Raw genomic sequence first — 494,228 nt, forward strand, 5'->3', positions numbered from 1 at the left:
CTCTCCCGTGGCTCACTCGGGGCTAGGGCAGAGAGACAAACAAGGCTGGCCCGCGTCTGGGCGGGGCTGCCTGGGTTGAAGGAGGCTCCTGTACCCCGGGGCTCTTTGTTCCTGTAGAAGGCCCTTGCCCCACTGCTCCAGCCACAAAACCTGTTCGCAGAGTATCATCGATACGTCCTCTTGGAGATGTCCAGTCTTGGAGCGGGGGCGTTAATAGAAGCAACGAGGGGACTCCTAAATTTAGATAGGGGGGAAATGGAAGGGAATGCGTCGGACCCGCCTCCTTTTCTGAAGCCGGCTGCTGCCTCCCGCGCTGGCCGCTCGCGCGGGCTCCGTTGGGCCTGCTGGCGGCGGCGGGGCGGGGCGGGCTGGTCCCCTGGGCCTGCACGTGGTGGGGCCGTTCTTTCCGCCAGGCCCCGCACCGGGAGAGGCACCGCACTCGTGGGGAACGTAGAACGCCATCCCTGGCCCCGCTCCAGAGGGATGTTCTATCCTTGGGGGCCCGGGAATTAGAGGTTGGGAGAAGAAGGGAGGGCGTGGGATAGCGCGAGCGTTTCCTGTACAGACTGGGAAGCCTCCCGGCAGGGGCAGGGAGGCGAGGTGCGGAGTGGCCCACCCACGGGGAGGGTGAGCTGAGAGCGGGAAAATAGGGTTGATCCGTACCTCGGTCAGCAGTCTGGAACAAAATGCAACATAGGCATCCCTGAGCATGGCAGCTCTGGGATAGGGGACAGAGCCGGCCTTCGGGGCCCCAGGAGCCCAATGGGGGACGCGCGGGGACACACGTGACTCGCAGCGCTCCTGGCTATGTTTACATTCTACTGCCTCTCCACGTTGTGCTGCCGTCCTCGCCTCCCATTGGCCAGCTCGCCAGCCGGCGCTGCGCTCCTCCCGCAGGGGCGAGGCCGCCTGGTCCCCGCGCGGGTAAGGAAAGAACCAAGTTCCTTGAGGCCTTGGCGGGACAGCCAGGGTGCGCCACAGGATGGCCACTTTCTAGCTACTCTATGCTTGCCCAAGCCACCTCCACTTGGCCATACGCCGGGGCTGAGCCACGGCCTGATATCCTCGGGATCCAGGAGTTCAGGGCGGGAGGGGATACGAACATATTGGCGGGAGGTGCGGAAGCCGAGCGACGGGGAGCCGCACCACAGGGGAGGAGCTTCTGAGAGACTCCCTCCCGCGGGTGGGCTTCGCAGACAGGGAAGTGCAGGGCAGGTAGCAGCGGAGCAATGGCCTGGGAGAGCGCGTCCTACGGCCCCTAGGGGTGGGCTGGTGCGGACACAGGCAGGGCGGGTACACCGGCCGGCGGGGTGAGCGCGCGGGCGCGCTGGGGAGGGGAGTGCGCTGGCCTGAGGTGTCAGTCTGAAGCGCATGCGCGCGGGGCGGGCCTGGCCCGGCCTATATATTGGATTGGCGCCGGCGCCAGCTGAGTGCGAGCGGTAGCGGGTCTGGCGCTGAGGACACTGTACGTAGGGCGGGATGCGGGAGGAAAGAAAGCCCTCACGCCGGGCTGATCCATCCCGCGGGCGGGAGCCTGAGGGAGGAAAAGTGGGAAGGCTGTGAACTAGGTGGCTGGGGGAGTTGGGGTGACTGGGTCCCCGGCGTTCGGTCCCTGTCAGGACCCTCGGCAGGGGGCCGGGGAATCAGCGAAGGATAGAGGCTACCCCTAAGTGGGAGGCCACGGAAATGTCCCTCATCCTAAGGGTTTCTCCTTTCCACCCTATTTGAGGTATCCCGCGGGAGAGAGGATAGATGTCTGGGTCCCCTACACAGGGAGAAAAGTTTCCCAACCAGCACAGTTTCCCTCTGTCATTAACTCCCTTTCTTTCACTGCCACCCCCTATCTGGAGCATGGGTCCCCTTCCAAGAAACGGGCAGGGCCCGGTGGGGCTGGGAAGGAGGGAAAGGAGACTGAAGGACGTGACACAAGTCTCAGTTCCCTCCGCCCCCTGCTTCCCCGCCACCGCGGCTCTCCAAATTGGCGCGGAACCGGCTTCTCCACAGCGTTCGCCTCTCTCCGCGGCTGATCCAGGATGGGAGAGGGGAACTGGGGGCGCTACCCAAGCCCACTCAGGGTAGGGTGGAGGATGCAAAGAAGACCCATTTGGGGGAGATCTGCCTCCCTGCGCGTTCAGGGTGCTGTGTTGTGCTTTGTAAATATTTGAAGACACTGGCGTCCCGGTTGTACAATAAGTTGAGGAAATGCAAGCATGTGTCCAAAATTAATACCATGAACTAATACAATGTCGAAGACAGCTTGGTAGAATGGCTCAGGCCATCTCCTGAGGGGTTTAGTTGTAACCTCTGAATCGCGTCTAATTTTGGCATTTGGAGAATATGGATTACAAAGTATTTGACCCCAGGTTTCCTCTTTCCTTTGCAGAGGTTTCATACACCTGAAAGAAGAGAATGTCAAGACGCAGGTAACATTATTTGGTTTGGAGATGTTTCGTAGTTAGCTGCTGCCTTTGAGACGCATGACTTACTAATTAAACTTGCTTTTAAAAAATTAATCATAGTAGCCGTTTACAAGCTAAGCAGCACCCCCAGCCCAACCTGACGGAGTCCACCCAGGAAGCCCAGATAATTCAGACTAAGAAGAGCAAAACAACCCAGGTGAGTTAAGGGGAGAGAGGGAAAAGAGGAAATTCCTTACTGGGTCCTTAGTATAACCAATAGTCTTTTCTATTTTCCAGGATGTAAAAAAAAGAAAAGAAGAGAATGTCGCCAAGAAACATCAGTATGAGATTAGGGTAATGCAGAACTGTGCTGGGTGGATTTAGGGAAAACGCAGAACGAATAAGAATAAATTTGTTATTGCTTTGCAGTAGACAGATTCCTCTGACACTTTTACTTTTGATGCCCCTAGAGGTCAGCAGGAAGGCGCTTAACTTTGGGTGGTTTGTATGGGCCTGAATCCTACTACATACAGCTGCAGAGTGAGTTTGCCTTGAAGCAGCTGGTTCCTCTTTGTAAATTCCCTCCCTCTTGGAGCTGCCCACTGCACCAGGGCCCGTTTAATCTGTCCAATGGCCTGCTCTTTGTTCCCTCTCTGACTATAGTGGAGGGTTCTAATAGCTGCTCTTTGGAGCATAAATAGGATGTGAAGTCACTGAAAGACCGGCACCCAGCCTTTTGCTACCGATTTTTCCTATGTGTTGTACAGAAAACACTTTAGTTTCAGTGGTTCTCTTTGAAACCAGCACTGATTGGGGAAAGGGTCCTTTAATCATATTTAAGTAATTGATTCCACGTGCTTCCATCTTTAAGGGATTGCCTGCAAGTAATCTAAGTATGGGAGCAGGCTTAAGGCGGTGGTTGGCGGGGAGGAGATCATCTTATAAAACCAGGTGCTCTTACCACTTGCTAAATACAGAGAGAATTTCAATTTTATAATTTTGAAAGTGATTAGTATCTGACTGCAGATGCGTTTTGTTATTCCTCCCCTCCCCCAATACCTAATGTCTTGTAGTTCCAGAATTATATTTTATTGTCTAAAAGATCCTATTACTTTTTATGAAGATTGATATGAGCTATATGGCTTATTTATAAAATATAAATGTCAACTTAAACTAGATTGTCAGCAATGTTAGCTAACGATGGTGTTTGGGAAAAATTATAGACTGTTTAGAAATATTAACTTCCATTTATGAAAGATCCAAGACAAAAGCTAGTTGTCTATTGCACAAATATATGCTCTTTTTATTTTTTAAATGACAGAATTGTTGGCCACCTGTATTATCTGGGGGCATCAGTCCTTGCATTATCATTGAAACACCCCACAAAGAAATAGGAACAAGTGACTTCTCCAGATTTACAAATTACAGATTTAAAAATCTTTTTATTAATCCTTCACCTTTGCCTGATTTAAGGTAAGAAAAATTTCAGTAATTTAATGTCAAAGATTAAAATTGTACTGATTTCATATGTGACACTACTTGGAGTTATTTTTTTGCCTTCCTTGTAAGATAGAAAAACTTATAAAAAATTGCTTTCTTTACTAATATTTAAGCATATATTATCTGAGTAGTGCTATTTACAAATGATATGGAAATTTAAAACATTGTTTCTATAAAGTTATTTTCATTTGCTTGCTATAGGCCTTATCTGAAGATGGAAGATTTTAACACGTTCAAACAGCATTTTCATTTGCTTAGTAAGGTTTATACCTCTTATTTCTAGTTAATGAATATGACTAAGAGATGCAGCTTATATAAAACGTCCAGTGTAGTAATTTATATTTGGCTTTAACAAGCAAATTAATGGTCATTTAAACTCACCAATCTTCCCCTTCCCTGCACTCTCCCACCTTACACCCACTGTAGGTGACTCTTCTATTAATGACCGACCTATTTGGAGATGATTGAGACTTGTCTCGACTGGGGTCATATGTTTTAAATACCATTTTTTAGTATTACTCTTGAGAAAACATGGTTACTTAAACAGGAACTTTTGTTAAATTATAAATAAATGGGGACTAGAAAACACTCTTGAAATTTCAATTTAGATTATCATAGTCCAAGTATAAATTTCAGGCTTCTACTTTTTCATGCTAAAGAAATGGTTTCTCAAAGTTAAGATAGCAATTTTTTTCCTAATTTAGTTTAAGAGCTTCTCCTTCCAAGTTCTAATTGAAAGTTGGATTTCAAAGTCTTAAAGTTGAGTTGTTTTCTATGTAAAACAGATAACTTGTGTATTGTGTAGATCACACAAATTATTTCTTTTTACCCCCTTTCCATAGCTGGGGATGTTCAAAGGATGTTTGGCTAAACATGTTAAAGAAAGAGACCCGATATATTCATGACAAACATTTTGAAGTTTTGCATTCTGACTTGGAACCACAGATGAGGTCAATACTTCTAGACTGGCTTTTAGAGGTATGTTGCAGCAATGCAAATTTCCTGTCTCTGTATAATGGAAAATATTTAGACATAAATGTGTTTTCAGTGTCCCCTTCTGGTATACTATCCATTGCCAGAAGCCATCTTTTTGGAAGTATTTTGGTTGATGGTACCAAAATGGAAAATAACTGTCTATAAGAGTAAAATCAGGACACAGCCATTACGTCCCATAAAACCCAAACTCAATTCAGAATTCTTGGTATTTGGGTATTGCTGTGTACCAGGCACCATTCTAGGTGCTGAGAATAGTCAAGATGAACAGAATATATAATTCACAAGAGTTTGAATTTGTGCTATGCAAAGTACAGAACCAGGACTGTGCTTCATGGCCTTCAGAAGTCCTTTTCTGCATCACCAAAATCAAATTATAATGTGAAATCCTGACTTCTATGTCCAAAACAATAAGGAGGATTTGAATATTCAGAAGCCCTAAGCCCTCTAGGCTCCATGTGGCTTCCCTTTATTATATACCCCTATTCCTTTCAGAAATACACTGTATCATTAATCTAAGGGAATAATAGCGACCCTGAAGTCCCTAAAGATGTGTGCCAGAACTTTCTCTTTTGTTTAGGCCCATTCCCTTTCTCTAGATTTTAATTCTAAAAGTCTCTAGAATTATTGAGGAAATGATTACTTCTGTTGATGACAAACTGATTTCTCTAACCCTTGAATATTTGCTTTGTAGTTTCCCTATCTCTAAGATAGATAGAGATGATGTATTCTAAAGGAGAAAGACTAGACTTTTTGGTGGAGTAACACATGGCAGAGTAGATTTCAGAAACTATTCAGAAAAGTTTTTAAGACTACAAAATGTCCTTTTGAGTTCGGTCATCTTAATTTCTTATTCTGATTAGAAAGGAAGATTATATTTCAATCATGTGGGTATAAGAAGGTAGTTGGGTTTTGACCTAAGTGTCTAGTGATCTGGGAAGCAACTTAAGCACAATTATGTTGATTTTATTTTTCTGTTTATGTTAGATTGATTTTTACCCAGTGGTTGTCTGTCAAATTTATTCCTATTTTCCCTTAAATGTATGATTATATATGCAAAACCTTATAGAATATAATAAATCCAACAGTGTTAAACTCTACTTTGTCTTAGTATATTCTTTCAGTCTAGGAATGCAAAAACGGTTCAACATTTGAAAATCTATTACCGTCATAGTTTAAAGGATAAAAATCATGAGTTCTCAATAGTGTGAAAGATATTTTTTGAAATTCAATATCTATTCATGATTTTAAAGTATCTAATAAACTAGGAGTAGGAAATTTCCTTAACAAATTATTAGAAACTCATGTATCTCTATCTGTTTTCTTATCTTCAAAATGGAGATAATGGCCCTACACTTCATGGAGTTACTTTGGGAATTAAAAACTTTCCCTATAATCAGTGTGGAAATGACAGATACTATTTATTATTGATAATAACAATAGTGAAACATTAGGGGAATTCCCATTACAGTCAGAAACAAGAGATGTGATATTTTGTCTATCACCAGCATTATTCAATTTTCTTCTATAATCTTAGCCAATGCAGTAAAACATGAAAAATAAATAAGGTAAAAACATTGAAAGGAACACCATTGTCATTTTTTTAGTTAAATGTCTACTGAAAATGATGAAGAGAATCAACTGATATTATTCAAATTAGTAAGAATATAAACTCGCATGAAAATGTACCCATTTATCAGCAATATACAATTAGGAAATTAGTAGAAGTTATCATTTATAGTAAAAGTATGAATGTATATGGGAATAAATACATTAAGTCCATGTGGAAAAAAGCTATAAAATAAGACTTAAGTGAGGATAACAATAGATTTGTTTATCCTGTATTTGTGTATGTTATTCCCCACATCCTAATCTTAGTTTTGGTATCCTAGAAAGCAAAGTTGGGCTTATAAAAGTATTCTAACGTCTAGTATGCTAACACATAACTTTCTAATTTGGAAATATTCATGGAATAATATTTAAATCTTTGGATTCTTCTCTAGGTATGTGAAGTATACACACTTCATAGGGAAACATTTTATCTTGCCCAAGACTTTTTTGATAGATTTATGTTGACACAAAAGGACATAAATAAAAATATGCTTCAACTCATTGGAATTACCTCATTATTCATTGCTTCTAAACTTGAGGTAAGTTCTGAGTTTATCCAGAGACATATTTACCCCAAACATTTTTTAAATCAACACATTAATTCCAGAAAATACTACTACTTTAACTCCTTAGGAAAGATGAGTGGTTTTTTTCAGTACATTTTCTGAACATTATGATTTGGATACAAGGGTAAATATCATAGTTCCCTTTTAGTATCTAAGCCTATTATAAGTCTCAGGTTTACATTCTGGAATTTGTATCTAGGTGAAATGTTCCATTTCTCATTTGGCTCATTCTGCCAAACAAATTATCCCATTGCTGTCCCTATACACATACTTATGGCACCTGGATTCAATAGAATGGTCTTTGAAAACTAATCAACCAAATTAAATAAATGCTTTACTGGGTTAGAATAATGGTCTATATCCAGCCTAATACAGGTAACTGCCGTATACCACGGCACTTCTATAACACGGTTTCACTCTAACACAGTTCGAAAATTGGGGAAAACCCTCATACAATATGGCATCCTAGAACACAGTTTCACTTTAATATGGTTTGAGAATTAGAGAAATCCCCGAACAACATGGAACATAAGAACTTTTAAGAGCAAAAGATATCTCATTTGTAATTTTTCATTCGAGCGTGGCTGTCGTATCAGATTTGACTGCAGAATTTTAATTTATTAGAATTTTAAATCCATTTTGTTTGTGGAGTATTAGGTTCAGAGGATGAAGATATCTTGTCAAAAAGAAAACGCCCTCGGATAATGGTGCTTAGTGATGACGAAGAAAACATTATTTAATACATATTAATGTTATACTTTTGGTGAAAATTGCTTTAATAAAGATATTTCTCTTAATTACAAAAATGTTTTTTTAATTCTTGCAACCTAACCCCCTTTTTCGTACTAGTTCTTTGTTTCGTATAACACGGATTCGCCTAACGGCATTTTTTAGGAACCGAACAACTGTGTTATATGGGGATTACCTGTTTCTGAATCTGATGGTGGTGCCAGGATAAAAGGCAACTCCTTTCCTGCCTATTTTCCTTCACATAGTCTCAATCTACTTAAACAATGCATTATATCATTAGAAACTTCATCTGAAATTTTTGAAGTCTGTATTGTTTTGAGTGTAGGAGAGGGACTGTGAACCATGCATTAATTTCCTTAAGTGTAGTTTTCTTCCAAATTTCTTTTCAGCTTTAAGGGCTATCCCCAAATTCTGCCAAATTTGGTGAATACATTGGTAGTCAGTCTATCCTTACCTGAAATCATACTGTTTCAGATCTTTCTAGACTGAAATCTTGATCTTTAGCCTGTTCCCATCTGTGGCAGGCGTCTCTTCCCCTTTGATCATTATTGTTGTTCTTCTTAAGGCAGACCTTTCATCAGTCAAACTGCACAAAGTATTTTGTGATTAACCATACTTTTGTGTTAGGGTAAAGGAAATGTTTTCAGTTTCTAGAATTTATTTGTTGAGTGTCGTTCTGGTCTGACCAATATACTAGGTAATCTTAAAACAAGTTTGACTTTTTGTGTTTTAACTGAAACGACTAGTTAAAATACTCGTTTATTACTAAAATTCAAAATCAATTCTATGAAAATAAGTCTCGACCTAGTTGACTAATTTCGACCTAGGTACGAAAAATATCTTTAAATGTAATGTTTTTCTTTGGCTACTGTGGAATTATTTTACTAAGATTTATAATCACTTTGTTAAGCTGTCCTTAAAAATGCAGCATGTGTGTGGTTTGTATATAATTCTTTGTTTTAATCTCAATTTCAACTGTGCTTAACATTAATTTTAAAAATCCATTTTAAAGGAAATCTATGCTCCTAAGCTCCAAGAGTTTGCTTATGTCACTGATGGTGCTTGCAGTGAAGAGGACATCTTAAGGATGGAACTCATTATATTAAAGGTAATAATAATATCTTTATTATTTCTAGTTACAATTTAATGACTTAGTAATTATTACTGTAGTCTCAGACTACAATTAAGTAAAACTGAGGTTTTAGTATTAGAATCCAGGCTAAGAGGCTAATGCAAAATATTGCCATGGTATGGATGAGAGAATTTACTTAACATGTAAACTCGATTTTTCTGTATCTTTCAAGTTTCCTATATTGAGAATATACCACTTTATTAATTTAAAAGTGATTGAGGACAACACTTTCAAAACATATAGATAGTAGTTAGCATTGCATGTTTATATAAATTAATTCCAACAATGATTCTCAAATCTTATTTTCCCCTTCTTCCAGCAGATAATGAGAATTATTTCACTGCTTTTTAAATTTTTTCTATATGCAGAGAACGAGCTATGAATAGAAAGGTGGAGAAGAATAAAGGTGTTTAATAAGGCCTTCAGTTAAAGAGTGAATGTAAGCTACTAGAAAGTATGTTATTAAATTTGGATATCATAGGTTTATAAATAGGGCATACAAGAAAACCCAATCAGTATGACTTTCATTTACAAATTGATATACATCATAAATTTATAATTTATATGTTATATTTACAAACTGTAACATTCACGTAACTCTTACAATGGGATCTTGTTGGCATGTTGATATTGTTCTATTAAAATTATCCAGATTCAGACTTCTATGTAAAGGGAAGATTGAATTCTCTGGGCAGTTCTACAGGCATTAAGACTCTCTCTTCTTTCCTAATTATTTTATACATCTTATAAATGGTAGTCTCAGGGCTTCATGGAGGGAAAGATATAAATTAGGATTTGTTTTTTGTTTTTTTAACTTTTACATTTTTGACTAGAAGTCATTGGAGATCACAGAAAAAAGCTTAAGATTTGGAAGACCAGGGGCTGCAAGAAATGTAAAAAGTAGGAATGAATAGGCTCAATGAACTTTGTAAATAAAGACAATTAGAGAATAAAGGAGTCTTTATCAATAATGGACTGTAAAACACAAGCAGCTTTAGATTGTGATGTATCTAAAAATATCTTTAATAAAAATAAGGTCAGAATAATAAAACACCTAAGAAAAAAGCCTAAAAGCAGAAAATGTTTCTTAAATGACTAGTTTAAAATGTAGCTATATAACGTGGTATGTATATACCTACATTTATTAACAGGCATTTTAATTTCATTAACAGGCTTTAAAATGGGAACTTTGTCCTGTAACAATCATCTCCTGGCTAAATCTCTTCCTCCAAGTTGATGCTCTTAAAGATGCTCCTAAAGTTCTTCTACCTCAGTATTCTCAGGAAAAGTTCATTCAGATAGCTCAGGTATTGACATTATTATTGAATATATGCTAATGTTATTGTTAGTTACAGGTTTTGTTGAGTGTATTTATAGTCTTAAATAGGGTATACAACAAAACTAAAGCATATTTAATTAAATTCACTCTTTGAGTAGAACAAAATTTCTGGTGCATAAAATTCTGTCCCAAATATTTATGTTGCTTAATAGTTCTAGAAAACAGGTTTTTAAACTATGAATTTAAATAAATTATGAGTACTTTTCATTCTTCAGGAGTCCAAAATAATTAAATACTTCTTTTTCATATAAAATGGGGGAAAGTATAAGCCAATTATCTCCAAGCTTTATAAAGATAAGATTATTCTGCATGATTATCTTGTTAATACTAATATTCTTAATATTTGAATACACAAGGTACCTATTTTATATATTAGAATTAAAACCACATCAGTTACATTTTTTAAAAAATTTAAGTTCAAACCAAGTTTAGGAAAACCAGCATCTAACAGATATTCTAACAAAGTAATTAAAGAAAGAGGGTACCACTCATGCCTGTCTACTTCTCATAGTATCTTAAGGCTGCTGTTAACTGCCATATATTGAGTGAAGAAAATCTACATTGTTATTCTGTGTAGGGTGTTAAAATCTTACTACGGAATTGAAGGAATTATGGTAGGAATTGAAGGATGAGTTTTCAGTAACCTAGGTTGAAATTTAACTTGTGTTTTAAATGTAGTAAACACATTATGAACACTAAAACTGGATAACCAGTAAATACATTGGCATTGTTTCATTCTGCAAAACTTTTTAATGCTTATTAATATTTTTTGTCAGAATTCCCAGCATCCCAGGTTGTCATAAGCAGCTATCTCATATACCCTTTTGACAGAGGGCAAGTCTTTGATAAGTTGATAAACCATGTAGGCAGTTTCTAGAGGTGTAATAATTCATTTTCAACCCTTCTACTCATTTTTCTACCTTTGGGACCAACGGGGGTAAACATAATTTAAATTTTATTCCACTAGACAGATATCCGCTGAGGCCTTTGAAGTCTAGCCCTTTTACCGTGTTTCCCCGAAAATAAGACCTATGTAGCAAAAATTAATATAAGACCCGGTTTTATTTTACTATAATTTAAGACCGGGTCTTATAGTAAAATAAGACCAGGTCTTGTATCTTTGCTCCAAAAGATGCATTATAGCTGATGTCCGTCCGGCTAGGTCCTATTTTCGGGGAAACATAGTACACCATTCCACTGCGCCTTGTTCAGCTCTCTCATTGCCTAGATTATACTGCCTCTTAACTAACCTCATTGTTTAGAAACATGTCCCCTTTTTGTGTATCTGCTTCACCATAGTCTAACGGATGGTTCTTATAATGTAACTTTCCTGATTTAAAATCTTCCAGTAATTTCAATAATCAGTCAGAACTCTAAACTTCTTAAAGACCCTTTATGATCCAATCTAGGCTGTGCCTCTCCAGCTACCCTTTTTTTAAAATAAGGAATGAAGGTACTCCTTGCTTCACATCTTTTTTACTATAGGTGTTCTGAACTACTTGAGTTCTAAGGTAAAGTAATACTTTCTCATTTACTTTTGCGAATGTTATTTTCTATACCTGGCACATTCTGTACCTCCCAATCTTCCTGGCTACCTTGTCTTTAAGATTCATTTAAGCAGCAGCATTCTTCCATTTTCCCCACTTTGGATTAGTGCCCTTCCTACTCATACGTTACACTGCATTTAACAATCCTGTCTATTCACTTTTGACCTATAATCCTAAGACTCCACTTCCTTCAGGGTGGTGGCTTATTTATCTTTGAATCCCTTTAGTTTTTAGCAATTCTTGGTATCTGGTCCATATGTATCAAGAACACCATAAAATGTTAGTTGACTGATATTTAGTAGCAACATGTAGTAGTTACCCTTCTCCTAAATACTTGTACTTTTGCTTTCTCCTTTATTAGCTTTTAGATCTGTGTATTCTAGCCATTGATTCATTAGAGTTCCAGTACAGAATACTGGCTGCTGCTGCCTTGTGCCATTTTACCTCTATTCAAGTTGTTAAGAAAGCTTCAGGTAAGACATTCTTTCAACTTCTTACCTGCTCACAACTTTTAAAGAGACTATTAAATTTATGAACTTTTGCATCCTGCTAAACAGGAATTTAAAATTTTAATGGAAAAAAATTTAGCAGTTTAGTGATTACCTTCCTTTCTGTTAGAAGTACTTTCTAATCCTCAGTGTATATCCACAAACAAAAAGTGAGGTCAAATGGAATTTAAATCCACACCAAGTTAAGTCAAAAAAAGCAGATTATAGCTCTGCTTTCAGTTCTTTGGGTTTCGACAATTTTAATTTCGTATGTAGAAGGTACTGGTTAAGAAACTGTTTTTCTCCCTCAAAATAGCCACATTATAAATACAGTTTGAGAGTGATGATCTATTTTGACTTGCTAAACTTGATTTTTTTCTTTTTATAAATGAGTTTTAAAATAACCTTAAATTTGGAAGCAGGAACAAATACATTAGGCATGTGTTAGACAGCTTCTGATGTAACCTTCACATTTGCTAACTTTTCTGTCTAGGTTTGGAATGGGAGAACATTTCTGAATGTGTAGACTGGATGGTGCCTTTTGTCAGTGTAGTAAAAAGTACTACTCCAGTGAAGTTGAAGATTTTTAAGAAAATTTCTATGGAGGACAGACACAATATCCAGACACATACAAATTATCTGGCTATGCTGGTATGTTTCTTGAGTTTTGGGTCTTACTATGTAGTAAGTAACTAAAACTGACAAAATGATGCTATAGAATACTACTTCAGGCAGTTATATAAAACGCTAAGACAGGGGTGTCCAAATTGCGGCCCGCGGGCCAACTGCGGTCCGCAATCCATTGTTAATTGGCCCGCAGCAAATTCCAAAAATATATTTAGACAAACCAGGTGAGGCAATATGTACTTCACCTCGAGTGAGTGGCCTGGCTGTTTGTGTATTTTACCGCATATGGCCCTTGGTAACAAACGTTGAAAAAGTTTAGACACCCCTGCTCTAAGGGGACAGAAACTTTCTAATGGACACAATGATTTCAGAATGCAAAAAAGTTAATAACTTTGAAGTCAAAGCAAGATTTGTGAAATTTCTCAAGTTGTCCAAGTAAGTTTTAAATCTAGTTACAGCAGTTCCAATTGCTGAACCTCTTGAATATGATTGGTCAGTTACAATGACACAGGAGACTTATATTAGGCCTAAGTAGCCTTGAATTAGTACCCAAGTCTGTTTTGACTTTATTTTACTATACCAATGCTTTATATTTAGCAGTTAATCGCTGCATTATTTCTTCCTATGTACAGGATGAAGTCAATTATGTGAACACTTTCAGGAAGGGGGAACAGTTGTCACCAGTATGCAATGGAGGCATTATGACACCACCGAAGAGCACTGAAAAACCACCAGGAAAACACTAACGTTAACTTGGCAAACAAGTTGCAATTGACCAAGTATTAGGTAGAATTTCATAGAACTGAACTATTACAAGTTTTACAGGAAAATAGTGCTGTGACTGTCGTAACCAATTCAGAAATTTCACTGCCATTCTTTGACTTAAAAAACCACTTAAAATTGGCACTAAGGAAGAAATTAATTTCATTCCAGTTAGCTATTTAAAGAAAAAGCAGGATTTGTTAACAAAGATGCATTCCCCAGGTGACTGGATAGAAGCCAGCCATGATTTACGCCATAAAAATTTTTGGACCTAGTGTTACTATGTTTATCTTGATAAACCAGGAATTTTATCATTGACGTTTTGGACTAGATAAGTGCTACTTTAAAGGGTACATTATCAGAGTGCTTTGAATCTAGTTTTTAGATTCTCAAAATTCATATACTCTTGACTAGTGCAATTTGGTTTTTGAACATAAAATTTAAACTTGTTTACAAAGATTTAGTTTTGTAATAAGGTGACTAATTTATCAACAGCTGCTGTAAAAAGCTATTATAAAACTTGAATTTTTACAAATGGTGAACTTTAATCTGTTTTTTAAATTAGTTTATTTGCCTTACCATAACATTTTTAATCAGTAAGGCTTAGATGAACATGGTGTTAAACTATGCTCTAAACAGTGGGAATACCAAAGAAATTATAAACCAGATAAATGCTGTGGCTCCTACTTGGGGCTTTGACATACAGGTTGCTTTACAGTAACTTTTTTGTACATCACAATTTGGGTGCAAAACTTAAGTACTCTTTCAAACTATATGAAAAAGTCACTTTAAGGCATCCCTAAGATTTTTTTTTTTTTAATCTAGTGTTAAGTAGGGCTTTATTTATGTTTGCAAAATTGTTAAGGTCCTTTTTCAATTCCTACATGAGTTAAGGATAGTGTCAAAGCTTAACACTTGACCTAAACTATTTTCTTAAGGCAGAAAAGTATTAAATGTATACTGACTCCCAGAACTCTATTTATTAAAAAAACAAAATAAACTTGACATAAGAATACAGACTAATTTCTACATAAGTATTTGTTTTTAAATAATGAAATTTCAGCCTCACAGTGGATTTAATTAGAAAACAAATTATACTAGAGTGCCAGTTTATTGTTACTGGACATGTGAATCTCTTCTTCCTTTGAATAAATTATAAATTTAAGCTATTGTAATGGTATGAAGTCTTCTGTGTAGTTTTTGTTTTTAAACTGTTTCAGTATTTTGTCTGCAAAGAAAACACCACTAAATGTGCATATATGTATTATATAAACTTAATCTTTTAATACTGCTTATTTTTAGCCCATTGTTTAAAAAATAAAAGGTAAAAAATTTTAACTGCTTAAAAATAAAGTTTTGCCATTGCTTGGAGAAACTTTTTTTTCCTTCTCTGCGCTGCTAGCTGTAACACTTCTTCTGGGTTGCTTGTGTTCAATTCTGTCTGGCCGATGGCTTTGATCTTCCAAAATAAAAGATGTTATTAGTGGTCTGGTCAAAAATAAAGTCTTGCTAGTATACATGATACAAAACTACCTACATGGTAACAATGATGAAGTTAGTTTAATGATTAACTGAAACTAATTGCATATGCTAAGAGGTATGGAAGAAATTAACTTAAGACTGACTAGAACCACTCTCAAAGATCAATTGCTGAACTACAGCTGACATATTTACCATCAGTATCACTGAGGACCTTCATGTAAGTTTATTTCACTAAAATATCAGTAAATAAAATACATGTAATTTGACACGATGTTTTTATAGTTAAGGCTTCTATAAAATTAGTTTGAAAAAAATCTGAATTCATGTTTCAGGGCTTCACTATTTAATATGCAAAAACAGCTAGTTGCCCAGTACTTTATCATTTAGTGACTCATTTCTTTCATGATTGCAAAGAAGTATCTCAGCCTACTAAAAATCCATAGTATTCTTCCATGGAGTGTTTCGTGACAGCATATTTTAGGACCTTAGAATTACCTTTAGATTAAAAGGTAATCTACCTCTAGGTGATTTTTTTTTTTTTTTTTTTTTTTAGAAAAAGAGAACTTTAACACTATTCTGGTGTGTAGCTTGAAGAGAGAAGATTATCCAGAAACGATCATCACTTAGGGAGCAGGAAGAATGGCTAAATGATGCTATTTCAGTATGAAGGAAAACGTGGGAAAACCTGGTAGTGGGGTATAACTAAGTTACTCCAAGCAAAATATCCTGAAGATGACTAGCTATAAAAGTCCTAAGTATACAACAGAAGTTGGAATAGAAGCTAGATATTTGAGAGAAATGATACATCCTACACAGGTAGTAGTCAAAACCACGAGTCAATGAGGAAAGGGTAAGGCAATCAAAAATAACCCAAGGACTTGGGAAAACCAAGTAAAGGGTACACAGGGACATACCCGCAAAGAAGAAAGGCAGAACAGCCATGAAAAGGATAAAAATGATGTTGGGGAAGAGAAAGGAATAAAAAATTTCAAGAAGGAGATGTAAACAATAGAAGGATTAAAAAGTATCCAATGGCTTTGGCATTTGGTGACCCGGGAGAAAAGTTAAGAGTGGTGATGGCAGAAGTCAAATTGCACTTGGTTAAAGAGCTTCAACACACTAAGCAGAGTAAGGGATGAAGGAGGAGGAGGCACAGTCAAAAGTTTTTATTTAGGATGAAAAAGTTAATACGGTATGGGAGAGGCTGACAATATAGGAGATGAGGTAACTAATTAAAAGGTTACTAAAGGAACAATCAAAAGTAAGAACCTGCCTTCATCAAGGAGCACCATGACCTTTTACTGACTAAAAGAATGAGCTTAATGATGAGTAAAATTGAGGGTTATTTTAAAGGCAGAAAGCAGGACTTGAAACAGGAATTTGAAGCCGGCACTGACAGGGCCACAATTCCCAAGACTGTAACTTCCATTAGGATAAGAGCTGGTCAGTCTTTTCTGATCTATTCCAAACACAGGCAAGGAAGTTACTGAAAATGGAAATGGGTGAGAGGATGGGCTTAACAAGAGGAAAGTCTAAAAATAGCCCCTGAAAAGAATGTTTTAACTACTGGTAGGTGAAACAAAAGATGACGGGTCAGCTACAGTTGGGAATCATGGTTTGGTGATAGTACCAGTTTATATAGTTGTAGGCCTTTTCCCAACAGGACTAACTGCCTCAGAACAAAAAAGATTTTTGAACTCATTCACAGTTAGGACTTTTCTAGGTGAAGTGAAGGACAAAAACGCGCAAAGATAACTGAAAATATTGATCAAACAATAGTTCTGACAATCATAAATAGCTGGGATTCCCAAATCTGGTTTGTTAACAGACCTACCTAAGAAATTAAAAATTAGATTCTAGGGCCTCATCTCAGACCGACTGAATCAGATTTCTGAGGTTCACAGAGTGGTATTTGATGTACTCTTGGTGAGTAGGGAAGGAAGGGAAGCTGGGAAGGGCTGAGAGTCTAGGGAAAAATAGGCCATGAACTTGAACATCACACTGATCACAAGGAACATGAAAGCCAAGAAGAGACAGATTCTTAGAACAATTGTGACTGACAGTAGCACATGGCTGTGATACTGGGTGGCTGATGCAGGGTAAGGATGACATTGAACTTGTAAAACTAGGGGTGCTGGATACATGGATCACAGATCTTTTGATGCATGTAGAGGAATAACCAGGAGGTTGCTTAAGTAAGGGAGTAAGGAGGTAGGTAAAAGCTTCATAGGAGAAAGGGCTTAAAAAATGATACGAGGAGTGATGGTTTGGAAATAGCATCAGGGAACTGGGAAAGCTTCACTATTGCCTTTCAGCCTTGGATAAATTGGAAATAAGGGAGAATGAGTAGCCTCAAATCATGTGGATCTAGCTTCATGTTCTTATTCCTATTGTTTTTTTTTGAAGATGCTACTATCCTCTAACTGATGGCTATACAATTTGGTCCAGTACAAAGCTTTAAAAGACACTTAATATAACAGCATATACCTTTATAAACATGAGTGAAGAGAAAGTATCTATGGTGATACTGATGCAGCAAATGTTAGGCAAGTAAAAATGGCCATAAAATCTGTAATGTTTTGGCTTATAAGTCAAATTTCAATAAACAATTCATCTATTCTGTAACTATCGAGCATCTATTATATGCTAAGCACCATGTGCTAAGCATATCAGCTATGACAAAACCAAGTTGCTACCCTCATGGGGAAATAGCTAATAATAAGTAAATATGTAGTATGTCAGATGTAGGTATGGAGAAAAAATTTTATAAGGAAATGAGAATAAGAGTGAATAAGAGGGAAAAGGGGGAAAGACATTGCAATTTCGTAATATGGTCAGAAAAGGATGATTACTAAGAAGGTAATATTTGAGGAAAGACCTGAGAGAAGTTAAAGAATGTTCCTGGAAAAGAAAATTTCAAAAGTCCTTCAAGGTGATGAATGTTCTTGGCGTATTCGAGGAAGAGTAGGAGTACTAGTGTAGCAGAAGTTAGGAAGGGGGAGTCAGATAGACAGCTAGAAGTCAGGTCATATGTGGTCTTACAGGCACTGTATGGACTTCGGCGTTGTGTGAGGTGGGAAACCATTTAAACGTCTGGAGCAGAGAGACGACACGATCTAACATTTCAATATGGAATAAACTAGATGACTAGATGCAAAAGCTGTATGATCAAAATAGGATCTTTTAAAAAGAAAACACTAATAGCCAAATTTTGGCAGTAATTAGGCACACAAAATCTTTTTGATTGGTCCAAATCTTAACAATGGTTCAATATTAGGGAAATTAAGTACATCATTGAAGAAAAGCATAAAGTAACTTACCGCAATTTGTCTTTTATCTGTTTCTCCTCTTTTATGATGAAGATCTAAATAAATCAGTTAAGAATAATAAATCTGATACTATTAGATACCGTAATAGAATCTCAACTCAAACCTGTTGAACAGAATCTCAAACCTGTTTCTCAGGTTTGGTTTAGAAAATACACAATATTAAATACTTCTTTAATTTACAGAAATGAAACTACTCTAATATCACATATGTTGATGAAAGGATACAAGTCAGGTATTCCAAAATGGTAACATCCCATATGTAGTCATAGTAGGAGTCCATAGCATCATGACTGAAAAACAGAATTCAGTTACCTCCTCTTTTTTAAGTAGAAAAATTTCAACTTCATTTTATTTTAAAAATCATTCATACCTGTTTTGTTCCTGCAGTGATTTAAAGGCTGTTTTGTAATCAATTTCTCTGAGGAACTGACATAAAATTGCCACCTACATAAACAAAGATTTGAAAATGATTTCAGGTAACTAGTGTCAACTCTGACTCTGTTTTTTTTTCGGGGGGGGGGTTATTTTTAATGCTTCTTATATCAAGAATATATCATTCAAGAGTCTTTGCAGATCATACTGTGTGAATCAGCTTGTATTGATGGACTCTGTTCAAATTTAATTGCAAAAACCTTTACATAAGTATCTGTCTGCCTTTTCTTCATTGGTGATCTAAATCCTAAATTTTTAGAGCTTTATTTGGCAAAAAGCCAGGTCAGAAAAACTGAAGGGAATGGAAAACTGCCAACCAAGTGTCATGACATTTAAGGACATACAGAACATGTGATTAAACCTTTTACAGCTGGCAAACACAGAGAAGTTCATTTTGGAAAAATTTAGGTAGCCAGTCTACTTAACACAGAAAACAGATCCACTGAGATCAAGTTATGATGCTGATTTCTTTTTTAAATATTTTCAATTTTTAAATATAATTCACATACCATAAAATTCATCCTTTTAGAGTGCAAAATTCAGTGGTTTTCAGTATATTCACCAAGTTGTACAATCATCACTATCAAATTCCAAAATACTTTCATTATTGTTCCCCATGTACTCCCCCACAAAACTGCATACCCGTTGACAGTCACTCTCCTCTCCCAAGTCTCTGGCAACCACTAATCTACATTCTGATTCCACAGATTAGCCTGTGCTGGACATTTCATATGAATGGCAGCATATAATAGCCTCTCGTATCTGGCTTTTTTCACTCAACGTTCTAACACTTGCAAGATTCATCCCTGTCATAGCATGTATTAATACTTCATTGCTTTTGATGGCTGAACAATATTTCATTATATGTATATACCAAATTTTGTTTATCCATTCATCAGCTGATGAACATTTGGGTTGTTTCTACTTTTTGGCTATTATGAATAATGCTGCTGTGAACATTCATGTACAAATTTTTCATGGACATATGTTTTATATCATCTTGGTTAGATAGCTAGGAGAATTGCTGGGTCATATGGTAATTCTATTTTTAACTTTTTGAGGAACTGCCAAACTGTTTTCCAAAATGGTTGCCCCATTTTATACTCCTACCAGCATATGAGGGTTCCAGTTTCTCCACATTTTCACCAACATCTGTTACTGTCTGTCTTTGAATTACAGCCATCCTAATCAGTGTGAAGTGGTATGTATCTCACTGTGGTGTTGATTTTCCCTAATAACTAATGTACATATCTACTCTTATACATAAAAAAACATACCTGAGCATGCTTCTTTTCCATTTGGAAGGTTCAAAGATCAATGTTTTTTAACTCGCACTTTCATATTAGTTAAAATTCTATAAACTACTGAAAAAAACAATATGCTAAATTCTAAATACCATAAACTTAAGCAATTATAAGGAAAATAAAAGGTATTTTCCAGTCCAATGCTTTATGTTTATTATAAACTCTAATACACATGAAAATATACCAACATCATAATATGATAAACTAACCTGTGTGTGGCAATTCAGCAAAGAACAGCACTTTATCATTCTTTTTATTACCTACAAAAATAATTCTACTTTTAAAATGATTATTTAAAAACTATTTAAAAACTAATTTTAAAAACTAATAAAAATTATTTAAAAAAGTAACATCAACTGTCGCAAATGTATATTCTGCTGTGGGATGTCTACAGTGGGGAAGGTTGAGTATGCATATGGATTGTGCATTTTTACAAAACTCCTCCCAACCACAGCAGAATATATATTTGTTTTTTAAATAATAAATACAATTTATTAACTAAAAAAAGTTACTAAAAAATTTAAAATCTTATTTCAAAAGCCATTAGTATAGTATTTAAAAAATGCTACTTCTTTTAAATTATGATACTGGTGGTCTAAACCAGAAGAAAGAGCAATGCATATCGACAGGAATGAACAAAATTCAAGATTTAGGAGGGAGAGTCAATACACCTTGAAGGCTGATTGGAATGTTGATAGGAAGGTCAGTCAAGAAAAGAGGATGGCACTCAGAATTTGGGCTTAGTCAACTCAAATGGTTAAAGAAAGGTGTCTGGTATTGTGATGGGTCTTTTTGCAGGGCGGACAGAAGGTCACCAAAAGGGGAGACTGGTAAGGCAAGGGGCTGAAATAAGTTTTGGACAGGCTGAGTTCCAAGTGTTTTAGAAAATCAAAGCAGCAATGACTGTGGGCATTAGAAATGTGGAGAGCGATCTGGTCTCCAGCTATCAGTTTTGAGAGTTACCATCACAAACGGAAATGAACACACTCACCCAAAAGTGACTCAGTAACAACATTTAAAGGTAGACAAGACAAAAAAAAAAAGCCAACAAAAACTTACTTGGTCTGTGTAAACATCAGGGGGTACACCCTTATTAAAGAAATCAGAACACACAGCTCCAGCCTGGAGGTAGTAGTGAAGAGCTGCCGAATACTGATTTGTTGCTGGAGTAGAAAACAGATAGAGAATTACCTACCACTGGATCTATCGATTAAAAAGAAAAGACAGGGCATCTTTTGTGAAAACTCAGGTATTGGTGAGTTGATAAAAGCAGATTCAAATCACAGACCTAGGGATAACACTTAACCAGGGCAATACTGAAAAAAAAAAGCCTTTATTTTTTCAATCACTTTGAAGAAGCAATATAATAGATTCTTTGCTTTCTAAAACTGATTACACAAAAACTTACCTCAGATTTCTTGACAAATGTATTAGTACAGAATTCAGTATTTGGAGCTATTTATTTCCCAAATGTTCACACAGGAAATGTATCTTAACTTTCTGAGGCAGTTTATAATCAGTAAATCTATTCTAAATATAGATATTAAGATCTTAATAATAAATCCTTTTGGGGGTTGGGGTGAAAATGAGCATTAAAACTGGCAACTATCTGCTTCAAAAATAATCTGAGAGACAGCAGGATTAATGTAGGTGAGGGTACAGATGAAATGAGACTGGCCGTGAATTAATTACTGTTAGAGCTGGGTGGCAAATACAGGTGGGTTCATTATACCATTCTCTCTACTCTTATATTTTGAACTTTCTCTTTTAAAAAATAAACTCCTTAAAAACTGATCATGAAATGATACCGGTCAAAAATTTTATTTGATCTTTATAGTAACAGAAATATTCTAATCAAGTTGGAAAGTATCACAGAAAATAAGGGGGAAAAAAAAAAGAAAATAAGGGGGAAGAGTATCAATGTATTAGCAGGAATGAAAATAATTATCAAGCGTGCTTGGACACATGGGGATGTAATGTACAGCATAGGGAACATAGTAATACTGTGATAGCATAGGATGGTGTCAGATGGTTGCTGGATTTATGGTGACCATTTCTTTGGGCATATAAATGTTGAATAACTATTGTGTATACCTGAAAGTAGTATTATATGTTAGCTACATTTTAATTAAAATTTTTTTTAAAAAAGAGTGCCTAGACAGATTTCAGAATCTTTAAATAGCAATTCTGCGAGCTAACCTTTAACCTCTTCTTAAGAATGTTTTCCCAACTTACTAAATGAACATTCACTATTTAAAAAAAACAAAACAGGATAAAACGGTAGTCAACATAAAATTAAAAGCATCTGAACCAAAGGCTCTACCCAGAAAAATGCATACATATAATTAGTTTTACTCTCTTAATTTTATTTAGGAAGAAGAGTTAGATAATGCCAAAAACAAGACTTAGGTTAATAAAGTACTGTAATAAAATGTGTAATGTATTTCATTTTCCCTTCTAAGAGTGTTACAAAAGCAAAACACAAAGCAACCATACATCTCACTTACCAAAATAAATGTCTGCCTGAATTGTTAACCAGGAATGGTTGTTTGGATTTATGCTGAGGGCATACTGAACTAGCTCTTTTACTGTGATTGCGACAGCTTCAAAGTCAACTGACTGGAGGCTAAAGAAAAGACAATGAAAATTAATCTCCATTTTAAGAGAACTTCAAATTCCATACACATATTTATTAAAAATAAAAAGACACAGCAAAAATTTAGATGACAATAAATATAATGCTATTACTAGGATTAAACATATAAAAATTATCAAAACTACATCTAATAAAGTGTGATAAGCTAACTTTTTACAAGGGGTTGAAAACAACCGGATTTGTTTCCTCTTTTTTTTTTTCCAAAAGGCCAAAAATGTTGACTAGACCGCTCTAAAAAAGTATCTAGATATTTTACAATATAAAATATATAAATTTGGTAGGATAAACCAGTCTCTGCTTTTTATGCACAATTTACAGATAACAAAATTAAAGAGTTAACTCATAAAATTTCCTCAATTAAATTTTACGTTATCTAGAAGAAACCACAAAAAACAAGGGCTCACATTTAATGCAATCCCCATCAAAATCCCAACGGCATTTTTTAAAGAAATAGAACAAAAAATCATCAGATTTGTTTGGAACCACAAAAGACCTCGAATAGCCAAAGCAATCTTAATTGCTTGTTTGAGATGCTGGAGGTATCACAATCCCTGACTTTAGCTTGAACTACAGGGCAACAATAATCAAAACAGCATGGTATTGGCAGAAAAACAGACACATAGACCAGCGAAATAGAACTGAGAACTCAGAAATAGAACCACATAAATACGGACAGATAATTTTTGACAAAGAAGCTAAAAACATACAATGGAGGAAAGACAGCCTCTTCAATAAATGGTGCTGGCAGAATTGGAAAGCCACATGCAAAAGAATGAAACTGGACTGCTATCTGTCACCATGTACCAAAATTAATTCAAAATGGATCAAAGACTTAAGCATAAGACCTGACACAATAAACTGCATTGAAGAAAACATAGGTACTAAACTTATGGACCTTGGGTTCAAAGAGCATTTTATGAATTTGACTCCATACGCAAGGGAAGCAAAAACTAAAATAAATGAATGGGACTATATGAAACTTAAAAGCTTCTGCACAGCAAAAGAAACCATCGACAAAATAAAGAGGCAACCAACTGAATGGGAGAAGATTTTTGCAAACAGTGCCTCTGATAAGGGGCTAATATCCAAAATATACAAGGAACTCATGCAACTCAACAACAAAAAAACAAACAACCCAATTGAAAAATGGGCAGAGGACCTGAAGAGACATTTCTCCAAAGAGGACTTACAAATGGCAAATAGACATATGAAAAAATGCTCAACATCACTAATCATCAGAGAAATGCAAATAAAAACCACAATGAGATATCACCTCACCCCAGTCAGAATGGCTATCATCAACAAGACAAATAGTAACAAGTGTTGGAGAGGCTGTGGAGAAAAGGAACCCTCATACACTGTTGGTGGGAATGCAGACTGGTGCAGCCGCTATGGAAGGCAGTGTGGAGGTTCCTCAAAAAATTACGAATTACCGTATGACCCAGCAATCCCTCTCCTGGGTATCTACCCAAAAAATCTGAAAACATTTATCCCTAAAGATACGAGTACTCCAATGTCCATTGCAGCTTTGTTTACGGTGGCCAAGACATGGAAACAACCAAAATGTCCTTCGATAGATGAATGGATAAAGAAATTGTGGTATATATATATACACAATGGAATACTATTCGGTGGTAAGAAAAGATGAAATAGGACCATTTGTGACAACATGGATGGATCTTGAGATTATAATGCTAAGCAAAGTAAGTCAGACAGAAAAAGCAGAGAACCATATGATTTCATTGATATGTGGTATACAAACCAGAAACAACAAAAGAACAAGAGAAACAAATGAGAAACAAACTCAGACATAGACAATAGTTTAGTGGTTACCAGAAGGTAAGGGGAGGAGGGGTGGTAGATGAGGGTAAAGGGGATCAAATATATGGTGATGGAAGGAGAACTGACTCTGGGTGGTGAACACACAATGGGATTTATAGATGATGTAATACAGAATTGTACACCTGAAATATATGTAACTTTACTAACAACTGTCACCTTAATAAACTTTAATTAAAATAAAGAAAAACAAAAAACAAGGGCTCAAACACTAACAGTACTGCTATGTGGCCTTAAATCCACCCTGTGGCTTCTTTTAAGAGTGACTGGCTCCCCTGAATTCGTTTCACTGGCCATCACAGGATTAGGAGCTGGATGTGGCAAGTGTACGCCTTCGGTGCATCTTCCGTGCATCTGATAGCAGTAAGGGAATCAAAAAAAAGGGTAGGGAAACAGGCCAGCTGCTTTGAGTCTGGTTAAACCTGGAAGTCTTGACATATAGAATTAGAAGATGAAATGGAGGATAAAAGCCAGGCCAGCACCCAAGTTACACAGCTGATGGCTCCCACTCCCTGGAGCAGTAAGGCACAGTGGTAGAGAACACAGGCTCTGGATACAGACACACATGAGGTTCAAGTACTGGCTCTGTCATTTACAAGATGAACTTGAACAAAAGACCTCTGTCCTGAGGGGTAAGACTATACCAAATATCACTGCTCCCAGTATACTGTGTTTCCCCGAAAATAAGACCTAGCCAGACAATCAGCTGTAATGTGTGTTTTGGAGCAAAAATTAATGTAAGACCTGGTCTTATCCCTGGTGTTATAATATATAAGACCGGGTATTGTATTATATATTATACCCAGTATTTTATATTATATTATATTATATTATATTATATTAATTATATTATACTGGGTCTTGCATTAATTTTTGCTCCAAAAGACACATTACAGCTCATCGGCTGGCTAGGTCTTATTTTCGGGGAAGCACGGTATGTGCCAGTCCTTATTCCAAAAATTTAGTTTAGAAAATGTATTAACTTGCAATTCTTCACAATTCCGAAGTAGGTATTATTCACATACCCACTTTACAGATGAGGAAACTGGCACAGAAAGAAACTTACCCAAGCTTATATACCTGATAACTGGAGTAGCTGGGACTCAAACCTTGAGAGTCTGGCTCAGAACCTCTACAGTATACCATTCTTTTTGTTCATTTTAATAAACACACACTGAAAATCAATCATTAGTTTACAGCCTAAAATTAGGCCAAAGTATTAGGTTGGTGTAAAAGTAATTGCTGTTTAAAAGGTTAAAAATAACTGCAAAAACTGCAATTACCTTTGCACCAACCTAATAACACCAAAGAGGTGTTATAACCATCAATTAAAAAGGCAAAATGAGATCTACCTGATTCTTGAACTATCTAATAAACTAATGTTATATAAAAATCTGCAGTCAAAAAGCTGTGAAGTGTGCACATTTGCTTCATGAAGCATGGTGCTCCTTTGGGGAAAAAGCCTCAGTAGGTGGAGGGAAGGGTCACTCACCCATTTTTGACCCTTCAATCCCTATATGAAATCCCCATATGAAATCTCGAAGACTGAGATGGAAGCAAATTACTCTCATTCTATTGCCTGCTCCCCTACCTACTGAAATCTTTTCTTCTTCAAAGATGCCACTAAAAGCAATAAAGGCCTAGGACCTGCCCTTCAGGCACAAACTTAAGATAACTTGGGGGAAGGGAGGGAAGGAAAAGTAACTTCTGGGTCCGGTCCGGTGGCTCAGGTGGTTGGAGTTCCATGCTCCTAATGCTGAAGACTGCTGGTTCGATTCCCACATGGGCCAATGGCCTCTCAACCACAAGGTTGCCGGTTCAACTCCCGCAAGGGATGGTGGGCTGTGTAACTGGCAACTGGACCTGGAGCTGAACTGCACCCACCACAACTAAGATTGAAAGGACAAGAACTGGACCTGGAAAAAGTCCTGGAAGTACACACTGTTCCCCAATAAAGTCCTGTTCCCCTTCCCCAATAAAATCTTTTAAAAAAAAGAAAAGTAACTTCTGTGAGGAAACAAATGGACATGGATTCTCCTAAATGAGAAGTATCAATGCTATGTGTGGGAAGAGGAAAATGTAAAAGGTTTTTTGTTCCAGAAAAAGCACTTTCTTCTTCCCTAAAAAAATTCCCATCATCTTATTGTGAGTCTCAGGTGATAAAAGTAAGGATGAAGATTTCTCCCACCCAAGTACTAACCAGGCCCGACCCTGCTTAGCTTCCAAGATCAGACGAGATCAGGCGCGTTCAGGGTGGTATGGCTGTAGACAGCAGAAGATGTCTTAAACCAATTAAAGAGCTTCTTTCTTAATTAAAGGCAACTAAAAGGGGTTTGGAGTCTCTGATAATCAGTGTTAGAAGAGACCCACAAAGAATTACAAAAAATAATTTTCAAACAGGTATTTGCAAAAGAGATAAGATGCTGGAAACTTGACAGAAAGTCATTCTTTCATTAGTCTTGATTTTTTAATTATACCCTGTGATACATAATCAGGACTAGAGATCTTCTGTTCTACTAAGGCTGGTGAACCTTAGCTCTTAAGAGTTATATAAGCCTTATCCACATTTAGGAAGAGAATTCCACATTTTTAGAAAGAGAATTACTATAATAGAGAAACACAAAGTTAGCTATAAAATTTTAACAGATTGTAGATTTTTAATCAAATTATTCAAGGTTACATCATTCACAGTGGTTCTAAATACATAAATAATTTAATAAAATGTAAGCCAGAATACTTACTTGGGGATGGAGGATGGCCAAATAGAAATGTGTTCAGCTGTAATATCATTCACAATGTCCTCCTTTAAAAAAAACAAAAGTGTGATTTAAAAGAAAATTTCAAAGATTTTTTTTTTTTTAATGAAGTTATGAAATACTGACCCGAACATTGTGAAGTTTCACAAAGAGTGACAAAATAATAGTCAAAACCAATGGCTCCTATAGGAAAGAAAACACAGTATCCTTAAATATTATATGTATATATATATTTTTAAATATTTCTTCCATCAACCTCAGGGATACCAAGTATTTTCTTTCAAAAGAGTCTTACCCTTTTGAAATTTACATCTACTTTAGAGCATACTAAAGATCAACTTTATTTCTAATTTCATGAAAGAAATTACGACATACAACTTACACAAGAATTATCATTCTTAGAGTCTGGTTTATAATGCTCAAATCCTTACATGACTTTTGAAATTGAATAAATAGATCTCTTTCCAACTAGTACTTCCAGCTACGACAAAAATATTGATTTTTTTTATTCCTTAAAATAATAAAGAATGAAATTTGGGTCATGTCCAGTAAATAAACATGACATTAATCCTATCAAACAAAATTAAAGTTAGGCTTCACACATCTAGCCCTATTATGAAGACTTCTTTACAATTTAAAAAATACCTGTTCCATTCAGTAAAACATGGTCAGGATAATGCAAAATAAATTTCTCCATTCAGACTATCCCATCCTCAACACTAAAGCACATTAATACAACACCTAAATAATCATCACTTACGCATTCAATATTTTTTAGTCATATTCTACAAAAACCAGCAACAGCAACTAATTAGATCAACTTTTAATAAAACATACCCGTAATTTTTTGATAAAAGAAAGCAGTTCATTCCTACAAAAAAAAAATTGTATATACATTTAATATCAGAAATTAAAAATAAAACTAAGAATGTAAATTATATGTGAAGGTTTATTCCTAACTCTCAGTTCTGAATGTATGAAAGAGTACAATATTCTACTGTCATGCTAATGTAATAAACATTTTTCCCTATTTTAATCACATGACATCCTCAGTACTATGCAACCATATATATTAATCATATGATTAACAGTCTCGTAACATATAAACAGAAGGTATTTCCAAAGGTGGTTATATCAGACAAGACTATCAGATATCAGCACCAGAGAATTCTTACATTATCCATCTTTATGGTATATAAGAATAATGGCAGAAGTATTTGAAGTAGTACAAATAGTATAAATAACAACAAAAAATAAACTGATCAAAACATACCGATACATTATACCTAATGTAGATTCCCTCTGCTTTATTAAACTAACTCTGCCATCATTTCCTCGTTTGTGTTGACTGGACACACTACAGATCTGAACAACAACTTCCCAAAGGTCTTTAGCACTCCGTCTACTTTCTTTAGGGCCTGGAAGTTCTTTGATTGTAGCTGCCAAAAGCTGTCCAAGCTATAATACGAAAAACAAACAGAAAATACGTAAGAGATAATCTGTAATGTTACACATTAGTTCTTCTATTAACGGCACACTTAAAGAAAGATGGATAATTGCCCAAAATACCAAGCACGATTATTTTATGCTGTGCTTTCTATCCAACAACTGAGGAATTTAGAGCTCATTGTCTACTGACATATTTGAATCTGATCAGGGAAGAAAATTCTTCAGTTTTACCAAATTATAAACCTCATTATGTCTAAACAATTAAAGTCTAATGAGAACAAATTGATAGAACACAAAGAGGTATATAAGTGGAAAAAAATTCACGTTGCCAATTGTACACAGTATGATCCTGCTTTAAAAAAAAAAAAAGTGTCACGAAATGTATATACCACAATGTTAACTGTGGTAAAAGCCCAGAGATGAGAACAACATAGTGCTTAAATGTTATATACACACACACTTTAATCATTTAAAAATTTTTCTTGGCCAGCCCAGTGGCTCAGGCGGTTGAAGCTCCATGCTCCTAATGCCGAAGGCTGCCAGTTCGATTCCCACATGGGCCAGTGGGCTCTCAACCACAAGGTTACCGGTTCGACTCGACTCCCGCAGGGGATGGTGGGCTCTGCCCCCTGCAACAAAGATTGAACACGGCACCTTGAGCTGAGCTGAGCTGCAGCTGAGCTCCCAGATGGCTCAGTTGGTTGGAGCACGTCCTCTCAACCACAAGGTTGCCGGTTCGACTCCTGCAAGGGATGGTGGGCTGCGCCCCCTGCAACTAACAGTGGCAACTGGACCTGGAGCTGAACTGCACCCTCCACAATTATGATTGAAAGGACAAAAACTTGACTTGGAAAAAAAATCCTGGACATATACCCTGTTCCCCAATAAAAGTCCTATTCCCCTTCCCTAAAAAAAATCTTTAAAAAAATTTTTTTCTTAATGAAAAAATATAAATATTAAAGTTGCAGAATAAGAGAACAAAACTTAGAGCAACTTTTCTCTAAGAAAAATGGTAAAAACTGGGGATAGAAGTACTGTTATGTAGAGGACAGATACCTGAAAACCTTTCAGGAGTGATCTGAATTAAAGCAGCCTTAAGGACCAAAGATGTAGAAAGGCCCAAAATGTAGAGAAAAAACTCAGACCTATACCAAATTCAGCATTTCTTTCCCTCTATAATTTCAAAGCAAGAGAGACCCCTCTATCCTTTGTTCTTATTAAATATTATATATCGTTGCTCTTTTAGAGGGTTAGGTGGCAAGGATAATCTCAAGTCCATTAGGAAACCCCAATTTCCTAACTGGACCTAGAAAATGTTAATCATGGGGTCCCACTGCTTAAGGTGGCTTAAGAAAGAGGCAGTATTATAACAAAGATGAAAATTGGTGCTTTTCCCCCCAATTCTTTCATAATAAAAAACTTCAAACACAAAAAAATTAAAAGAATAGTTCAATAAATACCTGTATACTTGACTTATTTTGAATATTCTGCCATATTTGTTTTATATGTATCTATACATACTGTTCATTAAATTAAAGTAAGTTGCAGACACAAGATTTCACTCCTAAACACTTCAATATGTATCTTCTAAGGACAAGGACAGTCTCCTACATAACACAACTCCATGATCATACCTAAGAAACTTTACAAGAATACTGGTGCTTCCTAAACCTAGTGAAAATTATGTAAAAACTCTGGCATGCTTACTGAACACAGTCTCTTCTCTGACAACGAGGATCACTATATATGCAGTTACTTACTGCAGTACAATGCAAGACTATTATAGCCCCTCTCTCAAATTCATTTCTGTCGTCAGAGATCACATGCTTAGTTGAAGGTCACTACATTAAGTAAATTTACTTAATTAAAAATGAGAGTTTTCAGGTCTTAGACCCCAAGTCAACTGAATTTCACATACATTCCTGAGCATCGAGGAAAGCACTGAGAATGCAAAAATTAACTGTTTTCAAGAAGATCACTGATTTAGAGGGCAGACAGACAGGTGACCAAATTATTATACAGTGTAAGCACAACAAAATACGTCCACAGTACAACAGTAGCAGGACCAGTACAAGAGCACAAAGGCAACAAGAGGAGAAAATGATTTATTCGTTGCGGAGAAAAATATATAGAAAAGCTTCCAAGAAACCACACAAACAGGCAGGGCATCCAGCTAAGTCAATAAACAGCATGTGCATGAATGCAGAAACATGAGACAGCATGGTGTGTATAGGGACCTGTGAGTACTCTTGGCAGTGCCAGCACAAAGCTGGCATGACAAGGAGCAGGGAAGAGGAGAGGAAACTGGGGAAGGAGAAGCTCTCACGCTTTAAAATGTTGTACAGGCCATATTAAACACTTGGGTTTTTATCCCCTACTATTACTGCTATTACCACCAGCCCCTTTTCCTCTTCCTAGTCTTTTATAATCCAGGTGCCCATACATCCTGTGTACTTTCCAATGCACTACACTGCTTCCCATCCCAATCCAAAGGGAAGACTGGACAGGTCTGTATTATTTCAAAAGGATATACTTTAGTCACACACTTAACATTTTTTCTTTTCTTTTTTGTGATTATATAATCGATATTCAAATGAAGAAAATAACAGAATGGAAAATAAAATTAAAATCAGCTAATATTCCACTACCCAGAGATAACTGTTAATATCCTAATATCCTTCCAGACTTTCTCCTACACACCAAATTCAAAGTTTATTAATATTAACTACTCCAAATTGTATTATTTCCAAAACACAATCCCTTACTTTAGACTTCTTTCTTTGATTCCTTTTTTCTTGACATTAACAAGGGAGCAATGGGCCACCTAGGAATGGGAACACACAAAACCTTAACCCAGATGAGACAACAAGCTGCCTCAGGGACTCTTCAGTAAGGTCATCACACATCCTTCCTCCTTTCGGGCCGGATCAGAGGGCACTACAGGAAGCAGTGAGATAACCCAGGCCAAGGTTAGGAAACCTACAACACAATATCCTGTGCCTTTCCACATTGTAGGCCTTCAAACATGCACCCATCTCTCCTGGGGCGCAGCTCCACAGAATTCACAGCTAAGGAAAGTGAAGAAAGAAACTGTACTGCCTTAACACTGAGCGACAAGCTACAATTCTAAGTGGAAATTATGGTCTTGGAACAAAATGATTCTCTCATCTGCGCATTTACTAAAGACTAAGAGGACACTGATGGGCATAAACACACAAATACCCTAGATATAGGAACTCATATCACAGAAAGTTCACTAGAAAAACAGGTATCATCCAATGTCTGAAATTCCAAAAAGAAGGATTTAAGTATGATGATAAATGTTTATGAACAATTGTAAAGAAGACAAAAAGAAGGAAAAAACAAAAGAAATCAGTAAGTCTTCAAAGGGTTGAAATGAAATGAGCTCCGTTTTTAAAAGGACATACATGAAATAAAGAGGAAGAAACAAATAACCAAGACAAATGTAAAGTGATACAGTCTTTTAAGAGTTCCCAGATAACCATCCAATTAAGGAACTATATACTAAACATGAGATGAGGGTAGATGCGTAACAAAAGGTGATACAAACAGTAAAAAAGGAATAAGGAAACCTGAAGGAACAAATGTACGCACTAAAATGTACATCACTAAAAGTTTTGTTTTGTTTTAACTACAAGACCAGAAAGGGGAGAAAAGCCCACTACCTATTTAGGGTATACATAATATGAACACATGAAAGATATAATCTTAGGGACAACCTCCAGTCTCTCTTTATTTTTGATGTTTTCTTCACCTGGAAGCATTTTCAGCTGCACAGGAACGATATAATTAAGAAAGCAGATACTATCAATTCACTGAACTTTCACATGGGTATAATTACTAACAACATGTATACTAGTAAGAATCAGGCACATCAAATTCAAAGAAATAAATAGGCTCTAAAGGGTAAGGTGAAGTGCACCCCTGACTGATCCGTCAGTTCACACCAGGTAATGCCTGTGTATTCCAGAGCTTAAAACTAGAGTTTGATTTTGTCATTTACAGCAAGAAAAGCTAACTCATCTCTCACTAGCTTAGGATTATACCAAAATTTTATCTGTTAAGTACATAATTTTTGCTTGCATTCTCATCAACTATAGGGTACTAGAAAAAAATAGGAAGGGCAAACTCAAGTACCTGAATTATCAAAACCTATACTTCTAACTACAAACAAGTATTTGTCTCATCTTACAGTGAATCATAGAAAATGGACAAGTTCAGATTGTAGTATAGATCAAAAAATTGGTACAATTATTTCATTCTAATAATTCTTTTATTTAAACACAAATTACCTTTACATATGGGTTGCTCTGAAGCAGAAATGCAGGAACTTGCAGTGTAAGGTATTCATTTTCCTTCCAGTTTAACATAAAAGCAACACACTCCTCAGCAATAACTTGACGAAGAGGAATATCTAAAAAGCAAAGAAAAAAATAGTTGGAATTACCATCACAACATTAAAATGAGAACAAAGCAAATCTGCTCACATTTCAAACATATTAAAAACAAGTTACAGATGAAAATTAGAAAAATACTGACATTTTATGCTTTTCTCTAGAAAGTTTAAAGTTTCCCAACAATAGACTGCCATGGTCCCTACCATTAATCAACAAAAGTATCCACCTAAGAACATCTTAGATGCCCAACACTCTTACTTGTGGACATTTATAATTCAAATGAGCAGAGAATAAACACACAAATAAAACAAGTACAAAATGGCGTGGTATAAACTTTTAGTACATTTAGAGCACAGAAATAGCTAAAACCATACAATAAAACTACATTCTGAGTTAACGTATCATTTTTAATATTTTTTTCTGACTGAAATGTAACAAATATTAATATGAGACAAGTCATTCACTTTCAAAAAATGTTTACTGTACCAAAAACCACTTTAAATAAAAAATATTAGAATTGTTTTGAACATTATTTCCTTTGAATAAAATTATTAAATATACTTTAATATTAAATATGCTGTGAATTTTTATAGCTCAATGTAATTAGGCTTTAACGTACAGCAGTGAAAAAGAAACCCCAATGAATGCTAAGTAACAATGTTAAGACATAAAATGGGAAGAGCTACTAAACTTAAGTAGCTGTATTTTTCAGTCTTTCTAAAAACACTGTGCTTGTACCTACTTAATTTGTTTATGTCTCACCTTATTAAAAAAAAAAAACCTGGTATGACAAAAAGCAGCCCAAGAACAGATCAAAATAAAATAATACATTAACTGCATCATCTTCTTGAAGAAGGAATGAAGACAGAAGTGAAATTAGTATCCCAAATGCATGCATGTCATTCAGTTCCATACAATTTACCAAAGGAAGGCCACACAGCAACTGGCTCCAAGGTTTCATTTATTTACCAGGCACTACTCATCAGTAATATGGCAATGGCTCTTAAAGATGAATCAGAGCCTAGAGAGTAGAGTACAGATACAGCCTGAGAGGCAGTGTTTTGGAGAGTAAACTTCCCTATAAACACCTGCAATACAATTATTCCTTATCAAAAAGTACAAGTCATAGGCAGTAACAGGCAGCCAAAGTAGGTCTAACATTCTGTTTTGTTCAACTCCAAGGTACATTAACAAGGACATGTGTCTCAACAGACAGCTACCTTTTAAAATAAAGGTATTAAAACTTGGGGGCTCTCTCCCAAAAGACATGGTTTTAGAATAATTAATCTGTAGCTCTTATTTCTATTTTAACTAAAAGGTGGGATCTGTTGTTAGTTAAGATCACTTCTTATTCCTGATAGGAAAGCCAGGTCAACACTGTGTTCCATAGAGGGCATGCATCTAACTCATTCAAACAAAGGTGGCCCATTATCATCAGGGAATAATTTTTTTTCCTTCAAAAAGGAAGGAGAAGGTGGCTGAGACCTTTTTACACTGCTCTCCCAATTCTGACCCATGGAGACACCATCCTACCAACAGCACCTCTCTGTGGTACTGGAGCGCAGAGTTGTAAGAGCATCAGAGCCAGAGGTCTATGCTGAACTCAGGTAAGTTAGTCTGTAATTGAGGCTCGAAGTCAAAGACAAGGAACTGTGCCTGTAGGGAAAACATCATTTCCTTGTTCCTCCTAACAATACATTACACCCTTTCCTTCTCATTTTAAATACCATTTATAGCATAAGCGATGGGTCAAATGGCTGAAAATGTCATAAGCTAGGAATTTAAACAAATTATGGGCAGAGCTATGAAACTTAAACAAAAAAAAGAAAAAGAAAAAAGTGATATGAACTCTAAACTACTGACATGCCAAAAAGGTGGTATAAATAGACTACAATTATTTAGACATTTCCAGCCATTTCAGAGTAAGAGCATAGGCTTAAGTTGGACTCAAATCACAGTTGTTTCTGTTGTCTCTAACTGCATGACTTTGACCAAATTCTTTATCCTTTCTGCACCTCAGTTTCTTGATTTACAAAATGGGGATAATTAAGTAAGTAGCTACTTCACAGAACTGCTGTGAGGACTAAATGAGTTATGCATCTAAAACTCTTAAACATTATCTGACATGTAGTTAGCTTTCAATAAATGTTAGGGTTTTTCAATTATCTTTGCTTTTAATTTTAGAAAAACTATGTATAAAAAAAAACAACCTTCTACCTTTAAAAAGAACACATATACACAGTGGCATGTGTCAATTAATAGTTGGTACCAGCATATTATCAGATCAAGTCTTCTTATGATACTGAAGGGCACTGATGCATTAAAGCTCAAAGATATTCAATCAACAGAGTACTAAGTTGCAACAAACTCATTCAAAAGACCCCAGAGGGCCAGCAGCTATTTTGTTTTGGCACATTAGCACCTTCCTTTACACTTCAATTTTACTCTTTACAACATTAAATGTGTACAGTATGATTTAATTGCCCTAAGTACTTCTATTAAAACATGTGAAATTAAGAAACTACTTTAAGCAAGATTTGTATGTAACATAGATGATAATTTATATAAGCCACTTTTCATAAGATATTTACATTTGAATCGGACAAAGTTCTGTTCCCAAAGTGACCACAAGTGAGTTCCTGACCCAGTGGCAATTATTTTGAGGGCTTTCTATGATGGTAATGGGGAAATAAACCTTCAACCTGTACCTTCAAGAACATTTTGATTCTTTTAGCAGAGTATCTTCAAATTGCAATACAGTTTCTATAGTGTAGTGTCCCCTCAAAACTCATGTTCACCTGAACCTCAAAATGTGACCTGATTTAGAAATAGGATCTTTGCAAATTATTTCGTTAAGATAAGGTCATACTGATTTAGGGCAGACCCTAAATCCAACGACTGGAGCCTTGCAAGAGGAAACACATACGTGCACGCATGCCACATAAAGGAGGAGGCAAAGGCTGGAGTGATGCACCTACAAGTTAAGGAATGCCAAAGATTGCTGGGAGCCACCTGAAGCTAGGAAAAGAACAAGGAAGGATTCTCCCCTAGAACCTCCAGAAGGTGCATGGCTCTGCAGACACTGTGATTTCAGACATCTAGTTTCCAGAAATGTGAGAAAATGAATTTCTCTTGTTTTAAATTGCCTAGTTTGTAGTACTTTATCATAGCAATCTTAGGAAATGAAGTTAACTACATTTTCTCCAATGTTCTCAAGTGAAGCCCACATCTGAATTCTGTTTTAGGAGAGAAATAACTTTTTATAGATGGTAAGAAGTAAATGTTCATTTAGATTTTTCACCACAGTTATATGAGTACTTAATTTCTGAAATGTAGCTTTGTGCAACAGTCTTACCAGGAAGCCTCATTTCCAGATATCCCCGCACCCTACTAATAAGATCAGAAGGAGGTCTCTCTCCTGACTGCCCTGTCCCAGCTTCATGTGTATGAATATCCAAAAGCAGCATCTCATTCAGCATGACCTGACGAAGTTTTGGTGAGAACTCTGTTACCAACTCCAAACAAGCAGCAAATAGCTGTTTAGCATGGATAAAGTCCTATAAAAAGAAATAACAGAATAACCTGGATGACCTTTCTTCTGGAGACAAAAAACATACATAGTTATGAGCACAGGGCAAAGAGGATTATAGGTTAACACTGGTTACCTCGGGGAATAAGATTAAATTACCTTGTTCTTTATTTATCTCTATATTGATTTAGTCCAATAAATACTAATTCTTTTGTAATTTTTAAAAAACAGCCAATAATCAATATAAAATACATGCCATATATAAACAAGTTTTACATAAATTGTAAAATAACAAAAATTAAAGTTTTTACTAAATTACACATATTATATGCATATATTATATATAGGTGTAAAATTCTACAAGTACCCTTCTCCATCAACCTAGATATTCAGAATTAGAGCTTACATCCTTCAACAAGGTTTCACATTCTAAAATCTTTGCACACGTTATTAATCTACATTAATTGGCTAATAAATTAAATCAGCTACAACCCAAGCCCTTTCCTACACATCTAATTTTTCCAAAGAGTAATCTTCGATTATCTCTCTCTCCCCATAGGCTTCCTTCACTCCTACAATCTGGCTTCTATCCCCCATCACGATGAAGAAACACCTCTCACTGAAACAACTATTTTCTAATTATCCAATCTACCGAACACTTTCAGTTACCTTACTGGACTTAAGGGACTGCACCCCAGTGTTATCCACTCCTTTTTTCTTGACATTCTCTATTCCCTTGGCTATTATGACTCCGCGTGGATCTGGTCTTCATATTCATCATACCAGGTTTTCTTGGACTCAACGCTACATCCCCTAAGCTCTGTATATTCTCCCTGATTAATCTCTGATAACTCTCCAATCTGTATCTCCAGCCCAGACGACTCCCCAAGCTTCAGGCTCATGTTTCCAATTGCAGGCCCAAATTAAACACTGTAAAAATGAACTCGTAATCTGCCCATCAAAAATGTTTTTCTCTACACATGCACTTGTTGGCACTCCCATCTGTTCTCCGAACCCAAAGCAGAAACCTGACCATCATCCTCGATTCTTTTCTCCCTCTTGCCTTCCACAGCAAATCAGTTAGCAATCAATTCTCGATTTTACCTCCTAAAGATTTCTCTAATGTGTTCTCTTTTATCATTTCTACCTCTTGTGCCACTTACCTGTATGATCTTAGCCAACTTAATACCTTTGAGTCTTTCATACCTCCATAAAACTGAAATAACACCCTTTCAGTTTTTTTTTTCTTTTTTTTTAAGAAAGACGCACATGAAAATTGCACAATAGTCTCTGAGCCCAATAAATGTTAGTTATTTTAAGACTGGAAGGAGAAAAGTTCCCAATGACGTGACTCTATTATAAACTTTTCAATAACTTAAACAATTGTCTACAGCTTTACTGTGCAATACGGTAGCCACTAGCTACACGTGGCTATTGAGCACATGAATTGAGACCAGTCCAAACTGGGAGGTGCTATAAGTGTTAAAATACTCACTGGATTTTGAGTGAAAACAGCACACACACGTTTTTTTAAAAAAGGAAAATAAGTCCATTTTTAGAGTTTACATGTTTAAAGAATAGTTTAGATATATTGGGTTAAATATATTATTAAAATCTATTTCACTTTTTTTGTACTTCTAAAAATGTGGCTACTAGAAAATTATACATTACACATGTAGTTTGCATGGTATTTCCCTTGGACAGTGTCGGTCTAGAACAGCAGTTCTCAAACGTTAGCATTCATCAGAATTACCTGGAAAACTTATTAAAACAGACTGCTGGGCCCATCCCCAGTTTCTGATTTAGTAGATCTAGGACAAGGTCCAACAGTTTGCATTTCTAATTTAAGTTCCCAAATATCGAGTATCACCAAAGCTGCTGGTGTAATGACCACAGTTTGAGAACCACTGGTTGAGATCAGTCTTCAAAAGTGTCTTTGCTTACTTCCCTCTTAAAACAGTTTTATGTAAAAATTCACTTCTCTATATAAATTTTTAAGCTGAAAAGTGTAATAATTTTTCTTAGCCAAAGTTTAAGGAGACGCTAAAGTGTAGTGTAAGAACTGAGTTTTTGAATAATGAATTATACTTTGTTCCTATTTTAAAACATACATGCACTGAGGGATACATCCAACAAAATGTGCAAGATTTGTGTGCTCAAAGTTATAAAACATTGATGAGAGAAATCAAATACATAAATAGATGAAGAGCTATACTATGTTCATGGATTGAAAGACTCAATATTGTTATCAACTGTCCCAAAATTGATTTGTATATTCATTGCAATCTGAATCAAAATCCTAGCAAGCTTTTTGTTATAGGCATTGAAAAGCTGATTCTAAAATTCACATAAAAAAGCAAAGGACCTAGAATTGCCAAAATGTTTTTGAAGTACCGCTGGACCCTCAATTAATGTCCTTTTGTTATAAAGTTGATGACAAAAAAAAATCGATTCCTGGTCTGGACCACCGTCTGTGTGGAGTTTGTCCATTCTGCTTATGTCTGTCTGTATTTTCTCTGGTACTTGGTTTCCTCCCAGATTCCAAAGACATGCACATGTTGGGTTAATTGACAGGTGTTAATTGTCCCAGTCTGAGTAAGTGTGTGGGTGTGTGTGAGCCCTGTGAAGGAAGGATATCCTGTTCAGGCTTCGTTCCCACCTTATACCTCGAGCTGCCAAGATAGACTCCAGCCACCTGTGACCATGAACTGAAATAAACAGGTTGGAAAATAATTTTAACTTGTTTTTATTAATTTTTCCCAAATGTATATATGGCTCACATTTATTTCAATGTTTAATATTAGAAGTGCTTTGAGACTTTATTTAGAAGTTTGGTGATGTTTTTGTGACCAAAAATATGCCGTAAGAACTTAACTCTCGTGCATATCAATGATCTTATGGTAAAACTGGTTTCGTTACAGGTCCTTGAGCTTTGAGTTGCAATTTCTGACCCTACTAATAACGTTGAATGGGATCTTTCTGTACAATAAAACTGGAGAACTTACAGCAGTTGGTTTTAAAACTTACTACGAAGCTAGAGTATGGCTCCTTCCTGCCTTTTTTTAAAAGTAATCTAAAAAAGGATGATTGTGAAAAGGGAATGAAATGATGATGCGGAAACATGACATGTAAACTGTGAGAGTATTTTCAGGCAGATCAATTTTAGGAAAGAGTACAAAGAGAAACTGAAAAGTTGGGAACTACTTCTCTTAAAACTATGACATCCACATCTTGCACTTCTAGTTAGAAGATTGCTGGTCTAGAAAAACCAGCCACCTTAACAAAGCTTACAAGGGTCTCTGAAGACTGGGTCTTACCTCCCATCTAGCCTCATATCCTGCCTCACCTCACATAACAAGTAACATTAGCATATTGCTAATATTATTAGCATATTGGTTCCAGTCTACTCATGTACCATCCTATATCTTACCTTTGAGCTTTTCTCATGGTACCATCCTTCTTACCTAGGTAACTTATTTAAGCCTCAGGTTTAGCTTAGGATCTTCACCTTCCAAATGTTATCTTCAACCTTCCTATAGAATTTACTGTACTATTAGTTATGCAATTATACTATCTTATATCATTTAATATATCCCTTTGTCTCAACTTCCCAAATAGACTGCAAACTCCTTATGTAAAATAAACTACAAAATTTCAAGGGATTTTATTTCGTTTTTATAGCTTGGAACACAACCTTTACTAAATGAATCCTAAAAAAATACAAATAATGACTTTTCATGTTATCTAGATATTTAAAAAGGAACAGAGCAGTATCCATATGTCCAATACCAGTCTGGTGTAGATATGAGAGTAAGTAAAAAGAACAAAATACTTTTTCAAATATTGGTACAGGCCTATGACTATAATTTTAAGATCAGGAAAATATAACAGATTCTGATTCCTGGCTTTCATGCTAAAATTAGTAAAGCATATTCTTAACCAGTAGTTGACGTACACTTTTACTCACCTTAACAGTACTGCAGTGTAAACCTTTGGCCATAAGAATGTAAACCAAATCTCTTGTTAAATTGTCTTTAATTCCCAGGATAACACCACTATAGACAGTAGGTACTTCCCACTAGAAGAAATAAAAAAATATAAATAAACACACATAAAGAAAGCCAAATCTAGGTAAGAATGTTTCAATAATCTTCAATCACATTTTAAAAAAATCATTCAAAGGTCATTATTTTAAAGAGAAAAATGACAGCCATAATAAAATGTTAATCAAAATGAACATATTCATTATAATGAGCTAGTACCAAACAATGAAATGGCTTGGTACTTTCTCAAGGATAGTCTATAGAAAAAAAGAACAAAGAAAACAATATTCCTTATATGATGCTCACAGAAGTACTACAAAGTGAGTAGTGTTATCCCCCTTTTACAGATGAGAAAACTGAGGCATGCAGATGTTAAAAAACTTGCCCATGATTATACAGATAGTAAATATGCAACTGGGATTTAAAATGGGACAGTTAGTATCAGAACTCCCTCTCTTAACTATGCTATCCTTCGTCATCTATAAAAGTGAACACTGTGAATACTAATAGAGTTCAACTAAATGTTCAGAGCAACTTTTCATTTCACTGCACTGCATGTTCAAGTCCCATGACACATACATGAATTGCTGACTGCTTTGTACTACACATTATCAGCAGAGGAAGAATATGCAGTTAATTAAAAGGACTGCCATATTACTTTAATTTCTCCGGTATCTGTGGGCTATTTCCCCTGTATTTCCACCTACATTCTAGCTAAAATGGTGTTTTAGAAACTATTTTCATTTGCAATTTCGATGCAGAAAAGCTGTTAAATAGATAAGCTCAGGAACAGGTAAATTCATTAGCTGGTAAATTAGCAGGTAAATGTATCTAAGGCCAAAAATGTCCTATATGAAGAAGTTTTAATGAATTGGTTCCTAGTAGTAGGCTTTAGACCTCAAAAAGTTATTAAAAAACAAAAACTCACAATGTAATATATATATATACACATATATATATATATATATATATATATATATATATATATATATATATACAGATGATGTATTATGGAACTGCACACCTGAAATCTATGTTAACTTTACTAACAATTGTCACCTCAATAAACTTTAATCAAAAAAACCAAAAGTACTCTATAAGCATGTAAAAAGTATTAGCTACACACCGCCTAGGTAATATACCTTATAAACATATTTACAGCTATATTTAAAATATATGAAAGTGCTGTAAATGGAATACTGTATAAACTTATTTTTAGAGATTACTGAATTAGTATCTTTTTTGACATGTTTTATTTCTATGTCAATGAATGTTCAAAGTACAATAATTGTCATGGGAATGTCCTAAAATTGTTGACAAATGAAGAAATAAACAGGGTCTTTATTCTCAAAAAGGTCAGGTAACAACTCTTCTACATCAGAAAACAAGGACAATTTTCCTTTATTCTTTAAGATTTTATTGGGGAAGGGGAACAGGACTTCATTGGGGGACAGTGTGTACTTCCAGGACTTTTCCAAGTCAAGTTGTTGTCCTTTCAATCTTAGTTATGGAGGGTGCCATTCAGCTTCAAGTTGTTGTCCTTTCAGTCTTAGTTGTGGAGGGCACAGCTCAGCTCCAGGTCCAGTTGCCGCTGTTAGTTGCAGGGGGCAGAGCCCACCATCCCTTGCGGGAGTCGAGGAGTGGAACTGGCATCCTTATGATTGAGAGCCCACGCTCCAACCAACTGAGCATCTGGTCACCCAAGAGCTGAGCGGCATCTCATTGACTTCATTCTAGTCGCAGAGGGTGCAGTTCGCTGGCCCATGTGGGAATCGAACAGGCAGCCCTGTTGCCCAGAGCTCACGCTCTAACCATTGAGCCACCTGACCGCCCTTCTTATCTGTTCTTGATAGAGGGTTTCTTACCTTATTAGACACCGTCCAGAATTGGCGCTCTGATGTCATACCATGTAATTCAATTAAAATCTGTCGAATCCTCCAGGGATCCACTGACAATATCAGCTGATGCTCCAACTGGCCAACGTTGACACTTGCTGAAGCTAAGAAAGGAAGAGATTTCTATTTCAGTTATGATTTAATTCAAGGGTATGCATAATCCTATAAGTATGAGAATGATAATATATTGAGAGAAATTATGTGTGTTAAAATAGCCCTCATCTTGAGAACTGATTCATCAACATAGTGTAATTTACATATTAACTTTATCCTCACTGAGAAAAACTAACACAATTTGTACTATGTCTGCATTTAATAAATGCATGTAGTAAAAATGAAAATATAAACAAAGGTAAAAAATCAATAACTGGTTCATGGAAAGAACTATGTGGTATATATGAAAAAATAACGTATGTAGTCAACTTTTGAACATAATGTGTTAAAAAAGCACGTATAAATAAAATGTTAATTTGAGTAACAAATATTAAGAATGTGTGTTTTTTGAAGGAAGAGAAAGAAGAGGCGTTGCCTTCCCAAAGAAGCAAGAAATGATCACTAAAGTCCCTAATTACAACTCAGCTTTCAGCTAGTCTTCAATAATTCATTTCGAGCATTTTATGTGTGTTAATGTTATCCTTTTCCTTCACAACTGGACAGGCAGTTTTATTCTAGTGAGGTTCAAAGCAACTAAAATTTTGCTTTTGTTAAACCAATGGCATTCTCTGTAGCACCTATATTAAGTTTTGAAGCTTTTGTGTTTTTTTAAATAAACAGCACTATATTTTCTACCTATATATTTATAAAAGCAAAAATGGAAGAAAATCATCAAATAAATTAAGGCAAAAATGGCAATATTGCCAAAGCTAAATGTTTAGCCAATAAATAGTATCACAGTGATATACATGAAAATGCATGAAAGCATGTTTTTTTTTCGTGTTTTTTTTTTTTTTGTCTTAGCTCACTGGACCAGTCCCCTCCCTCCTCTTACTGTTACCTCCCACGAACATACTAGCAGTAGAGTCACCTTGGTCTAGGTCCCTAGCTAAAATCTTCTATGTATCTATGCCTAATTCTCTATTAACCATACACTCAGCAGAATCCCAGCACTTTACTTCTTAGACAGAGATATGACTATGGAAGACAAGTAAATTTCTATTAAATACTGACATAAGTATAAATTAAAACTATTAAGAAGGCATCCTCAAATATAGTGAAGGGCAAATATTAATAGAGGGGCAAAATATGCCAACGTTTAGCTAGCAGACTAGAGAGCTAACCTGGGATATCATAAAATGAAGTTAGAGGTTTAATGCACAGATTTATTCTAGGGGATCTCTTCCTCATCTGATCAACAAGTAGCTTTCGTTCTTCATCTTTCAACAATGCAATGAAAAGCTCATGTGAAGAAATCATGAAAACATACTGCAGATCTTCCAACCCCAGACACACATTCCTAGATCAGTAAAAAATATCATAAAACAAAAAAGTATATACTTTAGTTTGGGGAAAACAATATTAACCAATTTTTATTAATAAACCATGTAACAAATCAACCATTTCATAAACTCCATTAACAGTATTCTGAAATAGATTTTAAATTTTTCTTTGGTCCTTATGAAAAACTGATGTGAATGACACAATGTAAGAAAAACAGTAACTGACATAATCATAAATTTGTGAGACTGCACAAATCTCAACCTTAACTGCTGCTCAAATATCAGTTACTGCCTGTTTTTAAGACATGCAGTTCAAACATGAAGAGTAATAAGAGATATATTTTCCTCAAAGGACTAAGTTCAAAGGGGAAAAAGAAAAATAGGCACTTACTTTAGAAAAGCAGCCATTTTTCCTTTCAAAGCATCAGAAGCTTTTTCTAAATTTACTGACCTTGAACATACCTAGAAATATGAATATTTTTATTTGAATATGGGCACCTTAAAAAATGTACGTGGCAGTTTAAAAACTTTAGACTTAACTGAATTTTCCTTTTTCAACCATATATCAATCACAGATTTGATTAAGTAATTTAAAAGATGAGAACAAAAACAAAAATCCATATGGGGAGGAGAGGAATCTGCTCATTTCAATAATTGCAGGTATTTGTATGTAGTAAAGAATAATCTATTTAGCATGGTACAGATTTCTTCCAGAATTTATAAATTATGTTACTAATTATATGCAGATATTAATTCTTAGTTTATCTCTACATATAATTTTTCTTTTATTTTTATGCCTTTTAAGTTTTTAGGAACTGTCATATCCATGGCCATGGAAAGGTTGAGCTAATCTTACTAAGCAGTATAATGATAATAATTACTAATATTTTTTATATTAGTTTCAGGTGTACAAAACAACATAGTGATTAGACATTTACACCCCTCATAAAGTGATAACCCCAGATCCAAGGCTACTAACCGTCTGACATTGTATACAGCTGTTACAATACCACTGACACCAATTTATTTATGAGGCAAGCATGACCTTGATACCAAAATCAAAGGCAGGACAAGAAAGAAAAAAAACAGATGTATCAATCTCACACATGAATGTAAAGTTTTTAAATATTAGTAAACCAAATTCAGCAATATATATTTTAAAAAGACCATGTCATACATACAGAAGGCAAGAAGACATATGAAGAAATGCTCAACCTCACTAACCATCAGAGAAATGCAAATAAAAACCACAATGAGATACCACCTCACTCCAGTCAAAATGGCTATCATCAATAAATCAACAAACAACAAATCCTGGCGTGGATGTGGAGAAAAGGGAACGCTAGTGCACTGTTGGTGGGATTGCAGATTAGTGCAGCCACTATGGAAAACAGTATGGAGGTATCTCAGGAATCTGAAAATAGAACTACCCTATGATCCAGTAATTCCACTCCTAGGCATCTACCCGGAGAAATCCAAAACTCCAATTCAAAAATCAGTATGCACTCCTATGTTTATTGCAGCACTTTACACAACAGCCAAGATATGGAAACAACCGAAATGCCCATCGGTAGATGACTGGATTAAGAAGCTGTGGTACATTTATACAATGGAGTATTACGCAGCCATAAAGAAGAAAGAAATCTTATCATTTGCAACAACATGGATGGGTCTAGAGAACATTATGTTAAGTGAAATAAGTCAGAAAGAGAAAGACAAGTACCATATGATCTCACTTATATGTGGAATTTAAAGAAAAGAATATGTGAATGAACTAATCAGAAACAGTTTTGGGGACACAAAGAAAAAACCGAGAGTTGTTAGATGGGCGGGGGCGGGGGGGGGTGGGGATAAGGGGAAAGGTGAAGGGATTAGGAAGCAGCTGGTAACCACAAGAGGGCCTCAGGGTTTTCTGAAAATTAATTTGGGGAACTTATTCAATAATGTTGTAAAGATTTTGTTGGGTATCCGATGGACATGCGTCCTATTTGGGAGACCACCTCAGGGATACTGTGGATGCCTGATCATGGCATTGTACACCAGAAGCTAAACATTAATGAATGCCAACTATAATTTTATATATATAATGTGATGGCAGGGTGTGAGGTCGGAGGGATAATGGATGGGGGGAGGGGGGTTCACAGTGTGAGGGATATAAATGATGAACGTCTAAGTATTACCTTGTCTTGTACACCTGAAACTAACAAAATAAATAAAAAAAGAAAGACCATGTCATACACCTAAAACCAATACAATATTATGTGTCCATTATATGTCAACTAAGATAAAAAAAGATCATGACCTAGTATTTATTCCAGACAAAGATAGTTTAACACTTAATATACTTCACCACATTACTAAATTAGAAGAGAAAAATTAAATTACAAAATTATAATAGGGAAAGCAGTGAATAAAATCTAAAAATCGTTTGTGATTTAAAAAAAGGAACACTTAGTGAACTAAGGCTAGGTGGAAACTTCCTTAATCAGAAAAGGAGTAGCTATAAGAAAAACATACACACTGTAAATGGTAAAACATTAAGAGGGCGACAGGGTAGGGCGGGGAAAAAAAAGAAAACAGAAGGGGCGTTCAGTAAATGGTACTGGAACAAACTGACAGTCATGTGAGGGAGAAAAATGACATCAGACCTATTTCACATGACATACAAAAATCAATTTAGGTGGATTAAAGACTAAAATGTGAAAGAAAGGCTAAGCTGTAAAGCTTTTAGAAGATAAAATAAGACTATCTTCATGACCACAGGTTAGGAAAAGCTTTCTTAAACAAGGCACAGAAATCATGATTCTTTGCCTTTATGGAAAAGATTAATTTTATTATATTAAAATTAAGAGCTTTTAAAACAATAAAAAGAAAGTTAAAAGAGAAGTCAAACTTGGAGAAGATACCTACAATATATAAAGAACTCCAACCAAAAAAAACTTCCACAAAAAAGCAAACAGACAATCCGATAGAAAAATGAGGCATACCAGTTGGAACAGGTATCTCAAAAGACAAAATCTATATGAGCAAACAAATAAAAACTGCAAATTCCTTATTAATAAGGGAATTGGAAATTGAAAACTCACTGAGCCCATTATACAATTACCTGACGAGTAAATCTGACAATACCAAGTGTTAGTAAGGATGCTGACCAATGAGAATTTTCGTGCATGCAGGTGGCAAAAAAACGTTTGATATTATAAAATAATATTGCAGATATGCTTCCTCTAGGTATATAGACAAACAGTACATGTATGCACCAGGATATACATAGAATTATGATCAAAGGAGCACAACAGCCAGAGTCTATAAACACGACAAACTTCTATCATCTTAAGAATGAATGAATTGTGGCATGGTCATATAATGCTACAATACCTTACAGCAATGAGAAAAATAGAAACCTGTATCTGCATATAACAACTTGAAAAAATATCACAAATACATTTAGTGAAAGAAAATGAAGAATACATTTTGTATGATTTTATTTATATAAAGTTCAAAACAGGCAAATTAAAGAATATTCTTTAAAGGTGCATAAAAAGGTGATACAACTGTAAAGAACAGCAAGGAAATGATTATCACCAAAGGCAGGACAATGGCTTCCTCAAGGGGAGGCAGAGACGGTTTGTTAAAGAGCATAAGAAGGACTTTTAGAGTGTTGGCAATGTTGCATTTTGGAACTAAGTGGTATTATATTTTATGTACTTCTCAATGTCTGTTATATTAAAACTGTTAAAGAAAGAGGTAGAAAGGTCCAGTAGAAACACAGATTCTAGAACTCATATGAGAGGCTAGAGGTATGATTTGAGAGTTTTTAGTAAACAGGTATCTGAACAGGTAACTGACATTTTGGATGAGAATGAAAAAATGGCGTGAGATGAGAGAGCCAAGGACAAAACTTTTATAAGCAACTAAAGGGAGAGCAAAACAGAAGTCAATGAAGAATTAAGAAAAACCTAGTAAAGGAGAACTAGGAAAGAGACAAGGTAGAATGTTGTCTGTCAGTAATACCGTGTTTCCCTGAAAATAAGACCTAACCGGAAAATAAGCCCTAATTTTTCAAAATGACCATCCCCTGAACATAAGCCCTAATGCGTCTTTTTGAGCAAAAATTAATATTTAAGACCCGGTCTTATTTTTGAGGAAACACGGTATCAACTATTTGCCAAAGAGGCAGGTCAGATGAAGACAGCAAAGAGGGCACAGGATTTGGCAACCAAGAGGTCATTTGTAAGCTTAAAGCAAAATTGTAAGTCAAAAGGGAAAAAATGTCTTACCTCAAGAAGAAAGTCTATTTTCTCTTTATTAGGTCTAAGAAATAGCTGGTTAAATTGAACACTAATTGTTTTCTCTTCCAGTATATCACGGACTGTGTTACAGGCACAGACTTTAAAACAGATTTCATCTAGGGCTTCACTTCTGTAGAGTACAAAAGTAGAACCACTAATATTTTTTAAATTCAAAAAAAGCTACATATTAAAAAACTAAATTCACAAGAATGAGCCATTTATTCTTGAGAGGTAAGATTTTAGAATACTCAGGCACACTAGTAAATACCCAAGTCAGGGAGGAAAGCAGAACAGAAAGGTTTTGAATTTATCAAGGGACAATTTAGTTACAGATTAGGTGACAGAATCAAATTCTGCTATACATATTTTCCCCCAAAGCTTTTAAAATACGGGGTGTGATCAAACAATTCAGTGAATGTTTAAATTTAAAAAAAATTATTACAGTAAAAGAGACATTGCTATTAATGCCCCTCAAAATACTCCTTGCTTCTAACACACTTATCCCATCATTCTTGCCACTTTCTGAAAGTTTTAGAAGTCCTCTTCCGTGAGTGTCTTTAGTTGCGCTGTCGTGGCTGCCTCGATATCCTGAATCATTTTGACTTTGGGGAAGAGCCAAAAGTCTCACAGTGCCAGATCCACTGAATAAGGTGGGTAAGTACATACTGTAATGTTTTTATTTGACAGAAACTGCTATATACCAGAAGTGACACGGAGCATTGTCATGATGGATGATTTATGACACACTTTAAAACACATCTTCTCTCAACTGTAGCTCACACCTAACTGACTGCACCAAACAAGTTGAAACTTGTCACACACTGTTACTAACTTTTGATGCGCCGCTTCCCACATTGAAGATCCCTGCTTTTCTGTTGGATGGCACTTGACAGCAGTATTCACCGTATTTTGAGATCATGACCGAAAGGCTCCATGTCCCACATCGCTTCTGGTACGGCAATTTCTGTCAAATAAAAACATTACGGTGTGTCCTCATCCACCTCATTCACTAGATCTGGCACCGTGCAACTTCTGGCTCTTCCCCAAAGTAAAAATGACATGAAAGGTAAACGTTTTGAATCAATTCAGGACATTGAGGCAGCCATGACAGCACAACTAAAGACACTCACGAAAGAGGATTTCCAGAACTGTTTCAGAATGTGGCACGAAGGATGGGATAAGTGTGTTTGAAGCGAAGGGGGGTATTTTGAGGGCGATTAATGGCAATGTGTCTTTTACTGTAATAAATTTTTTTTTAATTTAAACATTTCACCGTAGTTTTTGATCACACCTCATAGATTAGATGAACATTGAAGTGGTCCCTCTATGTCAACTTCCATATACTAACAAAAATGTAAGTGCTGTCAGACTTATTTTTGATAAAGCTGAAATGTACACTTGTTCTTTTATTCAAAAATCAAAAGGTAATTCTTCAATTTACTTAACTTACCTCTGTTGAGCTTTCTGAAAGAGTTGTCTTAGTACTGACTGTCGAAACTGAACAGGTAAACTGAAAGTTAAGTTATCTTCAATGAAAATCTTTATTAACTCCTAGAAAACAGACGTAATATTGGATCAATTTCAAAACTCATGGCAAAGTTCCTTCACTTTAAAAAAGCCCTCCCACCGAAAAAAAGTTGAAATAAATTTAAAAATGAATTTTTAAAAATCTTTCTGTAATAAAAAATACACAATGTAGAAAAATCATGAAAATCTTACTAGGAAAATCTCTAAAATTTTAAAATTAGATTAACAATAAAAAATAGCCCTGTCCCTTTCTTAAATTAAAAATCATGGACCAAAAATCGAGGTAAGAGAAGAAATAAATCAGTAAGAAGCAGTGCAATTATATATAGATGATGTATTACAGAATTGTACACTTGAAACCTATGTAGCTTTACTAACCACTGTCACCCAATAAACTTTAATTTTTTAAAAAAAGAAGCTACGTTATTAGAAGTTTTAAAAATTCTTCCCATTCCCTTCAAACATGGGTTCATACAATAAACTTTTTAAAATACTAAAACAATTTAAAATAATTCAGCTGGAAAAAACATGCTAAAAACTATTCTAATAAATTTAAATGTCCTAATATATTTACTGAATTACAGAAAATATCCACATTATTATATACACACTTTCTCAGCTTTATCAAGCAACAGAAAAGAAGAAGGGGTGACTGTGTGAGGAGATGGGAAAGAAGTTTTTCTGGAAACAGTTAGAGCTAATCAACTGCTACCAAAAAAGTACTGACAAAAGTGGTTTCAAAACTATAGAGCAACCATTGTTTCACCTCAGTAGCCAAACTGAAGCAAGGGAGGACTACACAGGGCAAAACAGCCCTTCCCAAATATGAGAAGATAACATTTGTTATAGCTGTTTAATAACTACTTGATCAGCACAAAACAAAAACTGGGAAGTTCATATAAAGAGAATCCCATTCAAATACTAAAAGGCTAAATATGATTTCTAAGATACTTCTGCATATAAAACTAAAGCGATAAATTTAAGAGTTACAAAATCGCTATTTTCCTCTTCCTAGCTATCCATTACACTAGTTTCTGTTTACATATTTTGGCACTTTACTATACTCATTGTAACATGTGCTTATTTACAAGTAGTATTTTTAAGGTCTTGTTTGCACAAACCACTCCATGCTGCTTCTTAAAGATTCTATGTCTTACCATAGTTGACCCCTATTGCCCATAAGCCTCACTAAGGATGTGCAATAGAAAAATCTCTAGTCTTTAATAAATTCATCTGTATCTGTAATCCATCTTCAAGAAAGTTTAATTTTCTTCCCTAGGGCAAAGCAGAATTTGAAAAAGAGCCGGAGGGAGGGAGAACTACTAGCTCCTCTCTTCTTCTATTTTCTATGAAAAAAAAATTAACTTTAGTTGAGAATAGTGAACTAAAAAGCTGGGCCAAAGCCCATTTGGAAACCTCAAACTAAAGGTATGCTATAGATTTGTCATTTCATGACTCCTATTTTGAGTTCAACTGTTCACTTTCTAGAATCAAGGTTTTCCAACAAAAATTTTTAAAGTACAAATTGTAATTCCCAGTGATTACTACTCTAAATAAGAAGGGGCAATAAAAAAATCTTAACAGACTACTTTTAAGCCCTTTTCATGAGTAAAACTAAAATGAGGATCAGGCTCATTGGCAAAGTAGACTCTAACATACCATCCAAACCTACCGAAATCACTTTGCTCACTTTCTTTGTCAGTCTTAGCATATGCTGTGGGAAACAAGGCTGGGCTACAAGGCTATTCTTTCAAATCAGACATAAAACTTTACACTCCATAAAACTAAAAATTCTCTACCTGTAACTTTACATGTAAAAGTTCTGCTTACAGAGTTTCTTACAAAATTTATTTAAGATGGGTAAACTCTGTACCTTCAAAAAAGGATATCAATAATAAGAAACCAACATCTATACAGTGCTTTGCCTTTGAGTTTATAAGCTATAACTTCTCACTTGATTCTCAATAGAAGCTTATGAATTGAGGTAATTATTACCACTATTTTACAGGCCAATCTGACAACTTGCCCCAAATCAAACAACTGGTAAATGATGGTGCCAGGATTCAAACTCAGTTCTGTCTGGCTTCCAAAATTTTTCAACTACACTACTGCATCCCCCTCATAAGTCTTACCTGATAGTTGCCAGATCTCAAACAAATATGGACTTGACTATATGGAGTCAACTGTTGAGATGTACTATCAGAAGAAGGTACAAGAACATCACACGCTTGACAATAGCCAGCTAACCGCTTCTCATCTATGGTACAATGAAGAGATAATGAACCTATCTGTAAAGTAAAGAGGTATATATCATTATCTATCAATGTAACAGAAACAATAGTCTAGCACGCACTTAGTGCATTTGAACAGTATGAGAAAATGCTAAAAAAAATTCAGGGCTGGAGGAAACACAAAAAATATAAAGGTTAAGGTCCAATCCAGCCTGTGGCCTGTTTTTGTACAGCCCTTGAACTAACGTAAAGGGAAAAACCACAACAACAAATAAGGATATGCCAAAAACTGTGTAAGGTCCACAAAGCCTGAAATATCTACTATCTGGCCCTTTCCAAAAAAGTTTGCTGACTCCCAGTTTAGACTTTTCAGGTCAACATACAAAAGGTAGATATTATTATAACTCTAAGTATTTATGACAATTGAGAGATCGATTAACAAAGAGTGAACACTACTAAAAACAAACTTAAAATATTTAAAAATACATATACCTGGCAGAGATTTATGGGGGGGAGGGGTGTAGAGAGGGGGAGGAAAAAAACAAACTCAATTTTCACTCAATTGGAAAGAATTTTCTGTTCTTCTACCAGAACAGAAAAATTGTTTATGACACATTTTTAAAAAATTAAAGTTTTAAATTACTAGAAATGCCATAAAACTAGAAATCTGATGAGTTACCCAGGCAAAGCAAAATGGAGTTCCCAATGGATTTAAGAGTACATTTAAAGTAAGACTCTAGTGCATTTAATCAATTTCTCTGGTGAGGAAAGGAGAGACTGAAGAGGGAATTTTTCTCGGCACCAGGCATACAAAAATCTAGTTACACACTTTAAATTTCAGTTGTCTGAACCATATAAAGAAAAATGCAAGTGCTAAACACATAAAAAAGTTTACCCTTACTAGGAATTAGAAAATGCAAACTTTTTAAAGATACTATATTTCACACATCAAATTGGCAATTAAAAAAGAGAATCTTACAGAATTGTACACCTGAAATATGTAATTCTACTAACAATTGTCACCCCGATAAACTTTAATTAAAAAGAAATATATCTTACCGTTGATTAGAGTACCCTGAGATAAAGTTACATGGAAAGTAATTTGGTTTTATATATTATACCGTGTTTCCCCAAAAATAAGACCTAGCCGAACAATCAGCTCTAATGTGTCTTTGGAGCAAAAATTACTTATAGTAAAATAAGACCCGGTCTTATATAATATAGGACCGGGTAAGTTTTGCTCCAAAAGACGCATTAGAGCTGATTGTCCGGCTAGGTCTTATTTTCGGGGAAGCAGGGTAGCATTTAAAAAATGAATAACCAGGCGGCCGGTTGGCTCAGTTGGTTAGAGCACAGTGCTCATAGCACCAAGGTCGCTGGATTGATTCCCACATGAGCCAGGGAGCTGAGCCCTCCACAACTAGACTGAAAACAACAACTTGACTTGGAGCTGATGGGTCCTTGAAAAACACACTATTGCCCAATAAAAATTTTAAAAAAAGGAAAAAGAATAACCACTGGACATAGTAACTCTACTTGCAGGAATTTAACTTGAAAGTATCTAAAATCCAAACAAAAATTTATGCTTGGAGATAGTAATATTGCAGGTCTGTAATAAATAAAAACAGTAAACAACCTAAATGCCCAAACATTAGGAAAATGAAGCAAATCACAGAACAGAATACATTTTAAATGTCTATTCAAAGATTTAAGATACAAAATAATATATATAGAATGAGTTTAACTGTATAAAAACATAAAAAGAATAAAAACTGGAAGAAAATAAGCTCTAATGGCAAAGAGAGTTATTTCCAGGCAGCAGTAATACAGATTTTTTAAAAATGTTTTCAGTACTTTCTTGAACTTTGAAAATTTACTACTACAATAAAAACTTATTATTTATCAGAAAAATGAAAGCCAAAAATGTACAGATGTTGTAAAGGTCTGAATATTATATGCCTGTTATGACCGTATTTACCTCTGCAATTAGTTCTTTGGTTCTAAAAAATTTTTCTCTGGCATTTTCATAGACAGCTGAATTTGTAGAGCCTTGCTGGAAGTATGCTGCACCCAAATCATAACACACCTAAAACGGTAATGAACACCAATTTGCTTAGTAATTTTTCACATACTTAAGAGTTGACAAAACCAAAAATTATCTTTATCTCAGAAAAACACAGGTATGTGTATATGTATATATATGTATATATATATATATATATATATATATATATATATATATATATATATATATATGGGGAAAAACACATTTTAATGAGTGGTGAAACAATCAATGACCTTAGTCACAAGCCACAGAAACCAACTATGACTGATACAAGCAGAAAATAGATTTACTAATAAGATTTCAGATGGCCTACAGAATTATTGGTAAGGCCAAAGCATCAGGCTTAGAAAACAAAAAGGGCAAAAGTGGCAAGCAGTCAGGACAAGAGCCACAACTGGTCTAATGAGATACCACTGCAGCTACCACAACATTAGACTTCACAGCTCCTATCACCTACAGCCACCAGCTTTAGACACTGAAAGCAGCAGCTACATACACTCTTACTCGTGCTGCACCTGTAAACTAGATTTTACTGACACTGTTACTGCTACTCACTATCACAATGGAGTCTCTATCATTCCCACTTCACTGACTTACTAGCTCCTGATGCACAGTCTAAATGTATGTGTCTGTCACCTATGTGACAAGCTTGCCCTCAAGCAAGGTAAGGCTAGAGAAAGCAAGTATTTGGAGTTTTCAGTTCTGTTATAGGAAGCAAGTTCTGCCTCCCATCAAGTCTCAGAAGGTACAGAGTTCTACAAACACAGAAGAAGGGAACAGATTCTGGGGACTCTCTCCAAAATCGAGGGAAAAAAAGGGAGCAAATGTCTACTATAACAGGACAGGCCAGAATAAAACATTAAGAAATTTGAATGACTATAAAATAATAGTACATTTCCAGTTATCTTTTTCTAACAGAATCTGTATATTTTTTCTAAGGACTTTCTTAAATTGATGCCTAGATTCACCAAGTGCAGAACTCAAAGACTCAGACTGTTCAATTTGGCTATTTAATGGACAAGGATACTAAGGCGCAGAAAGTGTCATATCTGCTTAAAAGCATATAACCAAGTACTAAGAGAGCCCAGGCTTGAACCCAGATCCCTAGGCTCCTAATATCCAGTCTCAAGTTTATTCTACACATATCTGACAGATCAGTCTTCTTGATCTGACTTTCTTAAAAGTCTTCAAATTATTCCTCCAAGTAAGTGAAAGTTCAAACCCCTTTGCCTGATCATCAAGGATCTCAGAATCTGGACTAATTTCTCTTTTCAAACCTCTCCATTCTCGTCTGCTTCAATCATATCAGTCTCCTCAATTCCCCATTCACATCAGATCCTAAAAATAAACTTCATTCCACATACCTTATTTCCATTTACACCAAACCAAACTTAGCCAACAGATACTTATTTCTCCTCCAAACTCCTAAGCTGTATAGTCTCTGGTACTCATTATGGAGCTACTCTTTACTGATACGCATTATAGGTATTATTCCGTCCTGTTCAACAAATCAGAATTAATGCTTCTCAGCCTCTAGAATACTACTTTGCACTATTTAGTCTGCACTTAATGGCTGATTTTCATTCTAGAAAGCTTCCTCCTATCTAGGGTAAAGGGGAGTGCTAAAAACGTAAGAAAAAAAGTTTATATATCTATATAGATCTATATCTATATCTGTATCTATATATAGAGATTGAGATTGATTTATAGACACACACATATATATGCATACATTATATATAGTTATATATAATTCCCCTTTCCAGGCAAAGACAGAGCTTAAGATTTCAAGAAGACATTTTCAAATATGACTATACTAGCTGACTAGCCACTAAAATGAGTTAAATTCTGCAATTAAGAGGTGATAGGTTAAAATAAAACAAAACACCTAATAATGAAGCTGTCCTCAAGAACAGGTATACTTTTGGTTTTACTGGGGGATAAAAATGTAAAGATTTTTCTTTTGAGTCAGATAAATTTTAGTAATGTAAAGAATGCACTTTAAATATTAACATGCCAGGACATGAGTATTCCTACCAATTTGCCATTCAAAAAAATAGGAATTATGACTCAGCTATGTAATTAAAAGAAAATTTGATAGTTTACTTAGCACACCTAGATGTTTTATAAGAATTTTGTTTTTCAGGTTATATCACTCACTATACTGTGAAAATTGGAAGTGTTACCAGTAACTTTTAAACAGATTCTCAGCAATCATAAGATACTACACTCCCAGAAAACCTCCTATATGCAAGTTTCATTAACAGTTTAAAGAGGTTACCAACTGTCTATGCCTCATTATTCCCACTCCTACTGTAACCTCCATCTCATCAGGTTCTTAAAAAAGTGATTACCTTCAATTCTAGAACAAGCTAACATGAAAAGACACCTCCTAACACTTTGTCATAGCTACTCCTGCCCCTTTCGGGAATGGGAAAGAGTGAAGTAAAGAAGTCATTCTAACTCACAAAGAAAAAAGCGTATAGAAAATAAAAGACACTATCCTAGTGGCCTGCTTTAGGCAATCATCAATTATTTTTAAATTTCTGTTACATTCAAGGTTCTGTGCTAGAAAGTGAGGAAGATACAAAATATACTTTTTTAAAAAGAGAGGGAGACACCTCCAAGTGTCTATAATCCAGCAGGGAAAAAGAAAACATGAATAAACATCTAACAACAAACATCAACTGAAAGCTGTCTAAGAACTAGGGCCCAAGAGTTTCCAAAAGTAGACAACCTTAAGATCCTTGAAACATGAGGTATTTTTTCTAGGAGCCTACATTTTTCAAAGTCTAACACAATTAGTTGTTTGTTTTGTGTGTGGGAGGAGGGGGGTCTGATTAGATTTCTACTAATATAAATGAACTGTAAATCAGTTATGTAGTCACTACATTCTCGGGATTTAAACTCTGTCTCCTAAATAGAACTGGGAAACAGTTTGTCTATTTGTCTATTTCAGAGACAAAAGTTCAAATGAAATTTCCCTTGCATGTCTTTTAGAAAAATTTCAAGTGAAGTCATACAAAATTCACAAATTAAATGCAATGCAAGCAGTTTTAATAGCATCTTAAGTCAAAACCAAAGAGACAAAAGGAGAAATAAATTCTAGTTAAAAATACTAGGATGATCTCATATAAGATTTTCCAAAAATTTGCCATGCGCTGATTAAGTACTGAAATAAATACCTGACACTGCATCTCCTCAGTTTTGATTTTCAATCCAGCAGCAGAATTCTCAGTTTCTCCATTTACCATGCCTGGCTCCATGGCCAATAAATCTAATGTTCTCATTGTGTGGACATAAAGATCCTTGTTTAATTTAAGGGCTGCCTCTAGTACCAAAATAGAATCCGAAGCTTGTTCTTTAAGCTAAAAAATTCAATAAACAAATTATTAAAATACAAAAATGGCAGCAATAGACTATATTAACCAAAATACTATAGTTACAGGATACTTAGTAGCTTAGTGTACTAGACTATTAAAAAAAAATTTTAAAAGAAGTGCAGTTAAATTTGTTGAAATAAAGTTATCTTAAATTTTTAAAAACTACAGTGCGTTCCTATTGTGAAATTAGAAAATACAAATTAAAAAAGATTATCTTTTTTCTACAGAAAAGTTAATACAGAAAAATGCTTTTAAGATTTGCTGTTCCGTTGATTTATGCAAGAAATGTTTGTATGCTTCAATGTACCAGCCATTTAATAGGCACTAGGTAACAAAAATGCAGGTTTTTGCTTCCACATTCAAAATACTACACCACATTTGGTTCATATAGATGAAGACTGTTTCTTATTTTTCCTCTCCTCTCCTCGTCCCTGCATTTCACATGGTATCTCTGGCACATTGTAAATATTAAAGAATTAGAGATCATTTTTAAATTATGGAAACTCTTACGTTTCTATTTTTACATTAACTAGATCAATTAAAAAATAACTGCTGCATTTTTCTGACTACAAAATTATAAAATATGTTTATTTAGAATTTATGGAACATATAAAAGAATATAAAGATACCACTTATAAGAATAAATTCTCATATCTGCTAAAGTGTCATGAAATACTCAACAACAGAATTGGTGGTAAAGCACTCACTCTATTATTAACACTGAAAATCTGTACAATTTAAAATAGTACCAAACTATGTTCTCACAATGAACACTTAAATGTCATTGTATCCACACCTTGCCAACTCTCATACCTAAGGTTAGGAAAAGCGTCTAAAACACAGTGTCCCAGAAATGTTAAAGTATAACTGATGTCGATACTCACCACTTTTAAAATATTTTCTGTTAGCTCTTTCTCCTGTTGCATCTGATTCATACTAAAAAAGAAATAATTGAAGAGTATAAAATGTTACTCAAAAGACTGAAAATTCAAATCTTAAGAGTATCATTCTTGAAAACGAGGTTGAATTTAAATAATGTTTTTAATGCTATTTCTTCTCATGCTGAAAAAAGCAAAAACAATTATAATTATGCTCAATTTATTTACTATTATTTTCTCATTTGCTTTGCATTTAAAAAAAACCCCTCAACTTAAGAATGAAACTTAGATATTATGATGTACAATGTATGTGATGTACTATGTACAATGTCAGAGGGATAGACGTGGGGGGTTTATCACTTTATGAAGGATGTAAATGTTTAATCAGTTTTATACACCTGAAACTAATTTAAAAAAATTTTTTTAAAAAGAATAAAATTTACTGGCAGCAAAAGCTCATTTATGTAAGTTAAAAACGATCTCTCTAGCTCCAAATTTGGGTAAGTTGCTACCTGGAATTTAAGAATTAGGTTTAACACTCAACATATGATCAAAGTTTTATAACTTTTGTACTCTAAAATATTTACATATATCAAAATAATTTTACCACATACAGAACAAATGTTATCTTCAAGTAAATTTAATTAAATGAAAAAAATTTTAACACTTTGAAGGCCAGCTAATTCTTATTAAGATGAAATTCACAATTCACAATTTCTCTTCTTTTTCAGAACTCTCTACTCTAGATATCCAAAGTACTACCTGATTCTCTCACCCTCTAATGCTTCCAAACCCACCTTCCAAAGCAGGCCTTCTGCCTTCTGAATTTCTGCTCTACTCCTCTGTACCAGAGGTTATTAAAAACTTCAAATTTTTTTTTTTATTTTGATGAAAAAAGTGCCAAGTGAGGGTCATATCTGCCAACTTACACACTTAACTGAGGAGGTCCAGGTTTTGCCTGTTTGACAGGAAAACTACTTTGAACAATTGTCCTAATTGCCCTGAAGAAAATACAAGAAAAAGAAAATTTAATACATTATAAATGTCACTTCAGTTATTTTTCAAGTACTCCTTGGAAAATTTGTATTATAAATTACCTGAAATTGTAATTAACATATAATAAAAACTTTCTAAATCATCCACATACTTTTTAATACAATGCTTTTCATCTATGCAATCACAAGTTTTCTCCACCAGACTCACAGTTCCCAAGATCCTGTGAGAGAGCCCCTTAAAAACACACCCCTGAAAGCCAGAGTACAATTAAAAAGAGGCTGTCCAACACATTTTAGGTTTATGAAAAAATTTACCATCTATTGTAGAGAAGTATAGCCATGGCAGTGGTTGGAGGTAAAGTGGCCAGATCCATGTCTACATGCTTTGTCCCAGGAGGAACTTTACTGATGCACAGCAGTTCATTCAGCAGCATATTCAATACTGGAACAGACAAACTTAAAAGAAGAAGCAAAAGGTACATGTCTGCATGTTAGCTGCATAAGAAGCACAAATACACAATTCAGTATCTTCACTGACAATAATTACATTGTTGAAAGACTACATCTACAGGGCCATTTTACTTATCTGTCTCAACTTACATGAAAATAACACATTTTAAAAAATTTTTAAAACTTTTATGAAAACAATTTAGATGTAGACAGATTCAATATAATGAATCCCCATGTGCCCATCATTCAGCTTCAACAATTATCAACTGACAGCCAATCTTACCCTCTTCTTCCTTCCCAAATTACTGTGAAGCAAATTCCAATATTAAATTATTTCTTCCCTAAGTACTTCAGAATAGGTCTCCCAAAAATTGACTCTTACCATAGTCACAGTATTTTCACATCTAAAAATTTTTCAATTGCTTATCATCAAATATCCAATCCATTTTCAATTTTCCAACTCTATCATAAACATACTTTTTTGTACATATTGCTATCTGTTGAGATGCCTCTTAGAGTCTATTAATGGATAGGTTCTCCTTCAGATTAAAGAATAAAAATTTTTTTTAATTGTAATATGTAATGCTGGAGAATGGGTGATGAAAAAGTGTTAACTACTACTAATTAGAGTATAAACTAGTACAATGCTCTTGGAATGCAATCTGGCAATATGCAACATACGCCTTAAAAATGTTTATACCACCCGACCCAGCAATTTAAAAATCTGAACTAAGGATATAACTAAAAATTAATATAAAATGTAAGGACAAAGATATTTAAGGCTGTGTGATTTATAAAAATGAACTAGAAAACAAAATGACTGTCCATGAAGAAACAGTTAATAAATTATCCATACGATAGAATTATCTCCAAAAAATAAAATGGGGAAATGCTCGTGATACTCTATTGGTGGAGGGAAAAAAGAAATCAAAACAGTATATAGAGTGTACTCACAACTTTGTTTAAAAAATAAAGTTAAAGCAACAAAAATTACACAAAATGTTAAAAAGACTTCTCTCCCCTCCTCTATTATTTCCTATTTTCTGAAGTTTTCTACAAGGTATTTCTTCTTAAATTGTGAGGGGACTGAAGATTTAAAAAAATCCTTTCCTAAGCATAGCCTTGAAAGTATTTATTTGTAAACAAATAAGCAGTGATTTCTAATAAGATATTTTATGTAGTTTGGAGACAGTGACTGATTTGTGACCAGTAAAATTAACTGGATTATTCAGTAGCAAATCATTCAAAATATTATGGAACATCCGTCATTAATTCTTATCCATTTAATTCAGATATGTAAAAGTAAACAGAAACTTAAGTGTTTAGGTGTGGATTTTCTCTAGCCACCACATCAAATCATCACCGTCATCAACTGCCTCATTATTGATAACATCAAGTATATACTTTTTTTTCAAATTTATACTTTAAAAGGTGATTTAAATTAATCTAATATTCAAGTACTTTCTTATACCTTTTGAAAAGTATTTGCATATTTTACCAAGAATGCAAAATAATTCTCATTTTAAGAGCTATTATATAAGTATATGTAGAAATAAACCAAAATATCTAAATAGTACTTCAAAATAAATTTAATTTAAATCACGTATACCTTTTTTCTAATATGTCCAAGTCCCACTTCAAATGTGCAGCAACTTTAAGAGCAAGTAGTTTTAAAATACGATTTCTCTTGTTATCAGGTGGAGGCTGAACTTGGTTTTGTTCATTAACTGAAGGTTTGGAAGCTTGTTCCAAAAACTGAACTATAAGTTGAACTGGTGCAGGATCTAGGATTTAAAAGAAAGTAAATTCTCAAATTTAAATTTTAATTATGAAGATGGGAAAGGATTCACTGTATTCGTTTATGGCAACAAAAGGAATCCAAACAGCTGTGTAGTTACCAGTAAGGAACATGATTTGTAAGTGTGCTTGCGAAATAAAGGGGAAGAGCAGGAAGGGTGGTAAGGAGGAAGGGAAAACAGATTCATGCAGAAGAAAGCACTTGACAGGGAAGAACAGAATGGTTACAGATTTCCAGTTCAGCAAATAACCACTGTCGATTAGAGGAAAGAGATGCTGTCATTAGAAATGGTGGGACTTGCATCAACTCACCTCTCTACAGTCAATGTTTCAGTCAATGCACAATAGAGATAATACCACCTACCTCATAGGATTATTGTGAAGACTGAATTAAATGAGATAACAGATGTGAAGCATTAAGCACAGTGTCTGGCAGGCAGAAAGCAATCAACAAACATCTGTCAAAAGCAATGAATTAAAAATATATAATACAGGTGGTAAAACTACCCAAGTACACTAACTTCTTGCACAGGAGTCTCCATCAGTTAAGGCCAGTCTATTAGACCGCACAAGCCACACCTGGATTCAAACTTTATCAGCAAAATCCTATTGAAGGAACTTACCTTTTCATGCCAGTATGTACCTCTTTTCAGAAATGCCTGAAAGCCTCCTTCTCTAATAATTCATTAACTGGGAGATTGTATTAATATAATGATCATCATTATACAATAACCATCTTGCAGTTGCATAACATTTCCTGTTTTCAGAGATTTTCTCATTTTAATTTACTGCCCAACTTGGGAATACATAACTCAGTAAAATCCCCTCGCTGAAGAACAAAGACAGTTAAATAAGAACCCAAGATATAACTAATTAGTGTCAGGATTAGCACCGTAAATTTTCTCCCCATCTCCCTAAATTAATCACAGCCAGTGTTCTGCAACGAGAAGGGTTCGAGCCAGCCTCCCTAACCCAAGCAATGTCACAAGACCCCCTCGCAGGTGCTAAAACCCCAAGAGGATGGAATGGGAAGGGCCTGTTTTGAGCTTTTCTTTGGCCCCCCACGTCGGTGCCCCAGCACTAGGACTCTTAATGCTCTGCGACGGGGCCCGGCCAGAGCTCGGCTCTGGTCCGTGCCTCTCAGGCCGCAGCTTCGTAGCCCAGAAGGCGCGGTCGTGGGAGCCCAGCGGGCAGCGCCGGTGGCCGTGTCCCGCTCTCCTCCGGCTGCATGCGCCACGCTTACCCGGACAGGGCTTGCGCAGATGTTTCTCCAACAGCGACTCCTCCAGCAAGAACTCAAACCAGCAGGTCTGCGGCGGGGTGCAGGGCCGGCTGGAGGTGGCCGCCTCCCGGTCCGCCGCCTCCGCGCTCATCCTGCCCCCGCCGCCGGTACTCCCAGGGACGCTTCCCGGCTCCAACCTGACACTCGGACTCGGGAGCCGGGGCTGTGACCCACCCAACTACTAGGAGCAAGGGTGCACTCGAAACTTCCCAGAAACACAAACAACCCAAAATGGCGGCGAGGCTCCGCTAAGGCCTCTTGGATCCGCCTTCCTGCGCACCGCCGCTCCTCCGGCCAATCGTGATTTGAGTTGGAGATAGAGAGGGCGGGACCGTTCTCACACCACGCCTCCTCCCGGTTACCATAGGAGATGATTGGGGGAATGCTGGGTCCTGGTTGGCTTTCGCTTTCCCCTGAGAGTTTCTCTGTTAGCGAAAGAAACAGCCTCATCTAGGTTTGCAGTGGGTCTCAATGTCTTCGTAGAAGACAATGAACACTACAGGTTGAAACTGTGAGCCAAAGTTTGTCTTCGGTGCTTTCAATTTCCCCGTTTCCAATTCTGATATTTCCTCCTTTCTAATTCTGAAATTTCCTCCCACCTAGGTCCTTTGGGCGGATACTCCCCTTACTGTCTTGGGCACTAGTGTCCCCACCGCCCCTCTCCCTCTCAACAGACAACAAACTACAGTGAGATCCAGGCTTTCTGTTACTTCTCCGGACTAACTCTCAATATTTAGCGCCTAATTAATTTTCCTGATATCCCTGCTAGAGGTATTGTTCACCTCATTTTACATTTAGCTACATTCGGTAATGTTCTTATGTGGGTTTTTTTCTTTTTCTTTTGTTGCAGTTTTCTAGTGTTTTTATTAATTAGTTTCAGGTGTACAAAGCAACATAATAGTTAAACATTTACACCCCTCACAAAGTGATAATCCCCCTCCCCCAAGCTACTATGCCTCTGACATCTTCCGTAACTGTTACAACACCATTGACTTATCTTCCTTATGCTATACTCCACCTCCCGTGACTATATATTTTTTTTCTTGTAGTTGACATACAGTATTATTCTACTTCAGCTTCAGTTGTACAGCACATTGGTCAGGCATCTACACAGTCTATGAAGTGATCCCCTTGATAAGTCCAGTACCCATGTGGCACCTTACATAATCTTGACAACATTGTTGATTATATTCCCCATGTTGTATTTCATATTCCCATGACTATGCTGCATCTACTAATTTGCTCTTTCTAATCCCTTCACTTCCCCCATCCCCTCCCCACTCCTAGCTAGCAACCAACAGTTTTTTTCCTATATCTGAGTCTATTTCTGTTTTGTTTGCTCATTTATTCTGTTCTTTAGATTCCATGTATAAATGAGATCATATGGTGTTTGTCTTTCTCAGTCTGATTTACTTCACTTAGCATAATATTCTCAAGGTCCATCCATGTGGTTGCAATGGTAAGATTTCATTGTTTTTTCTAATCATTAGAGAAATGCAAATAAAAACCACAATGAGATACCACCTCACTTCTGTCGGAATGGCTATCATCAATAAATCAACAAACAACAAGTGCTGGCGAAGATGTGGAGAAAAGGGAACCCTAGTGCACTATTGGTGAGATAGCAGAATGGTGTAGCCACTATGGAGAACAGTATGGAAATACCTCAAAAAATTGAAAATGGAACTACCTTATGATGCAGGAATTACACTCCTGGGTATCTATCCAAAGAAATCCAAAACACTAATTTGAAAAAACATATGCATCCCTGTGTTTATTGCAGCACAATTCACAATAGCCAGGATAGAGAAACAACCAAAATGCCCATGGATAGACAATTGGATAAAGAAACTGTAGTACATTTATGCAATAGAGCATTACTTGGCTATAAAAAAAAGAATGAAATCTTACCATTTGTTCTTGTGTTTTTTAATTAACAAAAGATTAAAATGGAAAAAAATGTATTCATAGATGATTCACAAACTAGTGCAAACTCCAGGTTAAGCAACTTAACCTCTATGAACCTTAGTTTTCACATTTATAAAACAGGAATAATAATGCCTAATCTTAGGATTGATAAGAGAATTAAAGGCAGAGGTTGGAAAATAATACAGGTAGTATTATAACAGGTAAGCTTTTTAAACAGGGCCTGATACCTAGAAGCATCAATACATAGTTAGCTAACATCATATAGCACTTTTCAATTTGCAAATTATTTTCGTATACATGATTCTAATTTTCTCTTATAAACAACCCTATTATACACTTTTTAACCAGTGAATAAACTAAGATTCCAGAGTCATGATTTGCCCAGGGTTTCCCAACAAACAAGGGGCTGAGCTAGCATTTGGTGAACTTTCCACCGTACCCAAGCTGCTTTCAACATTGGATAGAGAGGAGATCTGACATCTATGGTCTTTTTCAGAATGAAGAGGGAAGGCTTTGAAAAGTTGTAGGAAAGATAAATGGGAATAGCTCCTCCATAAATGAAAGTAAATTGAATGCTTCAATAGCAACCATTGCCTTGTTATTCTCTTCCTGCACAATCACTTTTCTGGGCTCTGTGCTGCCTCTCCCCACTTTTTTATTTTGGTGTTCCCTGATGTCCTGTTCTTAATCCTCTTCTCACTGTAAGAACCACCCCTGGTCACTCCTCCCACTCTTGCAATTCTAGTTCTTGTGCACACCTAATGTCCAAACACTCAGTGTCCACTGGACATTTCCATTTTGAACCTCACAGGTGGTACACACTCAATGTTTCCAATGTGAATTTCAAACCTGTCACTTAGCTATGTCCTATCCTAATAGAGGGCAGAGACACAGATCATCCACCCTATCGCTGGAGTCAGAAACAGGGAAACCATCTTTTCTCCCTTCATTTTTTATGCCTAACTGGTGAATAAAACATGCCAAATCTTCCATGAAAATAATCTCCCTATTGGTATTTATTAGTTTAGGCCCTCATGATTTTATTAGTATAATACATAATTTCCAAACTGTGTTCTTTAGAGTCTGAGAGGTTTCTTGGAGCTCCTTTAGAGAAGAAAAAATAGCTCTGTGGTGTGTGTGTGTGTGTGTGTGTGTGTGTGTGTGTGTACAGCATATATAGTCCCTGTCCTCACAGAGTTCACAGTGTAATAGGAAAGCCGGCCATTAAATATAAATCCAAGAGTTGCTAAGTCCTAACAAAGAGGAAGTCTCAAAGTTGCTAAGTCCTAACCAGATATGTTTAGTAAAGAGACAACATAGTTTGTGGAACAAAGGAACATGGAAGTGATGAGTGTGAAAGTCTCAAGCAGAAATCTGTAGTGATTAGAAGTTATGTTAGGTAAGGGGGACAGGAAAAGCTGCTGGGGTCAGTGTTGGGGAAAAGCATACAAAGAATTTATGACATTTGTATAGAGGCCTAAAGGAGGACATGTTAGAGAAATCAAAATAATTCTAATACAACCAGACCGTGGTGAGAAAGGAATAGAATGGTATGGGGAAAGAATGGAGAGGTTGGTAGAGGCTAAATTATCTAAAGCCAAATAGGCCATGTTAAGATTTTGGACTTGATTTTTTTTTTTTATTAAATCCATTATTGCTGCAATATAGAGAGTAGGTTAGAGAAGTGAAAAGGTTTCCACATGTTCCAGAAAGGAGGCCTATACACTGAAGCCAGTGAGTCAGAGAGAGAGAAGACAAGAAGAAGTAGGAGAGGGGTTAATTCTGCAAAGTTTATACATCATGGTGATGATTTGGAAATTTATTCTAAAAGCAATAGGAAGCCATTGGAAAGATTTTAAGAGGGCATGCCATGGTAAGTTTGATCTTTTAAACAGATTACACTGACTCATGTATAAAGAATGGATTGGACTATGTTAAGAGTGCAGGTGGGAAAAAAACAGAAAATAAAATAGCAGAAAAGAAAAAAAAAGACTGGAGATGGGCTTAAGGGGAATTTTTTTTTTCTTTCACATTCTTATTTTTCTTGTTTAGTAAAAAGATCTAAATATGTTTATATATTGATGGTAAAGATGCAGTAAAAAGGGAAAAGTCGAAGACACAGGAATGTAAGGAGATGATTTATGAAGGTAGGATGCCTGAGAAATGCACTGGTGCAGAACTGCTATAGATGAAAGACATGTCTTCCACTGGAATAGGAAGAAAGGAGGCATCTGGACTCAAAAGAGTTTTTAGCTTAGCTGGTGGGTAGTTGAGGTTTACCTTCAGATGGTTTCTATTTCTTCTGAGATAACTACTCTTTCTCTAAGGACCCACAGCCAGGAAGAAAGGGGAGGGGGGAGAAGAAAGGAAGGAAGGAATGTATATAATTGTGAGGGTCTTCCTCCCCAAATCTTTAAATAGAGGTTTAATAACAAAGTGAAAGATAAAGGGGAGTAATCCAAAATGTGCTCAGGTAAACCCCAGTGAGGGGAGCTTCCTTATATTAGTTAAGACGGCTAACAAATAATCATTTTTATTAGCTACTAATGTAATATTATGACAAGGTGGTTCTCAAATATGAGAATTTTTACAACACTGTCCATTGATAACAAGAAGGAAAAATCACAGTCAATTAAAAATATCACAGTACATAAAATTCATATCCATTCACTGTAGTCCATACAGATAAACATGTTCAAAAGACTATAATAATCCTGTATGTCATTAAGGTTTAAGAAATCAGTACACATTAACTTTACATTTTGACATAAATATTTATGTCACATACAAAAAAATAAGTTTTTTTAACACTAAGGAAGATTTGATGATTCCACTACCATCTAACATAATAACATTATACCATTTCAATAGACCCCTAGGTACCTTATTTAGACTCAAAGATGTCCCACCATAAAAATGCTATAGGGCTGAACTCACCTTTTCAGATGGTACTTGAAAGTTCTCAAAGATCTTCAAGTTTACAAGACTTACAGTCCCATTCTTTGAGGTAGTCGGGTAAGTATTCATCAACACTGAATCTAATAAACTCAAGCTTCCAGCCAGGGACCCTTGTTTCTCTGAGCAGCACATGTGGAGGGTGTCTGCCAGGGGACCATACAAATCACCATCTGCTTTGCTCTGAAGCAAGAGACATTTTTTGTGAAGTCTGGAATTTTGTAGCCAAATTAGCTTTCCCAGATTTGGGGTGTTTGTCTCCTGTCAGCAGCACACATTTCTCTCTCAGTGTTCAGCAATCCTGGTGTGAGTGTTCTCAGAAAGGTGCCCCCAGAATGTCCAAAAAACAGAGGCTTCTTTAACTTGTCTGTGTAATAGACTTTCAGCAATAACAAAGGCTGGGGAAATATTTCCATTTTAAATGTAATACACTTATAAAAATTCCATCAGGAAAGTGAAAAGTGAACCCACACACTGAGAGAAAATATTTACAAATCATATATCTGATAAAACAATTAAACACAGAATGTATAAAGAACTCTTATAATAAATGACGTAACAAAAATGAAAATGAAACAAAATGAAAAAAAACAAAATGAAAAAAAACAAAATGAAACAAAAATGAAAAATGGGTAAAGGATAGAATAGACAGTTCTTCAAAGACAATATACAAATGGCCCATACTCATGAAAAGATGTTCAGCATCATTAGTCATTAAAAGAAAGGCAAACAAAAACTGCACGAGATACTGCTTCACATCCACAAAAATGGCTATGATCAAAAAGACAGTAAATGTTGGGAAGGATATGGAGAAATTGGAATCCTTATATACGTAAAATGTAAAATAGTGCACCATTTCCGGTCAAGATGGCAAAGTAGGTAAATGCTGTGCTTACCTTCTCACGACCACACAAAATTACAACTAAACAACAAAATAACCATCATTGAGAATAGCCTAAAATCTTGCTGAATCAAAGCCCTATATCTAATCCACCTCGAGACTAGTGGGAGGGGCAGAGAGGCAGAACAGGCCAGTCCCACACCTGTGTGTGACCATTAAAAATTGGGAGGGATATCTCAGCTGTGGAGGTCCACCCAGAGGAGCAAGGAGTTCAGCTTCTCTCTAGCCCAAAGTTCCAGTGCTGGGAAGAGAAGTCTCCATACTTTCTGGTTGTGAAAACCAGTGGAAGTTGTGACTAAGTGAGACAGAGGGCAACTGAAGTTCCAGGCGCTCCTCTTAAAGAAACCGAGCACAGACTTACTGACTGACAGAATCACTGGCTCTGAGTTCCAGCACTGGGGCAGCAACTGGAGAGGTGGCAGGAACATATGGGGCAGGGGAGTGGGACTGAGTTGTCTGGCTTCAGGATAGGGCCTCGAGGGGCAGCTTTATCTTGGACAGAGGAGCCAGCAGACACCATTATTTCTTTGTTGAGCCCTCCCCTTTCCCTGCATGTAGACACAGGTGCCATTATAGGGGTACCAGAAGGAGAAGAGAGAGAGCATTGAATTAAAAAATGTATTTAAAGAAATAATGACAGAAAACTTCCCCAACCTGGAGAAATAGATATACAAGCCCAAGAAGTGCACAGAGTCCCAAACAAAATTAACCCAAAAGGCCAATACCAAGACACATCATAATTAAAATGCCAAAGTTAAGGACAAAGAGAGAATCTGAAAAGCAGCAAAAGAAAAGCAGTTAGTTACCTACAAGAGAGCTCCCACAAGACTGTCAGCTGATTTCTCAACAGAAACTTTGAAAACCAGAAATGATTGACATAAAATGTTCAACATGATGAAAAGCAAGGATCTACAACCAAGACTACTCTACCCAGGAAGACTAGCATTTAAAGTCAAAGGACAGATAAAGAGCTTCCCAGACAAGAAAAAGCTAAAGGAGTTCATCACCACCAAACCAGTATTACAAGTAATCTTAGAGGGACTTCTTTAAGAGGAAAAACAAATAAAAAATATGAATAATAAAATGGCAATAGCTACATACCTATCAACAATTACTTTCAATGGAAATGGATTAAATGCTCTAATCAAAAGAAGGTGTCTCCCAAAATGATACATCCAAAGGGCAGACTGAGCAGGCACTAGAGCCCTGCTGAGGCAGATCTTGCTCTGTGGATAAGAATGGATAAGAAAACAAGACCTTTACATATGCTGCCTACAAGAGACTCACTTCATATTGAAAGACACACAGACTGAAAGTAAAGGGAGGGAAAAAGATATTTCATGAAAATGGAAATAATCAAACAAACAAAAACTGGGGTAGCAGTACTTATGCCAGACAAAATATACTTTATAACAAGAGACAAAGACCTAGTAATTTCACTTCTGGGTATTTATCCGAACAAACTCAAAATACTTCCAGAGGACGTGCTCATCCATATGTTCATTGCAGCATTATTTACATAAACCAAGATATGAAGGCCACCTGGGTGTCCCTGAATGGATGAATGGATAAAGAGGAGGTGGTACATACATATAATAGGATATTACTCAGTAGTAAAAAAAAATGAAATCTTGTCATCTGTGACAGCATGGATGGACCTAGAGGGTATTGTGCTAAGTGTAGTAAGTCAAACAATGAAAGACAAATGTCATATTATTTAATTTATAAGTGGAATCTAAAGAACAAAATAAACAAACAAACAAAACAGAAAGAAAGTCATAGATACAGAGAACATTTTGAAGGTTGCCAGATTGAGGGGTTGGCGGTTAGGGGTGGGTGAAAAAGGGGAAAAGATTAAGAAGTTCAAATTGGTTGTTACACAGCAGTCATGGGGATATAGGATATAGCATAAGGAATATAGTCAGTAATATTGTATTAACTATGTATTGTATCATATGTGTATTAGATCTATTAGGGTGATAGATGGGAGAGTGTTGGGGGCAGGATATAAAAGGTGAAGGGATTAAGAAATACAAACTGGTAGTTACAAAATAGTCATGGGGATGTAACATAAAGTATAGGGAATACAATCAATAATACGGTAATAACTATGTATAGTGCCAGGTGGGTACTAGTCAGTGGGATCGCTTCCTAAATTGTGTGAATGTCTAACCACTATGCTGTACACCTGAAACTAATATAAAATAATATTTAATGTCAACTCTAATTGAAAAATTAAAAAGGGGGGGAAGATAAAGAAGAAGAAGAAGTTCAAAGTTCCAGATATAAAACAAATAAGTCTTGGGGATGTAATATATAGCATAGAAATATAGTCAATAATATTATGATAATATGGTACAGTGTCAGATGGTTGCTGAACTTATCATGGTAATTACTTGTTTTACATATGGAACATAATCAATAATGTGGTAATAACTCTGTATAATGCCAGATAGATACTGTTGTTGAATAACTATGATGTACACCTTAAACTAATATAATATTATATATTAGCTATATTTTAATAAGAATCTTTTTTTTAAAAAAAAATGGTGCAGCCACTTTGAAAAACAGTTTGGCAGTTTCCCCAAATGTTAAACATAGAATTACCAGATGATTCAGCAATTCCCCTTCTAGGTATCTATCCAGGAGAAATGAAAACACATCCATATGCAAGAATTTGGGCATGAATGTTTATAGCAGCAATATTTGCATAAGATAAAAGTGGAAATAGAAACTAATTTTCAACAAAGGAGTCAAGAATATACAATGAAGAAAGGAAAGTCTCTTCAATAAATGGTGTTGGAAAAACCAGACGGCTACATGCAAAAGAATGAAACTAGACTACTATCTTATACCACACACAAAAATTAACTCAAAATGGATTAAACATTTGAATGTAAGACCTGAAACAATAAAATACATAGAAGAAAACATAGGCAGTAAACTTATGGGCCTTGATCTCAGAGGTGTTTTTGTGAACTGGCCTCAAAGGCAAGAGAAACAAAAGTAAAAATAAATGAATGAGACTACATCAAACTAAAAAGCTTTCGCACTGCAAAAGAAACCATCAACAAAACAAAAAGAAAACTAACTGAATGGAAGAAGCTATATGAAAACAATACTTCCAGTAAGAGGTTAATACCTAAAATATATAAAGAACTCATACAACTCAACAACAAAAAACAAACAATGTAATTAGAAAATGTTCAGAGGATGTGAATAGACATTTTCCCAAGAAAAACATACAGATGATCAACAGACACATAAAAAGATGTTCAACATCACTGGTTACTAATAGAGAAATGCAAATCCAGACCTCAATGAGATATAACTTCACACCTGTTAGAATGTCTATTATAGAAAAGAAAAGAAATGGTAAGTTTTGGAGAGTATGTGGCGAAAAGGGAACCTTCACACACTGTTGGTGGGACTGTAAATTAGTGCAGGCACTATGGAAAACAGTATGGATGTTCCTCAAAAAATTAAGACTAGAACTACCATATAATCCAGCAATACCTCTTCTGGTTATTTACCACCAAAATATAAAAATACTTATCTGTAAAGATATATGTACCTCACCCCGTTCACTGCAATATTATTCCCAATAGTCAAGACATGGAAACAATCTAAGTGTCCATCAACAGGTAATTGGATAAAGATTATATATATATATGTGTGTGTGTGTGTGTGTGTGTGTGTGTATATGTATATATATATATGTATATATGTGTGTGTGTATTGCAATACTACTTAGTCATAAAAGAGATGAAATATTGCCATTTACAACAACATGGATGGATTTTGAGATCATTATGCTAAGTGAAATAAGTCAGATGGAAAAGGATAAAAACCATATGATTTTACTCATATGTGGAATATGAAACAAAAACAACAATAAACTAACAAAACAAACATGAACAAACTCATAGATACAGACAACAGAATGGTGGTGTCAGAGGGAAAGGGGGTTGGGGAAGGGTGAAGTGGTTAAAGGGGGTCAAATATATGATAATGGAAATAAATTAGACTTCAGGTGGTGAGCATGCAATAGAGTACACAGATGTCAAATTATAACCTTATACACCTGAAAATTATATAATGTTATTAACCAATGTAATCCCAATAAATTTAATATTAAAAAAATGGACACTCAAGTGTTTATCACCTGGCAAATAGATAAACAAAATATGGAATATCCATTGTATTAGTTTCATGTGGCTGCTGTAACAAATTACCACAAACTTAGTGGTTTAATGCAATAGAAATTTAACCTCTCAGAAGTCTGAAATCAAGGTTTTAGCAGGGCTGCTGTACTCCCTCCCGAGGTTCTGGTAGAGAATCTTTCCTTATCCCTTACAATTTCTGATGGCTGTGCCATTCCTCTTTGGCTTGTGCCACATTACTCCTAATGTCTACCTGCATCATCACATGGCCCCATGTCTGTCAAATCTCCCCTGTATATCTCTTATAAGACCACTTCTCATTGATTTAGAGCCCTCCTTCCCAAATAAACCATAATGATCTTTTCATGTCAATATCCTTAACTTATTACGTATACAAAGACACTCTTTCAAATAAAGTAACATTCACAGCTTCTAGGGATTAGGATGTGAACATATCTTTTTCAAGTCACAATTCAACCTACTTTATCCATGCAATACTATTTATCAATAAAAATGAATGCTGTACTTGCTCAGTAGGAAAGGAGTATTCCACATCTATATTATGTATGCACATATATAATTAGGGCTCTTAATATATCCCAGAATCATCAACTTTAAAATATCAACTCTTATTTTACTGTGGTGATAAAATACATGTAAAGATGAGGTTGTCTCTACTTTGAGTCCAGTACATTCCCAGATTCCCACTGAAGTTTTGTTTTAAATACATTTTAACTGTCAGCTAAAAAAAAAAGAAAAGAAAAAGGAATGTAGTACTGATCCATGCTACAACAGGGAAAACACATTATATTCAATTTTTTAAAAACCAGAAACAAAGAACACATATTGGTTCTATTTATATGAAATGTCCAGAGAAGTCAAAAAAAAAAAAAAAAGGTAATGGTTGCCAGGGACTGGGGAGAGGTGTGATGGCTAAAGAGTATGAGGTTTCTTTCTGGAGTAATGGAAATTAGAATGTAGTGATAGGTACACAACTCCATAAATATCATTAAATTGTACACTTAAAATAGGTGAATTTTATGCAATGTAAACTATATCTCAATAAACCTGTTTTTAAAAAGTAATGGATTCTATTTGCAAAAACATATGTAACAGACAGATGATTAATGTAGAGAAAAATAATAGCTAATAATACTAGTGAATGCTCATTATGAACTCATTATATGTGGGTACTCATTTTAAGCACTTTTAAGTCTTGGTCAGTTTAGGCTGCTATAACAAAATACCATAGACGGGATGACTTATAAAACAACAGAAATTTATTTCTCACAGTTTTGGAGGCTAAAAGTCCAAGATCAAGGTGTAAGCATAGTTACATTCCAGGGAGAGTCCTCCCAGTTGCAGACTGCCAACTTATCATTGTATATTCACCTGGCCGAGGCAGAAAGGGAGCAAATTCTCTTGTGACTCTTGTAAGGACATCAACCCCATTCATCAGGATTCTACCTTTATGACCTCATCTAATCCTAATTATTTCCCAAAGGCCCCACATACTAATACTACCAAAATGGGTGGCAGAGTTTCAATACATAAATTTGGAAGAGACATGAACATTCAATCTGTAGCATGCTTATTTTCTCATTCAAGCCCTATGAGGTAGGTTTCATTATTAGCTTCATTTTCAGGTGATAAAACAAGCACAGAGATATTTTTAAAACTTTGCCAAAATCACACAGCTATTGAATGCCAGACGCTAAGTATGAAATCTTCCCCCTTCACTACAGTGTTTCCCCAAAAATAAGACCAGGTCTTATATTAATTTTTGCTCCAAAAGATGCACTAGGGCTTATGTTCAGGGGATGACATCCTGAAAAATCATTCTAGGGCTTATTTGCCGGTTAGGTCTCATTTTCAGGGAAACACTGTATGTGCCTTTCTAATAAAAAACAAACAAACAAAACAACCAAATAGAAAACTGGGCTGAGGTCAGGAAAACGCAATCTACAAAAGAAGATATCTGAATCACAGATAAACATTGAAAAAAAATCAAGCTCATCAATGATCAATAAAATGCAAATTAAAATAGCAGAGAACAGCATGTGTCACCCATCAGATTGACTGAAATATCAAGTGTTTCCAAGAATGCAGAGAAATGGGAGATTTCATAAAAACCGGTGGGAGTATAAAATGGAAGAGCTACTTAAGGGAACAGTGTGACAGAATCTAGATAAAACAAAAAAAAAGGTACATACTCCAAAGGCAGTAATTCCACTTCTAGGTTTATACCTAGAGAAACTCTTGCATGTGTATGAGGTGTGATCAGAAAGTACGATGTTAATACAGAATTGTACACCTGAAATCTATGTAACTTTACTAACAATTGTCACCCCAATAAACTTTAATTAAAAAAAAAAAGAAAGAAAGTATGGTGAGTGTCTAAATTTAAAAATTTTTATTATAGTAAAAGCATATTGCCATTAATCCCCCTCAAAGTACTCCCCCACTCTTTGAACACACTTATCCCATCATTCTTGTCACTTTTTGAAGCAGTTCTGGAAGTCCTCTTTCATGAGAGGCTTTAGTTGCACTGCCGTGGCTGCCTTAATGTCCTGAATCATTTTGACTTTGGGGAAGAGCCAGAAGTCTCATGGTGCCAGATTCGGTGAATAAGGTGGATAAGGACATACTGTAATTTGACAGAAACTGCCATATAGCAGAAGTGATGTGTGACACAGAGCATTGTCATGATGGAGGATGATTTATGACACACTTTAAAACACATCTTCTCTCAACTGTAGCTCACACCTGACTGACTACACCAAACAAGTTGAAACTTGTCACACACTGTTACTAAGGTTCCATGTGCTGCTTCCCATAATGAAGATTCCTGACTTTCTGTTGGATGGCACTTGCCAATAGCACTAACCGTACTTTTTGATCACAACAAGAAAGACACTGTTACACATCGCTTTTGGTTTTGCAGTTTCTGTCAAATAAAAACATTATGGGGGCTGGCCCAGTGGCTCAGGCAGTTGGAGCTCCATGCTCCTAACTCCGAAGGCTGCCAGTTCTATTCCCACATCGGCTAATGGGCTGTCAACCAAAAGGTTGCTGGTTCAACTCCTCGAGTCCCGCAAAGGATGGTGGGCTGTGCCCCCAGCAACTAGCAATGGCAACTGGACCTGGAGCTGACCTGCACCCTCCACAACTAAGACTGAAAGGACAACAACTTGACTTGGAAGAAAGTCCTGGAAGTACACACTGTTCCTTCAATAAAGTCCTGTAAAAAAACATTACAGTGTATCCTCATCCAACTTATTCATCGGATCTGGCACCGTGCGACTTCTGGCTCTTCTCCAAAGTCAAAATGATTCAGGACATCGAGGAAGCCACGACAGTGCAACTAAAGACACTCACAAAAGAGGACTTCCAGAATTGCTTCAGAAAATGGCAAAAACAATGGAATAAGTGTGTTCGAAACAAGGAGGAGTATTCTTAGGGGGGTTGATGGCAATGTGTCTTTTACTGTAATAAACATTTAAAAATTTAAACGTTCACTGTATCTTTTGATCAGACCTCATATATAAACAGAGTTTGAGGGGGATTGCAGCATTGTTTGCAATAGCCAAAAATGGAAATCAGCACTATTCAGCAATAAGGGAATGAATAGCTAAATTATGTAATATTGAAACACTTCAAAAGGAATGAACTAGATCTACATGTAGGAAAATAGATATATCTCAATTGTAATCAATTCCAATTCAGCAATCTTTTCCTTTAAGAAATCTTTCCCTAACCAGTTCATAAAGATAGCATTTTATATGCTTTCTTCCAGAAGCTTTATTGTTTTACCTTTCATATTTAGGTCTACAATACATTTTCAATTGCTTTTTGTGTATGAATCAAGATTAATTTTTTTCCATGTCATCATTTTTTGGAAATACTATCTTTTTTTTCCCCCACTGCCTTGCTGTTCTGACTGTCAGGAATCAGATGAATTCACACGTGAAACTGTTTCTAGATTTTCTGTTCTGCTTCTTTTGGTCTATTTATCAATCCCTGAACCAATACCCACTGTCCTTTAATGTAGGTTTCTAGTAAATCTTGATATCTGGGAATACATGTCTTACAATTTTGTTCATCCTCTTTAAGACTGCCTTGGCATTCTAGGTCCTTTATATTTCTATGCAAATTTAAAAATAAGCTTGTCAAAATAATTCTCCTGGGATTTTGATGAAAAATACATCAAATCTATCGAAAAATTTGGGAACAATTCACATCTTACTATTGAGTCTTCCAATCTGTAAGCATGTCATATCTTTCCATTTATTTAAATCTTCTTTAATATCTGTCAGCAATGACATAATTTTTCCAATAGAGATCTTGTCATTTCCTTTAGATTTATTTAAGTTCCTTTTTATTTATTTGTGAGCTGAACTAGAATCTTTCTAATGAAATACCATTTTTACTTGAAAGAACGAGGACAGACCAATTATGGTTATTCACACTTAGATATTTAGCAGACATTGCCTCAAAACTGATCAAAGTAAGCCTGTCACTTCATGGAAAGCAACTGACAGTATTTATAGCCAATGATATCATTTGAGTTTACAAGTGAAAATTAGAATTTTGGAAAACTGTGAACTTGACAGCTTCCCAATGCTTAAAGAGTTTTCTGATGAGATAGGTGGTAATATTTTTAATGTTTTTTGATAATGTATAATAAAATGTGTCAATTTTTGAATGATCATTTTAACTGAGCAAACCAATCAATATCTTCATGATGTATGGGTCCAAGATCCATCAAATTACAAGATAGACCAGTGGATTTTAAGGACAGAATAGGGAGAAGAGGGAGGCGAGAGGATGGAAACGAAGGGAAGGATCACAGGTGATGCAATTATATCTGTAATATTTATATATTTTATATAATATTAATGTATTATTAACATATATAGTTAACATATGACTATTTGTGTATTTATTTATTTAAAGGATTAGCAGTGCATATGACAAACTGTTACTATTTATCAATTCTGAGTGGATAATGAGAACAGGTGTCCAGTATATCATTTTTATGTACTTCTTTAAATGTTTTTAAATTTTCAAAATAAAAAACAATTTAAGCAAAACATAGTCTTAATGTATTAGTACATAGCACAAAAATGTATTAATGTTGGATTCAAGATGGTGGAGTAGAGAAACACTGTACTTGTCTCCTCTCTTGACCACATTAAAATTACAACTAAATTATAGAACAATCAACCTGGTGAACAATCTGAAGTCTAGCTGAACAGACATTTTATAACTAAGGATATAAAGAAGAAGCCACATCGAAACAAGTAAGAGGGGCAGAGATCGGGAACAGACAGAGCCACACCTGTGCGTGGTGGTTGAAAGTAAGGAGGGATATCTCAGCCACAGATGCCCCCCATTCCAGCAAAGCAAGACCAAATTACCCCATTCCAGAGGAGTGAGGGACCCCAGCCCCACACTGGGACACCCAGCCCAGAGCACCAGTGCTGGGAAGAACAACCCTCACAACATCTGGCTCTGAAAATAGTAGGGATTCTAACTGACTGGGTAGGACAGAAGGCTGTGGAAATTGCAGACATCCTCTTACAAAGTCTCTTACAGATTCACTTGCTTGCACACACTCACGTTGGGCTCCAGCAGAGGGACAGAGATTAAGGAGGCATCAGAGACATATAGGGAGAGACTGAGTTGTGTGGCTTTAGAGCGAGGACTGCAGGGACAATCTTCATTTTCACTTTGTAGAATCCTCCCCATTGCAGCAGGCAGGTGGGCTCCATTTTTCCTGTGTTGAGCCCACATGAATCTGCATTCGTCTAATGAACTCAGCTTGCCTCACTCTGATAACTCCCTGGGACCATATCCCACCCAATTCAGGAAATGCAGGAGGCAATTGCTCAGTGAGCAGTCAGAACGGTCCACACTGCACACTTTCTTGGAAAACTCTCAGGAGTCTGCACTGCCAGGTGCAGTGACTCACCTCAGTGTGCTCTGAGAATTTTGCTGAGTAGCTCCAGGCTCAGCACTGGCACCAAACCAGAATCTACATTAACCTGGTGATCACCACTTGTCCCACACTGATGACTCCCTGAGACCCCACCTCACCCAACTAGTGTACCAATGAGACTCTATCAGCAACTGAGGCTTAAGGGACCCAGCAGACTACAGCAGGCAAAATGAGAGAACGAAGAAATAATTTTCAAATGAAACAACAGGAGAAAACAACAGAAAAGAGAAATAAAACAAAAACATGAAATGAAATGGAAGCAAGAAACCTACCAGATAGAGTTCAAAACAATGGTTATGAAGATGACGTCATTACAAACGGTGGCATTAGGTGAGCCTCTTAAAATCTCTCCTGTAATTTACAATAAAGTGAACAACGATAATTCCACAAAGGACTCCCTGCACAGCAGACAGGTAAGACTAAGAGGCACACTACTGAAATCATCTAAAGGCGGGCAACTTGCTCGAGTGAGGGAGGACAGAAGGGACAATGGCAGAGCTGGGGACACATGGAAGCAATACGCAGACCTAGCTTGGTGCTCTGAGCTTGCTGCATTCCAGAACTACTACAGCTGTGGGAGAGGGAAGAACCCGGACTGCTATATCTCTGCTTATGGCCCACAGGGCTGATGGGACAGCATATAACAGGACTGAACCCAATGCTCACAGCAGAGAACTCGGAGCAAAGACTGAGGGAAGAACGTTAAAAACAGTGGTTTAAGCCCTCACTGGTGAGCAGAGAATGGAAGCCTTAGGCACTAAGACTGGCAACCACTTCCCTACCCTTCCAGAGCTCACCCCGCCAACACCTGCCCAGTGCTGAAAGTGGAAGAGCAGCAGCATCATCAAAAGAACAGAATATTGCAGTTCGAAGAACTGTGGTCCACAGACACGGACTTGCAGCCCAACTAGTTCCGGCAAAGGGGAGGGAGCTGTGGAAACAGGACTCCCTGTGGTGGTGATCACCTCCATTGCTCTGGGCCACCTCTCACAACCCACCTGGCCCCTGTCCCCTGTCCCCATCTATATGGGTGGATCCCTGCAAAAGTAAAAAAAGCTGCTGAAACACAGGGCCTCTAAATCTGGTACAGGAAAAGCTTTGGAACTTGAGAAGCTCCTCACATCCACCCATGGAGGCAGCACCCTATGACCCAGCAAACTATTCACAGAGGAGAAGCCCACCTTCTAGGGAATCCCCCATTGTGTAAGAAGCTGAAATACTGCAGAGAAAATATAACATTACAGTGTGAGAGAGAATAAAAGACTGCAGTTGGAGGGAAAATAAAACATTCTAACACCTACTAGAAAACCAAAGAAAGACCTCTTCCTATCAACCTGCTGCAGAACCCACTCCTGTAGATGTCTAGGAAGAGAAATAATAAGTCATTAATTGCCATGAATAACCAAGGTAACAAGAGAGCTCAGAAGGAAAATAAAAAGTCTCCAGAAAATGAACTTAAAGACATGGAAATATGTGACTTAAATGAAAGAGAATTCAAGATTGCAGTTCTTAAAAAACTCAACGAGATGCAAGAAAACACAGAAAGACAGTTTAATGAACTCAGAAAAGGACTCAAAGAAAAAAATGAACATTTCACTAAAGAGATTGAAATTTAAAAAATAACCAAATAGAATTTCTGGAGATAAAAAACACAATAAAAAAAATGAAGAATGAAATAGCCAGTTTAGGTAGTACAGTTGACCAGATGGAGGGAAGAATCAGTGACATCGAAGACAGAAATCTGAAAATGATGCAGATAGAAGAAGAAAGAGACTTGAAATTTAAGCAAAATGAAAGAACTCTACAAGAACTTTCTGACTCCATCAGCAAGAACAATATAAGAATAATGGACATACAAGAAGGAGAAGAAAGACAAAAGGGGAAAGGGGACAGAGAGTATATTCAAACAAATAGTTGATGAGAACTTCGCAAAATTGTGGAAAGAACTGGATCCTCGAATCCAAGAAGCAAATAGAACACCTAATTACCTCAACCCCAAAAGGCCTTCTCCAAGGCACATTGTACTGAAACTGTCAAAAATTAATGAAAACTTCAGAAAGAATCCTCAAGGCAGCCAGGGAAAAGAAGACGGTAACCTACAAAGGAAAGTCCATTATTACATTATCATCAGATTTCTCAGCAGAAACTCTACAAGCCAGGAGGGAGTGGAATCAAATATTCAAACTATTGAAAGAGAGAAATTATAAGGCAAGGATAATATATCCAGCAAAGAGATCCTTTAGATATGAAGGAGAAATAAAGACCTTTCCAGAAATACAGAAGCTGAGGGAATATTTTAACACACAACCTGCACTGCAAGAAATACTAAAGGAGGCTATTCGACCAGCATACAGAGGGATAATTTGTGACAACCAAAAGATAAAAGGGGAGAGAGTGAAGGCTTGAACTGGAACATGGGAATGGAGAAAGTAAGCATGCTGAAGAAAATGGAATATTCTAAATATGAAACTTTCTTTTGCATAAACTTAATGGTAACCACTCAAAACAAACAAACAAACAAACAAAAAACCCAGAACTGAAATATATCATATAATAAATGAAGAGGGAAAAATCATAGAATATCACCACACAGAAATAATAGACAACAACAAAAAGAAACAATGGAGACACAGTCTTACCAGAAAACCAAAGACAGAATGAGAGTAAATCCTCACCTATCAATAATCAACCTAAATGTAAATGGACTGAACTCATCAATAAAATGGCACAGAGTAGCAGATTGGATCAAAACACTAAACCCAACCATATGCTGTCTCCAAGAGACACATCTCAGCTACAAGGACAAACATAGACTCAAAGTGAAAGGGTGGAAATTGACACTCCAAGCAACTGGTTTTCAGAGAAAATCAGGTGTATCCATACTGATATCTGATGAAACAGACTTCAGGATAAAAAACTTAACAAGAGACAAAGATGGACATTTCATAATGGTACAGGGACTATACAACAAGAAGACATAACAGTCATCAATATTTATGCCCCCAATCAGGGAGCACCAAAATATACCAAGCAACTACTGACAGAACAAAAGGGAGAAATTGACCAAAACACAATTCTAATAGGGGACTTAAATACATCATTGTCAGCTATGGATAGATCATCCAAACAGAAAGTAAATAAAGAAATAGCAGCCCTAAATGACACTTTAGATGAAATGACATTTATAGAGCACTTCATCCTAGAATATCAGACTGCACATTTTCTTCTAGTGTACCCGGAACATTCTCAAGGATAGACCATATATTGGGACATAAAACTAGCCTCAGCAAATTTAAGAAGATTGAAATCATACCAAGCATATTCTCTGATCACAAGGCTCTGAAATTGAATATCGACTGCAAAAAAAAAGCAGGAATGGGCTGTCCCAGTGCCTCAGGTGGTTAGAGCTCCATGCTCCTAACTCCGAAGGCTTCCAGTTCGATTCCCACATGGGCCAGTGGGCTCGCAACCATGCCCCCTGCAACTATGATTGAACATGGCACCTTGAGCTGAGCTGCCACTGAGCTCCCGGATGGCTCAGTTGGTTGGAGTGCATCCTCTCAACCACAAGGTTGCCGGTGTGACTCCAGCAAGGGATGGTGGGCTGCACCCCCTAAAACTAGCAACGGCAACTGGACACTGAGCTGAGCCCCCCTACAACTAAGACTGAAAGGACAACAACTTAACTTGGAAAAAAGTTCTGCAAGTACACATTGTTCCCCAATAAAGTCCTGTTCTCCTTCCCCAATAAAATCTTTAAAAAAAAAAAAGAAAGAAAGAAAGAAGGAAAATATGTGGAGATTAAACAACACACTTTTAAAGAACTACCGGGTCCAAGAATAAATAAGAGAGATCAAATGATACATAGAAACAAATGAGAATGAAAATATGTTACCAAAATTTTGGGGATGCAGCGAAAAAAGTTGTAAGAGGGAAATTTATATCATTACAGGCTTATCTCAAGAAACAAGATAAATCCCAGATAAATAACCTCACATTCACCTTAAAGAACTAGAAAAAGAAGAACAAATGAAACCCAAGGTCAGCAGAAGAAAGGAAATAATAAAATCAGAGCAGAACTAAATGAAATAGAGAACAAAAGGACAGTAGAAAAAGATTAATATGACAAAGAGCTGCTTCTTTGAAAAGATTAACAAAATTGACAAACCCTTTCCTAGACTCACTAAGATTAAAAGAAAACAGACATTAATAAACAAAATCAGAAACGAAAGGGGGGAAGTTATCACTGATGCCACAGAAATACAAAGGATCATCCAAGAATACTATGTAAGACTGCATGCCACTAAATTCAATAACCTAGAAGAAATGGACAAGTTCTTAGAAACATGTAGCCTTCCTAGGCTGAATCATGAAGAATTTGAAAATGTAAACAGACCTATCACCAGTAAGGAAATTGAATCAGTCATCCAAAACCTTCCCAAAAGCAAAAGTCCGGGACCAGATGGCTTCACTAGTGAATTCTACCAAACCTTCAAAGAAGATCTAATACCTGTCCTACTCAAACTCTTCCAAAAAGTTGAAGAAGAGACAATACTCCTTAACTCATTTTATGAGGCCAACATTACCCTGATACCAAAACCTGGTAAGGATCACACAAAAAAAGAAAACTACAGACCAATATCTGATGAATACAGATGCAAAAATCCTAAAAAAATTCTAGCAAATCGAATGTAAAAAAGCATTAAAAAGATTGTTCATCACAACCAAGTGGGGTTCATCTCAGAAGCACAAGGATGCTTCAACATATGCAAATCCATCAATGTGATGCATCACATAAACAAAATAAAGGACAAAAATCACATGATTATATCAATAGTTTCATATGATTATGTCAATAGTTTCAGAAAAAGTATTTGACAAGATACAATATCCATTTATAATTCAAACACTTAATAAAATAGGCATAGAAGGAAAATACCTTAACATAATAAAGGCCATGTATGACAAACCCTCACCTAATCTCACAATCAATGGTGAAAAACTGAAGCCCTCTGCTCTACGTTCAGGAACATGACAGGGTTGTCTCCTTTCACCTCTGCTTTTCAACATAGTGTTGGAAGTCCTCGCCAGAGCAATCAGGCAAGAGAAAAAAATAAAAGGCATCCAAATTGGGAATGAAGAAGTTAAATTGTCACTCTTTGCAGATGACATGATGATATATATAGACAACCCTAAAGACTCCACCAAAAAGCTACTAGAAACAATCAACGAATACAGTAAAGTTGCCGGCTACAAAATCAGCATACAAAAGTCCATTGCATTCCTATACTCTAACAATGAAATCTCAGAAAAAGACATTAAAAAAAAAATTCCTTTTGCAATTGCAAAAAAAAATAAAAAAGGATAAAATACCTAAGAATAAACTTAGCCAAGGATGTGAAAGAGCTATATACTGAAAAACATAAGACATTTTCAAAACAAATTGAAGACACAAAGAAATGGAAAGACATTTTGTGCTCATGGATTGGAAGAATCAATGTAGTTAAAATGGCTATATTACCCAAAGCAATAGACAGATTTAATGCAATCCCCATCAAAATCCCAATGGCATTTTTAAAAGAAATAGAACAAAAAAATCATCAGATTTGTATGGAACTGCAAAAGAACCTGAATAGCCAAAGCAATCTTAAGAAAAAAGAACAATGCTGGAGGAATCACACTCCCTGACTTTATCTTGTACTACAGGGTAACAATAATAAAAACAGCATGATAGACCAAAACAGACACGTAGACCAATGGAATAGAATTGAGAACCCAGAAAAAAAAACACATAAATATGGACAGATAATCTTTGACAAAGAAGCTAAAAACATACAATGGAGAAAAGACAGCCTCTTTAATAAATGGTGCTGGGAGAACTGGAAAGCTACGTGCAAAAGAATGAAACTGGACTGCTATCTGTCACCATGTACCAAAGTTAATTCAAAATGGATCAAAGACCTAAGCATAAGACCTGAAACAATAAACTGCATAGAAGAAAACATAGGTACTAAACTTATGGACTTTGCTTCAAAGAGCATTTTATGAATTTGGCTTCAAAGGCAAGGGAAGTAAAGGCTAAAATAAATGAATGGGACTATATCAAACTTAAAAGCTACTGTACAACAACAAAAAAATCAACAAAATAAAGAGGCAACCAACTGAATGGGAGAAGATTTTTGCAAACAGCACCTTCGATAAGGGGCTAATATCCAAAATATACAAGGAACCCATACAACTCAACAACAAAACAACAAACAGCCCAATTGAAAAACGGGCAGAGACGTTTCTCCAAAGAGGACATACAAATGGCAAATAAACATATGAAAAAATGCTCAACTTCACTAATCATCAGAGAAATGCAAATAAAAACCACAATGAGATATCACCTCACCCCAGTCAGAATAGCTATCATCAACAAGACAAATAGTAACAAGTGTTGGAGAGGCTGTGGAGAAAAGGGAACTCTCATACACTGTTGGTGGGAATGCAGATTGGTGCAGCTGCTATGGAAGGCAATGTGGAGGTTCTTCAAAAAATTAAGAATAGAATTACTATATGACTCAGCAATCCCTTTCCTGGGTATCTACCCCAAAAATCTGAAAACATTTATCCATAAAGACATGTGTGCTCCAATATTCATTGCAGCTTTATTTAGGGCAGCCAAGACATGGAATCAACCAAAATGTCCTTCGATAGATAAATGGATAAAGAAGTTGTGGTATATATACACAATGGAATACTGTTCAGCGGTAAGAAAAGATGAAATAGGACCATTTGTGACAACATGGATGGATCTTGAGATTATAATGCTAAGCAAAATAAATTAGACAGAAAAGTAGAGAACCATATGATTTCACTGATATGTGGTATATAAAACTGAAAACAACAAAAGAACAAGACAAACAAATGAAGGAACAAAAACTCATAGACATAGACCATAGTGTAGGGGTTACCAGAGGGTAAGGGGAAAGGGGGACTCTAGAAGAGGGTAAACTGAGTCTAATATATGGTGATGGAAAGAGAATTGACACTGGGTGGAGAACACACAATGTGAGATATACAGAATGTATTGTAGAATTGTATACCTGAAATCTATGTAACTTTACTAATAATTGTTACCCCGATAAACTTTAATTTGAAAGAAAACAAAACAATGGTTATAAGAGTGCTCAAGGAATTTAGTGACAATTTCAATAAAGAGATGGCAAGCAAACAAAAAGACATACAAACCATAAAAAAGAACCACTCAGAAATGAAGAATACAACAACTAACTGAAGAATGTACTAGAAGGAACCACCAGCAGACTAGATGAAACAGAGGATGGAATCAGCAATTTGGAAGACAAGTTAGTATAAAACACCCAATTGGAACAGCAAAAAGAAAAAATAATTTTTTTTAAAAAATGAGGATAGTTTAAGAGACCTCTGGGAAAACATCAAGTATAACAATATTCACATCATAGGGATACCAGAAGAAGAAGAGAGAAAGCAAGGGATTGAGAACCTATTTAAAGAAATAAGGACTGAAAACTTTGCTAACCTGGTGAAAGAAGTAAACACACAAGCCCAGGAAGTACAGAGTCCCAAACAAGATGAACCCAACAGGCCCACATCAAGATACATTATAATTAAAATGAAAAAGGTTAAAAACAAAAAGAGAATCCTAAAAGCAGCAAGAGAGAGGCAACTAGTAACATACAAGGGAACTCCCATAAGATTGTCGGGTGATTTCTAAACAGAAGCTTTGTAGGCCAGAAGGGATTGGCGCAAAATATTTAAAGTGATGAACAGCAAGAACTTGTAACCAAGACTATTCTACATGGTAGGGCTATCATTTAAAATTGAAGGACAAATAAAGAGCTTCCCAGAGAAGAAACAGCTAAAGGAATTCATAACCACCAAACCGATATTACAAGAAATGTTAAAGGGACTTCTTTAAGAAGAAAAAGGGGTGGGGGGAGAGAACATAAAGATGAATAATAAAATGGCAATAACTAGATACCTATCAATAATCACTTTAAATGTAAATTGATTAAATGCTCCAATCAAAAGACCTAGAGTAGGTGAATGGGTAAGAAAACAAGACCCAAACATATGCTGTCTATAAGAGACCCACTTGAAAGACACACAAGACTGAAAGTAAAGATGTGGAAAAAGATATTGCACGCAAATGGAAACAAAATAAAAGCTGGGGTATATCATATGAAACAGACTTTAAAACAAAGGCTATAATAAGAGACAAAGAGGGATATTACATAGTGATAAAGGAATAAATTCAACAAGAGAATATAACCCTTGCAAACATTTATGCAGTCAACATAAAAGCACCTAAATATGTAAGGTGAATATTGACCAATATGAAGGGAAAGATCGACAGTAACACAATCATAGTAAGGGACTTTAACACTCCATTGACAACAATGAACAGATCTTCCAGACAGGAAATCAACAAGGAAACAGTGGCCTTAAATGACACACCAGACCAGGTGGATTTAATTGATATTTTTAGAACATTTCACCCTAAAGCAGCGGAATATACATTCTTTTCAAGTGCACATGGAACATTTTCCAAGACACACCACTTAAACCATAAAATAAATCTCAATAAATTTAAAAAGATTGAAATTATACCATGCATCTTTGCTGACCATAATGGTATGAAATTAGAAATCAATTAGAATTGTAAACTGAAAGATACACAAACATATCTAAATAACGAGGCTAAATAACTTGCTACTACATAATGAGTCAATAATGAGATGAAAGAAGAAAGCAAAAGATACCTTGAGACAAATAAAAATTTAAACACAATGACTCAAAATCTATGGCACACAGTGAAAGCAGTCCTAAGAGGGAAATAATTCATAGCAATACAGACCTACCTCAAGAAACAAGAAGAATCTCAAATAAATAATCTAACCTTACACCTAAAAGAAATAGAAAAAGAACAGCAAACAAAGCCCAAAGTGAGTAGAAGAAAGGAAATAATGATCAGAGCAGAAATAAATGAAATACAGTCTAAAAAAAGCAATACAGAAGATCAATGAAACCAAGAGCTGGTTCTTTAAAAAGATTAATAAAATTGATAAACTTTTTTTTTAATTGGGGAAGGGGTACAGGACTTTATTGGGGAACAGCGTGTACTTCCAGGACTTTTTTCCAAGTCAAATTGTTGTCCTTTCAATTTTAGTTGTGGAGGGTGCCATTCAGCTTCAAGTTGTTGTCCTTTCAGTCTTAGTTGTGGAGGGTGCAGCTCAGCTCCAGGTCTAATTGCCATTGTTAGTTGCAAAGGGTGCAGCCCACCATCCCTAGCGGGAGTCAAACCGGCAACCTTGTGGTTGAGAGGACGCGCTCCAACCAACTGAGCCATCTGGGAGCTCAGCGGCAGCTCAGCTCAAGGTGCCGTGTTCAATCTTAGTTGCAGGGGGCAGAGCCCACCATCCCTTGCAGGACTCAAGGAATCGAACTGGCAACCTTGTGGTTGAGACCCCACTGGCCCATGTGGGAATGGAACTGTCAGCCTTCGGAGTTAGGAGCATGGAGCTGCAACCAATATAGGCTGATATCCCTGAGCCACCGGGCCGGCCCCCAAAATTGATAAACTTTTAACCAGACTCATCAAGAAATAAAGTGAGAGGACCCAGATAAATAAAATCAGAAATGAAATAGAACAAGTGACAACTGACACCACAGAAATACAAAGAATTTTGAGAAAATATTACAAATAATTATATGTCAACAAATTGGACACTCTGGAAGAAATCAATAAATTCCTAGAAACATACAATGCTCCAAGACTGAATCAAGAAGAAACAGAAAATCTGAACCAGATACCTACTAATGAAAGTGAATCAGTAATTACACACACACACACACACACACACACACACACACACACACACACCCCTCCCAGATGTCTGCAGGGGTGAAATTTACCAAACATTTATAGAAGAATTAACACCAATCCTTCTTAAACTATTTCAAAAAATTCAAGAGGAGGGAAAGCTCCCAAGCTCATTTTACAAGGCCACTATTACCCTGATTCAAAAACCACACAAAAACATTACAAAAAAAGAAAATTATAGGCCGATATCCCTGATGAACAAAGATGCAAAAATCCTCAACAAAATATTAGCAAACCAAATTCAGCAATATATTAAAAAGATCACGCACCAGGATCAAGTGGGATTTATTCCTGGGATGCAAAGTTAGTTCAATATATGCAAATCAATTAATGTGATGCACCACATAAACAAAATGAAACATAAAAATCATATGATCATATCAATAGATGCAGAAAAAGCATTTGACAAAATCCAGCATCCATTTATGATAAAATCTCTGGGCAAAGTGGGAATAGCAGGAACATGCCTCAACATAATTAATGATATATATGACAAACCCACAACTAACATTATACTCAATGGGGAAAATCTAAAAGCATTCTCTTTAAGATTGGCAACAGGACAAGCAGGCCCACTCTCATGACTTTTATTCAATGTTGTATTGGAAATCCTAGCCACAGCCATCAGACAAGAAAAAAATAAAAGGCATCCAAATCAGAAAGGAAGAAGTAAAACTATCATTATTTGCACATGACATATACTATATACAGAGAACCTAAAATAGTCCACAAAAAAATTAGAACTGATAAATGAATTCAGTAAAGTAGCAGGATACAAAATTAATATTCAGGGCGTGGCCAGATTGCTCAGTTGGTTAGAGTGTGAGCTCTCAACAACAAGGTTGCCGGTTAAATTCCCACATGGGATGATAGGCTGTGCCCCCTGCAACTAAAGATTGAAAATGGCAACTGAACTTGGAGCTAAGCTGCACCCTCCACAACTAGAATGAAGGACAACTACTTGGAGCTCATGGGCCTTGGAGAAACACACTGTCCCCCAATATTCCCCAATAAAATTTATTTTAAAAAATTAATGTTCAGAAGTCAGTTGCATTTTTACACACCAGTAATGAACTGTCAAAAAGAGAAATTAAGAAAACAATCCCATTTACAATTGCATCAAAAACAAAACAAAACCTAGGAATAAATTTAACCAAGGTGGTAAAAGCCTGTACTTGGAAAACAATAAGACACTGAAGAAGGTGTAAATAAATGGAAGCATATATCATGTTCACGGATAGAAAGAATTAACATTATTAAAATGTCCATACTACCCAAAGCCATATATTTCAATTCAATCCCTATCAAAATACCATGGCATTTTTCACAGGACTAGAACAAATAATCTTAAAATTTACATGGAACCACAAAAGACCCCTAATAACCACATCAACACTGAGAAAGAAGAACAAAATTGGAGGTGCCATACTATCTGATATCAAACTATACTACAAGGCTATAGTAATCAGAACAGCATGGTACTGGCATAAAAACAGACACATAGATCAATGGAACAGCATAGAGAACCCAGAAATAAACCCACACTTATGTGGTCATTTAATCTATGCAAAGGAGGTAAGAATATACAATCAAAAAATGACAGTCTATTTTAATAAGTGGTGTTGGAAAAACTGAACAGATACATGCAAAAAAAATGAAAATGAAACTTACACCATATATAAGAATAAACTCAAAATAGATTAAAGACATAAATGTAAGACCTGAAACCATAAAACTCCTAAAAGAAAATTTAGGCAGTAAACTCTCTGACATTGCCCTTGGAAATATTTTTTTCTGATATGTGCCTCGGACAAGGAAAACAAGAAATAAACAAATGGGACTACTACAAAAAAGTTTTTGCACAGCAAAGGAAAACATAAACGAAATGAAAGGACATCCTACTGAGTGGGAGAAGATCTTTGCTAATGATATATCTGATAAGGGGTTAACATCTAAAATTTGAACTCATATAACTCAACACCAAAAAACCAACAATCCAATTTAAAAACGGGCAGAGGACTTGAATAGACATTTCTCCAAAAAGGACATATACATGGCCAACAGACATCTGAACAGATGCTCAACATCACTAATCATCAGAAAAATGCAGATTAAAATCACAAGACATCACTTCCCACCCGTTAGAATAGCTATCATCAATAAATCAACAAACAAGTGTTGGTAAGGATGTGGAAAAAGGGGAACCCTTGTGCACTGTTGGTGGAACTGCAAAGTGGTGCAGCCACTGTGGAAAACGGCTTGGAGGTTCCTCAAAAAATTAGATAGAACTGACTTATGACCCAGCAATTCCACTTCTGGGTATTTATCCAAAGAAACCCAAAACACTAATTGGAAAAGATATATGCACCCCTATGTTCATTGCAGCTTATTTACAACAGCCAAGATATGGGAGCAACTCAAGTGCATGTCAATAGACGATTTAGTTTTTGGGGATTTTGTTGGGTGTCCGATGGACATGTGTCCTGTTTGGGAGACCACCTCAGGGATGTTGTGGATGCCTGGTCATGGCATTTTACACCAGAGGCTGGACATTAATGAATGCCAACTGTAATTTTATGTGTATAATGTGATGGCTTAGTGTGAGGTCGGGGTGGTGGTGGATGGGGGGAGGGGGGTTCATGGTGTGAGGGATGTAAAAATAAAATAAAATAAAATAAAACTATAATAAAAAAAGAAAAAAGAAGAAGAAGAGGTACATATGAGGTCGGACAATTAAGTTCACCAAATTTTTGCAATGATGTTGCTAACCTTTTTTGATATCGGAGGGATTATTCATTATGAGTTTGTATCAACTGGACAAACAGTTAACCAAGTTTACCATTTGGAAGTGCTGAAAAGGCTGCGTGAAAAGTTAGACCATCTGAACTTTTCGCCAACAATTCATGGCTCTTGCATAACGACAATGCACCAGCTCACAGGGCACTGTCTGTGAGGGAGTTTTTAGCCAGTAAACAAATAATTGTATTGGAACAGCCTCCCTACTCAACTGATTTGGCCCCTAATGTCTTCTTTCTTTACCCAAAGATAAAGGAAATATTGAAAGGAAGATATTTTGATGGCATCCATGACACCTCTGATGGCCACTCCAGAAAAAGAGTTCCATAATTGCTTTGAAGGGTGGACTAGGCACTCGCAACAGTGGATAGCTTCCCAAGGGGAGAACTTCAAAAGTGACTGTAGTGATATTCAGCAGTGAGGTATATAGCATTTTTTCTAGGATGAATTCACGAACGTAATTGTCAGACTGCATATATACAATGGAATTTTACTCAGCCATAAAAACAAATGAAATCTTACCATGTTGTTTCCCTGAAAATAAGACCTAGCCAGACAATCAGTTTAAATGCATCTTTTGGATAAAAATTAATATAAGACCCGGTATTATATTATGTTATATTATATTATATTATATTAGACTCAGTCTTATAGTAAAATAAGACCGGGTGTTATGTTGTTATGTTATGCTATGCTATGCTATGCTATGCTATGCTATGCTATGCTATGCTATGCTATGTTATGTTATGTTATGTTATGTTATGTTATGTTATGTTATACCCGGTCTTATAGTTAAGTAAGACTAGGTCTTATAGTAAAATAAGGTCTTATATTAATTTTTGCTCCAAAAGACACATTGGAGCTGATTTCTCCTGCGAGGTCTTACTTTCGGGGAAACATGGTACAGTATTTATTTTCAATTTATGTATCAGGCACTATGACAAGTATTTTATACATGTCATTTAAGCCTCAAAACAACGCTATAATAGGTAGATACAATTAACAGTAATATGACCATTTTATAGATGAGGAAAATGAGTCTCAAAGAAGTTAAGGAACATGCCCAGTATCACACACCTACTTAGTGGTAAAATAGGGGTTTGAGTCCCTATTTTATCTGATCCCAAAGCCCAAACTTACTGCTCTACGTCATCAAGAAGATATTTGCTATTGTGTTTTTGTTGGTTTGTTTTTTAAATAATTGTAAACCTACAGAAAAGTTGCAAGAACTCTTACATCCCCTTCACTCAGATGTCTCTGTTGTTAATATTTTACCATATTTTCTCCATCACCCTCTCTCCAAAACCTCTCACTCCACGACCCTGTTTTCTTGGACACCAATAAGATGACCAACTCATCATGGTTCAGCCTGTGTGACAATCCTCCCTCACTTTGCCCCTGGTTGTCTGGATGCGGGGTGTTGACATTTCTACTTGGAAAAGGAAGATGGGAAGGGAAGCTTGTATTTTTTTATTAATTAATCAAATGGCCTGAAGTATGTCACAGGACCTTAAAGGTACTAGAGCATTTAACTTCAGATCAAGGAAAATTTCACAAATGAGATGGTACCAAGTTAATAACATCCTAAGAATAAGTTGGGGCGGCCATATGGCTCAGTTGGTTAGAGCGCAAGCTTTCAGCAACAAGGTTGCCAGTTCAATTCCCTGCATGGGATGGTGGGCTCTGCCCCCTGCAAGTGAGATTGAAAACAGCGACTGGGGGCCGGCACTGTGGCTCAGGTGGTTGGAGCGCAGTGCTCCTAACGCAGAATTCTTGGGTTAGATTCCCACATGGGCCAGTGAGCTGCGCCCTCTACAGCGAAGATTGTGAACAACAACTCTCCCTGGAGCTCTGGGCTGCGGTGAGCAGCCAGAGGTTGGCGGGAGCTGCCGTGAGCTGCCATGGGCTGCCGTGGGCTGCCGTGGGCTGCTGAGTGCTGCTGCTGGGCCATGGGATGCTGGAGCAGCCGACTGACCATGAAGGACAACAACTTGGAGCTGTTGGGTCCTGGAGAAACACACTGTTCCCTAATATTCCGCCCCCCAAAAAAAGTTAAAAAAAAAGAATAAATGAAATTCTAGCAAACATTTTACAATGATTATATAATTACAGAGCACTTTACAAGGTTCATATGTTCAATTATTCAACACTGTAGGAAACCAGAGTTACAATGAAAAAAAAAATGAATAGATACTACTACTATCATGCACCCTAATGATGAAGATATTATTGTAAAGTCACTCTGAGAATCATATAAATAAAAACAAATTTGAATTAGTCCATTTCCCTATTTTTATAAAAGCAAATGCAATACAATTCAATTATGAACAGATAATTTAAAACTTTGCTAAGTATTTGGGGGGAACTATGCCATCTTGTGGCCTTTTGGGGTAGTGTCCATATCTACCAGACTAGAAGGGATCACCCTTTCTGATACTTCCCAGGATGGAAGAAGGTATAAGACACAAAGCTTGTGATTGGAAGTAATCTATTTCTTTTTTCTTTTTTAATTTATTTATTGGGGTGACAATTGTTAATGAAATTACATAGAAGTAATCTATTTCTTATATAAGCTATCCTGCAACACCTAACCGAATCACACCTTCATAAGAACTTCCAAAAACAGGTCTTTCAAGAGAAATAATAAGTGAATCTTGTAGCTATGAAACATTACTTGCTTACACTTAAAATTAGCTTTCTCTGTGGCCTTCCCTGACTCTTTCATCAGATAGGCACCCTGCTATATGCTGCCATATCACTGTGCATTTCCATCCTGGCATACATCTCACATCCTTGCAGTTACTTACTTAACAGTCTAGACCAGGGGTGTCCAAACTTTTTTCAACATTTTTTACCAAGGGCCATATGCGGTAAAATACACAAACAGCCGGCCCGGTTTATTTAAGTAAACTAAATATATTTTTGGAATTTTCTGAGGGCCAATTAAAAATGGATTGTGGGCTGCAGTTTGGACACCCCTGGTCTAGACTCTAAGCTTTCATGGGGGACAGGGGTAGCAACATAGTAGTTGCATTGTTAACTGGTACCGTCCCTAGTACATAACAGGTACCCAATAATTATTCGCTAACTAAATAAATTGTTTTATTGAACATGTAGCACCTGCATTTCACATGCATTTGCATACTTCCCTGTAAACCAGATCTATAAACGTTTATTAATCTCTCCTTCATCTGACCTACAGCATTACTAAATGGCTCCTTAAAATTCACTCCTCTGTTGTAGGTTTTACAACCAGCAATGAACTTAAAACACTTATAAGTCAGTATCCATGTCACAAACATCTGTCTTTGTATTACCCATAAATAATTCCTAGCTGAATGCATGCCTGAATATAGACCTTAGTTGCCTAAGAAAAGGAACAGGTATGTGGTGATTGCCACAATGGAGCCAGAGCTGAGTCCCTGAGGTCTTTCCACTTTCACCTGGAAAACCTCACACCACTTTCCTTTATAACTCTTTCTACACTGGCAGACAAGTTTGGTCGTGTACTGGTTCTTAACAGGTGCTTCCATTTCTGCATTTTCAGATTTCACAGGGAGAAGGTGCACAACCCTTCTTACTGGCTGGTGGTTTATCACTTCCATTTCCATTCTGTCAGCTGGGCATCTGGAGAACAAGAAATCATGAGAACTGTCATTTTTTTGTTTTGACTTCCAAGTATTATACTTTTACACTAAAGTTTTCAAAGCATAAAAAGCCCTCTATATATAAATAGGACAATTCAAGGTATAACTTTTAGAATTGGACCCCTGAACTTGACTGACATTCTCAGTATCTAGAAAAGTACTGTCAGATTAACATACCAACCATGTCACCATGGGTCATATTCACTCTCTATTTCCTCATGCTGTTGAAGAATTATCAGTGACTAAGGCAGGTACTCAGCTCTTAGCAAGCAGTTTACGCCACTGAATAATATAGCATAAGCTGAGTTTTCAAAGTCTTATCCACACAATCTCAGAATTAGAACAAATGAGAATGTGGTAGCGAATAATGTAATTTCTTTCATAATCTGCTTTCAGACCATATATACACACAAGCAGAGAACAGATATGTAAATTGTGGTCTGCAGACTGGTATCAGGCCACAAAATGGTCTGCATTGAGCTAAGTACTAGAATTGAAAGTACAGTTTGGAAATGTTTACAGCAATTGGTTATTGTCCTGACATCCAAGCGCATGATCAGTGGCCCCATCTAGTTGAGCACATGTAGAAGAATTTGGGTGCTAGGGAACTTGGGTGGTGAATTCAACATGCAGTATGAGATGTGAACTAGTCCTAAACGTAGGACTACATATCATTCTGTGGTGGATTGGAAATTAAAACCCACAAAAAACTTGTTCTTCATCATATGTGTTCAAGAAGCACTGTTCTAGAACTTACATGAAAGGAATTCTCTGCCACATTTAACAAGTTTGAAGTTCACTACACCCAATAAACAATAAAATCCATGAAGGACCTCTATGAAAGAGAAGTAATACAGTTTGTCATTTCAGCAACACCAAAACTGACACAATTCCCTATGTACTTCTTTCGGAGCCACATCACCTCAGTCTGTTGGCAAGATCAGCAGTGAGGAAGGAAAGAAGGATGCTCTGCATACCTGCACTCATGCTTTCTCCACAAGTCCACACAGCAAAAAAGCCTATTACAGGATTTAGTGTGGCAGACTGAGGAGTAGCAACCAAGTATGATGTCCTGTCTGTCCACAGCCATAGCTTCAAATTCTTGCTGTCCAGAGGCAAAGGTCTTCCATTTAGCTGCACACCACACATGCAACCTAAATTGTGAGAGAAAAACACAGTTGAGATGAGGAGCTACCAGACTTTTATGGGCAACTAGAAACCTAGATGCTGGAATGATGCTGACCCAGCCACACTGATTATCACCAAGCGCCACATTCCTTTTGCAAATGTGTAGGGAAGCTAACTCTTGGCATTAACTAGGAACAAAGTAGAGCTCTCCTGGTGATAATAGAAACAGGTCATCTCTGAGACTCCAACCTACTCTCCTCTGACAGTTTGGTAGTGCTGCCTCCCAATTCTCCTAGGAGAGACAGTAACAGTCACCTAACTCAAGGGCTAGTCAGCATGTCACATGCCTTCATCGGATGAACTCCGGGGCCCAGAGACTAATGTTAGCTTGTGGTGGGCCCTCGAACCAGAAAATCCTGAGGATGAGCAGCTGGAAGCAGTCATTTATAAGCAGAGGAAATGGGTCTACAAAGAGAAGAAAATGGAGCAGACATGCAAAAAGAAACAGAGATAAGAAACCAACTTTAGCTTCCATGACAAACAGAGTAGCTTAACTGCCGAAAGAGTTTTTTTTTTTTTTTATTAATTTTATTGGGGTGACAATTGTTAGTAAATTTACATAGATTTCAGGTGTACAATTCTGTATTACATCGTCTATAAATCCCATTGTGTGTTCACCACCCAGAGTCAGTTCTCCTTCCATCACCATATATTTGATCCCCTTTACCCTCATCACCCACCCCCCACCCCCTTACCCTCTGGTAACCACTAAATTATTGTCTGTGTCTATGAGTTTTTGTTTCTCATTTGTTTGTCTTGTTCTTTTTGGTTTATATACCACATATCAGTGAAATCATAGGGTTCTCTGCTTTTTCTGTCTGACTTATTTCACTTAGCACTATTCTCTCGAGATCCATCCATGTTGTCACAAATGCTCCTATATCACCTATCCTTAACGCCGAATAGTATTCCATTGTGTATATGTACCACAACTTCTTTATCCATTCATCTATCGAAGGACATTTTGGTTGTTTCCATGTCTTGGCCACCGTAAACAAAGCTGCAATGGACATTGGAGTACACGTGTCTCTATAGAGAAATGCTTTTATATTTTTGGGGTAGATACCCAGGAGAGCGATTGCTGGGTCATATGGTAATTCTATTCGTAATTTCTTGAGGAACCTCCACACTGCCTTCCATAGCGGCTGCACCAGTCTGCATTCCCACCAACAGTGTATGAGAGTTCCTTTTTCTCCACAGCCTCTCCAACACTTGTTACTATTTGTTTTGTTGATGAAAGCCATTCTGACTGGGGTGAGGTGATATCTCATTGTGGTTTTCATTTGCATTTCTCTGATGATTAGCGATGTTGAGCATTTTTTCATATGTCTATTTGCCATTTGTATATCCTCTTTGGAGAAATGTATCTTCAGGTCCTCTGTCCATTTTTCAATTGGGTTGTTTGTTTTTTGGTTGTTGAGTTTCATGAGTTCCTTGTATATTTTGGATATTAGCCCCTTATCAGAGGCACTGTTTGCGAAAATCTTCTCCCATTCAGTTGGTTGCCTCATTATTTTGTCAATAGTTTCTTTTGCTGTGCAGAAGATTTTCAGTTTCATATAATCCCATTTGTTTATTTTAGTTTTTACTTCCATTGCCTTTGGAGTCAAATTCATAAAATGCTCTTTGAACCCAAGGTCCATAAGTTTAGTACCTATGTTTTCTTCAATGCAGTTGATTGTGTCAGGTCTTATGCTTAAGTCTTTGATCCATTTTGAATTAATTTTGGTACATGGTGACAGATAGCAGTCCAGTTTCATTCTTTTGCACGTAGCTATCCAATTCTGCCAGCACCATTTATTGAAGAGGCTGTCTTTTCTCCATGGTATGTTTTTAGCTTCTTTGTCAAAAATTATCTGTCCATATTTATGTGGTTTTATTTCTGGGTTCTCAATTCTATTCCATTGGTCTATGTGTCTGTTTTTCCGCCAATACCAAGCTGTTTTGATTATTGTAGCCCTGTAGTACAAGGAAAAATCAGGGAGTGTGATACCTCCAGTATTGTTCTTTTTTTTTAATATTGCTTTGGTTATTCGGGGTCTTTTGTGGTTCCAAACAAATCTGATGATTTTTTGTTCTATTTCTTTAAAAAATGCCATTGGGATTTTAATGGGGATTGCATTAAATCTGTATATGGCTTTGGGTAATATGGCCATTTTAACTATGTTGATTCTTCCAATCCATGAGCACGGAATGTCTTTCCATTTCTTTGTGTCTTCTTCAATTTCTTTCAAAAATGTCTTATAGTTTTCAGCATACAAATCCTTCACATCCTTGGTTAAGTTTATTCCTAGGTATTTTATTCTTTTTGCTGCAATTGCAAAAGGAATTGTTTTTTCTATCTCTTTTTCTGAGATTTCATTGTTGGTATATAAGAAAGCAATGGACTTTTGTACGTTGATTTTGTAGCCAGCAACTTTACTGTATTCATTGATTGTTTCTAATAGCTTTTTGGTGGAGTCTTTAGGGTTTTCTATATATAGCATCATGTCATCTGCAAAGAGTGACAATTTAACTTCTTCATTCCCAATTTGGATGCCTTTTATTTCTTTCTCTTGCCTGATAGCTCTGGCGAGGACTTCCAACACTATGTTGAAAAGCAGAGGTGATAGGGGACAACCTTGTCGTGTTCCTGAACGTAGAGCAAAGGGCTTCAGCTTTTCACCATTAATTATGAGATTAGCTGAGGGCTTGTCGTATATGGCCTTTATTATGTTAAGGTATTTTCCTTCTATACCAATTTTACTAAGTGTTTTAATCATAAATGGATGTTGTATCTTATCAAATGCTTTTTCTGCATCAATCGATAGAATCATATGATTTTTGTCCTTTATTTTGTTTATGTGATGTATCACATTGATGGATTTGCGAATGTTGAACCATCCTTGTGCCCTGGGGATGAACCCCACTTGGTCGTGATGAATAATCTTTTTAATGCATTGTTGTATTCGATTTGCTAGAATTTTGTTTAGGATTTTAGCATCTGTATTCATCAGAGATATAGGTCTGTAGTTTTCTTTTTTTGTGTTGTCCTTACCAGGTTTTGGTATCAGGGTAATGTTGGCCTCATAAAATGAGTTAGGGAGTACTGACTCTTCTTCAATTTTTTGGAAGATTTTGAGCAGGATTGGTATTAGATCCTCTTTGAAGGTTTGGTAAAATTCACTGGTGAAGCCATCTGGTCCAGGACTTTTGATTTTGGGAAGGTTTTTGATGACTGATTCAATTTCGTTACTGGTGATCGGCCTGTTAAGATTTTCCAGTTCTTCATGATTCAGCCTTGGAAGACTATATGTTTTTAAGAACTTGTCCATTTCTTCTAAGTTATTAAATTTGGTGGCATATAGTCCTTCATAGTATTCTTGGACAATCCTTTGTATTTCTGTGGTGTCCGTGATAACTTCCCCTTTTTCATTTCTGATTTTGTTAATTAGTGTCTTCTCTCTTTTTATCTTAGTGAGTCTAGCCAAGGGTTTGTCGATTTTGCTAATCTTTTCAAAGAACCAGCTTTTTGTCACATTAATTTTTTCTATTGTCTTTTTGTTCTCTATTTCATTTAGTTCTGCTCTGATTTTTGTTATTTCCTTTCTTCTGCTGACCTTGGGTTTCGCTTGTTCTTCTTTTTCTAGTTTTTTAAGGTGTAACATGAGGTTATTTATTTGGGATTTTTCTTGTTTCTTGAGATAGGCCTGTAATGATATAAATTTCCCTCTTAAAACTGCTTTCGCGGCATCCCAAAAATTTTGGTAGGATGTATTTTCATTGTCATTTGTTTCTATGTATCTTTTGAGCTCTCCTCTAATTTCTTCTTTGACCCAGTCATTCTTTAAAAGTATGTTGTTTAATCTCCAAGTATTTGTGTTTTTTCCTGCTTTCTTTTTGCAGTTGATATCCAATTTCAAAGCTTTGTGATCAGAGAATATGCTTGGTATGATTTCAATCTTCTTAAATTTGCTGAGGCTGATTTTGTGTCCCAATATATGGTCTATCCTTGAGAATGTTCCATGTACACTCGAAAAGAATGTATAGTCTGATGTTTTAGGATGAAGTGCTCTATATATGTCAATGATGTCCATTTCATCTAATGTGTCATTTAGGGCTGCGATTTCATTATTTATCTTCTGTTTGGATGATCTATCCATAGCTGTCAATGATGTATTTAAGTCCCCTAGTATAATTGTGTTTTGGTCAATTTCTCCCTTTAGTTCTGTTAGTAGTTGCTTGGTATATTTCGGTGCTCCCTGATTGGGGGCATAAATATTGATGACTGTTATGTCTTCTTGTTGTATAGTCCCCTTTACCATTATGAAATGTCCATCTTTGTCTCTTGTTATCTTTTTCACCCTGAAGTCTGTTTCATCGGAAATCATTATGGCTACACCTGATTTTCTCTGGGTACCATTTGCTTGGAGTGTCAATTTCCACCCTTTCACTTTGAGCCTATGCTTGTCCTTGTAGCTGAGATGTGTCTCTTGTAGGCAGCATATGGTTGGATTTAGTTTTTTGATCCAATCTGCTACTCTGTGTCTCTTTATTGGTGAGTTCAGTCCATTTACATTTAGGGTGATTATTGATATGTGAGGATTTCCTGTCATTCTGTCTTTACTTTTCTGGTAAGGCTGTGTCTCCATTGTTTCTTTGCCTTTTTGTTGTTGTCTGTTATTTCTGTGTGGTGGTATTCTATGATGTTTCCCTCTGTTTCTTCTTTTATTACAGTATATATTTCAGATTTGGATGTTTTTTGAGTGGTTACCCTTGAGTTTATGTAAAAGAAAGTTTGATATTTAGAGTATTCCAGTTTCTTCAATACGCTTACTTTCTCTGTTCCCATATTCCAGTTCAGGCCGTTACGCTCCCCCTTTTTATGTTTCGGTTGCCACAAGTTGTCCCTGTTCATGGTGGTCTAATAGCCTCCTTTAGTATTTCTTGTAGTGCAGGTTGTGTATTAGAAAATTCCCTCAGCTTCTGTATGTCTGGAAAGGTCTTTATTCCTCCTTCATATCTAAAAGAGATCTTTGCTGGATATATTATTCTTGGCTCGTGATTTCTCTCTTTCAATAGTTTGAATATTTGGTTCCATTCCCTCCTAGCTTGTAGAGTTTCTGCTGAAAAATCTGATGATAATCTAATGGGCTTTTCTTTGTAAGTTACCGTCTTCTTTTCCCTGGCTGCCTTGAGGATTCTTTCTTTGTCATTGATTTTAGACAGCTTCAATACAATGTGCCTTGGTGAAGGCCTGTTGGGATTGAGGTAATTAGGTGTTCTATTTGCTTCTTGGATTCGAGGATCCAGTTCTGTCCACAAGTTTGGGAAGTTCTCATCGACGATTTGTTTGAATATATTCTCTGTTCCCTCCCCTCTTTCTTCTCCTTCTGGTATGCCCATTTTTCTTATATTGCTCTTTCTGATGGAGTCAGATAGTTCTTGTAGAGTTCTTTCATTTCTTTTAAGTGTCAAGTCTCTTTCTTCTTCCCTCTGTGTAAATTCCAGGTTCCTATCTTCGATGTCACTGATTCTTTCCTCCATCTGGTCAACTCTACTACCTAAGCTGGATATTTTATGTTAATTTCTTCTATTGAGTTCTTAATCTCCAGAAATTCTATTTGGTTCTTTTTCAAGATTTCAATCTCTTTTGTAAAATGCTCATGGTGTTCTTTGATTGTGTTTCTGAGTTCATTAAACTGCCTTTTTGTGTTTTCTTGCATCTCGTTCAGTTTTTTCAGAATTGCGATCTTGAATTCTCTGTCATTTAAATCACAAATGTCCATATCTCTAAGTTCCTTTTCTGGAGACTTTGCACTTTCTTTCTGAGCTATCTTGTTGCCTTGGTTATTCATGGCAATCACTGATTTACTATTTCTCTTCCTAGACATCTACAGGAGTGTCTTCTGCAACAGGTTGATAGGTATGCGAAGAGCTTTTGGAGTTCAAAGCTCTTTCTGTACCAGATTCAGAGCCTGTATGTTTCAGCAGTTCTGTTTACTTCTGCAGGGATCCGCCCAGATAGGTGGGGCCAGGGGCGGGGTGAGTTGTGAGAGGTGGCCCAGAGCAATGGCGGCGACCACCACCACAGCCGGTCCTGCTTCCACAGCTCCCTCCCCTTTGCCGGAACTAGTTGTGCTGTGAATCTGTTTCTTCGGTCCACAGTTCTCAGAACAGCAAAAATCCTGTCCTTTTGATCTGACACTGCTATTTTATTGCTTCTAGCATCGGGCAGGTGGGGCTGGGCGAGCTCTGGGAGGGTAGGGAGGGGCAGCTAGTCTCAGTGCTTAAGGCTTTCATTCTCCTCTCGGCAGTGAGGGCTTAAACCACAGTTTTCAGCTTTCTTCCCTCAGTCTTTGCTCCGAGGTCTATGCCGTGAGCGTTGGGTTCAGTCGTGTTATATGCTGCCCCCTCAGCCCTGTGGGCCATAAGTGGAGCCCTGGCAGTCCGAGTCCTTCCCTCTCTCACAGCTGCGGTAGGTAGTTCCGGGATGCAGCGAGCTCGGAGCACTGAGCTAGGTCTGTGTCCCGGGCCCGCGTGGGTCCATCTCCGCACTTCTCCCTTCCCTCCTCCCCCCGCTCGCGCGATTCGCCCACCTGGAGGTGAATTCAGTAGTGGACTTCTTCGTCTTGCCTGTCTGCTGTGCAGGGAGTCCTTTGTGGAGTTATTGTTGTTCGATTAGTTGTAAATTCCAGGGGAGCACTACAGAGGTTCACCTCATGCCGCCGTTTTGATCCGGAAACTGTAATACGTTTTTAAAAATTTAAACATTCACCATATTTCTTAATCACACCTCATATATTCATATATGAGGTGTGACAATTAAGTTCGAGAACTTGCCACTGTGTCCTTACATTGGCAGCACTGTCCCAACAGCTCAGTATAGTTTCACGACCTTGGTATATCAGTGTCTCACAGCTGTGTTCATGTTGCTGTGTGTCAGTGTCTTGCTGAGTGGCATTCATTATTGTTGTTGCCTATTTTTGTGTGCTGTTGGGAGAATGTCTGAGCTTGAATTAGAGCAACAAACAAACATTAAATTTCTTGTTAAACTTGGAATTGGAAGAATTGCAAGAATTGGAAGTGAAATCAGGGACATATTTGTCCAAGTTTATGGGGGTAATGCCATAAAGAAAAATGGCAGTATACAAATGGATTAAATCTTTTTCTGAGGGGAGACAACGTGTCACTGGTGAAGAGAGGTCAGGGGAGCCAGTAACAAGCAGAATTTTTGCAAAAACATTGCAAAAATTCGTCGATTGTGCATCAAAATTGTTGGCTAACTGTGAGAAGCATAGTAGACCAAGTAAACATCGATAGAGAAACAGGTAGAAAAATCTTAACTGAAAATTAATTAAGATTAAATTAATCTTAACTGAAAATTTTGGCATGAAACAGGTGTGTGCAAAAATGATCCCGAAGGAGCTCACTGATGAACAAAAGCAAAGGAGAGTCGAAGTTTGCCAAGACCTTTTGGAGAGGCAAGATGATGTTTTGGGCCATTATCACTAGTGATGAAACATGGGTGTACCAATACGACCCTGAAACAAAGTGTCAAAGTGTACAATGGAAGTCAGCCAACTTCAGAACAACAAAAAGTTCTGTCAGTCCAAACCAAGAATCAAAACAATGTTGCTAAGTTTTATGATATCAGAGGGATTATTCATTATGAATTTGTACCAACTGGACAAACCATTAACCAAGTTTACTATTTGGATGTGCTGAAAAGGCTGTGTGAAAAAGTTAGACGAGGACTGTGAAAAAAATGGCGGCGTGAGGTGAGCCTCTGTAGCGCTCCCCTGGAATTTACAACGAATCGGACAACAATAACTCCACAAAGGACTCCCTGCACAGCAGACAGGCAAGACGAAGAGGCCACTACTGAATTCACCTCCAGGTGGGTGAATCGAGCGAGCAGGGGAGGAGGGAGAGGAGAAGTGCGGAGACGGGAGCCGCGCGGGCGCAGGACAAAGACCTAGCTCAGTGCTCGGAGCCCGCTGCTCCCGGATATTCCGCAGCTGCGGGAGAGGGAAGAACTCGGACTGCTAGGGCTCCGCTTACGGCCCACAGGGCTGAGGGGGCAGCATATAGCACGGCAGAACCCAACGCTCCCGGCAGCAAAGACTGAGGGAAGAGGTCTGAAATCGGTGGTTTAAGCCCTCACTGCCCAGTGGAGAACGGAAGCCTTAGGCACTGAGACTAGCCGCCCCCACCCTACCCTCCCAGAGCTCGCCCTGCCCTCACCTGGCCGGTGCTAGAAGCGATAAAGTAGCAGTGTCAGATCAAAGGACAGAATATTTGCTGCTCTGAGAACTGTGGACCGCAGACACAGATTCGCAGCTCAACTAGTTCCGGCAAGGGGAGGGAGCTGTGGAAGCAGGACTGGCGGTGGTGGTGGTCGCAGCCATTGCTCTGGGCCACCTCTCACAACTCACCCCGCCCCTGGCCTCACCTATCTGGGCGGATCCCTGCAGAAGTAAACAGAACTGCTGAAACAAACGGGCTCTGAATCTGGTGCAGAAAGAGCTTTGGAACTTCAAAAGCTCTTCGCATACCTATCAACCTGTTGCAGAAGACACTCCTGTAGATGTCTAGGAAGAAATAGTAAATCAGTGATTGCCATGAATAACCAAGGCAACAAGATAGCTCAGAAAGAACGTGAAAGTCTCCGGAAAAGGAACTTAGAGATATGGACATTTGTGACTTAAATGACAGAGAATGCAAGATCGCAATTCTGAAAAAACTGAACGAGATGCAAGAAAACACAGAAAGGCAGTTTAATGAACTCAGAAACACAATCAAAGAACACCATGATCATTTTACAAAAGAGATTGAAATTTTGAAAAAGAACCAAATAGAATTTCTGGAGATTAAGAACTCAATAGAAGAAATTAACAATAAAATATCCAGCTTAGGTAGTAGAGTTGACCAGATGGAGGAAAGAATCAGTGACATCGAAGATAGGAACCTGGAATTTACACAGATGGAAGAAGAAAGAGACTTGAGACTTTAATGAAATGAAAGAACTCGACAAGAACTTTCTGACTCCATCAGAAAGAGCAATATAAGAATAATGGGCATACCAGAAGGAGAAGAAAGAGGGGAGGGAACAGAGAATATATTCAAACAAATCGTCGATGAGAACTTCCCAAACTTGTGGACAGAACTGGATCCTCGAATCCAAGAAGCAAATAGAACACCTAATTACCTCAATCCCAACAGGCCTTCACCAAGGCACATTGTATTGAAGCTGTCTAAAATCAATGACAAAGAAAGAATCCTCAAGGCAGCCAGGGAAAAGAAGACGGTAACTTACAAAGGAAAGCTCATTAGATTATCATCAGATTTTTTCAGCAGAAACTCTACAATCTAGGAGGGAATGGAACCAAATATTCAAACTATTGAAAGAGAGAAATTATGAGCCAAGAATAATATATCCAGCAAAGATCTCCTTTAGATATGAAGGAGGAATAAAGACCTTTCCAGACATCCAGAAGCTGAGGAAATTTTCTAATACACAACCTGCACTACAAGAAATACTAAAGGAGGCTATTAGACCACCATCAACAGGGACAACTTGTGGCAACCGAAACATAAAAAGGGGGAGAGTAAAGGCCTGATCTGGAATATGGGAATAGAGAAAGTAAGCGTACTGAAAACTGGAATACTCTATCAAACTTTCTTTTACATAAACTCAAGGGTAACCCCTCAAAAAACATCCAAATCTGAAATATATACTGTAATAAAAGAAGAAACAGAGGGAAACATCATAGAATACCACCACACAGAAATAATAGACAACAACAAAAAGGCAAAGAAACAATGGAGACACAGCCTTACCAGAAAACTAAAGACAGAATGACAGGAAATCCTCACATATCAATAATCTCCCTAAATGTAAATGGACTGAACTCACCAATAAAGAGACACAGAGTAGCAGATTGGATCAAAAAACTAAACCCAACCATATGCTGTCTACAAGAGACACATCTCAGCTACAAGGACAAGCATAGACTCAAAGTGAAAGGGTGGAGATTGACACTCCAAGCAAATGGTACCCAGAGAAAATCAGGTGTAGCCATAATGATTTCCGATGAAGCAGACTTCAGGGTGAAAAAGATAACAAGAGACAAAGATGGACATTTCATAATGGTAAAGGGGACTATACAACAAGAAGACATAACAGTCATCAATATTTATGCCCCCAATCAGGGAGCACCGAAATATACCAAGCAACTACTAACAGAACTAAAGGGAGAAATTGACCAAAACACAATTATACTAGGGGACTTAAATACATCATTGACAGCTATGGAGAGATCAACCAAACAGAAGATAAATAATGAAATCGCAGCCCTAAATGACACATTAGATGAAATGGACATAATTGACATATATAGAGCACTTCATCCTAAAACATCAGACTATACATTCTTTTCGAGTGTACATGGAACATTCTCAAGGATAGACCATATATTGAAACACAAAATCAGCCTCAGCAAATTTAAGAAGATTGAAATCATACCAAGCATCTTCTCTGATCACAGAGCTTTGAAATTGGATATCAACTGCAAAAAGAAAGCAGAAAAAAACACAATTACATGGAGATTAAACAACATACTTTTAAAGAACGACTGGGTCAAAGAACAAACTAGAGGAGAGCTCAAAAGATACATAGAAACAAATGACAATGAAAATACATCCTACCAAAATTTTTGGGATGCCGCGAAAGTAGTTTTAAGAGGGAAATTTATATCATTACAGGCCTATCTCAAGAAACAAGAAAAATCCCAAATAAATAACCTCATGTTAAACCTTAAAAAACTAGAAAAAGAAGAACAAGCGAAACCCAAGGTCAGCAGAAGAAAGGAAATAACAAAAATCAGAGCAGAACTAAATGAAATAGAGAACAAAAAGACAATAGAAAAAATTAATGTGACAAAAAGCTAGTTCTTTGAAAAGATTAACAAAATTGAGAAACCATTGGCTATACTCACTAAGATAAAAAGAGAGAAGACACTAATTCACAAAATCAGAAATGAAAAAGGGGAAGTTATCACGGACACCACAGAAATACAAAGGATTATCCAAGAATACTATGAAAGACTATAGGCCACCAAATTTAATAACTTAGAAGAAATGGACAAGCTCTTAGAAACATATAGCCTTCCAAGGCTGAATCATAAAGAACTGGAAAATCTTAACAGGCCGATCACCAGTAACGAAATTGAATCAGTCATCAAAAACCTTCCCAAAATCAAACGTCCTGGACCAGATGGCTTCACCAGTGAATTCTACCAAACCTTCAAAAAGGATCTAATACCAATCCTGCTCAAAATCTTCCAAAAAATTGAAGAAGAGTCAGTACTCCCTAACTCATTTTATGAGGCCAACATTACCCTGATACCAAAACCTGGTAAGGACAACACAAAAAAAGAAAACTACAGACCTATATCTCTGATGAATACAGATGCTAAAATCCTAAACAAAATTCTAGCAAATCGAATACAACAATGCATTAAAAAGATTATTCATCACGACCAAGTGGGGTTCATCCCCGGGGCACAAGGATGTTTCAACATTCGCAAATCCATCAATGTGATACATCACATAAACAAAATAAAGGACAAAAATCATATGATTCTATCAATTGATGCAGAAAAAGCATTTGATAAGATACAACATCCATTTATGATTAAAACACTTACTAAAATTGGTATAGAAGGAAAATACCTCAACATAATAAAGGCCATATACGACAAGCCCTCAGCTAATCTCATAATTAATGGTGAAAAGCTGAAGCCCTTTGCTCTACGTTCAGGAACACGACAAGGTTGTCCCCTATCACCTCTGCTTTTCAACATAGTGTTGGAAGTCCTCGTCAGAGCTATCAGGCAAGAGAAAGAAATAAAAGGCATCCAAATTGGGAATGAAGAAGTTAAATTGTCACTCTTTGCAGATGACATGATGCTATATATAGAAAACCCTAAAGACTCCACCAAAAAGCTATTAGAAACAATCAATGAATACAGTAAAGTTGCTGGCTACAAAATCAACGTACAAAAGTCCATTGAAATTTAATGAAAAGTCCAATGAAATCTCAGAAAAAGAGATAGAAAAAACAATTCCTTTTGCAAGTGCAGCAAAAAGAATAAAACACCTAGGAATAAACTTAACCAAGGATGTGAAGGATTTGTATGCTGAAAACTATAAGACATTTTTGAAAGAAATTGAAGAAGACACAAAGAAATGGAAAGACATTCCGTGCTCATGGATTGGAAGAATCAACATAGTTAAAATGGCCATATTACCCAAAGCCATATACAGATTTAATGCAATCCCCATTAAAATCCCAATGGCATTTTTTAAAGAAATAGAACAAAAAATCATCAGATTTGTTTGGAACCACAAAAGACCCCGAATAGCCAAAGCAATATTAAAAAAAAAGAACAATACTGGAGGTATCACACTCCCTGATTTTTGCTTGTACTACAGGGCTACAATAATCAAAACAGCTTGGTATTGGCGGAAAAACAGACACATAGACCAATGGAATAGAATTGAGAACCCAGAAATAAAACCACAGAAATATGGACAGATAATTTTTGACAAAGAAGCTAAAAACAAACCATGGAGAAAAGACAGCCTCTTCAATAAATGGTGCTGGCAGAATTGGATAGCTACGTGCAAAAGAATGCAACTGGACTGCTATCTGTCACCATGTACCAAAATTAATTCAAAATGGATCAAAGACTTAAGCATAAGACCTGACACAATAAACTGCATTGAAGAAAACATAGGTACTAAACTTATGAACCTTGGGTTCAAAGAGCATTTTATGAATTTGACCCCAAAGGCAATGGAAGTAAAAACTAAAATAAACGAATGGGATTATATGAAACTGAAAAGCTTCTGCACAGCAAAAGAAACTATTGACAAAATAATGAGGCAACCAACTGAATGGGAGAAGATTTTTGCAAACAGTGCCTCTGATAAGGGGCTAATATCCAAAATATACAAGGAACTCATGAAACTCAACAACAAAGAAACAAACAACCCAATTGAAAAATGGACAGAGGACCTGAAGAGACATTTCTCCAAAGAGGATATACATATTGCAAATAGACATATGAAAAAATGCTCAACATCGCTAATCATCAGAGAAATGCAAATGAAAACCACAATGAGATATCACCTCACCCCAGTCAGAATGGCTTTCATCAACAAAACAAATAGTAACAAGTGTTGGAGAGGCTGTGGAGAAAAAGGAACTCTCATACACTGTTGGTGGGAATGCAGACTGGTGCAGCCGCTATGGAAGGCAGTGTGGAGGTTCCTCAAGAAATTACGAATAGAATTACCATATGACCCAGCAATCGCTCTCCTGGGTATCTACCCAAAAAATCTGAAAGCATTCCTCTATAGAGACACGTGTACTCCAATGTTCATTGCAGCTTTGTTTACGGTGGCCAAGACATGGAAACAACCAAAATGTCCTTCAATAGTTAAATGGATAAAGAAGTTGTGGTATATATACACAATGGAATACTATTCGGCATTAAGGAAAGATGATATAGGAGCATTTGTGACAACATGGATGAATCTTGAGAGTATAATGCTAAGTGAAATAAGTCAGACAGAAAAAGCAGAGAACCCTATGATTTCACTGATATGTGGTATATAAACCAAAAGGAACAAGACAAACAAATGAGAAATTAAAACTCATAGACACAGACAATAATTTAGTGGTTACCAGAGGGTAAGGGGGTGGGGGGTGGGTGATGAGGGTAAAGGGGATCAAATATATGGTGATGGAAGGAAAACTGACTCTGGGTGGTGAACACACAATGGGATTTATAGACGATGTAATACAGAATTGTACACCTGAAATCTATGTAAATTTACTAACAATTGTCACCCCAATTAATTAAAAAAAAAAAAAAAGTTAGACGAAAACGACCTGAACTTTTCGCCAACAATTCATGGCTCTTGCATCATGACAATGCACCAACTCACACGGCACTGTCTGTGAGGGAGTTTTTAGCTAGTAAACAACTAACTGCATTGGAACACCTGCCGTTGGAGGAAAACCCTACTCACCTGACTGGACCCCCAATGACTTCTTTCCTTACCGGAAGATAAAGGAAATATTGAAAGGAAGACATTTTGATAACATTCAGGACATCAAGGGTAATACCATGACAGCTCTGATGGCCATTCCAGAAGAAGAGTTCCAAAATTGCTTTAAAGGGTCAACTAGGTGCTGGCAACAGTGCATAGCTTCCCAAGTGGAGTACTTCAAATAGTGACATTCTGCAATGAGATATGTAGCACTTTTTCTAGGATGAGTTCGTGAACTTAATTGTCAGACCTCATATGTTACTGTTATTACTGAAAATGGGAGTGATGACTAGGGACAGCAATTAGAAACAATCAACATCCAACATTATTTTATTTTCACTATAAGTGCAAGAAAGCCTGCCCATTTCTGCAAATTTTTCAAAGAGCTCTTTCCTGAGATTTTTAAAGGAACACCCTAATACTGACTCCAAAGGCCAGATCAAAGGTCATATAACTTGACTTCCTTCCTTTAACCCATGTCGGCAATCCAAATTATGACCTGAAATTCAGGGACTGACAACACTTGAGGCTGAGTTTCCTAGACTCTGAAACCATTTCTTCTGGCCACAGGTCATGTGAAGAGGTAAGTACGTGCACTCAGATTACCCTTGTAGCTATAAATCTCACACATACTTCATATTTACAACTTACATATCACTCATACTTACATATTTACAACATATTTACAACCAAATCTAAAAAAACAAATGCAATGAAAGTCAAACTAGCAGCCCCCATCGTTAGAAAGAAACACCCTCCACCCCTATCCCGTGCCTTCCCCAAATGGGCAACTGAGAAATTTAGCTTTCTAAAGAACCAAAACTATCAAGAAAGTTACACTTGAAAACTTGTATCTGACTCACTGTGTCACACTATGCCACAACAGCTTTAAAGCACAGTCAAAATGACAGACCTAGGGCTGATTGCTATTTTGTTAAAGTGAGGCAAGTTTAGGATGATTAAAATGATAGTTAAAATAGTCAGCAGGACCTATACAAACAAGGACAACTGCTTCAATTAAGTGTGACTTGCCAATTTCTATGCTTTTTGGTTTACATCAACTGGCAGCTTACTAATTGTGTGCATGGGGTATAAAGGCAACAGTTGTAGGCACTGCTCTCTTCCCACATGGGGACAGGGATACAACACACATTTTGAATAATGATCTAAGGTCCAAACGGCATTAGTCAATGAGCACCAATATTGTGAGTTCCAAAAAGAGTTAATAGAAAATTAGAAGCTGAGGGAACAGAAGTACGTGTGTGGGGGCGGTGATAAGAAGGGTTGTGGGGGTGGTAGGGAAAAGAATTTCAGAGTAAAAAAGGCATCTTTGAAAGGCATATACTATAATTGAACATTGTGTATCATACTTAAGCTAGCAGTACCAACAAGCAGGGCTGTGAGTTAAATTATACCAATTTTTTTTTCAAAGTAAAATATCATATTTATTATAGTACTTATGAATTTTATAACCACTTACCATGTGTAACACTACGTTACCATTTTTATTATCTCTTTTAAAAAAATGTGTCTCTGGTGAAGTTTTTGAGGATTGCTTATTCCATAAGCACTATAGTTTTTAATAATTTTTAATTTTTCAATTACAGTTGACATACAATATTAGTTTCAGTGTACAACATAGTGATTATTTATGACTTACAAAATGATCACCCAATAAATCTAGTACCCATCTGATGCCACACAGTTATTACAATATTATTGACTATATTCCCTATGCTGTACTTTATATCACCATGACTATTTTGTAATTACTCATTTGTACTTCTTCATCCCTTCCCCTTTTTCATCCATCTTCCCAACCCACCTCCCACCTGGCAACCATCAAAATGTTCTTTGTTATCTATGAGTCTGTTTTGTTTTGTTTGTTTGTTTATTTTGTTCTTTAAATTCCACATATAAGTAATATTACATAGCATTTGTCTGTCTCTGACTTATTCCACTCAGCACAATACCCTCTGTTATTGCAGATGGCAAGATTTAACTCTTTTTTATGGCGGAGTAATATTCCCCTGTACCTATGTACCAACTCTTTATTCATTCATCCATTGATAGACACCCAGGTTGCCTTCATATCCTTGCTATTGTAAACAATGCTGCAATGAACCTAGAGATGCAGATGTTCCTTTGAAGTAGTGTTTTGGGATTCTTTGGGTAAATACCCAGAAGTGGGATTACTGGGTCCTTCTTTGTCTCTTGTTATAGCCTTTATTTTGAAGTCTATTTTGTCTGTTATAAGTATTGCTACCCAGATTTTTTTCATTTCCATTTTCATGACATATCTTTTTCCATCCTTTTGCTTTCAGTTTGTGTGTGTCTTTCAATCTGAAGTGAGTCTCTTGTAGGCAGCATATGTAAGGGTCTTGTTTTCTTATCCATTCAGCCACCTTATGTCTTTTTTTTTTTTAACTTCTATTTATTTTAAGTGTGTTTTTCAGGACCCATCAGCTCCAAGTCAAGTAGTTGTTGCAATCTAGTTGTGGAGGGCACAGCTCATAGTGGCCCATGTGGAGATCAAACTGGCAACCTTGTTAAGAGCACCACGCTGTAACCAACTGAGCAAAGTGGCCACCCACACCTTGTCTTTTAATTGGAGCATTTAATCCATTTACATTGAAAGTAATTGTTGATAGATATGTAGTTATTGCTACTTTATTATTCATGTTTTTGTTCTTTTTTTTTGTCTTCTTCTTCTTCTTAAAGAAGTCCCTTTAACATTTCTTGTAATACTGGTTTGGTGATTATGAGCTCCTTTAGTTTTTTCTTGTCTGGGAAGCTCTTTATCTGTCCTTTGATTCTAAACGATAGTTTTGCTGGGTAATCTTGATTGTAGGTCCTTGCTTTTAATCACTTGGAATATTTTGTGCTAATCCCTTCTGAATATTTCCCTATAGCTTTTTTTAATAAAATTTTTTATCTTGAAATAATAGACTCACAGAAAGTTACAAAAATAATACTAAGATTCCCCTGTATTCTTCACCAAGCTTCTCCCAATGTGACATCTCATAGAGCTGTAGTACAATATCAAAACAGGAAACGGACATTATTATAGTACTGTTAACTACAGACCTTCCATTTTCAGCATTTTTAAAAACATGCACTCATTCATGTATCTGTTAAGTGACCCCTTCTCATGTCACACACACGTCTGTCAGGCACCTCTCCTCACTACTCTTCCCTTTTCCATCTATAAGCCAAACCACTTACATAACCTAACTCTTCATACATTCTTCATACATCCTCATTTCCTTATCCTTACCTCCTCCCTCACTTATTTTAAAGTTAAGTTTATCTTGTGTTATTATATTTATGTAAACTATTTTACAACCTTTTGGAATAAAAAGGGGAAATATATATGTTATATACATAATATTCCCTTTATCTGATTTATGCCTCAACATCTCCGCATAACAACCATTCCTTTTTAAAAAGAAAGAGAGAGAGATTAAAAAAACAAAGTATTCTACTTAAAAATCTCTGTCCGGTGGGCTCTCAACCACAAGGTTGCCGGTTCAACTTCTCCACTCCTGCAAGGGATGGTGGGCTGCGCCCCCTGCAACTAATAACTGGTAACTGGAGCTGAGCTGCGCTCTCCACAACTAAGATTGAAAGGACAACAACTTCACTTGGAAAAAGATCTGGAAGTACACACTGTTCCCCAATAAAGTCCTGCTAAAAAATAAAAAATCTCCCTTCAGCCGCGGCAGCCATTGAGGAGCAGCAGCCGTGGCTCTGCGCTACCCCATGGCGGTGGGCCTCAACAAGGGCCACAAGGTGACGAAAAACGTCAGCAAGCCGAGGCACAGCCGCCGCCGCGGGCGCCTCACCAAACACACCAAGTTCGTGAGGGACATGATCCGAGAGGTGTGCGGTTTTGCCCCCTATGAGCGGCGTGCCATGGAGCTGCTCAAGGTCTCTAAGGACAAGCGGGCCCTGAAGTTCATCAAGAAAAGGGTGGGGACACACATCCGAGCCAAGAGGAAGAGAGAGGAGCTGAGCAACGTCCTTGCAGCCATGAGGAAGGCAGCAGCCAAGAAGGACTGAGCCCCATCCCCTGTGTATGTAATAAAACCTTTTCGGTAAAAAAAAAAAAAAAAAAAAAAAAAATCTCTGTCCTTCTCATTAAATTCTTGTTCATCCTGTACTCTGGGTGTCTTCCAAATTTGGCTGAAGGAAGTTTCAGCAAAATTAGGACATCTCTGTTCTTCCAGACAGCACTTATTAGGTTGTATTAATTATTATCTGTTCTTCCAGACAGCACTTATTAGGTTAATGTACTGATAACATGTATTAATGGTTTATTTCCATATTAGTCTTCTTCACCAGACTAGAAGAACAAAGAACATTTTTCTTCCTCACTACTTCCTTCAACAATAACTTCCTGAGACCTACTCTGTGCCAGGTTATACACTGGGAACCAGAAGCCCTGCTATCAGGGAATTTATGTTAGGACATGCTATTCACCTTCGTAGGCTGTGGCATATTACTGGCACTCCATAAACATTTACTGATTGAATGAAATGTCAAGCAACTCCTCACCCCGCCACCCAATGTAAGCCTATGAATATGACATAAAACTCATTGGTACCTCTACACACTGCAGTTCTTACGCGGAGTACCTTGCACACCTTTAAAAATTGTGCAGTTGTTGAGCTGGCAGAGCTACTGTTAGCCTGAATCAGCGGGCAAGGCAGCACTTAGCCTTCTGGTGTCCTGAAAGAAAAGAAAAGCGTTCTGCACTGAAAACTCTCCCAAATCGTGTAACTTCAGGTCTCGAAAACCCTGATTCCGGACCTGGCACCAGGGTGCAAGAAGAGAGCTACGCTGGCACAGCCCCCCGGCCTTTCCGGGACCACACTCCACCGCTACACTTCGCTTTCGGCTGAATCTCGGCCAGGTTTGCCCTTTCCTCCTATCAGGGTGGCTTGAACTCCTCGCTAGGTTGTTCCGAGCTCCGAAGTAGACACAAAACCCTCCACCTCCATGCCCGCACTTAGAAAACTTCAAGAACACAAATTTAATGGAATCAATAACTTGCCTTCTCTGACCACCCCACCCCCAGTCGCCCCTGCAATTTTCAGAGAAGACCAGCTCTCCCAGGAGTGTCCCGGGGAGGGTGGCAATGAATCAGCGCACTCAAGAGCAAGTGTCCCTGACCCCTCGGGTAAAGTCAACGCCGCAGAGTGCTCCGGAGGGGTTGAGACCCGGGAACTTCACTCCATCTGTATTTGCGTCTGTGCCCAAACTCTGACTACTCCCATCCGCCCTCTAAAATCGGAAACAACGGGTGCGAACTAACGTTCCTCTGGGCGAGACCCAAAGCCAGCGAGCATCACCCCCAGGACTCCAGGATATCTCAGGCCGCTGCCCCAGAGGCTCTCGTTTCCGCTTTCTCCTGTGCCCCCACGTCGCAATGCAGCCAGCCACCTCCACTTTCCTGGGCTGCAGCTGTGCTGGCACAGCCTGGGGAATGGCCACAGCACTGGGACCACACACTACCACCCAGTGCCCACTTTGAGAGCAGTCGCCCTGCCCGCCAGGTACTGTGTCTGCGAGGTGGGTGCACCTGAATGCAATAGGGCAGGTAGATACCGTTATAGTAAAGTAAGACCGGGTCTTATATTAATTTTTGCTCCAAATGACGCATTAGAGCTGATGGTCAGCTAGGTCTTATTTTGGGGGAAACACGGTAGAAATAAACAGGAGGAAAAATTTAACCCCAGTTAGAAAGCCCCTTGCTGAACTCCTACTTGGGTCAAGACCCCTTGCAGGATTCCGGGTTTTCACATACCTCAAAAGGATGTGTTTACACATGCCCCTAAATCAAAGAAATGCATTGCTAAATGCTAGAGGACTAGGCGTCTCAGGGAGAGAAAGACAGATCAGAGAAGCGCGACGGGGAGGCAATTCTACCCATAGAATAAAGCCTTCACTCCATGTAAGGCGAGGCTGCTTCCCTCTGTTGGGGGAAGCCCGCTCCACGTCTCGGAGTGTGCTCTCTTTTACTAATAAAGTTCTGCTCTGACATGATGCATAAAATTATGTCACTTGTTTAAAGTCTTTCCTTCAAGACCATCGAGGTTTCAACGTCATCTCCCTGCAGAGACCCGCTTGAGTCTCACCAGGCGCTGCTGGGTCGCCTCGGAGCTGTTGAAACTTGCCGCCGACCCCTGAGAAGCGCGGGTCTTGGGGCACCGGTGAACAGTAGGTCACAAGGCACGAGGTGTGATGCCCTCCCGGGTCTGGCGAAGCTAGCAAGGAGGGGCGGGGGCCACGCAACTTTCCGAGGCCGTGTGGGGTAGAGCGGGTCTCTCTGAAAACCCAGATGGAAAGGAAGGAGCGGGAACATGGGGCACACACAAGCAGAGCAGCCTCAGCGGCGGAAACCTACAGCCCGGAGCTTCCAGGTACTTGGGAATGACTGCGCCACGGATCCTCAGCTGCCAATCCGCTCCCCTCGATTGGCGTCGGCCCCTCCCCCTCTTAATAAGCCTCCTCGGCAGTTACCGAAGGCTCCACTGTAGGCGTTTGCTGGGGGCGGGGCGTGCTTCCCTGCAAGTTGTCAACTTGGTTTCCATTCATTAATGCCAAATAGCATTCCCCTCTAACTACTGGCGGGGGTCAGGATACCTCCCAGCGGGAACCGACTCGGGAAACGGTCTCAGCGCAGTCCACCTACTCGGGCCTCTTCCCAACGTGTGCCCAACCTTGCTGCAGTAGTCTAGATGCTGGTTAGGGGTCCCAGCTCTCAGACCGCGGGCATAGAGGCTGAAGAACTGCCACACTGAGCCCTCATGTCAGCAGCTATCCCGTGATCTCTTGACTTCTGTTTCGTAGGACAAAGCTTGCGCAGCTGAGAATGATCTGGAGCCACTTCTGGCTGAAATTGCTGCTCGGTTCCGCTAAAGAGGTCGCCATCCTTCTAGACCTGCCATTTCCATAAATCCAGGGTAAATGCCAGAAGCCAGCCAAGAGCAAATTCAGCTTTAAATCCCAGTTACAACATTTAGTTGTTGTATAACCATTATCTGTAAAATGGACATGATAATACTAATTACAGTTGTTAAAGGATTAAATGAAAGAATTATGTCAAAACATACAGCATAGTGACTAGCACAATGTAAATGCTCAATAAGTGTTTATTGTTATTAGATATGGCCAACAGCCTAGTCTAAAAATTCAAGCTGGGCCGCATTCTCTCAGAAATTTGAAATAAGTAATAATAGATCAAGGCAATTAATAAAAAGAAGTTGAAGCTGGGTCAGTGCCATGCCCGATTTCAGAATGGACCAGAGCCAAAGTAATAAGAAGGAAATGAGTAGGCAGAGGTAACTAACTGTTAAGAGAACAGAGATGCAATGAGATGCAGAGACCCTTGAGGGACCATGTAGCAAATGAGAGACACTATTATGAAGTTTTGGCTCCTGACACTGTTTCCTACAGTGAAACTCCTCCCTCCCCAACTTTTATTAAGGTAAATTAATTTCTGCTCTTTGCAAATGAAGTACTTGACTAGAGGATTCCACCACAGTTGTGAATGGAACAAATTAACATCACATTTTTGTGCTTTCATCTGGATTAAGTTAGCAACTGTTAAATAGGAGTTTCCAGTTGGTTCTCTGCTCCAGGAAAGCAGGTGATCATTGGAAGAGACCAGACTCTAACTCTGATCACACATACATTTTTCATGTTACTACAGCAGGGTAAATTTCAGGGCTGGTCTTATAAAGTACGACCATGAAAATATTTTGCATTTCATCATTAAGGATGACTGAAAATTCAAATTCAATCATAAGTTAATAAAATGAGTGAGATTTGTTCATAGTAATGTTCACTAAGTAAGGACTTAAGAAAGGATCTCAAAAAATGTTTAAATTATAGGGGCAGCCGGTTGGCTCAGTTGGTTAGAGCCCCAGCTCTCAACAACAGGGTTGCCGGTTCAATTCCCACATGGGATGGTGGGCTGCATCCCCCGCAACTAAAGATTGAAAATGGCGACTGGACTTGGAGTTGAGCTGCGCCCTCCACAACTAGATTGAAGGACAACTTGGAGCTGATGGGCCCTGGAGAAACACACTGTACCCCAATATTCCCAATAAATTTTTTTAAAAATTAAATTATATATATATATATATATATATATATATATATATATATATATAGTCTCACTTTTTAAAAAAACTTTTATTGGAGAATATTGGGGAACAGTGTGTTTCTCCAGGGCCCATCCCCTCCAAGTCGTTGTCCTTCAATCTAGTTGTGGAGGGCGCAGCTCAACTCCAAGTCCAGTCGCCATTTTCAATCTTTAGTTGCAGGGGGTGCAGCCCACCATCCCATGTGGGAATTGAACCGGCAACCCTGTTGTTGAGAGCTGGGGCTCTAACCAACTGAGCTAACTGGTCGCCCCTCTGGAAGCTCAGCAGGAGCTCATTGTTTTCAATCTAGCATCTCACTGGCCCATGTGGGAATCGAACCGGCAACCCTGTTGTTCAGAGCTCGTGCTCTAACCAACTGAGCCATCTGGCCACCGTCTCACTTTTTTGCTTACAAGAATTGTAAGGCTTTAGAATCATGTAAATGTATATTGCAAGTTACTTGGTCCAAAATACTTGTATTTTATTTAATAAACCAATCCTTAGGGTTAATTAACTCTTGCAGGATTAGTTCCTAATGGAATACTTAACATTTAAAAAAAACAATACTGTATAGGAACTGTGCAAATGCTTACATTGCTATCTATGTATTAGGAACTGGGTAAAAACTTGATATTGAGGTAGTAACAGCTGATATTTACAAAACACTTGCTATGTGTCAGGAACTAAAAATGCTTTACTTAAAATTTTATTTCTCATCAATTACTTTATGGGGTAAACATCCTTATTTTGTTGTCCTTTGTCATTGTGATTATGAAGTCCACTAAATAGTATTATAGCTGAATATTTGCAGCAATTACTTGAGCCTATTTTTTATTTCTATATGACATTTAGTTTATCAGTCTGACAAATAGCCATTCCCTCCCTCATTTAATAGTTCTAGTCACAATGTTTCAGGTAAGCAATAACTATTTAATCTATATAAAGCAGTAACTATTATAACCTTACCAATGATACCATCAAGAGAGAAAACTAATTAGTAACTACTGTAAATGATCTGATAAATTTTTTCCCAGTCATTAATAGCCTTAAAGTTCATGTATACAGTTCCACATCTGGAATGGCAGCTTAAGGAGTACCCAGTGAAACAAGTCTGATAACAATTATTTTTACAAAATAGACCATTTAAAAGCTCTGGAAGTTGCCCTAAGGGCATACAGCAAATGAAGAATTAGTTATACAAAAGTATCTGCTAAAACTAGAACAGGCAGAATCTGTAGCAAATGTGGCATTTGAACCACTACCCTCCCTCTCCTAGTTCAGTGTAATGGAAACTCCACTCCCATTGGGTACAACCAAGAATACAGGGTTACCTCTCCCCTTTTAATTCCCAGCCAAGAGCAACAGTATCCAGAATTTCTCATCTCCCCCAGCCATGCTTTAGCCAAGCTAAATTCCAAGCTAGTGAGAACAAGAGGCAAGGGGCTATCTTCTTTCACCCAGCCCCCACTGCTAGGATAGAAGCTCTTCTTCCGACATGACACATTAATGGTGGGCTCCTGATCACCCTCACCTAATTGGTAGGGCAAAGGTTCCAAACCAGGACAGACATGTAAAGAAGACCAGAGAGGCTACCATCCTGACAAAAGCCTGCTCTTAAAGTAGAAGTGTCAGAGTTGCATACCTCTGCCACCACTTCCAGCTCAGAGCTGTGGCTCAGGAATTTTTGCCTAGGGAGAGAATCAGAATGTAAAACAGAGAGCTCCAAAGCTGTTTGCAGAGGAAGTGACTTTATTTGAAAAAGTGTAGGAAGTTAAATCCTAAGGGTACTCAATACAGATTTTACTGGGAAGCAAGCAGAAGCTGGCTTTGAAAGACCTACGACGAAATGAAATGCCACCTAGATACCAGAGAGAACCAGGGAAAGGGAGTTAAGAAGAGCCTTCCTGACATTAGAACAAACTACAAATATTGACCCCCTAAACAATCTGTTCAAAGGACCCAGGATTTAATTGGATCAGGTTGTGGAGTAATTTATACCCCAGTAATTTGTTGAAAACAACAGAGCAATCAGCTGATGACTAGTGGAGCTTAACAGCTGGATAGGATCAAGGAGACAGTAAGGAGCCCTACTAAAACCAGGATGACTGTGTACATGCTAAAGGCAGTGACATCTGAGGATAAACATCAGAGGCTCCACAATGTGGAGGAAATAGACATCACTAAAATAAGTCCAGCCAGACACTAAAGAATTAAACAAGCCAACTATAATAAGCTCCAGGGGACGGGGGGTGTCACGCAGGGGACCTGCTCGCTGCGCCATTTGTGCAGGGTCTCAGCTCCCACTCCCCGCCCAAGAACGCAGGACACGGTAAGGCCAAAAAGGAACACCCATGGAGCCATAAGTAGGGGAGTCAAACCAATATATTCTCGCTGGCGTCTGGGCTGGAGACACAGGAAGCAGGATCTACATAATCTGCCTAATAGCAGTCCGCACTTGCCAGCCACCATCTTCTTGCTAGCCCCCATTCCATTCCTGCTAGCGTAGCCACAGCCGTTATATTGGTGGCCAATGGCCTATGGGTTACAGCTGACGGCCAACTAGCCACAGCTGCTGGCCATCTGATCACAGTTGATGGCCATTTACTACCCGAGCCAGCACCTTTCTATGTGAGGCCGAGAGCCTGGAAACTGTTTTTTGGGGTTTTGTCCCCACACTCCACCCCTACAGGGTCTCGCCTCACAATCTACGCGACAAGCGTCTTCTGCGAGGGGCCCTGTGCAAGGAGCCTGGAGGTGAATGCACTATCCTGAACACAGCCAGGCTCTCTGAGCACAGCCAGGGTTTCTCAGGGCACCACCACAGTACTTCTGGGCACGGCCAGACTTCCTGGGCTTCTTAGGGTACCACCAGTCTCCCTGGGCACAGCCAGGTTTTCTCAGGGCACCACCACAGTACTTCTGGGCACAGCCAGACTTCCTGGGCTTCTTAGGGTACCACCAGTCTCCCCGGGCACAGCCAGGTTTTCTCAGGGCACTGCCACTCTCTCTGGACACAGCCAGACTTCCTGAACACAGCCAGGACCTCTCAGGGCACTGCCACTCTCTCTGGACACAGCCAGACTTCCTGGACACAGCCAGGGCTCACAGGGCACTGCCACTCTCTCTGGGCACAGCCAGACTTCCTGGACTCAGCCAGGGCTCACAGGGCACTGCCACTCTCTGGACACAGCCAGACTTCCTGGACACAGCCAGGGCCTCAGGGCACTGCCACTCTCTCTCTGGGCCTCTCGGGGTGCTGTGCTGGAACAACAGCGGCTCATATCAAGGTGCTTACATATTATCAATGGCGGCCAGTCAAGACACAAAAGCGAACATCTAACCAGTCCCACTACATGGTGGTTATGTTCCCAAACAGTCAAGCGTCCATTAAATCAGGGATGGAAGGCAATTCCCCATAGTCCATAGTCATTCGCCAGGGCTGTCCTGGGGTGAGGGATGACCTTGACCTCACTCTCACCTCCCACGGAGGACTCAGCAAGCGTTTCCTCCTGGGACTAAAAGTCCTGCATCCGGGCTGCCTCAGCAAGCAGTTCCCAGCCCACAGGGCGGCAACAACCTTCGCTTTCTCCGCTTTCTCCGGCCTCTGCTGGTTGGGGAACCATCCACATCTTTCCACTCCTCCACGGGAATCGAGCTCTCCGGCAGCTGCTCCTCCTGGTCTTCCTCAGACTGAGCTTTCATACACACAAACTGCTCCACTGCCCTTCGGAAAGCTTTGGCCAGCACCGTATCCTGCCGACTACGCCATGTGTGGTGCGGGGGACCCTGCTCGCTGCACCATTTGTCGTGCAGGGTCTCAGCTCCCACTCCCCACCCAAGAACGCAGGACACAGTAAGGCCAAAAAGGAACACCCATGGAGCCATAAGTAGGGGAGTCAAACCAATATATTCTCGCTGGCATCTGGGCTGGAGACACAGGAAGCAGGATCTACATAATCTGCCTAATAGCAGTCCGCACTTGCCAGCCACCATCTTCTTGCTAGCCCCCATTCCATTCCTGCTAGCGTAGCCACAGCCGTTATATTGGTGGCCAATGGCCTACGGGTTACAGCTGACGGCCAACTAGCCACAGCTGCTGGCCATCTGATCACAGTTGATGGCCATTTACTACCCGAGCCAGCACCTTTCTATGTGAGGCCGAGAGCCTGGAAACTGTTTTTTGGGGTTTTGTCCCCACAGGGGGGAGGAGGTATCAATATCCAGAGTTGCTGTAAACAGAAGTTACCAATAGATAGACATTATTTTTAAAAAGAGTCAAATGGAAATCCTGAAGGTGAAGAGTGCAATAACTGAAATGAAAAATATGCCAGAGGGGCTCAACAACAGATTTGAACTGACAAAAGAATTACCCAACTTGAAGGTAGCTTAAGAGATTATGTAACCCAAAGAACAAAGAGGAAAAAGATTGAAGAAAATTGAAGAGCCTCAGAGAAACGTGGGTCACCATTAAGCACATCAATGTATGTGTAATGGAAATACAAAAATTCCAGTTTAATCTTTAAGAAATTCTTAATGTATACAACCAAGAAGCTCAACAAACTCCAAGTGGGATACACGGAGAAAAATTTACTTCAAATACATCATAGTAAAAATGCTTTATCAATAACATCAAATGTGAATAACAGTGCAATCAAAATTAAAAGCATCTGTGCTTCAAAGGACACTATCAAGGAAATGAAGCAAACCCACTGAATGGAAGGAAATATTTCCAAATCACATTATCTGGTAAGGGACTTATATGCAGAATATATAGACACTTACAATTCATTAATAAAGACATCCCACTTTAAAAATGGGCAAATATTGCCCATTGCTCCAAAGAACATTGGCTCCAAAGAAGATACAGAAATAGCCATTAAGCACACAAAAAGATGCTCAACATTAGCCATGACGGAAATATGGATTAAAACCACAATGGTATATCACTTCACACCCACTATGATAGCTATAATCAAGAATATTAAGTGTTGGTGAGGATGTGAAGAAATTAGAAACCTCATACCTGTTGTGTCATTGGAATTAACCCCTGGTCATTTGCAAAAGGTGAACAAATTCAGACTCAGCCTGAAATGAGAGCAAGGAAGTAAGTTTATTCAAGAAAGATGCTGGCACAGAAATTGCCAAGGCAGACAACTGCACCTAACTTTAGGTTAGCTTTTTCTTATATAGGAAAATAGGTAAATTTCCTTACAGCAGGAGGTGTGACTATAGACTGAGGTCATTTTATTGACATAGATTGATTACATAACTAATTTCTTTCAGCGCAGGCTCTTACCCAGAATGCATACAAAAAACCCACGGGGGATGGGGGAAAGCCTTAATGTTCATTTTAATTGTATTATAATAAGGTTAGAGTTCATGTAATGGACAGGTTTTAACAGTTTGTGCATGTGTGAAGAACCAATTAATACCAGTTGGGTCTTATGTCCTCTTTTTAGGAGTGTTTGACATTTTATTTCTAGGGGATTAGCCTGGGCGTTTCCTGGGGAAGGGATGCAGGCCTGGGCAGTCCCTCTTCAGGATCACTTTTATTAATCCTTTTCTGCCTCATCAATACCCTGTTGGGATTGTAAAAGGGTACAACCACTTTGAAAACCAGTCTGGCAGTTTCTCAAATAGTTGCCATAATTATCATGACTCAGAAATTCTACTCCCAGACATATACCCAAGAAAAATGAAAGCATGTCCACCCCCAAACTTATACACGAATATTCAGAGCAGAATTTTAGGCACACAATAGCCAAAAAGTGGAAACAACCCAAATATCCATCAGTTGATGGATAGACAAAATGTGGTATATTCATAGAACACAGTATGTGACAATAAAAAAGGATACATGCAACAATATGAATGAACTTTGAACATATTATGCTAAATGAAAGAAGCCAGTCATAAACAACCAAATATTATATATGATTCTATTTATATGAAATGTCTGGAACAGACAAGTGTAGAGACAGAAAGGTCTATCAGTAGGAGTTGCCTGAGTATGGATTGGTTGAGTGACAGCCAAAATGTATGTAGATTCTTTTTGGGGTGATAAAAATGTTCTAAAATTTCTTGTGGTGATAATTATACAACTCTGTGAATATACTAAAAACTGTTGAACTGTATACTTTAAGTGGATGAATTTGTATGTAATTATATCTCAACAAAGATTTAACAAAAAAGGCTCATATATAAATAAAAGACAACTTAAAATTTTCTGAGTTTTATTATGGAAACAAAACAAGGAGTGTAATTAAGCACAAAATAGTTTTATTCTTGATAATAGGTACACATTACAAAATCTGAAGTAAACTAGTTTATACCCCAACTCTTTTAAAGGATTTACATTTATTGAAATTAACTTTTATTCTTTTGCAAATACATAACTTTTTTTTTTTATTATTAGTTTCAGGTGTACAAGACAAGGTAATACTTAGACGTCCACCATCTACATCCCTCACACTGTGAACCCCCTTTCCCCCCCACCCACCATCCCTCCGACCTCACACCCGGCCATCACATCACACACATAAAATTATAGTTGACATTCATTAATGTTTAGCCTCTGGTGCACAACGCCACCATCAGGCATCCACACCATCCCTGAGGTGGTCTCCCAAATAGGACGCATGCCCATCGGATACCCAACAAAACCCCTACAACATTATTGAATAAGTTCCCCAAATTAATTTCCAGAAAACCCTGAGGCCATCTTGCGGCCACCAGCCGCCTCCCAATCCCTTCACCTTTCCCCTTATCCCCACCCCCCCACCCCCGCCCCCGACCATCTAACAACTCTCGGTTTTTTCTTTGTGTCCTCAAAACTGTCTCTGATTAGTTCATTCACCTATTCTTTTCTTTAGATTCCGCATATAAGTGAGATCATATGCTACTTGTCTTTCTCTTTCTGACTTATTTCACTTAACATAATGTTCTCTAGATCCATCCATGTTGTTGCAAATGATAAGATTTCTTTCTTCTTTATGGCTGCTTAATACTCCATTGTGCAAATACATAACTTTAGTTATAGGAAAAACACAATCAAAATATTCACTGTCATGATAAAGATATGATTCACAAGTCAACATACATAAAGCAGTTGTGTTCATCTTTGTTAAAAAGCTATGCAAACTTAAAATATAAAAGGATTTTTCAGGAGATATTTCAAACTATCAGTTTGGAATTCATGTTTCTTTCTGATACTATTATTCCACTGAATACAATGGTTAGATGTTCAGTGTATCTCTTATAGAACTTCACATAGGATTATATATGTCAAGATTAAAATATTGCAAATGATAAGAGACTTAGAAACAGAAATGATTCAAAGATGCCTTTATGCTAAATCCAGCAAATCTTGTTTTAAAATGCACCTTTTCATTATGGAAAACATGTATAATGTTTAGAAACCTTAGTGGATGGAAAATAGTTGAGTCAAATATATTCCTTTGCAATTTTTAAATCTAATTTTATTTAAACTGTTAACTTTACACATTCAAAATTTAATAATGAGCTATTATTTCAATAAGAAATTGTTCAATTTTATTTGCAACTTTTCAGAGCTGTAATTTTAATACATATTGGTATCTAAAACTATTAGCACATAGCAACAGTAGAGACTACATATTTTAAAAAACTGGACAAATGAAGATAATATATTAAGATGTAAATCAGGAAGTAGTTATTTGCTTTGCAAAAGGTTCTTAAACACACAGAATCATTCATAACATATGCCATTTAAATATTTATGCATTTAAAACAAGTTTACCAAAAAAAATTGACTGATAAACAACTTTTAGAAAACCCACCAACTTCATAGAGAGGCACTACTTTTATCCACAAGGCATCAAAATGTTTTAATAGTTCAAAATAGAAAGGACCAAAACACAATTAACTTTTCAAAAACAAAACACTTTAATAAGATGGCTATTCTTGTGTCCTTCAAGAAATTCATAATTTATTTTTAAAAAACAAACATTTTTCAGCCCTAATTTGTAACACACTTTTTGACCTCCATTTCTGCTTTTCCTTGGATCAATCTGGACTGTGTGAAGGAGTGCCACAACACAGGCTTCTTCCTAGTGATTTGGGTTAATATCCTGAAAAAACATGCTGTCTTTATACACAAAAGTAATAAAAAAAAAGAAGTTCTGAAGTACAATGCATACTCTCCAGGTTGTAAAACCTGCAGGCTAACAAAAAGGACCAAGATACAGAAGCCAAAGATAGAAAAAATACAAACCAGCACAGAGTCAATATCATATACCTTATCAGGTAAGTTTTATTTGTTGGATTGCCTGGCACTTGGGAAGCTAAAAAAATGAATTTAGCAGGCTAGGAAATCCCATCGCTACCCTTAACAAAGATTTGCTTATTAATGAATTAAAGTTACTAGTGAAAACAGCATAGTGAGGACTCCACTTAAGGATGAGGGAAAGTTACCAAATTTTTCTTTTGGAAAAGTAAGAAATGAGTAATATTTTTGGAAAAAGTAAGCTTTGAAATAAAGAAGTTAAGGCACTTATTTCACTAGTTTTGCAACAGCAAGAGCTGTTTGGATTTCTTCATGAAATTCCTTCTACACAAAAACCATAAACTTTGCTCTATGTACAGACCTTTATTGTCAAACCTACCAACTGTAAGTTACCCAAACAAAATTACTTGCAGAATTCTTAATCATCTGTTACTCTACAAATAAGAAAATTTATTAAATGCTCTTCATTCAAAATTTTCTAGTACTACTGTTTTAACTACAGTTAAAATAGAAGCAAATAAGCTTATCTCTCATATCCAATATTACTATTTCTATATTAAAGCTCACATTTTCCTTTTCTACTGATCTGAATAAAAAATTCATTATCTAAAAAATCCAATTAAAAGTTTCTCCAAATCTATTTTGTTTAAGAAATAAGTTAACAGAAGCAAAAGCAATGTACTAATATGACAAAAACAGAAGAAGAAAAAAATCGGGATCAAATATATGGTGATGAAAGGAGAACTGACTCTGAGTGGTGAACACACAATGTGATAAATATAGATGATGTATTACAGAATTGTACACTTGAAACCTATGTAACCTTAGTAACTATTGGCACCCCAATAAACTTTAATTAAAAACAAACAAAAAACCCACAACAAGATGATTCAGCATCTTTGATCATAATATAAATCAATAAAAGTTCAATTAAATATTTCATGCTACATAGAAAATAGGTTGTTCTGTTTCCTTGTCAAAATATGTAAGCTGATTTTTAAATTCTAATGTTTTACATACTCTAATCACAAGTATTGCCATGTGACTATCCACTACGTACTTAGATAATTATGGTAATATTTTCATAAGGCTTGAAGCTAAATATTAGTGAGTCACTATTAAGTTGTACAGAGAACCTGAAATATCCTGCCTGCAGCTATCTTGCTATAACTTGTAAAAATTACATAAAAGCATGAAATGAGAACCAATAAAACTAATGCACCAGATACATGACACTGCCATCAAACAATTCGTAAGCTCCAAAAAAGCAAAGCATCCTAGAGCTAGTCTAAGAGTGAATGTGGTTTTGTACTTTTAAAATATATATATATATTAGAAAATAAAGATAATGGAAAGATGCTCCTGTCTAATGTAGTAATTTAGAGTAATGAAATTGCATTTTTTAAAGTACTCTAGAAAGTGCAAATTTTGAAAACCCCTTCACTGAACAGCTGTATAAAGTAAAACAAAACATCCCATCTTATTAAAATGATATATCTATCCTGAATCTCTTTATAAAGCCAACTTAATCATTTAAGAATGATTAAAATATGAAAGCATTTAACTTTAAGGAATAGAGCAGCCTGTAAAACTGTAGTGTGAATTTTTTTATAATTGCCATTTTATTCTTAACGTTGAAGGCTGTATCATTTTCATAAATAACAGCACTTGTGTTTTATAATAAATATATCTGTATGCAGAGGTATGTTTAACAGCATCTGCACATAGCTCCAGAAGTTGTTACTCATTTTATTGTACATATTTTTATTCTGATAGATTTTTTATTTAATACTTTAGTAGGAAATATGTGAATAAATTGTATACCCCATACCCATATTTTTTAAAACCTGAACAATATTCTCATAAATGTCTATTTTAAAAAATAGATAACAAGGATTTGTTTTTGTTTTTTGTTTGTACTTTTATTTATTTAAGTGTGTTTTTCCAAGACCCATCAGCTCCAAGGTAAGTAGTTGTTTCAATCTAGTTGTGGAGGGTGCAGCTCACAGTGGTCCAACTGGATCGAACCAGCAACCTTGTTGTTAAGAGCACTGCGTTCTATCTAACTGACTAAGCTAACCAGCTACCCCAAGAGTTACTGTTTTAACACAATTAAATTGGTACCAAATTTATGGGTATAAAAAAAGCTAACTACTTAATAGTCATAAAATAATAAAATGCAATATCATGCATTGTATATTGCTTAGAAAGTGCTCACCTATATAAGCAGCAGATGATGAGAGTAGTATCATGGATAATTTGGATATATCTTTACATATATCCTTAAAAATCACTTTTTTTATATCCTTTCCATTTTAATTTAAATGCCACATATTTTCAGCTAACATTTAAATTAGTTTTTTATTGTAATATTTCAGTTCTACTATAAACATGAAATACCTTCAGAAATTGCCTTGAGGGTAAGAATAATTATTTCCTTCTATTCCATAATTATGTTACATTAAGTATATATTGAATGTTATGAGAAATATACTCTGACCCTGAACATATTCAAATTCAAGATCAATGTTATGATAGAATGAATATTTATGAGGAAAAATCCAAAATAGTTTAGAAGGTGAACTCTTTAAAGATCATGTAACAAGAATACCTGGCTGGAACATTACAGAGTGGTAAGATTTGACATTTTACCAAAGGACAGTAATGCTTGATCTTTTATTCCCCACAGAATGCTGGATTCAGTTAACAGCAGGAAGGGAAAATCAGCAGCAACATTCCAAATGTCCATAATCTGATCTCCAAAGTGATACCACATAGGTAGAAGAAAATCACATTTTACTTCCGATGGTATAAATCTGAAATGAAGGTTCTGCTATTTTTCAAGACTGAAAGGATATCACAGTGTTGATTTTATACACAAAGTAGGATCTGTTCCAGTATACTCTAGTGAAATAATTCACATATGGAGAATAGTTAATTTTGACCTCATGACAAAATCGCCCATATTTTGAGTAGATTAACTTGTCAACCTCTTCATAATCCACCTATCAAAAGATATAAAACATAATATTAAAAAGCTTATTAAGCTTATAGCAGAAATGCAATCAATGTACAAATGACTATATGAAAAAAAATATGCTAAACATGGACTTTCTCACCTTGTTTAGCAAACACCTCACATTGTTTAAAAAATAGAAGCCTCTTCATAAGAGAGTCACTATGTACACTAAACTTTTAAGCTTCCCATTGAGATTGAAAAATCAGTATAAGGTGTTTCCAGTTTTTAAAAGATTTCACCCTAAAATTTAGAAAGCTATGTCTCAATAGTCCATTATTATTCCTCTGCAGAAGTTTATGATGGAGCCTACCAAGGCTGAGAAATGAACAAATTATATTCTTAATGTACATTCAAACACTTCTCCTGGTGTAGAATTGACTCACAATTATATAATAAGTAAATTTTTGTGACTTATCCGGTGCAAACCTTTACATTCTCACTTTAATGATGTTCAGTAAGATAACTTGGCTAGTTTGAAGGGTTTTCTATGATAAAACACTAAATATTATTCTAATACCTATAAAAAATGTCAGAGAGCTAACTTTAAGAATAAAATGATGTGGTTTTAAGTCCGTGTCTGGCACTATATGAAAGTAAACTGATCTTCAAATGGAGCAAAAAAGTAGAATAAAAAAGGCTCCAGATAGCAGATAGCAATATAGCGGTAATCACTGAATACCTGATGTTTAGTAAAATTCCATTTTGTTGCCAATTAAGCCAAAGATCAGACATCAAGTACCAAGGAACAAAATTCAAAGTACATGCAGCAGAAAAAAGAATAAGTTTATATCAGAAGATTAAGGAATCATGAAGAAAAAGAAAGATGAAAATCATAAAAAACTAATTTCTCACCTCCAAACTGGTCTGGGATGATAAGACAAAGAGCTAATTATTTAGGAAGGGACAGAAAAAATCTTGGCTGCAACCTTAATAGACTATGCACTCCAACCTAGAATGACGATTAAACTTTTCCTAAGGTCCCCCCTCAACTTTCCCAGGAATAAAGACACCTATTCCAGACAACATTAATTACCGTCAGTCTTCTTAGTTGCTAGACATACAGTATATACATTCCAGGCTGAGATGCAAGAAAGCTTGGTAAAATAACTGAAATCAATGCAAAGTTAAGATATAGCTAAGTCCTAACAACTAAAGTGGCTCTGAATACAGTAACTTTTGTGGATAATAGGGATTCAATATAAGAACTGTGATAATTTAGTAATTTTTCTACATATGTATCAAATCACAAGAAATTTCTCAACATAAAAATATAACAATGCAACCAGATGCTCTTTAGATTAAAAATAATCAAATTATGCTATGTTTTATTTACAAATGAACATGTACAAGTACAGGCAATGAATAAGGAATCCAGGTATTGGTAAAATTTTTCTTTTTTTTGCAAAAATGTTCAACTTTTCTTTTGTACATTGAAAAAATACTTCAAACTACTTTTAATAAGCTCCCTCCATTGTTATAAAACTTTAAATTATGTTCTTAGTTAAGTTCCAAAACTAAAGTTTGAAGATTACAAGTTTAAATAAAGTCATTTTTCTCAAAAGATTTAACTTTCAAATGGTTACTTACATGGCCATTTGCAATGTCTAGCAAATCTTTAACCCTACAGCCTCTCATAGTTCCCACCTCATTGCAGATAGCATCCTCTACAATTAGATAATTAGCTTTGTAAGATGTCAGCATTTTATAAATATCCTCAGCAGATCGCTTTGAATAGATTTGATAGATCTGAAACAATATAATCAAAAGTTATTTTAAAAGACATTTAAAACTTCTGTTAATCAAAACTATACACTGAGGGGTGGCCGGTTAGCTCACTTGCTTAGAGCATGGTGCTGGTAGCACCAAGGTTGCTGGTTTGATCCCCGCATGGGCCACTGTGAGCTGTGCCCTCCTTGGGTAAAAAAAAAAAAAATTACATAAATAAATAAATATTTTTAAAGAAAAAAGCAAACAAAATACACTGAGTATCTACTATGTTCTTATTACTGAGTAGTATCTGTGGAAAATAAAGATATTCACTAAGACTTGATTCCTGCCCTCAGGAAGCTTATATTCATATGCTATTAGCCATTTATATCTCCTTTAGAGAAATGTATATCCAAATGCTTTGCAATTTCCCCCCACCTTTATTGAGATATAATTGACATACAACACTGTGAAAGTTTAAAGGGTACAATGTGTTGATTTAATACACTTAGATATAGTAAAATGATTACCACCATAATATTAGCTAACATCTCCATCATGTAACATGATTACCATTTTTTTTGTGTGTGGTGGGAACATTTAAGATCTACGCCCTTAGCAACTGACAAGTATATAATACATCACTAATAACTATAATCACCATGTTGTACATTACAGGCCCAGAACTTATTCATTGCCGAACTAGAAGTTTGTACCCTTTGAATAACATCCCCAATTTCCCCATCCTTCATACCCTGGTAAGCACCAGTCTATTCTATGCTTCTATGAGTTTGGCTTTTTAAAATTCCATATATAAGTGGTATATCATACAGTATTTGTCTTCCTCTATTTGACTTATTTCACTTAACATAATGCCCTCAAGATTCATCCTTGTTGTTGTAAATGGCCTTTGCCCATTTTTAAATTGGTTTGTCTTTTTATTATTGAGTTGTAATGTTTCTTTAATCTTTTTCACTACCATGTATCAGAGTATTTTATACATAAGATAAAGTCAGCAAGGTTAAAAATAATTTAACCACTGTCACAAAGTACTGAATGAGCCAAGGAAGCTTAAAACTCATGTCTGGATTCCATGGCATTTTTCATTACAACTTTGCTGACCTTCTGAGATAATAAGCTCTGGCTATTAATACATAATGAGGTTTTTCAGTTTTTTTGAAATGCTAACACTGGATTAGCTCATTACCCTTCAGAAAATAATAAATCACAAATGTTAGGCCAAAAGCATCACATACTATTTGTCCTGAAAATACTGAGATTTGAAATCTAGATTGCACAAGTTCCCAATCTATTTGCAAAATATTCAGTAGCTGCCTACTACATGTTATGGTTGCTGTCTATCCAGCACCGTTCTGTCCAATGTCCACTGACATGTTAGACATTCACCTGAACATTTTGTGGTACACTGAATGTTAATAAATCAAGAGGAAGTTGCTCACTCACTGCACTTTGCTAATAAGTTTCAGTGGTAATGGTTCTAACCTATCCAGCCTATACATACTTACAGATTTTACATACATTTTAATTTAGTTTTAAGTTTGGGAAAATTGTAACATACTCTTGGGGCATTTAAAAAACACTTCTATTCAATGGCGATTACATTACTGATAGACTAGGGCAGGGTTTCTCAACCTCGGTACTACTGACATTTTAGTCAGATAATTCTTTGTTGGGACAGAAGGAAGGCTGTTCTGTGTGCATTGTTGTATGTTTAGTAGTATTCCTGATCTCTACCTACTAGATGCCTGTAGAACCCCTTCTCCAGTTGTGACCACCAAAAGTGTCTCCAGATGTTGCCAAATGGCCCTTGGGGGCATACTGTCCCAGGTTTGAGAACTACTGGCATAGGAGATCATACAAAAAATCGTCACATGTTATGAATTATTATAGATAGTGTCTAATTCAAATGATATGGTCTCTCATTTATAGAGTTCGGTTTGAATTTTAATTTAAAACCAAATTTATTCAGTACTTGCTATGTACACCAGAGAGAAAGACAAAGGTTTGGGGGTAAAACGTTCCTATTCTCATAGCCAAGTCACATAAAACTTAAAACTCTAAAATGTTTAAATTTAATTAGAACCTAATTAAAACTCTGACCTAATTATAAGAGATTCTGAAATTCTGTATTAGGAAAAATAACAACCAAAAGAAAAAGCCACATCAGAGTTGGTTTTAAATGCACAAAAAATAAAGTCTAGGAATATGCTGTATATATTCTGTGTAAGGAACACTACCTTTTTGAAGTGCAGCAAATATTAATTAGAGGCAGGTGTTGTCTCTCAGGTAAATTACTCTCAGGTAGATCTCTCCGTCTCTAACTTTTCCCCTGCTTTACTCTGTTCTCTCTGCTATGACCATAATAAACTCTCTAATACAGATCTAAGCATTTCATCCCCAGGCTTATTAAAGGCTTTTGATGACTGCCAAATGCCTCAAAATTAAGTCTAAATTCTCCAGCATGACATTCCAGGTCCTTCAGAATATGGCCTCAACTTATTTTCTAGTTTAATGACCATACAAATCTCATAGCTCATGTTACGTTTTCAGACTGGAATCATATGTATTCTTTTTTCAAAAAAGTTTTTACTCATCCTTTGAAGCTCAGATCAAGATAATGTCTTTTATGAAGACTTGGATTTTTGTAGGCAGAATTGATTGCTACTGCTTTTGAACTCCTCTTTATACTCTGTGTGTTTATATGTGTATGTGTGTGTGTGCATACAATTATAATTTAATAATACATAATAATGACAGAATAGCTAACAAATTGTACTATATTTCAGGCATGGTGCATTATTCATTTCATTCTCATAACTAGGAGATGAGAACTATTATTATTTCCAGATTCAAATACTCGCTCAAAATTAAAGAAACTGAAGACACAAATAAATGGAAAGATATGCCATGCTCATGGATTGCAAGAATTAATATTGTTGAAATGTCCACACTACCCAAAGCAATCTACAGATTGAATGCAATCACTATTGAGATTCCAATGGCATTTTCCACCGAACTAGAATAATTCTAAAATTTGTATGGAACCACAAAAGATCCTGAATAGCCAAATCAATTTGTAGAAAGAATAACAAAGCTGGAGAGATCACACTCCCTGATTTCAAAGTATACTACTAAGGTATAGTAATCAAAACAGTATGGCAGTGGCAAAAAAAAAAAAAAAACAGACACACAGATCAATGGAAAAGAAGAGAGAACCTAGTCAAAAATATTGTAACAACTATGTTTAGTGCCAGGTGGGTACTAGACTAATGGGGGGTATCACTTTGTAAATTATATAAATGTCTAACCACTACGCTGTACACTTAAAACTAATATAAAATAATATTGAATGTCAACTGTAACTGGAAAGAAAAAATACTAGAGAGCCCAGAAAAAATCCAAACCTATATGGACAACTAATTTACGATGAAGGAGTCAAGAATATACAATGAGGAAAGGACAGTCTCTTCAACAAATGGTGTTGGGAAAACTGTATAACCACATGCAAAAGAATGAAACCAGACCACTATCTTACACCATACACAAATATTACTCAAAATAGATTAAAGACTTGAATATAACATCTGAAACCATAAAATTCCTGTAAGAAAACACAGGCAGTAAGCTCCTTGGTATCTGTCTTGGCGATGTTTTTTTTGGATTGGACTCTGAAGGCAAGAGAAACAAAAGCAAAAATAAATGGGACTACATCAAACTAAAAAGCTTCTGCAGAGCAAAGGAATACATCAACAAAATAAAAAGGCAAGCTATTGAATAAAAGAAGATATCTGCAAATCATACAACCAATGATGGATTAATATCCAAAACATATAAAGAACTCATATAACTCAACAATATCAACCAAAAACAACTTGATTTAAAAGTGGGGAGAGGATCTGAATAGATGTTTTTCCAAAGAAGACATACAGGTGGCCAACAAGTACATGAAATGATGCTCAACATCATTAATCATCAGGGAAATGCAAATCTAAGCTACAATAAGATATCACCTCATACCTGTTAGAATGGCTATTATCAGAAAGGGAAGAAATAAGTGTTGGTGGAGACGTGGAGAAAAGAGAACCCTCATGACTGTGGTGGGATTGCATATTGGTGCTACTACTATGGAAAACAACATGTAGGTTCCTCGAAAAATTAAAAATAGAACTACCATATGACCCAACAATTCCACTTCTGGGTATGCATTTGAAGAAAATGAAAACACTAATTTTTTTTTTAAACTTTTACTTATTTTAAGTGTGTTTTTCCAGGACCCATCAGCTCCAAGTCAAGTAATTGTCTCAATCCAGTTGTAGAGGGCACAGCTCACAGTGGCCCATGTGGGGATCAAACCGGCAACCTTGTTGTTAAGAACACTGTGCTCTAACCAACTGAACTAACTGGCCGCCCTTTGAAAACACTAATTTCAAACAATATATGCACCCACATGTTCACTGCAGTATTACTTACAATAGCTAAGACATGGAAACAACCTAAATGTCCAGCAATAGATGAACAAAGAAAATGTGGGCATATGTACAATGGAATATTATTCAGCCATAAAAAACGAATGAAATCTTGCAATTTGCAAGAACATAGATGGACCTTGAGGGCATTATGCTATGTGAACTATGTCAGACAGAGAAAGACAAGTGTCATATGATTTCACTTATATGTGAAATCTAACACAAAAAAACAAACAAAAATATATACACATAACCAGGCAACAGATGGTGGTTGGTGGGAAAAGTGAGTAAAGGGAGTCAAAAGGCATAAATTTCCAGTTATAAAATAAATAAGGCCTGAAGATGTAACACACAGCATGGTGATTATAATTAATAATTCTGTATTGCATATTTAAAAGTTGCTAAAAAAAAATGGCGGCGTGAGGTGAGCCTCTGTAACGCTCCCCTGGAATTTACAACGAATCGGACAACAATAACTCCACAAAGGACTCCTTGCACAGCAGACAGGCAAGACGACTAAAGGAGGCTATTAGACCACCATCAACAGGGACAACTTGTGGCAACCGAAACATAAAAAGGGGGAGCGTAAAGGCCTGAACTGGAATATGGGAATAGAGAAAGTAAGCGTACTGAAGAAACTGGAATACTCTAAATATCAAACTTTCTTTTACATAAACTCAAGGGTAACCACTCAAAAAACATCCAAATCTGAAATATATACTGTAATAAAAGAAGAAACAGAGGGAAACATCATAGAATACTACCACACAGAAATAACAGACAACAAAAAGACAAAGAAACAATGGAGACACAGCCTTACCAGAAAACTAAAGACAGAATGACAGGAAATCCTCACATATCAATAATCACCCTAAATGTAAATGGACTGAACTCACCAATAAAGAGACACAGAGTAGCAGATTGGATCAAAAAACTAAACCCAACCATATGCTGCCTACAAGAGACACATCTCAGCTACAAGGACAAGCATAGACTCAAAGTGAAAGGGTGGAAATTGACACTTCAAGCAAATGGTACCCAGAAAAAATCAGGTGTAGCCATAATGATTTCCGATGAAACAGACTTCAGGGTGAAAAAGATAACAAGAGACAAAGATGGACATTTCATAATGGTAAAGGGGAGTATACAACAAGAAGACATAACAGTCATCAATATTTATGCCCCCAATCAGGGAGCACCGAAATATACCAAGCAACTACTAACAGAACTAAAGGGAGAAATTGACCAAAACACAATTATACTAGGGGACTTAAATACATCATTGACAGCTATGGATAGATCATCCAAACAGAAGATAAATAACTAAATCGCAGCCCTAAATGACACATTAGATGAATTGGACATTATTGACATATATAGAGCACTTCATCCTAAAACATCAGACTATACATTCTTTTCGAGTGTACATGGAACATTCTCAAGGATAGACCATATATTGGGACACAAAATCAGCCTCAGCAAATTTAAGAAGATTGAAATCATACCAAGCATATTCTCTGATCACAAAGCTTTGAAATTGGATATCAACTGCAAAAAGAAAGCAGGAAAAAACACAAATACATAGAGATTAAACAACATACTTTTAAAGAACGACTGGGTCAAAGAAGAAATTAGAGGAGAGCTCAAAAGATACATAGAAACAAATGACAATGAAAATACATCCTACCAAAATTTTTGGGATGCCGCGAAAGCAGTTTTAAGAGGGAAATTTATATCATTACAGGCCTATCTCAAGAAACAAGGAAAATCCCAAATAAATAACCTCATGTTACACCTTAAAAAACTAGAAAAAGAAGAACAAGCGAAACCCAAGGTCAGCAGAAGAAAGGAAATAACAAAAATCAGAGCAGAACTAAATGAAATAGAGAACAAAAAGACAATAGAAAAAATTAATGTGACAAAAAGCTGGTTCTTTGAAAAGATTAGCAAAATCGACAAACCCTTGGCTAGACTCACTAAGATAAAAAGAGAGAAGACACTAATTAACAAAATCAGAAATGAAAAAGGGGAAGTTATCACGGACAGCACAGAAATACAAAGGATTATCCAAGAATACTATGAAGGACTATATGCCACCAAATTTAATAACTTAGAAGAAATGGACAAGTTCTTAGAAACATATAGCCTTCCAAGGCTGAATCGTGAAGAACTGGAAAATCTTAACAGGCCGATCACCAGTAACGAAATTGAATCAGTCATCAAAAACCTTCCCAAAATCAAAAGTCCTGGACCAGATGGCTTCACCAGTGAATTCTACCAAACCTTCAAAGAGGATCTAATACCAATCCTGCTCAAACTCTTCCAAAAAATTGAAGAAGAGTCAGTACTCCCTAACTCATTTTATGAGGCCAACATTACCCTGATACCAAAACCTGGTAAGGACAACACAAAAAAAGAACACTACAGACCTATATCTCTGATGAATACAGATGCTAAAATCCTAAACAAAATTCTAGCAAATCGAATACAACAATGCATTAAAAAGATTATTCATCACGACCAAGTGGGGTTCATCCCCGGGGCACAAGGATGGTTCAACATTCGCAAATCCATCAATGTGATACATCACATAAACAAAATAAAGGACAAAAATCATATGATTCTATCAATTGATGCAGAAAAAGCATTTGATAAGATACAACATCCATTTATGATTAAAACACTTACTAAAATTGGTATAGAAGGAAAATACCTCAACATAATAAAGGCCATATACGACAAGCCCTCAGCTAACCTCATAATTAATGGTGAAAAGCTGAAGCCCTTTGCTCTACGTTCAGGAACACGACAAGGTTGTCCCCTATCACCTCTGCTTTTCAACATAGTGTTGGAAGTCCTCGCCAGAGCTATCAGGCAAGAGAAAGAAATAAAAGGCATCCAAATTGGGAATGAAGAAGTTAAATTGTCACTCTTTGCAGATGACATGATGCTATACATAGAAAACCCTAAAGACTCCACCAAAAAGCTATTAGAAACAATCAATGAATATAGTAAAGTTGCTGGCTACAAAATCAACGTACAAAAGTCCATTGCTTTCCTATATACCAACAATGAAATCTCAGAAAAAGAGATAGAAAAAAACAATTCCTTTTGCAATTGCAGCAAAAAGAATAAAATACCTAGGAATAAACTTAACCAAGAATGTGAAGGATTTATATGCTGAAAACTATAAGACATTTCTGAAAGAAATTGAAGAAGACACAAAGAAATGGAAAGACATTCCGTGCTCATGGATTGGAAGAATCAACATAGTTAAAATGGCCATATTACCCAAAGCCATATACAGATTTAATGCAATCCCCATTAAAATCCCAATGGCATTTTTTAAAGAAATAGAACAAAAAATCATCAGATTTGTTTGGAACCACAAAAGACCCCGAATAGCCAAAGCAATATTAAAAAAAAAGAACAATACTGGAGGTATCACACTCCCTGATTTTTCCTTGTACTACAGGGCTACAATAATCAAAACAGCTTGGTATTGGCGGAAAAACAGACACATAGACCAATGGAATAGAATTGAGAACCCAGAAATAAAACCACAGAAATATGGACAGATAATTTTTGACAAAGAAGCTAAAAACATACAATGGACGAAAGACAGCCTCTTCAATAAATGGTGCTGGCAGAATTGGATAGCTACGTGCAAAAGAATGAAACTGGACTGCTATCTGTCACCATGTACCAAAATTAATTCAAAATGGATCAAAGACTTAAGCATAAGACCTGACACAATAAACTGCATTGAAGAAAACATAGGTACTAAACTTATGGACCTTGGGTTCAAAGAGCATTTTATGAATTTGACTCCAAAGGCAATGGAAGTAAAAACTAAAATAAACAAATGGGATTATATGAAACTGAAAAGCTTCTGCACAGCAAAAGAAACTATTGACAAAATAATGAGGCAACCAACTGAATGGGAGAAGATTTTCGCAAACAGTTCCTCTGATAAGGGACTAATATCCAAAATATACAAGGAACTCATGAAACTCAACAACAAAAAAACAAACAACCCAATTGAAAAATGGACAGAGGACCTGAAGAGACATTTCTCCAAAGAGGATATACAAATGGCAAATAGACATATGAAAAAATGCTCAACATCGCTAATCATCAGAGAAATGCAAATGAAAACCACAATGAGATATCACCTCACCCCAGTTAGAATGGCTTTCATCAACAAAACAAATAGTAACAAGTGTTGGAGAGGCTGTGGAGAAAAAGGAACTCTCATACACTGATGGTGGGAATGCAGACTGGTGCAGCCGCTATGGAAGGCAGTGTGGAGGTTCCTCAAGAAATTACGAATAGAATTACCGTATGACCCAGCAATCGCTCTCCTGGGTATCTACCCCAAAAATATAAAAGCATTTCTCTATAGAGACACGTGTACGCCAATGTTCATTGCAGCTTTGTTTACGGTGGCTAAGACATGGAAACAACCAAAATGTCCTTCGATAGATGAATGGATAAAGAAGTTGTGGTACATATACACAATGGAATACTATTCGGCGTTAAGGAAAGATGATATAGGAACATTTGTGACAACATGGATGGATCTCGAGAGAATAATGCTAAGTGAAACAAGTCAGACAGAAAAAGCAGAGAACCCTATGATTTCACTGATATGTGGTATATAAACCAAAAAGAACAAGACAAACAAATGAGAAACAAAAACTCATAGACACAGACAATAATTTAGTGGTTACCAGAGGGTAAGGGGGTGGGGGGTGGGTGATGAGGGTAAAGGGGATCAAATATATGGTGATGGAAGGAGAACTGACTCTGGGTGGTGAACACACAATGGGATTTATAGACGATGTAATACAGAATTGTACACCTGAAATCTATGTAAATTTACTAACAATTGTCACCCCAATAAAATTAATTAAAAAAAAAAAAAAGAAAAAAAAAAAAAAGCATAAAGCTTTGAGCCGTAAAAAAAAAAAAAAAGTTGCTAAGAGAATAGATCTTGTAAGTTCTCATCACAAGAAAATAATTTTTTGTAGATATTTATGGTGGTAGATGTCAACTAGATTTAATGTGATCATTTTATAATATATACAACATCAAATCATTATGTTGTTTACCTGAGACTAATACAATGCTATGTGTCATTATGTCTCACTTTAAAAAGGCATTGTGGAAATCACCTCCTCCCCCAAATGAAATTGCTCAAGGTAACAAGCCAGTATGTGGCAGAGATAGTATGTGGCAGAGATAGATACTGTAATTCTAGAGACTGCCTTCTTAGAGTCTATTCTCCATACTATAGTCTAACTTCTATGCTGCTATATTTTCTTCTTAGCTTAAACTATACTTAAACTATATAAAACTCTCCAATTGAAAAACAGAATATTTGGAACTCAGATTCAGTTGGTCATTGCCTCCAGATGTGAAGTTACCATTTAAACCCATTCAAAATAATATATTCCCTGAACAACAGTAGTTAGATACCATTCTAATGTTATACTAAGTATAACAGCCCATACTGAAAAATAAATCACAGTGATAGAATTTTAGCTTGGAAATACAAAGTGTATCAAGACATTAATTGAGAGCTTTCTTTTAATAATTTCAGAACAGGATTTTCAAAATTATGTTTCTCTTTGTGAAAGATTACACATCAGTTCCTTTGAAACTTTGCAGAAAAACTTGTTTCTTCAAGAAACATTCACAAAACCTTTAGTATTTTAATTTTGGCTCTCCTCTTGGTTAAATGTATTATGCGGCTTCTTAAAAACTAAAGCTAATTAACTCTTCTAAATTAATTGGATTTTCCTAGTTAACCAGGAACATATGCATCATTACAAAACTATACTAAAATAGTGATGTTAAAAAAGATCCAAATGTAGAATCTAAAATATCTTACATTTTCATTTCTCTTGAGAAGATCATCATCATTGTAAAGAGGCAAGCTTGTTACCATCCATCCAGTGCATAATTTAATCACACCCATTAACTGTGGACTCCCTGCAAACACAGCTGCAACTGGAGCTTGCCTTCTGCAAAGAACCATAAAGATTTGTACACTGGAAAGGTAAGTATACTGTTTATTTAGATTACTGATTTATACCAACTCTGAAATATCAGGCAACTTACAATGTACTGTATACTTAAGTTTCAATGTCAGCTTTCATTTAATTTCATTTCTAGATTCATTCAAAAAAAATTGAGCACCTACGATGTACCAGAAATGATTTTAAGTGCTGAAGATACAGAAATTCTTTTGGGAGGGAAGTGGAGACAAGACCCTTGCTTTCAAGAGGGAGCAGAGGGAAGACAATACACATGTAAGTCAGGTGGTAATAATGCTATTAAAAAATAATGCAAGGTAATGGGATAAAGTGCCAGGAATATAACTATTCTATATAGTGTGATCAATTCAACAGTGACACTGTGAATTGTCAAATTCATCTTTTTGCAAATATTAATCAGCACAACCCACCTCTTTCCAGATCCATCTATCCTCCGCTCCTTCCCTATCTTTACCCCGCATCTGTCTCCAGATATCCCATATAGGACTTCTCCACTCTGAGCCATGATCCAAAGTCCCAGATACATGCCACTTGCAAGAATACAAAACTCAGATCCAGGTCCCAAAGGGCTACTCTATTGCTTTCATTTATTTAGAAATAGAGATGGCACACAGCCATTATCCTCGGGGAGCATCCAGTAATGAAGAAACTAACATGAAACAGAATAATTATACCATAGTAACATAAACATCCAGTTGTCTGATGTACAATGTCCTATGTTCAGGGCTCTGCTGTTTTTGAAAATACGTATTATGATAAATCACACATATAGATATAATTCCCTCTTTTATTAATGATCACACAAAGCTATATAGTCAGTTCCACAACAGTAAATACAATTCACAAAAAGTGTTGATGGATAATCTACAGAAAACAATTTTTATATATTCAAGGGGGTGTCATTACAGTATAAGACCTTACAATAAGACCTATTCTTATTTCTATATACCTATTCTATAAACCTAGTACATTTCTAGAAATATTTTTTTGTCTCCCCTCCACCCAGTTTCCTGGCCTCTTCTGATAGTGTTTCATTCCTTTTCATGTTTTAATTTCTCCTTCTATGTCTTCAATAATTTTCAAAGTAGTTATTTCAGTCCCTATCCATGGGACAGACTGAATGCAAAGTGGCTGCAATGATTCTTCTCTGTATAGCTATGCTCTAGGAGGAAACTCTCATCTTGGTTATGTGACTTGCTTTGGCAAACAAACAACAGCAAACATAATGTAAGCAGAGACAAAACATGCTTGACATTGAGACTTGCCCTGTCTTGCTGCTCTTAGCCTGCTCTAGTGGCTGCTCTACAGCCACTACCTTGTAAATGAGCCCAGGCTAATGTGGATGATGAGGGGCATGTGGCCAAGTCAATTCTATCCCTTCAGCTGATACCTACCCAACCCCAGACATGTGACGGCAGCCATGCCAGACTATCCAGTCCCAGCTGAGCTGGCCCAGAGCAGAAAAATCCTTCCCATTGCCTACACTCAGCTGACCCACAAAATGGTACAAAATAACACATCCTTATTGATTGCAAGCCATTAAGTTTTATGGTAGTCTATTATGCAGTAAAACTAACTGATACAAATTTTATTATTAGAAATTGCTAGAACTAGAACTCTAATTTTAGACAGCTGATTTTTGCTATGTTAGGTTGTTTCCTCATGTGTTTTGTAATTTTAGACCTCAGATTCACGAAGCTTTATTTGTGGAATTCCTGTAGCCTGGGTTGGTATGTCAGGCACTCTGCATTACTCTAGAACCAATTTTTTATGCTGATTTCTTGATTTGGGGTTTCCTGGATTAGTCAAGTATAATTTCAAACTACAAACTCATGTAAATTCAGACCCATTGCTTGAAATTCAAAGAGATCTTTTTTTTTTGACCAAGAGCTGAGGCCACAGAAGACATGCTTTCTCATCATCTTTCTCTGCCACTTGATGGGTCTTTTGCTAGTCTATTCTTTTACCCTTTGAGGTCTCTTAGTTATATACGTGTGTGTTGAGAGAGGGAAAAAGGCATCTCAATTACAATTCTCTGCTTTCATAAGTTGAAGGCCACATCTCTTGTCCTATGTGGGCAAAAATTGAAATTAAAAATTGAAATTAAAAATCTTGGTAAACTTCGTTACCAAGACTAGCAATTCACCACTCATCCACCTTCAACCTAAGGCAAAAGAAGCATCCTTTTGACTATCTAAATAAAAGGATATTTGTTCCTTTTTATTCCACATTGCTAGGTGTCAGATGGCGAAGAGTCTCAAATCTCAAACTTATCAATTTTCAAAGAAGTTCAATTAGAAAATTAGAATTATAAGTCCAATAAAAAATTAAATATCCCTAAAAGCACAGTGTAAAATTCCTTAATTTTATGAGAATTTGAAAAAACATTAATTTATTATTTCTCCTGAATCCACTAGATAGTATACAATGATTAATTAATAGTTTAATAGTCTTGGGCAGCAGTTCAATTCTTACTTTATCCAGGTCATAAGTTCCACTGTATCTGGGTCATAGAATTCTTGTAGTTCCGTTAATTCTGTCATTAATCTTGGAAAAAACTAAAAAGCAAAACAAAATCCCCAAAAAGTGTGTGTAAGTATCTAGAAAATTTAAAACTATTCTAGAGTATTTCAAAAGACTAAGAAACTCACTTAAAGCAAACAATATTACAATATTGTTCTTACTGAAAAAATGTCATAACTCTCTTTACTTTCTTTCAGTGACCTGCTCATTCTTCTCAATCCAAATCATCTATTTTATGGGTAATTTAAACTCAGTAAATAATTTTATCATCAGCAAACAATCATCAGTTGTATCTTTTATGTACACACATAACAGGCAAATTAATTAATTTTGAGTTAAATAATTCACATGTTTATTGGCAATTAGTTTCATGTTATAAGCTCAAGAATTTATATTATTTTATAGATATTTAAATTTTGAAGTACCCAAAATACGTTTTAATATTGACTAATTTATTCAGCAATTTCCTTTGCCAATTATAAATTGAATTAATGACAGCATCAGACAACAGGAAATTGCATCAGATGGCATTCTAAAAATGTTTTATCTTTTCTATCACGTTCCTAATGATAAAAAATTAAGCATTACTAAGAGTATCAGACTTTATTTTGTTAGAACACTGTCTCAATATAAGTATCCTACACACACATACACATTTATCACTACTTTGTAAGTAAAGTATATTTTAATATAAAAATTTGATTTTCTTACCTCCTTCCATAAGCTGAGACCTATTATAGTGGGCACAGCCATGCTCAGAATAAAAGCCTAAAATATTAAAGCAAAATGTTATGGATAAATATATTTCAGAATGTACTTTAAAGGACTAAACACTGATTCTATGACCAACCACCTATCAATATAGTTATAAAAATTTCAGTCAGAGAACTTTAAGTCAGCATGAAACCTAGTTCATAGAGTGAGATGGGTGAAGACTAATGATAAGTTTAAGACAACTAAACTGGAGGTAAAGTGAGACATATATTTATTATATAAATTTAAGGCAGAACATAAAAATGATAACACTCATATAATATTTCAAATAGGAAATCAATATTTGACAATTTTCCCAGGAATTTAAGTTGTGAAGAGCATACAAAGGTTACTGAACCTAAAAAGCTAACAATGACAAAAAGATAATGAATTAACAAAAGAAAAATAGCTAATATGTATCAACATACTAGTATGCTAAAATAAGAATGTATAAATTCCTTTGGAAAAAGACTGGCCTAATACAACATGACTATTATTAAAGATAATTATTCACCATCTTCCTTCCAGAAACTTCTTATTGTTCCATGTCCACTGGTGACCCCATGATCTATAGTCTTACAAACCAGAAACCTAGGAAATATCTATGATTTCTCTCTCTTCCTCATTCTCCCATACTTAATCAAGCTTCAAGTTTTATCAATCGTCCAACCATTTTTTTCACTCCAGTATAGCACAGTATTAATTGAATGGGCTTTGCAGTCAGAAAAACCTAGGTATGAATCATGCTTTCCAGATTTACAACCTATGTAATCTCAGGGAAGTTATTTAACCAGTTTAAGCTTTAGTTTCTTCGTCTACAAAAAACAGTTAATGAAACTTAACCAATATGGTGTTTGTAAGGGTTGAATAGCATGTGAAATGCTTTGAACAGTACCTGATACATAGTGAGCATTCAATGAATTGAAGCTTTTATTACTTTCATCCACCAAGGCCTGTACCTGAGTGACAGTGTTCTTCTTGGCTCCAGTCTGTCACATTATGTCTATCTATCACAAAACTGTAAGAGTAAGCTGAGAGAACATGTGAGCCTGACTCTCTCACACCCTTAAACATCTCATTGCCTTCCTACCACCTATAGAATAAGACCAAGGGCCACAAGATGACACTCAAAGGCCTCTATGACTTTAGCCTTTATAACTTCTCTAGTCTCATTTCTTGACCACCCCCATCTCACATTTTGTGTGCCAACAAAATTAAATATATCATATTTTTTCTTTGCCTCAGTTTTCATTCCCTTTGATTACATCAAGTTCTTTGCCAATCTGTGTTTATTACTTCTACCACAATTACCCTTTCTTTCCCCTTCATTTAACTTGTAACTCATTGTCTGTCAAACGTCATACTGGAAAGTCTTTGAATTCCAAAGAAACTAAATTAACTAGCCCTTCTCTATGTTCCAATAGCATCCTGTCAATACTTTCTATTATCTCTTTTTATTACCAGGAGACTATAATCTACTTGATGAAATTAATCAGGTTTTATTTGTCTTTGTATTCCAAGCACATTGCAAATAGCAGGTACATGCACATTGAAAACATACCATAGTTCTAAATCAAACCAACAAAGATATAAAAATTCTTGATAACCTCTCACATTCTTAATTCACTTTTTTTACCTTTTATGTTTTAAGTTGTCTGCATTAAAAAGCATTACTTTTACACTCAGAAATTATAAAAAAATGTTTTTCACAGGATCTCTTTTTCTACCTATAAGTCATAACGTGATTCACTCATGCTATTTCAATGGTATTTAATATGGTTTTCACTTATGCATACATAACTGGAGGAGAAACAAGTACTTAACCGGAAATAACAATGACTTACCAACAATATTGGGTGTACAGTTCGTAATCGAAACCACTTAAAAAGTGTCGTCCAAAGTTCAGGAGAACATACACCAGATGCTGCTAACATGCACACATAAGGAGTCCAGAGGTATTTCAAACTAGAAAAGACAAAAAGAGTCACATATAAGGTATCCAATGAACATCATTATTCTCTGATTTCTCTTTTCTGAGTTCTTTCATATTACCTATGAAAATACCACAATGGAAAGCCGTCATCAAAATGGCGGCATGACTTGAGCCTCTGTAAAGCTCCCATGGAATTTACAAATAACTGAACAACAATAACTCCAAAAAATACTCCCTGCACAGCAGACAGAGAAGACGAAGAGGCCCACTACTAAATTCACCTAAAGGTGGGCGAATTGCGCTAGCAGGGGAGGAGGGAAAATAGAACTGCAGAGACAGAGACGCAGGGCGCAGGATGCAGACCTAGCTCAGTGCTCCGAGCTAGCTGCATCCCGGAACAACCACAGCTGCGGGAGAGGGAAGAACTCGGGTTGCTAGGGCTACATTTATGGACCACAGGGCTGAGGGGGTAGCATATAACAGAGCTGAACACAACGCTCAGGGCAGAGCACTCGTAGAAAAGACTGAGGGAAGAAGGCTGAAAACGGTGGTTGAAGCCCACACTGCTGAACAGAGAACAGAAGCCTTAGGCACGGAGTCTAGCCGCCCCCTCCCTACCCTACAGAGTTCGCCCCGCCCCCAACTGCCCAGTGCTAGAAGCACAACAGTAGCAGTGTTAGATCAAAAGAACAGAATATTCGCTGCTCAGAGAACTGTGGCTGCAAACACACATTCACAGCCCAACTAGTTCCGGAAAACGGAAGAGAGCTGTGGAAGCAGGACCGGTTGTGATGGTGGTCGCCACCATTTCTCTGGGCCACCTCTCACAACTCACCCTGCCTCTGGTCCCAACTATCTGGGTAGATCCCTACAGGAGTAAACAGAACTGCTGAAACATACGGGCTCTGAATCTGGTGCAGGAGAAGCTTTGGAACTTCAAAAGATCTCCGCATACCCACACAGACACTTCACCCTGGGACGCAGGCGAACTATTAACAGAGGAGCAGCCCCTCTCCCACTGAATCCCCCCATTGTGTGAGAAGCTGGAATAGTGCAGAGAAAACATAGCACTACAATGTGAGAGAGAGAAAAAAGGCTGCAGGCGGAGAGAAAATAAAACATTCTACCATCAAGTACTGGAAAACAAAAGAAAAACCTCCTCCTATTAACCTTTAGCAAAAACCACTCCTGTAGATGTCTAGGAGGAGAAATAATGAATCAGTAATTGCCATTAATAAGCAAAGCAACAAGACAGCTCAGAAAGAAAAAGTCTCCAGAAAAGGAACTTAAAGATATGGAAATATGTGACTTAAATGACAGAGATTCAAGATTGCAGTTCTGAAAATACTCAATGAGATGTAAGAAAACAAAGAAAGGCAGTTTAATGAACTTGAAACACAATCAAAGAACAACATGAGCATTTTACAAAAGATATTGAAATTTTAAAAAAGAACCAAATAGAATTTCTGGATATTAAGAACTCAACAGAAGAAATTAAGAATGAAATAACCAGCTTAGGTAGTAGAGCTGACCAGATGGAGGAAAGAATCAGTGACATCGAAGATAGAACCTGGAAATTACACAGATGGAGAAGAAAGAGACTTGAGACTTAAAAGAAATGAAAGAACTCTACAAGAACTTTCTGACTCCATCAGAAAGAGCAATATAAGAATAATGAGCATACCAGAAGAAGAGAGAAGTTGGGGGAACAGAGAATATATTCAACCAAATTGTTGATGAGAACTTTCCAAACTTGTGGATAGAATTGGATCCTCGAATCCAAGAAGCAAATAGAACACCTAATTACCTCAATCCCAACAGGCCATCTCCAAGACACACTGTATTGAAGCTGTCTAAAATCAACAACAAAGAAAGAATCCTCAAGGCAGTCAGGGAAAAGAAGACGGTAACCTACGAAGAAAAGCCCATTAGATTATCATCACATTTTTCAGCAGAAACTCTACAAGCCAGGAGGCAGTGGAACCAAATATTCAAACTATTGAAAGAGAGAAATTATGAGCCAAGAATAATATATCCACCAAAGATATCCTTCAGATATGAAGAAGGAATAGACCTTTCCAGACATACAGAAGGTGAGGAAATTTTATAATACGCGACCTGCACTACAAGAAATTTGTAAAGGAGGCTGTTCGACCATCAACCGGGAAAATTTGTGGCAACTGAACCATAAAAAGGGGGAGAGTAAAGGCCTGAACCAGAATACGGGAATGGAGAAAGTAAGCGTGCTGAAGAAAATGAAATAATCTAAATATCAGACTTTCCTTACATAAACTTAAAGGTAACCACTGAAAAAACATCCAGACCTGGGCCGGCCCGGTGGTACAGGCCGTTAGAGCTCCATGCTCCTAACTCCGAAGGCTGCCAGTTCGATTCCCACATGGGCCAGTGGGCTCTCAACAAAAACAAAACAAAACAAAAAAATACCATCCAGACCTGAAATATACACTGTAATAAAAGAAGAAACAGAGGGAAACATCACAGAATAGCATCACACAAAAATAACAGACAACAACAAAAAGGCAAAGGAGACAGAGCCTTAACAGACAACTAAAGATAGAATGACAGGAAATCCTCTCATATCAATAATCACCCTAACTGTAAATGGACTGAACTCACCAATAAAAAGGCACAGAGTAGCAGATTGGATCAAAAAACTACACGCAACCACATGCTGTCTCCAAGAGACACATCTCAGCTACAAGAACAAGCATAAACTCAAAGTGAAAGGGTGGAAATTGACACTCCAAGCAAATGGTACCCAGAGAAAATCAGGTGTAGCCATAATGATATCAGATGAAACAGACTTCAGGGTGAAAAAGATAACAAGAGACAAAGATGGACATTTCATAATGCTAAAGGGGACTATACAACAAGAAGACATAATAGTCATCAATATTTATACCCCCAATCAGGGAGCATCGAAATATACCAAGCAACTACTAACAGAACTAAAGGGAGAAATTGACCAAAACACAATTATACTAGGGGACTTAAATACATCATTGAAAGCTATGGACAGATCATCCAAAGAGAAAATAAATAATGAAATGGCAGCCCTGAATGACACATTAGATAAAATGGACATAATTGACATATATAGAGCACTTCATCCTAAAACATCAGACTATGCATTCTTTTCAAATGTACATGGAACATTCTCAAGGATAGACCATATATTGGTACATAAAATCAGCTTAGCAAATTTAAGGAGATTGAAATCATACCAAGCATATTCTTTGATCATAAGGCTTTGAAATTGGATATCAACTGCAAAAAGAAAGCAGGAAAAAACACAAACACATGGAGATTAAACAACATACTTTTAAAGAACGACTGAGACAAAGAAGAAATTAGAGCAGAGATCAAAAGAACACAGAAAAAAATGACAATGAAAATACATCCTACCAAAATTTTTGGAATGCAGCAAAAGCAGTTTTAAGAGAGAAATTTATGCCATTACAGGCCTATCTCACGAAACAAGAAAAATCCCAAATAAATAACCTCAAGTTACACCAAAGAACTAAAAAAAGAAGAACCAGTGAAACTCAAGATCAGAAGAAGAAAGGAAATAACAAATATCAAAGTAGAACTAAATGAAATAGAGAACAAAAAGACAATAGAAAGAATTAATGTGACAAAAATCTGGTTCTTTGAAAAGATTAACAAAATTGACAAACCCTTGACTAGACTCACTAAGATAAAATGAGAGAAGACACTAACAAAATCAGAAATGAAAAAGGGGAAGTTGTCATGGACACCACAGAAATACAAAGGATCATGCAAGAATACTATGAAGGACTATATGCCACCAAATTCAATAACCTAGAAGAAGTTCTTAGAAACATATAGTTTCCAAGTCTGAACCATGAAGAACTGGAAAATCTAAACAGACCGATCACCAGTAATGAAATTGAATCAGTCATCCAAAACCTTCCCAAAAGCAAAAGTCCGGGACCAGATGACTTCATTGGTGAATTCTACCAAACCTTCAACGAGGATCTAATACCAATACTGCCCAAACTCTTCCAAAAAATTGAAGAAGAGGCAGTACTCCCTAACTCATTTTATGAGGCCAACATTACCCTGATACCAATACCTGGTAAGGACAACACAAGAAAACTACAGAGCAGTATCTCTGATGAATACAGATGCAAAAATCCTAAAAAAAATTCTAGCAAATCAAATACAACAATACATTAAAAGGATTATTCATCACGACCAAGTGGGGTTCATCCCCGGGGCAGAAAGATGGTTCAACATCCGCAAATCCTTCAATGTGATACATCACATAAACAAAATGAAGGACAAAAATCATATTATTATATCAATTGATGCAGAAAAAGCATTTGTCAAGTACAACATCCATTTATGATTAAAACACTTAATAAAATAGATATAGAAGGAAAATACCTTAACATAATAAAGGCCATATATGACAAGCCCTCAGCTAATCCCATAATTAATCGTGAAAAACTGAAGCCCTTCGCTATAGGTTCAGGAACACGACAGGGCTGTCCACTATCACCTCTGCTTTTCAACACAGCGTTGGAAGTCCTTGCCAGAGCCATCAGGCAAGAGAAAGAAATAAAAGGCATCCAAACTGGGAATGAAGAAGTTAAAATATCACTCTTTGCAGATGACATGATGCTATATATAGAAAACCCTAAAGACTCCACCAAAAAGCTGTTAGAAATAATCAACGAAAACAGTAAAGTTGCTGGCTACAAAATCAACGTACAAAAGTCCATTGCATTCTTATATACTAACAATGAAATCTCAGAAAAAGAAATACAAAAAACAGTTCCTTTTGCAATTGCAGCAAAAAGAATAACATACGTAAAAATAAACTTAACCAAGGATGTGAAGGACCTATATGCTGAAAACTACAAGACATTTTTGAAAGAAATTGAAGAAGACACAAAGAAATGGAAAGACATTCCGTGCTCATGGATTGGAAGAATCAACATAGTTAAAATGGCCATATTACCCAAAGCCATATACAGATTTAATGCAATCCCCATCAAAATCCCAATGGCATTTTTTAAAGAAATAGAACAAAAAATCATCAGATTTGTTTGGAACCACCAAAGACCCCAAATATCCGAAGCAATCTTAAGAAAAAAGAACAGTGCTGGAGGTATCACAGTGCCTGACTTTAGCTTGTACTACAGGGCTACAATAATCAAAATAGCATGGTATTGGCAGAAAAACAGACACATAGACCAATGGAATAGAATGGAGAAGCCAGAAATAAAAGCACATAAATATGGACAGATAATTTTTGACAAAGAAGCTAAAAACATACAATGGAGGAAAGACAGACTCTTCAACAAATGGTGCTGGGAGAATTGGATAGCCACGTGCAAAAGAATGAAACTGGACTGTTATCTGTCACCATGTACGAAAGTTAATTCAAAATGGATCAAAGACTTAAGCATAAGACCTGACACAATAAACTGCATAGAAGAAAACATAGGTACTAAACTTATGGACCTTGGGTTCAAAGAGCATTTTATGAATTTGACTCCAAAGGCAATGGAAGTAAAAGCTAAAATAAAAGGGACTATATGAAACTTAAAAGCTCCTGCACAGCAAAAGAAACCATCGACAAAATAAAGAGGAAACCGACTGAATGGGAGAAGGTTTTTGCAAACAGTGCCTCTGATAAGGGGCTAATATCCAAAATATACAAGCAACTCATGAAGGTCAACAACAAAAAAACAAACCACCCAATTGAAAAATGGGCAGAGGACCAGGAGTGACATTTCTCCAAAGAAGACATACAAATGGCAAATAGACATACGAAAAAATGCTCAGCATCACTAATCATCAGAGAAATGCAAATAAAAACCACCATGAGATATCACCTCATCCCAGTCAGAATGGCTATCATCAACAAGACAAATAATAACAAGTGTTGAAGAGGCTCTGGAGAAAAAGAAACCCTCCTACACTGTTGGTGAGAATGCAGACTGGTGCAGACGTTATGGAAGGCAGTGTGGAGTTTCCTCAAAAAAGTATGAATAGAATTACCACATGACCCAGCAATCCCTCTCCTGGGTATCTATCCAAAAAATCTGAAAACATTTATACATAAAGACACGTGTGCTCCAATGTTCATTGCAACTTTATTTACGGTGGCCAAGAGATGGAAACAACCAAAATGTCCTTTGATAGATGATGAATGGATAAAGAAGTTGTGGTATATATACACAATGGAATACTATTCAGCGGTAAGTAAAGATGATATAGGAACATTTGTGACAACATGGATGGATCTTGAGAGTATAATGCTAAGCGAAATAAGTCAGACAGGAAAAGCAGAGAACCATATGATTTCACTGATATGTGGTATATAAACCAAAAACAACAAAAGAACAAGGCAAACAAATGAGAAACAAAAACTCATAGACACAGACAATAGTTTAGTGGTTACCAGAGTGTAAAGTGTGTGGGGGCGGAGATTAGAGTAAGGGGGATCAAATAAATGGTGATGGAAGGAGAACTGACTCTGGGTGGTGAACACACAATGAGATTTATAGATGATGTAATACAGAATTGTACACCTGAAATCTATGTAATTTCACTAACAATTGTCACGCCAATAAATTTTTAAAAAAAGAAAATACTACAATGTTAAGGGAAAATGAAAAAGCTTAGCCTCTAATTTTCAGCAACAGATTGTTATTAATTTCTTAAATAATGAAGAAGACATGGGTTACTGAAATAAGGATGAAACAGCATTAATATAGAAGAGTGTATAGCAAAATTGTACTTTTGGAGAGCACATAAACTTTTGGAGAGCACGTAGTTTTTCAGAAGGCAATTTGGCAGAAACCGTAAAAATTTTAAATACTTCAAGACAATCCCATTTCTAGCAATCCAGTTTACAGATATATTAGCATAAGTGTATAAAGATATACATACAAGGATTTTAAATGCAGCATGCCGTTTTAATAGAAAAAAGTTCGAGACCTAATTATCTTTTAATAGGTATTAAAGAGATGTTTAAATAAAAAACAGAATTTCATGTATACTACTTGCCTAGTTTTTGGTGTTTTTGTTTTGTTTTATTTTAATGTAGATCGTGGTAACCAGGAGTGGGATGGAAGGATTTTCATTTGTTACTTCATATCTTTCTGTGTTACTTGGGTTTGTTATAATCTGTATTATTACTTTTGAGATGAAGTTTTATACAACAAAGATTAAAAAATTGGGGCTCTTAAAGAGATTAAAAATCCAAGTGTGTGGAAAAATGAATTTATGCAAATAAAAGATAGTACACTACTTTATGTTGTAAGTTATAGAGGAAACACAAGGAACCAACCCATCACCCTAGGTAATGGTAAAAGCTGAAGATGGAAGAGTTTAGAAACATTTATAGATGTTAGTGCTTCATACAGATTACCTAGGAAAACATTTCAGAAGATAGCTTTTGTAATTAATACTACGGAGAACAATGAATTCTTCCATGACATACTCCTAGATGTTAAACTCAAAAGATGCTACAAGAATCTGAGACTAGAGTGTAAATATGAACTACCATGGTTTTATAAAACAACAAAGCTATGGAATGGGGAAAATAAAGTAATATTTATTCATTTAATAACATTTATTAATCGTGCAGGATGACCAAAGTACTAGAGAGGAATAAAGGAAAATAAGACATGGCTACAGGCCTCAAGTCTTTATCAAGATGGAAAATAATGGAACACATGGGAAAGAGAAAATAAGTATAAAAGGTTTATATAAAATCTAAGGTTATGTGAAAGCAAAATGACCAATTTGAGAAAAATGTACTTATTGAAGGTTTTAAGAAATGAACACTAAACTTGGGCTTTGAGAGAAGTGATGGATGTATACAGAATACATAATGCTAGGACAGAGGAATTTCTTTAGTTTCCTCTGGTCAACCGTTATCTCCTCTTAACTTCTCCATTTCTGATAATATTAACTTATTCTTCCAGTCAGCAGAGTCAATACTAGTTTAGTTTTAGTTTCAGGGGACACCATTCACATGGAATGATATGCATACAACATCCCCTGGAACACAAACTCCCTGCTCTGGAGATTAGACCATTATGCCAAATCCATTTATTTCTCTGTATCCATCCCTTCCTTACCATTTTATTGCACGACCCTAATTAACATCTCTATCTTTAGACTGTCCTCCAACTCCACCAAATGCCAAATGAATCTTCTTCAAACATAACTACTGTATGACACTTTTGTTTAAAACTCTTTAATGGTTCCCCAGTGCCTACTGAAATAAGTGAAAACTCATCTAAATGGTTTTCAGGGCCCTCTAAAAATATGTCCTTGACTTGTCTTTCCAGTTTTGTTTCCAACTACATCTCCAAATATGATTAATCTTTCAGCAGAGTTTGCAGAACAATCTCAGTGTTCCCATCCCATAATGCACATAAGTTTCTCCATCCTGGTACAACTGCACACCACTCTAGTGGCTGCCTTAGATTCCTTTTTTTTAAAAATTTATTTATTGAGGAGACAATTGTTAGTGAAATTACATAGATTTCAGGTGTACAATGCTGTATTACATCATCTATAAGTCCCATTGTGTGTGCACCACCCAGAATCAGTTCTCCTTCCATTCTGATACCCTTTACAGACAGACTCCTTGAAGCCCACATTCAGTCTTTCCCTCATCTTCTACTCTCTGATCATGTCTTCCTTTAAAACTTCCTCCTTTGGCCTTTCTGCTGGTGGAACGCTGCCAAGTAAGCATCATTAAAGTCTCCCCTCCCATGGTCATCCTAAGTTAGAGTCTTCCAAAGAGCCAGAAGAGCTGTGGAAGTTCTTCGTTGGTTTCAGTTTGAAACAACCTATGAGAGTCTGAAAAGTCATTTTGAGCAATGGGGAATGCTCACAGACTGTGTGGTGATGACAGATCCAAACACCCAGCACTCCAGAGGCTTTGGGTTTGTCATGAGTGCCACCATGGAGGAGGTGGGTGCAGCCATGACGGCAGGGCCACACAAGGAATTGGAGGAGTTGTGGGACCAAAGAGGGATGTCCCAAGAGAAGATTCTCAAAGACCTGGTGCCCATTTAACTGTGAAAAAGATTTTTGTTGGTGGTATTTAAAAAGACACCTAAGAGATTATTTTGAACAGCATGGGAAAATTGAAGTGGCTGAAATCCTGACTGACAGAGGCAATGGCAAGAAGAGAGGCTCAACTTTTATAACCTTTGATGACCATAACTTTGTAGACAAGATTGTCATCCACCATACTATGGATGGCCACAACTGTGAAGTAAGGAAAGTCCTGTCTGAAGCAAGAGATGGCTAATGCTTCATCTAGCCAGAAGTCAAAGTGGTTCTGGGAACTTCAGTAGCGGTCATGGTTTTAGTGGGAATGACGACTTTGGTTATGGAGGAAACTTCGGTGGTTGAGGTGACTTTGGTAGCAGTTGTGATGGTGGAGGATATGTTGGCAGTGGGGAAGGCTATAATGGATTTGGTAATGATGAAAGAAGTAAATGTGGAGGTAGCGAAAGCTATAGTGATTTGGGCAATTACAATGACTAATCTTCAAATTTTGGACCCATGAAAGGAGGAAACTTTCTCCTTTCTCCTTTGGAAGCAGAGGCTCTGGCCCCTCTAGTGGTGGAGGCCAATCCTTTGCCAAACCACGAAACCAAGGTGGCTATGGCGGTTCCAGCAGCAGCAGTAGCCATGGTAGTTTTAATTACTGCCAGGAAACAAAGCTTAGCAGGACAGGAGAGCCAGAGAGAGCCAGAGAAGTGACAGGGAAGCTACAGGTTACAACAGATATGTGAACCCAGCCAAGCACAGTGATGGCAGGGTCTAGCTGCTACAAAGAAGACAAGTTTTAGACAATAGTCGTGTGTATGGGCAAAAAATTCACAGAGCGTTTTTGTAACTAATTGTGTAACACTTTATTTTAGTTTCTGTTCTGTGGAAAGTTATGTAAAGCATTCCAGCTAAGGCTTTTAATATAGATTTTTTTTTTTTTTACATTCATACTGCTGCTGTCCATTGCTAAATCTAACAGTCTGATCATGATGCTGAATAAACGGATCTTTAAAAAAATTCCTCCTTTGGCTCTGAGTTGCAGCTCTTCCTAGGGGTCCCTCCACCATAGTCCCTACTACTACTACTACTATTACTACAACTACTCATGCAGTTTCCAATTCCTAAATATTTTCATTTTGGCCCCTTTACTTCATCTCTATTCATTTCCATTGCTACTCTCAATTTTATTGTGACACCTTCTTAATTGGTTTATTTTACTCTAATCTTGTTTTTCTCAAACCTTTCTCAATCATTGCTGCTAGAGAGATCTTACTTAAAAAACAAATATGATGTCAAATTTCTGTTTAAAACACCTACCTCTGGTCCCTGCTTATTCTTCCAAACTTATCTCTTGCTGCTTCCCTCACGTTTTTTCCCCCCTTCTTCCGCTTCCCGACCCACTCCAGTTCAAGCCATTGTTTCTCAGTCTAGTTGTATACAACACAGCTCCCTGGCCCATGCTCGTAGCTTTGTGCTTCCCCAGTCGGTTGGCTGCTCATAGCAGCTCACCGCAGCTCTCGCCTGCTGCTGGCTGGTAGCCCATGGCAACACACAGTAAACCACGGCAGCTCACACTGGCTGCCAGCCACTCACAGCAGCCCAGCTCCAGGGAGAGCCTTTGTTCACAATCTTAGCTGTAGAGAGCGCAGCTCACTGGCCCATGTGGGAATCAAACCAGGGACCTCCACAGCACGGCTCTCCAACCACCCAAGACACAGGGCCGGCCCACTTCCCTAACATTTATCCCATACTTTTAGTTCCCAGAAAATCCTTCTGCCCTGATTACATACACACAAGACAACTGAGAGTCTGGCCAATCTCTCTCTCTCAATACTGTCACCCCATTTAGGAAACTTTCTTTAAACAGGACTCTCCTACCCAACCTCCACAACTAGGGTAGTATCTGACCAAAGCACCCCATGTATACTATTCCGATAGTACTTGCTTTACTTTACTCTAACTCTTGGTTTATTTACCAAGAATAGGAACTCTCTGAAAAGAAAGACTTGATCTTGTATCTCTCTTATCCCTACTGCCTACCTAGTAGAGTGTTTTGCACTCTGACTTAGACTTGGTGACCATGCATCTTATTTACATAAATAGGTGATCATGTTCTTATAAGCATAGTGAGTAAATTAAAGAACTGGAGATGAGTGATATTAGACATTCACGAAAAGGATCTTGAATTTAAAATGGTAGACCAAACAATGAAGAATGGTGGGAATCACAAAAGGCTCTTTAGCAGAGAGAAATAAAACTGAGAGAGAAAAGAGGAAAAAACGTAAACCATGCCCCAAAATTCTACTATTGCAAGACAATGAGATGAGAATTGAAACATGAATCACTTAAAATATATATGGTTTAATAAATTTCTTCACCTTACTTATTAGGCATGATGGAATGCTAACTATTAGAGAGAATCACTATTATTGCTTCATGTTTTCATAAAGAGATTCCCATTAGTCATGGGTTTGGCAGTCTGATAAAATCTATGGACCCCTTATAAGAAAACATTTCTGAAAAAAACCTTTTGGCAATATTGAGAAGGCAAGGCAGTCTTTGTGACAGGGAGTCCACTGTCTTCTCTTAACACTGGCATCGTGGAATAAAACCTACTTTTCTTTCCACCAAAAAAAAGAAAAAGAAAAAAGAAAACATTCCTAACTGCATAAAATAAAATATATGGGCTTACAAAGGAAACCAATTATACTGAAATACTGATATCAAATAATAATTTGATATTTTGATTATAAATTTATAATAGCAATGTTTGTACTTCTTTAGCAACACATTAAATGCAGGTCTAGTAACGACTTCGAAATAGTAATGTATAAAAACATTTCAAGATACCTATAAAAATTAACATAATGAGAAAATCATCATGTTTTCTGTTGGGAAAAGCACCACAGGTACTGCCAAAGTCACTGTGATTTAGTACCTATATTCATTATTAAAGTAAATTTAACCTAGAAAACGTTATACTGGATCAACATTCTTCAACATTCCCTACCTCCACTGCCACCCCACTACTTTAGAACCTTAATTACTTCTCATAAGAGTGATTTATCTGATTTGTAAGTGTGAGATAAGGACTCGAGCATATCCAGCTTAAACACTTCTCGGCTTCTATATTTTGGATCTTACTTCCACAGGTTGTGTGTGTAAGGTGCAGTAGGCTTACCAAAGTTTTGCTCATTCAAGAGAGAAGGTCTGATGTTTGGAGACTAAACTCCGTTTGAGGTAGAAGATATTAGAAGCCCTTTTGATCACACATGAAGAAGTATTCTCTAATACACCTTTTATCAGAATCAAAATTATTTTTCACCTCCAACTGACTTACTCAGTATTATTTTTCATCTGAATGCAAACTTCAAAGAAAAGAGTATCGTTTATTGAATGCTAACCATAAAAGCTCCAATGTTAACTAATCAAAGCAGATCAAGTTACTTTTAGAAATCCCAGAAGTTAATAACAAGCAGGGTGATAGCATTTATACAAAAAAAGAGAATTTACATTAATGAGATACCAATCTGTGCAGAAACTTTCCTTTCAATATTCTCAGATAATCCTAAATACATTTGATTCATAGGCAGTATTTATTCTGGGGTAATCAATCGGATTGTAAAAATTTGAAAAGTACCTAAAATGTATAGAGGGATAATTTTTTTAAATTACACATAATCTAGTCACTCAAAATAATCACTTTATTTCCTTCTGATGTTCATGTGTGTGTGTGTAATATGTGCACACACACATATATATGCATTTTAGCAAAACTGTGACAATGCTGTAACTTGCCTTTTCATTTACTATTATATTCACATAGTATACTATATTCTTGAATGATTTTAAGAACATAATTTTGAATAGCTGCATATATTCCAGATATGGATATACCAAAACTTAAATGTAATACAATCAACAGAATGAAAAGGCAGCCTACAGAATGGGAGAAGATATTTACAAATCATATATCTCGTAAGGGGGTAATATCCAAAATATATAAATAATTCCTACAACTCAACAACAAAAAATCAAATAACCCAATTAAAAAATGGGCAAAGGGCTTGATAGATATTTCCAAAAGAAGATAGACACCCAACAAGCACAAGAAGAGATGCTCAACATCACTAATCATCAGGGAAATGCAAATCAAAAACACACTAAAATATCACCTCACACTCATTAGCATGGTTACTATCAGAAATATAGAAATGACAAATGTTGGCAAGGATGTGGAGAAATTGAAGTTCTTGTGAACTGCTGATGGGATTGTAAAATGGTGTAACTGCTATGGAAAATAGTACGGAAGTCCCTCAAAAAATTAAAAATAGAACTACTATATGATCCAGCAATCCTAGTTCTGGGTATATACCCAAAAGAACAAAAAGGATCTCAAAAAGATATTTGCACACTTATGTTCATAATAAGAGGTAGAAGCAATGCAAATGTCCATCAGCAGATGGAACGAATAAACAAAATGTGCTATATACATATAATGGAATATTATTCAACCTTAAAAAATGAAATTCTGGGTGCAGCCGGATGGCTCAGTTGGTTAGAGCGTGAGCTCTTAACAACAGGGTTGCTGGTTCGATTGCCACATGGGCCAGTGAGCTGAGCCCTCCACAACTAGATTGAAGACAATGAGCTGCCACTGAGCTGCTGGAGGGGCGGCCGGATGGCTCAGTTGATTAGAACGCGAACTCTTAACAACGTTACCAGTTCAATTTCCACATGGGATGGTGGGTTGCGTCCCCTGCAACTAAAGATTGAAAATGACGACTGGACTTGGAGCTGAGCTGCGCCCTCCACAACTGGACTGAGGGACAAAGACTTCATTGGGAGCTGATGGACCCTGGAAAAACACACTATTCCCCAACATTCCCTAGTAAAAAATTTTTTTTAAAAAGGCAGAAAAAAAATACATACTTTATAAAAAAAAAAAAAAGACATCTTGTCATATGCTACAACATAGATGAACCTTGAAGATATTAGGTAAAGTGAAATAAACCAGCACAAAAAGACACATACTGTATGACTCTACTTATATGAGGTGTCTAAAGTAGTCAAATCATAGAAGGAGAAAGTACAATGGGAGTTACCAGGGGCTGGTGGAAGGGAGAAAGGGGGAGTTGTTGTTTCATGGGTATAGAGTTTCAAATTTACAAGATAAAAATGTTCTGGAGATCCATCTCACAACAATATGAACATAATACTACTGAACTGTATATATACTTAAAAATGTTAAGATGGTAAATTTTATGGGCTTTTTACCACAATAAAAAACAAAACATAACTTAAACATAATGATCTGCATGCTATTAAGCATTCAGTTTGCATACAAGTAATCTGTCTAATAAAGAGATGGTTAAAAAACTACAAACTTCTAAAATGTAACACTTCCATCTAGAAAAGGAATTGCTCTTGTATAAATTACAGTTTAAGGATTAACTTTAATTAACATGCAGAGTCTCACATATTGCTTTTTAGTGTATTTATTTTCATCCATCTTATTTACTATGCAGTAAAGGATTAACCTTGCCCAAAGAGAGATTTGGTCCTTACCCCCAACTCCTGGGAGGTAACTTCCAAGCCCTTGGAAAAGTCCTGTATGAAAAGAGTATCTTTGTTTACCTGGGTTCATGCCTAATAGGTTATGCTAAGAATGTGATTTATTGTGGGGGCCTTCGGCCACATGGTTATCAGTTTGACATCTGGAGCGGCTGGATACTAAGGTCAACCATGCAAGTGGTCATCCACTTATACATACATGACAGAGCTCCAATAAAAACTATGAACACCAAAGCTCAGGTGAGCTTCCTTGGTTGGCAATACTCCATGCATACTGTCACATGTCATTCCTGAGAGAACTAGGTGACTCTACTGGGAGGGAACAACTGGAAGTTCTATGCCTCGTCTCTCCTGGACCCTGTCCAATGAGCCTCTTCCCTCTTCTGATTTTAATCTCTATCCTTTCACTGTAATAAACCATAACTCTGAGTATAACAACTATTCTGATTCTGTGAATTCTAGTGAGTTATTGAACCTAAGGGTGGTTTGGGGAACGCCCAAACTTGCAGTTGGTGTCGGAAGTGAGGGTGTTGGGAACTCCTGAACTTTGCATTTAGCCTCCTAGACTGTGAGTTTCTGAGAAGGGGAATCCTATCTTAAATATTTTTATACCTCCCACCATTGCTAAAATAGTAACATATATGAAAAAACTGAAAACTGCTGCTAAATGAATACATTTTGATAAAGGTGGCATGATTTTGGGTAGAAGCAGGAACAAAAACTTTTGAAAAGTAAAGACTTAATAATGATGTAAAACGTTTCAAGGATTCACACTCCCTAAAAATTGTAACTTATCTGTATATTAATATATGGATACTTATTTTGCTTAACAAATTTAAGAAGGTATATAGAACATTAAAATGATCAAGCAAATGAAATAATCTGGCCTTACTGAACATTAAATGGAGTCCCACATGTACTTTGTATGAGCTGACATGTAATTTAAAGTAATAAAAGAAATGAAGTGAGGAAAAGGATGAAAGAAAAAACAACGACCCCCAAATCCTTATTAATAAGGCTTACAAGATGCTATGTATGCTCTTTGTACTTCAGCCACATTGAGTTTCTTTCAACCACTCACATCAAGTCCCTCCCAAAAATGAGCCATGCTTCTTCCTATCACAAGCCTTTGCATACGCACAGCTTCTACCTGGAATACTCTTCCTTCTATTCACCTAATTCATTGCTACTCTCCCTTCAGGTCTCAAGTACCTTTTCCTTAGTAAGCCTTTCTAAAAGATGTCTTCAAGTCAAATTCCATTTTTTCACTCATCTGTTCTTACAGCACCATTTATCCTTCCTTCACTTACCAGAGTTGCAATTTTATTTTTGTGTGATTAATAGCTGTCACCACCATTAGGCCATAAGTCACACAAGTTTAGAGACTGTATGTCCACCTTGTTCACCACCTTGAGCTGAGTACCTTGAGCACTCAGCACAATGTCTGGCCCTTGGAAGACATTCAATAGTTTTTGAACAAATGAATAAATCTGTAAATGTCAGTTCACCGTACTATAAATACCTTTGTAAACTCCAGTTAGATTAAGAAAGTTTGTAGATTTTGAATTTTTATAAAGTTTTATAAATGTATTCTTGAAAGCTTTCACTTATTACCATTAGAAAGGACAATTATTTGTAAAAACAAATAGATCAAATAAAGTACACTTACCCTTCTATAACCATTGCAAGAGAACCCAATAAAAGAGTGTGAATCACGTGATAAATTATTTCTGGCCTTTCTCCAATTCGTCCATCTTCAAGAGTAACAGTTTTTTTCAGGGACTTATCACTACAGAAAGGAAATGTGTTTTTTACCACTTTAAATATATATATTTGAAAAATCAAAGATCTTAAATTTTTTCATAAAAAGAAATATAGGTGGTTCTTAAAATTGAAAGTATATTTTCCTAGTCAAATACTAACTTTTATATTTCCAAGTCTTTAAAATGGTTTTTAGGACCTGAATGTAACTGACTCAATGACCTGAATGTAACTGACTAAAAATGAAAGCTCAGAAATATAATTTAAAAATTGTTTTAGGATCCTTTCCAAGATCAATTATCACTCAACTAGTGATTGCTAAACCAATAATTACATCATAATTTGAACAACTAAATTCTCAAAATTAAGATGCTACACACATAACCTCCTTTCAAACGTGATAAAAATATTTAAAATACTCAAACTTTATAATTTAAAATCACTTATACTACTAGCTTCATTTAAGTTAAATAGAAAAAATTATTCTTATGTTAAGTAAAAGTCTGAGTAAATTAGTGAATGAGTTTGGGAAAGTTTAACTGGTTATTCCTACATTAAAGCTGGACATTACACATTTAAATATATAAACTTAAATTTAAATTTTATTTGGTGATAAATGATATTTTACATATTGATGAAGAGAATGAATCTCTAAAACAAGTACACAAATATTGGAAGAATACTAAAAACAAGTATTTTACATATTTCCAAAATATATCAGTAATCTGATTATCATAGATACTTACTTAATTCTCCTAAAAATAACTTGCATTATAGAAAGAAAACAAATAATTAACACTAAAATGTAGAAAGGTAATAAAGAAGACTGTGTCAATCGCAAAAAAAAATCTTGAGATGGTGCCTGCAGGGATTTTTGACATAGGAGCCAATTCACTGTAAAATTCCTATAGAAGACAAAAAGCATATTAAAACAAGTGTTTTAAACTTCTGAACATAAAAGTACTGTTTATCTCAATAAAAACTTAGACAAAACAAAATACATATCCTAAATCCATTCACTTATAACAGGCAGATCCTACCCTTTACAAATGAAGATAATAGCATTAGTAACTGTCCTCAACAAACGCTCCAATAAATATAAAATTGTTGCTTTTTGTTAACAAGTAATGCGACCATCTCTAGAGCCCAGTATAGCTCTAAGAGTTTCACTTTCTGTTTTTATCTGGAAGACAACAAAAAATTTAGCTGTCCATCTTCTACATCTGCACTATCCAATATGGTAGCTACTACAGCTACAAATGGCTATTAGCACTTGAAATGTGGCCAGTGCAAATTAAGATACACTTTTAAGTACAAAACACACCCTGGATTTCAAAGATAAAGAAGAATAGAAAAAAAACAAAACAAAGAAATACAAACTATCTCAATAATTTTTATAGTGGTTACACATTAAAATAATATTTTTGATGTATTGGATTAAAATATATTATTAAGATTAAATTCACTTGTTTCTTTTTACTATTTGTAATGTGGCTACCAGAAAATTACATATGTGGCTGACATATGATTATTAGACAGTCCTAATTTATACTGATGAGTGTAACTTTACTGGGACCTATTTTACAAAGAGATATCTAATTATTAAGACAGAAATCCTAATATTTGAAATATAAGGCATTTGAGTTATTAGAATAAGGATAATTGTTTTTTTTTTGTTGTTGTTGTTGTTTTTTTCACTCCAAGCTAAATATGAGCAACAGGACTCCTAGTTATATGTAGTTTTGTCTGCATTCTCACTCCCAATCCATCTCTAACCTCCTTAATCCCTTGCCCTGGGGAAGGAGGTAAGAGATGGAGTGATATTCAGGAGTGTTCACAGAGAGACGGAGAATGTCTGCTTCACAAATCACTGGATTTAGAATAAAAGGTTAAAGTTTCACTATATGTCAAATAGCAATACAGCTTTATCAAAGAGGCTGTCATCAAAATATCTTGTACCTACAACAAACGTACCTCTTTTTTATCTACCTATTAAAGTTATTAATTCTTAAAGGTCCAATTCAAATCCCAATTTAACAAATATTCTTTCCATATCCCCCAGTCTTAATCTTTCCTTCCCCACATTCCCATAGCATTTTACTTATACCTCAATTATAGTGCTTAATGCAATCTACCATGTGTTAGATTGCAGTCATTTTTTGTATTCTCCCAGAGTTTCTGGCTGAGTGTCCTGCACATCCAACAAATATTTATTAAGACTTCTTTAGTGTTTCTTGAAAGTCTGTCTCAACAGAAATGTTTTCTGAAATTCTGGTGAACTTCAAATCCTAATATCCAATTGGCATATTTCAAGATAAGACGTGCTATTTATATCACCCATGTTATTAATTGTACAAAAATTATATGATGAGATGGCAAAAGTACAGGGACCATGTCTTACTGTTAAAAAACCCAGTGCATTACTTTGTGAAACAAATCTAGTACCTGACACTCTAAACAAAGGGGCACTACAAAACATCAACTAAGAAACACTGGACAAAAGCAGCCCTTAGGCCTAGGTTCATTCTAGAGTCTTCCAAGGTTAAAGGGAAAGTTAGTGAAAAGGCCAGTCAATTATGGAGGTTTGCAACCAGTTTTTACTAATTGCCTGCTGTGTCAGGCCTACAGATGTACCTGAAAAGGACATGGTCCCTACCCCTATGGAGCAGCTGGCCTTTTAAAGGATCCTTTTATCTTAGTAGTAAACATCCATATATGACTTATACTTCAGAAGATTTCTCCAGTGTTTAAACAATGTCAAATACTTTGTTAACTGTGATATACCACAACATGAAATTCCATGCACAGTACCTAAAATCCCATGTAATCACAGCAAAGGATAATAAAGTTCTAAGGTATATTATATGAACTAGAGAAATGTGTAGGTAAAAATATATTTTCTGTTATGCAAGTAGCCTCTGTCACTACATAAAATCATGTATTTCATTTAAATTTTAAAAATGCATTTAACAAACAAAAAAAGTGTAACACTATTCTTGAATTTAAAAAGTCAGCTTCTGATCCTATCTACTATTATTACCCCTAAACAAGATTCTTTACTATGAAATAAATATCTTACTGTCCACAGCTTTTTCATGCCTATACCCTTTTTACTGTAAGCATTTTCTGGATGTAATAGTTAAAATTACCTTGGTTTTTATTCATTCTTGATCCTTCATTTATCCTGACATTAGATTACATTATTATTCCTCATGAATGGAGAAAGTAGCCTCAAAATACTGTGATGCTATTAAGGTTTAAGTATATATAATTTATAAAAACTTAAATGAGATTTTTTTCTTTAATGAGAGAAAACAATGTCAGATTTCTTTTAGATATTGTAACAGCGGTATGTAACTAGGTGTATACTTCTTCCTTTGATTATTTTTGTTCTTTATCTTCTAAGTGGTAAAGTTAGGTAAATTTACATAATCTTAAAACTTACTTAGTCATATTTAGTCCAAATTTTACTTCAAGGAATTTCAGCATGTACCCATTTTCTATGTGTGGGACAAATGTCTGGAGGGGAAAAACACTAGTTACAACAAAGAACTATTAGCTATACTTACAGCAATATGAAAGAGAAAACACAGGAAAACTACAAAACCAAAAATAGGAATGAAATAACACATGGTATAACTATGAAGCAAGGGGATTTATCACCATAAGTTAAACACATTACCTTATAATCAAGCATAAAACTATAATGGGGTTGTAAGATTTCAATCTTATCCCACTTGGCGTAAATAACTTACCCACTCTTCCGAACATCTTTGACTCATCTCAATTTGATCCATATGTCACTTAATGTTAATTGGGTAATGATGACATTTTAAATTAAATGAAAAATAAAGTATATGTATTTTTTAAGTACACTGAGAAAAGAATCATAATCCTATTTTCTCACCTAATATGCCAGCATGATCATTGGTCAACTCAAAATTATACTGTACAAACTATATTACCTTGCTATCTCATTACTCTCATTAAACTTTAGTCCACAATATTGCATTATTTAATTTGTTTACTACATGAATCTCAGACAGAATTACTTACCTTCATTATAATATTCAATGTCACTGTCAGAGTACATACCAGGTAAAAATTAATCACTTTCATTATTTTAGCTACAAAAGTTCCTTTCTTCACATTTAGCTGTGGGGGAGGGGAAGCAAATGGACAAAGAAGTAAGGTATAAAAACACTAACAATTTAAAAATTCACCATAAGAATGATAAAAAAGCAATTCTAATTACCTGAAGGCACTTAACAAGCAGTAAGGCTACTACTAAGCTTAATAAAGGAGACACCAAGAAAGCTGAATTCTCAAACTGCAGTAAATATCCCAGAAAGAGAGAAAATATATAGATTTTATAAACTTCATGAACCTGCTGGAGCAAAAATAAAATGAATGAGAATAAAATGAACTTCATTGTACATATTTTCATTAGTTTTGCTTAGAATAGACTTGACTATAATTATAAAGTAAATGGTCTATTATAATTTAGGACAGTATTGTGCAAATGTTCAATCCATATTTTTAATGTTATGATAATGTAATGAATTTATTACTTCCTTCTTAGAAAGAACTCTTGCAAACAAAGCTAAAAGCTTTAAAACCACGGACATCTAAATCAGACTGGTAAAACCTTTAGTGCCAGGCTCTGACTTAATTTCACTTATCCATCTATGGTACACCAAACTGTATAAATTCAAAATAATAATCTTTAGCAGAAGTTCCCCAAATCTACCCAGTGAAAACATACTACCATGAGATGTAGCACTAGAGAAATATTTTTGCATTTGGTCCACTGAACAGTGAACATAAAAATGCTAAATTCAATGTCCTATCAGAAGATCTCCAAGGAAAGTTATATGTCTCAGTAGATTTCTTTTCTAAAATTTAACAGTGTAATAATTTAATCTATCATAAAGTTAATTCCTTTTAGAAAGGGAAAATTAAGACAAAATATAGGCATTAGGTGGAAATAAATCAAAAGGCAGAGTGCTAAAAGTGAATAAAAACACACAAAAAAACCGAAATAAAAATCCCTAAGAGGTGAGAACCATTTAAAAAACAAAACAAAACAAAACAAAACAAAAGATACCTAACTGTTGGGAGGCTGAAGCTATGAGTGGGAGAGGGCACAATGGGATCTTCTGGGTGCTGATAATGTTCTATTTCCTGATTTTGGATGCTGGTTCTATAGTTATTGAGTAACTGTCTCTTAGCTCCAAACTTATCCTTCTATCCCCTGCCTCATAATGCTGGGGATGGGACTCTCTCCAATCTACATTTCTGCTTTTCTGGTTAGCTTCCTATTAATCTTTTCCAACACAAAATGCAAGAGAGATTACAGGTTGGAGGAGAAAGAAGGAGCTTGTTCCTTCCTATTACTTCCTGTCTGCTTGCAGGTCCTGTGAGCATCATCTCAGTGATGCTTCTTCACTCCAAGACAGCAATTCCTTCATGAAGCTGCTGAATGCAGCTGAAGTTTTTCCAACCCTTGAATAGCCAGCTTTAATGCATTCTCTTGCCCCAGAGACCCAAATGGCAGCTGTCTAGAACTTCTTTCTCAGTGGTCTGAGAAACATTTCTCAGAACATTTGAGGCCCCTTTCCAGGGTTCCTCCTCTAAGTTTTAATGATTCTAAATTCTTTGTTCCCTTAGCTCTAGAGGTAGTAGTTGCTTCCTACAGCTGCTAGCTCTATGATACTTTCAGGTTCTTATTACCCTTTCAATCAGCGAGTGAATGACTTTATACTTGGTTAATGATTATATCAAATTCTATTTTAATAACCTAAATGTTGGTATTCACAAGTATTCTAAACCACCTGAGTATATGGGATGAATAAAAGAGAAAAACCAAGAAGATTCCTAAAATCTGGTTTGGACAAGATATTAAATACTCAATAAATGTTTATAAATAAAGATAAGAAATAGCAAATGAAAAAACAGGAGGAACCAAATGTTGATGGGCACCTTTAAAGACCTCTGGCAGGAGTATAAACTGATACAGCCATTCTGGCAAAAGGCTTGGTATCTAGTTAGATTGAATATGCATGTATCATTTGACTGGTAATTCCTTTATCAGGTATAGAAAAATGTGGTACTTATGCCACATGACGTGTATAAAACGCCTATAACAGCACATGAACAATAAATTGGCAAAAACTGAAATGTCCACCAACAATAGAATATATAAATAAATACAAATGAATTCAGGCAAAAGTAAACAATACAGTACATACAACATGTTTTAGGGATACATAGGTAGTAAAAACCATAAAGAAAAAAAGAAAAGAACTAATAAGATTCAGGACAGTTAGCCTCTGTTAGGGAGGGAGCAGGATAACTCTTTTGGGGAAGTTAGAGGGGCTTCTGGGGTATTGAAATGCTCTACTTCTTGGCCCAGGTGGTCAAATACTCAAATTTTACTCTAATACTATCTACACATATATCTAGCATAGATATACTGTTTTGTACATGTTCTATATTTCACCTTTTTTACTTTCTAATGAAACAAAAACAGAAAGAGAAATAGCTAGAAATGGAGAGGAAGCACAGGGTGACTCTGGTTAAGCAGAACAAGTTTAAGGGAATTTTCAAAGTGCTTCTAAAAGGGACAGAGGAGAATGAACTTTGCAATCTTTTGCAAAGTATAAATCAGAGTCTATTAAAACATTTTCAAATAAAGCTTAAAATCGAAATGGTTTGAAGATACAACACTATAAAAACATTTATTTTTCTGGATTTAGAAATTATAATTTCAAAATGCCACAATACCTTGTCACTTTGTTCCAGTGAAAAACTATCTAGTAAGAACAGAGATATTGCTTGAAGAAACAAGAGATAGTGGCTGTACTCCCACATCATCATAAACGTGTAAGTTGAAGCACTCATCAGTAAGTAGCAAAACCTCTAGAGAAAACAAACAAAAAAAAGAAGCTAAATATCAATAGCTTTATTACTGTAAAAAATCACATGATTATTAGTAAATCCTTACATAAACAATTAAGATCAACCACTGGTCCTGCAAAGTTTAACATCACATTGAGAATTTCAGGAAGACAAAGGAAAAAAAAAATACAGTACAATTTTCTTTCATTCCCAAAGAGGTAAAGTAATAAATATAAGAAAATGGTGGCCTTCACTAGACTTGGCTCTGGTGGGCTTTTGTTATTGTGAAAGTAACTCCTTTCACCCTAGAAAATGTTTTCACTTCCATAGTGCTTCATATTTTCCTAAGGGTTTCCATTTAATTAGTCTGTTTATGTCTCAGTCTATTCTACAACCCATGAAAAAAGTCCAATGCTTTTTACATTTCCTCTTATCAAAAGTGTGGCCTTACCTTTTCCCAATGCTTGTACTGTCAACCATATAAAACTCTTAGTTGTTTTCCTCTGGCTAAAGAACTAAACACCTGATTTCACTGCCCTTGCCTAAAATGTCTGGCTGAAATCGATTCTGTCCTTCCAAATGTCATCTCCTAAGTGATCCCTTAGTGAGAAACCAAGTCTGTGAGAAATCTACTGCCCCTCGGCATATTTCTAACAACAGTGTCTACTTCTTCCAAGTATCTGTTTTTTCATTCCCAATTCGTCCATCAGCTATTGTGTCAAATGACTTTGTTCTGATAACAGTGAAGGAAAAGGACAATAAGGGTCAAGTCAAGAAACCGAAGATAAGAATTGTGTTCTCTAAATTATTCAGACTCAGTTGACTATACTCAGTGATAAATTCCAGAGTAATACCTCAGGCCATTAGCAGAATTTTCCAGCATCCTGAAGAAGATTAAGACCAGAGAACAAAATATAATAGAAAATTTCCACCAGTTGGTCAAAGAATACCAACCACAAGGCCCAGAAAGGCTCAGCAGTGTAGAACACATAAATTTTTGTTCCTCAGATTATAATAGCTATAAGATAAAGTGTTCTGGAAATCTTCTAACATGGAACAATAAGAACTGAAATAACCAGGCCTGAAACCACCATCAACAGAGAATCCAGTTACTGAAATTAACAAAGGCTTAGGTCTAGATCTAGCATAACTAACCTACTGGCCATTTGGAGAATACTTTGAGGATGCTGAAGAAAAGCTACAACATAATGAAATAAACTGCTAATTTCAAAGATTTATTCTCAAATTACTTAAGAACATGCAGTGAAAATAAGATAGAAATATACAATGAGAAATATATGTCAAACACAATCTGGACAATTAGCTAAGTTTTTCTTTTCTCTGAACATTTTCAAAATTCTGTGCACTCTTGTTCACCCCTTATCTTGCTCACTTCATTTGAAACTATGCCTTTATTGGGAGACTTTTATATATATATTACTTAAGTGATAGATTAAATGGGTTTCAGTAATCAACCACAGATGTCTCCAGATGGCTCCAGATAACCGCACAAAAGATCTGAACTTAGAAATCCTGATGCAACTGGGACCATGAGATCTAGCTTCAAGAGTGGGAAGTAGAGTACAAAATATGTGATTAGTGCATGCATGTTCCTGGAAAACTACTCAGCCATGGAAAGGAGTAAACTACTGACATGTGCAACAACTTGGATGGCTGTCAAGGGCATTAGGCTGAATGAAAAAAGTATGACATACTATATAATTTCATTTGTATAACCTTTCACAAAATTATAGTTATAGAGAGATCAGTGGTTGCCAGAGGTTAGGATTGGGCAAAAGATGTGACTATTAAGGCAGTTTCTTTGTAGTGATGGAACAGTTATACCTTAATTATGATGATAATTAGTTGAATCTACACGTGATAAAAATTTATACAACTATACATCCTCCTTCCCCCAAAAAGGGAGTATATATTAAAAAGTTAACATAAAAAATACATACATAATTTTTTTTATTACTTTAAGATTCATAAGAATTTGTAAAAATCGTATAGAGAATTCCCTCACTCAGCTTCTCCCAATGACAATGTCTTACATGACCTTAATACATGTCAAAACCAGGAAACTGACATTGGTACAATATTATTAATTCAGGTACAGACTTTAGATTTCACATAATTGAAGAATTGGGCAGTTTTGCTTTTCAAAAAATTGAGCTGTTAAGCTGAAGGGTTAAGAATACACCATGGTTAAATTGCTTTTTCCTGTCATTTAAAAACAATAAAATCCTTAATATTGTTATCCTTTTTAATATTTACATATAGATATTTTGCTCTTGTTGTGTACTCTTAAGTACCAGATTAATGGCTATTATGAATAATCAAACAAGTGATAAATACAACTTTTCCTCTTTATTTTATTATTAACAAAGAAAGAGAGATAGGGAGGGAGGTAAGGAAGGAAAATGTGATGAGTACTATGAAAATAGAAAAAGACCATGTGGTTAAATAAGAAAGGAGAAAGAAAATGTAACTTAAAATGGGAGTATAAGCTATTCTCGGATCCTTCAAAAAGTATAGGGTCCTTGGTAAACAACTGGATGAAAATATCCTTTTCACTGTGTATCTATTTGCACTGACTGAATTTTTTAAACTATATGTGTAGTGTGGATGTGTTACTTTTTAATTTTAAAAATGTTACAATAAAAATATTAGAAAGAATACATACATAACTTGGCAATAGAAAAAAGATATTCAGAAAATATCAAATATGGTATAAAAGGAAAAACTAAGTTTACATATCACACTACCTTTTGCAAAACTTTTAAATTAAAATAAATAATGATTTTATTAAAAAAATATTTAAACTCTTTTGTTGGCAACAAAAGTTTTATTTTAGTTCAAAAAATGGTATATACAAAGAAGCTTCGACAGTTCATTTTGCTATATTAAACTCTTCTTTCAAAAATTGAAGAACTATTCTTCCCTAAGAGAAGGCTGGACAGTCTAACAGGAGAACACTCAATTATAGACTCCCTGATGATTAAAGAAAATATTCTTGCTCAGAAAGCTCTTTATACAAATCCAACAAAATGAAAAATTACAAATATGAAATGTGTCAGATATTTTACATTAAAAAAGGGACACTAGAATTATAAAAAATGAAATAAAGTTTGCTATACTTGGAACATTTGTCATCACTGAAAGGAGAGAAGAGTACATTTCGCAAAGATTTAAAAAAGAAACCATTTAGTGCATCTTATTTCCCAGACAACCGAGTTCCATAAAAGCCTTTCCTTGGTCCTTCTGGCCTTTTTCTAGCCAAGAATTCTTAACGCAAGATATGAAGACTGTCCAAGGATTGCTATGTTTCAGTTAATTTCAATATAATTGGTGCCTTTATAATCACATTTATTTTATTTTATGCATTTAAAATCATTATTCTGAGACAGTCTGTAAACTTCACCTCACTGCCAAATAGGTTTATGGGAACAAAAACAAATGTAAACTACATGGGACTGTCTTCTGAAACTCACTAGCCTACCTATACCACAGCCACAGAAAACAGGGTAAACAGAAAATATGCAGTGCTACCACAGAAGTTAACATTGCAATCATTTGTAGACACTCTATATCTTCATTAATATTTCTTGAACTAGTGATACTTAAAGGCCATCAATGTTCCAGAAGTGATAGAAATGGTAAAACAACAAAGAGACATTAATTTTCAAAATAAGATATTCTTCATATACGTATTTGTCAAGTAACAGCACTGAAACAATAGAACATCTCCTTTCTCCTAAAAATAATTTACTGTCAATCAGACTACAGAATAAGTGTTATTTATAACAAGATTACCCAACTATATCCTTTATTACATAGTAATTAGGCTTCACTGAATTTAACTTAACTCTTAATATGATTAGCTTTAAAATTATGTACATTTATAATACATCAAAATTAACTTTGACAAATAAATTTGTATCTTACCTCTCCATAAGTATTTAAGTTGCTTTTTAAATAGCCTGTAAGTGCAGCAACTTGGCATGCAAAATATGGTAGTGCCCAATTTTCTCTTAAAGGAATGGAGTATTCAATTCTTGTTGTATCTACCCTAAAATAAACCACAGATGAATACCAAATAGCAAGACATTATATTTATGTAACACTACTTTTCAAAGCACTTTCGCACACATATCGTTCTCCATAACAATCCTGTGAGGAAGGCACAGACAGAGCCACTGTTGCCTATCTATCATCTTTGAGCTAATTAACAGTGTCTCTCCCCCACAACACCCACCTCCAGAAGACTTAGCCTTGCTGTGCACTGCTTGATGAATAGATGGGACTCTGAGAATTTTAAACAGTCTGTGAAAGATAAAGCCTCATGCCTACAGCACAAAGCTTGCTCTAGAGTGAGTACACTGGATTTCAGCCCCGCTCCTCCCTTCCATTAACGAGATGGCTCCCCTTCTCTAGAGTACAACGTACACATAGTTAGCAGGTCTGGCAGATCTAAAGTTCTTAATCCCCTTATATATTAAATATGAAGCTTAGAGAGGTGATATGACTGAATCAAGTCATACAGCTAGTAGATGGCCCAAGTAGACTTACAATGCATATCTTCTAATATCTAGTTTAATAATCTTCTCAATCAACAGGTTATCCAAAATTAACATTACAGTACTCCTTTATGTGATATACCTAGAAACCTTTGAAATTTCCCAGAATGACAAATACAGAATGTCTTTGCAAGCCCCTCCTTAGGTTCTCCTCAATTTTCATTGAGAGCCTGTTTTCTCCTCTGCATATCCTCACTACAATGGAACTACCCTTCCAAGAATCATTAAATTTGGATCTTGTACACCCAATCGTTATTTTCCATACAAAAAAACAGAGGCACTGTTGCTTTATAAACTTTATGTAAATTGCTGTATAACTCTCTTAAGTAATGAAGATGGACATGTCACATGAAATTTACTTCAATCAAATTGTGGTACAGCCATACAACAATAAAAAGTAATGAACCATTGATACACCCAACATATATGAATCTCAAAATAATTATGCTGAGGGGGAAAAACAGGAACTCCCCCACCCACCCCCAAAAAGCATATGCTGTATGACTCCACTTACATAAAATTCTAGAAAACACAAGCTATAGTAACAGAAAGCAGATCACTGATTTCCTGGGGACTGTGGGAAAGTAGTAGAGGTAGGATAAGAACAGGGATGTTTACCAAAGGGCACAAGGAAACTTTGAGGGTGATGTTTATTAATATTGATTTTATCTATGATTTCACTAGTGTGGCTAAATGCCTAAACTGATCAAATTGTATTACTTTAAATACTGTGTTTCCCCGAAAATAAGACCTAGCCGGACCAAAAGCTCTAATGAGTCTATTTTTTCCCCTTCTTTTTGTTTTTTATTGGGGAAGGGGAACAGGACTTTATTGGGGAACAGTAAGGAGTTTTTCCAAGTCAAGTTCTTGTCCTTTCAATCTTAATTGTGGAGGGCACAGTGCAGCTCCAGGTCCAGTTGCTGTTGTTAGTTGCAGGGTGTGCAGACCACCATCCCTTGCCGGAGACAAGGAGTAAAAATGGCAACCTTGTGGTTCAGAGCCCACTGATCCATGTCGGAATCAGACCAGCAGCCTTCGGCGTTAGGAGCATGGAGCTCCAACGGCCTGAGCCACTGGGTTGGCCCCCGAACACAACTTTTGGAGCAAAAATTAATATAAGACACGGTATATATACTATACTATAGTATAATATAAAACCGGGTCTTATTTTAATATAAGACCAGGTCATATATAATATAATGTAATATAAACGGGTTTTATATTAATTTTTGCTCCAAAAGACGCATTAGAACTAATGGTCTGGCTAGGTCTTATTTTGGGTGAAACACGGTATGTAGTTTATTCTATGTCAATTACACCTCAATAAAAACATCAAAAAGTATTAGAAGAAAACCTGTCTTCTATAAATGAATATATATGTTAAAGAGATATATATTCAATAACATATATATTCAATAATATACATATCATTTAATATATTATTGAATACATATCATTTCATATATATATTAAACGAATATATACACATGAACATTAAATAAAAAGATGTAAAGAACTTAGCAGTGTCTATAACCTAGTAACAGATCTTAGCTCTTGTATAATTATGTAACGAACTGTTTTATTTAATAATATAAGCATGTTTCCATAACATGTCAACAAATATACTTTAAGAACAAGTAACGAATATGGCAGACCATTGTATAGATCTATCATAATCTGATCAATTCCCTATATTTAAAACCTTCCTTTGTTTCCAATTTTATCTATTAAAAAGTTTTTAAAAACTTGAAATGGAGACGTCATCAAAACGGCGGTGTGAGCCTCTGTAAAGCTCCCTTGGAATTTACAACTAATCGAACAACAATAACTCCACAAAGGACATCACTGCACAGCAGACAGGCAAGACGAAGAGGCCCACTACGGAATTCACCTAAAGGTGGGCGAATCGCGTGGGGGGGGGGGGAGGGAAAATAGATGTGTGGAAACAGGGGCACAGGACGCAGACCTAGCTCAGTGGTCCGAGCTCACTGTACACCGGAACTACCGCAGCTGCAGGAGAGGGAAGAACTCGAACTGCTAGGGCTCCGCTTACGGCCCACAGGGCTGGGCAGCATATAACATGGCTGAACCCAAGGCTCACAGCAGAGACCTCGGAGAAAAGACTCAGGGAAGAAGACTGAAAACAGTGGTTTAAGCCCTCACTGACGAGCAGAGAACAGAAACCTTAGGCACTGAGACTAGCCGCCCCCTCCTTACCCTCTCAGAGTTCGCCCCGCCCCAACCTGCCCAGTGCTACAAGTAGAAGAGTAGCAGTGTCAAATTAAAAGAACAGAATATTCGCAGTTCTGAGAAATGTGGACCGCACACACACATTCACAGCCCACTAGTTCCCGCAAAGGGGAGGGAGCAGTGGAAGCAGGACTGGCTGTGGTGGAGGTCGCCACCATTGCTCTGGGCCACCTCTCACAACTCACCCCGCCTCTGGTTCCACCTATCTGGGCGGATCCCTGCAGGAGTAAACAGAACTGCTGAAACATAACGGGCTCTGAATCTGGTGCAGGAAGAGCTTTGAAACTTCAAAAGCTCTCCGAATACCCACACGGACACTGCGCCTTGTGACCCAGGCGAACTATTAACGGGAGAAGCCTGTCTCCCAGGGAATACCCCATTGTGTGAGAAGCTGGAATAGTGCAGAGAAAACATAGCACTACCATGTGAGAGAGACAAAAAACGATGTAATAAGAGAGAAAATAAAACATTTTACAACAAAGTACTGGAAAATAAAAGAAAAACCTCTTCCTATCAACCTGTTGCAGAAGCCACTCCTGTAGATGTCTAGGAAGAGAAATAATAAATGAATAATTGCCAAGAATAACCAAGACAACAAGACAGCTCAAAAAGAAAGTGAAAAGTGTCCAGAAAAGGAACTTAAAGATAAGGAAATATGTGACTTAAATGACAGAGAATTCAAGATTGCAGTTCTGAAAATACTCAATGAGATGCAAGAAAACACAGAAAGGCAGTTTAATGAACTCAGAAACACAATCAAAGAACAACATGAGCATTTTATGAAAAAGATTGACATTTCAAAAAAGAACCAAAAAAAATTTCTGGTGATTAAGAACTCAATAGAAGAAACTAAAAATGAAATAACCAGCTTAGCTAGTAGAGTTGACCAGATGGAGGAAAGAATCGGTGACATCAAAGATAGAAACCTGGAAATTACACAGATGGAAGAAGAAAGAGACTTGAGACTTAAAAGAAATGAAAGAACTCTACAAGAACTTTCTGACTCCATCAGAAAGAGCAATATGAGAATAACGGGCATACCAGAAGGAGAAGAGAGAGAGAGAGGAAACAGAGAATATATTCAAACAAATTGTTGATAGAACTTGCCAAACTGTGGACAGAATTGTATCCTTAAATCCAAGAAGCAAATAGAACACCTAATTACGTCAATCCCACCTAATTACCTCAATCCCAACAGCCCTTCTCCAAGGCACTGTATTGAAGCTGTCTAAAATCAAAGACAAAGAAAGAATCCTCAAGGCAGTCAGGGAAAAGAAGACAGTAACCTACAAAGGAAAGCCCATTAGATTATCATCATTTTTCAGCAGAAACTCTACAAGCCAGAAGGGAATAGAACCAAATACTCAAACTATTGAAAGAGAGAAATTATGAGCCAAGAATAATATATACAGCAAAGATATCCTTTAGATATGAAGGAGGAATAAAGACCTTTCCAGACATACAGAAGCTGAGGGCATTTTCTAATACACGACATGCACTACAAGAAATACTAAAGGAGGCTGTTCGACCACCATCAACAAAGACAATTTGTGGCAACCGAAACATGAAAAATGGGAGAGTAAAGGCCTGAACCGGAATATGGCAATGGAGAAAGTAAGCGTGGTGAAGAAAACGGAATACTCTAAATATCAAACTTTCTTTTACATAAACTAACTGGTAACCACTCAAAAAAAAAATACAAACCTGAAATATATACTGTAATAACAGAAGAAACATAGGGAAACATCATACAATACCACCACACAAAAATAATAGACAACACCAAAAAGGCAAAGAAACAATGGAGACACAGCCTTACCAGAAAATAAAGACAGAATGACAGGAAATCCTCACATATGAATACTCACCCTAAATGTAAATGGACTGAACTCACCAATAAAAAGGCACAGAGTAGCAGATTGGATCAAAAAACTACACCCAACCACATGCTGTCTCCAAGAGACACATCTCAGCTACAAGGACAAGGATACACTCAAAGTGAAAGGATGGAAATTGACACTCCAAGCAAATGGTACCCAGAGAAAATCAGGTGTAGCCATAACGATACCATATGAAAGACTTCAGGGTTAAAAAGGTAACAAGAGACAAAGATGGACATTTCATAATGGTAAAGGGGACTATACAACAAGAAGACATAACAGTCATCAATATTTATGCCCCCAATCAGGGAGCACCAAAATATACCAAGCAACTACTAACAGAACTAAAGGGAGAAATTGACCAAAACACAATTATACTAGAGGACTTAAATACATCATTGACAGCTATGGATAAACCATCCAAACAGAAAATAAACAACGAAACAGGAGCCCTAAAAGACACATTAGGTGAAATGGACGTAATTGACATATATAGAACACTTCATCCTAAAACATCAGACTATTAATTCTTTTCAAGTGTACATGGAAATTTCTCAAGGACAGATCATATATTAAGACATAAAATCAGCCTCAGCAAATTTAAGAAGATTGAAATCATACCGAGCATATGCTCTGATCAGAAAGCTTTGAAATTGGATATCAACAGCAAAAATAAAGCAGGAAAGAACACAAATACATGGAGATTAAACAACATACTTTTAAAGAACGACTGGGTCAAAGACGAAATTAGAGGAGGGACCAAAAGATACATAGAAACAAATGAAATGAAAATACATCCTACCAAAATTTCTGGAATGCAGCGAAAGCAGTTTTAAGAGGGAAATTTATATCATTACAGGCCTATCTCACGAAACAAGAAAAATCCCAAATAAATAACCTCATGTTACACCTTAACAAACTAGAAAAAGAAGAACAAGTGAAACCCAAGGTCAGCAGAAGAAAGGAAATAACAAAAATCAGAGCAAAACTAAATGAAATAGAGAACAAAAAGACAATAGAAAAAATTAATGTGACAAAGAGCTGGTTCGTTGAAAAGATTAACAATATTGACAAACCCTTGGCTAGACTCACTAAGATAAGAAGAGACAGACACTAATTAACAAAATTAAAAATGAAAACGCAGAAGTTATCACGGGCACCACAGAAATACAAAGGATCATCCAAGAATAGTATGAGGGACTATATGCCACCAAATTCAATTACCTAGAAGAAATGGACAAGTTCTTAGAAACTATAGCCTTCCGAGGCTGAACCATGAAGAACTGGAAAATCTAAACAGACCGATCACCAGTAATGAAATTGAATCAGTCATCCAAAACCTTTCCAAAAGCAAAAGTCCGGGACCAGATGACTTCATTGGTGAATTCTACCAAACCATCAAAGAGGATCTAATACCAATCCTGCTCAAACTCTTCCAAAAAATTGAAGAAGAGTCAGTACTCCCTGACTCATCTTATGAGGCCAACATTACCCTGATACCAAAACCTGGTAAGGACAACACAAAAAAAGAAAACTACAGACCTATATCCCTGATGAATACAGATGCTAAAATCCTAAACAAAATTCTAGCAAATCGAATACAACAATGCATTAAAAAGATTATTCATCACAACAAAGTGGGGTTCATCCCCAGGGCACAAGGATGGTTCAACATCTGCAATTCCTTCAGTGTGATACATCACATAAACAAAATGAAGGACAAAAATCATATGATTCTATCAATTGATGCAGAAAAAGCATTTGACAAGATACAACATCCATGTATGATTAAAACACTTAATAAAATAGGTATAGAAGAAAAATACCTTAACATAATAAAGGCCATCTATGACAAGCCCTCAGCTAATCTCATAATTAATCGTGAAAAACTGAAGCCCTTTGCTCTACGTGCAGACACGACAGGGCTGTCCACTATCACCTCTGGTTTTCAACATAGTGTTGGAAATCCTTGCCAGAGCAATCAGGCAAGAGAAAGAAATAAAAAGCATCCAAATTGGGAATGAAGAAGTTAAATTATCACTCTTTGCAGATGACATGATGCTATATATAGAAAACTCTAAAGACTCCACCAAAAAGCTATTAGAAACAATCAAAGAATGCAGTAAAGTTGCTGGCTACAAAATCAACGTACAAAAGTCCATTGCATTCTTATATACTAACAATGAAATCTCAGAAAAAGAAATACAAAAAACAATTCCTTTTGCAATTACAGCGAAAAGAATAAAATACCTAGGAATAAACTTAACCAAGGATGTGAAACACCTATATGCTGAAAACTATAAGACATTTTTTTAAGCAATTGAAGAAGACACAAAGAAATGGAAAGACATTCCGTACTCATGTATTGGAAGAATCAACATAGTTAAAATGGCCATATTACCCAAAGCAATATACAGATTTAATGCAATCCCCATCAAAATCCCAATGGCATTTTTTAAAGAAATAGAACAAAAAATCATCAGATTTGTTTGGAACCACAAAAGACCCCGAATAGCCATAGTGATCTTACGAAAAAAGAACAATGCTGGAGGTATCCACTGCCTGACTTTATTTTTTTTTTATTTTTTTTATTATTATTATTATTTTTTTATTTTATTTTATTTTATTTTTACATCCCTCACACCGTGAACCCCCCTCCCCCCATCCACCACCACCCCGACCTCACACCGAGCCATCACATTATACACATAAAATTATAGTTGTCCACTGCCTGACTTTACTGACTTGTACTACAGGGCTACAATAATGAAAACAGCATGGTATTGGCAGAAAAACAGACACATAGACCAGTGGAATAGAATTGAGAACTCAGAAATAAAATCACATAAATATGGACAGATAATTTTTGACAAAGAAGCTAAAAACATACAATGGAGGAAAGACAGCCTCTTCAATAAATGTTGCTGGGATAATTGGATACCCACGTGCAAAAGAATGAAACTGGACTGCTATCTGTCTCCATGTACCAAAATTAATTCAAAATGGATCAAAGACTTAAGCATAAGACCTGACACAATAAACTGCATAGAAGAAAACATAGGTACTAAACTTATGGACTTTGGGCTCAAAGAGCATTTTATCAATTTGACTCCAATGGCAATGGAAGTAAAAGCTAAAATAAATGAATGGAACTACATGAAACTTAAAAGCTTCTGCACAGCAAAAGAAACCATCGACAAAATAAAGAGGGAACCAACTGAATGGGAGAAGGTTTTTGCAAACAGTGCCTCCAATAAGGGGCTAGTATCCAAAATATGCAAGGAACTCATGAAACTCAACAACAATAAAACAAAGAATCCAATTGAAAAATGGGCAGAGTACCTGAAGAGACATTCTCCAAAGAGGACATACAAATGGCAAATAGACATATGAAAAAATGCTCAACATCACTAATCATCAGAGAAATGCAAATAAAATCCACAATGAGATATCACCTCACCCAGTCAGAATGGCTATCATCCACAAGAGAAATAGTAACAAGTGTTGGAGAGGCTGTGGAGAAACAGGAACCTTCATACACTGTTGGTGGGAATGCAGACTGGTGCAGCCGTTATGGAAGGCAGTGTGGAGGTTCCTCAAAAAATCATGAATAGAATTACCATATGACCCAGCAATCCCTCTCTTGGGTATCTACCCAAAACATCTGAAAACATTTATACATAAAGACACGTGTGCTCCAATGTTCATTGCATCTTTGTTTACGGTGGCCAAGACATGGAAACAAGCAAAATGTCCTTCGATAGATGAATGGATAAAGAAGTTCTGGTATATATACATAGTGGAAATATTTGGCGGTAAGAAAAAATGATATAGGAACATTTGTGACAACGTGGATGGATCTTGAGAGTATAATGCTAAGCGAAATAAGTCAGACAGAAAAAGCAGAGAACCATATTATTTCACTGATATGTGGTATATAAACCAAAAACAACAAAAGAACAAGATAATCAAATGAGAAACAAAAAACTCATAGACACAGACATTAGTTTAGTGGTTACCAGAGGGTAAGGGGGGTGGGGGATGGGAGATGAGTGTAAGGGGGATCAAATATATGGTGATGGAAGGAGAACTGACTCTGGGGTGGTGAACACACAAGGGGATTTATAGATGATGTAATACAGAATTGTACACCTGAAATCTATGTAATTTTACTAACAATTGTCACCCCAATAAATTTAAAAAAAAACTTGAAATAATGTTTTTGTACAGTAATCATTGGTTTCATAGTTTAGTTTTAATCCTCTAGTTCACTTGGAATTTATTTTAGTTGTTTGCAGTAAGTATTTCTTTTCCAAATTGGTTATTCTACAACCATTTGTTGAACATCGAGTATTCTAAAGGCCACCTATTTTATACAATATTATTTCTGAAACATTGTTGAGAAAGTTAACTTTCTAAAATACAAAAAAGAGGGGGTGGCCAGTTAGCTCAGTTGATTAGAGGTGCTCTTAACAACAAGTTTGCCAGTTTGATCCCCGCACGGGCCACTATGACCTGTGCCTTCCACAACTAGATTGAAAACTACTTAACGTGGAGTTGATGGGTCTTGGAAAAACACACTTTAAAAAATAAAATAAACTAAAAAAGATAAACAAGAGATTCACATGTCACAGTCAGGAAATGGAGAGGAAAGACAGGATGCCTAGTCTCAATTCAGGATTCTGCCAACAAGTTCATCAGCCCAGAATTGGGAAACTTAATCTGGCAATCCCCATTCCAAAAGTTCACGCACTATCCCTACCCAATTCACAGATTAGTGCAGTGACATTTTTAAAACTTTGCACCAGAAACACTGGCATGAAGAGATCCTTCTCTAGTGACCACAACACAAACTGAACTAAATCAGATCTCCACACCTGGACAAGCCTTCTCACTGCTACCTCCCTGAACACCTGGGCTACTCACTCTCTTTTCCTCACCATGCTTGGTGGTATTGAGAACCAGAAGACTAACAGTGGGATGTGACAAAATTAAGACTCATTTTTTCTCCCCAGTGGCAGAGTCTAGCAGATAGCACAAACTAGTAGTTCAAAATAATACTTGTTAGATTAGTTGGGGTTCATAGACCTACAGATATAGTCAGAGATCAGCATGGTGAGTTTATTTTTGTTTTCATTTAAAACACATCATATAGTATACGCATAATTTGAATCACCTGGATGACCACCTTGTAACTCACTACTGCCAAAAGATTTCAGGATTCACTTCCATGTTTGTGTTAACAGTCTAGTTGGCAACACAGTATTACTTCCATTGGCTTGGGCTAATCAGAAAAAAATGAGATGCTCTCAATACTAAAAGAGGTATTGCCAAATTAAAACAAAACAATGTCCTTATCACTATAGTAAAAACAGATTTCATAGTGGCCTAAACAGAGCAACATGAGAATTGAGTAATCTCATGATACCCAGCTGTGTAGGTTCCTCATACTGAAAGAACATGCTGGACTGATATCATATTTACACTAAGAGTTAGAAATTTGGCTTCAACAAAATATAATTTTTCACATCAAATGAATATGTTCAGTTAATATTTTACTGGTTTGTTATTTCACTACTAAATTGGTTTCAACAGTAGTGTTAAGTGTTTTTAAACATAAGGAGCTTTTACCATGTTTTATACTTGAGCAGCATTATAATTCAAATTATTGAAGACAATACATGGAATCCAACAGAATATTTAAATATACAAAACTGAAGTTTGAGAAACTGAGTTAGATTACACGCATAAAACAGTTTGACACGTCAATGAATATATAATGTGTAAGAGTTGAAAAATACCTATACAATATAAGTATAATTTCTAATGGCTGCATGTTTCCTTTGCATTGATGTATTACAATTTGCCTAACCATTCTTTTATATTTAGGTGGTTTTCTAATTTTTCATATTATTACAATATTAATATTACATATTAATACTATAATAAATAAGTTCAAGTAGAGAACTCTTCCCTTCTTTTTTGGAAGACTTCTTTGGAATACAATGGAATTCTCAAAACTTACCACCTAAAATTGAAAAAACTTACACCTTCACAAGCATGCCGAGTATGTTAGCATCATCAGAACAGAACCAGCACCATGTGTTACCATCATTTTCTGTTAACTGTACCTCTGTGACATGTGTATTCATTGCATCTTACTACTTTATCATTACCAGTGTACTTAGTTACCTTTTTTTGGCCAAATATTAAATTTAACATAGACTTTTAATCACATAAATTTTCTTTGCTCTTCAAACACACAAAGATGTTTCCACTGAAAGTGATATCCCGGTATATGTTTGTAGATAAGAAGATCAGTGGGGACCAAGAACAATTTCCATATTGCTTACATGTGAAGCTGGACTCAGGTTAGCCCTCTTTGGTATAAGTCTTTTCAAAGGGAGTCATTTGCTTCTGACTTTTCCCCTGAGTACTGTCTGTACAGTACTATTTCCTGAAATTGCTTTGAATTTTCTAGTATGTCTACATCCTTTAGTCTGAACAAACAGCTATTTTATAATGCTGCTTTCCCCTTGTGGTGTTAAGAAACAAGTAACACTGGACCAGCCTGGTGGCTGAGGTGGTTGGAGTGCAGCACTCCTAACGCCGAGGTCGCCGGTTCGATTCCCACATGGGCTAGTGAGCTGTGCCCTCTACAGCTAAGATTGTGAACAACGGCTCTCCTTGGAGCTAGGCTGCATGAGCAGCCAGAGGTCGGATGTGCTACCAAGAGCGGTCGGTGGCCAGTGTGAATGGCCGGTGGCCAGCGACCGGGGATAGTGCAAGGCTACTAATACCAGCTTGAATGGGGGGAGGCGGAAGAAGAGGAGAAAAAAAAAAAAAAGGAAAGGAAGACATTAAAAAAGAAAAGAAAGAAGCAACTAACACAAAATACCGTTAAGAACACTACCAATGATCATAATATAATGGAATCACTAAAATCTTTTTATACTTTTCTAGGCAATCACATATAAACTCTAAAGCTAATGAATAAAACAGAGAACATATTTCATGGCATTAAAATATAGTTTGTAGTACTGGTGACCCTTGAACAATGCAGGGGTTGGGGCACAGACTGCCCCCACCACAGGTGAAAATCCTCACCTAACTTTTGACCCCCTCAAACTTTTGCCATCCCTCAATATCCACACTAGGGATTGGTTCTAGGATGCCCCCATACCAAAATCCACAGATGCTCAAGTCCCTTATATTAAATGGCATAGAACAGTGCATAATGTCAGCCTTCTACATCCACAGATTCCCAACCGTGGATCAAAAATATACTGTTTTCAATCCAAGGTTGAGTGAATCCACAGATGCAAAACCTGGGATACGCAGGGTTGACTGTATAGTTACTGAAAAAAGTCCACATATAAGCGGACCCACACAGTTCAAACACTTGTTATTCAAGGGTCAACTCTGTAAGATATATACCAATAAAAAACAAAATGCAAAACAAACATTAAAAAGAAACTACTTACTAAGAATGTTTCAATTGCCAAAATACACATTTTAGCAGAATAGATCAGGTTAATTTTTCTACCTAACTTCTGCTCCAAGTAACTAGGATATACTGTGTCATTAAATAAGGCAAATTAATTGTCAGTAAAAAAGGCAATTTCCTTACAATTCTCACTAAGGTCTCTAAAATGTTCTGTGTCAGAGAGTCTTAATTTTTTAATGCTGTCATTTTTACATGAAAAAGTTGCCTGGGCTGCTTCTTCAAATTTCTGATAAGGATAGCTCTAGAGATTAAATGAAATGAGTATTAAAAGTTCATTGCATGTGGTAGCCAGCCGCCAAGATGGTCCACAATGATCCCTGCGTCTTGGTATTAACACCCTGTGTAGTAACTTCCCACATGACACCACAGTTAGTCTGCATGATGAATAGTATACAACAGAGTGATACCATATCATTTCTGAGATTAGGTTATAAAAGATATCTGCCTTCAACTATGGCACACTCACCTCATAATCACTTAGATTATTCACTCTAAAGGAAGCCAGTAGCACACTTGTGAAAAATCCAATGTAGAGACCCAGGTGATGAGAAACTAAGGCCTTATAAGCCAACAGCTAGCAAGAAACTGAATCTTCTTACAAACAGCCACATAAGTGATCTTGGAAGTAAATGGTTCAGGCCAGTAAAACTATCAGATGACTGTAATCCCAATCAACTCTTGACTACAATGTCATTAAGAGGCCCTGAACTAGAATCACCCAGCTATGCTACCCCCACTCCTGATCCTCAGAAATTGTGTGAGATAATGTTTGTTGTTTTAAACTGTTAAGTTTTGGGCTGATTTGTTATACTGCAATAACTACTACATCAGATAAGCAAGAGAGCAATCCTTTTATGAGGTCTATATTTTAAACAATGCTCGTTTTATACTAAATACCATTTCACATTAAAATGCAAGATTTTCTAGACCAAGACTATGAGCACCGAAATAAATTTCTGTGAGTGTACTATTAAATTTCTAACAATAAATTCTAAAAGAATTTTAGAAAAGTACATGGCAACTTAAAATATTCTCTAATAGGCAGTTTCTGACAGCAAGAAATCATCTTGTCCCCCTAGCATCCACAACAGATTCTCTAATATTACTCTATACTAAAAGGAACTAGAGCTCCATAGAGAAATTGTTAACTCCAAATCTTTCACAGAAAAAGAACAAGGTGAGCCTTGTTGAGCCAGAAACAATAAAGTTTTCAAAGATTAAAGAGGATATGTCAAAAGAACCCGGAAGCCAGCCTAAAAGGACTCCTACTGACCAAAGTTGTTAACAAATTTGAGCAACAAAAGAACAATTATGGTAATGGCTTTAGCACCAGAGTCAAGGAAAATCTCTAAGTTGAGAAATACATTAAAAAAGAGACCACCACAGGAGAGTGACGTGATAGGAATGGCGGCAGCGGGGCACACTTTCTGAGTTCTCCTCCGGATCTTATTACAAACGGGACATATAACCCATCAAAGAACTCTTTGCACATTACGCAGAACAGCTAAAAGACTCACGGAAGGATTACTTGAAGGTGCACAAATTGGGAGAGCAGTGGAAGAAGGAAGAGAGTGGTGTGGAAACACGCGGTCCCGCGGTGGAATCGTGGCCGGTGGTGGAGGCGGCGGCGGCAACACACACACAGCTCCAGAGACGAACGGGACCCCAGGGCGGAACAGAGAACCCAAAAGCCAGGAGGTGGGCTCTTTCCCTGCATCCCACAGCTGATCTCTCCCACTGGGGGGGGAAGCTTGGTGGGCCCTAGGGCAGACAAAGAACACAGACTCCATACCTGGGTCCCTCCCACCGCTCTTCCAATCCTACCCCGCCCTTCCAGAGACTTCAACTGGCCCCTGAACTAAGGAGTAGTGTCAGATTACTGAGGGGCCATAGTGCTCAGGCTCTGGGAAGACAGACAGGCAGCTCTGACCGAGGGAAGAGGCTGGAAGAGTGTGATTTTGGCTGGGCTAGGAGAGAAGAGACTCCTCCACCCCCAGCCACCACCTTTTCTGGCCTGAGGGAAGAGTGTGACATGGCTGCAATGGGAGAGAGAAGACCACTCCAACTCCAGCCCCCACCCTTTCAGGCCTGCCTAGGGCGGGACAAGTGCAACTGCGGAGGCACTCCCAGAAATCAGCAGTAAGCAGCAGATGCAGCTCCCGGCTTTCAGAAGCTTAGAAATCTCCTACCGGCTCCCCCCTGCACACTCACACACCAAAGAAGTGCCCTAAGACTCAGGAGTACTGGACACAGGGCTGGTGTTGCTACTCTCAGTGTGCATATGTGCAGGCAAGGGCAGAAACTGCACTGACTTTATAAAAACTATCATCCAGACCCCCTAGCCCCACGCATTTAAATCTACAGTCCCAAAATCACTCTGGGCACCAGGTTCTGCCTGCATAATAGGCAGGGGACTCTTTGGTACAGCAGAGGACAACCTGGGGATTACTTGGTGGGCTTAAGCCAAGACTGGCGCTGCTTTTTGTTTTGTTTTGTTTCGTCTTTACATCTTTGATATCTTGTTGAGTGGGGGTTATCGGGTGTTTTCACATGTGAATGTATTTGATTTTTTTCTTTGTTATTCTTGTTGTTGTTATGCATGGTGATTTGCTTTGTTCTGAAACTGCCCTACCAGGGCCCAGCTTAAGAGGCACAAGATTCAATATATCCAGTGGCAAACTCCAGACCAAACCAGAGTACTACCATGTTTGACCTACAGGTCACACACCCAGAGGGAATTCTCTGCAGGCACAAGAGCCCATAGAGGCCAAACCACATTTAAGTGGTCAATCCTCACGCTGCAGAACAACCTGCGGGTGGGCAGAGCCAAGTCTCACAACTAGTCAGCCTGGGAGTTAACCCCACCTACTCATAAGCAAAAAGCAATTAAAGATCTTCTTTAACAGGGCAATATACACAACACAAGAGTCACCTTTGGAGCACACGCAAGGAGAAGAACAAAGTAGTGCAAGTCAAATATAAAGGACACATACTACATAAGATAACCCAGCAAGAACTAAGAACTCTAGGGGATCTACCTAATACATCAAAGCAAACACAGAGAGTCAGACAGATTGGGGAGACAAAGAAACATGTCCCAAATAAACGAACAGAAGAAACCTCCACAACTGGAACCAAATGAAGCAGAGGTCACCAACCTACCAGAGACAGAGTTCAGAACACTGGTGATAAGAACATTTAAGGAGCTTAGAGATGACATAAAGAAGGATGTAGAAATCATAACGAACAACCAGTTAGAACTAAAGAACACAATTACCGAAATTAAGAACTCACTTGAAGGAATTACCAGCAGGTTAGATGAAGCAGAGATAGAATCAGCGACTTAGAAGACAAGTTAGCAGAGATCACCCAAACAGAACAACAGAAAGAAAAAAGAATAAAAAACAATGAAGATGGTTTAAGAGACCTCTGGGATAACATCAAGCGCAACAACATGCGCATCATAGGAATACCAGAAGGTGAAGAGAAGAAGTAAGGGATTGAGAACATATTTGAAGTAATAATGTCTGAAAACTTCCCTAACTTGATGAAGGAAACCAACATACAAGCCCAGGAAGTGCAGAGAGTTCCAACCAGGATAAATCCAAACAGGTCCATACCAATACACATTATAGTTAAAATGGCAAAGCTCAAAGCCAAACAGAGAATCCTAAAAGCAGCAAGAGAAAGACAGAGGGTTACCTACAAGGGAACTCCCATAAGACAATCAAATAACTTTTCTACAGACACATTGAAAGCCAGGAGGGAGTGGCAGGAGATACTCAAAGTGATAGAAAACAAAGGCCTACAACCTAGATTGCTTTATCCAGCAAGGCTATCATTTAAAGTTGATGGAGAAATAAACAGCTTCCCAGAAAAGAATAAGCTAAAGGAATTTATTACCACCAAGCCAGCATTTGAAGAAATACTAAAAGGACTTCTATAAATAGAAGAAAGATGAAAACAATCTAACTACAAATTTTAAAATGGCAATAACTATGTGCCTATCAATAATCACTTTAAATGTAAACAGATTAAATGCTCCAATCAAGAGACATAGGGTGGCTCAGTGGATAAGAAAGCAAGACCCTTGTATGTGCTGTATACAAGAGACTCATCTCAGATCAAAAGACACACACAGGCTGAAAGTGAAGAGTTGGAGTAAGATATTTCATGCAAATGAAAATGAGAAAAAAACTGGAGTTGCAATACTTATATCTGACAAAACAGACTTTAAAATGGAGAACGTATTAAAAGATAAAGATGGGCATTATATAATAATAAAGGGATCGATCCAACAAGACATAACCCTAGTAAACATCTATGCACCCAACATAGGAGCACCTAAATATATAAAACAGATACTGAGTGACATAAAGACAGAGATCAACAGTAACACTATCATAGTAGGGGACTTCAACACACCTCTGACAACAAGGGACAGGTCCTCCAGACAGAAAATCAATATGGAAACAACAGCCTTAAATGATACTTTGGACCACCATAAAATACCTAGAAGAAAATATAGGAAGAAACTTCACAGACATTATCCGGAGTAGGATTTTTACTGATATATCCCCTCACACGAGGGAAGTAAGAGAAAAAATAAACATGTGGGATTACATCAAACTAAAAAGTTTTTTCACAGCAAAGGAAACCATCAATAAATCAAAAAGGGATCCTACTGAATGGGAAAAGATATTTGCCAATGATATATGTGATAAGGGGTTAATATCACAAACCTATAAAAAAAAAAACTCACTCAATTCAACTCCAAAAAAACAAACAACCCAATTAAAAAATGGGCAGAGGACTTGAAGAGACATTTTTCTAAAAAGGACATACAGATGGCAGACATATGAAGAAATGCTCAACCTCACTAACCATCAGAGAAATGCAAATAAAAACTACAATGAGATAGCACCTCACCCAGTCAAAATGGCTATCATCAATAAATCAACAAACAAAAAGTGCTGGCGCGGACGTGGAGAAAAGGGAACGATTGTGCACTGTTGGTGGGATTACATATTGGTGCAGGCACTATGGAATACAGTATGGAGGTATCTCAGGAATCTGAAAATGGAACTACCCTATGATCCAGTAATTCCACTCCTTGGTATCGATCCAGAGAAACCCAAAACTCCAATTCAAAAATCATTATGCACTCCTACGTTTATTGCAGCACTATACACAATAGCCAAGATATGGAAACAACGAAATGCCCCTCGGTAGATGACTGAATTAAGAAAATGTGGTACATTTATACAATGGAGTATTACGCAGCCATAAAGAAGAAAGAAATCTTACCATTTGCAACAACATGGATGGACCTAGAGAACATTATGTTAAGTGAAGTAAGTCAGACAGAGAAAGACAAGTACCGTATGATCTCACTTATATGTGGAATCTAAAGAAGAGAATAAGTGAATGAACTAATCAGAAACAGTTTTGGAGACAGAGAGGAAAAACTGAGGGTTGTTAGATAAGCAGGGTGTGGAGATAAGGGGGAAGGTGAGGGGATTAGAAAACAGTTGGTAACCACAAGATGGCCACGGGGTTTTGAAAATTAATTTGGGGAACGTAATCAATAATGTTGTAATGATTTTGTAGGGTATCCGATGGACACGTGTCCCATTTGGAAGACCATCTTAGGGAAGATGTAGATGCCTAATCACTGCACTGTACATGTGAAGCTGAACAATAATGAATGCCAACTACAATTTTATACATATATGTATATATATGTATGTCTATACTCACAAGAGGCGGAGTACAGATTGGGAGTGGAGACAGTGGAAATGTGATGGCTCGGTGCGATGTCAGAGAGATAGTGGATGGGGGGCGGGGGGCTCCACAGTGTGAGGGATATAAATGATAAACGTCTAAGTATTACTTTGTCTTGTGCACCCGAAACTAATAAAAAAAAAAAAACTGAAAAAAAAGATTAAAAAAAATAAAAAGAGACCACCGCAAAGTTTTCATCACTATCTGATGGTAATTAAAATTAAATTGGTAATTAAAGTGAAATTAAGCATTTATCTTACTTTCTAATAGCAACTGAATATAAAGATAACCAAAGAACCCTGGTTGTTAATAAAGAAAAATTCTACATTATAATAATAAAGAATGTAGTAAAGATGGCACAGCAGGTAAATGCTGTGCTTATCGTCTCTCACGACCACATCAGAATTTTAACTACACTACAACACGATCATGGAGAATTCCGTGAAATCTTGCTTAACCAAAGCCCCAGAACTAAGAACATAAAGAACCAACCTTGAGACTGGCAGAAGGGGCAAAAACGTGGAACAAGATAGTGTCACAGCTGCGTGTGATCATTAAAAATCAGGAGGGATATCTTGGCTGTGGTGGTTCCTCTTGGAGGAGCGAGGCGTCCCAGCACTGGGTTCCATTGTTGGGGAGAGAAGTTCCCATAATTTCTGGTTGTGAAAACCAGCAGAGATTGTGGCTGAGTGAGATGGAGGGTGGCTAGAATCCCAGGCGCTCTTCTTAAAGGCACTGTACGAGGATAATTCACTGACAGACTTCCTGGCTTTTAGCTCCAGTGCTGGGGCAGCAACTAGAAAGGCAGCAGGAACATATGGTAGAAAATTGAATTGTCTGGCTTCAGGACAGGGCCTGGAGGGGCAGCTTTCTACCTGGATGAAGGAGCTGGTGGAGGCCATAGTTTCTTTGTTGAGCCCTCCCCTTCCCAGTGAACAGATGCAGACAGCCACCTTATCTGAGTCTCCATTAAGCTGGCTAAAGCTGATTGTCGTTCACCACACTCTGGTGATTCTGAGACGCCGCCCTGCCCAACTTTCAGAGATACACAAGCCACTTACAGTGGCTTTTTCGTACAAACCACCTGCCTTGGCTCATGCTACAGACTTTCCTAGAATCTCTGAAAGGTTCGTGGAACTCAGACAAGCAGCATCTCTCTTGAGAGTGCCCCGAATCCTGACACTAGCGGCAGCCTATCTTGGTCTGCGACTTGGCTTCTTGAGGCACTTCTAAGCACAGCATGGGCAGCAGCCATCTGGAGATTGCTTTGTGGCTCCTGAGGGTGGTCCTGGGTGGAACATGGCTAAACTTGACCTGCAACGGGTCCCCTCCCAGGTGGCCCTGGGGTTGGAGCACCCAGTGGTTAGCTTTGAAACAAACTGGTGCATGACCCAGCCACCTCCAAGGACGATGCACCCAAGGGGCAGATTAAGCAGGCACATACTGAGGCGTAATTTCTGGCATACTGAGGCAATGAGCCCAAGGGTCAATCCCTGCCACTGATATGCAAATAGCAAGAAAGGCTCAACTACAAAAGAAGGGCACACACAACCCACATAGGGACACACCTGGAGTGCACGGCTTAGATGACCAGGAAGATTCGCCACTGAGCCCCACAGCACACAGACTACATAGGGCTATTCTACTAAGACCAGTAGACATCAGAGCCCTGCCTAATACAAACACAGGAAGGCAGCCAAAATGGGGAAACAAAGAAGCATGTATCAAATAAAAGAACAGTACAAAGCTCCAAAAAAAGAACTAAACAAAATGGAGACAAGTAACCCACCAGACGCAGAGTTCAAAATACTGGTAATCAGGATGCTCAATGATTTCAGGGAAATTTCAGTAAAGAAATAGAAAATACAAAAACGAAGATAGAAAACATGAAAAAGAACCAGTCAGAAATAAAGAATACAGTAACGGAAATGAAAAATATATTAGAGAATCAACAGATTAGATGAAGTTGAGGATCAAACCAGTGATGTAGAAAATAAGGTAGCAGAAAAAAATCAAACCAGAACAACAAAAAGAGAAAAGAATCCAAAAAACTGAGGAGAGTTTAAGGGGCCTCTGGGACATCAAGCATACCGATATTCACATTATAGGGGTCGCAGAAGAGAGAGAGCAAGGAATTGAAAACTATTTGAAGAAATAATGATGGAAAATTTCCCTAACCTGGCAAAGGAAATAGATATACAAGCCCAGGAAGCATGCAGAGTCCCAAACAAGATGAACCCAAACAGGCCAACACCAAAACCCATCATTATTAAAACACCAAAAGTTAAAGACAAACAGAGAATCTGAAAAGCAGCAAGAGAAAAGCCATTAGCTACCTACAAGAGAGCTCCCATAAGGCTATCATCTGATTTCTCATCAACAGAAACTTTGCAGGCCATAAGGGACTGGCACAAATTAACAAAAGTGATGAAAAGCAAGGACCTACAACTAAGATTACTCTACCCAGCAAAGCTTTCATTTAGAATTGCAAGACAGATAAAGAGCTTCCCAGACAAGAAGAAGCTAAAGGAGTTCATCACTACCAAACTAGTATTACAAGGACCCTTAGAGGAACTTCTTTTAGATAGATAGATAGATAGATAGATAGATAGATAGATAAATAGATAGACAGACAGACAGACAGATAAACAGACTTCCTTAAGATAGATAAAATTAATAATAAAATGATAATAACTACATATTTACCAACAATTACTTTCAATGTAAATGGATTAAATGCTCCAATCAAAAGATGTGGGGGCTGAATGGATAAGAAAACAAGATCTTTACATATGCTGCCTACAAGAGACTCACTTCAAATTCAAAGACACACACAGACTGAAAGTAAAGGGATTGAAAAAGATATTTCATGAAAATGAAAGCAAACAAACATACAAAAGAAAACAAAAAAACTGGAGTAGCAATGTTTATACCAAACAAAATTAACTTTAAAACGAAGAGCATAACAAGAGACAAAGAAGGACCCAGTAATATCACTTCTGGGTATTTATCCAAAGAAACCAAAAATGCTACTTTGAGGGGACATGGTCATCCATATGTTCACTGCAGCATTATTCACAATAGCCAAGATGTGAAGGTAACCTGGGTGTCCCTGAATGGATAAAGAAGAGGTGGTACATGTATACAATAGAATATTATTTGGCCAGAAAAAAAGAATGAAATCTTGCCATCTGCAACAATATGATGGACCTAACGGGTATTAAGCTGAGTGTAGTGAGTCAGACAGCGAAAGACAAATGTCATACAATTTCACTTACAAGTGAAATCTAAAGAACAAAATAAACAAACAAAATAGAAACAAACTCACAGATACAGAAAACATTTTGATGGTTGCCAGATTGGAGGAGGATAGAGGAGGTGGGTGAAAAACGGGAAGGGACTAAGAAGCACAAATTGATTGTTACACAGTAGTCATGGGGATGTACAGTATAGCATAAGGAATATAGTCAATAGTATTTATTAACTATGTATAGTATCAATGGGTACTAGATCTATCCAGGTGGTAGGTGGGAGGGGGCTGGAGGACAGGGTGGAAAAGGTGAAGGGATTAAGAAATACAAATTGATAGTTACAAAACAGTCATAGGGATGTAAAGTATAGAAAATATACTCAACAATATGGTAATAACTATGTATAGTGCCAGGTGGGTACTAGTCAGGGGGATCACGTCATAAATTATATAAATGTCTAATCACTATGCTGTACACCTGAAACTAATATAAAATAATACTGAATGTCAACTGTAATTGAAAAATTTAAAAAGGGGGGAAAAGATAAAGAATAAGAGGTTCAAATTTCCAGGTATGAAACAAATAAGTCTTGGGGATGTAATATACAGCATAGGAAAGAAATATAGTCAATAATATTGTGATAGTGTGGTATGGTGTCAGATGGTTGCTAGAGTTATCATGGTGATCACTTCTTTAGTATAGAGAATATAATCAATAATATGGGAATAGCTATGTATAGTGCAAGGTGGATAGGGTTGAATAACTATGATGTACACCTGAGACTAATATAATATTGCATGTTAGTTGTATTTTAATAAAAATATTTAAAAAGAAAAGAAATACAAACTGGTATTTACAACATAGTCACAGGGATGTAAAGTACAGCATAGAGAATATAGTTGTAATATTGTAACATAATGTTGTAACATTATGTAACATAATGTTGTAACAACTGTGTATAGTGGCAGGGGTGTACTACAACAATTGGGGGGGGATTGCTGCATAAATTATAGAAATGTCTAACTACCATGCTGTACATCTGAAACTAAAATAATACTGAATTTCAACTGTAACTGGTAGAAGTAATTAAAAATAAAATATACACAGCTGAAAAAAATTTTTTTTAATTAAATAAACATACATAGCTAATGAAAATAAAAAAATATAATTTTAAAAACCCTAATGAAATTAGTCATTTCTGCAAAGATTACTAACTGGAGTTAAAACCCTTAGGTAAATTATTAATAGTGGAAAAAAAAACATTTATTTGGTGTCCCAAAACACTACACAGATTATTTTCTAGTCTTATCAAGAAAACACAACTATTCAATGTAGAGATCAGACTGTCATCGTCCAAACCAGCAGTCAATCTCAGCTTCACTCAGGGGAGGCCAACTAAATATCATGTAACTTCTAATGTCATGGAACGTGAAAAAATTATCATCTATGATATATTCTAATTAGAAATGTTTATCTTGGGGGATCAAATATATGGTGATGGAAGGAGAACTGACTCTGGGTGGTGAACACACAATGGGATTTATAGACGATGTAATACAGAATTGTACACCTGAAATCTATGTAAATTTACTAACAATTGTCACCCCAATAAAATTAATTAAAAAAAAAAAAAAAAAAAAAAAAAGAAATGTTTATCTTGAAGCCATCAAGCCTTTAGACATAGCTTTCAGCTTATAGAAACACAAGAAATAAAGAAAAAAACTAGATGAAACCACAAGGAAGAGAAGCAAGAGAATATATAGTCCATATAGTGTGACTATATATGTCCATATAGTGTGACATTCTGTAGCACAACTGACTTAGACCCTTCAACACGCCATTGTCATAAAAAAGGAACTATGTCAGATTTAAAGAGCAGTAAGGAACAGCAGATGCAATGTGTGGTCCTGGATTAAATACTAGTTTGGATAAACCAGCTATGGGATATTTTGGGGCCAGTGGAGGAAACTGTAACATGGATTGGGTATTAAATAAGATAAAAAATTATTAAAATGAAAAGGTAGAGACTACTAAACAAAGAGAGCAGCATATAAAACAGTATGTGCAATATATCTCATTTTGGCAAAAAATACATACGCAAATACCTACATGCATACACCAAGGTATAAAAGATCCTCAGTGATTTCTGGGTAGTGGGAATATGTAGTTATTATTTTAGTTTTGCTGGTTTTAATTTTCTACAACATACATATATTACTTTTGTAATAAGAAATAAGAAAGTTTGGTTTAAAAAAATTATTTATATCAAACTCTTACCAGCATGTGACTCTAAAGATAAACAAAGCACAGTAACAGATACTAGCCCTTATTGCTGAATCTTAGTAACTTGAAAGTACTGTCATATTTTTCATTTGGCAATTACTGAAAGAAATGTTTAACAGAAATGTTTAATTTTTAAAAATTTAATCTTAAGTGTTATTAGGGGGAAAGTATTATGGGGAGGAAGGAGAATGCTATCATTCAAAGAATAAAATTTTGACAATGACCAATGTCAAGGAAATTTTTATAATATGTCTCAAACCAGCCACCCATTCCAAAGAAACCCTAACCTCTATATTCTTTTTACTCATTAAAAAACTGAGGCTGCTTTGTTCACCAAAAGGGATGGGTTTATTAATTCAAAGCACACTGTAAGAGATCAATCTAGAATCGTTATCTGTGGTAGTTAACTTAGTAGTGTTCCTTCTTTTCATGAAGCGTGTCATCAATTTTAAATAAAAGATGAAAGAAGAGGTATATCCACATATGCCAATGTCACTATGTCTGAAAAAAGAGATATAAGGTGGGTATATTATTTTTTAAATTGTTGCATGGCAAACGACCACAAATGTAGTGGCTTAAAACACAGATTTATTAGCTCACAAACCCAGCAGAGTATGGCTGGATTCTCTGCTCAGGGGGTCCTTAAGCTAAAATCAAAGCATTGGCCAGGGCTATAGTTTTCATTAGGGCTTGTAGTCCTTCGACAAGCTCACTGGTTATTGGCAGAAGTCATTTCCTCCTCACTTCAAACAAGCAACAGTGCAGCAAATCCTTTCCATGCTTCAAATATCTCTGATTTCTCCTTCTGCACCCGCTGGAGAAAGCTCTCTACTTTTATTTTTAAGGGCTCATATGATTCAATCAGGCCCACCAGGTAATCTTCCTACCTTTAAGGTCAACTGTGCCATGTGGCATAACATACTCATAGGAATAATATTTCATCACATTCCCCTTTGGGGATTAGGGTTTGGAATATTGCAGGGGGAGGGTTAAAATTTACTACTACAGACACAAAAGATTATAAAACTTAATTAAAAACATCCTTTCTTACCTGTTAATAATGAACCATGCAACAGTAAGCATTCCTGCTAGCCAAGTTCCACTCATAAGCCAACTTGTAACAAATAAAGCAGTAACATATATTCCTTGCAATCCAAACACAATACCAATATAGAAATATACTGGCTCAATAATCTCCTAATTGGGGAAAAGACAGAAAAAAAGAGAGAGGGAGAGAGAGAGAGAGAGAGAGAGAGAGAGAGAGAGAGAGAGAGGAGATAATAGGATGACATTCAACAATTTTGAGAAGTCACAGTATGTGATAAATATTATTATCAAAACAAAAACACATACATTGCTACCAGTTGCTTGATATAAAACGCTGGCAATAAGTTCTGGATATAGAGACATTTGCTGCACTGCATTTATGGTCTTCAGAGATACAGTTTTGTTACTGTGTGTCAGTTCGTAAACACCTAAAGATAGATAAATTTTTCTCTAGATTAATTATTCTGCTTTTTAAACAAGTTTTTCAGAGGTCATTAAATATTTTAAATTATCAAAAAAGATCTCAAAACATAATACTCTGTGCTTCATTTCCCCAATTTTTTTATTATGTACAAGAAATAACAATACCTATATTCTGACACAAATCTCCACATTCAAGAGCTCCCAAATACGTTTTATTTTAGAAAAATACTGTTATTAAATATACAAATGTAGTTTTCATACCTCTTTCAAATGAAGGAGCCTTTAACATATCTTTATAATAAGAGTAATAAATGGCACTGTCACCCTGAAATGTGATTTCCCGTTCGAGCTCCTAAAAGAAAATATATTTAAATATCAGTGTCCTAAATTTGAACGGCTATCTTCCTTCTCTTTCCTCATCTTCTAAATTAATGCTATTTACTTAAGCTTTTATTCAAAGATGTTTGAATTTTCCTTTTATTACTAGTGGCTATATTAATGAGCTTAAACTTTTTAATAATCTGGCAATCATTTTAATAAAACACATAAGGTTTAAAATGAATTGTAACTCATTGGTTATTTACCTGTTATATATAAGGAAAATCTAGAAGGAAAACCAAAAGAAATGCCCCAAGGACACCAAGAATAGTAAGGAGGGTTATAAAAATGCTTGAGGTGTTAGAAGTACATAATGAAAAAGCAAGTTTAAGAAGCAGTGTTTTCTATTGCTATTCCACTTCCCTAAGTATCCAGAACAGCAAGCCATTACTTGGTACTTTTCAAGAGCAGTAGATATTTAAATCAGTGCTTTTCAAATGTACTTCCAGAAATATAAGTAAATCTTAAAATTCTGAAAATTAGGCTATACAGAACCAAGCATACAGGTAGTTAAAAACACTAAGAAACCTGCGCTTTTCCTGCTGAATCAGGTTTTCATAAATGTATAATCTTTTAGAGAGGTCCAAGATGGCAGCTGTGTAGGATGCTGAACTTGCCCCCTCCCATGCACTTTTATAGAGAGCAATTACTCCAAGATAACTGAGAGCTGAATGAACAGCTTTGGAACAAGAGAAAGAGACCGAAAAGAGAAGGCTGGGAAACCATGGGAGCCCTCAGGAGCTGCAGGAATTCTCAGGATTGAAGATACCAGTGAGCTCCATTCTTTCCATTCCCTTCCACCTCCATAGGGTAGGTGGGGGCTCTATCCAGGTGCTCTGGCCTACCAGCAAGATCGCCTGCAACAATTTCCTGGACACACTACCAAGCACTTTTCAGGCCCTGATAAAGGGAGCAAGCAGCATAAACAGGGCATTACTAAATGCACCTGGCTTCCCCACCTGGAGCTGCTCCAGCTCCAAAGGCCAGCACCCCGACATCATAGATGCCACAAGCACAGCTCAGCTCCTACAGGCCTGCCAAAATAACCTGGCACACAGCACACAGAGGCCGCTTCTACATAAGGCCACTTTTTTAAGACTGAGATAGCTATTTTGTGTAATTCATATAAACAAACATAAAAAGTCAAACAAAATGAAAAGACAAAAGAATACCTCTCAAAGGAACAAGGAAAATCTCCAGAAAAAAAGTCCCTAAGGAAATAGAGATAAGTAAATTGCCTGATAAAGTACCCAAAGAAACAGTCATAAAGATGCTCACCAAACTTGAGAGTGGAATAGAGGAACTTAGGGAGAACTTCAACAAAGAGAAAATATAATAAAGTATAATAAACAGCCAAACAGATGACTTGATACTACATATAGAAAACCCTAACTAAAGATTTCACCAAAAACCTATGAGAACTAATAAATAAACTCAGTAGTTACAGAATACAGAATCAATATATAAAAATATGTTGCATCTCTATACACCAATAACGAACGATCAAAAGAAGTTAAGAACACAATCCCATTTACACTTGCATCAAACAGCGTAAAATACCTAGAAATAAATTTAACCAAAGAGGTGAACGACCTGTACTCTGAAAACTATAAGACACGGAAGAAAGAAATTGAAGAAGATACAAATAAATTGAAGTATATAACTTTCTCAAGGATTGGAAGGATTAATATTGTTAAAATGTCCTTACAACCTACCTAATGCAATATTCAAGACAATCCCTGTTAAAATACCAATGACAGACTTCTCTGAATTAGAACACTAACCCTAAAATTTATATGAAACCACAAAAGATAATGAATAGCCAAAGACATTTTGAGAAAGAACTAAGTGGGAAGTATCACACCCCATGATATCAAACTATACTATAAAGATACAATAATCAAAAGATAAAGTACTGGCATAAAAACAGATGTATATGTTAGACAGGACAAGGATCTCAAGGTCTGGGTGGTTCTTACTAATCCTATTTTTGCTAAGTGTTAAAATGTAGCACAGTGTTTTGCAGAAGCAGCTGTCACCTGATGAGCTTGACAGAAACCCAATCAGATAAGCATGGTCAACTGCCAAGAAGAAATCAACATGTAATTAACCAAACAGTGTATATAAGCAATGACTATGCCTTCTTTTGGGGAGACAAAGCTTTGGATGTGAATCCTCTGTCTCCTTTACTTGCTGCAATTAAATAAAACAGCCTAACAACCACATCTCATTCTTCAATAGAATGAAACAAGTGGCGAACCCCTTGAGTTCGGTAACAAACAGGTTAATGGAATAGAATAGAAAGCCCAGAAATAAACCCTCGCTTATATAATCAATCCATGACACAGGAGGCAAGAATAGACAATGGGATAAAGACAGTCTCTTCAATAACTGGTGTTCGGAAAACTAGATAGACGCATACAAAAAAGTGAAATCTTATACCATATAAAAAAATAAACTCAAAATGAATTAAAGAGGGGCTGGCCCGGTGGCTCAGGCTGTTAGAGCTCCTTGCTCCTAACTCTGAAGGCCGCCGGTTCAATTCCCACATGGGCCAGTGGGCTCTCAACCACAAGGTTGCCAGTTCGATTCCTGCAAGGGACGGTGGGCTGTGCCCCCTGCAACTAACAACGGCAACTGGACCTGGAGCTGAGCTGCGCCCTCCACAACTAAGACTGAAAGGACAACAACTTAAAGCTGAACGGTACCCTCCACAACTAAGTTTAAAAGGACAACAACTTGACTTGGAAAAAAGTCCTGGAAGTACACACTGTTCCCCAATAAAGTCCTGTTCCCCATCCCCAATAAAATTTTTAAAAAAATGAATTAAAGACATAAATATAAGGCCTGAAACCATAAAACCCCTTGAAGAAAACATAGGCAGTAAACTCTTTGACATTGTTCTTAGAATATCTTTTCGAATATGTATCCTTGGAAAAGATAAACAGACAAACAAATGAGACTACATCAAACTAAAATTTTTTGTAAAGCAAAGGAAACCAACAACAAAACGACGACAACCAACTGAGAGAAGATATTCACAAATAATACATCTGATAAGGAGTTAACAACCAATATACATAAAGAACTCATACAACTTAACACCAAAAAACCCGAAACAATCTGATTAAAAAATGAGCAGAGGGCTTCCAGTCAAGATGGCGGAGGAGGTAAAGACTGTGCTAGCCGCCTCCCATGATCACATCAAAATTACAACTAAACTATAGAACAATCATCATTGAGAATTGTCTGATTGTGTCTCACTGAACAGAAGTCCTACAACTAAGGACATATGGAAAAATCCATGTTGAGACTAATAGGAGGGGTGAAGATGAGAAATGGGCTGGTCCCACATGCATGTGTAGCAGTTAAAAACTGGAAGGGATATCTCAGCTGCAGCAGTCCCCCTGAAAAGCATGGGGTCACAGCCTCACACCAGGCGCCCCAGCCCGGAATTTCTGTGCCAGGAAAACAAGTCCCCACAATTTCTGGCTGTGAAAACCAGCAGAGACTGTGGCTGAGTGAGATGGAGGGCTACTGTGTCCTAGGCATTCCTATTAAAGGGCCTGCATATAGACTTACTCATTGACGGTCTCACTAGCTCTGAGCTGCAACACTGGGGAAGTAGCTCAAATGGCGCCAGGGACAAATGAGAAATTGAAATGTCTGGTTTCAGGGCTAGGGTTGGAGGGGCAGCTTTCTCCCAGACAGAATTGCTGGCAAAAGCCATTGTTCCTTTGTTGAGCCATCCCCAACCCAGCCTGCACGTGCAGGCATCCACTATATCTGAGTCTCCATCAACCTAGCTAACATTGTAAGCCCCATTCTCGTGATTGCCTGAGATCCCATTCCACCCAAATTGCTGACTCACTCAAACCACTTCCAGTGGCTTTTCCATACAAGCGACATGTCTTGGCTCATGCTGCAGACTTTCCTAAAACCACTTGAAGGCTCACAAAACCCAAACAAACAGCATCTGGCTTTGGCATGCCCCATGTCTTGCTAAGCAGCCAGAAGCCTGGCACTACCAGCAGCCGGCCTCAGTTCACAGCTTAGCCTCTTCCAGCACCTCCAAGCCCAGCACAAGTGGCAACCACCTGCAAATTACTTGGAAGCTCATATCAAGTGGTCCTCGGCAGGGCAAGACAGCGGCTGCCCTTGGCCTGCACCAGAGCCCCTGCCCCCCCAAGAGGCCCTAAAACAAACATACCCAATGGTCTGCTTCAGACAAGACCGAAGCACTATCCAACTACCTCCACAAACAACACACCCAAAGGCTGACGTGGCAGGCACCATAGCCCTGCTAAAGTGAATCCTGCTTCGTAGGGTCAGCCCCTGCATAACAATTCATCCACAGTCCTCACAACCAATCAGCCTGAGGGCCAATCCATCAAATTTACATGCAACAGTAATCAAGATTTAACTACAACAGAAGGGCACACACAACCCACACAAGGATACACCTAGAGCACCCAGCTCAGGTGACCAGGAAAACTGCGCCACTGGGCTCCACAGGACACCTACTACATGAGGTCATTCTAACAAGACCAGGAGATACAGATTTACCTAACACATAGAAATAAACACAGAGAGGCAGCCAAAATGGGGAAACAAAGAAACAGGTCTCAAATAAAAGAACAGAACAAAGCCCCAAAAAAGAACTAAACAAAATGGAGACAAGCAATCTACCAGATGCAGACGTCAAAACACTGGTTATCAGAATGTCAAAGAAAAACGAAACATAAAAATGGAGATAGAAAACACAAAAAAGAACTAGTCAGAAAAGAAGAGCACAATAACTGAAATGAAGAATACATTAGAGGGAATCAAAAGTAGATTAGATAAAGCAGAGGATCCAATCAGCAAGTTGGAAGATAAAGCTGCAGAAAACACCCAATCAGAACAACAAGAAAAAAGAATTCAATAAAATGAGGATAGTTTAAGGGGCCTCTGGGACAACGTCAAGTGTACAAACATTTGCATCTAGGGGTACCAGAAGGAGAAGAGAGAGAGAGAGCAAGGAATTGAAAACCTATTTGAAGAAATAATAATGGAAAACTTCCCTAGCCTGGTAAAGGAAATAGACATACAAGTCCAAGAAGCACAGTCCCAAACAAGGTGAACCCATACAGGCCCATAGTAGGACACATCATAATTAAAATGCCAAACGTGAAGATAAAGAATCTTAAAAGCAAAGAGAAAAGCTGTTAGCTACCTGCAAGGGAGCTCCCATAAGACTGTCAGCTGATTTCTCAACAAAAACTTTGCAGGCCACAAGGGATTGGCAGGAAATATTCAGTGATGAAAAAGCAAGGACCTATTATAACTAAGATTACTCTATTTAGCAAAGCTATCATTTAGAATCGAAAGACAGATAAAGAGCTTCTCAAACAAGAAAAAGCTAAAGGAGCTCATCACCATGAAACCAATATTACAAGAAATGTTAAAGGGACATCTTTAAGAAGAAGAAGGAAAAAAAGAACAAAAACATAAATGAAATACCAAAAACTACAAATCTATCAACAATTACTTTCAATGTAAATGAATTAAATGCTCTAATCAAAAGACACAGGGTGGCTGAATGGATAAGAAAACAAGACCCTTACATATGCTGCCTACAAGATACTCACTTTAGATAAAAAGACACACACAGACTGAAAATAAAGGGAAAAAGATATTTCATGATAATGAAAACAGAAAAAAAAAAAGCTGTGCAAGCAATATTTATACCAGATAAAGTAGACTTTAAAACAAAGGCTGTAACAAGAAACAACGAAGGACCCAGTAATTCCACTTCTGGGTATGTATCCAAAGAAAACAAAAATATTAATTCGAAAAGATATATGCACTCTACTTTCGTTGCATCATTACTAGTAATAGCCAAGATATAGAAGCAGCGTAGATGTCTATCAATAGATTAATGGATAAAGAAGATATGGTATGTACACAATAGATATTATTCAGCAATAAAAAATAATGAAATCATGCCATTTGTGACAACATAGACCTAGAGGATATTATGCTTAGTGAAGTAAGTCAGACAGAGAAAGACAAATATCATATTATTTCACTTATATGTGGAACCTAAAAAAAACCACAAATGAATAAACAAAACAAAACAGAAACAGACAATAGATATAGAGAACTAGCTGATGGTTGCCAAAAGGGAAGAATGGGAAGATGGGAATAAAAATATCTACAATATTTTAAAATCAAACTTGTTTACTTTCATGTATATTTATCAATACGAAAACAGAGCAGTTTCCCCAAAGTTTGATCAAAGAAGATATACTCTTAAAATATAAATAGGTATTACCTAAAAAGAGTTTATAGTTAAATAAGTTGTGTAAAAGGCTGGATTAAAGAAAGTTAAATGGGCTTACTGCAAGACTTTTCCAAGTTTCAGTATACGTTATGCACTGTCAATCTCCAAGAGGATGTCTTTCCTAGATGTATTTGATCAGTGGATCTTTTTTCTCATTTATAGTTTATTAATCTAAATAAATTTCCTTAAAATGATTTTTTATTAATGGAAACATTTGTTTCTTAGATTTCAAAGATGTAAATTTTCAATCAGTGTTTCTCAAATTTAATGTGCGTATGAATCTCCTAGAGATCTTATTAAAATGTAGATTGTGATTACAAGTAAGGCCTAAGAATCTGCAATTCTGAAAGAGCTCCCAGATGATGTCAATACTTCTGGGTCATACACTATGCTTTGGAAAACAAGGTTCTTGATGAAAGCCTTCTAAATTTTCAGTCTTCAGGTTGTTCTCAATTCTGCCTACGTAATGGAGTCACTTAGAAATATTTTCAGCAATACTGCTCCCAGAACTCCTTCCACTCCCACCTATGAATCTGAGGGAAATCATTTTTTTTAAAGCTACCCAGATCATTCTATGATACATCCAATATTGAGAACTACTAATAGTTAATCTGCATAACATTTCTAACTCTTTTGCTGTGACATTCAGATATGTTTTCCTAAGACTTGCACTATCAACAACAAAGATATTTTGTACGCCATATTGAGTAACATTTTGTAGTAATTTTTTGTTATCAATGCCATTAGATTCTAATTTATCTATACTTAAATCTAATTGATGACCCTTAGTATGTTTTGAGTATTTTTGCTAAAAGTCAATATAATGGTAAATTTATTACCATATAACAAAGATTTAAAATAAAAATAATGTCATCTATGTACAAAGCAGCTCAAAATGTTATTAAATGCATAAAATAGTCAAAATATCAACTTTTTATTTTTTGTGGATTTTTGACACATTTAAAAAAAACTTGAAATCAATTAATGTAGTGAAAGAGCTAAGGAGATAAATATATGCTACGATAATAGCTTTTGTCAAACCAATATATTCAGTTAAATGTTTTGGTGATGCTAGATAAATCAATGGCTTAAAAACACTTAAGCCATTGACTATCTGTGTAAAAATAAGAACAATAAAAAAACAGTATGGGTTAAAACAAACAAAAAAAACCCATACAAAACCCTTTAGAGTCAAGTGGTAACACCGTGTATTACAGGTATATCTGATTATGAAGGTAAGTTAAAAATAACTTATCAAAGGCCAAATGAATTATGAATATAATCACAGTGACTAAAAAGTCTGGAATATATATGATTTAAAACCAAGTATTAAACATACTAATATGAGGCAACATCTGAATAAATACTGTTATGCCTGTTATTTTTCAATACCCCCAAAACATTCTAATCATGTAATCTAAACATTAGTATGTTTTGATGCTGAAATTTACAGATTGTTTCTGAAATGTTAACTGCCAAAGCCTTAACTAAAAAGCTGCCAAAGCCTTAACTAAAAAGCTGAAATTTACAGATTGTTTCTGAAATGTTAACTGCCAAAGCCTTAACTAAAAAGCTGATTAAACTTGATACCACTTCACCGTCCTCAAAAGTCCCTGACAAATTAACTGCATGTAGGATGGCACCCTCATAGTTGTTATTTTATGGCCTTGAAATACAGTCTATTCAAATTTTCAAGGTTGATACTGTGACTGTGTTCTCAAAACAACTTCTATACTATTTGTTGCTGTAAATAAGAAAGCACTTGTCATATTTATCACACATCTACTTTGGCTCCCGGGGAAGCACATAAATTAATATTAAATACTAAACAACTTTCACACACTCAAAAGTTTTTCTTCTTACCTGCCTGTTGGAAAACCAGAATTTCCGTTCATGGTATGCTGACAAATAGAGAGCATACATCACACCACTAGTAACTGCTGCAAGACATCCAATGAAAATCTTTGCAAAGCGCTGCAATAATACATCTGAAAAAGCATATTAAAAGTAATCAGATGTAGATGATATTTATATTTATGCACTTCTATCAAAAAAGAAAAAGTAATCAAAAGGTAGTGTAGACCGTTGATATGATGTGATGAAAATGGCATTCTAATGCTGTGGTCTTCCTCTCCAAACTCATAATCCTAGTCTGATCATGAGAAAAACAGTAAATTCCAATAGAAGGGCATCCTATAATATACCTAACCAGTATTGTTCAAAACTGTCAAGGACATCAAAACCAAGAAAGCCTGAGAAACTGTCACAGCCAAGAGAAGCCTAAGGAGACATGACAACTAAATGTAATGTATTTTGCATGAGATCCTGGAACGGGAAAAAGGACATTAGGCAAAAACTAAAGAAATCTGAATAACATATGGACTTTAGTTTAAAATAATATATCAATATTGGTTCATTAATTGTAACGAATGTACCATACTAATATATTAATAATAGGGAAAACTCTGTATGGGGGCAGATGGAAACTCTACTACCTGTTCAATTCTTGTATAAATCAAAAATGTTTTAAAAATTAAAGTCTAGTAATTTTAAAAAGGAATCAGTGGAATGTACTATGAAAATCTAAAGAAAAAAATACAGGTTCATTCAGAATTACTACTTATATTTTTTCTTAAAAGGAATATTTTTCTTTATTAAGGAATAATTTACATACTACTATAAACTACAGCCATTTAAAGTGTACCATTCAATGACTTTTGATGATTATGTACTTAAAACATTATGTACAACTGTTATATAATATGTAAATGCCTCTTGATGAAATAACATAAAAATATTTAGATTTTCTATACACAGGATGATTTAGTCCTGCTATAGCTATAATATTAAGTATAATAATAAGCACAGGCCTAAGGGCCCAAAGCCCAGTGTTCTGGTACTGAATGACTATAAGTTTGTAAAAATCAACTTATTAGTTTAGCTAAATTAAAATTTTAACTATTTTCAAAACATTTCATAAATATTAGTTTGCACAGCATACTAGAAGCATTAGATTAGTTATATATCACTAAATTAATATGAATTATATTCAAAGTGCTTGATAACACTGGCCAATAAATCAAATATTAGTGTAAGTATAATACAACTGTTTTAAACTTACTGTTTCCAATAGCATGTGTAAAGCATTTGGCCTGGCACACAGTAAGAGCTCAGTTAAAAAAAATTTAAAAAAAAGAATACAGAAACTTATCTATGGTGGCAATTTGGCAAAAGTGCTTCAAAGTTTCTAAACGTGGATTTTTTTTCCTGCTTTTTTCTATTAAGCCTTGGACATTGGCAAATTAATCCCAATTATCAGAGGCTGTTACTTTATGACGGTGCCAAAGTGATATACAGTAGAAACCGTACTTCAGATTTTGAATTTTGATCTTTTCCCTGGCTAGCAGTATGTGGTATGAAAATCTTTTGTGATGCTGGGCAGCAGTAGAGACCCACAGTTCCCAGTCAGGCACAAGAGCACAGGGGTAAAGTGATACTCTACAGTGCAGTTTAAATGCATTTTCGACTTACGATATTTTCAACTTACTATGGGTTTATCGGGATGTAACCTCCATGTAAGTTGAAGAGCATCTGTATATAAATAAATGCCTTACCTTAAGACTAAATAATTTGTTTCTGAAAGTTTTTTCTAAAGAGTGAAAATGTAAACAAGCTATCAGTGTTTGACATAAGTGTATATATTTTAGAGAAAATAAAGAGTTCTGGGCTCTGAAAATTGTCTTAAAAATTATCATTTTTTTGAAAAGGATCTGATTTCAGATGATGTTAGCCATAAACCAGCCTAATCAGATAACTTCTGTGTGCTCATCCCTTCATTTGTAAAATGCTGATCATGTACAAAAAAAGAAAAAAAAGAACACTACATAAATGTCAATATCAATAATATAAGGGCATAGTTAAGTAATATTTAAAGCACGAGAGAAAGCTAATGACATGCTAAGAAAAGAAATGTAGAATTCAATTTCACAAAAAGTATTTTAAAGAAAGGTAAGTACATTGAAAAATATATAAGTAATACTTGCCAAAAATTTAACAGTGGTTAAATCTGGAATTATGCATACGTTTTATTTTTATTATATTTTTCTCTCCCACATTTTCTATCCTGAAAATATATTTTTATGAGGTTAAAATACTGTTTCACAGTAGTTATATCTGAATTATTTATCTTTCTTATACTGTATTTTCCTAAATGTTTTAAATGACCACTCTGTTAGTCAGCTTTGCTGTGATAAAAAGGTGACCCCAAACTATCAGTGGCTTATAAAACAAAGGTTGATTTCTCACTCATTTTACTTGTGGGTTTCAGGTCAGCGGTAACCCTCTACTCAATTCCAGATTTCAAATTAGCTGCAGCTCTTCTCCTTGTATCTTCTTCAGAGTTCGAAACTGGGATCAATGCTTACTTGGTACATGTTCTCATGACAAGAAAAAAGAGGAAAACAGGCAGAATCATACAGTGCCTCTTACAGCTTCTGGTCAGCTAGCATACTGTTATTTCCACTCACATTCCATCGATCCAGGCAAGCCACAATAATAAACCTGACAATGGGGTAGAGAAGTATACTCGGCTTCAGCAAGGCACTCCAAATCACACAGCAATGGGAAGGAATGTATAATCAATCCACTTTTAGAGAAGGGAGCAAACATGTGGGAACAATAAAAGGGAGCAAACATGTGGGAACAATAAAAAGGATCTGCCCCATTAATCACAAATACTAACTTCCCTCCCAAAGGCAAAACACTCATTCCTTCTCAAGAAAGACCCTAAGAATAGCTTCCCCAGCTTGCTTCCTGCATGTAGAAAGTTAGGGATTCAAACATCATTTTAAGATCTGAATAACTGTGTCCTTTTTAATCTACGTTCGCAGTTCTTTTGATAGTACATCTCTCTCAAAAGATTAGCTAGCAATTATCCTAGGTATTTACCTACAAGATATAAAAAGAGATGACCACAAAAAGATTTGTACAAGTATGTTCATAGCAGCCTTATTCATAAAAGGTAAATACTGGAAACTACTCAAACGTCCAACAAGAAGGGATAAACAATTACAGCAACACGAATGAGTCTCAAAATCATTATACAGGATAACATACTAAGCAAAAGAATCCAGATACAAAGGCATACATTTTGTATGATTCCATTTATATGAAATTCTAGAAATGCAAAGTTAATCAATATTGAAAAATATCAGAAGAGTGGTTGTCTTGTGGGATAGAGAGAAAATCTACTGAAAAGAGATACAAAGGAACTTTCTGGAATAATGGAAATGTTCTTTATCTTGTTTCAGCTGTATTCAAGTGTCAAAACTCATTTAGCACCTAGATTCTATCATTTTATTGTATGCTAATTATACCTTAATTTTAAAAAATTAAATCACTCATTTTTGCAAAGAAAAGAACAATTTTGTTGGCTTTTTACTTATTTGATTCCAGTCAGCTTCATATCCCAATAACTATACCCACATTTTTTTTCCTACATATGCCTCCCTCAGAGATTTAATTACATGTATTTTGAACTTATCAAGCTTTTGTGGGACCACACTCTTTGATCTTTTTCCCTGAGTGCTTTCTCCAATTAAAAGAACTTACTAGGAACTACCTTAATCTATTTATACACTTTAATGAGTGACAGCCATGCCCTTGATTTGGTCATCTTAATCAACTTTTGTTACTCAAAGTATTTCTCAATTTTATTTTTTTACTGGTTGAAAAAGACAAAGTTCTAACTTCAACACTACACGTCCCAGAAACTTTGCATTCTCTATTTTCCTCTATCATTCCTGCTTGCAAATAGGTCAATTCTGTTCTAAATTCATCTTTTCTATAATTAACTGCAGCTGATAACCAAGGCACTCTAGTATCACTCTGTTTTGCAATCTTGTTACCTAAAATAATAAAAAATTAGTATTAAAATTGCAACTATTCACAAGAAAGTTTTATAAAATGTTTTGTCACTGTATAATATCGATTATTTTCCCAGCTTCCAAAGTTTTCTTGCTGCCAGACCCTGAATTAATCTGTAGATGACCTATTGCCTTTATCTCATTTGAGCAAATATATGTAAAGGAGCCCTCAACTCAGTATGGGCAGGAAGCAATTTGAGAAAGCTGTTCAGCTCCTAAGGATGGCCTATTCTCCAAAGCCATCTTCAGACATAGTTCAGGATAACTGAAAAGGAAGGACCACAGAGAACAATGAACTGGGAAGCTACTCCCAAGGAAAACAATTGGGGCCTGATCAAGAAACATTCCCCACCCCAGGGTAAGGAGACCTCATATTTACCCACTAGGATTTCAGAATTGCTATGGAGAGTGGCTATGTATGTTTCTCACTCTTCCTCTTTCTGAATGAAAGCTTTTGGTTATCCTGTCCCTGTCCAACAATGTATAATGTTAAAAGGGGCATGTGCAGAAAAGAATGAACATAGCAGGCCTGCAACTTTGTTAAGAAATGCCTTGCAAGGTAGGCTAGTGGGTGACATTTGGGACCTTGGATTTCAATAGGATTCCCACCATTTTTTAACTGATAAAAATGGTTTACTTTGGGGCCGGCCCAGTGGCTCAGGTGGTTAGAGCTCCATGCTCCTAACTCTGAAGGCTGCCGGTTCGATTCCCACATGGGCCAGTGGGCTCTCAACCACAAGGTTGTCGGTTCGATTCCTCGACTCCCTCAAAGGATGGTGTGCAGTGTCCCCTGCAACTAAGATTGAACACGGCACCTTGAGCTGAGCTGCCTCCCAGATAGCTCAGTTGGCTGGAATGTGTCCTCTCAACCACAAGGTTGCTGGTTCGACTCCGGCAACAGATGGTGGGCTGTGCCCCCTGCAACTAGAAAATGGCAACTGGACCTGGAGCTGAGCTGCGCCCTCCACAACTAAGATTGAAAGGACAATAAGTTGACTTGGAAAAAAGTCCTGGAAATGCACACTGTTCCCCAATAAAGTCCTGTTCCCCTTCCCCAATAAAATCTTTAAAAAAAAAAATGATTTACTTTGTCTAACTTGTTTGTACAAACAATGTGGTTCATGCTACTGCTTTTCTCCTGGGAGTCTACAATTTTGGTATGTGGTAGGCAGAGGTTATGTGATCAGCTGCCAATAAAAACCCAGAGCAGATGGCTAATGAGCTCCCCTGGTAAACAAAATTACAAACATCACAACTTGATGCTGAAAGAAGCAAGCATGTCGTGTGTGACTCCATTTGGAGAGGAATCCTGGAAGCTTGTGCCTAGTTTCTTGTAGACTTCAGTCCATAAGCCTTTGCTGAATTTGTTTTGTATTGTTCACTGTAATAAATCATAGCTGTGATAATAAATCACAGCTGTGAATACATGACTATATTCTGATACCTGTGAGTCCTCTTAGCTAATTTCAGAACATAGAGGTGGTCTTGGGGACCCGGACACAGAGCAGATAACTTGTCTTTTTACTTTATAGGTCTCTGGATCATGAGTCATAGCTGACCAGATATAGATAATGAGACCTTGGGCTTCAAGACTGATGCCATGACTAGATAAGACCTTCTTCCCTGGTGTAGGGGAGCTAACAAATATATTTTGTCTGTAGGAGAGAAGAAAATATTTATGATAAAAAAAACAGAATAGGGTAGACTGTTACTGTTATTCCCAACTATTTTGTCCTTTCCTATAAAAAGATTATCTATTCCTGACCACTACGTTGTCACTTGCAATGTTTTCCCCATCGTCACCCATCATCAGAATATACTTCTCCATCTCACTGTTTAATTATATGACTTGATTGGGTTAATAGAATATGAGTACAAGTGACAATATACCAGTTCACCAGAAACTTTCAGAGGAACTGCATGACTCTGCCTGCTCTCTTGTTCCTTTCCTGCCACAAGAAAAACATGTCCTAAATAGGGGCTATTCCTTTGTGACACATAAAGCTACATCAGCCAACCTGTGGCCACACATGTAATTTTAATCAGAAATAAATGTTTGTTGTAAATGAGTGAGATTTAGGGGTTGTTCTACAGCAAAACCTAATGAAAGCTGGATGATATCACTGTATCTTAACCACAGAATATGTTTATACATTTAACACATTAATATAAAATAGACTACCTAGCATAACTATTTTTGTAGTAACACAAAAATTCCAAATCTACCTAACTTACGTTTTGGGGCTCTTTCAGGAACTGCAGTGTCATCAATTTTCTTTTCTTTGGCAGATTCTTTATATTCTGAAGACTTTGGCTTTTTTCTTTGGCGCAGTTCTATAGCTGGTCCTTAAAATATTTGAAAAGTTATTGCAACATGTATCAAATTATTCTGTCTATATCCCGAATGATTAACTTTTATTACACTAAGGCAAAAGTCACACAAAGACTATTATTCTCATAATTATTTTAGTATTCCCCACGAAACTGTCTTTCCTATAAACAAAAACACAATATAGGTTCTGCCTCCAACCAGTGCTTGTGCTTTCAGAATCCTATTGATAAACCAACGAGCTCTTCTCCTAAGATGATGCTATTTTCAAAATATCCCAAAATAAACTCTTTTCCAGAATGACTGGGGAACAAAGTGTTATGTGATAAATTAGCTTATTATTTTAGCTACCTGAGAGCATCACATACATAATTTTTGAATCAAAATATAAAATACATTGGTAAAACTACTTCATTTTTTAAACAATCCTTAAAGTTCTACAGAATTTCACAGTACTTTCACTGCAGAATTTCATTATCATTCAACAGTCATAGATTTAGGTATTAGAAAACAGGGTGAACCTATAAATATTTGGGAAGATCTCAGAAATTTCCCAATATCAGACTATCAACTCTTTATATATTCAAGAAAAAAATGTAATGCAGAAAGTACTTTTAAATCAGTAAACCAGTTTCCAAATTAAGCAGGAATTGACTAAATTCAATTTAACTACTTTTCTTCCCTAGAATTAATTGTCTCATGGGGTAGGCTTTGCTGTTGTGTAGGTACAAAGTCCTGTCAAGTTTTTAAGGTGTACAACAATTTATCTCCTCCTCATGGAAGTAGAGGAGTTTTTCTTTTCTCTTAGTGATGATTTCAGGCTATGAAATAAGAGCCTAAAGGGAGGAATCAAAAAAGGAGAAATGAATCAGCTACTGCTGCTGATCAGATGGATTGTTTCCTAACTTTGCTACAAAAAATGAATAAATGTATCTAAAAATAGCTTCAAAGCGAAGACACGTTTGTCAAAATATCTTTAAACACTGGCACAGAGAGAAAAAAATACTGTACATTTAGTGGGTTCAATCTGAAGAGTCTAATTTTTAACCATTCCTATACTATTATTTATTGTGTAGTCATGGTAAGTAGTAAAGCCACTCAATACATTAGAAAATGACATTATCATTATAAAAGTCATACTGTGAATTCTGGATTTTTTTGCATACAAATCTGGGTCAACTAACATTATTATATTCCTTTTTCATGATGCCCTTTTAACTTTCCCCTTCTATGGGTTAAAGCAAAAGTTAGAAGAAGCCAACAAGAATAAAGATTTATGTAAAGCCAAATAAAGTCTTCAGATGAGAGTTATTTTTAATTTTATTAAAAAAGACTACAAGAAGGCTGACCCGGTGGCTCAGGTAGTTAGAGCGCTATGCTCCTAACACCAAGGTTGCCGGTTTGATTCCCATATGGGTCAGTGAGTTTCACCTTCTACAGCTAAGATTGTGAACAATGGCTCTCCCTGGAGCTGGGCTGCCGTGAGCAGCTGGAGGTTGGTGTGAGATCCCCGGGGCTGCTGAGTGCTGCCACAGGCTACTATGTGCCACCATGAGCAGACAGCGGCCAGCGTGAGTAACCGGCAGCCAGCGTGAGTAGCTAGCAGCCAGCGTGAGTTGCTATGGGCTGCCATTAGCTGCTGTAGGCTGAAGTGGGCTGCTGTGTGCTGCCGTGAGAGGCCATGGGCGGTCGGTGGCCAGTGTGAGTGGCCTGCAGCCACCGTGAGTGGCCGGCAGCCATTGTGAGCGGCCAGCAGCCAGCGGGAATGCTATGAGGTGCTGAGCAATGACTGGCGACTGACTGCCTCAGCCGGAGGGAGCGCAAGGCTCATAATACCAGCATGGGCCAGGGAGCTGTGTCCTACACAACTAGACTGAGAAACAACGGCTTGAACCGGATTGGAAGGGTTGGGTGGGAGGTGGAAGAAGGGGGAAAGGAAAAAAAAAAAGAATAACAAGGAAAAAATATAACTATGAGTTTACTTAGTAGTTACACATGCATGTTAAACACATTAATAGTATTGGATTTTTTAAAAAAGAAATTTAATTGGATAATTTCAGAAAGCAAGTTAATAAATACTGGGGATGCCAAAAAATGTATACACATTTTAAGAGATTTTAACACTTTGGTTATCATTGCTCAAGCTGTAAGTGGTTCGCCACAATCACATATGTCTAGACCCTGATGATAACTACTTTGAGCACCTCTTGTAATTGCAGAAGTCAAACATATTCATCTGATGACTTGTATTCATCTTTTGTTATCGGTATATATTAATAGTTTTTTCCTTTCTTAAAATGTGTATACATTTTTTTGGCACCCTCTGAGTATTGAGGTAGTTAACAAATGTATATGACCAATAGGTTAGGTAAGGCTTTTTATTAGACAGAATAAAAGCATACATTTAAGATAAAGATAAATTTGGAAGGGGGCCGGCCGGTGGCTCAGGCGGTTGGAGCTCCCATGCTCCTAACTCTGAAGGCTGCCGGTTTGATTCCCACATGGGCCAGTGTGCTCTCAACCACAAGGTTGCTGGTTTGACTCCTGACTCTCACAAGGGATGGTGGGCGGCGCCCCCAGCAACTAACAACAGCAACTGGACCTGGAGCTGAACTGCACCCTCTACAACTAAGGTTGAAAGGACAACTTGACTTGGAAAAAAATCCTTACTGTTCCCCAATAAAGTCCTGTTCCCCTTTCCCAATAAAACCTTTAAAAATGCAAAAATAAATAAAATAAATAAATTTGGAAGGGGATATTCACATAAAAAGTGTTCTTTGCAAAAAGCTATCATTTTCCTTTTTATAAAAAAATTCTTCAGGGTGGCCAGTTAGCTCAGTTGTTTAGAGCGTGGTGCTCATAACTCCAAGGTTGCCAGTTCGATCCCCTCATGGGCCACTGTGAGCTGTGCCATCCACAACTAGATTGAAACAACTACTTGACTTGGAGATGATGGGTCCTGGAAAACCACACTTAAATAAACAAACAAATAAAATTCTTTATAAAATGATTCATTTTACAGGGACTTAATAAAGTGTTCACTGCGCACATAAATGGATTTTATTTATAAAAGTACAATTTATACAAAAATTTTGCAGTTTCCCAAATAATTTATGAAGCATACAAATCTTAACAGTCATCTCTCAAGAATCTATATTAGCAATGATATAGACCATACAAACAAGTATTCTATAAAGGATCTATAACACTATATTTTCTCAAGTCTAAGATGCCATACATTTAAAAATACTATTTAACAACAGTTTTTCAAGAGGAAAAAATTACCATATTAAATGCATGCACTGATTTCAAGACATGTCAATTTCAGTAGCATTAAAATTGTGGGAGCAAAAAGTACAACATGGAAAATACAGAATTCATTTTAGCCAATTTCTTCAACTTTTCTTCAATAGTCTCTAAAACGGATTTTTTGACTGTCACCAAGTAACAAATCTGATTGGGTGCAAATTTCACCTCATTTCCTTTATATTGATTTTATAACTTCAAAATTGATAAACAAAGCCAAGAATCTCTAGATGGCTAAGTAACAAAGGCCAAAGCAGTGGACAAACTAGATTATTAATTCTGATAGGAAAGCTCGAGGATAGAATTCAAGTTTCCTTTCATTATTTTACATTTTAGCATTGCAAAGAAAAAGTCAATCTAAATGAAAATGATAATATAGCTACAAAAACAACCTGATATTTCTGGTCCAGTGACCTTCTTCATGAGATAGTACGGCTACCAATAGGCTTGCAAATGTACATCCAGGCTATACATAGCAATTTCCAAGTGAAGTGTTATTACTACTTTACTCAAGGTTGTCACTTTGCTCTAACATTTCTTTCAGGAAGCATAAATATAAAAACCCTGATCCTGTATAGCATCAAGAAAGACATTTTTTGGAATGTGAGATTCCTAAAGAGTAGTTACTTACAGAAAAAGTGAGACAATGAAGAGGATCCAGGTGAGCATGAATGATAAGTAAAAAGGGATATAGAAAACATGTGGATACAAGTAAATTAGACTAGTCTAATTTTAATACAGTGAATACAAGATATGTGTTTTGAGAAAAAAGTATCGAGTGCCAAATAAATGTAAAACACTCAGAAAAATGCTTAGCACACAGACTTGCTTGCTATAAGTATCATTACTAGCATTATTATAATAAAAGATAATTTTTTTACTCATTCATTGTTGACTATTATATCCCAGCACCTACCACAGTAGGCATCCAAATAGTTATGGAATTTAAAAACATGTTGAATAAAATTATATTTTAAATAACTGCAATCTATTATTTGTCTTATATAAGATGTACTTAATTACTTTGGAATATCTGTAATTCTACAACCAAAAATCATTTTTCATTTTACATTACATAAGTAAATTTCACAAAATAGTGTGGTCTTTTTAACTGGTTCTACATCGTCTCTATTTAATTAGCTGTAACTATAATCTCCTAAAACAATTTCTCATTTTGGATGATGTATAACATTAAAGACTTTAGTACCACAGTATTAATTTTTTCATGCTTTAACTTAAGCATGAAAATGCTCATGGAAACATACAAACTAGCTTATCAGCCTATCCCCATAGATTTACAATTAGAAAAGGAAAAAACTATCAAAAAATATTTTAAATAATATACTGCAACCAAGATAAAACAAAGGCAATAAATGGAATTACATTCTTCCTTAAAAACTATAGTGACCCAGCAATCCCTCTCCTGGGTATCTACCCCAAAAATTTGAAAACAGTTATACATAAAAACATGTGTGCACCAATGTTCATTGCAGCTTTGTTTACAGTGGCCAAGACACGGAAACAACCAAAATGTCCTTCGATAGATGAATGGATAAAGAAGTTGTGGTACATATACACAATGGAATACTATTAGGTGGTAAGAAAAGATGATATAGGAACATTTGTGACAACATGGTTGGATCTTGAGAGCATAATGCTAAGCGAAATAAGTCAGACAGAAAAAGCAGAGAACCCTATGATTTCACTGATATGTGGTATATAAACCAAAAACAACAAAAGAACAAGACAAACAAATGAGAAACAAAAACTCATAGACACAGACAATAGTTTAGTGGTTACCAGAGGGTTAGGGGGGTGGGGGGAGGGAGATGAGGTTAAGGGGGATCAAATATATGGTGATGGAAGGAGAACTGACTCTGGGTGGTGAACACACAAAGGGATTTATAGATGATGTAATACAGAATTGTACACCTGAAATCTATGTAATTTCACTAACAAATGTCACCGCCATAAATTTAAAAAACCACACTATAGTTTTGTTTTTGAAGCTGTTTTTAGGTTGAATGTCTTAAATTTAATCAGTTTTAACACTTTGAAAACTCAAGGAAGAGAAGACAAATATGAAGCCAGTGAGAATAAGGGCAGGAAAGCAAGTCAGAGAACAGCAAACACTTCTTCAATTAACTTTTAAAAAAATCGCTTTCCACTGAATTCTTGATACGCCATCCTTGCACTCTTGGTTCACTAAGACAAATCTAAACAGATCACATTCACAACCCCCCTCAATAGGGTAAAAAGTCATATTTTCCACCAAAATGAGAACTGCTCAGTCAAGTGACACCATCATATGTATCTGCTCCTGAAATTAGTACAGGTATCATGAAGTTATTATGCCATGAATGTTTCCAGTCGTAGCTGTTACTGGCTAAGTTCCTCCCAACTCCCCATTTTTCTCTCATACCTATCATTTTCTATTACTAAATACTGCTGAATGAAATAATTTTCTTGGCATTGGCCCTGCGGGTGTACGGAAAACTTTCTCCAGCCCATTCACTCTCACCCTCAAAGCACTCCTGGCCTCCTAATTCTCCACAACTACTTACAGTCCTTCGCCCTATCTTCCTCTACCACTTATAAGTGAACTTGACCTTCTCTTCTGCTTGTTCCCTTCCCAAATCACCTTACCACGTTTATCCCAAATCCCTGCCTCTTTTTGTACCCTTGGCATACGGCTCCTCTCAGCTGGTAACTTTGCATTTGTCAGTATCCATGGCCCTCTTAAGAGAGCACTCAACGAAGGTCATCTGGTTAAACAACTATCTCTTTCAAACATGCAATCAGTACCTAAACCTGCATCTTCTAAACCAAGCTTTATCCGTCACCACATGAATTATCTGCTCACAACGCTCCCTCTCAATCACTCCCCCACAATTTTTGCTCTTCCTACCCTATTCCTAACTTTAAGCTCCACCTTTGTTCCCAGTTCTGCCGACAAAACTTCCGGCCATTCACTCGGCTCCTTCTGAATTTCCTCACAAACATCCCCATGCTGGCCAGTTCTTTAACGCCTGCCCGCCCCACACGGCCGCCCGGGTCCAGGCCTCCGGACCCTTCGCGCCACGCCACTCTATCCCGAAACGTCGGGAGACAGCGAGCTGGACCCCGGGTCGTTACCTTCTTCCTCCGCCATCATTTCCGCGAAGGCCGGGAGTCTCCCGCCCTCAGAGCCGCGGAAGCCTTTGACCTCCAAAGGCCCGTTCCTGGTCGCCGCACCCCCACTTCCTGACCCGCCCCCCTCCGGTGTCGCCGCCGACCGCGTCCCCTCAGGCGGCCCCGGAAGCAAAGAGCGGAGAGTGGCGGAAGAATTTGGGTGGTGCTCCTGGGCCTGCGCCCGCAGGAAAGTGACTCGACGCCAGGGCGACGCTCACAGCCAGCGCTCCAGGTCAGGCTCCTCCCGGGAGAAGGAGGCTGCTGGCCCCGTGACACCACCTCCTCTCTCACCGTCCTTACCGAAAGGTGCCGAGCCCGAGCATGTTTTTCCCGCGACTTTTGTGGTTCGATTTATGGAGTTAGAGAATACCATCAGCTATATCTTCCAGATCCAGCCCCATCCCCGTCCTATTTTAGGGAAAGAAAACTGAGGTCCAGCGGGGTGTGAATCATAAATCTGGACAAAGCCAGAACTGAAACCCAGGCCTAGGGTCTCCTGTCAAGGCCTGCATTCTCGGGGATTTCAGAGTTAGGCAGAACACTACGCGCTTGGGTTTAGTAGCCGCTTGACCATTACAAGAAAGAAGCTTATACTTGAAGCTTAGTGTTTTTAACCACCCAAACTGGTTTTATAGATGTAATCAACAAATACATTTGCATTTCATGATTTTATTTTTAAAAACAGTAATACTATGCTCTATGCAGGGGGCAGGATGCATTTAGATATTCCACAGCTGTGGGACATAACTTTTAACTTGGTATACTGTTTCTCTTCACTTTTATTATATCTGACGTTCTCTAACAAATACCAGGAGAACCTAGAAGTAAATTTAGGAACTGACAAAGTGCTCATTTTAAAGCAAGAGAAAAAAGCGTAAGAACTCACCGAAGTCATGGGGTAAGTATGGATGTCCCATTCTTAGCAGACAGCAAGATTCTCCTAATAGCAGCTTTGTCAAGTTAGGATATTTGGGGAGCAGCTATCAGTTTTCAGTACTGTGCTAAACAGTTCCAAGAACTCTTTATGCCTTTAGTTGCCTGTAAATTTGTAATGCTGTCAACACTGGACCAAAAGGTAGAAACGGCAGGTACCAATGGACCAGAAAAGACCTATGTCAAAGTAGAGAGAACAGAATCATGGACCTTGAAAACTGCAAGATGTGGCAGGTTCCATGGACATGGGCAGCAGATACCGGAGTGTCCTGTTTATCAGATAAGCACACTGCAAGGGGTCCACCTCGTGGGAAAACAATACAATGGCCACTGAGGATCACTGTTTTCCAAGTCAAAGGTCTTGAGGTGATGTCCATTGCTCATACTTCCTTCATGATCACCTCAAGGTGACTGATGGACTTACTTGTAAATTTGCCTGCTCTATACAGTAGTGGATAGAAGAAATAGCTTCTTAAAGTGAAATGGAAATATGAAAGAAAACATAATTATTCAGGGGGCTGGCCCCATGGCTCAGGCAGTTGGAGCTCCATGCCCCTAACACCGAAGACTGCCTGTTCGATTCCCACATGGGCCAGTGGGCTCTCAACCACAAGGTTGCCGATTTGACTCCTCGACTCCCACAAGGGATGGTGGGCTCTGTCCCCTGCAACTAAGATTGAACACGGCACCTTGAGCTGAGCTGCCGCTGAGCTCCAGGATGGCTGTTGGTAGGAGCACATCCTCTCAACCAGAAGGTTGCCAGTTCGAGTCCTGCAAGGGATGGTGGGCTGCGCCCCCTGCAATTACGATTGAAAGGGCAGCAACTTGACTTGGAAAAAATCCTGGAAGTACACACTGTTCCCCAATAAAGTCCTGTTAAAAAAAAAAGAATTATTCAATCTTTAGATAGAAATCAGTGGAATCATGATTGTGTTCCCTAGTAGAAACGTTCTTCCCTTAACCCCTAAAAGCTCTACATAAGAATAATGAGACTGGATCAGTCTATCCCCAAACCTCTGTAATTTTGTTATGAGAGAAATAGGCCATTTTTGATTCAAAATATATACTTCATCCAAAAAGACAGAATCTAAACTGCTCAAGATGTTACCATGCAGCAGGCATTATAGCTGACTTTTTAGTAGGTCATTCCATAATCCCATAAGATCAGCTGCTTCCAGATGGTAATGCACAGAGCTAGTGGATACATGGTCCTAAGCTATCTTCCTATGATAACTTGATTATTTTACCACTGCAAGCCATAGCCTTCCAGTTTCCAGTACAAATTTTGAAGGGTCATTTTATTACCCTTTGCCATACCTTCATTAATCCTCAAATGGTATTTTATTTACAATCTACTCTCAGAGAACAATATGTTTCTGCTACTTTGAGGACTCCCATATGCAATTGATATTTTTAGGAAGTCGTGAAATGTTCTTTAAGAAGTTAAGTCTTTAGGAATGTAGATTAGCAGGCCCTTGTGGAAAGCTGGGTAAGAAATAAAGCTTGGAATAAGGCAGTAGGAATAAAAATGTTCAGAGAATGTATTCAAAAGATGCTGGAGGTAAGAATCTACAGGGTCTCATGACAAGTTGGATGTGATAAATGAGTTGATGATTTCCGAGGTTTCTATCTTTTAAACAAAAAAATTATTGGGGGACAATTGTTAGTGAAATTACATAGATTTCAGGTGTACAATTCTGTATTACATCATCTATAAATCCGATTGTGTGTTCACCACCCAGAGTCAGTTCTCCTTCCATCACCATATATTTGATCCCCCTTAACCTCATCTTCCAACCCCCAACCCCCTAACCCTCTGGTAACCACTAAACTGAAGTTTCTATCTTGAAATTAATCATGTGCTTCCTCTGAGCCACAACGCACTGCCAGGATATGAGAATATAAAACAAAAGCCCCTGAGGATTTACCTACTTTAAAGCAAAACAATACAGGCAAAACTGTTTCAAAATCATTTTTTCTGTCACATGCTCTATCTTAACAGTAACAGATTAGTGTAAAATGTTTGTATAGTTCAGCTTTTCTATTAAAGATAAGAAATGTTGTTTCATCTTTATTACGTAAGAATAATCTTAGTTATCCATTGGTGAACAACATCTTTATATTATTTTCAGATATCCTTTGTGAAGTCTGAACCAAATGTGATTTGTCTTTGAAAACATGATGCCATAACCACCATTATATTCTGGCTTGTGTTTTGGGCATGTTTTATCCCATTCTTTCAACTCTTTGAAAACACATTGTAGACAAGTATTTTGAGAACTGACTTAAAAGTTGTTGATAATAGTAAATATTAACTGTGGATGTGACCTAGAGGACCAACATGATAAACTGTATATTTATTTCATGCTATATTTATATTTATTTCACGCTGTATATTTATATCCTTTGATTTGAGGCTGTTTTGTCTCAGTTCGTTCCTATTTCTAATTGTGACTATGGATTAACGTTTTGGGTTTTTTCCCTATACCTTTTCTGTAAAAGGGATAAAGTGTATATTGTCAGTTGCTCCCACAGTTGTTTTCTCAAGTAGGCGTCATTTTGTTCCTCATCGTTTGAAGCTTTGCTTCAGTGCCACCTGAATACATTTGCCCTAGTATCACTCATCAAAAGGGGCTTCCTTTTCATGGAATGAGAGAGCTATAATCATACAAACCAACAGAGTCAAAACGGGACTATATAATCTACTCAGGTGGGATACATTAAACAGTGTGTATTCTATTTAAATGTTTTGGATTGGGCATAATAGACATTATAGGACATTTTCTTAAGAAGTTTTTCTAGAATTAAGATTCCTCTAGGAAAAAATTTTTTACCAAATTGCTTATGTGAAATAATACTCATAAATAGATGAAAGCATTATTTGTACTAAGTGGCCTATTATGAGATTTTCCCAGGCAAAGCTTCTATTTTAGTAGACATAGTTTACTTTGTACCAAGAATCCTTCCTCTTTTCCTTGAATAAAGCCCGCTAAATATTTGTGAAATTCAGTTAAATTGAATTACATTACAGTTGCCAGATAAAACATAAGACATTTTAGTGTAATATGTCCCATGCAATATTTGGGCCATACTTATACTAAAAATTGTTATCTGAAATTGCCATTTAACTGAATATCTTGTTTCAGGTTTGGTTTAGTGTTTCATTTGTTTTTCCTAACTCTATCAACTCTCTTTATGGATTGAGACTGCCCTAGTGGAAGCCACCTAGCACCAATTACTCTCAGGCCTTCTGGGCACATGTAAATAACAGATTGAATTTTTCTTATGACAGGGAAGGCAGTTAGATAGCAAGTGGACTCTGAGTGCCTCAACTGCATTAATTCAGAAAAGAATCTGCCATTCTTAAAGCCCTAACACATAAAATTGCTTATGCTGTTTTCCCACCCTACAAAGGGCTCAGGCTAGACCTGGATGGGCATAATGCAGTCCTGGAGCTGCCACTGAACCCCTCAGTCAGTCAACCAGAGCCAGTGCAGATGGTTTACCAGGCATATCTAGACCTGCTGTGGTGAGAGGACTAATCACACTAACAAAATTATAGGTGTCTCAAAACCAAAAGAGCACAATGATTTGGGGGGAAAATGTTTCCCACCAAAATTGTGCCTTATCATAACAATTTATGTAAAAAAAATGTATTTTTTAAAAATGTAATATAAATTGTTTAAAAAGCAATTTATATGTAAGGGAAATTGCTATGACTTTTTTTCTTTTTAAATACAATAAAAAAATTAAAAAATATTTTAAGTGGTACAAAATAAAAATAATTTTTGCTATTTACCAACATATAAATTTATAAAAATTCTTAAAACTGTACAGAATCACATGAGTTTTCACCTTCAGGAACACATATACTTTTTTCAACAAATATTTATTGCATATATTGCAAGCACTGCGTAGTCACTAAGAAAACAATGGGCAAGAAGATACACACTGCCATGATGGGAGTTACAATATGGGGAGCTGATTACAAGGAGATCTTACTGAGTCTAGTGAGTCAGGAAAGGCCTTCTGAAAAATATTTCTGAGTAGCAGTTAGTGAAGAGAGCAATAACAAAAACAAAATGGTGTTTCACGCAAAAGAAACACAGATTAAAGTACATCACTCCTGCAAAGAACTAGAAAAAGTACAACAAAGTGTAGAGCATGAAGGGAAATGTGCCTTGAAACAAGTTCAAGATGTAGGTAGGTCATAGATTATCATGTAGTCAGACGTGTGTGGATTTTTTCATATACCAAACGGGGACCTTTAATAAAAAGATTTTAAGGAGACAACCAAAATGGTGTAATAGGTAAATGCTGTGCTACAACCACATCAAAATTACAACAAATCTACAAAACAACCATTACTGAGAATCGCCTAAAATCAAGCTAAACTGAAGTCTTTCAACTAAGGACACACAGAAGAAGCCACCTGCAGACTGGTAGGAATGGCAGAGACGTGGAACAGGCTGGTCCCACACCTGTGTGTGACCATTAAATATTGGGAGGGATATTTCGGCTGTCGGGGTCCCCTCCACCTCCAGAGGAGTGAGAGATCCCAGCCGCACCCCAGTCCAGGGTTCCAGTGCCGGAGAGAGAAGCCCCATGATTTCTGGTTGTGAAAACCAGTGGAGATTGTGACTGGGTGAGACTGAGAGTGGCTGCTCTGAAAGGGACCATGTGAGCACTTACCCACCAACGGAATCACTCACTCTGAGCTCCAGTGCTGGGGCACCAGCTGGAAAGATGGCAGGGACATGGGGGGGGGGGAACTGAGTTGTCTGTCTTGGGATGGGGGCTGGAGAAGCAGCATTCTCCTAGACAGGGGAGCTGGTACAGGCCATTGTTTCTTTGCTGAGCCCTCCCCCTTCCCCATGTGAGGATGCAGGCGGCTGCCATATCTGAGTCTCCACCATTCGTTTGCCACACCCTGGCGATTCGAGACCCTGCCCTGCTCAACTTTTGGGCACACCCAGGTCTCTTCCAGTGGCTCTTTTGTGCAGATCACCTGCTTTAGCTCATGCTGCAGACTTTCCTAGGGTCTCTCAAAGGTTCGCGGAACCCATACAAGCAGCACCTGGATTGAGCGTGTCCTGTACGTCTGGCTGAGCAGCCCTAAGCAGGCACGAGCGACAGCCGGCTTTGGTTCATGGCTTGCTTGGTCTCTCAAGGTGCTTCCAAATATAGCACAGGCAGCAGCCATCTGCGGATTTGTTTGTGGTTCCTCCTGGGTGGCCCCAGGTGGGATAAGGGCTGTGGCTGAACTTGACAGTGGATCCCCTCTAAGGTGGTGGGGCTATAGCCACCAGTGGCCAGCTTCAAAATGAGCTGCAGCATTACCCAGCCGCCTCCAAGTACCACACACCCAAGGAGCGGATTGGGCAGGCACCAAAGTACTGCTGAGGCAGATCCTGCTTGGTAGGGTTAGCCCCTGCACAACAACTCTTCCACTGTAGTCAAGGCCAGTCCTCACAACCAGTAAACCCAAAGGTCAGTCCCTCCTATTGATGTGCAATTATCAACCAAGGCTACAAGAGGATGGCACATACAACCCACACAAGGGACACACCTGGAGTGTGTGGCTCTGGCAATCAGAAAAACTGTGCCACTGAACCCCCCACAACATACCTACATAAGGCCACTATACTAACACTGGAAAACATAGCAGTCCCACCTAATACACAGAAACAAACAGAGGGAGGCAGCCAAAATGGGGAGACAAAGAAACATGTCTCAAATAGAAGAATAGAATGAAGCTTCAGAAAAGAACTAAGCAAAATGGAGATAAGCAATCTATCAGATGCAGAGTTCAAAACACTGGTTATAAGAATGTTCACTGGTCTCAGAAAGAACTTCAACAGAGAAATAGGAAGCATAAAAATGGAGATGGAAACCATGAAAAAGAACCAGTCATAAATAAAAGATACAATAACGGAAATGAAGAATATATTACAGGGAATCAACAGTAGATTAGATGAAGCAGACGTTCCAACCAGTGATGTAGAAGATAAGGTAGAAGAAAACACCAAACCAGAACAGGAAAAAAAAAATCCAAAAAATTGAGGAGAATTTAAGGGACCTCTAAGACAATATCAATCGTACCAACATTTGCATTATAGGGGTACCAGAAGGAAAAGAGAGAGAGCAAGGAATTGAAAACCTATTTGAAGAAATAATGACAAAAAACTTCCCTAACCTGGTGAAGGAAATAGATATACAAGCCCAGGTAGCACAGAGAGTCCCAAACAAGATAAATCCAAAGAGGACGACACCAAGACACATCATAATTAAAACACAAAAGGTTAAAGACAAAGAGAATCTTGAAAGCAGCAAGAGAAAAGCAGTTAGTTACTTACAAGGGAACCCCAATAAGATTGTCAGTTAGTTACCTACAAGGGAGCTCCCATTAGACTGGCAGCTGATTTCTCAACAGAAACTTTGCAGGCAAGAAGGGAGTGGCAGGAAATATTCCAAGTGATAAAAAGCAACCACATACAACCAAGATTACCCAGCAAAGCTATCACTTAGAATTGAAGGACAGATAAGGAGCTTCCCAGACAAGAAAAAGCTAAAGGAGTTCATTACCATCAAACAAGCATCACAAGGAATCTTACAGGGATTTCTTTAAGATGACAGGGGTGTTGAGGATGGGTGAAAGGGGGAGGGATTAAGAAATACAAACTGATTCCACTCCTAGGCATCTACCCGGAGAAATCCAAAACTCCAATTCAAAAATCAGTATGCACTCCTATGTTTATTGCAGCATTTTACACAATAGCCAAGATATGGAAACAACCGAAATGCCCATCGGTAGATGACTGGATTCAGAAGCTGTGGTACATTTATACAATGGAGTATTACGCAGCCATAAAGAAGAAAGAAATCTTATCATTTGCAACAACATGGATGGATCTAGAGAACATTATGTTAAGTGAAATAAGTCAGAAAGAGAAAGACAAGTACCATATGATCTCACTTATATGCGGAATCTAAAGAAAAGAATAGGTGAATGAACTAATCAGAGACAGTTTTGAAAACACAAAGAAAAAACCAAGAGTTGTTAGATGGGCGGGGGCGGGAAGGGGTTGGGGATAAGGGGAAAGGTGAAGGGATTGGGAGGCGGCTGGTGGCTGCAAGATGGTCTCAGGGTTTTCTGGAAATTAATCTGGGGAACTTATTCATAATGTTGTAGGGGTTTTGTTGGGTATCCGATGGGCATGCGTCCTATTTGGGAGACCACCTCAGGGATGGTGTGGATGCCTGATCGTGGCGTTGTGCACCAGAGGCTAAACATTAATGAATGCCAACTATAATTTTATGTGTGTGATGTGATGGCTGGGCGTGAGGTCGGAGGGATGGTGGGTGGGGGGAGGGGTTTCACAGTGTGAGGGATGTAGATGGTGGGCGTCTAAGTATTACCTTGTCTTGTACACCTGAAACTAATAAAAAAAAAAAAAAAAGAAATACAAACTGGTTGTTCCACAGTAGTCATGGGGATGTAGGGTATAGCATAAGGAATATAGTCAGTAACACTGTAATAACTAGGTATGGTGCCAGATAGGTACTAGATCTATCAGGGTGATAGATGGGAATGGGGTTGGGGGCAGGGTGAAAAAGGTGAAGGAATTAAGAAATACAAATTGGTAGTTAATACAGTATGGAAGCAGGAGCCACACGATCCGCAACCTGCTGTCCACTTCTCTCTGCAACAACGTTGTCAAGATCATGTAAGGTGCAGATGAGCACTACACTTATCAGGGGAATCAGTTCATATACTGTGTAGATGCCTGACCAATGTGCTATACAACTGAAGCTGAAGTAGAATAATATTGAATGCCAACTATAACTAAATACATAGGCATATATAGTCATAGGATGTGGAGTACATCATAGGGAAGATAGTCAATGGTATTATAATAGCTACATATATGTCAGAAAAGTAGTAGCTTGGGGGGTGGAGTATCATGATACGAGGGGTTTAAATGTCTAGTATGTTGCTGTGTGCACCTGAAACTAATAAAAAATTAAAAAAAAACTTTAAGAACACAAACGCTATGTTATCACACATACAATAATGAGGTCGGGAGGAAATTTTTGCAGGTGATGGATGTTTGTGACATTGTGGTGAGGATTTTACTGGTGTGTACTTATCTCCAAACTTATCAAGTTGTATATACATAAATATAGGAAATTTTCATATCTCAATCATACTTCAATAAAGGAGTTAAAAAGAAAACATGTAAAATGAGGTCTGTGTTTTTAACTTAACTGTTCTTTTAAAATAAGCATTCTAGGAATAGAGGAAAGCAGAATTTGATGCAAGGAGTCCAATATTGAGGCAAAAAACTGATGAGATGCTGGTGACTAGGATGGTGAGTAGAGGAAATTAAGCATGAGTTTCTAATTTTAACACCTGATGGTATATGATTCTGAGGCCAGAGCCTCAGAAAGCAGTTTCCAGGCTCTCGGCCTCACATAGAAAGGTGCTGGCTCAGGTAGTAAATGGCCATCAACTGTGATTGGATGACCATCAGCTGTGACTAGTTGGCCGTCAGCTGTAACCAGTGAGCCATTGGCCACTAATAACTGCCTTGGCTACGCTAGCAGACAATGGGGGCTAGCAAGAAAATGGTGGCTGAGCCTGCAAGTGGTGCAGTGAGGATTGTGAACAGTGTGGCTCTTCTTGTGTCTCCAACCCAGCCACCAGTGAGAATATAGTGATATGACTCCCCTACTTATGGCTCCGTGGGTGTTTCTTTTTGGCCTCACCATATCCTGCGTTCTTATGTGGGGAGCGGGACCAGAGACCCTGCAGAAGACCCTGCATGACAATGATACTGGTTCCTAAAGTAACGAGAATGCAAAGAATAGCAGGGTTTTAGACACAGGAAGGTAAATTCTATTTTAAGTATGTTGACTTTGAAGTGCCTGGGGAGAAGTCCAAATGGAAATATCTGTTACACTGTTGGGTATAAATGTCCATAGCTCTGCAGAGGAGTGTGGAAGTAAATGAATGAGTTTGCCCAGACAAAGAATTGATGGAAAAGGCAGCTGAGGAAGGAACCATGAGAAACACTGTCAGGTATGGAAGGATGAATCACAAAGGAGGCTGAGAATCAAAACACGCTGAGAATTCCACATTTTTAAAAATGTGCTTTTTAGTGTTTAACTCTATCAAATGGGTTTTAATTATAAAACACTGGCTCAAATTTTAGTAACAGCGGCTTTATTACCCACTGTCATGCAGGGTGTCATGTGGGGTCTCAGCTCCCACTCCCCACAGAAGAACGCAGGACATGGTGAGGCCAAAAAGGAACACCCACGGAGCCAGATAGGGGAGTCATATCACTATATTCTTGCTGGCGGCTGAGCTGGAGACACAGGAAGCAGGAGCCATCGGATCCACAACCTGCCGTCTACTTCTCTCTGCAAACCAACCTCACTTGCTAGCTGCAATCTGCTGTGCTAACTGCAATCCGCTCTTACTAGCTCAGCCACCATCTTCTTGCTAGCCCCCATTTGCTGCTAGTGTAGCCACAGCAGTTACATTAGTGCCCAGTGGCTCACTGGTTACAGCTGATGGCCATCCAATCACAGTTGATGGCCATTTACTACCTGAGCCAGCATCTTTCCACTTGAGGCCGAGAGCCTGGAAACTACACTCCTGGCTCTGTCCCCACACCCATTTATCAACATTCACTTTTAGAACAGCAACATATGCAGCTACTAAATAATTCAGCTGCTGAAGTAATGGCATGCTGGCAATAAAGTAAAAAGGCAGACCAAAGGAACACTATGAAGCCCTACTGTGTGACACTATAAACAATTATATTTGGGCAATGCTAGGAAAAGAGGCGGAACAGATAAAGGAGCAACTATGAGACTATTAATCACATTAACCAGTTTTCAAATCTTTATTTTCCAGATCCCTTCATTTACTTTCTATGCAACCGTGAGCAGGTTTTATTAAACTACAGCTCAGTTTCCTAGTCTATAAAATAGTTAGTAGTACCTACTAATTATTTAGTAACCTATAACCTAGTAACAGGTTATAATGAAAATCATTTAACAAAATGCTTATTATTGTTGGGCTTTTATGTTCTCAGTTTTGTTATAGCTTCCCAAGTAATGATTATCAGCTTGGCCCCAAATATCCTTCCATCTTCTACTTTTAGGAATTGCACTAATCTATACTGAAATAAGAACATTTGCCCTTTAATATAGGTCTAAGCAAGGGGGAAGTCATGTAGTTTGCTTCTGAACCTTTCTTCCCTAGTAAGTCCACACCTTGGGAACTGGCCTTCAAGATCTCAACAGAAAGATCTCAACAGAAAGGAGGCAGCAAAAATGTAGAAAAACAATTTTCTCCCTACGGAACTCAGGACTCTTACTCCCCAATTTTATCCTGGTATCCTTGTGGCCCTCAAAGTTTAGATCATCTTCTGTCTGGTCCGTATTTCTTCATATTAGCGCATGGACCAGAGAATGGATTAAAGCAGTTGTATTGATTTAACCTTAAACTGAAGACGTCCATAAGCAATATTCCACCAGTTCAGTCCTATTCTTTTCCTCTTCTCATTAAGAGCATCACCTCCTACAGGGGCTCAATTTTAAACTTGACCCAAAGAACTTGCTTTAAAATAATACAACAGTGGGGAAAAGAGGCACGATTGGCCTGGGATTTGTAACTGTTGAAACTGATAGAGAGTACATGGTATTCATTATTCCATCTACTTTTGTGTATGTTAAAGAAAAATTGTTTTCAGAGCTGGAGAAAGCAACAATAAAAATTGTGTAATCAACTACAATACCTAAGAAATTTATCTTGAAGGTCTTTTATATATTCCAGTCCTCTTTACTCCCATTCTCTTTTCCTTCCCTATCACCCTTACTGCCTAGTTTTCTTTTCTGCCATGAGAAGAGCAGCTACACAAGGTACTTTCAGGGAGCTAAATAGGAAAACCAGTTTAGCCTAGGCAACTTTGTTTTTGGTGAAGGCAGGGAAGAGCCTGGGCAACATTAAATGCCTGCCAGAGACATCAAAGGAAAGAGGAACATGGGTCAGAAGCTCAGCTTGTCTAGAGGTCTCTGCCACCTCCTTGCAGATGATGGCACAGACCCAAAGTTGAAGTACAAATCATTTTTGTAAATGACACAGACAAGGACTGGGACTGAGAAACTTTCCCAGATGAACTGAACTTCATTCAGTGAATGCTTAACATGGTCAAACTGAGTGAACAGAAATATGCTAGATAAACAAGAAATGCAAGTATATACTTCCAGTCTTTGCGGTTATAAAATTTAGAATTGACACACTTGAGCTCTATAACAAGATTATATATGTTAAGTGACAGTGACAATGTATATAGCTCTGAAATGGTAAGTCAGTCAAGACTTAACTGTGGTCCTAATGAATGGGTAGTATTTGGATTAGAGAATATTGGAGAACTGAGCATCAGCAAGGACAGAGTAATTAGGGGGGAAAAAAAGTTTGTGGAATTCAGAAACACTCAAGTTCTAGATCTTAGTTTTATGTGGCTTAAATAGGTTTTCAAATTGTCAAACAGAGCTCCAGTAATATGATGCCAAGACCAAATGTTAACATGTATAACTGCCCATTAAAAATATCAGTTTCACTGATTAATGCTCTAAGGATAACCACATCCTTGTTTGAACTGTATCTGGAATGCGTTTACCATTGATAGCTTTTACAAAATACGTGGGGTAAACTTAGGGAAAAACCTCACCACCTCAGGAAAAGATGACATATCCGTGCTCCTCCACCATTATTACAGCTCTTCTAATAACAAAAAAGAATGCAAACATTGAGATTAAACAGGTGAGTTTTATTATCAAATGTAACAATTCTACAAAAACTCAGTATTGTAAATATTACTGCCTATCTTAAAGTCTTTCAGAGCTTTGGGCAGACAGCATCTTAAGGCATCAAGTATAAAGAACATTTTTCTGATCTTAAGTGCCAGTTATCACCAATTTTCACACAAAATGGTTTTTTTTTTGTTTTTTATGTTTTTCCTACTGCAGTTAAAGGGCCATTGCTGGTCAGCTGAAGAGGGGATGTTCGGTTCTCCAAGGTGTTATTCAAAGTAATGCAAAGTAAATAAAAATAGCAGCCACATAATTCTGCATGGCATTGCATCCAAGCAAAGGACAATATAAGTAACTTAAAGAAACATGCACTGAGTTAATCAAATTCTGTTTTCCTGTTTGGAGTTATGTGAAGCAGCAGTACTTGCTAGCTAGTGTCTAATATTGCACTTTTGTAGCATAAACACAGCTAAACACATAGTGCTAAACACTGACGGCATCAGCACCTGCTCCAACTGCATCCGTGTTTACCTCAGAATAGCATGCTGACTATAATTCTATGCTTTAAAAAGTTTCAATTACTTGACAGTTAAGGCATTAGAGAAAAGGTTTAAGGCTATCTTAATATATACAAGTATTTATTTGTTAGTAGTACACTACTTTCTAGAATACACTGTTCAAATATTCTCATTTTTGTGATATTAAAAATTATGGAATTTCTCTTATTAAAGTCCAAACTGTCATCAATGGGGAAAGTACAATATAAAACAATACATATGAAGCCACAATATTCAGTTACAGATCAAACAAGAATTTACTAACTACACATAGCTGCTTCATTTTTGGTTTTGCATTTTGGCCCCTAGTTCATTTTTATTTACAGCTGGTACCTGCTGAGAAAAAAGATCCAACTTTTAACTATGTATGTATTGCAGTGGGTGTACTATCTCTTGTAATTCATCCCAAAGTGTTTTAAAAATCGTTTTCACTGGATGGCCAAGAGACAGCAAATATTAATTTTATTTCTTATATTTATGATTTAAGCATTCCAAGATCTTTTTCTTGAATTACTTAGTAAGAGGGCATGATTATGCAGAAGGCAGGGAGATGGAGAGAGAAGAGTGGGAACAAGGCAGGGAGATGGAGAGAGAAGAGTGGGAACACACAAAAAATGAAGCTTCCATAACAGAGCTCCATATGGAGATGGTAGACAGAAGTGCAGTATTTTTTTCCCCATGACATAAAAACCTAAGAAACACCTGTGATGCCACGTTGGCTGGAAGTAATGGAGACATCTGATTTCCAATTCACATTTTAAATGCCTGTTTGCAATCAGTAAGTAGCCAGGCATGCTGCTTGCTATAAGAATTTGGCTTCACTGGCTCAAATTTTCCACTCCACCAAAAGATAGGGCACAAGCCCCCGTCCAATCATGTTTGCTGAAAATACTGCAGCCTGAGTATAGACAAACTTTCTCTGAAGTTGCTAGAAGTTGTCTTATGTCTGAAGGTTTCTGGATCACCACACATCTTTCATACACTGAAAAAAATAAATAAAATGAAATATTAGTCTCTAAATTTTTCAATTCTTAGTATCCATAAAAAATAAATTATTTTAAATTCTAAAAGGTCTCAAAAATCCTTAAGGTAGTCGAAGTTTAAATTTTACACATAGTGACATTTACACAGCAAATTTTGGGGGAGAATAGTGTTGGCAAATGAAGATTCTGTGATAATTTGCATTTCCACAATTTTCCACCCTTTGTATTATCATATACAGAATAATATGTATGTTTCCACCTCCCCACCTGATTCAGCTGCTTTGTGGAGAAACTATTTTATTCATTTCTTAGACTGGGTCCCCAAGTTATCATAGCATTCTTCTGATATTAGACATTTAATACTATTAAAATAAAAAACCCATTAAGACAAATTTTAAAATTAAATTCGTGTATAAGAAATTTCAAATAATTTCCAACAAAAATGTCTGAATCAACAAGCACTGAGGCATGACATTGTAGCAAACATGGGCTCCACATGCTAGTAAATAGTTGATTAGCAACGTTCATGTGGATTAATTTATTTCATCCTCACAACTACCCTATTAGGTGATCATGGTTCCCCATTTTATAGATGAGATAACTGAGGCACAGAACTATTAAGCCACTAATTGGCAGATTCAGAACCTGAACGCAGGTTCCTCTATACTACTGCACTTATACACTATACAAAAACTTTAAAATGAAAACACTGCATACTTCCACATGTAAATGAAAACCAATAATAGCTCTTCAGTTCTGTCCTATTCATGTGGCCAGTTTGAAACTGTGGTCAAGATTAGATTTGCTTTAATAGCAGATCTTAAAATTGGTACAGACTTAGAATCAGGTATTTTAAAAATAGTATCTTAAAAACAGTTTATTTGTTAGAATTCATTCTTAAAATGTGGTTTTACAAAGTGACCATAATTTAGCTCTCAGAGTTAAATACTACGTGTTCAAAGCTTCTTCAATACTAAATACAGATAAGAATCTCTACCAATGACCCAACAGATATAGATGTCCATTTTACCTGTCTTTTGGCAATATCACCTGAATTTTCCTTAAATAACTTCCCCCTCATATGATTTCAAGCACTTGAAGTGGTAACTTTACCACTGAGCCCAACAAGTGACCCAAACATAACCAATTAGAGCCCTACAAGTTCCTGGCCATAGAGGTATCAGAGATGTACTTAAGCCAGGCCAGTGAAACTCAATTGCTGGCTTGCTTCTGGACTTGACATGACAATGTGTATGCCAGAAGTGCTAGGGGTACCTCATGGAAAGAATTTGACTGCGAGTGAGCCCTTGGATCCAGCCTCAGTTACCAGAATCAATGAAGATCACCTCCCACATTCCCAGCCCATATTATTATTATTATTCTCGTGGGAAACATCAGCATCGTAGATACTGAAAAGTATACCTTCACGTTCTATGAAAATGTGAAAAAGGCTAGAAAAATTTTAAAAAATTTAACCTGCACAGATTTGCTTTGTAATCCCAGTGGTATATCCAATGTAATTTTTGTGTTTAGCAATGAAACCACAGACTCCTAGCAGCTAGCAAAACTAATAAATAAAAATAATAAAGGAAAATCTCAGATTTTTAAGGAGAAAATAATTCTGATTCTCTTTTAGCTGCAGAAAAGCAAACACTAATATGCAAAGACAATTTTGAAATTACAACTGCAAACATTCATGAATCTCTTTCCTTTTCAGTAAGATGTCTTAAAACATGTTTTATTTTGCACTCAACTGTCATCAAAAGTACTGTGTACAAAGAAGTCTTTTAAGATATCTGGATTTCACCAACTCATGTTATGTCCTTTGGAATAAACATAAATCCCTTCAAAAGCCTGAAATTCTGACTAGTTGTAATATTTTATTTCCTTATAGTAACTTTGACATCTCTTTTCTAAAAAGTGTAAGTCATTTGTGAGAGTTCTTTGGTAGGAAAGAGGAACAAAAGATAAAATCCATTAACTCAGATTCATTCATCAAACAAAGTGTGTTTGATAGCCTTTTCCTTTGTCTCTTAAATCATGAGTCAATATTTATTTAGCTGTTCTTGCCCACTATTATACATACTAGTAGGAAGAGGAAGAGAGAGAAATCTTGTCTAAAATATTCTGGCCAGAAACTAAATATTGTCACTATGTTATCCTCCTCCTACGCCCAAATCAATTATATTACAAAAAACAGCAATCGTTTTCAGTCTACCAAGTACGTAATCCAAACTATATATTTAAGAGGCTAGGTATAAAAAATACTCTCCAAATGAGAGCTACATATTATTTTTTTGCATAAAACTTAGCTGTTGGGACAATACCAGGGTTAGCATATTACATGAGTCTTCAAAAATACCCAGCACAGACAAAAGTTTTCACAAAAGGCAAAGGAAACTATTAACACTTCATTTTAGACTTCCCAGACCCAGAAATGTGAGAAATAAAAGCATTATACCTCAAAATTGTCAAGATCACTAAAAAACATGGAAAGACTGAGAAACTAACACAGACCAGGTAACACTAAGGAGACAGGTTAACTAACTGCAACGTGGAATCCTAGATGGAAAAACTGGTGAAATTTGAGTATCTGGAATGTAGACAATAGTTAAAATCATTGCCCCTATGATTACTGTAATAAGTTATTTGTATTTGTAAAGAACTGAATAGTCTATAAAATTTGTTTACATGCTTTAATCTACCTCATTCTCACCAATAAAAAAAAAAATGAAGTCATACATAGAAGTGAATTTATGCCTGTTTTACTGAGCAGGGAAACGTCACCTCTAAAGAATTGTCATCTCCCTGTGTACATAAAATATACTTATATCCAAGCACTTGTTGACATTTACATTTAGGAGCTGACTCTGCCCCACTGAGAATTTAGGAATATGCCACTTGAAGCTTCCAGTGAGTTTGGGGGTAAGAGGAGAAACACCAATCTGGCCATGTGAAGAGGCAATTTTCTAGCTAGCTATCAAACCTCCTTCCCTGGAGGGCCCCTTGGGTATCTTCACTGGCTTTTCAGATGTCCTTGAGGGTATTTTATAACAAATAAGAGGTATTTATCTACAGTAGTTCTTGGGGGTACTCAACAAATATTGACAGGACAGTGTGACTTCTTTACCAAATCTTACGATGGACTTTAGGCAGCTTTATCTGATCCTATAACCTGCAGTGACATCATTCTGTCAATAAATTTTTAGAACACTGCATTAATTTTCTGTGGCTGCTGTAAAAAATGACTACATTTGGTGGCTTAAAACAACAGAAATTTATTCTCTCACAATTCTGTAGGCCAGAAGTCAGAAATCAACGTGTCAGCCAGGCTACACACTCTCCAGACGCTCTAGGACAGAATCTATTTTTTTGCCTCTTCCAGCTTCTGGTGGTTGTAGGTATTCCTTGGCTTGTGGCCACATCTGCTTCCATGGTCACATTGCCTCCTCTTCCATGTGTCTGTCTGATCTCCCTGTACCTCTCAATTATAATTTCATTTAGGGGCCCCCATCCCTAGATAATCCAGGATAAGCTTCTGCTCTCAAGATTTTAAATTTATATCTTTTGTCATATAAGGTAATAGTCATAGGTTCCAAGAGATTAGGATATAGACATCTCTGGGGCCACCATTCAGCTCACTATAGGCACTTCTTCTGCCATACTTATATTTAGTCTATGGAAAAGCGCATCAAGCCTAAAGCCAGAAGTTCTTTTGGTCAGCTTGGTCATTAGCTGTATGACTCTGTGAAAGGTGTCTAACCTCCTGGGTTTAATTTCCTACTCTGTCAAATGGAGCCATCAGAACCTGCCCTAATACCTCACAGGGGTATGTTGAGACTCAAATGAGACTGTAGATATATCAGCCACTCTATTGGTATAAAAGATGACTTGTGATGATAAATTTAATATTGATATGGACGGAGAATTATGTAAATATATAATCATAATATATGGTTAAAGAGAAAGAACTAAGGTCTAAAATTGCATGCGGGCATCCAAAAAAGAAGCTGAATGAAAATATTCATTGTGGTTATTTCTGGGTGGTGAGATTATTGGTGTTTCTTTGTACCTGTCTGTATGATCCCAGTTCTTTACAATGAGCACATAATACTTTTATGATTCTTACCTCCCAGAGTTGTTGAGATAACTTATACCAAGTATTTCACACAGTACATACTTTGTGTGAATTTTTAAAAATTCTCAGTATAAAGGTAGATTAGTCTGTTAATAGAATAAGAAAATGCAAATATCTGGATTTTAACAAAGCACCCAATTTGTTATTCTACAATACCCCAAATATATAAACATAAGATAGACTTAGAGGTATTGAGTAATGGTTATAGTCAACTTAGGACATTTCTAATACAATATCAAAAGGTTCTATTTCTAGTCATTTTTTTTCTTTCTTTTTTTAGTTTCAGGTACACTCTAGTCCTTTCTTATTCAATATACTCATTTTACAATGGACAGTATGCTTACCAAATTCATAGACAGCATTAAGGGCTTGAATAAAGAATATTTGGAAAGACAAAGTACGGACCAAAAAAAATATCAACAGGCTAAAAGAATGTGTTTTCACCACTGTGAACTAGACTAGAAAATACCCCACTCCCTCTGCAAAGTATCTGGGCATCTCTGGCAGTACCAAGATATCTTGAAATCACTGAAATTGGCAGAGAATCATCACTATCAACCCAGAACTGGAGTTTCTGCAACTTTAGAATAAGAGGATAAGACCCCAATTATGATTTCTCAGGGGCAACATTGTATTGGCAACCCTGTTCCTAAATTAGAATCCATATAGTTGAATCCCACGGGGTCGTCAGCCACAAAAGTGTTGACAAAATTAGAAAATGACATGCCAGCAAACCAATTTCAGCAAACAAGCCATACCAATTCCTGAACATGTACCTACAACTCCATCTCTTGAGGAGCCTCACCCAGAATGCAAGTGTCCTTTAAGAAAGATTATGAATTAATAGAAAGGAAAAAAACAACAACTAATATCAAAGAACCTTTATAAGGGTTCCTTCCCTCTTGATTTTGTTGTAGAAGAGGAAAAAGCTGTGCGACCAAAACCTTGCAATCATTTAAACAGAGCACATTTAAAGTATACCCAGATGAACCTTAAAAACATTAAGTTAAATGAGAAGCCAGTCATGAAAGGACAAAAAATGTGTCATTCCACTTATGAGGTACCTAGAATACTCAAATTCATAGAAAAAGTAAGAAGAATGGTAGTTGCCAGGGACTCAGGGAAGAGGGCAATGGGGACTCATTGTTTAATGTAAACAAAGTCTGAGAAGATGAAAAAGTTCTGAAGCTAGACAGTGGTGACGATTGTGTAACAATGTGAATGTACTTAATGCCACTGAACTGTACACTTAAAAATACATAACTGCTAGTATCAGCACTATTCATAATAGCTAGAAGGTAGAAACAACCCAAATGTCCATCAGTGGATAAATGGATACAAAGTGTTATATCTGTACCGTGCAATATTTTTCAGCCATAAAAAAAAAAGAAGTACTGATACATGCTACAACATGGTGAACCTCTAAAACATGTGAAGTGAAAGAGGCCAGATACCGAAAGGTCATATATTGTATGATTTCAGTTATACGAAATACCCATAATAGGCAAATCCATAGAGACAGATAGGAAGCAGATTATTAGTTGCCAGGGTTTGTAGGGGAGGAAAATAGGGAGCTACTGCTTAATGGGGATGGGGTTTTCTTTTTGGGACATAGAAATATTTTGGAACTACATAGAGATGGTTGGTTGTACAATTTGTGAATGCACAAAATACCACCAAATTGTATACTTTAAAATGATTGATTTTATGCAATGTGATTTTTACCTCAATTAAAAAAAGCATTCCTAACCTGTCGACCATCTGATATACTGCAAATGAATTTCCAAATGGAAGTTTTCCCGAATCCCAAATAACATACAAATATTATCCATAAATATTGCTTAGATACAATCTACTTAGATGAGAACCTTAACTGTAGTCTCCATTCCTTCCAGGATTTGACACTCTTACATCACACTAAAGAAAAGAGGGAACCTCTCACCTGGCTCTTTTTTGAATTTGGCCCTTTATAATTTAACTTTCGTACCACAGAGCCTTACCTGCTTTTCTGAGGATGGTCTAACTGCTGGGGCCCTTAAATACAAACCCATTCTTTGGGTAGAGTCCTGGCCTGGTCATTTGTGTGTACAAATCCATCCTCGGTTGCATACTAAAATGCAAGTTAAAACAAACAGGATCAAAAGACGGACAGACTGACAATATGGATGGTTAGTATTTCAACTGAATAGATCTACCAACAGAATTATAGGACATTTAGACCATAGGAAACAAGTTAACAGTTGTACGAACCACATACACGACTGTTAATCCCAAGTCTTCATTTCTCAACATGCCTGATTACCATAAAAACCCCTTCCAGTAGAGAAGTTAAATACCGTGTTTCCCTGAAAATAAGACCTAATCAGAAAACAAGCCCTAGCATAATTTTTCAGGATGACATCCCCGGAACATAAGCCCTAATGTGTCTTTTGGAGCAAAAATTAATATAAGACCCAGTCTTATTTTCGGAGAGACAGGGTAGAACATCTGGATAAAAAAGGAACACCATATCACAATAAACACCACCAAACACTTCAGATCTTGCTAACAGTACAGTTTCCATGATATCATAGGTATGACTAGATAACAAATATTTTAGCACCAACTATTTGCAAGGTATTATAAAATAAGCCCGATATGTCCAAACAACTCTATGAATTTTATACAGCATTAGATGCATTTACAATATCAATCTAATCTCTCAGTAGGACAGCAAGTAACAATCTTAGCAGTGAAAGGCCAAAAGAGATAATGATTAAAGTTAGTACTTTGAGGAGAAACAAAAACAAGCAGTTACTGAAAATGCAAAGTTGTTGACAGTAAACAGTAATGGAAAGAATGAAAAAGTTAAAGGAATTATATAAGGATTCTTGAGAGTTCATTTCAGAATAACAGGCCCATCAACTAAAACATAGATATAGGTTTATTTTCATTACCAGAATGACATTCTCATTACCAACTATTTTCATAGTAATCTGTCTTCGTAAGTTCTGTCCTCATTCTGTTAACCTAATTTATCAAAATGGGCCTAACCGAGATACTTTAGAAGACAGCAGATTTGCTAGCAGAGCCCATGTCCTGCAATCTGCTTAGGCCAATAGAATTCTTCCCTTTGTGTAAATTCCGCCCTTTTCAGCTTATACCCCGACTCCCATCCCAAATGACACATTTAAAAATAATATGTGTAGATACTGACATATGCCATAATTACATCAAGATATATATCTTTTATTTTAAAGACAGAATCAAAGTCTCAAGAGATTTCATTCACTCAACCAATTATTATGAAGGATTTGCTTAATATGAGTAAATCATGAAATTATGTAAAATGAATCATAAATAACCAGAAATAAAATGAAAACCTCCCATTAAATCAGCAAGAGCAATAAATACACAGTAGGCAAAGAAAAACACAGATTACACTTAAATGAACAGTTTTTTTCCCCCCAAAGTCATCTACTGATTTAGTCTTGTGACAAAGTGATATCTAAAGAATCTGGAATCCCATAGCTAATGGGTATTACTAAAATAATTGAGAAGAGGGAAAAATAAGAAGGCATAGAGACAGGAGAAAATATGAGCTATTTTGAATGCATGCACTGTGACTACCTTAAAGCTCAAATTACTGAGGGAAATAATGGAATATTTTGACATACTGAATTGGATAACTGAGCTTCCTACATGATCCTGATTCATTGATCCAGCTCATAAATTCCAAGCACTTCAGAAATGGAAGGCCAATTCTGCCTTGAGGTAGAATCATTTTGCACAATCCTTGCGCTTCTGATGATACCAGATAACTCTATTCCAACCCTGAATGACTCCCTAGAAGCTACTAGAAGATGATCTGCTGCAGACTAAAGTTATTTTATCTCAGTTTTGAAGCCATAAATCTAGAAATAACTGCTATTACTTGTTTGTGGTAGAATAAACATACACAAAAGCTAGCTGGGGCATTCTTCATAATAAACAACAATTTTGCTTAGTCTCATAACCGACTTATGTGTACGACTGCTTAATTTTATTCAGTGTGAAAGTAAAATTAGACTAGTCAAAAAAAAAAAAAATTAATTCAGCTGACCACTACAACCTGAAACTTTGCTTGTACATTACAGAATTGGAAAACAATGGGGGAAAATACAAAACTCAAATGTTTTCTCCATGAGATTAAGCAACCTTTTCAATAGCCTTCAGTAAAACTGTATTCCTTTCATAATCTAATGAATCAGACACGAAGTTTGGAAAGTAACTTTAAAAAAAAAAAAATCTTTGCAAGGGCTTCCAACAGGAAGCATAACTGTTTAGGGAAGAAACACAGTATCTACTGATCTCTGAAAAAAAGTTCACTTCTGTTAACAATGTGCTAAACCAGGCAGTAACAAAAGGCAACCTTTGTCCACCTTCATTCAGTTTTTCACTATCAGACACAGATTTTCTTCATTTGTCAGAAAATATGTTCTGTATATTAAAAGCCTTTACACCACTATATATGGTAACTTGGTAGGTATGGGGCATCCCCACCAAGGTAATTTTAACTGAGCTTCACAATCCTCCATGATTCAGACACCAAGCTTGTAAACCCATTCTAACAGTGAAGCAGTTTCTGCAGGCACAACCCTTATAATGCTGTACTGTAAATGATCAAAGACTATTATAGGATTTTATAATTATGCCTATAAAGTATTCTTACCTCTAAAGACTCAAACAAAGTTCAGATCCAAAAGGAAAGACAATTTTTGCTATTAGTACAATTAAAAGACTGCATGATACTGATTTTTAGACATTGCAAGAAAGAAGAGTTCGGGTTCTAGGTATTATGTGATTTGAGGAAGGAAAGAAGTCCGCTCAGGTGAGATGACAATGAGATTTTGCTCACTGTTAAAGAGCTCTTTCCAAGAAACATCTCATTCTTTGGATTAAGTCAGAAAACAACTGATGGACACAGGCAGTGGTAGAAGAAAATGGTAAGAGTAAACACTAAGAATTAACAGCAGATAATTACATCTGAACATCCTACAGCTCATCTTAAGGAATTACCATCTAAAGATTCATTGAGTCTCTTTTGTCCACCCCCCCCCCCCCCCCCCCCCGTTTAAGCAGAGAGGTCTCTGACCACTTTTTAAATACTCTTCTTAAACTCCAAGCTTAAGTACTTTTTTTGTTAGTCAAGAATTTGACTTTGAGGGAAAATCTTTAGCCAATCCTATTCTAGATGAAAAGACTCACACTGCTGTGTGCCCTGAAGAGCTTTTCCAAAGCCCATTTTTCAGAAAACGCTCCAAGTTGAAACAATTAAAAATAGCACGGAAAAGCTCTAATCTTGTCAGAGGGATGAATTTTAAGTTAGTACTCACACTAGTCTCCCTGACTTTGACTGGTTCTTTTTGCCTCCATAAGCAATCTAGCAGCACATGAGTTTCAGAGAATCTGCTTCTTTCCTGGCTGCATTCTTTAGGCAAATCAACTCAAGTAATAAGGGCACTGAGTATTTTTCTTCTTTAAGCTACTGACCTGGTAACCTTGGAAGAAGTTAAGAATTTCCTTAACTCCAGTATTGTAGGCCAGGCCCTGCATTCTGACCACCGTGCCAGGCTGTGGAGGGACACCGCTAAGATTAGCAGCTGTAGGGAAGTAGCCAAGACTATTGGGCGAACCTGGGGGACTAAAGGGAGAGAAAGCACAGTGAACCAATAGGAACAGACAATGTCGAATATTTACTCTAAAAACATTAGTTACTTAAAGAAACAGATTATCTTAAGGTGATCTTAGAATTCTCAGTTATCTCTCCCAAGCCAGGTAAGAACACCATAGCATTTCTGTCCCACATTTCCACAAAAGCCAAAAGTTGAAAGGCAGAAGGGTTAATGCAGAGTTAAATGCAGGGCTTCCCCAAAGATCCAGTTCTCTCTGAGATTCTTAAAGGGACAGGAAAGAGAGAATTAAATCTTCATAGTCATTCAACCACAAAGCACCACTTCCAAAGCCCAGCTCATTGATGATTAACTGGCTAGTTATCAGGAATACTAAGGCATGAATACAAAGGACTAATAGGAACCATTACCACAGAAACCAGAAGTCTTCCAAGTGATTTCTTCGAGAAACAGACTGTTCCACCCATAAGCAAACAAACTTACAACACAATAATACAATAAAGTACTATAGCACCTAGGAGTTATTTCTTCCAAACTGACTGAGATTTCGAGGGGGAGGCAGGTAAATTGGAAGGGATGCACAACAAATTAAACCAATCACCATTAACACAAGTGGAAAACTGATGTATGGGTACCTCAAGGTATATCTGTAGCAATTACTTCCAAGGAGGACAAGCCAAGTGAATACCTAATTATTCTTTATGTGGCAACTCAAGTGATTACCATATTATGAAATTCGTTTCACTCTATCCCTAACCCAATCTGTTTTCCACCACAATTAGTGGCCAGAAACTCATAATTGAAAAAACATATTGGGAAAAAATTTAAATAATTAGCTTAAAAAGCAATAAAGAACCACAGTTTTAGATTATTAACCCTTATAAATATTTCTAAGTAGGTAATTATCACATTTCAAAAACAAGTAAACACAAAATGCAAGGGACTAAAAATCTTTGAGATTATCTTTCCCACATAATCCTAACTGATGGGTTAATAGGAATGGTAACAGATGTGCATCTAGTTCCAGATCAATTTTTTTATTAACACAGTAACCTTGAGTAATTCACTTGATTTCTCTAAACTTCAATTACAGCATTTGCTAAATGGGGGTGATAGAACCTCCCAAGTTTCACAGAATTGTTCTTCAGATTCAAGATTTAACATACCAAATTATTCCATAAACCATAAAATTCAATAATTTGTTATTTCACTTTTGCTATTTCCATAACCATCATTCTATTTCATCATTTAAAAAATATGGGAGCCTGAGAATATTATTTGACATCAAGCTGCCCTTAAACTTTTCAACTTCTAAAGCAGTGATCTTCAACTTGTTTGCATATTAGTCACTTGGAGAGACTTTTTATTAGGTTGGTGCAAAAGTAATTGCTGTTTTTGCAATTAGTTTTAACCTTTTAAACCACAATTACTTTTGCACTAACCTTAATACAACTCCCCCTGAGGAGAGCCTGTTTTGAGACTAAATAAAAGTCAACCTATGTGCAACTGTAAAATCAAACAGGGAATGCTGTTCAGACTGAGTAGGACTTTAGCCATTATTCAGCCACACCTCCTCATTTTTACAGAAGTGGAAACTAAAACTCAGAGTTAAATTATTTCCCAAAGGTTCTTGGTGAAATTAGCTCTCCACCAAATCAGAGGACCATCCAGATCTCTCAACTTCTAGTTCAATGCTTTTCCCCCATACAACCATCATTCATTCAAACAACATATTTATTCATGTCAAATGTCTGAGAAATACTAACGCTGATATGCAAAGACCACGAAGACTGTATATTTCATTACGAGTTACTCAGACTTTCTACACTGCATATGAAAGTCAGATCATTTTCATAACATACAACCTACTTACGTGGCTCTGTCCTGGCATATTCTATTCCTTTGGCTAAAGAGCTCCTATAAATTAAATGTAGGTGTCTAGTACCTTCAAACTACAACCAAGAAAAAATAGAAAGATAAAAATTATCCAACTAGAAATTGAACGTCATAAAATGACAATTATGTTCACCATCTATAAGGTACTATAAGCCTAAACACACTACAACTTGGATTCACATTCTTACTTTTTGCGTTAAGATTACCTGCTGTATACAAGGCATCTTAAGGAAAATTAAATAACCTGTGAATCTACGTGATAGGGCATGCAATAAGAATTTTTTATCAACCTAAATTCCAAGTTCTTTCAGATTACCGAAATAATAATCACCAAAAATAAAGTAATATATGGAATAAAAATGACAGAAACGAGACAAGGTAAACTTACTTGTATATGAAGAAAAATGAATTTACTAAAAAACCACTAGAATAAATCAGCTCAGCAAGGTTTAAGATACAAGGTCAATACACAAAATAAATCAATTGGATTTGTATACACCACAACAAAGAATCCAAAAATGAAATTAAGAAAGCAATTCCACTCACAATGAGATAAAAAAGAATACTAAGAAAAACATTTAACAAAGGAAGAGCAAGACACGTACACTGAAAATAACAAGACATTGTTAAAAAATAAAAGATCATTTAAATAAATGGAAAGACAGCCCATGATCATAAACAGGAGACTTAATATTGCTAAAATGGAAATACTGTCTTAAACTAAAGATTCAATGCAATAGCTATCAAAATTCCAACTGGCTTTTTTGCAGAATCAATGAAATTGAACATATAACAGAAATGCAAAGGACAGTCAAACTCTTGAAAAAGAGCAAAGTAGGAGAACTTAACATTGCCTTGAATTCAAAACTTACTACAAAACTATAGTAATCAAAATGGTGTGGTTCTCCCTATTGGTAGGCAATGATCAATGGAGTCCAATTAAAAGGCCAGAAATAAACTCTTACATTTATGATCCATGATTTTTTACAAGCGTTCCAAGATAATTCAATGAGGAAAGAATAGTGTCTTCAATAAATGGTACCGGAACAATGGATTATCCACATACGAAAGGATGAATTTAGACCTCTATCTCACCCTACATAAAAAATTCAAATTAAATAATATTCCTAAATATAAGAGCTAAAACTACAAAACTCTTACAATATATAATATTAAATCTTCATGACCTTGGTTTATTAACAAAAGTATACATGAGAAAAGAATACATTGCACTTGATCAAAATTTAAAACTTCTCTGCTTTAAAGGATACCACCAAGAAAAATGAAGACAACCCACAGACTGTGAGAAAATATGTGTAAATCATATCTTATAAGGCCTCTTATCTAGAGTATATAAAGATATTTTACAAATGAAAAACAGTAAGAAAAATAACCCAACTTTAAAATGTGCAAAGGAATTAAAAAAGATATAAATAAATGGAAACATATACAATGCTCACAGGAAGAATTTATATAGTTAAAATGTCTATACTACTCAAAGCAATATATAGATTCAATGCAATCCCTATCAAAATACTAATGACATTTTTCACAAAACTAGAAAAAATAATCCTAAAGTTTATATGGAACCATAAAATAGCCCTAGTCACAGCAATCCTGAGAAATAAGAACAAGGCGGGAGGTACCATGCTACCTGATATCAAATTATACTACAAGGCGATGGTAATCAAAACAGCATGGTATTGGCATAAAAACAGACACATAAATCAATGGAACAGCCTAGAGAGCCTAGAAATATATCCATGCCTATTTGCTCATTTAATCTAAGACAAAGGAAGCAAGAATTAACATTAGAGTAAAGACAGTCTATTCAATAAATGGTGCTGGGAAAACTGGACAGATACATGCCAAAAAAGAGAAACTGGACCACCTTCTTACACCATATACAAGAATGAACATATACAAAATGGATTAAAGACTTAAATGTAAGATCTGAAACCATAAAATTGCTAGAAGAAAATATAGGAAATAATCTTGCAGACAATACCCACAGTAATATTTTTACTGATATATCCCCTCGGGCAAGGGAAGCAAAAGAAAAAAGTAAACAAATGGGAGTACATCAAACTAAAAAGTTTTCACAGCTAAGGAAACCATCAATAAAACAAAAAGTCATCCTACTGAATGGGAGAAGATATTTGTCAATGATACATCGGATAAGAGGTTAATATCCAAAATTTATAAAAGACTCAACAACAACAAAAAACAAACAACCCAATTAAAAAATGGGCTGAGTACATGAAGAGACATTTCCCTATCTAAGATACAAGATAGATGGCCTTGTATATTGGACAGACGGCCAATAGACATATGAAGGTGCTCAATGTCATTGATCATCACAGAAATGCAAATAAAAGCCTCTATGAAATACCACCCCATTCCTATTAGAATGGCTATCATCAATAAATCAACAATCAAATGTTGGTGAGGATGTGAAGAAAAGGGAACCCTTGTACGCTGTTGGTGGGATTGCAGATTGGTACAGCCACTATGGAAAACAGTATGGAGGTTCCTCAAAAAATTAAATAGAACTACCTTATGACCCAGCAACTCTACTCCTGGATATCTATCCAAAGAAATCCAAAACACCAACTTGAAAAAATATATGCACCCCTATGTTTATTGCAGCGCTATTCACAATAGGCAAGACATGGAAACAACCAAAATGCCCATAAATAGACAACGGAATGAAGAAATTGTGGTACACTTATACAATGGAGTATTACTCTGCCAAAAAAAAAAAAAAAGAAATCTTACCATTTGCAACAAAATGGTTAGACCTAGAGAATATTATGCTAAGTGAAATAAGTCAGACTGCAAAAGATAAATACTCTATGATCTCACTTTATGTAGAATCTAAAGAACAAAATAAACGAGCAAAAAAACCGAACTAGATGTAGAGATACAGAGAAAAATCTGATGGCTGCTAGATGGGAGATGGTTGGTGAATGGGGGAGTAAGTGAAAGGATTAAAAAGTAGAAACTGGTAGACATAAAAATAGTCACAGTTATGTGAAATACAGTGTGGGGAATATAATCAATAATGTAAAGATCATGTAGGGTGCCAGATGGGTACTGGACTCATTGGGGGAATCACTTCATAGATTGTGTAGACCACTGTGGACACCTGAAGCTGATATAGAATATCGAGTATCAACTATAATTAAATATAAATATAAATATAAAAAATATAAATTAAATATAATATAAATTAAATATAAATATAAAATATAATTAAATATAAATATAAACCTGACCACTGTGGACACCTGAAGCTGATGTAGAATATAGAGTATCAACTATAATTAAATATACATTAAAAATAAATATACACATATATGTTCGTGGGATGTAAAGTATAGCATAGGGAACTTAGTCAATAGTATAGTAAGAGCTATGAGGTCTGACAATTAAGTTCATGTATTTGTTGCAACGACGTTGCTAACCTTTCTTTGGTAGCAGAGGGATTTTTCATTATGAATTTGTACCAACTGGACAAACAGTTAACCAAGTTTACTATTTGGAAGTGCTGAAAAGGCTGTGTGAAAAAGTTAGACAAAAATGACCTGAACTTTTCACCAACAATTTATGGCTCTTGCATCACGACAATGCACCAGTTCACACAGCACTGTGAGGGAGTTTTCAGCCAGTAAACAAATAACTGTATTGGAATACCCTCCCTACTCACCTGATATGGCCACCAGTGACTTCTTTCTTTATCCGAAGATAAAGGAAATATTGAAAGGAAGACATTTTGATGACATTCAGGAAGGACATCTGATGGCCATTCCAGAAAAAGAGTTCCAAAACTGCTTTGAAGGGTGGACTAGGTGCTGGCAACAGTACATAGCTTCCCAAGGGGATTACTTCAAAGGTGATCATAGTGATATTCAGCAATGAGGGATGCAGCACTTTTTCTAGGATGAGTTCACGAAGTTAATTGTCTGACCTCGTATATACGATGACAGAAGGGTAGTAGACTGGGAGGGGGGTTATCACTTTGTGAGGGGGTATAAATGTCTAATCATTAAGTTGTTTTATACACCTGAAACTAATAGTGAAAAATAGGTAAAAACATAAAAAGAAAGTACAAGGGTACTTGCCAGGGACTGGGCGGAAGGAGAAATGGGAGTTGTGTTTGGTGGGTATTGTTTTTTAAGATGAAAAGGTTCCAGAGGACTGTTACACAACAATGATAATATAGTTAACACTACTGAACTGTACATTTAAAAATAGTTAAGAGGATAAATGTTATGGTTTTACTACAATTTAAAAAATTGAAAATATACATATACAAACTCATAATAAATATAATGGAAAAAACGTGCAAAGATTTGAACATTTCTCCAAATAAAATATATGAATGGCTAATAAGCACATATAAAAATGCTCAAAATCAACAGTCATTAAGGAAATGCAATTCAAAACCATAATGAGATAGCAAATTGACTCATCAAAATGGTTAAAATAAGAGTTAACAGTTGAAAAGGAATCAGAGAAATTGGAAACTTTGTGCATAGCTGATGGGAATGTTAGAAGAATGAAGACCCTTTGGAAAACATTTGGCTGTTTCTCAAATGTTAAACATGGAATTACCATTGACCCACCAATTCTAGTCCTAGGTACATACCCAAGAAAACTGAAAATCTATTTCCACCCAAAAACTTGAATGCAGATGTATATAGTATCATTACTAATAGCCAAAAACTATTATCTACTCCAAATATCTGATGAATTTATAACCTAAATGTGGTATAACTGTACGATAGAATATTAATTAGCCATAAAAAAGTATGAAGTACTGATTCATGCTACAACATAAACCTCGAAAATATGCTACATAAAAGAAGCCAGTCACTAAACACCACTGGTATGGTATGATTTCATTTATATAAAATATCCAGAACAGGCAAAACCATGGAAATAGAAAATAGACTGGCAGTTGTTTAGGGATGGAGGGAGGAGACAGTATAGGGGGTAGAAGGGAGGTGAATGGGATTTTGTTTTCCTCCAGAGAGGGATTTAATACAGGGAATTGATTACAAAGGTATATAAAAACCAGAACAAAGGGAAGTAAATCATGTTGCCCATCATGTTGCCAACTGTTCTATGGCTGGAGAATTAATACAGGGAAGGTGGTGTTATCAAGAATGCTAGGAGTCTGCATTCCCACTAATACTTTTGCCACACACAGAAAAATAGCTTTCACATTTTTTTCTACCTGTTAATCCCATGTGACTGCCTTCCATCGGCAGAAACTAATACCCAGCTAGCAAGAAACTCTGAAAAAGGTAGTTTTCAGGCTCCCAGCTGTAGTGCTATAGAATATATAAGGACAAGTATGGAGGCTGAGAGTCAAGAGACAACACCTAGGACAGAGTTATTTGATAATGCTTAGAAAGCAATTGTTTAGCAACTGAGCAAACATTTTCACTTCATGCTGTATAGCAAAATAAATTTCAAATGGTATAAAGAGTAAAACATACACTGTACATAATCAAAGACAGAAAAGGAACAATGAAAAACATGAGAAAAAATTCCATTTAAGGATGACAGAACTTTCTAGATATTGAAGCAATGAAGGGAATCACAAAAAAATTTCATATATTGGAATAAAAATAATTTCTAATTGTCAGAGTGATGCTACATAAAGTTAGGAACCAAATAACCTGGAAAGTATATTTAAAACATTAAAATGAACTTAAAACCTAACAGATTACCAAGTAAAGGTGAAGCTGGAAAATACAGGACAGTAATGTTTGAGTTGTCTGGCAACAGAATCTCAGGCAATTAAATTAATATTGGCATAACAAATGGACTCAGCCAGGTTGTCAGATGAAAAGAACCTTGAATTGTAAAACTCATACCTTCAAAGGAAAATACAGTTTGTCTCTACATTGGGTCTCAAAATGATTTTACCTATATAGAGAAGACATGGAGTACTGCAGTGGAGGAAATTGTCAACAACTTTATAATATATACATGTGCTCGTTGAGCAATTTCTTAACGCCATCTCAGTGTGGCTTGCTGAAGCAGGAGAGGCGCTTTTCCAAAGGTTTACATTCAGAACACTGCTGGCACATTGCTGCTATATAGACAGTACTCATGAGGACAGCTGAGGCTCCTTCAGCAAGCCTTTGGTAGGTCTGACCACCTGCTGAATCCATTACTGTTATGCCAATATTAATTTTAATTGCCTGAGATTCTATTGCCAGACGACTCAAACAATGCTTCCTATCTTATTATTTTCCCACTATTATTTTCCCAGTTTATATCACCTAATTTTACAATATTCATTGTATCCTAGTAAGTCATATAAAATTCTTTGTAGATCAGGAAAAGATATATGAAAGTACTGAGTGCCAGGATACCTACTACATAGCACTCATAATACACTCGTGCAAAAACAAGTGTCTTAATATTCTTTCTTTATTTAATATTATAAATTACAAAAATTGGTAACACTCATCAGGTGGCATTCCACAATAAAAGCATTCATAGTTGCCAGTATTCATTATCTGAGGACTTGTCATATTTCCTAGAGAAAAGAGGATCAGAGCATTATCTATTCTGTTAGAGAAATAAAAGATTAGAGAACTAATTCTCCCCTCTGGATGGTCACAACACATTAACATAGGAAACACGAGCCTTTGCATTAAAACCCCTAGTGTTAAAAAGACATTATATATGGAAAATGACTAAAGAAATATATTTCAATATTAACAAGTATAAAGCCTACAGCCAATTTTTATGTAGGAAATTTCCGAACTAACTTTGTATTTTCACCTGAAATCAACCATCTCAACAAGTTGGACTTTTCAGCATTCTTTGTGAGTTTAATACTGTGGCTGTCCATGGACTGATCACTAACTACATCTTGAACCTTGATTTCTGTTAGCTCTTCTGAAAGGTCATATACAGTAATGCATTGACTCAGCTTGACTCTGAGAAGTGAATGGATTCTGTGGTCCTGGGAACATTATATAGTGCACTTATACAAACCTAGAGGGTATAGCCAGCTACACTGCACACCTTGATTATATGGCATAGCTAGCTTACCGCTCCGTAGGGGAGGGAAATTACTCTTTCTTCTACCGTAAGTAACATGTATACCTTCTGTATACATGGGAGAGACTTAGGATAATTGAGTAACCAAAATGGCTGAAGCCACACCTTAATACCACATTCAGCTAAAGACCAAAAAAGATGTTGGGGTTGGGGGAGTCAGTTATGGAAGGTTACTAGGAAAAGTATGGTAAACAGGATGAGGTTGTTATGCAGATTTAAGATTGTTATTTTAGGCCCTAAGACTTTCTAGAGAAAAGATCATTCCCCTTTTCCTGATACAGGGAGGGGGCACATTCTTACAAATGGAGACTTTCCTTAAAAATGTAAATGCTTTTTACAAACGGTGACTTCAACTTGGTTTTAAGAGTTTCTCCCATGTCCACTGTTTCTTTAACCTAACCTGCCTAAAATAATCCTTATACCAAAAGACATATTTTGGTGTGACAAATTCTGTTCCCCTACAGCTCCTAGGCTACCCACCTGTACAGCATGTTACTGTACTGAACACATTGGTAAGTAACTGCATAATGCGTTGCACTGTGAAGTTACGACAGCTATGACCAGGCATTAGGAATTTTTCAGCTCCATTGGGACCACCTTCCTATATGCAGTCCATCAATGACCACTATGAATGAAATGTTATGCGGCACATGATTGCATAAGCTTCTTTATGCATGTTGTAGCTACCTCTCGGAGAAAGGTTAAGTAACCAACAAATGTGAAAACACGTTGGAATGCATAAAGAAATCTTCCAGGAATCTAGTTCACCTACACAGTCAGCAAATATATGTACTGTCAAAAATTGGTAACTAAACCTAAATTTACTCCACAATATGTCAAAGATTACAAAATATAAGCCCCTATTACAGGGGCTTATCATATATTTCAAATACATAGTAAAGTGACACACTGCTTACTCAAAACAATGATAACCCCCACAGAGCCTCACTTTTAATTTGAAAACTAAATCTTATACTAGAAATTATTTTGAAAGTAATCTTATCACTTGATTGAAAGTACAAAATCGTAACACAACTGATCCTCTTACATGTTTAAAATGACATTTTAAAAGTAATATTTTGCAGAAAAATCTAGATGAAAAAGCAAGCAAAACACTGATTATGGACATTTGTGTTTATGCATTTACTAGTTACTTTTAATTGTATTTTGGTCATTTTTTAAAAATGCAGTTTTATCTTTTTGAATAGGAACAGAGTACAACGTTGGAAGGTACAAATATAGAGCAAGTGGTATACTCCATCACACCCTTCCCCACAACAAATCTGAACCACTCTCTAGAAGCAATCCTGTTCCAGCTTCTTGGTTATTATTGGCCATCTTTCCAGAGATAGTGTGTTGACTATTTTGAATTGAAATGGAAAATGTTTGCTAATAAAGCATTTTGCTTTGGGTGAAATTTTTCCTTTTTTTTTTTTTTTTAAAGAAGTATTGGATTGGTGCAAAAGTAACTGCAGTTTAAAAAGTTGAAAAAAATTGTAAAAACCGCAATTACTTTTGCACCTACCTAATAGTTTAAAAGATCACCTAACATACAATAAAGAAAATAAAAATCAATAGTCTGCATCGTTAAACATACTTCATAGACAAACATCAGTTCTTCCCTCGGGCCTGCTTCAGTGTAATTTCACCAAGGAAATGCTTAAAAAGGGTAGCAGATGCAAAATAGGGTTTTGTTTATCAATGTTGGCACATATTATTTTAGTTAAGTTCTCTTTAAAGTCATTAATGCTTTAAGAATAAGGTGCTTGGGGGCTGGCCCGGTGGCTCAGGCGGTTAGAGCTCCATGCTCCTAACTCCTAAGGCTACTGGTTCCATACCCACATGGGCCAGTGGGCTCTCAAACACAAGGTTGCCAGTTCCATTCCTCGACTCCTGCAAGGGATGGTGGGCTCCACACCCTGCAACTAAGATTGAACCCAGCATCTTGAGCTGAGCTGCCTCCCAGATAGCTCAGTTGGTTGGAGGGCGGGCTCTCAACCACAAGGTTGCCGGTTGATTCCTGCAAGGGATGGTGGGCTGTGCCCCCTGCAACTAGCAACGGCAACTGGACCTGGAGCTGAGCTGCGCCCTCCACAACTAAGATTGAAAGGACAACAACTTGACTTGGAAAAAAGTCCTGGAAGTACACAATATTCCCCAATAAAGTCCTGTTCCCCTTCCCCAATAAAATCTTAAAAAAAAAAAAAAAAATAAGGTGCTTAATTTAAGGTATATTTGACACAAACAGTAGCAGGTGAAAGAAATGACCTTTGGGTTTTATGCTTTAAAGTGTTTTGGTAGTAGAGTGTAGCAGGACAAACAATAGAAATAAATGGAACAAAATTGGCAAAATATCAATATTGTTAAAACAGGGTAATATTCCCTCAACTGATGTTTGCAAATTTCTATAGATACAGATTTTTAAACTTATGCTTGAAAATAACTTGTAATACGATCCCAATTTTGTAAGAAAAAATCCTTAGAAAAACAAACCTATAAATTGAAACCAATCTTATTGGGCTTTTTGAGTGGTTGAATTATTTTTCCTTGAGGTTCGCTGTCCTTGATCGTTTTCTGCAGTGCCAAAAAGAATTTTAGGCATATTGAATTTTAATTCCCTGAACTGCTCATTATATGAATAAGGTTTTTAGACTATCAAATGACTATTTCTTCCACAAAACCTAAACTGAATTCTCACTGACTACAGTAGAGAGTGAATTGCCCAAGCAGTTCTTCTTGCTTACATCATTTAGAAATATCATCCAAACTGAAAATCCTGAGAGTTGTAATAATTCCTGGCAACAAAAATTATCTGGTGCCTCTCCATCACCACATTGTTTGATACAGCATTCCAGTGTAATTTCATCGTATGTTAAATTCGAGTTCACATTTGTGGTTCTAAATATTGAAGTCTTAAAAATTACTTTTTAAACCAAAAGTTATCATTTTTCTTGTTCCTATAAGAGAAATTTCAACAAAAAAATTAGTAAGTAAATTGGTTGTCAAATGTTACTACTGGGAGAAACTAGGAAAAGTGTATATCGGATCTCTGTACTATTGGTTACAACTGCATTTTGCAGGATGCCTTGATATTACCAAATATATATTCGTTGCTTAGGTAGAAATAAGCTGCTTTTACAAGAAATGGTTATGCTCTTAGACTTAATAATGAGGGCATTACAAACTTTAAAACTACTAATGGAAAAAAATTACCTATAGGCAGAGGCCCAAAATTACAGGGGTTGTTAAACCATTAATGTCAATTCCTCCTGCTGTTGGGGCTTCAAGTCAAGACTGGAGTTCTCATCTTACTGTGATTGAAAACTATTTCTAAGAGATTCCTTCCTTTAACAGCGCCAAGATAGCAAGTCAATGGTGGAAACATATACTCTGTACATGTAATGTAGGCACCAGAAATTACACCAGGCACCCAGTGGAACAATGCATTCCACTTCTGACATTCTGATGATGTAAGAAAGGTAGACAAAGATCTTTCTTATAATCAGAGCCCACTACCAGGAAGTGATTGTCAGAGTCCAGAGGAGGTGACAATTTGGGATTGGGCTAGGGCCTGACACGGCATTCAACCATAAACAATTATTCATGCTTCTGAGCCTTCATAACCTTCATAAGATAGTCACTTGTCAATTATCATGGCTATCTCCCTATTCTTTTTTCCCAATAGAATAAAAAATATTTCCCATAACATTACTGAATGTTTTAAAAATTCTTAAAAAAATAAATGCAATTAACAGTGGTTACAAGCTTCACTACTACTGGGATTCCAAAGTTCTTGCTCCCTACTAGAAAATTAGAGACAGAGAAGAAAGAAAAATATAATACAACATAGCAACAGTAGTGATCATATAAGTTAGTTCCAGGCCACTTATCAAAAATTCACATATTGGTGGATGTACTCAAAACATTCAGTCTAAATAGTTTGGGAAGAAAAAACAGGACCAGGTATAATTTAAAAAATTTTGAGCAATATTACCTGTGCTAAACTAAATTTAACCAATCCCATCATTTTAAGAACAACAAAGGTTAAGTAACTTTCCCTAGTTAAACGAGATGAGACTAAAACTCAGTTCTCCCAACTTAAAGTCTGACAACTTTCCAATATACTCTTCTGCTTTCCAGAAACTGAGCACAACGAAAAAGAACTTAAGATTAAAAAATGTCAATTCTGAAGGTATCCGAAGACTTCCAAAGAAAATTGCAGAGTACATAGAAACTATGCTCGCTTCCTCCCACGGATACATGAAAATTACAACTAAAGTACAGAAAAACCATTGAGAACCATCTGTAAACTAGCTGAATAGAATTCCTATAACTAAGGATATAAAGAAGAAGGCATGTTGAGACTGGTAAGAGGGAAGGAGATGCAGAGTGGGCTGGTCCCACACACACATGTGGCAGTTAACAATCAGTAGGGATATCTTGGCTGCAGAAGCCCTCCCAGAGGAGCAAAGGGTCCCAGCCCCACACTGGGGTCCCCAGCCTGGGACACCAATAGAGGGAAGAGAGGTCTTTATCATCCTTGTAACATCTGAGTGTGAAAACCAGAGGGGAGGCTGTGTCCCAGAAAGACAATAATAAGTTGGTAGAGAACAAGGCAAGCACTGCAGGTCTTAAATGGCCCACAAAGAGATTCATTGACTGACTGAATGACTCACTCACTCACCCACTATGACCTTCAGCACAGGGGAAACAGCTCCAAAAGCAGGACACAAGGGGAAAATCCAAATTGACTAGCTTCAGGACCAGGGCTAAAGGGGCACGTGTTGGGACAGCTCTCTCAGGACAGAATTTGCTTGAAAGCTCCAATGTTTCTTTGTTGAGGCATCCTCAACTCATTCCTAGCATAGAGGCACAGGTGGCACAAAATCTGAACACTCGATTAACCTAGCTAATATCATTTGCCCTGTCCTGGTGATTCTGAGATCTACCCCTACCCAACTTACATACTCAGTATGAATCTCTTTTGGTGGCTTTTGACTAGCACTGCAGACTTTCCTAGAATCCTTAGGCACTGATACTAGCCGCCCGCTCCCTACCCTATCAGAGATCGCCCCACCCCCAACTACCCGGTGCTAGAAGCAGAACAGTAGCAGTGTCAGATCAAAAGAACAGAATATTTGCTGTTCTGAGAACTATGGACTGCAGACACAGATTCGGAGCTCAACTGGTTCCGGCAAAGGGGACGGAACTGTGGAAGCGGACCGGCTGTGGTGGTGGTCCCGCCATTGCTCTGGGCCACCTCTCACAACACACCCCGCCCCTGGCCCCACCTTACTGAGCGGATCCCTGCAGGAGCAATCAGAACTGCTGAAACATATAGGCTCTGAATCTGGTGCAGAAAAAGCTTTGGAACTTCAAAAGATCTCCGCATACCCACACAGACCTGGCGCCCTATGACCCAGGCGAACTGTTAACAGAGGAGAAGCCCGTTTCACAGGGAATCCCCCCATTGTGTGAGAAGCTGGAATAGTGCACTGAAAACATAACACTACTGTGTGATAGAGGGAAAAAAAGGCTGCAGTCGGAGAGAAAATAAAACATTCTACCAACAAGTATTGGAAAACAAAAGAAAGACCTCTTCCTATCAATCTGTTGCAGAAGCCACTACTGTACATGTCTAGGAAGAGAAATAATAAATCAGTAATTGCCATGAAAAACCAAGACAAGAAGATAGCTCACAAAGAAGTAAAAAGTCTCCAGAAAAGGAACTTAAAGATATGGAAATATGTGACTTAAATGACAGAGATTTCAAGATTGCAGTTCTGAAAAACTCAACGAGATGCGAGAAAACACAGAAAGGCAATTTAATGAACTCAGAAATGCAATCAAAGAACAACATGAGCATTTTACGAAAGAGACTGAATTTTAAAAAAGAACCAAATGGAATTTCTGAGATTAAGAACTCAATAGAAGAAATTAAGAATGAAATAACCAGCTTATGTAGTAGAGTTGACCAGATGGAGGAAAGAATCAGTGACACTGAAGATAGAAACCTGGAAATTACACAGATGGAAGAAGAAAGAGACTTGAGACTTAAAAGGAATGAAAGAACTCTACAAAAACTTTCTGCCTCTATCAGAAAGAGCAATAAAAGAATAATGGGCATACCAGAAGGAGAAGAGAGAAGGGAACAGAGAACATATTCAAAAAAATTGTTGATGAGAACTTCCCAAACTTGTGGACAAAACGGGATCCTAGAATCCAAGAAGCAAATAGAACACCTAATTACCTCAATCCCAACAGGCCTTCTCAAACTCACATTATATTGAAGCTGTCTAAAATCAACAACAAAGAAAGAATCCTCAAGGCAGTCAGAGAAAAGAAGACGGTAACCTACAAAGGAATGCCCATTAGATTATCATCAGGTTTTTCAGGAGAAACTCTACAAGCCAGGAGGGAGTAGAACCAAATATTCAAACTATTGAAAGAGAGAAATTATCAGCCAAGAATAATATATCCAGCAAAAATATCCTTTAGATATGAAGGAGGCTTAAAGACCTTTCCAGACATACAGAAGCTGAAGGAATTTTCTAATACACAACCTGCACTACAAAAATTACTAAAGGACGCTATTTATCAGCATCAACAGGGACAATTTGGGTCAACATAAAAAGGGGGAGAATAAAGTCCTGAACCGGAATATGGGAATGGAGAAAGTAAGCGTGATAAAAAAAATGGAATACTCTAAATATCAAATTTCTTTTACATAAACTTAAGGCTAACCACTCAAAAAAAATCCAGAACTGAAATATATACTGTAATAAAAGAAGAAACAGAGGGAAACATCATAGAATACCACCACACAGAAATAATAGACAACAACATAAAGGCAAAGAAACAATGGAGACACACCCTTACCAGAAAACTAAAGATAGAATGACACGAAAGCCTCACGAATCAATAATCACCCTAAATGTAAATGGATTGAACTCACCAATAAAAAGGCACAGAGTAGCAGACTGGATCAAAAACCTAAACCCAACCATATGCTATCTCCAAGAGACACATCTCAACTCAAGGACAAGCATAGACTCAAAGTGAAAGGGTGGAAATTGACACTCCAAGCAAATGTTACCCAGAGAAAATCAGGTGTAGCCATAAAGATATCAGATGAAACAGACTTCAGGGTGAAAAAGATAACAAGAGACAAAGATGGACATTCCATAAAGGTAAAGGGCACTATACTACAAGAAGACATAACATACATCAATATTTATGCCCCGAATCAGGGAACACCGAAATATACCAAGCAACTACTAACAGAACTAAAGGGAGAAAATGACCAAAACACAATTATATTAGGGGACTTAAATACATCATTGACAGCTATGGATAGATCATCCAAACAGAAGATAAATAACGAAATCGCAGCCCTAAATGACACATTAGATGAAATGGACATAATTGACATATATAGAGCACTTCATCCTAAAACATCAGACTATACATTGTTTTCGAATGTACATGGAACAGTCTCAAGGATAGACCATATTTGGGACATAAAATCAGCCTCAGCAAATTAGAGAAGATTGCAATCATACCAAGTATATTCTCTGATTACAAGCCTTTGAAATAGGATATCAACTGCAAAGAGAAAGCAGGAAAGAACACAAATACATGGAGATTAAACAACATACTTTTAAAGAACGACTGGGTCAAAGAAGAAATTAGAGGAGAGCTCAAAAGATACATAGAAACAAATGACAATGAAAATATGTCCTACCTAAATTTTTGGGATGCAGCGAAAGCAGTTTTAAGAGGGTAATTTATATCATTACAGGGCTATCTCACAAAACAAGAAAAATCCCAAATAAACAACCTCATGTTAAACCTTAAAGAACTAGAAAAAGAAGAACAAGTGAAACCAAAGGTCAGCAGAAGAAAGGAAATAACAAAAATTAGAGCAGAACTAAACGAAATAGAGAAAAAGACAATAGAAAAAATTAATATGACAAAGAGCTGGTTTTTTGAAAAGATTAACAAAATTGATTTTCGCTCGCCTCACTAAGATAAGGAGAGAAGACATTAATTAACAAAATCAGAAATGAAAAAGGGGAAGTTATCATGGATACCACAGAAATACAAAGGATCATCCAAGAATATACTATGAAGGACTATATACCACCAAATTCAATAACCTAGAAGAAATGGACAAGTTCTTAGAAACATACAACTTTACAAGGCTGAACCATGAAGTACTGGAAAATCTAAACGACCTATCACCAGTAACGAAATTGAATCAGTCATCCAAAACCTTCTGAAAAGCAAAAGTCCTGGACCAGATGGCTTCACCAGTGAATTCTACCAAACCTTCAAAAAGGATCTAATACCAATCCTGCTCAAACTCTTCCAAAAAATGAAGAGACAGTACTCCCTAACTCATTTTATGAGGTCAACATTACCCAATAACCAAAACCTGGTAAGGACAACACAAAAAAGAAAACTACAGACCAATATTTCTGATGAATACAGATGCAAAAATCCTAAACAAAATTCTACCAAATCAAATACAACAATGCATTAAAAAGACTATTCACCACGACCAAGTGGGGTTCATCCCTGGAGCACAAAAATGGTTCAACATCCGCAAATCCATCAATGTGATACATCACATAAACAAAATAAAGGACAAAAATCATATGATTCTATCAATTGATGCAGAAAAAGCATTTGACCAGATACAAATCCACTTACGATTAAAACACTTAATGACATAGGTATAAAAGGAAAATACCTTAACATAATAAAGGCCATATATGACAAGCCCTCAGCTAATCTCATAATTAATGGTGAAAAAATGAAGCCCTTCGCTCTACGTTCAGGAACACAACAGGGCTGTCCTCTATCACCTCTGCTTTTCAACACAGTGTTGGAAGTCCTTGCCAGAGCAATCAGGCAAAAGAAAGAAATAAAAGTCATCCAAATTGGGAATGAAGAAGTTAAATTATCACTCTCTGCAGATGACATGATGCTATATATAGAAAACCCTAAAGATTCCACCAAAAAGCTGTTAGAAACAATCAAGGAATACAGTAAAGTTGCTGGTTACAAAATCAACGTACAATAGTCCATTGTATTCCTATATACTAACAATGAAATCTCAGAAAAATAAATACAAAAAACAATTCCCTTTGCAATTGCAGCAAAAACAATAAAATACCTAGGAATGAACTTTATCAAGGATGTGAAGGATTTATATGCTGTAAACTATAAGACATTTTTTTAAGCAATTGAAGAAGACACAAAGAAATGGAGAACATTCCATGCTCATGGATTGGAAGAATCAACATAGTTAAAATGGCCATATTACCCAAAGCAATATACAGATTTAATGCAATCCCCATCAAAAACCCAATGACATTTTTTAAAGAAATAGAACAAAAAATCATCAGATTTATTTGGAACCACAAAAGATCCCGAATAGCCAAAGCAATCTTAAGAATTAAAAGAACAATGCTGGAGGTATCACACTGACTGACTTTAGCTTGTACTACAGGGCTACAATAATCAAGACAGCATGGTATTGGCAGAAAAACAGACACATAGACCAATGGAATAGAATTGAGAACCCAGAAATAAAACCACATAAATATGGACAGATAATTTTTGACAAAGAAGCTAAAAGCATACAATGGAGTAAAGACAGCCTCTTCAATAAAAGGTGCTCGGAGAATTGGATAGTCACGTGCAAAAGAAGGAAACTGGACTGTTATCTGTCACCATGTACGAAAGTTAATTCAAAATGGATCAAAGACTTAAGCATAAGACCTGCCACAATAAACTACATAGAAGAAAACATGGTACTAAACTTATGGACCTTGGGTTCAAAGAGCATTTTATGAATTTGAGTTCAAAGGCAAGAGAAGTAAAAGCTAAAATAAACGAATGGGACTATATGAAACTTAAAAGCTTCTGCACAGCAAAAGAAACCATGGACAAAATAAAGAGGCAACCAACTGAATGGGAGAAGATTTTTGCAAACAGTGCCTGTGATAAGGAGCTAATATCAAAAATATACAAGGAACTCATGCAATGCAACAACAAAAAAACCAACAACCCAATTGAAAAATGGGCAGAGGACCTAAGAGACATTTCTCCAAAGAGGGCATACAAATGGCAAATAGACATATGAAAAAATTTTCAATATCACTAATCATCAGAGAAATGCAAATGAAAACCACAATGAGATATCACCTCACCCCAGTCACAATGGCTATTATCAACAAGACTAATAGTAACAAGTGTTGGAGAGGCTGTGGAGAAAAAGGAACCCTCATACACTGTTGGTGGGAATGCAGACTGGTGCAGCTGTTATGGAAGGCAGTGTGGAGGTTCCTCAAAAAATTACTAATAGAATTACCGTATGACCCAGCAATCCCTCTCCTGGGTATCTACCCAACAAATTTGAAAACATTTATCCATAAAGACACGTGTGCTCCAATGTTCATCGCAGCTTTGTTTACGATGGCCACAATGTTTACGGTGGCCAACTTTTTTAATGGAAATAATCAAAATGTCCTTCGATAGATGAATGGATAAAGAAGTTGTGGTATATAAACAGAATGGAATACTATTCAGCGATAAGAAAATATGATATAGGAACATTTGTGACAACATGGATGGATATTGAGAGTATAATGCTCAGTGACATACGTCAGACAGAAAAAGCAAAGAAGCATATGGTTTCACTGGTATGTGGTATATAAACCAAAAACCACAATAGAAGAAGAGAAACAAATGAGAAACAAAAACTCATAGACACAGACAATAGGTCAGTGATTACCAGAGGTTAAGGGTGAGGTGGGGAGTGGAAGATGAGTGTAAGGGGTATCAAATATATGGTGATGGAAGGAGAACTGATTCTGGGTGGTGAACACACAGTGGGATTTATGGATGATGTGCACCTGAAATGTATGTAATTTTACTAACAAATGTCACCCCATAAATTAAAAAAACCCAAACAAAAAAACAAAAACCAAAAAAGGTTAATATAAATTTTAAAAGGCAAAAGATTAGGAAAAAGATTACCTGATATTAAACTATACTACAAAACTATAGTAATCAAACAGCATGGTATTGGCATAAAAACAGATCCAGATCAACAGAACAGAAAGCCCAGAAAGAAACCCACACATATATGGTAAATTAATATATGACAAAGGAGGCAAGAGTATACTGGGGGTAAAGACAATCTCTTCAATAAATGGTTCTGGGAAAACTGGACAGATATATGCAAAAGAATGAAACTGGATCACTTTCTTATCCCAAATATAAGAAGAAACTCAAAATAGATTAAAGACTTAAATAAACATATAGGCCTACATCAAACTAAAACATTTTTGCACAGCAAAGGAAACCACCAACGAAAGAAGACAATCTACTGAGTGGGAGAAGATATTTGCCACTGATACATCTGAAAAGGGCTTACACCCTAAATTTACAAGGAACTCCTACAACTTCAACACCAAAAAATAAGCAACCCAGTTAACAAATGGGAAGAGGGCCTGAACAGACATTTCTTCAAAGAGGACATATGAAAAGATGCTCAATGACACTAATCATCAGGAAAATGAAAATTGAAACCACAGTGAGCTATCACCTCACCTCCTACCTCTCAGAATGGCTATTATCAATAAATCAAGAAACAACAAGTACTGGCACAGAGGAAAGGGAAGCCTCATGCATAATTCACAGGATTACAAATTGGTGCAGCCACTATGGAAAACAGTATAGAGGTTCCCAAAAAATTAAAACTAGAACCACCTTATGACCCAGCAATCCCAGTTCTGGGTATTTATCTTGAGAAGTGCAAAACACTAATTTGAAAAGATTTGTGCACCCCTATGTTTATTGCAGGATTATTTACTATAGCCAAGATATGGAAGTAACCTAGATGTACATGCACAGACAAATGGATAAAGACTTGGTATATATATATATATATATATACACACACACACACACACACACACACACACACACACACACACGGAATTTAAAAAGATTCCAGCCATTAAAAAAAGAATGAAGTCATACCATTTCTGACAACAAGGATGGACCTAGAGGGTATTAAGCTAAGTGAAATAAGTCAGACAGAGAGAAACAAATACCATATGATTTCGCTTATTTGAGGAACTGTTCCTCATATATGGAATCTTAAACAAAATAAATGGAGAAACAACAAACAAACTCATAGAAACTGAGAATAAATTGATGATTGCTAGGTGATAGGTGAGAGGGGGGTGGGGACCTGGGAGAAAAAAGTGAAGATATTAAGAAGTACAAACTGGCAGTTTTAAAAAATTGTGAAGGGGATGTAAAGTACAGCATAGGGAATATAGTCAATAGTACTATAATAACTATGTATGGTGTCAGGTGGGTACTAGACTTAGCGGAGCGATCACTTTGTAAATATGTTGTATACCTCAAACTAATATACTGTATGTCAACTATAAAAAAATAAAAAATAAAAATTTCCTAGAAAACCAGAAAAAAAAGTTGACTCTAAAAAAGTTCTTAATAATTTCATTCTGAACTTGTTAGTAAAGATTTAGGGGGGAAAGAATACAAGCAGTGCACAATTTAAAACAACAGTTTTTATTTATTCTGGGTTGACATATGAATTCATGCTACTTAAAAATATAACTGTTCTTTTTAATGGATTTTCTTGTTTTATAATTCATTCACTTGATACTGCTACCCTATTGCAATGATTACAGTGCCACTCACTTATGACCATAAGATAGGAGAAGGAAAAAACGTAAACTTGTATACAAAAGTAGCCTAAGAGATCATGCTGTCAATACATGGTTAAAAAATAAACTTAGTCTGATTTGTCTTAAAACAACCTTCTTGGTCAGAGATATGAGCAGAAATTGTTTCCTGCCATGATAACCTTTAATGTGACAGAGAATATTCTTATGTGAACTCAGGCACTAGCTGTCAAAGGAGTCCTTTGTTTCTGTGCCTCATTTCCACGTCCATCAGAGCCTACCTGGGGTAGTATGCTGTATAGTTCATGAAGAGCTGAGTGCCCGCTGGGTAGTATGCTGTGGAGGGCTGCAGTGCTCGTGGATTCAAAAGCACAGAGGGCTGATAAATGGCAGCTTCTGTAGGAATAACTGCTGCAGGAGCTGGAAATGTGTAGGAAGGAGGAGACAGGCCTGAATAAGCAAAGAGAGAGAAACTTTGAGACATTTGTAATTGCTGACACATATGTGTAGCACTAAAGCCAGAAAGTCACTGTTGCCTATATCCATTTTAAAGAAAGACCAGTTTTTCACACCACACCAAGCAACTTCCTTTTGATTGTACATGTTAACACCTAGAAATAATCTCAAATCTCATACTCCCTCAACCTAAACAACCTTCCTTAACCTGAAATTTGGTAAAACCAGTACCAAGTGGACTTTCAAGTCTTCTCAACCATTTCATGACATGTGATATTTTTTTTCCACTAGCAATCGCCAATTACCACAAACTTTGAGGAAAGAAACATAGGATTGACATTTACTATAACTTCAAAGTAAAAGCTGGATTCTTTTTTGAGAACTACACTGCTATTCTACCTTAACTATCCTATAGTACAGCATGAAATGAAAATGGTCATGATGAAACACTCTTCACCAATACCATGTATGACACCAAAGCATAGATTCTGCCAGAGTGAACTGACTTAAAAGGAGATTAACTCTGCATTATTCCTACCTTTATGTACCGTGTTTCCCTAAAAATAAGACAATCAGCTCTGTTGTGTCTTTTGGAGCAAAAATCAATATAAGACCCAGTATTATTATATTATATTATATTATATTATATTATATTATATTATATTATATTATATTATATTATAGCAGGTCTTAATAAGACTGGGTCTTATATTATACCTGGCATTACATTATATTACGTTACATTATATAAGACTCAGTATTCTACTGTATTATATGATATTATTATATTATACCTGGTTATATTATAAACAAGATCAGGTCTTATAATTAATTCTTGCTCCAAAAGATGCATTAGAGCTGATTGTCTGGCTAGGTCTTATTTTCGGGGAAACACGGTACCTAAAGGTTACCCAGAAGGTGGGCTTTAAAGCTAATCTACACTTTTCAAAACTGTTATTTAAAAAAAAAAAAAAAAAAAAAAAACCTGGGAAATAGTCCGGAAGAAATAGATGGTGTCTTCCTGAGAGTCAGCTAATAAAAATGTGGACTCAGATTAAATAGAAAATAGAATGAAACCCCTATCTTCTGATTATCTAATATCTTCCATGCCTCGTAACATTTAGGTAAGACCATTGCTGGTCAATAGCTTTAACACGTGGGATGAACACAACTATGCAGTCCATCTGTATCCAACAGAAAACTGAGAGATTACCTGAATTTGGAGTTCCTATCTTTAATTTTCATACCTAAAACCACCTAAACTATTTTGCAAATAGCTGAGGTCCACAGGATAACTTTTTCACATGAAAATCTCTATTGTCTTCTGCTCTTAAGAATTTCCACATGTCTACGGAGAGGGGTAAGGCAGTTAGCTGAAAATGGGTACACAAGGCAAAGACCCATATATTGATCTCATATTTACCTTTTGTGTACCTCCTTCCTGCTCACCAAAAACTGAGCTACATGTAGATAAATTTTAAAATTATGATCCCTGGCTTTCAAGAGTCCACAAAAAGGCAAATAGGATAAACTGAGGCACCTAGTTTATCTATAAGGCACCTAGAAAACTATAAAGCCTGTGCTCACATCCTGCTTTCAAAACTATCAATTCATTACACGACAGTGCCTCATACCAATAAGAGAGGCATATACAGTAGGTAAGTCTATTCTGCCACAAAACAAAAAGTAGAGATTTTTGATAATTAGATAGAGTAGGCTGCTCAGATTTGGGTATTCCTCAAATGAAAGGCAGCTATTCTCATATTCCTAAAAGAAAATATATGAATGTATATAATCATAGACTAGAAAACTGGAGTTGACCTTAAAATGTTCAACTTTTTGAAAAGTTAAATTTCAAGACAAATAAAGTTAAAAATTTTTCAATAATGAGACTCTATTTTCCCCCCAAATTTAACAAGAAACTCTTTCATGGGTTATAACTAATCACTATTTTAACTGCATTAGTCCTTGAGATTAGATAAAAAAACCCATACAATTTCTGTAAATTTTTAGGTGGTTGTATAAATAGGCAATTGCCTAAAGTGAGTTGGCAGGGGGAAAAAAAGTCTAGTAGAACAGGCATAATATTCGCATGCATAAACTGGAATTTTTTTTTTTAATAGATAAACTCTTCCACTAAAATGGCAATGGCCAAATTTTAGTTAAAATTTTTGGAAAGTATTAAAAGTAAAGATATGGAAATAAATTTTATGTGAAAAAAATACATTAAATTTTTATTTTTATTTTAGGGCTGATGAAGGAAAAAGGGAAGAAATGAAAGTGTTATGAAGAAAGTCTTTAATGACCACCAGGAAGAGAGAAGTAAAAGGATATCATAGCAGAAGAATTTTGGTTACACACAGAAGAGAAATGCCCTCATCTCACAATGGTTGACAGATTATCATCACTAGAGGAAATGTAAAAGTTACTAACATTTATCAGTGGTTTACAGACAGAACACATATGACTAATATTACTTTAATATAACCACTTAAGCCCAAACATAAAGTTTCAAAACTTGATACTCATTAGCAATTAACTCTTAAATATTCACCAACAGCAAGCAGCAGATAAATGGAATATTAGCGTTTAGAAATTCCAAGGGAAAAAAAGGAGTAAGCCCCATCGAATATTCTATGAATAAATATTTTATCAAATAGGCTTATTGGTATAGATCCCTTTTCACTAGAAAGTGATGTCCTAACAATCCCTATTTTATGGGAATCATGCTCATAATCCAGTTTACTGTCTCAGTTATCTTTGGACTGCATTCCAAGCGCTACATTCTTTAAACATATCCAACATGCCTCCTAACAAGGTATGTCTTATTCAAAAGTGAAAACTGTAACAAAAAGATTCAAGTTTTAATATCGTACCCTCCGGTGTTCCTTAGTCACTAACCACACTTGATCTTCAGACTAAAGGGCTTATTCCTCTCAAACAGGATTCCAGATGGCTTGCACCCAGGTGCCAACGAGCAAGAGCACGGCTTGAAATTAAGCACTGATCCTGTGATCCAATGGAAACTTTGGCTAATTTACTTACGCATTTACATTTTTTACTAACTTGCTCATTCCAGATATCCTGAAGAGCTACAAAAATGCTCCCCAGGTTATCCTTTCTAAAAAAATACTTAATGATCCAAAACTTAAAAATGCAAAATGGGCATCAAATCAGCCTTCTAAAAAAAAGCTTAATATGTTACAGGGGAAAAAAAGAAGAAAGAAAACCGATCCAGCCATACTAATTTTACCTTTAAATGCGTATTAAAATATCTACATAGCCAGGTTGCCTCCCAGAGTCAGTGCTTATCTTGAGCACACTAAGCTTCAGAAATCAAGTGCTTATCACTGGAAAAGCAAGAATATAATTTGAAAGGAGGTATTTGTAGTATCTCTAATTATGGATGTCCACAAACCAAGGTCTTAAATGATTATCAGGTACTACTGATTTCAGATGGGAAAGCCTTATGTAACCACATTGCCTGCCTCAGAGAGAACCAGGGACACAGAAAGATATGAAAGCAGCTAAAGCACCTACCAGCATATAGCGTAGAATAGCGCCAAGACCCAAGAAAAACTTACATGGTAACTTACATGGCGGTGGGGATAAGCCATTTCGATTTAAAGTGCCCCCCATTAACACAAAGTTCATTTCCTCAGCTGAACACTGAAAGACTTCAACATATCTGTCCTTCATGGTTTTTTTATGGCACTTCTGTGCAGCCATAAATGCTCTGTCCGCAGACTTCATCTGGATAAAGGCATCTCCTGATGGGCGGCCCTGAGTGTGTGGGGGAAGAATAAAAACAAAAGGAGACTGTCTCCTTCAACATGGAAATGGTTGCTTTCAAAACATACAAAGTGACAATCACCCATAGTACAGACATTTTAGCCACAAAATCTGGGTGACGGTGTAAGCTACTGAAATCTGACTTGAATTTTATCACCTAACCACCAGAATGGCTCACAAAACCTTGAAGAAACAGTCTTGAGAGCTCATAGCTAAAAGTGATCCTTTTTGGTTTCTCTTAATTAATATTAGATTTACGAGGTTTGGAAAGGGTCTCCTTGTGAGTGCAGTTTCAAAGTATAGTATTGTATACTGAGTTTTGACCTTTTGAAAAATCCGATTAAATCTTATTTGATTGAGAAAATCTAGTAAAAGAACCACTATTAGAGCTTTATGAATCCTCCTGTGGGAAACTGAACAAACCAGTGCTCTCTTTTGGCTCTCAGTTCTGTCACTGACCTGCAACATCCCTTTCCCTTCTCCCTTTTCCCTGTAGCCTGGTTGGAATGTGGCTTGGGGACAGGGAAGGTAGATAAGGAATTGGCAGTTGAGAAGTACAGTGACAGTTGGTGAAAGCTGTATCATCAGCCTTGAATGAGAGCTCTTCTCTCATCTTGGCCATTCACCTCCATCTTAAACCTTGGCCAACGAGTTTACAGACATTTCTGCTATTACTAATAACTTCTAAAAATCCCCTATTTAAAACCAAGCTGGTAGATTTCTGTTCCACAAAAAAAGAATGCCTTAGTTTTATTTGGTATGGACATTTTATGGGGCAGAAAAAGACACAACTAGCTTATAAAACTTCTTCCTTATTTACAAATTTCTTTAAAAGTCTCTAAGGGACTATTTAGTGAAAATTATTACCATGCAAGTTACCATAAGAGTTACCATACCATGGAAATTAGGGACACCAGGGAAACCCAGTACAAGATGGAAAAAAACCTAACATCTTTGAGGTAGCTAAGAGCTTATTCATCATCTAAGAAGCATTTCTCCCAAGTGCAATCACAATAGGTCATGTGGGTCAATAACAGGTAAATCTGTCTACTGTTGTTAATTAAAGAACAATAATAACTCCTAGGTTATTAGAAATGGTGACTCAAAGAGAAACCAAACAAATCCCTGGTGATGCTGAATTGTGGGGAATTTTATTCAAAAGGCTCCCACTGGGCGGCTGGATGGCTCAGTTGGTTAGAAAGCGAGCTCTGAACAATAGGGTTACCAGTTCGATTTCCACATGGGCCAGTGAGCTGTGCCCTCCAAAACTAGATTGAAGACAACAAATTGCCACTGAGCTGCTGGTGGGGCAGCCAGATGGCTCAGTTGGTTATTGCGCGAGCTCTTAACAACATCCCATGCGGGTTCAATTCCCTCATGGGGTGGTGAGTTGCGCCTCCTGCAACTAAAGATTGAAAATGGCGATTGGACTTGGAGCTGAGCTTCGCCCTCCACAACTAGGTGGAAGGACAATGACTTGACTTGGAGCTGATGGCTCCTGGAAAAACACACTCCAATAAAAATTTTTTTTAAAAAAAGGACTCCCACCAGTGAGCCATGCTAAAACGGTACCTAGTCAGATCAAAAGTCGCATAGCTTAACATTGAGAGTTAGAATGAGCATGTGCTGGTGTGGAAAACCAAGCAGGGGCTCAGGATGTTTTCTGGTTGCTTATACCCAGTGACATGCACTTTCCAGGGAGATAAGATTATGGTTATGAATGTGACCAAATCTCCACGTGAAAAGAGAAAGAGGAATATGAGCAATTTAGAAAAACATTGGTATTTCCAATACAAAACTATATTCAACCCATGATCTGAAACATCTCATTTTTAAAAATTAATACAACTTTGCTTTTGATTAAAGAGTTCCAAAATTTTAAATAGAACTACTTGGTTTATAGTAGTTTTTAGAATTCTGTCATGCTTAAAATAGCACAAAATGCTGGCAAATTGTGCAGAAACTTATATTAATTTTAATTTAACCAAAAAATCAAGGGACACCCAGCCAAGAACTACTTTTAATACACTTAGGATATATACTTGCATACTGTGAGAATCTGGTTAGATTTTGATAGAGGCTTCTACGAAACAATTAATTAATACACTTGCATGCCTGTTATGATTACATACTGTTCTAGGTGGTACAGATACAAATACTTACTGAGTTTGCACTCTACTAAATGTAATTTGATGTCTAACATATATATAAAATAAGCTGTTTCTAAATAGTCTATGGATACAAAAAGTACTCTTGAACACAGACAAGCTCATTGGTTTATATAGTTTCTAATTGTTCTCACACTACAACAGCAGAATTCAGTAGTTGCAATAGTATAAAGTTATGTTAGATTGATAATGTACTACGATGCTACTAATTTGACGGATACTTATGATGACAGAATCAGAGCCGAATTTGAATTACCATACCAATGATAGCATTCTTTCTCGAGTTCATCTTAAAGACCTCTTGCATTTATAGTTAAATCTTTCCTTCAAGGCTTACTATACAACTGATGAACATTTGTACTTTTTTATTGGAAGAGTCTTTGATAATAAGCAAATTGGTTTTCCAGTAATAATAAGCAAATCGGTTTTTATTGGAAGAGATTTTGATAATAATAAGCAAATCAGTTTTCCAATAATAAGCAAATTTTCTTACCTGGTGATTCAATACCATGTGGACCCCATGAGTTCGAATATCTGTGGAAAACTCCCCCAAAAAGTCTAGGATGTCCTCAATTGTGGCTGCATAGGGAAGACCTCGAAGGCGTATACAATCTCTAACATTTGTAGGGGGCACAAATTGCTGAGGTAGTACTGGAATAATGGGAGGGGTTGGAAGTGGAATAAGAGGGGCTGAGGAGAATCGATTCAGCACCTGTATTCAAAGCAAAACAAGTGATTTAGAGCCTACCTACTCCAATGCTATCTGCAGACAAGCATTGGCATCACTGAGGAGCCTGACAGAAATGCATAGTCTCAGCTGGGTGCCAGACCTAGTAATTATAAATTTACATTTTAACAAGATCCCCAGGTGACTCATAAGCATATTAAAGTTTGAGAAACACTCTGGAAAAAGATTCATGTTTTTCAGCCGGAAAAGCAGGAAACCCACTTTGTCATGGGCATGATGAGGCATATACCACACACAACACAATGCGCTTAGATTAAGGACTTATCTACTAGACAAATGCATCACTATCTGCCTTGGGACAAACATTCTTAAAGTCTGCCACTTTCATAAAAATCTGGAATTGGTAATTGTGAACTACTGTAGCAATCTATTAGGTTTCATTTTACTAAGTACAATGTTCCCCTTAATATTGTCTTCACATTCCATCTCCAAACTCAAGAAATATAAAGAGAATAAATAACCCAGTAATGGAAACACAGGTAAAACAATAACTTTGGGTTATATTAAAATATAATGCCACATTTATAATAATGTATAAAACAAAAGATAGAATGGCTGAAAAATGTAAAAATGAAAAAACTCATTTAGTGACCATAAAAATGATCACTTAGTTTCCATGTGAACTTTAGACACTAGCAAACATAGGATCTTGACTGTATTTTTAAATACTTGGAATTTAACTCTTTTGAGAATGAATGACGGCAAGTACACTATGGAGAAAAAACTGCTTCCAGGTAAAACTCATATTACAAAGTTCTTGCCTACATCTGTTTTAGTTTAGAACAAGCCTACTAGTTGATAATACTAGGAGATCCTTGTGCAAACGCAATGTGGGACATCCCCTAGTTTTCGGAATAATTCACCATTGCAGCCTTTATTGTCCGTCCGATAAACTGAAAATGTAGAACTGATGAACTCCCAAAAATCTACCCTAATTTACCTGTCCAGTTTGCTATCAAAAATCAAAGAATAAATACAGCCAAAGAAATTTTATGAGAGACAGCAAGACTTTTCAAAATTATACAAACAATCCAGACACTGCACAAACATTTAGGGAAGAACACAAATAGAAAATAAATGTGGTTATAGACAAACTCGACAGGAAAGGGTCTAGTACCTACAGGATCTCCCAAACAGGAGGTGAGCAAATAGTTATTGAATGGAATGATTATAAGTAATGAAGACAGTGCAGAACCTATGACCACTTCAATACTTAAACTCATCCACACTCAAAACTACCTTATGGTAGAGTCAGATAGAGGGAGCATACTCTATATCCAAACCAATCAATATAAAAGGTAGCCGAGTCCATTCTAGGCCATGGTTTCCATGAAACTGTTCTTCCAATTTAAAAATCTACAATAAAAAATTGCATTTTTCCTCTCTAGTTTGGGAAGGGTGTATGTAATGTTTGAAGCCTTAAGCATGTTTAGAGATTCAGAACTTATGATATTCATTTTCAACAACTGTTTACAGAATTGTTTAAATTATAAGTTATGTTCACAGTGTAGGGCTTAAGAGCACCAGTACATTAGAATACAGAACTTACAATTTCACATTATTCTAGGTATAAAAATCAATTTGGGGCCGGCCTGGTGGCTCAGGCAGTTAGAGCTCTGTGCTCCTAACTCTAAAGGCTGCTGGTTCGATTCCCACATGGGCCAGTGGGCTCTCAACCACACACAAGGTTGTCAGTTCAATTCCTCGAGTCCCGCAAGGGATGGTGGGCTGCACCCCCTGCAACTAAGATTGAACGTGGCACCTTGAACTGAGCTGCCGCTGAGCTCTTGGATGGCTCAGTTGGTTGGAGTGCGTCCTCTCAATCACAAGGTTGCTGGTTCGACTCCCCCAAGGGATGGTGGGCTGTTCCCCCTGCAACTACCAACGGCAACTGGACCTGGAGCTGAGCTGCGCCCTCCACAACAACTTGATTTGGAAAAAAAAAAGTCCTGGAAGTACACACTGTTCCCCCAATAAAGTCCTGTTCTCCCTCCCCAATAAAATCTTAAAAAAAAAAAAAAATCAATTTGGTTTCCTAGCAGGTGAAAGGTTCTATTTAAAATATTTGGACAATTATTTTAAATCACAATATACAATGGGCTTTGCAGAAGCTACACAAAAATCACAGAAATAATAATACAATCAGTGCCTAAATGCTTGCAAAAAAGCCCAATCATTAAAATGACTATGTTCTACTATAGGGCCCAAGTAGAATAAGTTGAAAGAGTCATGTGAAACAGTCTACATGATCTTAGTTACCAAGGAAATACTAACCCTTGAAGAGAAATGTTCAGGTGGTAAGAAGAAATGCCAAAAGGCTTGAGACCCTACAGGTAGTTTCATGCCTAGATCTTAGAATGTTTTCATGAACTGATTAACCCATTTGTGTCTCAAAAACAACTCAATTCTGAAAGTAGTAAGACAAAAGGGCATTTTACACTGTCACCAGCAGTTTGGAATTACTCAAGCCTATTGGGAAATAAATATGGCAAGGTATTAAAATTAAAAACTTTAAAAGCACACATCCCATATTCAGTTCTAAAGAAATCAATCAGAAGTTGAGAGTGTTATAAGCACATTTATCTAGAAATTAGATAAAAACCACCCCAAATGTACAATAGAATTTCTAAATAAATCATGTTCTTCCATGAGACATAATATTAACTTAAAGATTAAAATTCTGGGGACATGAGTACACTTTCAAGACAGGTAGTTTTGAAAAAATACAAAAGTATGTCTACAGAAGTATTCCAGTTATATGAAAACACAAGGTATTTTTTCTGTGTGTATACAAGATAACAGTGATTATCATTTGCTTATAGAATAATACTTTTTTCATGCACTTACACTTTCTGTAGTTGCCAAATTTTATTTTATCAATAATGTAGGATTGTTTTTAGAAATAAAGAATAGAAATAATGCAAAACCACCAACATGCTCTTAAAAACCTACCTGCTGAACTTCAGCTGCTGTGCTCCTGAAGAGTTCAATGTATCTTTTACCCAACAAATCCTTATGCTTCCTCAATGCATTCTGTGCATACTCCTCACATGCAAAGAGGACAAAAGCATCCCCTGTTGGCCTACCGTCTGGGTAGGTAACAAAGAGGATGCCTTCCTTCCCCCCAGTGATGGGGCAATGCTGTCCAAAGAAGGCCACCACTTCATCAGCTGTGGCTGTGAATGGGAGGCCCCGCATTCGGATAATGACTTGATTTTCCTTGGAGAGAAACTGGGCTACCTCATTGGATGTACCTAGGGAACACAAATACCAAGCACAGGGAGAAATGGTTAAGACATCAACTTTACCAAATTTAAAATGATAATATTTTTGGCAATGCCTTGAATTTGTAATTAAGACCCACACTCCCAAATGAATTCATAACATCCCAGGAATCAGAATTCTCTTCCCATAGATTTGAAAAATTTCCCCTACCATTTTCATAAAACATCTCTTAATTAAGAAGGTAGTCAGATAATTAAATTATAGACCAACCACCATGTTCTTCTATGGAGAGGCAATTAATCATCATGGTGGTTAAGGGTACAGGTCCTATAGCTAGAATGCTTGGGTCCAATCCTGGCTTTACCACTCACTAGGATATGACTTTTGTAAAGTTTAACCTCTGTAACTTAGTTTCCTCATCTGTAAAATAAGGGTAAAATTACCTACCTCATAAATTGAGAATAATTATTATGTATAAAGCACTTTGGTGATTTTCCTGATTATTTCTTATTAAGAAAGAGTCAAACACACTTAAGGAAAGAAAATAGTTATAATGAATATACTTGGCAGCTAGTTTCAACATTTATCAACATTCTGCTTAATGCAAAGCATTTTGTATAGTACTGCCATGTAGCAAATACTCAAATGTACATCGTTCAAGGTCATACACTAATAACATTTTCCGTTAATCATATTGCCCACATACCATGAAATCCCAGGCATTAACTTGAACATTAATTAACTCTGCCATCTGCAATTTACAGTGTTATGGAACCATGGAACCTCAGGACCACAGCAACTTCAAATATACTTTATCCCCAACCAGTATCAAACATTACTTTGGAAACTCTGGAAACACTATTAAACGTGAAGCTCTAAATTTGGAAGCCTTGATTTATCTAAAGAAGTAAGCACCAGAACAGGATTATACCAGCAAATATTAGGTTGGTGCAAAAGTAATCGCGGTTTTTGCAACTATTAACCTTTTAAACCGCGATTACTTTTGCACCAACCTAATAGTATAAACAGGATGCTATAACTGTAAGTTCTGTAAGTTCTACAGATGCAAAGATTTTTACCAGGGCTATATAATTCAGGGATACAAATGTTCTCTGTATTTAAGTCAAAGTCACTTTCGTATATTTTGGCAACAGGTGTCAAAGACTCTTAAAAGGTCCACCCACATTCTTTGATTCAGCTATCCTACTGTGAGAGATTTATCCTAATGGGTGGCACATAGAGACATACAAAAATATCCATCGCAACATGTAGTGAAGAGTTAGAAATAAACTCTAACTGCCCAACAGGGATGTTTAATACAAATTCATTATATATATTACTGCAATTAACATTTAAGAAAATTGACTAAATAGGAAGATATTCATAATGTACTAAAAGGAGAAGTTATAAAGCAACATGAACAAAGCAGTAGAAGTTTACAAAATGGTTATATGTAGAGAAAAGAATGTGTTGGACAAACGATAGTTAACATTTTTTTATGCATGTTATTTTTAAGTTTTAAAGTTATGAATCATTCAAGAATTGTATAAAAACTATCTATCTGTTCCTGCTTCTTTCTGACCATGCGCAGCAGCAAACACTACATATCCTAAAATACTAGAAGCCAGAAAGCTACCATGGCCACCGATGAATTAAGAAGTTTAGAGAAACACTAGAAGCAGATACGCAAAAATTCCAGGTATTCTGGTATAGCTGTTTGAAAGTAGTTTACAGACTGATTTCTTTCAAGAACTATACTTTCCCTTTATACATGACTTTATATGACCCTTTCATCTTATATTGTACTATTTTTTAATGGCTCCTTAACTACAGTTGGTTCAGCCTTAACCAACTGTAGTTAAGCCTTAGGGCAAGTATTATACATTACACTTACTGATACTATTTGGACATTTCTTCCTTCTATTTAAAAAAAAGTCAATTCTTATGTTTCATTGGGAAATAAACAATATTCATGACCTATTTATCTACCCTTGAAATATCAGTAAAGTTTAGATTCTTATTATAGCCACATTTTATAAAAGGTACTCAACTCACCACCAGCAATTTTAAGAAAATCTTCACCTGTTGCTTTGTAAACCTAAGAAAAGAAAGGGAAATTAAATACAGTGTCTCAGTCTTCTAATGTTCATACTCAAGAAGTTAAGGGTCTCAAGGTTATGAGGACATACCTCAATGTACCGGGTCCCCATGTGATGTTTGTGCCTCTGTAGTGCTAGATCTCTGTGCTCCTCACTTACAAACCTAACCAGAGCTTCTCCATTCCTTCGACCTTGTGCATTCAGACAAAGTGCTGCACCTCCCCTTTGAAAGAACAAAACAAATAGTAGTAGGGAAGAAAATATAGCTAGGAAAAAAATTACAGAAAACCCATTACCCCTTTGGGATTCTTAAGTAAAACAGAGTTTATACAAAACCAACTTGGCAATATTGAGTCCTTTGAAGAATCTTGCAATATCTTGATCCGAAGACTGCCATGGTAAACCTCGTGCCCTGACTACCGTGTTGTCATCAATAAGTTCCATCTTGCTGCTGTGGATCAAGCAAAACTTCAGGTTGCATGACTAATGCTAGTGAGTCTGACCTATAAGACAATTTGCCTATTTACACATAAGGTATTATTTATGTGGAGTTCAGACAGACTTTAATATTGCCTGATTTACTTTGCAACCTCAAAAATTATGTAGGCACAGTCGAAAGTTTTCTTTAGGTGGTTCACCGTAGAAAGACAACTGGCTATGCAGATTCAGTACAGCTAGCTCACCCAGCAAACCATCTATCATCTGAGTTGCTGCTTGCTTGCCATAAACTCAGAAGGATCCAGGATCAACTTACAGGAAGCAGACTTTTCCCAATACCCTGATGCCTGTAAATTCCTAGAACCAGGAAGGATAGGTTTAAATTCATTTTCAGAACTGACCAGTACACCAGTGGGCTTTAAACCCAGCTTGACAGCAAAATTTAAGATCTACATAAAGGTGGCAATTAATCCACGTCAGAAATGTGTGCACGCAGTCACCAGTCTGCCATTAAAATATCTCCTCTATCAAACTGGGGAGCCATCAGAGAGTGTTTACAGAAATGCTTCGGAGTACCCACACCTTAATGAGTCATTTGCAAATCACCTATATCTTGACACCTATATCTTTGATGTTCTATTCCTTCCATAGCCACATTTTCAGTACTCCTAGGACATTTTCCTATGAGTCATTTTCTCCACAACTAAACAGGCCTCAAAGTCTTTCTGTGGGCAAAGATGTCAGAAGCTTCTGTTCACATCAGGCACCAGGCAATCAATCTCACGCAATTCACTACAGATTTCAAACTTAAAAAGGTCTACCTGTGATCACAAACAGAGATACCACCATTTCATACTTCTCCTCAGTTATTTCCTTTGCTTTAAAGTAGAAGCTGATAGAGCTGACTCAAAATTATTTCAGTAAATATTTTGTGAACTTTGAAATCCTGTTTTTCCTTTGGAAGTTTTCCAGTGAAAGGATGGATAGCTCAGAGGCTAAAATAAGTATCATAGACCCAAACATATGACTTCCAAAGATAACAGTAACTAAGGATGCAAATATTTCATTAAATGTTAATCCCAACATCCAAGCATACTTTAAGATGCAACCTTCTTTTATAAATGACCTAATATTAAAAAATGGATAGTCAAAAGGTTTAGTAACGTTACTGATACTAACAGGGAAGGGGTTAAACATCACCATATAAAAAAGACAAAAATTAAAGGCTCAAATGGAATAGTACTCAAGTACTTACCAAGTTCCACTTTCAAATTTGTAATTTACTCTCTCTGGATCTGAAAACCTGTGATCTGAAAATGAGATCATACAAGTTATCATTTTAGCTATCAGGGAGACAAAGCTGTGGAAGGAATTCAAAAGTATAGGTGAGGGAAAAAGGGTGATTTCAAATTCTGTGTCTGCATTGTTACAACAGTAATACTTACTATAAGGCTCTGAAATCATTGCTAAAATTATATTCCCCATATCTTCAACTTGAGATGCTCCATACCGGGAGACCGAACTATTCTTCTCAAAATTTAAACCTGGGAGACTAAGTCAAGGAAACATTTTTGGGGAAGTGAAATGCGGTTGCTTCTAACCCTAAATTAAACTCACACAGAGATAAGAAGCCAAGTAAAATGCATCAAGACCAGGGGTGTCCAAACTTTTTTCAACGTTTTTTTACCAAGGGCCACATGCGGTAAAATACACAAACACTCACTCGAGGTGAAGTACGTATTGCCTCACCTGGTCTATTTCAGTAAACTAAATAAATTTTTGGAATTTGCTGCGGGCCAATTAAAAATGGATCATGGGCCGCAGTTTGGACACCCCTGATCTAGACGGACAATTCGTTGAAATTTCAGAATAGCTTCTTCTCATCAATCTGGACTTCACTCACACTTCCTGAAATCTCTAGCTGTTCTTTTGGGTAAAATGACTAAATAAATCCTATCTTAAGGTACTAGCAATAATAAAATTTCTGTTTATTGAATAGTCTCAAATGAATGATTACTGAGACTTTTGTTTAGTTTCAAACTATGAAGTACACAACAAATAGAATCCTTCATACTATGTATCTGAACAGCACACACAAGAAATGACCACACTGACTTAAAAATATAATTAAGTCAGTCAAGACCATAAGGCATTAAATGACTTTTTTAAGTTTAATGTTGGAAAGACAGCTCAGATTACTCATGACACTATTTCTGTGATGCCATTTTTACTCAGAACTTCCCACCTAGGTTTTTAGAGCCCCACAGCATAGCCATCTTTGATGGCAGCGAATGCATATCTTTCGAGAGTAAATTTGTGAGAAAAAGTACTCAGAGCCACCACTAGCCGATGTAGCTCTTGATCTCTTGATTAAGTGAGTATATTGTTTGGGTAAACCAGGAAACATGGCTTTCAAGAAATGCATGGATCAAATTGGGTTTCAGGGTGAAACCCAGAAGAGATTTCTATAAAGCTTTATGAATTTGCAGTCTCTCTAAAATAAGAATGTATCTTTTTCAAAATAATAACCTTAGGAAGCTAATGGTCATCAAAGTGTTTAATTTCTTTATGTTTCAATGCTTGTCACTTTGTATTATACATAAATTTGCATTAATTTTATAATGTAGTATAATGCATATAACAGATAATACTATGGGACTCTATCTTTTCTCCAGTTTAAAAGGAAAACATTGACCAACAGGCACATGAAAAGATGTTCAACGTCACTAATTATCAGGGAAATGAAAATCAAAACCACAATGAAATACTACCTCACACCTGTCAGACTGGCTATTATCAAAAAGACAACAAATTAACAAATGCTGGAGGATATGGAGAAAAGGGAATATAAACTGGTCCAGGGCCGGCCCAGGTGCTCAGGTGGTTAGAGCTCCGTGCTCCTAACGCTGAAGGCTGCCGGTTCAGTTCCCACATGGGCCAGTGTGGGCTCTCAACCACAAGGTTGCTGGTTTGACTCCTGAAAAGGATGGTGGGCTGCGACCCCTGCAACTAACAACGGCAACTGGACCTGGAGCTGAGCTGCACCCTCCACAACTACGATTGAAAGGACAACAACTTGACCTGGAAAAAAAGTACACACTGTTCCCCAATAAAATCCTGTTCACGTTCCCCAATTAAAAAAACAACAACACACACACACACACACAAAAACAAAACTGGTACAGCCACTATGTAAAACAGTATGGAGTTTCCTCAAAAAATTAGGAGTAGAACTCTCATATAACCCTCATATAACCCAGCTATTCCACTTCTGGGTATTTATTCAAAGAATACAAAGACTCTAAATTGAAAAGACACACATGCAACCCTATGTTCACTGCAGCAATACTGGTAATAGCCAAGATATGAAAGCAACCTAGGTGTCCACCAACAGATAAAGATGTGGTACATATATACAATGGAATACTACACAGCCATAACAACGGAAGTCTTGCCATTTGCAACAACATGAAGAGAACTTGAGGATATCATGCTAAGTCAAATAAGTCTGACAAAGACAGATAATTACCATATGATTTCACTCATGTGTGGAATCTAAGGAAAAAAAAGAACAGAAAACAGACTCATTCAGAGAACAGACCAGAAAGGAAGGAGTTGTATAATGATGGATAGTACCTACAGTGTAAACCTACAGTGTAGACACTACACAGTATATACAAATATTGAATTATAATGTTGTAAGCTGAAATATAGGCTTGTATACCAATTTAAAAAAATAAAATGAAGACAGCCAACTGGGTGGTGGTTATTAGAATGTTTGCCTTATTTTATGATTTCCTGACTGGTATGTTATAATGAAGACAAAAAATGGAGACAGATATTAAGAAAAAGTTCATTTTATCTCAAACAAAAAGGAGATACAATGTTAAAACAGTTCAGAGCTCCCACCCACCAAAAATTACAGCCAACCATCTGAAGAGTTAATTCAATGAGTAATAACCTTTTCCATTCTCAATTCAAAATCCCTTTCCATTTCATCCCCTAGCCTCCTCCTTCCTTCCTCCAGTAGAGACCTTGTATCACCTTTCCAAAATGCTAGACAAATTCATTTTTGTGTTGTCCCCCACCAGCTACATTTCTCTGTAGTTAAATATACCACATATAGAAATGCAGACAGGTTTCTTGGCAAACTACTTAACCCCACAAAATTTCAACTTATCTGTAAAGCCTAAACTGTGATCATCTTTACTTCCCTGGATTTTTTGGTAAAGATTATATCAGATAAAACAAGTCCTGGGTACAAAGCAGACATTTAATAAGTGATGTCCTTCCCCTTCTTCCTAGAACCTTCAGGTAACCAAATTTCATAACCTATGATAATCCCACTGTGAGGATTTACATTTATGACTAAAAAAATCTGAATTCACCCGATTTTACCGTTTCCCCCGAAATAAGACCTAGCTGGACCATCAGCTTTAATATGTCTTTTGGAGCAAAAATTCATAAGACTGGGTCTTACATTAATTTTTGCTCCAAAAGACACATTAGAGCTAATGGTCCAGCTAGGTCTTATTTTTGGGGAAACATGGTATATAATGTAGGATAAACATCAGGCAAAAAATGGTAGATAGTTTTTGCATTTTACACACACACACACACACACACACACAATCACACCCTTTCCATCATCTAGTGATGAAATAAATATGCTGCCGACTGAGGGATTTGAAAATCAATCCCTGGAGATATTCAAGCAACAGAGCAATGACCACCTACTGAGGTCATTAAAATGGTCATCTGTGAATGACTGTACTATCAAGTATTTATTAATTCAGTGCCACTTTCAAAGAATATGACAGGACAGAAAATCAGAGCGAAAGGATAAAGATGCTTTGGGGAAACTGCTCTAAAATTTCTGTTGAGAAGCTGGGGGTGGAGGGCTACTTTAAGGATCCTTACAGAACTAAGATTAGCTATGACTAGCCATATTTTATCATGCAAAACCTGACACCAAATAATCATCTGGAATTCTGCAATTCTATGTAGTTAACACTTTCAACCGTGTTAGGAGTAAAGAGAAAAGTATCCAAGAAATGGAAACCAATTCCACTGTATAGGTTTCTCAACCTTGGTAGTATTGATATGTAGGGCAGATAATTCTTTGTTGGGAGGGAGGGTTTCCTGTGTTCTGTTGGAATTTTAGTAGCATGATGGCTTCTAAAGTTATGACAAAAAATGTCTCCAGATATTGCCAAATTTCCCCATGTGCGCAAAAAACATCCTAGGTTGAGAACCACTGGTGTAAGCTAACAGTTCCCAATAGCTCTGTTTTCACTCCTTATCATCTATCGAACTGTCATCTATCGAATGGTGTCTGTATGTTAAGACACCATTACTAGACAGATTTTAAAGAAAGCTGGCCAAAACTCTCTATTTCCATTTTCACGATAGCCCGGCCAATAGTAAAACCAAACAGATGAAGAAATTAGAATTTACAGAAGTGCGGTAACTCACCCAGTCTCCCAGCTGGTAAGTAATGGAGCTGGAATTATAATACAGCTCTGATATGACTATGTGCACATAATTTCCTGCACCAAGAAGCTTTTCCTAGTTTGTTTTAGCAATACTTTGTGAGAAGCTTTCTATACGTGCACGTAAGAGTCAAGTGATAGAGATAGGTCAAAAGTATAATTGTAAAGTATCCTGTCTGTAGACATAGATTTGCAGGGGAAAAATTATTTTGCTGAATTCTACTTTTTAATTAAGATTATATTCTAGATATCTGGCTAACATGGTTCTGCATAACACATCCCAACATGTTTCTTTTCAAGTTATTACACACCAAGAGGATCAGCAGTTCTAAGCTCCTAACAACTTTTATAAGTCACCCAACCTCCTGCATGCCCAAACCACCCCCGTGTGTACACGCACACGCACGCGCGCACACACACACACACACACACACACACACACACACACACTTACATACAAGCAGGCCCTTTTTGGAAGATTTATGCAATTCATAATCCTTACCAGAATTTAATAGAACAAATGAAAGGGAGTGAGAAAAAAATTTTTAGTACCAATTCTTTCCCTTATCAATTTATAATTATATATTGAATTACTTGCTGCACGTCTGATTTTGAGGGAAGAAAAGATGAGTCTGTGCTTCCTGATTTATGGCTCGTCATGCAACTTACTCATCCTGCCCTTAAGGCAGTTACAACAGCACCAACAGGCTTAGCCAGATTTATAAACGAGAAATGCCATGAGGAAATGAGGAAGGGTAAAGCCAAACATGGTGGGAACAAAACTAACATTTTGGGCTACAATTGAGCAAAGTGCTACCTTTATACAGAGTTTTGAGAAGTCCAGAGATTTTGCCTATATTTAAATAAGAGGAGTATTTTCTTTAATGCCACCTTTAGTGAAACAGATTTCAGGAATTAACCTACTTTTATTAGCTGAAGGTAGTAGAATTCAGAGAGAGATTTTACAAAGTTCATTAACATTAGCTATCCACTAAAAAAAATTACCTTTTCCCACTGCCTGAAAATGGACACATTTGGTTTCAGAACATGCAATTTTCACTTGTAAATAATATCTTTAAAAAAAAAGTTTTTAGTTTATATCTAAAAGAATCACATACATAAAATCACAAATACACTGTGGGATGATTATGTTTAAACTATATAATTTAAATAATATGTGACTGCATCTCAATTCAAAATTCTAATTCAAAACCATTTTCCCTGCCATAAACCCATCAAAAGTTTGTTTCTTCTCCTTATACTGTTTACTCTTTTATTTATAGTATAACACAAGTGCCTATATTGCCAGACATATTACAATAAAATATCTATGCTAATGAACAAAGGAATAGCAAACATAAAATATGGCAAGAGAAAAGTTGAATTAGTGCTCCAACTAAGAAATGAATTTCCCACAAATACGTGAAGGAAGGAAGTGACAAATTACACTTAAATGAGTTGCATAATTTAAAAAATAGGTTCTATAAATAATCAGCTATATTTTAAAATGAGCTTTAAGATAAGTAAATCAAGAATGGCTGTGTAGAACATAACTACTAGGAGCCAAAGCAACAATAACGTTTTCATACCAGTAATAAATGCTGGGAAAATAATCTAAAACCATAGTTTTAACACTATTCCTCAGAAGCTTACTTTTTCCAGGGGGAAAAAAATGAGATCCACACTGACAAATATTTCTTTAGGAGGTATTATTGTAACGAAGTACCACATGAAAAACAGTCTAACAAAACTGACAAGTCCATTATACCCTAGAAGAAATAAAATGGAAGTAGGGGCTAATGCAACAAAAAAGATGAAAATTTACTTAGAAAAACACATTTATATGGGACAAATTAGGGAAGGGGAGACTACATGCTAATAAAACAAGTCTTCTAAAGCCTTCTAAAACAAACAAAATTATCCTGGAATTCCCAACAAACATTTTAAAAGTTAATTATTTTATAATAAAATAAACCCCACAAAATTAACATATCTGAGTGCTAGTCAAGAATATTCTACATTTCTAGTCAATTATTACAGACCACAAACCAGAGTATTTGCAGATTTGGCTCACATTATGTTGATGTGCCAAAGATAATTTCTTCCTCTTTGTAGCTATCAAGGTCAATTAGTAACCCAACTTAACTGTACACTTGGTAATATTTAAAATCCCTTTCATACACAGAAAGGCACCAAGGAGGATTCAGTACATCCTTCCACTTTTTAAGCAGGGCAATGAAGTTTTGTTGCCAAAAGTCCAGTTCAATTAATCAGAACAAACAAGTAACATGAACCACACTCATACACACTATTTTACAAAGAGAATTGAAATTATCCTTCAAATTTACTTGTACTAATATGTAGCTGGTGCTTTAAAAGGTCTATATATATCCAGTCTCACACAAAGTTAAAAAAGATTTTAACTGTAAAATAGTTTAAATAAGGTCTTAAATCAGTAAGGAAGTCCTTTTCAAAGTACTTGGCTGCTATTTTTCTTCATCTGAGACACCCAACAACCTAATGAGGTTTGAAGGATCACAGTCAAGTTTGGAGACTGTGCAGCAGGCCAGGCACTAGCTAAGTGGCTACATACACTGTCTCATTAATCCTTATAATTATTATGCCAATTTTAAGATGGGGAAACAGGCTGAGAGGTGCAGTAAATTTGTCTCCAATAGTCTGACTCCGGTGCTCGTGTTGTTAACAATTCTGCTGTGTATGAACATCTTTAATACATGAAAAACAAAACAGAACAGAACAGCCCATTGTCACTTAGAAGCATATGCACACACATACATGCCCTTTACCTCTATCAAGAACTGGTGAAACAAACACAAACACAGACAGACAGACAGACACACACACACGGTGCCAAAAAAACGTACACACATTTTAAGAAAGGAAAAAACTATTAAAATTGTAATACTCAATGTCATGCGGGGTGTCAGACGGGGTCTCTGGTCCCGCTCCCCACATAAGAACACTGGACATGGTGAGGCTAAAAAGGAACACCCACGGAGCCATAGATAGGGGATTCAAACCAATATATTCTTGCTGGCGCTGGTCTGGAGATACAAGAAGCGGGATCTACATAATCTGCAACCCGCCATCCTAACAGCAGTCTGCGCTTGCCAGCTACCATCTTCTTGCTAGCCCCCATTTTTTCTGCTAGCGTAGCCACAGCAGTTATATTAGTGGCCAATGGCTTACGGGTTACAGCTGATGGCCAACTAGCCACAGCTGATGGCCATCTGATCACAGCTGATGGCCATTTACTACCCGAGCCAGCACCTTTCTATGTGAGGCCGAGAGCCTGGAAACTGCTTTTTGGGGCTCTGTCCCCACACTCAATATATACCAATAACAGAAGAAGAATACAAGTCCCATTTGACTTCTGCAATTACAAGAGGTGCTCAAAGTGGTTATCATCAGCATCCAGATGCTTATGATTATGGTGACCTAAGACTTGGGCCATGTTGACCATCTCTTAAAATGTGTATACATTTCTTTTGGCACCCCAGGTATATTATAGAGAAAAAGACACACACACACACCCCTCTGCTAACTCTTGGATGGGCAGGCAATAGTGATTTAGTGCTTTTTGTTTAACCCTGATAATGGAAAGCTGTACTGGGTAAAATGGATGGTATTTGCTAAAAATGTCAAACAGCACATATATATATATATATATATATATATAAAGGAAGGCGCAGCTCACAGTTGCCCATGCGGGGATCGAACCGGCAACCTTGGTGTTATCAACTGAGCTAATCAACCACCCCATCAAATAGTACATACAGGGGGCCGGCCAGGTGGCTCAGGCGGTTGGAACTCTGTGCTCCTAACTTCGAAGGCTACTGGTTCAATTCCCACATGGGCCAGGGGGCTCTCAATCACAAAGTTGCCAGTTCAACTCCTGGACTCCCACAAGGGATGGTGGACTCCGCCCCCGGCAACTAAAATTGAACCTGGCACCTTGAGCTGAACTGCCTCCCAGATGGCTCAGTTGGTTGGAGCACCGGCTCTCAATCACAAGGTTGCCAGTTCGATGCCTCTGAGTCCTGCAAGGGATGGTGGGCAGCGCCCCCTGCAACTAACAACAGCAACTGGACCTGGAGCTGAGCTGCGCCCTCCACAACTAAGACTGAAAGAGCAACTTGAAGCTGAACTGCACCCTCCACAATTAAGATTGAAAGGACAATTTGCCTTGGGGAAAAACAAAATCCTGGAAGTACACACTGTTCCCCAATAAAGTCCTGTTGCCCTTCCCTCCCCCCGCCCTCAAAAAAAAAAGGTACATACAGATGCAATATCCTACAACTGGAAAAAAATTTTATAAAATTAATTTCCTTTTCCAGCTGAGTACTTCATATGTGCTCAGGAAACAGAATATAAATTTATAAGGGAGATAATCTACTGAAATGGCCAACCCCATCCTCAAATGATCTTTATACATTCTAGAATATTGCCCCCTAGTTAAATGAGCTGGAATTTTGCATCAGACTCGGGATCAAATACTGGCGCTTCTAACTAGTGTAAGAGAAAATCTCTAAGTGTCAGTTTCCCCAGCTATAAAAAGCTGAAGATACTGCCTTCACTGGTCTGTTGTGAGGTTATTAATAGAATATGTAATAAGCACTCAATTGATAGTTCTCTTCTTTTACCTGCTCTCTTTACAAGGCCATACTTGATTAAAAATAAGTTCTTAGTAAAGGCTTGGCAGAATGTCGTAAACAAAATAGTAGAGGTGTTGATTAAGGAGAATAAATCAGTTCATAAATAACAAAGCTAATAAAAAATAGTTCAAGAAACCAGGAGGAATACCATGCAACATGAAGGGGGTAAAATAGGGTTGCTCTTAAAAATGGATAACTTATTAATACAAATAGTCCCATAATCAAAATGTCCTTTTGGTAGGAGAGAACTAGTGTTAATTTCCACAAGGGATCTAAAATAATATTTTCCTCAAAACAACAACAAAAATCACAGGAGCTCCAATCTTTATCCTTACACTCTTACCACCACACCTGATTAACAAGCTTACAAAGTGCCTCCACAGTTCACCTGCTAAATGAGATCCTCTCTTCAGCTGGGACTATGCAATTCAAAAAGCAGGTAACAAAACTGCTACTGGAATAACTCTGAGAGGCCCAACACTAACACCAGAAGTGGCTTTAGAACCAACACAAGGAGAAAAGAGGGAAGTAAGTGCTAAAATAAGAACCAGAACTGCATTCAAGAAATTCCTGAAATCCTTTCTTTCATCATAGTGGTCAGTACTTTTTTGTTTACATAGCACCTGATGGTTTACAAAGCTTTCATTTGGGAATACCTGAGATAAAAGTGAGGCTTAGAGAAGGTAAGTGACTTTCCCAGGAAAGCAAAACTGCATATTCTCAATTACCTATTCCTTTCCAAGGGTTGGCAAGAGCCTCTCTCTCCCTCCACTGCTGGTTTACCTGGTGGAACAGGTAATGACTCTCCACCTACTTGGCAAAACCACCAAGGATGTATAATGACCATCTATATGTTTCCAAATTCAGTGCCAATTCCATATTAGAAAGGAAAATGTTCAGTGGTCTGAAGGAACAGGATAACTTTTCAGTTCAGACACTGGAGAAATCCTTTGCACAGATAATGACAAGTTGATAATCAAATTTGGTATATCTGCTTTTGACCTGAGGAATTTGCTTTGGTGGTCTAGTCAGGGAAATAATGATTCCTCTGATTAGGAACCATAAACAATTGATCACAGTAGCAAAGTAAAACAAAAACCACTGCTGGGAAAGCTTAATAACGTTTCTTACCTGCTAAATGGGGAAAAAATGCAGATAAAACAATAATAAAAACATTTAAGATTAAAATCCACTTTTTGATTGGCAAGAAAACTATAAATCTAAGAATTTCAATGTAAACCAAAAGAAACTAGGTTATAATTAAGCTGTTTTTTAAGAAATATAAAATTCCTAGTTTTTCAATCAATGTATTATTTAATGGCCATAAGCCTTCCTAAAATTTCAGGTGTGATGTGCCTGAAATGGAGCCCAACTTAGTTTTATTCACAATTCATCTATGTACTGTAGTCACATATTTCTGATTTTCATCTCCATGGCATTTGAAAAAGAACCACCAATAAATAGTTATAGAACTAGGATTAAAAGGAATGACAGAAAAATTAATTGGCATAGCATCCTACCTAACGGTCAGACAATGGAACTCTTTATTTTAAAAAGTACTATACACTGGTGTGTAGATAATATAGATAGCACAAAATAAAAAGCCCAGGTTACCATATTGAATATCTTTAATAATAACCCCAAATCTTATATGTGTGAAACTCTTCAGAAACCAAGGAAAACAAAAATGCATAAACTTTTAACAAGTTTTCCCTGAACTGTCAACTCATTGAGAAAACCAAACTACCTAAATATAAGAACCTTTTTCTTATAGCTGTGAAAATTTTTACTAGCATCTGACCTATAATCACTAGGGAAAGTTTTTCTTTGCTAAATGAAGAAACTGAAGAGTCAAGGATAAACAATTCTTAATATACTGCCTTTTCTACTCAAATTGTCTTTTTCTAAATTAAGGTAACTTATTAAGAGTTTCCCTCCACTATCTACCGATTTGTTTTAAAATTTTTGGTTCTTTATTTTGTACTAGGGCATCAAAAGGTTTAGCATATGTTATGGACTGAATGAACTGTATCCCTCCCAAAAATTCATATGTTGAAGTTCTATCTCCCATTGTGACTGCATCTGGAGATAGAGTATTTAGGAGGAAGTTAAGGTTAAATGAGGCCCATAAGAAAGGTGCCTTAAGTTAGGCCTGTGGCCTTATAAAGGAAAAGAAAGACATACCTTTACCTCATCCTCCTCCCTCCACCCACCATGTGAAAAAAGGTGAGGAGGTAGCTACTATCTACAAGCTAGGAAGAGCCCTCACCAAAAACCGACCAAGCCAGCATCCTGATCTTGGTGTTTCCAAATTCTAGAACTTTGAGAAAATAAATTTCTGTTGTCATCTAGTTATGGTATTTGGCAGCCAGAGCTAACTTACACAGCATTCAAAAAACAAAACAAAGCGTAACAGAGTAAGAGTTTGTTTCTGTTGTCCCAACCTTCTAATGAAATTCTTACAAGAATTCCCTCAAAATATGCTTATTCCACCCTGGAGCTAAACGGGTAACTAACTAGTAGCTAAACCAACTAAAACAAACTGCTTTCAGTAATGAAGGTAAATAAAATGGGTTTGACCTGCTTACCAATAGTTAGGAAAAATATGCAAACAGCCTTTTTAAATCAAGAAATTTTGAAATAAAACAAAAATCAGGCTTTAGCCCCTGAAAAAAAATGAGGAAGTTTAAGAATAAACATCTATAACCCACAAGTTTCTGAAAGCAACTTGAATCTGACTTTATGACAACTCTCATAGTGGCTTTGGGAGTGTCACCTAACCTTTCTATTACTCCATATTTCACCTGATATGTTAGCACATGACTGCTTATTAATCAGCACTTTAAAGTCTTACTGGATAAATGATGGGTCATTCAAGACTACACGATTTGTGATTATTAAATTTACTTTTAAATAGATAATGCATTAGATATACTACCTTGGTATTGAAAAAAATTGAGGTAAAATACCAACCTCATTTTATTATCTCAAAAGATGGTTTATTATAATCACCACGCTCTTACAGGTATTTGTCAATCCCAGGGAAGGGTAAAAGGAGTTCCAATGGACAGCTGTTTATACAGAGCATATATCCACTTTTAAAAATTCTTATCCATTCAAAAGAAGCCAAAATAAACCCTAAAACGGAGATAATCACGAGCAAGTGACCTTGGAATCAGCATCAAACAAAGTAGTTTTCATATCCTTCAATTCATCAACAACCAAAAAAACCGCAAAGGACTCCCATAATCTGCAACTGAATTCTATTCTAGATGTGTTCAGCTCACCAAAATCCGTCTAACTGAATCACTATTCAAATTTAGCAAATTATAACTACTTTGAATGATGCCCATAATTGTACTATGAGTTCTTTGTAGAACAGCTGACAAATTTTGGACAGGCCAATTGAATCCATACACTGACACAGTTAAAGATGTTTTAATGTTTCTTGAACTGCTGTTTTTTTCTGGAGCTAGCTTTTGAAATGATTCTTGGGTAATCACTTAAAGGATACACTCTGTCATTGCTGCAACATCCAGTTTATCAATATCAGGTGAGCCAGGGCAACACTTCTTGAATTCTTTTCGCAGATCAAAAAAGGAATAGAAGCATTCAGGCAATAATACATTCTGAGGAAGGACAAGGTAGACACTGTTAATTAGATGAATTTAATTCATAATGTTTCCCTAATAATTAGAAACCTAATAATTGAATGTAAGTATATTTTACCACAATTTAAAAAAATGTTTTTAAACAACCGAATGTAAGAGTGAAATTTTATTTTCTGTTAAAATATTACATTGTATATACAAGGCTCATGGGAAAAAATTCATCTTACTTTAAGACAATGGATTACAATGTTTATACGCCATTATGCATTCCATTCAAAACACTTCTGAAACTTTAACACATTTGGGCTATTGCATTTTATATTTTGTTTGATAAAACCACACTCTTTCTAGCCATAATCATTTTAGACCATCTGCATTCCAGGCAAAATTTTAGCCCTGAGTTCTCACATAGATGCATACGTTTACGTATACCTAGACATAGGATTCAGTAGGTTTAAATATTGGGTTCTAATAATGCATACTTTCTGTACTAAATCAGATTAAGATAGTGAATTTCTGATAACCTGAAAAGGATTATTTTTGTGCCAAATTACATTACCACATTAGTTTTCCTGACCATTATTCTAGCTATACTTGAGAAATCAAATTAGACTTAAGAAAAAAAAAAAGATATTACAAATCTCGAAGGCAAAGGAGAAATGGTTACCTGCTGTTCTTAGCTACTAGCACCACTCTTATGGTTATTAAATAAAGCTCAACTATCTTGGCAAATATTACACTATTGTTTCATTTTTCCCCCTAGGGGGAGGACCCTCATTGAATAACTTTCAAATATATTTTTTTAAACTGAATTTTTCTTAAAATTTGAAAATAGTTTATGTTCACTTATTGGGAATTTCTACCCATTTGTACATTAGAAAGTCAAGGAAATAAAGACTTTTTAATGTTTGTAACCTAAAACATTTACGCAATAATGTCTCTATCTAAATTTCCTCTATTGGATTCTGTTAGATGTGACCTGCTCATACTACACTTGAAACAGGTATCACTGCATCATACTCGCAGTTTTCAAAAGTTACCAAAAGAATCATGAATCCTCACAATTACCTACAAAAATGCTCATTTAAAAGCTATTTATAATGACAATAATTTGCATGTTTAACAATAAAAGATTGGTTTAAATAGCTATATCCAATTAAAATACTGAGTATTTTATTTAATGCCTACAAAAGATACTGATGTTATATTAAATTATAAAGTAGGCTAAAAGATTTGTGTAGTGTGAATGCTCCCTGCAAAAATAAGCCTTTTCTACAAAATATGAAAGTATATATCCAACTATGTTCATATTAGAAAAAAACACTTTAATATATTGTTTCCTGAGTACCAAGATTATTTTCTTTTATGTTTTACCATTTTCTCTAGTTTTCCTTAATTAATAGAATGGCTTTCATTATGATACTAAATTAATTGTTTTAGCTTTCTTTATCAAAATCCTAATAGAAGAGACTCAGGAAAACGTCTCAATTTTTCTCTGGATGTTTTGCCATATCCAAAGCATCTCATCTAAAATAGCAAAAACGACTGTTTTCCACAAGCCCAATGGGGAAAGATGAAGTTTTACCCCTTCTCATGAGTCTGAGAGAAAAAAAATCCTCATGTATATCTATTTCGGGATCAAGGGTATATCAATTGGTCCAGCATTTAATTAACAAAAAATACTCCCTCCTTTTAATAAATAATTACTAAGGTTGCTAGAAAGGGAGTGATTTTCTCAACCCTCAAGGATATAGAAACTTGAGTTTGTCCTTCAAACTTTTAAAATTATCATTATACATTTAACTTATTCCCTTTTTCCTACTGGAGTAAAAGGAAAGAGCTGCACTGACTACTTACTTGTGACAACTGTCATTTTAAACCTTTCACTGCAAGATTTGCATCATAGTTTCCCTAAATATATTTTTTTCAAGTTCAGTGCCTGCCTATTACAATAAAAAGTTACAGTTCAAACTAATTAAGTTGATCAGATGAACTATATTAGCAATGATTGGCTACACTGGGTGGGCTGTCTATGCTCTCTATTTTCTCACAGCCCCTCATTCTTTCCACGGAGAGAAATCACATTATATCTCCGTAAGACTCTATTTTTCTCACTCCATACTCTTTTCCAGATCAGAAGATAAGCAAAGATAAAAGATGGGGCGAACCCTATTGTTTTGATATAAGACTCAATCAGTTTTGGACAAAGTGCAATATACTGTAATCAACATTTCAGTAGTTATATGGTTAAGTCTTACCTTGGCAGTACAAAACTCTTAAATAAAATTAGAATTAAAATTGAAAAGATTTCTTTGAACTTCTTTTTCTTTGCTCGTTTCTTTCTTGGATAAAGCATTTTCCACACAGATGGGAATGTTATGGTGTATTAAAATACAGTTCTCTCCTATTACTTGTAGATATTTTAAGTGTGGAAAAGGGAGAATGTCAAGCATTTCAAAAACTTGACATAAAAACTTTCAAGTCACCCAAGGGGACCTATAAAATTACTGCAATCTCAAACATCTCTGTGAAAGTATCATGAATTTTGTATTGTGGTAAAATATACATAACACAATATTTAACATTTTAACAATTTAAGTGCACAGTTCATTCACTTTCTTGTACAAGGATCATCACCATCCCTTCCTGATCTTCTCAAACCGAAATTCTGTACCCATGAAACAATAACTCCCCATATGCATTTATTTAAAATCGAGAAACTTGGAAAAATCATTTTTTTTTTAAAGCCTCCAGTTACCCCAAAGGTCCAATTGCCTTTCGAGAAGTGAGCACTCTTACCTTCTTGGAAGCCTCAGGATGCAGGATTTGCCTGATATGAAGCTGCCCATCAGTACAGAGACAGAAAGAGGTTCCTACCCCAATATTTAGTTCATTGCTCACTGACTGGTTAAACTGAAAAGACACAAGAATGTAATTGATGCAGGATTTACAAACTCTGCAAAGTGGCCCCAGTTGGTGGTGACAATCAGAGAAAAAAAAAGCACTAACTACAGTGAAGAGGGACACCGGCATTGGGGGCAACATTAGAAAAATTTGGTTCCCACAAACTGTCTAGCTTCCTTTAAACAGAGCTTTCCAATCAACCAGCAGTTATGCACAGAATTCAGTAAATGTATTCTTTTTTCCTTCTGTCCATACCCCTTTCTATTTTTTTTGCGAAAAATCCAAGACTTTTAAATCGGAGATTTTGTTTCATCAGCAGATTGCCTTCGGATTACATCATTCCCTGCTGTTACTTTTTTTTATGGTTGAATGTTCTAGGCTTAAAATGCCAGTTGGGCAATGTGGGTAATGGGTATGGAAAGTCTGGTAATACGTTTCCTGAAACACACCTCAGAAATGATCCTTTTCCACTATAATTCGCAACACATATGCTAGGGCAGGTAGGGACCAGGAGGGCGCCGGACACTCACTGGTGCGCAGGTGTTTAGCGCCCCGCCCTAACTCGATCCAGTACCCGTCAGCACCCCGGAGCAGCCAGTTTTTAGGTCACCCGTTTCCACAAATGGATTCCACCACTTTCACGGTGACCCAACAAGCCGCCCTGCATGTCACGGCCTGCAAACCTTCCCCCGCGTTAGAACCAAGGTTACTAAAAAATAATGGAACCGGAACCGAGCATTTGGGAGTTCAGAATCCTGAAACCAAATAGGGGCTGCCTCTAGAACTCCGCGCGAGGCCGGCCGCTCTACACCACAGCGCCTCCTGCCCCAGGGCTGAGCCGCAGACCGAAACCCCCGAAGAGAACAGGCGCGCCTGGCGTCTGGGCCGGTGGATGCGGGCGGTAGGATTCAAACTCCACTCATCAGGCGATTGGTAAAACCCAGTTGATTCTCTGACCCAGGGAATGACTCAAGAAGCAACTAGAAAACTAGCAAATTTTGGCCCAAGACCTTGGGGTTTGAGAGACAAAGAGAAACAACGACCTCCTCCCAAAAGATCCGACCCCGGCCTGCAGGCGGGGTTTCCACCCAACCGGCCTGGCGTCTCGCCACCCAGCACCGGGGACGCGCAAGGACCACCAGCCGAGGGCGTGGGGCCTGTAGGCCTGCGTCCGCTGGCGGGTGTGGGAGTGGGTTCGGAAGTGACGCCTGGGCCGCCCGGCTGGGGGTGGGCGGCGCGGCCCAGGGCTGTCACCTGTCGGAGAGCTTGGTCCAGCTGCGGCGCGGAGGACAGGCTTTCGGTGTTGATCTTAGTTTCTTCTTTACATTCCTCCGTCAGCTCCAGCTGATCCGGTCTAACTAGTACTTCGTGCAACTGTCCCACCTCCGGGGGAAAGAAGCAGGAGTCAGTTTCCCCCTTCCTCAATTTAAGAGCCCTCCCCCCCCCCCACACTCCTTCGCTCCATCGCTGGGGCGGTCCGCGCCTAGGGAGGGGTCTGGACGCAAATTCAAAGCTCACTGGCCGCCAGAGGCTCCGGAAGCCGAAAGGTCGGTGCGGCCCAGCCCCCGACCCCCCCCCCCCCGCCCAGGATCAGGTCGGAAAGGCTCAGGAAGCCGGCACAGGGGGCCCCGGGGATTCCACCCGAGTTCCGCAGAGCGCCCCCGACGGGCTGAGAACCTGACTTGGCTGCGACAGGCCTCTCCACCTGAGCCAGATTTTGGAGGGCTGAAATGGCTCCAAGGCGGAGGGCCAGCAAGTTTGGTTTTACTCTGGATTCTCTAGGCCCCAGGTCCCGCCTCACAAGTGGGAAAACAAGAGCACTTGTTGACTGACCTCCCTCCGCAAATTTCTATACAACAAACTTCTTGCCCCACCCCTATCATTTGGACAGAAACGTGGAGAAATACCTTCTTGTTGGCCAGATCCACGACTTTCCATAACAGCAGGATAAGCTCCTTCTCATCCGAGCCCAGCTTGGCCCCAGTGGCCCCAGCAGTGATTCCAAAAAGCACCACCAAGTAATCCGGAGACGCCGTCATGGTGATGGGTGGGGAGGGGGAAAAAGGGGTTCGGGAGGCGGTGAGGGAGGGTGTAAATGAGAACAAGAAAACCTGTCCTAAAACCTCTCCTAAGAGAAAAAGAAAGAGCGCCCACCCCACCCCTCCTCCTCCACCTCCTCTTCGCCGCCTGTGCAAAAGGCGGTAACCAGCCACCCAAGCCCACACCTGGCCGGTGCTCCACACCCAAGGCAGGAAGAGGGGTAGGAAGGAGGGCGCAGGAGACCTGCCCTTTTTGTATCCAATTGCTAGTGCGTCTATGCAAAAAGCCTGGAGCAGGGCTGCACCCCCGGGAGGCGCGCGCAATGGCTGAAAGCTTTTCTGTTTGGGGCTGTGGCTCTACCTGCCCGCCCCTTCTACCCCTCCCCCACGTGGTGCAGGTAAGAGACACCTGGCGGCGCCGGCCCATTGGCTCCTTCAAACCACTACGTGGCAGCGGTGGAGGAGGAGGCAGCCTAGGGAAACGGGAGGAGGGGGCGGGAGACAATGGCTGGATGAATGGAGAGGGGCGGGCGAGAGGGAGGAGGGGGAGACGCGCAGGCGGTTTCCACCCTGAGGGTAGACGAGGCCAGAAGGGAAAAGGGTGAAGGGTGGAAGGCGCGGGGGAAGGGGAGGAGTCGGGGTCACACCTTTTGGGAGGTATTCGGAGTCACACCTTTTGGGAGGTATTCGAGAGATGTGGGGGCTTGGAGAAATGCCGGCTGTGGGGAACGAATGCGGAGGTTCTAAAGTGACAAGCGAAAAGGCCTGGCGTGGGGAGGCGAAAGGAGACCAGAAGTGAGGTCCGAAGTGCAGAACTGCCCAGGGCGCCGCGCCGGGAGAGGCAAACCGCGGCGGGAGGGACCGCCAACGGCAGCCGGGAGGTGGCAGGGGCAATTGCCAAGCACAGGAAAAGCAGCTCCCGAGCCCAACACACCTGTAAGTGCAAACAGGCCCTGCGGGCTGTTCCCCTCGGGCTGGAGCCCGGGCGCACGCTCCTCCAACCCCAAGGCACTGCCCACCTTCGGGAGTGAAACCCTAGCGCGCGGCAGATCCAGGCTCCCTGGGCTGGACGTTCAGTCATAAGTCACGCTCAAAACACTTGGCTGGCGCAAAGCAGGAGGAGGTACCCTGGGAGGAAATTCAGGTGCTTGGAGCCCTCTCCCTTTTCTCTCAATTACTCCCTTAATTGCTACGTCTTATTTGGTCCTGGCTGCCTGTTCGAGACTGGAATCTCCTCCAGGGCAGGGGCACACTTTTTTTGATTTGCCCTGGGCCCAAAATAAGATTCGGCTACCCGGCGTACCGAAAGTTTTCGTAAATCAGGCCAGAGCCAGCTTTTCCTCAGTTGCCACTGACCCCACACTCTCTACTCATACATTTGCCTCTGTAATTGTGTCGATTTGGCCAATGTTCCGAAGCAGTCTCCCTACTCTAGCTCGGGTTAGGTCTGCCCAGAGGCTATGCAGCCCACCACTACCCCTTAGCCAAGTCGGACGGCCCTGTAGTGAGTCCTGTTGACATTTTAGAGAGCAAAGCGGTAGCGGTGGTTTCCTCGAGTTTTATACTTCAAACTGATCTATCTTGGGAACACAGTTTCGTCTGAAGTATTATTAATTCGGCTCCAGGTGTCCAGCCCTTTATATTCATGATGAGATATCACGCAACCGTACCCCTATCGCTACAGTAACCCACTCTGGGTATAAACGCGAGAACGTTTCAGGACGCATGTAAGGGGAAGCTGGCGATTAAGCTTTCCCGACCGGGAGGAAGCCTGGACGGAGTGGGGAAGGGGCTGAGGCTCTGGGTGGGGGGCAGTGTTTGGGGAGCATGAGGCTCGCGCCGCCGCGTTTCCTGGCTGCTGGGAGTGCGGGCGGCGAAGCTGCCGTCCGCTGCGCAGGTAGCAGCTAGCGTCCCGGGGATGCGGACGGAGGCCGGGCTCTGCCTGGGGCAGGCAGCCCTGCAAGGGCCAGCGAGGGTGTTCAGTACCACCCTCGTTTGCAGTTAGGATTCCAGCGGCGCGTGCTTCTCCCTCCTGGACTGCAGGATGCGGGGTAGAAAAGGGCCCCGCGGTCCACAGCTGGCTCGCAGCAGCGGCCTCGCCCTGCCTTGTCCCGGTATCTCCAAGCCACCCTCCGGGGCCCGCAGGCGTCACGGGGGCAGGGACTGGGCGCCGAGAGAGGCAGGGAGGGACCTGGAAAAACCACCCAGATTGCATTGCAGTGGGAGAGGCCTCCTGGAGGAGCCGGTTTTCCTGAGCCACCTCCCCTCGGGGCTTTCTCGGTGCGCGGTTCCCAGGTGCTCTGCCCAGCCTGGGCTGGAAGGTGCAGGTCCCGGCGCGTGGCGCTGGTGGGGTGCACCCGAACGCAGGCGGCGCCGTCCGGAGGTCCAACACCGGGCAACCACTGTGTCTGAGAAAGTGGTTAGAAAGCTTAGGAAGTCCTGCTCCGCCCATCCTTTCAGGCCTTTGGTGTTCGGATTTATCATTTGTATAGCGCGTTTAGAGAAACTGAGAACATGATTTTCAACGCGCTTGCCAGTGATTCCGCAGCGTTATTCATATTAGAATTGAATCTCAGGGCTGCCCCTTTTCACAGACTTGCCTTCCTGTTTAAGGAAGTCAGATCTTTGGTTTCTGATTGTTTTTCATTTAAATTTTAATTTGCTCAACTTGGTTACAAGGACAAGAATTTTGTTCCTTTCTCGAAGGTATTACCAGGGCTTGGAATAGAGCTTGACATATACTACATACTCAACAAATATTTGTTGAGTGATTATAATGAGTAACACCCACCCATTGTTGCAGCTGTTTGTCTCCTGAGCTAGGGCATAGTTCATCACCTCCAAGGTGAGATTCTGAAAATGGGAGTCTACAGGTAATTTAAGTCTCAAATGTTTAAAAAGAGTAGGTGCTAATTCTTTGACAGACAAACCTACTTTTGTTAAAGAAATTCAACTCTTGTAAAATGCAGGGATGCCAAGAAAAACTATGCGGTACAAGCAGCTTAGTTCTGAATACAAAAATGTTTTATGTCCATCCCATCATCTATAAGTAATTCTAATATAATAAGAATAATCAGTATGAGGTGGGTGTGAGGAATTTTGAAAAGAGAGGCTGATTCTATCCGTGGTCTTTAATGGAGACCATCCTTAAAACTCCCAAAACAAATGAAATCTTTTTTTTTTTTTTAAAGCAACAAAGACCCAAATTGAGGGATAGGCTGCAAAATAAATGGCCTGTATTCTTAAAACCATGAAGGTCATGAAAGACAAAAACTGAAGAACCATTCCAGATTAAAGGAATTTATGAGACATGACAACTACACATGGCGACATGGATCCTGGATCAGAAAAACTTTGTGTGTTTTTTTAAAAGGACATTGGGACAATAGGAAATCATTGCATAAGGTCTGAAGGTCTGTAGATTAAATAATAGTATTGTATCAGTGTTAATTTCCTGATTTTTGTAATATGCCTGTGGTTCAGCAGGAGAATGTCCTTTGTTTTAGGAAGTACCAGTATTTAGGGATAAGGGGAATCATGTGTATAGCACTCAAATGATTCTGACAAAATATACACACATACGTACATACATACATACAAGATAAAGCAAATGTGGTAAAATGTTAATATTGGGGAATCTGAGTAAAGGAATTATTTATATTATTCTTTGCAACTTTTAAAAGTTTTGGAAAAGTATCAGATAACTTTTTGCTGTCACCACCATTCTGTTGTTTAACAAGGCTCTGTCTCATGACTTGTTAATGCTAACCTAATCCTTCATACTGCAGAATGAATCCATTTTCTTTGTCTTTTCCTTAGTGAAAGGAGGAGAAAGAGAAGGTCACCATTTTCTGTATAACAATCCTTTCAGATACTTTAAGGTTATCCTTAAATAACTTTCCTAGACTAAATTACTGCAAACTCTTTAAAACTTTCATCCTTACTTTCCTACTCTTTGTCTTCGTTACTATCCTTGTACCCTTTTTCTCTTATCAGTTTGAGAAAGTAGCTCTTAAAATGGATGGAATTCAAATGCTGTGACCCGACCATTGACACAGTGATAACTATATGTCATGTTTACTACTTTCAGTGCAGTTCCCTTTTTATAACTATGGTAGCAGCACTACAACTTGCTGACTCCGGTTTTGTTTGAGATCTCTGGATCTTTATTGGAATTCTCAATTGCACATACCTCATTGTTCTCTTGTACCTGTAAGAAAAGAGCCTTCAAAAGTGAATAAAAGTATGAAAATATTCTCAAATTAGATAGTGGTGATGGTTGCACAAACATGAAATATTAAAAACCACTGAATTGTACACTTTAAAAGTGTAGAGATTATGGTATGTAAATTATATCTCAGTTCCCCCACCCCCTCTTCTGCCTCTTTCCTCACTCTGGTTCATTGTTTCTCAGTCTGGTGTAGGACACAGCTCCCTGGCCCATGCTGGTACTGTGAGCCTTGCGCTCCAGACCCTGGCTGAGGAAGTCTGTCGCCAGTGGTCTGTCGGCGGCTCACAGCAGTTCACAGCAGCTAGCGGAGCTCCGGCTGCTCACACTTACTGGCCCTTGTGGGAATCAAATAGGCGACTTCAGCTTTAGGAGCACGGCGCTCCAACCACCTGAGCCACAGTGCTGGCCCTGTATCAGTTTTTTAAAAAGCAAATCACAGTAAAAGCCTGTGTTGTGAGGCTACCACAAGCTATTGATATTTCTTCTTTGTATTAGATGCAGTTATAAACGAAAACACATTTTATACTCCCTAGACAAGTCCAATGTCTTTGAAGTGAAGAGATAGGGAGAAATAATGATCAATATAATTAAATACATTATAGTTTTATATGAATTACTCTGAGCATTACATATTTAAACAAATGATTGGTCTGAACCTTTATTACAGAAATTATTATAGATGGTCTGTATGGACAAAGTATGGGTTTATTAATTGGCCCTGCCATTTGTTACCTCACGGCCTTGGATGTGTTCCTTAGCCTCGCAAGGACTCAGTTTCTCACCTGTAAAAATAGGGACAATAATGTACACTTCATAAGTTTTAAAGGGAGAGAAAATGTGTAACGAAGTATCGTCCTTAAGGAAAACAAACCTGAGAACCAAGAAGATTACTACTACTCATGAGGAATCCCCACTTGGGGAGGGGTCTCTCCTTACAACCACCACAAAAGCCCTTAACTCGCTGACTTTAGCTTAGTTAGGCAAAAGACCCCATCAAGGAAGGCAGGCTGAAACATTTAAACAAGACTTTAATTACCATGTGTCATAGAGAAATACATCATGGATCTGGACAGATATGCCTTCTCCTTGGGGACCACAGAACCAATCCATTTAACGGCATCTATGGAAATGATGCCACCCAGGGGAATCCCTCCCTCCTTACTCCTAGCCTCATGCCCTTTGCTCAGGAGTACATCCTTGCCTCTCCCAAAATCCAGTGTGAGAGGGAAGCACAGCAGCAGACCTTATCTTTTAAGTCAAGGTGGTTTGACAGGAGTAGGTATTTAAAGAAAGATTTTAATAAGTTTTGTTTCTCTTATTTCCTAAGTTCCTCTGCTTCCTACTCATCCACCCATTTGGCTGAAAAGGGGCCAATTTTGCTATTCTGGCAAAATGCAACCCAAAGACCAGGAAATGGTTACTCTACTTTGTGTCTGAAGTATTTAAAGTGTTAAGTTGAGATAACATAGTTGGTGGAAACTACCATTTGGAGACAGTGAAGATAATTTTTATGATGGGCCTATATCACTTTCACTTGCATGTCAGTGCATTCTCACCTATAGATTTCTAGGTGACTGTAAATGTCTACACAAAGTGTTAGATCTAAAAGATACATTCAGTCATTTATTTGACAAATACTGGCATCTTGCTATAAACCAGGAAAGAAGAGTATTAGGCACTGGAAACACAATAGTGAATAAACACAAACCTGTCCTTACCCTTATTGAGTGGGGGACACAATCACAAAAAACAAATGTATCACCAAAAATAGTGGTAAATGTTCTAACGGTACACAGCGCTCTGGGATTGCGCTATAAGGGGACATAAAAGCAACCAGGGAGGCAGAGTTCAATAAGCAGCGATATTTGAATTAAAATCATCAACAGTAGAGATGAAATAAAGAGGTAGGAGCAGGTAAGAAGGAAGGAAAGAGCCTCTCTGCAGCAGGCTGTGCACAGGTCTATAGTGGGAGGGCCATGGCAATGGAAATAACAGGAAAGGGCCTGAAGATGAAGGTGTATGAGGAAGAAAAGGTGAGAACCCCGGAATCTCCGTAGACTTCCCTACCTCAGTTGCTCACCTAGTTCCTTGGAGTTTTCCCCAGTGACACCGTGCTTTGATCACTCCCCACCATTCCTCATGTGACCCCTCTGGCCCAGAACTACAGAATCTTGCCAGTGGTTGCAAGTGTCCTCCACTGTATGCACTAACTTTTCCCACGCATCCAAATGATTTCTGGGCATACTGGATTTCATAGATCTTTAAAATTAAACCAAAAAAGGGGGAACAGTGACCACCATAGGAAGGATTTATATTTTTAATTTTGCTAACAAGGATATTTCAAAACAAAACCAATGAACGTTTACTGTCCCTTTCATTTCATAAGAGAAAGGCTATTTTAACACCAAAAAGAAAGATAGACTAATCTCAGAATATAGGACAATTTTTATAATAGTTATATAAATCAGCTTTAGGAAAAATTTGCCACAGTGTTCTTTTTAACTCATCCAGCTTCACATTGGAAAAAATTAATCACATATCACTGTTTTGGAGCTACTATCCTGATCCTTGTCTGAAAATTACCAACAAATTTAATTAAAACTCACTTGTGTTTTTAAAATTAATGTATATTTATTTAAAACAAAGTAATACAAGAATATCATTTTATAAGTCTAATCTACATGGTTTATAATAAAAACTGCAGTCATCTGTCTCTCTTCCCCCTGAATCTGATTCTTGCTTCCCAGAGGCAGCTACTATCCCCTTCTACTTTCAGCTGTCTTTCTATTCTTGTAGTTACCTCATTTGTAAATAACATGTACTTATTAATATTAAAAACCTTCTTGTTTTTAGTCTATAAACCTACTTTAATCTTGTTGCTCCCTTCTCAAATTGAATTTGAGCTATGGAATAAAATATATATTATCTCAAATAATATAGTTGCTTCCCAGATAGTCAATCCCTCAGTGATTACCACCATAGAGTATATACATAAGCTAGTGTCCTACTTCAAGTAGGCAACAACTAAAATTCTAGACTCTTTCAATTAATGGTCACTTTGCTTATGCCTGCTTTCGTTACCATTGTTAAATTCTTCTCTTTATGGGCACTTTAACAACCAGGAGAACTTGCTTATGCTTAGAACTAGGGAAAGAGGTTTGATGAGGGTATTCATAAATTATGTTGGCCTTCGCGGGAAGAATAAACACTTAATGAAACACAGAAACTACTTCCAATAACAGGACATCCCTTTCTTGTCCAAATCTGTATCCTGGCTTTAGCTAATGGAGGAAATATCTGATTTTAATCAGAATCCATTTCTGCAAACAGTATTTTGAATCAGACTCCAAGATAGCACGTGGAAGGCAACACTAAAAACTATTAGCACCTACTCCCTCTGAGAAGTGGGTCCATGGAGTTGATAGGAGAGGGAGGAGAAAGGAGATCTTTCTGTTTACATACATAAATAACAACAATAAAATAGCTTTTATTTATTGAATTGACACTATATACCAACTATCATTTAAAGCCCTCACAAGCATTATCTCATTTAATTCTCGCAACAGCCAAATGACGTAAAAATAGTGTTTTTTTATCCCACCTGCCATGTTACAACCGAGGAAACCAAAGGTAAAGAATAACTTGGTGAAAATGACCTGGGCAGCCTGACAGAGCTGAGATTTAATGCCTAAGGAGCCTGACTGCAGAGATTATGTTTAGCCCTATAGTATACTGAACATGAGCCACATTTATACTTTAGAAATCTTATTAACAAACTGAAATAGGGCAGACTGTCACGAAGTAAAACATCTATCTCCCTCTGAGAGCTTGGCTGCAAAACATACACATGACTAACAAAAAGCTACAAAAGCAAAGCTACAGTAAGCTTATTTAATAGCTTAGTAATATCACACTTTCAATTTTATAAAATAACCTGCCTTTTATACCTCAGCTTGTTTACAAGGTAACCATGAATTATGAAGTATCCTTGAGACCCATCAAAGAAGTAACAGTCTACACTAGTTATAAATAGCATGGTAGTTAACATAAGCATTAAGTATGTCATCAAAGCTTATTATTTTCAAATTTGGAAGAGACTTGTAAATTTTATTCCAATTCCCTCTTTTCACAAGAAACCAAAGAAGTTAAGTGACTTGCCCAACCAAGGGTGACACAACTAATTAGCAGCAGGACTGTACTCAAAGCTCAGGTATCCTGGCTCCCAACCCAATGCTCTTTTCCTGTTGTTTTCATGACATCCTCCCTATGAGAATATTATGGTCTTTCTAGATGGGACTTGGAGATGTCTGTGAATCTGCTTTTGGTTAAAATTACCTTTCTTAAGGATTTGGTAGGAAAAAGACATCTTGGTTGAGAGATCTTCATTACAGCTTAGGGGAAAGAAAGAAGACATGGGTGTCCCCCTCTGATGCTGACACACCGTGCTATCCTGGAGTCTGATTCTGGAGCTACTGCCTGACACATTGAAAATTAGAAGAGATGCGGTGGGAGGGCAGGAGGTGGGGTGAGTGAAATTTGGATGAGCTATTAAAAAAAAATTCTCCAAATAAATTTTAATGGATGAATTCTTTTGATTTTAGAAAATACAGATACATGCAACGTGATCTCTGCTGTTAAGGAGCTTGAAATCCAACAAAAGAGGCAAAGTTCAAAGAGCTTGGCTGACTGATGTGGTGTGGATCCCTTGAGATCCCCAGCCCAGAGCAAGAATAAGAAGGGTGCTGTAGTAGATGGCCTGCACATGACTGCTTTTCTGAACCCCTGAGTCACCAATCTGGCTAACCCATTTTCTATCTTCACTTGGTTACCTCCTCCAACTTGTACCTACTCTATCAGCTTTCCATCTTCCTTATTGGACATTCAGACTTCAACTACCTTCTTCATCCTGAAGTGTTATCTTTACTGTCAGTCAGCTAGCAAAATTCCTCCTGTGGTGTGGTCAGTGGCTCTATTCTTTGGTATAATGCCCTCAACTAATCTCTTTACCTCCCCTCCTCTCAAAACAATGGCAACAGCAACCACATGGGAGGGGTAGCAGAGTATGTCTAGTGAGAGTCTGGATCAGGCATTCAGTGTTCTGCTTTATCTTCAACCTGTCTTTCCAGCCCCAAATTATCAACTATGTAAATGAAACTCACTATTTTATTTTATTTTTTTCCTAGCTTCCTTACTGTTTTAGGCAGAACTGGTCACTTGCTCCTCTAGGCTCCCACAACTGTCTATACTTCCTATCATATAGTATTTAAAGAATCTAAGCCCAGATGGCTGCACTGGTGATTATACCAAATATTTAAAGGAGAATTGACACTAATTCTTCACAAACTCTTCCGAAAAATAGAGGAGGAAGGAACACTTTCCCAACTCATTCTATAAGGCTAGTATTATCCTGATTCCAAAACCATACAAAAACATCACAGATCAACATCCCTTTTGAATACAGAAAAATAAAGCAAACTGAATCTAGCAACATTTTAATGATTACACACTGTGATCAAGTGGAATTTATCCCAGGAATGCAGTTGGCTCAACATGCATAAATCATTGTGATACACCATATTAATAGAATAAAGGACAAGAACCACATGATCATCTCAATGTGGGATGAGCATTTGATACAATCCAACACGCTTTTATGGTAAATCACTCAACAAACTAGGAATAGAAGGGAACTTTCTCAACTTAGTAAAGAGCTAATGAAAAACCCACAGCTAATATATGTAATGGTGAAAGGCTGGATACATTCTCCTTAAGGTTAGGAACAAAACAAGGATGTCTGCTCTTGCCATTTCTATTCAACACTATACTAGAACTTCTAGCCCAAGAAATTAGCTAAGAAAATAAAAGGTATCCAGATAGAAAAGGAAGAAATAAAACTAGTTACAGATGACATGATATTGTATGTAGAAAATCCTAAGGAATCTACTAAAAAAAATAGAACTAAAAAAACTATCAACAAAGTTGCAGAATACATTGTATTTCTATGCACCAGCAATTAACAATCCAAAAATGAAATTAAAAAACAATTCCATTTACAATCACATCACAGAATAAAATAATTACAAATTAATTTGATAAAAGAAGTACAAGATTAGTGCCCTGAAAATGACAAAACTTTGTTGAAAGAAATTAAAGAAGACCTGTATAAATGGTAAGACATCCCATGTTCATGCATTGGAAGACTTAATATTGTTAAGATGGCAATGTTCCTCAAATTGGACTATGTATTCAATCCGTATCAAAATCCCAATGGCGTTTTTTTTTGCAGAAACTGACAAGCTGAGCTTACAATTTATATGGAAGAGCAATAACCCAGAATGGTTCAAACAATCTTGAAAAAGAAGAAAATAGTTTGAGTGCTCTCATATCCTGATTTCAAAACTTACTACGAAGCTATCTTGTACTGGTATATAGATAATCAAGACAATGTTGTACTGGTATATAGATAGACATACTCGTATAGATCAATAGAATTGAGTCAAAAAAGAAATCCTTAAATTTATGGTCAATTGATCTTCTACAAGTGTGTTAAGACCATTCAATAGGGAAAGAACAGTCTTCTCAAAAATAATGCTGGAGCAATGGGATATCCATAAGGAAAAGAATTAAGTTGGACCTCTTCCACACACTATACACAAATATAACTCATAAAGGGATCATGGACCTGAATAAGAAATGTGTTATATCCATACCATGAAATATATTATTCAGCTATTAAAAAGGCATGAAAACTAATATAAAAAAAGTGAAAATTAAAAAAAAAAAAGGAATGAAGTATTGATACAAGGTACAACCTAGGTGAAACTTGAAAACATGCTAAATGAAAAAAGTCAGTCACAAAAGGCCTCACATTGTATGATCCTATTTATATAAAATGTCCTAAACAGGCAAATCCATAGAGATAGGAAGTATTATAGAGTAGTGGTTATCAGGAGCTGGGAGGGAGTGGGGAAGGGGGGAACTTTTGCTAATGAATACAGAGTTTCTTGCGGGGGTGATGAAATGTTCTAAATTTAGATAGTAATGTTGGTTTTGCAAAACCAACATGATCTATGAAAAACCTCCAAACTGTACACTGTAAAATGATGAATTTTATTGTGTGTAAATTATATGTCAATAAAGCTGTTAATATGAAAAAATTCCTATCATACAGCATTAAAATTCTACATCTCTAAATACTGGAGGTGCCAAAAAAATGTATACACATTTTAAGAAATGGTCAACATTGCTCAAGCTGTAGTTCGCCGTATGCAGAAGTGTCTGGACGCTGATGGTAACCACTTTGAGCACTTCTTGTAATTGCAGATTTCATCTTTTGTTATCGGTATATATTTTACAATTTTTTTCATTTCTTAAAATGTGTGTACATTTTTTTGGCCCCCTCTGTGTATTTCTCCTACCAGAATTAGACTATGAACTCCCTTCATCCTTACACATTGTAGGTACTCATATGAATATATACTTGTTGATCCAGTAATTACTGACATATTTGAAAGAAGTTGGAAACAGTTGGAAGAAAACCTTATTAGTGGCTGAGCAGAGGCATGAAGAAGGAAAAGCACCAGGTTTGAACAGTCAGCAGTTCCTGTCTGGCCAGGAAATGTAGGAAAGAAGCAGTCAGATGTGAGTGATAAGAACAATGCTACCTAATCTTTGTTCTATTTTGAATTGTTAAATATTGTTTTTTGTTTGTTTTTGTTTTTTAGATTTTATTGGGGAAGGAGAACAGTGTGTACTTCCAGGACTTTTTCTAAGTCAAGTTGTCCTTTCAATCTTAGTTGTGGAGGGCTCAAATCAGCTGCAGGTCCAGTTGCCATTGTTAGTTGCAGGGGGTGCAGCCCACCATCCCTTGCAGGAGTCGAGGAGTCCCTGACAACCTTGTGGTTGAGAGCCCATTGACCCATTTGGGAATTGAACCGACAACCTTCGGCGTTAGGAGCTCGAAGCTCCAACCGCCTGAGCCACCAGGCCGGCCCCAAATATTGTTAATTGATGTTTTTTTTGCTAACAAAATATTTTCAGATTCAATCTCTCCCCTATGCCTTTTCCTCCCTCCTTAGTTTAGTCAAAAGCTGCAAAGGAGGTTGCTCCAATTGGAGCAAAATAGTTTCATCTTTGGCTACCACAACCAGTCTTCCCATTCTGGAAATCTTGCTTTAAAAGCCTAAGGTGATCATCATGCTTCATTCACACAACTACTCTGCCCTACTTTCACACAGGTCTAAAGCCAGAAACCTATTCACACCTACATACGCAACTTCACTCCTTCCTTCAATTCATTTGACAAATATTTGTCAAGCACTTCCTTTTTGCCAGGTATTGTGCCAGGTACTATATGGCAGTGAATAAGTAAACTGCTCTCTATATATGTTATAGTATCCAACGCTGAGCTAAAGCATTTCTATTGGACTATTAGCAACATTTTAGAAAGAACTTAAAAACCAGGCTCTAGTGAATGTGTGGGAATACTATCTTAGATTTGACTGTAATGGAACTATGCAGTATTAAAGGATTTCATATGCAATATTCCATTTGATACTGAAACCTATTAAAAAGGGTAGGATAAGAGTCGCCGTTATGTCTTATGACGGTGTGACAGAACCGCGGTGACGAGCCCACTCAAGCCCCGTAATCACGAAGATCGTGGGACTATAAGCATTCACACACACACTCACACTCTTTCACACAAAAATGTTAGTAATGTCTCTGTTGATTCCTCTGATTTACCTTGGTTTAATTTCTCTAAGTCCATAAAACCACCTCCTTACCAGGTAGTTGCTGCGCAGCGGATGCTCAGAGACCCTTCAACCATATCTGCAGACCCTACGACTGATAGTCGTTCTTCTCTCCTCAGGCCCCACGTTGGGCGCCAGATGTTTCGTCCTGCACAACACAAGCCGTGGGAAGGCGAGGGAGGGGGCGAGGGTTAAACTATCATAAAGAGACAGAGACTCAAATATAGTTAAATCACAGAGGACCAAGGGACTCACAGCCTCAAGGGACTGGAGCCCCGAATGGGTCACCGTGGGTATTTATTGATTTTTTACAATAGAAATCACATGATTAGGGGCAGGGTCTGCGAAACCCTTACACCATACAATAATCATTCATTCCAAATCCCATAATCATCCCAAAGGAACCCTTGCATACCATCCCCCAAATGACCAAGGTGTGGTGCATACAATCCCTGGGGGAACAAGTCTCACAAGATAAGATTATCCCATGAGCCAAACAGAAGGGGCGAGATGCTATTGTTCTAATGGGTCCATTACACCTGAGGGTAAAGGACAATAGTTGAGGCATGCCTCAGCAGCTTCTCAGAAGAGGAGGGGCACAGCTACCTCCTAACTTTACATTAGCTCATGGGAGTCCTAGGGGGAACCCGCCTGGCTTAGGTTGTTTCTCCCGTGAGAAATCTTACCCTTCTTTGACTGCAGACCCTGCTTACAAGGACCAAACATGGAGACTTAGAGTAGCATAAACTCAACCCCAATGAGGGACGATCCCACAGGGTCACCTTTCCCTAAAGAAAGATTAGAGGGGACAGACTGTTAGGTTGCTGTGTGACTACAGATAAGTATTATCTTCATTTTGCAGATGAAACAAATGAGATTTGGGTAGATTAAATGATTCCTTCAAGTTCACACAGCTAGTAAGCAGCAAAGTTAGCTTGGGAACCTAGCTGTTACTTTTAATTGGTTGTATTTTCCTATTACTCCTTACTGCGAGTGAAAGGTCTGACTTCACAGGGGGCAGCTGCCTCTCTCTGTAAACAATAAGGCACAAAGAATTGTTAGGTTTGCTCTTTTTAAATTTGTAATAAACCACCACTATGCTTATTATCAATTTTATAAACAGGCAGCTGTTAAGCAAAGTAATGAACAGATGGGGACATTGCGAAAATATGTTTCTGTGAGACTTATAAGTGCATAGTTAATGAAAATAGAAATCAAATATTCAGACTGTTTGTCTCTAGCAAAGTGTGCAGTTCCTGACCCAAAGTTCTGTCCTGGAGGAGATCTTTCTCATTTACCTCAGTTGTTGGCCTTTATGGGAATAACTTCCAAATTCAATTCAAATGTTATGGGAGTGACAAAATACCTGGTGCACTGAGCATATAAACAAGAATGCTGTAATAATATGGCAAGTGCTGTAATGATACGGAAATTGTTTTAAGAAACAAACAATTATGTGTAGGAAACAATTAAGAATAATTCTACATTTGAAACCTTTCAGAACCACCAAGTGTTCCAGCTTCCTTAATGAAAAAAAAAAACATTTTTATTAAATACCTACCATATTTCCCCAAAAATAAGACCTAGTGTAGTCCCCAAAAAAGACGCATTAGAGCTGATTGTCCGGCTAGGTCTTATTTTCGGGGAAACACGGTATTATGTGCTGGACATTATGCTAACTGCTATACAGGTAGTATATCTTATTTAATCCTCAAAACAACCTTTTGATTATTTTTCATTTTACAGATGAAAAATCTGAGGCTCAGAGAGGTTGAATGACTTGTCCCGGGTCCCACAGCTCCTAAGTGGACAGAGCCAGTTTGGGCTCCCAAGTGCATCCTCTTAATAAAAAACCCTATAGGGCTTTTTGTTTTTCCTCCAGATGTAACTGTTCTTTCATCTTACTGAGATCTCAAGGACCTTAGCCTCTTTTTCTCTCCTTCTGGCCATTACCTTTCCTTCCATCACTCTCTATCTTCCAGCCATGCCAAACCACTCACAGTTACCCCACTAGTGTGTTGCGTGGCACCTCTTTTCCTTTGTACACATGGTTCCCACTGCCAGGATGAGCCAATTCACAGAGCTACCAAACCCATTTTGAAATCTGGCACAGTGACAGATGAAAAAGAACCATAATAGTAGAGTATATTTGAAAAGTTACTATGTCACTCCCATAATACTGCAAGAATTAAAGAAATTACAGAACTGGAAAACTCATTGTAGATTTTACACATGAAAAGATCTTACTGGTAGAATGTAGGGAACACACTTGTCAAGTGTAGTTTGGGATTTACACAATTTGTTCCTGTATTATAGGACAAAGATATGCATAGTTAATACTTCAAGATATTTCCAAAAATATCATTGTTAGTCAATGACAAAACAAAATTTCAAATATATTTTTAATGAAATGTCTTAAAATATATATATATATACATATATATATATATATATGTATATATATACATATGTATGCGTATGGGTGTATACATACATATATATACATATATATAAAATCTCAAATAAAACCTATGTTTAAAGCAAATTCAGATCACAATATCAATTTTCTAAACAAAAATAAAAATTTAAGACACATCAGATGTTAAGTGAGCATCTAGAGGAAAACCTCTTTGCTCTTAAATGCTTATAGTAGTAAAAAAAATTTTTTAAAGAAAGGATGAATTTAGTTTCTGTCTAAAGACTATACAAAGAAACAAAATTATCTGTTCGGCACAACTCAGTTCTGCCATATCTTAACCTTGTGCTATATTTAAAATTAGGGATGTGGAAAATCAGTTTTGCTATTTTTAAAAGAACTGTATTAGTTTATAAATTCTGTTTTTTGTCTTTATATAATTGATGACAAATCAATACTTTGACTTGGGACACTGTGGAAAACAGTCTGGAGGTTCCTCAAAAAATTATAAAAAGAATTATAATACAATTTCAAAAGAAAAAAGACTGGGAGGATGTATATGAAACTGTTACAGTGTTTGTCTCTAGTGAGTGAGATGCAAAGATTTCCCTTTTACTTAAAATATTTATAATTGTAAAAAAAAATCAGACTAAATGGGCAAAAATCAATGAAGATATTTTTATTTGGGGGAAAATGGTCACTTGACTCAAAAGATTCTTCCCAAACTTTCAAAAACTGTCCAATTCCCATATTACATTATATTAAATAATCCCCATATTACTATACATTGTTGTTTTTAAGGTAGGGACATGGTTTACAATTTTGTTTATTTTATGATTAATGTTTTTTTCCAGCTTTATTGAAGTATGATTGACAAATAAAAATTGTGTATATTTAAGCTGAACAATGTGATGTTTTGATACACACTGTGAAAGAATACTACAATCAAGGTAGTTAGCATATCCATCCCCATACATGGTTACCATTGTGTATGTGTGTGGTGAGAACATTTGAGATCTAGTCTTCTAGCAAATTTCAAGTACATAGTACATTTTTAACTGTAGTCACCATGCTATAAATTAGGTCTCCAGAATTTATTCAATTTATAACTAAAAGTTTGTACTCTTTGATCAATATGATGCTCATTTAGTTTTGATTCTAATAACTTGACAAGAATAACCAGAAAGAACAAATTTTCAGGTTAATCCTGTTTTTGAATGTGGGTGCAGCCAAACTCTACAACACATAGTCAAGTCCTCTCCACCCTATCTACGCAGGCTTGTTCCACAGGCATCATGCAAGGCAGAGGGTCAGTGCACTTAATGATTAAAAATAAATCAGATCATGATCTCAACAGACTCTAGGATGGCAAGAAATAATATTCACCATTTGAAATATGGCAAAACATTGAGATATGACAAAGGTGGGTGGAGGATGCAGTGATGTTCATTCCATAATCACATTTTGGTATGCTTGAAAGGTTTCATAATACAAAAGATTAGATGATTTAAAATTACTTATGTATATACAAAAGTTCACAAACTTATTTGTCTGCCCTGTATACACATACACATTTTTAAAATTGTATTTTCAAACCTTCCTTCTCAATCAGGAAACCTTTTCGTAGACTCTCCTCTTGCTAAAGCCTATGCTCTTTCCAAGTCTCCACCTCAAAAAAATACCATCTTCCAGGCAGCAGAATAGCTCAATTGGGTAGAGAGAAGCACTCTTAATAACAAGGTTGCCACTTCAATCCCTACATGGGCCACTGTGAGCTGTGCTCTCTGCAACTAGATTGAAACAACTACTTGACTTTGGAACTGATGGGTCCTGGAAAAACACACTTAAATAAAAGCTTTGTTTTTTCTTTTTTTAAAAAGAATGTTTTATTTACTGATTGTACTATCTGTTTTGTACTATCTATTGTAAATACCATGTGTTGCCATATATAATGTGCACTTTTTTGCCCAAATTTGTGAGGGAAAAATAAGGATGTGCATTATCCATGGGTGGTACTAATTCCATACCTATGTAAATGTTTTTAGTTCTTTTATTTATGCTTATGAGTTAAAAGTGTAACTCTAGAAATCAATAACGATATCCGTATACAAAATAATACCCTAGAATACAATACTCAGTTTTGTTGAAATTACAACAAACTTGCAGTGTGAAAGAGTTCTTGCCCTTCTATGATGCGTAAATATAGTAAATTTGTTACCAGTACATAAAATTTCTTGTACTTTGTATCTGTTCTTTTGTTTTGCAATTATTTGTTACATAAAATTTCTTGTACCATAATATGTTACAAAATAAATGCTAAAATTCCTTTATAATACAAAAAACAAGTACCTAAATGTAAGCAAATAAAAATTTGAATTAAAAAATTAAAATGAAAGCTTCTCCTGAAAGTTTGGGCTAAAAACGTAAGTGCGCATTATACACAGCAAAATATGGTATATTGGATCTTTGCATGTTAGAATAGATGCATATTAGAATAGATGTTGGATGCACTCTCAATGTCAACTACCAGGTTCTATGCACTTTAACCTCATCTCCCAACAACTCTGAACCAAGTCAACAGGCAGAGAAACCCAGGAACCCTATTCTGCTTTTGAAAGCAAATGATTTGTGAATCAAGACCTAATCATGATTCCTTGGTGTGGGATTTTAAAATAAGTACTCTTTCACCTTTCAATCCTCTTGCCACTTCCTCTAGGCTAATGGTTCTCACAGTGTGATCCCCAGACCCGTCATATCAATGTCCTGTTGGAAACTTGTTAGAAATGCAAATTCTCAGGATACACGCTTTCTTGGCCAGGGATAGAGAGGAAAGGAAGGACAATGGGTGAGAGATTGGGAGGAAAAAAAGGCCAAGGCCTGGAAGTTTCAGTAAGACAGGAAACAGTTGCATTAGAAGGAAAAGAGACCCTATAGGGTCTTGATTAAAAGGAGCCGAAACTGGTTGTGTCTACTTAGCAGCTGTTGAACCTGAAACAAGTCACTTAATCTCTCTCTCACATTTCTCGTCTTTAAAATGAAAAAGTAAACATAGGGTTGTTTTGAGGATTAAATGAGACATACTAACCATATAGCAGTTAGCATAATGTTAAATAATATAATAGGGGTGTCATGCAGGGTGTGGGGACACAGTCCAAGAGAGCAATTTCCAGGCTCTAGGCCTCACGTGGAAAGGTGCTGGCTCGGATAGTAGACGGTCCTCAGCTATGACTAGTTGGCCATCAGCTGTAACCAGTTAGCCATTAGCCACTAATATAATTGCCATGGCTAAGTTGGTTGGTTGGTTAGCAGAGAAGCAGTCGGCATATTGTGGTTCATGCAGCTCCTGCTTCCTGTGTCTCCAACCTAGCAGCCAGCGAGACTACAGTGGTATGAAACCCCTATCCATGGCTCCATGGGTATTCCTTTTTGGCCTCACCATATCCTGTGTTCTTATGTGGGGAGATGTGGGGAGCGGGAGCTGAGACCCTGCGTGACATTCTCCCACCCCTCCTCGGGGTCCAATTCCTGAGAACTGTGGCTTCTGGGTACCACACACAGTGTGAGGGCCACCATTCCTACCTGGCCAGAAACCTGGTCGCAGCACCAGGAATCTGATTGGGTGGTGGCCTTGGTGTAAGATGTCCACAATTCTAGGAGCCATCGGCAGCAGCAGACCACCAAAAGGAAGACAACGCTTGCTTTCGTCAATAGGGCAGCATGCCATCCGGAGGCTTGAGAGTACCACCAATTCACTGAGGGGTCTCATTTCTCCCAAGCAGATTGGGTTTCCTATTCCCAGCACCGCTCCTCACGAGCTTCCTGAGACTGAGTGTTCATATACACAAATTGCTGCACCACCCTTTGGAGAGCTTTGGCCAAAACCATACGCTGCTCGGGAAACTGAGCTTTTATACGTATAAACTGCTCCATTACCCCATTGAAAATTCTGGCTGGCACCATACCCTGCTCGCTGTGCCATGTGTCATGCAGGGTGTCAGCTCCCGCTCCCCACACAAGAACACAGGATATGGTGATGCCAAAAAGGAACACCAACGGAGCCATAAATATGGGAGTCATACCACTATATACTCACTGGAGGCTGGGTTGAAGACACAGGAAGCGGGAGCTGCAATCTGTAGTCTGTTTCTCTGGCAACCAACCAATCCCCCTCCCCCCACCATAGCCACAGCAGTTATATTAGTGGCTAATGGCTAACTAGTCACAGCTGATGGCCATCTACTACCTGAGCCAGCACCTTTCCACGTGAAGTCTAGAGCCTGGAAACTGCTGTCCTGGCTCTGTCCTCACAAGGTATTTAATAAAATGTTACTTTCATTAAGGAAGCTGGAAAGCTGGAAATTGTAAAAGATTTCAGATGTAGAATCTGGGGATGGGGCCTAGAGAACTGTGTTTTAACACGTCCTCTTGGTGATTCTGAACCATATGCTCAAGTCTTGAGAACCACATTAGAATCACCTGGAGAGTTTGTAAAATTGCCATCCCAGACTGCATGCAGACCTATTAAACCAGAATCTATAGGGCAAGAGCCAGTCCAGGCCTCAGTGTTTCAGAGCTTCCCAGGTGATTCCAATGTGCAGCCAAGATAGAGAGCTACTGCTTAGGCTCACACTAACATAATTTAAGGGTTTATTAAGCACTTATGTGCCATGAATTGAGCTTCTGATTTACATTTATATATAATCCTCACAACAACTGTAGAACTTTAGTTTCATCATTCTCACTTTAAAGAAATTAATATTGAAGCTTAAGATGAAATTTTCCATCTTTTCCACAGGCACCAACTTAGCAGCTCCAGGACTCAAATTCAGAATTTTCTGACTTAAAATCAGAACCACAGCTCCCTCCCCACTGCCAGATAGTGCGGCTTTCTTAGAGTTCTCATGAGTGTATGAGCAAGTATAGTCCGTTGAGGGGTGAAACTAAAGACTTCAGAGTAGGTGGTGGTTACACAGCTGCTAGAAAGAACTAACAAAGCTCATGTTTGGAACTCAGACAAACCTAGCTTTAATGCTGGTTCTGCCCATGGTACTACTTTGTAACTTAACCTCCCTAAGCCTCAAATTCCTCAGGTATAAAATTGAGATACTAATATTTTATAGAATTGCTATGAAGATTAAATGAGATGACACCCACGAAAGTGCCTGGCCCATACTAAGAGCACAGTAAATGTTTGTATAGTCTTCCCCAGAGATAAATTCCTCCTATACTTTGACCCTAACCTGTTAGGGCTCAGGGGGAGGAAGTTATTGCCATGGGACTCAGCCTTGGAAAGAGCAATTTCTCTTTCTTCAATGTTTTCCACTGGTTGATTCTATTTACATTTTCTGTTCTTCACTCAGTCCCTAATGAGAGCCAGTTAGTCCTTCTCCCTACCACTGTTTGAATCACCCAACTGTCATGCAGAGACTCTGGTCCCGCTCCCCACACCAGAATGCAGGATATGGTGAGGCCAAAAAGGAACCATAGATAGGGGAGTCATACCACTATATTCTCGCTGGCGAGTGGGTTGGAGACACAGGAAGCAGGAGCCACTTGATCAGCAATCTGCCGTCTGCTTCTCTGCCAACCAACCAACTAACCAGCATAGCCACGGCAGTTATATTAGTGACTTATGGCTAACCAGTAACAGCTGATGGCCAACTAGTTACAGCTGATGGCCATCTACTACCCAAGCCAGCATCTTTTACATGTGAGGCCGAGAGCCTGGAAACTGCTCTCCTGGCTCTGTCCCCACACCCACCCAAATCTTTGCCTACATGCATGAAATGGATCACCTTCCTTTTCTAGTTTGACAGTCATTCTGCACAGGTCAACTCTCTCCTCTTCTGATTAACTGCCCTCTCTCTGGTCCAACACCTACAGTTCTTGCCTGATATTAAAACTTAAATGTAATTTCAGTGTTGGCCAGCATAACCTTGATGGCACATGGTTTGATGATAACTTTGTGGCCCTTTAGAATACCCAGCCTCTGGGAAAGGCTTTCAGTGAAGTAACCTAATTTCTCATTCTCCATTGAGATTTTCTCGTCTTTCCTCAGTATTCCACCACTCCTGGACAGAAAAGGCTTGTTTCTTTAGACTCAGACAAAACTGAAAAGGACTTTAGAGAGGGAATTTTGAGTCCTTTCCTTTTGTTTCATAAGTAAGGAAACAAATTGCTGTAGGTCAAGTGGTGAAGCCCAGACTGTAACTCAGGTTTTTCTAACCCCAACAAAGCACTCCTGCATCAGGAAAATGTTTCATAGTGGAGACTGTTCTGGACTAAAGTGGCAGTCCTGTGATCTTACAGCAACAACCAAACCAGGCTTTAGTGTCTATCTGGCTATTTTTTTGTTAATATTTTAAAATTGTATATTAATTAAAATGTCATAGTAGAACAATGTAACAAAAAGAATAAAAATCAAGAGAAAGACAGAAAAAAAGGTGGGTGGGGATGGAGGAGAGAGAAGCAGCTAAAATTAACTGACAGGAAAAGAGAAGGAAAAGGGCAAATGAAGATTGAAGCATGGAATGGGTGAGCATTCTGCACCAGCCTTGTTGGTCAGAGGCTGATCCTCAGCTTCTGGTTCTGTCACACAAATAATTACTTAGAGAACATCACCATTCCCACAATCAACCTGTGGGGACAGAGTCCCAGAGAGCAGTTTCCAGGCTCTCAGCCTCACGTGGAAGGGTGCTGGCTCGGGTAGTAGATGGCCTTCAGCTGGGGCTTGTTGGCTGTCAGCTATAACCCTTGAGCCGTTGGCCGCTGATATAACTACCGTGGCTGCGCTGGGGAGTGGAGTCGAGGAGAGTCGGTCAGTTGGCAGAAAAGCGGACAGCAGGTCGCATGTCGTGTGAATCCAGCCTCCAGTGAGACTATAGTGGTATGACTCCCCTATCTATGGCTCCGTGGGTGTTCCTTTTTGGCTTCACCATGTCCTGCATTCTTGTGTGGGGAGCGGGACCAGAGACCCCGAAGGCCGCACCGCACAACACAACCCTAATTGCCCCCCCCCACAGATCTAAGGATCTGTTACTATTCCTTCCTTTTTCTACCCATAACACTGCCCCCCATTAGTAGCTGAGCCCCCAAATCAGGGAAAACTCAAGGTATATGTGTTGGAATAGCTGGCTCAGAAAAATAAAAATCCTGCAATGCTCAGTATAAAATCTAGGTTCTCCTGACTCTCAATGCATGAAACACCCTGGAAGTTTAATTATTCTGGAAAACCTATTTTTTGGCCTATTTAATAATACCCTCCAGGGTCAAATTTGGATACACTCCTGTCATGCAGGGTATCACCCGGGGTCTCTGCTACCGCTCCCCACATAAGAACGCAGGACATGGTGAGGCCAAAAATGAACACCCACGGAGCCATATATATAGGCCATATATAGGGGAGTCATACGACTATAGTCTTGCTGGTTGCTGGGTTGGAGACACAGAAAGTAGGAGCCACACGATCTGCAATCTGCCGCCCGCTTCTCTGCCAACCAACCTCACTTGCTAGCTGCAATCCGCCATGCGAACTGCAATCCGCTCTTGCTAGCTCAGCCACCATCTTCTTGCTAGCCCCCATTTTCTGCTAGCATAGCCACGGCAGTTATATTAGTGGCCAATGGCTCACTGGTTACAGCTGACAGACAACTAGCCACAGCTGATGGCCATCCAATTACAGTTAATGGCCATTTACTACCCGAGTGAGCACCTTTCCACGTGAGGCCGAGAGCCTGGAAACTGCACTCCTGGCTCTGTCCCCACAACTCCAATTCTAATTCAAAGGGCATTGAGTCAAACTGGAGATTCCAAGAACAAGTGTCATGCATGCGCGGTCTCTAGTCCTGCTCCCACATAAGAACGCAGGATATGGTGAGGCCAAAAATGAACACCCACAGAGCCATAAATAGGGGAGCCATAGTTAGGGGAGTCATACCATTATAGTTTCGCTGGCAGCTGGGTTGGCGACATAGGAAGCAGAAGCCAGATGATCCGCAACCCTCTGTCCACTTGTCTCTGCCAACCAACCTCACTTGCTAACTGCAATCCGCCTCTGCAATCCGCAATCCACACTCCGCCACTTGCTAGCTTAGCTACAGTTATATTAAAATTTGAAAGTTCTACCTGTTAACCTGTCTTTTTAACCAGGAAAAAAGTATTGATTCTGTTTTGGTGGGAATGTTCCTGTCTAGCTCACTTTCTTCTTGAATCAGCTAAATCAGGATTACTCAAGGAGCTTTTAAAAAATATAGATTCCAGATAGACGTCATCAAAACGGCGGAGTAAGGTGAGCCTCTGTAAAGCTCCCCTGGAATTTACAACTAATCGAACAACAATAACTCCACAAAGGACTCCCTGCACAGCAGACAGGCAAGAGGAAGAGGCCCACTACTGAATTCACCTAAAGGTAGGAGAATCCTGCGAGCGGGGGAGCAGGGAAGGGAGAAGTGCGGAGATGGACCCACGTGGGCCCAAGACACAGACCTAGCTTGGTGCTCTGAGCTCGCTGCATCCTGGAGCTGCCGCGGCTGGAGGGGGGGAGGAACTTGGACTGCTAGGGCTTGTAGCTCATAGGGCTGAGGGGGAAGCATGTGACACGGCTGAGCCCAGCGCTCATGGCAGAGACTTCGGAGAGGAGACTGACGGAGGAGGGCTGAAAGCAGTGGTATGGGCCCTCACTCTTGAGCAGAAAGCAGAGGCCTTGGGCATTGAGGCTGGCCGCCCCCTCCCTGCACTCCCAGAGCTCGCCCCACCCCCGCCTGCCCGGTGCTGGAGGCAGAGCAGTGGCAGTGTCAGATCAAGGGAGTGGAGTGTTTGCTGTTCTGGGAGCTGTGGACTGCAGACACAGATTCACAGCCCAACTAGTTCCGGCAAAGGAGAGGGAGCTGTAGAAGCAGGACTGGCTATGGTGGTGGTCCCCGCCATTGCTCTGGACCACCTCTCACAATTCACCCCTCCCCTGGCCCCACCAATCTGGGTGGATCTGTGCAAGAGTAAACAGAACTGCTGAAACACACGGGCTCTGAATCAGGTGCAGAAAGAACTTGGGAACTTCAAAAGCTCTCTGCATCCCCACAGGGTGTGGCGCCCTGGGACCCAGGTGAACTGTTAACAGAGGAGAAGCCCGTATCCCATGGAATCCTCCCATTGTGTAAGAAGCTGGAATAGTGCACAGAAAACATAGCACTACTGTGTGAGAGGGGAAAAAAAGGCTGCAGTCAGAGAGAAAATAAAACACTCTACCAACAAGTACTGGAAAACAAAGAAAGACCACTTTCTATCAACCTGTTGTAGAAGCCACTCCTGTAGATGTCTAGGAAAAGAAATAATAAATCAGTAATTGCCATGAATACCAACGCAACAAGACAGCTCAGAATGAAAGTGAAAAGTCTCCAGAAAAGGAACTTAAAAATATGGAAATATGTGACTTAAATGACAGAGAATTCAAGATTGCAGTTCTGAAAAAACTCAATGAGATGCAAGAAAACACAGAAAGGCAATTTAATGAACTCAGAAACACAATCAAAGAACAACATTGAGCATTTTACGAAAGAGATTGAAATTTTAAAAAAGAACCAAATGGAATTTCTGGAGATTAAGAACTCAATAGAAGAAACTAAGAATGAAATAACCAGCTTAGCTAGGAGAGTTGACCAGATGGAGGAAAGAATGGGTGACATCGAAGATAGAAACCTAGAAATTACACAGATGGAAGAAGAAAGAGACTTGAGACTTAAAAGAAATGAAAGAACTCTATAAGAACTTTCTGACTCTATCAGAAAGAGCAATAAAAGAATAATGGGCATACCAGAAGGAGAAGAAAGAGAGAAGGGAACAGAGAATTTATTGAAACAAATTGTTGATGAGACTTCCCAAACTTGTGGACAGAACTGGATCCTCGAATCCAAGAAGCAAATAGAACACCTAATTACCTCAATCCCAATAGGCCTTCTCCAAGGCACATTGTATTGAAGCTGTCTAAAATCAATGACAAAGAAAGAATCCTCAAGGCAACCAGTGAAAAGAAGACTGTAACCTCCAATGAAGCCCATTAGATTATCATCAGATTTTTCAGCAGAAACTCTACAAGCCAGGAGGGAGTGGAACCAAGTATTCAAACTATTGAAAGAGAGAAATTATGAGCCAAGAATAATATATCCAGCAAAGATATCCTTTAGATATGAAGGAGGAATAAAGACCTTTCCAGACATACAGAAGCTGAGGGAATTTTCTAATACACGACCTGCACTACAAGAAGTACTAAAGGAGGCTATTCGACCACCATCAACAGGGACAACTTGTGGCAACATAAAAAGGGGGAGAGTAAAGGCCTGAACCGGAATATGGGAGTGGAGAAAGTAAGCATACTGAAGAAAATGGAATACTCTAAATATCACACTTTCTTTTACATAAACTTAAGGGTAACCACCAAAAAGAAATCCAGAACTGAAATAGATACTGTAATAAAAGAAGAAACAGAGAGAAACATCATAGAATACCACCATACAAAAATAACAGACAACAACAAAAAGGCAAAGAAACAATGGAGACACAGGCTTACCAGAAAATTAAAGATGGAATGACAGGAAATCCTCACATATCAATAATCACCCTAAATGTAAATGGACTGAACTCACCAAGAAAAAGGCAGAGTAGCAGATTGAATCAAAAACCTAAACCCAACCATACGCTGTCTCCAAGAGACACATCTCAGCTACAAGGACAAGCATAGACAAAGTGAAAGGGTGGAAATTGACATTCCAAGCAAATGGTACCCAGAGAAAATCAGGTGTAGTCATAATGATATCAGATAAAAAAGACTTCAGGGTGAAAAAGATAACAAGAGAAAAAGATGGACATTTCATAATGGTAAAGGGGACTATGCAACAAGAAGACATAACAGTCATCAATATTTATGCCCCCAATCAGGGAGCACCGAAATATACCAAGCAACTATTAACAGAACTAAAGGGAAAAATTGACCAAAACACAATTATACTAGGGGACTTAAATACATCATTGACAGCTATGGATAGATCATCCAAACAGAAAATAAATAATGAAATAGCAGCCCAAAATGACACATTAGATGAAATGGACATAATTGACATATATAGAGCACTTCATCCTAAAACATCAGACTATACAATCTTTTTGAGTGTCCGTGGAACATTCTCAAGGATAGATCATATATTGGGACATAAAATGAGCCTCAGCAAATTTAAGAAGAATGAAATCATGCCAAGCATATTCTCCGATCAGAAAGCTTTGAAATTGAATATCAACTGCAAAAAGAAACCCGAAAAAAACACAAATACTTGGAGATTAAAGAACATACTTTTAAAAAACGTCTGGGTCAAAGAAGAAATAAGAGGAGAGATCAAAAGATACATAGAAACAAATGACAATGAAAATACATCCTACCAAAATTTTTGGAATGCAGCAAAAACAGTTTTAAGAGGGAAATTTACATCATTACAGGCCTATCTCAAGAAACAAGAAAAATCCCAAATAAATAACCTCATGTTACACCTCAAAGAACTAGAAAAAGAAGAACAAGTGAAACCCAAGGTCAGCAGAAGAAAGGAAATAACAAAAATCAGTGCAGAATTAAATGAAATAGAGAACAAAAAGACAATAGAAAAAATTCATTTGACAAAGAGCTGCTTCTTTGAAAAGATTAACAAAATTGACAAACCCTTGGCTAGACTCACTAAGATAAAAAGAGAGAAGACACTAACAAAATCAGAAATGAAAAAGGGAAAGTTATTACAGATACCACAGAAATACAAAGGATCATGCAAGAATACTATGAAGGACTATATGCCACCAAATTCAATAACCTAGAAGAAATGGAAAAGTTCTTAGAAACATATAGCTTTCCAAGGCTGAACCGTGAACAACTGGAAAATCTAAACATACCGAAAACCAATCACGAAATTGAATCAGTCATCCAACACCTTCCCAAAAGCAAAAGTCCAGGACCAGATGGCTTCACTAGTGAATTCTACCAAACCTTCAAAGAGGATCTAATACCAATCCTGCTCAAACTCTTCCAAAAAATTGAAAAAGAGACAGTAGTGCCTGACTCATTTTATGTGTGCAACATTACCCTGATACCAAAACATGGTAAGGACAACACAGAAAAACAAAACTACAGACCAATATCTCTGATGAATACTTATGCAAAAATCCTAAACAAAATTCTAGCAAATTGAATACAACAATGCATAAAAAGATTATTCATCATGACCAAGTGGGGTTCATTCCCCAGGGCACAAGGATGGTTCAAAATCCCCAAATCCATCAATGTGACACATCACATAAACAAAATAAAGGACAAAAATCATATGATTATATCAATTGATGCAGAAAAAGCATTTGACAAGATACAACATCCATTTATGATTAGAACAGTTAATAAAATAGGTATAGAAGGAAAATATCTTAACATAATAAAGGCCATCTATGACTAGCCCTCAGCTAACCTCATAATTATTGGTGAAAAACTGAAGCCCTTTGCTCTACGTTCAGGAACACGATAGGGGTATCCCCTATCACCTCTGTTTTTCAACATAGTATTGGAAGTCCTTGCCAGAGCAATCAGGCAAGACAAAGAAATAAAAGTCATCACAATTGGGGATGAAAGTTAAATTATCACTCTTTGCAGATGACATGATGCTATATATAGAAAACCCTAAAGACTGCACCAAAAAGCTGTTAGAAACAATCATGAATACAGTAAAGTTGCTGGCTACAAAATCAACGTACAAAAGTCCATTGCATTCCTATATACTAACAATGAAATCTCAGAAAAATAAATACAAAAAACAATTCCCTTTGCAATTGCAGCAAAAAGAATAAAATACCTAGGAATGAACTTTTCCAAGGATATGAAGGATTTATATGCTGAAAACTATAAGACATTTTTGAAAGAAACTGAAGAAGACACAAAGAAATGGAAAACATTCCATGGTCATGGATTGGAAGAATCAACATAGTTAAAATGGCCATATTACCCAAAGCAATATACCGATTTAATGCAATCCCCATCAAAATCCCAATGGCATTTTTTAAAGAAATAGAACAAAAAATCATCAGATTTGTTTGGAACCACAAAAGACCCTGGATAGCCAAAGCAATCTTAAGAAAAAAGAACAGTGCTGGAGGTATCACACTGCCTGACTTTAGCTTGTACTACAGGGCTACGAAAATCAAAACAGCAAGGTATTGGCAGAAAAACAGACACATACACCAATGGAATAGAACTGAGAACCCTGACATAAAACCACATAAATGTGGACAGATAATTTTTGACAAAGATGCTAAAAACGTGCAATGGAGGAAAGACAGCCTCTTCAATAAATGGTGCTAGGAGAATTGGATAGCCACGTGCAAAAGAATGAAACTGTACTGCTATTTGTCACCTTGCACCAAAATTAATTCAAAATGGATCAAAGACTTAAGCATAAGACCTGAAACAATAAACTGCATAGAAGAAAACGTCAGTACTAAACTTATGGACCTTGGGTTCAAAGTGCATTTTATGAGTTTGACTCCAAAGGCAATGGAAGTAAAAGCTAAAATAAATGAATGGGACTATGTGAAACTTAAAAGCTTCTGCACAGCAAAAGAAACTATTGACAAAATAAAGAGGCAACTAACTGAATGGGAGAAGATTTTTGCAAACAGTGCCTCTGATAAGGGGCTAATATCCAAAATATACAAGGAAGTTATGAAACTCAACAACAAAAAAACAAACAACCCAATTGAAAAATGGGTGGATGACCCGAAGAAACATTTCTCCAAAGAGGACATAGAAATGGCAAATAGACATATGAAAAAATGCTGGACATCACTAATCATCAGAGAAATGCAAATAAAAACCACAATGAGATATCACCTCACCCCAGTCAGAATGGCTATCATCAACAAGACAAATAGTAACAAGTGTTGGAGAGGCTGTGGAGAAAAAGGAACCCTCATACACTGTTAGTGGGAATGCAGACTGGTGCAGCCATTTATGGAAGGCAGTGTGGAGATTCCTCAAAAAATTACGAATAGAATTACCATATGACCCAGGAATCCCTCTCCTGTGTATCTACCTCCAAAATTTGAAAACATTTATCCATAAGGACATGTTTGCTCCAATGTTCATTGCAGCTTTGTTTGCGGTGGCCAAGACATGGAAACAACGAAAATGTCCTTCGATAGATGAATGGATAAAGAAGTTGTGGTATATATACACAATGGAATACTATTCGGTGGTAAGAAAAAATGATATAGAAACATTGTGACAACATGGATGGATCTTGAGAGTATAATGCTAAGTGAAATAAGTCAGACAGTAAAAGCAGAGAACCATATGATGTCACTGATATGTGGTATATAAACCAAAAACAACAAAAGAACAAGACAAACAAATGAGAAAGAAAAACTCATAGACAGAGACAGTAGTTTAGTGGTTACCAGAGGGTAAGGGCGGTGGTGGGGAGGGAGGTCAGGGTAAGGGGGATCAAATATATGGTGATGGAAGGAGAACTGACTCTGATTGGTGAACACACAATGCGATTTATAGATGGTGTAATACAGAATTGTGCACCTGAAATCTATGTAATTTCACTAATAATTGTCACCCCAATAAATTGAAAAAATATATATAGATTCCATTAGTGCAATAACATATTTTGAGAGAGAGAGAGACCGCATTCACATAACTTTTATTATGGTATATCATAATTGTTCTATTTCATTTTTAATTGTTAATCTTTTACTGTGCCTAATTTATAAATTAAACTTCATCATAGGTATGTATGTATAGGAAAAAACATTGTATGTGTGTACATATATATATATATATATATATATATATATATATATATATATATATGGTTTGGTACTATCTGGGGTTTCAGTCATCCACCAGGGGTCTTGGAGGGTATCCTCTGCAGATAAGGGGAGAATAGTGTGTGAGTGTGTGTGTGTGCGCGCTCGCGTGCGCCAATTTCCACTCCTACTAATTCAGTAGCTCTGGCAGGGGACCAGGAAACTTATTTTGTTTTTTTGTTTGTTAGTTCCTAGGTGATTCTGAGTTTCATCCTGTTTGGGAACCTCTACTATTTGGGATTTGTCTTCAGTGCCCCCTGGGCATATCTGGGTATGCCTCTCTCCTGGATGATCTGTTCTCACAAAAGTTTTCCTTTTTTTCAAAATCTGGTTTCCATTGGGTTTTCAACCTTCTCACTCCTTGGAACTACCTTTGTCATGGTCATCATCACTTTTTTATTTTGTTCAATAGCTGAGCAGCATTGGACACAGTGGCACACCCACTCGACTTGAAATACTTTCAATTTTTCATTTCCACGATGTTGGACTGTCCTACCTCTGAGATTCATCCTTCTCAGCAACTTTGTTGGCTCTACTCCCCTGCCTCACTCCTCAAGGTCCCATACCTGGAGTTCTGGCTAGGCTCTTTTCTGCCAGGTCTGAACTTTTTTCCTAGGTGATCCCATTTAAGCAGTTGGCTAAATACTATCCATATGCTAATGGCATTTATAGTTCCACCCCTGACCTTCCTGACCTTCCTGAGCTGCCTACTTGACATCTTTATTGAATATCTCACAGGCATCTCAAACTTAACATGTCCAAAATAGGAGGACCCTCTTTTTAAGCAGCTCCCTCCATCATCTTCCACTCCCAAAAGCACCCAAAAGGTGGAGAACTGACTTTCTGTGCAGCATGGTGAAGGCCAAGGTATTTCTGTATTAAAGTCATGCTTTCTATTTCACACCTTCGATGGTATGTTCTCCATTTTTTTTCTTGACACCCCCTCCGTCCCCCCTCTCCCCCCAACATCACCAGCTGGTTCTGTCATCTTTCTCATTTCATTTAAGAGCAACACCATCCCTTGACTACTTTTCTGGTCCATGCCATTGTCTCTCCTGGAAACTACTGTTACTGCCCCCTAATTGGTCTCTCTGCTTCCATTTTCGGGTTCTAAAAGCTGATGATCCACTGAGCACTATTAAAAATATAAATGAAGTCAGACCACTCTCCTGTTTAAAACTCTCTAATGACTTTTCATTGCAAGTAGAAAAAAATCCAACCCCTTATTTTGGATCTTTCAAAACTAAACAGCATAGCCCTAAACACTTGTACTGCTGTTCCCTCTGACTGAAGGTTCTTCCCACAGATCTTTGCATTGCAGACTCCTCAGCTTTTAGGCCTTGACTCAAACATCACCCTTAGAGAAGCTTTTCCTGAGCATGTTATCTGAAGACTTCCAACCTTCCCAGTCTTTCTCTTTCTTGGTATGTGATTCATTTTCATCATTGCCCTTTCACTATCTGACGTTTTTATTTATGAATTTGTTAACTTGTTTATTTTTGGTCCAGCCCCACTAGAATACAAGCTCTAGCTCTACAAAGCAGATGCTCAATTAACATTTATTTAATGGTCACTCATTTGCAACATAGAATAAAATGACTCCAAGTATTGTGTTTTTCTTGGGCATTGTATTTCAACTGGGATCAAAGCTTTAAGATCAGGAAAAAGCAAGCTGTGAAATTTCAATCATCAGTTTACTGACTGAGGAGAATTTCTTCACCATTCCCCTGAAAAAACATACCTCTGTTTTTACAGGCCACCCCACTTTCTGTCTGTACTTGCTTCTGGATCCCCTCCAACTTTCCTGGGATGTTCCCTTGGAAAACTGTTCTTTCCTAGTTGGACCCATTCCCCCACCCTCAATAGATAGATGTTTAAGTGTCCAGGTATACAGATTCTTGTTTGCAGTAGCTACACCTTGGGTACCCTTGTTGGAGGCAATGCCTGCTTCTAGAGGTCCCTTGAGTGCTTCTCACCCTCCATCTCAGCAGTTTTCAGTAGTCCACTGCCACCTGAGAGTTATGCTCCTGATTGTCCACACCCTCATTCCTGCCTACCAGCTCTGCTAAGCCTGTTTCCTGTGCTTTTTCAGGCCTGTACTTTTTCTTGCTTTTTTACTGGCTAAATGCCTAATTCTGCCTCCAGCTTCTCCATTTCTGGAAACATTCTATCATTGCTGCCGCTGTTCTGCCCCCTAGTAGCTAAAACTGATGGGAACCACAGCACTCCCTCTTTCTAAGCAGCTCCCTCCATCATCTTCCACTCCCAAAAGGACCCAAGCCGTGGAGAATGGCTTTCTATGCAGCATGGTAAAGGCCAAGGTATTTCTTTATTAAAGTCATGCTCTCTATCTCACCCCTTGAATGGTATGTTCTCCTTTTTTATCAATGGTATGTTCTCCTTTTTTCCCCCCTCCATGTCCTGTTCATGACAGGGATGGCAGTTATTCCCAGGGCTGGACTGAGAATTTGGTACCCCTTTAAATTAGCAGTATTCTGTAAATGTTTAATATGTATTTAGTGAGGGTGGAGAGAAACTAGTTTTCTATTAGTAAAAATTACTCAAACTAAGGGATTTATAACATGAAATTTCTAAACCTCCTGGGAAAAATAATTTTTTTTGCCCTCCTGAGATAACCACAATTTTGACTTCTGTTACCTCCAGTTAGATTTGCTTACTGTTGAACTTTGTATAAGTGAAATCATACAATATGTACTTTTTTGTTTTTTTGTTTAGCTCTTTCAGTATGTTTTTAGGATTTATCCATATTGTTGCATGTAATCGTTCTTTTTATTGCTGAATAGTATATTATTGTATGGATATACTATAATTTGTTTACCCATTGTCCTTTTGATGGACATTTAGACTATTTCCATATCTTTTCAGGCTATATATAAAGCCACTATGAACATTTGTGTACAACTCTTTTCATGGATGTATGTCTTAATTCTTCTTGTGAAGTTACTTTAAAAGCAGAATTGCTAGATCAGAGGGCATATATTTAAGTTTATTAGAAACTGCCAGTTTTCCAAGGTGGTGGTGTCATTTTACATTTTGGGAGACATACAAAACTGTTTAAAATTTAGATAATAACTCACCCTCTGTGACTAGCTTTACACTATGCTTTATTCAGTCCGAGAATTTCATCAGTTGTGACCACCAGGCTCTAAGGAACTGTCAGCTGGAAGTTCTTGGGGCTGGAAACTTATCTTTCAGTTTTATTTTACAAATTCTCCATTCAGGTCACAAAATTCGTCTTTCAAGATTGGTCAATTCTAGCAAAGCATGCCTTTTTATATCTCTGAAAAATGCTGTGTACTTTTGGTCAGTTCTGTAAGGAGTCAGGTGAAATCCGAAGTTAACTGAAGTTAACTGAAGTTTCAAATTTATTCTAGCGGTGTTTTTAATGCTCCTATAAGAACACTGTGGAAAAGTTAGGGCATGTAGATGTGTTTCTCTTATTGTTCTTTTCATTTTGGAAGATGGGGTTGGAAACACCTTTACTCTGTCATCTAAGACCTAAAATCTTTTTTGGTTGTAACACAAATATTTTAAAAATCATAGAACTAATATATAGCTTCATAAATTTTTATGAGGTAAACACCCTCATAATCACCCTCCATGAAAGGATACAGGAACTTGCCAGTCACTCCAGAAGCCATTCTTGTTCCCATCTCACCACAAAGAAGAGTCGTTCTCCTGACTTTTCCTTTTTACCTTCTTTTACTTGCAATTTTATTATCCAACTATGCATCCCTAAACACTGTACCTTTGTTTATTTATTTATTATCTTTTAAGTCTTCTAAATCTATACGTTTTCCTTTTATCTCTTTTCCCCCCTAGCAATTTATTCATTGAAGATTCTGGATCATTTGTCCTGTTGAGTTTCCCAGAGTCAGGATTTTGTTGACTGCAACCTTATAATGTAGTTTGTTTATCATTATCCTCTGTTCTCTGTATTTCCTGCAAATTGACAGTTGCATCTAGAGGCTTTATCAGATTCAGGTTTGATTTGGGGGAGGAAGACTTCTTTGCAGGTCGTGTTGTCTTCTTCATCAAGAAACACATAATATCCAGGCAGCTCTCTTTTGGTGTTGCTAGGAGCCATTGAGGCTCAATTCATCAGAGATTACAAAATAATGATATTCCAATTCTACCATCCCTTCTTCATGTGTTGTTGAAATGCTTCTACAAAGAGAAATTTCCCGTCATCAGTTATTTGGCTACCCCATGGTGTATTAATGGGCAATGCAAGATATATTCTTGAGTAAACAAATTTTTTATTTACCAGTTTTCAAAACAAAGATTTAGTTCCTAAGCATCCTCGCAGGAGGACCAAATTTTTCTTTAATATCATTATAAAACCTATGAACTTAAACATTTTTATCTTTATTAATACTTAAACTGTCTTTTCTTTGGCCAATGACAACCTCTTCAAAAATGTATCCAAAACCTTTTATGCGATTCCGTCAATTTTTGACAGATTTTTCTCTCTCTCTGGTCTTACATTTTATAGGTTCAGCATACATATGTCCAGCCTTAGTCCTGGATTCAGCTCTCCCCCCCCGCCCAAGAAGCTTTGTTTTTATTAGTGGGAAATCATATTTCAAGACCATGTTTTGGTGTTAGAGTTGATAATTGCTATTGGGTTAATTATTGTTTCCTCTTTCATTCTCTCTTAGCTCTATTTTTCTCCCTCCTTTCCTCCCTCCCTCTTTTCCTTCCTTTCTTCTTTTGATAAAATACTTCCTCAGTCATATTGACACTTTCAATTTCAAATTCAGAACTATGAGATTTTTACATAACCTATATTATACCTTATTTTCTCCTCAGTAAAAATCCTGTTTCTCAAGCACAGTGGAGATAACAGAACTGGAATATCACGTAATTTCTTATTTTCTTTATTCCTTTTGTCATGTAGGGTGTCATGCGGGGTCTCAGCTCCCGCTCCCCACATAAGAACGCAGGACATGGTGAGGCCAAAAAGGAACACTCACGGAGCTATAGAAAGGGGAGTCATACTACTGTAGTCTCGCTGGCAGCTGGGTTGGAGACACAGGAAACAGGAACCACACTATCCGTAACATGCCGTCCACTTCTCTATAACCGACCTCTCCTGCCAACTGCAATCCGCGCTTGCTAGCTCAGCCACCAACTTCTTGTTAGCCCTCATTTACTGCTAGCGTAGCCAGGGCAATTATATTCATGTCCAACGGCTCACTGGTTACAGCTTATGGCCAACTAGCCACAGCTGATGGCCATCCAATCATGGTTGATGGTCATTTGCTACCTGAGCCAGCACCTTTCCACATGAGGCTGAGAGCCTGGTGTGGGGGGAGAGTCCTGGAGAGCAGTTTCCAGGCTCTCGGCCTCACGTGGAAAGGTGTTGACTCGGGTAGTAGATGGCCGTCAGCTGTGGCTAATTGGCCGTCAGCTGTAACCAGTTAGTCAGTTAGCCACTGATATAACTGCCCGGACTGCTCTGGTTGGTCAGTCGAGTCGGTCGGTTGGCAGGCAGAGAAGCAGAGAGCAGGTTGCAGGTTGTGTGACTCCAGCCTCCAGTGAGACTATAGTGCCACCAGTGAGACTATAGTGGTATGACTCCCCTACCTATGGCTCCGTGGGTGTTCCTTTCTGGCCTAGCCATATCCTGCGTTCTTATGTGGGGAGCGGGACTAAAGACCCACAGGCCGCCCCGCACGATAAACGGCGGAGCGAACAGAGTCTCCCTTACGACAAATGGCACAGCGAGTAGGGTATGGTGCTGGCCAGAACTTACCAAAGCATGGTGGAGTAGTTCATGAGTGTAATAGTTCAGCTTCAGGAGGCCCATGAGGAGCGACACCGGGAGCGGGAGGCACAGTCTGCCTGGGAGACTCAAGCCTCCAGATGGCACACCACCCTCTTGGCCATGGAACGCGTTGTCTTCCTTTTGTTGATCTGCTTCTGCTCTGGGCTCTGAGGATTATGGACATTATACACCGAGGCCACCACCCACTCAGACACCAGGCACAGCGAGCAGGATTCCGGCCAGGTAGGAACGGCATCTGACTCTGGGCAGGAGGACATGTGGCCCCCACACAGTGTGTGGTGCCCAGTGGCCACCTGTTCTCAGGAGTTGGACCCCCAAGGAGGTGTGGGAGGACATGGATGTCCCTCCAGCCAGTGTGGAGAGGGCCCTGTAGGCTCTGGTTGAACGGTGGCCGGAAAAGGAGAAGGTGGACTTTCTGAAGGTGCATGCGCTATCAGAGAATACATAATCCATGTTCAGTTCCACCAGCAAGTCAGCATGGCCCTGGCAGGTCAAAAGCTCCCACTGTCGGTGGTTGGGCCTGATAGCCCCATGGCGGGCCGGTTTGACTCATGATTTGCAAGTGATGCCAGGGGTGGTGGCTGAGTGGCCACCGCAAGTGACTGTAGTATACGGAGGTCCCGGTACCGAGATGATTTTGCAGGGAACCTGTGTGCTCTCACTATGGCCTATTATGGGGTCCCCTGTTCTGTTACATGTTGAAACTATGCAAGGGACCCCAAGCACTGCCATAAAGGTCTGGTACCACAAACCAGGAAAGGTGCCAGTGGCAGTGACCTTCCCTTCCCAGGACAAAAAGCTAGCGTGTATCCTCCCAGATGGAAGGGATTTTCCATTGTTGGTTCCTAAGACTACTGTTTCTTTCAGTCCATAGGTGCCTGTAGGCTAATATGACTTAGGGACCCTCGTGGAAGATGCTTGTCATGTAAATTGTGAGGTGAGACTCTGTAGGGGTGGAGTGTGGGGACAGAGTCCCAGAGAGCAGTTCCCAGGCTCTCGGCCTCAAGTGGAAGGGTGCTGGCTCGGGTAGTAGATGGCCGTCAGCTGTGGCTAATTGGCCCTCAGCTGTAACCAGTTAGCCAATTAGCCACTGATATAACTGCTGCAGCTGCGCTGGTTGGTCAGTCGAGTCGGTCAGTTGGCAGGCAGAGAAGCAGAGAGCAGGTTGCAGGTCGTGTGACTCCAGCCTTCAGTGAGACTGTAGTGCTACCAGTAAGGCTATAGTGGTATGACTCCCCTACCTATGGCTCCGTGGGTGTTTCTTTTTGGCCTAGCCATATCCTGCGTTCTTAAGTGGGGAGCTGGACTAGAGTCCTTGCAGGCCGCCCTGCACGACAAATGGTGGAGCGAGCAGGGTCTCCCGCATAACACCTGGAAACTGCTCTCCTGGCTCTGTCCCCACACGCCACCCCTACAGTGTCTCGCCTCATAATCTACTTGACAAGTGTCTTCCGCGAGGGTCCCTGTGCGAGAAGCCTGGGGGTGAATGCAATATCCTGGACACAGCCAGGCTCTCTGGGCACAGCCAGGATTTCTCAGGGCACCCCCAGTCATTCTGGGCACAGCCAGACTTCCTGGACTTCTTAGGGAACCACGAGTCTCCCTGGGCACAGCCAGGGCCTCTCAGGGCACTGCCACTCTCTCTGGGCACAGTCAGACTTCCTGGACTCAGCCAGGGCTCTCAGGGCACTGCCACTCTCTCTGGGGCTCTCAGGGTACCGTTCTGGAACAGCAGCGACCCACAGTCAAGGTGGTTACATACTCTTGATGGCGGCCCGGTCAAGACACAAAAGCAAACATCTGCCAGTTCCACAACATGTTCCCAAGCAAACAGTCAAGCGGTCCATTAAATTAGGGATGGAAGGCAATTCCCCATAGTCGATAGTCATTCACCAGGGCTTTCCTGGGAGTGAGGGACGACCTTGATTTCACCATCATCTCCCAAGGAGGACTCAGCAAGCGTTTCCTCCTGGGACTACAAGTCCTGCATCCAGGCTGCCTCAGCAAGAACTTCCCAACCCACAGGTCCGAAACACCCTTCGCTTGTTCCGGCCTATGCTAGTTGGGGAACCATCCACATCTTCCCACCCCTCCACGAAGGTTCAGCTCTCCGGCAGCTGCTCCTCCTGGTCTTCCTGAGACTGAGTGTTTATATGCACAAACTGCTCCACTGCCCTTCGGAGGGCTTTGGCAGGCACCGTACCTTGCTCACTGTACCATGTGTCATGCAAGGTGTCATGCGGGGTCTCAGCTCCCGCGCCCCACATAAGAACGCAGGACATGGTGAGGCCAAAAAGGAACACCCACCGGAGCCATAGATAAGGGAGTCATACCACTATAATCTTGCTGGCAGCTGGGTTGGAGACACAGGAAGCAGGAGCCACACTATCCACAACCCACCATCCATTTCTCTACCAACCGACCTCTCCTGCCAACTGCAATCCGCGCTTGCTAACTCAGCCATCATCTTCTTGCTAGCCCCTATTTATTGCTAGCGTAACCATGGCAATTATATTATATTCACTGGTTACAGCTGACAGCCAAGTAGCCACAGCTGATGGCCATCCAATCACAGTTGATTGCCATTTACTACCTGAGCCAGCACCTTTCTACGTGAGGCTGATAGCCTGGAAACTGCACTCCTGGCTCTGTCCCTACACCTTTATTTTTAAAACAGATTTATTTAATTATATTTGACATACAGTAAAATGCACCCTTTTTAGGTACACAATTTTGATGAGTTTTGGCAAATGTATATAGCTATTTAGTCATCACCACAATCAAGATATAGAACATTGCCAGCTCAGATTCAGTGTGAGAGGGAATACACAAGGGCATGCGGATAGTGGGAGTCATGGTTCACTGGGGCTATCTTTGGAGACTTGCTACACATCAAGCTTCCATTTGGGGCCCTTTTCTTTCCTTCTCATTCCATATACTCTCCCAAGCAACCCATCTACTTTCATTCCCTTAATACTGACTCATGATGGCTCCCACATCCTTATCTCCTGAGCTCTAGACTGACGTGCAGACATAGTTTCCTGAAGGTGTCACATTATCTTTTCCCAACCTGCTTCTCCCCTGCATACCATACCTTAGTTATTATCAATTACCCTTTGATTTATCCTTCATCTTGGAACATACTGCTTCTCCTTCACCTCTTCCTCAATTCTTACAATCAACAGATTTCAAGTCTGTCAATTACCTTTTGAAATATCTCTGGAATCAGTCCTTCCCACTACAACTTTTTGAGTACGTACCCTTGTCATCTTTCAACTAAATAACCATTTTGTTTCTGTAGCCTCTTCTTCCAGTCTAATACTTCCCTTCTCGCCATCATTCCCTTTCTCCTCACACTTCTTCCTTCCTATCTCTTGTTTTCTTTCAATCTATCCTCAATAGTCTGCAGTTATATTTCTAAATATAAATCAGATCATGTAATTCTGCTGCCTAAAAATCTTGAATGACTTGTCACTGATTATAGGATATAATACAAACAATTGAATCTTATACAAGGTCTTTTTCACATTCTAAAATATACTTGCAGTTCTCTCAAATAAGCCATAATTTTTCCTTTTTTGCATGTTTCTTTCTTGGTATGTCTTTCACACTTTTCTATTCATAAATTTCTCTCTTTCAGGAGCTAAAGCAATAGCTTCCTCTTCTGTAAAGCCTGCCTTGATTTTTCCCAGAGACACTTAGGATCACTCTCCTTATGTTCTCATATCTTTTCATATCAATTCAATCATGTTTGTTTATATAATCTTCACCACCCCACTTCCACCCCATTCTGGAAAATATGCTTCTTTAGAATAAGAACATCGTTTTTAGGTGTATATTCTTGTTGCTAACATGGAGACTGGCTGTATCAGTTAGATTTTTTTGCTATTAACAATAGAAGCCTGGCTATGATTAACATAAACCAAAGGGAATTTATAGGAGGAATATCAACTCATAGAATCAACTGGAAAAATGGAGAACTAGATTTGGAAGTAGGAAGTGTCCAGGGTTATTTTTGAGAGATAGGAAATAGAAGTGGACAGAACAGTCCAGTCTTGTTGCTGGAGCAAACTAGATGAATTTCAGCCATTTTCTTTCTCTTTGGCTAGGAAAAGTTCAAGAAAGGACTATCCCATTATCCTAGCTATGCCCATTCCTGGCCGTGAGACCCAGGTCCCTGATGAAGTCTTATATAATCAGCCAATGGAGATAGGTAATTTCTTTTTTTCTTTCTTTTTTAAGATAGAGAGAATTTTAGTTTACTATGTAATTATAAAGATAACCATTGGAGAAATACAGAGATTATAAAATGTCTGAGTCATAGGAAAAAAAATTCCCAAAACAATGACACTGTCACGTTAATAAATATAAACTCACTTATTTAAAAAAAGAATCCTCAAACTGGAACACAAAACAAAACTCATCTATCTACATGGTACATTTTAAAAACTCATCCACAATAAAGAGACCCAGAAAGGTTGAGCAACTAATGCAATAAAAAAGAACTCACGGCCAAAGAAATTAAGAGCAACTTTAGGTCATATTTAGGGGTAAAAATCCAGTTTAAAAGATAAGAACTATAACCCACAAAGAAAATTTAAGTGTGGTGATACACAAAACGCCAAAATGTATATTAAAAACTACAGATAATACACGGGTAAAGAACCAGAAACAGTGCAGAATTAATTCTCCACTGTCGTCCTGTGGTAGATCACTTTTTTTTAATGGACAAAGATGGAATAATCTGAGCAACAAAGTAAAGTTATATAGAATTATAACCCAAAGTATAAAATAAATATCCACAAGTCCACAATGAATAAATAAATGATTGAATAAGTTTTTTCTTTTTCTCTTCTTCTTAAAGAAGCCCCTTTATCATTTCTTGTAATACTGGTTTAGTGGTGATGAGCTCCTTTAGCTTTTCCTTGTCTGGGAAACTATCTGTTCTTGATTCTAAATGATAGCCTTGCTCGATAGAGTAGTGTTGGTTGTAGGTCCTTGCTTTTCATCACTTTGAATATTTTGTGCCAATCCCTTCTGACCTACAAAGTTTCTGTTGAGAGATGGGCTGACAGAGATGAGGTAATTTCTTGAAAGGAATAAGCTGGTGTTGGGTAGGGAAAATGGATACCTGGTAGTTAAAATGTATACCTGGTAGTTAAAAAGACAACAAACATTCATTATACTAGTACATAGGAAGCACTCAATAAATATTTTAATGTGAATCAATGAATGAACACTTAAAAATTTTTATTTCCTGCTATACTAAACTACAGCCATTCACTGAATGCCTCAAATAAACTCTTCCCCACCTTTGCCTGGGCAGCCCATCCTTTCGCATGGTCCTTTCTCCTCTTTTTTTTTTTTTACCTGGGAATGTGCTTGTCTTCTAAGAGTCATCTTGTGGGGACAGAGCCAGGAGTGCAGTTTCCAGCCTCTCAGCCTTACCTGGAAAGGTGCTGGCTCAGAGTAAATGGCCATCAACTGTGATTGGATGGCCATCAGCTGTGGCTAGTTGGCCGTCAGCTGTAACCGTCAGCTGGCCGTCAGTGAGAAATTGGCCACTAATATAACTGCTGTGGCAACAAAATGGGGGCTAGCAAGAAGATGGTTGCTGTGCTAGCAAGGGCAGATTGCAGTTAGGAAGTGGGAGTTGAGTCGAGTGAAGTCGGTTGGTTGGCAGACAGAAAAGCGGACAGCAGGTCACACGTCGTGCGAGTCTAGCCTCCAGTGAGAATATAGTGGTATGACTCCCCTATGGCTCCGTGGGTGTTCCTTTTTGGCCTCACTATATCCTGCGTTCTTATGTGGGGAGTGGGACTAGAGACCCCGCAGGCCACCCTACATGACAAATGGCGCAGGGAGCAGGGTACAGTGCCGGCCAAAGCTCTCCGAAGTGCGGTGGAGTAATTTGTGCGTCAGTCTCAGAAAGACCAGGAAGAGCAGCTGCTGGAGAGCTGGACCCCCGTGGAGGGGTGGGAAGACATGGATGGTTCTCCAACCAGCATAGGCCAAAGAAAGAGAAGTTCGTTGCAGCCCTAAGCTGGGAAGTTCTTGCTGAGGCAGCCAGATGCAGGACTTGCAGTCCCAGAAGGAAATGCTTGCTGAGTCCTCCGTGGGAGCTGAGGGTGAGGTCAAAGTTGTCTCTCACCCCCAGGAGAGCCCAGGCGAATGACTATGGACTATGGGGAATGCCATCTATCCCTAATTTAATGGATCACTTGACTATTTGCTTGGAAACATACCACCAGATAGTGGAACTGGCGGATGTTTGCTTTTGTGTCTTGACTGGCCGCCATCGAGAATATGTAAGCATCTTGACTGTGAGTCGCTGTTGTTCCAGCACGGTATCCTGAGAGCCCTGGCTATGCCCAGAGAGAGAGTGGCAGTGCTCTGAGAACCCTGGCTGAGCCCAGGAAGTCTGGCTGTGCCCAGAGAGAGTGGCGGTGCACTGAGAGCCCTGGCTGTGTGCAGGAAGTCTGGCTGTGCCCAGAAGGACTGGTGGTGCCCTGAGAAACCCTGGTGGTGCCCAGAGAGCCTGGCTGTGTCCAGGATATTGCATTCACCTCAAGGCTCCTCGCACAGGGCCTCTAGTGGAAGATGTCGCGTAGATTGTGAGGTGAAACCCTATAGGGGTGGAGTGTGGGGATAGAGCCAGGAGTGCAATTTCCAGGCTCTTAGCTTCACCTGGAAAGGTGCTGGCTCAGGTAGTAAATGGCCATCAACTGTGATTGGATGGCCATCAGCTGTGGCTAGTTGGCTGTCAGCTATAACCAGTGATCCATTGGCCACTAATATAACTCCTGTGACTACAAAATGGGGGCTAGCAAGAAGATGGTGGCTGAGCTAGGAAGAGCGGATTGCAGCTAGCAAGTCAGTTGGTTGACAGGCAGAAAAGCGGACAGCAGGTTGCATGTCATGTGAATCCAGCCTCCAGTGAGACTATAGTGGTATGACTCCCTACCTATGGCTCTGTGGGTGTTCCTTTTTGGCCTAGCCACATCCTGCGTTTTTATGTGGGGAGCAGGACTAGAGATTTCGTCTGTCACCCTGCATGACACCGTGTTTTCCTGAAAATAAGACCTAGCAGGACAATCAACTCTAGTGCATCTTTTGGAGCAAAAATTAATATAAGACCTGCTATTATATTATACCCGGTCTTATATTATATAGTAAAATAATAATATTTTACTATAGTATTTAATATTATTTACTATATAATACAATAAAATAAGACTGTTTTACTATTATAGTACAATAAAACCGGGTTTTATATTAAGTTTTACTCCAAAAGACTCATTAGAGTTGATTGTCCGGCTAGGTCTTATTTTCGGGGAAACACGGTATGTCCCTGAGCACACTTTTTTACCTTGAAGTTCTCCAGAGATGTAGTTAGTCATGCCTAGAAATGAAATTAATCTGGGAGAATAACATAATAGATCAGGGTTCCATTTAGAATTTTTCTATTTTTCATTTAGTTTTTTTTCTATAACAAACATTTCAACAATTTGAAATATTTTCAGAAAGAATATTTTTCACTTGTTTTTAATTTTAAGATTTAAAAAACATCTGTTTTCAGACTACCAAGTTCAAGTGTGAAATGGAGGAAATGAGTCATTAGGAATAAGAGTTAATTTTTGCAACAAAAAAATCTTACGCATTCTGAAAAATTTTCCCCCCTTCTTTCCCCTCACCTCCTCTCCCTCCGGTTCAAGGCATGAGCTTTGAGTGCCCCCCCTGGCGGTTGCCAGTCATCTGCTTCCAGGGAACACAGCTGCACTCAGCAGCCCAGCTCCAGAGAGAGCTGTTGTTTACAATCTTAGCTGATAGAGGGCGCAGCTGGCTCATGTGGGAATTGAACTGGACCTTGGTGTGAGGAGCACCGTGCTCCAACTACCTGAGCCGCTGGGTCGGCCCCTTAAGTTTTTTATTTGAGTCTTAGAAGTTAGTTTTTTGCAGTTAAAATAGAAGGCTTCTATTAAAATTGAACAATTCTAGCATAAAATAGAAAATTTTAATCTTTTAAACTGTAAAGTATATTTTGATTCACGTAATGCTTTTGTGGGATAGAATGGCAGATGAGACATACAAGTTTGGTAATTGCACACACCCTGGGCATCTGTTTTCGAAAACTAGTGAAAGGAGTTTCATTGCAGACGCCTGAATAATTTTGTGATTACATAATGCTCAGGTTAGTTTTAGAAATCATTTAAAGCATAGTAACCAAAAAAGATAAAAATGTAAAAGAGTCATGTCCAGATATGTTTCTTAACACTCAGAAGCTGTGACTTTTATTCTTTCCTCTTTCCAAGCTGCCAAACTAGCTTTTCTGGAAGCAGGCTTGATCTGGATGAATGGCAGTGGTAATATTTCTGTTTGGGTAACTCTCCTTTGAATTTTTGGTCTCTTGCTCCCTCCCCTAACTTTTTAATCTTTCTTTTATTTTCTTCTTCTATCTTTTTGTCTTGTCCTTGTGGCTTTCCTTGGTTTCCTCTGGGCTCTGTGATTGCCCACTCCCATATTTCCCTTGGAACTTTTCTGTCTCTCACTTGTCATGCTTTCCCATGGTCGTCTACTTCCATACCAAGTATTTAGGAAGTGTCTGGGAGTGCAAAAGTAAACAGTAAACTTCGGATTTCAACAGCCTTGGGTCAAATGTTAATTAGTGTTGCAAATCTTAACAAACACTTATAATTGGTGATAGTGTACTTGCTAAGGTACAGAACATACAAAATATGGGTGTCTCTCACACCCAGTAGGATGACTATTATAAAAACAAAACAAAAACAAAAATGGAAAATAACAAGTGTTGGCAAGGATGTGGAGAAATTGGAACCTTTGTGCATTGCTGGTGGGAACATAAAATGGTGCTGCTGCTGTGGAACATAGTTTGGCAATTCCTCAAAAAGATAAACATAGAATTACCCTATGCCCCACCAATTCCATTTCTAAATATATACCCAAAAGCATTAAAAGCAGAGACTTGAACACATAGTTGTACGCCATGGTTCATAGTAGCATTATTCACAATACCCAAGAGGTGGAAAAAAACCAAAAACACAGAGGGTGCCAAAAAATGTATACACATTTTTAGTTTTTTTTTTTTTTTTTTTTTTTTGTAATTGCGGTTTTTGCATTTTTTTAACCTTTTAAACAACAGTTACTTTTTTTTTTTTTTTAGATTTTTTATTTGGGGAAGGGGAACAGGACTTTATTGGGGAACAGTATATACTTCCAGGACTTTTTTCCAAGTCAAGTTGTTGTCCTTTCAGTCTTAGTTGTGGAGGGCGCAGCTCAGCTCCAGGTCCAGTTGCCGTTGCTAGTTGCAGGGGGCACAGCCCACCATCCCTTGCGGGAGTCAAATCAGCAACCTTGTGGTTGAGAACCTGTGCTCCAACCAACTGAGCCATCTGGGAGCTCAGCGTCAGCTCAGCTCAAGGTGCCATGTTCAATTTTAGTTGCCCACTATCCCTTGGAGGGATTCGATGAATTGAACTGGCAAACCTTTTGGTTAAGAGCCCACTGGCCCATGTGGGAATCGAACCAGCAGCCTTTGGAGTTAGGGGCATGGAGCTCTAACCCACTGAGCCAACGGGCCGGCCCCTGTATACACATTTTAAGAAAGGAAAAAACTATTAAAATTGTAATACTCAATATATACCAATAACAAAAGATGAATATAAGTCATGTGTATATATTTTTTGGCACACCCGGTATATATACAATGCAATATTATTCAGCCATAAAAAGGAATTAAATTCTGAAACATGCTACAACATGGATAACCTTGAAAACATTATGCTAGATGCAAAAGGACAAATATATAATTCCACTTATATGAGGTACCTGGAGTAGTTAAATTCATGAAGACTAGGTAGAAAAGTGGTTGCATGTGGGGGTAAGGGATATGAGGAGTTGGTGTTTAATGGGTATAAAGTTTCTGTTTGGGATGGTGAAAAAGTTCTGGAACTGGATAGTAGTGATGGTTATACAATATTACTAATGTACTTACTTAAAGCCACTGAATTATATGCTTAAAAATTTACTATTTACAATAGTAAATTTTATGTTCCATTTTTACCACATGCAAAAAAAAAATGTAGGTGGTCTGTGGCTAGCCCAGACTAGGTTCTGCCAAAGTACTTGTACTTCCAGTTTATCTAATGAGAGCCATCTGTAGGCTTTATGAACCAGCTCTGTGTCTGCTCCAACTCTAAGGACCTAGAGGAGATTGAATCTGTCTTCCCTAACCTCTGCCTGGAGTGGGAATTACTGTCATTAAGTGGAGCAGTTTCTAGAAAGTGCTATTTAGTATGAATCAGAACTTTGGGAAAAACCCAGAGCTGTGCATTGTAACTGGGTATAATATGGGACTTCTGTAGAGTTAATACACTGGATAACATTACATTTTAAAAAAATCTTACATTTATTACCAAAATCACACCTATTTATTACAGAAAATTTAGAAAATAAAAGTGCCAGGAAAAAAAAGTCACCTATAATCCCATCATTCAAAGAGAAATAACTAATATTTTGGTGTATATCCTTTCAATTGTTTGTATTTCATCTATATCATATATATATAAGTATGTATAACTTTTATAACCTCACTTTTGAATGTAACAATTTTTTGTAAATATCTTTTTTTTTTTGTAAATATCTTTTGATGGGAAACATGCAGACAAAATGTTTAATGGTTATTTAATTAAATTTGTTCTATTACCTTTTTGGCTTTAAAATAAACTTTTATTTTGGAATAATTTTAAATTTATAAAAACGTTGCAAAGGTAGTAGAGTCCCTGTGTATTTTTTGCCTAGCTTCCCCTAATACTGACATCTTATAACCTTTTCACATTTGTCAGAGATATAAATTTACCTTGGTACATTTCTAAACTGCAGACTTAATTTGAATTTCACTAGTTTTTCAATTAATCTTTTTCTATTCCAGGATCTAATTGGGTACCACACTGCATTTAGAACAAGTATTTTTTGGCTCTTTAGCACATGCAAGATATTGTAGAGGATGCAAAAATAAATAAGTCGCAGGCTTGCCCCCAAAGAGTTCTTTGTCTGATAAGGAGGTAATATGGATATATACAAGGTTTGACAGTTAAGTTTGTGAACTTGTTGCACCAATGTTGCTAACCTTTTTTGATATCAGAGGGATTATTCATTATGAATTTGTACCAACTGGACAAACATAACCAAGTTTACTGTTTAGAAGTGCTGAAAAGTCTGCGTGAAAAAGTTAGATGACCCGAACTTTTCACCAAAAATTCATGGATCTTGCATCACAACAATGTGCCAGTTCATCTGGCACTGTCCGTGAGGGAGTTTTTAGCTAGTAAACAAATAACTGTATTGGAACACCCTCCCTACTCATCTGATCTGGCCCCCAATTACTTCTTTCTTTATCTGAAGGTGAATGAAATATTGAAAGGAGGACATTTTGATGACAGTCAGGACATTGAGTGTAATACAATAGCTCTGATGGCCATTCCAGAAAAAGAGTTCCACAATTGCTTTGAAGGGTGGACTAGGTGCTAGTGTCGGTGCATAGCTTCCCAAAGGGAGGACTTCGAAGGTGACCATAGTGATATTCAGCAGTGAGGTATGTACCACTTTTTCTAGGCTGAGTTTGCAAACTTAATTGTCTGACCTCGTAAGCCCCAGTAGTTCAGGGCAGGTTACAATAACTGTGTAAAAAGAAGAACAAAGGGCTTTGGTGTGTCCATTTGGGAGGTCAGAAATGTTTAGTGAAAGAAGTTGGCTAGGCATGGACAAAGTCATGGATGTGGGAGGTTGAGGTTTTTTCAGAGATTGTAAATAGCAGTTCAGTGTGTCAACTACGCAGGCCACGTCACCCTTTCTCAGGTCTCACCGTGAATCAAACTCCTTTCTACAGCTTTTTAAAAATACGGATGTTTGAGCCCAATTCTCCTATCTATTGCACCTGAATTTGAGAAGGCAGGGCTAAAAAGCTTTTTTGTTTAAGAGTCCATGGGTGAATAGGAGAGAATCCAGAAGATATGGTTAAAATAAAATCAGAGAATCACTAAACTGAATCGACTCTATTAGTGTTTTAATAAATTTGAACATATTCCTTTTAGTAGATTCATCAATAGAAATATGAAATAGAGGCACTGCTCCAAGAAATTGGTTAGGCGCTGATTATAAAATAACCTATCTCACCGGCATCTCTACTTATGCATGCTTGAAAATTCCTGTTGCCTATAAGTAATCAAGTGACTGCCATATTGGCTAGAACTTCTGTACATGACATTATCCTCCTGATTCCTCATCTGTGAAGTGGTGGGTAGTACTCGGAATATGTTGGATTTGTCATTTCATGGTTTAGTGTTGCTTTTAGTATTGCTGAGATACTGTTATCTTTTCAGTATTCAGGATCCCGAAATTCTTTCTTCAGCCACTTTTGAGAATGGTCTATTTGGAAAAAAAGAACACATCTACGTGAAAAGCTGAGCTCCCACTGGTTCTTGTGCTAGTTGATCTACTGGGGCATATTTGCACACAAGTGTGGTTAGAATTTGGATACTCAGGACCTTATTTTTGCTTTGAACATTGTCACACTGGCCCCATAACCACTTTGGTGGAGCAGCAAATAAACAGAAAAGGCTTCCAGGCATTATATGCTATCAGGAAAACGGGCCTGGGCTGCCTTATGCAATCTGTTATCCTGATTTAGATATACTTTTGGGCTGGAGGAAGTCAAAGGCAAAGATTACACCTAAAAAACAAAACTACAGAGATTGGCTCATAAAACACAGCCTCAACAGTTTAGACTTCCCCTGGTGGCCATATGAGTCAGTATGGTAATTTGCAGAGCCACAACTCTGCCTTCCCTCCCTGATCTTCGTTCAAGTTTCCTTAAATAGACGTCCCAACTTAGGAGTTCTTTATACTAGAAAAGAATAGAGCTTCTTCAAAGCTTTTGTTTCTGAGTTCAAGAATTCTGTCCTAAAAGTGGGAATAATGTTAACATCTTAATTTGAAAGCCGAAAGGACAATAATAAAAGACAAATTATAGGTTCCAATGAATAAAATGTACTTAACATTTGGGACATCTAGGAATAATGCCAGTATTAATCAGTAGATACAGATATGTGAGCCAAAACAGAAACAGCAGTTCCGGAATAAAACAAATGCTACTACTGTGATGTTTTCAAATACTCAACAGACAGGTAAAACTGTACTTTTTTATTCAGTTAAAGTATATCTGTTTAAATTTGTATTTATAAGCAATAAGCTCCAAGAGTCCAAGAAAAGTGTTAATGTGTGTAACAGGTTCTTGGGCAGAGTAGCTACTAGTACCACTTTTAAAATAAAAGAAAAACCTAATTGTTTACAATGTTACATCCCTCTAAACTAATAACTCAAGTCAAATTTTTCCTTTCTACATAGAAAAACAGACTGTTGGAAGTCCTGACCAAATTCAAGTGCTGAAGCATAGGAGCCTGGGCAGGTAAAAAATCAGAACAAAGGTATTTTCATAGAAGCTTTCTTTGCTATATGGTGCTAATCAGAGGGTGTGGCTTGAGTTGTGACCAAATTGGGACAGGGGCTGGTCATAGAATACAGTCTCACCATGGTAAGTCTTCTGTGGGGAAATGAGTCAGCTCTCTGTAGAGAGTCTGTACTTCAAGAAAGCAATCTGTGGCTACCATAGCATTCCTTTTCTGATCCAACATTTAGTCCAACCTTACAGCTTTCCCACACGTGGTTCCCTCTCTGATAATATCTTTCCCCACTCTTCACAGCACTGGTTTCCTATCCTTCAAGTCTCAGCTTAAGAGTCACCTTCTTACAGAGGGCTTCCCTGACCGTCATGTCTGTTCTCCATCAGGATGCTGTTGTTTCTTCTTCAACACTCCTTTTACTTTTTAATTGTATTTATTGGTTTGTTTACCTGGTTAGTGTCTCTCTTGCTCCATAGATTGAACTCCGTTAATGCGGGGTCTGTGTCCATTTCCATCAACATTTGTCTGGCACAATATATGGCTCAGTAAAAACTTTACAAATATGTGTTCAACGATTGGATACATTTAGCATTGGCTAAAGACAAGAATATCAGGTTTTTTTGTTTGTTTTAATTAAAGTTTATTGGGGTGACAATTGTTAGTAAAGTTACATAGATTTCGGGTGTACAATTCTGTATTAACATTTTATCTATAAATCCCATTGTGTGTTCACCACCCAGAGTCAGTTCTTTTTCCACCACCATATATTTGATCCCCTTTACCCTTATCTACCACCCCCCTTTCCCCTTACCTTCTGGTAACCACTAAACTATTGCCTGTGTCTATGAGTTTTTGTTTCTCATTTGTTTGTCTTGATCTTTTGTCGTTTTTGCTATATAAACCACATATCAGTGAAATCATATAGTTCTTTGCTTTTTCTGTCTGACTTATTTTGCTTAGCATTATAATCTCAAGATCCATCCATGTTCTTACCACCAAATAGTATTCCATCGTGGATATATACCACAACTTCTTTATCCATTCATCTATCAAAGGACATTTTGATTGTTTCCATGTCTTGGCCACCGTAAACAAAGCTGCAATGAACATTGGAGCACATGTAATTTTTTGAGGAACCTCCACACTGCCTTCCATAGCTGCTACACCAGTCTGCATTCCCACCAACAGTGTATGAGGGTTCCTTTTCTCCACAGCCTCTCCAACACTTGTTACTATTTGTCTTGTTGATGATAGCCATTCTAATTGGGGTTAGGTGATATCTCATTGTGGTTTTTATTTGCATTTCTCTGATGATTAGTGATGTTGAGCATTTTTTCATATTTCCATTTGCCATTTGTATATCCTCTTTGGAGAAATGTTTCTTCAGGCCCTCTGCCCATTTTTCAATTGGGTTGTTTTGTTTTTTTGTTGTTGACTTGTGTGAGTTCCTTGTATATTTTGGATATTAGCCCCTTATCGGAGGCACTATTTGCAAAAATATTTTCCCGTTCAGTTGGTTTCCTCTTTATTTTGTCAATAGTTTCTTTTGCTGTGCAGAAGCTTTTAAGTTTCATATAGTCTCATTCATTTATTTCAGCTTCTACTTCCAGTGCCTTTGGAGTCAAATTCATAAAATGCTCTTTGAACCCAAGGCCCATAAGTTTAGTACCTACGTTTTCTTTTATGCAGTTTATTGTTTCAGGTCTTATACTTAAGTCTTTGATCCATTTTGAATTAATTTTGGTACATGGTGACAGATAGCAGTCCAGTTTCATTTTTTGCATGTGGCTTTCCAATTCTCCCAGCACCATTTATTGAAGAGGCTGTCTTTTCTCCATTGTATGTTTTTTGCTTCTTTGTCAAAAATTATCTCTCCATATATATGTCGTTTTATTTCTGAGTTCTCAGTTCTATTCCATTGGTCTATGTATCTCTTTTTCTGCAAATAACATGCTATTTTTATTATTGTTACCCTGTAGTATAAGCTAAAGTCAGGGAGTGTGATACCTCCAGCATTGTTCTTTTTTCTTAGGGTTGCTTTGGCTATTGGGAATCTTTTGTCATTTCAAACAAATCTGATGATTTTTTGTTCTATTTTTTAAAAAGTGCCATTGGGATTTTGATGGGGATTGCATTAAACATATATACTGCTTTGGGTAATATGGCCATTTTAACTATGTTGATTCTTCCAATCCATGAGCATGGAATATCTTTCTTTGTTTCTTCTTCAATTTCTTTTTAAAATGTCTTGTAGTTTTCAGCATATAGGTCTTTCCCATCCTTGGTTAAGTTTATTCCTAGGTATTTTATTCTTTTTGCTGCAATTGCAAAGGGAATTTTTTTTTTATTTCTTTTTCTGAGATTTCATTGTTAGTATATAGGAATGCAATGGACTTTTGTACGTTGATTTTGTATCTGGCAACTTTACTGTATTTGTTGATTGTTTCTAATAGCTTTTTGGTGGTCTTTAGGGTTTTCTATATATAGCATCATGTCATCTGCAAAGAGTGATATTTTAACTTCTTCATTCCCAATTTGGATGCCTTTTATTTCTTTCTCTTCCCTGATGGCTCTGGCAAGGACTTCCAACACTATGTTGAAAAGCAGAGGTGATGGGGAACAGCCCTGTCGTGTTCCTGAACGTAGAGCCAAGGGCTTCAGTTTTTCACCGTTAATTATGAGATTAGCTGAGGGTTTGTCATATATGACCTTTTTTATGTTAAGATATTTTCCTTCCATACCTATTTTATTAAGTGTTTTATTCATAAATGGATGTTGTATCTTGTCAAATTCTTTTTCTGCATCAATTGATAGAATCATATGATTTTTGTCCTTTATTTTGTTTATGTGATGTATCACATTGATGGATTTGTGTGTGTTGAACCATCCTTTTGCCCCTGGGATGAACCCCACTTGGACATGATGAATAATCTTTTTAATGCTTTGTTGTATTCGATTTGCTAGAATTTTGTTTAGGATTTTTGCATCTGTATTCCTCAGAGGTATTAGTGTGTAGTTCTCTTTTTTTGTGTTGTCCTTACCAGATTTTGGTATCAGGATAATGTTGGCCTCATAAAATGAGTTAGGCACTACTGTCTCTTCTTCAATTTTTTGGAAGAGTTTGAGCAGGATTGGTATTAGATCCTCTTTGAAGGTTTGGTAGAACATTCTCTTTGAAAGTTTGATAGAATTCACTGCTGAAGCCATCTGGTCCCGGACTTTTGCTTTTGGGAAGGTTTTGGATGACTGATTCAATTTCTTTACTGGTGATTGGTTTGTTTCTATTTTCTAGTTCTTCATGGTTCAGCCTAGGAAGGCTGTGTTTCTAAGAACTTTTTCATTTCTTCTAGGTTATTAAATTTGGTTGCATTTAGTCCCTCACAGTATTCTTGGATGATCCTTTGTATTTCTATGGCATCCGTGATAACTTCCGCTTTTTCATTTCTGAATTTGTTTTTTAGTTTCTTCTCTCTTTTTATCTTAGCCAGCCTAGCCAAAGGTTTGTCGATTTTGCTAATCTTTTCAAAGAAGCAGCTCTTTGTCACATGAATTTTTTCTATTTTCTTTTTGTTCTCTATTTCATTTAGTTCTGCTCTGATTTTTATTATTTTCTTTCTTCTGCTGACTTGGGTTTCATTTGTTCTTCTTTTTCTAGTTCTTTAAGGTGTAACGTAAGGTTATTTATTTGGGATTTTTCTTGTTTCTTGAGATAGGCCTGTAATGATATAAATTTCCCTCTTAAAACTGCTTTTGCTGCATTCCAAAAATTTTGGTAAGATGTATTTTCATTTCATTTGTTTCTATGTATCTTTTGATCCCTCCTCTAATTTCGTCTTTGACCCAGTCGTTCTTTAAAAGTATGTTGTTTAATCTCCATGTATTTGTGTTTTTTCCTGCTTTCTTTTTGCAGTTGATATCCAATTTCAAAGCTTTCTGATCAGAGAATATGCTTGGTATGGTTTCAGTCTTGTTAAATTTGCTGAGGCTAGTTTTATGTCCCAATATATGGTCTATCCTTGAGAATGTTCCATGTACACTGGAAAAAAAATGTATAGTCTGATGTTTTAGGATGAAGTGCTCTATAAATGTCAATTATATCCATTTCATTTAATGTGTCATTTATGACTGCTATTTCATTATTTATTTTCTGTTTGGATGATCTATCCATAGCTGTCAATGATGTATTTAGGTCTCTTAGTATAATTGTGTTTTAGTCAATTTCTCCCTTTCGTTCTGTTAGTAGTTGCTTGGTATATTTCAGTGCTCCCTGATTGAGGGCACAAATATTGATGACTGTTATGTTTTCTTGTTATATAGTCCCCTTTACCATTATGAAATTTCCATATTTGTCTCTTGACAAATCTGTTTCATCTGATATCAGTATAACTACACCTGATTTTCTCTGGATACCATTTGCTTGGAGTGTCAATTTCCACCCTTTTACTTTGAGTTTATGCTTGTCCTTGTCGCTAAGAAGCGTCTCTTGGAGACAGCATATTGTTGGGTTTTGTTTTTTAATTTAGTCTGCTACGCTGTGCCTTTTCATTGGTGAGTTCAGTCCATTTACATTTAGGGTGATTATTGACACGTGAGGATTTCCTGTCATTCTATCTTTAGTTTTCTGGTAAGACTGTGTCTCCATTGTTTCTTTGCCTTTTTGTTGTTGTTTATTATTTCTGTGTGGTGGTATTCTATGATGTTTCCCTCTCTTTTTTCTTTTATTACGGTATGTATTTGATGTCTGGATTTTTTTTGAGTGGTTACCCTTAAATTTATGTAAAAGAAATTTGATATTTAGAGTATTCCATTTCTTCAGCATGCCTACTTTCTCCGTTCCCATATTCCGGTTCAGGCCTTTACTCTCCCGTTTTTTATGTTTCGGTTGCCACAAATTGTCACTGTTGATGGTGGTTGAATAGCCTCCTTTAGTATTTCTTGTAGTACAGGTCATGTATTAGAAAATTCCCTCAGCTTCTGTATGTCTGGAACGGTCTTTATTCCTCCTTCATATCTAAAGGATGTCTTTGCTGGGTATTTTATTCTTGGCTCATAATTTCTCTCTTTCAGTAGTTTGAATATTTGGTTCCATTCCCTCCTGGCTTGTAGAGTTTCTGCTGAGAAATCTGTTGATAATCTAATGGGGTTTCCTTTCTATGTTACCATCTTCTTTTTCCTGGCTGCCTTGAGGATTCTTTCCTTTTCGTTAATTTTGACAGCTTCAATACAATGTGCCTTGGAGAAAGCCTGTTGGGTTTGAGGTAATTAGGTGTTCTATTTGCTTCTTGGATTTGAAGATCCAGTTCTTTCCACAAGTTTGGGAATTTCTCATCGACTCTTTGTGTGAATGTACTCATTGTTCCGTTCTCTCTTTCTTCTCCTTCTGGCATGCCCATTATTCTCATATTGCTTTTTCTGATGGAGTCAGAAATTTCTTGTAGAGTTCTTTCATTTCTTTTAAGTCTCAAGTCTCTTTCTTCTTTCATCTGTGTCATTTCCAGGTTTCTATCTTCAGTATCACTGATTCTTTCCTCCATCTGGTCAACTCTACTACCTAAGCTGGCTCTTTCATTCTTAATTTCTTCTATTGAGTTCTTAATCTCCAGAAATTCTATATGGTTCTTTTTTAAAATTTCAATCTCTTTGGTAAAATGTTCACGTTGTTCTTTGATTGTGTTTCTGAGTTCATTAAACTGCCTTTCTGTGTTTTCTTGTATCTTGTTGAGTTTTTTCAGAACTGCAATCTTGAATTCTCTGTCATTTAAGTCACATATTTCCATATCTTTAAGTTCATTTTCTGGAGACTTCACTTTCTTTCTGAGCTGTCTTGTTACCTTGGTTATTCATGGCAATTAATGGTTTATTATTTCTCTTCCTAGACATCTACAGGAGTTGGTACTGCAACAGGTTGTTAGGAAGAGGTCTTTCTTTTGTTTTCCAATATGTGTTTGTAGAATGTTTTATTTTCTCTCTGACTGCAGCCTTTTTTTCTCTCTCACACTGTAGTGGTATGTTTTGTCTGCAATATTCCAGCTTCTCACACGATGGGGTGGATTTCCTGGAATGCGGACTTCTTCTCTATTAACAGTTCTCCTTGGTCATAGGGCACCGCATCCGTGTGGGTATGTGGAGACCTTTTGAAGTTCCAAAGGTCTTCGTGCACCAGATTCAGAGCCCGTGTGTTTCAGCAGTTCTGTTTTCTCCTGCAGGGATCCATTGAGATAGGTGGGGCCAGGGGCGAGGTGAATTGTGATAGGTGGCCCAGATCAATGGCTGCGACCACAACCACAGCCAGTCCTGCTTCCACAGCTCCCTCCCCTTTGCTGGAACTAGTTGGGCTGCGAATCTGTGTCTGCGGACCACAGTTTTCAGAACTGCAGATATTCTGTTCTTTTGATCTGACACTGCTACTATGCTGCTTCTAGCACTGGGCAGGTGGGGGCAGGGTGAACTCTGGGAAGGAGGGAGGGAGGGGTTGGCTAGGCTCAGTGCCTAAGGCTTCTGTTCTCTGCTCGGCAGTGAGGGCTTAAAGGGTTTTCAGCCTTCATCCCTCAGTTTTTGCTTTGAGGTCTCTGCCCTGAACATTGGGTTCAGCTGTGTTATATTCTGTCCCCTCAACCCTGTGGGCCATAAGCGGAGCCCTAGCAGTCCCAGTTCTTCCCTCTCTCGCAGCTGTGGTAGTTCTGGTATGCAGCGCCCACAAAAGCGGCTCTGTCTCTACACTTCTCCCTTTCTTCCTCCCCTGCTCAAGCAATTTGCCCACCTTTAGGTGAATTCAGTAGTGGACCTCTTCGTCTTGCCTGTCTGCTGTGCAGGGAGTCCTTTGTGGAGTTATGGTTGTTTGATTTGTTTTAAATTCCAGGTGAGAGTTCCAGAGGCTCACCTCACACCGCCATTTTGATGACAACTCCAAGAATATAGGTTTTATCTCCTATGCCAACTCAGACCTATTGCTATGGAGTGCTTGTGTTGGGAATGATTCTGAGACCAAGTCTGTACTCAGTAAGAATTGAAAAATGGGTCATTATGGTAGACTGAATAATGGCTCCTCAAAAATGTCCATGGACTAATCCTTGAAACTGTGAATATGAGGTCTGTCAATTAAGTTTGCGAACTCATCCTAGAAAAAGTGCTAGATACCTCGTTGCTGAGTATCACTACAGTCACCTTCGAAGTAACTCCTTGGGAAGCTATGCACCAATACTAGTCCACTCTTTAAAAAAATTTTGGAACTCTTTTTCTGGAATGGCCATCAGAGCTGTCGTTGTGTTACCCTTGATGTCCTGAATGGCATCAAAATGTCTTTCTTTCAATATTTCCTTTGTCTTCAGATAAAGAAAGAAATAATTGGGGCCAGATCAGGTGAGTAGGGAGGGTGTTCCAATACAGTTATTTGTTTACTGGCTACAGACTCCTTCACAAACAGTGCCAGGTAAGCTGGTGCATTGTTGTGATACCAGAGCCATGAATTGTTGGTGAAAAGTTCAGGTCGTTTTCATCTAACTTTTTCACGCAGCGTTTTGAACACTTCCAAATAGTAAACTTGGTTAACTGTTTTTGCAGTTGGTACAAATTCATAATGAATAATCCCTCTGATACCCAAAAAGGTAAGCAACATCGTTTCAATAAGTTCGTGAACTTAATTGTCTGACCTCATATGTTACCTCAAATGGCAAAATGGACTTTGCAGATATAATTAAGGATTTACAGAGGGATAGATTATACAAGATTATGTAGGTGGGCCCAAAATAGTCACAAAAGTCCTTCTAAGAGGAGAAGATGTGATGTTAAAGCAGAGGTCAGAGAGAGAGCGAGTAGAAGATGCTATCGTATGTGGCCGTCTTTGAAGATGGATAAAGGTAATTCATACAGCCAAGGCACGGAAAAAACATTGAAATAGATTTTCCCTTAGAGTCTGCAGGAGGAATTCAACTCTGATGGCTGATTTTATACTTGTTACTTCAAGCTATAAGATAATTGATTTGTGATGTTTTAAAGAAGAATTTGTGGCATCTTGTTATATTTGACATAGGAAATTAATCAGCATTGTCCCAGTATTCTTACAATGTTCCTGAATAATTAACAATAAGCTTTCATGAGCTCATACAAGCTGATTCCTACATACCATTGCAACTATTCTAAGAATGGCTAATAACTTAACTGAGGAGACAGTGCCCTATTTTCATGGTATTTATTTCCTACCTTCTAGCATTCAGGTGTTTTATAAGTAGAATAGTTATAGTTATTACTTCTTGACCTCTAAGATCTGTTAATATAAAATCAGCAATGTCATGAACCAGTGTGACATTTTGTAGAATGATAAGATCATCAAGGTTCCTAAAGGTTAAATTGCCAGAAATGGAGAGTTAATTTAGCCCCAAGTCAAAGGTATAAAGCTGTTACATATTGCTTTCCCCAGTAGGTGAAAACAAATTGTTTCTGATATTTTCTGAATATCTCGATGGTGGAAAACACCATACTCCAGATTAGCAGATGTATACTAGGTGCTGGGAACTGCACTGATTTGCTCCAATAAGTATACCACATCTCAACATCAGCTGCAAGTGGATTCCAACCTGATTGCGTTATGACTAACTACTGTTAGTATCATGTGCCCCTCTTCCCATGGAGTCCATCTCACCAAATCCATAGGCATTTCTAATCTGGGCACTCTAAGTGCTTGCTCTGCTTGCCATAGACGAATAGCCCCCTCGATTAGAGACATCTCTTCTATCAACTCCCAATAGGGGCAAAGGTGGAATTCACTCTAAGGGACAGTGTATTAGTCTGCTTAGGCTGCCATTAAAAATACCATACACTGAATGGCTTAAATAATAGAAATTTATTTCTTATAGTTCTGAAGGCTGGGAAGTCCAAGTTCAAGATGCCTGCCAACTCAGTACTGGTGAGCGCTCTCTTCCTGCCTTGCCACCTTCTTAGTATGTCTTCATATGTCATTTTTTGGTTTGTGCATGGGGAGAGAGACATCTCTTTCGCTTTCTCTTCTTTATAAGGCCACTAATCCTATTATTTTGGACCCCACGCTTATGATGTCATTAAACTTTTATTACGTCCTAAAAACCCTATCTCCAAACACAATTACATTGAGGGTTACAGCTTCAACATAAGAATGTGGGGATGGGGGGCACCATTCAGCTCATAATAGGCAGAGCATGGGCTGGATAGGTGTGTGCTGTGCACTTCAGATATTTTGCAGAACATATTCTCTAGTTGCTCGTACTCTCTACTTTATTTCCCAAATTGTTGCTCTTAAATCTTTGGTAAAGGCTTTGTGAATAGCAAACTTAACTGTATAATAGCGCAAACAAGTTCAAGTGTCATTATTAATATTTCTGTTTCTTTTAAAGGAATGTGTAGTCTGTATTTTTAAAACCAAAAATAAAACTGACACAATTTAATCCCATTTTCATTATTATTATGTGCCAGTAATTCTAAACAGTGTAAGCAATAACCTCTAAAAAATCTTTTGTTGCTCTAGGTTCTAAATACTTGCTGCAATTACTGATGAGAGATTTAATAGCTTCACATTGACACGTTTTTTCTTAATTTTCCTTTAACAAACCTGGTATTCTACATGGAAGTAAATTGGGGAAGCTCCCAGTTAATATTGCTGGATTCTTACACATAGAGTTGCCTATACACATTCAAGAGTAAGTTCATAAGAATTCAGAATGATCTGAGCTCACTTTGGACTCGTTCATTTCTCCAAATCTTGTATTATTACATGTTCTTCTGTTTAAACGGTCGATTTGAAAAAAATTAATGATAGTACTTCATAGATAGTAGTAGTTATATAGACAAAGAAAATTTGAATCACTTTATTTCTGCCATTCTGCATTACCACTTAAAGTTTCTATTTGTGTTTAAAATTTAAAACAGTGAAATAGAGTGTAAACTGCAAGTTGCATATTTTGCTTTGATAAGTGCAAGTTATAGTTCATGCATGAAATATTTTACCAAATTTGAATATATTTACAATTGAAATGCAGTATTCTTATAAAATTGTTAATTGTTTGTTTTAAACCTAGAAAAAGAATCAAGAAAATACAAAGTTACATCAGTTGTACCATTTAGTGGTTCCTAAATTATACCTTTTGCAGGTGGTTTGATTTTATTAAAATTTATTTTTTACTGAAAATTGTTTACACAAAATATTATTGTATTAAGGTATAACCAAGAGATCAAAGTTCAAGTGATAAGTATATATATATATATATATAGGTATATATAAAATCTTTTGAATAAACAGTTGTGCTTTTTCCTTTTTGTTCGGAAATATGTTTTATTATATTTAATTTTTAAAAGTTTAGTACAGGAAAATTTTCATTGTGTCTATTTTCTAGTCATTATTGTCATTCGTTTAATTTCTTGATTACTAAAAATGGTCCATTTGTGGTGTTAAAAATGCTAGGTACATTCCAGCCCAGTCCAACCCTCTCTCGATCTCTCCCACTTCTCCCTGGGTCATTTGACCACAATTCACTAATTCCTGACATTTCTTAAACACTGCAGTTTAGCTCCCTCTGTGAATAAAAGAAAGGCACCTGTAAGTGTTACAAAGAATTAAGAGGAAGGGAATGTGCCTGTGTTGGGATCCGAATTTTCAAGGAGTACACCCAAATGCCAGCACTTGAGATATCCCAGGGGAAAATGACTTGGCATGAATAAGACTTGAGACTATAAGATCCAGCTGTCCCTTTCCTATTGGGAGTCTCCATCCTTTGTCAAACCTAGGCTACGTTATGTCAAGGGAGATAGAAGCTTCCTTATGATCTGTTTACCCAACTGCCCCTGGAAGGCTACAGATGTGCCTTACACTTTCTTGTGTCTTCAGTTCCAAGGCTCCTAGGGCATAGTATTAGGCTGAAACTATAGATTTTTAGGTCAAAAAAATGTCAAACAGCTGCAATTTCATTTGATTCAAGTGTTCCTTGGTGCTGATTATGATGATTATAATGAAGAATTTCTTTCAGTTCTCTAATGTCGAGGTGTTCTTTCACAGGGAGGTCCAGAGGGTTACAGGCCCAGGCCGCAGATTCTAAATGGGCCTCAAGCTAATGGGCCTCAATCTTTGGATATGGGAATGATCTCTACAGAGACACATTGTTATAATGGAAAGAAGAAATTAATCACGTAATTTTAAATTCGGATTTCATTGTCAGACCACACAGCCTATAGAATACTACCTAAATATATCCTCTAATTATTTTGTGATTTATATAATTATTTATGTTACATTCCATGTTTTGTATTTAAAAACATTAACGTTAGATATAAGCATTTAAAAATATTACACAATTCTTATAACTCTGTTTTGACATTTCTTCAGTTTTTAATATATCAGCAGTCTCCCCAAATCCCAGTGACCTAGGTCTCTTGTTACCATTAAGAGGCTCTCTGGTTAATGTTCATTTTCATGTTGCATGCACACACGTGTGTACCCTTGTAGCTCATTGTTCATTTAACAAATGTTAATTAAATACCAACAACTGACCACCTAACTATACTCATTCTAGGAAAGTAATACAAAAAGTTCTCTTAACAAATTCATAGTCTAGTGAAATATAAAGACAAATCTGTAAAATGGCACTCCATAATTCAGGGAAAAATTTATCCTTTCAAGTTTTTGTATACTGGTAAGATAAAAAATTTCAGCTTTAATACCCTGCTCAATGTTCAGATTGTTTGTATAGAGACTCAATAGTCTGTGAACCTTTCTGGCCCAAACAGTTTATTTAGCCTGATGAAGACACAGCCAGATCAGAAAAAAATATAATTAAAAATTTAACTAAAAGGAAATCGTGTTTTGGTTTTACTAGTGATTTAAAAGAAAAAAATAGATCATATCATGCTTAATATATATTTTGTGTATTTTGAAAGATACGTTTCGTGTGTGTGTGTGTGTGTGTGTGTGTATTTCACCCAATTTTGTAATTTGATCAGTCAGTTAAAAAATTCTTTAAAATTTGTAGTTTTAATCTTAATTTTGGATTTTCTGGGGTTATAAAATATTTTAAAAGTTCTGCTTACGTTTATAAAATGTTGCAGAAGGATGTTTACAGTTATAAAGTGTAGAAGATTATTGTGTTTATACTTATAAAATGTTGTAGAATGTTGTTACAATTATAAAGTGTAGAAGGTTGGTTGTGTTTACAGTTATACAATTTTGTTGAAGTTTCCTTTGGTGACTATATCATTACTGAACGTAGTGTAATTTAAATAATACTCTATGTTGTTGTATTAGACAAAACTCTTTTGGTTGTAACTGATGGCAACTCAGTTGGATAACCATTAACCACCTTAGTTGCAGGTGCTCCCAGCTTCTCTGCCTCACAGGAAAGATGCAGTAATCATGGCAAAGGCTCTAGTACTTCCAGTTTGACTTACAAACTCACCTCTGAAGCAGTCACTGTTGCCATGTAGATAGGTATCATTTAGAGAATAACTCAATAATTGCATCACCACCTGGACTTTATGGAGTAGGGAATGGCTGGTTCCCAAAGGAAAGAATATTGGGCAGATAAATTACATTTGTCCACTGAAGTTCTCTTTCAAAATTATTGTCAACTGTGAACAGCCTTGTGGGGGCTAAGTCTAGATTTTCATCATTTGGGAAGGAGGAAAATGACAATACTGCTGGATTAGTCATTATTTCCTAGAAAGAATAAAGCTGTAATTTGCACCATTATGGACATCAGGGTTTGTGCTGAGACTAAAGAGATTTTCTTATAAAATTACATTTATGTTTGGTAGGAAAACTATCTCTGACATTTATTATTTTTTGTAGAAAATAGGATAGCTGGCTTTTTTTTTTAATAGAAGAAAGCCACAGTAAATCCTGTGTAAGTCTCTATTGTTTAAAAATTCTTCTCTAGGGCAGATGACATAATATTGTATATAGAGAACCTGAAGAATCCACCAAAAAACTATTAGAACTGATAAATGAATGCAGTAAAGTATCAGGACACAAAATTAATATTCAGAAATCAGTTTCATTTTTATATATCAATAATTAACTATTAGAAAGAAAAGGTAAGAAAATAATCCCATTTACAATAGCATCAAAAAATGGCTATGAATAAATGTAACCAAGAAAGGAAAACACCTGTACGTAGAAAACTATAAGACATTGAAAAAAGAAATTGAACAAGATACAAATAAATGGAAGGATAACATTGTTAAAACGTTCATACTACCAAAGCAATCTACAGATTCAATGCAACCCCTATCAAAATATTAATGGCATTTTTCACCGAACTAGAACAAATAATCCTAAAATTTATATGGAACCACAAAAGACTTCTAATAGCCAAAAACAATCTTGACAAAGAAGAACAAAGTTGGAGGTGTCACAATAGCTGATATCAAACTATACTACAATGCTATAGTAATCAAAACAGCATGCAACTGGCATAAAAACAGCCACATTGATCAGTGGAACAGTAAACCCACACCTATATGGTCAATAAATCTATGACAAAGGAGACAAGAAACTGCTCTGGGGTAAAGACAGTCTCTTCAATAAATGGTGTTGGGAAAACTGGACATACATGCAAAAGAATGAAACTGGATCACTTTCTTACACCATATAAAGGAATAAACTCAAAATGGATTAAAGACTTAAAATGTAAAACTCCAAACCATAAAACTTCAAGAAGAAAATGTAGGTAGTAAACTCTCTGACATTGCCCTTGGTAATATTTTTTAAAATATGTCTAATTGGGCAAGGGAAACAAAAGTAAAAAATAAATCAATGGGACTAGATGCTGTTGTAGAAATGGTGATGTGAGGTAAGCCTCTTGAAATCTTCCCTAGAATTTACAACAAATTGAACAACTATAATTCTACAAAGGACTACTTGCGTAGCAGACAGGCAAGACTAAGAGATGCACAATTGAAATCATCTAAAGATGGCCAAATGGGTTGGAGGGGGAGGAAGGATGGAGGAAGTGCAGAGATGTGGGCTGCGTGGTGCAGGAAAGATGGAGGAAGTGCAGAGATGTGGGCTGCGTGGTTCAGGAAAGATGGAGGAAGTGCAGAGATGTGGGCTGCTCTGGTCAGAGCTTGGAGCTCCAAGCTCCCCGTATTCTGGAACTACCACAGCCATGGGAGAGGGAAGAATTTGGACTGCAAGGTCCCATCTGAGAGATCAGCATATAACATGACTGAATCCAGCGCTCACAGCAGAGACCTCAGAGTAAAGACTGAGGGAAGAGGGCTGAAAATGGTGGTTTAAGCCCCGAATGCTGGGCAGAAGATGGAAGGCACAGGCAAAGAGCCTGACCGTCCACTCTCTACTCTCCCAGATCTCGCCCCACACTACCAGCCCACTTCTAGAAGCAGAACAGCAGCAGTGTAAGATCAAAAAAACAATATTTGCAGTTCTGAGAACTGCAGCCCATAGCCACGGACTTGCAGCGTAACTAGTTCTGGGGAAGGGGAGAAATCCTTGGGTGCAGGACTGGCTGTGATGGTAGTCAACACCATTGCTCAGAGACACCTCTCACAACCCACCCCGCTGCTGCCCAACCTACCTGTGCAGGTCCCTGCAGGGGTAAACATCTGCTGAAACACGCAAGCCCTGAATCTGGTGCAGGAAGACCTTCAGAACTTCAGAAGCTCTCCACATCCACCAATAGAGGTGGTGCCTAAGACCCAGATGACCTGCTCACAGAGGAGAAGCTCACATTCCAGGGAACCTCCCTCTCCTATTGTGTGAGAAGCCAGAACAGTACAGAGAAAATATAGCACTATAGAGTGAGAGAGAATAAAAGGCTGCAGTCAGAGAGAAAAATACAACATTCTACCAACACCTACTAGAAAGCAAAAGAAAGAACTCTTCCTACCAACCTGTTGCAGAACCCACTCCTGTAGATGCCTAGGAAGAGAAATAATAACTCATTAATTGCCATGAATAACCAAGGTAACAAGGCAGCTCAGAAAGAAAATGAAAAGACTCCAGAAAATGAACTTCAAAACATGAAAATATGTGACTTAAAAGACTGAGAATTCAAGATTGCCGTTCTGGAAAAAACTCAACGAGATGCAAGAGAAAACACAGACAGGCAGTTGAATGAACTCAGAAACACAATCAAAGAACAAAATGAACATTTTACCAAAGAGATTGAAATTTTAAAAACGAGCCAAATAGAATTTCTGGAGATTAAGAACTCAATAAAAGAAATGAAGAATGAAATAGCCAGCTAGGCAATAGAGCTGTCCAGGTGGAGGAAAGAATCAGTGACATTGAAGATAGAAATCTGCAAATGACACAGGTCAAAGAAGAGAGAGACTTAAGAGTTAAAAAAAATGAAAGAGGGGCCAGCCCGGTGGCTCAGGCGGTTAGAGCTTCATGCTCCTAACTCCGAAAGCTGCCAGTTCGATTCCCACATGGGCCAGTGGGCTCTCAACCACAAGGTTGTCAGTTCAATTCCTTGTGTCCCGTAAGGGATGGTGGGTTCCACCCCCTGCAACTAAGATTGAACAAGGCAACTTGAGCTGCGCTGCCTCCCGGATGGCTCAGTTGTTTGGAGCACGTGCTCTCAACCACGAGGTTGCCAGTTCAATTCCTCGACTCCCGCAAGGGATGGTGGGCATCGCCCTCTGTAACTCAGATTGAACACGGCACCTTGAGCTGAGCTGCCACCGATCTCCTGGATGGCTCAGTTGGTTGGAGCACTCCTCTCAACCACAAAGTTGCTGGTTCAACTCCCACAAGGGATAGTGGGATGCGCCGCCTGCAACTAGTAACGGCAACTGGACCTGGAGCTGAGCTGCGCCCTCCACAACTAATACTGAAAGGACAACAACTTGAAGCTGAATGGCACCGTCCACAACTAAGATTGAAAGGACAACAACTTGATTTGGAAAAAAGTCCTGAAAGTACACTCTGTTCCCCAATAAAGTCCTGTTCCCCTTCCCCAATAAAATCTTTTTTTACAAAAAAAAAGAATAAAAGAAATGAAAGAACTCTACAATAACTTTCTGACTCCATCAGAAAAAAGTAATATAAGGATAATGGTCATACCAGAAGGAGACGAAAGGGAGAAGGGAACAGAGAGTTTATTCAAACAAATAGTCGATGAGAACTTCCTAAATTTGTGGAAAGAACTGGATCCTTGAATCCAGGAAGCAAATAGAACACCTAATTACCTCAATCCCAAGAGGACTTCTCCAAGGCACATTGTGTTGAATCTGTCAAAAATTAACGACAAAGAAATAATCCTTAAGGCAGCCAGGGAAAAGAAGACGGTAACCTACAAAGGAAAGGTCATTAGGTTATCATCAGAGTTTTCAGCAGAAACTCTACAAGCCAGGAGGGAATGGAACCAAATATTCAAACTATTGAAATAGAAAAATTATGAGCCAAGAAAATATATCCAGCAAAGATATCCTTTAGATGTGAAGGAGGAATAAAGAAAGTGAGGGAATTTTCTAACACATGACCTGCACAATAAGAAATACTGAAGGAGACTACTCGACCTGAAACAAAAAGGCAAAGAATACGAAACAATGAGTAGTATTATGAACAGACAGACAGAAGCAGAAAATGGTAATCCCCACACCAAATGAGATACTATACATACATAAACATAATATACGTAAAGAAGAAAGAAAACTTAAAAAGAAGGGTGGCTGGATGACTCAGTTGGTTAGAGCATGAGCTCTGAACAACAGGGTTGCCTGTTCGATTCCCACATGGACCAGTGAGCTGCCCCCTCCACAACTAGATTGAAGACACCACAATGAGCTACTGCTGAGCTTCTGGAGGGGTAGTCAGATGGCTCAGTTGTTTAGAGCATGAGCTCTCAACAACAAGGTTGCCAATTCAATTCCCACATGGGATGATGGACTGTGCCCCCTGCAACTAAAGATTGAAAACGGCAACTCGACTTGGAGCTGAGCTGTGCCCTCCACAACCAGATTGAAGGACAAGGACTTGGAGTTGATGGGCCCTGGAGAAACCCACTGTTCCCCAATATTCCCCAATTAAAAAAAAAAGGAAGGAAAAAGACAACTTGCTGCTTCAGCACAGAAATCAACTCAGCATAAACTGGGATAATTTGTGACAACAAAAACATAAAAGGGGAGAGAGTAAAGGTCTGAACTAGTACAAGGGAATGGAGAAAGGAAGCATGCTGAAGAAAGTGGAATACTCTAAATATGAAAATTGCTTTTACATAAACCACTGAAATGGTAACCACTGAAAAAAAACCCTCCAGAACTGAAATATATAAGATAAAAAAGAAGAAATAGAGGGGAAAATCATAGAATAACACCGTACTGAAATAATAGACAGCAACAAAAGGCGTGGATACAATGTAGACACGGCCTACCTGAAAACCAAAGATAAAATGATTGGAAATCCTCATATATCAATAATCATTTTAAATGTAAATGGACTGAACTTACCAATAAAAAGGCACAGAGTAGCAGATTGGACAAAAAACCTAAACCCAACCATATGCTGCCTCCAAGACACACATCTCAGGTACAAGGACAAATACAGACTCTAAGTGAAAGTGTGGAGGAGTGGCCGGATGGCTCAGTTGATTAGAGCGAGAGTTCTCAACAACAAAGTTGCTGGTTCAATTCCTGCACGGGAGAGTAGGCTGCACCCCCTGCCGCTAAAGATTGAAAATGGCGACTGGACTTGGAACTGAGCAGCTCCCTCCACAATGAGAATAAATGACAATGACTTGGAGCTGATAGCCCTGGAGAAATCCAATATTTCCCAATAAAATTAAGAAAACAACAAAAAACAAAACAAAAAAAACCTTAATGGTCCTTTAAAAAAAAAAGTTTGGGAAGGATTGAAATTGACACTTCAAGCAAATGATATTCAGAGAAAAGCAGATGTATACATAGTAATGTCAGATAAAACAGACTTCAGGATTAGAAAGGTAACAAGAGACAAAGATGGACGTTTCATTATGATAAAAGGGACTATAAAAACTAGAACACACAACAGTCATCAATATTTATGCCCCTAATCAGGGAGCACCAAAATATATCAAGCAACTAACAGAACTAAAGGGAGAAATTGACCAAAACACAATTATAGTAGGGGACCTAAATACACCATTGACAGCTATGGATAGATCATCCAAACAAAAAATAAATAAAGAAATAGCAGCCCTATATGATACATTAGATGAAATGGACATAATTGACATTATAGAGCACTTCATCCTAGAACATCAGAGTGTATATTCTTTTCTAGTGTACATGGAACATTCTCTAGGATAGGCCATGTATTGGGACATAAAACTAGCCTTAGCAAATATAAGAAGATTGAAATCATATCAAGTATATTCTCTAATCACAAGGCTTTGAAATTGGATATCAACTGCAAAAAGAAAGCAGGAAAAAACCCAAATACATGGAGATTAAACAACAGTTTTAAAGAACAACTGTGTCAAAGAAGAAATGAGAGGAGAGATCAAAAGATACATAAAAACAAAATTTTGGGGATGCAGCGAAAGCACTTTTAAGAGGCAAGTTTATAACATTACCTATCTCAAGAAACAAGCAAAACCTCAGATAAACAACCTCATGTTACACCCTATAGAACTAGAAAAAGTAGAACAAATTAAACCCAAAGTCAGCAGAAGGAAGGAAATAATATAAATCAGAGCAGAATTAAATGAAATAGAGAACCGAAAGACAATAGAAAAAAATAATGCAACAAAGATGTGGTTCTTTGAAAAGACTAATAAAACTGACAAACCCTTGGCTAGGCTCACTAGATAAAAAGAGAAGAGACACAAATAAACAAAATCATAAATGAAAAAGGGTAAGTTACCAAAGATGCCACAGAAATATGAAGGATTATCCAAGAATACTATGAAGGGCTATATACCACCAAATTCAATAACCTAGAAGAAATGGACATGTTCTTAGAAACACATAGCCTTCCTAGCTGAATCACAAAGAATTGGAAAATCTGATAGACTGATCAACAGTAAGGAAATTGAATCAGTCATCCAAAACCTTACAAAAAGCAAAAGTCCAGGACCAGATGGCTTCACTAGTGAATTCTGCCAAACATTTAAAGAGGATCTAACTGTCTGTGGGGACAGAGCCCCAGAGAGCAGTTTCCAGGGTTTCGGCCTCACATAGAAAGGTGCTGGCTGGGGTAGTAGATGGTTATCAGCTGTGCCTAGTTGGCCATCAACTGTTACCGGTTAGCCATTAGCCACTGATATACCTGCCGCGGCTAAGATAGCAAAGGGTGGTGTAGTGGCACGGTGTGGTGGAGTGTGGATTACTGATTGCAGAGAGGAGGATTGCAGCTAGCAAGTGAGGTTGGTTGGCAGAGACAAGTAGACGCCAGATTGTGGATCGTGTGGCTCCTGCCTCCTGTGTCTCTAACCCAGCCGCCAGTGAGACTATAGTGGTATGACTCCCCTATCTATGGCTCCGTGGGTGTTCCTTTTTGGCCTCACCATGTCCTGCATGCTTATGTGGGGAGTGGTATCAGATAACCCACATGACACCCCGCATGACCCTGTCCTACTCAAACTCTTCCAAAAAATTGAAGAAGAGACAATACTCTCTAACTCATTTTATGAGGCCAACATTACTTTGATTTCAAAACCTGGGAAGTATAACACAGGAAAAGAGAACTACTGACCAATATCTCTGATGAATACAGATGCGAAAATCCTAAACAAAATTCTAGCAAATCGAATACAACGCATTAAAAAGATTATGTATCGTGACCAAGTGGGGTTCATCCCAGGGGCACAAGGATGGTTCAACATATGCAAATCTATCAATGTGATACACCACATAAACAAAATAAAAGATAAATATCATACGATAGTATCAATAGATGCAGGAAAAGTGTTTGACAAGATACAACATCCATTTATGATTAAAACACTGCATAAAATGGGTATAGAAGGAAAATAACTTAATAAACACCATATATTGCACACCCTCCATTCATATAATTAACAGTGAAAAACTGAATCCCTTTTCTCTACATTCAGGAACACGAGAGGGTTCTCCCCTATCACCTCTGTTTTTCAAAATAATATTGGAAGCCCTAGCCAGAGCAGTCAGGTAATTGAAAGGAATAAAAGGCACCCAAATAGGGAATGAAAAAGTTAAATTGTCACTTTTTGCAGGTGACATGATCCTATATATAGAAAATTCTAAAGACTCCACCACAAAGCTATTAGAAACAGCAAACAAATACAGTATAGTTGCTGGCTACGAAACCAACATACAAAAGTCCATTGCATTCCTATATACTATGAATGAAACCTCAGGAAAAGAAAAGAAATTCCTTTTGCAATTGCCAGAAAAAGAATGAAATACCTAGGAATAAACTTAACCAAGTATGTGAAAGACCTATACACTGAAAACTATAAGACATTTTTAAAAGAAATTGAAGAAGACACACAAAAAAATGGAAAGACATTCTATGTTCATGGATTGGAACAATCTGGAGAAAAAGGAACCCTCATACATTGTTAGTGGGAATGCAGATTGGTGCAGCCTCTATCGAAGGCATTGTGAAGGTTCCTCAGAAAATTAAGAATAAAATTATCATTTGACCCATCAATCCCTCTCCTGATTATCTACCCCAAAAATCTGAAAACATTTATCCGTAATGATATATGTGCTCCGATGTTCATTGCAGCTTTATTTACAGTGGCCAAGACATGGAAATAACCAAGGTGGCCTTCGATAAGATGATTGGATAAACATGATGTGGTATATATACACAATGGAATACCATTCTGCCATAAGAAAAGATGAAATAGTGCCATTTGCAAAAACATAGATGGATCTTGAGATAATGCTAAGTGAAATAAGTCAGACAGAAAAAGTTGAGAACCACGTGATTTCACTGATATGTGGTATGTAAAACTGAAAACAACAGAAGAATAATAAAAACAAATGAAGAAGCAAAACTCATAGACACAGACAACAGTTTAGTGGTTACCAAAGTGTAAGGGGGAAAATATATATGGTGGTAGGTGAGGGTAAAGTGTATCAAATATGTGGTGATGGAAAGAAAACTGACTCTGGATGGTGAACACACAATGTGATATATAGATGATGTATCACAGAATTTTACACCTGAAATCTATGTATCTTTGCTGACAATTGTCACCCCAATAAACTGTACTTAAAAGAAAAATCAATGGGACTACATCAAATAAAGAGTTTTAGCACAGCAAAGGAAATCACCAACAAAATGAGAAGTCAATCTACCTAGTGGGGTAGATATTCACCAATGATATATCCGATGAGGGGTCAATATCCAAAATATATCAGGAACTCTGACAACTTAATCCTCCCACCCCCGAAAACAAGCAATCCTATTAAAAAATGGGCAGAGGACGTGAATAGACATTTCTTCATAGATGACATACAGATGGCCAATAGATATGAAAAAATGTTCAACATCACTAATCAGGGAAATACCAATTAAAACCACAATGAGATATCACCTCACACCTGTCAGGAGGGCTAGCATCAATAAATCAACAACCAAGTATCAGCAGGATACGAAGAAAAGGGAACTCTAGTGCACTGTTGGTGGGATAGTAAGTTGGTGCAGCCAGTATGGAAAACAGTGTGGGTGTTCCTTAAAAAAGTAAGAATAGAACTACCATGTGATTAGCAATTCCACTTCTGGGTATTTATGTGAAGAAATCCAAGACACTAAATGAAATAGACATGCATCCCTAAGTTCATTGCAGGATTATTTACTATAGCCAATATATGAAAGCAACCCAAGTGTCCATCAGTAGACGAATGGATAAAGAAAAAGTGGTACATGTATATAATGAGCCATAAAAAAATATGGTATCTTACAATTTGCAACAGCACGGATGGACCTAGAGGGTATTATGCTATGTGAAATAAGTCAGACAGAGAAAGATAAATACCATACAATTTCACTTATATGTGGACTCTAACAAAGTACATGGACAAACAAAACAGAAACTCATAAGAACAGAGAGCATTTTGATGTTTGCCAGATGGTGGGGGGCGGAGGTTGGGTGAGAAAGGCAAGCTTGGCAGAGCCTCAGGCTGTGAGCAAAGGCTAGATATATAAATTAATATGGCACGTGTGCTGAAATCTCAAGGAGTTGGATAGGAGACAAAAGAGGGAGACAGTATCTTGATGGTCTGAGCTCTAGTACTACAGAATCTAGGCTTTCTACAGGATAGATTTAGATTGTTTAGATTGGCCATTGTGCTGCAGTGTGGTGGATGGCTTAAAGAGGATCAAGACTAGAGGGAGGGAGTCAAGTTAAGAGTCTGGTGAGAATGTGATGAAAAGATAAACTAGTTGAGTCCAGGGAATATGTCTTACTGATCTTTGTATCCCCAGTTCCTGCTATAATTTCTAGTACATGTATTGTGTTCAAATAATTACTAATTGAGCTTAGTTTACTTTTCCTTTTCCAAATTCTAATGAAGTCTTTTTGCTTTAGAACCACATTTCTAGCAACTATTATAATATATACCAGAGTTCAAGGCAACAATTCTACAAATACATCAAGCAAAATACTGAAAAACATATATGCTGCTAAATAAAACAAACTGGAAAATCTGCCTAACGATGATCTTAACTCATTCTACAAACATTTATTGATCCTTCCCAGACTTTGCTATGTGTTCCTTGTACTATAAGTATGTGGATAAGATTATAGATTTTTAAAGGATTATTTTAATCACCGTTGCAATAAAAAAAAAAAGAAAACCCTAGAGCTAGATGGTCTATCAACTAAGAAATGCTTAGTGCAGGAAGTAAGGAAACCTGTAGCTGTCATTGCCTGTAAAAGATCAGGCAATGATCTTTTGCTGGGATCATTATGATTGATCTGTTGAGATATATTTTTTTTATTCATCAAAACAAATTTTATTTAATACAACTAAATCCCAAGGCAGTTATTAGTCATCTACTCCAATATTAGCTTTTTCTTTTTTTAAGAATTTCACTATAAACTCCCATGGACATATTTTATTTTTTTAAATTAAATTTATTGGGGTGATATTGTTTAGTAAAATTACATAGGTTTCAATTGTACAGTAGAAGTGTATTGTACAATTAAAACCTATATACATTATTTGTATATTGCATTGTATATTCACCACTCAAAGTCAATTCTCCTTTTATCACCTTATATTTGATTGCCTTTACCCTATTTACCACCCTGAGATATGTTTTTGAAGTCTCTGAAACCAGAGTTTAGTGTGAAATTGGGCATTTTATATGAATATATAAATGAAGAATAAGGTATCACAATGGAGAGAACTAAGCTAGGGAGTGAAGGCAGGAAGAGAATGAAGAACCATATGACGCCTGATAGCAGTTAAATTACTAACCACCACCATGCTGGGAATCTGATACCATTCAACCTCTTCATTGGATATTTACAGGGAATTTCATCTGCACCCACATTTCTTCTGCATTTTGATGGAGAATCAGTTTTCACATTTCTTTTACATTACTCTTGGATTTTTTTCTCCAATGCCCTCTGTATCAGTGAGATATTTTGGGAAGAAGTTTGCAAATGATAATAGCATTATTAAGCATATATTCCCACAAGATTTTTTTTTATAAAGACATACATGAGACCTTTTCATTTTGTGAAATAGGAATGAGGGTGGAGCAAGGACAATTTTTAATAAGGAACTTTCTGGGACTATCAGAAAGTTTGTGTGTCATTCTCCTGTGATTTTAGAGCTCTTGTGATTTTAGCACCTAAAATTTATGCTGTGACAGTGCCCTTAATAGTTTGTCATTCCCAGAAATAACTATTTAATGTTGATTCATTTCTTTCTAACCACAGTATCAAAACAAGGTACAAGAAGAATTGACATGGCAATCTTTGGCAGAAAAGACTTATGAAATTACGAAACAAGAATCTCACATTGCTAAAAAATTGTAAACAGCATTAAATCTTACGGTTGCTAAATCTCTCCTGGCTCTGTGATTGTTGACTTGGCAACTAAGTGGGCAGGGGTTGGGGTAGAACTATTGATCTGGAATTCTTAAAGCTAGAAGTGTTGAAAACTATGGTGGGTCATGAGGTGATATTGTAGTAATATAAATTTCTAGTACTGCATGAAAGGTTTAAAAAATAAATGTTAGAAAAAAGAATTGTTCATTGTAACCCTAGTCCTGCCTGGGGAGTATGGTATACTTGCCAATGGGCAACTGTTTTATTATATTTGTTAAGATGTTTCAAGTACAAATAACAGAAAACCCAGCCCAGAAGGACTTAAGCAAAAATGATAATGTAGTATCTTATATAACAAGAAGTCTGGAAGTATAGTAGTACCTAAGTTCACTAATTCAGGGACTTAACCATATCACCAAGGGCCCAGATTCTTTCCATCTTTTTGTTTTGTTACCCTTACAGTGTTGGGCAGTCCATTCAGAGTTGCAAGATGGCTACTGAAGCTCCAGCAGCTCCAGGCATCACTACATTAACAACTAGAGGTAGAAAAGAAACTATTTCATCTTTGGGTATCTCTCTTTTTTAAAATAATTGTGGTACAATACATATAAAATTTACCATCTTAACTATTTTTAACTGTATAGTTGAGTCAAGTTAAGTACACGTTTTGTGCAACCATTTCTACCATCTATCTATAAGACACTTTTCAAGCTTCTGCACAGCAAAAGAAACTATTGACAAAATAATGAGGCAACCAACTGAATGGGAGAGATTTTTGCAAACAGTGCCCCCGATAAGGGGCTAATATCCAAAATATACAAGGAACTCATGAAACTCAACAACAAAAAAACAAACAACCCAATTGAAAAATGGACAGAGGACCTGAAGAGACATTTCTCCAAAGAGGATATACAAATGGCAAATAGACATATGAAAAAATGCTCAACATCGCTAATCATCAGAGAAATGCAAATGAAAACCATAATGAGATATCACCTCACTCCAGTCAGAATGGCTATCATCAACAAGACAAACAGTAACAAGTGTTGGAGAGGCTATGGAGAAAAAGGAACCCTCATACACTGTTGGTGGGAATGCAGACTGGTGCAGCCGCTATGGAAGGCAGTGTGGAGGTTCCTCAAGAAATTACGAATAGAATTACCATATGACCCAGCAATCGCTCTCCTGGGTATCTACCAAAAAAATCTGAAAACATATACATAAAGACACGTGTACTCCAATGTTCATTGCAGCTTTGTTTACAGTGGCCAAGACATGGAAACAACTAAAATGTCCTTCCATAGATGAATGGATAAAGAAGTTGTGGTATATATACACCATGGAATACTATTCAGCGGTAAGAAAAGATGATATAGGAGCATTTGTGACAACATGGATGGATCTTGAGAGTATAATGCTAAGTGAAATAAGTCAGACAGAAAAAGCAGAGAACCCTATGATTTCACTGATATGTGATATATAAATCAAAAACAACAAAAGAACAAGACAAACAAATGAGAAAGAAAAACTCATAGACACAGACAATAATTTAGTGGTTACCAGGGGGTGGGGGGTGGGTGATGAGGGTAGGGGGAATCAAGTATATGGTGATGGAAGGAGAACTGACTCTGGGTGGTGAACACACAATGGGATTTATAGATGATGTAATACAGAATTGTACACCTGAAATCTATGTAAATTTACTAACAATTGTCACCCCAATAAATTTAATAAAAAAAAAGAAAAAAAAATTCTACTGTATGGATATACCATGTTTTGTTTATTACTCATTTTTTTAAATTAATTAATTAATTTTTAAACTTGCTTTCCTTGGGGGGAGGAGAACAGGACTTTATTGGGGAATAGTGTGTACTTACAGGACTTTTTCCAAGTCAAGTAGTTGTCCTTTCAATCTGAGGGCGCAGCTCAGCTCCTCGTCCAGTTGCCATTGTTGGTTGCAGGGGGCACAGCCCACCATCCCTTGCAGGTATTACTCAATTGTTGATGGACATTTAGGTTGCTTCCACCTTTTGGCTATTGTGAATTATGCTGCTGTGAACATGAGGTACAAATATGAGGTATGATCAAAAACTATGGTTAATGTGTAAATTTTAAAAATATTTATTACAGTAAAAGACACATTGCTATTAATCCCCGTCAAAATGCTCCTCCTTGCTTCAAACACACTTATCCCATCATTCTTGCCACTTTCTGAAGCAGTTCTGGAAATTCTTTTCCATGAGTGTCTTTAGTTGCACTGTCGTGGCTGCCTTGATGTCCTGAATCAATTCAAACATTTACCTTTCATGGTCATTTTGATTTTGAGGAAGAGCCAGAAGTCACACAGTGACAGGTCCAGTGACAAAGGTGGATGAGGACACACTGTAATGTTTTTATTTGACAGAAATTGCCGTATACCAGAAGCGATGTGTGACACAGCATTGTTATGTGGAGGATGAAACCGTTTGCCCATTTCTCAGGCCATTTTCTAGGCACATTGTTTCTTAAACATTCGTAAAGAGAACTTTCAGGACTGCTTCAGAAAGTGGCAAGAACAATGGGATACATGTGTTTGAAGCAAGAGGGAGTATTTTGAGGGGAATTAATAGCAATGTGTCTTAATGTAATAATTTTTTTATTTAAACATTCACCATATTTTTTTTTATCATACCTTGTATATGTTTGAGCCCCTGCTTTCAATTCTTTTGGAAGTGAAATTGCTAGATTGTGTAGTAATTTTATATTTAATGTTTTGAGGCACCACCATACTGTTTTCAATAGTGCCTGCACCTTTTTCGTTCTCACCAACAGTACACAAATTTTCCAGTTCTCCTATATCCTCACCAACATTTCTTTCTTTTTTAACATTAGCCGTCCTAATGGGTGTGAGGTGATATCAAATCTTTGTTTTAATTTGCATTTCTCTAATGATTAGTGATCATCTTTTCATATCCTTACTGGCCATATCTTCTTTGGAGAAATGTCTATTCAAGTCCTTTGCCCATTTTTTAAATTGTGTTTTTTGTTGTCATAGAAGTTTTTTATACATTCTGGATATTAACCATTTAGCAGGTATATTGATGCACAGAGGTTATAAATTTTAATGAAGTCCAATTTATTTTTTATTTTGTTGCCTTTGCTTTGGTGTTCTATCTAAGAAATCATTGCAAAATCCAATACCATGAGGATTCTCTCCTGTTTTTTATTGTTTTATATTTTTTTTATTTAGAGTTTTAAAATTTTAGCTTGAAGAGCTAAGAAATCTTTTCTGGAAGCCTACTCAGCCAATTTCTCCACATGTCTCACTGACCTAAGTTGAATCTTATGCTTCTCCCTGAACCAATCACTGACAAGGAGAATGTAATAGCCATGAAAAGAAATTAGACCAAACAAGACTCACTCCCTCTAATTAAGGCTGAGGACAGCTTTCCTGAAATGCAGGATTTCAGGAAAGAAAATGAGGCATGTTTATCCTAAACAAATCAGGGTTCTCAGCATTGAAGAAGATGCAACTATCTGTTTCTTCTATAGTTATCATCCCCCTTATTAGATATAACCCAATAGAGGATGAGGGCATGCAGAGACTGATTATAAAGACTGGGATTTGGAATTTCCTGAGTCCATTCATCATCCCACATCTCTGATTGTATAGGTCTATAATGATGAGTTAACACATATTCTGGTTTTTCAATGAAAATTAAAACATCAAAATCTATACGTAGTCATTTGTGAGTGTGATTAAAATGACTCTATTCTGATTACTTCTGAGGAAACCAGTTAATCAGAGTTTCTAATTCTGTAAGGTGGAAGCCCAAATCTTAATTCTAGATCTAGTACCTCAGCCATGATCGTGCTAAGACGCTGCACCCTCACGATGAGTCCTTCCTGAAACAGCCAGCCAACCACATCTATTTATTTCCTAATTCTAGATCTAGTACCTCAACCATGATCATGCTAAGACGCTGCACCCTCACCATGAGTCCTTCCTGAAGCAGCCAGCCAACCACATCTGTTTATTTCTCCATGTAGTTATAGCTAATATTCTGACACAGATTCAAAGCACATGATCTCACTTGGGAATATCAAATAGGGAAAAGATAAAAATGTTCCATAAATTAGTAAGAATAAAAATATAAAATAAAATATAATAAAAATATAAAGAATGAAAATATAATCTCTCTACCCCATGGGTGGTTAGGTAAAAAAAAAGGAATAAATACTTCTTGAATATATAATATTTGTTAGGCACCATATGGAATTTTAGTAATTAACTATGGAGAAGGATGGATTAGAATATTAAAAAATAAAATGATATCCATAATCAAACAGTCTGACCCTTGGTATATTTCTTTCTATGCTTTTGACATACATGGAATATTAAATTTTTATTTAGCTTTATATAGTTGCAATCAGTCTGAGTCCTAGTTGTTCCAAGATTTGTGCCTGAAAAGCCACAAGCTCAAAGAACACACCAGGTGGCTGAGTGCATGACATAGGTTTATTTAGACTTAACTGAGTGGGGAGAGTCTCTGGTGGCAGCTGTTGAAAGGGGAGCACTCCCCATGCAGGCAGAGAAGAAGCAAGGTTACATAGGTACAGCAAACAAAGCACATTCTGTGAGAAAAAAAACATTTGGAAGGCTCTGCTGGCCTGCTCTCCTTCCTGTACACAGACCTTGACTGCCTGCTAGCTTATATTACTGTGAGCCAGGTCTCTATAAGCATATATGCATTTTCCAAATAAAATACACATTCTCATGTAATTCTAAGTTATTCATGAATACCATTTTGATGGCTGTAAAATATTGCAGTTTACAATTACTATTTTATTGGACATTATTTCCAATATTTTGTTATTATAAATTATGTGATACATGTCTGTAAATAAAGCTGTTTCACCATTTTGTGATTACTTCCTTAGGATTAATTTCCAAAATGAAAAGTATTGGGTAAAAGGGCATGAACATTTTTTTTGGTTTTGTTTTAGTAGCATAAGACAGGTGCTATCTGTACTTGTTTATTTAAAAAAATGTACATTCTTTGTCCACTTTTTTACTTAATCCTTTCCTTCTTCCCTTTTTCCCTTGTCCTTCCTTCCCCTCTCTTCCCGGCTCTTACCTCCTTTCCACTGTTTTCCTTTCCATCTTCCCTCGATCCCTTGTTTTATTTAGTTTATCATATTCTGTGGAGCTCAAAGTCAACCACCTGGGAGAATATATTGACATTCTACACAGTTGGTAAATCAGTGCCATATAAATTGCTCAATCATTGTCCAAAAACAGCCTTGATCCATAAATATACCTTCCCTTCCTCGTTCTTTTTTTATTATTATTAGTTTCAGGTTCACAAGACAAAATAATACTTAGATATTTATCATTTATATCCCTCACACTGTGGACCCCTCTCCCCCATCCACTATCTCTCAGACATCGCACCGAGTCATCACATTTCCACTCTCTCCACTCCCAATACTGTACTCCGCCTCTTGTAAGTATATACATACATATATAAAATTATAGTTGGCATTCATTATTGTTCAGCTTCAGGTGTACATTGCAGTGGTCAGGCAGGCATGAACATTTTAAGGATGTGCATATAGACCCAGCATTACAAATATTAATATATCAATATTCATTTAAATATAGGATCACTCTACTAGATTTCAAAACGTGTTACCACAACATGACAAAAATAAAAATGTAATGGTATTGAATCAAAATTTTTATAAATTGTAGGTCAGGAGCCAAGATGGCGGCAGTGGTCGGCAGTCTCCTTGCGGTGCTAGTTCCTGGTCACAGAGCTTAGTGGAGCCTGCCTGCCAAGAGGCCCAGACAGCTGCAGCCACAGCCCCCCAAATCAAGAAATTTGCTATCTACCAATGGGGCCCAGACAAGACTGGAGATAAACCTTATACGCAAACTTATAAAATTGATTTTTCAAATGTGGTCCTATCATGTTGGAGACTTTAATTAAGAATGAAATTGATTCTACCTAGACCTTCGGAAGATCATACTGAGAAGTTATCTGTAATTCTTGTGCAATGAGCATCAATGGAGGCAACACTCTAGCTTGCTCCCAAGGGATTGACACCAAACCCAACAAAGTCTCAAAAATCTACACTCTTTTCCACATATATATGTGATAAAGGATCTTGTTCCTGATTTGAACAACTTCTGTGTTCAGTACAAATCCCTTGAGCCTTATTTGAAGAAGGATGAATCCCAGGCAGGCAAACAGCTGTTTCTGCAGTCCATAGAAGGTCAGGAGAAGTTTGATGGGCTCTCTGAGTGCATTCGTTCTCTGTGCCGGCTGCAGTACCAGCTGCCCTAGCTACCGGTGGAATGGAGACAAATATTTAGGACTTCCACTTCTTACGCAGGCCTATTGCTGGATGATCAACTCTGAACGACTTGATGGAGGAACACCTGGCCAACATGCAGGACCCATTTTCTCTGTATTGCTGTCACATTGTCATGAACTGCACTGGGACCTGTCCCTAGGGGTTGAATCCAGGGGAAGCTATTGCTGAAATCAGGAAAATAATGGCAAACTACAAGGAGAAGAAAGCTTCAGCTTCACAGCTAAACATGACTTGTAACCAGGTCAGCTGAACATAATTTATATCTAATTTGCATTCTGTCAATGGTGTTGACTTTCCATGAATACAGCATGTATAATAAAATTTTTAAGAAATAAATGTTATTCCACTTTATTAACACAAAGAATTAATTTGTAGAACAAACCAGATGCCTGGTACAAACAAAAGTATTCTTACTTTTTAACATGTCTTTTTACTCCATTTTTTTTTTTTTTAAATTTTTTTGGGTTTAGGAAACAGGGCTTTATTGGGGAATAGTGTGTACTTCCAGGACTTTTTCCAAGTCAAGGTGTTGTTCTTTTCAGTCTTAGTTGTGGAGGGCGCAGCTCAGCTCCAGGTCCAGTTGCCACTGTTAGTTGCAGGGGGCGCAGCCCACCATCCCTTGTGGGAGTCGAGGAGTCAAACCAGCAACCTTGTGGTTGAGAGCCCGAGCTCCAACCAACTGAGCCATCTGACACTGGTTTATGTGGGAATCGAACCGGCAGCCTTCGGCGTTAGGAGCACGGAGCTCCAAACCGCCTGAGCCACCAGGCTGGCCCCTCCATTCTTTTTTTTTTTACAACATCCTTGTCAAAGCACCTAGCGAAATTTTGCTGTTTTAATCTTAAAAGCACGGAAACTGTTAACCTAAGGAAATTCTAAAATTTCTCACTAATAGTGGAATTAAAATAGGATAAGGTATCAAGTTTAATCAGACAATAGCAAGTCCATAGGGCTCCTTGATCTGGTAGTTATACAGCAATTAGATTACATAATGAATAGAAACACCTATTACCATCCAGATGCTTGACACTTAGATGACTGTATTAACAGTGGTAAATTTGTAGGTTTTGCAGTTAAGAGACTACAGTCATTCTTTCTCTGCCAGCAGGTGGCAGTAGATATTACAATTGGGCCATGGAGTCAAAAATGCAAAACCTTAGAGTTTAATTTTCAATATAGCTTTCTAAATTTAAATAATAACAATAATAAACTTTATAAAGCAGATTAATTTATTATCTCATCTTGTCCCATCTTTATTTCTGTCATTGGTACCAATCAGGATTTTAGAGTATTGAACAATCAGTAAACATTGAGTTATATGCATGTATGGTAATCATTAGAGACCATTATTTTAGCAAATTTTTATACTTTCTTTTTAATGTCTCTTCTCATTCTTTTCCTTTCCCTATCCACTGCCAGCAATCCAAATTCCCTCACATGAATTTTTAAAATAACTTTCTTAATGAGCTCTTTGCTTCTAAGCTCCCTTTATTTCAATTAATTGTAAACACCACAGGAAGAAGTCTTCCTGACACATCTTTTCTATTATTCCATACTCTTTTCAAAAAGGCCAATGCTCCACATCAATTCCTCCATTCACTCTCAGCTTACAAGATAAATTCCAACATGGAACTCAAGACTGTTCTCCATAGAACCTCAGTTGACCCTCCCATCTTATCTTTAGCTTCTACACTCAAATTCATCTACTCACTGATCATACTGATCATTCTGCCTTGGTTCAAATTGATATACCAAGCGGGAACTCTCTCCTCTCTTCTCTAGCCATCTCGTTCTTATCTATCCTTCAGAAACAATTTAATTCAAACCCCTTTTCTGTGAAGCCTCAACCAACCTTCTCAGTCCTCATTTATTCACTCATTCAACAAATGCATAAAGAGAGCATTTATTGTATCTTGGCACTATTAGGCAAGGAGATACAACCATAAAAATGGTATAGTTCCTTCTATCAAGGGTTTTATACTTCCTAAATGGAAGGGTAATTGCAATGTAAGAATAAGTGATGTAATAAAGTACATTCAGTAAGAGCATATAGCAGCCTCTTTCTTGTATTGAGTGTGGTCAGGGAAATGTCCCCAAGTACTGAAAGGTGAATAGAAAGCTAGCTAGCAAAGAGGGGACAAGGGCATTTCAAACAAGAAGAAAAGAGAATGATTAGAAGCATGAAAGCAGAAGAAAGCATTTATAATTTGGGGACCAAAATCAAAACAAACCAAAATACTCAAGGATTCCAAACCCTTAAGTAGATTCTAAATGTTCTCTCTCAAATTCTGAACCTAGGGAAAGAATTGGCCAAATCTGTATTCATCACTCTGGAGGATGGATTTGTGCAGAGCAAGACCAGTCCAGAAGGCTGTTGCAGTACGGTAGACAAATGCTGAGGAACTCAGCTTAGGGAAGGCAGTGGGGATGGACGAGATGGGGCTTCATGTGAATGTCATTATGGAGGTGATATGGTCAGGTCTGACTCGATGGGATGAGAGTGAAGAGAATAAAAAATGACATCTGGCTGTGAAAAACAGTGGGGATCCAGACCATCCAGGTGGGATGGAAGGCTGTGGGGAAACCAAGACATCCTCTTAAAGGGCCCCCACACAGACTCACTTGCTCCCAGGCACTCACCTTGGGCTCCGGCAGGGGGACGGTGACTGAGGGGTCACCAGAGGCATACAGGGAGGCATACAGACTGAGGTGTATGACTGTGAGGCCAGGGCTGGAGTACAGTTGCCAATTTCCTTGTGTGGGATCCTCCTGTGCAGGCTGCATGTAGATGCCATCTTTAATGTGTTGAGCCCTCTCTCTCTGCTTACCACCAAATCTAGCTCTGATTGGTCTGGTGAGCTCCACTGCTCTGCCCTGCTGACTCACTGAGACCCTGCCCCACCCAACTCTGCCACACCAGGGGCACTTTGTCTAGAGCAGCCAGCCCTGCCCAAATTGTACTCTTTATTGGAAAACTACTGGAAAGCCCAGACCCCAGGCAGTTGGCAACTGGCCTGGGTGTGCTGTGAGACTTTTACTGAGTTGCTCCAGGCTCAGTACTGGCACAAACCCAGAGTCTCCGTTAACCTGGTGACCACAACTCTTCCCACTCTATTGACTCCGTAAGACCCTACATCACCCAACTTGCATACCACATGAGACTATCACCAGCTGAACCTTAAGGGAGCTGGCAGGTGACAGTAGGCCTTGAGGTGTTCTGGCTTTCTTCAGAGCTACCCCAGGTGTGGTACTGGTGGCAGCAGTCCTTGGTTCGCAGTGTCGCCTTTCCCAAATGTCTCCAGGTTTAGCACAGGCAGTGAACAACTGCAGATGGCTTTGTAGCTCCTACCAGCTAATCCCTAGTTGGTCACAGGCAGTGGGTGATCTGGGCATACGCCAGAGCCCCTCCTAAGAGGCCCCAAAACCAGCATACTTGGAGGTCATCTTCAGACCACAGCAGAACACTGATCAATTTGCTCCATGAGTGGCACACTAAAAGGGTGGTCTCAACAGGCACCAGAGCCCACTTGGGTGAATCCCACTCAGTGGGGTAAGCCCCCCTGCACATCAGCCCATAAGTTGTGGATGTGGCCAAACCTCACAGCCAATCAGCCTGGGGGTTAATCCCACCCACTATTGCGCCAATAGCAATCAAGGCTCAACTATAACAGGAGAACACACAACCCACACAAGAGACACTTTTGGAGCACCCGGAGCAGGTGACCAGGAAGATAGCACCAGGGCCCCACAGGGCACTTACTACATAAGGCCACCCAGCCAACACTGGGAGACATAGTAGATCTACCTAATACATAGAAACAAACACAGGGAGGCGGCCAAATGAGGAAAAAAAGAAATATGTCTCAAATGAAAGAACAGTAAAAAACTACAGAAAAATAAGTAAACAAATGGAGGCAAGCAATCTACCAGAGACAGTGTTCAAAACAATGGTGTCGTGCGAGGCGACCTGCGGGATCTCTGGTTCCGCTACCCACATAAGAACGCAGGATATGGTGAGGCCAAAAAGGAACACCCAAAGAGCCATTGGTAGGGGAGTCATACCACTATAGTCTCACTGGCGGCTGGGTTGGAGACACAGGAAGTAGGTGCCACAGGATCTGCTACTTTCTGTACGCTTCTCTGCAATCTGCAATCCACACTCTGCCACCATCTTCTTGCTAGGCACCGTTTCCACTATAGTCTCGCTGGCGGCTGCGTTGGAGACACAGGAAGCAGGAGCCACACTATCTGCAACCTGCTGTCCATTTCTCTCTGCCAACGTATCTCACTTGGTAGCTGCAATCCACTGTGCTAACTGCAATCCGCTCTTGCTAGCTCAGCCACCATCTTCTTGCTAGCCCCCACTTTTCTGCTAGCATAGCCACAGCAGTTATATTAGAGGTCAATAGTTGGCCAACTAGCCACAGCTGATGGCCATGCAATCACAGTTGGTGGCCATTTACTACCTGAGCCAGCACCTTTCCATGTGAGGCCGAGAGCCTGGGAACTGCACTCCTTGCTCTGTCCCCACAAATGGTTACAAGGATGCTCAAGGAACTTAGTGAGAATTTCAACAAAGAGATATTAAGCATCAAAAAGGACATAGAAACCATAAAAATGAACCTGTCAGAAGTGAAGACTATAATAATTGAAATGCATAATGCACTAGAAGGAATCACTAGCAGACTAGATGAAGCAGAGAATTGAATCAGTGTTTTAGAAGATAAGGTAGCAGAAAACACCCAATGAGAGCAGCAAAAGGAAGAAAGAATCCAACAAAATGAAGGCAGTTTAAGGGGCATCTGGGACAACATCAAGTGTAACAACATTCGCAATATAGGGATAGCAGAAAGAGAAGAAAGAAAGCACGGGATGGAGAACCTATTTGAAGAAATAATGACTGAAAACTTTCCAACATGGCAAAGGAAATAGACATACAAGCCCAGGAAGTGCAGAGAGTCCCAAACAGAATGAACCCAAATAGGCCGACACCAAGACATATTATAATTAAAATGGAAAAGGTGAAAGACAGAGAGAATCCTAAAAGCAGCAAGAGAAAGGCAACTCGTAACTTATAAGGGAGCTCCCATAAGATTGTCAGCTGATTTCTCAACAGACATTTTGCAGGCCAGGAGGGATTGGCTCGAAATTTCAACATGATGAAAAGCAAGGACCTACAACAAAGATCACTCTACCTAGCAAAGCTTTTAGAATCAAAGGAGAAATAAAGAGCTTTCCAGACAATAACAAGCTAAAGAAGTTCATCACCACCAAATTAATATTACAAGGGGTGTTAGAGGGACTTTTTTAAGATAAAAAAAATAGCAAAATTATGAATAATAAAATGAAAGTAGCTATGTATCTATCAACAATTACTTTCAATATAAATGGATTAAATGCTCCAATCAAAAGACATAGGAGGTCTGAATGGGTAAAAAATAAAACCCTTACATATGCTACTTACAAGAGGCCCAATTCAGATTTAAAGACACACACAGGGATGAAAAAAGTGATGAAAAAATTTTTTTTCATGAAAATGAAAACGAAACAAACAAACACAAAAACAGAAAAAGTTGGGGTAGCAATACTTATACCAGACAAAATATACTTTAAAACAAAAGCTATAATAAGACACAAAGAGGGACTCAATAATTCCACTTCTGCGTATCTATCTGATGAAATCCAAAATGCTACTTTGAGGGGATGTGTGCATCCATATATTCATTGCAACATTATTTACAATAGCCAAGATGTGGAGGCAGCCTGGGTGTCCATCGATGGGTGAATGGATAAAGCGGAGGTGGTACATATATACAATGGAATATTGCTCGGCAGGGAAAGGAATGGGTTGTTGCCATCTGTGATGGCATGGATGGACCTGGAGGGTATTGTGCTGAGTGGAGTGTTAGACAGAGAAAGACAAATGCAATGTGATTTTGCTTATATGTCTAAAGAACAAAACAAATAAAACAGAAACAAACTAATAGATACAGAAAACATTTCGATGGTTGCCACGTGGGAGGGGGGTTGGGAATGGGTGAAAAGAGGTGAAGTACTTAAGAGGTACAAATTGGTTGTTATAAAGTAGTCATGGAAATGCAGGGTATAGCATAAGGAACATAGTCAATAATATTGTAATAACTATTTATGGTGTCAGATGGGTACTAGATTTATTGGGGTAATAGATGGTAGGGGGTTGAGGGACACTGTACAAGAGGTGAAGAGATTAAGAAGTACAAATTACGTCTGAAGTACAAGATTAAGAAGTTACAAAATAGTTATGGGGATACAAAGCACAGGGAATATAGTAAATAATATGGTAACAACTATGTATAGTGCCCGGTGCGTACTAGACTTGTCAGGGGGATCACTTCTTAAATTACGGGATTTGAAAAAAAAGATATGATGAATGTTTAAATTTAAAAAATTTATTACAGTAAAAGATGCATTGCCATTAATCCCCTTCAAAACATTCCTCCTCCCTTAGAACACACTTATCCCATCATTCTCGCCACTTTCTGAAGCAGTTCTGGAAGTCCTCTTTCTTGTTGTGGCTCCTTTGATGTCTTGAATCTATTCCATGTTTACCTTTCATGGACATTTTGACTTTGGGGAAGAGCCAGAAGTCGCACAGTGCCAGATCTTGTGAATAAGGTGGATGAGGACACACTCTCTTTTTATTTGACAGAAATTGACATACAAGAAGCGGTGTGTGATATGGAGTGTTGTCATGATGGAGTCTTTCCATTGTGATCAAGAAATACAGTGAACGCTGCTGCAGAGTGCCATCCAACAGAAAGGCAGGGATCTTCAATGGGAAGTGGTGCGTCAAACCTTAGTAATGGTGTGCGAGAAGTTTGGTGCAGTCAGTCAGATGTGAGCTATGTTTGAGAGAAGGTGTGTTTTAAAATGTTCTGTAAATCATCCGTCATCATGACAATGCTCCATGTCACACATCGCTTCTGGTATACAATAATTTCTGTCAAATAAAAACATTATGGTCTGTCCTCATCCACCTTATTCACCGGATCTGGCATCGTTCGACTTCTGGCTCTTCTCTAAAGTCAAAATGATTCAGGACATCAAGGCAGCCACGACAGCACAACTAAAGACTCTCACGAAAGAGGACTTCCAGAACTGTTTCAGAAAGTGGCAAGCATGATGGAATAAGTGTGTTTGAAGGGAGAAGGAGTATTTTGAGAGGGATTAATGGCAATGTATCTTTTAGTGTAATAATTTTTTAAAATTTAATCATTCACCATATTGTTTGATCACACCTCATATATGTCTAGCCACTATGCTCTATACCTGAAATTAATATAAAGTAGTAATAAAAGAAGAAATGTGTGAATATCAAATCTCCTGAGGGATAGGAGTAGATAATAAGGAGACAGGGAGTATGAATATACCACATTTTGTTTATCCATTTATTTGTCGATGGATATTTGGGTTGTTTTGACCTTTGGGGCATTGTGAGTAGTGCTGTTCTGAACATGTGTGTACAAGCAGTTTAGCACCTGTTTTCAATTCTTTTGGTATATACCTAGCAGTAAAATTGCTGGCCCATATGATAATTCTGTTTAACTTTTTGAGGAACTGCGAAACTGCTTTCCACAGCAGCTGTAACAGCTTACATTCCCACTAGCAATATACAAGGGTTCCAATTTCTCTACATCCTTGCCAACACTTATTTTTTAAAGTAATAGCAATCCTAATGGGTGTGAAGTATTTCATTGTAATTTTGATATACCTTTCCCTAATAACTAAAGATGTTGAGCATCTTTTCATGTGCTTATTGGCCATTTGTACCTCTTCTTTGGAGAAATGTCTACTGAAGTCCTTTTGCCCATTTTTTAACTCGTTGGTTTATCTTTTTGTTGTTGAGTTGTAAGAGTTCTTTATATATTCTGGAGAGTAGACCCTTATCAAATATATAATTGGCAAATATATTCTCCCATTCTATAGATTTTCTTTTTACTTTCTTGATAGTTTAAATTTGATGCACAAAAGTTTTTAATTTTGAGGAAGTCCAATTTATTTTTTCCTTTGTTGCTTGTGTTTTTTGTATCATGTCTATAATTCTATTGCCAATCCCAGGCAGTGAAGATTTACCCGTATGTTGTCTTCTAAGAGTTTCATGATTTTAGCTCTTATGTTTAGGTCCTTCATCCATTTTGAGTTCATTTTTCTTTATGGTATTAGATAAGGGTTCAAATTCATTCTTTTGCATATAGCCAGTTATCCCAGCACCGTTTATTGAAGAGATTATTCTTTTCCTATCAAATAGCCCTGACACCCTTGTTGAAAATCAATTCAGTATATACGAGTATGTTAAGGTTTATTTCTGGACTCTTAATTCTATTCCATTGGGTCTACATGTTTACATTTATGCCATTACTAGTTTTGATTACTGTAGTTTTACAGTAAGTTTTAAAATTAGGAGTGTGTGTCCTCCGAACTTGTTCTTTTTAAAGATTATTTTGACTATTTGGGGCTCCTCTGCAATTCTGTATTAATTTGAGGCTCATATTTTCCATTTCTGAAAAAAAACCTATTAGAATTATGATAGGGATTACATTAAATCTATAGATCACTTTGGGTAACATTGTGATCTTAACAATATTAAGTCTTCTAATCCATAAACATGGATGTCTTTCCATTTATTTTAGTCTTCTTTAATTTTTTTCCAGCAATATTTTGTAGCTTTCAGTGTACAAGCCTTTCACCTTCTTGGTTAGTTATTCCTTAGCTATTTTATTCTTTTGAATTGTATTTTAACTGTGTGTAGATTTTTGAAAGCCGTATTGAGGAGTCATATTCAAAGCAAAGAAAACCATCTCTTATATCTCTTACCTCTGTATTAGGTGAGCTACATCTAGCTAGGAATGGCTGAATCATCAAAGTGGTGTGGTAGGGACAAGGTGAAAGAGTGAGCAAGAAGTGAGTATGATGCCCTACAAACTATGAGAGGTGATAGATAGCCAACCAGGGGATTCGGGGCTCTCCCGGAAGTCTAGTTAATACCTTCTCTCTTCTTTGACCTCTTAGACATCTTTCTGCCCTCTCAATCATAGCTGATGATCTCATTGAGACAACAGAAACCATTAAAAAGGAACTCCTCATCACGCAGAACAGCTAAGAGACTCCTAAGAGACTCGTGGAAGGATTACTTGAAGGTGCGCAAATTGGACGAGCAGGGGAAGAAGGAAGGGAGCGGAGTGGAAACGCGCGGTCTCGTGGTGGAATCAGGCCGGCGGCGGCTGCGGCGGCGGCTGCGGCAGCGGCTGCGGCAGCGGCAGCGCAGTGGCGGTAAACCGCAGCTCTAAAGACACAGGGAAATATAGAACACGCAGAACAGCGGGGAGACTCGTGGAGGAATTACCTGAAGGTGAGCGCGGAGCGAAGTGGAAGCGCGCCCCCCCCACCCCCACCCCCGCGGAGCCGAGGCCAGCGGCAACCGCCGCCGCGGCGCCCAGGACAACGGAGCGCTGACTCGTGGAAGGTTTGCTTTGGAGTGCGCTAGTTAGGCAAGCCGGGGAGGAGAGAGGGGCGCGAAGTGAAAACACTAACCCCCCCATAGCGGAGCCCAGGCCGTACAGTAACCGCTGCGCTGCGCTGCTCCCAGGACTGAGCGGAGACTCGCGGAAGGTTTGCTTTGAGGTGCGCTAGTTGGGCGAGCGGGGGAGGAGCGAAGAGGGCAAGAGGAGCGTGCCCATAGGAGCAGTGGCAGGCAGCACCCGGGGCTCTAGAGTCCCAAGGGAGCCCAGGGTGCAGCAGAGAGCGTAAAGTCCAGGAAGTGGGCTCTTTCCCTGCGTCCCACAGCTGATCGCTCCCGCAGGGGCGGGCAGCTCGTGGGCCCTAGGGCAGACAAAGAACTCAGACGCCACACCTGGGCCCCTCACCGCGCTTGCTTTTCGAATCCTCCCCCCGCCCTTCCAGACTTAAACTGACCCATGAACTGAAGAGTAGTGTCAGATTACAGAGGGGCGTTTGTGCTCAGGCGCTGGGAAGATTGGCAGCCAGCTCTGACCTTCGGAAGAGGCTGGGAGGAGGGGATTTTCACTGGACGAGGAGAGAGGAGACTCCCACACCTCCAGCCACCACCTTTTCAGGCCTGCGGGAGGAGTGTGACGTGGCTGGCCTGGGAGGGAGGAGACCCCTCCATCCCCAGCCCCCACCCTTTCTGGCTGGCCTGGGGCGGGGCAAGGGCAACCGCGGAAGCACTCCCTGAGTTCAGCAGTAAGCGGCAGACGCAGCTCCCGGCTTTCAGCAGTTTAGAGATCTCCCACCCGCCCCCTCCCACACACCCATGGAAGGAGGGCCCTAAGACTCAGGAGTACTGGGCACAGGGCTGGTGGAGCTACTCTCAGCGTGCATTTGTGCAGGAAAGGACAGAAACTGCACGGTCTCTCTGAAAACTGTCATCCAGACCCCTCAGCCCCTCCCATTTAAATCTACACTCCCAAATTCACTCTGGGCACCAGGTGACCAGCGCTGCCTGCGCACTAGGCAGGGAACTCTTTGGCACAGCTGAGGACAACCTGGAGACTACTTGGTGGGCTTAAGCCAAGACTGGTGCTGCTTTCTGTTTTGTTTTGCTTGGTGGTTTTTGTTTTTTTGTTTTGTTTTGTTTTTTTTTCTTTTCTTTTTTTCTCTTTTTTTCTTTTCTTTTCTTTTTCTTTTTTTTCTTAGTTTCTTTTTTTCTTCTTTTTTTCTTTCTGCTTGTTGTGATTTGCTTTGTTCTGTCTTTATTTCTTTGATATCTTTGCCTATGTTGAGTGGGGATTGTCGGTTGTATTTTACATGTGAATGTACTTGATTTGTTTTCCTGGTTGTTGTTGTTGTTGTTGTACTTGGTAACTTGATTTGTGCTGAAACTGCCCTAACAGGGCCCAGCTTAAGAGGCACAAGATTCAACATATCCAGAAGCCAACTCTGGACCAAACCAGAGTACTACCGGGTTTGACCTACAAGTCACACACCCAGAGGGAATTCTCTGAAGGCATAAGAGCCCATAGAGGCCAAACCTCATTTAAGTGGCCAACCCTCACCCAGCAGAACACCCTGCGGTGGGCAGAGCCAAGCTTCACAACTAGACGGCCTAGGAGTTAAACCCACCTACTCACAAGCAAAAAGCAATTAAAGTTCTTCTTGAACAGGACGATATACTAAACACACGAACCACCTGTGGAGCACATGCAGAGAAGAACGAAGTAGTCCAAGTCAAATATAAAGGACACATAATACATAAGATAACCCAGCAAGAACTAAGAGGTCTAGGGGATCTTCCTACTACATCAAAGCAAGCACAGAGAGTCAGTCAGAATGGGGAGACAAAGAAACATGTCCCAAATAAAAGAACAGAAGAAACCTCCACAACTGGAACCAAATGAAGCAAAGGTAACCAACATGTCAGAGACAGAGTTCAGAACACTGGTGATAAGAATGTTTAAGGAGCTTAGAGAAGACATAAAGAAGGATATAGAAATCATAAAGAACAACCAGTTAGAACTAAAAAAGGATGTAGAAATCTTAACGAACAACCAGCTAGAACTAAAGAACACAATTACCGAAATTAAGAACTCACTTGAAGGAATGACCAGCAGGTTAGATGAAGCAGAGGATCGAATAAGCGACTTAGAAGACAAGTTAGCAGAGATCACTCAAACTGAACAACAGAAAGAAAAAAGAATAAAAACCAATGAAGATGGGTTAAGAGACCTCTGGGATAACATCAAGCGCAACAACATGCGCATCATAGGAATACCAGAAGGCGAAGAGAAGAAGCAAGGGATTGAGAACATATTTGAGGTAATAATGTCTGAAAACTTCCCTAACCTGATGAAGGAAACCAACATACAAGCCCAGGAAGTGCAGAGAGTTCCAACCAGGATAAACCCAAACAGGCCCAACCAAGACACATTATAGTTAAAATGGCAAAGCTTAAAGACAAAGAGAGAATCTTGAAAGCAGCAAGAGAAAGGCAGAAGGTGACATACAAGGGAACTCCCATAAGACTATCAAATGACTTTTCTACAGAAACATTGAAGGCCAGGAGGGAGTGGCAGGAGATACTCAAAGTGATGGAACACAAAGGCCTACAACCTAGATTGCTTTATCCAGCAAGGCTATCATTTAAAGTTGATGGAGAGATAAAGAGCTTCCCAGAAAAGAACAAACTGAAAGAATTTATTACAACCAAGCAAGCATTGCAAGAAATACTAAAAGGACTTCTGTAAATAGAAGAAAGATGAAAACAATTTACTACAAATTTAAAAATGGCAATAACTATGTACCTATCAATAATCACTTTAAATGTAAATGGATTAAACGCTCCAATCAAGAGACATAGGGTGGCTGAGTGGATAAGGAAGCAAGACCCTTGTATATGCTGTATACAAGAGACTCATTTCAGATCAAAAGACACACACAGGCTGAAAGTGAAGGGTTGGAGTAACATATTTCATGCAAATGGAAGCAAAAAAAAAGCTGGAGTTGCAATACTTATATCTGACAAAATAGACTTTAAAATGAAGAACATATTAAAAGACAAAGATGGGCACTATATAATAATAAAGGGATCAATCCGACAAGAGGACATAACCCTAGTAAACATCTATGCACCTAACATAGGAGCACCTAAATATATAAAACAGGTACTGATGGACATAAAGACAGAGATCAACAGCAACACTATCATAGTAGGGGACTTCAACACACCTCTGACAACAAGGGACAGGTCCTCCAGACAGAAAATCAATATGGAAACAACAGCCTTAAATGATACTTTGGAGCAGTTGGATTTAATTGATATTTTCAGAGCATTTCACCCCAATGCTGCAGAATACACGTTCTTCTCAAGTGCACATGGAACATTTTCTAAGATAGATCATATGTTAGGACACAAAACAAGCCTTGATAAATTTAAGAAAATTGAAATCATACCAATTGTCTTCTCTGACCACAGTGCTATGAAATTAGAAATGAACTACAGGGGAAAAAAACCAGGAAGATACACCAATTCATGGAGGCTGAATAACATGTTGCTAAATAATGAATGGGTCAAGCAGCAGATCAAAGAAGAAATCAAAAGATATCTTGAGACAAATGAGAATGAGAACACAACAACCCAAAATCTATGGGATGCTGCGAAAGCAGTCCTAAGAGGGAAGTTCATAGCACTGCAGGCCTACCTAAAGAAACAAGAAACATCACTAATTGACAGTTTATCTTCACACTTAAGGGATCTGGAAAAAGAACAGCAAAATAAACCCAAAGGGAGCACAAGGAAGGAGATAATAAGGATCAGAGCAGAAATAAATGAAATAGAAAACAGAAAAACAATACAAAAGATCAATGAATCCAAGAGCTGGTTCTTTGAGAAGATAAACAAAATTGAAAAACCTTTAGCCAGACTCATTAAAAAAAGGAGAGAGAGGACCCAAATTAATAAAATCAGAAATGAAAGAGGAGAAGTGACAACAGACACCACAGAAATACAAAAAGTTTTAAGAAATTACTATGAGCAACTATATGCCAACAAATTTGACAATCTGGAAGAAATGGACAATTTCCTAGAGGCTCACAACCTTCCAAGGCTAACTCAAGAAGAAACAGAAAGCTTGAACAGTCTGATTACCACCAGGGAAATTGAATCAGTAATCAATAATCTCCCAACAAACAAAAGCCCTGGACCAGATGGCTTTACAGGTGAATTTTTCAAAACATTCAAAAAAGAATTATCACCTATTCTCCTCAAGCTCTTCCAAAAAATCCAGAAGGAAGGAAGACTCCCAAACACTTTTTACGAAGCCACTATCACCCTGATCCCAAAAGCAGACAAAGACACCACAAAGAAAGAAAACTACAGGCCGATATCTCTAATGAACATAGATGCAAAAATTCTCAACAAAATATTAGCGAACAGAATTCAGCAATACATCAAAAAGATCATACACCATGATCAAGTGGGATTCATCCCTGGTATGCAGGGGTGGTTCAACATCCGCAAATCAATTAATGTGATACACCACATTAACAAAATGAAAAATAAAAATCACATGATCATATCAATAGATGCAGAAAAAGCATTTGATAAAATACAGCAACCTTTTATGATAAAAACCCTTAAGAAAGTGGGAATAGAGGGATCATATCTTAACATAATAAAGGCCATATATGACAAACCCACAGCTAACATCATACTCAATGGGGAAAAGCTAAAACCATTCCCCCTAAGATCAGGAACAAGACAAGGTTGCCCACTTTCTCCACTTCTCTTCAACATAGTGCTGGAAGTTCTAGCCACAGCAATCAGACAAGAGAAAGAAATAAAAGGCATCCAAATTGGTAAGGAGGAAGTAAAATTATCATTATATGCAGATGATATGATACTATATATAGAGAACCCTAAAGACTCCACCAAGAAACTATTAGAACTGATAGATGAATTCAGTAAAGTAGCAGGATATAAAATTAATATTCGGAAATCAGTTGCATTTGTATATACCAATGATAAAATAGCAGAAGGAGAAATTAAAAAAACAATTCCATTTACAATTGCTCCAAAGACTATAAAATATCTGGGAATAAATCTAACCAAAGATGTAAAAGATCTGTACTCAGAAAATTATACAACACTGAAGAAAGAAATGAAAGAAGACATAAATAGATGGAAACACATTCCATGTTCATGGATAGGAAGAATTATTATAGTTAAAATGTCCATACTGCCTAAGGCAATATACATATTCAACGCAATTCCTATCAAACTACCAACGACGTTTTTCACAGAAATAGAACATATAATCCTAAAATTTATATGGGACCATAAAAGACCCCGGATAGCCTCAGCAATCTTGAAAAATAAGAACAAAGTGGGAGGTATAACGATACCTGATTTCAAATTATACTACAAGGCTACAGTAATCAAAACAGCATGGTACTGGCATAAAAATAGACACATAGATCAATGGAACAGAATAGAGAGTCCAGACGTAAATCCATGCCTATATGCCCATCTAATCGATGACAATGGAAGCAAGAATGTACGATGGGGTAAAGACAGTCTGTTCAATAAGTGGTGTTGGGAAACCTGGACAGACACATGCAAGAAAATGAAGCTGGACCACCTCCTTACACCATATACAAAAACAAATTCAAAATGGCTTAAAGACTTAAATGTAAGATCTGAAACCATAAAATATCTAGAAGAAAATATAGGAAGAAACTTCATGGACATTACCCGGAGTAAGATTTTCACTGACATATCCCCTCGCGCGAGGGAAGTAAGAGAAAAAATAAACATGTGGGATTACATCACACTAAAAAGTTTTTTCACAGCAAAGGAAACCATCAATAAAACAAAAAGGGATCCTACTGTATGGGAAAAGATATTTGCCAATGATATATCTGATAAGGGATTAATATCACAAATCTATAAAAAACTTACTCAACTCAACTCCAAAAAAACAAACAACCCAATTAAAAAATGGGCAGAGGACTTGAGGAGACATTTTTCTAAAAAGGACATACAGAAGGCAAGAAGACATATGAAGAAATGCTCAACCTCACTAACCATCAGAGAAATGCAAATAAAAACCACAATGAGATACCACCTCACTCCAGTCAAAATGGCTATCATCGATAAATCAACAAACAACAAATGCTGGCGTGGATGTGGAGAAAAGGGAACGCTAGTGCACTGTTGGTGGGATTGCAGATTAGTACAGCCACTATGGAAAACAGTATGGAGGTATCTCAGGAATCTGAAAATGGAACTACCCTATGATCCAGTAATTCCACTCCTAGGCATCTACCCGGAGAAATCCAAAACTCCAATTCAAAAATCTGTATGCACTCCTATGTTTATTGCAGCACTTTACACAATAGCCAAGATATGGAAACAACCGAAATGCCCATCGGTAGATGACTGGATTAAGAAGCTGTGGTACATTTATACAATGGAGTATTACGCAGCCATAAAGAAGAAAGAAATCTTATCATTTGCAGCAACATGGATGGATCTAGAGAACATTATGTTAAGTGAAATAAGTCAGAAAGAGAAAGACAAGTACCATATGATCTCACTTATATATGGAATCTAAAGAAAAGACTATGTGAATAAACTAATCAGAAACAGTTTTGGGGACACAAAGGAAAAACCGAGAGTTGTTAGATGGGTGTGGGGGGGGTGGTTGGGGATAAGGGGAAAGGTGAAGGGATTTGGAAGCAGCTGGTAACCACAAGATGGCCTCAGGGTTTTTTTGAAAATTAATTTGGGGAAGGTATTCAATAATGTTGTAAAGATTTTGTTGGGTATCCGATGGACATGCGTCCTATTTGGGAGACCACCTCAGGGATACTGTGGATACCTGATCATGGCATTGTACACCAGAAGCTAAACATTAATGAATGCCAACTATAATTTTATATATATAATGTGATGGTTCAGTGTGAGGTCGGAGGGATAGTGGATGGGGGGAGGGGGGTTCACAGTGTGAGGGATATAAATGATGAACGTCTAAGTATTACCTTGTCTTGTACACCTGAAACTAATAAATAAATAAATAAAAAAAAAAAAAGAAAGGAACTCCCTCATTTCCACATATTAAGTCATTGTTCCTATCTGTATGTGCACCCATGGACTCCTTCTTTCCCCTTGTTACCAGGGAGCAGGTGTTTTTTTCTATCAAAGATCACTTTCTACCTGGGTTCCCTGCCCACACAGTCAATACTTTGCTGCCTCAGATATCCCCTTTCTCTCTTCTTCATCACTGTTTCTCTCTCCATTGCTTCATTCCCATCAGTCTACACACTCTGTATAACATTTATGCCATTTATGCCCCCATCTTAAAAACACTCTCTCGACCCCAGGTTCCCCTCGAACAACCACCTAATTTCTCTGTTCTATGCAACAAATTTCTTGGAAGAGATGTTTATACAAGTTTTTCTCTACTCCTTAATTTTTATTAATCTTTTAAAATTTTACTTAATAGGTAATATATGTACATGGAAGTAGATTCCCTCTATTTCTGTACCTTAGCCATCAAGCTCCCCTCCCAGGAGGCAACAACTATTCTCAGTTTCTTGCATAATTCCTTCAGAGATAGTCTATAAATTCAAATATACATATAGTATATATGAGCAACACAAATAGTGAATCCTAACGTAAGCCATGGACTTTAGTTGATAATAATATGTCAATACTGGTTCAATTATAATAAACGCACCACATCAATACAAGATATTAATAATAGAGGTATCCTTGAACTGGGGAAAAACGGAATATATGGGAGCTCTGAATTATGATCAATTACCCAGAAAACTAAAACTACTCTAAAAAATATTCTATTAGTTAAAAAAATAGCTATTGCACACTACTCTTAGGTCAAAATGAAAATCAAAGCTAAGAAAATCAGACTATGTAAAATATACCAATAATAAAAGCACTGCCAGGTATATTAACAGTTAAAGCAGAGCCTAACTGTTGGTAGACATAAATTACATAAATTACATCCCTATAGACATATTACTATCCCTATAGTAATAAATAAGATATATGAATATAAATAACTTAAGCATCACTGTAGAAGTTAAAGCAGAAGGAATTAGTAAATTCCAAAGCAGAAACTGAAGAATCAGAAAATAGAGAAATGCTGGAAATAATAAATATGAACACAAGAACTGGTTCTTTGAAAAAACTACAATTCTCTCAATAGTAAAAGAGACAAACTATTAACAGAGGAACAGAGGAAACTGGTGGCTGAGGAAGGGTGGATGGGACATTTACTTTAAAAATTAAAAATGAATTCATTATTAAATATTTCAGACATATCAAAAGGCACAGATAATAATGTAAGACACAACTGTGAAACCACCACCAACCTAAAGAACAAAATATTACCAAAGCATTTGAAGTCCCTGTGCACTTCTCAATTACATCTCCCTCCAGTTCACCACTATCTTGAAATTTTAGTGTTTATCATTCCAATGCATTTCTTTATAATTTTAAAACATATGCCCCGAAAACTTTATGTAATTTTGCATATTTTGAACTATATAAAGGTGATTATACAATATTCTTCAACCTGTTTGCTTAACCCTGTTTTTTAGATTATCCATGTTAGTAGATATAGCACTAGTTCACTCCTTCTACCTGCTATATACAACAACCACATTGTATAAATATACCAAGGTTTACTTATTATTCTTGTTAATGACAAGTTTACAGCTTTTTTGCAATATAGTGTTGCCATGTACATCCTTGTATCTGTAGGTATATCTTTCGGCACGAGTGCAAGAATTTTCCTAGAAGTGAGGTAGGCAAGTGTAATTTCAGTAAATAATTCCTAATTTCTCTCCCAAGCACTCGTGTCTATATAGACTACCAAATAGTTCCAGTTGCTGCAATGCTCAACAGGGAGACAGCGCGACTTTTCACACTACATTTTGATGTTGATGGCATTTCACGTTATATAATTTCTTGAATTTTTATTTCATATTATCCTCACGAAAAGCCTGTGGGTTGGGTACTATTATTTACATTTTGAAGATGAAAAAAAAATCTCTTCGTTTTAAGACGTTTCTTTTCTTCTTTTTAAAGAAGTGTCTTACTATTCAACTTAGATAATTGCATTTTGTTCATGCCAGTTTTGGAAAGACTGTCTGCTTGCTGGCGGTTTCACTGGGTATCCAGAGCCGGCAGGCAGCTTTCCTCACCCCTCCGTACTCTGAGGCCATTGTGGCTTTGTAACGCGGGAGAATAATAGAGTTTGGACCACTGGAGTCGCCGTAGTCCTCTCCTTTTCTCCCTCCACCTCTTCAGTGCTTCGAGGGAGCCCTCCGCCGCGCTGGAGTAGGCGGGGTCGGCGACTTCGGGAAATACCGCGCTTCGGGATAGGCCAAGGCTTGAGGCTCTAGCGCTCCGGTCTCCGGAAGTGCTGCTGTCTGTCTCTCTGTCTCTCTCTGTCTCTGCCTCTGTCTCTCTGTCTCTCTGTGTCTCTCTGTCTCTCTGTCTCTCTGTCTCTCTCTCTCTCTCTCTCTCTCTCTCTCTCTCTCTCTCTCTCTCTCTCTCTCTCTCTCTCTCTTCCTATTCTCAGCCGTAGTCGCCGAGGTTGGACGGCTGTCCCGGAAGTCCTCCCCCTTCCCCCTCCCGTGGCAAACATGGCGGTGGACTCAGCGATGGAGCTGTTATTTTTAGATACTTTTAAACACCCGAACGCTGAGGTAAGTCTTAACTACATGATTCTGACCCTGCTTCTCGACTTTGGTACCCTTACAAAAAAATCCTTAGGCGTGCTTCCACTTTTTTTCCTGCCGGTTGCCGCTTTAATTCCTCACATACACCCCCCCCCCCAGCAGGGTGTGGGTACTGCGTCTGAGGCAGGGCAGCGGTGGCCCCCACATTTCTCTGCGTTGTTACCTCAGGCTCCCGCCTCTGTGGTTGAGGTGGCTGCTCTGCTTGTTTTGCTCTCCCCCGCCCCTTTCAGCTTTGGGCCTTGAAATGATCTTGGTTCTCAGGTGTACCTCAGGAGGTGTTTGGGAGGGGTCCTCAGACCGCTCGTATTTGACAGTAGTGCAGGTGACCGATCAGGTCACGTTGGTTTCGTGGTTCCTAACTCCCTTCTACTAGGTCCCTTTCCTAACGGGAGTTTGGTTGCCCAGATGTGGCACTCGTTCGGTGTAGGATTGTGGCGTTCTCCAGTTTGCCCTGAAACTTTAATACTTATCACCTGGAAAGATTTCACTCATTAGGACATGAAATACTTACATGGAACGGCTTTTGCGTGGAGAATACCTGCGAGAAGGGGAAAATTGAGAGAATTGTAGTCAAACTATATAGCACTGTAGTATTGTCGTTTTGAGGGGCGAGGGTGGGGAATTGTGGAGTGAGTAATAGTTCTGTAATAACCTGAGCGGCCCTGAACATATATGACTGGCTCTGCGGTATGTAAATTGAATGTAGTTAAATAACTATGGGTTCTCCAAAGCCAGTCAAAAATGAGAAAGTCCACAGAAAAATTAAAGAAACCTCAGAACCCACATTTTCTTTCAGATTATACTTAATCATTTTAGAGAACTATTCTTTCCTTGGAGATAGTGATAATAGTGGGTAGTGGTTGTATCTTAATGCTTTACTTGATAAAATAAAAAGATGTCAACGTTGGTCTTCTAATTTAATGAGTGGTTTATAGGTGTATAAAAATAAAATGTTTGGAAACTTTAGCATGTCTTACTAACAACGAATTAATTTGTTGTCTCGCATTTCATGTAGGTCAATTAGCTCTTTGTTCAATGACCATACTTTTCTGGCTGTAATTCCACCTAGGCTTTAGAAAACTCACAATGGAGGCAGTCAGTAGTTGGATCAGAACAAACCTTTCATGTGTACAGAAGTAGAGAACAGTTAAAAATGAAAGAAATAAGCATATGATGAATTAGTAGTATTTTAGTTTAGGAAAATTAGCATTCATTCACTTATATATTTAAGAATCTGGTATTTCTTTATTCATTCTTAGACAAACATTGAGGACCATGAGAGGATAGGAACAGTTGTGAATACCTTCTTCTGGCAATGTTTTGGGAAGGCTTAGTAGAGATCACATTTGAACTGAGTCCTGAAGGAGAAGTGGGAATTTATAGGGGGATATGGATTTTTTTTTTTTTTTAAATTCAGTTCTAGATCCTGATTTCCTGGGACCTTTACCTGTAGCTGAAGCCTGTTTTTTAAAATTTATTATTTTATTTTTCAATTACAGTTGGCAATTTATTTTATATTTGTTTTAGGTGTACAGCATAGTGGTTGGACATTTATATAATTTATGATGTGATCCTCCCATTAGTCTAGTATCCACCTGGCACTATACGTAGTTATTACATTACAGTATTATTTATTGACTTGGGAGGGATATGGATTATTGAGATGTTTTGTTTTAAAGGAGTTTATAACTAAGTATTGGAGAGCAGGTCTACAACATTATGATTCAAGTTAGAATGTTATGAATGCATAGAGAGACAGAATGCCCATCACTTTCTGACATACTAGGACCCCAGTTGGTATTTACTTAGCCCCCTTTTGTTGGTACAAATAAAGGTTATGTGATTTCCGAGGAGAGAGCGATCTTTATTTGAGAGCATTAGGAAAGACTTCATCAAGGCAGTTGGCATCTGAACTTGGTCTTTGGTGGAAGAGGATATGTTCCACAGTAGTAGACAGGAAAGGAGGATATTCTCTTGGAATAGTCAGTCTTCTGTAGTGTATGCGAAAGGTGGTTCGAAGCCAGGTCATAGAATTCCTTGAATGGTCAACAAAGGAGTACAGACTTTATTTTGTAGGAAATGGATAGTTTTTGAGCAGAGTTCAGTTTTGGACTTGCTGAGTTTGTAGTGCCAGAGAAACATTTAAATGGAGATATCCAGTTGGCAGTTTGATACAGTGATTTGGGGCTCAGGAGAGAGGTCAGAGGTGGAGATAAGGATTTGAAGTTGACTTCTGCCAGTGGATGAAAATCTTATTTCTTGTAATTTTATTTATTGTGTTTAGCTACTCTGCTCTACTTCTCTCTCCCATTTTGCCCTCTCGACATGGTGAACTGTGCTTACAATTACTTGACCCTTCCAAGTTCTTGTTTGCTTTCTTTTTGTGCATGTTTCTTCCTTTGCCTGGACAGCTCTTCCCTCTCTTTCTCTTCCACTGATTCTTGTTTTCCTTACAGACTTAATTAGCTCAGGTGCTACTTCCCAGACACTCTTTTCCCCCCATAAATATTTTCCCACAATCAGAGTTAAATGTTTCTCTGAATTTTCAGTTTCCTGTGTGAGTCTGTGTTACAGCAATTTATCTATTTGTCTACCCCAATAGATTGTTCCTTGAGACTATGTCTTATCTTTGTATCCATAGGACCTAACATACCTTGGAACATAATATACTTTTAATAAATGTTCAGAAATAATTGTTGAATAAAAGTGGTAGTGCCTAATACAGAAATTCTTCTGCTTACAAGCAGAATATTTTAAAAGGCTGTTTGTAAAAACCTTAAGTTCATTTTTGTAGGTCCACAATGACTATACCCTAATTACTACGAATACCATTAATTAATTAATTAATTTAAGGCGTGGTGGAGGAGGATAGAACTGATCAACTTTTGTTCTAAAGTTCCTTTGTAGATATTAATGAGACTTTATAGCCATGTACCAAGGAGCTTCTATGTATAGTCATGAGCTGCATAACGACATTTCATTCAACAATGAACTGGGTATATGACAGGGTCCCATAGATTATAATGGAGCTGAAAATTTCCTATTGTCTAGTGTCATAACTGTTGTAATGTCCTAGTGCCAACTCATTACTCATGCATTTGTGGTAACACTGACAAACTTTGCTGCCAATCATATGAAAGTTTAAATTAAGTTAAAATTAATTTAAAATTAAGTTAAAATTATGTATAGTATATAATACTTGGTAATAATAAATGACTGTGTTACTGGTTTATGTATTTATGATACTGTACACATTTTAGGAAAGACTAATTTGAACAGTTTTTTGGTCTGTTGATATGCATGATATTCTTCTCAGCTTCAAGAGAGGCTCAAGATTTGGTCTTTCTAGATGCAAATAGCGTGAACCATTCTTCTCATTGTGAACTTTGACCACTAGATAACGATGGCTGGCTGAACTGCCAAGGAAAGCAGTCCAAAAGCAATGTGAAATTTTCTTTTTAAATTATTGATCACAAGAGCTTCATTTGTTTGATTCTGTGTCATATAATACAAAAAATATATACACTAATTGTATGCTATCCATTTCTTTTATTATGATAAACTCTTAGTTTGTGGATTTTTCTTTTTTTAAATTTCAGAGAGGGTTTAGCTCAACTATGCAATACCTAAATTCCTTCCCTTGATCTTTTGATTAGTTGGTATGTTTAGTAGGTTAAGTTAATTTAAGTACAGATCCACAATCCATTATCTGAATTCCATATTTAGAATTCAGGAATTCTGAAATGGCAGAAAAACCTACCTTGAATTCATTTGGCCATGTAATCTGATTTGACCTGACATGATGGTAGTTAATGATCTTTATTTATAGTGGGAATGTTTGTTTATACATGTGACTGCAGAAATACTGTTTTTGTTACAAGATACATGTGACTGCCTCAGAAACCATTGAGTGTGTTAAGTATTATAATACATAGTATTTGTATCATATTACCTTTCTAAAAATCTAAAAAGTCAGGATTCTAAAAGGTATCTGGCTCTAGAGGTTTCTAGTAAAGGATTGTAGGTCTGTATTGGCCTAAGCAGAACATCAGGGAGGTAAATTGAAGAAAATATTATTACACAAATGGAGAGATTTAACTAGGTGTATTTTATCTTCAGCTATTTTAAAAAAGAGCACTTTATACAGCGTTGTAAATAATATAATAGCACTTTTAAAAATACAGAGTTTAAGATTATTTGTGACATTCTGAATGCGACAAATTGAAGATGAGTAAATTTTGAATAGACAAAGGGTTTGCTTACAGTATGTCTCTCTCTCCCCCCTTTTTAAAGCAAAGTTCTCATATAGATGTGGTTCGTTTTCCATGTGTGGTTTATATCAATGAAGTCCGAGTCATACCCCCAGGAGTAAGAGCCCATAGCAGCCTGCCTGACAATAGAGCATATGGGTAAGTCAGCATTCTTTTTAAAAGTATTGTGACTGAAGATTGTCCCAGAAACATATTCTTAAATGAAAAATTTTGAGGTAATATTTTGTAAGTAAAAAAAAGTATTTTATAAGTAAAAATAAAACACCCTAAAACTTTATTCAGTTATGGTTATGTTGCATTATAAATTAACTCTAGGTGTTCTATATAATCCACATATCATTATAAACTTAAAAAGAGTAATTATTTGAGCTGAGTACTAGATTAAAATTTTCTTTTTTTATTCCTTTTTTTATTTAATTAGTGGAACTAGGTTTATATTTGCCAAAATATTCTAGGGTGGCATAATATAGTAGATAAGTATTTTTAACCTTTTTCCTTGAAAATAAATAAGAATGTCTGATGTTACCACATTTTAATTACACTGTTTTATAGTAATAAGTATTAATGACTTATTTATGATCTTTTAAACTGATACATGTGTCTTTTAAAAAACAGTTGCTTCACATTAGCTATTAGTTGTATTTAGCAAGTTGTTATTTGATGCTTTATCTTTCTTAGGCTCTGTGGCAAAATGTAAGACATGGTCACTGACATGGAGTTACTGATAACTATAAAAACTGACATAAAACAGGAATTTGATCTTGGTTGTAACTTGAATAATCATTTTCTTTTGATTTTAATTACATGAATTGAAGATATAAACTAAGATTTGGTTGTGGAAACATGAATATATATGTAATAAATATATCTATGTGAGTTTTTAGCATATAGTCTAGGTTTTAATCTTATGTATCAGTACCACATTTCATTATGTGCATGCTGTGACAGCTCATTTTCTATTACGTGAAAGAGTTAAATCAGCTATTTAGTGTTGAGTGTTGTACAAAGTTAAGCACTCATTTCTTTATAATTGTGAAAAGTAGTTGGTTATTTATAGAATTAGATTAAAAAATCTTCAAATGTTTTTAGGTCATTCAAAAGTAAAACAAAAGCAATAAAAATGTTTAATGTTTATAATGATAAATCATTATGATTGGCTTAATATCTTTTTTCCATGTTTAAGGAAATAAAAACTGACGTTTTCCTGTAATTTCTTCCTACTTTTCCTATAAATGGAGATGTGTATAGAATGGGAAAGATGGAGTAATTTTAGTGTATCCAGCAGTTTTCTCTAATTGTACTGCTTTTGGTCCAGAAAGGTCTATTAGCTATTGCTGCATAACAAAAATACAGCAAATTTCGCAGCCTAAAACAGTAAACATTTATTATCTCACACTGTTTCTGAGGGTCAGGAACCTGGTAGCATCCATGTTGGCTCAAGTTTCCTCATGAGGTTATAGCCAAGATATGGGCCCGGCTGCAGTCTCCGTCTCCAAGCTGCAGATTTGACTGAGGTTGGAGATTTTGCTTAGAATTAGAAGTTCACTCACATGGCTGTTGGCTGGAGACTTCAGTTCCATGTCAGGAGATCTTCTTATATGGATGGAGTGCTCATGTCACAACATGGATTCCTCTAGAGTGAGTGATCCAAGAGAGAGAGACCCTACCCAGAAACGGAAGCCACAGTCAATGTGTTTTATAACTTACTATCATAAGTGACATACTGTTATATTGTTATACTATTTATTATATTATTATACTATTATATATACAATACATATATATTGGTTACATATTCTACTGGTACTGTGTGGGAGGGAACTATATAAGGAGGTGAATATCAGGATCTTTGGGGGCCATTTTGGAGGTCAGCTACCACAGCAGGCCAAATTAATCTACCAATAGCTAGTTGCAATGGGTAAGAGTATTTGTTACATTTTCCCTCTTATCTCTCTCTTTTTTCTTAGCCATTCTTGGGGGTGAATGGCTGTTCGTGTTTTAATAATTCCAAGTATGAAATTGTCAGAAACAACGTTATACACAATATGTTACAAAAAAATAAAGTATTAATTCAGTAACACAGATGTAAGATGTCAGGAAGCCTGACATCTCAAGGTTGAAAATAATGTTAGAGATCAAATGATATTTGTGCAGCATACTTTAAAGTTTTTCTCATTATAAAATTCAGAAATGTAATTAAAGTCTCTTAATCCCTCCATACTGAGCGAATCCTAACATTTGATCCTAACATTTTTAAATATATATTGTGTTTGTGTATTTGTTTAGTTATTTTTTATAACTATTATACCTTATGCGAAGTTAGGTTTGAGTCAACAAGTTTTAAGATGAAAGTCTAGTACAGTCATATTACCATTGATTCTTTAAATTGCCTTTCAGTGACCAGGACCTGAATCTTTGGTACATCAAAAGTAAAGAATTTACATTTCAGCCCTTTTCCTTTTCTTTGAGATATTGGAGGCCAGGGTCTAGTTTGAAGAACAAGGATGGGAGGGAGAGACTAGAGTTGTTGAGCACATAATAGTTGAATTCGGGTAAGGTAAATGTATGGTGCTACTCTGACCCCATTGTATACTGTTCTGTCTGTTCCTTTATTTCATTTAACATTCTGTCAGGAATACTTTCACATCATTCACTTTTATTTGAAAATGTGATTTCCAATGGCTGCATAATATAATGAATGACTTACAAGGTTGGACAATTAAGTTTGCGAACTCATCCTAGAAAAAATGCTGCATACCTCATTGCTGAATATCGCTATGGTCACCTTCAAAATACTCCCGTTGGGAAGCTATGCACTGACACAAGCGTCTAGTCCACCCTTCAAAGCAATTGTGGAACTCTTTTTCTAGAATGGCCATCAGAGCTGTCATCGTATTACCCTTGATGTCCTGAATGTCATTAAAATGTCTTCCTTTGAATATTTCCTTTATCTTCATGTAAAGAAAGAAGTCATTGGGGGCTAGATCAAGTGAGTAGGGAGGGTGTTCCAATACAGTTATTTGTTTACTGGCTAAAAACTCCCTCATAGACAGTGCCGAGTGAGCTGGTGCATTGTCATGATGCAAGAGCCATGAATTGTTGGCAGAAAGTTCATGTCGTCTAACTTTTTCACGCAGCCTTTTCAGCACTTCCAAATAGTAAACTTGGTTAACTGTCCAATTGGTACAAATTCAAAAAGTTAGCAACATCGTTGCAAGAAGTTCGGGAACTTAATTGTCAGACCTTGTATTGTAATTTATTTGGCTAGTTCCTCATGTGGGGACCATTAGATGGTTTTTAGTTTTCAAATTGCAAGTTATAGTATCATGGACATCCTCTCGAAAGAAATCTTGGTTTGCATATCAGTGTTTCCATAGAAACACTTTCTAGAAAAAAGTATTTCGGGATCAAATGGTGTGAACGTTTTCTCAGTCTCCTGAATTTTATTGCCATATTGTCTTTCAGAATGATTATACACCTGTTTGTACGCCTACCAGAAGTGCATGAGGGAACCTCTATGATAGTACTTTGGGCATTACACTTTTTACCATTTGGAGTTTTTATAAATAAACAGCAAAGCATGCAATGTTTAAAATCAAGATTTTAGTTGAGCCTAGGGAATTTCAGCTAAATGTGAAATATATGTCAAGTGTAGCAAGATTTCATTCTAATGCGAATTAAATAGGTTTTAATCTTTATATAAATCTACCAAAAAATGAAAATATTTGTGTAAATTGTGGCTATATAAATTTCAGTTTAGGGTTTAAGTCACAGTTTAGTGCTTTGATGCTAAAATTATTATAGTTTTGTATTAATGTGAAATAAGTGGAAATCAAATTGTAATTGTAATATACAATTTGAAGTTAACTTCTGATTCTTTTTGCTAATGAAAAAAAATGATGTAAAGAATTATAAAATTTGATATCACAGTTAATTAGAATTTACTTTTAAACTACATTAAAATTTTTAAATTTTTAGGTGATTTAGAATGGTCCAAGTAGGAGGCAAATGATACTTGATGATTAAAATTGTTTCAGTGATACTCCAAGTGAATAGTTGAGAATTGGATGTGAATAAAATTACAGGAAATAATTACAATTAACTGTATATTTTTGTTATTTAAATCTTAGGACTATTACATCTTAATTCTAGAATTGATTTTAAATTTATATTTTGTTTTTTTGTTTTAATTTAGGGACTGTTTATTGCAAAGGCTGATGTTTCATCTTTGTTTCATTCACAGGGAGACATCTCCGCACACATTTCAATTAGACTTATTCTTTAACAATGTAAGCAAACCAAGTGCCCCAGTTTTCGATAGGTTGGGAAGGTATGTACCTACTAGGTAATTTCACCAGAAACTCATGAGTTAGTAAGGAAACTTTTTTATTCTTTAGGTGGAAGAAAGGATATATGTGGTGATAGACCCAAGACCTCAGGGTTTAATTTTATCAATTGGCAGTATTAAAGAAATATCAAGCTCCTAAGAAGATGTTGAGTTTATTTACAAAATAGAATTTTAAATGTGTTAAACATTAGCCATTTTTTGTTTGCTTCGTATGTGTGTATGCAATTCTTGTACATATCACATGATTTTGTAATAACCTAATTTGGAAAAGATTGCTTTTTGATTCTTAAAACTATGTAAACACATTGAGAGCTAATGTTTTGTCTGTGTCTTTTATATTATACAACTGCATAATTTAAAATTCCATAGTTACGGTTTGTAAAATGAGAATTTTGTTAATAGATACCTCCGTTTTGGATTGTTTAACACATGCTAGGTATTATTAAAACTAGTTTAGATAGCTACAGAATAATTGACCATTAAGTGGGTTTATGTCAAATTCATTCATAAAATAAAAAATTTAAAAGGCAGCTTAAAAATGGAAAAATTTCTATCCCTATTAGGGATTAAGTTTTTTTAGACATCACTTCTTCTTTCATTGATTCTTCATTCATTTATTATTAAATTATACCGATAATTTAACTCTTTAAAAAATAAAGGGAACCTAGATAATCTGAAGCAGCTAATTTTGAATGTTATAAAATGTTTTTCTTATGCTGTTACATACTTGATAAAAATAGGTATTTTTCTTTAATTTTGGTCCCAGTACAGTATGTTTTTTGAAGACTGTAATAGATGGTTCTCTACTCTGGCTGTGTATTAGTATTACTTGGGGGGATTTTATCAAAATACTGATATCTACACTCACCCCAAATGAATTATATCGGAATCTCTGGGGGGTTTGGTTTTATACTTTTTAAAATAATATGGGGGGGGGCAAATTTAACTCATACTTTGCACTTCATTAAATCAGAAATGAATCTAGAAAGACTTCTTTATGAACTGTCGTGTTCACTGTTTGAGCCTATATATTTATTCCTACTCTTTTGGCAGCCTGGAATATGATGAGAATACTTCCATCATCTTCAGACCCAACTCAAAGGTAATAATATAAATCAGTTTTCAACTTGTTACTACTCTTTATTTTCACCTCCATTCAGAGTTTTTGATCCAAATAAACCAGTGATGCAGAATGTCAGCTTATTTGGTTCTAGTTCTGCAGAATAGCATAATTTTTCTGATTCCTCTCGTATCCAGAAGTGGTTTGTTTATTTATTTTTTTAAATAAATTTTATTGGGGAATATTAGGGAACAGTGTGTGTCTCCAGGGCTCATCAGTTTCAAGTTGCTGTCCTTCAATCTAGTTGTGGAGGGCGCAGCTCAACTTCAAGTGTAGTTGCCGGTTTTAATCTTTAGTTACAGGGGGCACAGCCCACCATCTCATTGAACCAGCGACCTTGTTGAGAGCTCATGCTCTAACCAACTGAGCTATCTGGCCACCCCTCCGGAACCTCAGTGGCAGCTCGTTGTCTTCAGTCCAGTTGTGGAGGGCGCAGCTCACTGGCCCATGTGGGAATCGAACTGGCAACCATGTTCAGAGCTCATGCTTTAACCAGCTGAGCAGTCCACCCGCCCTTTCGGAAGCTCAGCAGCAGCTCGTTGCCTTCAGTCTAGTTGTGGAGGGCACAGCTCACTGGTCCATGTGGGACTCGAACCGGCAACCCTGTTCAGAGCTCATGCTTTAACCAACTGAGCCATCAGGCTGCCCCAATCCAGAAGTGTTTTAAAATGGAGCTAAGACATTGTAATGTCATTCTCTACCTAGAAAGCTCGCTCTTCTCATTTTATCCTTGAGTCAGGAAGAGGTCAGCATCTGTGCTTTCCCTTCATTTCATTTAGGTGGGCAAGTTCAGAAGATGACAGGCAGATAAATTATTAGACACTAGTGTGCCTTAGTAAAGTTTTCTTAAAAAATACTTATTTCATATTTCTACCTTTCATACCAAAAGTGTGCCTTTTTTTCTTGATGTACCAAATTCCATTCTAGAAGCATCTAAAAGATCTGAATCATGGAAGATCTGAAGCCCCAAAATGATTGTGATCTAGTATAGGACTCCTCAGCCTGCTCTTTGTTTTTGGTGGGGTATAAGTATTTAATCCTCACTGTCCTGTTTCAGCTAAAAATTACCTTCCTTCTCCTTATCTTCCTTCCAGTGGGATTTCTATAGCCCAGAGTCTCAATCCCTGGGCGTAGTCTTTGAGCCTTTCTTCTAGTCCCCAGTTTCCATTAACTAGAATTTGGTTGAGTTAGCAAGGAGAATAATTTCTTCCTTATTTTGCCTTTAGAAGGAGTCCTATTACCACTTATTACTTGGTCTTTATCCAACATGATAGATTGGAAAGAGAACTCAGAAGTCAGTGTTTGATTTCTAGTCCAGGTTCTTCTACTGACACTCCAGTTTTCTTATCGATAATATTTATTCTCACTATGTCTCATAGTTATTGTGAAGATAGAGGAATTAATGTAGATAAGTTCTGAAAAAAGTTATATTTATAAGGAAATATTGAGGGTTAATGGCATTGATAAAAATCTTTGATCTTCTTAGGAGAAAGTTTCTTTGCAAAAACAATTTTTTTAATGCTTCTGGTTACCCTTGCTTTTTAATTACAATGTGGGTACATAAGATACACCTGTATGTTGAGTTGGATATGTAAAGAATGTTACACAATTTTTTTGATTTTATAAATCTGAGACTGATGTCTCCATGACCTCTGTACTACTGGGATTTAATTCATTAATTGGTAGTAATTCCCATTTAGTTTCATTCTCATTTCTCTTCTCTTGCTTAAGAATCTGGTTATGCTTTTTGAACAGGGATAAAATAAAGGACTGGGGAGATGTATCCGTGTATCCTTGATGATAGATTTAAGTATGGTGACTCTGGAGAGCCGTATAAAAGCTGTGCCTCTGGCTGAATTTCCACCAATACTGACCTTTGCGTTTTCAGCATACTTTTAAAAATCTTAGTTGAACCACAAAGTAATTTAATATCAGTTTACTTCTGGCATATTAAAATATTAAATTGAAAGATATTTTCCACTCACAAATCAGGTGAATACTGATGGTTTGGTGCTACGAGGCTGGTACAACTGTCTGACACTGGCAATATATGGATCAGTGGACAGAGTGATAAGTCATGACAGAGACTCTCCACCACCACCACCTCCACCTCCACCTCCTCCTCAGCCACAGTCCAGTTTGAAAAGGAATCCAAAACATGGTGAGAATTTTAAATTTGCTTTTGTCAGTGACACATGTTGGTTAGAACAGGAAAAGGTAGCTCAAAGAGCTCTTCTATCTTTTGAACATTGTGTAAGACTTCAAAAGGCATCTGTCAATCTCCTATTCTTTCCTGTAAGAGTTTCTTTTTATGTTGAAGTGGTTACATTTTATTTCTTTTTTCTACTTTCCTAGAATGCTTTTTAAATTGACCTGAGACGTGTCTTTTTTGTTTTTAACTGGGGAATATTGGGGAGCAGTGTGTTATTCCAGCACCCATCAGTCGTTGTCCTTCAATCTAGTTGTGGAGGGTGCAGCTCAGCTCCAAGTCTAGTCGCTGTTTGCAATCTTAGTTGTAGGGGGTGCAGCCCACCCGAGTTGTAGGGGGCACAGCCCACCATCCCATGCGGGAATTGAACAGGCATCCTTGTTTTTAAGAGTTCCCGCACTCTAACCGACTGAGCCATCCTGCCTCCCCTGAGATGTGTTTTTTAAAATTTCAATATGTAAATGATAATGTAATCCAATGGTTATTATTGTTTACTATCAAAGTTGTCTCTAAAATAATTGAAGAATAGGCAGTAAGTTTGGTATTATTATTTTTTGTTTATTTTATTTTTTTATTGTTTTAAAATTAGTTTCAGGTGCACAAAACAATGTAATAGACATTTATCGTTTATATCGCTCACACTGTGTCAACCTCCCTCCCCCATCCACTATCCCTCTAACATGGCACACAGCCATTACATTTCCACCGTTTCTATTCCTAACGCTGTATACCGCTTCTTGTAACTATATACACACACGCATATATACATACATATACATACATACATACGTATGTATGTATGTATGTATAAACTTGTAGTTGATATTCATTATTGTTCAGCTTCAGGTGTACAGTGCAGTGATCAGGCATCTACATCTTCCCTGAGATGATCTCCCTAACAAGACAAGTGTCCATTGGATACCCTACAAAATCTTTACAACATTATTGATTTCATTCCCCAAATTAACTTTCGTAACCCTGTGGCAATCTTGTGGTTACTGACTGTGTTTTCTAGTCCTCCCACCTTCCCTCTGTATCCCCACACCCCCTCCCATCTAGCAACCCTCAGTTTTTCCTCTATGTCTCCGAAACTGTTTGATTAGTTCATTCGTTTATTCTTTTCTTTAGATTCCACATATAAGTGAGATAATATGGTATTTGTCTTTCTCTGTCTGACTTATTTCACTTAACATAATGTTCTCTAGGTCCATCCATATTGTTGCAAATGGTAGGATTTCTTTCTTTATGGCTGCGTAATACTCCATTGTGTAAATGTGCCACAGTTTCTTAATCCAGTCGTCTACCAATGGCCATTTTGGTTGTTTCCATGTCTTGGCTATTGTGTATAGTGCTGCAATAAACATAGGGGTGCATAAATTTTTTTGAATTAGAGTTTTGGATTTTTCTGGATAGATACCTAGGAGTGGAATTGCTGGATCATAAGGTAGTTCCATTTTCAGATTTTTGAGATACCTTCATACTGTTTTCCATAGTGGCTGTACCAATCTGCAATCCCACCAACAGTGCACAAGGGTTCCCTTTTCTCCACATCCTCACCAGCACTCGTTTGCTGATTTATTGATGATAGCCATTTTGACTGGGGTGAGGTGGTATCTCATTGTGGTTTTTATTTGCATTTCTCTAATGAGTAGTGAAGTTGAGCATTTTTTCATATGTCTGCTAGCCATCTGTATGTCCTCTTTAGAAAAATGTCTCTTCATGTCCTCTGCCCATTTTTTTATTGGGTCGTTTGTTTTTTTGGAGTGGATTTGAGTGATTTTATAAATTTTGGATATTAATCCCTTATTTCATATCGTTGGCAAATATCTTCTCCCATTCAGTAGGATCTCCTTTTGTTTTATTGATGGTTTCCTTTGCTGTGAAAAAACTTTTTAGTTTGATGTAATCCCACATGTTTATTTTTTCTCTTACTTCCCTTGCCCGAGGGGATATATCAGTAAAAATCTTTCTCCAGGTAACGTCTGTAAAGTTTCTTCCTATATTTTCTTCTAGGAATTTTATGGTTTCAGATCTTACATTTAAGTCTTTAAGCCATTTTGAATTTATTTTTGTATATGGTATAAGGAGGTGGTCCAGCTTCGTTTTTTTGCATGTGTCTGTCCAGGTTTCCCAGCATTATTTATTGAATAGACTGTCTTTACCCTACCGTAAATTCTTGCTTCCATTGTCGTAGATTAAATGACCATATAGGCATGAATTTATTTCTGGGCTCTCTGTTCTGTTCCATTGATCTGTGTGCCTGTTTTTATGCCAGTGTTTGGTATTATTGTTGGAATACTCATATTAATGGCATTTTTTCAGGAGTACATTTCAAATTTGTTTAGATGTCTAAATCTTTGGTAATGCAGATTTTTCCACTTTTTGAGAACTTTTTGCCTATTAGCTGGAGATAAGAAAAATGAGAACTTTAGTAAATTTCAGTGGCTTTCCTTGTATAAAGCAGACACCTGTACTCCTGTGTCTCAGGGTCTTTGCTCCTTACTCCATTATTATTCACTGTAAGCTGTTGAAATGAGACTCAGGAATACATTTTGGAATTATAATTGAGGTTAGTAAGAAAAAATATTTTATTTTACAATTAGCATTTTATGAGGTCACTAAGAAATAATATTTTGTTTTACAATTAGCATTTTATGAGCACAAATCAAATGACTGTTGTTTCTCAACATAAGTGTGGTGTGAACTCATTTTCTCAGGTGGTGGTCACACACTGTGTTTTAATCTCTTATATCTTACCTGCTAAGCACAGTTCATCTTTCTTTTTTTTTAAAATCTTTTATTCTGCTGCGCTCATTTGTCTTTTTTATCAAACTGTGAGTTCCTTGTGGGCAGAGTGTTTTTGTGTCTCCGCTTTTGTTTTTTTAAATAAAATTTATTTAAACTGAGAAAAATAAAATGGAGTTGACTCATTTCTCCTATCCCTGACCTCCCCACATTTGGCAACCCCCAGTCTGTTTTATTTATGAGCTTTGTTTAAAAAAACTTTTTTTGAAGATTTCCCATGTAAGAGATCATACAGCATTTGGCTCTGACTGATTTCACTTTAGTAAAATTCCCTCATGGTCCTTCCATGTTGTTGCAAATCGCAAGATTTCATCCTTTTTTATGGCTAAATAATATTCCGTTGTGTAGATATACCACAATTTCTTTACTCATCTATCAGTGGACACTTAGGTTTCCATATCTTGGCTGTCGTAGATAATGCTGCAGTGAATAGGGAGGTGCATATATCATTTCAAGTTAGTGTTTTCATTTTCTTTGGATAAATATCCAGAAGAGTAATTGCTGGGTCATGTGGTAGTTCTATTTTTGATTTTTTAGGAACCTTCTTACTGTTTTCTATAGTGGGGCTGTAGCACTTTACATTCCCACAACAGTGCACATCCTTTTCTCCACATCCTTGCCAACACTTATTATTTCTAGTCTTTCTAATAATAGTCATTCTAACAAGTGTGAGGTGGTATCTGATATTGATTTTCATTTGCATTTCCCTGATGAGATTATCTGCCCTTTTTTTTTTTAATGGATTGGTTGTTTATTTGCTGTTGCGTTATATGAGCTCATTATATATTTTGGATTTTTAGCCTTTTATCAGATATATGATTTGTGAATAATTTCTCCCATTCAGTAGGTTGCCTTTTCATGTTGTTGAAGGCTTCCTTTGCTGTACAGAAGCTTTTTAATTTGATATAGTCTCATGTGTTCATTTTTGCTTTTGTTGCCTTTGCTTTAGTGTTAGATTCAAAATACAACCAAGACCTATGTCAAGGAGCTTACCACCATATTTTTTTTTTTTTTAAGAGTTTTATGGTTTCAGGTCTTACTTTCAAGTCTTTAATCCAATTGAGTTAATTTTTGTGTGTGGTGTAAGATAGTAGTACAATTTCATTCTTTTTCATTTGTCTGCCCAATTTTCCCGGCACTTTTTATTTAAAACTCTGTACTTTCCCTTTGTATATTCTTGGCTCCTTTGTCGTAAATTAATTGATCATTTATGTGTAGATTTATTTCTGGGCTCTCTGTTCTATTCCATTGATCTGTGTATCTGTTTTTAGGCCAATATACTCTTTTTAATAACTATAGCTTCGTCATTCAGTTTGAAATCAGGTAGCGTGATACCTCCAGCTTTGTTCTTCTTTCTGAAGATTATTTTGGCTATTCTGGGTGTTTTGTAATTCCATACACATTTTAGGATTGCTTGTTCTATTTCTGTAAAAAAATGCCATTATAATTTTGATAGAGATTTCATTGAATCTGTAGATTGCTTTGGGTGGTATGGACATTTTAACAATGTTATTCCAATCCATGAGCACGGAATATCTTTCCATTTATTTGTGTCCTCAGTTTCATTAATGTCTTGTAGTTTTCAGTATGCATGTCATTTACCTCCTTGGTTAAGTTTATTCCTAGGTATTTTATTTTTGTGTGGAAACCCAATTGATGTTTGCATATTGATTTTTATATCCTCCAACTTGACTGAACTCATTTATTCTAATAGTTTTTTCATGGAATCTTTAGGGTTTTCTATTACAAATAGAAATATATGTCATCTGCAATAGAGTTTTGCTTCTTTCCAATTTGAAGGCCTTTTGTTTCTTTTTCTTGCCCAATTGCTCTGGCTGTGACTTCCAGTACTATGTTGAATAGAAGTGGTGAGAGTGAGCATACTTGTCTTGTTCCTGATCTTAGAGGAAAAGCTTTCAGCTTTTCACTGTTAAGTTGTGGGCTTGTCATATATGGCCTTTATTATGTTGAGGTACGTTCCCTCTGCCTCCATTTTGTTGAGAGTTTTTAGTATAAATGGATGTTGAATTTTGTCAAATATATGTTTTTCTGTATCTATTGAGAGGATTATATGATTTTTATACTTCATTTTGTTAGTGTTGTATTACAAAGACTGATCTGAGGGTGCTGAACCATCCTTTCATCTCTAGAATAAATCCCAGTTGATCATGGTGTATGATCCTTTTAATGCATTGTTAAATTTGTTTTGCTAATACTTTTTTGAAGATTTTTGCACCTATATTCATCAGTGATATTGGCTTGTAATTTTCTTTTCTTCTGGCATACTTGTCTGGTTTTGGTATCAGGGTAATGCTGGCCCCGTAAAATGAGTTTGGAAGGGTTTCCTCTTCTATTTTTTGGAAGAGTTTGAGAAGTGTTGGTATGAATTCTTTGAATATTTGGTAGTGAAGCCATCTGGTCCTTTTGTTTATTGGGAGGTTTTTCATTACTGATTCAATCTCTTACTAGTAATTGGTCTGTTCGGATTTTCTGTTTCATCATATTTCAGTTTTGGTGAGTTGTTGTTAATTGGAATTTATCCCTTCTAGGTTGTTCAGTTTGTTGGCATATAATTATTCATAGTATTCTCTTAGGATCCTTTGTATTTCTGTGGTCAGTTGTAATATTTCCTCCTTTATTTCTGGTTTTATTCATTTGAAATCTCTTTTTTTCTTAATGAGTCTTGGTAAAGGCTTGTTCATTTTGTTTATTTTTTCAAAGAACCAGGTCTTAGTTTCATTGATCTTTTCTACTGTCTATAGTTTTATAATAGCTACTCTAAATTTTGTTAAATTTACTGAGTTGTTTTAAAATTGACATTTAAGCTTATGCATTGTTTATGGATGTATGTTTTTAACTTACATTGATAGAATTACAGCTTTATAAAAGGTTGCAAAGAAATGTACTGGGAAGTTCTCTGTACTCTTCCCTAGCTTCCTCCAGTGTTAACATCTTTTACAACTATAGTACAATATCAAAACAAGAAAATTAGCATTGGTACAATCTGTAGAGCTTGTTCAGATTTCACCAATTATACATGCACTCATCATGTGTTTGTATTTGTGTGTGTGTGTGTGTGTGTTTCTGTATGCAATATTATGTCATGCCTAGCCTTTCATAACTACCATCACTATCAAGATACTTGATTGTACCATCACAAGATTCCCTGAAGTTCATCCGCTTTAATGCATGTATCAATAGTTTGTTCTTTTTTGTTGCTGAATAGTATTACATAGTATGAATGTATCATAATTTAACTGTTTAATCATTGAAGGACATTTAGTTTTCAGTTTTTGACTTGCAAATGAAGCTGTTATGAGCATTTGTGTACATCTTCCTGTAGGAAAATAAGTTCAGTTCTCTGGGATAATGCTCAAGGGGATATACAGTATATTTTGGTAGGTGGGAAGTCAGAAATTCTAACTTTTCCTAATATCAGTAAATTAGCAAAATTTCTCTTAGACATCAGAAGTAAAAGTTAATAAATCCTAAAGATAAAAAACTCAAATGATGAGCAGTATTTTTGTCAGGCGTTCATTTCTCTATACTTTAATAATTTGAAAGTTCTTTTGCTGTCTAATAAAACTCTAGCTGATGGGGAGAAAGAAGATCAGTTTAATGGAAGCCCTCCAAGACCACAGCCACGGGGACCAAGAACTCCACCAGGACCCCCTCCACCTGATGATGATGAAGATGATCCCATGCCTTTGCCAGGTACAAATAAAATCAGTGCTAGTTTTTTAACCCCCTTGATAATGTTAAAAGTGCTTTTTTAAAGAAAGAAAATTAAATGCTGAAAGAAAATTGATGAATGCTCTTCTTCCTCTTTCATCCTGTGCAATATTTCCTTGTTTTCTGTTGGCAGGTGAACTTGTTTAAAAAAAAAAAAAATCAGTTAATTCATTTGAAGCTATATCAACATTGCTTTGAAAATAAAGGCTTAATGTGCTATAGTGGTACATACAGAAGAGAACTAGTAAAAACAAGCAGTATGTATTAGAAGAGATAAAAGTCTGCATAGTTACTTAATAAATAAAAAAAAGGACTAGTTTATGGTGTTAGAAAATAAAATAGTATATTTTGTTAACTTGGACAGTGTAAAGTTGTGCAATATATACTCAATATATTTTAAAGGCAAGCTTTTTTAAAAAAAATTATAAGCTAAATCATTCAAAATGTCACCACCCCGCACCCTCTTACTCTCTCATAACCACTGTTGTCTGTGTCTGTGAGTTTTTGTTTCTTCATTTGTCTGTCTTGTTCCTTTGTTTTCAGTTTTATATACCACATATTAGTGAAATCGCATGGTTCTCGACCTTCTGTCTGACTTATTTTGCTTACCATAATAATCTCATGATTCATCCATGTTGTCGCAAATGGCATTATTTTATGGCAGAACAGTATTCCATTGTGTATATATACCACCTCTTCTTTATCCAGTCTTTATCCAAAGAACACTTTGGTTTCCATGTTTTGTCCACCGCAAATAAAGCTGCAATGAACATAGGAGCACATACATCTTCATGGATAAGTGTTTTCAGATGTTTTGGGTAGATACCCAGGAGAGGGACTGCTGGGTCGTGTGGTAATTCTATTCGTAATTCTTTGAGGAACCTCCACACTGCCTTCCATAAATGGCTGCACCAGTCTACATTCCCACCAACAGTGTAGGAGGGTTCCTTTTTCTCCAGAGCCTCTTCAACACTTGTTATTACTTGTTTTGTTGATGATAGCCGGTCTAACTGGTGTGAGGTGATATCTTATTGTGGTTTTCATTTGCATTTCTCTGATGATTAGTGATGTTGAGCATTTTTTCATATGTCTATTAGCTATTTGTATATCGTCTTTTGGGAAATGTCTATTTAGGTACTCTGCCCGTTTTTAAATTTGATTGTTTGCTTTTGTTGTTGAGTTGTATGAGTTCCTTATGTATTTTGGATATTAGCCCCTTATTGGAGGTGTTGTTTGCAAAAATCTTCCTTTTTGTTGGTTGCCTCTTTATTTTGTCGATGGTTTTTTTTTGTCATGCAGAAGCTTTTTAGTTGGTATTGTCCCTTTCATTTATTTTAGCTTTTGCTTCCCTTTCCTTTGAAGTCAGATTCATACCAAGGTCCATAAGTTTAGTACCTACGTTTTCTTCTATGCAGTTTATTGTTTCAGGTCTTATGTTTAGGTCTTTGATCCATTTTGAGTTAATTTTGGTACACGGTGACAAATAGCAGTCTAGTTTCAAGGAATGAAATGTTAACATTTGTGACAACATGGATGGACCTAGAGGTTGTTGTGCTAAGTGAAATAAATATGACAGAGAAAGACAAATACCATATGACTTTACTTATATGGAATCTAAAAAAAACAAAATAAATGAACAAACAAACAAACTCACAGGTACAGAGAACAAATTGATGGTCAACAGATGGGAGGATGTTGGGGGATGGGTGAAAAAGGTGAAGGGATTACAGTGTACTAATTGCCAGTTATAAAAACAGTCATGTGGATGTTAAGTACAGCATAGGAAATATAGTCAATAGTATTGTAATGACCATGTGTGATGTCAGATGGGTACTGGACATATCAAGGTAACCCCTTTTTAGGTATATAAATGTCTAATCATTGTACACCTGCAACTAATGTAATATTATGTATTAACCGTAATTAAAAAGTAAATTTGAAAAGTAATCTGTGCCTTAAATCTCAATTTTTCAGTGTCTGGTGACAAGGAGGAGGATGCTTCGCACAGAGAAGATTACTTTGAGCCCATTTCTCCTGATCGGAATTCTGTTCCCCAGGAAGGTCAGTATTCTGATGAAGGAGAAGTAGAAGAGGAACAGCAGGAAGAAGGTGATGATGATGAAGATGATGTGGATGGAGAGGACGAAGAGGATGAGGATGATGATGATCGACACACAGTAGATAGTATCCCTGAGGAAGAAGAGGAAGATGAAGAGGAAGAAGGTGAAGAAGATGAAGAAGGTGAAGGTGGGTTCCATTAGCTAGGACTTAGTGGTTTTAAGTTTTAGAAGCTAATTTGATGTAGCTTTGAGCTATGCAAAACAATTTATAATAAAGATAGGCCTTCAAGAAACCTAAGAGGTGGAATGTAATTAGGTCTCAAGACTTGGCTAGAAATGGAATTTCCATGTTTGCTTTATGTTGCTATTTTGTTTTTTGTCAACTAACTTGTTTCTATATTCACCTCACAGCTTTAATCTGTTCCTTTTTACTAGCCAACTGACCTGGCTGTATCTCAGTTCCATTTCCAGTTTCCTGGGAGAGAGATTCTGTTTAGCTTACTGTCGTATCAGCTGCCTCTTGATATCATCAGATTGGCCAGGGAAGCAGGGTCATACAGCAAATAAATGGTGACTAGGATTTGTTGGGCTGTTTTCAGAGTAAGGAGTGGTGTAGTAAACTGGGTAGCATTCCTAAAGATGTCCGCTACCTAGCTATTTTAGCAAAAAGCGACATTATTTTTAGAAATTCAGGGGGGAAAATATCAACACAGGGATATGTGATAGCATGATGCACTCCTTTAATTAGGTTGTGCTTCCTTTGGAAGCAAAAAAAGAGATTTTCAAACTATTTGACTCTTAATTTGTCCAAGAAATGCTATATAATTTTAAAGCATTTAGGCAAAATGATAGATAATCTGCCTTGGTTTTTTCAAAACTAGTGTAGGTGAGGGTCATTCTACCTGAGAGGGAGGGTCATTTCAGTATCCCAGGGACCCTTTTACAAAATATAAATAATTAGGTTGAGTGCTAATTTTTTAGCTTCCTCTTGCCAGATTATCAAACAGTCCTTTTTAGATTCATTATATTTAACTGGCAAGTAGTAGTTAGATGTCTGGAAGGCTCTTTTCTTAATCTGAGAACCTTTTTGTAGAGAAGATGAGAGAATAAGATTAGTTAATTTCTAATCTTATTTCTGTGAGGAAAAGATGCCTATAGCATAGTAAAGTGTAAAGCTGAACAGTTATAATAGAAGACTTTGCTTATGAAGTTTTTCTATAATTATTTTATTAGAAATTATAAGTGTTGGTAATTGTTTTTAAGATGTTGGGGTAGATGTTAATTTTGTTGAGTAAATAATTCTTATTTTTTGCCATACTATTAAATAAACTTTTTAGATTAAACAAATTTTTTTGCATTAAACAACGATTTAATAATTGAATATTATCAAACTAATTTTCAGGGGATGATGGTTATGAACAAATTTCCAGTGATGAAGACGGAATTGCTGACTTGGAACGTGAAACATTTAAGTATCCAAACTTTGATGTTGAATACACTGCTGAAGACTTAGCTTCAGTTCCTCCTATGACATATGATCCATATGACAGAGAGCTTGTACCACTTTTATACTTCAGCTGTCCATACAAGACTACTTTTGAAGTTGAAATCAGTAGAATGAAGGATCAAGGTCCAGATAAAGAAAATTCAGGAGCAATAGAAGCCTCAGTGAAGTTAACTGAACTGTTAGATTTGTATCGGGAAGATAGAGGTGCAAAATGGGTAACAGCTTTAGAAGAAATTCCAAGTTTAATAATAAAAGGATTAAGTTATTTGCAATTGAAAAACACAAAACAAGACTCTCTTGTCCAGTTGGTTGACTGGACCATGCAAGCTTTAAATTTACAAGTAGCCCTTCGTCAACCCATTGCCTTAAATGTCCGACAGCTCAAAGCTGGGACCAAATTAGTGTCCTCACTAGCAGAATGTGGAACTCAAGGAGTCGTGGGACTCCTACAAGCAGGAGTTATCAATGGATTATTTGAACTCCTATTTGCTGATCATGTTTCATCTTCCCTTAAGTTAAATGCTTTTAAAGCTTTGGACAGTGTCATTAGTATAACAGAAGGAATGGAAGATTTTTTAAGAGTTAGGCAGAATGAAAAAAGTGGCTATCAAAAACTTCTGGAGCTCATACTTTTAGATCAGACTGTGAGGGTTGTCACTGCTGGTTCAGCTATCCTTCAGAAGTGCCATTTCTATGAAATTTTGTCAGAGATTAAAAGACTTGGTGACCATTTAGCAGAGAAGACTTCATCTGTTCCTAACCACAGTGAACCTGATCATGACACAGATACTGGACTTGAAAGAACAAACCCAGAATATGAAAATGAGGTAGAGGCTTCAATGGAGATGGATCTTTTGGAATCCTCAAATATAAGTGAAGGGGAAATAGAAAAGCTTATTAACCTCCTAGAAGAAGTTTTCCATTTAATGGAAACTGCACCTCACACAATGATCCAACCTCCTGTTAAGTCTTTCCCAACAATGGCACGTATTACTGGACCTCCAGAGAGGGATGACCCATATCCTGTTCTCTTTAGGTAAGACATTTTTGGTTTTGGGAAATCTGTTTCACAAAATCATTGGAGGTAGTTTTATGTGGTTGATTTTTTTATCAACCACATAAATAGATAATGCGTATCTGTGTAAGGATACTTGATATTTCAAAATAGTTGAGAAACAGAAGTATGTTATTGTGGGTTAGCTATATTTTGTTAGTATTTAAAGTAATAATAGCAACTTAAAGATAGTAATCAATGGTAATGCTTATATAAGCATGTCTGAGCAAGAATAAATGAGAAACTGCTGAGTTGCTTCTAGGAAGGTGGTACAAGAGGATGGCATAGGAAAGAGAAAGCTTTTCTGTATGAACCTCTTTGTACCTTATCCCTGTAATACTCTATAAGTTAAACTTACATTTTATTAAATTAATTTTAACAGTCATGGTTAAGGATATCTTTAAGGTTGAATTAGCACTTATTTCTGCTATCTAACTTTCTAGTTATTTGTTGATACAATTTTGCCATTATTGAAAATCAGCACCCACAGTAGATAATTTTTTTTATTTTGTTTTAATTTTTGAGACTTTACTTGGCATTTTTGCCTGTAAATAATTTTCTGCTAAAACTATGCTAAAAAATGGTTCTTGGATTTGCTAAAAGAGTGCTGTGTGTGGTACTATTAACTAGTCAAATACTGAAATTGATAATTTGAAATTTTTTTTCCTCTGGAGGTACCAATTCAGATATACTAACTGCCTAGGGTAAATCTAAATATGCTGTATATTTTGTATAGTATATGTCCTATATTTTTCCTAGATACACTAATTCATATATCCATGGTTAAGTTAGGAGCATGGTGAAAAAGAAGCATTTGATAAGTAGCCTGGGAAGAATTTAAAGTCAGGGTTGATCCTGGAAAGAGAAAATTTGTCAACAATTAATTATTTATTCAATATCTGTAAAATGCTAGCTAGGAAAAAGCCTCACAGAACTTTCATTTTTGTTTGGTGAAGAGTAGATTTGCTATTTACATTGTTTTTAGTTAAAGCAGTATACTGATCATTAAAATTTTTACCTCTTCTATTTAATGACTATTGAGTAAATAAAGATTTATTTTGTAGACTTAACACATCAATTCATTTTTTTACAGGTATCTTCACAGTCACCACTTCTTGGAGTTGGTTACCTTGCTTTTGTCAATTCCAGTAACAAGTGCCCACCCTGGTGTGCTGCAAGCCACAAAAGATGTCTTAAAGTTTCTTGCACAGTCACAAAAGGGTCTTCTATTTTTTATGTCAGAATATGAAGCAACAAATTTGTTGATCCGAGCTCTGTGTCACCTTTATGATCAAGATGAAGAGGAAGGTCTTCAGTCTGATGGTGTTATTGATGATGCATTTGCCTTGTGGCTACAAGACTCAACTCAGACATTGCAGTGTATTACAGAACTCTTCAGCCATTTTCAGCGTTGTACAGCCAATGAAGAAACTGACCATTCAGATCTCTTGGGAACCCTTCACAATCTTTATTTGATTACTTTTAATCCTGTGGGAAGATCAGCTGTTGGCCATGTTTTCAGTCTTGAGAAAAATCTCCAAAGTCTTATTACTCTAATGGAGTACTATTCCAAAGAAGCCTTAGGGTAATTTTCTACTTCTTAAATTTTCTATTATGTGGGAAAACAACATCAATAATGGGCTAGTTTCTTAAAAAAAAAAGGTGTTGCTATGAAAGTAAAAACTATAATTGTATTTTTGCATAACAGAATTTATTAATTTAAGGATTAGAATAACAGAAATCTGAAATACAAGATGTGGCTGTAAAGCAATGAAGTGGATCTTTTAGCAGTTTCCTCCAGTTTCCCCATGGTGTTGACAAAGATTGCAACTATAGTACTCCTGCTAATTTGTGTGGAGGGGAATCCTAAGGCACAGGATTATATCCCTTAAGAGTGATGAGAACTGTTGCTATCTTTTGCCCTCTAAACTATTCATGGTGCTCTGGTTTCAGAAGTGCTTTGACTGTGGGGAGGATTGAAAATGATAATACTTTTCAAGAGCTTGTCCATTGGGGCAGAAGGTTTTAGCGTATGAGAAGAGAAACATGCTTGCTCTTCCTGGAATGTGTCATACAAATCAGTGGCATCCAGGTAACTGGCCTCACAATGGAGTCTTGATATGACTCCTTGAGTGACGGGTCTTTTAGGGAGCTTACGAAAGGCACACAACAGTGGTTTCTATGTGTTGCTGTATCTTCACAGTTCTTTAGTAGAAGACTGAATAGCGATGGCAGTAGATTGATTCATCACACTTTCCTATTCAAAGTGGACAAACATTTTAAAGGAGAACAATGAAGTATACTTCCTAATCTTTCATTGCTAGCAAAGTATACTTATTAATATTTTATTGTTCTTGTGATCTTATTTCTTAATAGAATTTCACTTTCCATTGTTCTCTTTAAAACCAAGTAGAAAAAAAATGTTTAAAATTGTTCCTGAAAAATTGTTTTTGTACCAAAAACTTTAAAACCTTATTTTGTTTCAGTGATTCCAAGTCTAAGAAGTCAGTAGCTTATAATTATGCATGCATACTTATTTTGGTGGTGGTTCAATCTTCCAGTGATGTCCAAATGCTAGAACAGCATGCACCATCTCTCTTGAAGCTTTGTAAAGCAGATGAAAATAATGCTAAATTGCAAGGTATGGTACTTGAAGTTATTTTAAGTATTTATGATATGTGAAGGAAAAACCCTTCGAATATCTGTAATTAGTACTTTGTTATGTTTTGTTATACCGAGTAATACTCTGTTTTTAACTCCCTGAAAAGTACCTTTTATGTAGGTATTTCATATGGTGTTCTTAAAAAGATTTCTAGGAAATTGTTGAAAGTGTCTTTTTTCTAAAAAGTCATGGAAATTGGTGGTTGGTTGAAATTCCTAATCAAAATGAAAGAAGTAGTTTAAAGATGAACTCTGAAGTTCAGTTTTGTGTATAGTTTGCATGTATGTGTATTTTTTATGTATGTATTTCTAAGTACAACTCAGATATCCTTCGTTTGTGGTTAATTAATGTGCTGTCCTTAAAAGTGAAGAATAATGAATATGAGCATTATATTCTAAAGTATATAAATATGTTGAATGAAGTTTACTGAAAACCTATGTGGGCAGTCTTGAAAAGTTGAAGGTATCTAATTATAATTTTTTATTTTATTTTGGTTCTTGGCTTTCTGACCTTACCAAGTAGCAAATTTGATAACATTGAGTAAATATTACAAATAGCACGTGGCTTCTTTTTAATCCTAAATTTTATATATGATACTACCAGTAAAAGTTGAGTAGTAAATTCAACTTTCATACTGGAAATAGATTTTTTTTTCTGAATTATGCCTTTATAAAAGGAGGGCACACGTATTCTTCAAAAGTATTAATAATACTTTACTATATATTCTGAGCAATGAGCACACTTGTATTTGTTTTATTATTCCTTATATTTTTCATTTGAGCAATATATTCTGTATATGAAAGTGTTAATTTAAAAATACGTAGGAAGAGTACTTATGAGGTGTAATCAAACAATATGGTGAATGTTTAAATTAAAAAAAATTATTACAGTAAAAGACACATTGCCATTAATCTCCCTCAGATACTACCCATCGCCACTTGTCCTATTATTCTTGCCACTTTCTGAAGCAGTTCTGGAAGTCCTCTTCCTTGAGTGTCTTTAGTTGCACTGTCGTGGTTGCCTCATTCTGAATTGATTCCAGACGTTTAACTTCCATGGTCATTTTGACTTTGGGGAAGAACCAGAAGTCGCACAGTGCCAGATCTGGTGACTGAGATAGATGAGGACACACTGTAATGTTGCTGTTTTGTTTTTTTTTAAGATTTTATTGGGGAAGGGGAACAGTGTGTACTTCCAGGACTTTTTTCCAAGTCAAGTTGTCCTTTCAGTCTTAGTTGTGTAGGGCGCAGCTCAGCTCCAGGTCCAGGTGCCGTTGCTAGTTGCAGGGGGCACAGCCCACCAGCCCTTGCAGCAGTCGAACCGTCAACCTTGTGGTTGAGAGGACACACTCCAACCAACTGAGCCATCCAGGAGCTCAGTGGCAGCTCACCTCAAGGTGCCATGTTCAATCTTAGTTGCAGGGAGCGCTGCCCACCATTCCTTATGGGACTTGAGGAATCGAACTGGCAGCCTTGTGGTTGAGAGCCTACTGGCCCATATGAGAATCGAACCGGCAGCCTTCAGAGTTAGTAGCATGGAGCTCTAACCGCCTGAGCCACCGGGCCGGCCCCCTGCAATGTTTTTATTTGACAGAAATTGCCATACCAGAAGCAATGTGTGACATGGAACATTGTCGTGATGGAGAATGATTTACGACACACTTTAAAACACACCTTCTCTCAACCATAGCTCACACCTAACAGACTGAGCTGAACAAGGTGAAACTTGTCACACACTGTTACTAAGGTTGACACACAGCTTCCTGTATTAAAGATCCTGCCTTTCTGTTGGATGACACTCAGCAAGAAATTCACTGTATTTCTTGATCACAACGGAAAGGCTCTGTGTCCCACATTGCTTCTGATATGGCAGTCTCTGTCAAATAAAAACATTACAGTGTGTCCTCACCCACCTTGCTCATCAGATCTGGCACCGTGCAACTTCTGGCTCTTCCCCAAAGTCAAAATGACCATGAAAGGTAAACGTTTCGAGTCAATTTGGGACATCAAGGCAGCCATGACAATGCAACTAAAGACACTTATGGAGGAGGACTTCCAGAACTGCTTCAGAAAGTGGCCATACTGATGGGATAAGTGTGTTCGAAGCAAGGGGTAGTATATTGAGGTACATTAATGGCAATGTGCCTTTTACTGTGCCTTTTATTTAAACATGCACCATTTTTGTTTTGATTACACCTTGTAGGTATACACAGTGCTAATCTTCATGCAGAAGTGTAGAACAAAGAAATGACTACTACTTTAGTTTTCCTATCACGTGTCTGAAACTGGTATATCACTTTTTAATATTAGAATGCTTTTTGATAAAACATACTTGGTCTGATGTGTAAGTGTTGTGCTATAGCCTCTAGAAGAGAATTTTGAGTTCAGTTGTGGTAAATGGTATATTTCATTTGTGTTTGTTTTGTAAACAAAGTTTGCTGTTATTTTGGGGTGATGGTGTACTTTTAATTTTATAAAGGCAAACTAGGAAAATGACAATTTAAAATTCATGCTAAGGCAAAAAGCACTCAGTAAATGTTCCCCCATAGATTTTTGATCCTTTTAGAAATTAATATATTTTGTGTAGTTTTTTTTAGTGTGTGAACGTAATCACAACATTAGGTGAATAAATACTGTGTTATTAGTTTATAGGCAGTCAACTGTCTAAAAAAATTTTTTCATGCTGCAAAAAAATTCAGTTTACTTAAATGGTCCTGTTTAAACATGTAAATATTTCAATTTTCAGAAACCAAATACTAATAGTGGTCACCTTTTATTTCTAAACCAGTATAGTAGGTCCTTTACGTTTCATTTTAAAGCTTGTTTAAAGAATTAGACATAAGTTCATCCCTATGTGAAATTTAGGTTATTTAAATCAATATGGATCTGATAATGTTTTTCTTTGGAAAAAATCACCTTTACTTCCTTTGTTATAAAGGCTTTTATTTTAAAACATGAGTTACTATTTTTGTTTTTAAGAACTTGGCAAGTGGCTTGAACCTCTGAAAAACCTTAGATTTGAAATTAACTGCATCCCAAACCTGATTGAATATGTTAAACAGGTGAGTAGAAGTTAAAAGTGCCTGATTTTATGATGTGTATGGTAGTATATAGTAATATTGAATTAAATCACTTATGTAGATAATGCAGTAATTGTTAGGTGTACTACCTGATTTATTAGATTTTGTGGGTACAGATTGATACATGGAGGTAGATGGGTGTGTGATTGTGTATCTACATGAATATACATGTACACAATCCTGTGTACTGTAAGGCTTTCCGTTACCACATTCCATCCTATTTTTCCTGTCAAATTGGATAATATCATCTAACATTTTGATGACATTTACAAAAGTTAAATACCATGATAATGTAACATGTAATTGTTTTAGTTAAACTTGAGTGAAAAGAATTTCCCTCAGAATTTTTGGGTGAAAATTGATGGAGTCAATTCCAGATAATTGCAGTGGGGGCTAGTTCTATTTTTGTTAATTTGGGATGGTCAAATCTGCAATTGAAGTAATTTATGAAAGTTGAAAATCATAAAATTCATAATATTGCAATTGAAATAATATTACAGTAATTCATAATACATTACAGTAAGTCATAGTGAAAAATTCATTAAAATCATTGTACATTATTAGTTTGGGAAGTTTTAAAATTTTTTATTGCTCCTTAGTTAATACAGTGTGCTAGCATAGGAAGAAGGGCTAAAGGCGCTCATAGATGCATAAAAAGTTTTAAGTTAAGGGCAGAATTGACCTTGAATTGTCTCTTTCATTTAACAGATGAACTATGGGTAGATGAGAGGGGTGCGAGAGTATGTGTAAACCATCTTGGTCTTGGAATTGAAATGTGTGTTATTAAAGTAATGTATGTAGTATATTGTCTAATCTGTTGCTATTCTGACTCAGCAACAAAGTACTGTTTGGGTTTATCTGCTTCAGAGTTATCTTCACTAACTTGTCTGCCCTTCTCTTTTTATTACTCCATCTCTCCTGGGATTACTTTTACCTCCTAGAGTGCCATCATATTCTTCTGTGTTCCTTACACTGTGCCACAGATGACATCTGTAGCTTTTCATTATATTCAATCTTTAATTTAGCACAAATACAGTAATGTCCTTTAAATTTAGATGGTCATGTGTTCAGGATACTTGTGGATGGTCAGGAGAATATATAAGGTGTCCAGTAAATATCAGATGTCTTGGATAAAAGTATTTAACCAATAAGAAATTCAGTTCTAGAAATTCAAATTACATGCTGTCATTAAAAGAGTTTTGATTTTTATGTAAGTTGTTACCCATTAATTGTGGTTATTGTAAGTGACTCATTTCAAGATATACTAACAACAGTTGATCTAAGACTGCAACTACTCTGTGGCTCCCTGCTGCCTTATGTAATTTGTGGAATTATTCAAAGGCAGCAAGAAAGAAATTAGAGGAAAAGATAATCTAAGGTATGAAACTATGGGGGAGAGGAATTATATTTTTAACTTTCTTCTCTGAGATTTAGAAGTTGAAAGAGTAACATTTTAAAATGTTATTTCTTAGAGGGTATTTTAACCATCTATACACTGCTCTGTAGAAACTACAGAAACAAAGCAATTTAAACATAACTGTTGTCTAACCACTGTGCTATACACCTGAAATTAATAAAGTGTAAAAAAAAAAAAGAAAAGAAAATGGTTGAAATGAAAAAAGTAAAAAATAAGTAAACATAACTGTTGCCAGGAAACATAGCATGGGCAGGTGCTAAGGACATAGGCAACTGTATTTCTTTTTCCTCTAACCATGCCCCAACTGGCCATCATAACTAGATTCCTGTGGTATCTTCATTTTCAAAAATCTATGTTGTGTGGTGCTAAAGCATTTCCTGTTGCTTCTTCAGTTTTGAAAGAGGTTTAGCACCTACAGGGCTCTATAAAATCAGTCATTTTGGGGAAAGAGAATGTATATAAAGAGTATACAAAAAAGGAGCTATTTTAAATTCTTAATACAGAGTCTCATTCATTTTTGTATGTTACCTTTGTTTTAGTACTTTTTAATATACTGTACTTTGCAATTATTCATTTTATTTACATAATATCATATATGGTAAAGCATATACCAAAGATCAAATAACCTCTATAAACTTTATAAGCCTATTTGTGTTTTAAATTTACTTAAGAAATTTAAAATGATGTAAGTACTTAACTTGAAACTCATATTTTTAACTAATGCCTTTGGCGTTTTCTCTTGGTCTGATAGATACCAAGAAATTAAACTTTCTGTTCATTTTTATTTTTAAAGAATATCGATAACTTGATGACTCCAGAAGGAGTTGGTCTTACCACTGCCCTTCGTGTTCTCTGTAATGTGGCATGCCCACCACCCCCTGTTGAAGGTAATGTGGCTACTATATTTTTAGAATTACTAGTTTTTTAAGCCTAGTATAAATATTGTTTATTAAATAAAATATTCAAAAGTCTTAACTGATTATTAACATGTAAGTAATTAGTTTTTCTTTTCCTCTTATCCTATATAAAGGTCAACAGAAAGACCTGAAATGGAATCTTGCTGTTATTCAGCTTTTTTCTGCTGAAGGAATGGACACCTTTATTCGGGTTCTGCAAAAATTGAACAGTATTCTGACTCAGCCTTGGAGGCTCCATGTCAACATGGGGACTACCCTTCACAGAGTTACTACTATTTCAATGGCTCGCTGTACACTCACTCTTCTTAAAACTATGCTGACGGAACTCCTGAGAGGTGGATCCTTTGAGTTTAAGGATATGCGTGTTCCTTCAGCACTTGTGACTTTACACATGCTCCTGTGCTCTATCCCCCTCTCAGGTCGTTTGGATAGTGATGAACATAAAATTCAGAATGATATCATAGATATCTTACTGACTTTTACACAAGGAGTTAATGAAAAACTCACAATCTCAGAAGAGACTCTCGCCAATAACACTTGGTCTTTAATGTTAAAAGAAGTTCTTTCTTCAATCTTGAAGGTTCCTGAAGGATTTTTTTCTGGACTCATACTCCTTTCAGAGCTGCTGCCTCTACCATTGCCCATGCAAACAACTCAGGTATCACTTCCATATAACATGCATCTTGTAAATGACTTCAGTAACACTTTTTAAAAAGCCAGTGATTTTGTTAAAAAAACAAACGCAAAAACAACCCCTCATCCTTTTCCCTATAAAAGACATAACTGGGTGAGGGTGAGATAAAACTGAAGCAACTCGGTCATTAAGGAAATATGGGAGTAACATTTTAAATAAATTTTTGTTAATGTGAATTTTATTATGCCGTTATGTATACTTGTACTTTTGTTATTTTTTTAATCATTTTTTCTCCTTTATCATGTGTTAGAATTTGCCACTAACTAGGTTACTTCGCCAATGGACTCTGCTCTACTGACTGCTAACTTGAGAACAATAAGATTTTCAGATGCATTGAATTCTAGCAAATATTTAATTGTATCATAGAAAATTAAATGTTTTAAGCATGCACTAAAGATGTTCTTTTCATAACAGTTCTTCCTGAACAGTTTTTGTGACTATAAATAAATATTAAAAAATCTACGAACACACACATTATACTTTTTTAACAGGTTATTGAGCCACATGATATATCAGTGGCACTCAACACCCGAAAATTGTGGAGCATGCACCTTCATGTTCAAGCAAAGTTGCTCCAAGAAATAGTTCGCTCTTTCTCTGGCACAACCTGCCAGCCCATTCAACATATGTTACGGCGTATTTGTGTTCAATTGTGTGACCTTGCCTCACCAACTGCACTTCTGATTATGAGAACTGTGTTGGATTTGATTGTAGAAGACTTGCAAAGGTATTTTCATTTTGTGTTAAAATTTTTTTTCTTCAAATTAGTCTTGATACGTATATTTTTTTCACTTAGAATGTGGAAATCAGGATTTAGAATGCTCAGATAATATACGTGCATATAAATATACACATATACATCTACACACATAATATGTATATGACTATATAGATTTTTTTACTTAGAAAACTATTTCATTATTTCATGTGCAAAATGCCTTGAAGGTCTTGATTTTGGATGTTTAAAGGTGAATTATAAAGTACTCTGATTTAAGAAAATACATTATTGCAAACCTACATTTATAAAATTTTATAGTAATTGCAAAATTTCAGAGAAGTTGTCATATACAAGAAATGAAGTGTTTTATTCAGGATTGGTATAATTTGATGTGTTTAAAAAATAAATATTAGTTAAATAATGCCTTAACATCAAGAATTTTGTTTACTAAATGTATTGATTTTATTTCAGCACTTCAGAAGATAAAGAAAAGCAGTATAGTAGCCAAACCACCAGGTTGCTTGCTCTTCTTGATGCTCTGGCTTCACATAAAGCTTGTAAATTAGCTATTTTACATCTAATTAATGGAACTGTTAAAGGTGATGAAAAATATGCAGAGATATTCCAGGACCTGATAGCTTTGGTTCGGTCTCCTGGAGACAGTGTTGTTCGCCAACAGTGTGTTGAATATATCACATCCATTTTGCAATCTCTCTGTGATCAGGTATTTATTTATAGTTATTTTATAAAGGTTGTGTGTGTGTGTGTGTGTGTGTGTGTGTGTGTGTGTGTGTGTGTTAAAAGCACTTGATGTACTCTTTACTGTGAACAAGGAAATCTCACTTGTTTTATTTCTCCTGCTATTGTTCAGGGACATAAATTTGACTAGTGAACCAATAATAAAATGGTTTGGTGCTTCATAGCTTCCTTTGAGTTTATACTTCACAGGTTTTTTTATGAAACGCTCTTTCCTTTTCTATAAGATTGCGTCCTTGGATAGTTGCTTTACGTGCCAGTGTATTGTTTGGGCTTGGTTATGTCTAGTATGTTCATTTTCCTTCCAATTATATTATATACTGATTCATTCTTGAATTTTATAGCTTTGTGATTGGTTGAATTAATATGTTTTTCTGTTAGGACAACTTTAGAAGGCATCACAGGCTACTACAGTTTTAGTGTGTTTCAGACTACTGTGTTTACAGATGTTGACTAAAAGTGGTAGTTATTTCTTTCTGCTGTTTATATTATTGACTTCCCGTTTATAGTTCTTTGACTTAATGAGAATTGTTTTTAACTTTGAAAGACTATTGGGATATTTGGAGATTTATATGCCTATTAAAATGCTCCTGCTATCTGATCATCAGATGTGATTTTTTTTCAGGCAGAATATTTTTAGTAGGGTCCCATGTTGGCAAATTATCTTTTTCTTCAGCTGACGAAAATTCAGTTTGGTTACATTTAATACTTAAGTCAAGGAGGAACAGTTTTGGTGTTACTTGTTTTCACAAAAAAGGAACCTGGTCTCAGAAAGGAGCCCTTCCCACAGTTTAGCTTAAAGCTTCCTTTAGGCCAAATTCCTTTCTTTTAAAAAAAACCACAAAGACACACACACACACACACACACACACACAGACAAAAGGAACCTGGTAGAAAATAGTTTTAGAACTGGTAGAAAGGATATTTTGTCTTTATACCTCAAAATGTCTATTTGACTGGTGTTTGTTATATAATCTATGTTAGCTTTTATGACTATGCTGAATAGCATTGCAGCATCCTAGCTGCTTTGATCACATAGACCTCATTCTTAGCCTCACCTTGTTTTGTTTCCCTTCTGGTTCAAGCTTTGTTTTATAGTTTTAACCCAAGTTGAAAAATGGTTTGCAGTATGTTGAAGTTACTAAGGTAATGAGACATACCTAAAAATGTTCCTGTAAAATCCATTTATATAAAAAGAATCATGGGAGTTTTTAGTTATTGTTAAACTTGCTTAGCATTGAAAAACTTGAGTTTTTAAAGTATATAAAAACTGGAGGAATATATTTAGTTCAAAGACTTTGTTTAAATGTGTATTTGCTCTATCCATCCCTTTTTGTGATGTTTTAAATTCAAGTATGGATATATTTATTCAAATTTATTTATCTGAATGGTTTCTTTATAAACTTAAAAATATTCAAATGAAAGAATAATACAATGATTTAAAGTATTTTGATACCAAAAGTACTTCACTTAATCATTTGAGGATACAAACTACACTCAGTGACAATACAGAAGGAAATAATTTTAAAGAGATTTCTTTTAAAGTAAAAATATTGTAAGGTATAATATTTAAGTCTATTTCTTTAAGTATTGATCCTTGTATTAACTTTAGAGGAGGGCAAAATGACGCGTTTGTTCTTAATGTATTTGAATCTATGTTTAGGATGGGACCTTAATAATACTTGGTGAGATAATAATTACTAAGTACATAGTATTAATTGCTGTGTATTTCTGAAATAAAAATGCTAAGTGATAGTGATAATCATTTAAAAAAATTATTTACTTCTTTCTCACAGGACATTGCACTTATTTTGCCAAACTCTTCTGAAGGTTCTATTTCTGAATTGGAGCAGCTCTCCAATTCTCTACCAAACAAAGAATTGATGGCCTCAATCTGTGACTGTCTACTGGCTATGCTAGCTAACTCTGAGAGCAGTTACAACTGCTTACTGACATGTGTCAGAACAATGATGTTTCTTGCAGAGCATGATTATGGATTATTTCATTTAAAAAGGTAATGCTTTATCTAATTCAATATATTCTTTTTTTAAAAAAGTGATATATATATATATGTATATATATATATGTATATATATATATATATATATATATATATATACATATATATATATATATGTATATATATATAATTTTTTTTTATTGGGGAATATTGGGCAACAGTGTATTTTTCCAGGGCCCATCAACTTCAAGTCATTGTGCTTCAATCTAGTCGTGGAGGGCAGTTTAGCTCCAAGTCCAGTTGCTGTTTTCAATCTTTAGTTGAAAGATTAGGGGACCATCTCATGTGGGAATTGAATCAGCAACCTTGTTGAGAGCTCACGCTCTAAGTAAGTAAGCCATCCGGCTGCCCCTCCAGAAGCTCAGGGGCAGCTCGTTGTCTTCAGTCTAGTTGTGGAGGGCGCAGCTCACTGGCCCATGTGGGAATTGAACCAGCAACGCTGTTGTTCAGAGCTCGCGCTCTAACCAACTGAGCCATGCGTCTGCCCCTAATTTAATATATTCTTGAATTTCATTTTTTTCACTCTTGTCACCTCCCCCACCCCCCATATTAATTAATTTGTAGCTATTGTAGAAAGTTGAAGGTGTGGTTTCTTTCATATGGAGAAATTTTGTATTTATGGAAAAATTTCATTAGTGGAATGTGCTAATAATAAAATCTTTAGGATTAAAAACATGAATTGAATATTCAGACAAATTAATGTGGGCATTTTAGAGTATTTAAGGAAATCTTATTGTTCCAAGGATGTTAATTCATGCTTTAAGATACTTCTTTTGTTGATATATTCACCTCTAGTCCTTCAAAAGTGATGATAGTGTGCTATTATGGAGCCTAAAAACTAAAAGTGCTGATTCTATTTTTTTTTGTTTTCTAGAGGAATGACTGAGATGAAATTAATTTAACATGATATAAACATCTTGCTGCTTAGTCTCTCAAATGTAATTTCTGCTCCAGTCTCTTCCTGCTGTCATCTTTTTCTTCATGCTGGCTTTTACATAGGTTTCCTTGGTAATTTGTAGAAGCGTGTAGGATTAGGAGATAGAAAGGAGGAGGAAACATATTTGTACCTCTTACTATTAATTCTTGTAACATTGGTTGAAAACTTATGTTTCAGTTATTGTGTTTGGTGCTGTCTCCTCCTACCTTCTCCACTTCTTTGTCCTGATAAATCTGTCTCCTCTCCTGTATTTTCTCTCAGTTGGTGGCACCTTCTGAACATTCAAGTTTTTCTCCTCCCCTCTCCACTTCCCAGTCTCTCACCAAAGTCTTTAAGTTTTGCTTTTTGAATGTCCTTTTTCCTGTTGCTTGGTTATTTACTGTATATCCTTTAAATCTCACCGTATAATGCATCCACGGAAGAACTGGACATTAAAATATTATAAAATCTTAAAAAATAGACACAGACACACACACACAATACTCATCTTATACACTACATTTCCAAGAAAGCAAAAAAGATTGGGTGGATCACTTCATAAATTATGTAAATGTCTAACCACTATGCTGTCCACCTGAAACTAATATAACATAGTATTGAATGTCAACTATAATTATAAAAAAACCAGCCACAGGGATGTGTAGTGCAACATGGGGACTATAGTCAATAATGTTCTAATAACTATGTACAGTGTCAGGTGGGTAGTAGACTTGTTAGTGTTATCACTTGGTGAGTTATATCTAATCACTGTGTTCTGTACTCCTGAAACAAATGAGTGAATGAATCAATGAACAAACGAATACATTAAATAGGTAAATAAATAAAATCCCTCAGCCCCCACCCCCCCCCAAAAAAAACACCAACTTTCCTTGATCCCTCCATTATTGGCTTGGTTACGTGCTCTCACAAATACCCTTTGCATACCTCTGCCATAGTGTTATTTGTGATGTTTTTGGCTTTGCTAGATTCATGTTTCTGGTTTTTTTTTTAATCTGTAATTTTTTCCTAAGTTCTCTTAACCAATTCCCTTTTCTTCCTTTGGCTCTGATCTTTCAGCTAAGCTCCAAGTAACCCATATATCTATTTGGCATCTCTACTTCATAAATTCATAAATCTCATGGGCATCTTAAACTGGACAGATCTAAGGCAAAGCTCTCAATATTCTTGCTTCAAACATGTTTCTGTCTTGCTCATCTCAGTAAATGTTAGCACGATCCACCCAAGTGTACTACCAAAACCCCAAGGTTCTTGATCATTTTCTTCACTCCTTACATCAAGTCCAATACTAGATTATACCTCTCAAATATATTCTGAATCTGATCATTTTTCTCCACCTTCATAGTTTCATCCTTGTCTACTTCATTATCATTTCTTGCATGACCCATTGGAATAGCCTCCAGTCTGTTCTCCTTGCTTTTACTATTGTGCCCATAAAATCCATTCTCTCAGCACGCAGACTGATCTTTTTAAACTTAAAACAGATACATGTCATTGTTTTGCTTAAATTCTTCTGATGGCTTCCAGTTGCACTGCAAATAAAATCCACTGTCTATAATGATCTTAAAAGTTTTATATGTTCTGGCACTTGGTCATTTCTTTGACATCTCATACCGTAGCTCTTTTATCCTCATTTTTGCTCCCTGTCAAGCTCATTTTTATCTCCACATTTCCCCCCCCCCCAAAAATATATTTTACCTCTGTATCCTTCTAGGACTTGTTTCCTCAGTTTACTCAGGTATCAGTATAAATGTATTTCCTGCCAAAATACCTGTCTAAAATAGCCTGTCTTGTGTGTCCTTGTTTCTTATCCCCCTTTATATTTTTCACTGTATTTATACTGTTTGACATTACATTATATAGATTTATTCCTTATTTGTTTATCTCCCTCACTAGAATATAAGTTACATGAGGACAGGCAACTGTGTCTTCTTGACTTTATTCCTCCCAGCACCTAGAAACCTGGTACATAGTAGGCACTGTGAGGGGAAAAAAATGAATACTAGATCCATTCGGTCCACAAATACTTATTGAACGCATTCACTGGGCCAGATACTGTTCTAGGTGCTGGGATTCAGTTAAAAAAAACACCTGCTTTCTTGGTGCTTTCATTCTATTAGAGGTAGACAGACAACAAACACATAAATAAAATACATAGTACATTACAGAAAAACATAAAGTAGGACAGACAGTGGGATAGTGAGTGCCAGACTGAGGGTAGGAGTCGTCTTTTGAAATAATGGGGTGTGATTATGGAAGTCCTCACTGAGAAGATGACATAAAGGAGGTGAGGAGTAAAATGTCAGTATGCTGGGGGAGAACAAGTACAAGTGGTATGCCTAACATGTCTGAGATAGCTGTGAGGCTATGGTGGCTGCCCTTGGAGTGTGTGATCAAGGAAAAAAATGATAGGGCATAGTGTCAGAGAAATAATGGAGTAAAGAGGGGGACAGATCATCAGGGGCCTTTAGGGGCCATATTATAAGGGCCATTGCAAAGTTTTGAGCCAAAGTATAGCATGATCTAGCTTTTACCTGGCTTTTTAATAAACAGATCACTATATACTTTTACATAAAGTCCTCACAACAACTCTGAGGCATGTTCCACTTAAAAAAAATTTTTTTTTGAGATAATTTTAGCCTTTCAGAAGAATACAGAATGCAGATATACCCTTCATCCAGCTTACCTTTATGTAATGTCTTATATAACCATTGGATGTTTATCATAACTAAGAAGCCAACCTTGGCGTAATACTATTAACTAAAATAAAGATCTTATTTAGATTTTACCAGTTTTTCCATTAATGTTCTTTTTCTGTTCCAGGATCCAAGCTGGGATCCTATGTTGCTTTTAGTTATTATGTACCTTTTGTCTCCTCTATTCTTGTTTTTCATGACCTTGACATTTTTAGAGTACTTGTTATTTTGTAGAATATCCCTCAGTTTAATCTCATCTGATATTTTCTCATCATTAGGTTGAGATTGTGCTTTACTGACAAAGATGCCACAGAGGCAGTGTACCTTTCTCAGTGCATGATATCAGGAAATAAATGATGTATTACTGATATTAACCTTGATTACTTGACTGCAGTCCTGTTGGTCAAGATCCTTTACTGCAAAAATTACTGATTTTCCATTTTTCATTACTAAATATTTTGGAAAATATACTTTGAGGTTATGCAAATATCCTATATATACTTAAAACTTTGTCCACTAATTTTGGTATCCATCAGTGAACCTTGGCCATGTGGCAATTATTCCGTGGTGTTCTAATGGTGATTCTCTATTTTTCTCATTCCTTGTTTATTAATTATCCTTTCATAAGGAAAAATGATCACTTTTCCCTCATTCTTCAGGTATTTATATCAGAATTCATGGACATTAGTTTTTTTCTTGTATAATAATCTAATATTATTTATTTTGCTGCTCAACTTGTGTCACTGATTTTGGTTTCTCTCATTGGGTTGAGCTAGGAAATACATATATGTGTCCTAATTCATGCATGCATATACATCTACATTTATTTTTGTATCTATTTATTTGTATGTATGTAGTTTTTAAAATGAGTCCATTCTGATACTCTGACTCCAATCCAATATCAGAAAGTTGATTCTTTGTAACCCCATTCATGTTTTATGATGTACAGTTCTATGCACATATTAGTAGATTTTGTACATACGTATAGATGTGTAGGCCATGTTATCACTACAGTTCTGTAGTTTCATCACTATGATATTTCAGTGTTCTGCTTTTTTATAGAGAACTTCTCTACAAGTTGAGCAACAAAATGCCAGAATTTGGTATTGCTATATTTTTTTATTTTAGACATTCTAATAGGTGTATAGTAGACCACAGTTTTTTGATAGACTATGGAAGTAAGGCTCATTTGCTTAAGGTTATATGTAAAGGTTAATTGGTATAGTCTAATTTTGAACCCATGCTTTTTCCTTTACATGTATTATCTTTGTATTCAGTCTCATTCCTCTTTGTTGTGCCTTGTCCATTTCATTATTTTATAACATTCTCAAGAGCAGGAATACTATTTTTCTCTCTTGTATTGCTTTACCAAAGTCTTATATGATGAGTTGTCAGAATCGGACCCCATTTTTCAAATACAAACACTGCATATTTACTGTTAATATGCTTATTTTCATTTTGGCTAATTATATTACAACTTAAGGGACATAACTGAATGTTAGAATACTTTGCCCTTGAAATTCTCTTTTGATCAACTAAGAACTGTGTAAATGCATAGCATAATTTTAGCAGGATTATATATATTGTCATGGTTTTAGATATATATTGTCATGATTGTTCTGTTTGACATCTCTCTTGTATCAGGGGTTGGCTAAATGCAGCCTGCCACCAGTTTTTGTAAATAAAGTTTTATTGGAACATAGCCAGCATTTATGTGTTGTCTGTGGCTGCTTTTCCACTATACCAGCAGTTGAGTTGTTGTGGTTGAAACTGTAGAGAGAGAAACAGACTGAGTTGTGTATAGCCTGTAAAGCCTTATATATTTACCATTAGATTAGGCTCTTTACATTAAAAGTTTATTGACTCATGCTGTATACCTTTGATTTTCTTCTGTCAGAAAGATATAGTTATTATATAAGATAGGCTTTTTGTTCAGACTTCTGAGACAGCTATAACTTCCTGTGTTAGAGAAATCATCAAATTATAAAAAAGTGTAAAAATAGGGAACCTGTAAGTTTTTTTTGCTAAGTTTTATACCTTTATTATTTGGGGAAAGCTTTTCTGTAAGCGTAAAGCTTTCCTTTAAAAGGTGTGTCAGCTATGGATAATGCTGTGTTCCATGGTTTGTGTTCCATGGTTTGTGTACACAGGCACACCAAAGGACCTTTATATTTTTAAAATGGTAGAATAACTTTAATTTGGTCTGAACTGAGATAGTTCATTTCTTATACTAGATTTATATGCTCAGATTTTAAGACATTTCCTCTATTTTCTTTATTTATAGTTCTTTAAGGAAAAACAGTAATGCTCTGCATAGTTTACTGAAACGAGTGGTCAGCACCTTTAGTAAGGACACAGGTGAACTTGCATCTTCATTTTTGGAATTTATGAGACAAATTCTTAACTCTGACACAATGGTAAGTGTGTGTGTGTGTATATATATATATACATATATGTATATTATAGGTATGTGGTATTTTTTAAATTTATAAATTTTTGTCATAAAAATCAATTGGGTTCAAAAATATCTTGCAATAATGTTTTTCGGAACTTCGAATAGTGTTGTTTTTCCGTGCCCTCTATTCACTATAAAATCAGGTTTTTGTTTTATTAAAAAAGATACATATTTAAGAGAAGGATTTATTTATTTATTTATTTATTTATTTTTTATTTATTTTTTATTTATTTTTTATTTAAATTTATTGGGGTGACAATTGTTAGTAAATTTACATAGATTTCAGGTGTACAATTCTGTATTACATCGTCTATAAATCCCATTGTATGTTCACCACCCAGAGTCAGTTCTCCTTCCATCACCATATATTTGATCCCCTTTACCCTCATCACCCACCCCCCACCCCTTACCCTCTGGTAACCACTAAATTATTGTCTGTGTCTATGAGTTTTTGTTTCTCATTTGTTTGTCTTGTTCTTTTTGGTTTATATACCACATATCAGTGAAATCATAGCGTTTTCTGCTTTTTCTGTCTGACTTATTTCACTTAGCATTATACTCTCAAGATCCATCCATGTTGTCACAAATGCTCCTATATCATCTTTCCTTAACGCCGAATAGTATTCCATTGTGTATATGTACCACAACTTCTTTATCCATTCATCTATCGAAGGACATTTTTGTTGTTTCCATGTCTTGGCCACCGTAAACAAAGCTGCAATGAACATTGGAGTACACGTGTCTCTATAGAGAAATGCTTTTATATTTTTGGGGTAGATACCCAGGAGAGTGATTGCTGGGTCATATGGTAATTCTATTCGTAATTTCTTGAGGAACCTCCACACTGCCTTCCATAGTGGCTGCACCAGTCTGCATTCCCACCAACAGTGTATGAGAGTAAGAGAAGGATTTATTGAACTCTATTAGACACTTCTAATTTGACTGACTTTGCAACTTAGACAAAATTACTATCTGTCGTGTAATTTTTTTTACACAATTTTTTACATTGAGTTATCTTGGCTAGGGTCATTCAGAAGAGTCAAATTTTATAAGTCTCTTAATGAAATAGTATTTATTTACTGTCGTTTAATTGAGCATTTGCTGATTTTGTTTTGGATACTGTGCTATTGGGGTAAATGTAAAGTTTTATTATACTACACTATTTTGGATGCATCACAGATAAGAATTAAAGATTGTTTCCCCGACTCTAAAATCTTATTGTTAAAATTGAATTAAGAATTTCTCTCCTTAAGTATTTCCAAAATTATAGTATATATTGAGGACTTAATTCTAAAAATCAACAATAGACCTGCCTTTAAAAAGTGTTTGTGGTTGAGTAAGTTTGGAAATGTCTTCCCTGATGGAACTTACCTGCACATTAGTATGTTTCCAGCTCTAAGTCCTGAATGAATAGAAACTTGCTATTGCTGTCCAATCCAGTTTTGTCCAAATGTATTGCTTGCAAAATACATGTGCGCAATACACCCAGTTGTTATCCAGTGGGTTAGTAGTCTGTCAATACTGGTTTAAGAAATTAAACTTATATTTAAGATTTCTATTAGGGAAGAGTTGTAGAGGACGTGTTTCGTACATTGTTACCAAAATAAATATAATATGGGGTGGTTTCATAAGAAATAATTAATTTTACTGTTTTAGTGTGTTTCTCTTGTGCATATCATTTATATTGAGAATATTTACTCCTGTAAGCCCTGCTTGGCTGCCTGTTGTATTTGTAGTTACTGTTGTGCCAATTTTATCAGCAAATTATTGTTTGTTTTATGTCATATATAGTTTATTAAAGTGGTTAAGTTTACCAGATGCTTTGATTTTAGAAGACTGACATATTTAACAGTAGGAGTAGCTACCCTAAAGAGATTTTAGAGGTTTACTTGATGGACGACTACTTATTGGTTTTACCAGATCATAAGTGACATGTTGCTAATAAATCAATATGATAGCTTTCCTTAGCACATATCATCAGTTAAATAGTTCCTAATCAAAAACCACTAACCAGTGTTCATTCATGTTATCCAAGATCTGCTTGGCTCTCAAAGACTACTAATTAATGCTTTTATTCATCCCTCATTCGGTGCATTTCCTTTTCTTAACCTCTTTCATTGAGAAGATCAAGGCCATCCTGTTTAATTTCTAAATTCTTTCACTCTCCCCTAGATTGTTTCCCTGTTCTTTTTAATCTGTTGTTTACTTCCTTATAAAAATGTTCCCCTGCATTCATTTCTATCATGTAGATCTTCTCCCTTCTAATATTCTACCTGATTCCTTTTCTCTCTTCTGTCTTTCCCTCTCCTTTGTCTCCTTGCTCTTAGCTAGTGGATAGAATCTCTGAATATCCAAAATCATGTTCATTATGATTCATGTTTTATGTGCCCTGCTTTTATACCATTGATCTTCCCTGATCTTCAAGATAGAAATCTTGAAGTAGTAGCCAACTTTCCCCCTTCTGTTCATCTTCAGCAGCTGCAGAATTACATTACAGAAATTACACTACAGATAGTGTTTTTCTTTATCAGTTTTCTTCATCAGTTTTATTCACAAAACCTTTCATACTTTAGTGCTTCTTTTCTTTTGTATTTTACCACTATTACCTTAAATTTCTCCTTTTTAAATAACATTTTTATTGAGATATAATCCACATTCCACAAAACTCACCCCTTTAAACTGATAATTCAGTGATTTTTAATATATTCATAGAATTGTGTCTAATTTTAGAATGATTTCATAACCCACTGAAGAAGCTCTGTACCCATTAACAGAAACTCCCCATTCTCCCTTTCCACTAGTTCCTGGCAGCCACTAAAGGGATTGTATTGAATCTGTAGATCAATTTTGGGAGTATTGTTATCCTACTACTGTTGTCTTCATGTCCATGGACATGGGTGGCTTTCATTTATATCTTTAATTTCATCCTATGATATTTTTCAGTTTTCAGTATATGTCGTGTACTTCTTTTAGGTTTATGCCTCTAAATTGGGAATTTGGAAAAAGCTATTATGAATGGAATTGTTTCTTAATTTCTGAATTGTTCTTTGTGTTTAGAAATACGATTGATTTTTGTGTATTGATACTGTATCCTGCAACCTTTCTGAATCTGTTTATTCTAATAGTATTTTTTAAGTTGTTTCCTTAGGATTTTCTATAGACAAGATCATGTTATCTATAAATAGAAATAGTCTAACTTTTTCCTTTCCAATCTGGATATTTTTAATTTCTTTTTCTTGCCTAATTACTCTCATAAGAACCTCCAGTACATGTTGAATAAAAGTGGCAAGAGTTGACATCTTTGTTTTGTTCCTGATCTTAGGAAGAAGGCATTCAGTCTTTGACCATTAAATATAGTGTTAGCTATAGTTATTCCTAGATGTTCTTTATAAGGTTGAAGAAATTCTCTTCCTAGCTTTTTGAGTGTTTTTATCATGAAAAAAGTTGGATTTTGTTAAATGCTTTTTCTCTGTCTATTGAGGTGATCATGTTTTTCTCCATATTCTACTAATTATATAGTGTATTACATCGATTGATTTTCACATGTTGAACTGACCTTGTATTCCTGGGAGAAATTCCACTAGGCTGTGGTGTGTGATCCTTTTTGTATGTTGCTAGACTCAGTTTGCTTTATTTTATTGAGGATTTTGGTCTATATTCATAGGAATATTGGTCTGTAGCTTTCTTAGGACATTTGTCTGGCCGTATACAGCAAGCTGGGAAGTATTCTTTTATTTTTTGGAAGAGTTTATAAAGGATTGTTATTAATTCTTTAAACATTTGGTAGAATTCACCAGTGAAGCCATCTTCGCCTGGGCTTTTCTTTGTGGAAAGTGTTTTTTGTTTTTTCTTTTCTGTATTAATGTGACATTTATTAATGTTGGGTTGAGCACCCAACCTGATTTCTTTTTTTTTTTTAATTTATTTATTGGGGTGACAATTGTTAATGAAATTACATAATTTCAGGTGTACAATTCTGTATTACATCAACTATAAATCCCATTGTGTGTTCACCACCCAGAGTTAGTTCTCCTTCCATCACCATATATTTGATCCCCCTTACCCTCATCTTCCACCCCCCACCCCCCTTACCCTCTGGTAACCACTAAACTATTGTCTGTGTCTATGAGGTTTTGTTTCTCATTTGTTTGTCTTGTTTTTGGTTTATATACCACATATCAGTGAAATCATAAGGTTCTCTGCTTTTTCTGTCTGACTTATTTCGCTTAGCATTATACTCTCAAGATCCATCCATGTTGTCACAAATGTTCCTATATCATTGGAAAGTGTTTTTGATCCTAATTAAATTGCTTCACTTGATATAAATCTATTCAGATTTTCTGTATCTTGAGTCAGTTTTGCTGGTTTCTGTCTTTTTATGAATTTGTTCCTCTTCGTTCAGCTACATTACTAACTTGATGACACACAATTGTTCATAACATTTTCTTTTTTTTTGTTTACTGCTTCAGTCAATAAAAGGGAAACTTTATTGAAGCCTCAGGGCCAAGGGGTTTGGGCAGGAGGCCGTCCTGTGAGCAGAGGAGGTAGTGGAGGGGCCTTATTTGACCTTCGTGGGCATAGGTTGTTGGTGTGGCCACACTTCTTCTTGCGACAGTTGACAGCACAGGGATTCAGGCGAGTGTAACACTTGTGGCAGATCATCTTATCACAGTTGTTCTTCTGGGCGAGCTGGTGGAGGGAAGGCTTGGTGATACCACCCCGCAGACGAAACACCAAGTGCAGAGTGGACTCTTTCTGGATATTATAGTCTGAGAGAGTGCAGCCATAGCTTTGCCTTTTCTAGGATGTTATGTAATTGGAATCATACAGTATCTAGCAGGTCTTCCATATCTCTTCATGGCTTGATAGCTCATTTCTTTTTAGTGCTGAATAATATTTCATTGTCTGGATGTAGTACATTTATTCATTCAGTTGTAGTACATTTATGCCCTACAGAAGGGCATCCTGGTTGCTTTTTTTTTTTTTTTTAATTTATTTGGGGTGACATTTGTTAGTAAAATTACATAGATTTCAGGTGTACAATTCTGTATTACATCATCTATAAATCCGATTGTGTGTTCATCACCCAGAATCAGTTCTCCTTCCATCACCATATATTTGCCTGGTTGCTTTTAAGTTTTGGCAGTTATGAACAAAGCTGCTATAAATATTCATGTTCTGGTTTTTCTGTGGACATAAATTCTCCCCTCTCTTTTTTTTTTAACTGATTATTTTGGTTTGTTTTCTGGGATCTTAAAAATAATAATCATTGTAATACCTTCTGATTCAGCTATACTAAACTTCCCATCTCTCAGTAAAAGTGGTATCAATAACTAAGAATGATGAAAGAAGCCAGATAGATGCCTTGATAATTTGTAATCTGGTTAATATACTTATTTCTATAAAATATATTTAGTCTGTGGTAAGTTTTGTATGAAGTTTATACGTTTTGTCAACATTTATGGGACAGTTCCTTTATAGAGAACTCCTCACAATCTGTTTCTGTCAGTGCACTCTGATTATCTTATTTACCTTAAAATTTTTTTCAATAAATCATGAGCTAGACCATCATCAACCTACCCTTCACACCCACCTTGAAACAGTAAATAAAACCCTTGTAGACATAATGGTTTATTGAGTTTCTCATTAAAACTGTATGCCCTCTTCTTTAACACAACGTAAGTGACTTCCTTGGTCTAATTTTCTGAAAGGAACAGTGTATTTCAGGCACAGTATCAATCTGAGTGGGAATCTATTCAAAGTAATTTCATTGAAATGTGTCCCATTATAGGACAGACGGTAGGCACTTCAAACAAAATTTTAATTGTTAATGCCTCTTTAAAAATACTAAATACTGCATCTGGATTTGTGGGTATAGTTTCCTAAGAAACCATATTCATTTTGAGCCATTTAAAACAGGACTGTGTTCCTCAGATTTGAAACTACTACATGTTCTTTCATATGTGACAATATGGATGAATTTATTGTCATAATCCATCCAAGATTTGTTTTGCTAGATAACTTTTCTATCACTGAATTGTCATTGCAAAATTCATTTTATTATGTGGCATACTTTTAAACGGAAAAAATACTAACTTTTCTATATGACAAAAGACAATCTTAAATATGATAGGTACTATTTCTTTAGTGGTTTGCCTTATCTCCAGAAAGATAAATTCAGATTTCATCAGTTCTTTGTTATAGCAGGCATTGAATTGAGTATCAGTCGGTATGTTATGTGTCCTACATATGCCAGTGTATTTGCCATTAGATATTTTTGTTGAGAAATCTTGGTGTCAGTAAATCGAATGCATGTGTTACCTATTTATTTTGTGAGTCTTACTCAAAGAAAACTTATTTCGGGTTAGAGCTGACTAAATCCTGCTTAAAACAAGCCATTTGTGCTGATATAAAGTCAAAATATTGAGGGGAAGTTTGCAGCAAATGACTTAAATATCTGAATAAGTTTGGAAGCATCTTTGCAAATTTCACTGTTCTCAAATTTAACTTGTGTGTGACATTTACAGGGATGTTGTGGAGATGATAGTGGTCTTGTGGAAGTAGATGGAGCTCATTCATCAAGGACGATGAGTATTAATGCTGCAGAATTAAAACAGCTTCTACAAAGCAAAGAAGAAAGTCCAGAAAATTTGTTCCTTGAACTAGAGAAGCTTGTTTTGGTAAAAAGAAAACTAAAAAAGAAATAAAATAAAATAAAAACAGTGCATTCCCAAGACATATTTACTTCTCCATTTGACTAGTACAAGTTTTTCTAATGACTTTTTAAAACAGTGAACCCTCAGTTGGGTATTTATACAAATTGAAATAATTCTTTGAGTTAATAATTTGGAGTGAAGTCCTCCATACCATTATGAATCTTAAATGAAGGCAGTACTTTTTGAATTGTTGATTGTTTGAATACAGGGTGCCCCCTGCTACCATTCTTTAGAAATAAAATGACAAGTGATTTTGGTATTTGTTTTAGTATGTTTAATGTTAAGTCGATAATTCCCAGATGGTGCTCCAAATTTCTAAGTAATGGAATAATACAACCTTTTCTAATGAAGAGTCAGTAAACTTGGAGCCTAAATGTCCATGTTTTATGTGCAGCTTCTTACTCTGTTTTGTTTGTGTCTAGGAGCATTCAAAAGATGATGACAATCTAGACTCGTTGTTGGACAATGTAGTTGGACTTAAGCAAATGCTGGAGTCATCAGGTGATCCTTTACCTCTTGGTGACCAGGACATAGAACCAGTACTTTCAGCTCCAGAATCTCTCCAGAATCTGTTTAACAATCGGTAAAACAATGTTTTGTGGTTGATGAGTAGATACTATGTATTCAGTGGCTGGGGTCTAAAGAGGGCCAGCAAACTATTTTTCTGTAACGGACCAAGTAGTAAAAATTATAGGCTTTGCAGGCCACATTACGCCTCTGAGCATTCAAAAGATGATGATAATCTGGGCTTGTTGTTGGGCAGTATAGTTGGACTTAGCAAATGCTGGAGTCATCAGGTGATCCTTTACCTCTTGATGAACAGGACATAGAACCAGTACTTTCAGCTCCAGAAGCTCTCCAGAATCTGTTTAACAATGGATAAAACAAGCAATGTTTTGTGGTTAATGAGTAGATACTGTGTATTCAGTGACTGGTGTCTAGAGAGGGCCAGCAGACTATTTTTGTGTAACGAACCAAGTAGTAAAAATTCTAGGCTTTGCACATTAAGCCTCTGTTGCATATTCTTCTGTAACTTTTTGTTCGTTTCTTTAGGTTTTAAAAAAACATTTTAAAAATATACAAACCATTCCTAGGTCCCAGGCTGTATAAAAACAGGCCAGCGAATGGGGACCATAGTTTACTGACCCCTGATATATATGCCTCTTGATCTTTGGAGCGCTGTGCTATTACATCATAATGATTATTCAGTGTAATGGAGTTATTCTCTGAATTTAGAAAAATTAAATATGGGCAGTTTCTGTACACATTGGTACAGCATAATAAACGTGGCTTTTTGGAAATAAAACCAGTGCTCTGTTTTATTGTATTGAAAGGTCACAGTTTGTCACAAGAGGATTACTGTCTAAGTTATTGTTTATTAAGGATACTTTATTCTTAAGTAGCTTTTTGGAGGAGTCTTTTCAAGTGCTAATTTTACTAATACTTTATAGGGTTACATTTTTAATTGTACTTTCCACAGATGTTATCTAGGCGATAAGCTAAAATATTTGGTTTTGGAATTCTGCTTTTTTACCAAATAACTTTTTCTGTTCCAGGACTGCGTATGTACTAGCTGATGTCATGGATGATCAGTTGAAATCTATGTGGTTTACTCCATTTCAGGCTGAAGAGATTGATACAGATCTGGATTTGGTATAATTTAATTTTATTACTAAATATTTAGAAAAAAGTTACTTTTTTTGTTGTTTGTGTATTTTTAGCTCTAAAATAGGTTACATATTATAAGGCTGTTAAAAGTCCATTTGGGGACTAGTACTGCAAATTTTTATGTCAGTCAGACACGGATTCTCAGTTTTTAAGCTATTTGTTTTGCTTCTTTCTGGTTAGTGATCTATACATATGAGAATGAGACATTTTAGGGGAAAATCACATTTTTGCTTAAGTACTCTAAGTACTTTGTTTTGTTATATTTGTAGGGTAGAAAATATTCCGCAAAATTATAATTTATTCTGTATTTGGGTTTAAGGAGAGGAATGGGGTTGTGGTATCTGCTCTTAATTTGGGGAAATGTAAAGAATGTATTTGTTAGAATAATAAAGTACATATGGAAATTGACATTCTTAAACACAAAGACTTAAAATGTAATGTCTGTTTTATGCTTCTCAGAGATGTATTAGGGAGGATGATTTCAGCCACGTTATTGTACCATATGTTTTTGGTTTTTTTTCTTGATTAAAGAAATAAATATATCTGGATGTTTCCTGGTCCAAAAAAAAGTTAGTATTCATCATGTGCAATAAAACTAAGAGAATGATTCACAGTTAAAGTATATTTAGTGTATTGAGGGCTCCTTTTCCTTCTTTAAAAGATCACATACAATTCATTTGAATCTCATTAAAGAATTAGTTTCTTTTTTTAGTGTAAATTGTTCAACTATTCTATAGAACTGTGCTGTCCAATGTAACTTTATGCAGTGACAGAAATGTTCTATAATCTACCCTGTTCGGTACAACAGCCATTAGGCTCATGTGACTGTTGAGCAATGAAATATTGCTACTGTGATTAAGGAACTGAATTTCATTTTGATTTAATTAATTTAAGTTTAAATAGGCACACGTGATTAGTGGCTACCATATTTGGCATCACAGGTCTAAAACATTTGTGCTAACTTTATGTTAAATCACAGCTGTCTTGTGATGATGATTGTGACCTTACATGGCTTAGGGAAATTTTAGGTCTTTTAGGTTTGATAAATTTGAATAAAACCTAAGTAAACATAATTTTCACTTCTCTGAAAGTAAACTTAGGTTGGAACCTCATTAAATGCATAGAACTTTGAGATTTTTGGCACAGAATCCTTTTACAGCAGATATGTTGACTGTACAAGGCTTGCAGAGTATGTTATATTCAGATTCTTTTGGAACAGTTCTGGATATACTACATTAATTTATATAGAGAAATCATGAGTTTCTTGTCAGGCAGCAGAGGTCTCTCTTCAGTTGATAGCATTTCTTTGAGGAAGAATGCCACCACCTCCCCTCCAAAAAAAACACCTGAATTCCTAAGATTTTTTTTTTTAACTACCAATGATGTTGGTTTTTGAAAAGATGGAAAGAGGCAGACCTATAATTTATTTATTATGAGAGTCATATAATTGATAGGAAATAAGAATTTCTGTAATCAGATAGTTATAATTAAGGTTTTTTTTTCATTTTGTTAAATTTTTATGACTGCAGGTAAAAGTCGACTTAATTGAACTCTCTGAAAAATGCTGTAGTGATTTTGACTTGCACTCAGAATTAGAGCGCTCATTTTTGTCAGAACCATCATCTCCAGGGAGAACCAAGACCACTAAAGGATTCAAACTTGGGAAGCACAAGCATGAGACCTTTATTACTTCAAGGTAAAATTTATTCTACTGAAGATTTTGATAGTGGTCATGTAAGCTTATTTATTTTAATGTATTTTAAGATAGACATGACTGCTAAAGGATAAAGGAATTTTACATAATACTTGAATAATGAATGTTTGGAAATTTTTTTAAAGATAATAGTTTGGCCAGGACATACTACTTTATTCTACTTTATGAGTGTTTGGAAGATTTAAACAAGAGTGAACTGGTTATTTTAAATAATTATTAGTCATATCAATAAAATGTGAGTACCATGCATTAGTTGTTTTTGTATTTCCATGGAAAGTACAGGTATACCTTGGAGATAACTGCCCATTCGGTTCCAGACCACTGCAATAAAGTGACTATCGTAATAAAGCGAGTTACATGAAATTTTTGGTTTCCTAGTGCATATAAAAGTTACATTTACACAATACTGTAGTCTACTAAGTGTGCAGTAGTGTTATTTCTAAAAAATAATGTACATACCTTAATTACATACAGAACATTTTATTGCTAAAAAATGCTGTCATCTGAGCCTTCAGTGAGTTGTAATCTTTGCTGGTGTAGGATTTTGCCTTCAATTTGTAAAAAACGCAATCTGTGAAGTTCAGTAAAGTGAAGCAGAGTAAAACAAGATATGCTTGTGGTACAAATATTTGCAAAGTTAACACAGTTGGAATAAAATAATTGAAATGTAGTTTTCAATATTGCAAAGATTGACATTTTTATTGGAAATATGAAAAAGAAAGTTTTCAGTGAATATTTTTGTTTTAATAGTGGAAAATCGGAATACATTGAACCTGCCAAACGAGCTCATGTTGTGCCGCCACCAAGAGGAAGGGGCAGGGGAGGATTTGGACAGGGTATACGACCCCATGATATTTTTCGTCAGAGAAAACAGAACACAAGCAGACCACCGTCTATGCATGTGGATGACTTTGTTGCAGCTGAAAGTAAAGAAGTTGTCCCTCAAGATGGAATACCCCCACCAAAACGGCCACTCAAGGTATCACAGAAGATTTCTTCTCGTGGTGGATTTTCAGGCAATCGAGGAGGACGGGGTGCTTTTCACAGTCAAAATAGATTTTTCACACCACCTGCTTCAAAAGGTAACTACTTATGTGTGCTTCCTAATGGGTTAGAATATTGGAATATTAGAATATTAAATAGAAGTGATTTAGATGGCATTGATTCAGATAAAGTATTTTTCTGTTACTACAATTAAGCTGCCTCTAGACCATTCGTACTGTTTGCAGTGTACTGTAGTGGATAGAAAGAAATCTTTTCCTTTGATTATTTGCATATTCAGTGATGAGTTTAAGTCTTGGCTAATTAGTTTCCTTTTTACATTGAAAATTATGTTTATCCTTTTGAATAATTTTATATATTATTTTCACAATTGTGCTTATCAATTTCCTTGTGATCATTCTATGTAGTTCACCATTGATTTTTCTCTACTTGGCTGCTGATGTTGTATTTAATCTATTTTAAGTTGTTTCAAGATTTTAGAAACAGAGTGAAGAAATTATGCTTCACTAATGATTGATGTCATGTTTTTCTGCTGCTAAGTAAGGGTGAGAATGAAAGAGAAGAGTTTATGTTAATAGCAGACATATAGCTGTGTTAGGAACTTTTATAAGTATTTTACATATAATACTCTCACATCAACAGGTAGGTTCTGAAAATACACCCACTTTACAGAGGAGAAAACTGTCAGCCAGCTGACCAGGACACATAAGTGTAGAGCCAATATTTGAACCCTGCCAGTGTGGCTCCAGAACCTCTGCTCCTACCCATATATAATGCTGCCATTTTATATTCCACTTACAGAATTTCATGGTTTCTTTGACATTACTTTTGAAGATTAAGGAAAACCTGTCAAATCTTCCTTAATCCAATTGAAGTCATGAAAAAGATTTTTATTGTGTTGCCTTTAGGAAACTATAGTCGTCGGGAGGGAACAAGAGGCTCCAGTTGGAGTGCTCAGAATACTCCTCGAGGAACTTACAATGAAAGTCGTGGAGGCCAGAGCAATTTTAATAGGGGCCCTCTTCCACCACTACGACCACTTAGTTCTACAGGTATACTTTTTTTCTACTTGATATTGCTGAGAGTGGAGGCGAATCCTCCTTTTCAAATTGTTGAATGTCATATACTCTGATTCTGGGAGAGAATATTTTAGAATGTAGATGCGTAATTCTAAAGTCAATTTAATTTTATATCTGAATTAGTGCCCAATGTACATTTTTATAAAAATAATGAAAATTTTAGATTCTGAACTATGTGTATAATCTGAGCAGTTTCATAGTGCTCTGTTTTTATATTTCAATAATGAAAGCCAGTCCTTAAGGTACTTTTTGACCAAAGTATTTTAGCAACAGATACCTTCATAGGGTATATTCTGTCTATGTTTATAGTATTGTCTTGTGTACGTTAAGTATACAATCTTTTCTAAAACATTACTATATCAAGTCCAGAATTATTCTGGTCAGAGGTAGCTTTTGGTTTCAAATGCACATTATTTTTTTAAATAATTTGCTTTATTTGAGACGTGATTATCACATATAAGACAATTTACTTATTTAAAGTGGACAATTCACTGGTCTTTAACACATTCACAGAACTTGGCCAGAGATTTTAAAGGAGTACAGAGTAATTCTTGTCTTGGTTTGAGCTCAGTTTTATAGATTAGTATATAATAGGAAAGGAAAGGATGTTGTAACTAAAAATTATATTCTTTCTTTTATAGGCTACCGCCCAAGTCCTCGTGACCGTGCTTCAAGAGGTCGTGGGGGGCTTGGACCTTCCTGGGCAAGTGCAAATAGTGGCAGTGGAGGCTCAAGAGGAAAGTTTGTTAGTGGAGGCAGTGGTAGAGGTCGTCATGTACGATCCTTTACACGATAAAAATTATTTTGGGAACATTATAAGTATATAGGAAGATTTCATGAAAACAATAAAAATAAAATAAGACATTAAAGGACCAGTTTAGAGTTAGCAGTTATCTGGAGATATCTGAGAGAATATTTTTATCTGAAGCAAGCAGATTTTGTTTGATACCTACACAAGATTTCAATAAAAATCCAAACTTTGTATGTATGTTTTTATGTATTTTTTCTCCTTCATATATAAGACTTTAGAAAATTTCTTAGGTAGAAAATGAATGATGAAATGACTTTAGCCCTAGTGTATTTCTTGTGTATACCACAGATGTTCCCAATACTTTCTCAGCTCATGGTGCCCTTTAGTGTTTCAGTAATTTTTTTACAACACACCTAAGACAATAGAAATGCCTAATAATTCCATTTATTAAACATATAGGTCCAAACAACTTAGTAAGAATTTATGTTATAACCACTAGTAACTGTAGACACTGCACAACGTCTCAAACCTTGGAATCAGCCTACATGGATACCACCACTGTCATCTCCTGTTCTATGCTTTTTGCACATTACTTTTATCACAACTGTTAAAAAGTCAGTTTTGCAAAGATACACTGTCAATAGTGCTATCTAATATTGAAAATGTAGACTACCTCAAACTAGTTTGTGTTGTGTCCAACAGATATACTTCCCTTAAAAATTTAAAATATCCTGTGGTAGTCATACTAATTTACTAGGGTATTTAGTGCACAGTTTTGGGAACCTTTTGGCTGTAACAAAAGAAACACAACACTCTTTTTCTGTTCATTAGAAAGAAATACATATGTACTTTGTGCTTCAGCTTTATACCTACTTATTTTATTAAACAGTTATTTAAAGCCCAAATTGAGGTGTATTCTAATACTGATATTTTGGGAATCAGAAATATCTAATAAAATCTGGACTTTATATACAGAGATAAAGTTTATAACTGAGAAGATAGCTGTATTTTCCCCAAGAGATATCTTAACACACTGAGCATATGTAACTGACATAAAATGCAGAGTTCACTTAAACAACGAAGGATTGTATGAATTTCATTCCATTCTTTTATCACTCTGTTTTGCTGAACTATTTGTGAATGAATAGAAAGTTTGTTAGGAAAAAGCCTTGAAGGAAAGCTCAGCTCTAAAGATTCTGATGTTTAAGTGAAAGGTAAAGAAATCTTTTTATAACTAATGGCCTCAAAAACCTAAGATAACGTAAACCCCTTTCAATTGTCAAACCTAATAAGCTCATCTGTAAAGATGCATTTTACATTACATAGAATTTGAAGTTTGTCCCTAATATCTGATGCAAATAAATATAAAAATAATTCTTAAGTAATTAAATTTCTTAAATGGTAAGAACATGGCTATATATAGACACATTTCTTGATTTGTTTTTTAGCTTTAAGTTGAATATAATCTCGAAAACATCAGAGTTGTTTATGCTGTTTGTTAGTTTAATACCCAGTTCAGGCCCGCCAAAGTAATAAATTATTAATGTAAAAGCAAATTAATACCAGGCAAATTAAAAATGAGCCAATTGACTGAGAATCTTAGAAAAATGAGAAGGGAAGGAATTCAACATGTTGACTATCCATTTCATGTACATATCACTCAGTCTTTATAACAGTCCAGCCTGTTTTAAAATTATCCTAATTTTACCGATTGAGAAAACAGAGGAGCTGGACTGAAAAGTGATAGAAACAGGATTTAAAACCAGGGTGGCCAGCTTCCAATTTATATATCCATTTTGGAGAGGTAAGAAGCTACTTGTTAAGTTGCATGGTATTAGAGATCAGAATTAGTTAATCAGACCTAACACTATTTCAGCTATATCAGAAGTGAGCCAGATAGAAACTGGAGGGTGGTTGCTGTCATACATTTAGAACTATATACGTATAACACTATGTACCTTCAAAAATAATTATCAATTGTATGTGTACTTTGGTAGCGTAGGTATATGTGTTATTTGCAAAACTTTTTCATGAGACGTTTCAGGAAAAGTTTTGAGTGATACGGTGTTTGCCCGAAAATAAGACTGGGTCTTAATATTAATTTTTGCTCCAAAAGACGCATTAGAGCTTATGTTCAGGGAATGTCATCCTGAAAAATCATGCTAGGGCTTATTTTCCAGTTAGGTCTTATTTTCGGGGAAACACGGTATTTAGAAATTAATGAAAAATGCAGAATACCCTGGAGAACAAAACTTATTCTAGGAGTTTGATAGAATGATTTATTTATTTCACAAGAATTTTAAAAAATGCTCTGAAATGTTATTCGTCATTTAAAAACAATGTTGCTGGTAGTAATTGGTGTGTGTAAAGCAGTAGCAAGTCCAGTTTTACTGCTTTGTGTAAAAATAATCATAGAAATACCTGCAGATTGAGAATGTGGAAACGAGTGTGTCTCCGAAGTACAGTGTTCCATGTACCCTAATATAGCCTGGGGAATATAAGGATGAATAAGATATATTATCTGCCCTCAAAAATGTTAGCCTAATAGAGGAAACAATTATGTAAGCAAATTTTTTAAAAAGTAAATTACTAAGTGTATGAACAAGGAACAACTTAGAGTTCTTGAATAATCCAACCAGTGTATTTCAAACTGATTTTATTGTGGAGTTTTTAAAGTAACTTTTTATTTTATTTTTTCTCCTCTTTTTAAAAAAAATTTAAAATATTGAGGTAACATTGGTTAACAATATTACCGTTTTTTGCCGTGTATAATGCACACAGTTTTGGCCCAAATTTGTGAGGGAAAAATAAAGATATGCATTATACATGGGTGGTACTAATTCCATATATATATATAAATATTTTTAAGTATTTTATTCATGCTTACGAGTTAAAAGTAACTCTACAAATCAGTACCAATATTCATTTGCAAAATAATACCCTGGAATATAATAATCAGTTTTGTTGAACTTAAACAATGATCTTGCAATGATAATGAGTTCTTGGCCTTCTATGATGCATAAATATTGTAAATTTGTCACAGGCACATAAAATTTCTTGTACCGTAATATGTTAAAAAATAAATGCTAAAATTCCTTTATAATACAAAAAAGTACTTAAATGTAAACAAAAATTTGAATTAAAAAATTAAAATGAAAGATTTTTTTCTCTGAAAGTTTAGGCAGGTAACATGGGTACACATAACGGGAGCACGTTATACATGGCAAAATACGGTGTATAAGTTTCAGGTGTACAACATTACCATTCAATATCTGTATATACTACCAGAAGTCTAGTTATCATTTGTCACCATATATTTTAACCCCTTTACCCATTTTTGCTCTCCCCGCCTTTTCCTCTGGTAGCCACCAGTCTGTTGTTTGTGTCTATGAGTTCTATTTTGTTTGTTGTTTTTTTGTATTTCCACATATGAGTGAAATCATGGTTTTCGTCCTTTCCCATCTGACTTATTTCACTTAGCATAATACCCTCAAGATGCATCCTTGTTACAAATGGTAGTATTTCATCTTATAGCCGAGCAATATTCCATTGTGTTTGTGTGTGTGTGTGTATCCTTTATCCGTTCTCCTGTCGATGGATATCTTGGCTATTGTAAATAATGCTACAGTGAACATAGTACATACATCTTTTCAAATCAGTGTCTAGTTTTACTGATGATTGTGGTTACATGTGCTTTTTTCTGGATACCATTTGCTTTGAGTATCATCCACCCTTTCACTTCAGGCCTGTCTTTGTCTTTGGAGGTGAGATGAGTCACCTGAAAGCAGCCTGTAGTTAGGTCTTGTTTTCTAAATCATCCAACTATTCTGTGTCTTTTGAGTGGGAAGTTCAGCCAATTTACATTTAGGATAATTATTGATTTATGAGAACTTAGCCACTGCCATTTTATCTTTTTTTCTAATTGCTTTGTATCTCCAATGTTTCTTTTCCCTGTGTTTTTGTCTTCTATTTCAGTTTGGTGGTTTTCTGTAACGGTTTTGTTGCCACTTTAATGTTTTGTGTCTCAGCTCTGGATTTTTGGTCTGTAGTTGTCATGAGGTTTGTATAAAATGTCACATAGATAAAATAGCCCTATTTCTTCTGATAGCATTTTAATTTACCTATGCAAGTTATGTCCTTTTTCTCCTCCCTTTTTATGTTTTTGTCAAAAACGATGCCTTTTTTGGTTGTGTTCATTACCAAATTGAAATAGCTATAGTTTTTTGTTTTTTAAAATTTTTATTGGGGAAGGAGAACAGGACTTTATTGGTGAACATTGTGTACTTCCAGGACTTTTTCCAAGTCAAGTTGTCCTTTTCATCTTAGTTGTGGAGGGCTCAGTTCAGCTCCAGGCCCAGTTGCTGTTTTTAGACTCTTTGTGGGAGTCGAATCGGCAACTTTGTGGTTGAGAGGACGTGCTCTAACCAACTGAGCCATTTGGGAGCTCAGTGGCAGCTCAGCTCAAGGTGCCGCGTTCAATTTTAGTTGCAGGGGGCACAGCCCATCACCCCTTGTGGGAGTTGAGGAGTCGAACCGGCAACCTTGTGGTTGAGAGCCCATGATCTCTAACCAACTGAGCCATCTGGCACTGGCCCATGTGGGAATCGAACCAGCAGCCTTCGGCGTTAGGAACACGGAGCTCCAACAGCCTGAGCCACTGGGCCGGCCCTATAGTTATTTCTAATGCTTTTTTTTTCCTCTTTAACATTTGTTATAATTGTTTAACACCTTATTCTAATATAGAATTGCAATTACCAGCTTTTTATTTGTCATCTTACTCAAAGTTTTGTGTACTTATGTCTTTTTTGTTTTAGGTAGATCTCCTTTCAGCATTTTTTTTTTTAAGATTTTATTGGGGAAGGGGAACAGGACTTTATTGGGGAACAGTGTGTACTTCCAGGCCTTCTTTTCAAGTCAAGTTGTTGTCCTTTCAATCTTAGTTGTGGAGGGTGCCTTTAAGCTTCAAGTTGTTGTCCTTTCAGTCTTAGTTGTGGAGGGCGCAGCTCAGCTCCAGGTCCAGTTGCCGTTGCTAGTTGCAGGGGGCACAGCCCACCATCCCTTGCAGGAGTCAAACCAGCAACCTTATGGTTGAGGGGACGCACTCCAACCAACTGAGCCATCCAGGAGCTTAGCCACAGCCCAGTCAAGGTGCCGTGTTCAATTTTAGTTGCAGGGGGCGCTGCCCACCATCCCGCAAGAGACTCAAGGAATTGAACCGGCAACCTTGTGGTTGAGAGCCCACTGGCCCATGTGGGAATCAAACCGGCAGCCTTCGAAGTTAGGAGCATGGAGCTCTAACAGCCTGACCCACCGGGTCGGCCCTCAGCATTTCTTGTAATGCAGGTCTTGTGGTAAATTCCTTCAGCTTTTGTTTATCTGAAAAAAGCTTTATTTTTCCTTATCTAAAGGATAATTTTGCTGGATAGAGTATTTTGGTTGGTGATTTGCACCTCAATATTTTGAATATATCATTCCACTCTCTCCTGGCCAATAAGAGTTTTTGTTGAGAATCACGGTGATAGTCTGATGGGGTTTCCTTTGTAGGTTACTGTCTTTTATTCCCTTGATGCCTTAAGAATTCTTTCCTAATCTTTGACTTTTGGCAGCTTTAATACAACCTTGGAGAGGTCTTTTTGCATTGGGATAATTAAGTGTTCTGTTAGCTTCTTTTACTTGTATGTCCAGTTCCTTCTCCAGGTTTTGGAAGTTCTCATCTATTTCTTTGAATAGACTCTCTGTTCCTTTCTCCTTCTCTCCTGGGATACCTGTTATTCTTATGTTGTCCTTTCTAACGGAGTAAGATAGTTATCATAGAGTTCTTTCACTTAAAAAAGTCTTAAATTCTCTGTCTTCTTAACCCTGAATCATTTCTAGATTTCTGTCTTTGAGCTCACTAATTCTCTTCCATATGGTCTGCTCTTCCAATATTTTCTGATGCATTTTTCATGTCATTTATTGAGATCTTCAGCTCCAGAATTTCTGTTCAGTTCTTTTTTTACAGTTTCAATCTCTTTAGTAAAGTACCCTTTTTAGTTCGTTGATTGATTTCAGAGCTCATTGAACTGCCTTTCTGAGTTTTCTTGTATATTGTTGAGTTGCTTCATGACTGCTATTTGAAATTCTCTGTCATTTAGATCACAGTCTTCTGTGACTGAGTTTGGTTTCTGGAGAAGCGTCATTTTATTTTTGTGATACCATGTTACCTTGATTGTTAATGGTGTGTGATGTGTTGTTCCTCTGCTGGAGAATTTGAAGTAGTGAACACTTTTTATTCAGGTACTGTTTTGGTTTTAACAATTTAGTAGGTTGATAAACAGGTTTGTTTTTCAGTAGATGGTGCTACAGTACAAGTTTTGTTTTTTTTTCTTACCTGTGTGGTACTTGTGCCCCCAAGATGCGGCGGATTATGGGGGAGGTCGGGTTCGTGAGTCTGTTGCAGTGCTACCTAGTTCCCTATGGTCGCTGGTGCTGCTGTGTTGTGGCTGGAGGCTGGAGATGCCTCTCTGCTGTTGCTACCAGGCTCTTGGGTGCCTACTCTACTGCTGCCCACTTACTCTCTATTAGGCCATGGTGTGGGGACCACACCCTGACTCTTCTGCAACCATTGTGTAATCTGGGGCTGCAGGCTTAGCCATGTTGGCTGGGGAACCAGGGCTGTGGACTCTGTCCTGTCCTTCCCCCTGTTCTGCTCCCACTACCTGTGCCCAGTATGCTGAGCAGAGGACACTTTGTTAGGTTATAGATGTCCTACTAGTTGTAGATTGAAGCGGAGATACTTGTACAAAGGTTATCTCACTCCACCATGATGCTGATGGCACTCCAAGTAACTTTTTTAAATAGCTAAAAAAAAAAAAATTGCAATTGTATGTCAGACTATAAATATCATCTTTGGGATTGTTTTTGGATAAGGACTCAAGGTGAAAAGATTTTATATGTGATATTTATTTTTAAATTCATAGATGGGACATAATGAGCGAGATCTTACAAGTTCCCTGTAAATTGGTAAGCTAGAGAAGGGGATGCAAATTCAAGTATTAGTAGTGGCCTGGAAAGTAACAGAAATGAGAGAAGAGGACCAGGTGAGGAATAGACAGTGAAAACAAGAAGAATTGGCAATTGACACTTTGGCCTCAATACCAGGGAGAAAACGGATTGTTGGACCTGGTGGTCTTGGAGAATGGCTGCAAAACTAAAGGAAACTGCTGTTCAGCTTCAGCTGATTGATAACCTTGGAAGACTGAGTCCAATGGTGATATACCTTCTAACTTCTCTAAAAATACTTGTTATAAATTTTACATTAAAATTTAATTTGTGTTTAAAAAAAGCCATAAAATTTACCATCTTAACTGTGTTTTAGTGTAAGTTCAATAGGGTTAAGTATATGCATATTGTTTTACAATTAGTCTCCAGAACTTACAAATCTGAAACTCTATAGCCATTAAACACCTCCCTATTTCCCCCTTCCTTCAGGCCCATGCAACTGCCATTCTACTTTTTGTCCCTGTGAATTACTTAACTCATATAAGTGGCATGTGTCTTTTTGTCACTGGTTATTTCATTTAGCATAGTGTATTCAAGATTCATCCATTTTGTTGCATGTGTCAAAAATTCCTGTCTTATACGGCTGAATAATATTCCATTGTATATATAAACTATTTTGCTTATCTGTTGATGGACATTTGAGTTGCTTTCACTTTCTGGCTATTGTTAATCATGCTGTTGTGAACATGGGTGTACAAATATCTGTCCAAGACTCCATTTTTAATTTTTTGGGATATATACACAGAAGTAGGATTGCTGGATCATATGGTAATTCTCTCTCTTTTTTTTAAGAATACTGTTTTTTAATAATATCGCCATACTGTTTTCCATAGTGCCTGCACCATTTTACATTTCTACCAACAAGGGTTTAATTTCTTCATATCCTCACCTACACTTGTTATTTTCTGTTTGTTTTTTAATAGTACCCATCCTTACAGATGTTTTTCAGACTCTAATTTAAAGAGAAGCCCCAAATTCAGAATTATTAATATATAATCAATTCTCAAATATGGCGATTAATTAAAATAAAAATTTATGAGCCAAACAAAATGTGAGTACAAGGGAAAATGTGGCCATAGGGTTCCAGCCTGAAGAAAACATCTATTTTAAAAATTGCTACTGGCTTATTATAAAAACTTATTTGGGACTGTAAAATTTGTTATAAGACATGATACAGAGAAGTTTTCTGGAGCCAAAAAGCCTGGGTTTGAGAACTAGCTCATCACTTGCTAGCTATGCAACTTTAATCTCTGATCTTCAATCTGTTCTACTTCATTAGGTTTTGGAGATTAAAGTATGTACTTGAACAGTACATACAGTGTGTATTTCCAGGGCTTTTTCCAAGTCAAGTTGTCCTTTCAATCTTAGTTGTGGAGGGCACAGCTCATTACCAGGTCCAGTGGCCATTGTTAGTTGCAGGGGGCACAGCCCACCATCCCATGTGGGAGTTGAACCGGCAACTTTGTGGTTGAGAGGATGTGCTCTAACCAACTGAGCCATCTGGGAGCTCAGTGTCAGCTTAGCTCAAGGTGCCGTGATCAATCTTAGTTGCAGGGGGCGAAGCCCACCATTCCTTGAAGGAGTCGAGGAGTCGAATAGGAGGAGCATTGGAGCTCCAATTGCCTGAGCCACCGAGCTGGCCCCTGTACTTGATTTTTTTAAATTAAATTTATTGGGGTGACAATGGCTAGTAAAATTACATATGTTTCAACAGTACAATTTTTTTATTTAAAGTTTATTAGGGTGACAATTTTTGGTAAAGTTACACAGATTTCCGGTATACGATTCTGTATTACATCATCTATAAATCACATTGTGTGTTCACCACCCAGAGTCACTTCTTCCATCAGCATGTATTTGATCCCCTTTACCCTTATCTACCACCTTTCTCCCTGGTAACTACTAAACTATTGTCTGTGTCTATGAGTTTTTGTTTCAGATTTCTTTGTCTTGTTCTTTTGTTTTCGGTTTACATACCACATATCAGTGAAATCATATGGTTCTCGACTTTTTCTGTCTTATTTCGCTTAGCGTTATAAACTCAAGATCCATCCATGTTGTCACAAATGGTCCTATTTCATCATTTCTTACCACCAAATAGTATTCCATTGTACATATATATATATATATATATATATATATATATATATATATATATATATATATATATATATATACCACAACTTCTTTATCCATTCATCTATCGAAGGACACTTTGGTTGTTTCCATGTTTGGCCACCGTAAATAAAGCTGCAGTGAACATTGGAGCACGCTTGTCTTTATGTATACATATTTTCAGATTTTTGGGGTAGATACCCAAGAGAGGGATTGCTGGGTTTTTCGAATAGAATAGTAATTCTAGTCGTAATTTTTTGAGGAACCTCCACACTGCCTTCCATAGTGACTGCACCAATCTGCATTCCCACCAACAGTGTAGGAGGATTCCTTTTTCTCTACAGCCTCTCCAACACTTGTAACTATTTGTCTTGTTGATGATAGCCATTCTAACTGGAGTGAGGTGATACCTTGTTGTGGTTTTTATTTGCATTTCTCTGAAGAAGAATGATGTTGAGCATTTTTTCATGTCTATTTGCCATTTGTATGTCCTCTTTGGAGAAATGTCTCTTCAGGTCGTCTGCCCATTTTTCAATTGGGTTGTTTGTTTTTTTTGTTGTTGAGTTGTATGAGTTCCTTGTATATTTTGGATATTAGCCCCTTATGGGATGCACTGTACGCGAAAATCTTCCATTCAGTTGGTTGCCTCTTTAGTTTGTTGATGGTTTCTTTTGCTATGCAGAAACTTTTAAGTTAGATATAGTCCCATTCATTTATTTTAGCTTTTACTTCCCTTGCCTTTGGAGTCAAATTAATAAAATACTCTTTACACACAAGGTCCATAAGTTTAGTACCTATGTTTTCTTTTATGGGGTTTATTGTTTCAGGTCTTATGCTTAAGTCTTTGATCCATTTTGAATTAATTTTGGTACATGGTGACAGATAGCAGTCCAGTTTCATTCTTTTCCACGTGGCTATCCAATTCTCCCAGCACCATTTATTGAAGAGGCTTTCTTTTCTCCATTGTATGTTTTTTGCTTCTTTGTCAAACATCATCTGTCCATATTTATGTGGGTTTATTTCTGGGATTTCAATTCTATTCCATTAGTCTATGTGTCTGTTTTTCTGCCAATACCATGCTGTTTTGATTATTGTTGTTTAGCTGTAGTTCAAGCTAAAGTCAGGGAGTGTGATACCTCCAGCATTGTTCTTTTTTCTTAGGATTGCTTTGGCTATTCGGAGTCTTTTGTGGTTCCATACAAATCTGATTATTTTTTGTTCTATTTCTTTAAAAAATGCCATTGGGATTTTGATGGGGATTGCATTAAATCTGTATATTGCTTTGGGTAATATGGCCATTTTAACTATGTTGATTCTTCCGGTCCATGAGCACGGAATGTCTGTCCATTTCTTTGTGTTTTCTTTAATTTCTTTTAAAAATGTGTTATAGTTTTCAGCATATAGGTCTTTCACATCTTTGGTTAAGTTTATTCCTAGGTATTTTATTCTTTTTGTTGCAATTGCAAAAGGAATGTTTAAAAAATTTTTTTCCTGAGTTTTCATTGTTACTATGTAGGAATGCAATGGACTTTTGTACATTGACTTTGTAGCCGGCAACTTTACTGTATTTGTTGATTGTTTCTAACAGCTTTTTGGTGGCGTCTTTAGGGTTTTCTATATAGAGCATCATGGCATCTGCAAAGAGTAACAATTTAACTTCTTCATTCCCTATTTGGATGCCTTTTATTTCTTTCTCTTGTCTGATTGCTCTGGCTAGACTTCCAACACTATGTTGAAAAGCAGACGTGATAGGGCACAGCCCTGTCATGTTCCTGAATGTAGAGCAAAGGTCTTCAGCTTTTCACCATTAATTATGAGATTAGCTGAGGGTTTGTCATATGTGGCCTTTATTGTGTTAAGGTATTTTTCTTCTATACCTATTTTGTTTAGTGTTTTAAACATAAACAGATGTTTTGTCTTGTCAAATTCTTTTTCTGCATCAATTGATATAATCATTTTTGTCTTAATTTTGTTTATGTGATGTATCACATTGATGGATTCGCATATGTTGAACCATCCTTGTGCCCCTGGGATGAACCCCACTTGATTGTGATGAATAATCTTTTTAATGCATTGTTGCATTCGATTTGCTAGTATTTTGTTTAGGATATTTGCCTCGGTATTCATCAGAGATACTGGTCTGTAGTTTTCTTTTTGTGTGTTATCCTTACCAGGTTTTGGTATTAGGGTAATGTTGGCCTCATAAAATGAGTTAGGGAGTATTGTCTCCCTGTATTGAAAGAGTTTGAATAGAACAGGTATTAGATCCTCTTTGAAAGTTTGGTGGAATTCACCATTAAGCCATCTTGGCCCAGACTTGCTTTTGGGAAGGTTTTGGATGACTGATTCAATTTCCTTACTGGTGATGGGTCTATTTAGATTTTCCATTTCTTCATGATTCAGCCTAGGAAGGCTGTTTGTTTCTAAGAACTTGTCCATTTCTTCTAGGTTATTGAATTTGGTGGCATATAGTCCTTCATAGTAAGTATTCTTGTATGATCCCTTGTATTTCTGTGGCATCCCTGATCATTTCCCTGCTTTCATTTTTGATCATGTGTATTAGTGTCTTTTCTCTTTTTATCTTAGTGAATCTAGCCAAGGGTTTGTCAATTGTATTAATCTTTTCAAAGAATCAGCTTCTTGTCACATTAATTTTTTCTATTTTCTTTTTGTTCTCTATTTGATTTAGGTCTGCTCTGATTTTTGTTCTTTCCTTTCATCTGCTGACCTTTTTGTTCTTCTTTTTCTAGTTCTTTTATATGTAACGTGTATTTATTTATTTGGGGTTTTTCTTGTTTTTTGAGATAGGCCTGTCATGATATAAATTTCCCTCTTAAATCTCCTTTCGCTGTATCCCAAAAATTTTGGTAGGATGTATTTTCATTCTCATTTGTTTCTATGTATCTTTTGATCTCTCCTCTTATTTCTTCTTTGACCCGGTCATTCTTTAAAAGTATGTTGTTTAATCTCCATGTATTTGTGATTTTTCCTGTTTTCTTTTTGCAGTTGATATCCAATTTCAAAGCCTTGTGATTAGAGAATATGCTTGGTATGATTTCAGTCTTGTTAAATTTGCTGAGGCTAGTTTTATGTCCCAATATATGGACTATCCTTGCGAATGTCCCATGTATACTAGTAAGAAGTGTGTAGTCTGATGTTTTAGGATGAAGTGCTCAATAAATGTCAATTATGTCCATTTCATCTAATGTGTCATTTATGGCTGCTATTTCGTTATTTTCTGTTTGGATGATTTATCCATAGCTGTCAACGATGTGTTTAGGTCCCCTACTATACTTATGTTTTGGTCAATCTCTCCCTTTACTTCTGTTAGTAGTTGCTTGGTATATTTCGGTGCTCCCTGATTGGAGGCATAAATATTGATGACTGTTATGTCTTCTTGTTGTACGGTCCCTTATTTCATTATGAAATGTCCATCTTTGTTTCTTGTTACTTTTTTTGTCCTGATATCTGTTTCATCTGATATCATTATGGCTACACCTGATGTTCTCTGGATACCATTTGCTTGGAGTGTCAATTTCCACCCTTTCACTTTGAGTCTATTTTTGTCCTCGTAGCTGAGATGTGTCTCTTGGAGTCAGCATATGGTTGGGTTTAGTTTTTTGATCCAATCTGCTACGCTGTGCCTTTTTATTGGTGAGTTCATTCCATTTACATTTAGGGTGATTATTGATATGTGAGAATTTCCTACCATTGTATCTTTAGTTTTCTGGTAAGCCTGTGACTCCATTATTTCTTTGCCTTTTTGTTGTTGTCTGTTGTTTTTGTGTGGTGGTATTCTGTAATTTTCCTATGCCGGAGCCTGCCGGCCAGTCGAGCAGATGACCTGACTGAGGGGGTGAGGATACAGAAAAGAGACAGAAACGAAAGATGGGGTTGGGAGGACTGCTAGTCCCGAAGAACCCAGCAGCCCCGAGTTTATTTGTCTCAGCCAATTTATACAGCACATAAGCAGGAACATTCCCACCGTTATTTACAGAATGTGGTGACTTTTGTGTTTTTTATCTTCCTTGTTTCTTGGCGTTTGGAACATGCTGACATTCACATGTAGCCAACCTCCCTGTTCTTGTAAGCTTCTAGATAAGCAAGTTACTGTGAAACTCAGCCAAATATTTCTAAGACAAACGCCCTAGGGGGGGGGCGCATCAATGGCTCCCCGCATCTCCCCCCTTTTTATTTTATAGAGCTAAGGTGCTTATCCCAAGTGACGCCTGTCTTAAGTTGTCTCACCTTGTATCAAAGGATCTTACTCGTCTTTGGCAATGCACATCCTATTTTATCGGATGCCGCCTGGCTTGAGTTGTCCTGTACCAAGAGAGAGACTTACTCGTCATCGGCAAAATCACTTATTTATGGGGGCACCTCTTTGCTCTCGCGGAGAGTTATAGCATGGTATCAGGGCGTTTTTGTCTTTTGGTATGTAACAGCAACCTATGTAAGGTGACTTTAGTTGCTGAGAGGTCTCGGATAATCAATTGAAGCACACAGGGAAATATCAGTAACCCAAGAAGCACCAAGCCCGCAAGTCCAATGAGGGCTCCTATTCCATGTTGCCAGGCTGTAAGAGATGGGAAGCGGGATTGTATCCCTTCAACCATCTGTTTTGCCATTTCGGCAAGGGAAGTATCCAGCTGAGGTGCTTCTCTTAGGGCTAGAATATCTTGATGTAATTGTATCAAATTTAGAGAGGCATTATCATGATGCCAAATACCTGCAAGATGTTTTTGAACTTTATCCCAACCATAATCAGACTTATTATAAACCTTTCGGGTCACACAAATATGTTTAAAGTTTGCATGGCAGTCCAGATTTATGCGTAGTTTTATACTCTGTACCTCTCTTCCTATGAGAGACATAGTGTCATACAATGCATTTAAGCGTTCTTCTACTTTTTGATCTATAGCTTCTTGGATAGCAAGAGTTTGTGTAACATTAGCAGATAGCTGATTGACATATTGTGCAGTCTGAATAGATTGAGAAAGAGAGACAGCTGCGGTAGTAGCAGCAGCAATCAGAGTAACTAAGGCAGCAATACCTGCTACAAGGAGACCTACAAAGCGTTTTGGGCGTGAAAGCAATTCAGTAACTTGCTTGAATAGCTGAACTCCCTCATCACTATACCAGGGACCCGTAAGGTTTACGGGTACCATTACAAAAGAAGGTTGATGTAGGAGTACAAGTTTGCTAGTGGCAGAGATATTATAAACACAATTAGTAAGGGTACAATTATAACAACTAACATTCCAATGACTTTCGGCAGAAGTTATTGTCACATTTCCAATTAGAAGTACATAGGGTTCTGGCACGCAGGCCTGTACTTTGTAATAGCCAACATTAACCCGTACAACCTGTACATTCCCTCGTGGATCCCCAGTCTCCCCCCCCATAGCGGCCACCAACCGCCACAAATAAGACTGTATGGGGCCGCCGTCCATAGTTAATAGAGTCTCTACCAGATATAATTTTTTTATATTGTCTTTTTCTTGAAGACCCCAATTTACCAAATACCCTGAGTTACTGGTATTATACACCGTACCGTTAGTCCCACGGCACCTAAGCCATACAGGTTGTCCCGTATGGTTGTTGTTGTCGCGTTCACAAACAGGGAAATCAGGTGCTCCCGATGTAATATTTGGCACTCCTGCTCCTGTGAGTTCTGTCATCCAAACTTCCCAATTGGTCAAATTGGTGGTGATTTGTTGGAACTCATTGTCCCCATCCTTGAGGGGACTGTTTATCTGGACCAAGTAGCTCCTTCTGGATAGAGTCAGGTTAACTAGGAGACAGTTGTTCTTGTCCCCGGGGTTTTTTGTGAAGCAAATGGGCCTCCCTGTGGATAGGCCATCAAAACTGAAGTTTTCCGCCTTTGTCGGACGAATGTGGCTGCTGGAAAAACCACCCATACACCAAGTGTTGTTGGTGTAGACAGGAATCTCTGGATGATCCCAGGCAGCCGGTTGGAGCAATGGGGGGTTAGGCACGTATGTCCAATAGTTATTCCCTTGTCCCTGACTCTTCGAGGCTGCGCCTAGCAGGACCAGCACGGTCAGGAACATCTTTTGAGAAGTTACCACTGAGGAGCTGCGCGTCTGTGGAGATTCAACTGGACTCATCATCACTGTCTTCAGGGTCTAGGGGCTGCTGGTCCCTCCACTCCTTAGATTTTTCCGCATGGCGTACCAGTCTTTTCGGGAGCCACCTCGGGGCGTCAGCATCCTGTGGAAAAACACAAACATGCCCTCGACCCCAGATCAATACAGGATCTGGGCCATGCCAGACACCGTCCAGAGGGTCCTTTCATTTCACTAATGCTTTAGTCGGGCCTCTGGGACTCCAAAATCGCTGTGCTGCGGAGTGTCCCTGAGCGTCCAAAATTAAAAAATTCAAAATAAAGAGTGTATGTGTAATATAGTTCTGTGGTGTCAGGGGGTATAACTCCCCCCTTTTTATTTTATTAAGTTGATGTTTAATAGTTTGATGAGCTCTCTCAACTATACCTTGACCTTGTGGATTATAAGGGATACCTGTTTTAAGTGTTATACCAAGTGTGGCACAAAACTGTTGAAACTTTTTTCCGGTGTAGCCTGGGCCATTGTCTGTTTTTATTACTTTAGGTAAGCCAATAATGGAAAAACATCTCAGACAATGTGTAATCACATGAGTTTTAGATTTCCCCGTTAAAGGAGTAGCTATTAAAAATCTAGAGTAAGTGTCAATTGTGACGTGTACAAATTTAAGCTTTCCAAAAGAAGGGATGTGAGTAACATCCATTTGTCATAAATGATTGGGTAATAAACCTCGTGGGTTGACTCCAAAATGTGGGATTGGGAGATTTTTAGGACAAGTTGAACATTGCTTGACAATCTGTCTGGCGGCTTCCCGGGGAATGTTAAATTGGAGTCTTAAAGAGTTTGTATTCTGGTGGTGTAGAGAATGAGAACGTTGAGCCAATTGTTCTTGGGTCAGCCAGACCTGGGTAGCTTGGTCAGCAAGCTGATTACCTTTACTTAAAGGTCCTGGAAGAGGGGTGTGAGCACGGAGATGTCCAAAATAACATTTTTGTTTTTTGTCTCGGAGGCCTTTTTGGATCTCCCGAAAAAGTTGTTGAATAACGGTGTTTACAGTGCCAATGAAAGGGACAGTTTCTATGACTTGAAGACTTTTAACTACATACTGACTGTCTGAAAAAATATTAAGGGGTGAGTCTTGAAATGTTTGTAATACTCGAAGGACAGCCGACAGCTCAACCTCTTGGGCTGACGAATAGGGAGTTAACCAGCGAGTGGCAGTGGAGTTAAGGACAAAAGCAGCCATTCCATTAGAAGATCCATCAGTAAAAACAGTCAGCGCATCCTGAAGTGGGGTCTTTGATACAGTTAAGGGGAAGATCACAGGATGTTGGGTATAAAACTGTAATATTTTGTGTGGGGGGTAGTGATTATCAATTGTGCCAGCAAAACCAGCAAGGGCTATGCCCCAGCTGTTACTGGATTGCCATAGCCAATTTATTTGTTGTTGAGTATATGGGACATAAATCGTGTGTGGCTCTTTTCCAAAGAAGCGGCGAGATTCCTCGCGTGCTTGTTGAATGATGGAGGCTATTAAGTCATAGTAAGGTGTGAGGACCCGGGCCGGAGTGACCGATAGGTGTATCCACCTAAGCACACCATTTTGCCATAAGACTGTAGTAGGGGTGTGATGGGTAGCAAATACATAAGCATCCCAAGGTGAAGTATAATCACAAAAAGTAGCTTGTTGAGCTGTTAAGGCCTCTTCTACCCTTTTTAAGGATTGTCTAGCCTCAGCATTGAGAGTTCTGGGAGAGTTTGGGTGAGCATCTCCTTTGAGGATATCAAATAAAGGTTTGAGATCGCCTGTCGTGAGTTTTAGATAAGGTCGTATCCAATTGATGTCACCAAGGAATTTTTGAAAATCATTTAAAGTAGTAAGCTGATCTAATCTTAATTTAACTTTTTGACAACAGAAATGATCAGGCTGTAAATGGAATCCCAAATAGGCGTACGGGGGAGTACGTTGTACTTTTTTAGGTGCAATCACTAGTCCTTGAGCAGTAAGGTCCTGTTGTATATCCGCATAAGCACGGAGGAGTACTCCTTCCTGTTTATGGGCAATCAGAATGTCATCCATATAATGAATTATATATAGGGATGGATACTCCTTGCGGGTGCGAGAAAGTGCCTGTGCGACAAACTTTTGACACAGAGTTGGACTATTAGCCATGCCTTGCGGTAACACCTTCCATTGATATCTTTTTATCGGCTCTTTAAAATTTACTGAAGGCACACTAAAAGCAAAGCGTGGACAATCATGGGGATCTAAAGGTATAGTATAGAAACAGTCTTTTAGGTCAATGATTATTTTAAAGGTGTCCTGTGGGATGGCAGCAGGAGAAGGAAGCCCAGGTTGTAAGGCTCCCATTAATTCCATAATTTCATTAACTTTTCTTAAATCCTGGAGCAGTCTCCATTTTCCCGATTTTTTTTTGACAACAAAAATAGGAGAGTTCCAGGGGGAGGTAGAGGGTTCTCTGTGGCCACTAGCGAGCTGTTCCTGTAGCAGCGCCTCTGCGGCAGCCACCTTTTCTTCAGTCAGGGGCCATTGATCAACCCATACGGGAGTCTCTGACTTCCAAACTCTTTTTTCTGCATGGGCGACAGGACAATCAAGGGCCCCACCTAAAAATTTCCAAGACCTAGCCTCCCAGGATTTGTTTTTGGGTGAATAGGTTGTGAAATTCCCTGATTTTGACGTCCTAAGCCTTGATTTGGAAGCAATCCCTGATTTAGTAATTGTCGGGTAACCACGGTATTAGAACTATGTAAATAGACTCCCATCTTTTCCATGACATCCCTGCCCCACAGATTTACAGGCAAGTCAGGGAGTACATAAGGTTGAAATTCTCCTGCATGACCCTCGGTATCCTTTCAATGTAGTAATTGTGAACTAATGAGAGGACTTTTGTTCTGGCCTATCCCTTGTAAAGAAGTTACGGCAGGTTGTGTGGGCCAAGCATTAGGCCAGTGTCTCTGAGATATAACAGAGACATCAGCTCCAGTGTCTAAGATGCCTCTAAAAGAATGTCCATTAACCCATAGCACCATTTCGGGACGTTGTTGTTGTATGGGCTGGACCCAATAGGCATCTGAAGAGCCGAATGCCCGTGTACCCCGAGTTTTTGCTGAGCGCTCCTTTCCTGTTTTTACTAAAGGCAACAATAATAATTGAGCTATCCTTTGTCCACTGTCTACTACAACTACATTTTCTGGAGCGTGGGCCATTACTTTTAGTTCTCCTGTATAGTCCTCATCTATTACTCCAGGGCAGACAAGCAACCCCTTCATGGTGGAGCTGCTTCTTCCCAAGACGAGTCCCACCGTCCCTGGAGGGAGAGGGCCGTATACGCCCGTAGGCAAGGCCTGCATTCCCATAGCAGGTGTTAATACTGTGTGGGCGGCGGAACTGAGGTCCAGTCCTGCGCTTCCTGGGGTGGCTCTGAAGAGGTCACAAACGGATTGTTGCTTGACAGTGGGTTTCCCTGAGGGAGCCCCTGAAATGCCCCATATGTTTGAGGGGCCTGAGGCTGGCCCCTTTTCCAGTTTCCCTGCTGCGGCTGATGCTGTGGCTGTAATAAATTTCCTTGTATATCTTGTTTTGATCGGCAATCTTTAGCCCAATGTTTACCTTTTTGACACCGAGGGCATATCCCGGGTGTTGCCCCTACTTTTTCCGTCGCTGGAAAGCCCTGAGCTTTTTGGGGACAGTCTTTAACAAAATGTCCCATCTGACCACAAGAAAAACAGCTCCCCGGGGGACCGGGGGCCCGCCTCCCGCGTCCGCGTCCTCGGGATGGCTGTAAGAATTGTTGCAGGGTTTGACCCCTTAAAGCAGCGGCCAGGGTGACACCAGCCGTATAAGAAGGTCCTATATCTTGACAAATCTTAACATAATCATTTAATGATCCTTTGTGTCTATAAGGTCTCAGGGCGGCTTGACAAGGCCCATTAGCATTTTCAAAAGCAAGTTGTTTTGTAACTAATAAACTTGCATCATTATCACCTAATAATTTTCCGGCAGCATCCAAGAGTCGAGAAACAAAATCTTGATAAAGTTCATCTGGACCCTGACGAATTTTAGTTAAATCTATAGTTATGTTTCGGGATGTGGGGAGCCTTTTCTAAGCTTTTCTAGCTGCCAGAGATATTTGTGCATAAGTCCCCATCCCATATCCAATTTGATTGTGAGTATCAGCATATGCTCCTTCACCTAATAAACCTTCTAAATCCGAAGCTATGCCATTGGCTCGATTGAGCCGATGGGTTTTTTCACACTGTTCTGTAAATTCTGTTTTCCACAACAAATAATCCCCTCCAGACAAACAAGCTCTAGCTAATTGTTTCCAATCATTTGGGCACATGGTGTAGTCATTGTTAAGTGATTCCAGGATTACCTCTGTGTAAGGAGCTGTAGGACCATATTGAGCACAAGCAAGTTTTAATTCTTTTAATTTTTTAAAATCTATAGCTCCATAAACCCTTTGACCTTGTGGTTGTCCCTGTACCGGTATCTCATGTACAGGGAAAGCCATCGGCCCTTCGCTTTCAAACCCATCCATTTTTTCCCCCGCGGCCCTTGCTTCCTGTAAAGCTCTTTGAAAGGATGACAAGACCGGCCCTTTTGGCATATCTTGGAGCTTTCTCCATCCTAGATCATATTTTTGTCCGGGCCCTTGTTGTGCCACAGCCACCATCATACGTTCTTCTTCAGTGAGCGTGTTTGTATTCTGAATAAATCTATCTCTTTTAATGGGATGACGTTTTTCTTTGTCTCTAGGTCTTTTTTTTTCTTCATCGTCAGAACTCTCTTCTGAATTACTAGAGCCTGTCTCACGAGGTGGCTTTTGGTATATACGAGGCCGCTCGTGTTTTTTCTTTTTTTCTTTATGGGAGCAAGACCCCTCTGCCTCACTTAAATCCACTAGGGGAGGCCCTTCCAACCCCGCTCTCTGTGAAGGAGTCGGTGTATAATCCTGAGAGGGGTAACCTGTGGTCTGAGAATTCCTGTGTAGTTGTGTTGACTGTAACTGCGTAACTAACATCTCAACTAATTTTTTTAATGGGTAATTTTTTTGTTCTCTCTCTGTTAAAAGAATTAAATCCTCTCCCTGGTGGTAATGGGCAGCCTCATCCTCCAGCTCTTGAGCCTCAGCAGGATCCAATTCTTTCCCAAAAGCCTCTACCGTAGGAGGGGTAGGGGGAGCACTAGGAACGGCCGATGCTAGAGGACCAGAAGCTGTATCTTTTAGGAGTTCCTTAAATTTAGTCTCTTCATGTCGGGAGTCTAGACAATCACGGATTAGTGTCCACAGGGAAAAAGTCTCCACCGGCACCTTTTGGGGCCCATGTGCTTGATAATAATCCTTTAGCCTCTCACCAACCTTTGTCCATGTTTCCGAGCTAACTGTCCCTTCTTCTGGGAACCATGGACAAACCTCCTCTACAAACTGCAGAAAAGAGTGCAGCTGTGTGGTGCTAACCTTAGTGCCCCTTGAACGGAGCATGGTCTTTAAGACCTGTACAAATAGCGCTTTGCTATTCTCTTGCCCCATAATTTTTTACTCCCAACTATATATCTACTAACCGCTCCCTTACCGACTCACGTGTCCGAGTCACTTGCGCGCTTTTCCCGAGCGGTGTCCTCTACCGTGGTCCCAGGTTTTCAGGTCCCTGTTCGGGCGCCACTTGCCGGAGCCTGCCGGCCAGTCGAGCAGATGACCTGACTGAGGGGGTGAGGATACAGAAAAGAGACAGAAACGAAAGATGGGGTTGGGAGGACTGCTAGTCCCGAAGAACCCAGCAGCCCCGAGTTTATTTGTCTCAGCCAATTTATACAGCACATAAGCAGGAACATTCCCACCGTTATTTACAGAATGTGGTGACTTTTGTGTTTTTTATCTTCCTTGTTTCTTGGCGTTTGGAACATGCTGACCTTCACATGTAGCCAACCTCCCTGTTCTTGTAAGCTTCTAGATAAGCAAGTTACTGTGAAACTCAGCCAAATATTTCTAAGACAAACGCCCTAGGGGGGGGGCGCATCAATGGCTCCCCGCATTCCTATCTGTTTCTTCTTTTATTACGTTATATATTTCAGTTCTATGTTTTGTTTGAGTGGTTACCATTAAGTTTATGAAAAAGAAAATTTGATATTTAGAGTATTTCATTTTCTTCAGCATGTTAACTTTCTCCATTCCCATATTCCAGTTCAGGCCTTTGCTCTCCCATCTTTTGTGTTTTGGTTGCCACAAATTATTCCTATTGATGCTAGTCGAATAGCCTCCTTCAGTATTTCTTGTAGTGCAGGTCATGTGTTAGAACATTCCCTCAGCTTCTATCTGGAAGGGTTCAAGAGTACAACTGTATAATTCATTATCTACATATAATAACATTGTGTGCTAAACACCCAGAATCAATTCCCCTTCCATCAATTTTTTTTTAATATGTAGAGAATATTTTTTTAAATGATACCCTCTCCTGCCTGGAAAAATATACTAAATATGACATACTTGTTGAATTATTTTTGAAGTCATAGAAATTAGTGCCTGCTTTGGAAATAACGTGGATGGTATGGAAATAGAATTATACCAATTTGTAGCTCTAACAGGCAATTTCGATGTGCTTTTTAGGAGATTTTTAATTTGGGAACGCTCTTTATAATGGTCTTGTGAACATAGATTCTAAGTTAATATAGTCCAGTTTCTAACAATTTCCAGGATACTTGGGGGCATGTGGGAATATTTTTCAAATATAATATTTGTATTTTAAAATATTAAAGGTGGTTGATGGTATGAATATGCAAGGAACAGTGAGTTGTCTACTTTGGCCAGTCTAGCCCTGTATGGGCAGGGCTAGAGGAAGTGAAGGGTAGGTGGACATGGAAATTGTGGCTAAATTATAATTGTGAAAGGTATTTGCTATGCTAAGCTATACATAGTAACTAAAGTTATTTTGTTGTTATATGAATGGCTTTTTTCAAATTTGGTACACTTGTATAAGCATCTACTTTTGGCCAGTCACTGAGAAAGATGTTTTTTATAAGTTAACTCACAACCAGATCCACAAGTTAACTCAACCAGATCTGTGCTTCAGAAGGTCCTCAACTCTGGTGCATCAGGGAAGACAGATTAGAGAGGAAGGGCCAGAGGGAAGAAGAGCCAGTAAGCAGTTAATAGTAAATATCTAAATCAGTGATTCTCAAAGAGTGGTCCTTACATCAATTCATCATCACCTGGGAATTTGTTAGAAATGCAGACTCTCAAGCACCACCCCACACTAAGAAACTGCAAGTGGGACCCAGCAATATGTATTTTAATAAGTCCTGCAAGTGATTGTCCTAAAATTTGAGAACCACTGATGTATATCAGTGGTTTTGAAACGTAGGAATCGTGGAGTTCATTAAAAATGCAGATTCCTGAATTGAGAGCCCAGAAATAAACCTACATATATATTGGCAGATAATTTTCGACAAAAGAGCCAAAAATGTACAATGGAGAAAAGAAAGCCCTTTCAATAATTGGTGCTGGGAAAATTCGAAAGCCAGATGAAAAAGAATGAAACTAGACTGCTATTTGTCACCACACACAAAAGTTATCTCAAAATAGATCAAAAACCTAAATATAAGACCTGATACAATAAAAGGCATAAAAGAAAACATAGGTACTCAACTTAAGAAATTTGGCCTTAGGATTTTATGAATTTGACCCAAAAGCCAAGGAAGTAAATGCAAAAATAAATGAATGGGACTACATCAAGCTAAAAAGCTTCTGCCCAGCAAAGGAAACTAACAAAAGAAAGAGGCAACCAACAGAAGGGGAGGAAATATTTGCAAACATCACCTCCAATAAAGGGCAAATATCCAAAATAGGTAAAGAATTCATACAACTCAACAACAACAACAAAAACGGGCAGAGCATCTGAACAGACACTCTCCCAAGAAGACATACAAATGGTGAACAGATACATGAAAAGATGCTCAAATTCACTGTTAGGGAAATGCAAATCAAAACCACAATGAGATATCACCTCACACCTGTTAGAATGGCTATCATCAGCAAAACAAGTAATGAGAAGTGTTGGACAAGGAATTGCTGGTGGGAATGTAAATTGGTAGAGCCACTATGGAAAACTATGAATATTCCTCAAAAAATTAAGAATAGAATTACCATATGACCCAGCAATCCCTCTCTGGGTATCTAACTAAAACAAATCTGAAAACATCCATAAATACATATGTATCCTATGTTCATTGCAACATTATTCATGGTAGCCAAGACACTGAAACAACCAAAGTGTCCTGGATAGATGATTAGATAGAGAAGATGTGGTACATATATACAATGGAATATTACTCAGCCATAAAAAATATGAAATACTGCCATTTGTGACAACATGTATAGATCTTGAGATTATCATGCTAAGAAGAGTAAGTCAGACAGAAAAAGTTGAGAACCATATGAGTTTACTCATGTGGGACATAAAGCAACAAAAAAGGTAAAGAAAAACTCCTAACAATTTATTGGTTACCAGAAGGAAAAGCAGAGGAGGTAGAAAAAGGGTAAATATCAGGGGTGCCAAAAAAGTGTATACATATTTTAAGAGCTGTTATCTCTGTGTTACTTTTGGAAGTTGATTTGAATTACGGTAGCAATGTGTAGTATGAGGTTCGCTCAAAAGATGGTGTTAATCAAATGAATGCTAGCGTCACTATGTGACAGGATTGTCAAAGAAAATGGTGGAAGCACAGTTGTCGTTTGAGGAGCGCAAGACAATTTTGAAATGGTACTTGAAATTTGAGAATGTTCTCCTGACAATACCCCTTGACTTCTGCCTATGGGGAACTTTAAAGGATGTGGTGTACCATAGAAAACCGGCTACACTGGCTGTACTTCAGGAAGAAATTGAAACGGCATGCACAGTGATATAAGTAGACACTTTGGTGAATATTGCACTAACAGTAGCCTGCCGTATCAGAAGTGTCTGGATGCTGATGGTAACCACTTTGAGCACCTCTTGTAACTGCAGAAGTCAAATGTGACTTGTATTCATCTTTTGTTATTGGTATATATTGAGTATTACAATTTTAATAGTTTTTTCCTTTCTTAAAATGTGTATACATTTTTTTTGCAACCTTTGTATATGGTGACGGAAGGAAATTTGACTTTGGGTGGTGAACACACAATGCAATACACAGATGATGTATTACAGAATTTTACACTTGAAACCTATGTAATTTTATTAAGCAATATCACCCAAATAAATTTAATTAAAAAATAATAAATGCAGGTTCCGGGAGCTTACAAATCTATTTTTAAAAGGCTTTGCAGGAACTTTTGGTAATCAGGCAGGTTTAGATTCAGTGACCTTAGTGTAAAGTAATGTCCTCAGTTAAGACAGTGACAATGGAAATGGAATGATCAAATAGAAAAGATATTTTTCAGATACTGTAATACCTCTAAATTATGTTGGTCATGATTGCATAAAATTGTATAAAACAGTTGCTGCTTTGAAAGCACTTTCTAGTGGGAAAAGGGGCAGGTGCTTGGGGAGCAGGAGGAGGCAAAAGTTAGGATTTCAGTGAAGCAGCTCAAGAGATCTGAGGTTTGGGGGATGATGAGTAGCCATGTGCTCCAGTGTGATGGCAATTCTGCTGGAGTGTGAATTGGAGGGAAAGTAAGCAGAATCCATAATGCTATTTTTTGCATAATTGAGAAGTGAGAAAATATAGGCAATGAGTGTTCAACCTCAAAGGGAACAGAGGGGAGATTACTAAAAAGCCATCCCCAACTATTTACATATGAAGATTGCGTTTGGGTTTGTGGCCCTGGACTGTATCTGGAGAATCTAGTTTTTTATGCTTTCATACTTTTGCCTGCAGACTGCTTTGGAAATTCCACTTCTGATTATTGTGTTCTAAGTTCTTACGTCTGCTTCTTTCATATCTAAGATGTTCTTAAATATGCTGCATTGTTTCATGCTGCTTAAGTATCCGTGAAGTGTAATTTTTAAATGACCTTGTTCTGGTTAGTATATTTATCATATTATATATACTGGGGCTTTAAATGGAATAAAATTTTGAGGTATTAGTTTGGAAAAAATAATGCTGATTTGCTGGCATGGCTTTCATTTGAAAGCAAAGGACAAAACTAAACTAGCCCAATGAAAATTCTTACTTAAATTTATTTCAAGTTAATAAATCTTAACAACTGTTTAGAATTGACAAACTGAATTATTCCCCAGTGATTTTCTTTTTATTTGCTATAGAGAGGCTTTGGGAGTATTTTGGTAAAGCTGTGAGTTAAAGCAAGCCTAGTGGATCCTCTTCAGTCTACAGTTGCTTTAAGTTGTTTAGGAAGGATACTTTTAGTGTTCTGATAACTCTGGAACAGTACAATTGTTACTTACTCTGACTAAACATTTCCCCTGTTATGCTAGAACAATTTAGGGTCCTCAGGAGTCATTGTTTTCTTTAAGTAAGGAATCAGAATCACCTGTAAATGAAAGTCGTTAAAGCAAACATTATCCAAAGCTGCTCCATAAACGTGAAAATTTAAAAAGCTGTTCAATAATACTATCTCCAAAACTCATTTCAATGAAAAGGCAGAAAAATTAGAAATGGAAATAGCTAGGCAATAATCCTGGCTTTTTCATTTATTAATTTGCTCTGTGATAGGAACAAATGAGTCATCAGTGGTCTCTGTTTTCTCACATATTCTGAAATATAAATTAGAGCTCAGAGTGTGCGTGGTGTGGTAGAGAGTCTGAATCAGAAGAGATGTTATTACAGGTATTTATTGTAGAGTTAAAGTAAAAAGTAGCAGTCCAGAATTGATGAAGCGTAGTGAGTGGCTAACAGACAAATGGAATAAACATGACTGAAAAAAATGGTAATCACACTAAGAGGAGGTATCCAAATTATTTTTCTCCTCTCCACTCTCCCCAGGAGAAATGTTCAGTTCTGAGGTTGGTGCTGGTTAATCAATTACCCAGCATTACCAATAACCAATAACCAATGAATGTTAATTCAAAATTAAAAGTTACAGAAAATTTTACCTCCAATAGTTCTAATATTAACTGAACTTGAGGACACAGTATAATATACTTACAAAAAATATTTGATGGTGATAATATTCTAGTATTTAATTAATGATTAAAGAAGGGGAGGATATGAACTAAAGTTTACCAGAATATTTGTTACCAAAGATATCTGTGTCCATAAAATTGAAGTTTAAAAATTTTTAAAAAGGGTTTTTGGAAAAAAATGGCGGCGTGAGGTGAGCCTCTGTATCGCTCCCCTGGAATTTACAACGAATCAGACAACAATAACTCCACAAAGGACTCCCTGCACAGCAGACAGGCAAGACGAAGAGGCCGACTACTGAATTCACCTCCAGGTGGGTGAATCGCGCGAGCGGGGGAGGAGGGAGAGGAGAAGTGCGGAGACGGAGCCGCGCGGGCGCAGGACACAGACCTAGCTCAGTGCTCGGAGCCCGCTGCTCCCGGATCTAACGCAGCTGCGGGAGAGGGAAGGACTTGGACTGCTAGGGCTCCGCTTACGGCCCACAGGGCTGAGGGGGCAGCATACAAAACCGCTGAACCCAACGCTCGCTCACGGCAGACCTCGGAGCAAAGACTGAGGGAAGAGGGCTGAAAGCGGTGGTTTAAGCCCTCACTGCCCAGTGGAGAACGGAAGCCTTAGGCACTGAGACTAGCCGCCCCCACCCTACCCTCCCAGAGCTCGCCCCACCCCCACCTGCCCGGTGCTAGAAGCCATAAAGTAGCAGTGTTGGACCAAAGGACAGAATATTTGCTGCTCTGAGAACTGTGGACCGCAGACACAGATTCGCAGCTCAACTACTTCCGGCAAAAAGGAGGGAGCTGTGGAAGCAGGACTGGCTGTGGTGGTGGTCGCCGCCACTGCTCTGGGCCACCTCTCACAAGTCACCCCGCCCCTGGCCCCACCTATCTGGGCGGATCCCTGCAGGAGTAAACAGAACTGCTGAAACATAGGGGCTCTGAATCTGGTGCAGAAAGAGCTTTGGAACTTCAAAAGCTCTTCGCATACCTATCAACCTGTTGCAGAAGACACTCCTGTAGATGTCTAGGAAGAGAAATAGTAAATCAGTGATTGCCATGAATAACCAAGGCAACAAGATAGCTCAGAAAGAAAGTGAAAAGTCTCCAGAAAAGGAACTTAGAGACATGGACATTTGTGATTTAAATGACAGAGAATTCAAGATTGCAATTCTGAAAAAACTGAACGAGATGCAAGAAAACACAGAAAGGCAGTTTAATGAACTCAGAAACACAATCAAAGAACACTATGAGCATTTTACAAAAGAGACTGAAATCTTGAAAAAGAACCAAATAGAATTTCTGGAGATTAAGAACTCAATAGAAGAAATTAACAATAAAATATCCAGCTTAGGTAGTAGAGTTGACCAGATGGAGGAAAGAATCAGTGACATCGAAGATAGGAACCTGGAATTTAACAGAGGGAAGAAGAAAGAGACTTGAGACTTAAAAGAAATGAAAGAACTCTACAAGAACTTTCTGACTCCATCAGAAAGAGCAATTTAAGAATAATGGGCATACCAGAAGGAGAAGAAAGAGGGAAGGGAACAGAGAATATATTCAAACAAATGGTCGATGAGAACTTCCCAAACTTGTGGACAGAACTGGATCCTCGAATCCAAGAAGCAAATAGAACACCTAATTACCTCAATCCCAACAGGCCTTCACCAAGGCACATTGTATTGAAGCTGTCTAAAATCAATGACAAAGAAAGAATCCTCAAGGCAGCCAGGGAAAAGAAAACGGTAACTTACAAAGGAAAGCCCATTAGATTATCATCAGATTTTTCAGCAGAAACTCTACAAGCTAGGAGGGAATGGAACCAAATATTCAAACTATTGAAAGAGAGAAATTATGAGTCAAGAATAATATATCTAGCAAAGATCTCCTTTAGATATGAAGGAGGAATAAAGACCTTTCCAGACATCCAGAAGCTGAGGGAATTTTCTAATACACGACCTGCACTACAAGAAATACTAAAGGAGGCTATTAGACCACCATCAACAGGGACAACTTGTGGCAATCGAAACATAAAAAGGGGGAGCGTAAAGGCCTGAACTGGAATATGGGAATAGAGAAAGTAAGTGTGCTGAAGAAACTGGAATACTCTAAATATCAAACTTTCTTTTACATAAACAAAAGGGTAACCACTCAAAAAACATCCAAATCTGAAATATATACTGTAATAAAAGAAGAAACAGAGGAAAACATCATAGAATACCACCACACAGAAATAATAGACAACAACAAAAAGGCAAAGAAACAATGGAGACACAGCCTTACCAGAAAACTAAAGACAGAATGACAGGAAATCCTCACATATCAATAATCACCCTAAATGTAAATGGACTGAACTCACCAATAAACAGACACAGAGTAGTGGATTGGATCAAAAAACTAAACCCAACCATATGCTGTCTACAAGAGACACATCTCAGCTACAAGGAAGGACAAGCATAGACTCAAAGTGAAAGGGTGGAAATTGACACTCCAAGCAAATGGTACCCAGAGAAAATCAGGTGTAGCCATAATGATTTCCGATTAAACAGACTTCAGGGTGAAAAAGATAACAAGAGACAAAGATGGACATTTCATTATGGTAAAGGGGACTATACAACAAGAAGACATAACAGTCATCAATATTTATGCCCCCAATCAGGGAGCACCGAAATATACCAAGCAACTACTAACAGAACTAAAGGGAGAAATTGACCAAAACACAATTATACTAGGGGACTTAAATACATCATTGACAGCTATGGATAGATCATCCAAACAGAAGATAAATAACGAAATCGCAGCCCTAAATGACACATTAGATGAAATGGACATAATTGACATATATAGAGCACTTCATCCTAAAACATCAGACTATACATTCTTTTCTAGTGTACATGGAACATTCTCAAGGATAGACCATATATTGGGACACAAAATCAGCCTCAGCAAATTTAAGAAGATTGAAATCATACCAAGCATATTCTCTGATCACAAAGCTTTGAAATTGTATATCAACTGCAAAAAGAAAGCAGGAAAAAACACAAATAGATGGAGATTAAACAACGTACTTTTAAAGAAGGACTGGGTCAAAGAAGACAGAGGAGAGCTCAAAAGATACATAGAAACAAGTGACAATGAAAATACATCCTACCAAAATTTTTGGGATGCCGCGAAAGCAGTTTTAAGATGGAAATTTATATCATTACAGGCCTATTTCAAGAAACAAGAAAAATCCCAAGTAAATAACCTCATGTTACACCTTAAAAAACTAGAAAAAGAAGAACAAGCGAAACCCAAGGTCAGCAGAAGAAAGGAAATAACGAAAATCAGAGCAGAACTAAATGAAATAGAGAACAAAAAGACAATAGAAAAAATTAATGTGACAAAGAGCTGGTTCTTTGAAAAGATTAACAAAATTGACAAACCCTTGGCTAGACTCACTAAGATAAAAAGAGAGAATACACTAATTAACAAAATCAGAAATGAAAAGGGGGAAGTTATCACGGACACCACAGAAATACAAAGGATTATCGAAGAATACTATCAAGGACTATATGCCACCAAATTTAATAACTTAGAAGAAATGGACAAGTTCTTAGAAACATATAGCCTTCCAAGGCTGAATCATGAAGAACTGGAAAATCTTAACAGGCCGATCACCAGTAACGAAATTGAATCAGTCATCAAAAACCTTCCCAAAATCAAAAGTCCTGGACCAGATGGCTTCACCAGTGAATTCTACCAAACCTTCAAAGAGGATCTAATACCAATCCTGCTCAAACTCTTCCAAAAAATTGAAGAAGAGTCAGTACTCCCTAACTCATTTTATGAGGCCAACATTACCCTGATACCAAAACCTGGTAAGGACAACACAAAAAAAGAACACTGCAGACCTATATCTCTGATGAATACAGATGCTAAAATCCTAACCAAAATTCTAGCAAATCGAATACAACAATGCATTAAAAAGATTATTCATCACGACCAAGTGGGGTATATCGCCGGGGCACAAGGATGGTTCAACATTCGCAAATACATCAATGTGATACATCACATAAACAAAATAAAGGACAAAAATCATATGATTCTATCAATTGATGCAGAAAAAGCATTTGACAAGATACAACATCCATTTATGATTAAAACACTTACTAAAATTGGTATAGAAGGAAAATACCTCAACATAATAAAGGCCATATACGACAAACCCTCAGCTAATCTCATAATTAATGGTGAAAAGCTGAAGCCCTTTGCTCTACGTTCAGGAACACGACAAGGTTGTCACCTATCACCTCTGCTTTTCAACATAGTGTTGGAAGTCCTCGCCAGAGCTATCAGGCAAGAGAAAGAAATAAAAGGCATCCAAATTGGGAATGAAGAAGTTAAATTGTCACTCTTTGCAGATGACATGATGCTATATATAGAAAACCCTAAAGACTCCACCAAAAAGCTATTAGAAACAATCAATGAATACAGTAAAGTTGCTGGCTACAAAATCAACGTACAAAAGTCCATTGCTTTCCTATATACCAACAATGAAATCTCAGAAAAAGAAATAGAAAAAACAATTGCTTTTGCAATTGCAGCAAAAAGAATAAAATACCTAGGAATAAATTTAACCAAGGATGTGAAGGATTTATATGCTGAAAACTATAAGACATTTTTGAAAGAAATTGAAGAAGACACAAAGAAATGGAAAGACATTCCGTGCTCATGGATTGGAAGAATCAACATAGTTAAAATGGCCATATTACCGAAAGCCATATACAGATTTAATGCAATCCCCATTAAAAACCCAATGGCATTTTTTAAAGAAATAGAACAAAAAATCATCAGATTTGTTTGGAATCACAAAAGACCCAGAATAGCCAAAGCAATATTAAAAAAAAAGAACAATACTGGAGGTATCACACTCCCTGATTTTTGCTTGTACTACAGGGCTACAATAATCAAAACAGCTTGGTATTGGCGGAGAAACAGACACATAGACCAATGGAATAGAATTGAGAACCCAGAAATAAAACCACATAAATATGGACAGATAATTTTTGACAAAGAAGCTAAAAACATACAATGGAGGAAAGACAGCCTCTTCCATAAATGGTGCTGGCAGAATTGGATAGCTACGTGCAAAAGAATGAAACTGGACTGCTATCTGTCACCATGTACCAAAATTAATTCAAAATGGATCAAAGACTTAAGCATAAGACCTGACACAATAAACTTCATTGAAGAAAGCATAGGTACTAAACTTATGGACCTTGGGTTCAAAGAGCATTTTATGAATTTGACTCCAAAGGCAATGGAAGTAAAAACTAAAATAAACGAATGGGATTATATGAAACTGAAAAGCTTCTGCCTAGCAAAAGAAACCATCGACAAAATAAAGAGGCAACCAACTGAATGGGAGAAGATTTTTGCAAACAGTGCCTCCGATAAGGGGCTAATATCCAACATATACAAGGAACTAATGAAACTCAACAACAAAAAAACAAACAACCCAATTGAAAAATGGACAGAGGACCTGAAGAGACATTTCTCCAAAGAGGATATACAAATGGCAAATAGACATATGAAAAAATGCTCAACATCGCTAATCATCAGAGAAATGGAAATGAAAACCACAATGAGATATCACCTCACCCCAGTCAGAATGGCTTTCATCAATAAGACAAATAGTAACAAGTGTTGGAGAGGCTGTGGAGAAAAAGGAACCCTCATACACTGTTAGTGGGAATGCAGACTGGTGCAGCCGTTATGGAAGGCAGTGTGGAGGTTTCTCAAGAAATTACGAATAGAATTACCATATGACCCAGCAATCGCTCTCCTGGGTATCTACCCAAAAAATCTGAAAGCATTCCTCTATAGAGACAGGTGTACTCCAATGTTCATTGCAGCTTTGTTTACTGTGGCCAAGACATGGAAACAACCAAATTGTCATTCAATAGATGAATGGATAAAGAAGTTGTGGTATATATACACAATGGTATACTATTCCGCGTTAAGGAAAGATGATATCGGAGCATTTGTGACAACATGGATGGATCTTGAGAGTATATTGCTAAGTGAAATAACTCAGACAGACAAAGCAGAGAACCCTATGATTTCACTGATATGTGGTATATAAACCAAAAAGAACAAGACAAACAAATGAGAAAGAAAAACTCATAGACACAGACAATAATTTAGTGGTTACCAGAGGGTAAGGGGGTGGTGGGTGGGTGATGAGGGTAAAGGGGATCAAATATATGGTGATGGAAGGAGAACTGACTCTGGGTGCTGAACACACAATGGGATTTATAGACGATGTAATACAGAATTGTACACCTGAAATCTATGTAAATTTACTAAGAATTGTCACCCCAATAAATTTAATTAAAAAAAATTTTAAAAAGTATATTCACTCTCTTGTGCTCATTTAGTGTCTTAGCTTTAAATTGCATTTTTATACACTGATTCTTCTAAATTTCCAACCTAAGCCTCTCCTATGATGCCCCAGGTTTGCATCTTTACCTCTCCACATGATGTCTAGTAAGCACTTCAAATTGAACATACCAAAATTGAGATTTTGATGTTTCCCCCATGGTATCTACTCAGCTATCTTTTTTTTCTCAATAAATGACAACTCTATGCTTCCAGTTTCTCAAGCCAAAAACCTTACTGTCATTCTTACCTACTTCTGTTTCTCTTACACTCTATATCTGATCTGGCTTCTATTTTCAAAACATATGTGGACTTCAAATATTACCACCTCTGCTGCACCCAACCTGGGCCAAACCAGCATTGTCTCTTGCCTGAATTATGGTAATAGCCCCCTAATTTAGCTCAAAACGTTTCAACGGCCTCACATTTCAGAAAAAGCCAAAGTTCTTAAAATGGTCCACAAGTTTCCACATGATTCCCCCCTGCTTGTTATCTCTTTGACCTCATCTACTGTTCTCTGAACTCACTGTGCTTCAGCAACCTAATGGTACATTACTGCTATAGGACCTTTGTTCAGGGAGGCCTTTCCTGACAACCCTATCTAAAATTTCAATACCCTTCATCTCAGCTTTACTCTTCTTACCACTTTTCTTTTTTTCCCCCTATAGTTTTAAGAACTTTTATTTTTAAAGATTTTATTGGGGAAGGAGAACAGGACTTTTATTGGGGAACAGTGTGTATTTCCAGGGCTTTTTCCAAGTCAAGTTGTTGTCCTTTCAATCTTAGTTGTGGAGGGCGCAGCTCAGCTCCAGGTCCAGTTGCCATTGTTATTTGCAGGGGTGCAGCCCACCATCCCTTGCGGGAGTCGAAGAGTCGAACTGGCAACCTTGTGGTTGAGAGCCCACTGGCCCATGTGGGAATTGAACCGGCAGCCTTCGACGTTAGGAGTACGAAGCTCCAACCGCCTGAGCCACCGGACCTGCGTTCTTACTACTTTTCATTATCTAACAACTACATAGTGTTATTGATTGTCTCCCATAATGCAAGTTCCATAAAGATAGGGATTTTTGTCTATTTTAACCACTACTATGTCCAGCACTTACTGTGACTGGCATATATTTGGCTCTCAGTAGTTATGGATTTAATGAAGACATTTGACCTCACTTGTAGATTTTGTGATTGAAACACAGATAGTTACAAATCATATATTTATGTAATAAATTAGCATTGAGAAATAGTTGTATTCTTTCTGACTAAAATGAGACATTTTGTAGCCCATCTTTAATCTATCATAAAATAATCAAGTAAGTAATATATTTCATTACAATTTTTATTAGAATAAAAAGTGAGGTTGATTTCTCCCCCTCATAGACAATTCCTATAAAATATAAATAACTTTTGAAGTTTACTGTTTCAAAAACAGTATTTTATTTGTTATAACTAGGATTGTATTTCTTTTCAATTATACTCATCAGTCATAATTTTGCAGTTTGTCCTTATCTTTATTGTAGAAAATTAGCCCTAACTTTTTCAACATGAACATGGAAACTTATGCTGTTATATAACTAATAACATCTTTATTTGAAACATTACTTTTGCCAAAATAAAGTTAAAAAAATTATAGCAATTTAGTATATAAAAAATGATAGCTACTCTATCACAATTTGGTAAAATTTAGTACTCCGTAATTCATCACATATCTTTAGAGTTAATGGCTTTTGAAAATTAGACTAGATGATGAAAATTATTCTATTTACACATTTTCAAGTGTTTTGTTCAAACTGGATTATTTTTCTAGCTATTACAGATGGTGGCGTGGTTTGAAAATACTTATACATTAAAAGGCCAGTGACCTATATATTTCTACATTGTCACCATATTAAAAGGTGTTCGGCCACTTATAAAAACGTCAGTTTGCCTATTTGGGTCAGATAGTTTAAAGGGATGTGTTATTTTAACGAAGTTGGTGAAGTCACTTCATTAAATGCAGAATAGTTTAAGAGCTTTATGGTAAAATTCAGTTTATATATATGCTTTTTTTCCAAGGCAAATACTGCTATGCAGACCATCAAACTGCATGAATATATTCATGTAAATAGATGTTCTCAGATTTAAGAAGTATGTGTCATCTGTTCTAAAATGAGATCTGTTATTGGTGCAGACTCAGCATCTCCATCAAGTCTCACTGTAGGCATCAAATAAGTATTTTTTAAATTGAACCGTAAACCTGAAGCAAACTTGGAGGCACTTAAAGAGAAATGCACTAGAAGGTACTATGCTAAGTGAAATAAGTCAAAGAGAGAAAGACAAATGCCATATGATCTCACTTATATGTGGGTTCTAAAGAACAAAATAAACAAACTAGAAACACTCATACACCAACTGATGATTGGCAGAAGGAGGAGGTTTGGGGGCCTGGGTGAGGAAGGTGAAAGGATTAAGAAATACAAATTGATAATTACCAGTCACTGGTATGTAAAGTACAGTGTAGTTCAGGGAAAAGCGAAACAAACAAAAAGAGGAATGTAAAGGGACATGCGTGGTAACGTAGTCCAATCAGAATCGGAGGCGGAAAAGGCGCTGCGGTGCCGGGTGGGGGTGGGGGTGGGAGATAGTGCGCGCGCAGCTGGCTCTTCCACTATTGGTCACGCAAAGGCGGGAGCCTTGAGCTACTGCGGCGGGGAGGGAAGTGCAATCCCCTGATTTCTCTTGCCGGGCGCTTGCTTCTTTCAGATCCTGGTAGGTACGTCCCTGGAAGACAACCTTCAGGTGAGGCTGCGACAGCCTGTAGTCTCGTGCGGGATAAAGCGGGTTAGAGACTCAAGAACAGGCCTCGGAGGGTGGAGGGACGGGAAGCGGCGGAGCGGCTGTTGCCGCCTCCTGCGAGTCCTGAGTACGGTATGAAGTGAGAAGGGCCCCCTCGATGCTAATGTGGCTGGTGGCGCAGGACGGGCGGTGGGTTTGCGTTTGTTGTGGTGGCGGGAGAGTGACTCCCAGCAGTTGGTGCCTCTGCACCAGCTCTCTGGTCCGCCTGCTCTGCTCCTGTGGAGGTTGGGTTTCTTTACCCCAGAACTAATCTACATACACTCTCCTGCATGGTGTTAATTAATTAACAGATTTTTGTAGGCCAGTTTAGTGGGGCCACAAAGTCAAAGGAACAACTTAAGCCACGAAGTGAAATAACTACCACCTAATGTCGATGGAAAGCAAAAAATAGAAACGCAGGAGGTTTGTTGCTGGTTCTTGGTTGTTTATTTACATTCTTGCATCCCGGAGGTTTGATGGTAGCACCCCATCCCCCTTCAAAGCCCAAACGAATCCTTAGATTCAGGTCGTGATCCCCTTTGTTGAACTACGTATTTCTATCTCCCCTTCAGGGACCTTCATCGTCTATACTTTTATAGGACCTTGTGTGTTAAACAGCCAATAATAATTATGTGTAATAATATTCCAGATAACATTGAGTGCTTACTATGTGTAAGCTTTGTTCTAAGTGCTTTAAGTATTTCATTTACTCCAGTAGTCCTATGAGTAATTATGATTATTGTACCCCCTTATGTAGATGAGGAAATGGGTTCATAAACAGGTTAAATAAGCTGTGCAAGATCACACACTAGGAAGTGTCAGTCCAGATATATATTCAGGTGTTTACCTCCAAATTTGTGTTCTTAATTATTACTCTACATTGCCACATAATTTAGGCCCTCTGGTATGTTGCAGCTGTCAGCCTGGACTTGCCATTTTATTTGGGAGGACAGAAGCAGGTAGGATGTTGGAGTCATCTCAGAAGTTGTAGCATCACAAGGCTGACAAATGGGGGCATTATTTCTACCGCTGGGGAAAAAGCTCAAATAGGACTAACTAATTTAAGAGGTGATAAGGATGCTGAAGTATTTAGGGGGGAAATATACTGATGTCTGCAGTTTACTTTGAATGCATCGACAAATTAGGTGACTTGATGGATGCCTAAGGTCATATGTAAATGGAAGAGCTAGAATTCAAGCCTACTTAGGCTGGCTCCAGAGTCTGTTTTCTGAACCACCATTCTGTGCTGCTTTTCACTTGCCTACATTTTCAAATTCATTATTTTTTTTATTCGTTTACAGCATAGGGTTGAAAAATTAGAAATCATGTATTAAATCTAGAAAGGTTTCAGGGTTGAAAGTGGAGATGAACAGAATTTTACTATCTAGTCCATAGTATCTATTTTACAAACAAAGAAGTTGATATCCAGAGTTTAAATAGCTTGCCCCAAATTTCTAGTTACTGTATTTTTCTAGTTTTCCTTTTAAAAAGCTGTTGGTGAGAATTTTCAGTTTTACAGGGTAGTCTGACCAAATACAAAGAATAAACCTAATATATTTCATGGTGTGGATGTCATTTTTATTAGTGATATTTAGAGTTCATTACTTGTAGTAGGCTCATCATTATCTTGTTATTTCAGTTGAGCTATTGTCATCTAAAAGCCTTGAGTGTTTAATCTGAACTTCCCATTGTTCTATTTTATTTGACCATTAAGTAACTGAGTCTAAGTTCAGGGCCTAACATTTGTGTTTTTAAATCATCTTGTTGTAGTTAGCTTGTGTCAGTTGTGTATCTAGGGATGTGTAATATTCTGTCGACCTGTTATAAAAAGGAAAATGAGTTAATGAGGTCATTTTGGTATAACTTGTTTGGACAGAATCTGTATTGACCACAGGTATTGGTAAATACTACTCCTAAAGTAAACAGTCACAACCATTTTTTCAAAAAAAGATTTTATTGGGGAAGGGGAACAGGACTTTGTTGGGGAACAGTGTGTACTTCCAGGACTTTTTTCCAAGTCAAGTTGTTGTCCTTTCAATCTCTTAGTTGTGGAGGGTGCCGTTCAGCTTCAAGTTGTCTTTTTCAGTCTTAGTTGTGGAGGGCGCAGCTTAGCTCCAGGTCCAGTTGTCGTTGCTAGTTGAAGGGGGCGCAGCCCACCATCCCTTGGGGGAGTCGAACCAGCAACCACTCAGAGAGCTCAGCAGCAGCTCAGCTCAAGGTGCCATGTTCAATCTTCAGTTGCAGGGGGTGCTGCCCACCATCCCTTGTGGGACTCGAGGAATCGAACTGGCAACCTTGTGGTTGAGAACCCACTGGCCCATGTGGGAATCGAACCGGCAGCCTTCGGAGTTAGGAGCATGGAGCTCCAACCGCCTGAGCCACAGGGCCGGCCCCAAACCATCTTTTAAGTTTAATTAAAACCATTTGCTCTAAAATTATGCTGATAGAGATCTATTTTGCGCTTGAATAAAAAAGAGTCCTTTCCTAATCCTGTAAACTATAAAGCCTTATTATTTATCAAGTACTCATGTTTCGTTATTTTAACATTGCTGAAATTAGGAAATGTCTAACCATCAGTGATAACATTTCAGCTTAATTGGCTGCATTTTTTTCTTTCTTGGGTACATAAAATAATAGTGCATCTTACAATTGATAGCATCTTAGATTTGATGAAACATAGTAATTAAAAATATAGTTAATGGCACTTTCCCTATTTTAGCAGTAACATTTATATTTGAACTATACAGAGAAAAACTCAGAAGAAAATAAAAATTTCTGGAAATTTTAACATCCAGAAATAATCAGTGTTAATGTTGCGGCACGTGTTTTTCTAGTCTTCTAAAAATCTTTATAGAAGTCTAATTTACAGTGTACAGTTCAATGTGTATACTTTGGTGAGTTTTGACAGAGTTGTAACACACTGCTATCTGATACAGGTTATTCCTATCACTCCCAAAAGTTCTGCATGTCCCTTTGCTTTCTAGTCTTTTAAAAAATATATACATATATACTATTTTGGGTCTTTCCTTTCTAAAATTGAAGAGATGCTGAAATGTTTTATAGCCATTTTTTAAGTTGAAGCTGTTTTGTTTTTTTTTTGTTTTTTTGATTGGGGAGCAATGTGTACTTTCAGGATTTTTTCCAATTCAAGTTGTTGTCCTTTCAATCTTAGTTGTGGAGGGCGCAGCTCAGCTCCAGGTCCAGTTGCCCCTGCCCAGTTGCAGGGGATGCAGCCCAGCATCCCTTGCAGGAGTCGATGAGTTGAACTGGCAATCTTGTGGTTGAGAGCCCACTGGCCCTTCGGCATTAGGAGCATGGAGCTCCAACCGCCTGAGCCACCGGGCTGGCCCCAACTTTTTTTTTTTTTTTTTTTAGAGAAGTTTTAGATTCCTAGTAAAACTGAGGGGAAAGTAGAGATTTCCCATATGCCCTCTGCCCTCTCAGGTGCATATCCTCCCTTAATATCAACATCCCTCACCAGAATGTTATATTTGTTACAACTGATGAACTTACATTTATACACATAATCACCCAAAGTCCATGGTTTACATTAGGGTTCACTCTTGGAGTTATACATCTCCTGGGTTTGGACAAATATATAATGACATTTAGCCATCATAACGGTATCATACAGAGTATTTTCATTGCCCTAAAAATCCTCTACTCCACCTATTCATTCTGTCTCCAATTCCTGGCAACCCATGATCTCACTGTTTTCGTAGTTTTGCCTTTTCCAGGATATTTGTATGTACAGTATGTGTACCCTTTTCATATTGACTTCTTTTCTCTTAGTAATAGGCATTTAAGGTTCCTCCATGTCTTTCATGGCTTGACAGCTCATATCTTTTTAGCACTGAATACTATTTCATCATCTGGATGGACCACGGTTTATCCATTCACCTACTGAAGGACATCATGGTTGCTTCCAAGTTTTGGCATTTATGAATAAAGCTGCCATAAACACTCGTGCAGGTTTTGTGTGGACATAAGTTTTCAACCTCTTGTTGAAGGGAGTTATTGTATGGTAAGAGCATGTTTAATTTTGTAAGAAATCCCCAAACTGTCTTCCATAGTGACTGTAACATTTTGCATTCCTACCAGCATGAATGAGAGTTCCTGTTGCTCCACATCCTCACCCATTTTGGCCATTCTAATAGGTGTGTAGTGCTGTCTCATTGTTGTTTTAATTTGTATTTTCTTGATGATATACCATGTTTCCCCGAAAATAAGACCTAATCGGAAAATAAGCCCTAGCATGATTTTTCAGGATGACATCCACTGAAAATAAGCCCTAATGTGTCTTTTGGAGCAAAAATTGATATATGACCTCATCTTATTTTTGGGGAAACACGGTATAAAGTGGAACATCTTTTTATATGCTTATTTGCCATCTGTATATCTTCTTGGTGAGATGTCATGGTCTTTGGCTCACTTTTCAATTGGGTTGTTTTCATATTGTTGAGTTCTAAAGAGTTTTTTGTATATTTTGGATAGCAGTCCTTTTATGATGAATATTTTGCAAATATTTTCTCTGAGAGTGTCGCTTGTCTTCTCATTCTTTTGACATTGCCTTTTTGCAGATCAGAAGTTTTTAATTTCAATGAACTCTAGCTTATCAGTTATTATTATTTTTTTAATGGATATTGCCTTTGGTGTTGTAGCTGTAAAGTCATCATCATACCCAAGGTCTTCTAGGTTTTCTCCTATGCTATCTGCCAGGAGATTTAGTTTTGTGTTTTACATTTAGGTCTGTGATCCATTTTGAGTTAATTTTTGTGAATGTTGTAAAGTCTGTCCAGATACATTTTTTTTTTCAAGTGGATGTCGTTGTTTCAGCACAGTTTATTGAAAAGACTGTCTTTGCTCCATTGTATTGTTTTTGCTCCTTTATCAAAGATCAATTGACTATTTTTATGTGGATCTGTTTCTGGGCCCTCTATTCTGTTCTATTGATCTATTTGTCTATTATTTCACCAATACCACACTGCCTTTATTACTGCAGTTTTATAGTAAGTCTTGAAGTCAGTCCTAACTTTGTTCTTTTTTCATATTGTGTTGGCTAATCTGGGTTATTTGCCTCTTTATATAAACTTTAGAATCAGTTTGTTGACATCCACAAAGTAACTTGCTAGGATTTTGTTTGGGATTGCATTGAATCAATAGATTAAGTTGAGAAGAACTGACATCTTGACAATATTGAGTCTTCCTATCCATGAACATAGACTGTATCTCTCCATTTATGTAGCTGTTTTTTGATTTCTTTCAGCATAGTTTTACAGTTTTCCTCACATAGATCTTGGACGTATTTTGTTAGATTTATACCTAAGTATTTTTTTATTTTTGGTGCTAATGTAAATTGTATTGTGTTTTTAATATTAAGTCCCACTTGTTCAATGCTGGTATAGAGGAAAGTGATTGACTTTTGTATACTGACCTTGTATCCTGCAACCTTGCTATAATTACTTTTTATAGCCATTTTTTATTTGATATATCAAAAACATTCCTCTTGTCATTAAACATTCTTTTAAAAGGTGATTTTCCCTCCATTCATGGCTGTAGAATCATTCATATAACAAATACTGAATGCTTCTTTGTATTTGGTACTGGCAATATAATGATAAGTGTAATATAAGACTTCATGCCTTATCTAGGAGTTTGCAGCTTAAGTGAACTAGTAGGAGATTTCACTGCACTGTGAAAAGTACTTGGATAGTGCACACATAGGAAAGGCCTTTAAGTCTTTGAGAAGAGATGAAGAGGGTTCATGGTTAAGACTCCTAAAGGATAAGTTGGAATTAATCAGGCAAAGGAAAATGGGAAAGGGCATTCCCAACACTGTATAGGGGAAAGTTTGTTCAAAGGTCCAGAGGAAAAGAGAACATGGCTTGCTTGGGAAACTGCAGTACTAACTCACAGTTTTAGTGGTATATGGAGAGAGTGTATTCTATTGTGTGGGTGTAACATGATTTATTTATCTAGTACCATGTTATGGACATTTAAATCCCCCCATTATATGTGATGCTAGCATGATTATCCTTATACATAATTCTTTGAGTATATCTTTGATAATTCCTTAGAGTAAATTCCCAGAAGTGGAATTTGTGGGATAAACAAGTGATTTTGGTAGCCATGTATGAGATGTGATCAAACAATATGGTGAATGTTTAAATAAAAAATATTTATTATGGTAAAAAACACATTGCCATTGATCCCTCTCAATATACTCCCCTCACTTCAAACACACTTATCTCATTGTACTTGTCA

General features: G+C 37.3%; 7 protein-coding genes and 1 pseudogene across 40 annotated transcripts; 4 read left to right on the forward strand and 4 right to left on the reverse strand.

Moving 5' to 3' along the window:
- The first annotated feature begins 640 nt into the window (after positions 1–640).
- On the forward strand, positions 641–15,084 carry CCNE2 (cyclin E2). Of its 4 annotated transcripts, none has more exons than XM_081070607.1 (12): positions 641–924; positions 2,384–2,423; positions 2,523–2,616; positions 2,697–2,753; positions 3,721–3,872; positions 4,742–4,877; positions 6,896–7,042; positions 8,832–8,927; positions 10,124–10,258; positions 12,199–12,310; positions 12,819–12,976; positions 13,585–15,084. In XM_081070607.1, the coding sequence occupies exons 2-12, from the start codon at positions 2,410–2,412 to the stop codon at positions 13,696–13,698; spliced, it is 1,215 nt and encodes a 404-aa protein (XP_080926733.1). In that variant the 5' UTR covers positions 641–924; positions 2,384–2,409; the 3' UTR covers positions 13,699–15,084. The 4 variants fall into 4 exon arrangements, with proteins under 4 accessions (XP_080926733.1, XP_080926731.1, XP_080926732.1 ...); XM_081070605.1 differs by lacking the exon at positions 641–924 and adding an exon at positions 1,382–1,465 and having other exon boundaries at positions 2,520–2,616; XM_081070606.1 differs by lacking the exon at positions 641–924 and adding an exon at positions 1,382–1,465.
- Positions 14,673–63,478, reverse strand: INTS8 (integrator complex subunit 8). 3 transcript variants are annotated; one of them, XM_081070603.1, is made up of 27 exons: positions 63,144–63,478; positions 61,713–61,887; positions 59,969–60,109; positions 59,588–59,659; positions 58,665–58,716; positions 57,583–57,765; positions 54,311–54,418; positions 52,234–52,389; positions 50,025–50,125; positions 48,563–48,704; positions 44,674–44,744; positions 44,124–44,299; positions 42,817–42,950; positions 40,876–40,986; positions 36,735–36,936; positions 33,275–33,396; positions 28,786–28,970; positions 28,350–28,383; positions 27,639–27,695; positions 27,498–27,559; positions 22,769–22,887; positions 21,321–21,424; positions 20,471–20,521; positions 18,896–18,969; positions 18,751–18,815; positions 18,517–18,560; positions 14,673–15,173 (listed from the first exon to the last, which is right to left on the reverse strand). In XM_081070603.1, exons 1-27 carry the CDS (start codon positions 63,271–63,273, stop codon positions 15,057–15,059), a joined length of 2,988 nt encoding a protein of 995 aa, XP_080926729.1. In that variant the 5' UTR covers positions 63,274–63,478; the 3' UTR covers positions 14,673–15,056. The 3 variants fall into 3 exon arrangements, 2 of the variants coding, with proteins under 2 accessions (XP_080926729.1, XP_080926730.1); XM_081070604.1 differs by lacking the exon at positions 20,471–20,521; XR_013994762.1 differs by lacking the exons at positions 14,673–15,173; positions 18,896–18,969; positions 20,471–20,521.
- A 51,050-nt stretch (positions 63,479–114,528) lies between these two features.
- On the forward strand, positions 114,529–114,844 carry LOC308506531 (large ribosomal subunit protein eL36-like). Its single transcript, XM_081070235.1, has one exon. The coding sequence runs from the start codon at positions 114,538–114,540 to the stop codon at positions 114,835–114,837; it is 300 nt and encodes a 99-aa protein (XP_080926361.1). The 5' UTR covers positions 114,529–114,537; the 3' UTR covers positions 114,838–114,844.
- Positions 114,845–126,827: 11,983 nt separating this feature from the next.
- Positions 126,828–221,527, reverse strand: DPY19L4 (dpy-19 like 4). 20 transcript variants are annotated; one of them, XR_013994754.1, is made up of 21 exons: positions 221,391–221,493; positions 214,856–214,966; positions 211,002–211,256; positions 208,560–208,684; positions 200,255–200,345; positions 199,877–199,998; positions 199,575–199,720; positions 174,937–175,060; positions 170,875–171,009; positions 168,344–168,475; positions 168,145–168,243; positions 167,534–167,607; positions 164,835–164,993; positions 163,997–164,116; positions 147,587–147,707; positions 145,701–145,757; positions 144,942–145,024; positions 142,301–142,433; positions 132,047–132,122; positions 131,798–131,956; positions 128,803–130,196 (listed from the first exon to the last, which is right to left on the reverse strand). XR_013994754.1 is itself a non-coding variant. In XM_081070554.1 (20 exons), exons 3-20 carry the CDS (start codon positions 211,003–211,005, stop codon positions 130,032–130,034), a joined length of 2,049 nt encoding a protein of 682 aa, XP_080926680.1. In that variant the 5' UTR covers positions 211,006–211,132; positions 214,856–214,966; positions 221,391–221,500; the 3' UTR covers positions 126,828–130,031. The 20 variants fall into 20 exon arrangements, 14 of the variants coding, with proteins under 14 accessions (XP_080926680.1, XP_080926679.1, XP_080926678.1 ...); XR_013994757.1 differs by having other exon boundaries at positions 128,979–130,196; positions 211,002–211,132; positions 221,391–221,500; XR_013994758.1 differs by having other exon boundaries at positions 128,979–130,196; positions 168,344–168,478; positions 221,391–221,487.
- Positions 221,528–234,186: 12,659 nt separating this feature from the next.
- Positions 234,187–299,259, reverse strand: ESRP1 (epithelial splicing regulatory protein 1). Of its 8 annotated transcripts, none has more exons than XM_081070339.1 (16): positions 298,753–299,259; positions 298,100–298,228; positions 296,741–296,854; positions 293,845–293,959; positions 281,608–281,706; positions 281,418–281,472; positions 280,065–280,175; positions 279,815–279,947; positions 279,681–279,723; positions 277,353–277,654; positions 274,146–274,364; positions 271,289–271,475; positions 267,518–267,686; positions 245,378–245,528; positions 241,867–241,976; positions 234,187–235,727 (listed from the first exon to the last, which is right to left on the reverse strand). In XM_081070339.1, the coding sequence occupies exons 1-15, from the start codon at positions 298,882–298,884 to the stop codon at positions 241,902–241,904; spliced, it is 2,034 nt and encodes a 677-aa protein (XP_080926465.1). In that variant the 5' UTR covers positions 298,885–299,259; the 3' UTR covers positions 234,187–235,727; positions 241,867–241,901. The 8 variants fall into 8 exon arrangements, with proteins under 8 accessions (XP_080926465.1, XP_080926464.1, XP_080926467.1 ...); XM_081070338.1 differs by having other exon boundaries at positions 271,277–271,475; XM_081070341.1 differs by lacking the exon at positions 241,867–241,976.
- An 18,663-nt stretch (positions 299,260–317,922) lies between these two features.
- LOC308506546 (succinate dehydrogenase [ubiquinone] iron-sulfur subunit, mitochondrial-like) lies at positions 317,923–379,024 on the forward strand (annotated as a pseudogene). The gene is made up of 2 exons: positions 317,923–318,198; positions 378,199–379,024. The product of its transcript is annotated as a succinate dehydrogenase [ubiquinone] iron-sulfur subunit, mitochondrial-like (transcript).
- Positions 379,025–397,627: 18,603 nt separating this feature from the next.
- VIRMA (vir like m6A methyltransferase associated) lies at positions 397,628–452,649 on the forward strand. 2 transcript variants are annotated; one of them, XM_081071104.1, is made up of 24 exons: positions 397,628–398,001; positions 402,328–402,443; positions 406,549–406,635; positions 407,707–407,755; positions 409,766–409,934; positions 416,379–416,501; positions 418,494–418,766; positions 419,982–421,122; positions 422,234–422,725; positions 423,627–423,781; positions 426,781–426,863; positions 429,092–429,185; positions 429,329–429,873; positions 430,401–430,636; positions 431,099–431,351; positions 433,180–433,397; positions 439,318–439,450; positions 446,016–446,168; positions 446,627–446,787; positions 447,761–447,857; positions 449,402–449,568; positions 450,337–450,668; positions 451,497–451,640; positions 452,309–452,649. In XM_081071104.1, the coding sequence occupies exons 1-24, from the start codon at positions 397,939–397,941 to the stop codon at positions 452,461–452,463; spliced, it is 5,439 nt and encodes a 1,812-aa protein (XP_080927230.1). In that variant the 5' UTR covers positions 397,628–397,938; the 3' UTR covers positions 452,464–452,649. The 2 variants fall into 2 exon arrangements, with proteins under 2 accessions (XP_080927230.1, XP_080927231.1); XM_081071105.1 differs by lacking the exon at positions 406,549–406,635 and having other exon boundaries at positions 397,830–398,001.
- A 13,325-nt stretch (positions 452,650–465,974) lies between these two features.
- LOC308506547 (endogenous retrovirus group K member 13-1 Env polyprotein-like) lies at positions 465,975–467,705 on the reverse strand (the record flags this gene model as incomplete). The annotated part of the gene is made up of 1 exon (XM_081070237.1): positions 465,975–467,705. One exon carries the CDS (start codon positions 467,703–467,705, stop codon positions 465,975–465,977), a length of 1,731 nt encoding a protein of 576 aa, XP_080926363.1.
- Between the last annotated feature and the right edge of the window lie 26,523 nt (positions 467,706–494,228).

This window comes from Rhinolophus hipposideros (genome assembly GCF_964194185.1).
Source record: "Rhinolophus hipposideros genome assembly, chromosome: 13".
Taxonomy (NCBI): domain Eukaryota; kingdom Metazoa; phylum Chordata; class Mammalia; order Chiroptera; family Rhinolophidae; genus Rhinolophus; species Rhinolophus hipposideros.

Bases quoted from the DNA above. Each gene is read 5' to 3' on its own strand.
- INTS8 (XM_081070603.1), bottom strand. From the start codon at position 63,273: ATGAGCGCGGAGGCGGCGGACCGGGAGGCGGCCACCTCCAGCCGGCCC. The intron at 57,766-58,664 runs GTGAGTATCGAC...TGAATTTTTTAG, and splicing joins CAGAAAATATTTTAAAAGTG to CTTAAAGAACAAGCTTCGGA. The intron at 52,390-54,310 runs GTAAATACGGTC...TTTACTTTACAG, and splicing joins CCAAAGAACTAATTGCAGAG to ATAGGTTCATTATCTCTTCA.
- ESRP1 (XM_081070338.1), bottom strand. From the start codon at position 298,884: ATGACGGCGTCTCCGGATTACTTGGTGGTGCTTTTTGGAATCACTGCT. The intron at 296,855-298,099 runs GTGACAGCCCTG...GTGTCTTTTCAG, and splicing joins TGGACCAAGCTCTCCGACAG to TTTAACCAGTCAGTGAGCAA. The intron at 245,529-267,517 runs GTAGGCTCTGAT...CTCTCCCTTTAG, and splicing joins TATACAGCATACTACCCCAG to TCCCCCAGGTTCGCCCAATA.
- CCNE2 (XM_081070605.1), top strand. The intron at 12,311-12,818 runs GTAAGACATTCT...TTTTCTGTCTAG, and splicing joins AGTTGTTAAGAAAGCTTCAG to GTTTGGAATGGGAGAACATT. The intron at 12,977-13,584 runs GTATGTTTCTTG...TCCTATGTACAG, and splicing joins CAAATTATCTGGCTATGCTG to GATGAAGTCAATTATGTGAA.
- VIRMA (XM_081071104.1), top strand. From the start codon at position 397,939: ATGGCGGTGGACTCAGCGATGGAGCTGTTATTTTTAGATACTTTTAAA. The intron at 446,788-447,760 runs GTAAAACAATGT...TTTCTGTTCCAG, and splicing joins CAGAATCTGTTTAACAATCG to GACTGCGTATGTACTAGCTG. The intron at 451,641-452,308 runs GTATACTTTTTT...TTTCTTTTATAG, and splicing joins ACGACCACTTAGTTCTACAG to GCTACCGCCCAAGTCCTCGT.
- LOC308506531 (XM_081070235.1), top strand. From the start codon at position 114,538: ATGGCGGTGGGCCTCAACAAGGGCCACAAGGTGACGAAAAACGTCAGC.
- DPY19L4 (XM_081070542.1), bottom strand. The intron at 200,346-208,559 runs GTAAGAAGAAAA...ATTTTCTTTTAG, and splicing joins TCTGGTTTTCCAACAGGCAG to GAGCTCGAACGGGAAATCAC. The intron at 164,117-164,834 runs GTAAGTATCTAT...TCCTTTCTGTAG, and splicing joins GTTATTTTTAGGAGAATTAA to TGATAAGTCCCTGAAAAAAA.